The 407476-nt window shown below is 44.5% G+C and overlaps 13 protein-coding genes, 2 long non-coding RNA genes, 2 other non-coding genes and 1 pseudogene across 65 annotated transcripts; 11 read left to right on the plus strand and 7 right to left on the minus strand.

Moving 5' to 3' along the window:
- Positions 1-6036: 6036 nt before the first annotated feature.
- Positions 6037-110107, plus strand: NUP98 (nucleoporin 98 and 96 precursor). 11 transcript variants are annotated; one of them, XM_004279736.4, is made up of 33 exons: positions 6041-6274; positions 19688-19782; positions 22688-22789; positions 22897-23073; positions 24624-24763; positions 26425-26532; positions 27582-27762; positions 29395-29558; positions 32469-32606; positions 34786-34924; positions 40842-40934; positions 45522-45662; positions 51961-52094; positions 55240-55427; positions 68718-68834; positions 70055-70353; positions 72403-72516; positions 73234-73372; positions 78864-79041; positions 79823-79987; positions 85641-85823; positions 86553-86709; positions 88445-88874; positions 90408-90637; positions 91977-92243; positions 93285-93442; positions 94235-94378; positions 95148-95290; positions 100824-101045; positions 103338-103579; positions 104043-104197; positions 105250-105361; positions 105474-110107. In XM_004279736.4, the coding sequence occupies exons 2-33, from the start codon at positions 19707-19709 to the stop codon at positions 105689-105691; spliced, it is 5454 nt and encodes a 1817-aa protein (XP_004279784.2). In that variant the 5' UTR covers positions 6041-6274; positions 19688-19706; the 3' UTR covers positions 105692-110107. The 11 variants fall into 11 exon arrangements, with proteins under 11 accessions (XP_049569832.1, XP_049569830.1, XP_049569831.1 ...); XM_033405569.2 differs by having other exon boundaries at positions 6042-6274; positions 34786-34873; XM_049713873.1 differs by lacking the exon at positions 45522-45662 and having other exon boundaries at positions 6039-6274.
- TRNAE-CUC (transfer RNA glutamic acid (anticodon CUC)) lies at positions 47564-47635 on the minus strand. The gene has a single exon. It is a non-coding gene; the product is annotated as a tRNA-Glu (tRNA).
- A 154-nt stretch (positions 110108-110261) lies between the features above and the next one.
- CHRNA10 (cholinergic receptor nicotinic alpha 10 subunit) lies at positions 110262-121533 on the plus strand. The gene is made up of 5 exons (XM_004279845.3): positions 110262-116566; positions 118309-118454; positions 118872-119026; positions 119840-120372; positions 121060-121533. Exons 1-5 carry the CDS (start codon positions 116485-116487, stop codon positions 121515-121517), a joined length of 1374 nt encoding a protein of 457 aa, XP_004279893.1. The 5' UTR covers positions 110262-116484; the 3' UTR covers positions 121518-121533.
- TRNAW-CCA (transfer RNA tryptophan (anticodon CCA)) lies at positions 113008-113080 on the plus strand. Its single transcript has one exon. It is a non-coding gene; the product is annotated as a tRNA-Trp (tRNA).
- A 20-nt stretch (positions 121534-121553) lies between the features above and the next one.
- ART1 (ADP-ribosyltransferase 1) lies at positions 121554-132921 on the minus strand. Its single transcript, XM_004279737.2, has 5 exons — positions 132844-132921; positions 126540-126666; positions 125491-126268; positions 124377-124418; positions 121554-122902 (listed from the first exon to the last, which is right to left on the minus strand). Exons 2-5 carry the CDS (start codon positions 126600-126602, stop codon positions 122805-122807), a joined length of 981 nt encoding a protein of 326 aa, XP_004279785.1. The 5' UTR covers positions 126603-126666; positions 132844-132921; the 3' UTR covers positions 121554-122804.
- Positions 132922-133818: 897 nt separating this feature from the next.
- On the plus strand, positions 133819-137418 carry ART5 (ADP-ribosyltransferase 5). Of its 3 annotated transcripts, none has more exons than XM_049713890.1 (5): positions 133820-134184; positions 134491-134648; positions 135624-136353; positions 136940-136972; positions 137061-137418. In XM_049713890.1, exons 2-5 carry the CDS (start codon positions 134565-134567, stop codon positions 137132-137134), a joined length of 921 nt encoding a protein of 306 aa, XP_049569847.1. In that variant the 5' UTR covers positions 133820-134184; positions 134491-134564; the 3' UTR covers positions 137135-137418. The 3 variants fall into 3 exon arrangements, with proteins under 3 accessions (XP_049569848.1, XP_049569847.1, XP_049569846.1); XM_049713889.1 differs by having other exon boundaries at positions 133821-134184; positions 137058-137418; XM_049713891.1 differs by lacking the exon at positions 136940-136972 and having other exon boundaries at positions 133819-134184; positions 137058-137418.
- Positions 137419-137539: 121 nt separating this feature from the next.
- On the minus strand, positions 137540-156186 carry LOC101271875 (short transient receptor potential channel 2-like). The gene is given in 16 exon segments (XM_033405556.2): positions 137540-138423; positions 139340-139469; positions 142048-142126; positions 142249-142376; positions 142936-143128; positions 146274-146366; positions 147389-147479; positions 147482-147532; positions 147625-147816; positions 150767-150941; positions 152098-152166; positions 152168-152263; positions 153223-153435; positions 155104-155740; positions 155742-155885; positions 156179-156186. Coding segments are annotated over 16 exon segments (2691 nt in total). The 3' UTR covers positions 137540-138031.
- Positions 156187-156724: 538 nt separating this feature from the next.
- LOC125965242 (uncharacterized) lies at positions 156725-158677 on the minus strand. Its single transcript, XR_007478899.1, has 2 exons — positions 158197-158677; positions 156725-157623 (listed from the first exon to the last, which is right to left on the minus strand). It is a non-coding gene; the product is annotated as an uncharacterized LOC125965242 (long non-coding RNA).
- Positions 158678-158839: 162 nt separating this feature from the next.
- RNF121 (ring finger protein 121) lies at positions 158840-239980 on the plus strand. Of its 5 annotated transcripts, XM_033405592.2 has the most exons (10): positions 159884-160002; positions 190310-190386; positions 191680-191717; positions 194586-194727; positions 217961-218115; positions 221197-221304; positions 224094-224214; positions 236157-236290; positions 236957-237058; positions 238631-239980. In XM_033405592.2, exons 2-10 carry the CDS (start codon positions 190384-190386, stop codon positions 238749-238751), a joined length of 924 nt encoding a protein of 307 aa, XP_033261483.1. In that variant the 5' UTR covers positions 159884-160002; positions 190310-190383; the 3' UTR covers positions 238752-239980. The 5 variants fall into 5 exon arrangements, with proteins under 5 accessions (XP_004279787.1, XP_049569844.1, XP_033261483.1 ...); XM_004279739.4 differs by lacking the exons at positions 159884-160002; positions 190310-190386 and adding an exon at positions 158840-158950; XM_049713887.1 differs by lacking the exons at positions 159884-160002; positions 190310-190386 and adding an exon at positions 159840-159862.
- Positions 239981-240123: 143 nt separating this feature from the next.
- Positions 240124-273196, plus strand: IL18BP (interleukin 18 binding protein). Of its 7 annotated transcripts, XM_049713896.1 has the most exons (8): positions 240124-241485; positions 241830-241875; positions 242232-242319; positions 242695-242901; positions 243556-243679; positions 243763-243910; positions 244493-244694; positions 252714-255873. In XM_049713896.1, the coding sequence occupies exons 3-8, from the start codon at positions 242298-242300 to the stop codon at positions 252839-252841; spliced, it is 831 nt and encodes a 276-aa protein (XP_049569853.1). In that variant the 5' UTR covers positions 240124-241485; positions 241830-241875; positions 242232-242297; the 3' UTR covers positions 252842-255873. The 7 variants fall into 7 exon arrangements, 5 of the variants coding, with proteins under 5 accessions (XP_049569853.1, XP_049569852.1, XP_049569854.1 ...); XR_004476791.2 differs by adding an exon at positions 270143-273196 and having other exon boundaries at positions 240124-242319; positions 252714-252955; XM_049713895.1 differs by having other exon boundaries at positions 240124-241875.
- NUMA1 (nuclear mitotic apparatus protein 1) lies at positions 244791-335750 on the minus strand. Of its 10 annotated transcripts, none has more exons than XM_049713866.1 (26): positions 335627-335750; positions 275882-275955; positions 270483-270568; positions 265847-265926; positions 264465-264547; positions 263791-263871; positions 262386-262473; positions 260959-261079; positions 260262-260419; positions 259854-259971; positions 259657-259774; positions 259214-259354; positions 258129-258251; positions 254578-257976; positions 254062-254103; positions 252502-252570; positions 251008-251118; positions 250706-250924; positions 250463-250620; positions 248925-249171; positions 247808-248036; positions 246999-247135; positions 246479-246655; positions 246243-246359; positions 245860-246129; positions 244791-245525 (listed from the first exon to the last, which is right to left on the minus strand). In XM_049713866.1, exons 2-26 carry the CDS (start codon positions 275921-275923, stop codon positions 245514-245516), a joined length of 6426 nt encoding a protein of 2141 aa, XP_049569823.1. In that variant the 5' UTR covers positions 275924-275955; positions 335627-335750; the 3' UTR covers positions 244791-245513. The 10 variants fall into 10 exon arrangements, with proteins under 10 accessions (XP_049569823.1, XP_049569822.1, XP_049569825.1 ...); XM_049713865.1 differs by lacking the exon at positions 335627-335750 and adding an exon at positions 320430-321492; XM_049713868.1 differs by lacking the exon at positions 335627-335750 and adding an exon at positions 318185-318206.
- Positions 289489-291683, plus strand: LOC117196557 (myelin protein zero-like protein 2; annotated as a pseudogene).
- LRRC51 (leucine rich repeat containing 51) lies at positions 318345-333921 on the plus strand. Of its 6 annotated transcripts, none has more exons than XM_033405547.2 (6): positions 318345-318504; positions 326847-326929; positions 327545-327682; positions 332102-332307; positions 333228-333376; positions 333657-333878. In XM_033405547.2, exons 3-6 carry the CDS (start codon positions 327601-327603, stop codon positions 333796-333798), a joined length of 579 nt encoding a protein of 192 aa, XP_033261438.1. In that variant the 5' UTR covers positions 318345-318504; positions 326847-326929; positions 327545-327600; the 3' UTR covers positions 333799-333878. The 6 variants fall into 6 exon arrangements, with proteins under 6 accessions (XP_033261438.1, XP_012392139.1, NP_001268937.1 ...); XM_012536685.3 differs by having other exon boundaries at positions 326867-326929; NM_001282008.1 differs by having other exon boundaries at positions 318389-318628; positions 333657-333921.
- LAMTOR1 (late endosomal/lysosomal adaptor, MAPK and MTOR activator 1) lies at positions 334650-341424 on the minus strand. Its single transcript, XM_004279741.3, has 5 exons — positions 341269-341424; positions 336426-336571; positions 336097-336174; positions 335627-335753; positions 334650-335281 (listed from the first exon to the last, which is right to left on the minus strand). The coding sequence occupies exons 1-5, from the start codon at positions 341308-341310 to the stop codon at positions 335189-335191; spliced, it is 486 nt and encodes a 161-aa protein (XP_004279789.1). The 5' UTR covers positions 341311-341424; the 3' UTR covers positions 334650-335188.
- A 56-nt stretch (positions 341425-341480) lies between these two features.
- Positions 341481-346619, plus strand: TOMT (transmembrane O-methyltransferase). Of its 2 annotated transcripts, XM_033405546.2 has the most exons (4): positions 341481-342767; positions 343648-343921; positions 345035-345231; positions 345726-346619. In XM_033405546.2, the coding sequence occupies exons 2-4, from the start codon at positions 343663-343665 to the stop codon at positions 346044-346046; spliced, it is 777 nt and encodes a 258-aa protein (XP_033261437.1). In that variant the 5' UTR covers positions 341481-342767; positions 343648-343662; the 3' UTR covers positions 346047-346619. The 2 variants fall into 2 exon arrangements, with proteins under 2 accessions (XP_033261437.1, NP_001268938.1); NM_001282009.1 differs by lacking the exon at positions 341481-342767 and having other exon boundaries at positions 343663-343921; positions 345726-346046.
- Positions 346620-346717: 98 nt separating this feature from the next.
- ANAPC15 (anaphase promoting complex subunit 15) lies at positions 346718-349924 on the minus strand. 9 transcript variants are annotated; one of them, XM_012536704.3, is made up of 6 exons: positions 349775-349911; positions 348528-348612; positions 348261-348385; positions 347683-347742; positions 347222-347359; positions 346718-347080 (listed from the first exon to the last, which is right to left on the minus strand). In XM_012536704.3, exons 3-6 carry the CDS (start codon positions 348378-348380, stop codon positions 347021-347023), a joined length of 378 nt encoding a protein of 125 aa, XP_012392158.1. In that variant the 5' UTR covers positions 348381-348385; positions 348528-348612; positions 349775-349911; the 3' UTR covers positions 346718-347020. The 9 variants fall into 9 exon arrangements, with proteins under 9 accessions (XP_012392158.1, XP_033261489.1, XP_049569858.1 ...); XM_033405598.2 differs by having other exon boundaries at positions 348261-348390; XM_049713901.1 differs by lacking the exon at positions 349775-349911 and adding an exon at positions 349112-349351.
- A 16881-nt stretch (positions 349925-366805) lies between these two features.
- Positions 366806-377472, plus strand: LOC125965243 (uncharacterized). Its single transcript, XR_007478900.1, has 4 exons — positions 366806-367252; positions 372810-372832; positions 374712-374766; positions 377325-377472. It is a non-coding gene; the product is annotated as an uncharacterized LOC125965243 (long non-coding RNA).
- Positions 377473-381521: 4049 nt separating this feature from the next.
- On the plus strand, positions 381522-397555 carry LOC101290234 (folate receptor alpha). Of its 4 annotated transcripts, XM_049713898.1 has the most exons (5): positions 381522-382749; positions 383572-383745; positions 386789-386977; positions 387177-387312; positions 387470-387934. In XM_049713898.1, exons 2-5 carry the CDS (start codon positions 383584-383586, stop codon positions 387754-387756), a joined length of 774 nt encoding a protein of 257 aa, XP_049569855.1. In that variant the 5' UTR covers positions 381522-382749; positions 383572-383583; the 3' UTR covers positions 387757-387934. The 4 variants fall into 4 exon arrangements, with proteins under 4 accessions (XP_049569855.1, XP_033261502.2, XP_049569856.1 ...); XM_033405611.2 differs by lacking the exon at positions 381522-382749 and having other exon boundaries at positions 383366-383745; XM_049713899.1 differs by lacking the exons at positions 381522-382749; positions 386789-386977; positions 387177-387312; positions 387470-387934 and adding exons at positions 396037-396225; positions 396979-397114; positions 397271-397555 and having other exon boundaries at positions 383469-383745.
- The last annotated feature ends 9921 nt before the right edge of the window (positions 397556-407476 follow it).

Here is a 407476-nt window from a genome sequence, read left to right on the forward strand (position 1 = left end):
TCCTGATTGAGCCTTTTCCGAACTGTCTGACCTCAGCTGTCACTGACCCTCTCTGAATCTGTTTCCTCCACTGTCAGTTTGAAAGACTATCACCTACTTGATTTATATGAGGAAAAGTGGAAGAAAAAGATGAGTTCTTACTATGTGCCAGGGACTATATATGCATTCTCTTATTTGATCCTCTTAATAATCTGATGAGGTAGGTTTGATGAAAGCCATTTTACAGATTAAAAAATTGAACAAGCATCTAAGCATCTAGGCTCGACCTTACTCAGGATGCTCTCAGTGTTTGCTGAACTGGCATTTGTCCATTGTCCAAGTAGCTGCTGCTGCTGTTGAAGCCTTTCAGCGTCTCCTCCCTCCTGGTTGGTTTGCCTGGTGCCTGGACATATCCCAGAGAGGCCTGTGCCTGAAACAGCACCACTATCTTCAAGCTTTAGCCATGATCACTGCTCCACTCCCCTTTCCACATACACGTACCAGATATGCCAAGCTCACTGAGCATTTGTTTTCAGGGATGTTCCAGCTCCCAGGAGCATAGGGCGGTGTAGAGGTGGGGGGCAGAAGAGGGGAAGTGAAGGTGGGATATAGTTGTCAAGGAAAGCTTCCTGTAGGAGATCTCCTTCACTCCTTCACTGCCCTCCTATCTCTCCATCATTCTCCCCATTAGCCACATTGGCTCTTCTTACAACACAGATCTGATCATGTCCCGCCCTTGTGCCTTGTGGCAAAGTAGTAAATTTTCATGGCTTTTAGCATCAAGGGCAAATTCCTTAGTGTGATGCTCAGTATCCTTCATAACGTGGCCATCCTCTACTCCAGCAACCATTTGTTTTACATTCTAACTACACTCACCTCTTCCATGGAGCTTTGTTTAACTTCCTCCTTATCTCTCCCTACCCCCCATGATCTGCCCACCTTCCCACTCCTCAGGCAGCCTTGGATGGCCTTCCATCACACCCTTATGAGGGCTCTAACCACAATGAAGCAAAATAATCTGTTGCCTGTTTCCCCGACCCTCCTGGGAGCTCATTTAAGGACAGAACCTCCACCTGTTCCGTTTATTTCTGAATCTCTCAGCTTAGCCCAGGCATGGGCATACAGTAAGAGTCCAGAAAATATTTGCTAGATTGATTTAATTGAACTGGATTTTGAAGGATGGGTAGGATTTAGATATATCAAGAAGAGATTTAGGAACTGCAAGAAAGGCCTTTGAAGAATGACTGCTGGGAATAGAGGGTGGAGGCAGAGGGTGCATGGCTCGGGGTGGGGGTGGGAGGTAGGTAAAGTGACAGAGACAGAAACAGTGCTAAAAGCATCCAATTTCAGGCCAAACGCTGCCCTGCCTCCTGGGCAGCCTTAGGAAAGTCTTCCTGGGTTGAGGAGGAGTGTTCTTTTTTTCTTCCCAGAGATCTTTCTCATGGCAGAGACATCCTTCTTGGATGGCTTTAAACTATTTACCCTAGGCTCACCCATCTTGCTCTAGCTCCATTCTGCCTCAAATAGTAATTACATCTTCATTGTTCTATAGAACATTCTTTAGCTTCCCTATCACTTCTTTTTTATAAAAAATTATTTATTTATTTTTGGCCGTGTTGGGTCTTCGTTGCTGAGAGTGGGCTTTCTCTAGTTGCGGCGAGCGTTGTGATGCGCGGGCTTCACATTGCAGTGGTTTCTCTTATTGCGGAGCACGGGCTCTAGGCGCGCGGGCTTCAGTTCAGTAGTTGTGGCTCACGGGCTCTAGAGCGCAGGCTCGGTAGTGGTGGCACACAGGCTTAGTTGCTCCGTGGCACGTGGGATCTTCCCGGACCAGGGCTCGAACCCGTGTCCCCTGCATTGGCAGGTGGATTCTTAACTACTGTGCCACCAGTAAAGCCCCTCCCCTATCACTTCTAGGATGAAGTCCCAGTTTGCACCCATGGATACACGGAGCTCTTTCCTGGTCCCACATCTCTGTTCTCCCTGTTCATCTGGCATGGAATGCATCTTTTCCTTGTCTCAGCAAACTCTACCCTTCTTATAAAGGTATAGATTAGCATGACACTTTAGTGAGTTAGGCATGCATGCAGTAACTTCTAGGGCTATCACTAAAATAATAGAAAAAGAATTTAATTTCCAAACTGATGCAGGAATAAAAATGAAGTAATCCAAAAGAATGCAAGAAAGGAGATTTAAATGGCCAATAAGCACGTGAAAAGATGGTCAACATCATTAGTCACCGGGGAAATGTATAAAAAAAACCACAGTGAGATGCCACTTCACACCACCTAGCATGGCTATAATTTAAAAAGAAAGAAAAAAGAAAATAACAAGTGTTGGCAAAGATGTGGCTGGCAGGAATGTAAAATGGTACAGCCAGTTTGGAAAACAGTTTGGCAGCTCCTTAAGAAGCTAAATATAGAGTTACTATATGACCCTGCAAATCCACTCCTAGGTATAAACACAAGAGAATTGAAAACACATGTCCACAAAAAACTTTTACATGAATGTCCATAGCAGTACTATTCATAGTGGAATAATGGAATAATCATTATTCATGATGAAACAACTCAAATGCCATCCAACTCATGACTGTATAAACAAAATATGGTATATTCATAAAATGGAATATTATTCTCCTATAAAAATGGGTGAAACTTTGAAACATCATGATAAGTGAAAGAAGTCAGACACAAAGGCCACGTATTTTATGATTCCATTTATATGAAGTGTCCAGAGTAGGCAAATCCATTGAGACAGAAAGTGTACTAGTCAATTGCCAGGAGCTGGGGGGAAGGGGGAGATGGGGAATGATTGCTAATGGGCCTGGAGTTTCTTCTGGGATTATGAAAATGTTCTGGAATTATATAGTGGTGGTAGTTGCACAACCTTGTGAATATACTAAAAATCTCTGAATTGTACACTTCAAATGGGTGAATGTTATATTATGCAAATTATATCTCAATTTTTAAAAAAAAATCTGGCAAAGAGCTTGGCCTCAGTAAATGGCAGTTATTTTTACCAAAAAAAAAAAATTTTTTTTTAAAAAGCACAGAAACAGAACATCTGGGGCAAACAGAAAGTCTAAAATGTTAGATAAAATCCTAAATATACCAGTAAATTCGTTAAATGCAATTGACTAAATGCTCTAGTTAAAAGTCAGATATTCACACAAGATTTATATAAATCTAATTATATGTCATTTATAAACATCACCCTTCCTTATCAAGTTATAGGAAAAGAAGGAAATCAACATTTACTGCATGCTTACCATGTACCAAACAGGGGCCCAGTCCTTTGCAAATTTCATGATCTTATTTGACCTTCACAAGCACCTTATGAAACAGAAATTATTGTGCCCACTTTATAGACAATGAAACTGGTGCACAGAACAATTAAATAATTTGTGCAAGGTCTAAAAAGTAGTAGATCTAGGACTTGAACTTAGATCTGTTTGAATCTAACTCTGCTGCTCTTTCCAATGTACCATATAAGAAATTTAGAATCATCTCTCTGGAAGGAAGTCTCGTGTTCTTTTATAATTCTGCAGTCCTTACAGGTCTCTATCCTCCCTGGGCATCAATCCTTCAGAGCTGCATAGAGTGAGTTCTCAGGGCATGTGTGAGAGAGACTGGAAGCTTCCAGGACAGAAATGGACTTTACTTAGCTCTGTCTCTCTTGGCCACGGCAGAGTGTTGAGCGGTGGACATCTCTGGGCTCCTAATGCCCAGGACAGAGCTTGGCTCAGCAAGCTTTTGAGAACATGCACCAAATTCCTTGGCTTTAGAGGAGAAGAAGGCAGATGATGACAATCAAAAGGGGTATTATGAGAATTAGGCAGAGTAAGACTATGTGGGCCTAGGAAGCCCTGGTCCACAAAGAAGTCCTTCCTGGGGCAGAAGTCCCTGGGAATGATGAGCTTGTAGGCCACATGCCTGCCAGAGTACCTAACAAGAGGTCCTTCTACTTAGAAATCACCATGATCACAGGAAATTCCTCCCTGGAGCACTCCTTGTCCAGTGTCTCTCCCTCCAGTCTTCCAATAAGTATACACTACTTAAGGGACCCAACTCCTGCATACCTGCTAGTACTCTGGACTAAATACACTCACTCACACAAGACATATTTCTGAGCTCCTTTTCTGTGTCAGAATCCATGTCTTAGAATATTTAGAATGGGAATTCCTTAACATTTTTAAAGAATACAAATAATATCTATCATTTATTGAGGGTACCTGTGTACCAGTTACCATATGCCTCAGCTCATTTAATTCTCACAACTCTGTGAGGCAAGTACAATTATTACCCCCATTTTACAGACAAGGAAACTGAGTTTCAGAGGGGTTAAGAAATTTGCCCAAAGTTCATACAGTTAATACATGGTCTGGCTCAGATTTAAACCCAGGGTTCTCTGACTCAAAAGTCCCATACTTCTTTTCTATTTAAGAAAATAATTCTCTCATTCATGCATCAAACGTTTAATGCACACCTATGCTGTGTGGCTGGCCTTAGGGACATCAGAATAAATAAGCAGAGGAGAGCCTTAAACAGAGCTGGGTTTGAGGATTGGAAGGTGAGAAATCAAAGGTTCAGGAGGGCAGTGAGGAAGCTACTGTAACTCTCCAGGGAGACCTAATGACTTTCTGATGCTGAATATAGGCAAGGGAGGGTGGAGGGAAAGGAGTGATGTTTGGATGGAGTAGTTGGGGAAAGGTGTCTGGAGTCAGATGTTTAGCTTTCCTATTTGACCATCCACATATTTATTTTTTTCTTTCTTCAAGCACCTACTGAACATCTACAATGCACTAGGTTTCTTCCATCCATTATCTTATTTTACCTTTACTACCGGATCACTCCACTTTTTTTTTTTTTAACATCTTTATTGGAGTATAACTGCTTTACAATGGTGTGTTCACTTTTTGACTAAGTAACTCTAATCCCTTGCCACCACTGAAAACCCAGAGTGATTTAAGTTTATCCATGTTTTGGGCAGGGCCCATTTCAATTTTGTAGATATGTCCCAGGAGGAGGGGGTGGTGGAGCGGTAATCATAATAGGTTTTGCTTTCTGAACACAGTCCCTGCTATTTTGTGTGGGACCCACGGTCACTAGATCTAGTTTCTAGAACATGCTCAACCCACCCCCTTGAGATATCAGGCTTCTGCTCTGGGCTAGGCCTTGAGGGAAAGGAACACCAACTTGAAAATGAAGCTCTGGCCTTCAAGAGCCCAGCACCAGAAGATAGGAAAGTAAATAACAGAATACAAAGTAACAAGGCTGTAACAGAGGCCTGCCCAAGCATTACTCCAACTAGCTGTGAGAGATCCCAGAGAAGCGGGAACATTTCAACTAGACTTTAAGAATAAGTAGGGGTTCCTAAAGTGCAGGTGGGAAAGAAGTTCCGAGAATTGTCATTTGTACCAAACTCTAAGCTGAACCATTCCCTTAAGGCACCTCTAATGTTCCTAACGTCCATTCTAGGGATTCAGAGAGGGAAAGGTTGTGTTGGGTTGGCATGGGTCAGGAGACAAGGAGGCCAGGTTTGCTGGCCTCGGAGCAGCTGCAGGTGAGCTACGCAGATAGACCTCCTAGGAGGTCCCTCCAGCTCCGCACGTGGTCTGGCCAGGAAGTAAGGGCAAGACAACGGGGGAGCTTTCCCGTCACAGCCCGAGGACTGGGGAAAAGTAAGGGTAGAATAGTTACCATGCCATCCTGGAGCCTTCACTCTGATTGGCCCGAGCATCAGCAACCCGAGTCTCTCCGCTCCAAAGAAGGGGGCGGAGCCTCAGCATAGCGTCATCACTCTTCTCCCCTCCCCCCGCCCGATGTAGCCACTCACCAGCCTACCTCTAGGGGCCCTTGTGACGTCACGACTCCCTCCCAGCCAACCGCGGCGGCGAGGGGCCGTACTTCATGTCCCTCCCACTGCCCCTCCCGCTTCCTCCCCCTAATTCCTTCCGTCCCTCCTCTTCCCCCTCTCCAGTCTCCCAAAGACAGCCCTCACGTTCGGTTTCAAAAGACTCTAGGTCCAATGCATAACAGGGTGGGCCTAGACTGGCGGCGGTATCTGCCAATGAGCAGACAGCGAGGGCGGAGCGCCCGCAGCGAGCCTCTGACGGCAGGCGGCGTGTGACGCAGGCGGGCCCTCTGCGCGCTGCGCCCGAAGCGGCGGTCGGTAGCGGAGGTGGTAGCGGCGGCGACGGTTTTGTGGCGGCCGCGCGCTGCTCTCTGAGCGGCGGGTGGCAGACGGGCCTAGGCCCTCACTCCTGACACTTCCCGTCCCCCACCGCATCGCGGTAAGTCGGGAGCCGGGGTGGTGGCGGCCGGGGACCGGCAGGCTCCACCTCCTCTCAGGGCGGGCGGGTTCGCGGGGAGTCCCAGGCCCTCTCCGCGCCCGAGTCTCGAGCCGGGGCGCGCACCTTCTGCCCTGAGGGAGGGGACGGGGCCCGCGACCCTGCGGCCCCGAGGCCCAGCTTTTCGGGCTCCGGGAAGGAGTCGCTATCGGTGGGATCTGGGCCCTGGGGTCTCGCGTTGCAGCCTACGTTGAGGGGCGTCCCTTTAGCTGGTTGTACTCATTCATTTGCCGGGCGGTGGTTAGGTGGGCCGGCCCTTTGCGGGGGCAGCGCCTTGAGACCCTGAGTACGGTTTTCCCAGCACTTCTCTGACCATCGTGCGGGATGGGCTTTATGTGCCTTGGCTTCTCCAAGGGGAAATTTGCAGCCCCAGGGGAGTGTGAGTGCGTCGGGAGTTTGTTACCTTTTTAAAACAGTATCTGAGAATTAAGGTCGGTTTAATGGAGTGAAAGCTTATTTTCTGTTCTCCCACGTGTTCCACGTAAAGCTAGACGAGGTGAGGTTTTTGAATTACTATCGCCATAAGGACCTTAGAAATTAAGCCAATCCCCCTACTCTACGTTAAATGCAAGTTCTATAGGTGGAGAAACCGAGGCCCAGAGAAGAAACAGGATTAGCCAATGCTACATCTGACTCAGTGTAGAAATTTTTCTACTACACTGCCCGCCCTGGGTGTTCCAGCCTCCCATTACTGAGGATTCCCTTTGGAAGAGTGGAGGGGTTAAGGTAGGGACATGGATAGTTAGGAGCAGACCTAGTCTTCAATAGCGTTTCCGATTTAGTTACTACCAGCTCTGTTCGTGGTAAGGCAGACGCTTCATTAGTTCACCTAGACTATGAGAACTAAACTTACAAGTTGGTTAAAGAATGTTAGTTATGTTATGTATTGGAAATGAATCGATAAAACTACATGTCATTGGCTAGTTTCCTGTCCCAGGTCTGAAATTTTTATTTGTGACAGCTGCTGGGGACTCAGAAGAAAGAGTCCAGTTAATGAACTACAGCAATATTGCAATAGAAAACCAGAAATATGGACAAGATTTAGAAAGGTACACAGCAGTCATTTTGTATTTCTTGTACCTCGGAAGTCATAGCGCCTCTCTTACTGAATTTGAAAATTGTAGTAGAATGAAATGAGAAGATTAAACTATTTTGGGAGAAGAAGCTAACTGGAAGAAAGAAAGAAAAGAGCAGTGATCATCCCCTGTGACAGTCTTATAAATTCAGAAGGAAACACTTGTTGACTGAGTGAGTGACAGATGGTGTGTTTGGAACTTGATCGAAGAAGTTAGGATATTTAAAAAACAAACCAGAAGTTGGACAGGAAGGAGGTACTGGGAAATAATTTGATAAGGTTATTTTTTGACTCTTCATTGAGATTTGATGAAGGCCACTTTGGTCTGTTCACATAAGTCAGATTGTCACTTTCCTCTTGTTTAGATGACGAAGCAAAAACTGAAAAATGTATGTAAGAGCAGAAGAGAACTGTAGTCTTAATACTAAGAGGTGAACAGGGTATGTTTTCTGTGACATGTTCTCTTCTGGGAAGCCTTTCCTGGCGTTCTTTCCCCTGCAAGCTTCCATAACACTTATTTGATACTTCTATTTATAGCACAAATCATTTTGTATTTTAGCTGTGTCTGTTTATTAGACTGGTAAAAAAATTTTTGACTTTGTATTCAGTTTGCTTAGCACAGAGTAGGCCCGCAGTAAGTGTGCTTGCCTGAATGGATAAACAGATATGGAGGAGTTAAGCCTAAAAATAGTCTATGAAGAGGCTGGGTATTTGTGTACTCCTGAAATACGGGGCCCAGATGAGAGGACCCATACCATTCGTGTGATACACGGTACTTTGGTACCTGACTTTATTCATGTCCACTTGCTCCTGGATAACTAAGAACAAGCACAACTTTTAGGGAACCAAGTTCATAGCTTGGAAAAAATCAGTAATATTACTTTATTGTGATTTTTTATAGTAGCAATTAACCTTAGGAAGAAAGGGGTAGTAGTACTGATATTTAATTTCCAGTAAATAAAGAGCACATCTGCAATTATGCAATTTGTCCAAAGTTTAGGAGATTAAGAAATTTAGAGATTTACCAGTAGGTATTAGAGACAAAGTATGTAAACAGCGTTTCTTAAGAACTTGGTGCATTCTGTGTGTTTGGAATTGAACCTAAGTATTTGGCATTTGTGTATTGTAGTATTTTACCCATTAGGTACTCATAACACCCCCTCCCTAAGTTGTAACAACCAAGAATGTCTCCAAACATTGTCACATGTTACCTGGGAGGCAAAACTGCCCCTGAGTGAGACCACTGCTCTAGAGAAAACGTTCCCAGTATTTCAGTAAAAAAATCTTACCTTTATCATGTCTGGTCTATGCTTGTGGAGTCCGCTAATAAGTTGCATCTGGTTGAAACTGTTCTCGAAAACCCTTAAATTGTCAGAATCTGGTATGGGAAGCTGAAAAGCTAAGAGTCTTAGAGTCACTTTCTTTAGTTTCTCCTTTCATTTCTGTGGTAACCTCCCTTCCTCTGAGATAGGAGAAATCAAAGTCCTGTTTGAAAGGAGATAGGTTGTTGGGTAAATAGAGCAATATTTATTTGTTTTTGTGGAAGAGGGCAAAAAAGAGCTTGTAGTTGAATTGATACAATTAAATGTGATGCTCTGTGATTCCATTCTCTTTCCATTTCACTGATACACGACCTGCCACATGAATCGGAGGTCTTGTCCCATTGTACTGACTCTGAGAATTTAATAAACACTGAGAATTATTTGCCACATTTTAAGAGTTTGTACTTAATTCAGTGTACTGCGAAACAATTGTAATTTTTTAGTAGAGAAATAAAAATGATTTCTTAAAGTATAGGTCTAATTAGCTAAGTCTGGTACTAAGAGTTTGTTTAAGCTGGGAGGTAGTAGGGTAAATTGGAAGGTGTGAAACTGGAGTCAGACGATTAGAAGGAGGCTCTAGCAATGGTCTAGCAGTTCTCAAAGTTTGAGGTCTTGGGACTCCTTTATGCTTTTAAGAATTATTGTGGACTCTGAACAGCTAGAAACTGAAACTAATATTTAAAAGATTTATTGATTTAAAAAATACTCTTACGAAAAGTTACTAAAAAATTTAGTGACAACAGTGGCATTGTTTTACATTTTTGCAAATCTTTTTAATGTCTGGCTTAATAGAAGATCACTGAATTTGCAGATCTTTTGCATTCAGATGGTTGGTATGTTGTTTTAGTTGAAGTATGTGAAGAAATCCAGCCTTATACAGATATATAGTATTTGGAAAAAGGAGTGTTCTAATGACCTCTTCAAATAATTGTAGATTTCTCCTTTGACAGTACACTCAAACCTTCTTAAAGGTTTGTTGCAACATGGAATCTGAAACCATATCATTGAACTTTTGTACAATGTTACATTAAAATTCATTGGTCTGTCTTGCACTTTGAATGGGTGTTTGTTTACCTGTGCATGATTTTATGACATTATATATTGGTCATTAGGAATCATTGGTGCACTGAGTTACGCAGCTCTTCCAAATGTTGACAAATTTACAGTTGCTAATATTTCCACCCATTTCATCAGATAAATCTTTTAAGAATTGGGAAGTTGACAAGCTCATAGTGGTGTACACAAGTTTTCAATATTCCAATTTTCTCTTCAAATCTAAGTAACCATAGTTTGTCATTTATTCTTTGAAATAAAAATGGTGTTCCATTAAAAAAAAGTTGGTTCAGCTTTCTACTCAAAAGTAATCACCCAAGTGTTTTTCCTTGGGACAGCCATTGTATTTCAATATGTAGAAGTGCTTTTGAGTACTTCCCACTTCGTCCCCCCAAATAATCACACAGTATTGAAAAGATGTGTACTGAAATGTCAAGCGGTAATACAATCCATAATTTTTACTGCTCCATCAAGGACATTTAAGTGAAAGTGGATTTTTTTTTTTTTTTTTTTTTGCGGTATGCGGGCCTCTCACTGTTGTGGCCTCTCCCGTTGCGGAGCGCAGGCTCAGCGGCCATGACTCATGGGCCCAGCCGCTCCGCGGCATGTGGGATCTTCCCGAACCGGGGCACGAACCCGTGTCCCCTGCATCGGCAGGTGGACTCTCAACCACTGCGCCACCAGGGAAGCCTGAAAGTGGAGTTTTGTGTGTGCTATAAGTGGGTGGCAGTGAAGAATCCAGTGAGTATACAGTTTGGGGCCGTTGTCTTGTTTCATGCTCAGGTTCTAGGTGTAGAGGTCAGCACAGTTTTTTTTAAAAAGGCAAATAATATCTTAGGATTGTTATGAAAATGGTTTTGACTTCTTGGGCCCCCGAACAAGGTCTTGGGGACTTCTAGGAGCCTTTGGACCACAGTTTGAGAACCACTAATCTAGGGCAATGATTTTTCACACTGGTTCATACAGCTGTAAGCTTCTTTGAAAGAGTCAGCTGATGGGGTTCTACTGTGCCCCCACCCCTCTTTACTTCAGCCAGGGCAGCTTTTGTGCTTATGTCTGTTTTATGGAGTGGGTTCCATAGCTAACTATTTGAAAACCACTGATCAAGGGAAGAATAATCGAATGCCTGAATTAATCTGTTCAGGAAGGGAACAGTTCATCCTCCTTGAATACGTGTTGGAGTCACTCATCATCACACCTTTGTTTAGACCTCCATGTGCTTCTTTTACACAAAGATTACTAGTATCTGCCCCCCCGAACCCTTCTTGCTGGAATAAGCTTCTTAAGAAATAGGCAAATGGTTTTGTAAATTAAAAAGGTGAGTAGTTGGGAATGAGGCTAGAGATGTGAAAGGAGCAGAAGTGAATGAATGATCCAGAGTGACTCGGTATATTGTGTGGGGAGGTAATTGTTTTCATTGTTTGCAGTGGTGCTTTACAGTTGTGTTAAGTGGTCAGTAGATGACACTGAAGTATTGGGAAATAAGTCATATTATGTATGGAGTTCTAGCTAGGCATTGATCAATCAAGGTTTAGAGTGGGGGGAAATTATTACATTTTTCTAATTAAAAATATTGTAAAACTGAACACAAACCTGCTTTTGAGGAACTCTAGTTTGAGACAACTTTGTCCTCCTAACAGTTCTTTGGTGTAGGCTGTATAATCCCTATTGTTCAGATGTATCAACAGAAATTGAGATCTGAGGTTGAATATCATGACTTAACTACAATTACACAGTAGCAAGTAGCAGCGGTTTTTTATTCCTCTTTTACCTTTTTATTTTGAATTAATTTTAGATTTACAGAGAACTGCAAACATACTAAGTGGCAGAGAGTTTTTAATATAGATTTGTCTCTAAAGCTAATGTATTCTTCACTACTTCAGTTTGTAAAATGAGTGTTATGTTAAGGGGATGAAAAAATGCTACTCAGCACTATGAGGAAGGAGCTGTATTAGACACTGGATTATTTCAAGTTAATTTTACACACGAATGGGAGAAATGAAGCAAAATCAAGATGCTTTTTACCAGGGCAGCAAACAACTCATATACTCAAGTGGCAGGTATAACAGCAAATATATTGCATAACTAAAAACAGCTGGGAGGCATTAGTTTATGTAATAGGGGTTGGAAAGGGGGAGGGGGAGGGGAAGTATTTTTATACTGATAAGAGTCTGAAGGGTCTAATCTGGGACAGTCATGTGAAGCAGGTGAGGCTTGAGCAGCAATTTTTAGAAAGAAAAGGGAACATAGTATTTAGAGAGAAGAATGAATGTTCTAACAAGGGGAATGGCTTGATCTGGGGATTAATCATAGGAAGGATACTGTAAAACAAGTGGATAGTTTTGCTGGGCTATATTATTAGGTGATTAAGATTAGGCCAATCTCTTTTACCTGGAATTCTCCCCAACTCCCATCCCTCCTCTCTCATCCAAGGCAAAAATTAGTATTTTTCTATTCAGTTTATCTGTGATGATAATTCCTGTCTTTTTAAGTACTTTTGTGAAGATTAGATGAGAGACTATATGAAAAAGTACTTCGTAAGCTGGAAAGTACTATACTAGTCCATTTGTCTAACAGATATTTAGTGTTTTTGCTCTTTACTGAGTTTGATACAAAGGAACTCAGTGAAGTGGAAAGAAAAAATTACTTCCCATTTATGTGACTTTCTGTTGTCAGAGAGCAGCAAGCTTGCTTAGTCATTCAGATAGCACTTAAAGTTGGCAGTTGACTGGGTGTTACCATGTTTCAGGGTCTGTCCACCACTTTTCTGGAAGAAAACAGTTTTGTCATTGTGCCCAGAGTTCACAAAGCTCACGAAAATTGGACATCAGTTTATTGAGCTTTAGTTGGGACGGTGGGAGAATACTGGACTACTGTTAACCTGTCATTAAGGCTACCTCTTTCTTATATCTCACAGTCTGAATTATTAATTAGAAGATTGAGCATAGAGAACAGTAAATTTAAGGACATTGTCTCTTTCCGTATAACACTATTTCATTTTTATTTTTTCTTTCTAAATATGTCTTTTTTTAATTTTAAGGGGAAATTGAATAAATTGAAATAGTTGAAAGACACTTTTATTGGGCTGCATTGGGTCTTTGGTGCTGTGCCTGGGCTTTCTCTAGTTGCGGCGAGCAGGGGCTACTCTTCGTTAAGGTGCACAGGCTTCTCATTGAGGTGGCTTCTCTTGTTGCAAAGCACGGGCTCTAGGCGTGTGGGCTTCAGTAGTTGTGGTGTGCAGGCTCAGTAGTTGTGGTACATGGGCTTAGTTGCTCCGCGGCATGTGGGATCTTCCCGGACCAGGGCTCGAACCCGTGTCCCCTGCGTTGGCAGGTGGATTCTTAACTACTGCGCCACCAGGGACGTCCCTCTAAATATGTCTTACACCAAAAAAAATTGCAACGAGTGTAAGTCAGTCCGTCCATAGAGGAAGTGGTTAATCTTTGTAGGAAAGTTCATAGAAGCCACGGTGATAACCTTATGAATTGTCAGTCCCTAAGAGAGATTACCTTCCTGGTGACTAGAACTCCCATGTTTGCCAGAGAAGTGTCTCTTTCTCCTGATAGTGCTGGATCAATACTGCCAAATTTTGGTCTTATAGGTTCCCTATTTGTAATGAATGTAAAGTCATTTCCCTTTAGTTGTCAGTGTTCTTTCTTAAGGAGGACTCTAGGAGCATAGCTTCTGGAGTAAATAATAACTTTGTGATCTTCGGCAAGTTATTTCTGTCTCAATTTCCCCATTTGTAAAATAAGGATAAGAATAACTACCTTATTGGATTTTTGGGAGGTTTATAAGAGAATTCATTAAAAAGCACTTAGGGGCTTCCCTGGTGGCGCAGTGGTTGAGAGTCCGCCTGCCGATGCAGGGGACACGGGTTCGTGCCCCGGTCCGGGAGGATCCCACATGCCGCGGAGCAGCTGGGCCCGAGCCATGGCCGCTGAACCTGCGCGTCCGGAGCCTGTGCTCCGCAACGGGAGAGGCCGCAACGGTGAGAGGCCCGCGTACCGAAAAAAAATTAAAAAAAAAAAAGAATCCGCCTGCCAGAATAAAGATGCAGACATAGAGAATGAACTTGAGGACACTGGGAGGGGGAAGGGTAAGCTGGGACGAAGTGAGAGAGTAGCATGGACATATATACACTACCAAATGTAAAATAGATAGCTAGTGGGAAGCAGCCGCATAGCACAGGGAGATCAGCTTGGTGCTTTGTGTCCACCTAGAGGGGTGGGATAGGGAGGGTGGGAGGGAGACGCAAGAGGGAGGAAATATGGGGATATATGTATAGCTGATTCACTTTGTTATATAGCAGAAACTAACACACCATTGTAAAGCAGTTATACTCCAATAAAGATGTTAATTTAAAAAAGAAAAAAAAAGAATCTGCCTGCCAATGCAGGGAGCAGGGGTTCAACCCTGGTCCGGGAAGATCCCACATGCCTTGGAGCAACTAAGCCCGTGTGCACAACTGCTGAGCCTGCACTCTAGAGCCTGCGACGTAAGTACTGAGTCCGCGTGCCTAGAACCTGTGCTCTGCAACAAGAGAAGCCACTGCAATGAGAAGCCTGCGCACCGCAACGAAGACTAAAGAAAGCCCGCGCGCAGCAACGAAGACCCAACGCAGCCATAAATAAGTGAATAGAATTTTTTTAAAAAAGCACTTAGAACAGCCCTTGGGACACAGTAGGAACTTAAGTATTAGCTAGTATTATTTCCTCTAGGAGGGTTTTAGTTTGGGCCAGGTTAATGTATTTGAAAGGATAAAGACTTGAATATGTGCTATTCCTTTAAACTTGAATGAATTTAGAAGTTCCACACATTTCAGTCTCTAGGATTACTTCTTTCTCTTTTTTGAATAGATTTTTTAATGGAAATAGAGAGTTAGTGCAAATATCTGCATCCTCTAGATCTTTTGTTATTGTTAATAGAGGAAGTAAACATTACAGAAAAGTTTGGGTCCTCTGAATCTCTGCCCCATGCCTCATTTCCCTTCCTCTCCCCAGAGGCAACCACCTTCATCTATTTTAGTAACCAGTCTCCCTCTTTTACTTTTACTATGTATATATGTATCCATAAATAACAGTGTATTACCTTTTCTATTTTACAGAAAGAATCTGCCAAATGTATCTTTTTCAACTTCCTTTTTTCATTAAACATCTTTTACTTGGAATAATTCTCATAGGGTAACTTTGTTCAAATGTTCTGGTGGTGCCTTACTCTTGATACACCATATTCTGGGTACATACTTAGCAGAATGCTCTGATTCACTCCTTTAATTGGGTAATTTAATGTTAATGACATCACTACATAATAAACTGTTAAGTACATTTATTATATGTTTATCATATGAGGGAAACTGAGCTTGGTGTTGAGATACAAGGCCAGATAGGAGAGGTACACAAATAACCCATTCTTACCTGTGTACCTTTCTTATGCTTTCCCTCTCTTCTCTTTCTAATCCCTTAAGACCTAGTTCGCATTCTAAGTCATCAGGAATTTTTCCTCACAGTTCTCGCCCATTTTCCTGCCTAATTTTGACTTCTTTCTTCTTGGCAATTACATGCTCTTTGAGTTCTTAATGTGTGGGTTCTTTCTCTGATTATATCAGAAGTTACAAACTCAAAACCTGTTGGGGCCAGGCAGCTGATGGAGATGAATGATACTGGGTGGGTATTGTGGCACATTAGAGTATGGCTATGACCAAAAGAGACAGTTCCTACTAAGCTCCAGACTCTTACTGCCATGAAGTGATTATAATCCTAGTCTGCTTAATCATTTTTCTGACATATCCCTATTTTAAATGTTATCAGCTAGATTGACTATATATATATATACATAAACATTTCAAAATACATACATACATATGTATGTGTATAATATACCGTGTGTGTGTGTGTGTGTGTATGTGTGTGTGTGTATGTATATATAACAGGCCAAAGAAGTGTCTGGTGGTTGTATCCAGCCATTGTGTGATCTCTTCCCTTTAGCAACCTCTGAATTAAATGATAAATTCTACCAAGAATCTTTCCTTTCATGGCTTCCTTTTGTTGTGAGAATTAATCTAGCATAATTTTAAGTTAGAAGGTACTTCTAAAGTAACTTGATCATGGGACTTCCCTGGTGGTCCAGCAGTTAAGACTCTATACTCCCAGTGCAGGGGGCCCCCGGTTCGATCCCTGGTCAAAGAACTAGATCCCGCATGCTGCAACTAAGACCCGGTGCAGCCAAATAAATAAATTAAAAAAAAAAAAAAAGTAACTTGATCATTTAGACTGTGTTTTAAAGGCACATTCGTGATGATTATCATTAATTTGGAAAATGAGTACATCTATGTTTCAGACCCATTGTTACATTTTGGGATAGTAAACAAATGGTACTATTCCTACCTTAGAGGAGTTGATTACGTATTGAGGGGATCGTTGGGGGAGGTTGAGAGGTTGACTTCCTTGGGAAGCAGCCACTGACTTGGAGATAATCCTGCATGAGTTTTATTAGAGAGTGAGCTTGGGATCACCATCTGTGGGAGAGAAGGAAGCAGAAATGAGCTGAGGAAGAAATTGAATTGTGATCTTAATGAAGGCCTCAGCCAATCCATGGAGAGTATGAAGCTAGAATCACCCTTCAGAGTTACCCTAAGGTGGAGCAAAGGTGCCTGGCTTTTGGATATGGTCTATCCTCCGGAGATGATCTGACCTTGGGTGAGGCAGCTCTCAGCTGTTCTGAAGAGGGCCGACAGCTGAGGGCAATCTTTTGGTAGTACTTCTCAGCAGCTGGGACAACAAATCCTTGAGTTCCAAAGGGAGATCTGTGTAGTTGGTGTTATCACAGGTCCACTATAGAGTCAAGATAGATATGTGTAAACAAATCATAATGTGCCATGGAAGCCCAAAGGAATGACTAATTGCTAAAGGGAGTTTGAGAAGGCTTATAGAAGAGATGTCATTTGAACTAGGTTTTGAAGAATGAATTAGTACGTTGTTTGGTAGGGGCGGTGGGGGGGGGGCATTTCTCATGAGTCACTGACGTTTCATAGCATATTCAGGAAATTGATTTGTTTGAAGAGCAAAGGGTTTAATGTATTAGCCATTCTTTAATTTCTAACGATCATGATAAAAATAATGAGGCTGTTTCCAAAATCTTGGTTGGCTTCCATGGTGATAGTTTTTAAAAAAACACTTAGAATCCCAGTGTGATCAGGCTTGAGGCTAAACCAGGCTCATCCTTGCCAGAACCAAAAAGATAGGCTGAGCTTGAGTGAGAAGCTTTTTTTCCAGGAGTCTAAATTGGATTTGGTCCCTGTATTGTCCTTGTTCTTGGGTCTGGAACAGATGAATTTCCTTAATATACAGCACATGTTCTTTTTTTTTTTTTTTTTTTTTTTTTTTTTTGCGTTATGTGGGCCTCTCACTGTCGTGGCCTCTCTCGTTGCAGAGCACAGGCTCCGGACGTGCTGGCTCAGCGGCCATGGCTTATGGGCCTAGCCGCTCCGCGGCATGTGGGATCTTCCCGGACCGGGGCACGAACCCGTGTCCCCTGCATCGGCAGGTGGACTCTCAACCACTGCGCCACCAGGGAAGCCCACAGCACATGTTCTTGCTTGTTTCTTAGTATCTTCCATCCTAGGATTGAAGGTGTCCATGGGAAGTCAGAGGTTAAACTGGGGATCTACCACTTATCACTTCTTTGACCTTGGGGAAACTTGCTGAACACCTGATCCTGTTTCCATACGATCCTTTTAGGGTTGTTGAGATAATATATAAGGGCTTGTAAACTGTGAGGTGTTTCTCAGGATATTTTATTACTACTTAAAATCCTTTGTGGAATATATGTGTGATACTAGGTTTTTATGTTAGGATAAGACTGTTTAAAATCAAATTTTGATTGCTAGAAGTTGTGGATTTGGTCTGTAGAACCTAGTGCCACTGAAACCCTAATTAACACTAAAATCTTCTATATGAGGACAGATTTCATAGAGAAAAACTATTAACTAGGCTTTTGCATCCTGACATGTCAGCTGTATGGAAGATGTCAGATTTACACGAATAGATTGCTATTTGTGGGGTCAAATAAGAAAACAAATGGCAGATTTAGCATGATAACAATATTACAACTCAGTTTTTACCTTACTGGTGACAGGTCAAAAAATTTAGTCAGCAGATAAAGTGGATTTAGTTGGGGCTGTGACCCAGGACTGCAGTGTGAGAGAGAGTACAATCAAAATGAGTTGGTCCAGACATCTGACCCCTAGCATAACTGTCAATTCTGAATTAACTGTTGAAAAGCAAAACAATAGTACTTCCAAGAATATTTCCCCTGGAAGGGAGAGTCACCAGTTAATATGGTAAAGGTCCAGTCTGTCACTTTGTGACATCTGATAAATTGGGAAGGCAGGAAACTTCAAGCAGATCTCATTACTGAAAGAGAAATGATGATTACCTGAAATATAGCCTCCAGTTCCAAGGGAATGCATTAGAGTCACTTGAGGAGCCTTTCAAAATGCAAATGTCTACATCCCAATCCTGGACATTTTGGTTTCTGACTTCTGGAATGGGGCCTAGAGGCTTGTACTTTGAAAAGCTTGCCATCTAATTCTGATGTGGCCTTCTTGAACCACTGGTTTCAGTGAGCTTTGTTTAATTGAAGGAGTTATTAAATTCCTGGATGTTAGGATAAAGAACTAAGTGCTGGAATTTTTTTTCTAGGGGAACACAGGGGGCAGAATGTTGCTTTCTATAAAAAGCATTTCTTATTTCACCTTTTTTCCAGTGTTGCACAAAATGTTTTGGATGTTAGAATACCAAAGTGCTAATGGGACACTGGAATATTGTGGGTGGGGCACACCTCCACATGTTATTGATACGTTTAATTCTATTATATGAATGAGGCATATGATTTTACTAGAAGAAAAAAACTACTTCATTATGTGTAAATAATAAAAAAGCCATCATGCCTGTTATAAAATCCAAACAAACATGATTGACTATTTTCTGAGTTTTCATATTTAAAGTAGTTTACTCATTATTTTCTTGTCTGCTGGCAGGTAAGTGGTAGCAGATGTCCTAAGTTTAAGGAAAATTTATAGAGGGGGAAAGTGTTTACTTCTTTAGTAAACTATACCTTTACCTTGTTTTCATTCAGATCTAGGTGGGGGAAGTCAAACTTCATTTTTGTACTTGTTGGAACTTTGGTCCAATTCATTAAGTGTGCCTGGGTGTATAGTTTGGATACTGGAGGGGACTCATTCATATGCAGTGGGGGTTTTGACCAAAGGTTTTCTGTAATATTCCCAGAAGAAGTAGAAGATAGATAAGCAGGGGACCATAGAGAGTAGTGTTAAGAAGTAATCTCAAAAAGAATGTCAGGGCACCAGAATCTCTGGGATTTAGAGATGGGAGGAGGAGGTGTGTGTATAGTTTGAAGAACAATATTACATCATTTTATATACAAGCAAATGGGGGGGAAACTTTACAATGCAAACTGTTGAAACTAAAGCCTGACAAAAATTTTAGCTTCTCAGGTGGTTGGGATAAGAGAATATCCTTGTAATTTTTAATGGGTATTCTGCATAACTTACTACGTGGGACATACCAAAATCTGGTATAGTAGACCTGAAATCTTTATTAAAGGGGGGCTTAGGTTTTTCAAAAAGGTCGAAAAACATTGTTTTAAAGGGATGGTTGTTGGTGGGATATGAAGTTTAACTTCACATTATGGTACTAATTCATTTCAGCTCAACTTTACAAAGTCTGTTTTATCATATAGAGTTTTAGGATATTGAATGAGAGTGAACGTTATGCTGTAGTTTGAATAGACCTAACTAAATTTGTAGAATGATATATTTTTCTGAAAAAAATTCCATTGCATTCTGTGGTCTTTAAAAAGTGATAATTTTTTTCTTCTTTCCAGCTTTCTGAAGATTTCGAAGATGTTTAATAAGTCATTTGGAACACCCTTTGGGGGTGGCACCGGTGGCTTTGGCACAGCTTCAACATTTGGGCAGAGTAAGTTTTAAAAAATAACAAATGAGGGAGAAAAATCTTCAGCTATTATTAAGAATAAATCCACTCCAGTAGTTTTAGATAGGAATTAATTTATGCTTTGGTCTTTATAATAACTTTGAAAAATGACCAGGATATGATCTTGTTAAAATTTTCTAAGAAAAAGAGAAATAAGTTCTGAGTTTTCATGGTTTTCTGATCATCAGTAGAAGGTATTTAAAGTATTGTTATTAATTGGCTCTTTTGGCAGAAATTTATAATTTGTTACTAATTTTCAGACCAGGAAATCCTTTTTTAAATATTGAAGTCTAAAATGCAATTATTGGGACTTCCCTGGTGGCCCAGTGGTAAAGAATCCGCCTTACAATGCAGGGGACGCGGGTTCGATCCCTGGTCAGGGAACAAAGATCCCCACATGCCGCAGGGCAGCTAAGCCCGCGTGCCAGAGCTTGCACGCCTCAACTAGAGAGGCTGTGTGCCACAAGCTGCAGAGCCCACATGCTCTGGAACCTGCACGCCACAACTAGAGAGAAGCCCGTTTGCTGCAATGAAGAGCCCACGAGCTGCAGCAATGATCCCGTGTGCCGCAACTAAGACCCAACACAGCCAAAAATAAATAAATAAATCTTTAAAAAAATGAAATGCAATTATTGAGGGACATCCTGGCAGTCCAGTGGTTAAGATGCCCTGCTTCCACTGCAAGGGGCCTGGGTTGGATCCCTGGTCGGGGAACTAAGATCCCTCATGCTGCGTGGCCAAAAAAATAAAATAAAATAAAATGCAGTTACTGAATAACAGCTCTGAGATTTGCTCTGTGAATAAGAAACAACGGTTAAAATGTAAGAGTCCCTAATTCCCACCAGCCCTCTTGAGATCCATTTCCCCTTCCATTCCACATGGCACTAGTTGCCTATAGCAACCCTTACTCACTTTTAAACTTTTTGTTAAAAATTTATACTTAAACACAAAAACAGAAGGAATGGTATAACGAACTCTCATGTACTTATTTCCCAGTTTCAGCTATCAGCATTTTCCCGATCTTGTTTTTATCCCTCTCTCTTTTTTTTTTTTAACGGTACACGCGGGCCTCTCACTGTTGTGGCCTCTCCCGTTGTGGAGCACAGGCTCTGGACGTGCAGGCTCAGCGGCCATAGCTCACAGGCCTAGCCGCTCTGCGGCACGTGGGATCTTCCCGGACTGGGGCACAAACCCGTGTCCCCTGCATCGGCAGGCAGAGTCTCAACCACTGCGCCACCAAGGAAGCCCTATCCCTCTCTTTTTAAGTGGAGCATCTGAACAGTTTTTTAATGGAAATCCCAGGAACTTTAATTCATGAAGATTTTTAAAAAGCATAACTACCAAACCTCAATCATTCCTAACAAAAATATTAGAGAAAATTTTTACAAGTGACCCCTGACCTTTTCTTAAACTATTTTATATATCTAGGTCCTTGATTTTTAACCAAGAGTGCCCACCAGGTGGATTCTTAACCACTGGACCACCAGGGAAGTCCAGAGTCACTTTTTTTTTTTTTAATTTATTTATTTTTGGCTGAGGTGGGTCTTTGTAGCTGCATGTGGGCTTTCTCTAGTAGCGGTGAGCAGGGGCTACTCTTCATTGCCGTGTATGGGCTTCTCAGTGCGGTGGCTTCTCTTGTTACGGAGCACGGGCTCTAGGCACGTGGGCTTCAGTAGTTGCGGCACACAGGCTCAGTGGTTGTGGCTCATGGGCTCTAGAGCGCAGCCTCCGTAGTTGTGGCGCACGGGCTTAGTTGCCCTGCGACATGTGGGATCTTCCCAGACCGGGGATCGAACCCGTGTCTCCTGAATTGGCAGGTGGATTCTCAACCATTGCGCCACCAGGGAAGCCCCCAGAGTCACTTAAAAAAAAATTTTTTTTTTTATTGAAATATACTTGATTTACAATGTTGTGTTAGTTTCTGGTGTATAGCAGCATGATTCAGTTATACACACATATTTTTTCAGATTCTTTCCCATTATAGTTCATTTTATAAGATATTGACTACATTAATAGTTCCCTGTGCTATACAGTAGGACCTTGTTGTTTATCTCAGAGTCACTCTTGGAGGTTTGTTCCCGAAATATATATATCCCATCATAGAACTATGGAATTAGAATCTCTGGGATTGGAAGTTGAACATGTGTATTTTGATAACTTCCCAGGTCATTCTGATGTGCTCCTCTAATTAAGGACCATTCATCCCAGAGACTGTAGAGTGTACGGTGTCTGGAGAAAATTTTAACAGTTTTGTTTCTTTTGTTTTGTTTTTGTTTTGTTTTTTGGCTGCGTTGGGTCTTCGTTGCTGTGCGTGGGCTTTCTCTAGTTGCGGTGAGCAGGGGCTACTCTTTGTTGCGGTGCGCAGGCTTCTCATTGCGGTGGCTTCTCTTGTTGCGGATCACGGGCTCTAGGCACATGGGCTTCTGTAGTTGTGACTCGCGGGCCCTAGAGTGCAGGCTCAGTAGTTGTGGCGCACGAGTTTAGTTGCTCGGCGGCATGTGGGATCTTCCTGGACTGGGCTCGAACCCGTGTCCCCTGCATTGGCAGGTGGATTCTTAACCACTGTGCCACCAGGAAACCCAAATTTTGATTATTTTTGTCTGTAGTTCATAGTAGCTTGACACTTTTTTTTTTAAACCTATCAACATCTTTAACTTATTGAAAAGTTATAAGCTTTTTAACTTTGTTTCCTTACTTTACCCAGGACAATGAATAAAGTGTGGCTTAATATCAGCTCTGTTATAAGTAGTCTGATGGAATTTTGAAAAAATAGTTTTTGGATTAGACCAGTGGTCCTGTTCAAATGCAGAATGTTAAGAAATATTAAAATCCTCTTTCATTGGGCCACCTGGTTTAGATTTTATTCTGACCCTGGATTTTGCTTTATCAGATACTGGTTTTGGCACTACTAGTGGAGGGGCATTTGGAACATCTGCATTTGGTTCTAGCAACAATACCGGAGGCCTGTTTGGAAATTCACAGACCAAACCAGGTAGGGGCTTTATTTGGAATACAGTTGGTTTATTCATAGCTGGTATAGGGCTTCACTTAGTGACTCCAGTCTGTTTAACCCTTTTTTTCCCCTCTCTATCTCTTCAGGAGGCTTATTTGGTACCAATTCATTTAGCCAGCCAGCTACCTCCACAAGCAGTGGCTTTGGGTTTGGCACATCAACAGGAACATCAAACAGCTTGTTTGGAACTGCAAGCACAGGGACCAGTCTCTTCTCATCCCAAAACAATGCCTTTGCACAAAATAAACCAACAGGCTTTGGGAGTAAGTAGTAAATCATTGGATTTCTGCATCTAACAATTTGATTTGCTTATTGAATGTGTTCTCTCTTCTCCTTTTCCCTGTGTTCACCCACCTCCTTTTCTCACCACATAGCAAAAACATGGGGAGAGGAAAACTCAAAATGGTATTGAAAAGTTTAATAGGCTGGAAGGGAAGGGGTACATCTCTTCAAGAATGGAAGTCTGAGGGGCACTGGTATTTAAGGAATATGCAGAGGAAGAGGTACCTGATATAGAATGACCAGAGAATAAGATGAAAAGCCAGGTCAGAGTACTGTCATAGGTGTCAAGAAGGGAGAATTTCAAGGAGAAATATGTGTAGTTAACTGTAGTATACTGCAGGGGCACCTTCCTGCCTTTGTTCCGCTTTTGGTTTGAAGAGACTAAAGCAGGAATGGTAAGTACTGGATGTGACATGGTTACTCCTCCATTCCTTAGCCATGGCAGGTGTTTTTAATTGATGGCTTCTTTCTCTTTAAGTCTAAATGTGGCCCAGGGATACTTCACCACACAGTTCTTTGAGGCAGAAACACTGCTAGTTGCACAGGTGTGCCCTGTGAGTTGATGCCATTCCCAGCACTGGTATGGTAGAATAAGTAAGTTAGCCAGCTATCAGTATTTTACAAAGGGAAAGTTGTTTGAGGGGATGTTGAAATATTTAACCATGACAATATAAAATGCAATCTAAAATACTAATTCAAAAGACATATGCCTATTTACTTTATATATTAGGACATGTTTTTAGAAAAGAAATAGTATGACTGCCAGTGAGAAATCACATTCCTCTTAACTTGGTATTAGGATGTCACTTAATATTAAATATTGGCAAATAACTTTGTATTGCTTACTGCTATTTCTGGTACCATATGTGTAATTTCTTTAGAAGTAGTATCTTATATTTTGAAGAATACATTCCTTAGATTACAGTTAAATTCTCTGTTATGTATTTTTTTTTAAACTCAGCTATTTGGGAAAGTAGATTTATTTTTATAAATGACCAACATGCCTACTAATTTTTCTAAATTATTTTTCTGGGTGAAATTTTATATTAACCTATGTGTGGTTACCCTAATGGGACCATTTGTTTGTTTTAAACGTTTTGGTTATATGTGGGTGTTTGTAATAATATATGTAAATAAAATATACTGTGACTCTTGTTCAGGTCTGTTGTGGTAAGGCATTGTCAGAAAGACAAGTTCATTGAGCATCTGGTCTTACCAAGAGAAATAAGATAAAATATTTAATGAAACAATACTATTTCTTCTAACTTGTTGTTTAAGTATGCCCAAGGACTTTACAGACACTTAGCTGACTAAAGATTCAGATTTTGTTTCACGTCAAAGTTGTGAGCCTAGAACTGTGTGTGTCTGTATGAAATATCTGTTTGAAGGTACTTGCTAGGGAGATTGGAAAGATAGAAAACCTGAGGATTTGGAAGTAATGCTGCTCTAATGCCACAGGCCAATTCCAAGATAGCTTACAGATTCTTAAATTCTTTACTGTTACCATCCCATTTTTCTTTCTAATTTATAGATTTTGGAACAAGTACCAGCAGCGGGGGACTTTTTGGAACTACAAATACCACCTCTAATCCTTTTGGTAGCACATCTGGCTCCCTCTTTGGGCCAAGTAGTTTTACAGCTGCTCCTACTGGGACTACTATTAAGTTTAACGTAAGTATTGTCTTTCGATCTTTGTGTAATATTTTTGTCTCCTGTATGTTTTTTTGTAGGAGGAATCATAACATTTCTTCTCTTTCCAGTTATGCATAGCTTAGTCTCACTCTTCCTGAAATATGTGTTAAGAACAATATCTGGGAATAGTTGTATAGTAGACAGGAAGAGTCATGAAACATAAATCTAGATTATAATTTATATTTGAATTATGCTCAAACCAATTAAATTTGTATTCACAAGGTTGATTACAGTAGTAGTTGATTACAGTTCCCTGATGGCTTAGTGGTTAGGATTCCAGGCTTTCACTGTCGTGGCCCGGGTTCAATCCCTGGTTAGGGAACTGAGATTCCACAAGCCTTGTGGTGCAGCCAGAAAAAAGGAAATATCAGGTTGAGCTTGTATTTACTGTGTTCATTAATTGGCCTCTGAATCGTCAACCATTCTTTACAGAAGTAAAGAAGGAACGATGGGGCAAACTGTAAAAATCATTGAAAATAGGGCCTCCTTAAGGAGCTGTATGGAATAACTCATCAGTTTCTGTGTGCCAATTAGAAATAAAACTTTTGTGGTGAAATGACAAAATGAAGCAAATGAGTTTTGTGTTTTCTTCAGCTTTTTTGAGAGAAGTTGGATAGAGGGTTAGAATGAAAGATTGTTTATGAAAATACATGGAATACCACTTGATGTATGATACTACTTGATGTGATTGTTTTGGAGATACTTAGGATAGGCTGGCAGTGCAGTTAGTCTAATGGAAATCTCTGGCAAATATAGGGATTGGCAAAACTTGTTAAAATTCTTCCAGAAAATGAAGAATTTCTTAGGCAGGGTGTTGAATTCATAATACTGAATTTAGAATCCTGAATTTAAAATAAAGTTAAATGTAAATGATAGAGAAAAATACTGTGTGTTGTCTCTTAGAAAGTACAGTAATTGAGAAAACTAACAATACAAGTAGGAATCTTTTTTTTTTTTTTTGCGATATGCGGGCTTCTCACTGTTGTGGCCTCTCCCGTTGCGGAGCACAGGCTCCGGACGCGCAGGCTCAGCAGCCATGGCTCACGGGCCCAGCTGCTCCGCGGCATGTGGGATCTTCCCGGACCGGGGCACGAACCTGTGTCCCCTGCATCGGCAGGTGGACTCTCAACCACTGTGCCACCAGGGAAGACCCTAAGTAGGAATCTTTAGTTACCTAGTGCCTTTTGCCTCATAAGCTTATGGGGGAAAAACCAGGCTTCCATATTTCATAAATGCAACAATAGTCACAAAGCAGACACTTCAGAGCAGAGTAGGAATTAGAACTCAGAAATAGAGGTTTAAATGTATATATTAGGTAAATTGGATAAAGCTTCCCTTATGCATATATTATTAAGTGTATTTTAGTAGATAATTGAATGGCTTCGTTATGGGATTAATCCCTGGGTTTTTGATAACTGTTTCTGAGATTGACTTATGCAGATAACCTTGATACAGGGAGAGATCAAGAATGCAGTATATTTAATCAAGCACTCTTAAAACTGTCCCATTAAGTAAAGAACCTAGGGGACTGGTTATAGAGTTCAGTCGTTGAAGAATTGTGTCTGGGAGAGTAGGGTTATAAAGCTTGAACTTAAACGTTTTCTTTAGACTTTCAGATTTGCCTTTATCTTCCTTTGCAGCCTCCAACTGGTACAGATACTATGGTTAAAGCTGGAGTTAGCACTAACATCAGTACCAAGCACCAGTGTATTACTGCTATGAAAGAATATGAAAGCAAGTCCCTAGAGGTCAGTAAAATGCATTACAGAGTATCACCCTAACCTTTTGATTCTATTGGGAAGCAGCTTTTTAAAATGTTTTTGATTATTTTTTAGGATTTATGTAAAAAATTAAGATTAACCAATTTTTTTTCATTAATACATTATTTATAGATATTTGTTGTTTTAGGCAAGGGTGATATTCAGCTTGTATGTACGGGTACAGTTTTACTAATAGTCTCTTCTGATTGGCTGTTGCTCATACTACACTGGGCAATGTGTGCACATGCATGTGTTTTTAGTAAACTCATGCAAAGTCATAAGTGTGCAACACAATAAGTAAATCATTATCAGCATCCCTGATGTCCCCTTTGGGCCCTGCCCCCAGAGTCACAATCCTCCCCTTCCAAAGGTAACCACTATCCTGACTGCCCATGTTTTGCCCATTTTTGAATTTTACGTAGATGGGATCTTATATTACGTACTCTTAAATCTGTCTTTCAGCATTGTGATGTTTATCCATGTTGTGCGAAGTTATAGGTTGTTCATTATCATTGTTGTGTGATAGTTCGTTGTACATTTTGACTGTCATCTCTGGTTGTTGCTGTTGCTTCTTTTACATCCCAGACTGTGCTTGCTTCTTTGGAGTATACAGAAACACCCTTACTTGTGAGACAAAACTGTTAAACTTTATCTCTTCTTTTCCTGAGTTTTCTGAATTCCTCAGAATCATCCATCTTTTAATCAGCTAATCTTTACATTTGGGGTGGGAGTAGATATTATTGTCTAAATGAAAGTATTATTGTCTATAGAAGAAAATTGAAATTTAAGATGTGGTTGGCTGGTCCTTTGGCCTGTAGTTTTATGGTAATTATGGTATGGATTTTAATGTCCATTATACACTGTTGAAAGTGTTTTTCTGTAATGATAGTAAGTTAACCATTCCATAGTTTTCTGTTTTTTTAATCATGGTTCCTATGTGAACATAGAAATTGAATACTAAATGCAAGTATTATTTAGCCTCCTAAATAATTTTTTTGGCTGCATATTAATTTGGAATATGTTTTCACTTACTCTAGGAACTTCGTTTAGAGGATTATCAGGCCAACCGGAAAGGCCCGCAGAACCAGGTGGGAGCAGGTACCACGACTGGCTTGTTTGGGTCTTCTCCAGCCACCTCCAGTGCAACAGGACTCTTCAGTTCTTCCACTACAAATTCAGGCTTTGCCTATGGTCAGAACAAAACAGGCTTTGGAACTAGTAAGCACTTGACATCATGTTGGGCCATATTGAGGAGGGACAGATAGCTGAAAGTAAAACATAATTGTCATTTTTGTGCCTAAGCGCTATGGATAAAAATGATTCAGGGGTGCTAGAGGAATAGGAAATGCCTGGTATGTTTGTGGGGGGTGGGGAGAAATATAGTATTAAGTGCAGATGATTAAGAAGGGCTTCACTGATAGGTGGTGTTTGATCAGTGACCTATCTGAAGAAGGTGAAGCATAAAGCTATACAGATTTCTGGGGGAAGAATATTCCAGCTGGAGGAAACTAGAAGTCTAGAAATCCTGAGTTTTTGCCAAAGGGGAGAGGACAAGGGGAAGTACTGGAGGATATAGGGGAATATATGTATGTATATGTATATATATATATTTTTTTTTTTTTTTTTTTTTTTTTTTTTGCGGTACGCGGGCCTCTCACTGTTGTGGCCTCTCCCGTTGCGGAGCACAGGCTCTGGACGCGCAGGCTCAGCAGCCACGGCTCACGGGCCCAGCCGCTCCGCAGCATGTGGGATCCTCTCGGACCAGGGCACGAACCCATGTCTCCTGCATCAGCAGGCAGACTCTCAACAACTGCGCCACCAGGGAAGCCCTAGGGGAATATATTTTATAGGCCTTTGTGGGCCAGTGTCAAGATCTGAATTTTTATTTGAGTCAGGAAGCCATTAGAAGGTTTAGATAAGTCATGTGATTATGAATAAAGGATCATTCTGAAGGCTGCTGTATTAAGAGTAGATTGTATGGGGGCAAGGGTGGAAACAAATCAGTTAGAAAAGCTGTTGCCCTATCCACATGAGAGATGATGTGGCTTGCAGAGAATGGTGCTATGGTATGGTAAAAGTGTCAGATTCTGGAGCCAGTTTGAATGTAGAACCGATGGGATTTATTGATGGATTGATTTATGTGGGATGTGAAAGAGGGGAGTTTAGGATGATTACTAAATTACTTTATAAAAGTGTTACTTTTGCAAAAGTAATATACACATATGATTTAAAGTTCATGATATACAAAAACGTACATATCCAAAGGTCTTTTCTTTTTTTCCCCCTTAGCCACCAGTTTGCTTCTGTAGAAACAAGCAAAAGTTACATTTTTGAGGGTAGCTTTCTATAGAGTTACATACACAAATACACAAATGAATACACGTTTAAATGGCATTTACATTCTTTTCAGTTTTGGTATTCTGTGATTTAGTTTAGCCATTATTAAGTATTGTTATTGTGTCACACCCTATGCTGGATATATTGCTATAAAGAGAAAGCCCCTGTTCTGAAGAAAAACTTAGTCTAACAAGGTTAAAAATACACACATAGACTTTAAGTGTAGTGTGTTACCTTGTAAAATAGACGAAAAGCTGTGGGGTCACAAAGGAAGATTACTTAGCCCAGCCTGGGTTCTTGGGGTCAGAGTATTTTTATAGAAAGTCGAGTCTGAACCAAATCTGGAGTTACGTGAAGAAAGGTGGAAAATGAAGTGGTTATCCAGTTTGAGTAATGAATGAATGTAGGGTAATTTAGATATATAATCAATAACATAGACTATTGAAGTAACTAGATAATGTGAGGTTTGGCATTTCCCCCCACCGTTTATCTTTCCTTTTCTTTTCCTGAAAGGTACGACTGGATTTGGAACAAATCCAGGTGGTCTTTTTGGCCAACAGAATCAGCAGGCTACCAGCCTCTTCAGCAAACCATTTGCCCAGGCCATAACCACCCAGACCACTGGCTTTTCCTTTGGTAATACCAACACACTAGGACAGCCAAGCACCAACACCATGGTAAGGAAACAGGTCTTATTTGTAGAGCTAAGTAATGAGGCTTCTAATCATGTCAAATTAACAAGTTCTATCTCTACTGCAGTTCTTAAGGGTTGACGATACGTATGTGTAGTAAAGGGAAGAGAGCAAAAATCTTTGAATAATTAAGACATAGATTCTAGTCCAGGCTCTACTCCGTATTTAATGAGGGGCTATTGAACAAGTCACTTATCCTTTCTGGGCATATTTTCTCATCACTAATCGCTGCTTAGTGTGCTAGAATTGGCCGTCCTGAAGCTATACCTTAGGACATTGACTCCAGGCATTCTGTAGAGTATAGGAGAAAATATTTATAAACTACTGGCTCTATTTCAGAAGGTTCTTTCAGCTCATTCCCTTAAGTGGAATCAGGCAAAGAAGTTTAGTTCATTAAAATAAATAAGAGAGAACTAAAACTTAGAGCCATGTTGGATAATTGCTACTTCTGTCCAGATAGTAGAAGAGAAAGTCCTTATAGTCATGAGCAGTTTATTTCTAGGGACTCTTTTAGGGAAGTATAAAATTAAAGGTAAATTTGAGGTATGATTTATTGATTGGAATCCTTGGGATATACCTGGTTTTAAAATTAGAGATACTTTGCCTGATTAAAAAATAAAAAGTACAGGTAGACCCAAAAATCTTCAAAATACTGGCAAATTGAATTCAACAACATATAAAAAGGATTATACACTGTGACCAAGTGGGATTTATCCTAGGAAGGTTGGTTCAACATATTTTCATATTAATGTAATAAACCATAAAGTAGAATAAAGTACAAAAGCCATATTGTCACCTCAGTAGGTAGAGAAAAGACATTTGACAACCTTTCATAATAAAAACACTCAAAAAGGAATAGAAGGGAGCTCAGAATAGCCAGAACAGTCTTGAAAGAAAAGAAAGCTGGAGTGATGAAGTGATGAAGACAGTGTAATACTGGCATAAGGCTAGACATATAAAATCAGGGGACTAGAATTGAGAGTCCAGAAACAAGTCCTCATGGTTAATTGATTTTCAACAAGAGTACTAAAACAGTTCACTACGGAGAGAATCTTTCAACAAAGAGTGCTGGGATAATGGTTTTCCACGTGCAAAAGCACGAGGTTGGACCTTTTCTTTATACAATTGTGGTAACTATAAAAGCTTAAAATGGATCAAATGTAAGAGCTAAAACTATAAAACTCATAGAAGAAAAGGAGTTAGGCAATGATCTGTTAGACAGTACACCAAAAGCAAAAGCAGCAAAAGGGAAAAATAGATTGGGCTTCTTCAAAGTTAAAAACTTTGGTGGGTCAAAGGGGATACCATCAAGAAAGCGAAAAGAATACCTGCAAATTGGAGAAAATATTTTCAAGTCATATATCTCACAAAGGACTTGTGTCCAAACAATTAAGAACTCTTATAATTGAATAATAAGACAGACCATTAAGAAATGGGCCGAATACTTGAATAGACATTTTTCCAAAGAAGATAAATGACTAATAAGCACATGAAAAGGTACTCAATGTCAGTAGGCATCAGGGAAACTGCACTTCAAAACCACAGTGAGATATCACTTCATATCCACACTAGGAAGGCTATAAACAAAAAGAGAGACAATGATAATGAATGTTTTCAAGAATTTGGAGAAATTGGAACCCTCATGCATTGCTGTTTGGAATATAAAATAGTGCAGCCACTTTGGAAAAATTTGGCAATGCCTCAAAATGCTAAATGTAGAGTTAACATATGACCCAGCAGTTGCACACCTTGGTATTTCCCCCAAGAGAAATGAAAACACAAGAACTTGTATACAACTGATCATAATAACTAAAAGGTGGAAACAACCCAAATGTCCATCAGTGATGAAGGGATAAATGAATGCGGTATATCCATACAGTGGACTATTATTCAGCCATTAAAATGGAATGAAGTACTGATACATGCTACAACATGGAGAGACCTTTTAAACATGCTAAGTGAAAGAAGCCATTCACAAAAGACCACGTTTTGTATGATTCCACTCATATGAAATGTTCAGAATGGACAAATCTATGGGAACAGAAAGTAGATTAGTGGTTGGTTGCCTAGGAATGGGGAGTGACTGCTAATGGGTCCAGGGTTTCTTTTTAGAGTGATCAAAATTTTCTGAATTTAGAGTGGGGATGGTTGCATAGCACTGAACATAGAAAAAACCCACTGAATAGTCCACTTTAAATAGGTAAACTTTATGGTATGTGAATTATATCTCAATAAAGCTGTTTAAAACACTACGTTGAATTCTCAATTCAGCTATAGCCCACTAATTAAATATTTTTCTTTTGTTGACTAATGCATAAAAAAATCTTTAAACATTGGATGATACAAACTTTGCTTATTTGAAATTGTGTAGTTTATCATAACAAATGAAGACTTAACATTACACTACTGCCTTTGTTCAGATTAATTTTATTATTTTCAGCTGATTATTTTCAGTTATTTGATTCAAAGTCCATTCCCCAGCTCAGTATTAATACGTTCTTTTGGCATAACTCTGAAAATGAAGCACCCTGTCATGGCATTTTGTTTTCAGTGTGGCAACCCTGTTATCTCTTAGAGCACAAGAGTTAGTATAAAGTTTTTATAGCTGTCCAGGACTGTGTTGCTCATCAGGCTTAGATACAGATACGAATTTCTGGTCCTTCCACTTAGGGGCTGTGACATCTTGGGCAAGTTTTTAACTGCTCTGAGCCTTATTTTCTTTCGGAAAACGGCCCTGCGTTTCAGGGTTGTTGTGAAGAAAAGAAATGTTCTATGTATTTAGCATAATGTCTGTCACATAAACTTAAAAAAATGGCAACTATTATTAATAATCTAAGACTTTTAAAGACAACTGACTATTGTAGGTTTTCTTGTAATCTAGACTACCTTTTACAGGGTTTATTTGGAGTAACCCAAGCCTCACAGCCGGGAGGTCTTTTTGGGACAGCTACAAACACCAGCACTGGGACAGCATTTGGAACGGGAACAGGTCTCTTTGGGCAGACCAGTACTGGATTTGGTGCTGTTGGTTCGGTAGGTTTTTGCAGTTGACTGTAACTTGAAGATGTGTATAAATCTGTTAAAGGAATTTCTAAGAAAAATCTGTCTTTTGGGAATTCCCTGGTGGTCCAGTGGTTAATACTCAGTGCTTTTACTGCCATGGGCCTGGGTTCAAGCCCTGATCAAGGAACTAAGATCCTACAAGCCACGCAACACAGCCAAAAAAATAAATAAATAAATTTTAAAAAAAGAAAAATAGGGATTCCCTGGTGGCGCAGTGGTTGAGAGTCCGCCTGCAGATGCAGGGGACGCGGGTTCGTGCCCCAGTCCGGGAGGATCCCACATGCTGCGGAGCGGCTGGGCCCGTGAGCCATGGCCGCTGAGCCTGCGCGTCCGGAGCCTGTGCTCCGCAACGGGAGAGGCCACAACAGTGAGAGGCCCGCATACTGCAAAAAAAAAAAAAAAAACAGAATAAGAAAAAAGAATGCTGAATTTAAAAAAGAAGAAAGAAAAGTCTGTCTTCAAGTATTCTTTTGGGTTATAGTGTATGATTTGATACTGATAGTAACTGAAAGCTATTCGGTAACTTAAAAATAGGCAACTTATAATAGGTTTATTTTCAAAAAGTAAGTTCTTTTTAAAACTTGTTTGTTTCAATACTTATGTGGAGTTTACTTCTTTTAGTAAAATTTCACTCCCGTTGGTTAAATTGTTGAGTTTAAGTTGAGGTGCTTTTGCTCTTAAAATCAGGTTTTTTTTTCTTTTTTAAATAAATAAATATTTATTTATTTATTTATTTTATTTATGGCTGTGTTGGGCTTTCGCCGCTGCACGCGGGCTTTCTCTATTTGCGAGGAGAGGGGGCTACTCTTCGTTGTGGTGCACAGGCTTCTCATTGTGGTGGCTTCTCGTTGCGGAGCACGGGCTCTAGGCATGCGGGCGTCAGTAGTTGTGGCACGCAGACTTCAGTAGTTGTGGCTCGTGGGCTCTAGAGCGCAGCCTCAGTAGTTGTGGCGCACGGGCTTCGTTGCTTCGCAGCATGTAGGATCTTCCTGACCCAGGGCTCAAACCCAGGTTCCCTGCACTGGCAGTCAGATTCTTAACCACTGTGCCACCAGGGAAGCCCCAAATCAGGTAATTTTAAATTCCTATTTCTAACTTCTATTTTGGGTGATAAGTTAGTATCGTATTTGTTAATTAAGTATTTTTGGTGGTGATCAAGTTGTTAAAATTGTTGGTGTTCTGAAGGTCTTCATGCCACTGGAGGCTTAACTAAATTTTTTTCCTTGTTAAGTCATTTAAGTAAAAAATTACTATATAGGAATACACTTGACCTAAAAAACAATAGTAAATACCACTTAGAGAAACTATATGTCTGTATTATGTACGCATTATAACAAGCTTTGAACTTCAGTTTAAAAAAAAAAAGGAAAAGTTCCCAAATCATGTGGTTGTTTTCATGGAGATTGAAATCTATTATTTCTTATTTGAGGTGAGAAATTGAGAAAATTACCTAATGCTTCAGAAAGTTATTTTTTAACAACTTTATTGGGATATAATCCATTTGCCATGCAATTCACCCTTTTAAAGTTTAAAATTCAGCTGTTTTTAGCATATTCACAGATTGTGCAGCTATCACCATAGTCAATTTTAGAACATATTTGTCACCCTAAAAAGAAACGTCATCCCCATTAGTAGTCACTTCTCATTTCCCCCAAGTCACTTCAGGCCTGCTGTCTATGGATTTACCTATTCTGGACATTTCATATAAATGGAGTCACATCTTTTGTGACTTGTTTTACTTAGCATAATGTTTTGAAGTTTCATCCATGTTGTAGCATGTTTAAACTTTTTACTGTAACTCTTTCTACTGGCACGTTAAATACATGATAACGTTTCTGTTACCAGGTAAAAAATATTTGATTGACTTGTTGTTGTTGTTGTTGTTTTCTTTGTCTCACTGAAATATTATGGTTGATGAAGTGTTACCATTAACTTCTCAAGCCAGGAGCATTCTGTCTTGTTAATCTTGCTCAGATTAGTATGTTTTTCTGATAGTTATTCATCCTTCTTTATACCTTTTTAATAAAAATTATGATATCTTCTCTCCCTTACCACACACCCAATCCAGTGTACCTAAGGTAACCTCTGTTTCCTGTTTGGAGTGTATCTTTATACTACTTAATATTTTCCTGTGTTGTGTTCTTTTTAGACCCTGTTTGGCAATAACAAGCTTACTACATTTGGAACCAGCACAACCAGTGCTCCTTCGTTTGGTACAACCAGTGGCGGGCTCTTTGGTAACAAACCAACCCTGACTTTAGGAACCAATACAAACACTTCCAATTTTGGTACATATAAAAAGCAGGTTTGACTCTCTTAAAGTTATACTGACTATACCACACATTCTCCTGATTCATATTATTGGGAATATTTTAAAATTCTCAGGTAAGCTGTGGCTTGATATGAGGTTCCAGAGGGAAAGGTTTAAAATCAAGGACTTGGGTTGAGATGCCTGGAAGAGATGTATGTAAATTGCCTTAACTAATTTATATTCTCTTGACTCCCTGCTTTGGATAAAATGGGGCATTCAGCACATGCAGTAGCAGTGCTGTGCAGAATGTTAGTTCTCTAATGGAGGTAGATTTTTTTCAAAATAAGGAATCATTTTCTTTGGATTACCTCACCAATAATTGAGAAACAATAAGTGAAACACATTTGCTTGAGATAACACATTCTGTTAGGCCAGGTTTCAAGCAGGGAAGTAGTAAACAGATGAGATTAGATGATTCTTTTTTTTAACTTTCTGTTGTTGTTTTGTGTTTTGTTGTTTTTTTGAGATTTAATGATTCTCATTGGAAGTTGAAGCCTCTCTGATTTGGGGGACTGTTCATTAGTTTTCCTATAGCTGTGTGTATTTTTGAATACATGTTCATTGGAAGAAATTTGGAAAATATATGTAAGATTGAATAACAGAAAAACAAACCTTATACTACTTTCCAGAGATATGCTGGAAAATTTTAAATTCGTTTAATAGAAACATTATTTCTATTATTTTAACTGTCTTTTATAACTACCTAATTAAGTTTTCAAACAAATTCAATGTATTTTGAGATAAATCATATATGAAAAGTTCATTTCATTACCAAGGGGAATAGTGGTTGAAATATTTGTTTTAAGGATTTCATGTGCCAGATGCAACATTAGGTTCTGGATATCTAGTGGGTGATGAGTACAAACATATGGCCATTTGCCGTAAGTCAGCAGTTACAGTTTTTCAGTGAGTTTTTTTTTTTAATAAATTTATTTAATTAATTTTTGGCTGAGTTGGGTCTTTGTTGCTGCGCACGGGCTTTCTCTAGTTGTGGAAGCGGGGGCTACTCTTCCTTGCGGTGCGTGGGCTTCTCGTTGTGGTGGCTTCTCATGTTGTGGAGCGTGGTCTCTAGGCGTGCGGGCTTCAGTAGTTGAGGCTCACGGGCTCTAGAGCACAGGCTCAGTAGTTGTGGCGCACGGGCTTAGTTGCTCCGTGGCATGTGGGATCTTCCTGGACCAGGGCTCGAACCCGTGTCCCCTGCATTGGCAGGCGGATTCTTAACTGCTGTGCCACCAGTGAAGCCCTTCAGTGAGTTTTTTTAATGATCGTGTACTGGAGAAAGAGGCTACATTAAGCATCCATTGGAAAGTTATATGTGTTCATGGAAATATGAACTATGTGAAGGAGATAGATAGGTCCTTGTCAGGTGCCAATTCCTAAATTAATGTTTTGATTTGAGTTTTATAACCCCTTTTGTTGGGTTCATTCATTCCTAGTAATGATTATCATTCTACCTGTAATTCTTTTTGGCTGTGCTCGATGAAAGAATGGTTTTGAGGCAGTAGACTTGGTTAGCATGGATATCAAATTTTGTGTATTTGTTTCTTATCTATGAAGTAAGATGGGAAAGATACTTAAGGGTTAAATCAGTGTTTTTCAGCCTTTTTTTTTTTTTTTTTTTTTTTTTTAAATCACTGTCACTCCCTCTTCCCCAGAGAGACTTTGTAGACCTTTTTCCTCTTAAAAATTATCTTCTGGGCTTCCCTGGTGGCGCAGTGGTTGAGAGCCGCCTGCCGATGCAGGGGACACAGGTTTGTGCCCCGGTCCAGGAAGATCCCACATGCTGCGGAGCGGCTGGGCCCGTGAGCCGTGGCCGCTGAGCCTGTGCATCCAGAGCCTGTGCTCCACGATGGGAGGGGCCACAACAGTGGGAGGCCTGCATACCGCAAAAAAAAAAAAAAAAAGGAAAAAAAAGAAAATGCATGTTTTTTGATAGCATACTTCACGTTCAGAATTAAATATATTTTCTATCTGACAAGGTGCTTATGTAGGCTATTGATTTGAAAATGAAAACTCTCATCTTTATTTGATATGCCTCACTACTTATGTGCTGAATTTGAATTGTCCTTTTTTTTTTTAAATCCTTAATGTTGACCTAGTACCTGGCATAGACTAGGTGCTCACTAAAAGTTTATTAATGAATAAGTGGGGCCCTGAGAGGAAAGATTCCCTATACAAGTAGGGGTTGCAGGGTGGCAAGTTTTGTTTTACTCTTGGGTGAACTTGTCATTCCATTACCACCCCAGAGGGATCCAGATCTAACTAAGACTTTCTTTGATGTTCCTGTTGTCTTGGGAAGCTATCAACTTTGGTGTTGTGGGCAGAGATGATCTTCTGATTTGGTAATAAGTCATATAACAAATCTGGAAATGGAATAAGGTTACACAAAGATTTGTAGTATCATATCATTGTTGGTTGCACGTTACCCAGTATGGGATTGTGTTTCATTATGATGGTGATTAATCCACAGAGTGAAAAGGTTCATCTACAATTGATGTTGCCACATCCTTAAGTCATTCTTTAGAGTCATCAGTTCATTTTCTTAGTAATTAACCTAACAGGGACTAGTTTAAGGTTAAGTGAATGAATAGAATTGTTTCAGGAGAGAAATTACAAGCAGGATGTCAGCACTTGTGAGCAACAGTTTAAAGAGGTTGAAGATCTTTTGGGTATTGATAAGATGGTACTTGGTAATAAATTATTGGTTCCTCATGCTACATGGTTAAGGGGACAGTTTAGCTCTTTGTGTACATAGACATCTGATATTTTAAGCGTTTTTTTTTAATTGAGATATAATTGACATGTAACATTATATTTCAGATGTATTGGGTGGGCCAAAAAGTTCGTTTTTCGTAAGATGGCTCTAACAGCACTTAGTTGTCTAACTTCATTTGAAACAATTTTGTTAGATTGTATGTGACAGCATGCATTTGAAAAAAGACTTATCAAAATTGGTGAATTTTTGTGTAGCCATTTTAATATTGAAGATGGAAGAGAACAACATTTTCGGCATATTATGCTTTATTATTTCAAGAAAGGTAAAAACGCAACTGAAACGCACAAAAAGATTTGTGCAGCATATGGAGAAGGTGCTGTGACTGAAAAATGTGTCAAAAGTGGTTCGCAAAGTTTCATGCTTTCATTCACTGGACAATGTTCCACGGTTGGGTAGACCAGTTGAAGTTGATAGCAATCAAATTGGAACAATAATTGAGAACAATAAACGTTAAACCACGCGGGAGACAGCCGACATACTCAAAATACCAAAATCGAGCTTTGAAAATCACTTGCACCAGCTTGGTTATGTTCATTGCTTTGATGTGTGAGTTCCACATAAGTTAAACGAAAGAAACCTTCTTGACCGTATTTCCACATGCGATTCTCTACTGAAACGTAATGAAAACATTGCGTTTTTAAAACAAATTGTGATGGGCGATGAAAAGTGGATACTGTACAACAATGTGGAACGGAAGAGATCGTGGGGCAAGCGAAATGAACCACCACCAACCACACCAAAGGCCGGTCTTCATCCAGAGAAGGTGATGTTGTATATATGGTGGGATTGGAAGGGAATCCTCCATTATGAGCTCCTTCCGGAAAACCAAACAATTAATTCCAATAAGCACTGCTCCCAGTTAGACCAACTGAAAGCGGCACTTGATGAAAAGCGTCCAGAATTAGTCTACAGAAAATGCATCATCTTCCATCAGGATAACGCAAGACCACGTGTTTCTTTGATGACCAAGCAAAAACTGTTAAAGCTTGGCTGGGAAGTTCTGATTCATCCGCCATATTCACCAGACATTGTACCTTCAGATTTCCATTTATTTCGGTCTTTACAAAATTCTATTAATGGAAAAAAATTTCAATTCCCTGGAAGACTGTAAAAGGCACCTGGAACAGTTATTTGCTCAAAAAGATAAAAAGTTTTGGGAAGATAGAATTATGAAGTGGGCTGAAAAATGTCAGAAGGTAGTGGAACAAAAGGGTGAATATGTTGTTCAGTAAAGTTCTTGGTGAAAATGAAAAATGTATCTTTTATTTTTACTTTAAAAACTGAAGGCACTTTTTGGCCCACCCAATACAATGTAATGGTCCAATATTTGTATAATTGTGAGATGATTACCACAGTAAGTCTAAGTAACGTCTGTCATCATATATAGATAGAAAGTTTTTTTTCTCGCTTACCCCTATGTTTCCTTCTAGGAGTTTTATGATTTTAGATCTTATATTCAAGTCTGTAATCCATTTTGTTTATGTTGTACGATAATGGTCCAGTTTTATTCTTTTACACATGTGGTTGTCCAGTTTTCCCAACACCATTTATTGAAGACTGTCCTTTCTCCATTGTATATTCTTGGCTCCTTTGTCATAAATTATTGACTGTTAATTAATTAATTGTTCTTAATTTTACTTTAAAGTTGTTTTGAAATAACAGAGTTGATAAACTTTTGTCAGTAAGAATCTGTGGAAATGTGTGGTATAAACAGTATAAGTTGGGACTTACTTCCCTCCTGTGGGTTTGAGGTAGTTCACTAGTATCTTGTTTTCTGCTGTTTATGGGGTTGGAAGATCCTTTTTAGTTAAATTTTAACTCAGAAAGACAACATCTCCAAGTACATTTTCTGGGTTTTTTGTTTTTTTTTCTTTAAAGAAAATTGATTGTGCTTGAGTGGGCAGTACTCCATTTTTGTGGCCATAGCTGTTAGAAAAATTGAAGAAAAGACTTAATGCATGAATTAAATGTATTGAAAGTAAGTCAGGTTACTTGCTTAGATTTTTAAATGACATTAGAAATACGTTTTCAAACTGTATAATTCTTTAACTTTTGTTCTTTACATTTTTCATTCATATATAAATTCAAATATTGGCCTGACAAAGTATAATCTTAGTTGGTGACACTGACATATATTCCAAGACACTTTCTTTATTCTGTTATGTTGAACTTGTTCACCTCCATGATACCTTTTTAAAAGACTTCAGGTGTACCACAAACAGGATTTGCTGGCCAGTGATTGGGGTTTTTTTCCTCTTATCAAAAGAGATTAATGATATGTTCATTATCATTTGTTGATATTTAGCTCCAAAAGGAGTACAGAAACTGTGCACACATCTGAACAAAAGAGAAATAATAGCAGTAATGTAATGTGTAGGTGTCTTTGTGGGGAGACTTGTGGATTTTAGAGGGGAATCACAGGATTTTCTCTAAATGTTGGGTCATAGTGAAAGAGGATGGTTTGTTCAACTCTCCATCATCTCCGATAATGAAACAATTCAATTCAAGAAAGGTTATTCATAGATTATCTTCCCTTTTTAACGTCAGCTAGCTGAGTCCTCGAATGCTCCTATGAGCTGTTTGAGTCTGACTCCATTAACGCTCCTCATGTGTGATCAGCCACACATTACTATTCATACAAGGTCCATCTGTTCAAAACAAAAGCTGTTGTAGAGATTTTTATAGGTAATCTTCTCTTAGCAAGAACCTTTAGGTTCAGTGAAGTGATTTGTTGACTGTCTTATTTTTTAGTGAAAGTTTGGGGGGATTAATTTTTCTTCTACTAATTAAACATGAAACATAGAATGGAGGCTTTGAGTATTACGAAGGGAATGTTCCCCAAGCTCAAGCACAATCACTTTGCTTTAATATTGGGTATTATCCTATATTGAATTGATATTTCAAGTCTAAAATACAATTAAGTAAATAGGAAGACTGTGGGATCTGTTTATACTTACTTAAACTTAAACATTAAATTAGCCTACCATTTAGGATTTCTAAATATCAAAAAATGAAGGGATGCAAAACTTAGGGTCAGACTGCTTTGTTTGAAATTCCCTTGTACAGGACATTGAGAGTTGTGTTAATGTACAGTCCACTCATTCTTTTGTCCTTCTAGGGTTTGGCACAAATACCAGTGGGAATAGTATTTTTGGAAGTAAACCAGGACCTGGAACTCTGGGAGCCGGGCTTGGTGCAGGATTTGGAACAGGTAAGGAACTGTACCATAAGATTTAGGAAGTGATACAACTAAATCTAATTGCTGCAACTTAAGACCTTTGTTTGATCATATACATGGAAATAAGAGGCCTAGATTTTCATTTTCACAAATGGATTTAGAAAACATTCCCATATGCTTTACCAGATTTTAAAATGCTGGCACATTTATCTTAGAGGCTGTCTGTTCCTTTTGTACAAAATGTTTGTCCTCTGATAGTCCTGGTGTGCCTGGGATTTTCAGTACTTAATGTGTTATGTCAGAAGATACACATATTTTGAATTTTGGTCAGTCTTGCCAATTTTTAATTTGCCTTCCAAAAAGAATGCCAGTTTGCATTTTTGCTCATATTTTATAAAAATGCCCATTTTTTCATACCCTTTCCATATTGTTGGGCTTCTTCATCTTTGTGTGCCTGATAGTGGAAGTTGGTATGTTCTGATTTACACTTCACTGATTACCGGTGAAGGATACCCTTGTGTATGTTTACTGGACATTTGAATCTTTCAGTTCTCTATTCATAATCATTGTTGATCATTGTTTCTTTATTTTTGAGAACGTTTTATATATTGTGGATATTAACTCTTTTGGGTCATATGGTAAACTTCTTGAGCCTTTGAGCTTACTCAAATTCTACTACATATATTTTGCAAGAAATAAAAACTAAAAAGCTGTAGTTTTTTGTACAATGTGATCCTTAAACTTAAGCAGAATATAACATCTGACATCATGTTCTCTTCTAATCCCAGAAGGAAAATTAACTTTGGTGTGGTCTTTTTCAAGGTAGTTTGATGCTAGACAGCTTATGAACCATAAACCTAAGCTGGGATAAGATGCTGCTCTAATGTCTGTTACCAGATATTTCCACTCAGTCTTTGTTTATCATTTAATTTTGTTTGTGATATCTTAATGTACAAGTTTTATTTTTATGTGGTCAAAGTTGTCATTCTCTCCTCTTTGGCTTCTGGGTCTTGCAGATTATGATTAGCAGTGCTTTATTTCTGTAGTCTAAGATTATAAAGTCGCCTATAACTTTTTTTCCTGATGCTGTTGTCTTCTGTTCTACAATAATGTAATACCTCAACCTCTTTATTTGAATATATTCGGTTTTCCTTGAACAGTTGTACCTCACAGACAATGAATCTCATTTTCACTGCTGTTATATAATCCTAATTCATGCTTTGCCCATATAAACTAAAAGCCAAATAAAATTAATAAAGAATTTTACACCCCCACCTTAGCAGCAATAGATCATGTAGGGAAACGAGAATTGTGAATCACTGAGTACACACTATTGAAATTCTTTGGTGGTCACGTCTGCTAAAGCAGACTTTTGGCTCTGAGAGGAATGTGTCTGGAGACTATCAGATATAAATACCCACATTAATGAATTCTGCATTTCATGGTATCACAATTAGGATAACATTGTAGCTTTGGACTGTGTTTTAGGGGGTCATTAGCTAAGTGGGTATTCCTATGTAGATAGCTTCTTGTTTTGAATGATAAGAGATTCAAACTCATAGCTCAACAGAAGTACATTTTCATGTAACATAGGCCTTTGGGTACTTCATGAGTAGTCGACTGTAGAAACCTTAAGTGTACAAATACATAAATTTTTTGTACACCTAGATTTAAGTGACCAATCTTAGTGTAAAATGTTTTATATTATCCTTTGGTGTATGATTAAATCATGGGTGCATCAGTTTCTTGTTTCACACAGGTATTAACTGTCATTAGCACTATCAATAGTATGCCATTTTCTTGGTAGTTACTTAGTAACAATACTGAGAAGTTTTAGTTCTTAAAATTTTCTATGAAGCCATAAGTTTAAGGGTACATCTAGTAAAGTTTGTTACACTAAGATATACACAGAAAAATCTACCCAAAGCTAATAGGTACCATAGATAAAATTAAATTCTAACATTTATTAGAAAATCTCAATAAAGTATAACCATTTTTATTTATTCTTTGAGCATCCTTAGAGTTTTTAGGACCACTGTTACCATGGTGCCACCAGTATATCTTCCTTATGACTCCTACAGCTACCTGTAAATATAACACAATTCATAAATTGACATTATTATACATCAGAATGTCCCTCAACTTGTGTAAGTCCTTTCACTAAGTATAAAAAGCCATTTGTACATAATATAAGACTGATCTGGATAAAATACATGTTTTTATTATTTTGTAGGTTATTGAAATATAGTGATTTTTAGACTGTTTCATGATTCTTCCTTCAGGGCTAATGCAAATACACACCCATCCAGAACAGAAATTTTTATCCATTTTATATATTCAGGTTTCATCTAAGCCTTTTGTTTAGGGGTGGTAAGGAGGTTTTGTTCTCTGGGAGAAAAAAGAAGAATCCTGAAATTTTTACTGTAAACCATGTTCTTTAAGGGAGTAATATAGGGACTTCCCTGGGGGTGCAGTGCTTAAGAATCCGCCTGCCAACGCAGGGGACATGGGTTCGAGCCCTGGTCTGGGAAGATCCCACATGCCGCGGAGCAGCTAAGCCTGTGCGCCACAACTATGGAGCCTGCGCTATAGAGCCCTCGTGCCACAACTACGGAAGCCCGCGTGCCTAGAGCCTGTGCTCCACGACAAGAGGAGCCACTGTAATGAGAAGCCCGCGCACCGCAACGAAGAGTAGCCCCCACTTGCCACAACTAGAGAAAGCCCACGCGCAGCAATGAAGACCCATGCAGCCAAAAATAAATAAATTTTTTCAAAAAGGAAGTAATATGGGCTTCCCTGGTGGCGCAGTGGTTGAGAGTCCGCCTGCCGATGCAGGGGACGCGGGTTCGTGCCCCGGTCCGGGAGGATCCCCCATGCCGCGGAGCGGCTGGGCCCGTGAGCCATGGCCACTGAGCCTGTGCGTCCGGAGCCTGTGCTCCGCAACAGGAGAGGCCACAACAGTGAGAGGCCCACGTACCGCAAAAAAAAAAAAAAAAAAGGGAGTAATATAATTTTAGTTTTTCTTGGAATTTTCACCAGTTTCTAATGGGTTGGAACTTTAAAAGAAGTCTTATTCCCTGTTTCAAAGCTGGGTATTTTAAGGTGAAATAATCCCATTGCTATATTGTTATCTTATTATTATTAGTGAGAGTTGGACAGTTAAGGAATGCTTTGTTCATTTAGGAGTCATCCTCATTAATTTATATTGTAATGCATTCTCTGAGTGTAAACTTCCTATCCTTTTTTTGGGGTTGCAATCTCAAGACAGTTTCCATTCGATATTTTTGACCTCCAAGTATTATATTATATGTTTGAAGTGATTTTCCTGGTAAACCATATCTCTGTCAAGAAACATTGTATGTTAAAAAGAACTTCAGGGCTTCCCTGGTGGTGCAGTGGTTGAGAGTCTGCCTGCCGATGCAAGGGACACACGGGTTCGTGCCCCGGTCCGGGAAGATCCCACATGCCACGGAGCGGCTGGGTCTGTGAGCCATGGCCGCTGAGCCTGCACATCCGGAGCCTGTGCTCCGCAACGGGAGAGGCCACAGCAGTGAGAGGCCCGCATACCACAAAAAAAAAAAAAAAAAAAGAACTTCAGATCTTCCAAATTGCTATTAACTTTTTCTTTGGGGTGGGGGAGGGATGGAAAAATGTTTTTAATTTATGCCAATAACTTATCCTAAAAAAACTAAATTCTTCCCACTTTACACTTTAAAATCATTGCCAACAGCACGGTCCATAAGCAAGATTCATTAAGCTTTAAAACATTACAGGTTTCTGCAGCGGCCTTCTCCCTGGTGAAGATAAGTTCTTATTTCATCCACAGATTTAGGCTGAAACTTGAATCTGTTTAGTAACCTCATCACAAGGCATTCAGCTTTTTATAAAACAAAAAAAAAATTGTCGGAAATAGTTTTCATGAGACGGTATACTTGAAAGTGTTACTTTTTGCTCTTCAAAGAAGATATATTGGATTTGGTTTTCTATAACCTGCATGTTAGTCAAAAAGGTGACGTTTTAATTGGTTCAGTTGAGTATTTGATTTGCAGATACTGAAATTTAAGGAGAATTGACAATTTTGAAATTCTTTAGAAATCTGTTTTACTATAGAGTAGCAATTAAGAGCCCTGGTTGTATTGTCAGATGCATCGAGGTGTGAACTCTGGTTTCACCACTTACTACGTTTGTGACATTGAGCTAATTATTAAAGCCTCCATTTTCTCTTCTGTAAAATAGGGACAATAGTTCCTGCTTCAGGCTTGTGAAGGTTAAATGAGATGATAGTAGTTAATATCTAATGAATGTTAGTATCTACCAGACCTCTACAATGCTTAATATGTGTTTATTTTAATCGTAGGATAAATATCTAAGCTATGTATTATTATCTCATGTTATAGTTGAGGAAACTGAAGCACAAAGAGGTTAAGTATTTTGCCTATGATATATACGATGTACTCAACAGTTCTTGGCATATAGTTAGCATTTACTGTATTAGATTTTTTTTTGAAATGAGTGGTTATTATGAAGTTTCCAAATGTATTACATTTTTAAGTAACTGACCTCTGGCGTAACATTCAAAGGATCTTCTGTGGTGCTTTTTCTTTCCTCTTGTCTCCATAGCTCTTGGTGCTGGACAAGCATCTTTATTTGGGAACAACCAACCTAAGATCGGAGGGCCTCTTGGTACAGGAGCCTTTGGGGCCCCTGGATTTAATACTACGACAGCCACTTTGGGCTTTGGAGCCCCCCAGGCCCCAGTAGGTAAGTGTCAGTCACTTTAGAAGCCTTTACTCAGTTTATTTCTTGCTAATACTTAACTTGCTGACTTGATTTTCCGCCCCACCCTATCCCGTCCCTACCAAAGCGGTATATTACACATAGGTCATTAAACAATCATGTAGTGCAGAAGCACTTATAATAGGTCCTGACCTTCCCCGCTTCCCCACTCCTAGGTTTACTCCCCCAAAGAAACCACTTTTGTTACAGCTTTTAATTCATCTGGCATGTAAGTAAGTTTATATCTCTGAATGATGTGCTTATATTGCTGTGTTTTGCTTAAGTCTACATATATCAATATTTAACTTGTTAATGGTAGATGAGAATTTAGCTCAGTTATCAGCTCTGTTTTTTATTCACTTCTCCCAATATATCTGTTTACTAAATTCCCTAAGGTTAGGGGGTTTTTTTGTTGTTGTTGTAGCTGGATTTGAGACATTTTTAAAATATTACTTATTTGGTTGTGCCAGGTCTTAGTTGCGTCTCATGGGCTCCTTAATTGCGGCTTGCTGGCTCCTTAGTTGTGGCATGCAAACTCTTAGTTGCAGCATGCATGTGAGATCTAGTTCCCTGACCAGGGATCGAACCCAGGCCCCCTGCATTGGGAGCGCAGAGTCTTATCCACTGTGCCACCAGGGAAGTCCCCCACAAGTTTAGTTTTATCTATTAAAGTGTTTTTCATACTTCATTTGTTTGAATACCCGTTCCTAGTTTTTGCTATATCTGCCTGCCACCTTTGTTATTATTTCTTATTTAAAATTAACTTACTTTGTAACTTAAATATCTTTTTTTAAAGAAAATTATGTTTTACCAAAAATAAAAAACTGATGTCACCTGGCAGATATAGAGTAACTGAGATGGATGGATGGATGGATGGATGGAAGGAAGGAGAGAAGGAAGGAGTGAGTCTCTGTACCATTAAATTCATCTCCTGTATTATCATGATCCATGTTTCACATTTTGAGAAGCCATGCAAATTTCCATGTCCTTACATACTTTGCAAATTTAAGCCATGTCCTTGCATACTTTTTCTTACTCTGTCAACTAGGAGATAGTATTTCTTGAGTCCCCTTGGTCAAGTAAGGCTAATAGTGCTCTTCCTTACCCTTCTTTTTCTGTCATTTCTTTGCCCTTTTTATATTTTTGTATTGATAAAGTTGATAAAGTACTCTCTCCTAATAATTACTGTCTTTTTTTCTTTGGGGAAAGAATAAAAGTTTCAAATGAGCATAGCATTTTATTATAACTGTGAAAATATTGCTGCTTAACCAAGTAATCTTTTCTCATACAGCTTTTTCTTTGTCCTGGAACTTCTAATTTTTTTCCCTTGCATTACATTACCTGCCCTTATCACCTTCTTAACACTAGTCCAAATTCTTAAGGGTAGTATTAGAATTCTTTTACCCTGGGTACCTCATTCTTTGATCTCTCTGTCCTCCTGTAGCAGTATGAACTCTGATTACTCCCTAGGCCTTCAGCATTGCTCTAGTATATTCCCTTCAAGTCTACTCAGTGGGGACTGCTATGTCCTGGATATAGGGTTTTCCTCTATTTCCTAAATTTTCTGGAATGTGTCTTCAAGTAACATGGATATGAAAGGTAAACTTTGACTACTTACAGTTCTGAAAACATCTTCATTTGTTCCACACACTTTAATGTTATGGAATTCTGGTGTAAAAATAATTCACCCTCAGAACTTTGACGATACTTCTTGGATTAACCATCTCTGATAAGAAGTCTAATGCCTTTCTGATTCTTGAGACTTGTTACCCCCAGGCTCACAACCATTTAGGATTGTCCCTTTGTTCTGAAATTTCAGTGATTTGCTTAGACCTTTTCTGTCTTTTTTCTTTTTTGGCCACGCCATGAGGCATGCAGCATCTTAGTTCCCTGACCAGGGATTGAACCTGGGCCCCAGCAGTGAGAGCGCTGAGTCCTAACCACTGGACCACCAGGGAATTCCTAGACCTTTTCTGTCTTAACATTTGATTTTTTTCACCCATGTTTCTACTTTCTAGAAGTTTTTTTTTAATTGTCTTCTGAATCATCCTTTTGGATTTTTTTTTACTGTCTTTCTCATTCTCTGGAAGTTCCTTTTTTTAAGCATCCAGTTCTTAGATGCAGTTTTTTTCTTGAAACTCTGAATTTAATTGGCATTAAAATTTTTTTAGAATTCTTCTGTTCCTTAAATTTTCAGGATTATTTTTGTGGTTTTTTTGTTTGTTTTATTTTTGTTTTGATCCTATTCTTTAATACTCAGTGATGCTTTCCAGTCATATTTAAGAATAAAATAATAAAAATCTCACTGGCAACTTGTGTACCTGGGTAGAGCATTTTCATCAGTAGATTTCATTTGATAAGTAGCCCAGGGACCAGCTATTAGCCAAGGGTCCTCTAAATGTTAGAATATCACATTCTTAGCTCTGGGATGATGCAGGTCCCCTTGTTGCCCTTGTTAACTTGATTTCATCAGAGGAACTCTCTCTGATATTTTGACTTATCTGTTGAGCATCAGGGATTAGGAGGATGACAGGGTATAGTAGTTGTTGTGTATATATGCTTTGCATTGGTTCTTCTCTCCTTCCACAGTCTCAGTTTATCAAATTTAGTCTTCTTGAATCTCTCAGCTTTCTGTGCTTCAGGCAGATAGTCCCTCCTTTTGGCTGTAATCCCCTTTGAGTGTACTCCAAGGTATGGTTTACTCTCTCCTGCTTGTCCACTTCTTTCTTCTAGGCATTTGTTATATTTTCTCATCTGTTCATTTACTACCTTCCTATTCTTTGTCATTGTGGGCTGTGTAGTTATTTTAATTTGTTTTATCCATAGCTTTAAATTAGGTCTTTGGAGCTAGCAGAGGTGAATTAGAACTCTAATTTCTCTGTGAAAATTAGAATCAGTTTTATCATAAAATTATATTCAAATTTTATTTGTTTTCCTTAGTTTTGATTTTAGTAGGAGGTAGCATAAATACCATAACCTGCTATTTACATAGATAGCTTTTGAATGGTTTTTAATAATCCATCTTTTCCCAAAGCCAATAAAAAGTTCCTGACATGAATTTGATATTACAGTTATATACAGTAGTGTTTCTGCTCATTTAAATGTAGTTGTATTGATTTAGAATGTACATCTTTGCATCACAGGATCTTAGTTATAAGGTGCTTTAGAGCTTGTGGGAGTCCGTTACTTAAAAGCCTTGGCTATGGTGGCTTTCTTACAGGTTAGTCCAGTCCATTGTTTTGTTCAGGTTGATTAGAAACCAAAACCTGCCTTTATAGAATTTCCACCCGGTGGTTCTACTTCTATCTCCTAAAGCCAAGCAAAATCAGTCTCCTACAATTTCTTTGTGGTAACCTATTGCCTTTCTTTCAGATAAAGTATCAGTTTCGTCTGGTCTCAGAAGACTTGATTTTTATACCTTTTTTCTATCTCTTTAATCATTTGGTTATGATATGGTTTTTCAGTATGTTTTCAAATTATTATGACCAGAACTGAATATAACACCAGTAAATGATAGCTTAACTAGCGCTTATGCTTGCTTATTCTCTTATTTTTGCTAACTTATCAGCTCTCTTTTCTGTATTTTATTTGAAATAATTCAGTTAACAGAGAAAATTTCATATTTAAACATACAGAAATAAAGACATCCTCACACACTTTCCTAATTACGTATGTTTGAATTTGTTGAGGAAGTTTTTTTTTTTTGTTTTTTGGTTTTTTTTGTGGTAAGCGGGCCTCTCACTGTTGCGGCCTCTCCCGTTGCGGAGCACAGGCTCCGGACGCGCAGGCTCAGCGGCCATGGCTCACGGGCCCAGCCGCTCCGCGGCACGTGGGATCCTCCCGGACCGGGTCACGAACCCGTGTCCCCTGCATCGGCAGGTGGACTCTTCAACCACTGCGCCACCAGGGAAGCCCTGGAAGTTTTTATTTGAGCATACCCAGGAGGGGTGACCTATACTTGTTATATGGTGGGATCAGCTAGTGCTGGTCAGTGTTTTTCTTTTAATTAATTTATTTATTTGGCTGTGTTGGGTCTTAGTTGCGGCTCACGGGATCTTTCGTTGCTGCGCAGGGGCTTCTCTCTAGTTGTGGCGTGCGGGTTTTTCTCTCTCTAGTTGTGGTGTGTGGGCTCCAGGGCGTGTGGGCTCAGTGGTTTGCGGCACGCAGGCTCTCTGGTTGAGGCACGCGAGCTCAGTAGTTGTGGCGCGCAGGCTTAGTTGCCCTGCGGCATGTGGGATCTTGGTTCCCCGCCCAGGGAGCGAACCTGCATCCCCTGCATTAGAAGGCAGATTCTTTACCACTGGACCACCAGGGAAGTCCCTGATCAGTGTTTTTTTAATGTGTAATTGGCTGTCAGGTAACAAACTGACTAGTGAATATCAGAGTTCATTAAAAATATCCAGGGTTTTTTTAATCTTATTGAATAGTCCACAGAACAACATTATGTTATTGGGTGGCTACTTTTCTGTATTTTTTTCTCACCAGTAGTCTTAAATTGGATTTAGGAGCTTTCTGAATACAGATGCTTTACTATATGATCATTAAATTGACATCTCCTCTGGGTTTCACAATCCTGAGCAAATTTGTACCCTCTCCTAGAATATCAACATACAGTGTTTTAGTATTTAGTGAATACATCCAGTTTTAAGAATGCTTAATTTGACTACAGTGGATCTACCCCTTTTCATTAATTTTATTTTAACTGTTTTGAGTTTGTTGTTGATGCTGCTATTGTCTCTCCACTCCCCCACCCCCCACTCTGCTCCATTGTATTAAATTTTTCAAAATTTTTTGTTTGTGGCACTTCTTTTCTGTGGATTATCCCAGCCGCTCTGCAGCATGCGGGATCTTCCCGGACCGGGGCATGAACCCATGTCCCTGCATCGGCAGGCGAACTCTCAACCACTGTGCCACCAGGGAAGCCCTGATTTGATTTTTTTACCAGTATTTTTTTTTGAAATATTTATCTTGTGAAGAGGTTTCTTCATCAATCAGGGTACAGTGCAGATTTTTTTGTTGCTGTTTTCTTTTTACCGTGTACAATTGTAGATCATTGTTCCTGTCTGATGACGTTTCTTGTTACACTTTTTTTTTTCTCTATTTCTTTATTTTATTTCTTTCTTTATTTTTTTGGCTGTGTTGGGTCTTCGTTGCTGTGCACAGTCTTTCTCTGGTTGCAGCGAGCGGGGGCTACTCTTCTTTGCTGTGCACGGGTTCTCATTGTGGTGGCTTCTCTTGTTGCAGAGCATGGGCTCTAGGCACGCAGGCTTCAGTAGTCACAGCACACAGACTCAGTAGTTGTGGCTTGCGGGCTCTAGAGCGCAGGCTCAGTAGTTGTGGCTCATGGGCTTAGTTGCTCCGTGGCATGTGGGATCTTCCTGGACCAGGGCTCAAACCCGTGTCCCTTGCATTGGCAGGCGGATTCTTAACCACTACGCCACCAGGGAAGCCCTGTTCTTACACTTTGAAAGAAAATGGGGTGATCTTTTTTTCCTTTCAATTTTTACTTAAATGGAATATGAATATCAAATGCAAATAGTAAATATAAGGATACCTTAACAGCCATTTTCATTTGCTACCCTCTTCCTCTATATTCTCAGTATACTTAATATTTTTTATTCTGGAATTTTTTACTTATTAAATCAAAGATACTTTATTTCCACATTGTCATTTTTAACAACTACTTAATCCACCATGTTAATGAATCATGATTTTTACAACTGTTAATGTTGGACGTAGGTTGTTTCCAAGTCTTGACCATTACAGATAACGGTCAGTGAACACTTACAAATATGTCTTTATTTTCCTTCTAGTTTGATTAAGTCCTTGGGTTAGATTTTTATGATTAAAATTATTAGGTTAAAAAATATAAAAACGTTACTTGCTCTGTGTACTGTCATATTGTTTCTTTTAGACATTAAACCAATTTGCAGTGTTTCTGGAAGTCAGACTGATCCCTTTTTATATAGCTATGCCATTGATAGATAATGAGGTAGATATAAAATTTCTTCACCATTGTTTAGGTTTACATTTCTTTGATTGTTGGCAATAATGAACACCTAAGTAAAATTTTATGTGTGTTGTCTCTTATGAAGTGCTCCACATATCTTTGACCTTTTAGATTATTTGATTGTTGATTTTCTTCACAGTTTGCTCCTTTGCTCTCAACCAGTAATGCCACTGAGTGAGTCTGAACATTTTGAAGAGAATCTCAAGTTCTCTTGATTTAAGGCACTGGATCCTTGGACTGACATCTTGCTTTTTCTTTTCTTTTTTTAAAAAGCTTTGACAGATCCAAATGCTTCTGCTGCCCAGCAGGCTGTTCTCCAACAGCACATCAATAGTCTGACATACTCACCTTTTGGAGACTCTCCTCTCTTCCGGAATCCCATGTCAGACCCTAAGAAGAAAGAAGAGGTAAGTTTAAGGATGTTTCTATAAAATCTGTTCTCAGAGTAGGAGAAACTTAGGTGTAATTAAGCTTTTAAGACGCATTATTTATGCTTTTCACTAGGCCAGGGGGTAAATTATTTTTGTACCTGGAAGGCAGCATGACAGTGAAATAAGTGTTGAACTGGAAGTGAAGGCTGAGACTTTTCAACAGCCCTGATATGAGGCAGATATTATACTCATTTTATAGTTGAGCAAACTAAGGCTCACAGAGGCTGATTTCTCTAACATCATAATGTCTTAAGCGGCAAATCAAAATTCTTTTCTCCTGATTTCTGCATAGCTTTGTCTTAATCTCTTAGGCTCTAGAAATGATCTTGTGCTCACTGTGTTGTGGCATTGAAAGTAGTCTTTGGTCGGTTTAATCCTTTTTTACCACTTACAGTCTGTGAGATATTGGGCATCTCCTTTTGCCTCTCTGAAATGTGTTTCATCTGTAGAATGGGAATAGCAATTCTGTTCAGTGTTGAGAATTAGAGTAAGTTGCTCAGTATACAGAAATTATTATTTAGCCATTTATGTCTCACTAGTTACTGTGTTCAGCACTGAGGATACCTAATAAAAGTAAACAAGAATTTATTCTCTAAGAGCTTGCTATCTAGTGAGGAAGATCAGACCTGTACATGCTTAAATTTACTCAGCTTTAGTATAGTATATGCAGTAATAGATGAGCCCATCAACTGATGAATGGATAAACACAATGTTGTATGTCTATATAATGGAATATCATTCAGCCATAAAAAGGAATGAAGTGATGATCCATGCTACAACATGGATGAATCTTGAAAACATGCTAAGTCAAAGAAGCCAAACGCAAAGGCCACATGATTCTATTTATATAAAATGTGTAGAATAGGCAAATCCATAGAGACAGAAAGTACATGCTTGCCAAGAGATAGAGGGGACTTCCCTGGTGGTCCAGTGGCTAAGACTCCACACTCCCAGTGCTGGGGGCCCGGGTTTGATCCCTAGTCAGGGAACTAGATCCCACATGCTGCAACTAAAGATTCTACATGCTGTAACTAAAAGGTCCCACATGCCACAACTAGGATCTGACACAGCCAAATAAATAATAAAATAAATGAATGTTAAAAAAAAAAGAGAGAGATAAAGAGAGGAATTGGGAGGCACGGGATTTCTTTTTGGAATGAGGGAAATGTTCTGGAATTTAGTGGTTGGTGGTTGTACAGCCTTGTAAATATACTAAAACTCAACTGAATTAAATGCATTAAAATGGTGAATTTTATGTTAGTGAATTTCATGTTAATAAATATTTTAAAATATCACAGAGGGAAGAGCATAGATTCTTGGGTAAGTTTGATAAAGGTTTTCAGAAGAGGTAAGGTTTAATTTTTTTTGAGAACATATGTAGAAGTTGGTAGATCTAGGTCAAGACATTCCAAGCAAAGGCACAGAATTGTGAAAGATCTCAAAAGAGATTTGGGAAGGTTTGTTGTTACTGAAGTGTAAACAGTCTGCATTGTGAAGAGAAGAATAAACTGTGACAGTTTTTATATTTTAGATATTGTTGTTTCAAGTGTTATATAATCCCATGTATACTGTTTAGAAAAACAAATGTATAACATCCTAAAGATACTATGGAGACATAGTAAAGGTGCCATCAAAACCAACCTGAAGGGCTTCCCTGGTGGCGCAGTGGTTGAGAGTCCGCCTGCCGATGCAGGGGACACGGGTTCGTGCCCCGGTCCGGGAAGATCCCACGTGCCGTGGAGCAGCTGGGTCCGTGAGCCATGGCTGCTGGGCCTGCACGTCCGGAGCCTGTTGCTCCGCAACGGGAGAGGCCACAACAGTGAGAGAGGCCCGCGTACCACACACACAAAAAAAACTAACCTGAAGACTAATTAATTTAGTTGTATGTCTCCTCCACTAACTTTTAATACCCTCAAAAATCAGGGAGAGTATTTGTATTATTTTAAATTTCTTTTTCTTTTCTTTCTTTCTTTTTCGTTTCTTTCTTTCTTTTCTTTCCTTCCTTTCCCTTCCTTCCTTCCTTCCTTCCTTCCTTCCTTCCTTCCTTCCTTTCCTTCCTTCCTTCCTTCCTTTCCTTCCTTTCTTTCCTTTCTTTCTTCGTTGCTGCACACCGGCTTTCTCTAGTTGCAGTGAGTGGGGGCTACTCTTCGTTGTGGTGCGCAGTCTTCTCATTGCAGTGGCTTCTCTTGTTGCAGAGCATGGTCTCTAGGCACATGGGCTTCAGTAGTTGTGGCATTTGGGCTCAGTCATCGTGGCTCGCAGGCTCTAGAGCATAGGCTCAGTAGTTGTGGCACACGGGCTTAGTTGCTCCGCAGCATGTGGGATCTTCCTGGGCCAGGGCTCGAACCCGTGTCCCCTGCATTGGCAGACGGATTCTTAACCATTACACCACCAGGGAAGTCCCAACTGTATTATTTTTATTCTTAGTGTTTGACTCATGGTAATTATCAGCATTTATTAAATGGTGGATAAATAAAGGCTAATATCTATCCATTTTTTCAGAGTGATGTAGATTGCATAAAAGTTGAATATTTATGGCTGTGTCTCAGTTTTTCTTGAAGGATAAGATTTTTGGTTTAATTGAAAAATAATTAGGCTTAGAATTATTTTGGTATTTTCTTAAAATTGAATGTAAATACTGTCGTCTTTGTTTTAGAAAGCAAAACAACTGCAGGCTATTCTCTTTTGTAAGATGAAGAGAAATCCACAAGGTATATTAATATGTTAGTACATTTCGATTTACAAAGCACTTCAGATGCAGTGTCTCAATTACATTTTGAAACAAGTCAGACAAACCCAGTGAAATGGGGGCTGGGGAGATGAATGAAAATCAATTATAGAGAAATAAAGACAGTTACATTAGCATTCAGTTACAAAGCATTACTTTGTACATTAGCATTCAGTTACAAAGCATTACTTTGTATGTAAGAATGCTAATTAGCATTAGCATTCTTACATACAAAGTTGGGTGGGAAATCCTTGTGTTCTGAGAGCCAAGACTCCAAGAGGGATCTAACAGGTGAATGGCAGAGACGAGGTATGAACTCTGGTCTTCTGATTTTTAAGGCCAGTATCATATTTGAGTTAAACTAGAACTGTCCTTGATTTTTTTGTTTTTCAGAGATTGAAACCGACAAATCCAGCAGCCCAGAAGGCTCTCACAACACCTACGCATTATAAACTGACACCCCGCCCTGCCACCAGAGTCCGACCGAAGGCTTTACAAACAACAGGCACAGCCAAGTCACACCTCTTCGATGGGCTAGATGACGATGAACCATCCTTAGCCAATGGAGCATTCATGCCCAAGTGAGTTTCTGTTAAATTAGATGTAAAATATTAATATAAACTAAGTATAAAACTGTTTACTTAAATGTGCTACAAATGTTATATATACATTTTTTTCTTAATGTGATAAATATAGAATATCATGAAGAAGAATAAAAATAACTCAGTCACTCCCAGAGATAATCATAGTTAACATGTTTTGGTTAACATCCTTCAAGTTTTGCCTATATCATGTTATTTGGTTTTGTTTTTGATAAGCTAGTGCTAGTGCTTACATTATTTTAAGCAGAAGACACTGTTTTCTTACAACTCAAATTGGCCAAACTAGTTAAGAAAAAATATATATACGTATACACACATTTGTTTTCATTCCTACACATATAGATTTTTTTTTTTTTTTTTTTTTTTGCGGTATGTGGGCCTCTCACTGTTGTGGCCTCTCCCGTTGCGGAGCACAGGCTCTGGATGCACAGGCTCAGCAGCCATGGCCCACGGGCCCAGCCGCTCCGCGGCATGTGGGATCTTCCCGGACCGGGACACGAACCCGCGTCCCCTGCATCGGCAGGCGGACTCTCAACCACTGCGCCACCAGGGAAGCCCACATATAGATATTAAATAATAAAATAACTAATTACATTGAAAATAAATTCAGGAAAGTATGTAGAAGAGTTGTTGGTAAACATTGAAAATTATACTTACAGTATGCAAACATGCCTTATTAGAGTGTTACTATATATGCATGGGGGAAAAAAACAAGAAAAATACATACCAAAGTGTCAACAGTAGTTAACTTCTGGAGATATAATTTCAGGGCATTTCATTTCTAAGTTGTTTATTTTTCTAGATACATTGCTAAACACACACAGAGGCTTTTTTAAAATACCGAATACTTTTCTAATCAGAAAGGAAAGCTTTTTTTTTTTTTTTTTTAAAGCTTTGGGGGGAAAAGTAGAAATTCATCTCTTATAGTTCTTAGTCTGTGAATGTTATAAAGTGTAAAAAATTATCACTCCTTTTTTTCTCTTAAAAGTATGTTGGACAGCTGCTTCAGAAAAGATGGAAAGTCCGATTTTATGCATTTCTTTAGAACATCACTAGATTATTTTGAAGGCAGGGACTGTGTATTATTCACGTTTATGTCCCCAGCATTTAGCAAATTGTTCGGCACAGAGTAAATAGAAAGGGCTTAGAGTCACCCTTTTTAGTCCAGTCATTAGATCAACAGCTTTCAGGGCAATTTCACCAGGTCTTAGGATCTACAAATATGATATACAAATAGAGAGGATTGGAGTGGGAAAGCACACGTTTTGCTGTTAATATGGTATCCCCTTCCTGGCTTCTACTTCTGTGGTGTTGCTCTCAACAGTCTTTACTTGATGTATTGGAAGTACATGGTTTACCTGTCACTTTTCCTTGATTTACTTTCCTGGAAATGTGGCTTCCAGGAACCCCCCACTTTTCTAGTTTTGTTCCTACCTTACTGGTTGCTCCTTCTGTCTCCCTTGCTGGTTACTCTTCTTCCTGGCCTCTTAAAATTGGAGTGCCCCTAGGCTCAGTTCTTGATCACATTATCTTTACTCACTCCCAAAGTGATTTAATTTAATTCAAGACTTTTTGATCATCTGTAGTCTAATTCTCAAACTTTTATCTCCAGCCTGGACCTCTCTCGCAAACTCCACACTCATATCCAATGTCCAGCCCTCCTCAACATCTCCACTTGCATGTCTAATAGACATTTATTTCAAAATTAACATGTCCAGAACTGAACTGATCTTCCACCTTAAAGCTGTTCCACCCAAAGCCTTTCCTGTTGCAGATAATTGCATTTCTATCACTCTAGTTGCTCAGGCCAAAAATTTTGGAATCATCATTGACGTTTTTCATACATCCCATATCTAAGCCATCAGCAAATCTTTGTTCTACCTTTAAAAGTTATCCAGAATCTGACCAATTCTTACCACCTTCACTGCTACTAATTACCTTGACCCAAGGCACCATCATCTCTTGACTGAATTATTGCAATATTCTCCTAACTGATCTTTTTGCTTTTACCCTTGTTCCTTTGCATTCTGTTCAGAATAAAGCTAACAGTGATTCCTTTGAAGTTTAAGTCAGACCACGTCACTTTCTGTCCAAAACTCAATTGTGGTTCATACTTCACCCAGTAAAAGCTGAATTCCTTACAGTGGCATATGAGGCCCTGTAAGATCTGATGTTCCATTACCTCTGTAAACACATCTACTACTGTCTTCACTGTTTACTCCACCATAATCTCCTTGCTGCTGTTAGGACAAGAAAGGCATGCTATTGCCTTTGGATCTTTCCTCCAATTGTTCTCTTTGCCTAAAACACTTCTCCCCATAAATCCTAATAGCTAACTCTCTTGCTCTTTACTCAAATGTCACATTGGTGAATACTACTCTGGCCACCCTATTTTAAATTTTACCCATCTTTTCTCTTGTCAGAACTCCCCATGTTCTTTTATTTATTTATTTTTTCTGCCAGTTATGCCAGCATCATTTGTTAAACAAACTGCACCATTCCCAAGGGAATTTAAATGCTACTTTGATGTATTAGGTGATTCTCTATTCAAGTTATATGCTTGTTCGTTTGCATGTGTGTTTATTCTTTTTTTTTTAAGTTTTAAATAACTTATTGAAATATAGTTGATTACAATGTTGTGGGGGGTTTTGTTTTTTTGGCTGCGTTGGGTCTTTGTTGCTGCGCAAGGGCTTTCTCTAGTTGCGGCGAGCAGGGGCTACTCTTCGTTGCGGTGCGCGGGCTTCTCATTGCAGTGGCTTCTCTTGTTGTGGAGCACGGGCTCTAGGCATGTGGGCCTCAGTAGTTGTGACTTGCAGGCTGTAGAGCACAGACTCAGTAGTTGTGGCACACGGGCTTAGTTGCTGTGAACAAGACACATTCCTCTGTCACAAACTATGGGGGAAGAAAGATGTTGACAAAATAATCACAAGTGAGACAAGTGACAAGTAGAGATTGCCACTGTAGGAGAGACTAACAGAATGATGAAGGAAAGCTTCTCTGAGGATGTGTTGTTTAAACTGAAGAGGGATAGGGAGGACTGTCAGGCAGAGGGAGTATTTTGTTATGTTTCTGGTTTTAAATACACATATATTTTTTCAAGCGGATATAATTTTATTTTCCAGTTTTTTTTTTCAATGTTTGTTTCAAACATGACTTGACCGAATGGTATTCTGTCTTGTATTTATCAAGATAGTCTCTCCCCCCACCGCCCCATTAATAGAAAATACTGGAAAGTGCAAGTTGTTGCCTGGGCATGAGGGAGAGGTCTTGGAGGGATAGAAAGGAGAGATTACAAGGTGTATGAGGAGACTTCTGGGTATTTATGGCTGTGTTGTTTTTCTTGATTGTGATGATGGTTTCACTGGCGTATACACATTTCAAAACTTATACACATGTCAAAACTTAATATGTGCTGTTTACTGTATGTCAGTTCTGAACTAATAAGTAAATGTAGCAAGGTTGTGGGAAACAAGTTCAATACAAGTTCAAACAAGTAACTCTTATTCCTATATCGCTATATTCCTATAAGCCAAGTGAGGGCAGTGACGTAAATATGGCGAAATATACATGAATCTGTCACTTGTTTTTACTTATGAAATATTTCATTGTTGAAATAAATCTGGTGTTCAAAGTCACATAGTTTTGCTTCACAAATTGTGCAACACTTTTCTGTTCTTTGGCTTCTTGTGTCTGTTCTTTGTACCTGTCTCACCTTGATATTTCTGATTCCAGTCCTCTTCACATTTGCCTGACACTGTTTTTATGTTTCATATTTAGTTCCTTGTTTTTTACTTGTACGTTCTTCATGTGAAACATTTAATTAAGCCATCTTCTCTCCTGCCCCCCACCCCACCCCTGTTGCTGTGTTTCCATCCATTACAGCTAATATTTTCTGTGATCACTAGGTTATTCGCTCTTTGGCCAGAAGGGACCCTTTTATGTTGGCTCCTAAGTCCTTTCCATAGACCCTGATAGTGTTTGGTAACTTACTTTCTTTTTTTTTTAAACTTTTTTTCCTAATTAATTAATTAATTTATTTATTTTTGGCTGTGTTGGGTCTTCGTTTCTGTGCGAGGGCTTTTTCTCTAGTTGCAGCAAGCGGGGGCCACTCTTCATCGCAGTGCGCGGGCCTCTTACTACCACGGCCTCTCTTGTTGTGGAGCACAGGCTCCAGACGCGCAGGCTCAGTAGTTGTGGCGCACGGGCCTGGTTGCTCCGCGGCATGTGGGATCCTCCCGGACCAGGGCTCGAACCTGCGTCCCCTGCACTGGCAGGCAGATTCTCAACCACTGTGCCACCAGGGAAGCCCAACTTACTTTCTTGTAGAGTTCACCATGTAAAATTTTGTCCAGGACTTTTTTTGCCTTCTGTGTTCCTGATTTAGATTGGCTTGGATGTTCCTGTCTTATAATTTCCTTACCCAGTTTTGGTATAAAAATTAGGCTGACCTCACAAATTGTATCATTTCCTCTATTCTCTGGAAGACTTTGGGTAAGATAGGCCTTTCCCCACCCCCCTTCCATTAGATGTTGGATACTAGTGAAGATACGAGTCTGAAGTATTATTTGTAGTAAGGTGTTTTGTTTTAATTATTGACTTTAAAGTTATAGGACATCAGCTTTTTCATTTTTTTGAGTCACTTTTGACAAGTTATGTTCTTATAATATTCATTTCAGCTCATTAAAATTCCATACTTACTGGCATAAAGTTGTTTAAAAATATCCTTACTGTCTTTTTCATTTTAGTAGAATCTGTGGGGATGTCTGTGTTTTCATTCCTGACATGTAGGTATTTTGTGCCTTCTCATTTTAGCAATGTGGTCAGGGATCTACCAGTTTTATTGACCACTTCAAAGAACTAACTTCTGGCATTATTGATGCTCTTGAGTCTAATTCCTCTTTCATTAATTTTTAATTTTATTTATCATATTTTCACTAATATTTATTTTTAGTCCATTCCCCCCTCTTTTTAAAAAAAAAAATTATTTTATTTTTGACTGCATTGGTTCTTTGTTGCCTGCACGCGGGCTTTTCTCTAGTTGTGGCAAGCGGGGGCTACTCTTCGTTGCACTGCACAGGCTTCTCATTGCGGTGGCTTCTCTTGTTGTGGAGCATGGGCTCTGGGTGTGCGGGCTCAGTAGTTGTGGCTCGCAGGCTCTAGAGCTCAGGCTCAGTAGTTGTGGTGCACAGGCTTAGTTGCTCCGCAGCATGTAGGATCTTCACGGACCGGGGCTCGAACCCATGTCCCCTGCATTGGCAGGCGGATTCTTAACCACTGTGCCACCAGGGAGGTCCATTCCCCCCCCTCCTTTTATGGTATTTAATTTTCTGTCCTTTGTCTAAATGGATGCTTAGCTTTTATTTTCAGCTTTCCTTCTTTTCAAATATTAATTATGCATCTAGAGATGTAAATTTCCCTTTTAGTTCAGCTCTATTTGTACTCTACAAGTTTTGATATGGAGTACTCTTAATGTTCAAAAAATAATTATATGATAAATGCTTTCTGATTTTCATAGGGTTTTTTAAGCCTTGGGTTATTCAAGAATATAAATTCCTAACATGGAGATTTTTAAGTTATCTCTTTGTTACTGATTTCTAGCTTATGTGCAAAAGAAAAGAGTACTTCAGGTGATTTCAGTTCTTTGAAACTTGTGGCTTGCTTTAATAGTCCAACATGTGGTTAGTTTTCATAAACATTCCATGTGTATTTGAAAAGAATATATATTCCGTAATTGTTGGGTATGGGGATATTAAATTAAACTAAGCTTGCTAATCATTTAGGTCTTCTACATACATAGTGATTTATTTGGTTTGGATATTTCAGTTACTTTATTTCCTTAACCTCCAAATCACAAAAACGTATATAAACACATCTTCAGTTTTCCTAAATTTATCTATTCTAATATTTAACAGCTTTTACAAATGTGTGCGTGAATGACTTGTGTTTTTTTTACTTACTAATTTTTATTGTGGTAAAATATACATGAAAATGGTAAAAATGGTAAAATTTATGTTACGTACAATTACAGTTCAGTGGTGTTAAGTATATTTACAATATTGTGTAACTATCACCACCAGTATCTCCAGAACTTCATCATCCCAAACAGAAACTCTGTACCTGCCATGCGATAATTCCCTATTTTCTTCTTCCCACAGAAGAAGAAACCTGTTAACCTCTTAACCTTTATATTACCTTCTGTCTGTAAGAATTTGCCTATTTTAGATACCTAATATACAGAGAATCATACAGAATTTATTCTTTCTTTCATGTCTGGATTATTTTACTTGGCATAATGTTTTATTTTATTTGTTTAAATTTTATTGGAGTATAGTTGCTTTACAATGTTGTGTAATTTCTGCTGTACAGCAAAATGAATCAGCCATACATATACACATATCCCCTCCCTTTTGGACTTCCTTCCCATTCATGTCAGCACAGTGCATTAAGTAGAGTTCCCTGTGCTATACAGTATGTTCTCATTAGTTGGCATAATGTTTTAGAGGTTCATTAAGTTGTAGCATGTATCAGAACTTCATTTTTTTTTTTTTTTTTTTTGGCTGTACGTGGGCCTCTCACTGTTGTGGCCTCTCCCGTTGTAGAGCACAGGCTCCGGACACGCAGGCTCAGCGGCCATGGCTCACGGGCCCAGCCGCTCCGCGGCATGTGGAATCTTCCCAGACTGGGGCACGAACCCGTGTCCCCTGCATCGGCAGGCGGACTCTCAACCACTGCGCCACCAGGGAAGCCCAGAACTTCATTTCTTTTTAAGGCTGAATAATATTCCACTGTATGGTTAACCCACATTTTGTTTATCCATTCCATCTATTGATGGACTTTTGGGTTGTTTCCACCTTTCAGCTGTGTGAATACTGCTGCTATAAATGTTGGTGTACAAGTATCAGAGTCCCAGTTTCAATTCCTTTGAGTATATATCCAGGACTTGAATGGTTTGGTCATACATTGATTCTATACTTAACCTTTTAAAGAACTGCCAAACTGTTCGGGCTACCTGAAAAACAATTCAGAGTAATGATAGTAAAGATGATCCAAAACCTTGGAAATAGAATGGAGAAAATACAAGAAACGTTTAACAAGGACCTAGATGACCTGAAGAGCAAACAAACAATGATGAACAACACAATAAAAGAAATTAAAAATTCTCTAGAAGGAATCAATAGCAGAATAAATGAGGCAGAAGAACGGATAAATGACCTGGAAGATAAAGTAGTGAAAATAACTACCTCAGAGCAAAATAAAGAAAAACAAATGAGAAGAATTGAGGACAGTCTCAGAGACCTCCGGGACAACATTAAACACACCAACGTTCAAATTATAGGGGTCCCAGAAGAGGAAGAGAAAAAGAAAGGGACTGAGAAAATATTTGAAGAGATTATATTTGAAAACTTCCCTAATATGGGAAAGGAAATAGTTAATCAAGTCCAGGAAGCACAGAGTCCCATACAGGATAAATCCAAGGAGAAAGACGCCAAGACACATATTCATCAAACTATCAAAAATTAAATACAAAGAAAACATACTAAAAGCAGCAAGGGAAAAACAACAAATAACATATAAGGGAATCCCCGTCAGGTTAACATAGTAATCAAATTGGCAAAAATTAAAGACAAAGAAAACTTCTTGAAAGCAGCAAGGGAAAAACGACAAATAACATACAAGGGAACTCCCATAAGGTTAACAGCTGATTTGTCAGCAGAAACTCTACAAGCCAGAAGGGAGTGGCATGATATACTTAAAGTGATGAAAGGGAAAAACCTACAACCAAGAATACCCAGCAAGGATCTCATTCAGACTTGACGGAGAAATTAAAACCTTTACAGACAAGCAAAAGCTAAGAGAATTCAGCACCACCAAATCAACTTTACAACAAATGCTAAAGGAACTTCTCTAGGCAGGAAACAGAAGAGAAGGAAAAGACCTACAATAACAAACCCAAAACAATTAAGAAAATGGTAATAGGAACATACATGTCGATAACTACCTTAAATGTAAATAGATTAAATACTCCAACCAAAAGGCATAGATTGGCTGAATGGATACAAAGACAAGCCGTGTATATATGCTGTCTACAAGAGACCCACTTCAGACCTAGGGACACATACAGACTGAAAGTGAGGGGATGGAAAAAGATATTCCATACAAATGGAAATCAAAAGAAAGCTGGAGTAGCAATTCTCATGTCAGACAACATAGTCTTTAAAATAAACACTATTACAAGAGACAAAGAAGGACACTACATAATGATCAAGGGATCGATCCAAGAAGAAGATATAACATTTGTAAATATTTATGCACCCAACATAGAAGCACCTCAATACATAAGGCAAATGCTTACAGCCATAAAAGGGGAAATCAACGGTAACACAATCATAGTAGGGGACTTTAACACCCCACTTTCACCAATGGACAGATCATACAAAATGAAAATAAATAAGGAAGCACAAGCTTTAAATGATACATTAAACAAGATGGACTTAATTGATATAGGACATTCCATCCAAAAATAACAGAATATACTTTCTTCTCAAGTGCTCATGGAACATTCTCCAGGATAGATCATATCTTGGGTCACAAATCAAGCCTTGGTAAATTTAAGAAAATTGAAATTGTATCAAGTATCTTTTCCAATCACAACACTATGAGACTACGTATCAATTACAGAAAAAAATCTGTAAAAAGAAATACAAACACATGGAGGCTAAACAGTACACTACTATTTAACCAAGAGATCACTGAAGAAATCAAAGAGGAAATCAAAAAATACCTAGAAACAAATGACAATGAAGAAAACACAACGACCCAAAACCTATGGGATGCAGCAAAAGCAGTTCTTAAGACGGAAGTTTATAGCAATACATTCCTGCCTCAAGAAACAAGAAACATCTCAAATAAACAATCCTGCCTCAAGAAACATCTCAAATAAACAACAGAACGTTATACCTAAAGCAATTAGAGAAAGAAGGACCAAAAAAACCCCAAAGTTAGCTGAAGGAAAGAAATCATAAATATCAGGTCAGAAATAAATGAAAAAGAAATGAAGGAAATGATAGCAAAGATTAGTAAAACTAAAAGCTGGTTCTTTGAGAAGATAAACAAAATTGATAAACCATTAGCCAGACTCATCAAGAAAAAAAGGGAGAAGACTCAAATCAGTAGAATTAGAAATGAAAAAGGAGAAATAACAACTAACTGCAGAAATACAAAGGATCATGAGAGATTACTACAAGCAATTATATGCCAATAAAATGGACAACCTGGAAGAAATGGACAAATTCTTAGAAAAGCACAACCTTCCGAGCCTGAACCAGGAAGAGAGAGAAAATTTAAACAGACCAATGACAAGCACTGAAATTGAGACTGTGATTAAAAATCTTCCAACAAACAAAAGCCCAGGACCAGATGGCTTCACAGACGAATTCCAGCAAACATTTAGAGAAGAGCTAACACCTGTCCTTCTCAAACTCTTCAGATGGTGAAAGATGATGTAAAATCTGAAAGAGAAATTAAGGAAACATTCCCATTTACCACTGCCACAAAAAGAATAAAATACCTAGGAATAAACCTACCTAAGGAGACAAAAGACTTGTATGTATGCAGAAAACTAGAAGACACTGATGAAAGAAATTAAAGATGTTACAAACATGTGGAGAGATATACCATGTTCTTGGATTGGAAGAATCAACATTGTGAAAATGACTATGCTACCCAAAGCATCTACAGATTCAATGCAATCCCTATCAAACTACCAATGGCATTTTTCACAGAACTAGAACAAAAAATTTCACAATTTGTATGGAAACACAAAAGACCCCGAAGAGCCAAAGCAGTCTTGAGAAAGAAAAATGGAGCTGGAGGAATCAGGCTCCTGGACTTCAGACTATACTACAAAGCTACAGTCATCAAGACAGTATGATACTGGCACAAAAACAGACATATAGATCAATGGAACAGGATAGAAAGCCCAGAGATAAACCCACCCACATATAGTCACCTTGTTTTTGATAAAGGAGGCACGAATATACAGTGGAGAAGAGACAGCCTCTTCAATAAGTGGTGCTGGGAAAACTGGACAGCTACATGTAAAAGAATGAAATTAGAACACTCCCTAACACCATACACAAAAATAAACTCAAAATGGATTAAAGACATAAATGTAAGGCCAGGCACTATAAAACTCTTAGAGGAAAACATAGGAAGAACACTCTTTGACATAAATCACAGCAAGATCCTTTTTGGCCCACCTTCTAGAGAAATGGAAATAAAAACAAAAACAGATGGGATCTAATGAAACTTAAAAGCTCTTGCACAGCAAAGGAAGCCATAAACAAGACGAAAAGACAACCCTCAGAATGGGAGAAAATATTTGCAAACAAAGCAACTGACAAAGGATTAATATCTAAAATTTACAAGCAGCTCATGCAGTTCAATATCCAAAAAACAAACAACCCAATCCAGAAATAGGCAGAAGACCTAAATAGACATTTTTCCAAAGAAGATATACAGATTGGCAACAAACACATGAAAGGATGGTCAGCATCACGAATCATTAGAGAAATGCAAATCAAAACTACAATGAGGTATCACCTCACACCAGTCAGAATGGCCATCATCAAAAAAATCTACAAAAAACACTGGAGAGGGTGTGGAGAAAAGGGAACCTTCTTACACTGTTGGTAGGAATGTAAATTGATACAGCCACTATGGAGAACAGTATGGAGGTTCCTTAAAAAACTAAAAATAGAACTACCATATGACCCAGCAATCCTACTACTGGGCATATACCCTGAGAAAACCATAATTCAAAAAGAGTCATGTACCACAGTGTTCATTGCAGCTCTGTTTACAATAGCCAGGACATGGAAGCAACCTAAGTGTCCATTGACAGATGAATGGATAAAGAAGATGTGTCACATATATACAATGGACTATTACTCAGCCATAAAAAGAACGAAATTGAGTTATTTGTAGTGAGGTGGATGCACCTAGAGTCTGTCATACAGAGTGAAGTAAGTCAGAAAGAGAAAAGTACCATATACTAACACATAAATATGGAATCTAAAAAAAAGAAAAAATTGCTTCTGAAGAACCTAGGGGCAGGACAGGAATAAAGACGCAGACGTAGAGAATGGACTTGAGGACACGGGGAGGGGGAAGGGTAAGCTGGGATGAAGTGAGAGAGTGGCATGGACATATATACACTACCATATGTAATATCGGTAGCTAGTGGGAAACAGCCGCATAGCACAGGGAGATCAGCTCCATGCTTTGTGACCACCTAGAGTGGTGGGTTAGGGAGGGTGGGAGGGAGTCGCAAGAGGGAGGAGGTGTGGGGATATATGTATATGTATGGCTGATTCACTTTGTTATAAAGCAGAAACTAACACCATTGTAGAGCAATTATACTCCACTAAAGATGTTAAAAAATAAAGGAAAAAAGAAAGAACGAACTGCCAAACTGTTTTCCATAGCCGCTGCACCATTTTACATTCCCACCAGCAGTGCACAATGTTTTAATTTTCTCCATATCCTTGTCAGCTCTTGTTATTTTCTGGTATGTCTGTCTGTTTATAACAGCCATTGTAGTGGGGGTGAAGTGGTACCTCATGCTTGTAATTTGCATTCCCTTTATGATGTTGTGTGTCTTATGTGCTTATTAGCCATTTATCTTCTTTGAAGAAAACTGGCAGTAACTGGAATTCAAGGATGATGAGATTGACCTTCAGAGTTTTTTTTTCTTTTTTTATGACAGTGCTTATGAGATGAGTCATAGCTGAACTTAGGACCATGTGCTTTTTACTTTTAGTTCTTTCTTAACTCCAGGGGTAGAGACTTTTCAGGTCCCAATACAAAACAAGTGGCATTTACTAGTGACCCACCCCCTTGGTGGCTCTAGACTCATCTCTGCCTCCCTGGTCCCACAAGACTTGTCAAGTTCACCATCAGCCTCTCAGCCTTCCCTTTGGATCCGAAAAGTCTCCAGGAGAAAAGCAACCCAAAATATCGGACAGCTCCCCATACCACTGTCCCCCCAGGTTGCTGGTACAGTCATTTTTTACTATCTTGTTGGCTCTTAATGCCTAGAAAGAGCTCTGAGTTTTCTGGTAATCCTTCCTAGGAGAATTAGTCTGCATTACCTAGTCTACCATTAATAGGAGAGCAACTTTTATTTTTCATGGAAATAATAATTTTTTATTGTCAAGTGCCTATTTCATTGGCTTACTTAATACTTAATAACATCATGACTATAGGGAGTATAAATAGCATACATAGGTAAGGAACAAACACTAGATGTTTGTTACTATATAACCCAGTTGTTGAGACTAGAATAAATTAGAGAGTGGCCTAACTACTTAATGGTTGGTTTTGGGCGGCGGTCGGGGCGGGGGGTGGGGAGGCGGGTTGGTTGGTGGGGTTTTTTTTGTTTTGCTTTGTTTTTGTTTTTTTGGCTGTACCGCACACCATATAGGATCTTAGTTCCCCAACCAGGGATCAAACCACGAAGTGGAAACGTGCAGTCCTAACCACTGGACCTCCAGGGAATTCCCAGTGGTTGGTTTTTCTAAAAGAGGGAATGGAGTGCATTAGGTAATCCAGTGACTTTTTAAGTGGAGGTTGATTAAGATCTCTTGTATTGTTTTTCTACTTAAAGCTGGTATGCTGTAGAGGTTGTTGCCTTAAATAAACCTATTGTACACAAACGAACTTTTTAGGTATTCATGGTCATTTCCATCATTGGATATCAGGGGATTTTACTCCTCTTTCTTGTCTTTTTTTTTAAAGAAACCTTTCTCATTTAATCAACAAACATCTATCCTATTTTCCTTCAAGGCAGCGTGCCAGGTTCTATGCAGGAGCAGTCATAAATCCTGACTGCCAAAAAAGAAAAAGTATTTAACGAGAGAAAAGACATGTCGAGAAGTAATTGAAATATATGACAGTGTGATGAGTAAACTAGTGTCTGAACAAAATGCTCAGGGAGTTCAGAAAGGGAAGAGTATTTTCTGGGGGATTTCCTACTTGATTTTGATGTGCTTAGCTTATTCTTCGAAACACCAGAGTGTAATATATTTGAGACCTTGTGTTCTGGTTATGTATTTATGGGATAAGTTGGTGAATTGAACTTGTTAGGTCAATTTTAGATATATATGAATTGAATAAGAGTGTCCCTTTCCACTTAAGGTTTTAAGATGGTCTTTGATGTAATTATGTGTGCCTGAGTTCTTTCTTTTTTTTCTTTTGGTCTCTTTATAGGAAGAGCATTAAGAAGTTGGTTTTGAAAAACCTTAACAATAGCAATCTCTTCTCTCCTGTTAATCATGATTCAGAAGATCTAGCTTCACCATCTGATTATCCAGAAAATGGAGAGAGGTAAACTGAATTCTCATTTGGGTTACTTCTGGTAGAGGGCCTTGTGCTCATTTAGAAAAGATTCTGAGCTTAGAATTTATTCATTCTATGAAATTGTATGAAGTTAGAAGTATTGGGTTGGCCAAAAAGTTCGTTCGGATTTTTCCATAACATCTTACGGAAAAGTCCAAACGAACTTTTTGGCCAACCCAATATTACAGCATATCAGCATCTAGAAGTTATGTTGTGTTGTTGCTTCTTGAGTACTTTAGACCATAAAATTATTTTTCTGATTCATTTCTGCAAAACTATTTTGGTATCCATGTATGTCATTTTGGATGGGGTTGTTAAAGTGATACACAGTCACTGTAACCAAACCAAAAAAATAAAAAAGTATAGAAATATATAAAGGAGGAAGTACAAGTATATACACTAATTCTTAAGAGTTCAGTATATATTCTTACATTTTAAAAATTTATTTATAAATATATTCTTATATATTGTAGAGTTTATGCATGAAATAATATTCTGTAACCTGCTTATTTCCATTTACTGTAAACACCTTTCCGTATCAATATGAATAACCTGCCTCCTCTTTTTAAATGAGTCTGTAACCATTATTGTAAATGTAAGGTAATTCAATCAGTTCTCTATAAGACGACATTTAGATTATTTTGGTATTCCTATATTCAAAATAATGCTTCAGTGAAAAATCCTTGTATATATGTCTTTGCACTTCTGTTTTTTTCTCTTTGGATAAAATTTTAGTTTGAGTTTTCATAAATGAATCACTAATACCTTATTGATTATAATATTAAAAATTTTAAATTTTCAGTTTTTTATATTGAAATTCACCACTGATTATTTGACCCCACATAGTAGACACCCCCTTCCCCCTTTAAACTAAATGTTGTGACGCTCAGGTTCATTCATTCATGAAAATAGGTCAGCTAAAGCTGTGGAATCTACAGCCAGATTTCCTGGGTTACAATCCCAACTCTAGCACTTAACAGCTTTGTGACCTTGGCAAGTTATTTTTCTGTGTCCGAGTTTTCTGTAAAATACAGAGAATGATAGCCTATTTTACAGGTTTACCATAAGTATTAAGTGAATTTTTAATACATGGAATTACCTAGAACGGTGCCAGAAGCTAGTAAAAGCCTAGTAATGTTTGATTGTTACCATTTTACTACTGTTCCTACTCAAGGGACTAAGATAGTATTTATTTTCTCCCTTTTCAGATTCAGTTTTCTGAGCAAACCAGTCGATGAAAACCATCAGCAGGATGGAGATGATGATTCTCTTGTGTCACGTTTTTATACTAACCCTATTGCCAAACCCATTCCTCAAACCCCAGAGAGTGCTGGAAATAAACATAACAGCAGCAACAGTGTGGATGATACCATTGTTGCGTTAAACATGCATGCTGCCTTGCGAAATGGGCTGGAAGGAAGCAGTGAAGAGACCTCTTTTCATGAGGAGTCACTTCAGGATGACCGAGAAGAAATAGAAAATAATACTTACCATATGCATCCAGCAGGTCAGATTCAGACTGGCACTTAAGTAATCTCCTACCAGTCATATGAGACCTCCTGTTTGTCACTGATTTTCAACATAATAGAAGTCAGCTATCTGAACTTCTAAATGTTTTTTATTGCATTTTATGGAAGTTAACACTTAAACACTTCTCACTGATGCTTTGGTTGATTTGGAATTCACTTTTTTTTTGTACCTTTGGAGTAGTTAAAATTCATTTTATTAATTATCCTGGTATAGTTTAAATATCCCAAATTTTGTAGCCAGAGAGACTATCCTCATAATTTTTCCTAGCTTTATAAACTCACATATTGTTTATTGGTTTTTTAATTAAAATTATAGCAGTATTATCATATGAGATTTTTGAGATTTGAGTAGACCATAATGCCTGACTAGAATAGGCATTCAAATGTTAGTGGTTGCTATGGTTATTATCACCTCAGTTCTGTGCTTTTCTTTTTTGTCCCCAACAATGAACTGATTAGTTTTTCCACACTAATCCATGAAACAGTATAAACTACAAGATTGAAGTATCTTGATGGGATGCTTAAAGTTTGCTTTTTCTCTCTGTTGACTTAACATCTCATTTGGGTTTTGACAAATGTCATTACATTCCCCCTTCCCCCCTTTTAATTGAGGTACAATTTACATATAGTGAAGTACACAGATCTTAAGTGTTCATTTCAATGAATTTTGACATATATATACTCAATCAAGAGATAGAACATTTCTTTCACTCTGGAAAGTTCTTTTCTGTCCCCATCTCAAGAAGTCAACCACAGTCTCGTTTCTGTCACATAGATTAGTTTTGCCTAGTCTTTTTTTTTTTTTAATTTATTTTACAGTTTGTCTTGATGTGTCTGTAAACTTGTTCTATATCTAATTATCTTATTGCCTTCATATATATTTTTGGCCACTTGGCGCCCTAAGGAAACAACTTTATACTTCCACATTAAGAATCCTATGTTATCTACATTTGTGTTTAGACATCTACATGAGTTCATTATAATACTACATCTTAAATATCCAGTCTAGATCTTTTTTTATTGTTTCGAGTTTTTTCACTGACATTTTTTGCCGCCTCCCAATTTAAAATTCCATTCTCAAGGACACTTTAACAACCCTCTAAAACTCGCCCATAGAGAAGCAAGTTAAACATGTGAGTGGGCATTGCTGGAGGCTGGAATTTGATCTTACATTGGCCTTAAACTCTTTCCTCTCAGAGAGCAAGTTAGCCTGATCTCTTCCTGTAAATGGAATAAGGAGTGACTAGAACAAGCATACCCATGCTATATTTTCTTTGATTTCTTCAGAAATCTGCCTAGTTAGCACTTTTTAAAATAACATCAGTGTAGTCCTTTAAGTTTCCATTTGTCTATGGGACTTTCTCATGTAGGATTTTTCATCTTGATTTTAGCTCTCAATTTGAGGATGTAAATTTGAAAGATACAAGAGGTTTATAGAAGGCAATAACATGTAAAACTAAAAGCATTGGTTTTGGAGTTTTAGCTCCACCTCTAATCCACTGAATTACCACATAAGCCAAAAACCTGGGTTTGGGCGTCTTCCATGTGTAAAATAAAAGAAAACAATAAGTCTTTCCCAGAATGTATTCTATGGAATGCCTTTCATAGTGCACGTATGTTAATAGGTGTCATATGAAAAGGAAGGTCTGTGGTTAAATAAGTCTTGGAAACACTGGATTAAGTAAATAGATTTCATTGTTTTGTGAGTTTTCAGAACCTGTAATATACTATCTTGTGCATGTTCTCCAGACTTACTTAACCATGAGGTTTTTTTAAAAAAACACTTGGTTTCTCTTAGGAATAGTGTCTCTTAGAAAAGCAGATTGAAAAAAAAAAAGAAAACTAGCTTGGAAAAATGCTTTATTCCTATATATTTTCTCTTTTTATAATAATTTACTGATCAGGTAATTTTTAAATTATCCATTCTGTAGAAAATTTTTAAAAAGGAAAAAGTGAAATAAATACTACCGAAAATTCTTCTACCTGAGGTCAGTCACAACTATTATTTTCTGTTTCTTTTGTCATAGGCATCGTTCTCACTAAGGTTGGCTACTATACTATTCCATCCATGGATGACCTAGCTAAAATTACCAATGAAAAAGGAGAGTGCATTGTCTCTGACTTCACTATTGGTCGTAAAGGTGAGTGTGAATTTAAGAGTTAGTAGTGTATAAGCCAGAGATCTTCACTTTATTTTTATAATTAAGTAAAGGAAGCTCTTGATAGCTAAATTTGTTTTTTACCTACATTTGGACCCACCTTGGCCTGAATAGACACTTGATTGACAAGTAACAAAAAAAGACTAGAACTTTGTAATAGTCTTCACAAAGACTGTTTGTAAGTATTTGGCTCATTGCAATTTTCTACAATTAAAATACTGTAAACAGCAAGAAATAGTGAGAAAATTAATAGTTGACAAGAGATGGGTAATACTTAGGTTCAACTTCATATTATTAAGTTATTACAGATAAATTTTCTTGGGGAAAAATCTCATCTTGCTGTATTGTATTAAAAGAAGGGCTCAAGTATTTTAATTCATACTGCAGGCTAGGTGTTAAGTGTTGTTTATGTAGCAGCCGGAGAGATTTAAATTTGGGGAGAGATTTAAAAAGGCTATTTTGAGGATAACGTTAAGTGCTGTAAAAACACACATGTTAAATCAGATAAATGTATTTGATGTCACCTTCTAATACATATTATAGATGAAATAACCCATTCAAGGAATTGCTGGGTGATTTAGAATATTGATTAATGTTTAAAGCTGCTTGCTCCTTCTCATTATATAATCACTAGAAGTATGAAATGGGTATTTGCCCTCTATACAGGATGAGTTTTTAACTGTTTGTTCTGATTTATAGGTTATGGTTCAATCTATTTTGAAGGAGATGTGAATTTGACAAATCTAAATTTAGATGACATTGTGCATATCCGAAGGAAAGAAGTGATTGTTTACTTAGATGATAACCAAAAACCACCTGTGGGTGAAGGGCTAAATAGGTATGAATTTATTTACATATTTAAAAAATAATCAGTTAAATCACAGTTTTTTTCTGTTAACACAAATGTATTCATATTATATACATTTTTTTGCAACTTGTTCCTTTGACTTACTATAGTGTATGATTATTGTTTCTCTACTTTCATTTAAAAGTGTAAGTGATAAAGAAATGATATAGTATGACTTCTTTGGCTTCTTTTCCCTAATATCATCAGGTCCAATTGGTTAGTTTCCAAAAACTTTTGGGAAACGCCTTTTTTTTTTCTTTTGGCCACACTGCGTACCATGTGGCATCTTAGTTCCCCAACCAGGGGGTGAACCCTTGCCCTCTGCAGTGGAAGCACAGATTCTTAACCACTGGACTGCCAGGGAAGTCCCGGAAAATGCTTTTTAATAGTATTTTTTTCTTGTTTCTGCTGTGACTGTGCTTAACTCTTTCTCTATATGTTAGTGTGAGATACTAGCTTCTAATAGGGTCCAGGTGAAAGGGCCATAATTAAAGTCATTTATGTTCACAACCCACTGAGATTGAATCATGAAGAAATAGAAGCTCTAGGGCTTCCCTGGTGGCGCAGTGGTTAAGAATCTGCCTGCCAGTGCAGGGGACACGGGTTCGAACCCTGGTCTGGGAAGATCCCACGTGCTAAGCAACTAAGCCTGTGCACCCCAACTACTGAACCTGCGCTCTAGAGCCCATGAGCCACAACTACCGAGCCTGAGTGCCACAACTACCAAAGCCCACATGCCTGGAGCGCGTGCTCCACAACAGGAGAAGCCACCTTAATGAGAGGCCCACGCACCACAACGAGGAGTGGCCCCCGCTCGCCACAACTAGAGAAAGCCTGCACGCAGCAACGAAGACCCAACACAGCCAAAAAAATAAATAAATAAATAAATTTATAAATGATAATAAAAACAAAGAAATAGAAGTTCTGAACAGCCCTGTAACTAATAAGGAAATTGAATTAGTAATCAATACCCCCTTCCCTGGTGCCCGCTTCACCCAAGTGCTGGACCAGATGGCTTCACTGGTGAATTATACTAAACATTTAAAGAAGAATTTACACCATTCTCCTCAAACTCCTCCCAAAAATTGAGGAGGGAACACTTTTCTAATTCTTTGAGGCAAGCGTTACCCTGATTCCAAAGCTAAACAAAGATGCTACAAGAAAAGACTACAGACCAGTATCTTTAATAAATATTGATGTAAATATCCTCAACAAAATACTAGCAGACAGAATTCAGTACTGCATCGATTGGATTACACACCATGACCAAATGGGATTTATTTCTGGAATGCACAGATGGCTTAACATACAAAAATTGATGAATGTAATGCATCACATTTACGAAGGAAGAAAACCACATGATCATCTTGGTGCAGAAAAAGCAGTAGACTGAATTCAGTACCTTTTCATTTTAAAGACACTCAGCAAAATAAAGATAGAAGGAAACTACCTCAGCATAAAAAGGCCATATTTGAAAAACCCACAGGGAACATCATACTCAGTAGTGAAAGACTGAGAGCTTTTCTTCTAAGATCAGGAACAAGACAAGGATGCTTGCTTTTGCCACTGCTGGAAGTCCGAGCCAAACCAATTAAACAAGATAAAGAAATAAAAGACATTCAAATTGAAAAGAAAGAAGTAACTTTATCTCTGTTCACAGATGATGTGATCTTTTTCTTTTTTAATTTTTACTTATTTATTTTTTTGGCCGTGCCGTGTGGCACGTGGGATCTTAGTTTCTTAACCAGGGATCAAACCCATGCCCCCTCCAGTGGAAGTGCAGAGTCTTAACCTCTGGGATGCCAGGGAAGTCCCAGATGATGTGATCTTATATGTAGAAAGCCTAAAGATTCCACAAAAAACTTTACAGCTAATAAACACATTTAGCAAGGTACAAAATCAACACGCAAAAAACAGTTGAGTTTCTGTACACTAACAATAATTTGAAAAGGAAGTTAAGACAGTTTCATTTACAGTAGCATCAAGAAGAATAAAATACTTAGGAATAAACTTAACCAAGGAGGCAAAAGACTTATATGCTGAAAACTACAAAACACTGCTGAGAGAAATTAAAGAAGACATATAAATGAATAGATATCCCATGTTCATGGATAGGAAGACTTAAATTGTTAAGATGTCCATACTGCCCAAAGCAGTCAACTGAGTTAATGCAGTCCCTATCAAAATCCCAACTGCATCTTTTGCAGAAATAGAAAAAATGATCCTAAAACATACGGAATTTCAAGGGTACCATGAATAGCCAGACTAATCTTGAAAAATAACAGAGCTGGAGGACTCACACTTCCTGACTTGAAAAACAAAGCTACAGTAACCAAAACAGTGTGTTACTGGCATAAAGACAGACATATAGAGTAATGGAACAGAATAGAGAGCCCACACATATAGGGTTAAATGTTGACAGGGTTGCCAAGACCATGCAATGGAGAAAGAAATCTCTTCAGCAAATGGTTTTGGGAACACTGGATATCCACAACAGAAGAATGAAGTTGTATCCTTACCTTATGCCATAAATAAAAATGAACTCAAAATTGATCAAAGACCTAAAACATAAGACTTAAAACTATAAAACTCTTAGAATATGTTTCACAACATATATGGCAAAGACTTCCTGGGTACGACACTGAATGCATAGGCAACAAATAGTAAAAATAAACAAACTGGGGCTTCCCTGGTGGCGCAGTGGTTGAGAGTCCACCTGCCAGTGCGGGGGACACGGGTTCGAGCCCTGGTCCAGGAGGATCCCACATGCCGCAGAGCAGCTGAGCCTGTGCGCCACGGCTGCTGAGCCTGGGCTCTAGAGCCCGCGAGCCACAACTACTGAGCCCACATGCCACAACTACTGAAGCCCGTGTGCCTAGAGCCCACCACAGGGAGGGAGGAAGTCCACCGCAATGAGAAGCCCGCACACCGCAATGAGAAGCCCGCACACCGCAACAAGGGGTGGCCCCTGCTTGCCACAATTGGGGAAAGCCTGCGCGCAGCAACGAAAACCCAACACAGCCAAAAATAAATAAATAAAATAAATAAATTTATAAATAAATAGACAAAGTGGACTACATCAAAATTTAAAACTTCTGTACATCAAAGGGCATAATCAACAGAATGAAAAGCCAGCAAATCATGTATCTAATAAGGGGTTAATACCCAGAATATGAAGAACTTCTATAGCTCAACCATTTAAAAAAAAATAATTAAAAATGGGCAAAGGACTTGAATACATGATTCTCCAAATATGATAAAAAAGTGGCCAACAAGCATATGAAAAGATGCTCAACATTGATAATAATTAGGGAAATGCAAATCAAAACCACAGTGAGTTATCACACCCCTTAGGAGGTTACTTTAAAAGAAAAATAACGTTTTTGCAAGAGTGTGGAGAAATGAGAACCTTTGTGTATTGTTGGTGGGAATGTAAAATGTGGTGCAGCTGCTATGGGAAAGAGTATGTATGGTGGTTCCTCAAAAACTTAAAAATGAACCAGCAATTCTAATTCTGAGTATATATCCAAAAGAATTGAAAAATAGAGTCTTGAAAAGATATGTGCACACCGATATTCATAGCAGCACTGTTCATAATAGCCAAGAGGTAGAAGAAACCCAAGTGTCCGTGAATAAACAAAATGTATGTACACACAGTGGAATATTATTTAGCCTTAAAAAGGAAGGAAACTTTGACACATGCTACGGAACGGATGAACCTTCAGGACATTATACTAAGTGAAATAAGCCAGTTGCTTGCAGAAAGACAAATAATGTATGAGTCAACTTATTTGAGGCACGTAGAGAGTCAGATTCATAGAAACAAGACAGTAGAATGGTGATGATAACTTTTGTTATACCTTTTTAACCACAATAAAAATTAATGTTAAAGTCATCAAAAAAAAGTAATCTATTATTATCTGGTAATCACTGTACTAAATGCAAGGCATACTGGATGAATAGGACACAGTCCTTGATCTCAGATATTGCTATTAGAAGGATTATATTACCATTATTATCATCAATTCACACTCATTTAATGGTTAATACTGTGATGTTCCTGATACCTCATTCTGCAGGCATTCGTTGTTAATGGTAGTTGCTGCTATTATTACTGTTGTTGTTATGTACAATAACACTTTAAGACCTTCACTAACACTTAGGTCTTTGCACTGAACTATTAACACTGGACTTGGTCAAGGATGCATAGCTTAAGTGTTACTAAAATCAGATTGGGGACCCTGGTGGCACAGTGGTTAAGAATCTGCCTGCCGCAGTGGTTAAGAATCCACCTGCCAATGTAGGGGACATGGGTTCGAGCCCTGGCCCAGGAAGATCCCACATGCTGCGGAGCAACTAAGCCCATGCGCCACAACTACTGATCCTGCGCTCTAGAGCCCGTGTGCCACAACTGCTGAAGCCCGTGCTCCACAACAAGAGAAGTCACCGCAACAAAAAGCCTGCGCACCACAACGAGAAGCCCGCGCACCACAGCAAAGAGTAGCCCCCACTCACCGCAACTAGAGAAAGCCCATGCACAGCAACGAAGACCCAACACAGACAATAAATAAATAAATAAATAAATAAAATTAAAAGAGAATCCGCCTGCCAATGCGGGTGACACGGGTTCAATCCCTGGTCCAGGAACATCCCACACGCCACGGAGCAACTAAGCACGTGCGCAACAACTACTGAGCCCACGTGCTGCAACTACTGAAGCCCGCATGCCCAGAGCCCGTGCTCCGCAGCAAGAGAAGCCACCTCAGCGAAGAGTAGCCCCCTGCAACTAGAGAAAACCCCAGCACAGCAATGAAGACCCAATGCAGGCTCCCCCCGCACCCCCGTCCCCGTCCATTAAAAAAAAAAAATCGGATTGGAGGGGCTTCCCTGGTGGCGCAATGGTTGAGAATCCGCCTGCCAGTGCAGGGGACACAGGTTTGAGCTCTGGTCCAGGAAGATCTCACATGCTGTGGAGCAGCTAAGCCCATGCGCTGCAACTACTGAGCCTGCACTCCAGAGCCTGTGAGCCACAACTACTGAAGCCCACGTGTCTAGAGCCCATGCTCCGCAACAAGAGAAGCCACCACAATGAGAAGCCTGCGCACCGCAATGAAGAGTAGCCCCCGCTCGCCACAACTAGAGAAAAGCCCGCACGCAGCAATGAAGACCCAACGCAGCCCAAGATAAATAAATAAATAAATTTACTACAAAAAAAATCGGATTGGAGATAATTGATGTACCATGGTAGTTTGAAGTAAGTGGGGTTTGACACTCTTGAACCAGATATTTAGCTAGTTGATGTGGGGGTAATTCCTTACTCTTAAGCCTATCTACCTTAGGAGCCAAGACTCAAGTTTATGAAACACCTGCAGAATAATTCCACAGTAACACAGGTACCTTTATTTGCTGTGTATATATGTGTTACTTGGCTTTCTGGTCATAGATATGAAACATTTACACTTTACTTGATTGTACATTACAGGAAGGCTGAAGTTACATTGGATGGAGTTTGGCCAACAGATAAAACATCTCGTTGTTTAATAAAGAGCCCAGATCGACTTGCTGATATCAACTATGAGGGAAGATTGGAAGCAGTTTCAAGGAAACAGGGAGCTCAGTTCAAAGAGTACCGTCCTGAAACTGGTTCTTGGGTATTTAAGGTATAGTCTTTTTTTTTTTTTTTTTTAAGGTATAGTCATTTAACCTAGTTCTTATAAACTGTAGTTATAAACTGTGTTAGAAGAGATCCTTTTTTAAATTCTGTTTCTACAAATTAGGAAATAGATATAGAGATACATCATAATTTGCTTCAAATTACACATCTCATTAAACCCCAGAGCAGTAAGGAGCTATTATAAACTTTTTGAGCACATGATTCAAGTTCTACGCCCCATCTTATGACCATTTAGATATACTTCTATGGTGTGTTTTTCTAATTTGTGACATCATTGGGGACATCAGGCAGAATTTTTGTCTCTTGATCACCTCTTCATAAATAATTTTTATTCTTTTAAAGATTTCTGGGTATGTAGAGGTTGACTTCCTCCCTTCCTTAATAGTTTAGTCCAGTGGATTCTTTCTCTTCTAGACCAGTTGGATTATTTAGCTTGTCGAAGGCCCTTGTGTAGGTAGGGAACAACTAGGCAGTACATACACACACACGCACGCATGCGCGCGCACGCACATAATATATACCGAAAATAGTAATGACTCTTCTGGATTTGGTTTCCTGTATTAATAGTACACGCACCAAACATTATCTAAATCGTAGAAAAAAACAGTAAAGTATGATACGTGACATTTCATTTTGCTTTAAATATTTTGATCTCTTTTTTTTTTTTTTGAAGCTAATTCTGTAAGATTGCAAGGGCAAGTATAATGGAAGCCCTTCTGAATATAACAGTGTTAAAAGTGATTTTGTTGGATTCTTCTCTTCCTTAGGTCTCTCATTTTTCTAAGTATGGCCTTCAGGATTCTGATGAAGAGGAGGAGGAACGGCCATCCAAAACTAGTACAAAGAAGTTGAAGACTGCCCCTTTACCTCCTGCAGGCCAGGCCACCCCATTCCAGATGGCTCTTAATGGCAAACCAGCACCTCCGCCCCAGGTAGAGACAGGACAATGAATTTGAATGGAGTCCATGATACAGACGTTGAAAGCAAGTCATTCAGCTAGTACAAAGCTGTTTTATGACCCCGGAACTTTGAAGAGTACAAATGTATTGGCAATCATGTTAAGACAATTACAAGGGAGGGCATGAGGTGGTACTGGTATCTGTTGTTTACTTGAGAGATTCAAAGAGTTCTCTTGCTGTTTGGATCATTCCTTCTACAGATTGTCATTCTTAAACACCTCCCTCTCTCTTCATTTGGACTTGCTGAATTCTCTGCTCAGTGATCAACTTAAGATAGTATTTTGCTTGTGTGGGTTGATGCAGAGTAAACCCGACTTCTGTTGACTACCTAATGTGCAGTTTAATCTTATTCTTTACCTCCATGGTTTTTTTAAAAGTTCAGGTTAGCTTTCTGCAAGGGTTTTTAACTCCATTTTTCTCAAGTTGTTTGCTTATACTTCAGGTAATCTCTTGATATTTGTATTTTGACAATACATAATCTTTATGAAAATACATAAAGCTTTAGAACACAAATGAATTGTTGGCTTGGGGAGAGTAGGGGCTACATCATTTATTGCAATTACCTGTACCACACTCTTTTTCAGTATTGTTAAGCCAGTATAAACCTTTTGTCGTTGTAAGGAAAGGTTTGTAATTTAAATATCAGGTAGTTTCTTTGCCAAATCATAAGGGAGTTTTACTTTCATTTGGATGTTGTTTATATTCAATCAGGTTATAACAGTTTTTTTCTGTGCTGCCATACTCATCTCAAAGAAGAGAACTTGATATAAAATGTCTTTGTAAAGCATCCTCTACCTCTCAGCTGCTAAAAGCAGGACCTTTGGAATTTTCCATGCTACAATTCTTAATGCTGAAGGCTGCTGAAATGTGCGATTTTTATGATTGATTAAATAATTTCTTGGGAGGCACTTTGGAGACTTTTGTGTATATATGTTCACGTTTGCGCGTACAGGGGGAGGGGGAGGGTATGATACAAGTGGGAAATGGGAAATATGTTGACTTTTATGTTTATAATTTTAGCCTTTAGAATACCCCTCTATTTAGAATACATCTCTTCTGAACTAAAGAAATGCTGTAAATGGACTTGGTTTTCCAGTTACCCACATTCATTTTGTCTGAATCATATGCTTTGTATAATCTCTCTTTCCAATTTTGCAGTATACTGTATATGTATTTCTTTGGATAAGAGTCAGATAGCCTTCTTTTCTGCCAATAAAAGTAATATGTAGGCTCCTTAAAGATACAGCTGAAAAAGAAAAGCTTCATCTTTTGGACAGGTAGAGCAAATTTATGTAATGTTGACCATCAGTGATTTCTAGGCTCTTTAATTTCCAGAATACAAATAGTAAGAGAAAACAATAAATTCCTGTGATGGTACTACAGTAGGTGAGAGAGTTCTTTTGAAAAACTGAGCACCAAAAAATTTCAGGAGAAGGTTCTAGGAAAAGGAGAGGTGGTAAGGATCAAGATGGGCAAAGAGAATATAGTGAATAGGTATCTTATCCAGATATCTCCTTTTATTGAGGAAGTGGGCCGTCTTTTGACCTTTTGGATGCAGAAGGGAGAAATGGGTAGACTTGTTTAGATATTTAGGCTAATGTGTTAGAACAATAACAGGGGACTTTGGAGAACTCTTTGTAATGCCCAGTGACCTAAGTGAGGTTAGGGGAAATGCCAGTGGTTGCACAGTTTTTTGAGTTATTAGCAGCAGGACCTACATTTTACTTGGCATGAGGAAAATACTTGAGCCATCTGAATAAACTGGAAACAACACAGTCTTCTCATCCCAGTGTCAAGATGACTGTCTTCACATTGTCACCTGGCTCCCTGGAGGGGTTGATTTCCGTGATACGGTGTTCCTTCCGTCTGCTGTAGCTTTCTTTCCCCCACTGTACACAATCTCAGGTTCTCTGACTTTAGCGGGGGGGGGGGGGGGGTGTCCTTAAGGCATTAGGAAGATATATAGTTTTGTTTAATGGTTACATTTATTCAACTATCTTTTGTATAATATCCTCAGTCCTGTCTTTGCAGTTCGTTCTTAAACCTTGCTTTGCTCCTTAAACAGCAAGTGAATCTAAGCAATCAGAAAACAGAAAGGTAACTATATTTTTATGTAATCTTCTCCTCTGTGCCTTTTTTTTGGCTGCGCTGAATGGCTTGTGGGATCACAGTTCCCCAACCAGGGATTGAACCCCGGCCACAGCAGTGCAAGCACCAAATCCTAACCACTAGGCCACCAGGGAACTCCCTCTCTATGCCTTTTAAGTTAGAGAAAATGTTGGCAGAAAACCCTTCATCACAGGTGAATTAGGGCAGTTACAGAAACATTTGTTTGGTAGTTAGAACATTTATTCTAAAATGCTGATCTAAGACCCAATTTTCAGCCAACTGCATCAATATCTTGGAGAGCCCATGTATCTGGCATTGAGGCTCAGGCATATTTATATTTTAAATGCTTTCCCCCAAGTGATTGAGATATGTAGCCTCGTTTCGAAACTGTCAAAAGGCTTCAGATCTTTAGCAGTGACGTAGAGAGACATGTAGCTTTTTCCTAAGCCTTATACTGAAATGTAACTTGTGTTCAGTACCATCAAGACACACTAGTTGACTTGCTCAGAAACTTAGCATTGTTTACTCGGTGAGTACATTCAAATAACTTTAAAAGTTTTTTAAAGGAAAAAGTGATCAGAATTTAGAAGAAAGTTCCATTTTATCTTGTGTTTACTTGTTTGAAAAAGTGGCAGGTATCTAAATTTAGCCAGTGAATCAATATATATTTTAATTTATATTTTATGTAATTTATACATGTTATATATAAAATAATTCTATAGTCACAAGCCTTTTTCAGATATTCATGTTATTGAATCCTATGCCTCCTGCAGTAATATCCGTGAATGTATGTGTAGAAACATGCACACTTTCATGGGCCCTTGTAACCCTGACATGGGATTGCTCTTGAATACAGTATTGTTGACAGGGCTGATTTTCCAGCAAAATGAATATGAAACATTCTTTGCTGTTAGAAAACGAGTTGGAGGCAGGCAATAGTAGTACTTATATACTGGATTAGGCTATTTGGCTGGGAGAACAATATGAATTATTTAAACATGGATTTGACCTTGGATTGGATATTTACCCTTTGTTGAATAAGGGTACCTTGATTTAACTTCATTGCATTACTTTATCTGTTGGATTAAGAGATGCTGTATCTTTAGGGTATTGTTTACATGAGGAAGATTCTTTTGAGCTGGAGAGTGGAGGTTTCTAAAAACATTAAAGGTTTCAGTTGTGAAACATCACCCTCCATATATCTAAAGAGAGTCATTTTGTAGATCTTGTCTGTTTACTTAGTATTTGATGGGCTTCTTTTTTTTTAACCCCCTTCTTTCCTTACTCAGGTCCTTCTGTGTCACCAATTTTTTTTATTGTCTACTTTTCTTTCTAGTACTGGCTTTGAGGAAGCACCTGATCTCCCAAGATTTCTCTGAAAATAACATCTGTTGGGGTAGTTTGTTGAAATTACTTAGATATACTTAAATGAAATCCACACATGGGGTTTCTAGGAGTTTACCAGGTCCTCATAGTTTCAAATTCACTTCGCCCTGTCCACTTATTAGATGACAGTAGCTTTGAAGTCTATGCATGAGGATGAAACAAATAAAACCTTGATCCTTAGCTTTCTTAAAGATAGGCTGAGTCCCTTAGGTCTCTAATCTAGTTACTTGATGAAATCCTGCCACTGCCTAAAAGTGTTCTAAGTGAGCATCTGTTGCTGTTACTGTTATTCCTTTGTTGAATAGTATAGTAAATTGAAACCCTCTTCCTCCTTCCTTTCCTCGCACCTATACTCGCTCCTTATCTTTCATAGGTATTAGCTTTTCCTACTGCGTGGCAGACACTGCATTAGCCAGTAGAAATAACAAAGTGTTTTGGTGAATTTAACAATGTGCTTGGTGTTAGATACAGAAAATAGTAGGCTATAATCTCTACTTTCAAGCCTTCACAATCTGGTGGGTCAAATATATATATATGTGTGTGTGTGTGTATGTGTGTATACACACACACACAAGGAATTATACCATGATATAGTGTATAAAATAGGTATAGACAAGGTGTTACGGGAGCCCAGCAGAAGAGGGTATCCTGACAGGTTGACAGAGGATGGGGAATTTCAGAACTATTCCTAAAGTGAATTGGTTAAAAGTTAACAGACCAGAGGGCATTGGAGTGTTCCCATGATTCTTGTAATTATAATGAGAGGATCACCACCAGGGCTGCTTTTCATTTTTTTTCCAGAATTTTAAAACGTAAAAGTAGTTAGACCTGCCTGTAGCCTCCCCAATAGGTAAAAAATAGTATCATTTTGTCTTTTAACCATTATTTAGCCTCCAGTTTGTTAGAGCAGTCCTTGGGGATTGTTCACAACTTAAGTGGCAATTCACCACGTTTCCAACACCTCAACTTTTCTACAGTTATAGATGGAAATAGTCATTCTTTTAGTAAGGATATTTGTTAAAGGAATTCAGGGGAGTAATAGATAATACACCATTGAAAAGTTTAAAGTTTAAAAAGTTATGCTAATGGTTGTTTCTTGGTTCAAAGAAATCATGAAACTTTTTTTTTTAACCACCTATTGTACAATAGCATCCATTTGAAGTTTAGCATGAAATAGGCCACTCATGAAAGATAAGCCAAAAATTGTGGAAGGTTAGTAATCTACAGATGAGATTATGGAAGAAAACTAATTGGAAGAACTTTTAGATTTGAGAATGTTTCGTAAATTGGCTTAGCCGCTTGTTAACATTTTAACCAGGTCATATGCAAGTTTAGGACATATTTAATGAATTTGCACTGAGCCAATTTTACAGTGTGTTTCCACTTTATGAATGTTTACCTTTTCAAACCATAGACTTAATCATGGCTGTATCTTTAAAACTGCTTAATAAATGTAAATCTAACTCTTGACACATTTAAACATAAAGGAATTATTCCCAGATAAAAATTGTTCCTAATAGAACTTTGCTTTTTCTTTTGGGAAATTAGAGTACACGTTCGTCATCTGATATGATACTGCACGGGTAGAGCCCAGCTAACCTTAGGATTCAGTCTCCTGAAAGATAAATTCCAGGCCCAAAATTGTGTTTGTGATAACTAGAAATTTATGTCTAAATGTTTTCTTTAAGAAAATGCAGAGTTACTGGAGACTTTGATATTTGTATCTTTTATTCTCTTTTCCCAATGGCTTCTGACTGCAAGGAATGTGAGGGAAGGGTAACCCTGTATAAATCAGAAAATTATAGTTGCTAACTAAATCAAGTAAGGCATAATCTTTGTCTCAAGAAGACCATATGTTCGGTATGGGTGCTGGCTTAGGTTCCAGGCTCCAGACCATAATATTACAGAAGGGTGATTCCATGAATCCTCATTTGGATCCCAAGTACTAATAGAGGAATTTGGGGGTAATTTTTAAATCCTCTTTAGCAAATATGCTACCTCACATTATGATGGAATGGGCAGAATCTAATATTGTTGTATCATATTTTGAATAAAGTAAATATGGTCTAGAAGCTTTGTGTCTATTTGGTGTCGTTTAATGCTGCTTCCCTGATCTTTCTGCTGTCTACAGAGCCAGAGCCCAGAGGTGGAGCAGTTAGGGAGGGTTGTGGAACTGGACAGTGACATGATAGATATCACCCAGGAGCCAGTTTTGGATTCCATGTTAGAAGAGAGCGTGCCTGAGGATCAGGAACCTGTGTCTGCCTCAACACACATTGCGTCTTCACTGGGAATTAATCCACATGTCTTACAGGTGAAGTCCTAACCCACCCTTACTACAACAGGAATCCAAACTAATATTTATCTTCCCTTCATAACATCAGGCTTTTCCTTTCATTAATCACTTAAGAGTGTTGAATGGTCACTGGAATGAGAAAAACCAGGAATATGGCCCATGTTTAGGCATCATTTTCCCATTCGTGGGAGGAAGGCTATAGTGAGATTCAGAAGACCTGGATTCTAACCCCAGTTTTGTAACTGTTACTGTGTGACTTTAGGCAAGTCATTTAATGTGAGCACTATAAAATATTAATTTCATTTACTTTACAGAGAGGTTTTGAAGCTCTGGAAAGTGCTCCACAGGAGTTTTGTTTGTTCATTTGTTTATTTTTTCTCTTTTTTAAATTGTAGTTACAAGTTTCTTTAAGCTCTGTCTCAACTTCTCCCTGCCTGTGCCTTTTGTCATATTATGAATTTAGCCTTTGACTTACATTTGACTTTGAAATTAATTCATTCAGCAGACATGTGAGCAACTGCTGTGTGCCAGCCTCTGGTGAGACTGTATATACAAAGCAGAGGAGTTTTATATAACTTCTGTCCTTCAGGCACATACAGTGGAACAGAGTCACACAAATATTATACTAGCTCTGGACACAGCCTGAGACAGAGCTTTTTAAAAAATTGGTCGTTGTAAACTGCATTTTTCTTTTATGGCCTTTGGATTTGGGGGAGCACATTCATTCTATAGATATTGCCTTTTTAGATCATGAAAGCATCATTGCTTGCTGATGAAGAAGATGTAGATATGGTCCTGGATCAACGCTTCAGTCGCCTTCCTTCTAAAGCAGATACGTCTCAAGAAATCTGTTCTCCCAGGCTCCCCATTTCAGCAACTCACTCATCAAAATCCCGTTCATTAGGTACTGTAAAAGATGCTCTTTTGCAAGAAAGCTGTAAAGTCTGGCTTTTCACATATCTTCTTCTAAGCTGAGTTGACTTCTTTAGCAAACAACTCCCTAAAGGTGTATGACATAATGATGCCAAGCAGAAATATACTCTTATAAATGCACCTGTTAGGTGGGGCCAGTTTTTAAAAAACATGGTCACTGGTGCAGATGCAGAAGTTGTATGGAGAAAAAAAGCATTTGTTTTGTTGGGGGGCATGTTTTTATTTGCTTATGAGTGTGGGTTAGATAGTAAGCTCAGATTTCCTAATTTTTATCATACCTTAGAGGAATCAGCAAGTTGTCTTGCTCTGTACTCTTTTTGTGCAGTTCTAACACTATCATTATTGCTTTCTAGGGGCAAATGTTGCTTCTTATAATGTGCAAAACTTTTCAGATTTCTACCTTTCCCTAAACCTTCCCAAATTCCCAGGACAGCAGTTGCCTGTACATTTTAAAGCTTTTCTTATCTCTTCTAGTGGGCTTGTAACTATGTGGGATTGGAGGTAGAGTATTGATATCAACAGAGGAGTTCAGCAGGTGTAATTTCAAAACGGTTTGAAAGCCAGAGGAACTACCAGGAAGATATTTGTTATATTGCCTTAAAAACTAAATGTTTGGGCTTCCCTGGTGGCACAGTGGTTGAGAGTCCGCCTGCCGATGCAGGGGACACGGGTTCGTGCCCCAGTCCGTGAAGATCCCACATGCCGCGGAGCAGCTGGACCCGTGAGCCGTGGCCGCTGAGCCTGCGCGTCCGGAGCCTGTGCTCCGCAACGGGAGAGGCCCGCGTACCAAAACAAAAACAAAAACAAAAACAAAAACTAAATGTTTATTTTTCAGTTCTTTTGAGTACCCTAGTTAACTTTCCTTTTTAAAAATACTTTAATAAAGCATCAGTTAAACATTTATAGCAAGCTTTTCCGTAATGAACACTACATGAAAATCTCATACTTCAGTAACTAAGTCCTTGCTTTAGACAGGAAATACATAAAATTGGAAAACAGGCAAAAATAACAAGAACTATCCTTCTGAAGGGCATATATGCAATCACAAGATGCCTCTGAAAGGCATATATGCAATCACAGATAGGTTTCTGTTTTCTTAAGTCTGACATCGAGCACTGGAGTGCTATGAATTTGACTTTTGATCTTACCAACTTTTTATATTGACTAAGAAAGGTTACATTTGGCATTCTGATAAGGGCATGAGTATTGGTGTCAGACTTAGCTGGGTTTATCTCTTAGTTCTGCCACTTAGTAGCTTTGTGGATTTGGACAAGTCACTTAACTGAGCCCAGTTTTCCCATCTATAAAGTGAGGACTGTAATGTTCTTCATTTAAAGTTATTGAAGGATGAAATGAAACAGTGTATATAAATGGCTTATATAGAGTCTGCTGCAGATAACTGCTAGATAGTTTTTTTAAATAGTAGTAGTAGTAGTAGTAGTAGTAGTAGTAGTAGTAGTAGTAGTAGTAGTAGTAGTAGTTGTGTTATTAATGTTGTTATTGTTGGTGACATCATCATCATTAGAATTCCTGCCTTGATTTCCTGTGTGAAAGAGGAATTTCTGTAGAGTCTGATATAAGCTACTCCTGGTCATCTGTATGTGATTTAAGTAGCTTAATAAAACTATAATTTCAGCCTTGATGGTTGTTGTTCAAGAATCAATAGACTGTATTTTCTAATAGTCTTTTTTTTTTCCTTATTTTAGTAGGTGGGTTACTACAATCAAAATTTGCAAGTGGAACTTTTCTTTCACCAAGTGCCTCTTTACAAGAGTGTCGCACTCCCAGAACATCGTCATTGATGAATATTCCATCCACATCCCCTTGGTCTGTCCCTCCACCCCTGACCTCTGTGTTTACGGTGCCCAGCCCAGCACCTGAGGTTCAGTTGAAAACAGTGGGTACACGCAGACAACCAGGCCTAGTCCCTCTTGAAAAGTCTGTCACCTATGGAAAGGGGAAACTCCTGATGGACCTGGCCCTGTTTATGGGACGCTCATTTCGGGTTGGTTGGGGCCCTAACTGGACTCTTGCTAATAGTGGAGAACAGCTGAGTGGCCCTCAGGAACTGGAAAATCATCAGATTGCTGATTCTATGGAATATGGATTCCTGCCTAATCCAGTAGCTGTTAAATCGTGAGTCACGTATTCTTATGCTTTTTGAGAAGGGCAACGTGGTAGGTGAGAAAAAGCTTTTCATCACCAGGAGACCCATGTTCAGGGCCCTGCTTTGTGATCTTTCTAGATATATTCTTAGCACAATTTTATTTGTATAATTAAAAGCTAAAATGATTAATAGCTCCATTTGTACCATCAAGGTATGAAGAGTATAGAATAGTTATCTAACAGTTAAACTTTAGGTGGAAAAGTAACAGACTCAAAGCTAATGCTGCAGCATTCCTTGAGTTTTCATCCTTTTTACTGCATTAGTCATTTTTCTATTTTCTCACTTAGATATTGGTAATATCTTCATAAGTAAGGTATATTCTCATTAAAGCACATTCCCTGTGTCTTAGACTTAATAAGGTAAATGTATGAACTGTGGATAATCCATACACAAGTATTTGGAAATAAGATGACATCTGATAATTATACATGTTATATATCTCTACACAGTTCCCACCATTAATATTTACATATGTATGATTATAGTTCTGTATATACTTTATATACTATATATTACGTACTGATTTTATATATATATATAAAAATATATATAGTGTTCTGGTAGTCATTACGTAGTATGCATACAGTTTTTTGTAAAATTTGTAACATTTTTCTATTTACTTTTCATAATTGTAACAAACTGCTTTCTTTACTACAGATTGTGATTATGATCACCTATTATTATTAGTTTTTAAAGTTGATTTTGAAGAAATAAAAAATCAACAGCATCTCTTATACCTCACAATTAGGAATATTGATCCTAAACCCAGGTTATCCATGATGTCATGATATTTTAGAGATTGTTAATGTCAGTCCTAAAAATTGGATCAAGGCTGCTCAACTGTATGCTCATCTTAATTGAGAGTCAGTTCTTTAGTATCTGTAAGCTTAGCCTCATGACTTTTTTTTTTTTTTTTTTTTTTTTGCTGTACGCGGGCCTCTCACTATTGTGGCCTCTCCCGTTGCGGAGAACAGGCTCCGGACGCGCAGGCTCAGCGGCCATGGCTCATAGGCCCAGCCGCTCCGCGGCATGTGGGATCCTCCCAAACCGGGGCACGAACCCGCGTCCCCTGCATCGGCAGGCGGACTCTCAACCACTGCGCCACCAGGGAAGCCCTGCCTCATGACTTTTGATACTGATAACTCATAACTTAATGAGTTAAGTGTGGTTTGAGAAATGGGTGTCCCACACTAGCTTTTGACCGTTGGATTTCATAGTATCTATATACATGCAGAGCCATTTCCAGGTCTAATTGTACTCACTCCTATGCCTATTATAATCTGGCCTAAGAAGGCTTAGGATTCTTTTCTGAATGCATCGGTCAGGTAATTTGCTCAATATATATCAAATAAGTTCATTATAGTTTGATATTAAGAAACAAATTTTCTTTAAAATCAAAGTGGAATGTTTCGTGTCCTATTTTGTAATTATAAAAAGAAACAGGTTTCATTGTAGGAAAATTCTACCATCTGTCTTTTCTTATTTGTTATTTTCTCTTGTAGCCTAACTGAGTCTCCATTCAAAGTTCATTTGGAAAAACTCAGTTTGAGGCAAAAGAAGCTGGATGAAGACCTGCAATTATACCAGACATCTCTGGAGCTTAAATTAAAACATAGCACTGTCCATGTGGATGAGCTGTGTCCTCTCATTGTCCCCAATCCGGGAGTTGCTATCATTCATGACTATGCAGATTGGGTTAAGGAAGCATCAGGAGACTTACTGGAACCACAAAGTGAGTATGGACTATACTTCTAACCCTTGATGCCCCAGGAACAGGAGTAGGAGCATATGTTCATAGGAGGACACAGTTTCCTTGTGCCAATGTAGTGGTGGATGCCTGAGCTTACACTTTATCTGTAGTTGAGTTGGGATGAGCAAAATCTCAAGCAGGAAGAAATCACATCATTGTTTATCATTACTCTTAGGCCACTGTTCAAAGGAACTGTAGCCAGTCACATCCCGTGGGCTTATAAAATTAGATCCCTTACCCTACCCGGAGAACATAGCGGGAGAGAGATCCTACCTAAGTCCTACCCATTCTTCCATGTCCAACTCAAGTCCCACTTGTTCTTCCCAACAACTTTGGTGGTTATAACTTCCCTTCCTGACTTCTCTCACTATTACCTCTCTATAATGATTCTGATCATGTTTTTCTGAACCAGTACTTCCATAAAGGGCTTTTCTAATTTGGGCACTTACTATTTCAAGTAGAAAAATTACATGTTTCACACAACATTTCACGTCACTTTTACTGAAAAATGGGGACTATTAGAATGTTCCATACCACATGTTTTGGGAATTGTTTATGTTCATTTTTTTGTGTTTGCTGTAGTTGTCTTATCTCTTCAAATATGTGAGCCATCTTCCCAATGCATACTTGTAAGTAGCTTAAGGTGGTAAACAGTGCTTCCTTTTTGTTTTCCTTTGTGAGGGGCAATATAGCATTAGTGGTTAAGAGTATAGAGTTGGACTCTGAGTACTTGAGTTTGAATCCTGGCTCTGTTACATCTTGCCTGTAACCTTGAGCAAGTCACTTAATGATCTGTACCTCAGTTTCTTCATCTGTAAAATGAAGGTGGTAACTATTGTATAGTTACATTGTGTAGATGAGAGTTGGTTTACTCCTGAGTGCTTTGAACAGTATCATTTAGGCTCACTAAAATGTTAGGCTGTGCCTATAGCAGATAATAATCCCTCACAAGTTTTCAGAGCACTTTATATTTCTTAAAGCATTTTTTGAACAGAATTTGATCAAATTAGAGGATTTTTCTCTATCATTTGAGACTATATGTAGCCATAATTAGGCTAGAGGAACCTGTTTAAAGGAGCCTGGAGTTACATTTGTTATGTAAGTACCATGGATACATGGAGTGAGCAGGCAATACCACACACCTCTGGAGCTTGTAAGACACAGGTGAGTGAGGTGGAGACAGATTCAGGGAAATCAACTTGAGTTGTTGTTTGGGGTATTTATTAATTTATGTATTTTTAAAGCCACATTGAAGTGATCCCCTCTCTGTAGTTATTGTATGGCTTCATGTCATTGCATTATTTTCCTGTCCCTTCCTTAGTTGTGAAGCACTGGAGCCTAACGTGGACATTATGTGAAGCTCTATGGGGCCACCTGAAGGAGCTTGACAGCCAGCTGGATGAGCCCACTGAATACATTCAGATTCTGGAGCGAAGAAGAGCTTTCTCTCGCTGGCTGTCCCATACAGCTGCACCTCGAATTGAGGAGGAAGTCTCCCTAACCCGAAAAGACAACCATGTGGAGGCTGTCTTCAGCTACCTCACGGGCAAGAGGATCAGTGAGGCCTGCTCCCTGGCCCAGCAGTCAGGTGGGGCATACCGTCCTTCTCTGCACCCCTGCCTACTTCTTACTCACTGTCCCTACCCCTTAATCGTGCGTTTGCCCTTGTCTTCTAACCCGAATGTTAAGTATAAACTTCCCAGGAAGATCGCCAGTTCCTCCAGAATAGGTAGGGACTCTGTCTTCCAGTTTTCCTTTTATAACCTTAGATAAATTTTATTTATCTATCTATCTATTTATTTATTTTTTGGCTGTGTTGGGTCTTCGTTGCTGCGCGTGGGCTTTCTCTAGTTGCTGTGAGCGGGGGCTACTCTTCGTTGTGGTGCACGGGCTTCTTATTACAGTGGCTTCTGGTCGTGGAGCATGGGCTCTAAGCACGCGTGCGGGCCTCAGTAGTTGAGGCTCGCGGGCTCTAGAGTGCAGGCTGAGTAGTTGAGGTGCGCAGGCTTAGTTGCTCCGCGGCATGTGGGATCTTCCCGGACCAGGGCTTGAACCCATGTCCCCTGAATTGACAGTCCAATTCTTAATCACTGCGCCACCAGGGAAGTCCCTAGAATTTTTTTATTGCCTCAAGCCTTTGTACTTAAAATTTTTTATTAAAAGAGATACTGGACTCTAGAGAGTGAAAGACTCAACCATTTTCTTTATATCATACATTTGTTTTTCCTCTAGGTTTGAGTTTGCCATTTCTCAGTGTCATTATATAGTACCTGCTAGTTGGGCATGTTTACAGTTATGTCATCTCAGTTTTCACTATAGACCTTTGAATCAAATGATACTTCCCTCCATTTTACAGATGAGGTACCTTGTGTAGGGTCACAGAAATAATAGTAGATCTGACACTGAACTCTGTGTACTATATAATCTATATGTAATTAGTTTAAGCTACAATACTTTGAAGGTTTCCTACCCAAGCCAAAAACGTTAAGTTCTTGATCAGTATTTTAGCACTACTGCAGAGAGCAGTCAGAGGTGTTTCTTGAGGGCCAGAAGAAATAAAATAATGCCCCCAAGTGTTTTCCCAAGTCTGTAAATGCTCAGTATCACCAGAGAACTGTTTCTCTTGTAGGTGATCATCGTCTTGCCCTTCTTTTATCCCAGTTGGTTGGCAGCCAGTCGGTCCGGGAGCTGCTTACTATGCAGCTGGTAGATTGGCATCAGCTCCAGGCTGACTGTTTCATCCAGGAGGAGAGACTGCGTATCTTTGCCCTCTTGGCTGGAAAACCGGTATTTTTCTCTTTTCTCATAAACTTACATAAATTTTCTCATAGGTTCAGGATTGCTTGAGGTTAAGGCAAAGAGCTATCTTTGTAAATTGTACACTATTACATATAACTAAGCAACTTGTATTTAACTTTCAGCAGAAATATTTTCAAATTTTAAATGTACAACATGTACATTGTGGTGAAGAAATACTGGTTATATAGAAATTAAAATGTTAAAATTCACCATATCCCATATCATAGTGATAAACAACATAATTCATTGTCTGTCTTTCTAGACACATTTTAAGTCTATTTTGACATATATGTGTGCATATTTACACTTGTTACATATTCAAATAAAATGAATTATATGTAGCAGTTCTGCAACCTTTTTTTTAACTTACTGAATATGATCATTTTTCATGTTGTGTGGCCTCTCTTCTTTCAATAGCCACTTCTCTTCCATTTTATGAATGATGTATCATAATTACTTTAAGCCAGTTTTCTTGCTGCCTACCCATTTTGCTTGCCATCTTAAAGTCAATTTCCAAAAATGAAATCACTAATCAGAATTTATTCACATCTTAAAGTTGGCAGCTGTGGTCAATGAGTGGTTCTCACCTCTTCTCAGCACTTACTGTCTAAGTCCACCCTATCACCTGCCACGAAGGGACTGTGTATTTTATATCCGGATCATTAACACTGCTATTTAAATCATTTAGAATCAACTTGAGTAAGTGAGCAACGTGCAGGCCTGGCCAATAACAAGGTAATGTATAATTTAGAGCTGTGATGGTGATTTTGTCTCCTGTAGGTATGGCAGCTCTCAGAGCAGAAGCAAATCAACGTGTGCTCACAGTTGGATTGGAAAAGGTCCCTGGCTATCCATCTTTGGTATTTGCTCCCACCAACAGCCTCCATTTCCAAGGCACTCAGCATGTATGAAGAAGCATTTCAGGTATATGTATCCAGTATAGCCAAACAAAAGAGTCCTGGTAGGATTTCTGTTTTTGCCAGAAAAGTACTACAGAGAAAAAACCATCAAATCACATTTCATAATACTTTTTCCTAACTGCTTTTTGAAAAGTACCATAGAATTGAAATGGACACAGGAAATCTGATGGGAAACTTCTTCAAGTTTCTGCTTCTATTTTGTTTAATACGATGAGTTTCCACAATTTATTTTCTTACTGCTGTTTTCCTGCCTCAACATTGGAGGGTTTTTCTTCATTCCTAATGCTGTCTTATTCCTTCAGGAATTCCCTGAGATACAGCCTGACCTCGTGTTTATTATAGCCCCAAATTAGCAGGTCTGAAATTTGCCTCTAAATATCACTATATTTCATATTCCTTGTCCATTTGGAGGTTAAAGGATTATTAATGTTTTTAATGCCATTATTTGGTTCTTCTCTTACTGTTCATTTTTATTGTCTTTGATATCATTTGCCAGAATTATAAGTATTTGTCAGGAAAAAGAGAACACTAAAAAAAATTGAGTGTAATAAGAATTGTGGCAAGAAAGGTGGTGGGGTTAGAGCTGTCTGAGGTCTTTGCCAGTCCATTGAAGGCAGGTGGAATATGTCACTGATCAAAATAAGTTTAAAATCCTTGAAACACTCCTTTAGAGGATGTCGCACCATTCTTAATACACATCTGAGTAACTGAGACACAGTAGAATCTAGTGAAACATACTAGCAGCTGATGTATTGTTTTATCAAATTCTTCAGAATACCTCTGAGGGTGACAGATATGCCTGCTGCCCACTTCCCTCATACCTGGAGGACTCTGGCTTTGTGGTAGAGGAGGAGCAAGACTCACAGAGACCTCTTCAAGATGTCTGCTTTCACCTTCTAAAACTCTATAGTGACAGGTAAATCAGAGCCATATGTTATAGTCACTCGAGGGTTCCATGAACCCTAGGGAGTCCTTTCCCTTTTATATGTGGTCAAATTGCACTAAGTCTATATAAATTACCAAAATATAACTTACAGTAATTGAGTGCAAAGAGCATGGGAACTGGAATTAGAAATCTAAAAATTCACATTTTAAATCAACTATACTTAAATGAAATTGTTTTTTAAAAATCTAAAAATTATTTTAATCAACTTTAATGAGATACAGTTTTACACATAATGAATTTGTGGTTTGATATGTTTTAATGTAATCTAACTACCATCACTATCAAGGTAACATGTACATTACCCTCAAAAAGTTACCTCATGTCCCTTTGCAATCAGTCTACACCACAGACAGCTACTGACTGACTTTTCATTACTGTAGATTAGTTTTGCTGTTATAGAATTTTATGTAATTGGGATCATTCTGTATGTTATCTTTTGTGCCTGGCTTCTTTTACCCAGCATAGTGATTCTGAGATTTATCCATGTTAATATGTGTATCAGAAATTTATTTATTTATTCATTTGTTAATGGACAGTTTTCTTGTTTTGGGCTGTTAAGAATAAAGCTGCTATGAACATTTGTATCTAAAAATGTTTGTATCATTTTGCATTCCCACCAAGATCTGTAATTGCTCCATATCCTCTTCAAAACTTGGTATTGTCAGCTTTTAAAATTTTACCATTTTAGTGGGCACATAGTGGTGTGTCATTTTTTGTGTGCTTAATAAGAAATTAATATAATAACATGCTATGATATCTAATCAGATAATCAAAACTATCTCAGAGCTGTCTTTTTACCTTATCAGAAACACTGAGTGGTTTTCTCCAGTCAAAAGTATTAGCTCACATCTCATTTCATTTCTTTATTTAAATACTTTTTTAAATTAACTATATAAATTATAGAATAATACAGCCTTTTATTGTGGTAAAATACACATAATTAAAATTGTGTTTTAATTTGCATTTCCCTAATGCCTAATGGTGGCAGGCATTTTTTCATGTGCTTATTTACCATCTGTCTATATATCTTCCTTGTTGAAATCTATTAGAAACCTTTTGCCCCCCTTTTTTTAATAGGGTCGCCTAATAGTTATTGTGTTGTAATAGTTCTTTATATATTTAGGATGCAAGTCCTTTATTATAAATGTGTTTTTGCAATTATTTTCTCCCAATACACAGGCACAGAAGTTTTACATTTTTATAAAGTCCAATTTATTGAAGTTTTTAAACTATAAAATCAGTTTCTTTAATAGATACAGAGCTGTCGAGGTTTTCTATTTATTCTTGAGTCAGTTTTGCTCATTTGTTTTTCCTAAGGAATTTGTCTGTTTCACCAAAGTCACCAAATTTATTAGCATAAAGTTCTTTATAACATTTCTATATTCTTTTATTTATTTATTCATTCATTCACTCATTTTTGACCGCGTTGGGTCTTCGTTGCTGCATGCGGGCTTTCTCTAGTTGGTGGCGAGCAGGGGCTACTCTTCGTTGTGGTGCGCGGGCTTCTCATTTTGGTGGCTTCTCTTATTGCGGAGCCACGGGTTCTAGGCGCACGGGCTTCAGTAGTTGTTGCACACGGACTTAGTTGCTTCGTGGCATGTGGGACCTTCCTGGACCAGGGGTCGAACCCGTGTCCGCTGCATTAGCAGGCAGATTCTAACCACTGAGCCACCAGGGAAGTCCCTCCTTATTCATTTTTTTAAATTATTTATTCATTTTTGGCTGCATTGGGTCTTTGTTGCTGCATGCGGGCTTTCTCTAGTTGCAGCGAGCGGGGGCTGCTCTTCATTGCGGTGCACGGGCTTCTCATTGCGGTGGCCTCTCTCGTTGCAGAGCACGGGCTCTAGGCGCACAGGCTTCAGTAGTTGCAGCACGTGGGCTCAGTAGTTGTGGCTCACGGGCGCCAGAGCGCAGGCTCAGTAGTCGTGGCACACGGGCTTAGCTGCTCCGCGGCATGTGGGATCCTCCCGAACCAGGGCTCAAACCCATGTCCCCTGCATTAGCAGGCGAACTCTTAACCACTGCGCCACCAGGGAAGCCCCCTTATTCTTTTTTAATGTCTGTAGGATGTGTGGCTGTGTCTCTTTCTTCCATGATATTGGTATTTGTGTCTTCTCTCTTTTTCTCTTGATTAGTCTGTCTCCAGCTTTTGGTTTCATTGGTTATCTCAATTAGTCAACTAGCTCAAAATGAATCATAAACCTAAATGTCAAACTTAAAACAATAACCTCTTAGAAGAAAATCTTTGCAACTGTGGGTTAGGCAAAGATTTCTTAGATACCAAACACATCCATAAAAGAAAAAATTGATAAATTGGACTTTAACAAAATTAAAAACTACTACTCATTAGACAGACTGTTAAGAGAATGAAAAGATGAGCCACAAATTGGGAGAAGATACTTGCAATTCATATATCTGATAAAGGACTTTTATCCAGAGCATGTAAAGAACTCTCTGAACTCAATAATAAGAAAACAATCCAATTTAAAAATTGGGAAAAATATTTAAAGGGATGCTTCCCCAAAGAGGACGTACATATAAAGCCCATGAAAAGTTTTTATCAGTAGACATCAGGGACATGCAAATTAAAGCCGTCATGGGATGCCACTACCCATCTATTAGAATGGCTAAAAATTAAGACACCTGCACCAAATGTCATCATGGAAGCGGAACATTTGGAATTCTCAACCCTGCTGGGGGAAAATGTAAAATAATACTGGCACTTGGAAAAACAGTTTGGCGGCTTAAAAAGTTAAACATACGGCTACATACATATGATCCAGCCATTCCACTCGTAGGTATTTACCCAAGATGAATGAAAACATATGTCTATTTATATGTTGATAGCAGCTTTATTTGTAAAGGTCCAAAACGGGAAACAACCCAAATTTCCATCAACAGGTGATTAGATAAGCAAATTGTGGTACATCTATACAATGGAATACTATCTCAGCAGTAAGAAAGAATGAACTGTTGATAAAATGCAACAGCATGGTGAATCACAGAATACTTTTACTTATTTTTGAAGCGGTGAGAAAAAAAAATACCCCCAAAAATGTACCTACTGCTTGATTCTAATTTATGTAAAACTCTGGAAAATGCAAACTAATCTATAATGATAGAAAGATCAGTGGTTGCCTGGGAAGGGTAGGTGTAGGGAGGGGCAGGAGAGAGGGATCACAGAGGGACTTAAGGAAACTTTTGGAGGTGATGGGTATGCTTGTTATCTTGACCTTGGTGGTAGTTTCACAGGTGTATATATATGTTTAAACTTATGAAAATTGTACATTCTAAATATGTACAGTTTATTGTATGTCAATTTTTCTTATTTATTTATTTATTTTTGCGGTATGCGGGCCTCTCACCGCCGCGGCCCCTCCCGTTGCGGAGCACAGGCCCCGAACGCACAGGCCCAGTGGCCATGGCTCACGGGCCCAGCCGCTCCATGGCATGTGGGATCCTCCCGGACCGGGGCACGAACCCGTGTCCCCCGCATTGGCAGGCGGACACTGCGCCACCAGGGGAAGCCCTGTATGTCAATTTTTTTAATGTCAAAAAAAAAGAAAAAAGGAAGAGGAAGAAAAGTATATATCTCAAAGTGTCAGAAATAGAGAAACCAAAGCCTGAATGAGATAATAAAGTGTTCTTCTCATGTAAGGTAGAATTGCTATGACTAAAACCCTTACATAAACTGTAAGGAACTGCACTGTATAATGGCCGCTATTCTCATAATACTACTTTAAATTAGTTTTTAAATATAATTACTTATTCACACTAGCCATATTTCAAGTGTTTAATGTGGCTAGTGGCTATCTTATTGGTCAAGGCAGATTATAGAACATTTCCATCATCACACAGAGTTCAGTTTGACAGCACCGGTCAAGAAAAACTACTTATTACTTGGGGAGGTGTTAGGAACTTGTAAAATGTCTGGGATCTTAGGTGAAAGGGAAAAGTTTTGGTTGGTAATCAAGGCCCAGATCTTTAAAACTTTTAGGTGTGGGATCTTAGTTCTTACTCTTCTTATGGTCTGGGACTTGGAAGCTAAGAACATAACACATAAACTGGTCCAGAGTCTTTGAAGTCCCTGGGCGCTCAGCAGAAAAAAAAGTGAAAGTCTGTAGGGAGACTTTCAAACCTGGATTTCTATATAAAGAATAATACATACTGTAGACAAAATCAAAAGTAAGATTTATAAGCCATAGAAGGAAATAACCATCAAGACTGGTTAGCTATTGGGACTTCCCTAATGGTACAGTGGTTAAGACTCCACACTCCCGACGCAGGGGGCCCAGGTTCAGTCCCTGGTCAGAGAACTAAGATCCCACCTGCCACTGGGCACCTAAGCCCGTGTGCCACAACTAGAGAAGCCCATGCATTGCAACGAAGATCCAGGGCAGCCAAAATAAATGAATAAATAAATCTGAATTTAAAAAAATAAAACAACAACAAAAAAGACTAGTTAGCTGGTCAAACAAACAGGTGAAGTAGCATTCCAGCAACTTCAGATAGTAAAACAACCTGAAAGATACTAAATAACTTATATATATATTTTTTGATAGATCTTTATTGGAGTCTAATGGCTTCACAATACTGTGTTAATTTCTGTTGTACAACAAAGTGAATCAGCCGTATGCATACATATGTCCCCATATCCCCTCCCTCTTGCGTCTCCCTCCCTCCCATCCTCCCTATCCCACACCTCTAGGTCATTGCAGGGCACCGAGCTGATCTCCCTGTGCTACGCGACTGCTTCCCACTAGCTAACTATTTTACATTCAGTAGTATATATATATCGATGCTACTCTCACTTTGCCCCAGCTTCCCCTTCCCACCCCATGTCCTCAAGTCCATTCTCTATGCATCTTTATTCTTGCCCTGCAACTAGGTTCATCAGTACCTTTTTTTTTTTTTTAGATTCTGTATATATGTGTTAGCATATGGTATTTGTTTTTCTCTTTCTGACTTCACTCTGTATGACAGACTCTAGGTCCATCCACCTCACTACAGATAACTCAGTTTCGTTTCTTTTTATGGCTGAGTAATATTCCATTGTATGTATGTGCCACATCTTTATCCATTCATCTGTTGATGGACATTCCATGTCCTGGCAATTGTAAATAGTGCTGCAGTGAACATTGTGGTACATGTCTCTTTTTGAATTAACGTGTATTTTTTAAATCGTTAAGAAAAGTAATTGATACTACAGTGAAAGAATGGAAGGGAGAGAGTTGTGAAGACTCCCTGTACCAGGATGGTAAAAATAGACCAAACAACTACCAGCAAACCTGGTAGAAGAGCCACCGAAGACGAAGTGCCTTGGTTTTTGGTAGATCGGTAATGTGGCTGAACCTAGAGGAGGAAGACTATAAGGCTTATGATGCTTCTGCTCCTGGCTGCCTGCCTTTATTGTTTTGTAAGCTGTAGCTGAGACAGTTGACTCGTCCAGTACAGGTGGTCTGCTAGCTGGGTTTGGTAACTCTCAGCACATTCTCCTTTGCAGACATTATGATCTCAACCAGCTGCTGGAGCCTCGAAGCATAACAGCAGATCCTTTGGACTACCGTCTAAGCTGGCACTTGTGGGAGGTGCTACGGGCTCTTAACTACACCCATCTCTCAGAGCAGTGTGAGGGTGTGCTGCAGGCCAGTTATGCTGGCCAGCTGGAAAGTGAGGGGCTCTGGGAGTGGGCCATCTTTGTCCTCCTGCACATTGACAACTCAAGGTGAGTGAGAAGCCATCAAACACACTGGTTGCATCCAGTGCTACAGGGCAATGCCAAAGGAATCAGTCTCTTAGGGTTCAGTTCAGCAAGTAAGTGTTTAGAATGTATTTTTGGGTCCAGCCTTGTGATAAACCTTAAGACAGTTCAACCTGCAGCCCAGACTGTCTCTGTATTCATGTGAACACGTTAGAAAGATTGCCTTTGATTAAGTGCCAAATCGTGCTATTTATCATAAGGCCTCCCAATAGTCTGAGAAGGGAGAAGAGATCTCTGTGAACTGCAGAATCTCTGAGTCTCTCTAGAGATAAGATTCAAAGTACGTGTAAAATTGGTATAGGAAATAATTAAGTGGGAAGGAAAGATATGCCCGGGTGGAGAAACCCCATTAACTAGGCACAGATTCCTTGAATGTGGCATGTTTAGAATTATGCAGAAATAGTGCTGTCCGAGTTGGATCTGTGGAGTAATGGTTGGCAGGGAGGGCCCCTGCTTTTTCTTTACTGGCCCTTCCCTTTCCATCCACCCACCCCTATCCCTCAAGTTTGATAGTGTTGTATTTACCTATTTACCAATACAATCTTGCTTAGATGTGTAATGTTTTGGTTCTTTGTGCTGAACAAAAACCAGAGAAACATCTCTGTTCCATGCTTTGAATGAGATGAAGTTGGAGGTTTTTTGTTAATGGTAGCAGCATGGCATAACACTAAGAACAAAAACATTTATATAATACTTTGTTATATAATGCTTTTATATATCTTTATACACTGTTGCAAGTACTTTAAATATATTAACTCATTGAATGCTCATAATGAACCTATGAGACACTCTTACTATCTATTTTATAGATGAGCAACCCAAGGGATAGAGAGATTAGGTAACTTTTGTTCAAGGTCACATAGGTACTAAATGGCAGAGTGAGCCTTTCAACTCAAGACACCCAGAGTCTGTGCTCTTGATCATTGTACTGTACTATCTGTCATGTCTTAGGGTGTGGAAAGAAGTTGTTTTGTAGTCAGAGCTTTCTAAATTCTGGCTCCACCATGTACTCACTTTGACCTAAGGTAGAGCTTACTTCACTTTTGACTTTGAGTAAAGACACTCTCTAGACCTCAGTTTTTTTAAATATTAATCTCTATTCAAAGGTGACTGTGGAATTAAAAGTGTAAAGCATCCAGCACAACCTTACTTTTAAGGAATTTCTCTTTCCTCTTGCTCCTTACCAGGAAACAAAATGATCCCAGAATTTTCCTCTGAGTTTATTTAAACACACTCATGGAGAATTTCACGTGGTAAAAGGCTGGCTGATGGGATGATTGATGATTGGCTGTGGGAAAGCAGATCCTATTTCCTAAAGGGGAGGAAAAAAGGAGGCAGTTGTCATGAGATTGGGAGTCCTTTGAAAAAGCTAGGAGTTGAGAAAAGAATCTAAGATGAGGAGAATAGCTTTGATCTGAAATTAAAATGACTGATCCTTTGGCCCAGACATAGAAGGACTCTATTTAAGTGGCCTTGAGAGCAGAAAGATTGAGTTTAGCCTAAGTCTAGCAGTAAAGAGAAAAGGAATTAGGAAGGCCGATGACTTTTAAGGGAAAAAACGACCTGGAAGAGACCTTATGTTTAAAAACTACTTTGTTTTCTTGCATTGACCACGTGAGACAGAGGGCAGGGAGGAGGTTAGAAATAAACTGCAGAGTGCTCGGTGGATCTAGAATTCCCCTATCCCAGTCCTTCATCTCCTGTTAGAGAAAGGAAACAAAGAAATGAGCCTACTGGGATGAACACACACACACTACTATATATAAGATCGATAAACAACAAGGACCTACTGTAGAGCACAGGGAACTCTACTCAATATTCTGTGATAACCTGTATGAGAAAAAAATCTAAAAAAGAATGAATATATGTACATGTATAACTGAATCACTTTGCTGTACACCTGAAACTAACACAACATTGTAAATCAGCTGTACTCCAATAAAATTTTTAAAAAGGAAAGAAATGAGCCGAGTCAGGAGAAAACCTTTTCAGGGTAGTGGGCAACCTTCCCAAGAGTATTCGTTTTCAGACTTTTTTGACCATGAAAATATAATGTTTTTACAGAATGCTTCTATTCTGTTTCATTTTAAAAATTAATGCTGGTGTGATAGCTTTTTAAGTGAAGTTTGAGGTGATCCGCTAAGGGTCAGGACCTGCAGTTTAAGAGACTGCCTCACGGGCCACTGTGAGCTGTCTGAGGCAGCCTTCTCCATCAGTGAGAATGAGATTTATCCCAGCTGACCTTTCCTCCTATAGCATGCGTGAGAAGGCTGTTCGAGAGCTGCTTACGCGGCACTGCCAACTGTTGGAGACCCCTGAATCGTGGGCTAAGGAGATTTTCCTGACGGAGAAGCTCTGTGTGCCTGCTGAGTGGATTCATGAGGCCAAAGCAGTGCGAGCACACATGGAATCCGACAGGCACTTGGAGGCCCTCTATTTATTTAAAGCGGGGCACTGGAACCGCTGCCACAAACTCGTCATCCAGCACTTAGCTTCTGGTGAGTGCTTCAGACTAGGGCCTGTGTCTCCTGGAATTACCCCCAATTCTTCCAGTCTCTGAGCCCATGATGAGTCAGGCCAGAAATGATGATCAGAACAGGGTATGGCAGACTTGAATCAGATCACACTTTGTAAAAGCTCTCTGTGCAGAAGATGCTTGGTAAGGGTGAGGGGCGGGGTCAATAGCAATATTGTTACATTCCCATTTGCCAGGAATATTCTTGATATTCACTAATTATGTTAAACTCTTTGTTTATTTAGGGAGTTTTATTCAGCAACACCAGAAATATCTGTTTGGGAAACTGAAGCCAGAAATTCTTCACAGTTTTCTTAAGAGAATTTCAAAATATTCTACTGTAATTCTCAAGTCTGACCCAACATAATTTTCCCTTTCTTCCTGTCTTAGATCTTTCTGCCATGTCCTTCCTTTGTGCACTTTTGGTCAATATTTTGTTTCTTCAGATGCCATTATTAACGAGAACTATGACTACCTGAAGGGGTTCTTGGAAGACCTGGCACCCCCGGAGCGCAGCAGCCTAATCCAGGACTGGGAGACATCTGGGCTTGTTTACCTGGACTACATTCGGGTCATCGAAATGCTCCATCATATACAGCAGGTGCCTGAGTTCCTTAAACCACGGCCTAGTTTCCCCTTTCCCTGGCCCACAGAGCCATAGCGACCTCCAAAGGCTTGAGCAACGACTTGAAAAACTCATTGGCAGAGATGGCACTGTCAGTGTAGGAGGGATTTTTTTTTTTTTTGCGGTACGTGGGCCTCTCGCTGTTGTGGCCGCTCTCGTTGCGGAGCACAGGCTCCGGACGTGCAGGCTCAGCGGCCATGGCTCACGGGCCCAGCCGCTCCGCGGCATGTGGGATCCTCCCAGACCGGGGCACGAACCCGTGTCCCCTGCATCGGCAGGCGGACTCTCAACCACTGCGCCACCAGGGAAGCCCAGGAGGGATATTTTGATGAAGCTAATTTGATGTAGTTACTATGACAGCTCTATCAAAACTTTAAAACGTTTTTTGGTGCTTATTGCCAAGTAGTGTGTACAATGGACATTCCTAAGCCTTGTCCATAGTCAGTCTCCTCCCCTTGTTCTCATCTTTTCCCCTAGTTTTAAATGAGAAGCTTAGGGTTGAGAGATAAAGTAAGGTCAGAGATTTGGTGAGGATGTTTCACATAACATTTGGCATGAAAGTAATTGATTTCTGTTGTTAACAAAGCCACAATTCCTGTTAATATCTGCATAATTAAATGCTGATTCTTAGTTGGAGTCAGGAGACTTAAAGTAAGTGCTGGCTTGGGCTCCACCTCTCACTGTGTGCTCTTAAGAAATCAATACCATGTTTGTGAACCCAGATTTATGTAGATTTTTGGTGCAGTGTTAAAGCCTGATAGTTACATGGTTCACGAATGGTGATTTCAAGACTTGCCCAATCCTAGGCCCTGTACACTATATTGTTTTCCTGTTGTGTATAATTGCTAAGGTCTCGTCTTATCCTCAGCGACTAGGCTGGATGGTGGTGACATGGCACTGCCGGCCAGCTTCTTGGATTTTCCCCTCCCTCACCTCACTCTTGTTTCAGAGTGCATAGTCAATCTGTGGGTAGGATTGGAGTGATGGGAGCTCCTCTTGGCCTAATTGGTTCCTCTGCTTCTTTGTAGGTGGATTGCTCAGGTTATGAGCTAGAGCAGTTACATACCAAAGTGACCTCACTGTGCAACCGGATAGAGCAGATCCAGTGTTACAATGCCAAGGATCGCCTGGCTCAGTCAGGTCAGCCTCTCGCCTCCTCCCCCTTCCTGCCTGCTCATTGCCTGTCTTTATGATTATTATAACCACACCTCACCCCCAGTCCTTTAGTGCTTACTCTGCTCTCTTTCTCCAGACATGGCCAAACGTGTAGCCAACCTGCTGCGGGTGGTACTGAGCCTTCAGCATGCCCCTGATGCAACCTCCGACTCAACGCCAGACCCTCAGCGAGTCCCTTTGCGCCTGTTGGCTCCCCACATTGGCCGGCTCCCCATGCCTGAGGACTATGCCTTGGAGGAACTGCGCAGTCTCACACAGTCCTACCTGCGGGAACTGACTGTGGGGAGCCAGTGAGCCCCAGGCTCCGCGCACCACACTCACATGCCGATTCACACTCACTACGCAGAGGTCCCCTACGTTGAGTTGATTGGCACCATTTGCCATTCTCTGGGTTGGCCATGGAATCCACCCTCCCTTCCTGCTGCCCAAGCAGCAACCTCCAGTTGTTCACGGCTTTCTTAATACTAAACACAGCATAAGGGCTTTTGGAACCCCCAAAAAAGGATCCAAGTCTCTTTTTTACCATCCTGAAGACTATTCTTTTTTTTTTTTTCCCCTTTCTTTTTGTAAATGGTCAGTAAAGCGTCGGTAAAGCACCTTTGGCAGAATTCCCGCACCCCCTAAAAACCAGGGAATGCTTTTCCTCCGTCAGCCATTCTGGATCTTGTGACTCGATGCCAAACTGCTACCCTACTCCTACTCCTGCCCTTTTATACTAGGACTCTTTAGAAGGAGTGGGACAGGTGATGGGACAAATGTGTTGACCTAGGACTGTCCTCTCTTAACAAGTAAACTATCCACAGAAGGAAGGAGAATCTGTCTCTGAAGTAGGTTGTTGATTAACACTGACTTTTGGCGTCAGAAGAGAGTTGGACTGAATTAGGAGGCAGAACAGGGTCTTTCTGACCCATTTAGGGTAGAAGTGAGTGCCTGCCATCGAGGGGTGGGGCTTCAAGGCTTGATTGTTCTTCCTGCCTTGAATGTTCTGTGAACACCAAACCTTCCCCGTGCAGGAGCTCTTGGTACCAGATCACACATCTCTGGGAAACTCCCAGAATTCAGTTTGGTGCCGGGTTTTCAGTCATCTTGCTAGGCCTCCTGTCTGGATTTGCCTGAAGAGTTTGGATGAAACATGGCAGGTTGGGTAGCCCTCCCTGTCCCTCCCACTCTAGCCCAGAGCATTTCCCATCCTCCATTTACAGTCCCAGATGGTGAAACCATCACTGAGGCAGGCAAGGATCTGGGCTTCAGGGGGAGGCAGGGGGCTTTTGCTACACTGCTGCCCACAGCTGTGGGGAGCCCCAGGTAACGGTCTGAGACTGCGGTGTGAGGGCTGTCACAGACAACATGGCATGCCTCCCTGGGTCTTCATGCATGAAGATTACAGAAAGGATTTTATTAAAAAGTATATATATATATATATATATATATATATATATATATATATATATATATGACCTAGATTATTTTCCTCTTTTTCTGAAGCTACTTTCTTAAAAAAAATAAATAAAATGAAATGTTTATAGCATTCCTGGTATTGGCTTTCCTTTTGTGGTTTTGAGCCTTGTCCCAAGGAGCTTTATGGTGGCCTTGTTTGATTTGCACTCTAAAGAGAGACTGGCCGTGGGTTAATGAGAGAATAGTTGCAGACTAGATCAAGGCTAGGTTTATAAGGGTCAATTTTGGGGTGAGGGGGTTGAGATTATTGATGGATCCTGACTGCTATACATTTATTTTTATGCGCTTGGATTCCTAGTGGGGAATGGGGCAGGGTTTCAAATTGCCCAGTGGTATATACTTAGTATTCAAAGCCTCTCTGCTCTGGGGTTTTTGTTTTTAAACCTTGGCACTTCATCTTTCAGCTTCCATTGTGTAAAAGAGAGAATGATCCCTGATGTTGCTGCTTCACAGAGCTGTGCTTGAGAGGGATCAAATGAGGCTGATGAGTAGGTTGGTAGGTTGGTTGTGTTAAATTGAAGATATGAGCAATTTCCAATGAGGATTAGGCCAAAGATTTCTGGGACATCGATGAGATGAGCAAGCAGTGGCTGGGGCTTCCCTTTAATTTGGGCCCCTGAGGATAAGGGTTACTCAGCTGGGAATCTCCCACCATTACTGACTGACTGTGAACCTGAGCGAGTCACGGAGCATTTGCTGGACTTAGAGCAAAGAATTTGTTCTGCGTTCCTCACCAGAGGTGTTTTGTGAAAAGTGAGTGCTTTAGAAGTGGTTTACCTTTAGAAATGTTAAGCACTGTGAATATGGGCAGTATTTCCTCTTAGGTATTTCCTTTAAAAAAAAAAAAAAACAAAACCTGTAAGTCAAATATTTATCACAGCAGCTATTTGCGTCACAGAGAATAGACTTACAGTTAAAGTGAACAATAAAGATGATAAGCGGTCTCTTCTATATTTCAAAATCCCAGTGAAACGTATTTTTAAAAATTTAAGTTTCTCAAAAATATAAAAATAAGAACCAGTTGTCTCAAAACTCAACAGATCTGTGGAATCCACAACCTCATACAATGTTCAAAGTATTTCCTCAGCAGAATGCTGGAATAATGCCAAAATCAAAGTTAATAGAGGTCTGGAGATTAAATGTTGGATTAGCAGAGCCAAGACCTGCAGGCTAGCTGGTCTTTTTTAGCTGTTTGACTTGTTTTGTTACTTTGTATTCCCAGGGAATTATTTCAGATTTTTTAAATTTGTTGTCTTTCAGAGAACCAGCTCTCAGATGTAACAGTTTTATTGGAGTTCTGTATTGTAATATATTCATTTCTGCTTTAAACATTCATTTCTTATGCTTTCCTAAGGGTTTTTAAAAATCTTTTATTGTAGAAATTTTCACCCATGCAAAAATAAAATGATGTCTCAGTTTTTCAATCTTATTTAATATCTTTACCCCCATTCTTATTCCTACCCACGCACCCACCATGGTATTTCTTTCTTTTTTTTTTTTTTTTAATTTATTTTTGACTGCATTGGGTCTTCGTTGCTGTGCGTGGGCTTTCTCTAGTTGCAGCGAGCGGGGGCTACTCTTCATTGTGGTGTGTGGGCTTCTCATTGCGGTGGCTTTTCTTGCTGCAGAGCGCGGGCTCTAGGCACGTGGGCTTCAGTAGTTGTGGCTTGCGGGCTCTAGAGCGCAGGCTCAGTAGTTGTGGCGACCGGGCTTAGTTGCTCTGCAGCATGTGGGATCTTCCCGGACCAGGGCTTGAACCCGTGTCCCCTGCATTGGCAGGCGGATTCTTAACCACTGTGCCACCAGGGAAGTCCCTCACCATGGTATTTCTAAGGGAGATCATCATTTCATCAATACCTAAGCATTTCTAAGATAAATTTTTATAAATATAATCACAATACCATTGTCGTACCTAACAAAATTAACAATAATTCCAAAATATTAACTAATACTCTCTGCATTTTCGAATTCCCCAGTTGTCTCAAAAGTAAAATCTTACTACAGTTGATTTGTTTAAATTAAATCAGGATCTAAACAGAGTCCACACTTGCATTTGGCTGATAAGTCTCTTTTAATCTATTAACAGTTCTCCTCTCTCCTTTTTTAAATGCCCTTTATTTGATGAAGTACCTGGGACATTCATCCTTTAGCATAGAGGGCCAGGGGCTTGTAGATTTGGCTGATTGTGCCTCTACCTCCCTTACTTGCTGTATACCACTGGTTAGATCTAGAGACTTGATTAGATTCAGGGTCCTTCTCATACGTGGTGCTGTGTTTCATCACTACGGAAGACACTGTCTCGCTGTTCTACTTCTAGTGATGTTAAGATTGTTGATTCAGGTGTTGTCAGCCTGATTCACCCTTTCTAAAGCTTCCCTCAACCTTCCACCTAATAATCATGACCAAGATTCACTGTTTCATCATCGCATATTCCTTATCTTTTTATATGTGATGATTCAGTATTTTCAAAATAGAGACTAAAATCAGTTGTTGTTCAGGTACTTTTTTTTTCCAAAATGGCTTTTTAAAAATAACCCACCAACTTTTTTTTTTAAATAAATTTATTTATTTTTGGCTACTTTGCTTCTTTGTTGCTGTGCGCGGCTTTCTTTAGTTGCGGCGAGCGGGGGCCCCTCCTCGTTGCCATGCGCGGGCTTCTCACTGCAGTGGCCTCTCTCGTTGCGGAGCACGGGCTCTAGGCGCGTGGGCTCAGTAGTTGTGGCTCGCGGGCTCTAGAGCACAGGCTCAGTAGTTGTGGCGCACGGGCCTAGTTACCCTGCAGCATGTAGGGTCTTCCCAGACCAGAGCTCAAACCTGTGTCCCCTGCATTGGCAGGCGGATTCTTAACCACTGCACCACCAGGGAAGCCCCCCACCAACTTTTAGAATTATTTTTTTCAAATTAACATTTTTACCCTAAAACACACTAAATATGTTATAAGAAATATTTCACCATTTTTTCAGGTAAACATACCAATTTTTCTGTAACTCTCCAGTCTATTCTATGTATGTGGTATTTCCATGTGTTTTGAAGCACTCTTGAATTTAGCCTTTATTTTGGCCTAAAGGTATTCTGCAAAATGTTGCTTTTAAATGTAATTTGAGGGTAAGACAACCTTGTGCCCCCAAAAGATTGAATAACTGCTGAAGAAAATGGTACGGAAAGAAAAATGCATCTTTTACCCCGACACCCATCCCTACAACATTTGCCACTCTTTTTTTTTTTTTTTAATAAATTTATTTTATTTTTGGCTGTGTTGGGTCTTTGTTGCTGCGCGTGGGCTTTCTGTAGTTACGGTGGGGGGGGTACTCTTGGTTGCGGTGTGTGGGCTTCTTATTGCAGTGGCTTCTCTTGTGGAGCACGGGCTCTAGGCGCGCGGGCTTCAGTAGTGGTTGTACACGGGCTTAGTTTCTCTGCGGCATGTGGGATCTTCCTGGACCAGGGCTCGAACCCGTGTCCCCTACATTGGCAGGTGGATTCCCAACCACGGCACCACCAGAGAAGCCCTGCCACTCACTCTTAAGTCTTGTCTTCCTCCTTTGTTTTTGTTTTGTTTTTTTGGTTTTGGTTTGGTTTTTTGGCCGCGCCGCATGGCATGCGGCTTCCCACATGGCGGGATCTTTAGTTGCGGCATGTGAAATCTTAGTTGCAGCACGTGGCATCTAGTTCACTGACCAGGGATCAAACCTGGGCCCCCTGCATTGGGAGCACAGAGACTTAGCCACTGGACCACCAGGGAAAAGTCCCTACCTACTCATTCTTGATAGTCCTCTTGTTTTCACTTTTCAGTCCTCATTTATTTCTTAAATCATATTACATACACTTATATGTTGTTTTTAAAAGAGGCAGTATAATTGTAGTATAGTGTAGTATAGGGATGGACTGTTTACCCCAATTATGTTCAAATCCTGGGTCCACTGGAATATCCTATGGAATCTTGGCTAAGTTATTTCCTGTGCCTCAGTTACCTCATTTGTAAAATGGAATCAATAATAGTATTTACTTCATAGGGTGTTGTGAGAATTATGGATTAATATATGTTAAAGTGCTTAGAGCACTACCCAAAGTATATTAGCTACTCAAATTATCATTAATATGTCCAATATGTGATCTCTTGCTTGTTTCTATGAGTGTTTTTGTTTCAGCTAACTCATTCATGGTGGATTATGATTTTTTTAATATTTATTAATTTATTTGGCTGCGCAGGGTCTTAGCTGAGGCACGAGGGATCCTTAGTTGCAGCATGTGGGATCCAGTTCCCTGACCAGGGATCAAACCCGGGCCCCCCGCACTGGGATCTCAGAGTCCTAACCACTGGACCATCAGGGAAGTCCCAATATTTTTTTTTTTTTTTTTGCGGTACACGGGCCTCTCACTGTTCTGGCCTCTCCCGTTGTGGAGCACAGGCTCCGGATGCTCAGGCTCAGCAGCCATGGCTCACGGGCCCAGCCGCTCTGTGGCATGTGGGATCTTCCCGGACCAGGGCACGAACCCGTTTTCCCTGCATCGGCAGGCGGACCCTCAACCACTGTGCCACCAGGGAAGCCCCCCCAATATTTTTGATAACAGCTTTACTGAAATAGAATTCACATACCATACAATTACCCATTTAATGCGTACAATTAGTTTAGCTATATTCACAGAGTTGTGCAGCCATCACCACACAATCAATTTTAGAACATTTTCATCCTCCTAAAAAGAAACGCCATAGCTTTCAGCCATCATTCCCCAACTTTCCCAGACGTACACAACCACTAATCTACCTCCTATCTCTATAGATTTGCCTGTCCTGGACATTTCATATAAATGGAATCACACAATATGTGACCTTTTGTAACTGGATTCTTTCCCTTAGCATAATACTTTCAAGGTTCATCCATGTTGTAGCATACATTGGTACTTCATGCCATCTTATGGCCATATGATACTTGATTGTATGGACATACCACCTTCTATTTATATATTTCATCAGAATCTAACACCACATAGAAAAACTAAGTCAAATTAGATCAAAGACTTAGATGTAAGACCTAAAATTATAAAACTCTTAGGGACTCCCCTGGTGGTCCAGTGGTTAAGACTCCACACTCCCAATGCAGGGAGCCTGGTTTCAATCCCTGGTCAGGGAACTAGATTCCACATGCTGCAACTACAGGAGGCCACAAATCGCAACTAAAAGATCCTGCATGCAGCAGCGAAGATCCCACATGCCACAACTAAGACCTGGCACAGCCAAATAAATAAGTAAATATTTAAATAAATAAAATTATAAAACTCTTAGAAGAAAATAGAGGGTAAAATCTTAACATTGGATTTGGTAATTATTTCTTGGATATGACACCAAAGGCACAAGCAACAAAAGAAAAAAATAGACAAAATGAACTACATGAAGAATTTTTAATTTTGTTCATTCTAAAGACACTGAGTAAAAAGGCAACCTAGAGAATGGGAGAAACATTTGCAAATAATTTATCTGATAAGGGATTAATATCCAGAATATATAGAGGACTCCTAGAACTCAACAACATAAAGAGAAAAAAAAATCAATTTAAAAATGAACAAAGGACTTGAACGGACATTTCTCCAACGAGGATATACAAATGGCCAATAAGCACGTAAAAAGATGCTCAACATCGCTAATCATTAGGGAGATACAAATCAAAACTATGAACCAGATACCACCTCGTATGCATTAGGATGGCCATTATCAAAGAAAACAAAGTAAAAGATGTTGGTGAGGATGTGGAGAGATTGGAAGCTTTGTGCATTGTTGGTGGGAATGTATTCAATAAAAAGGTATGTCCGCTGTGGAAAACAGTATGGCAATTCTTCAAAAAATTAAAAACAATTACCATATGATCCAGCAATTCCACTTCTGGGTATATATCCAAAAGAACTGAAAGCAGAATCTTGAAAGGATATTTGTACATCCATGTTCATAGCAGCATTATTCACAATAACTGAAATGTGAAAGCAACCCAAGTGCCCATCAAGAGATGAATGGATAAGCAAAATGTGGTATATACATACAATAGAATGTTATTCAGCCTTAAAAAGGAAGGAAATTCTGACATATACTACAACATGCATGAAACTTTAGGACATTATATGAAGTGAAATAAGCCAGGCACAAAAAGACAAATACTGGGATTTCCCTGGTGGTCCAGTGGTTAGGACTCTGTGCTTCCACTGCACTGGGCACAGGTTCGATCCCTGGTCAGGGAACTAAGATCCTGTGGGCTGCACAGCGCAGCCAAAAAAAAAGACAAATACTGACATGATTTCATAGAGACAGAAGGAAGAATGGTATTTGCCGGGGGCTGGGGCTTATGAATCTAAATGTGTGTTTCTGAAGATATCTTGACTAACTCACTAGGACCATAGTGCAAATACTGTTGATTGCTGTGCATTTGTCAATGTACTAGGCAGTTGCCTTGCATTATCAGGTACTTGCATTGTCTCATTTAATTCTTACGACAACTATTTAGGTGAGGACTGTTAATCCCACTAACCTGTTTGATAAAACTGAAACACAGAGAGTTTCAGTATCTTACCCAGGTCAGACAGCTCATAGGACAGAGCTGAAAGTAACTCTAAAGGCTTTGTCTTCAGGGAGATCAGCTTGTGCTTTGTGACCACCTAGAGGGGTGGGATAGGGAGGGTGGGATAGGGAGGGTGGGAGGGAGATGCAAGAGGGAGGAGATATGGGGATATATGTATATGTATGGCTGATTCACTTTGTTTTACAGCAGAAACTAACACACCATTGTAAAGCAATTATACTCCAATAAAGATGTTAAAAAAAAAAAAGGCTGTTTTCCCAGAAATATAGATCAATGGAACAGGATAGAAAGCCCAGAGAAAAGCCCATGCATATATGGTCACCTTATTTTTGATAAAGAAGGCAAGAATATACAATGGAGAAAAGACAGCCTCTTCAATAAGTGGCGCTGGAAAAACTGGACAGCTACATGTAAAAGAATGAAATCAGAACACTCCCTAACACCATACACAAAAATAAACTTAAAATGGATTAAAGACCTAAATGTAAGGCCAGACACTATAAAACTCTTAGAGGAAAACATAGAACACTCTACGACATAAACCTCAGCAAGATCCTTTTTGACCCACCTCTTAGAGAAATGGAAATAAAAACAAAAATAAACAAATGGGACCTAATGAAACTTAAAAGCTTTTGAACAGCAAAGGAAACCATAAATAAGACAAAAAAAACAACCCTCAGAATGGGAGAAATATTTGCAAATGAAGCAACTGACAAAGGATTAATCTCCAAAATTTACAAGCAGCTCATGTAGCTCAATATCAAAAAAACAACCCAATCCAAAAATGGGCAGAAGACCTAAATAGACATTTCTCCAAAGAAGAAATACAGATTGCCAACAAACACATGAAAGAATGCTCAACATCACTAATCATTAGAGAAATGCAAATCAAAACTACAATGAGGGGCTTCCCTGGTGGCGCAGTGGTTGAGAGTCCGCCTGCCGATGCAGGGGACACGGGTTCGTACCCCGGTCTGGGAAGATCCCACATGCCCCGGAGCGGCTGGGCCCGTGAGCCATGGCCGCTGAGACTGCGCGTCCGGAGCCTGTGCTCCGCAACGGGAGAGGCCACAACAGTGAGAGGCCCGCATACCACAAAAAAAAAAACTACAATGAGGTATCCCCTCACACCAGTCAGAATGGCCATCATCAAAAAATCTAAAAACAATAAATGCTGGAGAGGGTGTGGAGAAAAGGGAACTCTCTTGCACTGTTGGTGGGAATGTAAATTGATACAGCCACTATGGAGAACAGTATGGAGGTTCCTTAAAAAACTAAAATAGAACTACCATACGACCCAGCAATCCCACTACTGGGCATATACCCTGAGAAAACCATAATTCAAGAATAGTCATGTACCACAATGTTCATTGCAGCTCTACTTACAATAGCCAGGTCATGGAAGCAACCTAAGTGTCCATCATCGGATGAATGGATAAAGAAGATGTAGCACATATATACAATGGACTATTACTCAGCCATGAAAAGAAACGGAATTGAGTTATTTGTAGTGAGGTGGATGGACCTAGAGTCTGTCATACAGAGTGAAGTAAGTCAGAAAGAGAAAAACAAATACCGTATGCTAACACATATATATGGAATCTAAAAAAAAAAAAAAAAAAATGGTTCTGAAGAACCTAGGGGCAGGACAGGAATAAAGACACAGACGTGGAGAATGGACATGAGGACACGGGGAGGGGGAAGGGTAAGCTGGGATGAAGTGAGAGAGTAGCATGGACATATATACACTACCAAACGTAAAATAGATAGCTAGTGGGAAGCAGCCACATAGCACAGGGAGATCAGCTCCTTGCTTTGTGACCACCTAGAGGGGTGGGATAGGGAGGGTGGGAGGGAGATGCAAGAGGGAGGAGATATGGGGATATATGTATATGTATAGCTGATTCACTTTGTTATACAGCAGAAAATAATACACCATTGTAAAGCAATTATACTCCAATAAAGATATTAAAAAATAAATAAATATAAATAAATAAAGGCTGTGTTTTCCCTGTGGCCCAATACCGCCCGTGATGTTTAAGCATAGGGAGAATACTGAGGCTCAGACTGGGATGGCTGTGGGATGGCGAGGATGCAGGCTGCATCTCCTGCTTTGTGGGGCCACCTGGAGCAGCCTCAGTCTTGGCACCCCTCTCACCAGGAGGGGAGAGCTTGCTTGGCACAAAGCACCCGGCCTAGACAGATGTGTTCCGTCCCTAACTGAGGGCACAGCTGACAGATGAAAGGGAGCCTGAAGAATTCAGTAATGATGACAGAGCTGGGAGGACAGTTACCATCCACTGGCCCTGTCCCCTCACACCTTTAAGCCCCAGTCTCTTGCAGATCCTGACCTGGCATCTCTGTACCCTCCAATCCCCCAAGTTGGGCCTGAGCATGGGTGCTACCTTACAGAATTTGAATAATTCAGGTCCCAGTGACCTGAGGTGTCAGTTTCAGTTGCTCTGTTCCCATGGACACAGGTGTCCCAACTCTGTAATTAAGCTAATGAAAGGGAAAGGGGGCACGGCCTTCTGTCCTGTGCCTCAGAAGGCTCAGGGCTGATGGAGTCCCTGTCCCTGTCTTGCTGAGAATGCGCCAGGCTCCCCCAGAGTCAGGTGTGGGGAAGGGCTTGAGGAAGTCAAGGGGGCTGAAATAGAGGCAGGAGAAAGGAAGAGAGAGAGGAAGACCAGAGTCAGGGAGGCAGAGACCAAGAAAGAGTTACAGAGGGACGGCTAGAAGGAAATCGAGACAGAGAGGCTGAGTGAGAGGTAAAGGGGGTGGGGGGCGAAGAACAGGGCAGAGGCAGAGGCCAGAAGAGAAGGAGAAACAGTAGATGCCAAGGCCCAAGGACTAAAATCCCAGGGCAGGTACAAATAGCAGGGTCAAGGAACTGGAAGGGCTGCAGGACTCCCTGCAGGGTAGTTGGACTCAACAGAGATCCCAGTCTTCCTTCTGCCTTGCAGGGACTGTCTACACCATCCTTGCCAGCAGGGCCTGATGCTGCCGTAGGTCAGGCCAGGAGGCTCCTGTCCAGAGACCTGCCCTTCCTCTGGCTGCGGCAAGGCCATGGGGCCCGGCAGCCACCGCCTCAGCCTCAGCATCTCTGTCTCCAGTCTGGGCCTTCTGCTTCTGCTCCCACTCCTGCCAGGTATGCTCAGTAAACCAGCCCTGGCCTCTCTGGGCGTTGCTGCTGTTCCCATGCTCCCCAAACCTCTCTCCACGTGCTCTCTCTTCATTTCTGTGCTGGGAGCAAGCACTGTCTGGGGAGTGTGGAGGAGGGGGAGCTGAAGAGGGCAAGAGGGGGCTTGCCTGACTGGGGCGGGAGCAGTTGATGGGGCAGCTCCCAGGGATAGGGCTGGGAAAGCCAGGGGGACCAGAGCGCGAAGGGTGAGTTTGGGCTTTATCTAGCAGGCCTGGGGAGCCATTGAACAGGTTTAAGCAGCTACTGGTCTAGTCAGATTCATTTGTTTAAAAGCTTGATCTCTCAGAAGTGTGGCAGGTGGTTAGAGAGGTGAGCCCGAGGTGGGAGAGCAGGGAGGAGGCGGCTGCTGCCGTGGTCCATATGCAGGGAGGATGGGCCCGAGCTGGAGAGGTGATGAAGCATTCAAGAGCATTCAGCAGTATGACTGACAGGATGCGGGCACAGAGTGGTCTGCAGAGAGGAGGGGCAGAAGGGAGAGACAAATTACCAGATTTCCAGCTGAGGTCACCGGGGAGTGCTGTTTGCTGAGATGGGGAACACAGGACAAGGAACAGGTTTCAGAACATGGAGGGAGGAGAGTCTTCCCTGGTGGTCTAGCAGTTAAGACTCCGCGCTCCCAATGCAGGGGGCCCGGGTTCGATCCCTGATCAGGGAACTAGATCCCACAGGCCGCAACTAAGAGCCCACGTGCCGCAACTAAGAGCCTGCATGCCGCAACTAAAGAGTCCACACGCCACAAGTGAAATGATCCCGCACGCCACAACGAAGATCCCGTGTGCTGCAACTAAGACCCAGCACAGCCAAATAAATAATAAATTTTTAAAAAAAGAAAAAAAGAAAACAAGAACGTGGTAGGAGGAAAGAAGTTCATATTTTGGCCCTACACAGTTTAAAGTGCCTACAGGACATTTAGGACATTCAGGTCTGGAGCTCAGGAGAAAAATCTGGGCTGAAGAAAAAAGGAGACAAGGGCAAAGGACAAGATTCTGGGGAACAATACCTAAATCAAGGACTGAGAAAAAAAAAAAGGGACTGAGGACAATGGGATGTGTCACAAAACCCGGGGAAGAGTGTGTTTTCAGGAAGGAGGGGCCCATAGTGTCAGAAGCTTTGAAGACATCAACTGAAGTGCAGCTAGAGAAGCAGAGACAGGCTGGAGGGACTGGAAGAGGCAGGGCAACAGGGTTCTGGATGCCTGGTTGAGAACTGGGACTCTTGCCATCTGTTTGGGCCCCTCCAGCATTTGTTCTTTTGTTTGTTTTGTTTTGGCCACATCACACGCCATGCAGGATCTTAGTTCTCCAACCAGGAATCGAACCCGTGCCCGCTGCAGTGGAAGCGTGGAATCTTAACCACTGGACTGTCAGGGAATTCCCAGCCCCTCCAGCATTTGTGGTGGGGCAAGCAGAATCCAGGTCCTTGGGAAGGGAATGGTGGGGAAGAAACCCAACAGCCTTGCTTCAGAAGATAGTACCTACTCACACTATGGCCTTCACCTCATCTATCCTTGGAGGCAGGCCAGGGAGGAACTAGAGCCACAGGTAGACAGACAGAGAACAGGGACAGTTAGACAGCTGTGAGACAGTGGAGCAGCTGACAGGGCCTCAGTCTTGTGGAGGGTACAGGTTGTGAGCAGAGGCCCCTGGACTAGGGTCTCGGATGGACACCCTTTCTTACTGGTCCCCCAGAGTGCTTCGGAGCTGAGGGCAGGCTGGCACACAAGCTGTTCCGAGACCTCTTTGCCAACTACACAAGTGCCCTGAGACCTGTGGCAGACACAGACCAGGCTCTGAACGTGACCCTGGAAGTGACGTTGTCCCAGATCATCGACATGGTGCGTTGGTTGTTGTACAGTCGTGGAGTGTGCTGGTGACAGTGTCAAGGAATGGGGGAATGGGAGACTGGGATTAATCTCCAATCAATTCTTTCCTGTAAACATTAAGATTAGCAACAATAACAGCTACCAACTGTTGGAGCCTAACTGTTGGGCGCCCACAGTGTGCCCAATACTTTGCACACTTGAATCCATGCCTAGCAGAGATTACCACCCATGTAACTTCTGAGGAAACTCAGGCCCAGAGAAGAGAAGGACCTGCCAAGGTCACCTAGCAAGGCTGGCTGGGAACTGAACTGTATGGGCAAGTCAGGTTTGCGGGTGCTGACCAGAGCTCTATAGGTGAGTGTGCACACACAGGGCAGGCTATGTGCAGACGTCTGTCCACATCTATGCCCACTCTCTGCCCCCAACTAGGATGAGCGGAACCAGGTGCTGACCCTGTACCTGTGGATCCGACAGGAGTGGACAGATGCCTACCTACGATGGGACCCTGACGCCTATGGTGGCCTGGATGCCATCCGCATCCCCAGCAGTCTCGTGTGGCGACCGGACATCATACTCTATAACAAGTACTTCCTACCTGGGCCCCTTCCCTCTCCTACCCCTCCCTAGAGTTGCCCTTGGCTCTGGTGATGCACTTGTCCCCCATCCTCCACATCGAACCCGGCTCCTATGGTGCCCTAGACGCTTTCCCCTAGGACCCTTCTATGCTGCCAGGAAGGTGTTGGCAATTGTGGCTGCATGGTGCAGTAGGGCTTCCTGACCACACACACACACACACACACACACACACACACACACACACACAGCGGCTCATGGCAAGGGCCTGCAGGAGGGACCTCACAGCCCCTTGATGGCACCTCCACTTTAGGCTGTCTCAAGCCAACCCAGGCTGAGTGTCTCCTAGGAATCCTCCGTGTGGTCCAGGGCCAATTCTGTATCTCTCGCAGAAGGGGTTCTGGGACACAAGTGCCTCTTTATGGCACTCTCCACCCTTTTCTCAGGGCACCCCAGGGCCTGCCTAGGGATTTACCTTCAGGGCTTAGCCCTCTGTAGTCCCTTATGCCGCCTAAGCCAGTTCTGTGCTTCCCAGACAACACATAGCTCCGCATATTTTCCTCAGGGCCCCTCTAGGAGCTTTGCAGATGACACTCAAGGAAAGCCACCGTGCGCCCCGCGCCAACTTTTGAGCTAGGTCTGTGTCTCGTTCTGGGCCCTACAGGCGCCGGCCCCGCTAGGCCTCCAAAGGCACAGAGGGCCCTCTCTACCGCTCCCTTTGCCCTCTGTGCCGCCCCCAGCGGGCCGGAAGCGCACCCCTTTCAAGGGGCAGCCCTTACCTCCCAGGCCACGGCGCCTCAGGCAGCCCCACCCCCTGCCCGCAGGGCGGATGCGCAGGCGCCAGCCTCAGCCAGCACCAACGTGGTCCTGCGGCACGACGGCGCCGTGCGCTGGGACGCGCCGGCCATCACGCGCAGCTCGTGCCGCGTCGACGTGTCGGCCTTCCCATTCGACGCGCAGCGCTGCGGCCTGACGTTCGGCTCGTGGACGCACGGCGGGCACCAGCTGGACGTACAGACGCGCGGCGCCGCCGCCAGCCTGGCCGACTTCGTGGAGAACGTGGAGTGGCGTGTGCTGGGCATGCCGGCCCGGCGGCGCGTGCTCACCTACGGCTGCTGCTCCGAGCCCTACCCGGACGTGACCTTCACGCTGCTGCTGCGCCGCCGCGCCGCCGCCTACGTGTGCAACCTGCTGCTGCCCTGCGTGCTCATCTCGCTGCTGGCGCCTCTCGCCTTCCACCTGCCCGCCGACTCGGGCGAGAAGGTGTCGCTCGGCGTCACCGTGCTGCTGGCGCTCACGGTCTTCCAGCTGCTCCTGGCCGAGAGCATGCCGCCGGCCGAGAGCGTGCCGCTCATCGGTGAGCTCTGAGGGCCCGGGGTGGCGGGGGAGGCGGCCGGAAGAGGACGCCCTCAACCCGGGTTTGAAGTGCGCGGGTGTCCGCAGGTGCAGGAGTGGGAGCCGGACCGGCCTGGGTCAGCGGAGGGGCCCCGCCGACCGTCTTGGGGTCCGGCCTCGTTCTGAGATTGAGGGGGAAGAGGTCGGCCCCTTCCAGGGAGAAGGGGCAGAGGAAAGAGTTGCTCTTTCCTCAAGGACTTGATGGAGGAAGGTCGACATCCCCAGTGTTATAATCACAGGCAAACCATACTAAGTACTCACTGCGTGTCAGGCGGTCTCCTAAACACTTGACGTTTATTAACTCAAGGAAGCAGCACCACACACCTGTGAGGAAGGTTCTGTTATAACTTGCTTCAGATCATGCTGGTTCTATTTAAGAGCATGACTTTCACGGGACTGTGGGTGAGTCCAGCCTCCAGCAGTCGGGGGGAACAATTAGGGAGCAGGTCGCTTCTGAGAACCTGACGGGGGAGTGCGGGAGAGGGAGCCCTTGGCCCTTACCTCCTTCCCGCTTCCATCCATTGGGCTTGGAGGGTCCTGCGAGCCTTACGGGGGAATGAGCTCATTCCTCCTTGTGCTCAGGCAGTTGGGGAGCTCAGGCCCCCTGAGTTCTTGTTTGGGGCCTCAGTTCCCTTTCCCTCTCTTGCAGGAAAGTACTACATGGCCACCATGACCATGGTTACCTTCTCCACAGCGCTCACCATCCTTATCATGAACTTGCATTACTGTGGTCCCAGTGCCCGCCCAGTGCCAGCCTGGGCTCGGACCCTCCTGCTGGGACGCCTGGCGCGGGGCCTGTGTGTGCGGGAACGAGGGGAGCCCTGTGGGCAGTCTAGACCTCCTGAGTCATCCCCCAGCCCCCAGCCTCCTGACAGAGAAGCTGGCCCACCAGCAGGCCCTTGCCATGAGCCTCGGTGTCTGTGCCATCAGGAAGCCCTGCTGCGCCATGTAGCCACCATCACCAACACCTTCCACAGACACAGGGCTGCCCAGCGCTGCCATGAGGAGTGGAAGCGCCTGGCCCGTGTCATGGACCGTTTCTTCCTGGGCATCTTCTTCTCCATGGCTCTGGTGATGAGCCTTCTCGTGCTGGTGCAGGCCCTGTGAGTCCCAGGGGTCTGCTGCAGCCACAGCACCTCCAGACGGGGATGGAATGGCCAGGCCAGGTGGTGGTTGGCCCTCAGGCCACTCAGTCTCTCTCCACTGGCCCTCAGAGCCTGGGACATCCTCTCTTCAGCGCTACTTACTTCACACACCAGAGGGAGTACTCATTGTCTCTGTACCCTAACCTCCAAGGGAAATCCAGAGCTTTCCGCTCCCCTGATTCCTGCAGAGGAGGGACTCTAAGAAGGGTCAAGATCAAAGGGCAGTCCTGCAGGGACAGAACTGAACTCCGATGCTGAGTGTTAGTGCTTTCAGTGAGGAGAGTGCAGGTAGTACAAACAGAACTGCCACACTTCCTGTCTTCTCTTCTTTCCTCTGTGGCTGCTGTTACAGGGACTTGGTCTTGCCTGTCCCTACCTGGGGGCTCAGGGATGGCAACTGGGAATTCAGGATTCCTGGTCCAGTTTCCAGAGCAGGAGGCCACACAAGGATTTGGCCCCAAAGCCCCGACTGATAATAAAGTGTGTGCCTATCACTTCCTCCACGTCCTCTCTTATCTTTAGGGCCCATGGTGGTGGAACTTGGGGACCAGCCTCTTAGGGACCTTAGGACTCATGCATCAGAGCAGAAATTACATCTTTGCTGACAAGAAAATGAGATCCAGTCTACCCTGTTCCCACACAGTGACATCCGGAGAGCTTGAAGGTGCCCAAGGTAGGGGCAGTACAGGAACCAGCATTCACAAGGTATTTATTTGTTCCTTTCTGACTTCCACACATCTTCTGGCACCACCTCTGTGCCTCGGACGCCGTCCCTGCCCTCATAAGCTCACAGTTGGACTTGGGAGACCATGGCCCTTTGGGAGCACAGAGGCGGGGCCCCTAACCCAGCAGGGTGGAGAGGCCAGAGAAGGCTTCCTGGAGGAGCGAATAGGAGCAGTCCAGGTGTACATGGGAAGCATTTGAGTAGTATCAGCAAATACCGTGGCCAAGTATTGTTCTCCCCAATCGCCCCACCTCCAAACGACTTTAATCTTCTATCTCCAAGTGAGTGGTTACCTGTCCTGCAGTCCCCCCACCTCTATTCACCGTCTTACTCCTAGACCCCTGGATGAGGCCCAGTCCCTACATTTTCCTCTTCCCGCTAGCAAGCCTGGCAGCTGCCAGAGAAAATCCCAGAGTTCCCTCCAGATGGAATTACCGCAGATCTTGGGCACGCTTAAAGCATACATGCGGCTGACAGCCTCATGTTGGGCAGAGGTGACGGCAGAGCTGTTCAGTGGCTGATGGATTAGAGGAGTCCTGGACTCTCTGGAAAGGCTTCTCCAACAAGGAACCAGAGCAGCAGTAGAAGGGACCAGACTGCAGACAGGGGGCCCTGACCCATGGCTGCAGGGAAAACAGAGGCACAGAGATTTAGGGGCAACATGAGATACACAAAGAAACAAGATGAACAGAGCAGAGTGAGCTGACTGATACACAAAATTAGGGAGGAAGGTGGAGATGAGACCAAGGAGAGCCCCAGTTCCCCTTCCAGAGGTCCTTAGGTCTGTCCCCCAGTCTCCTACTGACACAGCTGAGGCACTGCAGGGTGGGATGAAAAGGGTTAGAGATCTGAGTGGGATCTGGTGATGCAGGTCTTTGCTCCTCTGCTCAAACTCTGGTGGGAGAGTTGCTGGTGCACTGGGATGGGGGATGGGGAGGGGGGCGGGAATCCTAAACTCTCGCAGTGCTTGAAATTATGTTATCAGACCTCAAAGAGGCCGAGTTGGCGTCTGGAGACCTGGCTGGTCTTGACTCTGCCACTAACTCACTCTCACCTGGAGCAAGTCACTTCTGTCTCCGAGTCTCACTTTACTATATAATGAGGATAATACTCCCTGTCCCACCTCCTTCCAGTCGATAGTTGTCCAGTAAGGATAAAATGAGATGGTATCTGAGGAGGTGGGGGCCAGCCTGGTACGGTGGTTCCAGGTTCAGCTCCAGGGCCAGGCTGTTTGGACTGAACACTTTTCTAGTTCTGTGTGTGGGGCTGGTTGCATCATCTCTTTGTGCCTGCCTTCTCTCATCTGTGGAACAGGGGCGATGACATTACCTGCATCATTGGATCATGGTGAGGATTCATGGAACCCTGAGTGGTACTGTGTCATGGAGAAGGGTGGCTGGGGCTCCTTCCTATCCGCTGTTCTCAGAGCCCTGAGGGTGGAGGCGGGACCCGAGGGGGAGGGGCGGCTGTGATTTCTTCCCTGAGAATGGCCTGTTCCCGCCTAGAGAAGTGGTGGCTGAGGCAGGACCTGGCACAGCAGGTGTTCAAGGGAAGGGAAGAGTCATAGCCAAAGGGAACCTGGGGACCGTGTAGTCCGATATGCCTACTATGCAGATAAGGAAACTGAGGCCCAGAGAGGGATGTTTGGTCACAGAGAGAGTTAGGGCAGAGCCTGGGCTAGAGCCCAGGTCTCCAGAAGCCAAGACCTGACCTTGATCTTGGGAGGTGGTCTGAGAGAGCTCTGAAGGCAGTAACAGACCGAGGGCTCTGCGGCAGGAGGAGGAGAAGGCCCAGGAGGACTTTGTGGAGCGGCCCTTCCCTCCGTCGCCTCAGTGCAGCCTGGAGCTCTCTGGGCTCTGGTCAGTGGGCTCCTGGGAAGGCGGGGACGGCCCCAGGCTGGGTGGCCATCTCCCACATACACATTCAGTGGGGAGGGTTAGCAACCTCCCACAGGTGTCTGCTTAAGGGAGTCTACTTTTTTTGATTGAAAGGGGGTTGTTTTTATTTTACGGGGGATGTCCATCCAGGAGAGGGGCCCAGACCCAGGATAGCCAGCTCAGCCCCCAGCAGAGCCCCACAGATGCCCGCAGCCCTCACCTGAGTTATCCAGACAGCAGGGCCCTGACTTGCACTGCTTGTCTGTAGGGAAGAAACAGCAAAGAATCAAAGGCTCGGCAGCTCTCGGGATGGTAAGGGACTCCAGAGCCCCATGGTCCTGACTTGCTCTAGGAGAAGCTGGTGTGTTTTCTCCTGATTCTGCTTCCTTACAGTGGGACCTCCCTTGCCTGGGTTTGACTTGACCCATGACTAGCAGGGCCAGAAAGGCGCCAGCCCTTGAAGCCAGGGTCATCTGGGCACTCCTCCTGCCCCCCCGGCCTGTAACTTTGCCTCCATGCCACACCCGCCTCTCCCTCTCCCATGTCTTGTCCCAGCCAAGGAGGGGCTAGTTTGTGTGTCTCCTTCACCTTCCATCAACTCGTGCACGCTCGTGATGCTGTCCAAGGTGGTAACTGAAGCCACGCTGGACCTTATCCCTTGAGATGTGGTCCATGGGTCCAGCCAACAGCCTGCCTCTAACTATTGATATGAAAAGTGGGCCTCACAGGCCCCTGGGCATCCCTCAATGAGGACCAGCAGCCCACAGCCCCTTCAGAGGTTAAGGACCTGGGCCCATCTTCATGATTACTCCTCTGGATGGTCCAGGGAGGATGGACAGGAAAGCATCCGAGACCTGCCAGAGCCCAAGCTGGAATTTAGGGGTAATACACCTGACTGCTGGCTCACCACCCCACCCCACCCCCGCCAGCACACATGACGGCACAGGGGTTCTATGCAGTCAAATAAACACACTCCTCTCAGAAAACTGGGGTGGGCCGCTTACTCATTTCTGGCAGCAGCTTCCAGCTGGGAGGAAAGCCTGACACCAAGTCTCTTTGCCCTCAGATGGCCAAAGACACCTGCGTTGGTCAGGAAACCCTCTTCAGTCTCCCCGCAGGCAAGTGGCCAGCTCTGGCTTAGACACCTCCAGGGTCGAGAAGCAAGCGTGCTACTTAAGAAGGTTATGTCTCTCCTTGGACGGAAGGGGTGGAGGGGCTGGGGGACAGGACTCGGTCCTTCTCACTGTTTCTAATATCTCTGTATGTATCTTCTGAAAACGGGACGGGCAAGGCCACCTTCCGCCCAGCTGCTGGCTGGCACGTGCCCTGCTCACCTTTGATGTACTCACAGTTGTATGTGCTGCGCTGGCCCAGGGCCCGGAGGTAGATGCGGGTGGGGCCCTGGGCCGGTCTGCTGGCATTGATCACCTGGAAGGTCTCGAAGGGAGGGATCAGCACCTCCTCCTCCCCAGGGAAAAAGGAGTAGCCCTTGATAGGGGCCCCGAGGCAGGTCCAGATGCCAAAGAAGGTGTCTTCCCCAAACTGCTGGGCTGCAACATTCTGCAAGGATGCAGAGGCAAAGCCCCCCAGCCTGACGGTGGCCCCGGGCCCTGCTGGCCGGAAGCGTAGGCCCTGCACCCCTCGGAACACCTGGCGGCACTGGGGTGGACGCTGGCCCCTGCCCAGCAGCTGCAGGGCCTCAGTCAGCAGGAAGTGGAGTGTCTTGAAGGAGAAGTGGTGGAGGTAGTGGAGCCGGGAGCGGCCAGCCTCGCGCACGGCCGCGTTGAATTCTTTGTGCAGGGGGCTGTTAGCTGTGTAGGCCAGGAGGGCCACCCCGTGCTCTTCTCGGAAGCCTGCGGGCGGGGACAGACGGGTAGGGCTGAGGCCCCACTTGGACCCCCAGGCCTGGCGCTCCTGCCACTGACTGCTTGCCTGAGCCCAGACATCGGCGTACACTTTGTTGGCCTGGAACTCCGTGCGGTTGAGATCCGGGAGAGCCGCCGCCATGGCTGCGGCACAGCCAGCATACTGGTCGTCAAAGGAGGCCAGGGCCATGTCCAGGGGCATTTCTCGAGAGAAGAGGTCTCGTCGTGTGATGGGGTGGCTCTGGGCCTGAGGCAGGGGGAGCAGCAAGGACTGAGAGATTAGGCCCTGGGAGAACGGGAGCCCTGTTATCCAGCTTCCCCCTCCACTGAGCTGAGAAAGAGTAAGGGCCCCAGACACACCTGGAGGGGAAGGGGCTTGGGAACTACTAGCTACAGATCCCCGAGACCAGGCTCTGGGGCTGTCCGATCTCCAAGCTCTGAGCGATCTCCAAGCGAAGCATCCGGCAGACTTCAGAAGCCAGCAGCTAGGGGATGGGGTCAGCGGAGGATGACTGTACCTGAAGTGCTTCCATGAGGCCCATGGACACGAGCAGCAGAGACATCATGGCAGGGGTCTGCATGTTGGAGGTGACCTTGGGCAAGTTACTCTTTGGGTCTCAGTTTCCTCGTCTGGAAAATGGGAATCTGCACAGTTTAATAAATTGTGATGAATTGACACCTAGCCTGGGCCCCTTTGGGTGCTTGACACAGAGTCACAACATAGAAACGGAGGCTCAGAAGAGAGAGGGGACCCTTCTTGCCGGAAGGAACATGGGAGACTTCCTGGAGGAGGTGACATGTGAACAGGGTCTTGTGGGACAAATAGGAGAATAAGGCTTCAGTCAAGGGAGGTAGGAGAGAAAAGATTGGGGTTGAGGGTGGGAAAGGAGTTTGGGACAGCAGGAATGGGAAGAGCAATGGTATTAGAGGTAGGGACTCGGGATGTAAAGAGTGAAAGACGTTCTGGCTGGTGTGGCAGTTGCAGTGTTGGAAAGCCTGGGGCCAGTCCTGAAGGAGCTTGACTGCCACAGTGAGAGGTCCAGGCTTCTTCTCAGGGGGACATGAGGCTGGAACAGGGCAGATCCAGGAGTGGTCAGCTGGTGGGGCCACAGCAGGACTCCAGGGTCAGGCTTAGAGCAGGGCTTGGGGATCCAGAGGGTCCTCCTCTGTCCCTGCAATCCTGCTGCCAACTGAACCCTCACCCTAAGCCCTCAGCTGATGCCAGGCAGGGACCCCCAGGTGGTGCGGGAAGAGGGGCTGGGTGGGGGAGAGTACAGAGGGTACTGCTTCCCCCAGGGAAGCCTCCTGCATCCTCTGGGTGGGCACGCTGAGGGCCCAAAGTGGCTCCAAGAAGGTGTCTCAGCTTTGGGTCAAGATTGGAACAGACAGTTTCTAAGTTGGTGCTGCTGCTTTTTTTATTTTATTACCGAGTAATGCATGCTTATTGTGTATGAATGAATCACAAAGCCCTAGTCCCCCTTTTCTTGCTTTCCCTCCATGTCCCCCTTCTCACTGTTACCCATGCCTGCTGTTTCCGTGGTAATGTACCTTCAAGACCTTTTCTGATGCACACACAAGTAATATATTTAAATATACATACACACATAGTTTTCTGTATACAGCCTGTTTTGGGTTTTTTTATTGTCACTATTTTCAAAAAGAAAAAGGAAGTGTGCTTACACATACATGTTCTACAACCTTTTCCCAGGTAACAATGTACCATGGACTTCCTGCCATGTCACACATGCATATCTACCTTGTTCATTATGATGGCAGCATGGAATTTCATATATAGTTAATCCATAATTTATTTAACCATTTCCTTATTGAGGGACACTTAGGGTTTTTTTCCTAATTTTTTGTTATTACACATGATATTGCAGTGAACATCCATGTATATAAATCTTTGTCCTCTTGTCTGCATATTTTTATAGGAAAGATATCAGGAAGATGATATTTAAAGGATCTGAATAGTATTCATTTAGATAGCCACTGCGCCACTGCCAGGTTGCCATCCAAAAGGTCCCACTTCACCCTCCCACCAACAATGGACAAAAGTGCCCTTTTCTCCATGTCTTTGCCAACACTGGGCATTATTAATCTCTCTTAATTTTCATTTAACTGGTGGTACAAATGGTATCTAGTTCTTAATTTACGTCTCTGGTCACTTAACAGGATCAATCATAACTGTAATTTTTTTTTTTTTTTTTTTTTTTGGCTGCGATGCGTGGCAGGTGGCATCTCAGTGCCCCAGCCTGGGATCGAACCTGGGCCCTCGGCAGTGAAAGCTGGAGTCCTAACCACTGGATTGCCAGGAAATCCCCATAATTTTAATTTTTTAAAGTTTTAACTTAATAAAAGGTAGTACATTTTCATTATTCAAAATTTATAGTCCACGAAGCATGCAGTGAAACGTCTTTCTCTCACTGATCCCCCAGCCCCAACCTGCTCTCCCCAGAGCTAACCAATGTTCCCATTTCCTGTATATCCTTCCAGAGATACTCTAGACGCATACCAGCAACTTCTCGGGTATTTCTCTTTTCCTTCTTTTATACAGACTGTAATACAGTTAGTGGTTTTTTATCTTTAGAAGTCTGATGAAACCTGAAACTGCTCCTCAGAAAATGGATATATGCACCTTCACACAGACGTTACACAAATTTCAGGGTGGTTATGCATCTGCCCCAGTCTCACTCAGGTTAAGCATCCTTGCTCCCGAATCTCCTCTGGCTTCTGGTGGGGCCTAAGTTTTGATAGTTCAGTGACCCTAAGATGCTGGGATGTTATGTGGCTATAATTTTGTGAGTCTCCAAATCTAAGATCCTCTAATTGCCAGTATACAGTTTAAATTGAGGTGTGAGTTTCTCTGGGCAATGGAGTTAGCATCCAGCAGAGTTTATCAAATTCAACATGTCCCAAACTGAACTTATCTTCCCTCCCTCAAAACCTGCTTACTCATTTATTCAGAAAATTCTTGAGCATCTGTAATGTGTCAGGCACTGAGGATAAAATTATGAACAGAAACAACAAAACCCACATCCCTGCTTCTTTAAGCTCTTTTAAGGTGGAGATGGAGTTGGAGTGAGGAATTTCAAGTAGCATGTTACAAGAACCCAGAGAGCCTGATGGAAACACATTTGTACAAGGAGTGGGTTTAAGTGAGGGGCTGACCAGAGGAGATTCGGAGCAGGTAGAATTAAAAATGGCATCACAGGGCTTCCCTGGTGGTGCAGTGGTTGAGAGTCAGCCTGCCAATGCAGGGGACACGGGTTTGTGCCCCGGTCCGGGAAGATCCCACATGCCGCGGAGTGGCTAGGCCCGTGAGCCATGGCTGCTGAGCCTGCGCACCCGGAGCCTGTGCTCCGCAACGGGAGAGGCCACAACAGTGAGAAGCCCGCGTACTGCAAAAAAATGGCATCACAGTGGGGTGTAAACCTGAGATACCGCTCCCTAATTCCAGGATAGAATGCTAATGGGCAGAGAATTCAGCAGCAAAAAACTAGTTGAACTCTTGTGGTCTCTTGGAATCCACCAGAAAAGCCTGAGCTTCTATAATCTTCTCTTTGTGGAGAAATTAGTCCATGGGTTCAAGTGGGGCTTTCCTCACTCTGTACCCCCATGAGGGGAATACATGACCCCAAACTGGTGCTCTAATGCCCTGGCCATTGTGATTGGCTCAGAGTCTTTCCTGAGATTTGATAGATGGGTGTTGTGTAAAAGAGAGTGTGCCAGACACTGTTGATTCCCCAGCCCGTATCCCCTCAGCTCATCTTGAAGTTCAACACAGGTGCAATGGATAGTCCTCAAGCATCTGACAGCTTCCCACCCTTAGTGTTCTATATATTTCTGTGTCCAAGGCTTTCTCCATCACCCTGGGAGCTTGCTCAGGGCAACCCCAAAGTGCAGGAGATTTAATGTTCCCAAGGACAGCTGTCACCCAGTGAGGGTAGTCAGATTCTCTATTCCACAGAGGGTCCCCGATGGGACATAGTTGACCACAGTGGTCGCACAATTTTTGTGGGGGAGCTTTTCTCTCTTCTTCAACTCACTTTGCCACTCCTTCAGTGGTACTTCCTGGGATCACCTTTCAGATAAGCTGACTACACCCAATCCTTGTCTCGGGGTCGGCTTTTGGGGGAACCAAGAGAGAAGGTCTTCTCTTTGGGTCAGAAACCATCAGAACATGGCCCAGAACTGTTCCTTCAGCCTGGACCCAGTGGAGCAGACCTGGGCCCAGCCCACAACAGGGAGGTGCCCAGCTGAGGCAGACTGGCAGCCTGAAGCAGAGCTGCCCATCCAAGCTCACTTTAGCCAATCTACAGTCAACGTGAAGACCCAGGAGTATGAGAATAAATGTTTGCATGCCACTGAGATTTTGTGGCACACAGCAAAATGGTCATGCAGTGAAAACATGAGGCAAACTATGTCTGTCACTGCCTCTCCACTATCCTGTTTCTGTCCCCGTCTCTGCCCTGCAGAAACACAGCAATAAAAGGTACCAGAGGCTTGTGATAGGGCAGGAGAACTGTGAAGTCAGACATTGAATCATGTGGCCAGACTAAGGTATTGGCAGTGAAGGTGGACACAGCATTACTAGGTAGAATTTACTAGACTTGGTGTCTGATGGGATTTAGGGGATGAGATGGGAAATCAAGGCTCACAACTCTGGTTCCCATGCTCAGGGTTGGAAATACAGAGGAGAAGCAGAGGAAACTTTAAAAGCTCATCCCAGCACATAGTAGGTGCTCAATTAAAAAAATGTATTGAATAAATGATCAGGTTAGGAGGGGAACTGGTGAGTTCAGTTTGGCACATGTGGACACTCTAGGGGCAGACATCCAAGATGGAGCAGAATGGACAATAAAAGACATTTGAGAGTCATAGGTGTATTGAGGTCAGGGAAGAGATAAGGTCCCCAGGGAAAGAGGCAGGGAGGGTTGAGGAAAAAAGAGAGCAGCTTGAAGCCAAGGCACAGGCAGAGCAAGACACTTCCTTGGGTTTCTAGGGACTCTTCACTTCTGGCCTTTGGGTCCTGTTAGATACCCTGGGATCCTTGTGATTAATTCCTCTTTGGGCTTCATCCAGCTCAGGGTGGTTCCCGTGAACTTGCCAACAGAAGAGTCTCGCGTAATCTACCATCCTTATTATTCATCCAGTCACCCAAGATGGTTACTTGGGTTTCCATTCATTCAGCCATTCATCAAACACTAGATTAGTTGTCAACTAGTGCTGGGCACAGTATGGGTCCAACCTCGATGCTCCTTCCCTTTCCCCATCCCCACATGCCCTGCCATGGCTCAGGTCAGCCCCTGCCTTCTCCCTGATCTCCCTACCTCCGCTGTCACCCCTGCTAATCCACACTGCTGCTGCTCCGCGGAGTAGGGAGAACAATGTTTCTAAAGCACAGTTGGTCATGTTCCTTACCTGCTTGAAAACCCTCTGTGGCAAACCTGACTGGAAGAAATATCTCAAAATGCAGAGATGACAATTATGAGGCAAGAGATGAGAAGACATCCAGAAAGAGAAAAAAAAAAAAAAAAAGCAAGAGATCAAAACAAAACGTACCTCCTTACCCTCAGGACAGAATCCAACCTCCAGGCACTGGCATTTGAAGTGCTCTGTGACCTTGCCTGCCATAACCTCTTCAGCCTCGTGCCCCACCACCCCTGCTTGACTTCTACAGTACAGAGCAAAGTTCCAGGTGAGGCGCTGCTGCTTCCCTCCATGTGCTGGGGATGCCCTTTTCCAACCCACTCTTCAAGGCTTCGCTCAGGAGCCACCTCCTCCAGGAAGCCCTCTGACTCCTCTGGCTTCCTAAATCACCCTGTGCTTTCCCCTGTCACTGTCCTAATCGTACTGTGCTGCCCTTCAATGTCTGCCTCCCCCCTGGCCTGTGAATTCCCTAAGGGCAGGGACCAGGTATGACCCATTCTGTGTCCCCAGAGCTCAGCCCAAGGCCAGGCACAAGTGAGCCCTCCTGGAATGTTTGCTGCAAGTCTGAGAGGCTTTCTGGGTGCAGCCAACAATGTAGAGCACTGCAGAACAGGTGCATTGGTGACTTTGTGACCAGTTTTGCAGGGAATGGTGTGGAGGCCAAAGTGGTGGGGAGGGCCTGGGAGGCCAGGAAGTGGAGGCACTGGGCAACTCCTTTTCCTATCCCAGCTACCCTTCTGTCCTTCCTCTCCTCCTGCTCAGGGCACTTCTTGTCAGTTTCCCCTCATCCAGACCCTTGATGAACATTCCCTACTGGGGATGTGACTCCAAATCCCTCCCTAGAAATCCCAAAATTTCCCAATGGCCTCAAACCTCCCTAGGTATCCCAAACCTCTCCATCAGAGGTGCAATGGTCTGAATATTTGTGTCTCCCCAAAATTCATATGTTGAAACCCTAATGCCTGATGTGATGGTATTAGAAGAGGGGGGGGGCTTTGGGAGATAATTAGTTCATTAGTTCATGAACCCTCATGACTGGGATTGCTGTTCTTATAAAAGACACCCCACGGACTTCCCTAGCACCTTCTACCATGTGAGAACACAGTGGGAAGGTACTGGCTATGAATCAGGAAAAGGGCCCTCATCTGACCAGGCTGGCACGCTGATCTCAGACTTTCAGCCTCCAGAACTATGAGAAATGTTTGTTTGTTGTTGATAAGTTACCCAGTCTGTGGTATTTTGTTATAGCGGTCTAAACAGACTAAGGTATAAAGTTCCCTGAAACTCTTCCAATGATTCCTGTGACTCTCCCATTAATACCTCTAATTTCCCCTTTAAAAAAACCGCTTTTCATGCCCAGTGCCCAGGAACAAGTGGTGTGCCCCTTACCTAGACTTTCTCCGGGATGGGGAAGCTGGTACTGGTCTCCAGCGATGGCCACCAGGGGAGGGGAAGGGCAGATTTCTCTTTTATACCGTCAGTCCCCCACCCCTTGTACCTCTCCCACACAGCTGCTCAGAAATGTGACACTCCCCCATCTATTTCTGGACTAGCATCTGCCCAGTCTGCTCTGGGCCAGAGCACGTCCCATGAAAAGGGAACCCCTGAAGCCAGAGGGAAATCAAGGATCCAGGCTAGAACAGCTGCCTCCCCACTGGGTTTGGTCCAGCATTGAGCACCCCTGGCCTCAAGGAGTATCTCCTTATTTTTCCTTTCATGTGAGCATGGAGACTCACCTAAGGTGCAAGGCGAGATTCCCAAAAAGCCTGGGTCCCAACTCTAGCACTCCTTGGCCATGTGATCTTGGAGGACTTTCTGCTTCACTCAAGACCCCTGTTCAGTGACTAGGTTTGACTCCATCTCTTGGGGTCTTTCTTGGGGTTCCAGGTCTCGGGATGGGAGAAGCAATTCCCCAAAGCCAGAGGGTAGAGAGAAGACAAAGCCATGATACCAGAGGTTCAGGCTGCCAGAAAGCTCTTCCCAGAGCTGCTGATCCCTCAGCTGGCCCCTTCTCCCATTACCTCCCAGTGGGCATCTAAGACTCAGAGCCAGGTTATTTATAGGCAAGCCCAGGGAGGTGAGGGGGAAAGGCTAGTGTTGATAAACATGGGGTCACCTGAGTCTGCGAGGTCAAGGGAGAGAGGGTGTAGGGAGGGGCGGGGCTGGACCCTGAGGTTGTGAGGGAGAGAGCTCTGCATCTGGGCCAAGCTTGCTGAAGGGAAGGGGCATAAAGAGAAGGGAGTGGGGTGGGGGCCGCTAAGATGCTGGACCACACGTGACCCACGTGTTCGCCATATGCAAATTGTATGCAAATGAACGAGCGCGCAAGTGGTGACCTCTCGGCTGGCTGGACCCTCTTGGTCTCTTCGGCCTAGTTGTCTGGAGCCCGGGCCGTGGCGGTCAGTGGCCGCCCGAGGGAGAGACCACGTCTCGTAATTCCCCTCCTCTAGCACTGGTTTTGCTCGGAGAAAAGGGTCCTGGAGAAAGACCGTGCAGTCCTTGGGAAGGAGAGTTAAGTACGACCCTCAGCCCCGCCCCCCGAGCCCCAGTGTTTGTCGTTGGGGAAGAGAGGTGTCGGGTTACCGCCAGTGGCGCTATAATTAGCCGCGGGACTTCGTTGATCCGCGGGACTCCGGAGACAGGAGGCAGCGCGGCGCCTCCGCAGACTTCAGTCCCCGCCGCCAGGAACCTTCAGTGCCCCTTCCCGCTCTCCGCCTCCGCCACCTCCAGGTGAGTCCCCGGCTCCCCGTCCCCTCCCTTCTCCAAGCGGAGCCAAATTACCGCTCTCCCTTTAGCATTCCCGAGCAGAAGGTGCTGAGCACCCGGGCAGCTGGGAGGTGGGGGAGCTGAGACTGGGGTTGTGCTGGGGTGGAGGCGGGGGGTGGGGGGGTGGGGTGGGGTGGGTGGAGGATAAAATCCAAGACCCGCCCACACACTTAGGGCTGCTCTGGGCACCGCCCGCGCCCCGCCGGGCCAAGTCTTAGACCAGGGACCCCTCACACTGTAGAAGAAACTCTCCAACTTTCTGTCCCCCAGCCCATCGAAGCCAAGACTCCACCGTCGCTGGTCCCACCCTCAGCGGGATCTCACTCTCCAAGTCTCCCAGAGGAATGATGTTGGTGGCTCTGTTGATCGCCCTTAGCTGCCTTGGCATCCACACTCTCAGCGGCATCCGCATTTATGCCCCCTGGCAGGTAACTGGGGGGAACCATTTGCTGCCACAAAGGGAACAGTTGGGGTGGACCCGGGGCCTGACTCCTCAAAGAGCCTTCCCAGGGACGCTTCTCTATGATGCCATTCCTCTTAATCCTCTTCCTCTCAGGAACCTCCATCACTATAGGGAGCCCCAACTTCCCATTCCATCTCCCAGAACCCGACCTCCACCCATTGGTCCTGCTGTGATCCTCCTTCCTTCTATGGTCCTCCCTTGGGATTGCCTGCATCTTTCTCCTGTCACTTCCCATCTCCCACCACAGGCCCAGCCTAACAAACTCCTTTGGGCTACCTGTGTACTGCCCTCCCGCAGCCCCTCCCACACCAGGGCTTGACCTCCTCCCAGTCCCCACCCCCAGGTTTGAGGATGAGGGCTTCTCGAGCAGGAGAGGACTCAGAGCCTCAGAGCTGCCAGTGACTTGCTGTGGTGTCTAGCACCTGTGTGAGGGGGAAAGAACCTGAGGATGGGGATGGGGTCAGGTAATTGGAGACTGGCCATACGTTTGTATGTCACCTGCATACTGAGCCTTAGAGCCAGAACGGTGCTTGGAAGTCTTGCAGCCCCACGTCCCACTGAGTGCAGGAACCTCTCTAATGATAAATGACCCCTCTTAGTTAGTACACAAGTGAGGATCTATATGCTATCCTTACAATAACCCTGTGGGGTTGGAAGTATCCTCAATTTATAGGTGGAGAACCTGAGGTCCAGAAAAGTTAAGAGACTCGCCCAAGATCTCACAGCCCATAGGTGGTGAAGCCAGGATTTGAACCCATGTCTGTCTGGCTCCAGTGCCTGTTATTTAAGCCCTTGAGCTCTTGCCAAATTTCACACCCCAGATATTTGGGCATAGAAATGAGATTCTGTGTTTCTGAACTGATCTGCCGCCAGAACCTCTGCCCAGTACCCTGAACTTACACCCTTTCCTGTGTGGCCCCTCTCTTCCTTACCTCTATAGGCCCAGAATGTTTCCATCCAGAACCTGAGCCTGGCTCCAAACACCTTCGATGATGCCTATGTGGGCTGCTCGGAGGAGATGGAGGAGAAGGCAGTCCATCTGCTAGCGGAGGAGATGGCTAACCATACCAGGCTGCGGGAGTCCTGGGAGACAGCCCAGAAGGCCTGGGAGCAAAGGTGTCCAGGGCTCAGCCTGCCTCCTGGCTTCAAAACCCAGCACGGAATCGCCGTCATGGTCTACACCAACTCATCCAACCCTTTATACCGGGAGCTGAACCAGGCTGTGCGGACAGGCGGTGACTCCAGGGAGTTCTACATGCAGCACTTCCCCTTCAAGGCCCTGCACTTCTACCTGACCCAGGCCCTGCAGCTGCTGCGGGGCAGTAGGGACTGCAGCAGGGAACCTGGGCAGGTGGTGTTCCGAGGCGTGGGCGCCATTCGATTTGAACCCAAGGAGCTGGGGGTCTCTGTCCGCTTAGGCCAGTTTACCTCCAGCTCCCTGGATGAGGCAGTGGCCCGCAGATTTGGTAATGCCACCTTCTTCTCTCTAAGGACTTGCTTTGGGGCCCCGATCCAGGCCCTGTCTGTCTTTCCCAAGGAGCGTGAGGTGCTGATCCCCCCGCATGAAGTCTTCTTGGTTACCAGTTTCTCCCAGGATGGAGCCCGGAACCTGGTGACTCTCTCCAGCAATAATCAGATGTGCAGCCACTTTAACTGCGCCTATCTGGGTGGTGAGCCATGCATGAGGGAAGCAGGACTGGCAGGATGTCCCTGATTTATTTCAGTCCCCAGGGCCTTCAGGAGACCCACGTGATTAATGGGGAAGTTGAGGGCTGGAAGTTAGCTGGAGTTATTTTTCTCTGTGACTCAGGTTTTGCCAGCTCAGAGAAGGCCCTATAAGTGTTTTCTGGATCTGTGAATATTCTCAGATGATTCTATAAAGGTCCTTGAACGTTTCCTTCTGCTATACAGTCTAAAAGACCAAAAGAACCTGGTTGAGAGGGGCAATAAGCAGAGGAAAGTGACAGGAGTGCTGCTTCAGATCTCAGGAGGCCCTGGGCGTAATAGCGTAACACATGCGCTATTCCCAAGTGCTGAGTCAGGGACAGAATGCGTCCAGGATGGTAGCAGGGATGGAAAGGCAATCTGGGAAGATTTCCTCGAAGAAGAAGGAGGAAGGGAAGTCAGAAGTTTGTATTTAGGACAAGGGAAAGCTAGATTGAGATTGGGAATGGCCGTGCCAGGGACTGGTGAGAAGGGAAGTTTGGGGTGTGAGGGTCTGTCTGCATGGAGGCCTCACTGTGCTGTCTGTTGCAGCGAAGAAGAGGCCAAGATGTGAGTCTGTGCCAAGTGAGTCACCCTCCTGCCCCTCCCTCAGCTGCTTTGACTCTCCCTGGCCCTGCTGACCCTTCACCACCTTTTCCTCTCTCTCCAGCAGGAGGACAGGCCGACTCACTCTCCAAGGGGGCCTTCTCTCTGCTCTCCTGGAAGGCCCTGCCCTTGGCCTCTTAGGGGTTCCAGCTCTTAGGAGCTGGGCTCTGAAAGTTCAGTGCCTGCCACGTAGGAGTCCTGGGAAATGATGACATCCATATGAAGATGGGAGGCTTTGAAGAGCCTGGAGAAGCCAGAACATGGTTTCGGACCCAGACCTAGCACCCCGGCCAGGATGTTGGCAGATCTGAGGCCATGGTAGGGTGGAGGGATCCCCGCTACGTGCTAGGGACTCCAGGGGGCAAGCAAGGGTAGTACTGTGACAGCCACTGGATTAAACAGTGTTGCAGTGTGGTGACCTCAAATTTCATGATTGGTTTGTTCCATGAGACTAGACCATCTGCCCTGCTCTGGCCATATGGGACTCAGGGACTGAGGGACTAAAAAGAATGACTTTTTGATCACTTTTAGACATGGTCTCAGTGCAGACCCTTGTCACACACTGTAACCTGCAAACCCAGACGCTTTAATAGACAGAGGTTCCTCACAACAGCCCTGAAGGGAGGAAGGGGGACAGATGGCTTCCTAGGCCACTTGTCAGATGAGGAATGCAGAGCCAAGGAAGGAAGCAACTTGCTGAAGGTCAGAGAGGTAGTGCTGAAACCAGGACCCTTACTTCCTAGTCCAGAACCCTTTCCACCAAACATCTGAAGGAACTCAAAGTAGGATCCTAAGCCCCAGATATCTGGGACCCCAGAGCAAGCCATTTCTCTCTGCCCTGCTCCCACAGGGTTCATTTTGGGCTTGGGGATCTCAAAACATCAAGAGACAGAGATTCTCACACACTCTGGAGGCATCTGACATCCAGAACAGAGGCTTTATTGAGGCAAGGAAAGCAGCACGGGCTCCTACTGAGCCCCACCCTCACCCATCTGGGGTGTTCTACTCAGCACCAGAAGGCGGGACCCTCCCACTGCATCAGGACCCCTCCTTGGTTCCCAGGTCTTCCTCCTGGGGCACGTCCCCAGCCCCCTCTGATTCTTGCTCCCTGTGCCCTAGCACGTGAGCTGGGGGGGAGGGGCCAGACTCTCCAGATGCTGGAGTCCTGGCCTTGCCTGCGTCCTGAAGCCCAGTTTCTGAAGACACCTGGGTGCCTACAATCCCTGGCACTGTCAGCTCTGGGTTCTCAGGGATGGGAGGGCCCAGGTTCTGGAAGCTGTTGCACACTCGGCTTATGGAGCGACAGAGGATGCTGGCACCGTCTGGTGGCCGGTGCAGCCTTCCCTCCACCAGAGTCCGCTGCACACCGGCTACCTCGCTTTGCAGTCGAGATACTGTCTTGGTCAGCTCTGTCAGTCTGTTGCCCAGGTCTTGGGGAGGGGTGGGGCGTGGCAGTAGTGACGGGGAGGCCACTCAGAAGATGAGCCTGCCCTGGACCACTTCTACCCTCAGCACAACCCCGGGGGACATTTATGCCGGGGGTCCTAGGCAGGAGAACTGGAGGAAGTGAGGGACTGGCTTATGGCATGTGGGTCAGGTGGGCAGGCCGAGTCAGGCGCAGGTGAATCAGCAGGGCTGGGATGGTGGTGAGTTTAGAAGATACCAAGAAGGAAAGTCTTATGGACCAGAGAAGGGGTCAGGAGTCATAGGATGGGAAATTTTCTAATGAGTAGAGATTTGTACATCCGCCCCCTCTGCCTTCTTCCCCATCTACACCTGTCCAGCTCATACCCACCCTCAGAGCCCAGTTCTGATTCCACCTCCTCTTTCTCCAGCTTCTGGTACTCTATCCTTCTACCTTCCCATGAGCCTCTCAAAATGATAGACTCTTTCTCTTCTTTGGGCTCCCACTGCAATTTGTGTCTCTGTTTCTAAGCACTTTCTGCCTAGCGAGATGGTTTCTCTTCCTCAGCAGACTGAAAGCTTTCTATGTGTCCCTGCTGGGAACAAAGGGGACCTAGCAATGAACCCTGGTTGAATGAGTGAATGAATGAATGATGAATAAGGTGAATGAGTGAATGGGAAAGGGAGTGAATGAGAGAATAAATGAACACAAGAATGAAGGTGGGAATGAAGGATTAAATCAAGTGAGTGTAATAAATGTCTAAACAGGTACAAGGGTAATTGAGTGCAAGGGCCCACACGATCTGGGCAGGTTTTGGCTTCCAAGGGTGGGTCGGAGGGGGGCCACATAGAGAATTGCAGGCTGGTTGGAGGGGTGTGAGGCTGGGTGTTCCAGCTGAGCAAGGGACAGGAATGGGAAAGGCCTGGAGGGGAGCAACTAACTTTTCCGACGGGTCTCCTCAAACTCCCGCCGCGGAGTCTCTATGTAGCGCTGTACCAGAGCCTTGATGACATGAAGCCAGTAGGATCCACGCTCTTCCTCCCCAGGCCCTGCCCCTGCCCCAGGATTGGCCTGGGATGGGAAGACAGGAGGGCGAGAGAGAGTTTTCACCCCCAGCTTTTCTCTAGTCACTGCATCCTCCCCCAGGCAATAAAGATGGAGGCAAAGTCTGTGCAGACTTTTCTATCCCTGAAGGCCACACATCTAGACCCTCATTCAGACCTGGAAGGTAGTCTGGATGGAGGCCAGAAGGGGTGGAATGGCTGAGTGCAAGAGAACCAGGGTGGGAGGTGGGTGAGGGTTAGGAGGAGAAGCAGAGTGTGGGTAGAGAGAAATGCTGAGCAAGGCAGAGCTGAGCTCTCTCCTGCCACCAACCCAACCTTGGTTTTCTTGAGTTGAGTTAGTGCAGGTTAACCCTGTCCTTCAAATTCCACAGAGGGGAGACTAGGGAATGTGGGGAGGCATGTCCTTGGACCAGCTCATGCACATGAGATGGAAATCATCATGCAAATTAGAATGATTAGTTCTGGGTCCAGTTTTAGGCCTCAGGACAGTACCAGGAGGGCAAGTCGGGCATCTGGGGCAGATAAAGGAGAGAGAGAGCAGAGGTGAAGTAGGCAAAGTGCTGGACTCAGAAGACAGGCTCAAATCCCAGCTCGGTCACTTCGCCACTGTGTGCCTCGAGCAAGCTACTCAACTTCTTCAGGCTGAAGGTCTCCAGATTTAAAGTGGAGATGGTGATAACGCCTACTTCCCAGGCTGGTACTTCCCTGGCATGGAGTAGAGGATCTCTAAATGCTTAGGAAATAATGATTTTTATTTATCTGTATTTATTTAGCTCTCTAGATATTTTATGGTTAGCCTATTTACTTTTTTTTTTTTCTCTCTATTTTTTGGCCTCACCGTGTGGCCTGTGGGATCTTACTTCCCTGGCCAAGGATCAAACCCATGTCCTCTGCAGTGGAAGTGCAGAGTCTTAACCACTGGACCACCAGGAAAGTCCCTAGCCTATTTACTTTTATAATGTAAAAAAGCAAAGCCTTTTCTTAAATATTTTGAAAGGAGAGACAGGATTGGCAGAGATGGTACAGCAGAAGCATGAGAGAGAACGATGGGTCTTTTCAGCTGCAGAGTATATAAAGCGTATTTCTTGTATAAAATAAGGAATAAGAGCTTTGGAAAAGCCATTTCCTAAGGTGCAGGGTAGGTGGGAGGAGACATCTGATGGGGTCACCAAAGAGCAGGCTAGTGAGGTGGGGGGCAGCTGGAGGAGGGGTGGAACCTCACTGGGGGTTCAGTGGAGGGTGGGGGAGACCCCCAGCTGGCTGGTATAGTGGGATCCATCAGGACTCAGTGACTCCCAGCACAGGCCCAGAGAACTGAATACAACTTCAGGTGAAGATGCTGAGTTGCACCCTAGAGGGGAAGCAGCCCTGACATGGGGTCTGCAAATATGCATCACCTGGCAACCTGGACAGGGCCAGGAAGTGGTCAGGGTGAAAGGGTGATAGTTCCAGAATGTGGAGTTTGAGATGCATTAGGGTGTAAGAGGTACCATGCAGGATAGCCTGGAGCTAGGATGGTGGGAACTGGGAACCCCTGGCATTTAGTTTCTTGTAAATGTCATGTTTTCTCCATGCTTTTGCACATGCTGTTTCCTGCGCCTAGAACTCCCTTCTCCACCGTACCTGCCCATCAACCTCCTGTTTATCCTTCAGGATTCTACTCTGCCCTCAAGGTCTCCGGGAAGCTCCCTGACCCCTGAGGCTGGGTCTGGGGCCTCTCGTCCCTGCTCCAATAGCCCCCTGTGCTTCTTTCTATCATAGGTTTGTCATCAGGCACAATTACAGTCCATTTCCTTCTGATGCTCTAGACTGTCAGCACCTCAAAGGACCACCGTCCTGCATATCTTTATTTCCAGAATTGGTGTGCTTTGACAAGTGTTTGTTAAACAAACTGTTGACCAATCAGATAAGGGAAGGCCTTCCTCACCTGGGGATCCAGGGGCCTCAGAGCTTCAGAGTTGGCCTGTGGCCTCGCAGAGCTGACCTGAAGGCCCTGTCTTAGAGAGACCCTCAGGTAACATGTTTTTTTTTTTTTTTTTTAGGTAACATGTTTTAAGGGGAACAGATAGGACCCCCTACAGACCTGGCAGTAATGCTATCTGAATTAGCAAGGGGTCCCATGCCAAGCCAGACTGAGTTAGGGAGCAGATAATGAGAGGTAAGTTAGTGCCTTGGAGGCCTGCCCTCCTCTCTCAGGCCTCAGCCACCTTCTAATTTCCAGTTTGTGGGGCATTCTCCCCTTGGCTTCTTAACACGTTACTTTGAAAAACGTTCAACGATACCTTGACCCAGTTTAGGGCAAAAAGTTTTGCCTAGAGCTTATGGGGTATTGGCAGCTTGGGAGGAGGGTGGCATGAACTTCTGTTCGAGCTGGGTGACACAGGATTGGAAATTTAGGAAATGGCCAAAGCCAGGAGGAGGGAAAGGCAAGCCATATGAGAGAGCAGGAATTGGGAGCAGGCTTTCTGGGAAACATACAAGGAAAGACAGACAAGCCAGGGGTGTTCAGACAAATGGACGGTATAGGCAATACAGCTGAAGACCCGGTGTGAGGAAGACCCACAGCAGGCAGAGGAGGTGCTCACAAAGGTGGGGACTGGGGGAGAGGCTGGCTTCTTGGCTTTGCAGCAGGAGCAGCAACAGCAAATGAAGAGGAAAATTCTCCTGAGAAATTGAGGTGAAGGGAGGGGGGTAGTTAGAGGACAGGGTCTAGGCTAATGGGGCAGGAGCTGGGATAGGGGTGCTGAGTGCTGGGGGGTTGGGAGTGAGAGCTCGGAGGTCATCACCTGAGAAGGTAGAAGGTAGCCTTGGGGGAGGGCAGGATGCTGAAGGGCACGGGCAGCGTCAGGCCCTCTCGGAAGTAGGACAGGTAGAGCTTGGAGCAAGCAAACTTCCACTCCACGTCAGCAGCGTCCTGGGGGCCAGGAGGCAGGGGCTCTGCAAGGACCACTTTGGTGCCTAGCCCTCCTGCCCACTCAGTCTGCCCCATTTCCCCCCAGCCCTCATGTCTCTTCTCCAACCTCTTTCTTCTCCCCATTCTTATCTGCACCTCCACCTATCACCCACATTTCCCCTGCCTGTACCCCCCTTCCCCTCTTCCTCCCCACCACCTTTCATGCTTCTGACATCCAGTTCCATCCGGACTATTCTCCAGCCACAAACCGTAACCCATCCATCTCCTTCCCTCTCCCTTCTCACGTTCCCACCTACTTTTCCACAACACATCCTTCCTCCCCATTATAAGGTGGAAAGAGCACTAGACTTGTATCTGGAGAAAATAATAACATCATTAAGACCCTCAATCTACAGATGAGGAAAGTGAGGCCTAGAGAGGAAAACTTGTCTCCAGTCACAAAACAAGGCAGTAGTGGAGGCAGAGCCGGAACCCAAATGTCTCCACTCCTTGCATGCTATTCCTCTCCATTCCTTTCTCTCTTCTTCCCTCTGGCCTGAGCCACCCTCAGTTCATGCACCTCAGTCTCCTGGAAGGAGCTGGTGATCATGGCAATGAGCATGTTGAGCAGCGCAATGACCAGGACGATGGTAAAGATACCGTAGAGGGCCTGGCCCACCAGTTCCGGCACCAGAAACTGGGGCATGTCAACCATACTGTGTTCCTCCGTGCCGAACATCGTCCAGAACAGAAACTGGAAGGTCTCGTTGAAACTGGCATGGGGGGCTGAAGAGTAGGATGTGAGGGGTGGGAGATGAGCCAGAGCGCCACCCAGACCCACTCCTCCTCGCCCTCAGGACCCAGGCAAAGGCGCTGTGCTTCCACGAAGCCCGTTGGACCGCTTGTCATTTCTGATCTCCCTCCAGAATTTACTGAGCGTATAGCAGTGCCAGGAACAGGTGCTAAGGATACAGCCTTGAACAAGACAAGCACAGTCCGTGTCTTCAAGGACGTTATGTTCTGGGTGGGGAGAGGGGGTGAGATGGACACCAACTCTACAAACATCCCTAAATTGTGGCAAGTGCTATGAAGCAGCAGCACAGGATGTTATGGCCTAGTCTGGGAGCTGGGGAAAACTTCCTCAAAAAACATTCAAGCTGAGCTCTGAAGGTTGAGGGAATCAACCAGGGGGAAGGGAAGGAGATGTGAAGCGTGCCCAAGGTAGGGGAGTCTGGGGGGCATTTGAGGAACTGAGAGACGGCCAGCATAGCTCATCTCAGACGGCAAAGGAGAGAGAAGCTCGTGAGAGGGAAGCAGAGACCAACCAGGTCATGCAGGGCCCTGTAGGATAAAAACAAAGGTCCTCACTATGGCCTAGGAGCCTTAGGAAGCTATGAAGAATTCTAAGCAGAGGGGTGACCCCTGAATTACTTTTGATAAGATCACACTGGCTGCTGTGAGGAGAGTGGAAGAGAAGCAGATGAGAGAGTGGGGGCACGGAGACCAGTCAAGAAGCTGTTGCCATGGTCTGGGTGAGAGAGGATGGTGATTGGACCATGGAAGCAGCCACCCATGCTGCTTCAGTTCAAGCCTAGATGACTGCAACAGTCTCCACAGCGGGTCTCTGGCCCCAGTCCCTCTCTCGTCCTTCCATCCTCCACACTGCACTGAAGGTGTTCTTTCTAAATGCTGATCTGATGTGCTGTACTTCTGCTTGTCAAACTTTAAATGCTCCTGACTACTCTCAGTCCAAATGCCCACCATGCAACGTACCTGAGGTTTTTAGCAAAAATACTTTTGACTTAATTAGCTGTCCCCCATAAATGAGCAGGGGAGCTCAGCCTGCCTGTGCTGCCGTGGAATGACACCAGGACCCATGAAGCAGGCTGGAAGGACTAGGTCCTGTCCCTGGCACTAAGATTCATGATTTCAACTGTGTCAGCAGACTTCCTCAACATCTTGAAGCCAGGATGGGAACAAGGATTCTTGGTAAGAGGATTGGTCTGAATAAAGCCTCCATTTACTTTGGAACCATGAGAAAGACTTGACCAACATCCACAGGCCCAACCATGGGTCCTTCAGGTTCATCATGTAGTTGCACTCAGGAAGAATTCATGATTGAACAATTGCTTGGGAGGCCATCCGGAGCTCCCTGGTCTGCTGGGCAAGCCAGGCTTCTCAGCAGGACCTTCATGGGCTCCGTGACCCGGCCCCTCTACCCTCTCCAGCCTCCCCTCTCAAAATCCCCTCTATGCACCAACCATGGAGGAAGTCTTGCTCTTCTCCAAACATACCTCCTTGCCTTAGTATGTGCCCCCTTCTGCCCATAATGCTCTGTACCTTCTCTGAAGTTTACAACCTTTGTAGGTGGAGTCCAGAGTTCCCTTCTCTATGAAGTCTTCCCTGATCATCAAGACAGAGGAAGGGGCTTTCCCTTCTGGTTACCCTCAGCATAAGCCCTCCTTCCTCACATCACTCATCATCTCAAACTGAGCTTATTTGTGCACGTGGCTATCTTCTCCAGGAGACTGAGTCTGGTTCACTTCTGTCTGTGCTTCCAGTGCCAGGGACAGGACCTACTACAAAGAAGGTGTCATAAATGGGTGTGAACTCAAACAGCAATGAATGAATGACTAAGAAAGTGAATGAATTTAAAAAGTGAGTGAATGAATGAGTGAACAATGAATGAGTGAGTGAATGAACAAGGAATTAGTTATTGACCATATTTAGGGAGAACTGAGTATCAAAAAGAATAATGGGGCTTCCCTGGCGGCACAGTGGTTAAGAATCCGCCTGCCCACGTAGGGGACACGGGTTCGAACCCTGGCCTGGGAAGATCCCACATGCCGAGGAGCAACTAAGCCCATGTGCCACAACTACTGAGCCTGAGCTCTAGAGCCCGTGAGCCACAACTACTGAGCCCGCGAGCCACAACTACTGAGCCTGCATGCCACAACTACTGAAGCCCGCACGCCTAGAGCCCGTGCTCTGCAACAAGAGAAGCCACGACAATGAAAGGTCCGCACACTGCAACGAAGAGTAGCCCCCAGTCACCGCAACTGGGGAAAGTCCACGCACAGCAACGAAGACCCAACACAGCCAAATATAAAAACAAATTAATTAATTAATTAACAAAAAAAGAATAATGACTGTAATGGATTATTATATTTTTTAAAAATCTTTGAATCCATAGTGATATTCAAAAAGAGTGGAGAAGGAAGCACTTCTTTATGGCAGAATGCCAGCAAAGAAATGTACAGGGAATTACAGCAATAGAAAATCAGCATCTTGAAACCACTGTTATAATAACTGATGCAGGTAAAAATCATCTGTAAAGGGACTTCCCTGGTGGCGCAGTGGTTAAGAGTCTGTTTGCCAGTGCAGGGCACGTGGGTTCGATTCCTGGTCCAGGAAGATCCCACATGCCGCAGAGCAACTAAGCCTGTGCGCCACAACTACAGAGCCTGCGAGCCACAGCTACTGAAGCCCACGCGCCTAGAGCCTGAGCCCTGCAACAAGAGAAGCCACCGCAATGAGAAGCCTGCGCGCCACAATGAAGACCCAATGCAGGCAAAAATTAATTAATTAAACAAAAATCATTTGTGGATGATAAATCCACTCAGAGCAAAGTTGCAAGAAAGTGGTCTAGGCACACAGTCTCAGCAACTCTCTTCATTACCACAAGGGTATCTCCTTTTCAATGGAGAGGTTTGCTAGACCAATGGGCCTCACCAATGGGCTAAACTGACATTGTGAGCCTCCTGATGTGATATGATGGAAAGTACACATCATCAATTAGGTTGCGTTCTTGCCAAAATTGCTTAAGTTGAATCTGATCATGAGGAAGAGGTGATTACTAAGCTCCAAGTTCACGGTCCCAGAATCCCACCTGCCCATCCTACCTCTGCCCCTGAGTACTTGCCCAGCCGCTCTGTCTCCTGGTAAGGCACGTAGATGTTGTTGAGGCCGCAGAGGAAGGCGGTCAGGATAATCGTGAGAATGAACATGAACCTGGCAGGGGGTGGGATGGGGGAGGGTCAGAGCAGGTCTCTTCCCTGGGAGAAGTCAGGCTCTGGGAAGAGAGATGGGGGTGATGGCTCCCAGTCTCAGCCTCTACTTGACAAGGATTCAGTGTGGTTATTATTAAGAAGAGAGAAATTAAGGGGTGGGAAATGAGAAGGAATTTAAAGGGTGCTGAAGCAGAAGCTCTCCCTCCAGAATAAAGGATTCTGGGTTGAAACAGTCAAAGCTGGGCATGGGTCAGGCTCCCAGGGAGGGACCGAGATGCTGAGATGTGGTACAAGGATGAGGGAGAGTCACAGAGTCCTACTGGACAGGATTTATCACCAGTGGAGTTAAAGCCACATGTGAGTTGAGTTGGCTGGCAACACGGAAGGCTAGGAGAGTCTCAGGGGTGGGATGGCAAGTTCTCCAAGCTGAGCTGAGCTGAAGATGTTCACAGATGTAACCAGGGCTTTTCCCATCAAGGGCACCCACACCTGTCCCACCTCAGGCAGGGTTTTCCCAGGGAAGCAGGCACGAAAAATGGGCTCTGATTAGGGTGAAAGGCCAGGTAGGCTGTAAATGATTTGATGATAATTACCAGGAAGACCAGATAATTCCATGAATTCCAAAAGCAGTTGTACAGTGGAAACCATCCAAAGGGACCCCTGAGTCCAGTGCCTCACCACAAAGATGGGAAAACTGAGCCCCAGAGAGGGCCATGGAGACAACAAAGGAACTGGGACTGGAATGCCAGCCAAGGGCTCTTACTGCTATTGGTGGTTCCTGATCTTTGGAGTCATGGGCCTCTTTGAGAATTAGATGAAAGTTATAGACCCTCTCTGCAGAGAAATGTACCTTTACATTTACATCCGAAAATTTGCCTTTATTTTCAGGGTTTCCGAGGTCTCTGGAGCCTGTACAAGCAACCCAGGATAAGAATCCCTGTGCTAACTAGAGCTGGGAGCTTCAGAAGGAGATCAAGTGGGGTCCATCGGAGGGGAAGATGCTCGAGCAGGAGCAGTACGCACCTGATCATGTCGTCGATCATCCTGCCAACGGAAATCTGCAGGGCGCCCAGCGACTCATGGGCCGACAGGACGTAGGCCAGGCGGGTGAAGCAAAGAGCACCTCAGCCAGGAACTCGTGGTCTTCCGTGCGCCACTCACTCCGCTTTGTGCAGGTGGAACGGGGTTGGGGGGCTGAGGCCGAGAACCAAGGAAGGGAGGGGACTGGGGGACTCAGGGCAGAGCTGGGAGGCACTCACCAGCCAAGGTAAAGTAGCGGCAGGCAGCCCCGTCCGGGGCATCCCAGCAGCGCCTATAGGCCAGCCCTGCCAGGAGCACGAAGGCCGCCAGGTACAGGGACAAGACGACCGTGTCCAGGATGTTCCACCAGTCCAGGAGGTAACTGCACAGGCCCTCGATCCACACTTCCTTACACTCAAACCACAGGAAGCCTGAAGGAGGTGGTAGGGAGCCAGGGCAGGGTGAGGCGCCTCCTCCGTCCAGGTCAGAGCTGGGTTGCAGGTATGGTTGTAGGGGGAAACTATCCATGGGGTGGGAGAACTAAGATATGAAAGGCATGAAATGGATAAAATGTAGACGTTTAGTCTGCTTAAGTACAGAGATCTTACGTGAAAATAAAAAGAACTTCTGGCTGATGCAGACTCAGCTGCCACGGAGCCTGTGCCTCTGATCCCAGTTGGCTGATAAACTCAAAGTGAGTAACACCTTGAGAAGCTGGTTATTGGGAGGGGATGATCAAAATCTGCTTCCCCCTTCCCTCCACCAAGTATATATTGGACAACTATTTCAAGAATATTGATTTGAAGGGGCTCCAAATTATCAACCTGCTCCTTATCAGCCCGGGGCCCAGGGCCTGACCTGGGGATGGAGGGTCTCGGGAGCTGGACCCCATTAGCCAGGTGACCCTGCCATGTCATACCCTTCTCCGTTCCCTGGATACAAGCATGTGCTTTTTTACTCATGGTTCTGTCCACCTAGAAAGCCCTTCCACACCCTTTTGAAGGCAGGCTCGCCTTTGTGGCCCAGGACAAATCTTACCTCCTCTGTGAAGCCTTCCCTAACCGGGGGAGTGAGTTCTCGCAGCTCTCTTCAGACCTCTGTGATACCATCGCTGTGGGGCACTGCAGGAGATCTCTTCCTGGGTCCACCCCCACCGTCCCCTCCCCTGAACTTTGAACCCCTCAAGGGCAGGGACCATGGCCTATTCACCTCCTTGTCCCCGGTGCCCAGAACAAGGCCCAGTAGTTACTATTGACTAAAAACTGATTAAGCTCCTACCATGTGCCAGTGGGATCCTGTGGTGAATAAGACAAATACAGTCCCTGGCCTCCCCGGGTTCATAATCTAGTGAGGGAGGCGGGCAAGTAGCCAAGTCGTTACAAGCCAGTGTGGTAACTGTTAAGGTGGAAAGGAGGGGAACAGAGGCTGTTGTGAGAATGTTTAGGAACAGATCCTCACCCTGATTTGGGGACCAGGGAAAGCTTCACTTCTCCCAGAAAGTGACGTCTGAACTGAGACCTGATGGAGGAGTAGGAGCAGGCCAGGTGAAGGGGCAGCACGGGCAGGGAGAGGGCTGTGGGGAAAGAGAACGTGCGCGGGCCTGGAGACAAGCAGTGCAGGCGAGGTGAGAACTGCATCCATTCCCACGGCAGCAGGGGGTGGATGCTTATTTAAATACGTTGGATGTGTAGAAGGAACCCTATTTAGTTTATCTGTGTGTTCTCAGGGCTTCACTCACAGTAGGGCAGCAGCAAGTGTTTATTGCATGAAGAAACAAGGAGTGTTCTTTTATTTATTTATTATTTTATTTTATTTTATTTTATTTAGCTTTGGCTGTGTTGGGTCTTCACGGCTGTGCGTGGGCTTTCTCTAGTTGCGGCGAGCAGGGGCTACTCTTCATTGCGGTGCGCGGGCTTCTCATTGCAGTGGCTTCTCTTGTTGAGGAGCACGGGCTCTAGGCGTGCGGGCTTCAGTAGTTGTGGCTCGCGGGCTCTAGAGTGCAGGCTCAGTAGTGGTGGCGCACGGGCTTAGTTGCTCCGCAGCATGTGGGATCTTCCCAGACCAGGGGTTGAACCCGTGTCCCCTGCATTGGCAGGCAGATTCTTAACCACTGTGCCACCAGGGAAGCCCGGAGTGTTGTTTCTTAAGACTTCTTCCCCCGTGGGCAGGAACTGTATTGGTTTCATCTGCACCCAATACAGGTCAATAATGTTTAGTAAATAACTGCATGAGAAACTTTTCCTCTTGCATGGCTCTTGTTTTCTTCCCCAGAGTTTCTTGGCCAAATAGTCTTTCAGGCCTTACTGACTGGCTTGGTACAGGGTAGAGTAGCAGACTTAGTCTACTGGTGTCTTGGGAGTTTGCTAACTAAGCTAGAGACAAGTAAAGGGAAGACAGATGAGGAAGGGACCCCCAGTCCAGCTGCTGAGCTGACCAGCCAAATGCTCGGTAGAGCCCTGGAGGTTACTGTCAACTGCATTTGCTGAATTGTTTGAGAATACTCAATTCTGCTATAGAAGCAAAGAACACCAATGGAATGGCTGGAACTTATGCATTAAGCATATATAAGTTAGTTATCTGGGTGACATGTTGGACAAATAAAGCAAGTAGAGCATATGTGTGTGAACATATGTAGAATATTTAGGGTAGACACTAAATATTAATAATACGCTGAATATACACAAGGCAGATGAGGCCCTTAGGATTCATCAGATCTTAAATCAGCTCCCCACTGGTGATACCCATTCTGGCCTCACATGTCCTCTGCCCAAAAATTGCGAAGAAAAGTCACAGCTGTTCACCAGGATGATTAGTAAGCTACAGCTGTGGTCAGACATACTTGCCCCTGTGTTTCTCCTCCAATCAAGTGTTGGGGCCAGTCTGCTTCCGGCTGTTGTATCCTCTGCTCAAACCTCACTCTGGTCCTCGAAACACCACCATCATAAGTACACCATTTATGGGTTTAATAAACTGTATGATTCAAGCAACTTAATTTGGTCTGTGAGCCTTTCTGTTCCATGACCTTCGGGATAGATTGCCTGGTGGTGTACTTGCTGGCTACCATTACACCAAGGTAATCTCCCACCGGACACAGTGGACCAGTGTCTTATTTGTGGGAGGATATGAACATCCAGAATGGGTAGCGACTGGTGCCAGGGTAGGGGAAGAATGGGGTCCTTGCTCAGGGGGTCTATCACAGGGCTAGGTCCCCTGATTAGAGGTGAAGAGGAAACCCTTGGTGGACCAGAGCCCGGAGGGGTCTGGTTATGTGTTCAGGGAGAATCTACAGGGGCAGCCCCCCTCCACGGGGGTGCTTACTGTGAAGAAAAGTGAGGGGGCCCCCAAGGGGGTCTGCCACAAATAAAAGGCCCACACATGTACCTGCAACCCAAACCATGCGTAGTGAAGTCTCCCAGACACTGTGGCTGCGGCCTCGGAAGGTACTCAGCTGTGTTTCCATGACCAGGGACTCTCCCAGCAGGAAGATGCGGAACCACAGATAGGAGGCCGAGTGCAGCAGGAACTTCAGCACCGGGATCTTCATCAGGCAGCCCAGCTTGGGGGAAGGAAGGAGAGCAGGGCTCTCAGAGTCCTGTTCAAATCTCTCCCCACCCTGGATAACTTCCGGGATGCTCAGCCCCATATGTCTCCTCCTCTCATTCACTCACTTATTCAGACATTTATGAAGAATGTACTGTATATTAGGCCTTCCCCTTTCGTATCTATTTTTTCCTTCACAACCGTATGAGGTGGGTATCGTTATTCCCATTTTTTAGCTAAGGAACTGAGGATCACAGAGATAAAGTAACTTTCCCTGGGGGGTCCCACAGGCTCTTCAATCACAACCATGTTAAAAAGAAATTCATCACTTTTGATCCCAAACTTGTTCCTTCTCCTCTTCCTCCTGTTTCCCCATCTTAGAAAACGTCCTGGCCACCCAGACCAGGAAGCTTAAAGCCATCTCTGCATCCTCTCTCTCATACACTCTGACAGTCTCCCTAACTCCCGCCCCTCCCCCAATCCATCCTTTACACCACTAGGAGAGAGAGCTTTCTAAAACACAAAACTAATAGGATCTCTCACCTCATTACAGTCTTCCAGTGGCTCCCATCATTGCATAAGGCTCTGTGGGACCCGGGCCCCTGCTTACCTCCTACCACTCGCCATTTGCACTTATGCTTTAGCTACACAGAGTTCCTCTCAGTCTCTAATAGTTTGCATTCTCCCTCCCTGGGCCGTTGATGGACATGCTGTTCTTCTTCCTGGAGCACTGCTCACCCTATTCCTCACTTGATTTACAGGTACCTGGCTTGCTCTTTATTATATCCCCAGCACCAGGCACGATGCCTGGTTCATAGTAGGGTCTCAAGGAAATATTTGTTGGGTGAAGGAATAGAAATATCTGGGTCCACAAGGGCTCCCAAAGAATCTGTAGGTTGGGGCAGAGTCTCTTTAGGAGATTGTAGGGCTGTATATACGACTCAGGCTTCGGAGGCAGAGAGACCTCAGTTTCAATCCTGACTCTGCTATTTACTGTGGACAAAAGAGCATTCTGTTCCTTGTGTCTCCACTGTAAAATCCAGGTGCAATGCCTACCTTCCAGGACCACCTCAAATTACCTGATGGGAACATTCCCAAAGTGCCTGGCCCAGGGCCTGGCATAAAGCAAGTGCTCAATAAATGACAGTTATCATTACTTCTATTCTTAGTACCCGGGACTTGGGCGCCAGCCAGTGGCCAAGGCAGAGGAAGGGCGTGGAGAGGACGATGAGGAAGGCGACCAAAGAGCTTCCAGATACTGGTGCTCCCACGCCAGCCAGCCAGGCTCCCATGCCAGATGGAGGACAGGACCTGCTGGCAGATGGGGGGTGCTACAAACTAAGCAGAGATGGGAGTGAGGAGAGGGGGTGGCCACCAGCCAGGGAGGAGGAAGGGGAGCTAGTTGGGTGCACTGACTTCCCTGCCATAGAGGTTGAACCATGTTTTTTTTCTTCCCAGGCCAGCCAGCTCAGAAGAGAGGCAACCCACTTGCCATGTGACCTTGGGCAGACCCCACCCCTCTTTGGGACTTGGTTTCCTAGTCTATGAAGAAGTTGAATTCAAAGATTTTCCTGGACTTTCCAGATCCTGCATTCCTGAATCTAAGTCAGGCAGTGGTGGGTGCAACTGGGTACCCAGTCCCAGAACCCGCAGGATTCCTTGTCTTCTTAGAGACGTGAGGCACCAGCCTTCATGGTCTTGAGGAGGGAGGAGCAGGGAAAGTGGGCTCTGGTGTCTTAGGGAGCCATTGTGAAGGAAGGTTTTTGGCTAAGCTCCTGGTGGGCTAGGATATCTAGGGTAGGTGAGAGGGAGCAGTAAGGGGGGGGTAGGCTAGAAGGAGAGCATGTCTTAGGCTTAGGGGACAGGCGTCTAGTGCAATGGGGAACCATGGAATCACTTGACCCTTAAGCCCTGAGAGATGTAGTCTAATCTTGCTGAATAGAGTGAGATACTGAAGTCTAACAACAGAAAAAGACCACACCAAACCTACTCAGCAGGCCAGAGGCTGAGCTGAGGGTAAGACCCAGAAGTCTGTTCTGAAGGTGGGGTCTGGGTGGGTAATGGGACTTCCAAGGGCTGGGGAGAGGTTAGGGACTTAGACTGAAGGTAAGAAGGGCAGGTGGGAGACCCACAGAATCAAGGGTCTAGATAGAAGCGTGCTCAGAATGAAGATCTAAGAGGGGTCCTGAGGGCAGTGAAAGGACTTGCTTAGGGTTGGAGCAGGGACTACGTAGAGGTGGCAGGGCAAGGGGTCAGGGCAGGGCGGGGGAGGAGGGGGTGGGTAGGGCCCAGCTGACCCACTTCTGGTTGTAGGTGATGGCCAGTCGCAGCCTCGCCAGGTTGGGGATGCTTTCCTCAAAGGCCTGGTCCAGACCCTCGGCCTTGGGCTCAGTCTTGCTGTCCTCGCCCAAGTCATCGAGCACCGCAGTGACCTTGCTCTGGTTCTGGCACATGCCCAGCAGTTCAAAGCCGTAGTCCTGGCTCAGCGACTCCAGGGCAATGTACTCAGGCTGTAGGGAGGAAGTCCGTGTGCGCCTGCCACCCTGGGGGCCCAGCCCCATTAGGTCAGCCCCCACCCTCCCAAAAGTGGGTCTGGGCCACTCTGTTCTGCCCTCGGCCGTCACTTCCCCACAGCTGGTGTCACCCTGAGTCCTCTATTCCTTTCTTCCCTTCCACCCCACCTATCCTCTTGGCTATAACGAGGCACTTCTTGGGTCAACTTTGCTTCTCTGTCGCTGCATCTACCTCATTGCTGAGTCATTTCAACTCTGACCCCTCCGTCACCTTTGTCCACCCCTTGTACTTCCTCCTCCCTATTCCTGTCCCACTTCCGCTCCTATTCTTCATGCCTTCTTGGGTTAATTGAATTACTTTGTTGAGCACCTACCTTATATGAGAGCCCGTGCTGGCAGTTTTAGGAGTGCAGACACGAGTGGGCAGTTCTTGTTTCCACTTTACCCGTCCTAGCCTCAGTTTTACTTGGGGCCCTAACACCAGAGAGAATCCAGGCTAGGATTTTAGGAGGCTAGGTCTGAGGCCCAGCATGGTCCCTCAGGTGGTGTCACGCTGGGTAAGGTATTTCCCCTATCCAAGCCTCAGCCCCCTTGCCTGGAAAGTGGGGATGATCATTCCTGCTGCCTCCTTCCGTGGGCTGCTACGAGGATGAGGGATGGTCCTTTGGAAAGGGCTGCTCTTCCCTGCTACCTGTGAAGTGGAGGCTCTTCATTCCCTGATCCTTCTACAACTCTGGAGAAGCAGCATGCTCTTCCCTGAGCTCGTCTGGCACAGGTCATCCTGCCCTAGGACTCTGTTAATATCCTTGGTTTCCCCACCTAATGGTAATCTTGACCATGGGAACCAAGTCTGCCTGGCACAGAGGGGATGTCAGTGGATGAGTGATGGATGGAACTGGACTGGTGAATTCAAAGCCCCTGACCAGCCCCTGCCTCCAGGCCTCCCTGGCTCCCCTTCACGCATTCTGTCTGCACAGGGTTCCTGCACTCATCCCATGTCTACTGTTACTAGCCGAGAGTCTTTGCTTGGACGGAATCCCTACCTCAAATATCCTCCCTACTCCTCTTCACTTGTGTTAAACCACCTCGTTGTGTAGCCAAGATTAATCCCACTTCTTCCAAGGAGTCTGCCCTGCACACAACATCTGTAGCTTCCTGACCTCTTTTCTGCTCCTTAGAAGCCCTCTGGTACCATCCACAGAGACCCTGAATGAAGCTGAGCATCCTGGGAGTCTTGTCCGCCTCTCTCTGACCTCTCTCTCCCTGCTGCGATCACAAGCATGAGGCCCCAACGCACAATGCTCTAGGTGGGACCACACAGTAGGTATTCAGAAAGGACAGGTTCTACTGAATGTCATCTCTAAGTCCGTCCAGCTGCCTTCCTATCTATGTTCTCTCTCCTCCCTCAGACTGACCCAGGAGACACCTAGGATAGGGTCTGTCCCACCCCCATAAGACTAGGTACCCCTAGAGTGACAGCTGTCTGCAATTAGAATGAGATCCCCCTCAGGGTGGAATTCTGCAGCTCCCCATCAGAATGGAGGTTTCCTGAGAACATCTTTCTGTTGTTTCCCTCTTCCCAGAACACCCACCACAGGCCCGACCACGCCCCGGTGGAGGACAGATACGGGACACCAAGGGCAGGGGAAGGGAGCAGAAACCAACCTTAAACTCAGGCTCCTTGTGGGCAAGGCGCCTGAGCTCGCAGCTGAGCTGGAAGGCAGCCAGCATGGCGTCCTCACTGGCCAGTGAGAGGTGGGCGCAGCTGGCAATGCCATGACAGGTGTTGATGCGGGACAGGGAGAACTGGAGCAGATCACAGCAGCATGTGTTGCTGCACTCGAGGCAGGCACAGGAGACAGGGTGGGGCCGGGCGATGCTGTGGCCCTGGTCCATGAGCAGCTGGGCGATCTCATACAGGTCCTTCTGGCAGGCCAGGGTGAGGGAGGTGACACCAGGGGCAAAGCGGGGGCCATCGACTGATGAGTCAAAGAAGGCCAGTGAGAAAGACCTGGTGTCCACCTTGCGGCCCTTCTCCCATTCCAGCCAGGCCAGCAGGCGACGCACCACTGCCGGCTGGTTTGTGTCCACAGCCACCAGCAGGGCCTCGTGGATCTGCCGGAAGTCGAACTTGACACTGGCCAACAGCACACCACTGATGGCCTTGTGGCCCAGGTGGATGGCCAGATTGAGCGCCTCCCTCCAGCAGTGGTCCTCAGCCTCCTCCACATTCTGCAGGGGCCCGCCTGACCTGCCGTCTGTGGTCTCAACCCGCAACTCCAGCAGCTGCTACACCAGGTCCAATGGCACCCAGCAGCGGAGGTGGGAACTTAAGCTTTCTGTTCACGATCTCGGTCCACTTAGGCTGAGGCTGGATGAAGGAGTAGAGAGGGTGGGACCCCGAGTCTCCAACCTCCTTTGCTTTGGGGCCTCCCTCACCCTTCCACCTTCAAGCCCTTAACCCTCTATACCCAGGCAACATTATAGTCTTCCTATCCCAAACACACAATAACACAAATTTCCATTTTTGTTTTAGGTAACACTTATGTAGTGCTTAAGTACAGGTAGTTTTCAAAACGCTTCATAAGTAAGTAATTCATTCAATTCTTAAATATCCCTGTAAGGTAGGAGCTATCATTCCCTCTTTAACAGGAGAAGAAGCTGACATACAGACATGCCAAACCACTTAACGAGGTGGGCAGCCAGGCATTCTGGCTGAGGAGGTGGTATTGCTAGTTACTTTTCCATGCTACTTCTCAACTCAGATAGAAATTATTACTAGTAGCTTTGGGATTTCTGGAATCTCTACTTCTTCAAAAGCCCCCAAATGTGGGATATGAGAATGTAGGTAAGTAAATACTTTCCCTCTTTTAAGGAAAATAACAATGCTACCACTTTTATCTGTTTTACTCTGAAATTAAATTCTACATTAGGGGCTTCCCTGGTGGCGCAGTGGTTGAGAGTCCGCCTGCCGACGCAGGGGACACGGGTTCGTGCCCCGGTCCAGGAGGATCCCACATGCCGCGGAGCAGCTGGGCCCGTGTGCCACAACTACTGAGCCTGCGCTCTAGAGCCTGCGAGCCACAACTACCAAGCCCACGTGCCACAATTGCTGAAGCCCACGCGCCTAGAGCCCGTGCTCCGCAACAAGAGAAGCCACCGCAGTGAGAAGCCTGTGCACAGCAACGAAGAGTAGCCCCCGCTCACTGCAACTAGAGAAACCCCACGCAGCAACGAAGACCCAATGCAGCCAAAAATAAGTAAAATAAATTTTAAAAAAAAAAGAAAAGAAGAAAGTAGTTTATTAAGTCAACATAATTCTAATCAGAATTCCAGCAGAAGTTGCTGGCAATCACCACAAAGTCATCAACCAATAAAGGGCCACAAATTGCTAAGACAATTCTAAAAAGATGGATCAAAGAGGTGGAGAACAACTCTGAAAAGAATTACAAAATTACAGTATTTCAACATATGGTCTATAGAAACAAGCAAATAGATTCCAGAAACAGACTCATATAAATGGGAATTTACAACCTGTTAAGTTGACTGTAAGATAGAGCATGATTTTGTCAGAAAAAGATGAAGTAATAAATGGTGTTCAGAAAACTGGTTCACACCTAGAGGGATGGGATAGGGAGGGTGGGAGGGAGGCTGAAGAGGGAGGGGATATGGGGATATATGTATACATATAGCTGATTCACTTTGTTATACAGCAGAAACTAATACAGCATTGTAAAGCAATTATACACCAATAAAGATGTAAAAAAAAAAAAAGAAATAAAGAAAACCGGTTCACAATGTGAAGAAAAATAAAAGCAGATCCCTACCTCATAACATATTTTTAAAATTTTACTCAAATGGATCAAAGATGTAAATATGAAAAATAAGGTAACACAAGGTTAAAATACAAACGACTGACTGAAAGATATCTGTAACACATATAAACTTGGATAGTATGCAGAAGTACTTTTATTTTATTTTATTTTTGTAAAGAGGATTCGGGGACTTCCCTGGTGGCACAGTGGTTAAGAATCTGCCTTCCAATGCAGGGGACACGGGTTCCATCCCTGGTCAGGGAACTAGATCCCACACGCATGCTGCAACTAAGAGTTCGCATGCCACAACTAAGGAGCCCGTGAGCTGCAAACAAGGAGCCTGCCTGCTGCAACTAAGACCCAGAGCAACCTAAGAAAATAAAAAAAAATTTAAATTAAAATAAAGAGGATTCAATAAAATAATTTATGTAAATACAAAGGACAGTGCCTGACACTTAGTAAGCTCTAATAAATATCTGTGACTAACCTTACCTTATAGATAATATTATTAGGAATGCTTTGATAATATGGAATTAGCTGAGTTGAACTGGGGAAAGGAGTTGTGAGAATGTTCCCTGAAGCTCAAAAGTTGACAGTCCTGGTTAGGAGGCAGGGGGTTGGAAATGAGTTAGGAAGCTATAAGTCGGGGTGCAGCACAGTGAATAAGGTGTACAGGACGAGGGTAAAGGTAGGAGCTGGGGACGCAAAGTGTGGGCATAGGAAAGAGTACGGAGCTGTGTGAAGTGGATCCTGAGGCATGAGAGCCTAAGAAGCAGTTGGGGGCCGTGCAAGTCCCGCAAGGCTCTTCAGCTCTCAGCTTCGGAAGCCTAAGCCGCTACTTCCACGGCTCCTCGGAATGCGCTGTTCTGTCCACTTCCTTGATGGTCACCCTTCCTCCCTTTCGTCCATTCCCCTCCCCATCGACAACCCCAACGACCCTCACCCGGGATAATGGGCCTCGAAGAGCCACCTCTGCCTCAGATCCTGGGCCACAAACCCATTATCCTGCCAATTCTGCTCTCTGACCTCCGCCTTCCGACCCAAAGCGCCACTCTTCCGCCTCCCGAAGTCCGTGAATTCGTTCTGGGGCCTCAAGAAGCCGCTGTTTCCGGAAATGACTCCCACCTAGGTAAGAAGGCATGTACTATTGCCAGGAAAATACATTCGGTGGTTTATGTATATTTCACTCGTTACAAATCTCCTCTAGAGAGAGCGGAATTTAAACTTCCGGGTCAGCTTCCATGCATTCTAGGAAATGTAGTCCTTAGTCTCCACGCTTCACTCCTGTTGCCCAGAGTGAGGGAGCGTCGCGAAAGTAGACGGTTTAGGGACCCTTCTCTTTGGCTCTCCAAAGGGGGAAATTGGTGAAATATTTGCACTGAAAATAATACAAGGCCGATTTCTCATTTTCCAAGAACTCTCCTCCGCGGAAGGTTAGAAGTATACGGGATCCGTCCCTCCTTGACCTTTAAGTGGGTAGCAGGTAGATGGTCTCTTAGTTCGCCTCAGGTCTCCGCCTGTCTTGGTGTCCCGCCCCCTCTGCCGGAGCCCGCACCGCCGATTGGCTAGGAGCACTTGAGCGGCGGAAGCAGCTGGCTCGCGCGGGGCCTGCGGGGAGGGGGAGAGTTGTGAAAATGGCGGCGGTGGTGGAGGTGGAGGTTGGAGCAGGTGCTGCCGGGGAACGGGAGTTGGATGAGGTAAGAAGAGTTGAGAGTCGAGGAGAGGAGAGACCCAACCTGAAACTGAAGGGAGGGGAGGGGAGGTATCGGAAGTGGGGGTCCTAGGAGAGATGGAATCCTGAGAGGGAAGGAGCCAACAGGAGACGGGTGCGGGGAGGGGGAAATCTGAGGTACCCTGGACTCCAGGACTCAGGGACTCGGAGGCGGTCGTGGGGCAGAAGACTTGCAGTAACCTCAAGGGTGGAGTTGGAGGACAGGAAGAGAAGCCAGAGGGGTTGGGGTGTTAAGATTTGGGATTATTAGGTGGGGGTCCTGGGAGGATTAGAGGGCCGCCAGGTAGCTTGAGTTGGAGGGGCGTGGGCTCCTGCAAGGGAAAGCCGGGTTTTACTGAGGGAAGAGACTCTGTCTAGGTTTTCAGTGGGGCTGGGGACGCGGACCGCGGAAGAGTGCTTATCTACTAGTATTAGGGCTTCGGGTTATGTTTACGTAAGAGCTCTTTACATTCTAGAACTTTGTACATAATGTGGGCTCAGTGAAGTTTTGGTCATCGAATGATAGAACGAATGGATGCATGGACAACTGTATATCGGAATTCACTCATTCACTCACTTAACAAACAACAAGTATCCCCTTTGTGCCGAGTCCTGGGCTAAGTGCTAGGGACCTTCCCATTGAAGAGCTCACAGTATGGTGGTGGGAGACGCATAAGAAGACTAGTCATTGCATCGGAGGTATAATGGTGGGACTGAGAAGAGGGGACCAATTCAGTTTGGGCTAGGGAAGGCTTCCCAGAGGAGATGAGTCTTAACAGATAAGTGATTCTCTCTCCCTCTTTCTTTTTCTTTCTCTCTCTCTCTCTCCCCCCCCCCACCCGCCTCCCTTCTTCCCTCCTTCTAGACTTAGAAGTTCTTTGAGAGTGAGCTCTTGAGGGTATATGTCCCCTTTACCTACATAACAGGCATTTAACAACTGGTGTATTCAATTACCAGTGGTCCTTGAAGGAAATCACTAGGAGGAAGGAGACATTGAGTTTGAAGGAATGAAGGGACAGCACTGAGAAGCAGAGAGAGGTGAGAAAGGAAAGGGAAAAGATTCTGAGGCCAGAGGTACATTCATGGCTAGGGGTGCTTGTGGTTTTGCCCATGACAGCATATGGACGGCAGGGAGAAATAGGAGAAAGGGGATTGATTGTTGGGGATGGAACCAGTGGGATCTCTGAGGGATCAGAATCTTAGAGGCCCTGGCTGTGTGTTGGGGGTGAGGATTGGGGATGAGGCCCAGAGAAAGAGAGTAGAAGTCGACTTGAGAAGCAAAAACTGTTGTTTGGTGGTGGGATGACTTGGAGGTTTTGGTTTACCTGTTTGGGAACATTAAGGTGGAGGGGAGGAGACTGAGAAACTGGCAGGTGGTCAGAGCAGGGAGAGATTTTTAAAGAAGCATTTTAGACCCATATCTTTCAGTCACTAAAGACCAGGGATGTTTGGATGCCACTTGGTTGGTGAGGTGTGGTAGTCGTGGAAATGACTTCCAAGACCCCTTTCAGCTTTCAGTTTCTGTGATTATGGTTGGTTGTAGTTCAATGAGATATATTTGAAAGTGCCTTGAAAAAGTAAGTACTGTATTTAAGTTATTATACATGGTTTGTTAGTCATGGGCTCTCCTTTGGGGGGGCAGATTTCAGTTACATATATCAGGGTTCATTGAGATAAAGAGCAAAAGTTTTGGCAAAGGAGAAAAGAACTTAAAGTTTTGATGTTAAACATTTTTGATTTTTGCTTCTTAGCTTTTTTTCCCTTATGGTTTTAAGAACTTAAGAGCTTCTAGTATAATAATTATACTTCCAGAGAGTCATGTCTAGAGGTCAACTTTATATGTAACCACTAGCATTTATCCCAGAAACTTCTGTTCCTTGTTTCATTTACTGAGAAATAATATAATCTGTTGTCTGAAAATTCTGTGTGGATGGTTCTATCCTTTTCCTTGTGTGTTTAAAAAAGTAACTTTGAGAAGCAGGAACAGACATCCCTTCAAGCTCAAAAAAAAGGAGGGGTGGGCAGGGGTATGGTCTGGCAGACCTTAGTTTGTGAGTTTCTTTCGATACTTCTGTCTCCCCAGCTGTTTCTTAGTAGCCTTAACTAGTGAAAGAGAAGGTGAAATCCATCCTTTAATTTGTAATTATGGGGGTCTACTGTGTTTTATGCACTGGGAATCCAAAGATGCGTAAGACAGGATCTTTACCAATTTATAGTGTAGAGAAGAGACATGCAAATGGCCCACTGCAATACTAGATAATTGCTGTAATGGAAGTGTGTAACAGATTCAGTGGGGCACAAGAGACAAGCACTCAAGTCTGCTGGGGGATTCAGTGAGATCTTTATGATGGAGATGGATTTGAGTTGAAAAATTAAAGGTTAGGTTTATAAAGAAGCATATGGCATCAGAGTTGCTCTCCTGTAGTACCTTCTGCTTGGTAGAGAGACTGTTGTGGAGCTCAAATTATAAAAGAGTAATGGATAGCCTAGCTAAGATGCAGTAGGGTACTCCTTGCCACTTCTTTGGAAAGATTGCATGCTCTGATTTGTTCTCTAGGATATCGGGCCTGTGTTTTCCAATATCAGATGCCGTTAGCATGATAACTAGTCTGGAATAGCAGCCATCAGTTTATTTATGTTCCTTTTGTCGGTTTCATTATTACTTTCTATAGTATTTAGTTAAGGTAATTAAGACTTTGCTCACTGCTTCTGTTTTTGAGAGGAAAAGAGCTACCAATAGAAAAGCCTGCTGTTTATTGAGCCCTTACCATAAACCAGCCCCTGTTTAAAGCCTACATTATCTCATTACTGACAGCAGCCCTGTGAATTAGTTGGTGTTTACCGCATTTTATAAATGACATTGAGGCAAGAGAGGTTAAGTAGCATTCCTAGGATTCCACAGTTTGTGAGGGGAAGTGCAGATTCCATCCCTGGTCTGCCTGTGCTATACTGAACTAAGTTTTACACCGCCATACTATACTGAACGCCTCGGTTCCATTTCTCATGCCAGACTCATCTTACCAAAGTAAACTACCTTTTTCTTAATATACAAAAGTCCCATCTCCGGGCTTCCCTGATGGCGCAGTGGTTGAGAGTCCGCCTGCCGACGCAGGGGACACGGGTTCATGCCCGGTCCGGGAGGATCCCACATGCCGCGGAGCGGCTGGGCCTGTGAGCCATGGCCTCTGAGCCTGCGCGTCCGGAGCCTCTGCTCTGCAACGGGAGAGGCCACAACAGTGAGAGGCCCGCGTACCGCAAGAAAAAAAAAAAAAGTCCCATCTCCAAAATGTGAAGCAGCATTTCATTCCTGAGAGATTCAAAGTGGGGGTTAACTAAAGGAATATTGGTTTTTCTACACAGGTCGTTTAATTTACCTGTAATTTGATTCTGCTGAACCCCTGGTCACGGGGAGTGATGAGCCCAGTGGCAATTAGGGAGATGAGAGATGGGTCTAGCCAGCTCAGGCTAGGGCTAGGTATTAAACGCTTTGATGACTGGCTAAGTTCTTCAACTTGCTAAATCACAGGGTGCTTGAGAATGTTAGGGAGGATAAAGCATGGGTACCAGCTTGGAGGCCCAGAAGCAGACCTATTCTGGAGCCAGTGAGTTCCTTCTTGAAGGGGGACCTGGCTAACCATGAGAAGAATTGGAGGCATCATCTTGGCACAGAGAGCTGGTTTGGGACCTAAGGTGAAAAAGCACTTCTACATCCAATCAGGGCCAGCCTGCCTGCCTGGCTAGTGCCTGTGAATTCCGGATGTGTCTACTCCCAGTAATTGTTCATCTGCCAAAATGATGTGATATTATGCAGAGTAGTGAGTAGTTTCCAGCTCAAGTTCAAAGCAGGTATCTCACCCTACAGCTAACTTGAGTTATTATTGCCTTTAGTGTGTAATTTCCCTCTTCTGGGCCTTGTTTTATTCTTGTTAAAAGAGGAGATTGGACTAGATTGGTTGTTTTTAAACCTTTAGTCATGAAACCCTTTATTCAAAAAAAAATCTCACTTTGAAGCCTTGTGGTCCTTGAAGGGACTCAGAACCCCTTGAGTATCTCAAGCCACACTTTGAAAATCAGGGAGCTTTCTCTTACTGCCAACTGATTGGGTGACCCTACTTTATGTTCCTTCAGCCCCCCTGTACTTCCTCTAACCCAGCTCTACCAAGCATTATTTTAACTGTCTGTCTTCCCCACTAGACTCTTAGCTACATGAGAGCGGAGTACAAGTCTATCTTGCTCATTGTTGCAGTCCCTTCACTCAGTATGGTGCCTGGCATAAAGGTGATTATTATTTTTGAGTAGTGGTAATAAGCTCCTCTCCTTAGTAGTATGTGCTTTTTTATTGAATGTTTACAGCATCCCTATGAGATTTGAACTGTTGGACTAAGTCATGACTAAAGCTCTAACATACTGTGTACCATGTTTCTGATTACCGCCAGGTCTTTGTTTGTGCTGTCTTGTCTGCCTAGAGTACCTTTCCTTTCCCCCGTGTCTTTCCAAATCCCACCTGTACTTTAAGCTTCTAGCCCAAGGCTCTCTTGCTTTGTAGAACTATTCTGATTTACAATGATATCTTCTTTCCTTGTGTTTCATAGTTTTCTCTGTGTTCATTTATCAATTCATCAAACTTTTTGGAAGCACCTTCTGTATGCCAGGTACTGTGCTATGCTTGATCATACCAAGATGGGTAATGCGTGATAACTGCCTTCAAGGAGTTCACAGACTAGCCTGGGTGGAGAGAGAGTGATAAATAAGTACAAAAATGTGTCACAGGTGCTGTGTCAGTGGAATATGTGTAGTGGGTACATCAAGGAGGAAGTAGGAGTCTGTTATATCTTCTCAGGGAGGCTGTAGAAGTTCCCATCCCATGCTTCTTCAAAGTAGTAATCTTGGACTGTTTTGTTTTTCCTCCTGTGGGTCTCTCCCTGTAGACATTTGATAAATGTTCCTTGTTTCCAGGGATTTTTTTTCTCTAGGAATTCTTGGTTAAAGCCAAGATCTTATTGAGGGATTGACGCATGTGTGACTGAAGTTTAATCTTGGACATCTGACCATATATCTTTGGATTTTTTTTTTAAAGACGTGTAAAATGAGTAGTAGCATAATGTAGTGGGGGAAAAAACTAGAGTAGTAAACAATAGACCTAGATTCTAGACTAGAAATAGCAGATTTTGTTTTATCGCAGAGACAGCCAAATGATAACAGCTGCTTAGAAGGTTGTGTTGAGAAGGATTCTGAGACCAGGGTTCAGCAGGAGAGTGCTAAAGGTGAAATGATATAGAGTACTTACTCTGTGCCAGGTCCTGGTGCCAAGTATTTTATATGCATTATCTAATTTCATACCACAACCTTACAAGGTAGGTATTATGATGGTTATGTCCATTCTTCAGATATGGAAACTGAGGCATAGAGAGTTTAAGTAATTTGCCCACTGTCACACAGCTAGGTAAGTGACAGAGGTAGGGTTCAAATCCAGGATGACTCCTACATCTGTGCTTTTAACCACTCTGGGCAGTGTGAGTACTGTATGCTTCCCATACTGTCTTATGTTAGACATTTCTACTATATAAGTGTAGGACTTCATTTATAGAGGTGATTTGACTGGGGTAACGCTATTTGTCAGTCTCTCCCATGAGACTGAGTTCTCCTTGAAAGCCCTATCCATCCTTATATCCCTGGTGCCTGACATAGAGTATGATTCAATAAACGTTTGAAGATGCCAACTCATGAAAGATTCCATACCTTAATTCTTTTTTTTTTTTTTTTTTTTTTTGCGGTTCTTGGGCCTCTCACTGTTGTGGCCTCTCCCATTGTGGAGCACAGGCTCTGGATGCGCAGGCTCAGCGGCCATGGCTCACGGGCCCAGCTGCTCCGCGGCATGTGGGATCTTCCCGGACCGGGGCACGAACCCGTGTCCCCTGCATCGGCAGGCAGACTCTCAACCACTGCACCACCAGGGAAGCCCCATACCTTAAATCTTCATATGTGAAATGATAGGTTTGGACTAGATGACCTTCTAGAGGTTTCCCGCAGCTTTGAAAGTCTTGGATCCCAGGATTTTACTGTGCCTTGTGTTTCCTACAGTTTCTTTTGGGTACTCGGTGGATACTAGGGAATAACCAAATGAAGGTATAATTATTATTAATAATCTGTGCAAATAATCTTGGGATGAGAGAAGAAAAAAATGGTGATAGGGAAGTTATACACAAAAAGGCCTACATGTAACCTCCAATTCTGTAACCTTTGTCTTTTTGTGCAGAGTCTCATACTCTGGCAGACACCCTATTTGCAGACAGTCTTTCCTTCCCATTTGGTTTCCCATTATAAACCTCCCATCCCCAGCTCTTTTTTTAGCTGTGCCACACAGCATATGGAATCTTAGTTCCCCGGACCAGGGATTGAACCCACGTCCCCTGCATTGGAAGCGTGGAGTCTTAACTACCGGACCGCCAGAGGAGTCCCTCACTCTTACTTTTTGCAGTCATTTGTTTGGTTAACCCATTACTTAATAACTCATCTACTTCCAGAAGGAATTTAAGGTGTCCTCTGGTCAATAAAGGAGGGTAGGAGAGAGGAAGAAAAAATGAAGAGGAATGTTCTAACTTCTTGAGTGCAGGGACTATCGTTTTCATCTCTCTACATTCCTCAGTTCTTGGCGCATAGCAGACATTTGTTGAATAAATGAGAATGTTTGTAGATATGGATTCTACTCAGGTTTAAGGAAGTGTTGACTAAATTGCAAAGGTTAACTGATGTACTCTGTTCTGGCAATAACACAGTAGTGCCTGACAGTACTATTTGCTTATAAACTGCTTATGAAGCATTTTCGTTTTTAATTAGTGCCATATTCCTCCTTACCAGTGAGTCATAGGCACAGTATCTGAGGACCTGCTTTCCGCCCCAACAGCACTCTGTATAGACATCTATCAACACTTAACATGTTGTTTTGTTTGTCTCCCCCATCGCTCAGTGAACTCCTTGAGGGGACAGAACCATACCATTTTTCATCTCTGTGTTCCCAGCACCTAATCTCTCTCAGCGGCTAGCACAGAATAGATATTCAGATGCTTATTGAACTTGAATCCTTTTTTTAAAAATAAATTAATTTTATTTATTTTTTGGCTGCGTTGGGTCTTCGTCGCTGCATGTGGGCTTTCTCTAGTTGCGACGAGTGGGGGCTGCTCTTCGTTGCCGTGTGTGGGCTTCTCATTGCAGTGGCTTCTCTTGTTGCAGAGCACGAGCTCTAGGCGCACGGGCTTCAGTAGTTGCGGCACTCAGGCTCAGTAGTTGTGGCTTGTGGGCTCTAGAGCGCAGGCTCAGTACTTGTGGCACACGGGCTTAGTTGCTCCATGGCATGTGGGATCTTCCCGGACCAGGGATCGAACCCGTGTCCCCTGCCTTGGCAGGCGGATTCTTAACCACTGCGCCACCAGGGAAGCCCTGAACTTGAATCTTAAATCTAGTCCATCCACCCATGTTGAACACTCCCAGCAAGTGATCACCTCGTCTGTGTTTAAATCCCTCTAATGATAGGGAGCTTATCATTCTGTGGTCAGCCTGTTCCCTCTTCGAATTCCCCTGTTGCAATATTCTTCATACTGGGCTAGAATTCTTATTTCTGTAGCGTCACCTTTTTAGTCCTCCTTTTCCAGATCCTGCTTCTTTGCATCTTTGACCCATGGAGGCACATGCACTGACAGAGAATGCCTCTGAGGAGTTTAGTCTCAGTCCACCTGGAGCTATTTGTCCTGAAAGCTTACTCCATGAAAGCCAACCCAGGATAAGCCATCCAGCATCATTCCTCTTCTCTATTTTATTTTTGTGTTTTCCCTTCTTGAAGTCATTTGTTATCTCTCTGCTCCTCAGAGGAAAATCTGTAGGTAAACATAAACTCATTAGTTCCCTCTAAAGTGCAGCTTTCCCAGGAGGATGCTGAGTTATGACCATGGGGCTTTTGGTCCTGAGCAACTAGGGAGAACCAGTGGGGAAAGGGGAAGCTGGAAGCAGAGAGCGTAGCCCTGCCAAGGTTTGTGTTCCCTCTGCCCTCCTTCCCCCTTCCCAGTAGGATATTCTCAATAACTGAATGTGTCTGTTATTAAGGAGGTCTCCAGTGGCATTTTATTTTCCATTGCCCATAGGATTGAACCTAACCTCTTCCTGAGCCTGTCATTTAGCGCCTTGCAGAAGCAGACTTTTCTCCTTCTATTTTAATGATAACAAATAATAGCTAACTTTTTTATTGCATACTGGTATAATGCCAGGCGTTATACCAAGCATTTTACATACATTAACTCTTTTAATTATATTTTAATACTATTATTGTCTTCACCTTCTGGATCAGTGAAAACTGAGGCACTGCCAAGTAATTTATTCAAGGTTGGATAGCTTGTAAGTAGACTTGGGATTTGAACCTGGTGATGTGACTCCATGATCTCTATTGCTGGTGTCCTCTATAACATGGATTTACTGTTTTCAAAATTCACCATATATTTATTGAGCATTTAATTTTGCCAGATACTTTATTTGGTCTTGGGGATTCATAAATGGTTAAAGAGACTATCTGTGCTCCAAAAGAGTTTATGGTCTAGTGGGGAGAGGGACCCATCAAGTGATAATGACGATGTAGTGTGATGAGTAGAGCTATATACAGGTATCACAGGTGCATGGGAGGAGTGTGAAAGTGTATTTCGGAGAGTTAGGGGAGACTTCAGAGATGATATGTCATTGGGCTGATTCTTAAAGGAGGGATAAAGTTTATCATATGGCTAGGAGGCCGGTTTACACCAAGCTAAAAGCACATATATGAAGGAGTGGAAGCATGATATCTTTAAGCATACTATTAAACATACTATTCTCCACTAATAAAAGATTTAGTGATACCTGCTTGCTTTGTGCAAGCTACCGTGTTAGGTACTTAGGTTGAGAGGAAAGACGCTAATTCATGTTTCATACCTTCAAGGAGCTTATACAGTTCAGTTAGAAAAATAGTACATGTAGTCCAGTTGGAAAGGCTATAATTATAAAATAAGTTCTAAATACCTTATCAATTGAAAAAAAAAGTGCTATTTGGGAAGTAAATCTCATTGGAGGGGTTAGGGAAGACTTCGTGGAGAAGGAGCCACCCGATGATTTAAATTTCACTATAGAGAGCATCAGGAATAAAGGCCCCAAGTAAATGTGAGAAAGAAGGATGCGTTTGGGGAATCAGCAAGTAAGAGAGGACTAAGTACTAAATCTAGAAACATGGGTTGGAGCCAATATGAGGTTGACTTTATTTTATTTTAAATATTTATTTATTTATTTATTTATTTGGCTGCATTGGGTCTTAGTTGTGGCACGTGAGATCTTTCGTTGTGGCGCGTGGGATCTTTTGTTGGCGGTGCGTGGGCTCTTCACTTAATTGTGGTGCATGCACGGGATTCTCTCTAGTTGTGGTGCGTGGGCTCCAGAGCATGTGGGCTCTGTAGTTGCGGCACGTGGGCTCTCGAGTTATGCTGCACCCTGCAGCACGTGGGATCTTAGTTCCCTGACCAGGGATGGAACTGGCGTCCCCTGCATTACAAGACGGATTCTTAACCACTGGAGCACCAGGGAAGTCCCGAGGTTGACTTTAAACACCAGGTTGAGGAGTTAAGATATATCCATTCATTCCTTCAGTCAGCAATTATTGAGTGCTTGAATATGCCAAATATGGTGCTGGGGACACAAACATGGAGACATGGCTCCAGCTTTCAGGGGGCTAATAGTCACATAGCGAAAGACGGACATGGAAACAAATGATGGTAGTGTATTATAAGTATGTGTTATGTACTGTGGTGACAAAGGAGGGAGTGATTAACTCTGCTTGGGGGAATCATTAAAGACTTAACAGAGAAGATGCTTGAGATGGTTCTTGAGGAGTAAGTTTGAGTTCAGTAGGTAGTCAAAAGTCTGTGAGGTATGGAAGAGTGGTCCAGCAAAATGAAAAGATACGCAAAGGCTTGGAGGCATTAAACAGCCTGGAATATTCTGGGAACTGTAAGAATGCCTGCATTACTGGAGTATAGGTTAAATGTAGGGGGATAGCAGTGAGTGATAAGGTTGGCGAGGCTTTTCTAACAACATAAGAAGAAGCTTGGGCTTATAACATGTTCAGATCTATGTCTCAGAGTGATCAAGTCTGGTGGAAGTGTGGAAGTTATTTTTGGAGGGCTCAGCTTGGGGAAAGGAGAAGAAATTAGTTGGGAAGTACTGCAGTCGTCTAAGAGATGGTGGGGGGCTTCCCTGGTGGCGCAGTGGTTGAGAGTCTGCCTGCCGACGCAGGGGACACGGGTTCGTGCCCTGGTCCGGGAAGATCCCACATGCCGCGGAGCGGCTGGGCCCGTGAGCCATGGCCGCTGAGCCTGCGCGTCCGGAGCCCGTGCTCCGCAACGGGAGAGACCACAACAGTGAGAGGCCCGTGTACCGCAAAAAAAAAAAAAAAAAAAAAAAAGAGATGGTGGGGATCTGAGCAAGAGCAAAGGCAGTGAGGGTGGAGAAAAGTGAGTGGCTATAAAAATATTAAATAGCAGTGCTTCCACTGTTTTTTTTCCCTTTCCATTCCACTCCCTAATTCATTCACTCACACATTCATCAAGCATTTATTAAGTATGTAATCTGTATTGTTTATTCATTCTTCCCCTCTTCAAATACTTGTGACTTCAGGATGTCAGGAATATTCCTAGGTCCAGTAATTCAGCAGTGAACAGGACAACCAAGGTCCTTGCTCTTGTGAAGTTTACTTTCTAAATGGGGGAAATGCAAGTAATGAATAAGTAATAAGCAGGATAACTCCAAATGGTGATAGGATAGAGAACGACTAGAGGAGAGGTGCTACTTTTAATACGGTGGTTTATGGAATGCCTCTGAGGAGGTGATATTTGAACTAAGACCTGAATGAAGAAGACTTAGCAATTTGAAGATTTGGAAGCATAAGTGTGTCAAGTGGAGGGAGAAGCAAGTATAAATCGGTGGGAACGAGTTAGGCATGTCTTGGGACCAAAAAAGAAGGCCAATGGGACTGAATTATAGTGAGCAAGAGAAAAATAGTACCATATGAAGTCAAGGAGTTTATAGCAGAGTCAGATCTGTAAGGCCTTGTAGATACTGCTAAATTTGTTGAATTTTATTGAGAGTACAATGAAAATTTTGGATGGTGTTAAAAATAGGAGTGAGGTGAGCTGATTTGCATTTTTCAAAAAGATCTTTCTGGCTGCTTTGAGGAGAACGGATTGTAGGAAGGCTTTCGAGGAGGGTAGTTAAGAGACTATTGCAGTAGTCTGGGTGAGAAATGATAGTTTTGGAGTTTGGGGGCGGGGCGGGTAGGGTGGCAGAGATGGAGCAAAGTGGATGAAATTAGAATATGTTTTGAAGTAGAGCCTACAAGACTTGCTGGTGGATTGGATATGGGACGTAAGGGAAAGAAATAATCAAGCTTGACTTTCAGGTTTTATGAATTTGTTTTGCTTTGACTTGTAGTTGGCAACACCATGGCTGATGTTATTGTGTACTGAAACAGGATGGACTGGGAGAAATTTTTGTTGGGCGGTGGGGAGGAAATGCAGAAAAATTTTGGCCATGTTAAGTTTGAGATGGCTACATAAACATCTAAGTGGTGTTGTTAATTAGGCAGTTGGAAATATGAGCTTAGAGTCAGGGGAGAGGTCCGGACATTGGTCTGGGTCTCTGAAGATCTGGCTTTTTATACTAGCTCTATCTACCACACGGTTGTTACGTGATACAAGTCAGTACGACACTCTGAGTTGCAATGTTGTTGGCTTAAAGTAATAATGAAGTTATTTGTTATGCCAGCCTTATGTATATGGTGGGAAAATCCTTTTCATTCATTTATCCATTCATCAAGTATACCCTGAGCATTTACAAAGGCACTGCCTTAGCTGTGAAGGATAACGAAGACATAGGCCCTACTCTCAGGCTGCTCATAGTCCAGTGGAAGAGTTAGTGAAATAAGCAGATGTAATAACTGCTGTAATACAGAGAAGCACAGAGCTCTCTGGGAGCACAGAAAATGGTGGGAAAGGGATCAGGAGAGGCTCCCCAGAGAAGCAGCACTTTAGCTGATGTGGAAAATGACTAGAAATTAACCAGCCAAAGAGAGAGGCGGAGGGCCCTCTAAGCAGGAGGAGCAACATGTGCAAGGTGGGAGGTGAGAGGGAGAGAACAGCACTGACAGGTCACTGTATAAGGTATAGTATTATTGGAGCATCCAAGTAGGAGGTGGGGCGTAATGAGGAAGTAGGAAGACTGGAAAGGGAGGCAGGTATAAGATCATGTAAGGCCTTATATGCTATGCTAAGGAGTTTGGATTGGAGAAGGGATTAAAGAGGCAGGGAATGGTGGCTCAGTGGTTAAGAATCCGCCTGCTAATGCAGGGGACACGGGTTCGAGCCCTGGTCTGGGAAGATCCCACATGCTGCGGAGCAACTAAGCCCATGTGCCACAACTACTGAGCCTGCACTCTAGAGCCCACGAGCCGCAACTGCTGAGCCCGTGTGCTGCAACTACTGAAGCCCACGCTCCTAGAGCCCGTGCTCTGCAAGAAGAGAAGCCACCGCAATGAGAAGCCTGTGCACTGCAACAAAGAGTAGCCCCTGCTCGCTGCAACTAGAGAAAGCCTGTGTGCAGCAACAAAGATCCAACGCAGCCAATAAATAAATAAGTAAGTAAGTAAGTAAGTAAGATGTAAAGATGATAGCCAGAAAAAAAAAAAAATAATAAAGAGGCAGGGAAGACATACCTTAATCCAGGCAAGTAGGGCTTCCAGACTTTCTAATTCCAAAGTGCATGTGCTTTCCGGTGTATTATACATAGTGCAGGGGAGCATATGTTAAGTGCCAGGCAGACTGGAGTCAGATCATGGCCTTGTGTGGTCACAGGAGAGGTTACTCTCAATGCTGTCGTGGAGGGCACTGTGTGGCCTACTGAGGAGTTCTTCCTTTCTCTTATAGGCAGCATTGGCAAACCAGAAGATTTTGAATTTGAGTGACACAGTGACTAGCAGGAAGGGCATGAAGTTGAAGGGCCTAGATTATGTTTGTAGCTTGAATAGTATTATAGAAAGGAAGAGATGTTAGAGACATTTCCTGCCTCACTGACCTAGGCCTTCTGGTGCAACGAGCCATGTTCTTCAGTTTTTCCTTCTCCCCAAAGCTTCCTTCAGTCCTATTTGTATTCTGTGTTAAGTTTGGAAAGTATTTACTGTTGGCTATTAATGATCACGAAGGATTTCATGTTAGTGCTTAAGAAGAAGAGTCACTTTCTAACTTAGAAACCACAAAGGATGGAGCACCTTTGCCAGCTGTACATCACTGATGTGGTCCAGATACCAGCCTGTCTCTCTAGATCAAGTTTGAGCTCCTTAAGGAGAAGAAAGGGCACTTCAGGCAAAGCCAGCATGTCATTTAGTGCTGTCATGTGCTTGATATCTCCCACTGGCTAAGGGAATGGAGGGAGGGGGCCAGTTTTCTAAGTAATAGAGCATTTTGATGACTACTTCTGAGCGTGGGCCGCTGCAAGAATGGCTTATATAGAAGTTGCTTCTTATTCTCTGTCTCAGGGGTAACTGGTAGTAGCCAGTATAAACAGGTAAGTTCTGTTGGTTTCAGATGGCTTTCCAAGTTCCTCTGGATTCTTTTGCAACATCATCCCCACTGTCTGTTCAAGTGAGAGTTACTCAGTCTCTGTGTATTTCCAAGGTGTGTGCTTTGTGTCTAGCGCTAGGTGTAAAGTGTGAGGGAGATGCTGAATGAGTAAGGCATTATTCTTTTTTAAAAAAATAAATTTATTTATTTTTGGCTGTGTTGGGTCTTCGTTGCTGTGCATGGGCTTTCTTTCTCTAGTTGCGGAGAGCCAGGGCTACTCTTCATTGCGGTGCACGTGCTTCTCGGTGCAGTGGCTTCTCTTGTTGCGGTGGCTTCTCTTGTTGCAGCGGCCTTTCATTGTGGAGCATGGGCTCTAGGCGTGCGGGCTTCAATAGTTGTGGCTCGTGGGCTCAGTAGTTGTGGCTCGCAGGCTCTAGAATGCAGGCTCAGTAGTTGTTGCACATGGGCTTAGTTGCATGTGGGATCTTCCTGGACCAGGGCTTGAACCCATGTTCCCTGCACTGGCAGGTGGATTCTTAACCACTGCACCACCAGGGAAGTACCTAAGGCATTATTCTTGTCTTCAAAGCAGTTAATGTTATGTAACATCCATTTAACATTTATTGAACACATACAATGTGCCAGATTACGTGCTAGTTCTTTGAAATGCAAAAATTAGTAAGAATCAGATGATCCTCAGACCACTTAGGATTGCTAAATGGGAAAAAATATTTGCAAACCATATATCTGATGAGGGACTTGTGTTTGGGATATGTAATGAACTCTTACAACTCAACAAGAAAAAGATAAATAATCCAATAAAAAATGAACAAAAGATCTGAATACACCAAACGATCTGAATAGACCTATCTCCAAAGAAAATATATAAATGGCCAATAAGCACATGAAAAGATGTTGAACATCATTAGCCATCTGAGAAATGCAAATCAAAACTACAGTGAGATACCACTTCATACTCACTATGATGCTATAATCAAAAAGACATAATAACGAGTGTTGTGGATGTGGAAAAGTTGGAATCCTCATACACTGCTAGTGGAAATGTAAAATGGTGCAGCTGCTGTGGAAAACAGTTTGGCAATTCCTCAAAAGGTTAAGCGTAGAGTTACCACATGACCCAGTAATTCCACTCCAGATATATACTTGAGAAATAAAAACATATGTCCCTATAAAAGCTTATACACGAATGTTCATAGCAATATTATAATAGCCCAAAAGTAGAAACAACTCAAATGTGTATCAGCTGGTAAATGGATAAATAAAATGTATGTCCATACAGTGCAAGATTACTTGTCAAGAAAAAGGAGTGAACTACTGATACATGTTGTAACATGGATGATCTTTGAAGAACATTATGGTACATGAAAGAAGCCAGTCAAGGGACTTCCCTGGTGGTGCAATGGTTAAGAAGCCGCCTGCCAGTGCAGGGGACACAGGTTCGATCCCTGGTCCAGGAAGATCACACATACCACAGAGCAACTAAGTCCATGTGCCACAACTACTGAGCCTGCACTCTAGAGCCTGTGAACCACAACTGCTGAGCCCACGTGCCACAACTACTGAAGCCCATGCGCCTAGAGCCCGTGCTCCACAACAAGAGAAGCCACAGCAATGAGAAGCCCGCACATCGCAACTAAGAGTAGCCACTGCTCACCACAACTAGAGAAAGCCTGCGTGGAGCAACGTAGACCCAACACAGCCAATCAATCAATCAATCAATCAACAAACAAAAGTAATTTTATTTTTTTAAAAAAAGAGGCCAGTCAAAAAAGACAGCATATTGTATGATTTCGTTTACATGAAAGGTCCAGAATAGACAGATCTATAGAGATATAAAGTAGATTGATTAGTGGTTGCTTAAGTCTAGGGATAGGAATAGGGAGTTGGCCAGTGGGCTTGAGCTTTCTTTTTAGTGTGATGGAAATGATTTAAAATAAGATGGCTGTACAACTCTCTAAATATATGAACAGTCATTGAACTGTCCACCTGATATGGAGGTCTGAAAAGTGAGGTAGTTCCACTTTAATTTATTGGCCTGGAATTCTTGCCAGGGCTAAGGAGTTGGAGAAAAATGTGAGTGAGAGGGGAATACAGAGCCACAAATAGGGGTAGCCTGTGAAACTTTGGACTTCATTTGTAATCCTAATCACTCAGCACACCATAGTATCTGTCCCCCCCGAGATAGAGGCAGCCAGCCTGGTGGTTTTGCTGTACCAGGTTCAGGAACTAACTAATCTCTCCTTTCTCTGGGCTTACACAGCATTTTGTTTATACATCAGTGGTTATCCTTATCATATTATGTTTAATCTGTCTCACCCCTACCCCCTGGACTGTGACTACCTCAAGGGCAAAGGTTGGGCTTATTCATCTCTAATGTTTTGTGAAAGAGTGAAGTCTCTAGCTGCATGATTGATCATTCTGTAACTTGACAGGATCAGCTGAGACCTTTGAAGTTCCCGGTTGCCCTGGTAGATGGGGTTCCAGAGTTTAGGGCCCTTTGCAGTTAGAAGGTACTTGAAGCCAGGGCAAGAGGTCATCCCCCAAGTGATGGATATTCCTGATGCATGCTTATGGTAGTCACTTGGTAAATTTTCATTGATTTAATTTGGTAGCATCCTGTTAAATCACACCTCACTACACTAAAGGCATTTTGCTTTCACTTCTGTGGTAACTAAGGTAACTGTGGCAGTTTGGAAAGCCAAAGTATTATAGCTGACTCCAAAGCTTTGGAGTTAGACAGATTTGACAGATTTGGTATGAATTATTATAGCATTTTAGCTTTAAGGGACCTTGAAAGTAACTTAAGCCAATTTCCTCATTTTATATATGGGGAAACAGGCATAGAGAGAAGTGCCCTGTTCATTGACATATAGCAAGTAAATAGCTATGCCAGATCAGGACCTACAACTCTTTTTCTTGTCACTGAGAAAGGTGGTTGTTGCCCTGAAGCCATTTCTTGGGGTGAAAAGTGGGAATGAGGTAAAACCCAAGGAAATAAGACATACTACATGGGCTAGTTTCAGCAAGTTCTCCTGTTATTGGAAGGCTTTCTGGGGAAACCAAACCAGAGTGTCTACATGTAGCCACATAATGGCCTCCTTTTTCATTCTTTCTTCTCTTACCCTGCTTTCTTTTTCTTCATAACACTGCTACCAGAAATTATTTCATATATATAAATATATGCTTATTTGTATATTTATTGTCTGTCTTCTTCATTATATGGTAAGTTTTATAAGGGAAGAGACTTTGTTTTATGCCTGTCTTGTAATTGAATGAACAGATATTTATGGGCTGTCAAGGTGCCAGGCACATGCTTCCTATGACTTTGGTGTTTGTAGGTCATGACATGTCTGTTTCTTTGTTTGCATTTGATCATGAATGTATCTAAACCTTCCTTGAACACAGAATACACATTATTGGCAAATGATTGCCCAATAACTGTATAGTGCTCATAGGAGTAGAGTGAGGTTACCTTTTCTGTGTGGATTTAGGCAGTGTGAGATTTAATGTGAACCTAAACCTCATGCCGCTTGATCAGGCCGGGTAGAGAACAGAATCTCAGAAGCAGCAGAGCTATGTGATTTGGCAGCTGGGGAGAGAATTCTTGGTGCATAGCTGTGGGGAGACAGCAGGACTCAGGGCTGACTTATCCAATAGGCACAGTACCCAGGGGCCCATAAAGATGTCTTAACTTCTTTCAATCAGAAGAAAAAATGAATATAATTCATCTTGGATTATATTATATCAATACAGTCATAAAATATATTTTAAAATATTTTTCTAATAGAGAAAGGGTTCCACAAAGGCAAAAGTACCTAGGGCCCATGAAAGTCATAATGTGGCACTAGCAGGACCTTGTGACTAGTCATTGGCTTGGCCATTTGTGGCCCTAAGCCCTGACTCTGATTTCTCCCTTAAGGTCTGTGATCCTCTCCCCATCACTCCTATCCCTATGCCCCATAACGGTGATCTTCATTCAGTGAGTCATTTTTCTCCTTTATATCTCATTTGTGCCTTCTGTAAAATGGAAACAATTGTGTTCCTTCTGCTGAGTAAATTCATGCTTTTAAAACAACCTAATTATTTTATTTTTAAATCTGTCTTCTCAAGGGCAGGAAAAAAAGTCTGGTTCATCTTTGTATCTCCATGCCTAGCCCAGAACCTACACATTTAGAACAGAAGTACCTTAAATGAGAGTAAATGAATAAATGTATCAAACCTCACAGATAGCTTCAGAGGCTTTCTTTAGGCTTTATCTTTCTCTATGGTATGATTTACGTATGTTCTTTATGGTATTGGATATATGGTATTATATATCTCCAGCTACCTTTTTAGTCTTTCTGAGGTTCTGTCAGCAAAATTTATAGAGCTATGTGGACACTTAAGAAAATGATGTGGAAAACAAGAGTGTTGCACCATCTTAGAGAGTTAAGAGCCGATGTGATCAATCAGGTACACATGGGGAATGAATAGTCTTTTCAACAAATGATGCTGAAACAACTAGATAGCCACAGCTAGTAGGACTCCTGCCTCACACCATATACAAACATTGACTCAAAACAGACCAATGACCTAAATGTAATAACTAAAACTATAAAACTCTTAGAAGAAAACAGTTATAAATCACTACCAAATTAGGTAACGATTTCTTAGATATGACACCAAAAACACAAGCAATAAAAGAAAAAGTAAATTGGGTGTCATCACAATGAAAAACTTTTGTATTGCAAAGGATACCACCAAGAAAGTAAAAAGGCAACCCACAGAATGGGAGAAAATTCTTGCAAGTCATATATCAGATAAAGGATTTTGTATCCAGAATATATAAAAAACTTTTACAACTCAACAATAAAAATATAAATAATTTTTAAAATGGGCAAAAGAGGGCTTCCCTGGTGGCGCAGTGGTTGAGAGTCTGCCTGCCGATGCAGGGGACACGGGTTCGTGCCCGGGTTCGGGAAGATCCCACATGCCGCGGAGTGGCTGGGCCCGTGAGCCATGGCCGCTGAGCCTGCGCGTCCGGAGCCTGTGCTCCGCAACGGGAGAGGCCACAACAGTGAGAGGCCCGTGTACCGCAAAAAAAAAAAAAAAAAAAAATGGGCAAAAGAGTTCCAATAGGCATGTAAGAAGCTTGGAAATCACCATTCTGTCCTAAGAACAAGTAAAAAGCTGAACAAACTGAAAAATCAACAATTCTTAGATTTTTAAGAGAAGTAAGGTCATAGGGCAAAGGCAAATTGCTGCCCCCCAAATTGGAGAGACGAACAGGTGAATACAGAGAATCACAACTTACAGAAGCAGAAACCTCTTTGGGAACCAGTGCTGGAGAAGGGAAACCTGGATTGTAATTGATGAATTGCTGGAGGCTCAGTATGGACAACTCAGAGTTAAAAAACTCCAGGGGGACTCAGTCATTGAGGGCCCCCCACAATGACTTCTTGGATATCTATCAGGTTCTTACACTGAGTATTGAGAAAAACCCATTTGTGCTTTGGGGAGGGGTGGGGGAAAGGAGCCATTTAAAAATACTACAGAGCATTCTGTTCTTCTTAAGGTCTGCCATCAGGGGAAACTTTAACCAAAGCCTAACCTGTTGGGGTTTTTTTGTTGTTGTTGTTGTTGTTGTTTGCGGTACGCGGGCCTCTCACTGTTATGGCCTCTCCAGTTGCGGAGCACAGGCTCCGGACGCGCAGGCTCAGCGGCCATGGCTCATGGGCCCAGCTGCTCTGCGGCATGTGGGATCTTCCCGGACCGGGGCACGAACCCGTGTCCCCTGCATCGGCAGGCGGACTCTCAACCACTGTGCCACCAGGGAAGCCCCTGTTGGGGTTTTATCAGAGCCTAACTGACCCAGGGAAAAGGAAATACCCATCTCTAGTCAGCCCTAGCCTTTCATCTTGGAGAAGGGAAATACCCAATTCCAGTCTACTCACACCATCATGTCCCACCTAAGAGGGGTGGGTGAGGCACTGAGAAGCACTTGTGAAGTTCACATTCCAGAGGCACAGACTCCCTAAAAGACTGAAACCCAATCATAGGACTATAGAATGCTTCCCCTCCCTCAACATGCCACCACATTACTAAAGGTCTATTTATAGCAGTTCCTTTTACCTGGTATATCATGCCCAGCTATCAAGAAAAAATTACAAGATATACTAAAAAGCAAAATACACACTTTGAAGAGACATACCAGGTATCAGAATTAGACCCATCTATGGCAGGGATCTTGGAATTATTAGACAGGGAATTTAAAATAAGTATGATTTACCGTGCTAAGGCTCGAATGGATAAAGTAGATGACATGCAAGAACAACTGGGCATTGTAAGCAGAGAGATGGAAATTCTAAGAAAGAACCAAAAAGAAATGTTTAGAGATCAAAAACACTGTAACAGAAATGAAGAATGCCTTTAATGGGCTTATCAGTAGACTAGACATGGCTGAGGAAAGAATCTCTGAGCTTGAGGATATTTGAGTAGAAACCTATAAAAGTAAAAAGAAAAACGACTAGAAAAAGCAAAATAACCAAGAACTGTGGGACAACTACAAAAGTAATGTATGCTGCTGTGATCTGAATATTTGTGTTCCCCCCAAATTCATATGTTAAACTCCTAATCCTCAAGGTGATGGTATTAGGAGGTGGGGCCTTTGGGAGGTGATTAGGTCATGAGGGCAGAGCCCTCATAATTGGGATTTGTGCACTTATAAAAGAGGCCCCACAGAGTTTCCTAGCCCCTTGCACCATGTGAGGACATAACAAAAAGTCAGCTGTCTGTGAACCAGGAAGCCCTCACCAGACACAGAATCTGCTTGTGCTGTGATCCTGGACTTTCCACACTCCAGAAATGTGAGAAGTAAATGTTTGTTGTTTATAAGCCACCCGGTCAATGGTATTTTATTATAGCAGCCTGAACAGACTAAGACAGATGCATCATGAGAATACCAGAAGGAGAAGAAGGAGAGAAACAGAATATTTGAAACAATAATGACTGAGAATTTTCCCAAATTAATGTCAGACACCAAACCACTGATCCAGGAAGTTCAGAGAACACTAAGGATAAATGCCAGAACCCCCCAATAGATCTAGGCATATCATTTTTCAAATGATAGAAAATCAAAGACAAAAAATCCTGAAAGAAGCCAGAGGAGACAACACCTTAACCTACAGAGGAGCAAAGATAAGAATTAACCCCCAGTTTATCCTCAGAAACCATGCAAGCAGGAAGAGAGTAGAATGAAATGTTTACAGTGTTGAAAAAAACAAAAACCCCACCAGCCTAGAATTCAGTATCCCATGAAATTAGCCTTCAAAAGAGGAGAAATAAAGACAGACAAAAATAGAGCAAATTTATTGCCAGTAGGCCTGCCTTGCAAGAAATGTTAAAAGAAGTTCTTTAGAGAGAGGAAAATAATGGAAGTCAGAGCCTCAGATCTACATAAAGAAAGGAAGAGCATTGGAGAGGGAATAAGTGAAGGTAGAATAAAAACATTTATTTTACTAATTCTTTTTTTAATGAGCGATTTTAAGTTTTATTCTATCTTAAATGTCATTTTCCATATGTTCATAGCTACTATATAGAAATACAATTTTTGTGTGTATGTTTATATTGTATTCTGCCACCTCGTTGAACTCTCTTATAAATTCTAGCCCTTTTTTTTTTTTTGGTAGATTCTTTGGGATATTCTATGTAGGCCATGATGTCATCTGCAAATAAGGGGCAGTTTTATTTCTTTCCAATCTGTACCTTTTATTGCCTTATTTTGCTGGCTAGAAACTTCAGTATTATGTTGAATAGTAGTGGTGAGGGTGGACATCCTGACATTTCGGATCTTAGGGGGAAAGCATTCAATCTTTCACCATTAAATATAATGTAAGCTATAGGATATTTGTAGATGCTCTTTTATTTTATATATTGTTTTTTTTTTTTTTTTTTGCTGCACCACACAGCTTATAGGATTTTAATTTCTCGACCAGGGATCGAACCTGGGCCCTTGGCAGTGAGAGCATGGAGTTTTAACCACTGGACCACCAGGGAATTCCCTGTTTTATATATTGTTGATTGATCTAACGGAATAGTTTTTTCAAAGTAATAATACCAACACTACATTTGACTATGTATGTGTGTGTGTATTTATGGATAAGTGAAATGAATGACAGCAATGATACAACAAGCGTTGAGAGGGAAGAATTAGGATTATTTTGTTGTTATAAGGTACTCAAACTATCTGTAAGGTGGTATAGTATTATTTGAAAGTGGGTTTTACTCTAGAGCAACCACTAAAAGAAGTAAAAATAAAAGTATAGGGAATTCCCTGGTAGTCCAGTGCGCTTTCACTGCCGAGGGCCTGGGTTTGATCCCTGGTCAGGGAACCAAGATCCCACAAGCTGCACAGTGAGGCCAAAAAATATTAATAATAATAAATTTTTAAAAAAAGTATAACTGATAAGCTAAGAAAGGAAAGAGAATGTAATCATATAATATTCTCAGTTAAAACTATAAAAGGCAGAAAAAGATTGGAAGACAAAAATAGAAACAAAGAATAAGGGCAACAAATAGAAAACAGTAACAAATATAGTAGATGCTAATCCAACTATATTAATAATCACTTTGAACGTTAATGGTCTAAATACATCAGTTAAAAAACAGAGATTGTCAGAGTGGATAAAAAATACAAGACCCAACTCTATATCTAAAAGAACCCCATTTTAAATAAAAGGACACATATAGATTAAAAGTAAAGGAATGGGGAAAGATATATCAGGCTGACAATCAAAAGAAAGCAGGAGTAGCTATATTAATTTCAGGTAGAGCAGACTTCAGAACACAGAAAGTTATCAGGGATCAAGAGGAGCATTACAGGGCTTCCCTGGTGGCGCAGTGGTTAAGAATCCCCCTGCCAGTGCAGGGGACACGGGTTCAGAGTAACCAAGCCCATGTGCCACAACTACTGAAGTCCGCATGCCTAGAGCCTGTGCTCCACAACAAGAGAAGCCACTGCAATGAGAAGCCTGTGCATAGCACTGAAGAGTAGCCCCCACTCGCCACAACTAGAGAAAGCCTGCACGCAGCAACGAAGACCCAACGCAGCCAAAAATAAATAAGTTAATTAATTAATTAATTTAAAAAAAGAGGGGCATTACATAATGATAAAGAAGTCAGTTCTCCAAGAAGACATAACGATGTCTTAATGTGTGTGTACCTAACAATAGGGTGTGAAAATACAGAAGGCAAAAAATGATAGTATTGCAAGGAGAAATAGATGAATCCACTGTTACAGTTGGAGAATTCAACACTCCTGTGTCAGAAAGGGGCAGATCTAGCAAGCAGAAAATTCATGAAGGCAGGGCTGAACTCAATGACACCATTAATTAACTGAATATAATGGGTATTTATAGACTACTTCATCCAGCAACAGCAGAATAGACAATCGTCTCAAGTTCTCATGGAGCATTCACCAGGATAGACCACATTGTGGACCATAAAATATACCTTAGGGCTTCCCTGGTGACGCAGTGGTTTAGAGTCAACCTGCCGATGCAGGGGACATGGGTTCGTGCCCCAGTCTGGGAAGATCCCAGATTCCGCGGAGCGGCTGGGCCCGTGAGCCATGGCCGCTGAGCCTGCGCGTCGGAGCCTGTGCTCCGCAATGGGAGAGGCCACGATGGTGAGAGGCCGGTGTACCCCCCGCCAAAAAAATATATATATATACCTTAACAAATTTAAAAGAATAAAAATCATATATTTTCTGCTCTCAGTGCACAATGGAATTAAATCAGAAATCAGTAACAGGAAGATAGCTGGAAAATCCACAAATACTTGGGAGATTAAACACCATACTGCTTAAATAACACATGGATCAAAAAAGAAATCTCGAGAAATTTAAATATGTTTGAACTAAATGAATATGAAAACAAAACATATCAAAATTTGTGGATACAGCAAAAGTAGAGCTTAGAGGGAAATGTGTAGCACTGAATGCACATATTAGAAAAAAAGGAAAGATATAAAATCAGTCATCCAAACTTCCACCTTTGGAAACTAGAAAAAGAGCAAATTAAATCCAAGATAAGCAGAAGAAAAGAAATAATAAAAATTAGAGCAGAAATCAATGAAATTGAAAACAGGAAATCTAGAAAAAATCAACAAAATCAAAAGTTGGTTCTTTGAAAAGATTAATAAAGTTGTTAAACCTGTAGCCAGGCTAACTAAGGAAAAAAAGAGAGAGGATACAAATTCCTAACATCAGAAATGAAAGAGGGGATATCACTACAGAGCCAATGGACACTAAAGGGATAATAAAGGAATACTATGAGCAACTCTGTGACCACAAATTTGATAACCTAGATGAAATGGACCAATTCCTTCAAAGACGCAATCGGTCAAAACTCACACAAGAAGACAGACAATCAGAATTGGCCTATATCTATTAAAGAAATTCATTGAATAATTAATAACCTTCCAAAGCAGAAAGTACCAGGCCCAGATGGGTTCACTGGTGAATTCTACCAAACATTTAAGGAAGAAATTATACCAATTCTCTACAATCTCTTTCAGAAGATAGAAGCAGAGTGAATACTTCCTAACTCATTCTATGAAGTCAGCATTACCCTAATACCAAAACCAGACAAAGATATTATAAGACAACTATAGACCAATGTCTCTCATGAACATAGATGTAAAAATCATTAATAAAACATTAACAGATTGAAACCAGCAGTGTATAAAAAGGATCATACACCATGACCAGGTGGAATTTATCCTAGGTATGCAAACCTGGTTCAATATTTGAAAAATTAATGTAATCTATCACATCAACAGGTTAAAGAAGAAAAATTACATGAACATATCTATATATGCAGAAAAATTATTTGACAAAATCCAGCACCCATTCAAGATAAAAATTTCTCATTAAACTAGGAATATAGGGGAACTTCCTCAACTTGATAAAGAATATCTACCCAAAACTTACAGCTAACATACTTACCTGGTGAGAAGCATGAAGTTTTCCACTAAGATCAGGAACAAGGGAAGGTTGTTCCCTCTGACCACTGCTTTTCAACATCATACTGGAAGTCCTAGCTAACACAATAAGGCAAGAAAAGGAAATAAAATGAATATAGATTTGAAAGGAAGAAATAAAACCATCTTTGTTCACAGATGAAATGGTCATCTATAGAAAGGATCAACCAAAAACCTCCTAGTACTAATAAACTATTATAGTAGGGTTGCAGGATACGCAGTTAATATACAAAAGTTAACTGCTTTCCTGTATACCAAGAATGAACAAATGGAATTTACAATTAAAAGCACAATACCAGGGACTTCCCTGGTGGTCCAGTCATTCGAGTTCACCTTCTAATGCAGCGGGTGTGGGTTCGATCCCTGGTCGGGGAGCTGAGATCCTACGTGACTCAGCCAAAAAAACCAAAACATAAAACAGAAGCAGTATTGCAACAAATTCAGTAAAGACTTTAAAAATGGTCCATATCAAAAAAAAATTTTTTAAGAAACCCCACAATACCATGTACTTTAGCACCAATAAAAATAACATATGTAGATATAAATATAGAAAAATATGTACAAGATCTATGAGGAAAACTGTAAAACCGATGAAAGATATCAAAGAAGAACTAAATGGAGAGATATTCCATGTCCGTGTAAAGGAAGACTCAATGTTGTCAAGATGTCAGTTCTTCCCAACTTGATCTATAGATTCATTGCAATCCCAGTCAAAATCCCAGCAAGGTATTTTATAGATATCAATAGACTGATTCTGAAGTTTATATGGAGAAGCAAAATACCTAGAATAGCCAATACAGTACTGAAGAAGAACAAAATTGGAGGACTACTTACCCAACTTCAAAACTTACTATAAAGTTACAGTAATCAAGACACTGTGGTACTGGTCAAAGAACAGACAAATAGATCAGTGGAACAGAATGGAGAGCTCAGAGATAGACCTATGTAAATTTATCAATTGATCTTTGACAAAGGGGTAAAGGCAATACAATGGAGCAAAGAGAGTCTGTCAACAAATGGTGCTAGAGCAATCAGACATCCACAAGTAAAAAAAAAAAAAAAAAAGGTTCTAGACACAGGCTTTATACCCCTCACAAAAGGTAACTTAAAATGGACCACAAACCTCAATGAGATCACAAAGCAAAACTGTAAAACTCTTAGAAGATAACATAGGAGAAAATCTAGGTGACCTTGGGTTTGGCAATGACTTTTTAGATACAACATCAAAGGCATGATCCCTGAAAGAAAGAATTGATAAGCTAGACTTAATTAAAATTAAAAATTTATGCTCTGCAAAAGAAACTGTCAGGAGAATGAAAGCACAAGCCACAAACCGGAAGAATGTATTTGCAAAAGACCTATCAGATAAAGGATTGTTATCCAAAATATACAAAGAACTCTTTAAACGCAGTAATAAGAAAACAACGTGGGGCTTCCCTGTTGGCGCAGTGGTTTAGAGTCTGCCTGTCGATGCCGGGGACGCGGGTTGTGCCCCGGTCCGGAAGGATCCCGCATGCCGCGGAGCGGCTTGGCCCGTGAGCCATGGCCGCTGGGCCTGCGCGTCTGGAGCCTGTGCTCCGCAGTGGGAGAGGCCACAACAGTGAGAGGCCAAGGTACTAAAAAAAAAAAAAGAAAGAAAACCTGATTAAAAGTGGGCTAGAGGGACTTGCCTGGTGGCGCAATGGTTAAGAATCCATGTGCCAGTGCAGGGGACATGGGTTCGATCCCTGGTCTGGGAAGATCTCACATGCCGTGGAGGAACTAAGGCGGTGCACCACAGCTACTGAGCCTGTCCTCTAGAGCCCAAGAGCCACAACTACTGAAGCTTGCACACCTAGAGCCCGTGGTCCACAACAAGAGAAGCCACTGCAGTGAGAAGCCCACACACTGCAATGAAGAGTAGCCCCTGCTCACCGCAACTAGAGAAAGCCCGCACGCAGCAACGAAGACCCAACCCAGCCATAAATAAATAAATAAATAAATGGGGAAAAAAAGTGGGCTAGAGACCTTAACATATAGCCCACCAAAGAAGATATATAGATGGCATATAAGTATATGGAAAGATGCCCCACAGGCATCTTCAGGGAAATTCAAATTAAAATGAGATACCACTACACACCTATTAGAATGATTGAAATCTGAGACACTGACAATACCAAATGCTAGCAAGGATGTGGAGCAACAAGAACTCTCATTCATTGCTGGTGGGAATGCAAAATAATACAGCCACTTTGGAAGATAGTTTGGTGGCTTCTTGCAAAACTAAACATACTGTTACCGAATCCAGCAATTGTGCTCCTTAATATTTCCCCAGAGGAGCTCTTATGTCCACACAGAAACCTGCACACAGATGTTTATAGCAGCTTTATTCATAATTGTCAAAATTTGGAAGCCACCAAGATGCCTTTCAGTAGGTGAATGGATACATAAACTGTGGTACATCCAGAGAATGGAATATTATTCAGTACTAAAAAGAAGTGAGCTATCAAGCCATAAAAAGAGATGGAGGAATGTTAAATGCATATTACTAAGTGAAAGAAGCCAATGTGAAAAGGCTACATACTATATGATTTCAACTATATGACATTCTGGAAGAGGCAATACTGTGGAGACAGTAAAAAGATCAGTGGTTGCTAGAGATTGGGGGGATGGAGAGATGAATAAGCAGGGCACAGAGAATTCTTAAGTCAGTGAAACTACGCTGTATGATACTCTAATGATGGATATGTGTCCATGAGGACATTATATGTTTGTCCAAATCCACAGAATGTACATCAATAGTGAACTCTCAGGTAAACTATGGACTTTGGGTGATGGTATGTCAATGTAGGTTCTTCAGTTAGAACAAAGGTACCGCTCTGATGGGGATGTAGGTAATGAGGGAGGCTATGCATATTTGGGAGCAGGGTGCGTATGGGAAATCTCTGTGCTTTCCACTCAATTTTGTTGTGAATCTAAAACTGCTGTAAAAAAAAAAAAGTTATTTTTTAAAAGTGGACAAGGGACAAAGGATCTGAATAAACTTTTCTCCAAAGAAGATATGTGCATGGCTAATAAGCATATGAAAAGGTGTTCAACATCATTATACATCAGGGAAATTCAAAATCATATTGATCTGCCATTTCACACCCATTGGGATGCTTTTTACCAAAAAGACAATAAGTGTTGTTGAAGATGTGGAGAAATTGGAACTCTCATACACTGCTGGTGGGAATGTAAAATGGTGCAGCTGCTGTGGAAAACAGTTTGGCAGTTCCTCAAAAGGTTAAGCATAGAGTTACATGTGACCAGACAGTTCCACTACTAGATACATGCTCAAGAAAAATGAAAGCATGTCTACATGAAAACTTGTAAATGAATGTTCGTAACAGCATTATTTGTAATAGCTCAAAACTATAAACAACCCAAATGTCCATCAACTGATGGATGGACAAAGAAAATGTCGTATATCCATACAATACAATATTATTTGGTAATAGAAAGGAATGAATTACAGTACCTGCTGCAACACTGAAAACATGCTAAGTGAAAGAAGCCATTCACAAAAAACCACATATTGTATGATCTCGTTTATATGAAATGTCAAGAATAGGCAAATCTATAGATAGAGATCAAAAGTAAATTGGTGGTTCCTTGGGCTGGGGGGAGATTGGAGAGTGATGGCTGACTGGTATGTGGTTTCTTTTTGGGGTGGTAAAAATGTTCTAAATTTAAATAGTGGTGATGGTGGCACAACTCAATATACTAAAAGCACTGAATAGTACATTTTAAATGGATGAATTTTACGGTATGTGAATTAGATCTCAGTAATGCTGTTGTTAAAAACAACTCAGGTGTATAGAGGTATATGACTGTAGGACAAAGTGTGGATGTGAGTGCTGGGATGCAATAGCAATTTTTTTTATGATAATCCTTTTATTTTTTTAACTTTTAATTTTATATTGGAGTATAGTTGATTACCAGTGTTGTATTTCAGGTGTACAGCAAAGTGATTGTAATAGCAATGCTTTTATATGCATATGAATTACCTAGGTATCTTATTAAATGCAGATTCTGATTCAGGAGGTCTGGGATGGATTCTCTTCCGCAGAGCACAGGCTCCGGACGCGCAGGCTCAGCGGCCATGGCCCACGGGCCCAGCCGCTCCGCGGCATGCGGGATCCTCCCGGACCGGGGCACGAACCCGTGTCCCCTGCATCGGCAGGCGGACTCTCAACCACTGCGCCACCAGGGAAGCCCTGGGATGGATTCTGAAGCATCTATTTCTTAAGCTCTCAGGGTGCTAATGCTTCTGGGCTGTGGATCATGCTCATCAAGGCAGTAAAGGATTTTTTTTTTTTTTTTTCCAGTGAATGGGGTCAGTCTAAAGAGCCTTTCAGGATCCAGGAGGATTTGTCTAGCATTTTGCATGAAGGCAGAATGTGGTTTGGTGGAAGAGAGGGGCTGAAGGGACAAAGTAACCAGCCTGTGTAAAGACTCAGAGACCACCGAGTATCAGTATTTGTGGGGGATAGGAGGTCTGTTTGTGGTATTATACTGGTGGACCTTGAGTCTTTCGCACCTGAGAAAATATCAGTCAACCGCAGATCATTTTCCATTTTTGTAAAGTTTTCTCTTGCCCTCTGCCTGACATTTTTGGTCTAACTTCTTTCAAATCTGGACCTAGGTAGATTGACATGACTAGAGACCTTGCGACATCCTAGGAGGGGAGTGATTTGTTGGCAAAAAGACATTCTGTGTATGGGTCTTAGGAGTGGGAAATGGGCCCATCAATCAGTAATCTTGCCCTGAGAACCTACCTAATTAGCTACCTGAGCTCTGGACAGGTCAAGTTTAGACTGACTTACTTCTTGGCCCCAGGTGAATAAACTCATTAATGAGGGAGCAAATAAAGATGTATTTCCAGATGGTACAGGTTAATTATAGGTATAGCTTATAGCTTTCCTTGTTTTTCCACCTGAGCTAGAAGACTGATTTGGATGTAATTTTTAAAATCTTTTCATTCAGCATGCAAATATTAAAGCCAAATCATGTCTTTACTCAGCATTACTCCACTCTGGTGCTCGTACTACTCCACGAAGTGCTAAATGGTCCTCTAAGCACCAAGTCTAGTCTCAGCCTTAGTGCTTGCCCTTCTCAGCTGTTCCCTGAGCTCTGAAAGCATTACTGCCCTGTGCTTCACCAACATTCAGTTCCCTGGCCTCTCTGAGTACTTTTTAAAGTACACTCACTCTCCTAGGAAGAAAGGCAATGAAATCACTTGGTCACTTGGAATATAATTACCCTCACAGCCCCACAGTGAAGTCAGAAGACTTATTCTCTATTTTCCAGCGGGAGAAACAAAGGCACAGACAGTAGCATGCTTGACCACTATCTCATGGAGAGGTGTCCCCATGCCTGGTCCGGTTCTCTGAATCTTCCTTGTTTTCTCTTCAATGGACTTACCTTGCTTCTTTGAACATGTAGTTGTTGTTGTTTTGTTTTGTTTTGACGTGTAGTTTTTTAAACATGATTTTCTGGGTGCCTCCAGAAAATGAATACTTCTTTCTCAGATGCTTATTAGGTATTTTTCAAGTGTTGTTTACACTCCCATTTAAGCATCTCCAGGTGGGGTGCTGGTGTGTCAGCATACTTACTTATTACCCTGTTGGAGGGAATTCTGTTCAATTTCACAAGTACTCAGTGAGTGCTTAATATACACTCAGCTCTGCTATTCTACTTGAAAGACGAAAAAGCAGTGTATTCTCCTCGGCTCTGTGGGATCTTCTAGGATGGGAGCAAGATAGACATAAGCAGGACTTGGACTAGGGTGAAGCAAACAAGGCGCTGGGCGCAAACTTGAAGGAGGCACTCACTCTCAAGGTCATGCAAGTGCAGTGTCAGTACCTGAAAATGTGTGCCTTCTTAAATTTTGAGCTCTAGGTCCCTTGCTTGCACCACCCTGGTCCTGGCCCTGGCCCTGGATTTAAGAAGCAGTTAGGTCACTTGGAAAGCATGTCTAAGATAACATAAGATCGTGGTCCTTGGGCTTCCCTGGTGGCGCAGTGGTTGGGAGTCTGCCTGCCGATGCAGGGGACATGGGTTCGTGCTCCGGTCTGGGAGAATCCCGCATGCCGCGGAGCGGCTGGGCCCGTGGGCCATGGCCGCTGAGCCTGCGTGTCTGGAGCCTGTTGCTCCGCAAGGGAGAGGCCGCGACAGTGAGAGGCCCGCATACTGGAAAAAAAAAAAAAAAAAAAAAGATTGTGGTCTTTAATTGTCTGCTCAGGTACCACCCAGCTGGGCCTTTCCATTTCCTGCATCTACTTGTCTCCTCTTGGAGGGGACCTCTGTCCTTCTGGGGGGATGAAGGACTGAGTCAGGTCACATGAATAAATTCTGTGAGGCAGTGTGAAGTAGGACGAGGAGGGTGGTTGACTTCATTACCCTGATTGGCTGGGGGAAGCCTTAGGATATTGTTTCTTCCCTCCCCTCCCCTGCCCTCTGTCTTCCCCTCTCCTTCCCTCTCCTCTCTTTTCCCTCTTCACCCCTCCCCTCTTTTCCTCCTCTACCCTCCTCTTTTCCTTCCCTCCCTCCCTCCTTCTCTCTCTTTCTTTCCCTCCCTCCCTCCCTCCCTCTCTCCCTCCCTCTCTCCCTCCCTTCCTTCCTTCCTTCCCTCCCCTTCCCTTCCTTTCCTTTCCTTCCTTCCTCAGCTGGGACACGTAGAAACCAGAAAGCCCTCTCTAAGCAATGGTGGACATTCCCAGTACCCACACATAAAGGATGCATGGTAAATATGTACTGATTTTACTCAGTAGTAGTATGGAGTTCTGCCCATTTTACTTCAAACATCCCACTTAAGGTACTTTTCTGAAGTTATCAGAGGAACAGTGGGAAACTGGGCCTTGAACTTCGTAAGAATTAAAGGAATATTTGTTGATTGATACCTTTGGTGATTATGAGGGCCTTTCTTCTGTATATCAAGGAGCATTTTCAGCTCAGTTCAGTATAAGAATGTATCGAGTGACTTATGTACTGAGGCTTTGGGTATGCTTCTGTATGGCTACAAGGAAGTAGAAGACTTGAGCTGTGATCTCAAAGAACTTAGTAGTATTCTAGAGCAGTGGTTTTTCAGCTGGGACAATTTTTGTCCCCCAAGGGTCATTTGATAATGCCTGTAGACTTTTTTGGTTTTATCTGTGGAGATGCTGCTGGCATCTAGTGGGTAGAGGCTAGGGATGCTGCTAAACATCCTACAGTGTACAGATCCCCACCCCCCACCCCCACCCCCACCCCCACAAAAAAACAACCCAGAGAATCAACCAGCCCAGAATATCACTAGTGCCAAGGTTTAAGAAATCCTGCTCTAAAAGGATAAGACTAACAAATAGAACTGGAACTTTGAGGTTGGAAGGCCACACTGCTACTTTTTTTTTAACATCTTTATTGGAGTATAATTGCTTTACAATGGTGTGTTAGTTTCTGCTGTATAACAAAGTGAATCAGCTATACATATACATATATCTCCATATCTCCGCCCTCTCGCGTCTCCCTCCCATCCTCCCTATCCCACCCCTCTAGGTGGTCACAAAGCACTGAGCTGTTCTCCCTGTGCTAGGTGGCTGCTTCCCACTAGCTATCTGTTTTACATTTGGTAGTGTGTATATGTCCATGCCACTCTCTCACTTCTTCCCAGCTTACCCTTCCCCCTCCCCGTGTTCCCAAGTCCATTCTCTACGTCTGCGTCTTTATTCCTGTCCTGCCCCTAGGTTCTTCAGAACCATTTTTGTTTGTTTGTTTGTTTTTAGATTCCGTATATATTACACTGCTACTTAATAGCAGAGCAAGGACTTGGACTAGGGTGAAGCAAACAAGGTGCTGGGCGCAAACTTAAGCTTAGTTCACCCTAGTCTAATGGGGCCATTTAGAGTCAAATGGTATTATATGACAGAATATTTTATCTAGCTTCATGTCCCACAAATCATAATTCAAACTTTTAGCTCTAGCAGTGTGTGATCATTGTATGTTGGGCAGGGACAGTTCTAAGACAGTAATGGATTTTTATGGTGGTGTCTTTCTACAGGTTGATATGTCAGACCTCTCTCCAGAGGAGCAATGGAGGTAAGTGTGACAGTGTGGGCCCCTCTTGGTGGGAACTATAGATTAATCCTACTAAAAGAGTTGTATATCTACCCTTTTTGCTTCCTTTTCTGTGGCAGGCAGTGACCTATGACCAGTAGGACAGGTCATTTGAGATCTTTCCCAGTATTTGGGTCACTCTTGGGTAGCTCCCTCGGTCCTTGGGAGTAAATAGATAATTGCACCAAACCACCCATCTGGGTTTTGAATACTAGTTCTGCCATTTCCTAGCAATGTGATCTTGGGCAAGTTACTTAACTTCACACTACCTTAGTTTTCCCAATTTGTAAAATGAGGATCATAACAGTTGTTGTGAAGATCAACATGTATGAAATTCTTAGAACAGTGCCTGGCATGTGGTAAACTTCCAGTAAGTGTTACCTGCTTTAAGGATGATTATCATCATTAACATCATCATGATCCATGAAACAGGGCAGAGAGCGCTGTTTGAGAAAATGCGAGATGTGTCTTCTGATCTCAACTCTGCTACTAACTTGCTTTGTAACCAGAGTGAGTCAACAAATATTTTATTGTCATTATTTCTCATTGGTAGAGGAGTTTCAAAAGTGCTTGCCCCACAAACTTTATAAGGTAACTGACCAGTGAGCTGAAATCAACCAAGTAAAAGTTTAATAGTGAGCAAAAAACACCTCGTTTAGATTAAAACTATTGATTATAAAAAATGTAGAATGGCAAAGATATCAACTCATATGACAGGCCCAGCAAGATTTTAGGTGACTTTAAGCTTAATATGCACCAGTTGTGTACCTAAGCTACCAAAATACTGTACAGTTTGCGAAGATGTTCATTGAAAATATACTATCTGCCTTAAGGGAAGTGACAGTGCTACTGTGTTCTGCTTTGCTGAGTCCACATTGATTTTGTTGTAAACACTGCATATGAAGATCTTTAGCTAGATATGTCTAGAAGAAGGCAATCAGGATTAATGGTCTTCACATTATGTTATATGCATCGTGTATAAAGATCCAGAACTGTTAACCTAAAAGGGCCCAGGAAAATGATGGTAGAAACAGGATTGGTTTTTTTTTTAAAATAATAGTATGATAAATATTTGAAGGGGCAGCATTGGGAAAGAGAGAGTGGATATGTTCCAGAGTGTAGGATTAGGTCCAAAGGACTGAAGCTGTAGTAAGATAATTTAGTCTCATTATCAGAAACATTGTTAATAATCGTGGTATATTGTGAGGCACAGAGCTTCCTGCTTCTTAAAGCTTTGGAATTTTATTCCTTCATAAGCACGTATGAGTTCCTACAATGTGTCAGACACTGCTGGTTCTAGAATAGATTATTTTAAGAGGCATGTATTCTCAGCCAGTGGAGGTATTCAAACAAATGATTGCAAAAATAATTTTTACATTGAGTGGTAACTTGAGCTAGGTGCCTTCTGGTGTTTTCTCAGTCCTTTTTTTGATTTCTTGTTGTACACATCCATTCAGTTATATACTGTCTGAGAACAAGAAACTTATCTCTTATTATCTTTATAACTCCCCATAATCCTTGGGATTTTAAAATATCCTTTGCCCTTTTAGTTTAGCTTATCCTCACAACAACCCTATGAGGGTGGCAGAAAAGATAAGGACTCCTTTTGATGGATGAAGAAATCGTGATGTAGAGATGTAAATTTTCTTCGCTAAGGCCACATAGGTTGTGTCTGAACCTAAGTTTCTGACTCCTACCCCTATTATATTTTGTCAGATTCTGTCACCTAGGATAAAGTTTTATGTAAGGTGAACCCTTAGGTGCTGTGACTGCCAGGCTGACTGACATTTGGCTGCCCACCAAGTTTCCCCCCTCCTAACATTTTATTATGAAAAATCTCAAATATACAGAAAAGTTGAAAGAATTGTACAGTGAACACCCTTGTACCCACCACCTAGATTGTACAACTAACTTTTTGCTATATTTTATGATTTGTCTATCCATAATGCATCCCACTGGGTTCTTCTTGCTTAGTCTCTCATTGCCCTTGGGAATTCCATGAAGATACCATTTATGTTGTCCTTTCCCTTTCTCCCTAATACCCCTGGGTATGGAGAACTTGCACAAAAGCTCCTGACTACGGGTTACATTTGTACTTAGTTTCCTAATTCCTTCTTTATTCCTCTCCCTTGGCTGTAGGAGTGACTTTTCTTTCCTGTTCTCAGAGGAAGCTTTTTGCCTATACTGGCCAAGGGAATCACTTGTTGCCAATCCTCGGGACCAGAGAATGCCGGCCTTTAAACTCTTAGATTAAATAAGAGTTTCCAGTTGTACTCTCCTTGAGCCCTTGAAGAGTCTATTTACCTGTGGATACTGATAATGAAGTCACTGTTGGAATAGTGTAAAATCGAAGCACTATTGAAGTTCAGATTTTTCAGGCTTTAATCTTTAGGATCTCTGGTCCTGGCAGAGAGGGTAGGACAAATAAAGCAAGACTTTAACCCTGGAATTTGCACATATTTGCAATATTACTCCTTTACTGGTATCATAAATATCATTGAGTAAGAGTATGAGCCTTTATGGCTGTGACCTCTCTGGGTTACTTTCTTCTTCCAGTGACAGGTTGAAATAGAACTGAAATGGAAAGGTATCAGCTGTTTTTAACATTGGGGCTGGGCAGCAGACCACCCACCTTTAACCCCAATACCTAACCTTGGTGACTAGGGCCCATAGAACCCCTGTTCTATTCCAAAATGCCTGTCCTCTAGGGCATGTGTGTTTCTAGCCCATATTTCATACAGTACAAGAGTGTGTTCTACACTATGGACCAGTGAGATATCCCTGGAAAACACTGCTCCTTTACCGCCACACCATCCCTGACCTAGCTCACCCCATCTGTTTGGCTTTCAGGGTCGAGCACGCACGCATGCATGCCAAGCACCGCGGCCACGAAGCCATGCACGCTGAAATGGTCCTCATCCTCATCGCTACCTTGGTGGTGGCCCAGCTGCTCCTGGTACAGTGGAAACAGAGGCACCCCCGCTCCTACAATGTAAGCCACTTTGTTCATTTTTTTGTTTGCCAGTCATCAAGAGACCCTTCTTAAGTATTCTAGGGTCCAGCCTAACCCAGGCCACATGTAGGCAAGGAATAGATAATAATACTAAACTGTATGTGTGAATGGTGAATAGTGTATGTTGGGTGTGTGTTTAAGGGACAGGCGATTCAGATTGTGAAAACTGGGAAAGAACCTGAATGTACTTTCATAGCCAGAAAAGGTAGATCCTTCCTTTTAACATTTTGGGATAGATTCATGAAGGAGCTGTTCATTAGGAACTATTCAAATAGAGGGAGAGATGATCACTTGATTGGGAAGACCAAGCCTCCAATGAATCTTTAGATTAATATTTTGAAAATGCAGTAATAAAGAGGAGGCAATGTAACAAGTGGTAAGAAGGCAGGGTCAGAGTTAGAGAGACCTAAAAAGGCAGTTCTAGAGGAAATAAGGAACAAAAACATAAAATGTACAGAAAACATACAGCTAAATGGCAAAGTAAATCCTTCCTTATTAGTAATTACTTTAAATGTAAATGGATTAAATTCTCCTATTAAAAAGCAGAGATTGTTACGTTGATTTAAAAAACCACATTATCCATGTTTATACTGTCTATAAGATACTCACTTTAGATATAAAGAAACAAGAGATAAAAGTAAAAGGATGGGGCTTCGCTGGTGGTGCAGTGGTTAAGAATCTGCCTGCCAATGCAGGGGACATGGGTTTGATCCCTGGTCTGGGAAGATCCCACTAAGCCCATGCGCCCCAACTACTGAGCCTGTGCTCTAGAGCCTGCGAGCCAACTACTGAGCCCGCGAGCCAGAACTACTGAAGCCCGCACACCTAGAGCCCATGCTCCGCAACAAGAGAAGCCACCACAACAAAGAGTAGCCCCCACTCGCTGCAAATAGAGAAAGCCCGCAAACAGCAACAAAGACCCAATGCAGCCAAAGATAAATACATAAATAAATATTAAAAAAAAGTAAAAGGATGGAAAAAGATATTTCATGCAAATGATAACCAAGAAAGAGCTGGTGGCTCTTAAATGTCAGACAAAATAGCCTTTAAATCAAAAAAGGTTACATGAAATAAAGAAGGACATTACATATTGATAAAAGGTTCATTACAGCCAGAAGATGTAACAGTTATAAACATATATGTACCTAACAAAGGAACCCCCAAATATGTGAAGCAAAAATTGACAAAATTGAAGGAAGAAACAGATGGTTCTACAATAATAGTTGGAGAGTTCAGTACCCCACTTTCAGTAATGGATAGAATAGCCAGGTAGATCAACAGGTAAAAGAGGACTTGAACAACATTATAAACCAATTAGACCTAACAGACATATACAGCATACTCCACCCAACAACAGCAGAATACATGTTCTTCTCAAGTACACATGGGCCATTCTCCAGGATAGACTATATGTTGGACCACAAAATAAGCTTCAGTAAATTAAAAAACATTAAAATCATAGATGCAACTACTCTGGATTAGGACACGGCAGGTGGTATACTGGATTCTTTTACAACTATTATCTTAGAAGTATTTAACCTTTTCAAGTATAACCCTTTTTTAACATAAAAAACTTGGCAAACATCCATGTGATAATAGTTTGAAAGAATACATAAACACATATAGTAGTAACAATAGCTAACATTTATTGAATTTTTACTATGCCAGTCACTGTTCTAAGCACTTTACATATATAACTCATTTAATCCTCACAGTAACCCAATAAATACTGTTTTCTCCAATTACAGATGAGGAACTGAGGCAGAAAGGCTAAGTAACTTGCTCCACTGGTAAAACCATTATTTGAACCAAGACAATTTTACTCCAGGGCTTTTAGTCTTAATCCCTAAATGCTTCTTTTTCTCTAGTATGCTTTTTCAGACCTCTTGTAATAGGGCCAAAGATGCCCAGAGGTCTGTAGCCCACAGGATGTGAACTGCTACACTATCTCATTTAACCCTCCTAATAGCCCATGATGTAAGTACTATGAACAAACTGAGGCCCAGAGAGTTCAGGCATGAAGGGGGGATACTAATAGAGCCAGGATTTAAACCCAAGTCTTCTGTTTCATATTTCATAATTTCTACTATACCATATGGTGCTTCTGGAAAGGATTTTCCATCAAGGGAACCAAGGGATAATATGGAGCGTAGGCAGAAGAGAGACTAATCTTTGCCCTTGAGCTGGCACTTGTTCCAGACATTACTGGCCTATAGCCACCTCATGTGTTGTCATGCACTGCAAGTAGAGACATCTGTACCTTCAGGTCATAGTGCATGGAATGACCTCATGGCACCAAGGCTTTTTGAACTAGGCACCATCCAGCAGGCTGAGCCATCTGGGGTGGGGCTTCATATCTGGACCCTGCTCGTGCTTCACCCTGCCATCTGAGATAAGTCACTTGTTTTTCAGTGTGTGCTTATAGTACCTGCTCTATAAAATGGGGATTTATCAGGATGGTTTAATTGAGCCTGGAAAATACAAAAAATCATAAACCAAATGTAGAGAGACCCCTTGGAATTTCTGTGCTTGAATTTAGAAATAATTATATATTGTTGGCTAATATGCAGAGATTTCTGAAAACCTCTGAAGAAGTGAGGATGCATAATGTACTGCAGTGGTTTTCAGTATGTAGTTTTTTAAAAGGCTGTGGAGTCCTTTCTTCAAACAGTATCTTAAGGAAAAACCCAGTGTAGAAAATAAGAGGATGCTCTTCTTGGGCTGGTAACCCTGACCCCTCCGCTTTCTCAGGAACATCTATAGGACACATCAGAGTGTTAGAAAACCACTGATGTGTCATTCATTCATTAATCTTTTTTTTTTTTTCTTTTGCGGTACGCGGGCCTCTCACTGTTGTGGCCTCTCCCGTCGCGGAGCACAGGCTCTGGACGCGCAGGCTCAGCGGCCATGGCTCACGGGCCCAGCCGCTCCGCGGCATGTGAGATCTTCCCGGACCGGGGCACGAACCCGTGTGCCCTGCATCGGCAGGCGGACTCTCAACCACTGCACCACCAGGGAAGCCCCATTCATTAATCTTTAATAGGAATGTGATTGTGACTTAATGAGGCCAGTTGTTGTAAGGAATACGCACAGTTGTCTCATTACTTTATTGCCACATCCTGTAAACATGCTGAACTACATTGGTGAGAGGACATGCTAACATTATAGCATATCTTACACTGAGAAACTTAAACTCATCTTTAGAAAATTGGAAGAAGAAATCTGTAGTGTCCTGCTTTATGCTGCTCTTATACAATAATGATCTATATTGCTTTTGTTAAAACTTTTATTAACTTGGGTACAATGAATGTTTTTACTGCTTTGATTAAAGTACTAACTTTGGAGGAAGAAAAATTGCCCAAGATGCCTGTACATAATGGCATCTCCTGTCCTTTTTCAAGCTTATCAGAAGTTGGAGCTGTTTGCCTTGTAGCAGTAAATACAGTGGAGTTAGACCATCTGGCTTGATTAGCCAGCTCCATGCTTCCTGGCTATATGACTTTATACCTCCCTGAGCCTCAGTTCTTATCTCTAAATTGGGGTGATAATATCTATCTCCTGGGTTGTGAAGATTATATAAAATTGCATGGCAAAGTGTTTTGTAAACTCTAAAGCTAATGTTAGTGACTTTGTTCCTCCTACTCCTAAGAGAAAAGTCTCAAGACATAAAAATACCTTCAGGTACTATTTTATGTGGAAGTGGAATAGATTTTATTGAGGACAATTTCACATAACAAAATTCACAGTTTTAACTGTTTTAAAGTGTATAATTCACTGGCTTTTAGCACATCCACGTTGTTGTGCAACCATGGCCACTATTTAGTTCTAGAATGTTTTTGTTACGCCAAAGGAAACCCCATACCCATTAAGCAATCACTTCCCATTTCCCCCTCCCAGCACACCCTGGCAACCACTAATGTGCTTTCTATGTATTTGCCTATTCTGTATATTCATATAAATAGAATCATATAATATGTGGCCTTTTGTGCTTGGCTTCTTTCACTTAGCATAATGTTTCCAAAGTTCTTTCATATTGTAGTATCTACCAGTATTTCATTCCTTTTATGGTTGTGTAATATTCCATTGTGTGGATATGCTACATTTTGTTTATCCATTCTTTAGTTGATGGACACTTGAGTTGTTTCCACCTTTGGGCTATTTTGTTTCGTTTTGTTTTTTATTTATTAATTAATTTTATTTATTTTTGGCTGCATTGGGTCTTCGTTGCTGCATGCGGCTTTCTCTGGTTGCGGTGAGCAGGGGCTACTCTTCGTTGCGGTGTACAGCCTTCTCATTGCAGTGGCTTCTCTCGTTGCAGAGCACGGGCTCCAGGGCACGTGGGCTTCAGTAGTTGTGACACATGGGCTCAGTAGTTGTGGCTCGCGGGCCCTAGAGCACAGGCTCAGTAGTTGTGGCGCACGGGCTTAGTTGCTCCGCCGCATGTGGGATCTTCCCGGACCAGGAATAGTACCCATGTCCCCTGCATTGGCAGGTGGATTCTTAAACACTGTGCCACCAGGGAAGCCTTGGGCTATTTTGAATAGTGTTGCTAGGAACATTCATTGTAAGTTTTTATTTGAACACCTATTTTCAGTTCTTGGGTATATCCTGGAGTGGATTTGCTGAGTCATATGTAACTCTATGTTTAACTTTTTGAGGAACTGCCAAATGGTTTTCTATAGCAGCTGCAGGATTTTACATTCTAACTCACAATATATTGGGTTCCAATTTCTCCACATTCTCGCCAACACTTGTTATTTTTCTTTTTCTTTTCCTTCCTTGCTTCCTTGCTTCCTTTTTTCTTTTTTTGTATTATAGCCACCCTAGTGGGCATAAAGTGGGATTTCATTGTGGTTTAATTTGTATTTCCCTAATGGTGTTGAGCATCTTTTGATGTTTTGGGGTTTTTTTTGTTGGTGGTGGTTTGTTGTTGTTGTTTTTGGCCACACTGCAGCATGTGGGATCTTAGCTCCCTGACCAGGGATTGAACCCATACCCCCTGTAATGGAAGCACGGAGTCTTACCACTGGACCGTCAGGAAGTCCTCTTTTGATGTTTTTATTGGCTATTTGTATATCTTTTTTGGAGAAATGTCTATTCACGTTCTTTACCCATTTTTTAATTGGATGTCTTTTTTTTTTTCTTTTTGGATGTTCTGTGCAGCTTTTGGGATCTTAGTTCCCTGACTAGGGGTTGAACCTGGGCCACGACAGTGAAAGTGCCAAATCCTAACCACTGGATCGTCAGGGAACTCCCAGATTTTTGACTTTTTGTTGTTGAATTGTAGAAGTTCTTTATATAGTCTGGATACTACACCATTGTTAGATAATGATTTACGAATATTTTCTCCCGTTCTGTGTGTTGCCTTTTCACTTTCTTGATAGTAGTATCCTTTTATGCATAAACATTTTTAAGTTTGGTGAATCCAATTTTTTTTGAATATATTTAACATATAACATTGTATAAATTTAAGGTGTGTAACGTTAATTTGCTACATTTATATATTATAGCATGATTGCCATTGTAGTGATATTTAGCACCTCTATCACATTACATAATTATTCTTTCTTTTTAGTGTGGTTGGAATAACTAAGTTCTAGTCTGTTAGCAAGTTTGATCATTAAAGTTCAACATCATTGTCCATATTCATTATTCTGTGCATTAGATCTCTATGGCTTATTTACTACTATGGCTTATTTACTACTAGTTGCAAGTTTGTACTGTTAAACCTATTTTTTTCTTTTGTTGCTTATGCTTTTAATGTCATGTCTAAGAATCCATTGACAAATCCAAGATTATTAAGATTTTCCCCTGTGTTTTCTTTGAAGAGTTTTATACTTTTAGCTCTTAGGATTTAGGTCTTTGATCCATTTTGAGTTAATTTTTTGTAAGTGGTGTGAGATAAGGATCTAACTTTATTTTTTTGCGTGTGGATATCCAGTTGTCCTAGCACCATTTATTGAAGAGACTTCTTCCTCCATTTAATGGTCTTATTAGCACTATTGTCAAAAATCAATTGACCATAGATGTATGCACTTATTTTTGTACTTTCAGTTATATTCCATTGAACTATAGATCTATACTAATGCCACTATCACACTTTTGATTACCATAGCAATGTAGTAAGTTCTGAAATTAGGAATCATGAGTCCTCCATACTGGTTCCTTTTCAAGATTGCTTTGACTATTCTAGATCCCTTGCAATTCCATGCTAATTTTAAGATCAGTTTTTCCATTTCTGCAAAAAAAGGCAGTTGTGATTTTGATAAGGATTGCTCTGAATCTGTAGATCATTTGAGGGAGTATTACCATGTTAGCAATATCAATCTTCCCATTCCATGAACTTTCATGAGCATTAATTGTCTTTTCATTTATTTCAGTCTTCTTTAATTTCTTTCATTAATGTTTTGTAATTTCCAATGTACAAGTCCCATATCTCCTTGGTCAAATTTATTCCTCAGTATTTTGTTCTTTTTGATGTTATTGTGAATGGAATTATTTTCTTAATTTCCTTTTTGGATTGTTCATTGTTAATATATAGAAATAAAACTGATTTTTGTGTGTAGATTTTGTGTTTTGCAACTTTGCTGAATTTGTTTATTAACCAATAGTTTTTTTAGTGTAGATTCTTTAGGGTTTTCTTTATATAAATCATGTCCTCTGTTTTGCTTCTTTTTTTCCGATTAGATGCCTTTTATTTCCTTTTCTTGCATAATTGCTCTGGCTAAAACTTCCAGTACAATGTTAAATAATAGTAGTGAGATGGGCATCCTTGTCTTTTTCCTGATCTTAGGGGAGAAGCTTTCAGTCTTTAATCTTTAAGTATGTTAGCTGTGGATATTTCATAAATGCCCTTTATCATGTTGAGGAAATTCCCTTCTATTCCTAGTTTGTGTGTTTATCATTGAATGGGTGTTGAATTCCTCAAATGCTTTTTCTACATCAATTGAGGTGATCATGTGGTGCATCCCTGGGATAAATCTTACGTGGTCATGGTGTGTAATCCTTTTAATATGCTGCTAGATTTGGTTTGCTAGTATTTTGTTGAGGATTTTTGCCTCTGCATTCATAACAGAGATTGGTTTGTACTTTTCTTGTCATATTTTTGTCTTGCTTTGGTATCAGGAAAATGGGGCCTCATAGATAAGTTAGGAAGTGTTACCTTCTTTTCTGTTTTTTGAGGAATGGAATTTTGGTGTAGTATAAAAAGCCTTGAAGTGGGAGTCACTTGATCTAAGATCTATTTCTAGCATCACTGCTAATTAGCAATGGACCTTGGGCAAATTACTTATTCCCTCTTAGCCTCGCCTCATTCTCATGTTTCATCTTTAAAGTGAGGGTTGAAGACTAGATGATTGCTAATGTCTCTTCAAACTTTAAAATAGTTTTTCATTACTGTTATTTTGTTTAACTCCAAAGGCCCAAATTAAAGCTAAGGAATGAGAGTTTTAAGAATGCAGATTTTGGCTAAGTATTATAAAGAAATTTTCAACAGTGAGGGCTGTTCCACAGTGGAATGAACTGTCTTAGAAGGGAATGCTCTTCCCATTACAACTATGTTTTATTAGGGGCTAGACAACCCCGTCAGGGATGTTGTGGAGCAGATTTTTGTGAGTTTTACGGAATGGTTGGCTGGACTTCTTCTAAGTACTCCCTCTAAGCTCTAAAATCTGTATCATCGAATTACCAAGAGAGGCGAAGGCCTGTCTCATTCTTAAGAGGACAAAGCTGACCTGTCGAGAGACAGGATGAGGTTTCGTTCTGGTTTTTTTTTGGCGGTACGTGGACCTTTCACTGTTGTGGCCTCTCCTGTTGCGGAGCACAGGCACCGGATGCGCAAGTTCAGCGGCCATAGCTCACGGGCCCAGCCGCTCCGCGGCATGCGGGATCCTTCCGGACCGGGGCACAAACCCGTGTCCCCTGCATCGGCAGGCGGACTCTCAACCACTGCGCCACCAGGGAGACCCATCGTTCTGTTTTTGTTTTGTTTTTGTTCTCATTACAAATGTTATACATGTTATAAAAAATTCAGAAGTGCCCAGAGAGAATCACTGTTAAACATTTGTTACACTTGCAGATTTTTTTCTATGCATATGTTAATATTTATAAATTTTTAGATATTTATGACATCCATTGGGCTCTGCAACATTTTCCACCTAATATAGGCATACCTCAGAGATATCATGGGTTTGGTTCCAGACCATTGCAATAAAGTGAATATGCAATAAAGTAAGTCACACAAAATTTTTGGTTTCTCAGGGCATATAAAAGTTATATTTACACTGTATGTAGTCTGTTAAGTATGCAATAGTGTTATGTCTAAAAAAACAATGTACATACCTTAATTTTAAAATACTTTATTGCTGAAAAATGCTATCATCTGAGCCTTCATTGAGTCAGTCTTTTTGTTGGTGGAGGGTCTTGCCTAGATGCTGTTGGCTGCTGACTGATCAGGCTGGTGGTTGCTGAATTTTGGAATAGCTGTGGCAATTTCTTAAAATAAGACAACAATGAAGTTTGCTGTATCAATTGTCCTTTTACAAATGATTTCTCTGCAGCACCCAGTGCTGTTTGATAGCATTTTGCCTACAGTAGAACTTCTTTCAAAATTGGAGTCAATCCTCTCAAACCCTGCCTTAGCAACTTAAGTTTATGTATTATTCTAAATCCTTTGTTGTCATTTCAACAGTCTTCACAGCATCTTTACCAGGAGTGGATTCCATCTCAGGAAACTACTTTCTTTGCTCATGTGTAAGAAGCAGCTCTTAAGCTGTTAAAGGTTTATCATGAGATTGCAGCAATTCAGTCACATATTCAGACTCTACTTCTAATTCTAGTTCTCTTGCTATTTCTACCACTTCTGCAGTTACTTCCTCCACTAAAGTCTTTAACCCCTCAAATTCATCCACAAGGGTTGGACTACATTTCTTCCAAATTCCTGTTCATGTTGCTATTCTGACTTCTTTCCAGTGAATTGTAAATGTTCTTAATAGCATCTAGTATGGTGAATCCTTTCCAGAACGTTTTCAGTTTTCTTTGCCCAGATCCAAACAAGGAATCAATATCTATGGCAGCTGTAGTTTTACAAAATGTATTTCTTAAATAACAGGACTTGAAAGTTGAAGTTACTCCTTGATGCATGGGCTGCAGAATGGATGTTGTGTTAGCTGGCATGAAAACAACATTAATCTCATTGTACATTTCCATCAGAGCTCTTGGTTGATCAGGTGCATTGTCAGTGAGCAGTAATATTTTGAAAGGACTCTTTTTTTTTTCTGAGCAGTAGGACTCAATAGTGGGCTTAAAATATTCAGTAAACCATGTTGTAAACTGATGGGCTGTCATCCAGGCTTTGTTGTTCCACTTATAGAGCACAGGCAGAGTAGATTTAACATAATTTTTAAGGGCCCTAGGATTTTGGGAATGGTAAATGAGCATTGGCTTCAACTTAAAGTCACCAGGTGCATTATCCCCTAAAGAGAGAGTCATTTTGTCCTTTGAAGCTTTGAAGCCAGGCACTGACTTCTCCTGTCTGTGAAAGTCATAGATGTCATCTGCTTGAAAATCTGTTGTTTAGTGTGGCTACTTTGATTCATCATCTTAGCTAGATCTTCTGGGTAACTTGCTGCAGCTTCTTCATCCGCATTTGTTGCTTCACCTTGCAATTTTATGTTGTGAAGATGGTTTCTTTCCTTAAACCTTATGAACCAACTTCTGCTAGCTTTAAACTTTTCTTCTGCAGCTTCCTCACCTCTCTCAGCCTTCAGAGAATTGCTCTGGATTAGGTTTTGGCTTAAGGGAAAGTTGTGGCTGGTTTGATCTTTTATCTAACCACTGCAACTTTCTTCATATCAGCAGTCAGGCTGTTTTGCTTTCTTATCATTCATGTGTTCACTGGAGTAGCACTTTTAATTTCCTTCAAGAACTTTTCCTTTGCATTCACAACATGGGTTAACTGACACAAGAGGCCTAACTTTCAGCCTGTCTCAGCTTTCAGCATGCCTACTCACTGAGCTTAATCATTTCTAGCTTTTGATTTAAAATGAGAGATGTGTGACTCTTCCTTTCACTTGAACACTTAGAGGTCATTGTAGGGTTATTAATTGGTCTAATTTCAATATTGTGTGTCACAGGGAATAGGGAAGCCCAGGGAAAGGGAGAGAGATGGGGAATAGCTGGTCAGTGGAGCAGTCAGAACATACACAGCGTTTGTTAAGTTTGTTGTCTTATATGGCCTAGTTTGTGGTGCCCCAAAACAATTACAATAGTGACATCAAAGATCACTGATCACCGATCACCATAACAAATATAAAAATAATGAAAAAGTTTGAAATATTGTGAGAATTACCAAGATGTGACACAGAGACATGAACTGTTGGAAAAATGGCGCTGATAGACGTGTTCAACTCAGGGTTGCCACAAGCCTTCAGTTTGTAAAAAACTGCAGTATCTGCAAAGCGCAGTAAAGCAAAATATAATAAAACAAGGTATGCCTGTACTGGCTCTCAGATATACAAGCCATATTAGTTTGTATGTCTATCCGTATTAGTATGTGTGCCATCCTTTTAAACTACTAAAGCATAGTATTCTTTTAAATTGGTTTTTTTAAATTTAACTTATGTCTATTAATAGACGTGTTAATTAACAGTTTATCTCAGTTGCAACAATGGTTCAGTAAACTTTTTACATATATAATTTGCACAGCTGGGCCAGCGTTTCTGGAGAATGAATTCCTAGAAATGGAATTGCCTGGTCAAGTGGAATTGCCATTTAATCATTAATGGATCTTGTCAAACTGCCCTTCAAAAAAGTTATAGCAGTTTATAATCCCACCAAGAGGTGTTAAACAGTGCTATTACCCAGTGTTAAAGAGAGTATAGAGAATCCTCAGTATTTTTAATCTTTGTCAATCTAATAGGGTGAAAATACCTAATTTAAAAGTCAAGTAGGGCTTCCCTGGTGGCGCAGTAGTTGGGAGTCTGCCTACCAATGCAGGGGACACGGGTTCCAGCCCTGGTCCAGGAGGATCCCACATGCAGCAGAGCAGCTGGGCCTGTGCTTCATAACTGCTGAGCCTACGCTCTAGAGCCCATGAGCCGCAACTGCTGAGGCCTGTGTGCCTGGAGCCCGTGCTCCGCATCGGGAGAAGCCATCGCAGTGAGAGGCCCGGGCACCGCAACAAAGAGTAGCCCCCCTCGCTACAACTAGAGAAAGCCCGCGCTCAGTGGCAAAGACTCAATGCAGCCAAACCAAAAATAATAAATAAATTAAATAAATAAATTATAAAAAATATAATAAAAAAATAAAAGTCAAGTAGTTCTGGCACTTCCCTGGCAGTCCAGTAGTTAGGACCCACACTTCCACTGCAGGGGGCACGGGTTTGATCTCTGGTTGGGGAACTAAGGTCCCACAAGCTGCAGCGTGGCCAAAACAAACAAACAAAACAAAACAAAAAAGTCAAGAAGTTCTGTAAGGTTTAAAAAGCAAAACACATCAACCCTCTGCCTATCTCTATCCATCCCTGATTATTATTTCAGTGGCAACCACTTTAAACTTTTTTTAGTTGTTTTCTGATCCTGACCTCTATATTTTTAAGTAACATGATTACACATACACTCACACACACACACATACACATATATATATATACACACACACACACACACATATATATAATTTTCCTTTTGTCTTTCTACCATGGAAGGTGGTAATTATCTTATACTGCTACATTATACCCATCACATACACACTTTTCCTCCCAGTTTTTAGTTAAATAAATATTCCCTATTTACATTATTGTGACATATAAATGTTATTCACAGTTGAACCACTTGGTGTATTTGGTCATATTTTCTTTCCTTGCTTAGGATTCTTTTGGAATGTTTCTTATTGATTTATAACAGCTCTTTGTATATTATGAATAAACCTTTTGTCATACGTGTTGCAGGTATCTTTCCTCAGATTGCTATCTGATTTTATTTGTAGAATTGGTACAGAAATTTTTGTAGACTAGATTTATGAACCACCCTGAGGGCTGAGGATTCTGTTATTTGCTGTTCTGTTTGGATGGCCCATTTGGTATTCCTTGTTTTCCATCCTGGTGCAGTTTAGGCAGTTCTTCTCCCTGCCTAAACAAATTTTAGGTACTTGCTGTAACTGCAAGTTTTTAGTTCTTAAGGGACCCCCTCACCTTGAAATTCAAATCTGCTCTAGGCTGAAGATGGGCTTCAGGGAGGAGAAGCAGAGCAGAAATATAGTTGGGCCATCACTAAAGTATGAACTTCACTATTGCATAAACATAATTAATAATACCAGCTACCGTTTATTGAGTACTTCATAATGTGCCAAGTATTTTGCTCTGTGGTGGGTAATTTAATCTTTGTCATTGTATGGATCAAGAAACTAAAGCTCAAAGAGATTACTGAGCCCCACTCAACCAATGATTAGCAGAGTCAGGATTCACGTCCAGTCCCTCTGACTCCTGTGCTCTCCTTCACTCTTCCCTGATGTCTGTTTGTTTGTTTGTTCAATTAGCAAATATTCTTTGATCCTTTTTAGCCCCGTGCTAGTCAGTAGTCAGTTAATATTGTTAATATTGTTAGTAGTCAGTTAATATTGTTTCATCGAGAAATCACTTTGAAAAAGAGTTTATAAAGTTGGATATTCACATTCCCTATGACCCAGGAGTTTAATTCCTAGATATATGCCAAGAGAAATGTTTGCACATGCATCCCAGGAGGGAGGATGTACCAGAATTTTCCTATCAGCACTATTTGTAATAGCAAAAACTTGAAAATGACCCCAATACCCATATATAGGTGAGTGGATAGGTTAGTTGTGATATATTTTCACAATGGATATAACTTATAAAATAATGCATATATAAATATATAGAATAACACAAAAATAATTAACTATAGTTACAAATCATGGTAAGGATGAATCTTAGCAATATAATATTGAGTGAAAAAAGTCCCAGAAGAGTACTTATAACTTTATACCTTTTATAGAAAGCTAAAAACAATGAAAACTAAACAATGTTTTAGAAATATATATGTGAGTGATAAGATCATATTTTAAAAAGCAAGGGAATGATAAAATCAAGATTCAGGATAAGGCTGATGTTGGATGGAGAACTGGAGGATAGGATAGAGAAGAAGAGGACGTAGCTAAATATAAGTACGTTTAGGTGTTTCAGTTCTTATGTTGGATGGTGGGTTCAGTATTTGTTATATAATTAAATAATAATTAACTTGAAAAGGAAATAAATCCTGTCACTGCTTCACATAAATGAACCTTTGGGACATTATGCTAAGTGAAATAAGCTGGTCATAAAAAGACAAATACTTCCACTTATATGAGGTACCTAGAGTAGTCAGATTCATACAGAGAGAACGTAGAATGGTGGTTGCCATGGGCTGGGGGTGGGTGGGATTGGGAAGTTGTTGTTTAATGGGTACAGAGTTTCAGGTTTGGCAAGATGAAAAAGTTCTGGAGATCTGTTGCGCAGCAGTGTGAATGTACTTACCACTACTTAACTCTACACTTTTGAAAATGGTTAAGATGGTAAATTTTATGTGGGTTTTTTTTTAACCACAATTAAATTTTTTTTTGCCATGTTGCACAGCTTGTGGGATCTTAGTTTCCCAACCAGGGAATTGAACCCAGGCCACAGCAGTGAAAGCGCTGAGTCCTAACCACTGGACCACCAGGGAACTCCCAAAAATAGTTTTTAAAAATTAAAACAAAAGTGGTCTATGCATAGACTAACGATGAGAATATTCATTAACCAGAGATTCTGATTAATTTTTTTCTCTACTAGAAGTTCAAAAATAAAGGCAAGAAAGAAAGCAGTTCCCAAGACAGGGACCTTACCAGATATTAAGACATACTATAAGGAATAGACAAATAGACCAATGGAAGAGAGTGAAGATCTCAGAGATAAATCCTTGTATAATGGGAACTTAATATACACTAAAGATGTAATCATCAATCAGTGAAGAAAATAATCATTGTTAAGTAGATTGTGTTGAGAAAACTGGCTCGCCATATAGAGAAAAATTAAAACTAAATTCCTATATAACACTGCATACAAAAAGGAACTAAAGATAGATTAAAGATCTAATTATGAAAGGCAAAATTATAAAGTTAATGAAAAATGTATAGGCTAATAAGATAAAGATTTGATAAATTTGATTATATTAAGATTAAGGATTTTTGTTGGATAAAGGATACTACAGGCAAAGTTAGCTGATAACAGAATGAGAGATTAATAATGATTAAAACTGACAGTAGATTAGTATCTAGACTATATGAAGTAACTCCTACAAATCAACAAAGGAAAGACAGCAGCTCCAGTAGAAAAATAGGCAAAGAATATGAACGGGCAGTTTACAGGAGAGGAAATCCAAAAGTCCATCAAGAAGAGATGCTCAAAGTCATTAGTAGTTAGAGAAATGAACATTAAAACAGCAATGAATTATCAATTTATTCGATTGGCTAGAAACTAGAAAGCCAGATATTTACAAGTATTGGCATGGATCAGAGGCTGTAGGAACTCCCATGCATTCTTCGTGGCTGTGAAGCCTGTTGCAGGCATTGTGGAGAGCAGCATGGCACTGTTCAATCAGATGGAATATATACATGTCTTGTGACATATCCTAACAGGATATATGAGAGGGTGTTCATTTAAATGTTAAGTCTGGCAGTTAATTGAAGAGTTGTGGGCAATCTAGATACCTGTCTCTGAGTTAATAGGCAAAATGTGGTGGATGCATATCATGACACTGTGTACCCATAACAACTTGTGGCCCTTAAAAGCATAGTACGGAGTGGAAAAAGTAACAAACTGAAAGATACACAACACAATGCCAATTAATTAATCAAAAATATACATATTAAACACATTAGAATGTCTGTGGAGTGAGGAATGGGAATAAAAAAGAACCAAAACAAAACAACTCCCACAAGAATGTTGTGTAAAGGAGAGAAATATGAGCTGTTTGAGATTAGCTGTCAGAGCTTTTCAAAAAATGCTTCTTATGGCATGCCAAGAAATGATGGAATTAATTGATAAGGCTCTGTTTCTCTCAAACTGAACGAAATTTTCTGTTCTTCACTAGTGCTGGTTGGTGGCCCAGCCTTCCATTGGGCACCCATGACCGCTAAGTAGAAAAACACTAGCTCTATTCTCCTAGACCAGGTTTCTCAGTAGGGAGACTATTAACATATTGGCCAAATGATTATTTTTTCGAGGGGCTATCCTGTACATTGTAGGATGTTTAGCAGTAGCAGCAGCCCTGGCCTCTACCCACCAGATAGATGGCTGGTAACACCCCTCCCCCAATTGTGACAACCAAAAATGTCCCCAGACATTGCCAGATGTCCCCTGGGGAGAAAATTCACTCCCAGTGAGAAACACTGTCCTAGACTCTAGGACCTAGAGCAGCATGGATGTTGCCAGCCATGAGATTGATTATGAGCAAGTATGCCAACCTACTGGTTTCACTGTGAAAAGTATCAAACTTCTCTCTGTAATTTAGGAGTTCAAAGAAAAGAAACTTCACTTTAAAAGAAGAGAAACTTAGCCTAAATTAACTGCTGTTGGGAACAAGTGATCTTACGGTTTTCTGTATTTAAATTTCAGGTACTGTTCTTTTCAGCAACAATAGTAATAATACCTTAAACTGCTTAGAGTTTTGAATTTGTTGATTTAAAAAAAATACTTTTCTCATCTGTTCTCTCTTTGGAACCTCACAACAAATAGCTTTATAAGATAGGATAGGGATTTGTCTCCATTTTTCAGATTAGTAAACCAAAGTGCAGAATCCTGAAGTGATTTATCAGGAGCACGTGACCTTTAAATTTACGTCTGGAGAGCCAGATGTAAAATCTGGTTCTTGGTTAAGTGCGCTTTTCCACAGAGTACTCAACCATTTTTTGAGGTTTCCAAAAGCTTCAGGAAATTGTTGTCAGTTCTGCCATGGTCATTTCTGTTTTTAACTCCCCTGATTTTTCCTTTAATAATTTTTGCCCAAGTCCTTTTCTTGGATTTCAGGTAGTTTCACAACTACCTCCCTTGGCTCTACATTGTCTTGCTTCCTCAGGGTTTCCACCCCAGCTTAGTGACTGATGCTGGGAGGCAGAACTTGGGAGACAGAAGATCTGGATTGGCAGCCTAGCCCAGGCCACACTTGCTGTTTGGCTTCTCTGTAGCTCAGTTTTCATCATCTATTCAGAGAATCTAATCTTACTTGCTCCTTAGCTCCCTCAGGGATGTTAGGGGAAGGAGTAAGTTTATGCCTGGAAAAGTATCCTATTTTTAAAGATCTCCAAGGAGAAGCTTTCATCATGTCTGTCTGTTACCAAATATAGTATCTTTTCAGACTCCTATCCCCTAAACTGCTGTTTCCTCCTGGAATGGATGAGTGGCAAAATCTCCTACCTGGAAATCTTTAAAGTTCTATAGATTTTTCTCAGACCAAGACGTTAAGAGGGTTACTAGAATGTGGCTAGAGAATGCTAAGATGGTAAAGGGCTGTAATCCACTTCTTAAGAGAAAGGAAAACTTTTCTCCTCAGAATATAATAAAAACTCCTAAGTGTGATCAGCCTCCTCTGAGCCTTGCCTGCCTCTTTAGGCTCATTTCTCACACCTCCCTCGGGTACTAGTTGTACTCTCTCAGGTATACCATGTTCCTGCATCATGATACCTTTCTCCACCTGCACCTATTGGACCATCAGGACGGAGATGGTAGGTTCCTTTCTTCAGGAAGCCTTGCTTGATTCCTCCACATTGAGTGAAGCACCTCTACTCTACTTCCTTGGCTACCAGGGCCTACTCCATTATAGCACTTATCATTTTGGATTATAGTTATTTGTTTCTCCTCAGTAGACTTCTTCTTGAGGCGGTTTTGTATTTTATCTTTGAATTCCCCAGTCCTTAGCCTGGTGTCCAGTAAATGTTTATTAAATGACTGCTTGAGTGACTCTTCTGCCTGGAGAGGAGAAGACCTGGGAAAAAAAAGACATAAAATTAGGAGAGTAAGCATAAGAAATAGGGAGTAAATTTACTCTGTGCTTCTCTGAAGGACAAGAGTTTGACCCAGAGGCAGAAGGAGGAGGCAAAGGCAGATTTTTTTTCAGGTCAGCACCAGGAAAGAACTATCTAGTGCATTTGTTATCATTGGAATGCCTGCTTCATGTGGTAAGGTTGACCATTTGCCAGGGGTGTGGTAGGAGGTAATTGCCAACCAAGTTTCTGCCCTGTAGAATATTCCAGCAATATGTGGGGTCTTACCAGGTCACAGAAACTGTGCTATTATATCTGCTTGCTGGGCCTCTGGATGATCTTCAGATAATAGCCATGCCTTCCTGTAGTTTTGTCCAGGCCTAATATGCCAGTGCCTTCAGCTCTTCCTTATGTGATTTGGTTTCCAAACCCTTTGTAATCCTGGCTGCTCTGTTGTGGTCATGCTTATTCATCACTGTTCTTTCTACATTGTGGTCCTAATACCTGATCTCAGGGCCCAAGTTTGCTTTGACAGAGCAGAGAATGGTAGAGCTGCTGCCTCCTTCATTCTGGGTTTATTCTTAGTTAAACAGCGTAGTGTTGCCTTGGCTTTTTTGGTAATGGCCCTGTTGGCGTATATTCCCTGGCAAGTTGTAGTCAGGTGAAACCCCTAGATCTGTTTCACATGAGCTGCTGTTAAGCCACTCCTTCCCCAACCTATACTTGGGTAGTTGGTGAGGTTTCATTGTAAGGTTTTGGTTCTTCATTTCAGCTTCTCAGGTCACAGCATGTTAGAGCTAGAAGAACTCTAGGAATGAGCTTTATTCATTTTGGATCTTGTTTCTGTTTCCCATGTTCACTGCCTTGCTCCTCTCTCCTTCCCAAGCTTTGTACTATTCACAGTGTGGTAAGCAGATCCTTTGTATTTTCATCCAAATCATTCATGAAAATATTGACCAGAGCTGTAGAGCATATCCTAGACACCTTCTTCCAATTGATTTCTGTCCATTTATCAGCATTTTTTTCACGCTGATTCAAGCTGTGAGTCTCTGACTTTGTTCAGCTACCTGGGCTTGTCGTTTTCGTTTCACCCTCAGTATTCCTCTTCAGCCAAGCACGGTGGGTGGCCCTGCCCCCATAACGTAGGAAGATATAGAAGTGATGAGAATGCCAGAAGTCAGAAGTGCCAAACATCAGCACACTAACAGGGGAGCTGGTGCCCAGAGAAGGATGTGATCTGAGAGCTCTTTTTTGACTTTTCGTGAATTACGGTTTCTGAGATGAAAGAAATCTAAAACAAAGACAGTCCATTTAAATTGGGCTAGCTCTTACTGTTAGCATCTAACATCATCATCTCAACTGTGTAGCCTTGTGGAGAGAGAAGTGGGATGTTGTTATTCTTATCTTCCAGATCAGAGAAGCTGGGATTGTTCCTCAGCAAATGTTTGCTGAATGAATCAGTGAGTGAGTTTCAGGCTAGTCTTCACTTCAGCTTCATATTTTCAGATTCAGGGAGAGAAGGATGAGTGGCTTACACACACACACACACACACACACACACACACACACACACACGCACGCACGCACGCACGCGCACATGCACATGCACGCGCACACGCCATAATGAAGCCTCCTTCAGAACCAGAGCTCTGCCATTTCCAGTCAGTCTCCCCTTGACAGCTCCTGACCACACTGCTACATCTCTCCTCTGAACTCCCATAGCAGTGCTTGATGCTTTGCATGGCTGCCCAATTCATGCATTTATGTCTCATCACCCCAAATTCTGGAAGAGAAGTTAGGGCCACGGCTTCCCATTATTTTGTGCCTTTCACAGCATCAAGTACAGGCACTTGGTTGAGCAAACTGTTGAACCAAATGTGTCGCCACCAGGTGGCACCAGAGTTCCTGCTGTTGCTCTGAGAATCTTGAGTAACTTTCAGCCATTTATTGCCAAGCTAGCCATTAAAAATGCCTTCCTTAATGAGGAAGCTTCAATTTATTTATTAAGTAGAATGCCAATAAATACTACAGTAGACACAAGTAAATTAACCAGGCAAAATTGTAACTTACCATTTTCCCCCATAGTAGACTATTGTGTTCACACAGCCCCTCTGCCTGCTGCTTGTCAGGCACTGAGCTCTCACCCCAGCAGCTGCTTTCCAGGCCTTGAAGAGAATCTGACTTTCAAGCCTCCCTGGCACAGAGCGTCTCGATACCTGAAAATGGCTTCAAATCCTTGGTTTGGGTTTTTGGATCATTTATTTTTCCTGGAAAGGACAAATTAAACATTATAAAGAAATTGCTATAACCCCACCACCTTTAATATGTTGATTATTTTGGTTATCTCATTGCAATCTTTGCTCCCTTATATATGTGGCTTTATTCATTTTTGATCATGTGAAGCCATAATAAGAGCTCTCATTTACTTAATGCTTACTATGCAACTATGCTTGTTGTTTTATATACATTGCTGCTATTGAAATATAAGAGCTATTATATTGAATCCTTAAATTATATTTATTATATTACTTATATTGAATGCTTGCCTTGTTGGGTACTGTTCTAAAAGTTTTCCATGCATTAACTCCCATGACCTATATAGCCTGATGAGAGTAGGTACTGTTTACCTCATTTACAGTTCAGAAAACAGGCTGTCAGAGTTAAGTGACTTGCCTAAGGTAACACAGTAAATAGCCGTATTGGGATTCATATCTAGAACTCTTTAATTCTAAAATTACTGTTCTTTTCACTATATTATCGCATTCTGCTTTGTTCATTTGCTCTTTAATGATGTCTGTTTGTACTTCTTCTTTAGAAAGGGTGTAAGGATTCATAGAATCATTAAAATATGGGTTTGATCTATGTTATTCTCCTGCTGCTAGACTGTTAGCTCCTTGAAGACAGGGACGAACTAGAGGTCATGTTTATTTATTTCTGCATTCCTCTTCTCATGAAGTGCAAAGTAAGTACTTGGATGAATGAGTGAAGGCTGCCTTCACTCTCCCAGGAAGTCTGAGATACAGGGCTGCTTAACAGAACCTTAGCGTGCTAGAGCTTGAAGGAGTTTGAAAATCAAGTCAAACCCTTCCTTTAAGGAGGAAGGCCCTCCTTAGGGTTACCTACTGAGTTGGAGGCAGAACAGAACTAGAATCCAGGTTTGCTGGGCTTCTACTGGGCCATCTGGTTTCAAAGAGCCTAATCCTGTCCCTAAATCTCCTTCCTTTCTTCCCTTTCCTACCCACCCCCCTCCTCTCTTATCTTTCATGATGTGTAAGTTGAGTAGCTTTACACCCTTAAAGTTTCAAGCCTGAACGTTACAAAATGAGGCAAGATTTTCCATTCATTTTACACCGATGCCCAGACTTACTCCTAATTATGTCTTTGTTCAACTCAGAATAGAATCCAGGTCCTCTGCCTCTCACCACACCCAAAATATGCAGAGCTGCAGCTCACATAGGGAAAATTATCTTGACTGGATTTCCCCCCCAGAACATGCTATTGGTGATTGATGGGGAGTGGGAAAGAGGCTATTAGGGCAGGCTGGTGGTTTTTATGTAACAGCCAACTTTTTGGAAAACCTCAAAGGAGATAGGAATTCCTGTTCTTTCTCAGAGCGGACACATGTGACCAGGCCATGTGATTTAATTCTTCTCTAGTTTCTGGGCCTACTGTTTTGTAAACACCCCCATGAGCCTGTTAAAGCAAACAATGTGAAGGCTAAAGACCCTGCCTGTAGCCCTTCTTTCCATACCCACCTTCATCTATCCCCCTTTTAGTGTCACGATTCTGGTTGCCTTATCCCCTAGTTTAAATAATCTGTGATGTCTTTTCCTGGTCTCCAAGTATCTCCTAGAATGTCACCTGGAACATTATTTGGGTAGTTAGTACATCCTGGTGCTTTTCACACTTTTTTTTGTAAGGCCAGAATATTTTAGAACACTTCATTCAGAGTCAACTGCAGGTTGCTGTACAGTGGAATTGGTACTGAGACTACATTGTTCGCTGACCAGTGGGCACACAGCACTGGAAGCTCTAAAGCAAAGTGGCTGCTCACCATTTTCTTCCACTGTCTCTCTCTTTTTTTTTAATATGTAAAATAACACTAAAAAACTAACGCTTTTTCTTGCCACAGAGCAGTCTATGAGAGAGTAGTAGCTACAGACAGCTTAACACTAAAAAGATGCTTTAAGCTGCACTATCCAGTGTTGTAACCACCAGTCCCATGTGACAGCTGAACACTGGAAATGTGACTGGTCTCTTTTGAGATATACTGTAAATATAAAATAAACATCGGATTTTAAAGCCATAGTACAAAAAAAAAAGTAAAATATTTCATAGATAGTTTTATATTGACTACATCTTGAAACAGTAATATTTTAGATATATTGGGTTAAATAAAATATATTATTAAAATTAAGATCATCTGTTTCTTTTTACTTTTTTTTAACATAGCTACTAGAAAACTTATTTATTTTTTTATAGTGGCTTTACCAGTTTATATTCCCACCAACAGTGTAGTAGGGTTCCCTTTTCTCCACACCCTCTCCATCAATTTATTTCTTTTTTAACTTTATTTATTTATTTTTATACAGCAGGTTCTTACTAGTTATCTATTTTATACATATTAGTGTATGTATGTCAATCTCCCAATTCATCCCACCACGACTCCCTGCCTCCTCCCTGCTTTCCCCCCTAGAAAACTTAAACTTACATATGAGACTCACATTATATTTGGACTGGGCAGACTAGTCTAGAAATCCCCAAGAGTAAATAGTTTCTCAAAAGTTTTCTCTTCTGGGGGCTTCCCTGGTGGCGCAGTGGTTGAGAGTCCGCCTGCCGATGCAGGGGACATGGGTTCGTGCCCCGGTCCGGGAAGATCCCACATGCCGTGGAGCGGCTGGGCCCCATGAGCCATGGCCGCTGAGCCTGCGCGTCCGGAGCCTGTGCTCCGCGACGGGAGAGGCCACAACAGTGAGAGGCCCACGTACCAAAAAAAAAAAAAAAGTTTTCTCTTCTGTGGAACTTTAGGAAACTAGCTAATATTTTCCTCTCTATAGCCACCCCCCCCTTTTTTTAAAAAAAAATTTTCATTTCATTTAATGCTACCAAGAAGAAAGCCTCTATTAAGTGCTAATTATCTGTTTTTACACTTGCTATTCACCTGAGAAGAGTGACATCTAGTAAAAATTGGGTGGTTGCGGGAGGGAGTTAGGAGACATTGGAGAGCAGAAGACTCGTGATTGGTCCAAACTTCTGACTTAGAATTGTTTTATACATTTGGAACTCTGTAGCTAACAAGTCTGAGGTAAAGATATGAAGGGGGGAAAGTAAAATAGATGCTCTTTAAAACAAATGTGCTTCCCTCTTAGGGTTCTAGTCTTGCTTTCCCCTCATTTATCTAAATTCACTGAGGATCTGTCATGGGCCAGACAGTTTCCTAGCACAGAGGAATCAGATGAGTGTGGCCTTGTCACTGCTCTCAAGGAGGTTACAGTAAGCTAGAGAACGAATTTGAATCCAGTCTCATACTCTAGGTAAGCACTGTAATGATGGTAGAAAAGAAAATGCGTTTGGAGCAATAGGAAGTCATGATTTATTCTGCCTAGAAGGGAGACTGAAGCCTTTGTTTGTCTTGGATGTGATACCCTCAGGCCAAAAGACAGATGGGAAGGATATTTTGCCCTGAGGGGAACAACCTGACTACAGGCATGGGGAATGGTAGGAGGTGGTCCTTGAAATAGTAGTTTGGGGCTCCATTGTGGGGGATTTGACTGCCTGTCTAAGGATGTTGAGTCTAAGGATGTTGAATCTTATCCTGTAGACTGGGGACCCTTAGAGGGTTCTAAGCAGGGGGATGACATACTTCAAGACTGTGTGCTCCTGGGAAGGATAGATTGGAGGGGGAGACACTGAATGCAAGGAGACTTAACAAAGAGGTCATAGTCAGCCAGGTAAGGGGTAGCAAGGGCTCACATGTAAAGGAAAGAATATGTACAATAAACAGTCGGGTGGGGGGGTAAAAGGTTGGTGTCAAGCACGGTCCCAGATTTCTAACTTGGGTCACTAGGATGTGCCTTTATCCAAAATTGGAAATGTAGGAGAGGATCAGGCTAAAATGGAACACACAAGATGCGCTCTGGATTTGCAGATAGAGCTGCAGAGGGAGCTGGCTAGAGCTGAAGTGCTTGTGTTTGTGTTTCAGATGGTGACCCTCTTTCAGATGTGGGTTGTTCCCCTCTATTTCACAGTGAAGCTGCACTGGTGGAGGTTCCTAGTGATCTGGATCTTGTTCTCTGCCGTCACAGCCTTTGTCACCTTCCGAGCCACCCGAAAACCACTAGTACAGACAACCCCAAGGTGAGAATTTAGGAGTGGGTAGTGGGAAGGAGCTAGGCTTCCTGAACTAACGGGTTGGGATGCACGGGAGACAAGTGGGTTAGACTGAAAAAATTGCAGTTTTTGTCTGCCAAGATTACTTGGCACAAAGCCCCACCAAAACGAGCTGATTGGGAGACCTCCTGCCCCATTCACAGAATAAAAACCTCCAAGTCTTTCCCTATAGCTTACCTTACAGTTTACATCAAGGTCTGTTTATATTAAAAGCTAACAAAATAAGTAAGCAAATCCTGGTCATTGTGGTTTCATTATAACTGTCATTTTCTTCTGTAACCTCTTCTCTGATCTCTAAATTAGATTTTCTGTCACATTCTCTCCTAGTGCCCTGTAGTTTTCCTTCATAAAACTTATTGTAGTTTATAACTAAATATTATTTTGAGTGTCTGTCTCCCCCACTAAACTAACTATGAGATCAGGAACCACATCCATTTTGTTTGTCACTGTATATCCAGGCCCTACCACGGGGTCTGGCACATAGTAGCCTATTGTCTGAATTTTTGTTGAATGAATGAATCTCAGCAAATTTACAATTTTCCAGCAAACAATACTTCCTTCTTTGGTCACAAAGCAGCCCCTGCCTGTATACATCTTTTTTCTTTTTTAATTAATTAATTAATTTATTAATTTATTTATTTTTGGCTACATTGTGTCTTAGCTGCCACGCGCGGGCTTTCTCTAGTTGCGGCGAGTGGGGGCTACTCTTTGTTGCGGTGCACGGGCTTCTCATTGAGGTGGCTTCTCTTGTTGCGGAGCATGGGCTCTAGGCATGCAGGCTTCAGTAGTTGTGGTGCATGGGCTCTAGAGCGCACACTCAGTAGTTGTGGCGGGCGGGCTTAGTTGCTCAGCGGCATGTGGGATCTTCCCGGACCAGGGCTGAAACGCATGTCCCCTGCATTGGCAGGCAGATGCTTAACCACTGCGCCACCAGGGAAGTCCCCTGTATAATTCTTTGTATTTCCAAATGCATTTCTCATTTGATCCTCCCAACCAGCTTGTGAGGTCATTTAATATCTATACTTGACAGAAAAAAAAAGAGATTTTCTCATTTATTCATTCATTCATTCAACAAGCACCTGCTATGTGTCAGGCCCTGTGCTGAGCACTGGGGATACAGAGCTGGAAAAGACATGGTCCCTGTCCTCAAGCAGTACTTGGTTTAATGGAGGAAATGGACAAGAAAGCAGCTGTTTTAGTGCAGTTGGTAAGTACTGTGAGACACGTGTGTACAGGTTCAGGAGAGCCTAAGAGAAGAACCAGCTAGCCTCAAGAGTTGTGACTATCTGATCCAAAGTTTTCCAAGTTGCAACTTGCTCTTTTTCCCATGCCTCTTATGTTCCACTTTACTACAAGCCTTTCTTTGGCTTTCTGAGTTTCATTCTACAAAGTAAAATTTATCTGCAAGGTGAGGTCAGTGATCTAGAAGCCCCTCTCTGGCTGTGGTAGTTTACATTAAAAGCCAGTATAGAATATTACAGACTCTGGAGCCAGATGGATATGGATTGGAAACCCTAGCCCTGCCAGTTGTTAATTATATGACCCCTATGACTGCATGTTTCTCAGCCTTGAATTCTTTATCCCTAAAAATGTGATAATAATTGCTACCTCTGATAATAATTGCTACCTCATATAGGGTAATATGAAGAAAAAGTGTAATAAAGCATGTTAAGAGTCATCGAGTAACATTTTCAACATCTAGCTAAAATGACTGAAAATGTGTCTATAACATGGGAGGTTTTTGATAACAGTAACAACTAGCATTCGACAGTGCTTTACAATTTCAAAGTACTTTCATAAACACCCACATTTATTCATGCAGCATTTATTGGGTATGTATTATTTACACCAGGAAATTATATACACTATGTACAATCCAGTGAGAAAGGTGGCAGGGGGTTCCTGTTTTAGAAATAAGTAAACTTGTCTCAGGTTGATATGACTTATCTGGGGTTACCCAGCTACTAAACCTCACTTAATCCAGGTTCCACCTAAAATGCCACATCCTTTCCACTGTGTCTCAGTCCCATCTGATCAGTACAAACCCTGGATAATGGAGCTCTCTGTGGTCTTTGAGGGCAGACACTGCAAGGTGTTCGGGTCCCTCCGCCAGCCTGAGAAGCCATCGCCCCTTGTTTAGCCACAGCAGGGAGGCCCAGGCAGGGACCTTGAGCATTCTCCCTGAGGCCCAGCAGGGTTGGCAGTAACCTACTCAGCTCTCAGGAGCCAGGCAGATTGCTAAATTACTCCTTAGCTCTCCTCACAGGTAGAACAGTGGCTCCTGATATCAGGGACCTACCTCCATAACATTTAAAAGGCTCTGGTACATTCTGGGAACCATCTTTCCTCTCTGATCCTAGTTGCAGTCAATCAACCAGATTCCACACTGCTTTTCATTGGATCCTAGGGAGCATGGCTCCTCCTTCAGGAGAATCGCACAGTCCCATTCTACTGCACCCCGCCCCCATCACGCACACACATCCAATTCAAGGGTATTCGTTGAGTGCCTCCTTCCTTATCCCCTCTCCTTCAGGAAAAAAAATAAATTCAGAAGCAAACTCATTAGATATATTTCATTTTGTTATTAGCCTGTGGGTAGGAGTGAAGCAGTATTTACATTAACCATGCCCAGTTACAAAAGCCTGTAGCTAATTCTACCTTTTATTCATCTTCCCTTGAATCCTCTTTCCTGATAAGAATGCCTGTTTCCTTCTGAGCACAGCTGTAGTTACTAATTTTCACTTCCTCATCCAACTAACCTGAATTTGAGATGACATACTTATCTGAGGTCAGCTGTGTACTTTCTTTGTTTGAGGTTAAACTTCTCTTTTCTTCCCTTGGTCTGAGACCAGGAAAATACAAAGCACTAGCTCCCTGGTATGTGGAGGTGTTTCTGCAATTGAGGGAGTGACCAGCCTTGCTCAATAAAAGTCCTAAGCAAAGAGCCTGATGTCCCCATTGATGTGAGAGTAAGGGATTCTGGTGGTCCAGAGGCTCTTAGGCCAGTCTTTCTGTGTCAGCTTTACTAATTTTTTCTCCTTTCTCCAGGTTGGTTTATAAGTGGTTCCTGCTGATCTATAAAATCAGCTATGCCACTGGCATCATTGGCTACATGGCTGTCATGTTTACCCTCTTTGGTCTTAACTTGTTATTCAAGTGAGTACCCTTTGCTTTTGTTTTTGCTAGTGTCTGGGGAGGAGGGACTGGTGAGATGTACCTTTGTTCCTGGGACAGGTCCTGAGTATGAACAAGGGGAACATGGCACCTAGGATAGGAGACTTGGCTTTAGAGGATGGGAGGATGGGTGGGCCTTCCATGATTTGTGCTGGCAAAGAGAAAGGAATGTCTGAATAATACAGAGTTAGAGTCTCAAATCATTGGTTGTACTTTCCAAGAATTTATATTTTAGTGGGAAAGTATAATAACAAAAGTAAGCATAATAATGATTATAGCCAGTTACTCATAACTCCATCACCCCAACAGAACCATTTTCCTTTTCCATGTGTGTATTGTTTACTGTAACATCCACTCTACCTGAGTGGTCTTATGTTCAAGGAGAGTAGGAGTTGGCAAACTACATCCTGTGGGCCAAGTTGGCCTACCTTCTGTTTTTATAAAATAAAAATATTTTACTGGAACACTCATATTCATTTGTTTACACATTGTCTATGGCTGTTTTTGCAGTAAAACAGCAGAGTTGGATAATCGTGGCAGAGACTATATGGGCCACAAAACCTAAAATACTTACAATCTGGACCTTTACAGAAAAAGTTTGCCGACCCTGGACTAGACAGTTGAACTCATGGGACACAGCTGGCCACACCTGGCAACAGATCCACCTAGAAAGATACAAGACAGGAAATAGCAGGGCAGCGTCTGCAGGAGTCCTCACAATAGTCCCAGGGCTGAGATATGAGAGAGTGAGACCACACAGATGAGTGTGGCAGCCAGCCAGGCCCAGAAGACCTTCTTCTCCAAGGAACACATCAGGTTTAAAACTCTCCCGGTCCAGATGCAGTGTTCTAATCGCAGGTCAGGTTTAATATATAAGCATTGCTACTTTGTGACACAGCTGACATTCCACCTTTAAGAGATTTCTCAGGAAACAGAGTTAACCTGTGGACTTTTAAGTCCTGCTCCATTGTTGGTCACGTAGGTTGTTTTTTCAGTGCAGCGCTGTCACAGATAACATTGCAGAGTTGCTTCCTAAGGGTACATGACCAGGAGTGGAATTCTGGCTGTTGCTTCATATTGTCATAAGCTTTCCAAAAGGTCTGTATCAGCATACAGGTTTCCTCTACCCCCAGTTAAGGCAGAAGCCAAGTAATCCTGGACTCTGGGACTGGAGGGTACAGTGAGTAAGCAGGGCAGAAAAGGGTAAGAATGTGGTTTCTACAGCTGTAGGCTGTGGATTGGGACAATGCATTGAAGCTAGAGATTTAGGATTCAAATTTCAATTCATGACCACTGGCCTCTTCCCCAAACCAGGTATACTGTAGGCAGGAATCTCTGAAACTGAAAGGAATAAGTCCTACTTTATATAATGAGAGGACACCCATGGAATTCTTTCTTCCAGGGGTAGTACAGGCTGAAAGAATAAACAGGCTCCACAAATATTTACAGGAATTTATCAGTGTAGAGTCAACACATCTCATCAAAGAAAACCAAGGTACTTCCAGATATCTTCCTAACCTGGATGGTTAAAAAAAGTAAAAACCAAGATTCTCTATTATGTTTTAAAGGTATTTATTCTAGAATTACAGTTTCTTTTTTACTTTGATAAACTGTATAAGGAGGAAAACATAATTGAGAATCTTGACCATTTTTATGCTACTAATCAGGTTAATTGGTGTAAGATCATGACGTCTAGTTAGTACGTTAAATGTTGTAAGATTGGTGGGCAAATTCAACTTTCTAAGCTAAATGTAATTTACAACTTTAAGTGAACACGTACAGTTCTTGGTACAAATGTTTTAACAAAGGTAGTTTTCTATAATAAACATTTAAAGACTCAAGTTTGCAAACTGTTGGTCCCTGGAATTACTAAAACAAACTTCCTAATATTATAGGCCTATTGTCCTTAGTAAGGAGACTTGGACCAAAATTTAACTTTGATGACATGATACAGAATATGTATAGATGCAAGTTAAAATTTTATGGTAACTGGTATGTGTATATTTACTAACTTTATCTTTGTTTTCTAAAGATGTGGTTGGCAAACTTCTTTATAAAGGGCCAAATAATAAATATTTTAGGCTTTGTGGGACAAAAGGCAAACTCTAGGATGGTATATAGGTACTTATATAACGAGAGAAAACTCCTCCCTTGCTCCACCCTATTTGCCTGGGTGGCCTGTCTCAGATGGTGGACATACTTTGTGCCCACTTGCTATCATATGAAACATTCTTAGAAGGAGGGGCCTGATGGAGGTGGGTGACCCCTGGGATCATTTTCACTCTCTGCTCCAGTGACACCCAGATCCTGCTGTGCCCTTCCCTCCTTTTGGAGGGCTCAGCTATTTCAACTTGGGCAACTGGCTGGAGGTGAGGCAATTCAATAGTGAGTTGCTAACTTCCGGACTGAAAATTCCACTGCTTAGTGTGTAGCAGTTGCCAGTAGTGGAGTCCCCAACATATAGGTGCCAACTAGGGAGCTGCAAGCATGGTCATCAGTCAGAGGAGGCAGGCACTGGAAACAGAGTGGGGAAGTGAGCAGAAAGGGATACCCTGGCTTGGTCTTCACAGCTCCCAGTCCTAGGCTGTTCAGGTGGTGCCCACAGGTCATATACAGACAGGCAACAGGCTGGATTTGGTTTTAGTTTGCCAACACTTGCTCCAGCTATTAAAGCTTCCAGCTTTAGACGCTGCCATTTGTGTCCCAGAGTAGTAATCCAAAGCAGTTGCATCTCAGGGCAGGCCTTACAGGCCATGCTGCTTCCCTTACAGGATCAAACCAGAAGATGCCATGGACTTTGGCATTTCTCTCCTCTTCTATGGCCTCTACTATGGTGTTCTTGAGCGGGACTTTGCAGAAATGTGTGCAGACTACATGGCATCTACCATAGGGGTGAGTTCACTTGGACTCTTTAATACTGCCTCCTGCCACCTCCAAAGAGTTCAGGATAGCATCACTTGTTTGATGGAAGAGATAAGCCATACAAAATCCTTCAGGATGTGAGTGGTATGTATGGAGGTTCCTTCCTTAAAATTTGGAAAACCGATCTCAGATGTACCCTGGAATTTTTAACTCTAAGCTATTATAAGAATCACTTTACCCCACAGGAAGTTAACAGTCACTCAACAGATACTTATTTAATGCCTCTGTCTAGTGACAGAGATGGGTATTAAAGTAATAAAAACACAAATTATATATGATACTTTATGATATATTATTAAAATTATAACTTTAATAAATATTATGAAGGGGAGGTTCATGATACTATGAACAAATATAGTCATGTCATTTGACCTAGTCTTGGGGCTCAAAGATGGCTTCCCTGAAGATGTAACTATTGAGCTGACCTGAACAATGAGTAGAGTTAACCAGATGAAGTGAAAAGTGAAATGTATACCAGGTAGAGGAAATAGCATGTGTAAGAGGCCTGTAGTGGGAGAAAGGGTGAGCATTTTAAGGCACTAGGCTCATGTGGTTGTAGGGCTGAATTATAGTGGAAGTGTATGGAGGAATAATCAAAGGCTAGGCTAGAAAAAGCCGTAGAGGCCAAATGAAAGATTGTGATTTTTATACTAAAAATACTAGGGGGCTAAGATAGAAAATGACATCATCAGATTTGCACTTTGAAAAGATCATTCTGGCTGCTTGGGTAGAGAACAGATTGGAGAGGGGTCCACAGACCAGAGTGACCCACTTAGTCTTTAAGAGACAATTGCAGTAGTCTGGGCAAGATGAAGGTAGCTTGGATTAGGGTAGAGATGGTGAAAAGTGAGAGAAACGGACTATTGGAGAGATATTCTGGAGGTAAGGTTGACAGGACTTGGATATAGATTGGTTCTGGAGACTGAAGGAAAAAACATGAAAGAAAGAAAGGTAGGTATCAAAGCTGACATTTCTAACTCAAGCAACTCCTTGGATCCTTCACTGAGATAGGAAATGCTGCAAGAGGACCAAGTGGAGACCATGCAGAGATTCTTCAAGCTTAAAATATAGGTAAAGTAACAGCCAGTGTAAGAAACCCAACTCAATATCCTTATATCTTTTTTTTCAAAATGTCTGTTGTTTTGCTGTTTGTAAAAGTAATACATTCTTTTTTGTAATTGTGTGAACAACACAGAAGTGCTTCCCATCTGAGTATCATCCTATTAGACCCAGCCATAAGAAGGAATATTTCCAAGTTTAATAGACATTTCTCCAGTTCTGTGCTGAAATAAGTGTGGTTCTGTCTGATGAGTGGGGACTGAAAGGCATTCAGAAGTTCTTGCTACTTCTGAGGTAGCAAGAGGTTTGGCAGGTTGGAGAGAAACCCTAGGAGAATGTCAGGGAAGCAGGTTCTCTTGGAGCATCCAGATACCAGTCCTAGCTTTTAGGCAGCAGATATCAGTGGAGACCAGTTGAGAAGTACATGAAAGCTTGGCACTGACTTCATATGAGGCACCTCAGGAACTCTTGCTGAGTCTGAGGCAGTTTTGCAGGTGGGGGCCTATTGGCTGTGCAAATTTGTATGTCACTGCTACTGTGATCTCATTCATGCCACGGGCTGGTAGGCTTAGGGCAATTCACGTTAAGCAGGAGACTCAGCTATTATTCTTGGGTAACATTAATCAAGTACAGTTTTAGGTCTAGGACTTTGTTTCTCAGTATCCTGGGACTATTTTTATTTTTCCTGTAATGGATCAGATTGAAAACAGTGTATTGGGTCACTTTATAGACAGCCTGTTAGATTCTTTTCTGAACAGCTGTCTTATGTTTTAGCAACATTTCACTGTCTCATCTATTTGTGTAGACTTCAGCTCTTCCTTTAACCAGTTCACTCCCCGAAGAGATTTCCAGACCCTAGATTGTCTAATTAGTAACTTTGCTTTCAACAGCAGAGATTGTCTAATTACTAACTTCACTTTCAACAACAGCTGTTCACTGAGACTGCTTCTGTGGCACAGCCAGCTTTTCAGAGAATCCCTCTAGTGATTTCTTTTTCTTCTCATTCTGTTTTTACAGGACCAATTCTCTGATTTTCCCAGGTTGTTACCAACTTTATCTCAAGGTTATTATCAGCTGCCAGTTTAAGCATAGCCTTTATTCCCTCAGGTGGGGGTCCCTAATAACCAATCTACAGAATCCCTTTTCTGAGCTCAGAATTGATCCACAAGTTAGCTTCTGCTCTGGGAGATAGAATTATTAAATTGGCCTCCGTAAGATGCAGTTTGAGCTGGGCCACTTTCCGTGCTCTTGGGAAGAATTATTGGGTGCTGCAGTGATTATAAGTGATAATCCCTCATAAGATACTTCCCTAATAATGATAAATTCCAGCTTCACCAAGAGACCTGGTGGGAGAATTTCTCGTTAGGGTGGAGAGTGCCTCAAACACTAGCTCCTGACCCCTCATACTCTCCTTCCTTTTATGGGATCTCACTAGATACCCCCACCACTCCACAATAACAGTCTGTCCCAAGGATAAACCCACATACCTCCCTGTACCTCTTAGCACAGAATCAAACAGTCACGTCGGACTTTATTAAAGGTTGAGGATGAATAACAGGAAAATAAACTGTGAGTATTTGAATGAGGTTGATCTGAGTTATCAGGCTGCCTGCTTTCCAGGGTTTTCAGACCCTGCCTCATCTAACTCTCAGCCTACCTCTGTATACTGTATACTGGGTGTCATCTTAACACCCACCACTTAGAATCCACATCTGGACAATACAGTCCTCCAGATGCCTAGACCTAAAGCCTGTGTTCCTGACAAAAATGATGCTGCCCCTCCCCTATACCACAGGGTATCTTACATGAGGATCTACCTCTTCCCTAGGTAATTGACATTGAGAATGGCTTTCCTTTTCAGAGGAGCCACTCTATCCAAATGTCTCTTTCAGAGGAGTCATTCTGAAAACTATCCAACAGAATGTGACCTTGCTGATCCTGACTATAGACAAGCAGTTTGCTGTTTCCCCAGGTTCCTTTCTTGGGGGTTCATAGGAAGACTAGGATAGCTTGTGATAGTACTGGGTGAGTCACCAGGAGTTAACGCATTTGTTGTTTTCCAATACTCTTAGCAAATATTGCTGAGACTTAGTGACAGGCCTTCTGCTAGGGCTCAGGATGCCAAGAGATTAGACCAGGCAGGAATATGGGAGAAGAGACTCCAACATGGGATAAAGGGATAGATTGCACCACCTTGGAGTGCTTTCCAACCCTGAGAAATCCAAGACTCTGTTATTTCTGCCCATGTCTTTGGTCAAGTGGGCGTTGGTCTGCTCAGGAACACCTGGGCCCCTGAGCCACAACAACCTGAATTTAAAGAATATTGCTGGCCTTGAAGCCAAAATCTGATCAGTGCTTTGGGGAGGGCAGTTTGAGGAAGCCAGGAGACTCCAGCTTTCCACGCATTCATTGGCCAACTCATTATTTATTCAAGCAACAGTTATTTATCAACCATCTACAATGTACAGAGTGTGACTGAGTGTAGCCCTTACTAGCACCACTGCCCACTTTCAGTAGCAGCCCTAGTTGTTTTTTTTTTTTAATTGTGGTAAAATACACATAACATACCATCTTAACCATTTTAAAGTGTACAGTTCAGTAGCATTAATACATTTACATTGTTCTTCAACTGTCACCATGATCCATCCATAAAACTCTTCATTTTGCAAAACTGAAGCTTCATACCCATTAAACAATAATTCCCCAATCCCCACTCTCCCTAGCCCCTGGCAACAATCATTCTACTTTCTGTCTTTATGAATTTGACCACTCTAGGTGCCTCATATAAGTGGACTCATATACAGTATTTGTCTTTTGTGACTGGCTTATTTCGCTTAGCATAATGTCTTCAGGGTTTATCTATGTGTCATGTGTCAGAATTTCCTTCCTTTTTAAGGCTAAGTAATATTCCATTGTGTGTATATACCACATTTTCCGTCCTGGTTATTTTTCGTAGTCTTTTGTATGTTCTGTGATCACAGCTTCTATCCCAGAGAGTCAAAGTTGATTTTGGAGCTGTTACCAGGTCAGGAACTAGGTCTGATTCATCTCTTGGTCTACCTCTGGGAGTAGTTTGACCTAAAAAGATCTGTAATTAATTAATTTCACAATTCCTAGAAATAAGACCATGATGTTTTATAATTGTATTAACAAGCATTCTCAATTCCTTTTACACCATTCTGCACTACTCTTTTTAGAGTAGAATAGCTCTTTGTTTTGCCTCACTTGGAGAAATTTGTAACTGTTTTGAGTCAGGTCGATTCAAGGGAATCATGGATGGTGTCTGTGTTCTCCAGCTGGTTACTGTGAGGTCATAAGCTTGTGACAGCCAGACAGTCTAGTTTCCATTCACACCCAAAAATCATGTTGGGGTGGGGTGGAGGTGGGGGAGTGGGGGAGTGGGGGATTGTGAAATAAGCTTATTTCTGGGGCTTCCTCCTCTGCGAGAGTGATTGGGCAGGCAGGGTAGTAACACATTGTTTGTGCTGCATTGGGCCAGGTGTCCTGCCTCACATTTTCTATCTCCTGAGCAAATTGCTGTGCCCCAGATTTACTGCTTCCTGGATCCTCAGCAGCCCCAGATAATGTGAGGACAGGACTATCTGCTCATTCATCTGACTTGAAGTAGTAGAAAGAGCCAGGAGGTTAGAATCAGACAGATCTGATTTCAAATTCTCCTCCACTTTTAATTATCTGTATACGCTTGAGCAAGTTGCTTTACCTCTCTGATCTTGTTTTCTTAGCTGTAATAATATTGTCAGCCTTATAGAATTGTGGTAAGGAACAAATGGGTTAATGTCAAGCACTTTGCAGAGTAGCCTGGCCCATGGCAAACACTCACATCATGATGATGATGATGATGATGATGATGATGACAGCGATGATGATAGCTACCATTTATTAAGTACCTACTATACAGTCCTGCTGTGCTGTACGACCATGTATTTTATGTCTGTAATCACCTGGAGCACAGGGTCCTTATAGAATTTGTCTTTGTATCTTCATCATACTCAACACACAAAGCAAGACATAAGACAGATCATCAACCATGAGTAATTGCCAGTTCTCTCTTAACGCCATCTATTGTCTGAAGCCATCTTAGACACTCTGTGATATGGAATCTCCTCCACTATAATTCTGGAAATGGGTATTTTATTCAGTTTTTCAACAGGTATTTCTGAAATCATCTACTTGAACTGACTGGGAGCCAGGTCAGCCCTGCCACCAGCCCTCTCTGGCCTCGAGTGAGGCTTTCCTCCTTGGGCAGTAGTCTCCTTACTAGTCGAGGGGGTGGCCCAGAAGAGCCCACTAGGCTTTCATGGCACACATTTCCTGTGATGGTCAATGGTGTGGATTATAACTTATACATCCTGAGCACCTACTACATGCGAGCTCCTGTGCTGGGGTCTTGTGTGTTTTCTCAGTGTGTCTTCCTAGTACCATGTGAGGCCGGGGGTAGTGTTCCTGTCCTACAAAGGAGAAATCTGACTCTTCATCTGAAGAGCTTACTCTCCCACTTTGAGTAACCTGTTTCAAACCTTCTCTACTCTCAAACCTCTCACATCCCTTCCTTCTGTCCCTTCATTCTCTGCAGATGACCTCGCCTCCTGTTTACCTGAGCAACTAGAAACCAAACAGGAATCCCCACAATTCCTGACACCGTATCTACAGATCTGCTCCTGTTTGCATCCATCTTCTCCTTCCCTCCTGTAACAGTGGAATAAGTGTCCTTTCTCCCATCAGAGGCCAGCCCTACCTGTGCTCTGGATTCCACACCTCCTGCCTGCTCAGGGACCCGATATGCTGTTGACTTCCTTTCTCTCCCATGACTTCACCTTTTCCCTCTACTGGGCTCTTTCCATTAACGTTCTAAGTGTTCTTTTTCAAAAATGTCCTCTTTTTGACCCACTGTCACTTCTAGCTACTGAGCCATTTCCTGTCACTCACAGTTAAACTTGCAGGAAGTTCCTGTTTCCTTTTTTATCACCTTTCACTTATCCTTGGCCCATTCTAACTGGCCTCTGCTCATGCCCTTCTTCTGAAGTGACTCTTACTCAGGTCACCGGTGACTCTGTGTCACTCATTCTGGTGGATTGATTCTGATCTCAGCAGTCATCAGCACAGTTGACTCAGCACTGCTTCCTTCTTAAAAAGGTTTTCCCCCCCTTGGATTTTGTGACATTACACTGTCCTGGTTTTCTTTCTGTCTCTCTGGTATTTTCTGTCTCCTCTGCTAACTTTCCATCCCCTTAAATGTTATTGTTCCTCCGAGCTCAAGGCTAAACCATCTTCTTTGCTCTTCGCCTAGGTATTTCCCTTTTCTTCTTCCACGGCTTCCAGATCTCTAATCCAAAACTCTCTTCTGAACTCCAGGCCTTTACTATTCAGCTGCCTCTGGTATCAACAGTCCACTTCTCTCAATTTTTACTGCCATCAAATTAGCCCAAGACATCACCTTAGCACAGGCCCCCATACAGCATTTAAAGAATTGTAACTGTCTCTTAGCTGGTCTCTCTGAATCCATTTTGGCCTCATCTCCAATCCATTTTTCACACAGAAGACAGAGTGCTCTTTTTTTTTTTTTTTTTTCTGGTACGCGGGCTTCTCACTGTTGTGGCCTCTCCCATTGCGGAGCACAGGCTCCGGACGCAGAGGCTCCGGACGCACAGGCTCAGCAGCCATGGCTCACGGGCCCAGCCGCTCTGCGGCATGTGGGATCTTCCCAGACCGGGGCACGAACCCGTGTCCCCTGCATCAGCAGGCGGACCCCCAACCACTGTGCCACCAGGGAAGCCCCAGAGTGCTCTTTTAAAATATGAGTCTGATCATATTACTCCGTACTTAAATAAAGCCTTTAGATGATTTCTCATTTCAAGTCCAAGATCCTCCATGCAGCCATAAGGGCGTTAGGTTCCTTTCAGTTTCTCAAGCGCACCAGGTCCTTCCTGCTCCAGGGCCTCCTCTTGTCACTTCTGCCTCTCTTCATCTTACTAACTCCCACCTATCCTTTACCTCAGCCTAAAATGCCACTCCCTTGATGACCTAGGTTTAGTTAAACCCCTTCATTGCAGTGTTCTTTGATAGCCCTTTTAATGCCTTTTAAATAATTCTTATTTTAGCCTTTTAAATAATTAGTCCTCATTTTATATAAATTAAAAAAAATTTTTTTGACGTATAGTTGACTTACAATGTTGTGTTAATTTCTTCTGTACAGCAAAATGACTCAGTTTTTTCATATTCTTTTCCACTATGGTTTGTCACAGGAAATTGAATATAGTTCCCCGTGCTATACGTAGGACCTTGTTGTTTATCCTTGTTGTTTATCCATCCTTTATATAATATTTTGCCTCTGCTAATCCCAAACTCCCATTCCTTCCTTCCCCTATCCCCCCTACCCCTTGGCAACCACAAGTTTGCTCTCTATACCTGTGAGTCTGTTTTTGTTTCATAGATACATTGATTTGTATTGTATTTTAGATTCCACATATAAGTGATACCACATGGTGTTTGTCTTTCTCTTTCTGACTTACTTCGCTTAGTATGATAATCTCTGGATCCATCCATGTTGCTGCAAGTGGCATTATTTCATTCTTTTCGATGGCCGAGTAATATTCAACTGTATATATATGTACCACATCTTCTTTGTCCATTCATTGGTTGATGGACATTTAGGTTGTTTCCATGTCTTGGCTGTTGTAAATAGTGCTGCTGTGGACATAAAGGGTGCATGTATCTTTTCGAATTATAGTTTTGTCTGGATATATGCCCAGGAGTGGGATTGCTGGATCATGTGGCAACTCTATTTTTAGGTTTTTTTTTTTTTAGTTTTTTTTTTTTTGCGGTACGCGGGCCTCTCACTGCTGTGGCCTCTCCCGTTGCGGAGCACAGGCCCCGGGTGCGCAGGCTCAGTGGCCATGGCTCACGGGCCCAGCCGCTCCGCGGCATGTGGGATCCTCCCGGATCGGGGCATGAACCCGCGTCCCATGCATCGGCAGGCGGACTCTCAACTACTGCGCCACCAGGGAAGCCCAATACTTATTTATTTAATGTCAGTCTCCCCTAGCTGTAGGTTTCATGAGGACAGAGGCCAGGTCTGTGTTTTTCCAGCATTCTAGCCCAAGGACCCAGTCCAGTGGCTGGTACTTAGTAGGTGCCCAATATATTCTGATGGAAGGAAAGAAGAATTTGGGTGGCTTGCTCAAGGTCATCAAGATAGTAAGTGACAGAGGATGGAAATGTGGTGTGTCTAATCCTGACAAATTATGTGGCCCCTTGAGCCCTTTCCACACTGAGGCATCAGGCTCTTGAGGTTAAACTGAAATCTGCCTCCCTGTACTTTACCCTACTCGGCCTCAGTGCCTCCTGATACAGTCTCTGTGGGTTCTGCAAACCGCAGGGTTGCTGGGCCGTTCCTGACTTGACAGGCTTACCTGATAACTTTGTTGAAAATTTGTGGGATTTGACCCTGCCGGCCTGTTGCCACATTAGCTTGCGGGGAGAACTCCAGAAGCTAGGGGCCTAATAGACATTTTCCTGGGCATCCCTCCTACTCTCATTATCTCATCCAAGTTCTCTTGCATCCTGTATCCCTTGCCTCAGTGTCTTGGGGCAGAACTCAGGGATGATTTGAGGTAAAGCTCTTCCTCAGAGCTCTCACCCATCTCCTGAGTTGAGGCGTTCCCACTTATTTCACTGCCAACGCTGTGGGCCAGAGTGAGTGGCCATGTTCCTGTGCTGCATGATTGTGCAGGGACTCAGTGCCAGAGCTGGACCCAGACTTCTTGGCCTATTTTCTCTCTGTTCAGTTGATGTGCCTAGAAATTCTAAGCCAGACATATTTCAGAGCCATAAGCCTCTTGAGCGCTGGAGAAGTGTTTTCCCCTCAACACTAACATTCAGATTCCAGCTTTGGAGAGTTGCAGTTAGTGGGCTTCCACAGGTTTGGCCCTGCCCTAACTCTTGCTTATCCTTTTGCACTCTCGATAAACATATCAGAACCTTTTGAATTACTGGCCCTCAGTGAGCTAAGTAGCTGATCTTTCTGCAGCATTCAGCAGATGTTAATGGACGTCTTGGGTAGAACTTGGGTTAGGAGTCAGAGGGGCTGCGTTCTCATCACAGCTAGTTTCTTTCCTTTCTGGGCTTTGGTTTCCCCAGGGACGGGGCTGCTCTGGTGTTCTGTGATAGTAACGAGTTCACCTTGAGCCACTTCAGACAGTTTTGTAAGACGGTGAGGTAGGGGTGAAGGCAGGAAGCTCTCTATTCATGGATTCTTGGGGTGGTGTGGCTCTACCTTCTACGCTTGAGGACTCTTGGGAGTCAAGAGAGCCCATTTCTTATAAGGGCAGCTTGGAGTCAGAGATGCCTCCATGTTGAGCAGAGGTTCTGGCAGGTGTAGCTGTGTCTGATCTGGCTGTCACCATCCTCCTTACTCCCTATCCCAGCACCTGTATGCCCACCCCTCCTTCACTGCTATCCCTCACCCAGCTTCAGGGCTGTGGCTTTTTCAGAAGACAGTTGCTTGGAAATAAAAAACAGAGCAAACTGAAGAAAATACAAAAAGGCTAAGTATAATCTATTTCCCTTATAGGTAAAGATAAAATTGTAATAATAAATGCAGAATCCTGTCTAAAAATTCATTTTACAGTTTTGCAAGATGTGAAGTTCTGGAGATTAGCTGCACAGCAATGTGAATATACTTATTAACATTACCGAACTGTATATTTTAAAATAGTTAAGATGGTAAATTCTGTGTTACGTGTGTTTTACCATAATTTTTAGGACAGTGCAAAGAAAAAAAAACAGTAGGTCTTAGACTATATCAACAAATAAAATTCAAGTCTTTTCTCCTTGGGGTGAAGGGGAAATGCTCTGTAGCTATTTAACAATAAACCACAAGGAAAGTACGCAAAATTTGGAATTTCTTTTTGGAGCATGGAATTGGTTATCCATTGTGATTAACCATGGTAATACATAATCTTTTAAAGTATGAGCATACCTCGTTTTATTGTGCTTTCCTTTATTGCGCTTTGCAGATAATTGTGTTTGTTTTGTTTTGTTTACAAATTGAGGGTTTGTGACAGCCCTGCATCAAGCAAGTCTATCAGCACCATTTTCCAACAGCAGTTGCTCACTTTGTGTCTTTGTGTCACATTTTGGTGACTACAATATTTCGAACTTTTTCTTTATTATTAGATTTGTTATGGTGACCTGTGATCTTTGATGTTATTATTGTAATTGGTTTTTTAGACATAATGCTGTTGCACACTTAATAGGCTACAGTAAGTATAAACATAACGTTTAAATACACCGGGAAACCAAAAAATCTACGTGACTTGCTTTATTGTGGTGTTCTGGAACCGAGCCCTCAATATCTCTGAGGTTTGCTTGTAATATATGTTCATTAAGGAAAATTTGAGTACAGAAAAATAGGCAAAAGAAAGAAAATCACCTATAATCCTACTACCAAGACATCACTGGTGTGAATATTCTCATACATTTCCTTCTGATCTTTTGATAGATTTGGATTGTCTTTACATATATATGTACCAATAATACTGTGCCTCCAATTTTGTACCCTGCTTTTGACACTCAGTGTTATATCTCAAGCTTCAGTTAACCCACCACCTCTCTAGGCCCTTGAGTATAACTTATTGAGGCATTCTTCTATTGTTGGTCATTTATGGTTATTTCCAATTCTTCTCGTTTTTTTTTTTTTTTACTATTTTTTAAATAAAATATATGTAATGTAAAATTCACCATTTTAGCCATCCTTAAGTGTACTGTCTACTTCCAGAATTTTTCATCACTCCAAACAGCGACTGTGCCCATTAAGCAGTAACTCCCCATTTCCTCCTCCCACCGCTGGTTACCTCTAATCTGTTTTCTGTCTATGAATTTGCCTATTGTAGATATTTTATATAAATGGAATAATATACAATGTTTATCCTTTTGTGTCTGACTTATTTTACTTAGTGTAATATTTTCAAGGTGCCTGCATGTTGTAACATGTATCAGAACTTCATTATTCTTATGACTGAATAACATTTCATTGGAGGGATAGACCCCATTTTGTTTATCCATGCTTCTGTTTCCGGACACTTGGGTTGTTTACACCTTTTGGCTATTTGTGAATAATGCTGCTATGAGCATTGGTATACAAGTGTGTGGTTAGTCTCTGTTTTTATTCTTTAGGAGTGTGTACCTAAGAATGGAATTGCTGTGTCATATGGTAATTCCACATTTAACTTTATGAGGGATTGCCAAACTCTTTGCTTCTTTAATTATAAATAACACTTAAATGAGTATCTGTATGCTTGAAGCTTTTTTGATATTTTTACTCCTTTAAACTCCTTAAGGTGAAATTAATAGGTTAAATGGTGTGACAGTTTGAGACATCATGCCAAATGCTGTCCAAAAGGGTTGAACCTCTTTTGCTTCTGCCACAAGTGTCTGAGAATGCCCTTGTCACCAAACCAGCATTGCACCAGATGTTTCACTGTTTTGAATCTTGGAGAAGAGATGTTGTCCATCTCTGATGGAACCATAATCTGGCTGCACAGTGGCTTCACTGACGTAGTTCCCAATCACCAGCCCTGAGCCCTTCTTTTTCCCATTCTCCTTGTCCCTGATGCCGACCCTCCCAGTCTTCAGGTCCTATCAGATCTGACTTCCTTTCACCCATCTGCCCAGCAGAGATGAGGGCGATCTGGTGTATGAGATATTCTCTAGCTCTGGGGACTCCCCCTATCATGTCGCCTCCTCTACAGAAGACCTAAGGCCTCTGTGGTACCTTCCCACTTTGGCTGATTCTCACGTCTTTTCTGTCTTTTCCTCCTGCTCTTCTCTCTCAGTTCTACAGTGAGTCGGGCATGCCCACCAAACACCTCTCGGACAGTGTGTGTGCCGTGTGTGGGCAGCAGATCTTTGTGGATGTCAGTGAAGAGGGCATCATCGAGAACACGTATAGGCTGTCTTGCAATCATGTGTATCCTGCCTAGAGCTCCTGGGCCACGTCTCTCTTGCCACGTGCACACTCCAGTCAGGGAGGGAAGGGTGTGATCATGACCCTGGGCGTGCTGTCCAGACCTTTGAGGCTCTGGGCGTGCTGTCCAGACCTTTGAGGGTAGGGGAGTCACAAGAAGCAGACATTTGGGTGATGTCCTCTGCTAGGGAAACCAACCCCCAGGAGTAGAAATGGCTGCCTCCTTTGCTCCTTCTCACAGACGGGAGCCACTCTTACATGTAGCCTGGCTGGATCAGAAAGGAGCCGGCAGCTGCACTAGCTGCCCCGAGACTGGGTCAGTCACAGGGGAGGAACACCCTCTAACTGGCACCCTCAGTTTCAGAATCAAATCCGCCTGAATAGCACTTGTGACATTTACCACGTCCTTACTCAGCTCCCATTCTGTACCATGTGTTATCTCCGTTTTGCCCCATAACAGCCCTGTAAGGCAGAGTTCATTATCCTCACTTCACATATGACGAAGCAGGGTCAGAGAGAAGGGACTTGCCCAAGATTATACAACTGGTAAGAGGTGAAGCCAGGATTTGAACCTTCCTCCAGAGCTAGGGCCTGGGCACCTTGAAGACCGGCATGGGGTTGGAGTGCCATCCTGGCCGCCCACCATTTCCCTTGACCAGTGGTGCTCAGATTCCACGAGTTCTGTATCCGCGGCTGGTGCATTGTGGGAAAGAAGCAGACGTGTCCCTACTGCAAAGAGAAGGTAGACCTCAAGAGGATGTTCAGCAACCCGTATCCTTTGTTTGGGTTCTTTTTGGGAGTGGGCAGTGGTAAGAAAGTACTGGCCTGCATCCGGGTGGGTGTTGGGGCCCTCCCTCCTGCCCCCAGCCTGGCTGCTGCCCACCAGTCCATGCAGCTTGTGGTCTTGGGAAGTGGGTGGGATGTGGGGCAGGACCAGCAGCTCAGCTTCTCCTCTTGGTTCAGGATTCCTCAAGGGTAAATCGGTGGTGATAGCAGCTACCATTTACTGCTTGCTTACTATGTGCCTGGCACTGTGCTAAGTGCTTTACTCGTATTAGCTCACTTGATTCTCTAGAGCTTTATGACCTGGGTAATATTATCCTCGTTTTACCAGTGAAACAGTTTAAAGATTGAATAATTTGTTCAAGGTGATATAACTAATGGGTTGTGCCTTACCTGTGACAGGCAGGGCTGGAGACCAGCTCTGTGCCTGTGCAGGACCTGCAAGGTACAGGGAAGGCGGGGACCCCTGTCCCCATCCACCTGAACACAGGACCTGTGCTCCTCTGAGCTGCCCCTCCCTACCTGACCAGCCCTCCCTACTTTGCCTTCAGCCTCCGCTTCCTCCGGGCAGCCTGTCTGTCGGAAAGTACCCAGCCACTTCTTTGGCCACCCCCCCCCACCCCGCCTTTCCCCTGGGATCCAGGGACTTCTCCCAGCTGCCCTTCCTCTCTCTGCCAGGGTTCCCTGTCCCCTGGACACTAGCTGGGCCGTGCGGGGCCACTGTGTTCCCCTTTAAGGTTCCTTGCTTGGTTCTTCCAGGGTCTAGTTCAGGAACAGTTTAGTAACTCCATGGTCAAGCTGAAGGTTGGGGCTTCCCTTAGTTCTCAGGAATGGGCCCGGCTGTGCTTTCTGATGCCTTCAGAGGGATTCCCCGTAGTCTCATGAGGTTCAACCTGTGCTTTCCCCGGAGCTGGTTTCCCAGGCTCCCTCTCCATGTCTTGCCCGGCAGTTAGCTGTAAAGTGAAAGGAAGGGACTTATCTCCAGGGGCCGCTTGGCCTCAGTAGGGCCTGGTGCTCAGTGCCCTTGGGTGGGGATTCCTTAGAGCCTTTGCCTGGGGTTATCCCCTATGACCAGCCTCTTGCTCTGCCCCCTCATGCCTCTGTCCCGAGACTCAATCCCTTCCTTGACCTAGAAAACCTCTCATTTTGGACATTGCAAGAACCTTTGGGTTACCTTATCCCACTCCCCGCCTCCCTGATGCCATCATCACCCATAATCTACAGCAGTCTCGGGCACACTGGCGGTCCAATCTTAGAAGGTTATGCGGAGCCCTGTCTGTATGTTGGTCATGGAGAGCTTAGTTTCACCCCTCCACCCTCTCCCGCATCTGTCCGATCTTCTGCACTTCTTCCTCTCTGCCCTCCTGCCCCCATTCTCTGGGTTTAGCCCTGCATTCCAACATATAGGGGCTGGGTGGGGCTTTCTAGAAAGCAGCTTCCTTTCTCTGTAGGCCCATTTCTGTGGAGCATCTGGAAAGTGTAGGTAGACCCTCTCACCCATCCCCTAGACCAGCCTTAGCAACTCAAACACGTAACCTCTTTTCTTTGACGCAGTGACAGCTGGGAGAGGCCTCATGTCATGTACGGGCAACTGCTGGACTGGCTTCGATACTTGGTAGCCTGGCAGCCTGTCATCATTGGCCTGGTGCAAGGCATCAACTATATCCTGGGCCTGGAATAGTCAGGAAGAAGAGCATCCACCCACCATGGACCTCAGGGCACTCTCCTCCCTGCCCTCCAAGACCTCCTGGGTGGGAAAGACTCAAAGGGGCACTCGGGCCACTCAGGACCCCTCCGGCTGTGTCCGGGCTGGGGAGGGATATGATGGAGAGCCAGCAGGTGGGGCTGTCAGCAGTGGGGGGCTTTTTAAAAGAAAACTATTTTGATGAATATATTTAAAAACCTTTTTTATTGTGGAGCATAGGAATTGCCCCAATTCCTCCAGGCCTCAGCCTCCCTGCTTGAGCAGGGCAGGAGCAGAGCCACATTTTTGGTGTAAAGGAGCCATCTCTTCTCTGGCTGAGAGCCCCAGCCCACCTCCCCTTCCTTCTGTATGTGGGGCTTGAGCCTGGTACACTCAGTGTGGAAGAGCCAGGGAGCTCTGGCCAGTGCCACTGATGAGCACTGAGGGGTGAGGTGTCCTCCGTCCTCCCTGGCTAAGGCCACAGTTGGGCGTTGTCTGGCTCCGTCTTCCCTGTTGGGGGCCGTAGGCTGGTGGAGACAAGTGGGACCTTGTCGTGACTTATGCAGCAAGGGAAGCTCTAGGACCTCGGAATTCACCGGGGATTTGTGTGGGGGTGACCAGAGCTGTAGCAGCTTGGGGAACCTCCCACTAAGTGGGGCTGTACTCAGCCAAGAACAAAGACCATCTATATATAGTTGGGCCACAGGGGTTACTGCTGGCAGCGGTGATTGAGGGCCGCTTGTGCAAGCTGATCCTCTGCCCAGAAGTGGTGACACGTGCTGAAGGCCACTGCCACATCACTTCCTTCCCCGAAAGCCGGAGAGCGTGTGTGTGTGTGTGTGTGCGCGTGCGTGGTAGAAGAACTATGACAGATGTGAGGCTTCTTCCTGTGGTCAGACATTGTTCCCTTGAAGCTGCCAGGGGATTCCCAGCCCAAGGAATATCCTCATGTCAGCCTTGTCATCCATGAGTCCTGCCTGGGCCTGGCAACACAAATGGTGAGGTGGGTGGGAAGAGGGTCAGGCCCAGGTAAGTATGGGTTCTGAAAAGGGGTTCCAGGTAGGCCCCAGCTCTGGTCCTAGGAATTTTGAAGGAAATGGGAGGGCAAACGTGGTCCTTCCGTGCTGGGTTCCTAGGGAATATGGCCCTTCAAGTGCAGTAAGAACCAAGCAGGATCTTGTCATCCATTCTGAATAAAGCTCCGTGAGCTGGGTTGGAAAGCTGAACATCCATCTTGCTTTTCTTCTTCCCACCTCTTTCCCTGCAGTCCCCGTGGGTGCCTGGCCCTTGCTGCCTCTTGCTCTTCCCATTTGAGAGCCGGGGCCTGGGGGTGGTTGGCCCTGCCCAACATCCCTGAGCAAGGTGGAATGCCGGGCTTTCGTCCTGTAGCAGAAGGTGCCCTGCGCCATCGCTGGGTGACTGTCCTCACCACCTGAGGTCAGTGCCCTGCCACCACCACCCCTCTCGCGGATCACTCTCAGCTTTGGCTTCTCTTACCCAGCCGTGGCTTCCGAGGTCTGCATGCCAGTGGGCTCATCCTCAGAGAGTGGAATGGCGGCAGGGAGCATCACTTTTGTCCCCGTACCCCTGCATCAGGCTCATGTGAGAACCGAGGCCAGGCTGTCCAAGGCTGTCTCTTCATACTTCAACAGTCCTGAGTCCCATGACCTCCCAGCAGCCCGACTCTGGCCTTGGTTACACTCACAGGTAGAGTCCTGCCTCCTCTCCCTCGCATCCCCACCCCCTTCCCCAAAGGACTGTGTCTCTGAAGTCCTGGGCAGCTTTGCCTCCTGACCTAACTGCTGGAGACACTGGTGTTCCTAGGGAGGAGTTACTCTGCATCTAACAGCACAGAAGCTCCTGGGGCAGGCGGTGGGGGAGGAACTGAGAAGATGAAAATGTCAGCTAGAGCCCTGGAGAAGAGGAGTTGACTTTTAGTCTCCACGTCTAATTGGGAATGAGTCGGGTTTTTATACATACACACGCACATGCATATGACACGCACACAAAACCCTTGGGATTGCAGCAGTGTTCGGACACGTCTTCCAAACCTAATTCCACCTCCTGGCCTCCCTGGTTCTGTCCCCAGCATCCCATCCTCCTGATCCCAGACACTTGGGTCTGGTCCTTCACAGTTGCTCGAGCCAGTGCTGGGTACGTGCCCTCTTACCCTGGGAAGCACCCTCTCCTCCTCTTAGGTCCAGTGCTCCAGCTTGTGTTCCAAGTGCTCGGCTTGTCTGAGAGGTTCCTGCCCACAAGGCCTGGAGGTGCTCTCAGTGTAGCTCCCATGGTGTGGCTCACGTGGGGCCAGACGCAGCTGAGCTGAGCTGTGGAGCTCCAAAAACGGGGGGTTCCGGAAAGGAGGGTTTTTCAGGGCTTCCTGTGAACCAGGTAGGGGGAATCTAGACTTCCTGGTGAACTTAGATCTGTAGCTCTGGCCAAGGGGCTGGGAGGACAGAAGTGAGAAGGATTCATGGGAGTGATGGGTGGTCGTTGGGTTGCTGGTTGGAGGGAGGTGGGGAGCCTGAGAAAGGCCAGAATGTGGATGGGCTGGTGTGACATGGAGTCTGAAATGGTCAGAGTGATCCAGCTTGGGGTCTCCAGTGATTAGGAGAGTTGTCCCTTTGAATATGGTGTGGCTGTGAAGGAAGAAGCAGGAGGCCTGTTCACATAGAAGAGCAAAGGTGGACACCGAAGTCCTGACCGTTGGCTGGGATGGAAGAATTCATGTGTGAGAGACTCTTTCATTGGTTCATGCCCTGTGTGCCCCTGGGAGGGTGGGCCTGAGGAAGGTTAAAGACCCCAGACTGATACCATCTGGAAAGCGGGGGGCCTGGGAGTTAGCAAGAAGGTTCCTGGCCAGTTCCTGGCCACTGTGAACTCCGGCTCAGGAAGAGAGGCGCAGTGTGCAGGAACCTTAAGGACTGGGCTCAGACTGCTGTCATGTATGTGTGCCTTCTCTTGGTAGCCAGAGTCCGCTCTAGATTCCCTGGTTAAATAAAAGTGAAAGTGAAATAGAAGGGAGAGTTCAGTGCTTTCGCAGAAGGATTTCACTGTATATCCTGCCCTTCCCAGAACCAGCTCTGGCAGTGGAGAGAACTTTACCTCCCTTTGTGACTAGGTAAGTCCCTGGTCCTCTTTGGGCCTCAGTTTCCATGCCTGTAATGAAGGGGTTAGATTGGACTAGTAACCAGTATAATGTTGATGGTAATAAGAGCTAGGGTGGGGATCCCCTGGCTTTGTTTTTAGGGGCTGGAAGAGCTCTAGCCTATGCCCGATGCCAGTCCTCCAGGAGTTGTCACAGGTGGACAGGACAGAGTAAATAGCAGTGCCTGACAGCCCACTGAAAAACTAGAGGTAGGGAGGGGCTGTGGAGTCCACAGGAAGAAGGCCACATGTATGCCTGGGATCTAAGCAAGCCACTCAGAAGACGTGGGAGAAGCAGTTTTTCACCATCTCCTCCCCCGCCTCCCCCAGAGAGGAGGAAGTTGTCACAGATATATAGATCCAGGCGTGCCAGCTCCTGACACACGCATCACGACCATGAGACAGAACTGGATTCCAGGTGGGACCTGGGGCTGTGCACATGCGGGTGGAGGGGTGGGGGGCATCCTGAGACCAGAGTGGAGCCATGTGGCTGGCCCTGAGCCTCACCCCCAGGTGGGCTCCCCTCAGCTGCTGTGCTGTTGCTTTCGGCCTCTGCCCGGATGCTGTGGCTCTGGCTCCATTCCAAGGTCTCCCTGTGCTCCATTCAAAAAGGGCCAAGAGGTGGGGCTTGAGGGGTTCTTCTGCCTCTCCCGTTCCCTGGGCAGAGCCCAAGAATCTCTGCCAGACTTACATCCCGGCAGCAACTCCCTCTCTAGCCAACATCCGAGCTAGGATGCCGGGCAATCCCCGGAGGTCAGACAGCTGCTGACCTCTGTGACTGTCCTTTTTTCAGACCCCAGCCCTCTTTGGGCCCTGCTCCTCTGTGCCCACATCGTCTCCCACCTGGCCAGAGCCACATCTGTGCCTCAGGCCACTACAGCTGCCACTGCCTCAGCTGGGATCGCAAAGGACACCTGCCCCTCCCGGCCCCCAGCGCTCCCGACAGCTAAGCAGTGCCCAGCATTGGAGGTGACCTGGCCGGAAGTGGAAGTCTCACTGAGTAAGGAGCCATTCTGATGGGAGCCCAGGAGAACACGGTGGTCAGAGGGCGGGCTGAGGGCACGGAGGTACCAAGGGTGGGGTTGGTTTCTGAGCACCTGTCCCCCAACCTTCTGTCATGTAGCCCACCACCAACCAGGTCAGCTTGGCTGAGCACTGACTTCCTCTCCCCGCCAGCATCGCCAGTGTGGCACAGGGCTCAGCTCGCAGCTCCCAAGATGCTCCCTGTCAAAGGGGACGGAGAGGATTCAGACAGAAGGAACAGTCAGCGGACTCCCAGAGCCTTGACTGCAGTGGCTGCAAGCCCAGCCCCTCCTCCCAGAGCCCACTTGCCCTCTGGCCTCCTCAGAGGAGCAGTGGCCTACTGGTGCTGCCTCCTCAGCCAGGGCTCCTAGAGTCACTGGAGCTGGGTGCTAGAAAGGGTCATTCTGAAGAAGAAAGCTCAGGAGTCAAGGACCTAGACCAAGGACCCGTCCCCAAATTCCTCCTACTCAGCCAGGGTCCCCTGGTAGATGACCGCACTTCTCTTAACAGACTCTCCACTCCAGGTTCCTGGATCATGGCAGCTGGGAAGCTGGGCAGGGTGGGCAGGCCACAGCGTGGCAGAGGGGAGGGTCTGCTGTACAGTCGGGTTAACAGCCACACGTGTCCCTAGATGGAACGCTGACCTTGTCCTGTACTGCCTGCAGCCGCTTCCCCCACTTCAGCATCCTTTACTGGCTGGGCAACAGCTCCTTCATCGAGCACCTCCCGGGCCGGCTGCGGGAGGGCAGCACCAGGTGAGGGGCGCGGCGATGAGGCCGGTGGGAGGGAGGCCTCCTCCTACGGTCCTCTCATGGCCTTTCCTTCTCTTCTGCTCCAGGCGGGAGCACAGGGGCACGAGGACCCAGCTGTGGAGGGCCTTGGTGCTGGAGGAGCTGAGCCCCGCCCTGCGAGACACCAACTTCTCCTGTGTTTTCTCGGATCCTGGGCAGACTGCCCAGCGTCACCTCGTCCTGGCCCAGCTCTGGGTGAGGAACCCAAGGGATGGACTTCCAGGGACAGGAGGAGCTCTGCTTTGGCGTGGGGAGGAAAGGGTGGGCTCTGTCCACAGTAGCCTCCAGCTAATGCCCACCAATTCCCCGAGCCTGAGGCGGAAACTAAAAGGAACAGGATTCAGGCAGGGGAGGCATGGCCTGGAGAAAAGTGACAAGGGATGTCCCTCCCACCTTGGCCCTGATCCTTGTTTGCTTCACTCCCCCAGGCTGGGCTGAAGACGAGCGTACCCCCGACACAAGAAGCCCTGTCCTCCAGCAAGTCCCCTCAGCCTCACCATCCTGATAATGAACCCCAAGCTCCAAAGCCTGGTTGAAATGCCACCTCTTCATTGAGCTCTACACGCTCTCAGCCCAGGCCACATTCTGCATCGACTTAATGTTGTATTTGTTTCGACTGTCCCAGGGAAGGTATGCGGGGAGAGGCTGCTTCTGACCCATAGCTGTATCTCTGTCACCCCAGCAAGACCTACGACGGGTGCTCATAAATGATCTTCAGTGGTGGCGTACTGATGTCTGCCCATTCATTTATCCTTTTGGCCATCATTCTACTCACAGAACGTGGCCTGTCTGAGGAGGGAGTGTGGGAAGAGGAGAGAGAATGCCACTCAGAAGCTACAGACAAAACCAGATTCAGGGGACACAGGCCCTCAGAAGAGAAGAGGCCGGCCCATAATGCTCCTCAGGAGCAGAGGCCAGAAATGGAGTGTGGGAAGATCCTGTGGCCTGAGAAAGGCCAGGAGAAGGGATCTGAGAGAAGGTATGTGGGTCTGGAGTCTCCACAGGGACAAAGGTACGCTGCTCTACAAAGCCCAGGTTTCCCTACTTTTCCCACACAGATCAAGGTGTCTCGGCATTCAAGGGAGAAAAATAGACTTTATTTACAAGTAATAACATTTAGAAAAGATCCATCCCTGGCCCTTAAAAACCTTCCCATCACTCCAAATCCCACCCCAGTGAAATCTGGGGAAGGAAGGGGATGAGCTGCCACTGAAGGCTGCCCCCCCCCGCCCCCATCCCCCACTGAGGCACAGGGCCCGTTTCTCCTGGAAAAGAGCATCCTTCGGGCAACTGTGCCCTTGGGTGGATGGGAGCACCTGGGGGTGGGGTGCTCCCACTAGGTCAATGCCCAGTCCTGGACTTCAAAAGCAAGGGCCCTTGCTCGGCCCAGCCACCGGGAGCAGCAGGGACCAGGGCCTGCTCCTCCAATGGTCGGTCCCTTCTAGATCCAGAGGCTGAGAGGAGGACTGACTGGGCCCAAGGACCCAGCCACTCAAAGCCAGCCCCAAATCTTCTTGTGATGGCGCTGGAGAAGTGACTGCTCTAAGAAAACATCAGGAGGCGAGGCAGGGAGAGGACCCAGACTATCCAGGCTCCGGGCCAACTCTTGAGGACACACCTGTTCACCTGGCGAAGGTCCGGGTACCAGGCCGGGGTGTGGGCAGGCGTCACTGTCTATAGGGGTTTGGCCACTGCTGGCCTGGGAGCTGAGAGAAGGCACTGAAAGGGACAGAACAAAAAGGACCAGGCGAGGGCAGCATCAAGGACACAGGTGGGGCCACTCACTGGTACCGGCTCTTTATTGCTTTGCCTGGAAGAGAGAGAGACAGTCACTCAAGTGGAAGAGACTCGGTGCCAGGCTGCACCAGTGCCCCCCCACACCCAGACTAGGGTCCCCTCCTTGGTGTGGCCCTGGACCCAATCTACCTTCAGGTTACCAGTGGCTGGCTGTGCCTAAGCAGCTCTGGGTGCTCTCGGGAGAAATGGAGGCGTGTCCTCTCCTCCGTAAGGAGCAGCTAACCAGGCCGGGAGCACCTGCTCTCAGCCCCCGCCCTCCCCGCCCTCCAGCAGCCTAGCTCAGCCCTGCCTGGAAGCAGCCCCTGGGGTGGCTGGCGGGGGGGGGGGGGGGGTGCCCATGCTCCTACCAGATTCCTAAGAGCCGAACCCTCTCCCTCCCCTGACAGTGCCTCCACCTTGCCCTTGGCCCGAGGGGTGGCAGTGGCAGCGGCAATGGCGGCGGCAGTGGCGGCACTGGCTGTGGTGGTGGCGATGCGAGGAGAGCGGCGGGTCCCACTGCGGGGGTTGGGGGAGGCCTTGGATGGGGCTTTCTTAGAGGCTGCCCTCCGCAGAAGGCTATTCCCGAGCTTCTTGGGTGTGTTGAGGATGCTGAAGGCCATTGACTGGCGGCGGTCAGCCTGTAGGGAGAGGCTGTCAAACTGGGGGTGCCACTGGCCTCCCAGGCCAACCTGCTGCTCCAGGGCTCGGCCAGCAAGGCCCCTCCAGGGTCTCCCTTCAGCCCCTGACTAACCTGTTTAACAACAGCTGGAGCTGCTTTCTTCTGGGCCTCGGTAGTGCTCTGTCTGCGCCCTTCATGTCGGTCCCGGGGAGTCATGGGGCGTGGGAAACAGGTGGTGGCCTTCTTAGACTATGGGGAAGAGAACAGTTAAGCCAGAGGACAAGTGGACCGTGTCCAACCAGCACCCGTCCCCCTTCTGAGCCGGGAGCCTCCCCGCTAATCAACTTATGGGAGCCGACGTCACCCACCTCGGGGGTGCCAGGGCCCTGGTGGGGCTCTGCAGAGACCCGTTTGCGCTGCTGCCGGGTGGTGATGCCAGCGCCCTCAGCTATCTGGGCTGGCTGCATGCTCGCTCGGCGCAGGGTCTCCCGGGGGTCACCGGTTTTTATCTCCTCATCTGTGATGGTAGGCAGGCTCAGGGAAGGCTGCGTGGGGTAGAAAAAGTGGTCGGTGGAGCCAAGCTGTTTGGAGGTGGAGCAGGACCGCCCCAGAACTCTCTTCACTGGCCTATCTTGTGGAGCAGCTAGAGCCTTCCTATCGCAAAAAGCTCCCCACCTACGCCCTCCACTATGGCTGCAAAGAGCAGTCCCAAGAGACCTCTCCAAGCTCCTGCCCACCCACAGGACCTTCACCCCTGAGCTCCCTCCCTGCCAGCTATTTGACTGGAAACAGGTCACCCTCCTTGGCAGGCCAGGGCACTGGGGTGGGATGACGAGGAAGAGGTGAGCCAACAGGGGCAGGTCCATGGCAGGGGGCCCCAGAGCTCACCCTGGACTCCAGAGGGTAGCAGGTCTTTAAGTGCGGGGGGCACACTCGATTGCGCTGCTGCAACTCTGCAATGCGGTTCCAGTCATCCAGCTGCTCAGGCTCATCCTGGCAAGTGCCCATGTAGAAGCTGTTCCTGCCTGTGGAGGGCGAGGAAATTGGAGCAAGTGGGGCTGGAAGGCCAGGAGGAGAGGGGGGAGGTAGCATCCCACCAGCCTTTGCTGCCACCACTCCCATGCACCTAGCCCTTGAACTTCAAGCCTAGCACCCCAGAGCCCTGCTCTGCTCAGTGCTGCAGATACAGGCTCGGGGCTCACAGACCATCCCTACCCTGGGGACTGGCTCATTGCTTCCTCCCTGGGGTCATATGCAGAGGCTGTGACACCGAGAGAAACTAATGGAGGGCCAGGAATCGATACCCAGAGTGGTCCCTGAAGGCAAGAGCCTCAGAAAAGAATCTGAGCATAGCTCCCAGGCCAGTGTGGCCTCTCTGGCAGCCCCTTCCCACCCGAGAAGGGGCCTGGAGGACGACTGACAGCAGCCGGGCAGCACTCTTGTGCTGGGAATCCCAGGCCCGTCATGTGTTTTCTGGTTTATAGCCTGGCTGAGAATGACATCAGTGTTATTGCCCAGCACAGCCCCTTGATGTGACAACAGGCAAGGCCCTCAGACTGCAGGGAGGAAAGGCAGGTGAGGTGCTGGGTGGCGGCCAGGAAGCCAGCCTTGGGTTTTTAAAAGCTTGTCCCTTCCCTGTGCCAGGATCTGCTTCCAGTCTAATCTTTGGGTGTGTTAAGTCCCCACAATCCCCTCACCTGGAGGGGCCCCGCTGGACACCCCAGCCTGGGAGCGGCGAGCGGAGCTGCGAGTGGTGGGCCGGTAGCCAGGCAGGCTTAGCAGAGCCGAGTTGCCTTCGTCGGGAGAGCCCAGGCGGGCTAGAGACTGGGTGGAGGAGGCAGCTCTTGGGCCAGCCTGGGAAGCAGGGGCAGACTGCGTGCTATAGAAGGAGGAGTTGGCGCTGTCTGGCTCCTCCACATCTAGCTTCTGGAAGAGAGGATGCACCTGTTGTAGTAGGGATAGGGGCCCTGACACCCCATCAAGAAGCCTCCCGTTCCCCTTCCCGAAGCGCCTCAGACCCCATGGCTGCACGTATCCACACTGCCTTGCATGGGGTCCTTAGCTGCACTTCTGCAAGAAATGGGCCTTGTTGCCAGAATCCCACACAAGGTACTGAGGCTGTCAAGACTCTTTTCTGTCCATTTTTCCATTGAGTCTATTAACAATGCTTTGAGGGAGGGAAGGCAGAGTGCATCAGACCATTTTAGAAGTGAGGTGCAAAGGAATGAAGTGACTGGCCCACAGGGCACAAAGCAAGGAAGCGGCAGAGCTGGGGCTAGAACTCACGTCTCCTGAGCTTGTTGGGTTCATCCCACAGTGTCCTTCCACCCAAGTGTGCCAGGCCCCTGACCATCTTTTAGAACTTCTCCAGCTTCTCCCCACCAGAGATGCCCCCCTCCTCTCCTCCCCAACCTCCTAGTGCTATGGAAACAAGGACCAGAGCCCCCAGCCAGGCAGGCAGCCCACTGGGCAACCACAACGCATCTCAGCTACCCAAGGGTGTACCCAGGGGTGTGTGGGGAGGCACGGGCCGGACTGCAACTTCTCCACATTGTCTCCCTTAAGCCTGCACAGGGTCACTGCTGTACACGGAGAGGACAGCAGCCTTAGAGTCAGTGGACAGGCAGCCACGTCCAGCCCTGCCCCTTTCTACCAGAGGCCTAAGCAAGTCACCACCCTTAAGCTTTCCCATCTGTGGGTATGGACTGGTCAGCCCTGCCTGCTTCTTGAGGCTGTTTTGAGGACCCGATGGAAAGATGCCCTTGAGAGGAAGCAAGCATTGCTACCCTGCAGCCCCACTTGCAGCAGCCTGACCTTGGTCATGGTGATGTTGATGATTTGCGTGGTGCGCCGACGAGAGGAGCGGGTCTTCCGGCCTGAGTCCAGGAAGACATCCCCCAGGGAGTCCAGGCTGCTCTCCAGGGGGGGCTGACCCCGAGCGGGGATGGGGGTGAAGTAGAGACTCTCCAGGGATTCTACCTTGGGGGGCAGACGCTGGGAGATGGGCGAGGCTGGCTCTCCAGGGATGCTGGTGCCATCTGGCTGGGTACGAGGCAACTTGCTGTGGGGAAAACATCTGCTGAGGTGCCATTCCTGGGGCTACAAGGCATTTTGTCCATCCCTTTGCTCCAAAGCGACCAAGTCCTACATTTATTATTACAAGAAGACTAAGTCAAGCACCCCACCCTCTCTGATTTCTCAGAGGTATCAAGGAGAGTTCTTGACCTTGGCCTTCCATCCGTTCTCCATCCCTGGTGAGCCTATCCACTCCATGGCTCTCTGAACTCAATACTGGCAATTCCCAAACCCTGCTCCCAGACCCATATATCCACAGCCCCAGACCTCCCCCATGGATTCCACAACTAACGAACATGTCCCAAACCAAGTCCATTGTCTGTTCCTCCTCCTGTATCTCCTATTTCAGCAAGTAGGAGCTGGGAGGGGCGGCCTCCACCCAAGCCCCCAGCCACGAACACAGGCACAGTCCTACCTCTTCCCTCTCCTGCCAAACCCAATCGGCGAGTGAGTCTCCTGAGAGCTCTCCTAACCACACCATACTCCACTCTCACGCCCCTCCCTGCCTGCCTTGCCCCCTTCTCACCTAGACTTACAACAGCCTCTGAGAGACACAGAGTGGAGACAAACAAGGACTCGAGCCAGGCTGCCCAGGTTCAAGCCTAGCCCTGCCACTGTGGCACCTTGGGCAAGTGACTGCCCCTCTGCCCCAATTTCATCTGTGAAAGGAGATAATCATAGACGCTTCCTCAGAGTTGTTAAGGGATAAATGAATGAATACTTTTCAGGTGTTTATAACAGTGTCTGACACACATAAGTGTTGAACATTTCTAAAAACACATTTATTGTTTTTATTAAACTCTCAGTTTTCCCCTATCAGGACAGGCTTTCTAAGATGCAAACCGGACCATGTGCTCCTCAACACATGTGCTCACCCCCCACTCAGTGGGGAGTCCAGCCGGTCCTCAGGGACTTGGGCCCAAGCCCTTGCAACTTCATGTTCCAGCCCATCCAGGCTCTTTCTCGGCCTCTGCTCTCAACCACTCTCCTCCGTCCATCAGACACACCCCTACGGCTTCTTTCAAGACTCAGAGCAGGAGTGACAGCCTCCATGATGCCTTTTCTGACCACTCATTTTTATTTACTCCCACTGTGCTATATACAAACATCTGGTCTAATACCTCTAATACTTTCTTTATTCTTCTCTAAGAATAAGCTTCCAGAGGGCAAAGGGTTCACGTCTTATTTATCTCACAGCCCCAGTGCCCAGGATACAGCCTGATAAACAGGGGGCGCTCAAAGGACAACAGACGGAGGGAGGAAGGGTGCCTCCTGACCTGGTGATAGTGAGTGGGGTCCCCTCCTCGCAGCTCAGATCCAGGCTGTCAATGCTCAAGTCCAGCTGAGGCTTAGCCTGCGGCTCCCGGCTCTTTAAGGCGTCAGTCGCCACCTGGAACTTGCCCAGGTCCCGAAGCTGCTGGTCAGCGTGGGCAACCTGGGAAGGAGAGCCGAGAGAGTGAAGGGAGGCCTAAGCAGGGATGGCTGAGGAGAGGAGGGCGTCAGTGCAGCCAGGGCCCTACCTGTGCCTCCAGGCTGCGCACCTGGGCGGTGAGGTGACGGCAGGTCTGCTCGGCCTCCCTGGTCTTCAGCCCGGCCTGCTGCAGTTCCCGGCCCAGCCGATCCGCTTCAGCCCGCAGCTCCTTGTTCTCTGTCTGCAGCTGCTCCAGGCCCCGCAGCTGCTCCTGCAGCTCTTGGTTCTGCTGCTTCTTGGCATCATAATGAGTCTTGGCCTTCTCCATCTGGGTGGGCAGAGGGCAGGTGTGTTGGTGGGGCTGGGGTAGGGTGGGGCAAGAGGGCAGGTGGGCAGGACCAGGCTCCTTACCTGCAGCTTGTAGTGCTCAGCCGCCTGCTCCTTCTGGCTCAGCTGGGCCTGCAGCTCATTCAGCTGGGCCTGGAGGCGCTGCGCCTCTTGCTGGCTCTCACCTCCCTGGGCCTGGAAAGCACAAGGGCTGATCAGGGCTGCTGGTCTGTTTGCTCCACCCGAATCCATAGCCTCCTGGGCTCCATGGATGTTTTCAGACTCCTGCCTAACCTCTCAGGACACACAAAAAGACCTTTTACCCGCTCCCAACTCCAGCCTACCAAAACACCACACACCCCTCGAAGTGCACCTTCTATAGGAGCTTTTCCTGTCCAGCTAATGCCATTTCTGGAAGAGTTCTGGCAGCCTGCCTTTGCTTCTTTGAGACCAGGCACAAACCATCTCACTCTCTCTCCATGAGTACAGTCTCCCCGAGGAGGAAGGGCACTGATCCCCAGGGAACACCAGGGTGCAGAGCATGGAGCTAGGCACACAGCATGTGTGCTCTCTGAGGACACGTGAATTCATTTCTGCTCAAAACCACTCTAGGAACTAACTATCTCCACTTCAGAGATGAAGAAACTGAGCTCAGACCTTGAAAGCAAATTGACCAGGGTCACAGTAACTAAACAGCAGAGTAAGACTTGAACCTTGGTCCACCTGACTCCAAAGCCTGTGTGGGCTCATTTATGATGCCGGCACTGCCTCCTATCCAGACCATAGACTCCTGGGGAGCAGGGCCTGTGGCGGATTCTCTGTCCACCTACAACACCAGCAAATACTACGTCTGTAGCAGGCACTGGACAGGGCCATCCAGATCCAGCCTTACCTCTCCACATCTCCCAGCACCAGGAAGGCCCCTAAGAAGAGTGTAATAAGCATCTGTTTATCACGTAATTGTGACATGGTGTGGAGTACATGGCAGTGAGCTGGGGAAACAAAGCTGAGCTCCCACCAACTCTGTGACCCTCCGAGGGCCACTGGTGCCAAATTCCTTTGCCCCTAACTAAAAGCTGTGACGCCTAGAGCTGCAAAAAAGCAAATATTAAACCAAAGAAGGTGACATCGCTGAAAGCATTAAGAATATTAAATTGCATTGTAATATTAAACGTTACTGACGCTCCTCCCTGAGATTTAGCAGCGCAACCCAACTGAACTTTCTGCAGTGATGGAAATGTTCTGATTTGCCCTGTCCAGTACAGCAGCCACTAGCCACACATGGCTACTGAGCAGTGGAACTGTGGCTAGTGGAACTGTGGCTAGCGCAACTGAGAAACTGAATTTTAAATTTCATTTCAATTTAAATAACCACACATGGCTAGTGGCTACTGTAGCAGACAGTGAAGGTATGGGGGTTGGGGGCCACTCCAGTCTTCCCTTGAGAGCTCCCAGAGGCACAGGCGGGGCTCCTGAGGCTGCCAGGCCCCAGGGTGCCCCAACCCAGGGGCTTAGCACCTTCCCTCCCCGCTTGACCTGAGGCTAGCAGAGGGCAGGCCCATCCCCCAGCTGTCCCACCTTCAGCTTCTGCTGCTGCACCTTGCTGGCTTGGTCATGGTCAGCTAGCTTCTTACTCAGTTCTTCCACCTGGGGCAGGAAGGGAAAAGGAGAAGACAAGACTCAGGGAGGCCTTCCCCTGGATGTCCAGACAAATTACGCGGTTTTCCCCAGACCAGTCCCCAGTGTTCCTGGAAGAAGAAACTCAGGTCCTTTCTCTGGCCTCTAATTAGGGAACGGCCTGCTGCCCAGGCTGGTCAGCAGGACATTGAGTGATGTGACCCAACTCAAGTGCTGCCAGAGCCACCTGCCTGTGCTCGCCTCCAACCCCCACCTGCAGAGACAGAGACAGCACAGCTGACTCAGGAGCCGACACCCCACCACGTCCTACTGCCGCTGCTGCCGCTCCAGCCCCAACCTTCCCGGGCCAGACAGGACCAGGGGACCCAGTCTACCACTCCAGCAGACGTACTCAGTGAGTGCCCATCCCCCCTCCTCCCAGATACGGCCAGAGGAAAAGCCAGATGCTCGGACCTCTTCCCAATATCCACAAGCCGTTAGGGTTGGTGCTAGCGGTGTGGCTGCTGTGATTAGCACTGGGGGTCAGGCTGCTGGAAGAGGAGGGCAGGGGCAGCACATGTACTCCAAGCCCACCCCACTCCCACAGAGAGGAAGAGCGAAGGGAGGGAGGGGACGAGAGGGAGCATAACAGCCACAAACACTCCTGGCTCCCCCAGGCATTCCAGGAGCTCAAGCATGATCAGCAAAGGTGAGAGGCAAGGGCTCCATTGCTAACTGTTTGCTATTCAGTTTGAGCTTCCCCATCATCTCAGGCTCCTCGGAGGAGATGATGGGAGGAGAGAAGGGCCGACTCCTCAGCAGGCCCAAGGTGACAGGGTAGGAGGAGTGGTGGAAAGCGTGCTCCCACTAAATACCAGTTCGATAGCTTTGACATCTAGGGCAGCAGAGATCCTTGTGAGGGCACGGCAGCCAGACCTCCCCTCCTCTGACTTGTGGGAGCCCCTCCTGCTCCTCTCAACCTTGGCCTTCTTGCTCCCAGACATCACTACTCCATGCTCGGGGTTAAAACCCCAGAGAGTGATGGGCAGGCGTCCTGAGCTCACAACCCCCCTAATCTATGGGGACCTCCTGCACATCATCTTTCTGGTTTCTGTGGGAAAGAAGGGGCCTGTGTTAAACAAGGCCCATGGGCATCCTGCGAGTCCCCACAGTTGAGTACCCAAACTTGGAGTAGGTCTTGGAGGTTCAGGAATCCCAAGAGCAGTCTGTCGCTGGATCTGGTATGGGAAAGATGAAGCCTACCCTACCCCTCATCCCTGACAAGCGATGAAAGCACAGAAAAGTGGAGAGGCCGACCTGGGATGGGTGGGATGAGGCCTGAGAGAGGGCCTAGCACACTGCACTCTGGGGCGGCCTGGGCCTGGGTTCCACGGCTTGACCCTGCCCCCTTCACAAACAGTTCACAACAGGAGCCAGCGGAGGCAAGCTGCAGCCGGGGTCATGCACCGAGACCAGTCACCGCTTAAGCAGCCAGCATTTAGCGAGGACCTCAGGCATTACCTGCTTAGTTTGCTCTCTCTGAAATAACTCTAGCTGCTCCACCTGTGCGTGGGGAGGAGCAACGGAGACAGCATGAGATGGGGGCCAAAGAGGCACTGGCCCTGGTGCCAGGCTGACCTCACCGAGGCTCTAATCTTCCCATGGAACTAGACGTCTAAAAATTTTTGTAAATGCTAGCTCGGGTCATTCTAGTCGCCGGTGGCTCTCAGGGCCTCCACTGCAAGTGCGCCTCCTCACGACACTGTGCCTCAACGGGCTGATGGCCTTTGCAGCCTGACTCTCCAGGGACAGAGGCTTCGGAGAAGAGGAGGCTATTGGTATTTTCTGTAGGCCAACGGGGTGGGGGCAACAGACTTGAACTCTACCAGTCACCTCTCTTCCTCTGCCACCCAGTGAGTGTGGGAAGACAAGACACTCTAATCATGTGGGAGCCGGAGGCCCAGGAATGCAGAGAGACAACGTCCCCCCCTCCCACAGGGCTGCTCTCTGGGGGCGTACTTGAGCTGGATGCCTCACCTGGGCTGTGAGTTTCTGCCTCTCCTCCTGGAAACGCTGCCTCTCCTCCAGGACCTTGGCCTTGGCACCCTCGTACTTGGCAGTCATCACCTCCAGCTCCCGGGCAGAACTCTGTGCCTCCCGCTGCATCTCGGCCAGACGGGTCTCAGCCTCAGCACGCACAGCTGCCAGCTCTTGGCCGTACTTCTCCCGGGCCTGGTCCAGCTCCACTTCCAGGAACTGCCGGCCGAGGTTGGCCCGCTCGCCCAGCCCCCGGTTCTCCTCCGCCAGCAGGCCATGAGCCTTCTTCAGCATGCTCAGCTGCTCTGCATAGCTGGCCTTCTCTGCCCGCAGCTGCTGGGCTGCTCGCTCCTGCTCTGCCACCTTCTGCCGCAGGGGCACCAGCTCCCCGAGCTCGCGCTGGGCCCGCAGCAGCTCTGCGCGCAGCCCACCGGCTGCCTGCTTGCTCTGCTCCAGCTCCTCTCGATGGCGTTTCTCAGTGGCTGCCTGCTCAGCCTGCAGCTGCTGGCACAGGTGCTTAGCGGGCAGCAGCTCGCTCACCAGGGCCTGCGTGCTGGTGTGCTCAAGCTGCAGGGCAGAGAGGGCCTGCTCCTTCTGGAAGAACTTCTCCTGCCAAGCCTTCAACTCTTGGCCCAGCTCTTCTGCTCGCTCTGCCTGCGAGGCCAGCTCCTGCCTCAGGCTCTCGGAAGCCACCCGCTGCTTCTCTGCCTCCTCCCGGAGGGTCTGGACCTCCTCCCGCAGAGCGGAACTGCGTTCCGCGGCCCTGGCGCTGCTGCTGGCCGTCTCTGCCTGGAGCAGACGCAGCCTCTCTTCCAGCTTCTGACTCTTCTCTGACTCGGCAATAACCAGCCGCTTCAACTCCTTGCTCTCGCCTTCCTTCTCCAGCACCTGGCGGTTCAGGATGGACACCTCCTCCTCCAAGCTGCTGATGAGGCTGTTTTTCCTCTCAGCCTCCTGCTGACTCCGGGCCACCTGTGCCTTCCACCCATCCTCAGCCTTGCCATGCTCTTGGGCCTTGGCGCGGAGGGTGGCCAGCTCCCTCTGGGCTGAGGCTAAGGTGTCCTGACCGCTCCCCAGTTCCTGGGCCTTCTGCTCTAACTGGCCCCGCAAAGTCTCCAGAGCACTGGCCTGCTCCGCGTGGGAGGCGCGCTCAGCCTCGAGGCTGCGCTCCAGGCTGGAGGACTTCTCCTGATACTCGCAGACCTGTTGCTCCAGCCTGCTCACCTCTGCCCGCAGAGCCTCCAGCTCCGGGCCTGTTTGCTCCGTCTTTCCGGTAGCCTCAGACTGGGCTCCCGACCCGGAAGCGTCTTCTCGGCTGGCCGTCCCTAGAGACTGTGGGCACTCCTCCTCTTTCCCGGCCAGCTGTTCCTTCAGCCGCTCCACAGTCTGCTGAAGCTCCTTCAGCTCTGCCCCCTGGGCTGCCTCCTGCCCACGAAGCTTGGCCAGCTCCTGATCCTTCCCCTCCTTTTCCATCAGGGCGCGGGCCAGTGCCTCCTGCAAGGCAGCAAACTCCACACGCTGCTCGTTGAGGGCATTCTGCAGCCGCATCTCAAGCTCGGCCTTGGCGGCCTTCTCCAGGGCAAGGTCGGCTTGGGCCCGGCCCCGCTCCTGGGTCAGCCGCGCCACCTCCCTCTCCTGCTGTCCACGCTCCTCCTGCTGCTGCCCCTGGCTCTCCATCAGCGCGGCGCGCAGCCTCTCCAGCTCACTGCCCATTTGCTCTGCCTCACGCTCCATGGCCTGCAGTGCAGCCTGCGTGCTGCAGAACGGGCGTCCCTGATGCTCTTTCAGCCACTCCGACTCTCTGTCTCCTGCCCTGGGCGGCTCCTTGAGTAGCTCCTGGGAGGCCGTTTCATGCTGCTCACCCGCCTTGCGCACCAAGGCCTCCAGGCGGACCACCTCCTTGCTGGTGGCAGCCATCTTCTCCTGCAGAGCGGACAGGTCGTCTGCGAGCTTCTGGGCCCTGACCTCCTTCTCCTGGACCTGCTGCAGGGCCCTGGCCAGGCTGGCGTGGAGCTGAGCAAGCTCACTCTGCTGCCGGCCGATCTGGAGCTCGCTGTGGGCCTCTATCCCTGCCACCTTCTCCTTTGCCTCCTGCAGCTCCTGGCGGGCCTTTTCGCATTCCTCCTTCAGGGTCATCAGCTGTTCCTGGAATATGGCTCCGTACTGTGCCTCCTCCTGCTGGCTGTCCTCGTACCGCTCACGCCAGGTGGCCACCTCCTTGGCAAGCTGCTCACACTCAGTCTCAGCCTCGCGCTGGGAGGCGATGGCCTCAGCCAGCTCCTGCCGCAGGGCTTCTGTCTTGGCCTGATGGGCCTCCCCGAGCTGCTGCAGTCGGGCCTCCAGCCCCCTGCGCCCAGCCTTCTCTTCTTCCAGCTCCTGCTGTTCCTGCTCGTGCTGCTCCACCAGGCTCCGGGCCTCCGCCTCCAGCCTGGAGATGCATCGCTGCTGCTCTTCCAGGATGTCTGCAGCCCTGTGCTTCTCCTCTTCCAGGCTGCCCTTGGTGACCTTCAAGGACTCCTCAAGGGCCCGGACCTGCTCCTGGAGCTGGGCCTTCTCCTGGGCCACCGTTTCTCTCTCGGTTGCTTTTTGCTGCTCAGACCTCAGCTGGGCCTTCAGCTCTGCCACCTGGGCCTGCGCCTCACACCGCTCCTGGTGGGCTGCCTCAGCACGGGCATGGAGCTCCTCCACCTTCTGGCTCAGCTCTGCCTTCTCCCGCCGGGCCTGTGTCACCGAGGTCTGGGCACTGTCCCGGGCTTCACTAGCAGCCTGAAGCTGCTGTTGCAGGACTTCCAGCTCGGCGGCCTTCTCCTTCCCCAGTGCCTCCAGCTGCTGGAGGGCCGCATCCCTCTCCCGTAAAGAGGCCTCCCGCTCCTCAGCCGCAGCGGCCAGCTGCTGGGCGTGGTCTCGCCGGGTGGCCTTCTGCTCCTTGGTGGCCTCTTCCAACTGCTGTTCCTTCTGCTCCAGGCTGCTGCTCAGCTGCTCCACCTGCTGGCGGAGGCTCTGGGAGGCCTGTTCCTGCCGCTGGAGGGTCTGCGCGAGCTGCGCCTGCTCTGTTTGGGCCTGCTGCTTCAGGCCAGCCAGTTCTTGATCCCGCTGCTGGACGGTGGCATTGAGGGTGGCGAGCTCGGAGGTCATCGTGGCCACCTGGGCAGACAGCCGGGCCCCTTGAGCCTGAGAGGCCTGCTCCAGCTCTTCCTTGGCCTGGCCAAGGTTGGACAGGGAGCCCTGCAGCTCGGCAATCAGGCTGGCCAACTGCTGCTTTTCTTCTTCAAAGTGGCTCCGCTCGGCAAGCAACTTGGCTTCCCGCTGGCCCAGCTCAGTCTCCAGCACCTCCACTCTGGCTTGGAGCTGGGTGTTGTCTGCAGCGAGAGTGGCTGCCTCTTGTTTGAGAGTCTCCAGCTGGTGAGATAAAGAGACAAATGGGGCTCAGCACGACTCCTCGGTCCCCCGGCCCCTCTGGGGATTGAGGACCGCCAGGAACCTGAACACGGCGAACGTGGGTCTGCAGCAATCCCAGCACACAGGTCTCACCCCTGCCCCTGAGATCCTACCTGCAAGACATCACCCAGCACCTCGCCCTTCTCCCGGGGTGGGTTCTCCCGCAGCTGGGCCAAATGTTCTTCCAGCTGTGAAAGTTTTCCCTGAAGGATTTCATTCTTCTCTTCAAGGCATTTCTGGGAGTATACAAGAGCCCCATGTTAACAGAAGTGGAACAGGCACCGGATTACCACACAAACCCTTTTGAACATCAACAAAACATAAGACCCTATTACCTTATTACCAAGATCTCCTTTTGCCCTGACCTAGGTAGGGGAAAACTTGCAGAAATCAAGGACCTGGGACCATGAGAGACCTGACTCTCTAGCCCTGGTACCAGGGCTCAGTTAAGTCAAGTGACCTGCTCATTTCTTCTCCAAGGCTGCTGAGTTTACTCCAGATTTCCTCACTGTATGCCCTTCCTCACTCATGTCTTGACTCTCAGATAATCCAAAAACCCATCAGCTTAAAAATATCCCAACAGTCTGAGCATCAACAGCAGCAGCATCCCCTGGTCCCCTGCCCCACTTTACACCACTGTTCACTAAGTACCTACAATAGGCCAGGCACTGTGCTGGGTACCTCTCTGAATTTCTAACCTACCCAACAGATCTGGGAGGTAGCTACTACCATCCCTTTTTTTTTTTCTACAGGGTAAGAATCTGAAGCTCAGAAGTAAAGTGCTTTGCCCCCGGGCTACATGGTTATTAATAAGTGGCAGAGCTGGATTCTTATTAGCAATAATAAATAACAGTAACTAATTCACTGAGAGCTCACTTTGCACCAGACAATGTGTGTTCAGTGCTCCATATGCATTATCTTACGACGGATAATGAGGCAGCTACCCATTCTTTTTCCCATTTTAGGAAAAGGATGCCTAGAAAGAAAGTCAAGTAACTTGTCCAAGAGCCACACCTTGTAAACAGCAGAGACAGGATTCATAGGTGTACTGGCCTGAAGCCCATTACAGCACACTATTAAGCCTTGAAAAGTAGGCAGCATAATTCCCAAAGGCCCCAAAGAATAGAGCGGTAAACGGAATTCAGCTTTGAGTGTGTGGTCAAGACTGTGGCCCTGACTTCCCCAAGCAGAGGGTTACCTTGTCCTGCAGGGCTGTGCCGAGCTCCTTCTCCAGATGGGTCTGCTTCTCCACCCACTCCCGAGTGGCCTTGCTGTGCTCTTCTGTCAGTTCATTGAGGGCCCCCTGTAGTTGCTGCAGGTGACTGGCAAACTCCCGCAGCTGAGACAGACAAGAGGGAACGCCCATCACCCAGGGTCAAAACTGCCAACACCACTGCTATCTGACCCCTGAGCTCCAGGGCCTGGACAGCTCCCATTAGCCTTCCAACCTTCCTCAAACCAATCGCAACTATTCACGTCTCTGACTCAGGACTACAAATCAAAACTTAGGGCCACCAGCCGGTCCCTGGCAGCAGCCAATTACGGAATGAGGACATTCTCCTCAACACTCTTTGGGGGAATTTTCCAGACCAATTCAAGCAAAGGGGCTTCCAGGTGGGGGCCAGAAACCTCAACACTCACCTTAAAGGAAAGGTCCCCATTCTCTTCAGAAAGCTGGTTAATTTTGCGATCCATCTGGCTCTTCTCTGTCTTCAGGTCCTGGCACTGCCTCAGAGTTTCGTGGAGCCGTATGGTGAGGCTGCAAGGGAGGGGAGCAGTGAGGAAAGAGCATATCTCCCCTGCCCCGGGAGTGGGAAGGACGGTAGGGAGCACTGTACCTCTCATTCTTGCCACGGAGCTCCTCAAGCTCCCTGGGCTCCAGCGGACTGGCTGCCTGCTTCTCGTGCAGCAGAGCCAGGCGGTCGATGCGCTGCTGCATCACGGCTATCTGCGCATCTGCCCCAGAGGAGGGGAGGACAGAGGAGAGTTAGCACAGGACTAAGGGGAGGAGGGGGAGGAAGGAAGAGGCGTCCAATCCCGGGGAAAGGAAGGAGGGTGGCAAGGACAGAACCAGCTTCCAGGAGGTCAGCCTGACAGGCCCAGGGCTGAGCTCTAAGCATCCGGGCCAGCAGAGGCGACAACACAGAAGACAGAGGGGCCACGCCTCAGACAAGCCCAGCACTTCCCCGGATGAAAATCCCAAATGCTGCCCGTTAACACACATCTGCCAGCGGCAGGCCACCTACCCTTCTCTGTGAGGAGCTTGCGGTTCTCGGCCAACTCCAGCTCCAGCTCGTCTCGATTATTTCTCTCATCTGCAAGCTGCTTCTTCAGCCGCCTCATCTGGAATTGTGGGGTCTGCAGAATGTCACCCATGGGGGAGGCTGGAGAACCTGGGAGGAAGCTGAGGAAGGAGATGGTCCAGATGCCATGGTCAGAAACCGACGTGAGGGCTGAAGCTACCGACCACAGGCGGGGCTGGGGGAGCCCGGCCCTATGGTTGTGAGCACCGGCTGCGGGGCCCAAACACCTGGGGTCTGTCTGCAGTGCTACCTCGTGCCTTATGACATGACCCTGAGAAAGCTTTTCTTCTTCCTCCAAGCCTTAATTTCTCTATGCCCTCCCCCGCCCCCATCGCTGCAAAAGGAGTGCATTCCCTTTGCCTCTACAGAGCTGCACTAGGAGAACGGACTTTAGCACAGTCTCCAGGGAAGCAAGAAATTCCATAAACAAAGAACAGCCTTTGAAAGGCCTTCTGCCGAGGACAGATCCCAACCAATTCCCCCATTAGTACTGGGGCAGGGGAGGGCATCCCAGATCTACAAGATACTCCAAGCACTCTTGATGACATAAGGGGCTGGTCAACAGCTTAGCCTCTAGGATGCAGGGATCTGAGGACTGGATGTTGAGGCCCCATCCCAGGAGAAGAGGCCCAGCACATACTTGTTCCCACTGGAAGAGGCGACTTTCTGTAGCTCTAGGAAGCGAACCTCCCTCTTGGCCTGGTGGCTGGGTGGGGAGAGCTCTTCAGAGATGGTGCTGGAACAGGGGGAAGGGACAGGAGCTAGAGGGGAAGGAGTAAACAAGCCAAAGAGAGGTTAGTAAGAGGGTGGACAGATTTGCATCTTTATGCAATTTGAGAACTCGCCTTAGTGGGAATGAATCCAGACACTTATAGGTAAGCTGCAGAGGGAGGCGCTTGGGCAGAACGTGAAGCCTGGTGTCTGGGTTACCCAGAGGTCAGTGCCCTAAGCCAAATCAAGCAAGGGGCTTCTGCTTCCACAGATCCCCAGCACTCAAAGAGCGCAGTGAAGTGACTGTGTCCCCCGTGCTCAGAGACTGGACCAAGTGCTCACGCTTTTCCCTCAAGCCAACCCTGAGCAGATCTCCTCTCAGCCCCAATGACCTCTCGAGTCAGAACCACCAGCCTCCTTGCTGAAGCCCTCCATTCTGAAATCGTGCACTGCCAGCATGACTTCTTTCTCAAAACCTCCTCTTCCCCTGGTTCCCACGGTGACCTTCGCATGGCCCTCCTACTTCTAACACCGGGTCTCGGTCTCCCTCACCTGCTCCTCCCGCCTCCCTCTCCCACCTGCCCTCCAAGCCCCAGAGCTCTGATGGGGCCCGTGTGCTCTGCCCACGGTGCCCAAGGCTTCAATGGCCATCCATACACAGACTTGCAAGCCCACAGCCTGGCCCAGAGCCCTCTCCTGCATTCTAGACTCACATCTGCAACATCTCCACCTGAAGGGCTGACGAGGAACCTGAACACAAGGAACATCCAATTCAGTGGCTGGATGAACGTGCCTAGACCCACACCTTACACCCTGTTGCTGTCAGACGGCTCTTCCAAACAGGCAGCACTCTCACTCTCTCTGATGTACTTCCAGCAAGACACTTGGTAGATTCGATATCTCCCTGTTCTAGCACTTATTCCTTATCATACATTCTGGTTTATGTATCTGCCTTCCCACCTAGAACACGGGCATTATGTAGGAAAAACAATTTTCTAAGACTGTGTACTCCCAGCTTATAAACCTAGAGTAATGACTATTTAAACTACAAAAAACAAAAAAAGAAGTGTGTGTGTGTGAGGGGAGCGGGGGCGGGTAATCAAGGAGAACCCACAGCAGACATGATCACTTATAAATGTTCTGCTTAGCTGCTGCCAGGCGCAAGAAGGAGCTCTGTGGGAACTGGGATGATGGCAAGATGGCCCAGAAATCAACTTACCCCCTTACACACGTTTCCTAAGCACCAACTCTGTGACTTGTGTTGGGGCAAATCCCCACTGCACTTCCTGACAACTCAGCATCCTAGCACTCCCCAGCTCAGAAAAGAGAGGATCCTTGGGAATGATCCCAACTTACCTTTCTGTAAGAAGTTCTCTGAGTCCTCATTCAGGTTTAGCCCATCCTCATGGTCCAGCACAAATTTGAGAATGACAGCTAACTCAGCCTGGACCACAGACAGAGAAAGAGCATCATTTAGGTGTTCGGGAGGCCCGAAGGGATGGAGGGCACCATCCTGGCCGTGCCAGCCCTAGGAGCCTGCTGGAGCCCATTCTTCCTCTCAGACCTGAAGACCCACGGTCCAGCCAAGAACACTCCACCAGAGACATGGTCACCCTACTTGTCCCCAGCCCCTCTTCTCCCCTAAAGACGTACCCAGGGTGAGACAGAGGTCCAAACTGACTTTGCTCCTGACCATGAGATGAGAATGGGCAAGCAAAGTAATGCAGTCAGAAAGCTTTCATACATAACCCTGTTGGCCTCTTCCAGCTGACCTCACTGTTGTTCTTTGTCTGAGTGAGAACTCCTCCAGGGCTCATCCAAAGCTTAGCCACCAGCAGGTATAATCTTGCCTTCTCTGTTTGAATTCCAAAGCTACAGAGTTTATCTGATTTTCCTGGCCATCTCTGTAGTTCCTTATTCCTTTAGAATCTGTTTCTACCAGGTCTATGATCAGCTTGGAGCAAAGAAAAGGTTAAAGAAAGGAAGGAGCCACCCATGCCTCCCACGCCACTACAACCCCCAACCCCAGAGACGAGCCATGAGCTAAGTGAGTACGAGATGGGATGACTCAACATTTCTACCACCACGTGAAAGGCCACAGCTCTCTGGACACTGCCCCACCAGTCACCTACATTACCCACTGTGGCATCCCAGCTGCTTCTGCTCTGGAAAATAAAGGACAGCTGCTCATATAGGAAGCAAGGAAAACATCAGGACCCATATGGCAGGTAGTTCCTGGAAACCAGGTCAATTCCCTCTCTAATGAAACAGACGCACCAACTCTTCACTTAGGGACCATGCAGAGCAGGGGACAGGACGTAACCGCTCTCAGCTAGACTGTCATGGCGGACAAAGACATTCTCACTAATCCTTCCTACCAGAGGAAAGGAGGAAGAAATGGAGTGACAGTTTGTGTAAAACACACACACGTACATACGGGAACACATACACGGAGAAAGAATAATTTCTATGTATTATCCAAACAGTTCAGGTAAGGGTACAGTTAAATTTACGTACATGAAAAGGACTTGGAAGTATATCCTTTAAAAGTTACCAGTTATTGCTGAGAATGAGATTACTGGCAACTGGTACTTCCTTCTTTGTGCTTTTCAATATCTTCCAGACTTTCTATAATGAATGGCTATAACTACTATAACATAATTTTTAAAAAGAACAACATACGCTGTTTAAAGAAAAACAACTGGAATGAGATAAAACACAGGCAAGACCTGCTGGGTGGGGTGGAGGCACAAGGCCTTACCTGAATCTTGTATTCAAATTGTTCCCAGTCCCTGGGACTTCTGGAGCTCATGGAGGAGTGGTATAAGAGCAGCATGGTCATCTAGAAGCCAAACAGGAGGCAATCACTGAGCAGGGTTCTCTTCTCGGTCCCCACCCCTGCCCCACTCTGGGGACTCTGAGCTATTCTGAGACCCTTCCAAAGCTCCTAGAATTCAGCAGCCCCAGGCCGCTGCCCTTAACTGCATCAGGAATCACTTGATTGAGGACTCAGTGCTCACTCTGCAAAAAGCCAGGTGCCAGAATTCCTGCATAACTAAATTCCTGGACTCATGGAACCCTGGGTATGAAGCTTAAGGCATCATCTATAGGCCAGCACCCAGAAACAGAAGAGGGAATGAAGTGGACTGAGCTAAAAAGAAAAGTGTGACGACAGCTGGGTGAGGCCTGATTCCTGCCAGGTCTCCATTGAGGCCACAGTAATGATCTAGTCAACCTCCCTGTCATAAAGGTGGGCTCCTAAAATCCTTGGCTGAATCAGCCTCTGCCTCACTAGGTAGCTGCCTGGACCTACCGCCTACCTCCACGAGGCCCAGAAATAAAGCCCCACCACTTCTTCTGGGTTAAGAAAAGGCCCCTCTGCAGGCCCCTCTGGTGCCACCCTCCCCCCAGACCAGTCTGGTATTCCACGGGTACCTTGGCAAGTTCCAGCTCTGATCCCTCCATCACCTTCTGCACTGACACCAGGCGTTCTGGAGAAGAGGGATGTTTTCGGTTTTCTGTAATGACAACAATGTAGAAAACACGGTGAATTTCCTGGGGACCATCTCTGAGATCATCAGAACACCTCACAGTCAGAGGAGCAGAATGGCTGGTGGGACCAGGAGATGCAGGGCTCCTTATTCCTAGGTCCCCTCTCGCCCAACATACACGTTTCCACCTGAAGTTAGTTCTATCCTGGATTGGTCCAAGGACTACAGGGATAGTTAAAGAAGAAAGGAGCCTGGAATTCACAGCAGCTCTGGGGCCTGACATTGCACTCACCTACCCACGCACCAACTCCCACTCAGCACCACAGAGGAGGAGCCCAGAGATTCCAGGTCACTCAAGAGTCTCATTCCAACTGCGGCTGCAGAGGAAGCCCACCTGCAGCTGAGTCAGACCAGGGCTGGGACACCTGGTTCTTATGCTGCCAGAGGGGCAGGGCTCAATTACTAACACCCTGCTTTATCTAAATCCATTATCACCTTTCTTATAATTCTCTTGAGGTGGGGATGGTAGATAGCTCCCGTGTCAAAGATGAGGACTCTGTCCACAGCTATATGAGGGAGGAGAATTGACAAGTGCTGTGCTAGAAGCTTTGCATGTGTTATTTTTTTTAATATTCATTCACTCATTCATTTATTTATTTGGCTGCACCGGGTCTTAGCTGCGGCATGCGGGATCTTCGTTGCGGCATGCGGGATCTAGTTCCCTGACCAGGGATCGAACCCAGGTCCCCTGCATTGGGAGCGCGGAGTCCTAACCACTGGACCACCGGGGAAATCCCGCATGTGTTATTTACTCTATCCATCAACCTTAAGAGCAATTACTATGATCTTCATTTTAAAGACAGGGAACCCATGTCCAGAAAGGTCACACAAACAGTAGAGTAGAAGGGCCAAGATTTCAACCTTAACCTGCCTGTGCCCCTATACCTATCACCTAAGCAACTAATTCAATGTTATCAGGGGAAAATGTTTTTCTTGCAAGGGGAAGAGGGTAACATGGATCCTTCTGTCTCCTTGCAGTGGGAGGAATGGGAGCCCAAGATGATGAGTCCCCAAAACCGACCCTCTGGCTCTACCTGGATCCCGAAATGGGCTCTGGGACTGCAGAGACACTCCTCCCCAACTGGTGCAGGCATCACCAGGCCCAGGGAAGCCGCCCCAGTTGTACTCATCTTGGTGGTACAGAGTGGGCAGCCTCAAGCCTTTGCTCCCCCAGATACCTGGGACCTGGTTCTTCCAGGTCCAGATACCCAAGTCCCAGGAGCTGAGGAAGCAGCTCCTTCCCAGCTAGATAAGAAAAGTGCTTACTCTGCAGAAAACTGCACACAAATTCCAGTCTCTCTGGCACCGGCTGCTGCAGAATCTGCTGCCCTTCGTCAGTGCCATGGCTAGAAAAAGAGCAAGTATTAGAACCAGAGTACTTAGCAATCCTTCCCTCCTTGCTACCGCATTACATACCACCTTCCCATCCCTTCAGGTTGGATCTGTGCTGGATCCGGGGGAGAACCAGACCAGACATTGGAGGCAGGGGAGAAGATACCAAGACACCATTTAGCCAGAAGGAACTGTGTCGTGGTTGAGAAGTGGGGACTTGAGGCATGAGGTCCTCCTGGAAAAGATGGCATTTGTGAATATCAAAAAGCTCTGTGGGAAGGGGGTCGAGAGGCGATGGAGGCAGCACAGATGACTGGCAAGCCAGGACTGATAGCCTTCAACGGCTCAAGTGTAAAACGTCAGGATGCCTGTGAATGTGGCTAGAGTACGAGTCAGAGAGGACTATGGAAAGGGAAAAACAGATCTAAAAACTGAAAGAACAGGAGGGAACGAGGCTCTGAAGTGACAGGGCGAAGTTCACCACACACTGAAGGCTGAGGTGGCCTCCAAGAGGCCAGGCCAAGGGACAATCACTCTCCATCTGTGGCCTTTGCGGTGCTTGTGTTTGTTTAAGTGGAAAGGCAAGCCAAGTGTGGAGAGCAATGAGGGCAGGGAGGCAGCAGGGGGCGCTCTCACACTGCCCTGGCCCCTTGACCCCGGCCCCTCAGGCTAAGTGCAGTTTCATTTTCGGAAGGGACTACCCTTACTTCAAGTTAGAAAGCTGACTTTTCTATCTAGGCTACGGCTGAAGACACTGATTGAAAAGCCTCCTGTTCTTCAGAACCCGAATCTCTAAGTTTCAATCAACTTTCTGGAGGGCAGGGCAGACTCTAGAATCCTCCAGTGCCAGACATCCTGCAAAGCACAAGAAGCATCCTAGGCAAGACCATGAGAGTAGCTCCCTCCAGCTCCCACGGGATTACAAAGGCTTCTTCCAAGTGAACCCCCCACAGGAAGCACTTTGGGTAGCTGGTCTGTGACTAGGGACACCTACAAAGTCTTTTATAGATGCTAATCTCCTCACAGACTCCTGAAAGAGCCATCTTCCCTACCCACCCACAATCTGGACTGTTGTGACTCTCTTTGCCCTCAGCACAGAGTAGTAATTTACCTAAGTGTATTCCATTGGATAAAAATAAACAGGGTACTTGGGCTAAATGTTTGAGAAATACTGGGTTAAACCAAACTGAACATTTTCTAAAGAAGGTATAAATACGCATTATTTCCTAAACCTATCTGACCACAAACCTCTTCTTTCCCCCACTGAGCCCCTGGGATAAGTACAGGTGCACGGAACATGCTTTGGAAAACACTAGTCCTGGGGAAATCCAGCCCATCCTTTAAGACGGCACTCAAGTCTCATCTCTGGCAGGAAGCCAAGCAGAACCACTGCAAGTCACGTCTCCCCTCTCCTTCTCAGGAATTCCTACAGTACTCACGGATACAGGTGCATCATTTATAACTGACCGCTCTTTGTGAGCTGAAAGCTAGGAATACAGCAGGTGCTGAGTACATATGGGCTGACTGACAGATGAGGAATACTTTTTACTGGGAAGAGCAGAGGTCAATGTCAGTAAGACAAATGTCAGAGCTTTAAGTTTTCTGGAAAAATGCCTCCACTAAACTTTGCTATGCAAGCCTCATAGATATCAAAGAAATGGGACAGGCTTTTTGCTTTAGGCTATTCACCATGCACAGGAAAACAGAAAGGGAAACTTATCAGAGGGGTGGAGCCCAAAGAATTCTCCCAGAGAGAAGGCCAAGTGGCCAAGGAACAAGCTTTTGTTCGATTCCCACAGCTTCTATCTGCCACCAACCCTGCCATCCTCCACTGCCTTCCCCTGAGAACTAGGTGTCTGATTTCAGTTAGCAACAGTAGGAGCATCACAAATGAATCAGCCAGAACACGTTCACCAAGAACGTCTGTTTTCCCAAAGGAAGTTGGTCTGAATCATCCTGGATTTGAGATGGAAATCAGGGTTAACCTGGGATTTCAACAGCCCCTCCATCCAACACACACACACATTCTCTCTCTCTCCGCCCCCCCCGTCCCCCCACAAGTCTCTTCTAGTCTAAAGCTCAGGCAGCACCTTAGAAAACAACTTGGAAAATGGGCATCTTGAATTTTTGACCCTCCTTATGAAAATTTCCCACAGGGTCATAAACCTACAATGGCTACACCAAGGACATACATCCTCACCCCTGGACACATCTACTGCTCTTGTCATCAGGCCAAGGAAATTTATCTCCTCAAAAGCAAAAGCTCCTTGATCCATTCTTAAGTCCAAAAAAAGCATGCTGCACCCTACTGTGTGTTACAACAAGGCATATCATACCTGGCTGCCTCTCCTTTAGTGATGTTAAATTGTAGGTTAGGTATTGCCAGCCTAACAGTTTTACTGGCCATTGATGTTAGTTGTTGCCTAGACCTACTACTTTCATTAGGGTTTGCAAAATGATAATTTTCATTAGGAGTGGCAAAATGATGATTTATAGGTAGTGCACAACTCCATCTATATAGTATCCTTGAAAAAAATCTTAAGCCAATTAAGTTTAAGATCTAATTACCAGTTTATAGGCAACAAGGGGAAGAACAAGTTAAGTAGTACCATAAAGACACAATTAACAAAAGTCAGAATTTAGGAGATTCTACAGGATCAAAAAAAAAAAGGAGTGGGGTATGGAGGTAGAAATGAGTAGGAAACAAGACTGGGAGGGCCCCTGATGAAAGCTCTGAATACCAAGCTGCAGATTTTATATTTCAACCTCCTGGCAAGGAAGCGCCGCTGAGGTCCATCAGCTGTGGAGCATCACAATGAGAGCCCTGAGATCACAGGTACAGGAACACCCTGGAATAAGGACAGTTTAGAGAAGAACGAAGTCTCCAGGCCCTGGTATCCAGAATGAGGCAGAGGAAGGGACGTGAGAAATCTTCTAAAGGACACACTGAGAGGATGGTGACCAATTAGAAATCCGTGCCCAGGTGAAGGAGGAATTCAAGATGATGTTGAAATGGCCTGTCTGGGTAACCGGGAAAGAAACCGGGAGTGTCCAGGCATTCCCTGGCGGTCCAGTGGTTAGCACTCGGCACTTTCACTGCCAGGGCCCGGATTCTATCCTTGGTCAGGGAACTAAGAACCCGCAAGCTACGCTGTGCGGCAGGGAAAAAAAAAAGAAAGAAAATGGTAGTGTCTGTATCAAAATAAGAATACAGTGACTTCTTCACTAAGGTAGGTGGGATGGTTAGAGCCACAGGGACTTTTTTTTTTTTTTCCCCCACAGGGACTTTTAAGAAATCATATTGGACACTCCATTATCAATGTAAATCTCAAAAGATTAAAAAAAAAAAAACACTCTAGCAAACCCATCTGTCATGGGGGCACTCAGCCCCACTAGACTTTGCTGATAAGAGAATATCAACTACATTTTCATTCACTCATTTTCACCAACAAACATTAATTAAAACCTAATCACTGCACTGTGCTAAGCTAGGTATGGAGGACCCGAAGATGAATCAGACCCAGATCCTGCCTTTGACAAGCTCAGTTCTACCTTCTTTCCCTGTCAATGAGCTGCTGCCTATGAACCTGCTTCACAGAGATGCTGAATCCCCAACACCAGTTCCTACCTGCTGTGTGTGAAACACAAACACCTCAACACTTCAGATCTTGGTCTGAGAGACCTCACGTCTATTGTGCTTCCCTTTAGACAGGGAGGGTCGGTCCTCTCCACTGTCCCCCCAATTCCTTATATCATGGCTGGCCCCTACTTTTGCCCATAGCACAAAGAAGTAAGAAGTTTGTCAGTTTTGCCCTTCATAATTGCTAAAAGTTGAGGATACAGGAAAAAGGGTGAACCACATGAGCTTTAAAAAGATAAATGTAGGTTACAGCTTGACCCATCTTTGCTGGGTTCCAGAAAGGTAAGGTATGAGGAGGAGGCCCCACTCCACTCATTTCCCAGATAATGGTGAAGTTCAAAGGAAATGTGCTAAAGACACAGATATAAAATTTAAAGGCCTAAACTAAAATCCTGGCTACATGACAAGCAGCTTATCTAATGCTAATCGACCTCACAAAGCAAGTTAATGAGGCAGGTGAAAACCCCGGGAATGCTATAATGGGTTAGAGAGGGGCATGTCTGTGCTGTGCTAACAAATTAGAGATTTTTAGGCGCTGCTTACTTCCCTCAAGTTTAAAAGCTTCCCGTTTCTTCTTCCTGGGCCTACAGGTTGCAAAGAGGGCTTGTGAGATAAGGATGAGTCACGAAAAGAGGGCTGTAGAAGACTCCCATTGAGACAGAGGACGGAGCCCCGGAGCAGGTTCCCGGAACATTGTGAGAACACGGAGACTTGGAGGCTCTTCTGCGAAAGAGTGAAACCTCTCTCATAAAGACACACAATGACTGGAGAACGAGGTCATCTGTTTTGCCTCTGGGGCCCACACTGGCCTAGACATCCCAGTCCTGCGGTGCTTTCTGGTCACAGCTGTCAACAAGGAAACAAATGCAGTCCCCACCCCAGCATGCAGCTTCACTTGAGAGGCTGGAGAGGGATGTGGCACAAACTCACATGCTGTCAATGATCCTGAGGAAGACGCTGCAGTCCTGGAGTTGCAGCACGGCCTCCACGGGGTCAGCCACGTGCAGACTGTTCACCTGCGAGGCAAAGGGAAGAGCCTGGTGAAACCGTCATAAGTGCCAGAAGCCCCGGGAGGGAGGGGGGCGGAGTTCCACTCCCTTCCCCAGGTGTTGACAATTCTGTTTGTTCCAACTGCCTATAGTTGTAACTAAAGGAATGAGAGAACAGGTGATTCTAGGACTTTTAACTTCCAGCTCATCCACTAACAGCCACCTGAATGCCGCCATCACAGTCCTTCCTTTGGCTTCAACTAAATAAGAGCTTAAATTCTCCCAGAATGTTCCAGCACTTGGGGTGTGCTTTAAATATAATTAGGCATAAAATGGTTCTACAAGAATACTGATAGTTTCTAGAAGAAAATCGAACCACCACTGCCTCGAAAGAGAGGAACTTGATGGTTGGGAGCTGAGGTAGGAAAAAGGCTTTTTATACTCTAGCGCTTTGTATCTCTTGAATGGTTACATTATAAACCTTCGTAGCTCAAATTTTTACAGCTAAAATTTACAGAATGTTATAGCTCTTCAAATTTGAATTTTGCGTCTACTCAAAATTTACATTATATACTACATATATTTTATATACTCCCACACAGATATAAAATCTTGTGATTGATGCATTTTAAAATTCTTTCCAGACATGAAACTTCAGCTGAGGCAGGGAGAAATGATGAGCCAACAAGATAAGAAGAAGAAGGGAGGAAGGGAAAGAAAAGCTAGGAACCCCAAAGAAAAACTTGTCAATATCCAATGGCCTCTCCCTTTCCTTGCCTTCAGGCAGACATTCATCTAAATCAGTCTTTCCCACTAGAAAGTTCACCAGCAGTCACATGCAAATGAAGCAGGTACACAGGTTATTCAACAAGCATATATGGCGGACTTCTACAGGAAAACCTCATAAATTCCACAGGTACCAAGTTCAGAAGCCCGAGCTGAAGTTCACCTTTGTAGTACCTTATTAAGAAGGAAGGGTCTGCTAAGTCAATCAATCACATATGCAAGACTGAGGGAGAAGGGAGACTTATCCTGCTTTACAAGTTATTTTTTAAAACTTCAGCATAGTGGTTATGCACAAACGAGTAGATTCTATTTATAAATGTGCTCTTTATTTTTTTAATTGAAGTATAGCTGATTTACAATAACCTCTTAGTTTCATAGTGATTCAGTATTTTTGCAGATTATCCTCCATTATAGGTTATTACAAGATAATGGGTATAATTCCCTGTGCTATACCGTATACCCTTGTTGCTTATCTATTTATGTGTAGTAGTTCTGTATCTGTTAATCCCTTACCCCTAATGTGTCCCTCCCACTTAAATGTGCTCTTCAACAGGCACTGGGCTGGGGGCTCCCAGACAAGGATTTTTGAGTCCAGCTCCTCCACTAACTTGCCAGGAACCTTTGTTTATCAACTTTGTTTCTTTCTGTGACTGTTTTCTCACTTGTCAAACTTATCTACCTTAAAAGACCAGTGTGTGTTCAAATGGGATTGTGAATGCAAGAACACATTACGAAATAAAAGTACTAAATGCAAAGCACTATTACGGTTATGAAGTAGATCCAGCAACACTTCTACTTCTTAACAGTTAAATTAGCTGACTGCACTGGAGGATCAAGAGGATTAAAAAAAAAAATCAGTGATTCAGCTACAGAAATGATAGTACTTATTTCCATTAAATAATTTTATATTAGAAAAACTTCTAGATAAATCTAAATTAAAATAGGTTGAGGGACTTGCCTGGTGGCGCAGTGGTTAAGACTCTGCCTGCCAAAGCAGGGGACATGGGTTCGAGCCCTGGTCCAGGAAGATCCCACATGCCGCGGAGCAACTAAGCCTGGGAGCCAGAACTACTGAGCCTGCACTCTAGACCTCGCAAGCCACAACTACTAAGCCCACGTGCCACAACTACTGAAGCCCGTGCACCACAACAAGAGAAGCCACCGCAATGAGGAGCCCGTGCACCGCAAAGAAGAGTAGCCCCTGCTCGCTGCAACTAGAGAAAGCCTGCACGCAGCAACGAAGACCCAACGCAGCCAAAAATAAATAAATTTACTAAAAATTTTTTTTAAAAAATAGGTTGAAAGTAAAAAAAAAAATTTAAGTGCAGAATATAAAATACGACCTTCTCACTGGACTCTTAAAGATAATAATTTATACCACCTTTGGGGGGGGTGCTTAATCTAATTAGAAAAGGCCAGTGTAAATTTTCTAGGAAGACTGAATATTCCAGGCCAAGGTCCCTTTCCACCTGCTGAAAATGAAGAGACTGCATGACTTAAGCATACAAAAACCATCTTCTTTTAATATCTGCAATCTAGGTAAAACATTCAAGGGCTGTGAATGCTCGTTCGCTAACAAGATTGAAAAAAATCGTACCAGTTAGCTGATTTAAAGTCACTTAAGGAATCTGGATTCATCTCATACCAATTAAGTAATAATCCAGCAATAGTTTCTTTCATGGATATAAAAATGTATTTTCTTCCTGTGCATTATTTTGCTCTCAAATGATAAATCATTTAAAAGCTGAAGAAGTGAAGAAGCTCCTTTATCTCTAGTCAGGGTATAAAACGTGAGAGAGGACCAAGCTCACTGAATAAGTGCCTGTAAGGCTTTCCGGGTCATTTAAGGTGCCTGAATCTTTTTTTTTTTTTTAGTAAATTTATTTATTTGTTTTTGGCTGTGTTGGGTCTTCGTTGCTGCACGTGGGCTTTCTCTAGCTGTGGCGAGTGGGGGATACTCTTCATTGCGGTGCGTGGACCATTCATTGCAGTGGCTTCTCTTGTTGTGGGGCATGGGCTCTAGGGCAGGAACGCTCAATAGCTGCAGCTCGTGGGCTCTAGAGAGCAGGCTCTGGAGTTGTGGCGCACGGGCTTAGTTGCTCTGCAGCACGTGGGATCTTCCCGGACCAGGGCTCAAACCCGTGTCCCCTGCATTGGCAGGCAGATTCTTAACAACTTCGCCACCAGGGAAGTCCCAAAGGTTGTTGAATCTTAAAGTTCCCTATATTCCCTATAACAATATACTCATCAAGGGGCTTCCCTGGTGGCACAGTGGTTGAGAGTCCGCCTGCTGATGCAGGGGTCACGGGCTCATGCCCCGGTCAGGGAGGATCCCACATGCCGCGGAGCGGCTGGGCCCGTGAGCCATGGCCGCTGAGCCTGCGCGTCCGGAGCCCATGCTCCACAATGGGAGAGGCCGCAACAGTGAGAGGCCCCCGTACCGAAAGAAAAAACAAAAAAACACAAAAAAACAATATACTCATCAAATTGCTGGGTACAGAATAATTTCAAGCCATACTTTAAGTTAAATAAAATATAAATTTATTTTTACATTAGAAAGTAAATTACTGAAAATTTGGAAAACAGAAAAACTCCACTCACTAGTATTTTAATACATGCACTTTCAGCCTTTTTTTTTTGCGGTACGCGGGCCTCTCACTATTGTGGCCTCTCCTGTTGCAGAGCACAGGCTCTGGACACACAGGCTCAGCGGCCATGGCTCACGGGCCCAGCCGCTCCGCGCCATGTGGGATCTTCCCGGACCGGGGCACGAACCTGTGTCCCCTGCATCGGCAGGTGGACTCCCAACCACTGCGCCACCAGGGAAGCCCACTTTCAGCATTTTGATATATTTCTTTCTAGTCTTTTTTCCTAAGTCATTTTCTTAAAAAATCACAGTTGTGATTGTCACACGCGTGTGTTCTATGCCACTCTTCTGGCTACCAAGCATTATTCCATGTTGCTACAGTGTCATAAAACCCACTGCAGCTGCCTAACTTTTGTTTAAACTGAAAGATTATATCTAACTATATTTTAATATATTAATGCATGTTCATTGTGATTTTTGAGAAAAGTATACAAGTATCTGCTGTTAAATAAAACTAGTCTTGTGTCTGTTTTTCTCTGTAAAGGTAGTAGTCACTATAAAAACAAGCCTAGGACCAAAATAAATAAACTGATAAACTTAAAACAACGTGGCTAAACGATCCCCTAATATTCAGTTAATCTACTGAACTAGACACAGAGACACAACCCAACCAGCCTTCTCCTGGGGAAAAAGAGATAATGTTTCTAATACAGACATAAAACACTGAAATGTAAATATAAAACATAAATATAAAACAACCATTTTAAACTGTACAACTAAAGTTTGCATCTATTTCAGAAACTGAAGACTAAGGATGCACATTTTGTATGCTAAATACATACTTCCTGACTACAGATTTGACAGTGATTAAAGACCCTGTTTTATTAAACCCCTACCCTCCTTGGAAATTAAAAATTCATTTCCTTTAAGGATTCTGTAATTCTTTCTTGAAGTTGGCTCTTTAATTGGCCCTGATTGGTCAATAGTCAGGGTGACTACTAAAATACCCTTTACCAAATAGCATGCCCAGGCAATATTTTATTTATTTATTTATTTATTTTTTGGCTGCTCTGTGCAGCATGTGGAATCTTAGTTCCCCAACCAGGGATCAAACCCGTGCTGCCGGCAGTGGAAGTGCAGAGTCTTAACCACTGCACTGCCAGGGAAGTCGCCCAGGCAATATTTTAATATTTAAGTGCTTTTTACAGACATTACCTTATTATCCTCACAATAATGATTATTATTTTATTTTTAGAATATATTAAAAAACTTTTTTTTCTTTCCATTTTAAAAATGAGGTGCTGAGAGACTAAGTAACTTGTCTTGGGTCACACAGGCTAGAGCAATGATTCTCAGCTGGGCTGTCTGACTCTAAGGCCCATGCGTGTCATCGTTACACCCCGTGGCCTCTTCTGTTTCTCTGTAGTTCCCAACGCTCAGCATTATTTTTTCATTTGCCGTTGTCTTGGGCAGAAGTATATGAAAAGACCTAGCAGAAGAATTTTGGTGAAGTAATCAAGAAGGCACCAAGAGGACAATGGAAGCTCACAGAAACGTGGTAAGGAGAGCCAGGAGAACCTTGCCCTGAGATTAAAGGCCTTTCGAGACCAAAGTCCCTACATGCCACTGAAATTCAGTGTCAACGCTTTTTCAGAAACAGGCACAAGGAAATGCACAAAAAATGGGTTTCCATGCTGCTCTGCAGCCACCCTTCCCATGACCAAAAAGGAATAATATACCTCAGAGAAGCCTTTTCTAAGCTACACAAGTTGTGGATCACATGTCAGCAGCAACATCACTGAGAATAATAAAAGTTAAAAACTAAGGGGAAAGGCAAAAGGAAACTTATTTCCTTTGTCTGGAGAGGAGAAGACTCTACATAGCCCTGACTCCTAGAAAACTCCTCTCTCACCTCTCCCAAGCCTCCTGGAAAAGTCTGGCATACAAAGGAGAGGAAGACCACTCACCCAAGAGAGGAGTGCAGCTGCCCGGGTGGCATGCAGCGTCATCTTGCTGAAACCAGACAGTCACCCTGATGCACCTGGAACCCAAGAGAAGAGGCAGTACAGTTAATTATATCAGATATCCACGATGAAGGAAGAGGGGGGAAATGGTTTCACTTACCAGCTCTGAACACTTAAATAAGTCACTCTTCACTTGGCACTTAATCTACCAAGGGACCATGGGAGTTTTTAGAAAGCTCAGAGTACACATCAAAATTACTATAAAACTTACTGGGTCACAGCTGACAATAAAGAACCCTGCATTTAATTCAATGTCCACAAGCTCTACACACAATCTCTCTGTCCCTTAGAAAATACAACATTCAAAGCTAGACTTCAACCCTACTCTTTGGGATGGTGGTGCCCTTAAAACATGGAACAAACATGGTTTTTCAGACACACCTAGGTGTGAATGTTGATTCCATGTGACCATGGTCTTGTGACCTTGGACAAGTAGCATAACTTCTTTTAGTCTCAGTTTCCTCATCTGCAAAATGGGACCTGCAAAAACCTCTCTGGGTTATGTGATGCTTCAAGATAAAGCAGATAAAGCAAACAGCACAGTGCCTGGCACACAGTACGTATTCAATAAATGATCACTGTTCTTAAGCTAAAAGGTTGATTTCTGGCTCTTTCTGCAGGTACCCAAAGTCTACCTAATAAACAATAACCAAGTCCTTGGGGGAAACCACTTCAAATTCTGGATTTTTATATCCCCCACAAAAATGTCAAAGACATATTTCAAATGGGAGACTGGATGAAGCCAAATCCAATTCTGGGGGAGATCCCATGGGACATTTAATGAAAGATTAGGTACTGGGTCCTGGTATTCTTACCCCAGTTTCCCTTCCCAGTGGGAATCAGCCATCTGCCTGCTAACTGGCTCAAGAGACCACGGACATGGTGACTAAATACTCCTCAACACCGCTTAGCAGGCCCCCATAATTCCCACAAATCTTCCTGGGAGTAATCAGCCCCACCACCTGCCTACTACTGCCACAGGTGTGCTAAGTTTGTCACTACTCCAGTAGAAGGAGGAACAAGAGTGGTAAGAGCCACATCACCTATAACTCTCCCCACATATCAGCATCTCCAAGGTGTGGGTTCTGTGGAAACAACATTTGCTAAGTACTTTCTGAATACAAAGTGCTGGGGATAAGAAAGACACCATTCTTGTCCATAAGGTGCTCACTGTCTAATAGTGAGGAAATAATAGGGGAAAGAGAAACGTAAATCTGATAAGCCACTACCCATCATCTCTTGAGGCCTTCCTATGCAAGTGTACTCTGCTTTATCAACCAACCAAAAGGTTATTTTCTTAGTCCTTACATATGTTCATCCTGTGCTGGAAGCTTCGTGGGAAATGGGAGACAATGACATGGTCCCTGCTTTGAGGGGCTTACAGCATGGTGAGGAGTAAAGGTAAACATACGAGAAGCGGACTTCCCGGGGCTTCCCTGGTGGCGCAGTGCTTAAGAATCCGCCTGCCAATGCAGGAGGCACGGATTCAAGCTCTGGTCTGGGAAGATCCCACATGCCACAGAACAACTAAGACCATGCGCCACAACTACTGAGCCTGCGCTCTAGAGCCCATGAGCCACAACTACTGAGCCCATGTGCCACAACTACTGAAGCCTGCGTGCCTAGAGCCCATGCTCCCAACAAGAGAAGCCACCACAATGAGAAGCCTGCACACCACAACGAAGAGTAGCCCCCGCTCGCCACAACCACAGAAAAGCCTGCGTGCAGCAACAAAGACCCAACACAGCCAAAATAAAATAAAATACATTTATTAAAAAAAAAAGAAGTGGACTTCCCTGGTGGCGCAGTGGTTAAGAATCTGCCTGCCAATGCAGGCGACACAGGTTCGAGCCCTGGTCTAGGAAGATCCCACATGCCACTGAGCAACTAAGCCTGTGCACAACTACTGAGCCTGCACTCTACAGCCCACGAGCCACAACTACTGAAGCCCACGCATGCGCCTCGAGCCCGTGCTCTGCAACAAGGGAAGCCACTGCAATGAGAAGCCCACGCACCGCAACGAAGAGTAGCGCCCCTGCTCACCGCAGCTACAGAAAGCCCGCAGGCAGCAACGAAGACCCAACGCAGCCAAAAATAAATTAATTTTAGAAAACATACGAGAAGCATGAAATAATAGAAGAAAATAAGTAAATGCTAAATATAACTAAATGCTAATTATAATTAATTGCTTCCTGACCCTGCAAAACCCAACGTGATTCCACCTGTCATACAAACATCACAATCTTGGAAATGAGCCAATTCACCTAGGCTTTGGCAAAAGCAAGTGAAGTGATTAAGGGAGTTCTCAGGACGGCAGAGAAGCTAAGGGGCCTATGTTTTCCTCAGTTTTGGATGATTTTCATCCAGCATGGCCCATCTGTGGGCACTGACTGCCTTGCTCCCTAGGTAGGATTAAGGCAGATAAGGCTCAACTACTGCACTGCAAAAAGGCTTTTCTGGTGGTTGGCCGACCTAAAGTTAGAAGGACCATGCTTGGCCCTTGGAGTGAAGGTAGAAATGTCCAAATGCTCTAGTGGGGCTTCTTTGCGGGACGGGGGCGGGGGGGCGGTAAGGTCTGAGCAACTCAGGAACAAGGGAAATGAGGCCCAGATTACCTCCCTGTCATCCCCACTGCTGCCTCTAGACTTGCTATCCTTTTGGTGAGGCCCAAAACTGCAGTCAAATTTTATTTGCAACCGAAGGTAGATCTTGCCCCCTCTGAGAGATTCCACAGCTGTGTTGCTAAAAATGACCCGACGAACCTCTCCCCTTTATCTCAGAGGCAAAACATACAACCCTTACATCCTCCCAGGGGAGCCTGTCTAAAACTGGTGTCAAGGCCAAATGCCTTCTTCTGTGCTCCCCAGGCACAGGAACAGGCAGAATCCAATACTCAACATGAGGCAAGACCTTATCAGCTCAAATCCCATAGAGGGGCCCTTTCTCAGAGACAGGACACTTTCAGGGCTTTTAGGGCAGCCCAGCCCTTCACTCTTCTCCAGGTAATGAATGACTGAAGCCAGTGGCACAGCTAGTCCTCGGCACGGGGACTACAACTTTAAGCAGGCCTTGGCTTGGAACCTAGGGATCCCAGCCAGAGCACCATCCTCCACACCCTCCCCCTGAAATCTGAGGCAGGCCCCACCCAGAAGACTGGGTGATGGTGACTGAAAAACAGATCCCCGCAATTGTAGCCTGGAACCATTTCACAGAAGGGTCTGCTAAGATTCACCCCTAACTCAAACAGGCAACTCCTCACCCCCACCACCCCCGATCAACAAACAAAATCTCAAAATGCAGGCCCTCTGTGGACACCTTCAGAGTTCCTACCTACCTCTTTCTTTGAAAAGAAGTGCCCCAGAAGAGAAGGCACCCTCTCTTTTCTCTGGGCTCAAGAAGGAACCAAGACACAGAAGCAGCTGCCTTATAAACTAAAGCCCTTGCAACCTCTTTACATTTTCAAAACTGACATAATATAACTCCCTCACATCAGGATCAATTCCCACATTTACAGTAACCCCTCTATGTTTCCAGAGAAGATATATCAGGACGAGGAACTTGACACTCAAGAGATACGCTGGCACCTGGCCTGTACCCTCTCTGGGTCTTAAAGAGTTAAAACCTAGTCCTGGTTTCGTACCAGGGCTGAAGCTAATGCAAACCACCTGCTCAGATGCAAGGACCAGGACTGGAGGGTCAGGTTGCTGAGCTCTGGGGTCTGTTCTGGAAAAGCTTCAGTTTTAAGGGTTCACCAAGTGATAGGCCAAAGGCCAGAGGTCTGAGTTGTGGCAGCACTGCTCTCCTTACCGCCCCCCCCTCAACTTGGGTGCCAGCACCTCTTAGCCACTTAACTGACCTCCTAAACACCAGCCCTATCCCAAGATAACACCAAAGTCATCTTTGGTCTCAGAGAGCTGTAGAACTATACTGCACTCAGCCCATGGGCCCTCACCTCCGCTGGACCCTCATTCTTTCAGGTGCTAGCTCCCATTCCCAGAATTTCAGGACCCAAAGCCCACACAAACTCTCACCTCCAAGGTTCCTGCCCTAAGACCCACCCCCTCTCTACCGTGGGTTCCAAAGGCCCACAGGCTGACAACTCATAAGGGAAATGGCTTTCCCAACTCTGTGCCCACGTTGAATAGCAAGATTTACCACTACTTACCCAAACAGCCAGCCTGCCTGCCTGTAGCCATAAGCATTCCAAGCTCTGTACGCCTTTCTAAAAGGGATACCACCACCATCCGAGAGACCGCCCCATCCAAAGAGTGAACATCCTAACCCTGAGGGCGTTCTCCTCTGACAGGTGTGGAGGCACACTCCAGCAAGCACTCAGACCTCATCTGGTGGGTTACCCCGGAGCAGCCCAACGAAGGTCAAGCTATGTGATCAAGGGCTAACTTGTCATAAAGAACAGGACAGGAAATACCTTGCTGGTGCATCCCCTGGCTCCCAGGAGGTAAAAGGCCCAAGGACCAGCAGCTTCAAGAGAAGCCAAGGAAGGAAAAACACAATCCTTTTCAACCCCTGGGGAGTTCTAAGCAGGATGTCTTGTGCAAGTCCAAAGAAGTTTTCTGCACCCCTGAGGTCAGGGCAAACCAGCTTGCTGGATGTATTTCCTGAGCCCTCTGAGGGGCTCACTGTGGACTCAGGCCTCCCCCTCTTCACACAGACCATCCCCTCTGTGTAGCCTAGAATTCGGCCCAGAGTCCTGGTGAGGAACACGAGACGAACTGCAAGGGAAACCAAGGTTTCCCTCGTTTCTTCCAAGTGGCTTACTGCTATCGCCCTTCCCCCCATGCTCTGGAGGGTCTAGATCAGAAGGCCGTGGGCACAAGGGCTGCAATCATGAACCAGATCTGGGGCCTAGAGCCACAGACTACACACGCACACCCGAGTTCACTCCAGCAGTTCATCAGCACCTGCCCCACTGCTATATTCACACCCCCTGGTCCCTACCAGCTGACGAAATGAACCTTTTCCACTCCCCACCACCGCGTACACACCCAGGCCTCACTCGGGAATGGAGACGCTCCCCCGAGCTGTCTACAGCTCAACATGCAGGCGCACACGCTTTCCCCCTCTGAACAAAAACACGCTGACATCTACGCGAGGGGGGAAGAAAGCAACCCTTTGCTCTGAAAGGCGCCAACTCCCGGATGTTGGCAAGCTCTGCTCCCAGCGCCAGTTTCAGAGTGTTTACTTGCTCTCCCTCTCCTCTCCCTCCCCTTCAAGGATGGTGCAGGAAAGGGAGGTGAAGAGGGGAGTCTACCGCACCCCCTCCTCCATGTTTGAACAAAAACCCAGAGAAACAGTGAGGGAGAGAAAGTCTCAGCGCGGGGGTGGGGGTGGGGGTGGGGGTGGGGGGGTGGCCTTACCAGACTCCCAAAGCCACACGTATCTACAGGTTCTAATCCGCCATTAGCACTTAAATCTTGAAAGGAGAGGAGGAAGGGGGGGTCTAGTGGAAAGTAACCCCACACACAAAAGAAAAGTTGTTGGTTTTCTTCTCAGCCTGGCAGGAGCGATCTTCCTGGCTGACAGCCAGAAGTGCGTCACAATCAGGAGTCTGCTTTCTTTAAAGGCGCAGCAAGCTTCCGCGATCTGGGAGCGCAGGCGAAGCAGGGAACGTTCAGCAAGGGGGGGAGGGGTGGCAGTCGGGGGCAAGGAGGAGGGGGCCCTGGAGCACTAGAGAGGTGGGGCGGCTAAGGCTTCGCCCGCAAACAAGAGACTAGGGCGCACGGGGGGTGGGGTGCGGGTGGGGGAGGAGCCGGCAGACAAAAGTACTGAACTGAAACGGTGGCGAGAGCCAAAGCAAATTGTGGCGTAAACACAAAACACACCTCACAGCGGCCTGCCTGACAAACCTGATATCCCCCGGACACTCCCCCTTTGCGCTCTTAAGACAGCAGTGACAGCCTGTCCATCTCTGGCCAGCAGCGGAAGGGTAGGCCACAGACTGCCCTGATGATTAGATCAGCCCTGCCTGGCGGCGAGCAGGGCAGGGAGGAAGACCCGGGAACAGAGGCTTTGGAGAGCGAGCAAGACGCAAGCCCATTTAAACGCGGGCAGCTTCCTGCCGGCTCCAGGGAGCGCTGCGTCTCCAAGCACACAGGCCGCTCGCACACAAAGCGCCGGCCTCCTTACGCGGGCGCCGCCTGCCCTGGGACATGGCCGCCCCCGAGCCCGTTCCCCGAGGGAATCTCTCCAGCCCGTACCTTCTGCGTGGCTTGGCCAGACTGCTGCGCTGCGCCCGCTCCTCCCCCTCGGCCACCCAAACAAGGAGCCCCGGCAGACTGCGGCCCTGGAGCGCAGGCCTGCGCTGTCGTGACTGCGTGCTATTGTCGACTGCGGAATGGCCGCCAAAATCCCAGCTGTGCTGCCAGAACCTAATCCCCTGTTCCGCTGAGCATTTGTGGGGAGGGGCTGAGGGGCCAAGGCACGGGACCTAGTACGGCAGGCACTGGCTGGAGCCCCTTAACACACACAGGCACTGGGACCCAGCGCCGGCATGGCCGAAAAGGAAAGATGTCTGACTCTTAGAAAACAAAACCACCGCGTTTACACCCATTAAACAGTGACCCTCACCAAGACCGCGAGAGAAACCCACCAGTCATCAGGAAGCCCCTCATCTTCCACTTACACCACAAACATTTATTAAGCACCTACTGGGCAAAAGGTACTGCTGGAAGACATTTTAGATGCTAAGGTCGATTATAATTCTAAGAAATGTGACTTGAAATTGTATTTCAAGACAGCATGTGCTCTCACAAAAAGATACAAAAATTCTAACCAGTTGAGAATAGGGAAGGACTAAAAACTAAGTGATATTTTAATCTGGATCTTAAAACACATAGGTAGGGCTTCCCTGGTGGCGCAGTGGTTGAGAGTCCGCCTGCCGGTGCAGGGGACACGGGTTCGTGCCCCGGTCCGGGAAGATCCCACATGCCGCGAAGCGGCTGGGCCCGTGGGCCATGGTCGCTAAGCCTGCGCGTCCGGAGCCTGTGCTCCGCAACGGGAGAGGCCAACGGGAGAGGCCACAACAGTGAGAGGCCCGCGTACCGCAAAAAAACAAACAAACAAACAAAAAAACACATAGGTAGAACTTGCCCAGATGGAAATGGAGAAGTAAGGAAGAAGGGAAAGCAGAGAGAAGGTGTGGAAGTAGTGGAGGAACAGACTTGAAGAGGGAACTGGGGTAAGAGCTGGAGAATCTTAAACTTCAAGAAATCGAATTGAAATCTGGACGTTCATTTTGTTGTTTGTTTTTAGCATAGAGATGTGGTGTGATGAGAAGTGTGCTATGAGAAATTATTCTGGTATATAAATGAATGAGACTAGCAGCAGGGAGGTGGGTCAGAAGGCTGCCACAACAGGCAGGAGACAGGTGATGAGGACTTGGGGGGTAAGGTAAGAGAAAGTGCAAAGAAGGGGAATGAGACACACGGTGGAGACAGGATGAAGAGAAGGGAATGACTGGAAGCAGAGGAAGGAATTATAACAAAGAAAGTGTGAGGGATGGCAGGGAGGACAGAGAGGCCATATATAGAATTAAAATAAGTGTAAAAATGCTAGGGATCATGTTAGAACAAGAGAGAAAACAAGGTGCAATAGATAGCAGCTAATGCTGACTGAATACATACTGTGCACCAAGCACTGTTCTGCTGGCCTAATGTGTGTTAACTCATAAATCTGAAAAACTCCCTTTGTAAAGTAGATACTATTATCACTCATCTTTACAGTGAAGAAACTGAGCCACCGAGATAAAATAATTTGCCCAAGATCACACAGCTCATGAATGGCAGGACTGATACCACTTGCTGCTCTGTCACCCTGGCAAGTAACCTCTGAGTCTCAGTATTCCTATTTGTAAAACAAGGATAAAGATATTTTATAAGATTGTGATGAGGATTAAATCACATCTATAAGATGCCCAACATTTTGGCTAGCACATAAGGCACAGGGTGGTACTTACCAAAGGTTAATTCCTACTTAGGCATTTTGGCCCCTTGTCACCAAGGTGTCCAAGCATAAGTTGGCTCACCATTTGTCAGGGAAGCTAGTGGGGTGCTCCTTCCTGAAAAAGATTAGATCCTCAGGATGCTTGCTTTCCTTCCATCAGTCTGTCTCTATGGATTTTACTTTAAGGTCAGCTTAAATGTCAGCACCTCAAATATTAACGGATAACGGTGGTTCTTGGGGAGGAGTTAGATTGTAGGGGACTTTCTACAATATATGTTTCTTTTTATGTTTGAATTTAATTTTAATAACCATGTATTACACTGGTGATCAGAAAAATGTGTCTATATTCTGCATTTGTCACTGGTACTGACTTAACTGTATATGCAGGGAAGTCTTGTTTTCACATCTAGAATGTAAATTTCTCAAGGGCATAACCAGTTCCATCTCTCTATGATCCCCCATAGTACCTAGCACACTAGGGCTCCTTGAATCTGTTCCATTGAACTACATCTGGATGGAAGGCTTCCAAATTCAACCTTCTGGCCACCAGAGAACGACCGTGGTGAGTGGTGGAGATACTGTGGAGGGGGTCAGACCAAGGTCCATTGCTGCAGAGACCTCCCATGCCCCGGCTTCTTCTCCCAGGCAGGCCCTGTATCCTATTCCTATGGTATCACTTGCAGTCTGTGGTTAGCAATCGCTATTGGTATTCAAAGATGCACCAGGAAAGTAAAGGCAAAGCAAAAACCAAAGCTTTTATAGAAAAGCAAGGTGGCAAACATAATTTAATGACAGGCACGATCAACACTCCAAAAAAGGTATGGGGTGAAAAGAGGAGGCAGGCCTGCTCAAATCACCCTGGCCACATCTGGCACTGTGTCAGCCCTGCTGCTCCCTAACACATGAAAGAATTGATACTGTGTCTCAAAAGAATACAAGAGGTTCTCCCCCCACCCTCCCTTGGCTCTAAACTCAAGGCAACAGCTTCCAGCTGTGCAGCCTCAGAGGCTCTGAACTCTCCTCTGGAACCTGTCCACCAGAGTTGCCAAGCTTCTGAGCGGGGGGAGGGGGCAGTTTCCCCAGCCTCTCCCTCCCCCACCACAGAGCCACCCCTCCCCTCCCCTCCCATGGCAGCCAGCCAGCAGAACTTCCCCACCCCTCCTCCAAGCCTAGCCAGGCAGTAGGCAGGCCACATGGCTCCTGCTGGATTCCACAGCCCTAGCTCACTGTCCAAAAGACTAAAAGGGATAAGAGTGGTAAAACCATTTTTAAAAGAGAGAGTGAAAGAAAAAGAAAGAAGGGAAAGAAAATGACACATAACACAAAATTTGGAATAGGCTTCAGATAGAGGTTGGAGGGGGTTGGTGATGGGTGCAGAATGCACAGGGTGTTTCAAAGGGCCTGGTAATATTACATCTTCTGAGCTGGGTGGTATATGGTGTATGGGTGTTTTATTATTCTTGTTTAAAATGTAAATGTTATAATTTTAAGTGTATTACAAATTTTATAAGTTTAAACAGAAGATGGGAAGTGAGAGATTCCCCTGAGACAGTTCTGGAATGGGTGGTTCTTAATACAAATAATTTGTCTGGCCTTCAAGGCCATCTATGACCTGACCCCGGTCTTACCTTCCAGAGTCATCTACTGCCCTTACCCAAACCCTCCACCCTGCCTGACTGGTCTTCTCACTATCTTCTGAAGTCCCTCTGAACCTCCTACCTCAGCCCACCAGCCTGGAAGGGAAGCTTTCACCATAGGAAGCTGTAGGCTAAGGGCCAATGAGAGCCTCTCTCTCAGTCCCTACAGGCCCTCCCACGAGGAAAGCTGGCAGGAAAAAAATTCTTAGGGTTCCATTACCCTATGCAATGCCTTCTAGTCCCTCCTCCCTCTGCCACCTGAGGTCCTAGCATAATAAATACATAAAGACTAACATTATTGTTGCTGTTACTGTTGTAATTAATAGCTAATATTTAAATGAGCACTTGGTATGTGCCAGACACTACGCTAAACACTTCCGAGCTTTATTTCGTTTAATCCTCATAATAACCCAGTGACACAATAACCCAAAATACTATGATTATCACTATTTTACCGAAAAGGAAACTGAGAATTAGAAAGATTACATAACTTGCCTAAGGTCACAAAGAGTAAGTGTTAGAGGCAAAATTTGAGCCCACCTTGAGCCCAGGTCCCATCCTCTTACACTTACATGGTCATTTCATCTAACTCTCAGGACAATCTATAAGGTGGGTTTTATTTCTAAAGATGAGGAAATCTGAGGCTCAGGAATTAAGTGACTTAGTCACATAAGTAGTGAGTTATCTACCCGGTCTCTGTACTATTGTCTACTGCTCTTGAATAAGCAATCATTGAATGAGTGAAAAAAAGGTAGCACATTCTCAGTGGCTCAAAGAAGCCTTGTACCTCTACCTCCTAATAAAAATCAACTGTTTAATCAAAAACATTCAACAGTTCCAATTTCAAAAGTAACCACTAGAGACTTTTTTTCTGAAGATGCAATAGCTTTACAAACATTCAAGGACAAAAACTCCTCTGAGGCAGCAAGCACAGAAGGAGAGTCTTCTACTAGAAGAGATGTTGACATACCTCAAAGGTGAGAAGCCATGGAGAAAGAAGGCTGCAGGAAATGCCACTGGCTGGAGGGAAGGACTAATATTTCAGAACCCTGACCTGGAGCTTATTTACCAGGCCTCATTCTCCCTCTCCAGAGGGTAATGGCAAAGTAATGAGGCAGTGTTGGTAAGCCTGATCTTTCTGGGGAGAAAAGCAGAGGGTAAATGAAAACCCAGAGACGATTCATTATGACATCCAAGAGGCTCTACTCAGTTCTCCCTCAAGAACGTCTTTCTACAAAACACCTAAGAACCTGTCACCCTTTTTCATCGTCACAGAGGAGCAAATGGCTCTGTCCCTAAAGGCAACATATCTAGCACAGTGTTTGCTCACAAACACAGAACTGATGATAAGGTAAAAGAAACTAAAAGAACAGGTTTTTGTTTTGTTTTGTTTTGTTTTGTGCGGTACGCGGGCCTCCCACTGCCGTGGCCTCTCCCGCTGCGGAGCACCGGCTCCGGACGCGCAGTCTCAGCGGCCATGGCTCACGGGCCAAGCCGCTCCCTAGGAACAGTTTTAATGTAAAGATATGCAACTCCTGGAGACAGCCTTGCTAATGATGGAAAACACACTAGGTTTGCTGTTGGAAGCCCCAGAGGTAAATTCTGTATCAGCCACAGACTGTATTTGTGGCTTTAAGCAAGGCACTTGCCCTACCTTGGGTCTCAGTAAAAGGTGAGGGTCAGATCATATCTAAAGTATCTCCAAAAATTTCCCATGATTTCTTTCTCCAGGACACCATTCTCAACAACAAAAATCTTGCAATAGGGCTTCCCTGGTGGCGCAGTGGTTAAGAATCCGCCTGCCAATGCAGGGGACACGGGTTCGAGCCCTGGTCCAGGAAGATCCCACATGCCATGGAGCAACTAAGCCCGTGAGCCACAACTACTGAGCCTGTGCTCTAGAGCCCACGAGCCACAACTACTGAGGCTGTGTGCTACAACTACTGAAGCCCGTACGCCTAGAGCCCGTGCTCCGCAACAAGAGAAGCCACCGCAATGAGAAGCCCGCGCGCGCACCACAATAAAGAGTAGCCCCCGCTCGCGGCAACTAGAGAAAGCCTACGCGCAGCAACAAAGACCCAACGCAGCCAAAAATAAATTTAAAAATAAAATAAAAAATAATTTTAAAAAATAAAATAAAAGCCACAGAGAAAGTGCAATTTATAATTACATTTATCTAAACAGCCTAAAGAAAAGCAGCTTTCTATACCTGGTCAACAAATCACAGAATCTCAAGGATGAAAGAGACCTTAATGGTCTTCTAGTCCCCCCTTACATCCATGAGGGAATACACGTGACAACTTTGCTGAAGATTTCCTATCTTCTGACTGAGACAGAAATATTTTTTTTAATTAATTTATTTTTTTGGCTGCGTTGGGTCTTCATTGATGTGCGTGGGCTTCTCATTGCAGTGGCTTCTCTTGTTGTGGAGCACGGGCTCTAGGCACGCGGGCTTCAGTAGTTGTGGCATGCGGGCTCAGTAGTTTTCTGGCTCGTGGGCTCTAGAGTGCAGGCTCAGTAGTTGTGGCGCACAGGCTTAGTTGCTCCACAGCATGTGTTATCTTCCTGGACCAGGGCTCGAACCTGTGTGTCCCCTGCACTGGCAGGAGGATTCTTAACCACTGCGCCACCACGGAAGCCCAAGACAGAAATTTTACAACTTATTTGTATGCCTGAGCAAGGCCTGCCAATTTGAGACATCTTGTGATTTCAGAACATAAGCTTGGAGAACAGGGACCCTGCCCAGGATCTGGTTTGTTTCAAACAGGCTTTAAGTAGCCACAAAACTCAGAGGACATCTCTCTCTTTTCCCTTCTCTCCCTCTCTCCCACTCTCTCTTTCTCTGTCTTCCTCTTCCTCGCTCTATCTTCCATATCTCCACCTCCTACATAGCACTGAAACCTCTGTTTTTCTGGTTCAAATCCATTTCTCCTTCTACCACACCAGGATGACTTTAACCACTGATAGAAATGAACAAATACAAATATTAATAGGGGCTGGATTTCTGAAAAGGATGCCAGATTGACTCAAGAACCAAACTTGGCAATATGTTACCAATAAGTAAAATAAATGGGACTAATGTCTAACATGGTCATGATAAAAAATTTTTAAAAAACCCTAACTATTTAACAGACTTCAAGGATTTAAAGAAGGCTATGTCTCACATCTCAATTAATCCCCCCTAAATTTAGAACCCTAAAAGGCAAGCATGTTTATTACAATTTTATAACTAGGAACCTAAGCCTCAAAAAGAAGACAATACCTGCCTCAAGGTCAACCACCAAGGTTGCAGAACCAGAACTCAAGTCTAAATCCATGGCTCTCTCCAGCCCAACTCAGCTACATCCTATACCTTTCTCATCAGCATAGCCTTTTTTTTTTTTTTTTGATCAAGTCATTCTATTAAGGGGCTTTGGGGGAGGGTCGAAAGGCTGGGAGGACGATCAGATCCAACGTCCTTCTCCCAGCCAGGACCTTCCCTGCTTCACAGTCCCCGAAAGAGCATAGCCTTTTATTCATACAAAGCACTTAGGAAATCCTTGTTCAAATTGTTTTTCCTACAGCTCCTGAAATGGGCAAGGCAGGAATAATTTTCTCCATCCTTAAAGATACTAAGTAACTTGAACTGCAGTCGATAAAATAACATCCCATGTCTCTGGCATCACTGAAAAGTACAAAATTCCTCACAAGCAATTTTCCTAAAAACTTCCTCCCTTTAGGACCAAACCTTTTTTTAAAAAAAACTATTTGTAATACAAAGTCTCGAAAATGCATAAGATATGTTACTCTTTACTTGTAGTTAATGAAATTTAATCAGGGACATTCAACTATAAACATGAAAGAAACACCTATAAATACTGTGCTGGGGACTCAAAGATGAATTAGACAGGCTCAAGATCCTGTGTAGAAACAAACATACCTATAACTCACCTAAACATGAGCCCAAAGAACATGGCCTCGGGTAGTGTTGAAAGGAAGGTGAGAGAACACTGGAAAGTCTAGTGGAGACCAGGAGTGACTTACTAAAGAGCACTGAGAGGTGCTGAAGGGTTCTGAGCAGGAGAATGGCATACTTGTATGTGCTTTGGGAAAAGATGAATCTGGCATGACATTGAGTCCAGAGGCAGAACATCGAGTTAGGCGGCAATCGTAGTGGCAGAGACAAAACTGCTCCTGTCAGGCAAAGGCAGTAGGAACTAAAAAGAAAGGTATATTTAAAAGGCATTGCGGAGGTAGACTCCAAGCTCTTAGGATACGGGAGTGTGGGACAGGTGGGGAGCAGAAAAAACCTCTAGGATTCTTGCTTTGGTGAAAGACTTCAGAAGAGGAACACAGGAGTTACTGTTTTACGGGAGCTGTGAGGGACTGATTCACTCAGGAGGGATGATGAGGAAAGCTTTACCAAGGAAGTAACATTTAAGCGGAGTACTTAAAGTATGAGTAGGATGAGTAGGGCTTCCCAAAAGTTAAAAAAAAAAAAAAAAAAAGCATTCTAGCAGGGAGAACAGCATGTGCAAAGACAGAGCTTATTACATTTGAGCAATGGCATGCAGATTTAGTAAGGTGTAGCAGATGATGAGGCCAACTAGTACTAAATTGTGAGGTACTTACATCACACTAAGGAATTCAGCTTTTATCCTGTAGGCGATGGGAAACAACCAAGGTTTCTAAAGGGAAGAAGTAAGGGGGAGTAATATACATCAGATCTGTGTTCCAGTCGGTATGAAGCACAGGCTAGAATGGTGAGAAATAGGAGGAACGCAATACAGCATAATGGCTAAGAGCATGGGGTCTGGAGTTGGACAGCCTCCCTAAAATCCTGGCTCTAGACCTTACTAGCTGTGCAAGCTTGGACTAGTTATTTAGCTTCCCTGTGCTCCCAGGTTCCCCATCTGTAAAATGGGACTAAGAATAATACTTTCAGTTTTTTGGCCTGAGGCGACCCAGCACTGGAGCCTACCCGGCTTTTTGGTGGAGCTGGTGGCAGACTCTGGGAGGGCTCATGCTGGGGAGTGCTTCCCAGAACTTCTGCTGCCAGTGTCCTTGTCCTCACGGTGACACACGGCCATTCCCCGCCTCTGCAGGGGACCCTCCAATACTAGCAGGTCCTGTTGGAAGTCCTGCAGTCAAATCCCGCTAGCCTCCGAGGTCTGATTCTCTCGGAATTCCTCCTCCTGTTGCCGGACCCCCAGGTTGGGAGGCCTGGCGTGGGGCTCGGAGCCTTCGCTCCAGTGGGTGGACTTCTGTGGTATAAGTGTTCTCCAGTTTCTCTTTGGCCAATAGCAGCTGTGGAAATTTACACCCCCCATGTGCTGGAGGCTCTCAATGGGACAGATGTTCAGTTAAAATGCACTTTCTCCAGCTTTGCCCCTGTGGGTGATGCTCTAACAGCGACCTGGAATTTCTGTCCTCAAGATGGGGGTCTAAGCAGTTTGTTTTCTACTACCACGTGGATCCCTTCAGACCCATGAGTGGGCATTTCAAGGACTGGGTGGTCTGGGATGGGAACCCTGAGCGGTATGATGTCTCCATCCTCCTCTGGAAGCTACAGTTTGATGACAATGGGACATACACCTGCCAGGTGAAGAACCCACCTGATGTTGATGGGCTGATAGGGGAGATCCAGCTCAGAGTCGTGCACACTGAAAAGAAGAAGAAAAGCTCAACCAAGAAAAAAAGGCTTCTGCTTACTTAGAAGACACAGACTAACATTATTAGATGGAAGCTGAAGATTTCCAAGAACAAAAACCCGGAGACAAGTTGGAGTTAATGGAAGCTTTTCTTTGGCTTTTCCAGTTGTGACCTGTCTTCCAACCAGCTCTGCAGTATATAACCACCTAGACAAGCAACGTTCCTCTGGAGCCAGCAAAGGGCCCTTCTTGAGCAGATACCACCAGGCTCACACACACACAGCCCTGTTACTAAGGTTTTATTTAATTTCAGAGTACTAATACTGTATTTTTTTCAAATGCCCATTAGCTTTTATATACTAGGAAGCTACATTTTTGCCCTTAAATGCTCCTTGTGGATTATGACTTGTATACACATATATTGGCATCAAATGGGATAAAAGTCAACTTTGTCTGTCATAACATTTCCTTTAATATATTAGTTTCCTTAGAGCAGCATTCTTGCTACTAAAGTTAACATGTTTACTCTTTCCTTCTCACACTCTCAAAAGGTGAGCTAATTCTCCCAACTGTTTTTGAGTGATTAACAGAAAATTCTAAATTCAAACTGTTAAAGAACAGTTTGATTTTCATGGCTCTCCTGAAGTATGGGACACGTATTATTTTATTGAATTTCTTGCAATACCCTAGATGGTAGGTTTTTGTTTTTGGTCAATTGATCCAAGGTTTACAGTAGTACAAGTCTAAACCACAGAGTAACTAGGGAAGGTTACATAAATGCTAATAGATTGACAAATACCACCTCAAGATGAATTGCTTGTCACCTTTTTTCTGTGCTGTGACAAGCAATCAACAGTTCAGATCTTTCACGAGCAGTGAAGTTTAGCTTACTATAGTTTTTCCCCCAATTCAATTATTTATAACAATAGAGCAAAATCTATGCTCATTTGTAGACTGGAATCATTAAGCAGTTAAATGAAGGTTTCTGAAGGAGTATATTACAATTTAAAAATTTAGGGCTAGTGAAAAACATCAACCCTAAATGATAATAATTTTGTATAGTGTTATACAAAGCTCTGAGAACTGGAAGAGATTATTTAATTTTTTTTCTTTTATTTATTTTTTAATTCAGTTGCTTATTTGGGGGGAGGATTTGGTGTGGGGGCAAAGAAATACCAAAACTAACAGAATGAAACCAACAACCAACTTTATTATTTTTTTTCTCTTATACTAGTAGATAAAACAAACTTTATAAGTGGGTCATGGAAAGAAGAGTGCTTTTAAAGAAGTGTCTAGTCTCCCAGTGTCTTTCCAAACTTAAGCTACTGCAGCACTTATCTGAAGAATAGAAAACATCTAAACGTTTAGGAACCTCTCCCCCTACCCCCTGCCCCCCCATGTTTACAGCTTGATATTTTCAGTTTTCACCAACTAGGCTGAAGATGTTATTTCTTTTAACGAACTGGAATTTCCAAATAGTTTATCTGTATTTAAAGATGATGAACTTTGATATTTTTTCCAATACTAAAAGAAAACCTGGTATAATTTACATATGGACCTTGATTCTGAAATGCATTCCATACCTGTCATTTTGCCTTTTATACTGTCTAAAAACGTACAGTTTCAGTACCCAGTTTTGAAACTAAAAATTACATTTAAAGTCTATATTATCTTTCACATTTTCTATTTTTCCCTATAATTCAACCTTTGAAAATATAGTAACTGGGTATTTCTTCAAACAGATGGCCTGGGTGATGTTCCATAAGTGTAAAGAGGTAGTTAAAAACTCATGGAAGGTGTTCCCAGCAAAACTTGTAGCTTTTGTGTCTTGGCTAAATATTCAAGGGTTAATATAGCCCTGCTGTTCAGTGTCTTTTACTTGAAGAGAACTTTTGTATTGTAATTTATTTTTTATTGTGCCTTAAACACTATGTAAATAACCTTCAGTAATAAAGTATTACAATTATTAAAAAAAAAAGAATAATACTTTCTCAGAGGGTTGATATAAGGAATTCACAAGATAGTATGTGTAAAGAAAGTGCTTAGCACAGTACCTGGTACAGAGATAAATGTAGCTACTATTAGAGGCTGAAAATTCATTAGTAAAAAGTTACTTCCTCGTGTGGTCTAGTGTTGTCCAGGCTCTTCTTCCTACCTGAAGCTTTCTCTTCCTACCTATTCACCTGATTAATTCTAACTTATCCTTCATATCTTAGCTCAAATGTTACTTCCCCATGTAAACTCTCCCTAACCATCTAGATTAGGTCAGGTTCCTACTATGCACAGCACCATACCCTTTCCTTCATAGCACTCATAGTCTCTAATTACATCTTTTTATATTTCATTAATTTCTCTTTTTCCTATTACCATAAGTTCCATGAACTCACATACTGTGTGCTCACCACTGAATTCTTAGAACTGAAAAAACTCCTGGCACACAGAAGGTACCTGATAAGCATTTATTGAATGAATGAAAGGTTTCAAATTATGTCATTAAAGTGAACCTCTTCAGATGCAATCTTTATACAGAAGGCTAGAGATAGAGATTTGGGTCACATTTGTAACAGTGTGACTATAATCAGAAGTGGGTCTATGGTGGGATCACACTTGCCTCTTAGGCCTGTAAAGGGATGGTGTATTCATTTGCTATTGAAATTGGTTAATCTTAGGCCAAAGCCTCTGCCTTACACAGCTCCAGGAAGCACCAGCATTAAGACAGGAAATGAGAGACTTTGGGAGAAATTCCAAATCCTTAGGGATTCCTTTTAGGTCTTATATGTTATTTCCATTTTGGAGAATTTAACAGAAACTAGTGACTACAACAATGTCAACAAAAAAAGGAGATAACACAGGTGGTTAAGAGAATGGATTTGAGGATCAGACAAACTTCTTCATTTTCTCTTCTTACTTGAGGTTCACATCATCTCCTGCTTGGGACTCTACGTCCCTCACCAAAAATGACTAGCAGCTCTGTACAGCTTTTCACCACTGACAGTGTTTTCCATCTACAAAATATTTCACGTGAGATCACAACAGCTCTGTGAGATAGACACTATTGTTTTCATTTTATCAAAAAGAAATGAAGTTCATAAAAGTACCTTACCTAAGGTCACACAACTAAAAAGCAACAGGACCACGATGCAACTCTGATCCTCTGGCTCCAAACCTGGAGCTCTTTCCAGCAGACTCACCCAAGATAATTATGAGCCATCCTGATGTATACTTTCACTGCATTTAAAAAGAAAACAGCACGGGGATAATGACTGGAAGGGCATAATGGGATGCTGCTAATGTTCTATTTCTTGATATAGCACTAGTTATCCACAGGTGTGTTCACCTTCTGTAAAGTCAGGAGCTATATACTTTATAAACTTTTCTGTGTGTATGTTATACTTTAAAAAGCAAATACCAGGCAAAATTATGATAGAGACTAATCAAAATTCAGAAGCTTTAAGTTGGATGCCTCAGGGCTACATACATATTTATCTAACTTCTCACGGAGCAGCTACATAAAGGACACCTACCAGTTAAATAAGCACAAAATCCTTGCATACTCAAACACCATATCCACCCACTGGGATTAGGAGAAAGGGAACCCCAGGAAGGGGCCAAGAGTATAGTTAATGAAATAGAAATTGGCACTGAAAAGTAGAACTATCCTATATCATCAATGATAAGATATTTCAATTTCAGAGATAATAAAAATGTGAAAAAATGGCCAATGCCAATTATAAAAGGCATTCTAATTTTAGACTGTTAAAATGTAAAAACAACAATAACAAAAGATGGGCTTCCCTGGTGGCGCAGTGCTTAAGAATCTGCCTGCCAATGCAAGGGACACAGGTTCGAGCCCTGGCCGAGGAAGATCCCACATGCCGCGGAGCAACTAAGCTCGTGCTCCACAGCTACTGAGCCTGAGCTCTAGAGCCCGCAAGCCACAACTACTGAGTCCACATGCCACAGCTACTGAAGCCCACACGCCTAGAGCCTGTGCTCCGCAACAAGAGAAGCCACGACAATGAGAAGCCCGTGCACTGCAACGAGGAGTAGCCCCCACTCACCGCAACTAGAGAAAGTCCGCACCGCAGCAACAAAGACCCAACATGGCCAAAAATAAATAAATAAATATTTTAAAAAAGAAAAACAATAAAAGCCATTTAAAAATAAATGAAATGTAATGTTCTAAAATCTCAAGAGGTGGTTCAACTGTAGAACTGTAGAACCATAAACCTGTGGAACGTTAGGGCTAGGAAGGACCTTGGAGATCAACATCTCCTGGTACAAGCTCTTCATTTTAGAGGCCCTTGTTTAACAGTTGTTAAATGATCTTATTAAATTAAAGCTCACACATCAAAAAATTTAGAACTACAACTACAAAATTGGTTCCCTTACTCCCGGGTTCTCTTTCCACTACCCAGATACCTCCCCTAAACCCAAGAGAAGATTTACATGATAACTCTGTTTTTACTTTCATAATTCTTTATTTCATTAACTCACTAAAAATAATTAAAGCACCTCTTAAAAATTAAGATGAAAAACTGTTTAGGAAACTTCAATTTTTACTTAGACAAGTTTATATTCCTTGTTCTCTAAAACCAATGAAGCAATACAAAGTTAGATAAAAAACAAAATTAGTACTCTCTCAGCCTCCAAGTCCCCCCAAAAACATAAGCACAAATATATTTTTATATTTAAGAGGATTCTTTTTATTGTTCTCTATTTTTCAAAAGCTAGGCTTACATATTAACGTTGCTCAGTAACTTATTTTTCTCACTTAATAATTGATCATGAACATCCCCCCCAAGGATCAGTAAATAAAATTCTAACTCATACTTTTAAAAAACTGTATAATAACAGTACATATAAAGGATATACCATAATGTGTTCACATATTTTCCTATTGATGGACATGGCTATTTCCAATGTTAGCATTTCAAACAGTGCTGTAATGAATATCCCTGTACATATTTCTTTCTAAATGAAACAAAAAAACTATTTCTACACACACGCTTTCCTTGTTGTCCCACGTTTTGACTGCTTCTTTTCCTATCATCATCCATGCCTTGCTTGCTCACAGAATTCTTCTCAGGGCCCCGTGTGATAACCAAGAACAAAGCAATCTGGAGAATGTCAAGACGCGACATGTGATGGTTACTGTTGGTAAATTAGAATTGGCCTGTCTGGCCGCCTCTCCCAGCCACCTGCGCACAGTGCCCGCCCACCCCCTCATCCATGCACTCCTTGTTCTGGTCTCGGCAGCTGCTTCCAACTCAACTGACGTGGGCAGAGCTGGATTGGGGAATTAATCCTACTGTGTCACACTCCTGACCCTGACAAGTGCAGACAAGCCCACCAGCAATCCAAACTAGTGGGAAGGAGAGAGAATACATGACCACTATGAAATAATATAATACAGAAGTACACAGAGTAAAATGCAAAACTCCCCATTCACCAAACTTTAACCCACATTTGCCAATGGCCCTCCCCTCCTCAGAGGTACCACTGTTATAAGTTTGCTGTATAACCTTTCAGAATTTTCCTAAGCATGCACACACACACACACACACATGTATATATACATGTATGTATAGAGATACACATAGATATGTATACATACATATACATATGCATACACGTATGTGTGTAGACAAAGAGTGTGTTGTGTGTTTGGTCCACCTACCTGTTGTCATACTGTATACTTTGTCCTGCAACTTGACTTTTTTTTTTTTTTTTTTGCGGTACGCGGGGCTCTCACTGTTGTGGCCTCTCCTGTTGCGGAGCACAGGCTCTGGACACGCAGGCTCAGCGGCCATGGCTCACGGGCCCAGCTGCTCCGCGACATGTGGGATCTTCCCGGACTGGGGCACGAACCCGTGTCCCCTGCATCGGCAGGCGGACTCTCAACCGCTGCGCCACCAGGGAAGCCCCTGCAACTTGACTTTTTCACTTAAAAATTTTCGACCTGTTTCTTATTAGTATATAATGGATTCCTCATACTTTTAAGAGCTCATGAAAAGTGCCACGGTAAGGTTGTGCCACTTTATTTTCTCATTTTGCTATGTTTGAATATTTAGGTTGTTCATAGTGTTTTGTCATGACAAAGAATGCTACATCGATAATGCTGGTGAACCTCTTTTTACATACAAGCTAATATTTCTCTAGGATATGTACCAATAATTGGAATTGATGAAGTCTGTGCATGTTAAATGTTGACAGGTACCCAAATTAGCAACCAAAAAGGTATACCAATTTATAGTTCCACCAACAGGACATAAAACTTCCCTTTTCGACACCCTTCCAACAATAGATGTTATTTTCTATTTTACCAATATAAAGGATAGAAAACAATATACTATTGTTTTAATTTACATTTTCCTGATTTCCAGAAAAGTTAAATATCCATATGTGTAATTAGTCATTCTTATTTTTAATGGAAAGTATTACCATTTTGAATTTAAACAAGAGAACTCAGAGAGGCTAAGGTGACATAGCTAGTAAGTAGCAGACATCAAAGCTAAATTTTTGAACAACTTCCCATCAAAGCTAGGCCTTCTGACTATCTAAAGTATTTTCCACTACCCAGAGGTCAATAAACTATGGCCTGAGGGCAAGCTGCCCCAATTCTGTAAATCAAGTTTTACTGGAATACAGCCATGCCCATTCATTTATGTATTGTCTATGGCTACTTCAGTTCACCAATGGCAAAGGTGAGTAGTTGCAACTACGTGGCCTGCAAAATGAAAAAGATTTATACCTGGGCCTAAACAAAACAATAACTCACATTTAACACCTAAAGAAAAGTTTCATAATGAGATTAACTGTTGTCCAATTGACTAGAGTGTGGCTATCTTAGACAGTGTGGCTCATTTTAAAATAAAGTATATGCAGTACAGGTCTGGTATATAATATTGAAGAAAAGAATCCAAAACACTCAAAAGAAGTCAAAAGACACTCCTCTACTTCTTGGTTAGGACACTACTCTAAAGAGTTTCCTATGTGCTATTCATCATCTTCCTTGTCTCTTTAATTTCAACTAATGGGAAACAGATCCGGTTCCTACTGTCCTTCAGTGACTTGGACGAGCAATGTAGCTCCCACTCACACGCTACAATGAAAATATGAAAGCAAAGGAAGCCCCATCACCACATTATAGGGGTCTCTCCTTCCCTTTTGCTTATAGAGAGAAGATTCACCAGGAAGCAGCTAACATTTCCAGTATGTCTAGCCAACTGCTAAGAGCTAGGACCCTGATTTTTGTGGCAAAGGAAAGCCAATTCTCCCTCTCTATATCCTACCCTTCTGAAGATCCTGGCCACAAAAGTAATTAATTTCAACTGGGAACTTTAGGCCATTCAGCTCCTGTAGGGCAGATGGGGAAAGTGCCATCATCCCCATTTTATACACGGGGAATTGAGGGGAATTGATCTTTCATTTTAGCAAATGCGACCTTCATACACTGACACTCCCACCCACCCCACTTTCTCCTTCCATCCTCTCCCAAATATTGATTTTATATAATAATGGCAAAGAAGCTATCATACTTTCCTGGAGAGATAACTTAATCTAGGGTTTTGATTGAGAAGTTAATGATTAAAGAAGGAACAGTGCATTTTCTCATGTAAGTAAGCAGGCATTCTTTAAGTGGTTCTCTGGAAAGAAATTTGGCAATACATACCAAGAACCTAAAAAATGCCCGTATTATGCTAAGTGAAATAAACTAGACACAAAGGGACAAAAATTGTATGATCCCATTTATGAGGTACCTAGAATGGGCAAATTCATAGAGACCGAAAGTAAAATAGAGGTTACCAGGGACTGGGGGAGGAAGGAATGGGGCTATTGTTCAACGGGTACAGAGATTCTGCTTGGGATGACAAAATGTCCTGAAAATGAACAGCAGTGATGACTGCACAACACTGTAAATATACCTAATGTCACTGAATTGCACACTTAATTGTGAATTTAAATTGTGAATTTAAGGGCTTCCCTGGTGGCGCAGTGGTTGAGAGTCCACCTGCCGATGCAGGAGACGTGGGTTCGTACCCCGGTCCGGGAAGATCCCACATGCCGCAGAGCGGCTGGGCCTGTGAGCCATGGCCGCTAAGCCTGCGCGTCCGGAGCCTGTGCTCCACAACGGGAGAGGCCACAGCAGTGAGAGGCCCACGTATCACAAAAAAAAAAAAAAAAAATTGTGAATTTAACACTTTAAAATTTTAAAAATTTTAAAGTGAGACTGCTAAAAAAAACAAAGTTTGTGTTCTTTGATCAAATAATTCCATTCACAGCAATAAAAGTTTAGAAAATTATCTGAAATATAAACAAAGATATATATGTATTAATATAATTATTTATCATTATGAAAAACTGGAGAAAAACTAAGTATCTAACAATAACTCAAGTAAATTATGATATATCCATATGATGAAGCCTTATGCAGTCATTAAAAATATTCTAAATAATTTTAATGACATGGGGAAATGTTGTATTTTAAAAGCACTATACATAGTGTTAGTGTGGTATGACTTTATTTTTTAAACTACATATACAAGTGTGTATGTGATACATACACACACATGCACAGTTGTGAGTGTGAATATGCATGTTATATTTATAAGGAAATATACCAAATAATGTTTATTTGTGAGTTGTGGAATTATGGGTATTCTTACTTCCTCCCTTAAAAACCTTACTTTTCATGTTTTCTAAACTGTACCATGAAGTACAATCAGGAAAAAAAATTTAATTTCACATCATTTGACCCAGTAATTCACTTGCAGAGATGTATCATAAGAAAATAATGAAAAATACTGATCAAAACTTATGCATAATAATGTTCATGCAAAGATACACCAGAAATTACTAATTATAAATTAATAAAAACTATTAATAAGTAATTGTTACCTCTGCAGAGTAGGATTAGGATAAAGGGTAATGTGCAAGGGACTGACTTATTATATATATTACTTTTATAATTTGTATCTAAGTATTAGAGTATTGTTTAAAATAGAAAAAACTGAAAGCACTATAAAAATCCTATATGATAGACTATTATGCAGCCATTAGAAATATCGCGAATTCCCTGGTGGTCCAGTGATTAGGACTCTGAGCTTCCACTGCAGGGGGCCCAGGTTCGATCCCTAGTCAGGGAACTAAGATGCCACAAGCCGAGAGGCACAACCAAAAAGAAAAAAGAAAAAAGGAATATTTGTAAAGAGCTTCAGTAACATTATAAACATATATGAATTTATATAATGAAAACAATGGGAAATGGAAAAAAAGCAGAAGACAAAATTGTAGGTAACATATGATCTGGACTATGCCACACAGAAATGTGCATAGGTACAAAATATTGAAAGGAAACACTAAAATGGAAATAACTGATTTTCTCCAGATGGTAGGGCTATGGATGATTTTAGTTTTCTTTATACTTTTCTGTATTTTTCATATTTCCTACAGTGAATATATACTATTTTCAATCAGTTCAAAAAAATGTTTTTGGTTTCCACTGTATATTCAAAAGGATTAGCAGTAGTAAGGAACTCACTAAACAAGACTGTAGGATGTATATGCCTAAGAAAATCTTCATCTTTGGGGAGTGGCGAAAGCGCAGTCTAAAGGGACACTGCTGACTATTTCCTGCCTTCTTGTGGTTGGAGGTGCTTTAGAAAATATAACTAAGGAATCAAGTACATAAACATTAGATGGCTGACAAACTTTATACTTTAAGAACCAAGACCACCACCTTCTCAACCCTGAAATCTAAGACCTTACACTTGAAAAACACTCCAAAACACTCAAGAGCTAACTCCATGAAGAATAAAATCCAAATCCCTTAGCATGACACTTAAATGTTCTTTAAGATCCAACCATCAAACATCTTTTCCAGCCTCATCTCCAGCTCATTCCTCTAAAATATCTTCTATCTCAGGAACACTTTTCCCAGACATGCCAGGCATTTTCCAGGCTCTGTGCCTTTGCCCATGCTGTGACCTCCTCCATAATGCCCTTTCTAAAAAACGAAAAAGGTAAAAAACATTTTTTAAAAAAGGGAATTCCCTGGTGGTCCAGTGGTTGGGACTCTGTGCTCTCAGTGCCAAGGGCCCGGGTTTGAGCGAACTAGGATCCCACAAGCCACGTGGCACGGTAAAAAAAAAAAAAAAAAAAAAAAAAAAAAATCAAAAAAACCCAAAATGTCCTTTCTTCTGAACTTAAGGAATTCTAATTCACCCTTTACAACCTAGCTCAAATGCTTTCTCCCTTCAGAAGCTCTCCTTGTTCCCCCCAATTCAGGAATAATTTTTGTTTCCTCTATATGCTCCATACTGCTTGTTCCTCTACACACTTTACTTCATTCCTCCTTGGGTCAACGTTAGCTGCATATGTATTTCACTTGACTAATAAGCTCCTGAAGAGCAGAAACCATCTTATTCACCTATCAGCTCCGTTCCAGCACAATGCTTGCACACCGCAGGTGCTAAATAATGCTGCCCAACTGAATGACAGCCAACTGGCCCTAATCTAGAGAATTCTTTCAGTGAGGCAGCCAGCGAAGCCAAACTGTCAAAGAGGACAATCCCTCTACTTTAAAGCCACATACCTAGCAAGAGTGACCAGCAGAAAATGTCATGGGCCTGCCACTTTAAGGGGACTGGCAAGCTGACTGTGTTTACACAATCCTAATTAAAACTAAAGGGCACTGAGGGAAAGAAGAGAAATAGGGAGATTAAGAGGTGTGGACTCTACAGATCACCTCCTCCTCTGTTTAGAGCCCAAATCTCCCAGCCTAGTACATAGCGAGCTCACCAAGCAGCCTATTCTCTCCTTGCTGTCACTGTAGGATCTAAGTATTGAAAAGCAACTGATTAGGTCTCTCCAGCAACTGGCTCTGCTCTTAGGCATTTAATTTCTATTGTGGTTACATGGGGCTTTTTCTCTAAATGATTCCCACACTGCTCCAATCATTAAGAAAATCCCTTTAAAGAGAGGCTTGAAATTAACAACAGCAGGGAACAAAGTCTCTAACCCTTCTAAACCACAATATCCACACTGTCCATTTTGATGATATTCACCCCCACCTCCTTCAAACAATAGGTCCTACCAGGGAACGACTACCTCTCTCAAGATCAGCATGTCCTGTGATTGTTTTTCAGGAGAAAGCTCCCAGTGCCTGCTTCTCATTAAATAGCTGCTTCACGTTTGATCACTCAGCTGTGACTGCGAGTAGAGAGTATAGTCACTACAATTTAAGGACTAAAAAGGAATTCCACTCCTACCTCCCTAGTCTAATAGTCAAGCAGCTTAGAACAAACAGATAGCTCCCTACCTCAAACCTCCTTTGGCCTACCTGTTTTCAGATCTAGAACTCTTAGTATCTAACTCTTTCAATGAAGAAAAATGAAGAAAACATGGCCGTGAGAAAGAGAATCACAAAGTGACTTAGTGACAGAACCTTTTGATTAGGATGCTTAACGCCTTATTTTCTTGACTAGTTATCAACAAGACACCATTTCCAGGAACAAAGTCCAGGATACTACAGACAGCCTAACTGAAATGCGTTCAAGAGAGCCCCTCTGGGGCTTCCTTGGTGGCGCAGTGGTTGAGAATCTGTCTGCCAATGCAGGGGACACGGGTTCGAGCCCCTCTGGGGCTTCCCTGGTGGCGCAGTGGTTGAGAATCTGTCTGCCAATGCAGGGGACACAGGTTCGAGCCCTGGTCTGGGGAAGATCCCACATGCCGCGGAGCAACTGGGCCCGTGAGCCACAATTACTGAGCCTGTGCGTCTGGAGCCTGTGCTCTGCAACAAAAGGCCGCGATACTGAGAGACCCGCACACCGCGATGAAGAGTGGCCCCTGCTTGCCACAACTAGAGAAAGCCCACGCACAGAAAGGAAGACCCGACACAGCCATAAATTAATTAATTAATTTAAAAAAAAAGAGCCCCTCTGCTTTGACCCCCACCCGACCCCCACCCATCCCCACCCCTCCTCAAACTCAAACTGCTGAGGAAAACAAATAAACAACAACAGACAACAAAGCAAGTAAGCTGATACATCATTTCCCCTACAAAAGACTGGAGCTACCAAATCATCTGCTTCAGCCACGCCACCTGGGAATCACCCTGATGGACTATGGTGTGCTGGTGAGCAGTGGTTGCTGCAGCCTGAGCAACTTGTGGCTGCTGAGTCTTCTGGAGCCAGGACTGCAGTGGCTCCTCAGCTACAATGTCCCATAGCAGCATGTTCCAACCCTTTTTGACCCTCAGCACATTTGTGATTTGGGAGGACTACCACAAGAAAGGCTAATTTTCCCCGCCCACTATCTTGTCACTTTGACCTAGAAGCAGGCATACGCACAGGGAGTAAAAAGGAAGTGACGCCCTTTTAAACAAACATTTCCAATCTTGTTGAATCAAGTGAAAACTGTAATCAAAATAGTCTCCTAAGATTTACAAGACACTACTTTGGGAACTGCCTTTAAAGGCTACTCCATGCGAGACACACACAAAAATTAAATATTATTTTACAGTCACACCTCATTCTTCACCAGAAAAGATACTGCCTTGCTTGTCTTTGGCTCACAACATCTTCTAGCTGTTTCCAAAAACTGAATCTACCAAGCAAGAGTGAAGATTTGCTACCTCTGAGAATATTCAAAAGATTGGCTGAGAGGCCAAAGATGTTTTGAGCACTGGCAGCATCACCTGAGTAAACGTAAAGGCTGAGAACACGATTACTTCGAGGGGGACAAACTTACAAATACTCTAATTGTCCCAAAATTACAATGAAGGGGACAAGGTATGGGCAGTATATGTCACGTGTGTTAAAGATAAACTATTATACTAATTTACAGCCACACATTACATAATCATAAATTTTGGCTCTGGAAGAAATCTTCTAGATCATATAATCTAAACTGCTCATGTTTACGTATAAAAAATTATAGTCCACTGGGGTTAGGCAGTTTGTCCCTGGTCACACAGCTGGTTAGCAGTAATCAGGACTAGAAACCTAGTCACCCTGACTCCCAGCAAAAGCCACAAACACCCTAATCCATGCACCTCCCCCTTCCTGTTCCTCGCTGCTGTCTTTCAAAGGGGAGATAACTCAGGACACTAAAGCACAGCAAGAATGGTTTTGAAACCCAGTTTCTGAGAAATGATAGCTTAAGATCAGGACTTCTCTGCAGCGGCTCCTATGAGTATGAGCCATCCTTTAGTGCCTGGTTCACAAGAGTTCTGGGTAATCTACCTCACAACAGGGGTCAGTGAAACCCCCTAGACTCTCCTCCCACAGCTAGAAGAATATGTTTATTAAACATCTCTGCCCACCTCCTGCAGTAACCTGTTTACTTCAAGTAATTGAAAGAAGGTTACTTAGAAGAACCTGGATCAAGGAAAAAGAAAGCAGTAGAGATCCTGTTCGGGAAAAAGCTGACCTATGAAAAAGCAGAGAGGGGGCAGGAACCATCTTGACTTACCTCCTGGTGAACAGCTTTCTCAGGTTCGGACAAAGTGATCCCTGGCAATCTGGCTTATAATTAGCCTCCACCCAAGGAAGGGGCAAAGGGACAGGAATGCTGTTCATTCCCCCATCCCGCCGACTGTTGGTCAGCTGAGCCTCACATCATCCTGGGCAGCCCCAGCATTCTGTAGATCAGACAGCCACCGGAAGGGAAGCCACACAGCCTAGTTCAATGGGGTGGGTCAGTGGCAGAGCAGGAAGAGTCACCGGGGCAGAAAGTCTGGCCTCCTGTGGCAAGACAGCCAAACCACACCCCAACGTGGTCAGCACTGGGGAGGCTCTGCCATACTAGGGCTCCAGTCTCTAAAGCAGGAAAGGTCCTTCCTCAGGAGGCTCCATACCACTCACATTTCTAAGTGTGTCCCTCCTGCTCAAAAGCCTTCCATGGTTTTCTTCCTAAAGCACCATATCTAAATCCCTTGGCTTAACTGTCCAAGACCTCCATTATACAGCCTCAAGTCATTTATTCAACCTTATTTCCCACTGTTCCACAGTGTACACTCTGAGCTAATCAAGCCAGTCTTCCCATTTCTCTCTGCATGAGCCAAGCCCTTTCTCATTTCCATGCCTTCAGTTATCCAGCAGTGGTAAATTCAAGCCCCTTCAGGGGTTCGGCAGGTAATAGAAATGAATGTTCCAGTGTGGCACATGGAAAAACTAGGAAGTGTTGCCCCCACCTAAAGGCATTCAAATGTTTTAATTCAAGTATTTATGCAATATTTCACTCTGAGCATCACAATAACATTTTAAAGAGTTACCAATACTCTTTCTAGCTTGCACGTAAGGAAACTTCCCTGAGGTTAGGCAGCTGTCAAAATGCTGAGCACAGTCTCTAGGCCTGTCTGAAACCAAAGCAAGAGCTCTAAACTATTAGGCTTCCCAGCAGTACAAACACCATGAAAGATACAGAGCTCTAAACTCTGGAGAGGAAATTCACTTTTCATGATATATAACCTTACTAGTGGGATGAGAAGTCCAAATAGCAGCTTGTCTAACCATACTCCAACTGCCTCAAATTCTATCCATCTTCCAAACCCCATCTTCCTACTAAAGTCTCTCCTAGTACCTCCAGGTCCTACTGAATTCCCTCTTCTCTGATGGGGCTTACAGATTAGACAACATAACTGAGTGCTAAATTATGTACTGTCATGCAAAACTGAATACTGTTTCCATGTGTTTTCTAGCTTCACTAATCAAACTACTGTATTAACCTATCTAGTTTTACCAAAAATGTTTAACCTGTATCTAGTCAAGAGGAAATAGTCATACAAATCCAAATTAAGAGACATTCTGCAAAAAACTAACTTGAACTCTAAAGAATGTCAATGCTATGACAGATGAAAAGGCATTCAAGATTAAGGGATTTAAAAACTGTTCAAAGTTAAAGCAGAATAAAGGCTTGACAAAGTCGTGACAACTAACGCATGCATGATCCTTCAATGGATCCTGAACTGACAAAAAGTCTATGAAAGACATCATTGGAAAAATTAGAGCAATCTGAACAAGTACTGTATACCGGATGAATTGAATTTCTGAGTGTAATTTTATTGTGGTTATGATAGGAAGATACTCTTATTTTTTTAGGAAATATTTGTGGAAATATTTAGGGATGAAGTAACATGATGTTTACATCTAACAGTCAAAAGGTTCAGAAAATGAAGGATAGAGACCAAAAATAGCAAACTGTTAACAATTAGTGAATCTTGGTGAAGAATATACAAGCATTTGTTACATTATTCTTGTTAAGTATCTGTAGGTTTGAACAGTTGGGGAGTAGGGAAATCCTGTATTATAAATACACTTGTTAAATATTCAGCTCTTTGAGAGGTATAATAGGCACTCATTATGATTTGCTCACTGCCTAAGGAAACTGGGCTTTGGGGGTCAGCAACCAGACAGAGTCCACTTTGCAGTAGTTCATGAGGGGTACTGTGGCAAACTCTAAGGGAACAAGAGGTTTCCCTCAAACTCACATCGTCACGCCATAGGAAAGACAGAAAAGTAGGCAATCAACGCTATTGTTACCTCATCCCTCACTGAGACCATCCAGAAGTCAGGCACTTGACAAATGCCCCCTTACAGGGCAGAATGCAGTTGCTACCCACACACAGGACCAAGACCTTGGGTCACACTGTATTCACGTTGCCACAGGGCACCAAAAACTTGACAGCCTGCAAAGCAAGTGTCTCTAGCCAGTCACAGGAAGGCACCCAGGTGGTCAAATAAATAAGCCTGAAATACATGCACAGTCTTCACTCCTCACCAGACAAACCAGTCCTGAGCTGCAATAAGGCAGAAGAAATATGCAAGGCTGAATCACTGGCATTTCCTGCACTGGCTTCAAAGAAACTGGCCCTTAAAGAGGACAGAAAGGACAGCTGACACAGCTGCCAAGAGAGGCCTCAACCCAGAAGCATGCTGTGCAATATGCCCTCTCTCCCTTCTACAGCCACCAGATCATTTTACTTCTGCCAAGTGGCCCCTTATTAGGGTGACTGACTGCCCAAAGGCCAATCCTTAGCCTTGACTCTCTCCTCCCCTCATTGACAGCCAAGATTCTGCCCTTTCCAGACAGCTCCTCCCCCAATTTAGCAGAAAGAATAGTCAAAACTATTCCCCCCAAACCTCCATCAACTGAAGTAAGATCTCCAGAGGTGTAACATTCAGCTTTCTTCTCAAACCTACCATGTTTAGCATTTTTACCAAAGACAGAATGAAAACATGTAAGGTCTGCTTGTTAAACTTTGGAATTGTAAACTGTGAAGAAAAGAAAACACAATGTTTTTAGATTTGATCCGGCAAAAAGATCTTAACAGCTTCAATGATACCAAAAATAGCCAATAAATAATTTAACAGGACTACACATAAAGCCCTGCATTTAGAATAAAAGAAATCAACCAAACTAACATGGGATGGTAAGGACCTGGTACAACAGTTCATATTAAAAATGTTGCCTTTGGGGGGAAAAAAAGGCTGCCTATGGTGGGAAGTGGAGGACAGGCTGTTACTCCAGACACTCCCCTGCGAACCATCAATCTGACAGACCTACCCAAAACATCAATGTGGCTCAGGTCATGTTAGTAGAAGACGACTCTGTGCCCCACCTCTGAAAAGCAAAGTCAGAGCACGTGCGAGAAAGAATGACAACCACTGTGGTGAAGGGTCTGAAAGTCATGTCATGGCAAATGTGAGGGGAGAACTACAGATGTTATGCCAGGGAAAACATGAAAACTTTTTTCAAACATATGCATGCTTGTCATGTAGACAAGGAGAAAGACTTACGTGTCCCCGTGCAAGAAGCCAAAACCAGAACTAGTTAGTACAAGTTAAAGGAGGATAGATTTTGGTTTGATGTAGGAAAGAACTTTCAGCACAATAAATAAGAATGTGCATTATGGAACCCAGAATGCTTGGATTAGAACACCAACCCTACCACTTACAAACTGTATGGCTTTGGGTAGATTAATTTATAGTAGAAATAATAGTACTTACCTCATAGAACTTTGGGAAGCAGTTCATGTAAAGTGCTTAGAACAGTATACGCTGAAAAAAAAAGAAAGTCATCTATTGCTATTACTAACTGTTGATATAATGGACCAGATAACCCGAAAATATTCCTACTCAATATGCCTGGAAATGCTTAGAAAAATATAATAAAAATTCTTTTAGACTTGCTAGTTAAGTTATTTTCTCTCAGCTCCACACCTACCCTGTTATGCTCTGCTCTGTGATGCTGGGGCTCGGACTCCACCAATACTATCTCACCTTTGCCAGCGGGCTCCCAGTTAGGTTCTGTCTACAGGGGGTGCTAAAGGGAAAATGGAAGGCAGGAAGAGGCTGCAAGGGACTTCCTTCTTCCTGTGGCTCGCTGTTTCTTGACAACAGCAGTTGATTCTTCCCTGCTTCTTTCTAAACTCCCTCTCAGAGGCACCAGCACCAGCAGGGCAGGGCTCAACCAAACCTGGCTCCTCCAGGCCCCTCCTGTGAGCTCCTGAGGAACCAGCAACACCCTCTCCTCAGAGAATCAGGGTGCATGCAGTTCCATCAGATCCCTCCAGAATTCTAGGTTCTGACAACCCCTACCTTCTTCCCTTTGTTTTTCAGTCCTGGATGAGGCAGGTGCTTTATGCAGTTATTATATCAAAGTTACTTTAAGACTCCCTTTTTGCTCTTTCAGCCCTCCAACAAGGGTTTAAACTAAACACCTTTACTGATTCACTCTATTAAAATATCTGTGTGTGGTTTCTATTTTCCTGATAGGATCCTAACTTACACTAGATAAACTGAACTCACAAGAAAGTAGGAGAAATCCCAGGAAACGAAAGAAAGAAGCTGAAAATTGGATTAGTGAGGCATAGCTGTCCCAGCAATGTAAGGAATTCGTGACCTCCTCATAGTCCAGGAGATCTTGAGCCCATAAAAAAAACCTGAGATCTCTGTATAAAGGCTGGGATCCTCAGTAAAAAAGACAGACTAGGAAAAAAAAAAAATCTGTCCACAGGGAAATAAGAGAGGTTGCCTTGCTCATCTAGTAAAGTGGGAGGAAAAAACTTTCTAGGAGGGCTTCCCTGGTGGCACAGTGGTTGAGAGTCCACCTGCCAATGCAGGGGAGGCGGGTTCGTGCCCCGGTCCGGGAAGATCCCACATGTGGAGCAGCTGGGCCCGTGAGCCATGGCCGCTGAGCCTGCGCGTCCGGAGCCTGTGCTCTGCAACCAGAGAGGCCACAACAGTGAGAGGCCCACATACCGCAAAACAACAACAACAACAACAAAAACACAAAACTTTCTAGGAATTAATAACCATAGGTGCACACAAGAGGTGGATTTGGAGTTAAAAATTTATACTAAAAAAGTGCACACAAGAGGTGGATTTGGAGTTAAAAATTTATACTAAGTCTGTGGCCTGGAAATCTACAAGTACAGAAAAATTCCAGACATTTTACTCCCAGGTTGGGAACAGCCTTTAGTTCCCAGCAGGAGCAAATACAAAGTTGCTGCAGGAGATACACAAACGGCCAAAAGATGTTCAACATCATCAGGAAAATGCAAATTAAAACCACAATAACACTACACCTCCATGAGAACGGCTAAAATTAAAAAGACTGACAATACCAAGTGTTGGTAAGAATATAAAGAAACTAGAGCTCTCAGATACTGCAATGGGAACATGAAACAGTACAGCCACTTTGGAAAACTGGTAATTTCTTAAAAATTTAAAGATAACATGCCATATGACCCAGCCATTTCACTCCGAAGAGTCAAGAAAATACATGTCCACTCAAAGATTTGTACATGAATGCTCACAACAATTTTATCACAACAGCCAAAAACTGGAAACAACCCCAATGTCCATCAACAGTAAATGATAAACAAAACTGTATGATATAGTCATATAACAGAATACTACTTAGGAACAGAAAGTAACAAATTACTGTTATATGTACTAAATAGATAAATTTGAAATGCATCACACTGCCTGAAAGAAAGCAGACATAAAGGTACACTGTATAATTTGACTTAGATAAAATTCTAGAAAATACAGATTAATCTATAGTGGTTCCTGGGGCCAAGGTAAAGGGAAAGATGAACTGTAAAGAGGCATAAGGAAACTTTTGGGAGTGATGGGAATGCTCTGTATCTTGATTGGGGCAGCTTTTTATAAGTGTATAAATCTGTAAAAACTTCTTTTACTTTAAATAAAGCGTTATAAATGCATAAATTATAATTAAGCAAAGCTGATTAAAATAAAAAAGCTGTTCTTGAGAGAACTGACCTCAACTCAAGCTACATAAGGCTATCATAGATAATACTCCTTTGAATATGAGCTCACAATCCAAAATTATAAAATACTTGAGGAAACAATCCATCATGACAAAGAGTCATTAAAACAAATGGCAGGATTATACTCGAAAAGCTTCAGAAAACTGAACAAACACAGTAAGTTAAATTTATTTAAAATTAATATAGATGAATTGAAAACACAGGACAAAAACAAGATACCATGAAAAACAAAGAGGCAGATTTGAAAATGAACCAAAGAGTACTTGAGGAAATGAAAAACTTAGGTAATGAAAATAAGAATTCAAAAAGTAAATTTGGGGCTTCCCTGGTGGCACAGTGGTTAAGAATCTGCCTGCCAATGCAGGGGACACGGGTTTGATCCCTGGTCCGGGAAGATCCCACATGCCACAGAGCAACTAAGCCCACGCGCCACAACTACCGAAGCCCATGTGCCTAGAGCCCATGCTCCAAAACAAGAGAAGCCACCGCAACAAGAAGCCCGTGCAACTCAACGAAGAGTAGCCCCCACTTGCCGCAACTAGAGAAAGCCCACGTGCAGCAACGCAGCCAAAAATAAATAAGTAAATATTTAAATTTATATATTAAAAAAATAAATTAGTTCTAGCTTAAGAGTAATTAGTATGCTAGGAGATAGATTTAAGGAAATTATCTAGAGGTAACACAGAAAGAGAGAGACAGAAATCATGAAGAAAAGAATAAGAGATGTGGAGGACAGAATTAACAATAGAAGGTTCAAGGTAAGTTAAATATGAGATCAGGGAGAGGCACTATTTAAAGAGGTATATGCCAATAAAATGGACAACCTAAGAGAAATGGACAAATTCCTAGAAATGTACAATCTCCCAAGACTGAATCAGGAAGAAATAGAAAATATAAATAGACCAATTCCCAGTAATAAAATTGAATCAGCAATTTAAAAAAACTGCCAATAGGGGCTTCCCTGGTGGCGCAGTGGTTGAGAGTCTGCCTGCCGATGCAGGGGACACGGGTTTGTGCCCCGGTCCGGGAGGATCCCACATGCCGCGGAGCGGCTGGGCCCGTGAGCCATGGCCGCTGAGCCTGCGCATCCGGAGCCTGTGCTCTGCAACAGGAGAGGCCACAGCAGTGAGAGGCCCGCGTACCTCAAAACAAAAACAAAACAAAACAAAAAAACTGCCAATAAACAAAGGTGAAGGACCAGACGACTTCACAGGTGAATTCTACCAAACATTTAAAGAAGAGTTAACACCTATTCTTCTCAAACTATTCCAAAATAATTACAGAGAAAGGAAGGCTTCCAAACATTTTCAAGGCCAGCATCACCACAACACCAAAACCAGACAAAGATATCACAAAGAAAGAAAATTACAGGCCAATATCACTTTATAGTTGTGAAAATCCTCAACAAAATATTAGCAAACCAAATTCAACAACACAATAAAAGGATCATGCACCATGATCAAGTGGTATTTATCCCAGGGATGCAAAGATGGTTCAATATCCACAAATCAATCAGTGTGATACACCACATTAACAAACTGAAGAATAAAAATCATCTAAATGAATGCAGAAAACACTTCTGACAAAATTCAACATCCATTTATGATTTAAAAAAAAATAGCATCAAAGTGGGTCTAGATGGGACTTCCCTGGTGGTGCAGTGGTTAAGAATCCGCTTGCCAATGCAGGGGACATAGGTTCGATCCCTGGTCCAGGAATATCCCACGTGCCGCGGAGCAACTAAGCCCGTGTGCCACAACTACTGAGCCTGCACTCTAGAGCCCACGAGCCACAACTACTGAAGCTCACGTGCCTAGAGCCCGTGCTCCGCAACAAGAGAAGCCACCAAAATGAGAAGACTGTGCAACACAACAAAGAGTAGCCCCTGCTCACCGCAACTACAAAGTGCACACGTAGCAACAAAGACCCAATGCAGCGAAAAATAAATATTTTTTTTAAATGACAAAAAAAAAAAGGTGGGTCTAGAGGGAACATCTCAACAAAATAAAGACCACGTATGACAAGCCCACAGCTAACGTCATATTCAACAGTAAAAAGCTGAAGGCATTTCCTCTAAGATCAGGAACAAGACAGAATGCCCACTCTCACCACTTTTAGTCAACCTAGTATTGGAAGTCCTAGCCACAGCAATCAGGCAAGAAAAAGAAATAAAAAGAATCCAAATTGGGAAGGAAGAAGTAAAACTGTCACTGTTTGCAGATGACATGATACTACAGAAAATCCTAAAGGGGCCACCAAAAAAAATTAGAACTCATCAATGAATTCAGTAAAGTTGCAGAATACAAAATTAATATACAGAAATCTGTTGTGTTTCTATACACTAACAAAGAATTATCAAAAAGAGAAATTAAGAAAGCAATTTTATTTACAATTGCATCAAAAGGAATAAAATATCTAGTAATAAATCTAACTGAGGTAAAAGACCTGTACTAAAAAAAAGACAAGATGCTGATGAAAGAAATTAAAGATGATACTAACAAATGGAAAGATACACCATGCTAATGGATTGGAAGAATTAATACAGTTAAGTCCCCTATGTACGAACAAGTTCCCTTCCAAGAGTGTAAGTCCAATTTGTTCCCAAGTCCAACAAAGTTAGCCTAGATGGCCAACTAACATAATTGGCTATATAGTACTGTACTATAATAGGTTTATAATACTGTTCACACAAATAATACATAAAAAACAAACACAAAAATAAAATTTTAATTTTACAGTAGAGTACCTTGAAATGTACAGTAGTACCAGCTACATCACTGCTGTTTTTATGCTTGCTTCTGGACATCCTGGGCTTGAAATAAAGATACTGTACTACTGTACTGTACAGAGTACTGTACAGAAAAGTACACAAAAGCAGAACCACTTGTAGAAGATGCATGCACGTGACAATGTATGCCAGACACGTGAACTACCTTATGTGATTGGACATTTGAATACATGTTCGCATCTTTGAAAGTTTGCAACTTGAAGGTTCGTATGTAGAGGACTTACTGTATTGTTAAAATGACCATTCTAGCCTAAGGCATTCTACAAATTCGGTGCAATCCCTATCAAAATACCAAGGGAATTTTTCACAGAACTAGGACAAATAATTCTAAAATTTGTAATGGAAACACAAAAGACCCTGAATAGCCAAAACAATCCTGAAGAACAAAACTGAAGGTATCATGCTCCCTGATTTCAAACTATACTACAAAACTATACTAACCAAAACAGTACACCAAAACAGACACACAGGGGCTTCCCTGGTGGCACAGTGGGTAAGAATCCATCTGCTAATGCAGTGAACATGGGTTCAAGCCCTGGTCCAGGAAGATCCCACATGCCGCGGAGCAACTAAGCTTGTGTGCCACAACTACTGAGCCTGTGCTCTAGAGCCCGTGTGCCACAACTACTGAGCCCACACACCACAACTACTGAAGCCCGCATGCCTAGAGCCCGTGCTCCGAAACAAAGAGAAGCCTCCGCAATGAGAAGCCCACGTACCGCAACAGAGACCCAATGCAGACAAAAATAAATAAATTAAATAAATTAATTAAAAAAAAAAGACACACAGATCAATGGAACAGAATAGAGAATGCAGAAATGAACATACACTTACATGATCAATCAATCTACAACAAAGGAGATGAGACTATACAATGAGTAAAAGTCTCTTCAATAAATAGTATTAGGAAAACTGTACAGCTACATGCAAGATTCAAACTGGACTACTTTCTCCTTTCTCATACCATATACAAAAATAAATTCCAAATGAATGAAGACTTAAATGTAAGACCTGAAACCATAAACCTCTTAGAAGAAAACTCAAGCAGTGTGCTCTTTGACATCAGTCTTAGCAATATTTTTTTGGATATGTCTCTTCAGGCAAGGGAAACAAAAGCAAAAATAAACAAATGGGACTACATCAAACTAAAGAGCTTTTGTATAGCAATGGAAACTAGCAACAAAAAAGTGAAAAGAAGACCAAAACATGGTATGGGAGAAGATATTCACAAACAATATATCTGACAAAGGGTTAATATCCAAAATATACAAAGAACTCATATAACTCAACATTTAAAAAAAAAACCAAATTAAAAAATGGGCAGAGGACCTGAACATTTTTTTCAAAGAAGACAAACAGATGGCCAATGGCCACATGAAAAGATGCTCAACATCACTAATCATCAGGGAAATGCAAATTAAAACCACTATAAGATATCACCTCATACCTGTTAGAATGGCTATTATCAAAAAGACAACAAACCACAAGTCCTGGGGAGGATGTGGAGAAAAGGGAACCCTCTGGCACTGTTGGCAGAATGTAAACTGGTGCAGCCACTATGGAAAATAGTATGGAAGTTCCTCAAAAAATTAAAACAGAACTACTATATGATCCAGCAATTCCACTCCTGGGTGTTTATCCAAAGAAAACAAAAACGAGGTGAAAAGATATATACACCCCTATGTTCATTGCAGCATTATTTATAATAGCCAAGATATGAAAGCAACCTAAATGCCCATGGATAGATGAATGGATAAAGAAGATGTGGTACATATATCCAATGGAATATTACTCAGCTGTAAAAAAGAATGAAATCTTACCATTTGCGACAACACAGATGGACCTAGAGGGTACTAGGTAAGTGAAATAAGTCAGAGAGAGAGAGACAAATACTGTACCATTTCAATTATATGTGAAATCTAAAAAACAGAACAGAACAGAAAGAGTCACAGAGAACAAACAGGTAGTTGCTAGGGAAGCTGACTGGGGGGATGAAAAATAGGTGAGGGAGATTAAGAGATACAAACTTCCAGTTACAAAATAAGTGAGTCACGGGTATTAACTGTACAGTGTGAGGAATATAATCGGTAATGTAATATTTTTGTATAGTGACAGATGGAATAACTTTTTTGGTTTTTTTAAAAATTTATTTTATTTATTTTTGGCTGCATTGGGTCTTTGTTGCTGTGCCCGGGCTTTCTCTAGTTGCAGCAAGTGGGGGCTTCTCATTGCGGTGGCTTCTCTTGTTGCGGAGCACGAGGCTCTAGGCACGCAGGCTTCAGTAGTTGTGGCTCGCGGGCCCTAGAGTGCAGGCTCAGTAGCTGTGGTGCATGGGCTTAGTTGCTCTGGGGCACGTAGGATCTTCCTGGACCAGGGCTTGAACCCGCGTCCCCTGCACTAGCAGGCGGATTCTTAACCACTGCACCACCAGGGAAGCCCGGAAAAACATTTTTTTTAAATAAAGAGGGGAATTTTTACAAAATTGAAAGGTATGAAATCTCAGATTGAGGCATCACTATACGCCCCCAGTAGGATAAAATTAAATCCACACCATGTAATGAAACTGCAGAACACAAATGACAAAAAAAAAAAAAGGATCTTAAAAAAAACCAGAGAAAAAGGCAGGTTACATACAATGAAATAATAGTTCAATTGTGAGCACAGTTCTCAAGAGTAACAACAAAAAGCCAGAATTTCTGTAAAATGACATTTTCAAAGCACTGGGGAAAAAAATAATTGGAAGCCTAGTACGCAGCTGAACTATCAATCAGGAAATAATGATATTTTCCAACAGAGTATTTACCACTAACAGACCCTCACAAAGAAAACATTTGAAGGGGGAATTCCCCAGTGGTCCAGTGGTTAGGACTCCGCACTGCCACTGCAGGGAGCACAGGTTCGATCCCTGGTCAGGGAACTAAGATCCCGCATGCCGCTGGCATGGCCAAAAAAACCCCCAAAAAACAAAAAACTGAAGGATGTATTCATCTATTTGACACAAAAAGAAGGGATAAAACGCAAGAAAGAATAATGAAAAAGCAAACAGTAAATGTATATGGTAAAATGAAATAATCAGTGACAGCACAAAACAATTATTATTTATTAGAATTGTTCTAACATTAAGATGACTACCTTTGGAAGTGGTCTCATTCTTGGAAATGCTCATTTTGAGTCTGGACAATATGTTTCGATATGTTTAATGTAAACTGGGTAAGAGGCTGAAATAAATGACCCCTGACATACCTACTGACCATAGGGTTTTATCAATTAGACACAGCTGTCAAAACATTCCCTGATCAGCTCTGTTTATCCATCTGTGGCAGGGCTTTCCCCTATCCTAACAGTTCTAGAACTCAAGTTTTAGTTCAAGGCATTCTTCCCACTCCCATATTCCATAAATTAAAAAATGAACATTCTAAATAGAAATGTTCCTTATATGAGCTTTTGGTTAAGATCTTCTAGTTTGGGGGAGTACAGTTTGGGGCTTTAGACTGTAATTCAGGCTTTACAATTAGTCATCACTTGCTTGAACTTGGGCCAAGAAGAGAATACTTTGGCAGCTTTTACTAAGAAGTATGTTCCTCTTCCTCTGAAGGAGAAAATACCACACAGGAACAGAGAGGGAGGGAACACATACATTCATCCCTGCTGGCTGAAAGATGCCTTACTTGATGTGAACATTCCCTCAAGGTTCCCATATATTCACAGCAGTAAAGATCTCCACAATGTAGAGCTCCAATTCCCTTCTCATCAAAGGTTTCTGCTCACCACACTTGATTATCCAGAACTTTAGAAACACATGACCAGACAACATGACCAGGCAACAGACCCCAGAGAAAGGTAAGCATGCGTTAAAGTAAGTAAGTATTATCACATTTTTCGAAGGCAGTGCCCTTCCAGGCAAGAGGACATAGTAAGAGGTTCAAAAGCCACTAAATACAGATGGAAAAGCCAGGCTCCTATCCCTTTTCAGCGCAAGTAAGCTCATTCATTTCAAAGCATACGTTAATGACCATGATACATTTCACACCCTGCATAGGCATGAGGATGGAGGTACAAAAGACACCGTCTCTATCTAGTAGGGGAGACAAACAAATACCAGATGAAAAGCGCTATCTCAGGTGTAAGCAAAAGAGGGCGCCCAGAAGAGGCAGCATCAACCCAGCTGGGCTCTCTTCCAACAAAAACCTTCACACAGTCACATCACTTATAGTCAAAAATGTTTACTCTCCAAGATGCTTCCAAGAAACAGCTTACCTGATTCCACCCTCAGAACCACCCCAGGAAAGTAGGTAAGGCAGGTAAATTCGTTGTTTACATCATAAGTGAAAAGTGAGGCTCAAAATAAACTGACTCGTTAGTCCAAGACAACCCGCACCGCCAACACAGCCCCTCCCCCCCCACTTAAGCCCAACTCCACAAAAACCCCGGTATAGCCAACCACGCACTACCTATGCAACCCTGGCCAAGCTGAACATAAACCTCAGATGGCCCACCTGTAATAAAGTATAATAATGCTGTTAGGAATATTAAAAAGATCCATATAAAGGGTGTGGCACAATGTCTCAAACGTCGTTGGGGTTGAGAAAATGTTTATTACTACTACCACTATTGTTAACAATAATAGGCGAAGCCTTCCCACTACAGGAACCCTCGGCGACGAGCCTCTCAGGAACCCGCATTACCGGCACTCGCGTCGCCCTCTGACACGATTCCATGGACACGCCCCCAAACAGACCCTCCCCCCTAAGCACGCCCGGCACCTCCCCCTCGGACAAGGCCCTCTCCTTACAAACCTTACCCTAGATAGACTCTCCCCAGTCAGCCTCGGTTACGAAGGAGCCCTTCCGCTCACACCCGCCTCTCCAGCATCCCCCTTGGGCCCGGGCATCCCTGCGGGCGCCCAAACCACACGCCAGCAGCGGTTACCCGGCCCCGCTCTCCCGCTGCTACTCTGGCTTTCCCCGGATTGCGTTGGTCGCGGGCTCGCGCCAGCGCCGTAAGCACACAATTAGTTTAAACTATGGCCCCGCCCCCTCGCGCCGCCCTTCAATTGGCCCCTGTCGGCTGGCGTCGCACGCAAGAGCACGCTGGAGGACCCGGGAAAAGGAAGTGTGAGGGCCACTGGAAAGGGAGAAAGGGTGTCACAACTTCCGGACCCCGGCCCTCGGCTTGAGGGCGAAGGCAAGTACAAATCGCTGCACTGCCCGCGGCCTTGGAACCCAGCCCCTGACGGACTACAGCTCCCGGTAGGCATCGCGGCAGCGCCTACGGCGCTCAGCTGGGACGTGGTGACATAGGTAGTTACCATAGAGTTGCTCTGAGTAACCCTGAGATAGTGGGACGCAGAGGCTGGAGGGGAAGCAACTGCGGGTGAGTTGGGCGGGAAAACAGGAAACCTGCTCTAGGGGACAAGAACTCTATGGAGAGGGGAGGGGCACCCAGAAAGACTAAGATCTTCCTTTCTCGGGGGCCTGAGACCTCCCCGCCTTACCCCTTATCCCTTTTCGCAGTGAACAAGACACAAACCCATATGGGATAGACGGGCGCGGGGAGGGAAGGGAAGGCTGAGACACATACCCAGACAGATTTGGGGGTGCTTAAGAACCTCCCCCATCACAAAGATGGGACCCCCTAATACTACTGTCTCAAATCCCTGACACATCTTGGGAGATCTGAAACGCCTTCAGACATGGGGTTGGTTTTCCTCTGGTCGACTGAGACCCTCTTCAAGACATGGGAGTAAGATTAGAATAAATCACAGTCCCTAATTCTGGATTTGTAGGAAACTTTCTGGGGCTTGAACTGCCCCTTTCCTTCCAAGCAGGAAGACCCCAGGGTAGAGCCTCCTTTTCAGAGAGTCAGCAGGATCTTCCCACACATACTTATTAGGGGTCCTGTCCTTAAATTACCTCTTCTCCCTACACCTCCTCTGTGGTCTGCTTCTCCAAGTTCTGCAGTCAGAGCTTCACTCCTTTTACAGTCTTCATGACAGATCTGTTACAACTTACCCAGTGTCTTCACATCCAGTCTTTCTTTTGAGCTTGGTGAGTCCAAGGATATTTATCCCCATTTCACAGATTGGAAAACTGAAACCTAGAGAGGAGCAGTGACTTGCTGGAGGCCACACACCAAGTCAGTGACAGCTAGGACTAGACCCCTGTTTGCCAACTTCCAGCCAAGTCTCTAGCTTGAGCCTACAGCCTCTCTAGCTTAAGGACTTGTTCAAAGTAGTAAGATAAACTGCCCCAGGGAAAAGAAATTTGTATCGCCTACATTGAGTTATTTACATTTCAGCCTGAATGGGTTTCAGATCCTTTCTTGAAAGTTTAAATGGGGAAAGAGAACTAGAGAGACTAAAGACAATGGGAATCATACAGATTTAACTAAACAAGAAGTAAACAGTCTTGCTAACACAGCACCCATGTCTGATGCTGCCATGATTAGTTAGCTTCTGGCTGGCTCCTAGCTGGCCCTGATTGGTCCACTTACTGTCTTAAAGCTCCGCCATGCTTGGTCCTAGGCCCACTTCCCACCTCACTCTAAGATTCTCTTCTTGGATATTCTCATCCACAACTTCATTTACCACCTATATGCAGATGTACGGGAGTGTGTATCTCCAACTCCACCCAACCCTCATCTCCAAGCTCCAGATCTATATAACCAATTGCATCTTCAACATCTCCTTCAGGATATCTCAAAAACATCCAAACTCAACATGTTTGCAGCTGAACTCATAATCCCTATGTACTCCAAGCCTGAATTTCTTCCAGTGTTCTCACCTCTGTCCACCATTACAGAAGTCAAAACAACAAGCATTATCTTTAATACCTCTTTCATTTCCCATCCATCATAAAATCCTGTCAGCTTTACTCCTAGTATCTTTTCTCTGGTCGTAGCTACCATCACATCCTTCCTGCCTTCCCTCCGAGCCATTTTGCATACTGCAACCAGAGTAATCCTTCAAAATGCAAATCTGATATTGTTCACTTTCCCCACAATACCCCCAATTAAAAATATACCTTGGGATTCCTATTGCTTAGCATCAAGGAACATCTCAGCTTGGCTCCTACCCACCTCTCCAGCCTCCAGTCTAACCATACATTTCCCTCCCACTCTCCCTCCAGTTATATGGCCTTCTTTAAGGTCTTCAAAATTTCAAGTAACCACTTACCATAGAGCCTTCGCACATGCTGTTATTTCTTCCTGGAATGTTCATCTTTTCCCTCTGCCATAGTTAATTTGTACGTATCCTTCATATTTCTCTCGATCACTATTTTTTTTTTTTTTGGCCGAGCCGCGTGTCATGTGGGATCTTAGTTCCCCCACCAAGGATGAACCCGCACGCCCCTGCATTGGAAGCACAGAGTCTTAACCACTGGACCGCCAGGGAGGTCCCTCTCAATCACTTCTTTAGGACTATCTCCCCTGACTGCCTAGAGCAGCTCAGATCCCTCAATTATAGCAACGTCATGTCCCTCTCCTTTATAGTGTTATTCACTGTTGCAATGTTTAACATATTGTTAAGTACCTACTACTTGCCTCCACTGTCAGGATGCAACCATGAGAAAAACATGGCTTCTGCCCTGGTGGAGTTTATGTACACACAGATAGTAAGGAGATAATACTAGTGTTACGAGTGCTACCAAGGGTAAATATAGGGTGTTATGGGAGTCCAGAAGAGAAGTCGCACATCCAGACTTGGGCATGAGGGTAGGCTCCTCAGAAAAAAGGGAAACCGGAGCTGAGTCATTAAAAATTAGCAAGGCAAAAAGAAGAAACTGTACTCCAAGCAGAGAAAGCTGGATGTGCAGAAGCCCAGAGGCAGGTGCAGGGAACTTACTCCGAGTAGTTGCATTTGGCTGGCCTGCAGAATTGGAGGTGAGGATAAGAGATGGGAGTAGAGAGATGGGCAGGAACCAGTTTGAATTTGGGGCCTACCTTTGGCACCTAGAAATATAACTTCCCAGAATACATTAGATTATGTGGAAGACTTTTCATGACGGTCTTTGGTTTTTCTTCCACCTGTAGCCCATAAATAGAAACCCTCACTAGGCCAGGCTGTTGAATCTCCTATCAGATCTCTTCATCTCAATATTCCTCACAGCTTCCTGGGCCATAATGTTGCTACTTACCTGAGAGAGAGAAGAGACAGGCTATCAACAAATCAAATTCCAATTGTTAGCAATTTCCAAAAACTAAAAACAAATTTCCATCATCAACTTGGGATTGGTTAAATGAAGTTAAATGAAGTAAAGTTTTTTTTTTTTTGGTACGCGGGCCTCTCACTGTTGTGGCCTCTCCCATTACGGAGCCTGTTCCGGACGCGCAGGCTCAGCGGCCATGGCTCACGGGCCCAGCCTCTCTGCGGCATGTGGGATCTTCCCGGACCGGGGCACGAACCCGTGTCCCCTGCATCGGCAGGCGGACTCTCAACCACTGTGCCACCAGGGAAGCCCAGTAAAGTTTTTTTTTTATATATAATTTTATTTATTTAATTTTATTTTTGGCTGCGTTGGTTCTTCATTGCTACACGCGGGCTTTTTCTAGTTGCAGCGAGTGGGGGCTACTCTTTGTTGTGGTGCGCGGGCTTCTCTTTGCAGTGGCTTCTCTGGTAGCGGAGCATGGGCTCCAGGCGCACGGGCTCAGTAGTTGTGGCACATGGGCTTATTTGCTGCACGGCATGTGGGATCTTCCCGGACCAGGGCTCGAACCCTTGTCCCCTGCATTGGCAGGCAGACTCTCAACCACTGAGCCACCAGGGAAGCCCTGCGTTGGGTCTTCGTTGCTGCGCGCAGGCTTTCTCTAGTTGCGGCGAGCGGGGGCTACTCTTCATTGGGGTGGGCAGGCTTCTCATTGTGGTGGCTTCTCTTGTTGCGGAGCACGGGCTCTAGGTGCGTGGGCTTCAGTAGTTGTGGTTCACGGGCTCTAGAGCGCAGGCTCAGTAGTTGTGGCTCGTGGGCTCTAGAGCACAGGCTCAGTAGTTGTGGCGCACAGGCATATTTGCTCCACGGCATGTGGGACCTTCCCAGACCAGGGCTCGAACCTGTGTCTCCTGCATTGGCAGGCGGATTCTTTTTTCTTCTGACTCCCAGGCCTTATTTTTTTTAAAATAGATCTTTATTGGAGTATAATTGCTTCACAATACTGTGTTAGATTCTGTTGCACAACAAAGCGAATCAGCCATATGCATACACGTCCCCATATCCCCTCCCTCTTGAGCCTCCCTCCCATCCTCCCTATCCCACCCCTCTAGGTTATCACAAAGCACTAAAGCTATTTCCCTGTGCTATGCTGCTGCTTCCCACCAGCCAACTATTTTACATCCGGTAGTGTATATATGTCAATGCTACTCTCACTTCGCCCCAGCTTCCCCCTCCCACTACAAGTCCTCTAGTCCATTCTCTCTGTTCCTGCCCTGCAACTAGGTTCATCAGTACCACTTATTTTTTTTTAGATTCCATATATATGTGTTAGCATACGGTATTGGTTTTTCTCTTTCTTACTTCACTCTGTATGATAGACTCTAGGTCCATCCACCTCACTACAAATAACTCAATTTCGTTTCTTTTTATGGCTGAGTAATACTCCATTGTATATATGTGCCACAGGCAGGCGGATTCTTAACCACTGCATCACCGGGGGAGCCCAAGTAAAGTTAAAGTAGGGTACACACAAATTCTATGGAACACTCTGCAGCTATTAAAAAGGGTAAGAGAGTCTACAACAATTTGAAAAGAAAAAAGTGGCTTTACAAAGGAACAGAAAGTATGTGTTTATTTTAAAATATACATAAGTTTGTTATATATGTCTTCTAGGAGGTTATATTCCCAAACTGTAAATCATGAGCGTTCTTGGAGAGTGAGATGGAGAGCCACGCTTTTCGTTTTCACTTGATGTATCTCTCTATGTTGTTTGACTTTATTCAGCTATCACGTTAACTTTTAAAATTAAAAAAGAAAAACAGTAGGGCTTCCCTGGCGGTGCAGTGGTTGAGAGTCCGCCTGCCGATGCAGGTGACACGGGTTCGTGCCCCCGTCCGGGAAGAACCCACATGCCGTGGAGCGGCTGGGCCCGTGAGCCATGGCCGCTGAGCCTGCGCGTCCCGAGCCTGTGCTCCGCAACGGGAGAGGCCACAACAGTGAGAGGCCCACGTACCGCAAAAAAAAAAAAGAAAGAAAAACAGTAAATGATATTTCCAGTCGGGAGAAGAAAAACTCCAAAACAGAGCAGGTATGCCCCTAACCCTGTCATTCATCAATTCAGTCAACGTAGACAAATGAGGAAGGCGCTAGGGTCTGACTAGCTCCTGGTGATGAGGCTGAACAGCAGCTGGGAAAGACTGACTCCAAAAACATAGCCACTGGAGCGAGTAAGGCAACCTCAAGGCTCGTCAGTTCTCCCCAGCAGTCAGGTTCACTATGTGACACCTTGAAGATATCATTCATTTATTCCTTCATTTCTTTCATTTCTCCATTTATCCATCAAGGCTTTAGTGAATACCCAGGCTTGGTGCAGGGTAATGGTGGGAAGAGAGAAAGAAGTCTGACTTCTTTCCCTGTCCTCAAGCTTACAGGGAGGGAACAGGAAGTAGGTTATAAAGAAATGAGTACAGAGAGTACAACTGGTTCAATTTATTGAACACCTGCTACAGGACATTACAACAGCTCTCAAGACAGGGTTTGTCTCCATTTTACAGATAAGGAAACAGGCTGTGATGAAATTTTATTCAAAGTACAGTGGGGGCATATATCAATTAGTTATTGTTGTATAACAAACCATCCAAAAACATGGTGGCTTAAAACAATGAACACTTATTATTGCTTCCAAGCCTCCGAGTCAGCCATGTGTTTCTTCTGGTCTTGGCAGGGCTCATTCATGTGTTTGCAGTCACATGTGGGTTGGGTGACTCTCGTGATCTTGCCTTCGGGTAGGCTGGCTATAGGCTAGTCTAGGATGGCCTCACCTGGGATCACTGGCTTTCTTTTTCACGTATCTCACCTACACGTTTCTCATATCCCTCCAGCAGGCTAACCATGTTCTCTTGGCACTGGCAAAGAGCACAGGGCAAGTCCTCTCTTTAAGCTTCTATTTGCTTCATGTTTACCAACATCCTGTTGGCCAAAGCAAGTCGCATGGCTGAACCCAGCATCAGAGTGGATGGAACTACAAAGAGGGCAAAAGAGATGGATACAGGGGAGACCATGATAGAGTTCATCAAGGGAATCAATCTGATACAGGGCACAATGATCAATTTTATCTGGAAAGAAAGTCTTCATCAAAGAGGGTATGCTAGAGCTGAGTACTGAAACATGAGAGTATTCACTAAGTAGGCAGCTGTTTCTTAGAACTGGATGCAGGCTGGTTTGCCACAATCAATAGCAACCCAGCAGGATTTCCTGTGCTCTTTACAGACAGGGTTCTATTATTTGTATCTTGGCTTCATTCCTTCTGGTCAAGCATAGGGCAGCAGGCGCTGAACAAATGTTTGAAGAATTGAATTAAATATCTTACTGTGAATGAGGTGTGGACTGAAATAGCTGAACCTCGGAGCCAATTGTTAGAAAGTGCAGCTTAGCATCAACACCCCCAAAACAGAAATCCTTGTATTTGGCAGTTTCTCATTCATTCCTCCCACAAACATTTCCTGAGTGCCTGCTGTAAGCCAGGTTCTGTGTTAGATGATGAATAAGACACAACACTAGCTCACAGCCTGGGCTGGTGTTTAAATGGAGAAGACTAATAACCCTTTCCAACGGGCAAATTTGTCGAACTACTTGGGGTCCATTTTATCTTTAATAAATAAATAAATTTATTTATGTATTTATTTATGGCTGCATTGGGTCTTCGTTGCTGCACTCGGGCTTTCTTTAGTTGCATCAAGCAGGGGCTACTCTTTGTTGCAGTGCACGGGCTTCTCATTGTGGAGGCTTCTCTTGTCGCGGAGCACAGGCTCTAGGCGCGCAGGCTTCAGTAGTTGTGGCACATAGGCTCAGTAGTTGTGGCTTGTGGGCTCTAGAGTGCAGGCTCAGTAGTTGTGGCACATGGGCTTAGTTGCTCCGCGGCATGGGGGATCTTCCCGGACTAGGGCTCAAACCCGTGTCCCCTGCATCAGCAGGCAGATTCTTAACCACTGCGCCACCAGGGAAGCCCCAGGGCTCTATTTTTAATACTAACTCATCCAGAAAAATGCTTCAGGAGCTGGTGCTACACAAAATCAGAAGTCCTTTGGAACTGCACTGAGGTTCTCTGATGGTCAAGATTAATGGTAAAAATCCGCCCTTAAATGTTTTAAGCTAAAATCCATGTCCTGTAGTGCTGAACTCTGGGGTCCCAACTTGAGAAAAGTATCCAGTCTTGCTCAGAGGCATCAAACTTCTTGTGGGTTCTCAAGTGGGACGCGTCTAGGTGAGAAGCAAGCCAGCTTCCTCTATTTCTACAAAAGAATAATGTGTTCTTTGTTGTGTCTGTAGATTTGATATCCAAAGATTCAGGTCTCCCCAATCAACAACCCATGCCCATCAGGCCAGTCTCACACTTGACAGAGAATTCATCTGTGAAGTGACTCAAGCCATCACTTACCCAAAGCTCAGTTGAGACTGCTGCTTTTTGAGAGGAAGACATTCACTTTCCATTCCTCTAAACCTGTTAAACTCTATCCTTCATATGTTAAGTCACCAAAAAAGGAATTTACCTAGACTGTGTTAAGCTTAAGCTGAATTATAAGCTCTCAGGTCCATGGTTTTTTAAGAGGAATTCCATTTTAAGAACATTTGTGAATTTCATAGTCTCTGGATACAAATTGTTTCTTTGAATTGAATGATGAGAACCACATATACTAAGGTTTCCACTTTTGCTTTAGTTGCCAGGAATTTCAGGGATAAATAGAGGCATAGTTTCCTAATTCCCTGGTTCATCTCTCTCTCTTCCTTTATTCTGGCTTCTAATCTTTCTCTTCCATGTTTTCATTTTCTATATCTGTACTGTCCAGTATGGTAGCCTCTAGTCACAAGTGGCTATTAAGCACTTGACAGGTAGCTTGTCCCAGTTGGGATGTGCTGTAAGTGTAAAGTATCTCAAATTTTAATATCAATTATATGTTGAATGATATTTTAGATATATTAGGTTAAATAAAATATATTATTAAACATAACCTCACCTGTTTCTTTTGACTTTTCTACTAGAAAATTTTAAATTACATATGTGGAAAAAATATATACACATGGCTTGCATTTGTGATGTTCATTATATTTGTTGGACAGCTCTGTTCTACAAATCATCCTGTTTTATGAGTGTGTTATTACCATAAAATACCTCAAATCCTTTTGGAAAGCAAGTAAAGTAGTAAATGCAAAGGAGGTGACAGTAGTGGATGAAGTGAGAAGGGGAGGTTGACTGGGACATGTATTTGTCAGTCTATTTGTCTTTTGTTTGTGTCAGCTCTCCTCTTCACAGGTGAGTGGTGTTCTCATGGCTCTGCCCAGTCGAAAAATTCTCAGCTTTATTTGAGCTAATAAATTGGAAAGGATCTGATAAGACAATTCACACCACATTGTAAATGACTGATAACACTGTGTTCACCCCTCTCAAGGGGTATTTCCATTTTAACAGGGAACAATCCCTGAACCCAAAGGAATGAATCCCTAATGGTGGAGTTTCAGGCATCAGTGACAGGTGAGTGAGAGTGAGGCAGACTCTGGTCTTATATGTATGTATGTTTATATATGTATGACTACATTCAGGACGTAGCTGAAAGTAGGGTCTTCCGATGAAAAGATAATGGGGCCGACAGACAAGGTGAGCAGAGAAGGTAGCAAATCCCCATATGGGTCAGACTGCAAAGGGCTGTCAGACACCAGATCCAGTGCAGGCCCTCAGGGGTTTGTTAAGCAATAGAATAGCCCAGTTGATGTCACCAGAGGGTAGCTATAAAGACAGCCTTCATGGCAACTACTATGGAGTAGCAGAAAAGGACTCAGAGTAGGATTCAGAAGACTAGGATTGTAGTCCACAGCTGACTCACTGGCTTAACTTTGGGTAAGTGCTTTCACCCTGGGGCCTCAGTTTCTTTGGAAAGTAGAAATGGGTATTATAACTATCAATGAACTCTAAGGGATGTGAAGGTGCTCAGAGAAGTAGGAAGTGCCCTACAAATGCAAGGAATCATGATTGTTATCTTAAAGTAGAAATGCAGCCATGCAAACCTGGAGTAGTGGAGGGTATATAGCAGGCGTGGAGAGCTATGAGGAAACCTGAGGGCCAAACACCAGTCCTTCTCTGTCCTCCCAGGCTGAACCCGGATTCCCAGGGCCCATGCTTCCACCTGACAAATGATGGCTTGAGTTATGAACAAACAGGACTATACGAACACTTCGGTGCAAGAGCCCCCTGTGGACTACTCCTTCCGAAACATCCACGTGACCCAAGGTCAGCCCCCAGAGCACAGCATTCCACTCACCATGGCAGCAGGATGGGTGTGGTCCCTAGGGAGAAGCCAGTCTTCTACTTAAAAGCCTGAAGAGATTCTTTGCATAAGCATATGGGATATTTGTTGCTGCTATTTTGGGGAGAGTAGTGGGTAGGAAGGTGGGAGTGGAAGAGTTTGGCCTTTTAAAAAATTACCAGCAAATCTGAAAGGACCCAGGGGGCTTTCAGGGTAACTGATGATCTTCAAAAGAAGCCAGGCTACAGCAAGACAGTCAGGTGGAAGAAAACAGGAGAGCCAGTCTATCAGCCAATAGTATATTCTCCACTTTTTACCTGGAGAGAAGAGACTAATGAAAGGAAAACACAGGCTGCTACAGAGTCCAGCCAACAGGCAGAACCCACTCTGAGGACACAAGCCTGTTCTGATCACTGGTAAAACATGTAAGGTCTTGTTATTAACAAACTGGCATGTTTCCAGCCTAAATATTTATTGACAAATTTTATATTCATTTCAGTCATATCCAAATTTATTCCATTATCACCCACACTTATTACAGGTCCCAGCACTGCGCACGCTCATTCCTGTTTTATCATTCAGTGTGTGTGTAAATGGGCAGCTAGTACCTTTCAGGAGGGGACAGAGGGAGGCTCTCATCAAGATCATATTCTCAAGAGAATGTGCTTCTTCCCAGGGAAGTTCTGCTGTCTTTGTTATCTGCTCTCATAAACACATCAGTACGTCTGCCTTCACAGAACACAGGTTGGCATCAACATAACCTAGAGCCATTATCTGGCTTTGGTTGACTCTCTTAGGCAAGCAGCGGCCACCTTTAAGTTCAGGAAGCACATGAATAGTTATCAAGGGTACTGGATACTACTTGGGTTTGGGTTTAGGGTACTTACTACTTGGGTTGCCGTCAGCTACAACAGTAACTCCCATTTGTTCTCTCATAGCACACACCCACTTGCCGTGATCCTCCTTTATTATGCACAGCGTCACTTCTGATTGATGTAGTCCATGTTTCACAGGGTTTTAGCTGCAATAATGGCTATGTACAAGATAGCTGAGGTGACAGAGGAAGGAGAGAAGTATGGCTCCTACCTACCCTGAGAATTCCTAGATCTGAGTGGGGAGTGTGGCTTAGCCCTCTATGGTGTCCTCAGAAGGAGGGGAGAGACAAGTTACTATGACCAAGGATAACTGCACAGCACAAAACATAATCTGCACAGATGCCCTGTCTTTCATTTAACAGTTAAATCTTGAGCACCCACTATTATTAAGCCTTCTATATATGTGTGTTTAGGTCTGTACACGTATGCCAGGCATATGCTCCTTGCTGAGTGGGGAAGGGAGAAGGAGAGGCACATCTAAGCCCCAAAAGGCCAGTCCCCTCAGGTTCCCCAGGGCATTTGGCACACTTACTTAAAATTGGGGTTAGAGGACAGGGTAGAGTTTTGGGGTACCTGGTACACTATTTCCTGAATTAATCAATATATGGATCATAGAATCTGAAATGGCAGTGACTTTAGAAGGCATCCAGTCTACTACCTCCAACCCATAGTGCTCTAACTGCTCACAAACCCAGTTAAGGGAGTCCCATACCACACACCTACCAGCCCTTCCATTACAGGGTGAGGAATGACACAAGAAAGTTCTTCACATCAAACACGTGTTCTCTGTGGACACGTGGGAAAAGCTGCATGGCAACCCTTCATAGATATGAAGACAGAATTATGTCTTCCCCAGATCTTCCTGGGGCTAGACAACCCCTAGTTCTCTGAGTGTTGATATCTGTGGTCCAATTTCCAGACCCGCCTTGGCCTACTCTGAACAGGGCAGCTTTGACAGATCCTCAGGCAATGCAGTGCTCTGATGGAGTCTGCGGAGAGCAGCCTGGACACCCCCCTCCACCCATGATAACAGCAATCCCAGGCAGCCTCAAGTTCTAGGCAATGCCATCCCCAGTGGCTCCCCCTGAGCTGGGGATCAGCCCATGCTTGCTGGCATTCCCCAAGCTGCTGCCTCACCAGACTGGAGGCTAGTCCGTAGGTGGGCTTATTTTGATCTTAACTTTTACTCATCTCTCTTTTCATTTCAGGGTTTGCAGTCAGGCGATGTGAGGCTGGGGGTCAGGATTAGGGTTTATTCACGAGCTGGGGTACTCCGCTTCATGACCCTCCTGCCACCTCCCCCCCACCCTCAGGCCCCAACTGTGGGTCCACTCACTCCCGGACCAAGACAGAGAGCCACCTGGTGGATGCTGCCTGACCTGCAGCTGAGGAGAAAAAGTTCAAGCTGGGTGGGGGGGGAAGAGAAGTGTGTCTAGTAAGAGCTGAGGAGAGGGTGAAGACAAGTGGACCAGTTCAGAAAGTACTACTTCCTTTCTGAGAGGCAGCTTTAGACAAGTAACTAAAGGCATAGAGGCAACAGGAAGCATCTAGTCACCTCAGCCAGAGCTGGTGTATGGTTCTGACTCTGCCACTGAGACTGTGAGCCTCCTGGTTCTCCCTGCCCTGGTTCTTAACTTCTTTAATGGATGCCCCTCCCCCCACCCTCGTTCTGCTTGAAGAATCTTATCTATTTCTCTAACTTGTATACACTCTATGCTAATGATTCTCAAGTCTATGTCTCCTTCATATCCAACTGCTTACTCGGCTTCTCCTCTTTCTAGTACTATAGGAACCTCAGATATGCCAAGGCCAAGCCTGAACTCATCACCTTCCCAACTTTTCTTTTTTCTTTTTTTTTTGATTGATTTATTTATTTTTCTGGCTGCGTGGGGTCTTAGTTGTGGCACGCGGGATCTTCATTGCAGCATGTGGGATCTTTTCGTTGCGGCACACGCGGCTCTTTGCTGCAGCGTGTGGGCTCCTCTCTAGTTGTGGCGTGTGGGTTTTTCCTCTCTTTAGTTGTGGTGTGCGGGCTCTGTAGTTTGCGGCACGCGGGTTCTCTAGTTGAGACACGCAGGCTCAGTAGTTGTGGTGCGCAGGCTTAGTTGCCCTGCGGCATGTGGGATCTTAGTTCCCCGACCAGGGATCAAATGCACGTCCCCTGCACTGGAAGGCAGATTCTTTACCACTGGACCACCAGGGAAGTCCCTCTTCTCCTTTTCTTAATCCTGTATCAGTTCATAGGACTGGCATCTCACCAGTCATCAAGAACATTGGGCAATACCCTTGAATTTTTTTTTTTTTTTAACCGCGCCACACAGCATGTGGGATCTTAGTTCCCAGACCAGGAATTGAACCTGCATCCCCTGTGTTGGAAGTGCAGAGTCTTAACCACTGGACCGCCAGGGAAGTCCCAACACCCTTGAATATTATTCTACCCTTGCATCTAGTCAACCATCAAGTCATGCTGTTTGTATGTCCCTCATCCTTGCTTAAATGACTGAAAGAGCCAAATTGGTCTTCCAGTCCCACCCACTCCCTACAATCCATGCTCCACACTAAACCTTCAGTGATCTTTCTGAATTGAGAGAGCTGTATCATCTCCTTTGCTTTCAACCCTACAGTGGCTTCCCATCTTCTACAGGATAAAGTCTAAGATGCTCAGTCTGGTTTTCAAGGCTCCGTGTCTCCTTTTCCCTCCTTGCCCCCTTGTGTAGTACGTGTGTGTGTGCCCATGCTATTCCATACCTCTGTAACTTTGCTCATGCTCTTCTCACCCTTTCCACCCTTCTTTGCCTGGTTAACGTCTCCTAACCCACTGAGATATCCAGCTCAGGCTTCACCTTCCCTGGGAAACTTCCCTAAGCTCCCAAACTGGGTTAGGAGACCCTTTTCCGTGCTTCCACAATTTAAATAGCATTTATTATAGTATATTCACCATTTGTTTTCATCTTTCCCATCTGAGCTCCTCCAAGGCATAAACATCTGCTTCACCCCTGCTCTATTATTCATACAGAGCTTATCTCTCATTTTGTTCACCATTGTATATCCAGTATCTGGCACACAGCATACTCAATACTAATGGAAGAGGGAGAGGACATCAAGAGTGTGTGACACTGAAGTGAATTCCATAGGCTCTACCAGTGGATGATTCTGGATTTTGTGCTTCAGCATCTTGGCTCAAGTCCAACACCTCTGCTTCTTGGTTTCCTCATCTATAAAATCCGCCTCCCTCCAACTCCCACACAGGGGTGGTATACAGAGGACCCAATGATACAATAGACCTGAGAGGAGCACGTGACCCAAACCAAGAGTTTGGGATGTGAAGTCTTTGACCCTTAATCCAAGCTCACTCTGACTGCTGGGGCCTGGGGAGCAGTGCATACAGTCGCACTGGACACAAGCATGGGATTCTGGCCCTGCCAGCTCCTCTAGCTACAAATTCTCCCAGTTCTGTTCCTTTGCCACCCCCCACCCCGAGCCAGAAAAGCAAAGATGACATACCCAAAGTTCACTCTGTCCCCACAGATCTGTTAAACGAGAAGCCACGGACAGGGCTACGACCACTAAGGCACGCAAAGTCAGGGAAGTCTATATCTCAGTCCCTGTGGCTGAACAACAACGTCCTCAATGACCTCAGAGACTTCAACCATGTGGTTTCACAGCTTCTGGAGCATCCAGAGAACCTGGCCTGGATTGACCTGTCCTTCAACGACCTGACTTCCATTGACCCTGTGAGTCCAGAGGGTGGACCTGAAGCCACCTTGTCCAGTCCCCAGCCTCTCCACCTCCCGCATATTATCAAGGAAGTAGTGAGGCAGCATGGTGCCCTGCAAAGCACATGGCTATGGGCTCAAATAGATATAGGTTCAAATACTAGATCTGCCTCAGACTGTGACCTTGGGCAAGCTCCTAACCTTTCAAAACCTCAGCCTTGCTGTCTGAAAAATGGGGATAATATGCCAGCATTATAAACATTTTGTGAGGATTAAATGAGAACAAATGAAAAGCAACCGGCACATAGCAAGCCTTCACATAGGAGGCTGAAGTAAAATCGTAGCTTATTATTGGGCACCCACTGTGCTTTGTGCCAAGTTCTTTTGCAGAGGTAGGTACTAAAAGTACAGCAGTTACTTTCCATGAACTCAGGCTAAATTTTAAGAAACAAACAAAACTGGCCCCTTTTCATCCAGGATCTGTGCTAGAGGGGAAAGGAGTTAGAGTATGACTTGTAAACTGTTCCCCAGGTGCACTGATCTCAATTTAACTACTATTTTAAAAGCTCTTATGTACCTAGCATGATGCTGTCCCCTGTCCCCTGTTGTGATAGAATCTTAGAACACCAAAGCTGGAATGGTCTTCAGTGAAGGGACAGCTAAGGCTCAAGGAGAAGCAGGAGAGCCCAGGCACCTGGCAAGTCAGTGGCAGTGATAGGACCCAGGCCCATACCTTCTGCCCCTCGGATCACAGTGCTCTGTCAGTGTGGTGCCCCTGTACCCCTTCAAAGGCAAATAAAAGTAGGTTGGAATCAATCTAGTATGGCTCTGGGGGTGACAAATCATTCCCCAAACTCTTCCTTCTCTGCCCACAAGTCAGTCCTGAGCACAGATACACGGCTCTGTCCAGTCTAGCTTCCGGTTTCCTTCCCCAACAGGTCCTGACAACTTTCTTCAACTTGAGTGTGCTCTATCTCCATGGCAACAGCATCCAGCGCCTTGGAGAGGTGAACAAGCTGGCTGTCCTCCCTCGGCTCCGCAGCCTGACACTCCATGGGAACCCCATAGAGGAAGAGAAGGGGTATAGGTAAGTGCCCTGCCTGGAGGTGGGCTCCGCTGGGCTCCCATGAGGGAAAGGAGGAGCGTTAGGGTTAGAAACCTAACACCATCCTTCTGCTATGCTTGGACCAGGGAAGGGAGTAGAGGGCTTTAGGCATTTCTTGATGTCAGTCAGGATAAATTCAGTCTCCCCCACACTCTACTCAAGTCCCTCCATTCCTTGCAGTCAGAGGAGATAGGAGCGACTGGTGGAGGGGGAAAGGGGTTCTAGAAGGGGGCCTGACCCCCAGCCCAAGTCTTCCCCACAGGCAATACGTGCTGTGCACTCTGCCCCGTATCACCACGTTCGACTTCAGTGGGGTCACCAAGGCAGACCGTTCAACAGCTGAAGTGTGGAAACGCATGAACATCAAACCCCAGAAGGTCTGGATCAAGCACAATGCACTGTGAGGTTCCAGGGACCCCAGCAGTCCTGAAGGCCTGGGGATGCTCAGCTTGGTTTGACAATAAATGATTTGAGCTGTTCAGCAGAAGTCTCTTATACCATGTAAAGATGCCCCCCAACTCAGGCAAGCGCCTGTAGCTCTGGTCTTACTTCACTGGAACAAGGAGGAAGTGGAAGGAGAGGCCTGCTGGCTTGGGACGCAGGAGACCTGGGCTGATTGCATGGCCTTGGGAAACTTATCTAACCTGTCTGGGCCCCTTTTCACTCTTTAGGTCAGATATCCTGAGGTTAGAGTTGCTTCGCAGAGCACCAAGGTTCTGTGGAGATGCCTCAGAGGCTTCCATGACAGGAGGCCAATAAGATGGGCTGTGACCTCTGAACCCCTCACTTCAATCAATCAGATGAGAGTAGTTCCACTGTCGTGTTTACGTATCACGATTCTACTTAAGATTTCACTTGATAAAAAGAATCTTCTGCTTGAAACTATGTGTCTGCTGACTCTGTACCAGGTGCTGTTGGTCTCCCTGCATACATCCACTCCCTCACCAGGCTTCTTGGTAATTCCACTGAGCCTGAGGCAATACCCACAACAGTGAGAGCTGCCTCAGATTCAAGTTCAGCTTTGACAGTGTTCCCATCACTGGAGGAGGGACAAGCTGAGTCTTATCATATCTGAGGTTAGTGCAGGCCAAGTCTCAGCTAAGACCTGGGAACCCTGAAGCCTTATCTCCTTGATTCCTTTTAGTGCCCCTAGAAGATGCCCCCTCCCCATCCTCCACCTCGCTGCTCACAGACTTGAGTAGCCAGAAGTAAGTAGTAGTGGGGTGGGCAGGACAGAGGGGCTGGAACCAGCACACAGATGGATACACTTCCTTTATCGAGGGTGACAAACCAAACCAAAACAAAAAAAACCAAACATGTAAAAACCCAGGGTGCTAGAAATACAAACTCAATTCATTCAAATTCAAGCTCATCCAGACCCTGGTCACAAGCCCTCGTGAGGTGCATGTGAGCACCAAGTCAGGGAGAGGGGGACAGAAGTGAGGCCAAGAAAGGGTAGGCAGGGGGTCCTAAGAGGCCCCCTAGTGATCACCCTCACACCGGCACCTGCACCTTCCCAGTGACAGTGAAGACCTACCAGGCCCTGTCCCTGTGACCCCCACCCCACCCGTGGCCAGGGCTTTGAAGACCAGTCCCAAATGGTTCTACCCTCCCCTGTTCCATCCTCACTTGCTCAGGCTTCTCGCCTCACTCTTCTCCTCCTCCTCCACTTTCTTCTGTGATTAGTAGCAGGTTAGGATACTGTATAAGCCACAGTGAGGCTGGGGGCCAGGGGAGGCAGGGTGGAGACGGAGTGAAGAGAGGAGAAGAAGAGCTGTCCAGGGACCCCTCTCTTCATGGAATCCCAAACTGTACAACCAGCTCCTCTTTTGCGTCCACACGGATCTGAGAAAGTGCACTGTAGGCATAAGCAGCTATCCTGGAGACCTGGGACAGAGGGACCGGGAGAGAGGAACAGAGAGACAGGTGAGAAGGGAGATCCGGAAGCAGGCGGAGGGGATGGGTGGCCAGAGAGGGAATGATGGGGGACAGGGAGCCAAAGAGAAAGGCAGGGATGGGAAAGACAGAAGGGAAGAACAAAGGGTAGCAAAAGAATGAAGGTTTAAGAGAGGGGATGGGGAGAAGAAGAAAAGTAAGAGTGAGGTGGGAGTGAGCAGGGCCCACAGGCTACCAGGCTCCCTAACTCCACTTCCCTACCTCCTCTGAGGTGGAGGGGCGAACCCTGTGCCTCGCTGCCACCCAGCGGCAGGGGCGGGGCGAGGGGTGGCTCACCTGCTGCAAGTCGGCGAACGGGACAGGCTCGCTGGCCAGCACTTGGTGAGGCTGGCTGGTGAGGGACGGCAGCGGCGGCAGCTTCTTCCAATGGGTCAGGCTGCTGCTCAGCACAGCCAGGCGGGTGCTGGCCGAGGGGGAGGAGGGGGGACAGGCAGTCAGGCCACAGTCGGCCCAGCCAGCCCAGGCAAGCTTCACTTCCTCAGACCAGAGAAGTAGGTGACAGGAGCCTCAGCTCACCACAAACCCACTCCAGGCCGACCTCCTTTAGTCTCCATACCCTTGAGTGTCATGGGGCAAACTGGCTCAACAGGACCATCTACTGAGGCACCCAAGTGACTTGGGGCCACCCCCCAGGCCACACCCAAAGGAGAAGCCCGGACTGGGGCCCAGGCTCCAAAGCTGGATCAGAGGGAGGGGAAGGGAGGGGCCCAAGCAGCCTGAGGGATCCCAGCCGGCCAGAGGCTCACCTGTACTGCCTCGCCCGGTCCATGTACTCGTGCTGCTCCATGCCCTGGGAGTCTGCAGCAGACACGTCGATGATGTTGCTTTGGGGAGAAGAGGCAGAGAGGACATAACAGGTGCTTCCGAGATGGACAAACAAGACTCACTGCCAGGTGCCAACTCCAGGGCTATCTGACACCAGTGTCCCTGCCTGCCTACGGGAGCAGGGCTGGGCCCAGAGGCACCTCTTCCCACTGATCTTATCCCATCCCCCACGTCCTGGGCCTGGCTCTCCATCCCAGTCTTTAATATGGATGAAGGAGGTCTGCCCCAGGCCCGGTCCTGTGATGCCCACCTGGCTGTCTTGGCGAGGATGGAGGAGAGCAGTGCCTGCTCATCGGTGCGAGCGGAAGGCAGGCTGTGATAGTTGGGCTCGGCTCCATTGAGGGCTTTGGTGGGTGGGCTGCTAGGGTCCAGCAGCAGCTTCCGCTCCTCTCGGTCCTAGGAGAGGCCATGGGGGTAGACATCAGCCCTGAGGCCCTTAGTCCAACCCACCTTTATTAGGCTCTCTTCTCAGCCCAGCTCTGACCTTTAAGCACCAAAAATATTTTTATTAGGAATATCCCAAGTGCCCAACTGTACGGAATGTCGGCTCTAAGACTCAGATCCTGCCTGCCCTTGGAAGCTAAGCTAAGCTAAGCTGGTGGTCTAGGATGAATTAAAGTGGAACCAAGCAGTCTTAGAGGCCCTGAAAAGACGGGCAGAGGCACAAAGCAGGTATTTAGTAACAGTCCTGCAGCTTCAGAAAATGATCCAGGGCTTCCCTGGTGGTGCAGTGGTTAAGAATCTACCTGCTAATGCAGAGGACACGGGTTCGAGCCCTGGTCCGGGAAGATCCCACATGCCGCGGAGCAACTAAGCTGGTGCACCACAACTACTGAGCCTGCGCTCTAGAGCCTGTGAGCCACAACTACTGAGCCCCCGTGCCACAACTACTGAATCCCGCATGCCTAGAGCCTGTGCTCTGCAACAAGAGAAGCCACTGCAATGAGAAGCCCGCACACAGCAACGAAGACCCAACACAGCCAAAAATAAATAAATAAATAAATAAATTTTAAAAAAAAGAAAAAAGAAAAAAGAAAATGGTCCAGCCCCCAGCAGAGAAAGGATATTGGAGACTGGAAGACAGAGGAGGTGGAAAATACCAAAACGGAAAATACCAAAACAGTGGGGTGTAGAGGAGAAACTAATACAAGTCAGGGGCCCAAGAATGGCCCTCCTAATCCCCCAGACCAGATCCTCCCCAGCAAGGCTGTCTGCTCCCAGGATGGAGAGGCCCTGTGAGGCCAGACAAGGCCCTAGGCCCCAAGGAAAAGCAAGTCCAACCTCTCAATGGCCATTCCTCATATTATCTCAGGACAGGAGTTCCAGCTGCAAACTCTGGGCCCCACAGTCCGAGTGTCCCTTCTTTTTCTTTTCTCTTTTTTTAAATAAATTTATTTATTTTATCTTTGGCTGCGTTGGAGCTTCATTGCTGCGCATGGGCTTTCTCTAGTTGTGGCGAGTGGGGGCTACTCTTCGTTGTATTGCATGGGCTTCTCATTACCATGGCTTCTCCTGTTACCGAGAATGGGCTCTAGGCGCGTGGGCTCTAGAGTGCAGGCTCAGTAGTTGTAGCACACGGGCTTAGTTGCTCTGCGGCATGTGGGATCTTCCCAGACCAGGGCTCAAGCCCGTGTCCCCTGCATTGCCAGGCGGATTCTTAACCACTGCGCCACCAGGGAAGCCCTTTTTTTAAAAAATTATTTATTTATTTGGCTGCACTGGGTCTTAGTTGCAGCGTGCAGGATCTTTAGCTGCGGCATGTGGGAATCTAGTTCCCTAACCAGGGATCGAACTTGGGCCCCATGCATTTGGAGCATGGAGCCTTAGCCAATGGACCACCAGGGAAATTCCCAAGTGTCCCTTCTTTTATTTTTTTAATTTTTTAAACATTTATTTATTTATTTTGGCTGCACCAAGTCTCACTTGCGGCATGCGGACTCCTTAGTTGTGGCATGCAAACTCTTAGTTGCGGCGTGCATGCGGGATCTAGCTCCCTGACCAGGGGTCGAACCCAGACCCCCTGCATTGGAAGTGCAGAGTCGTACCCACTGGACCACTAGGGAAGTCCCCAAGTGTCCCTTCTTGAGGGCAGGTCCCTTCTACTCTCAGGTGATCACTCTCCTCTCTTCCGATGCTCTTTGTGTGGGACTCCCAGAACCAAACTTGGTGCTCCCGGTGTATCCTTACCTGAAAAGTTGGAGTCGTTCCCTCCCTTGCCAAGCCACCACACCTCTGTGAATGTGGTTTCATTAGTTTCAGCAGCCCTGTTTCTGCTAGCCTATGCTAATCACCACAAGCCCCAGAACTGACCTGGGACCAAACCAAGTCTCCCTGGTCCTGTATAATTCTATGTGTTATTCCTCCTCGTTTTAGCCCCTTGTTCTTATCTACTGCAATCTTTCTGAATACAACCCTGCCTTAAGCCCATCAGCTGCAAATCCCTGCTGGCTTTGTGTCAGCTGCAAACTGGATAAGTGGATATGCTGGGTATCTATCCAAAGCATAAAGAACAAGGGTACCCAGGACAAAACCAGAGACAAGGGTGCATCCTGGCTAAAGCGGACTCACCAGCCCTCAGTGCCAGACCACTGGACTCCTTAGTGTTCCGTTTCAGGCCTATCTCAGTTCCTACCAGACTTTCACACTTGCAGGCTCCCAGCTCCCCTGCCCACAACTCCACAACTCTCCTTACAGAGGACACTTCCTCCTACCCTGCTTGCCCTGCCCTAGGCAGGGCCAGCCTTTTGACATTACTCTTCTGTCTCAAGCCTAGGTTGCCCATGTCCCCAGTTCCCAAGAGCATGAGACAGAAGCTATGGGCTTCTGCCTCATCAGCTCCCAACTCCTAGACACCCCGACCCCCTAAAACACAAGCTAAGTACTAAAAACAAGATGTTTGCCAAAGATTAAACTATCTCTAAGGAAAGCCAGCTCCATAATGAAGCCGGAGTTTGCTGCTTCTTATATGTCCATCTTTTCCCCAGCCCCAATTCAGACAGATCCTCCTGCAGGACAAGGGGTTCTCCAAGAACAAGGTTGTTTTCCTGAGACCTAGACTCCTGGAAGAGGCCATGCTACCACAATTAGAGTGGACAAATAACATCACCCCATCCCCAAAAGGGTGACTGGAGCATGGGGGAGGTTTTCACACCAACGTTTGTCCTGGAGTCAACGTCAACCTGGGAGTCAGAGCTTCACTGCCTACTGTAGCACAGACATGTATGTGGCCTATCACTAGCCACCTGGTCTGTGGGCACAGCTAGAAGACACAAGTCTGCCCAACGGATAAAGACATGACTTGTCATCAAAATACCTTGCCTGTGGCACTTCTCAGCTCTGTAACCTTGGCTAAATCACTTAGCCTCTCTGAAGTTTTTCTTCACATTTAAATAGACATAACTGGTACCTATATGACAGATGTTTTGGCAAGAATCAAGTGGGATAACTGTAAAAGGTCTTTGAAAACTGTAACGTTATACATTTCTCTTTATTATTATAACAAAGGGTCCAATATGAGAGTGTGAGAGGGGCCTGCCCAAGACCCGAAAGAGGGGACAGTGAATGGTTTTGGCTTGTAGACCAGGTAGTAAGCAGACCTTCTCCACGTGAGGCCTCAGATCACCCAGGACTGATCAAGCACCATCTCTGGGGGTTAAAAACAGAAATGAAAGCCCATCAAGGGGAAGGTGGAGATTCAAGAAAACCGCAATTCCAGCTAGAAGCTGGTATCCTTTCTCATAAAGAGTTAACCCTTGACTCATTCCCTGCAAGAGTCCATATTATGGTTTAAGGGACAATTTCCCATTAAACCATAGCTTTCCCAGTAGGCAGGGATATTGCCTCCTATTTCTAACAGGCTGGAGTGAAGTGTGAAGTACTGGCTGTATGGCATGCCTAACATAAGTCACAGACATATGTATATGTTCACTGGGCATTTGGAGGCTTAATGAGGCCCAGGGGCCACCCATCCCTCTCATACAAGTGACATTTTCCCCAGCTTAAGTCCTTGACCCAAAATAGATTAACATGAGTCACTGGGGAAAGACCTACTTCCCATTTACCAGTGATATAATCCGTTTCTGTGACCATCTACTCCACTGGACTGTGAGCTACTTGCTGAAACCTTTCTACAGTTTTTGTCTCTATATGTGTTGAAATATACAATCCAGGCTTAGAGGTAACCAAAAAGGCAAGTGGCCAACAACTTGAGACTTCATCCTTGAAAAGGTCTTCCCCTCCTCAAAGGAGGTCAGGCAGGCAGGGCAAGGATTTAAGTGTGGCAGGAAGTTAGAATACACCAAGGGGAAGAGACAGAATTTAAAACTGTACAGGCCTTCCCAGCCTAATCCTTTCTGCAAAAGGATCAGATCTACAGCCAAATTCCCAGGACAAACACCCTTCTAGCTAGAGGAACCCTGAGGCCCCAGGTAGGGACTGCACTGAGGCAGGCCAAACTGAGCTCCCCAGCCCACCTCTCTTTTCCCCCCAATCTAGCCAAAGCTAAACCCGATTTGTTGCTTTCCAACTTCCCACAGGTCCTGATGTCCTCACTGTGTCTATTAAAACCTTCACTGATCAACTCAAATGACACCAACTTCCATAGGCCTTCTCCGACCCCAGATCAGCAGTGACCTTCCTTCTTCAACCCCAGGGATTCAGAGTATACACAGATTCCTGATTCATATCGGGACACTCTAACTCAGAGCCTCAGCTTACCCACCTTTACAATGGATTCACAAAGCCCGCTAATACAAAACACAGAGAAGGAAGCTGGGAAGAAAGTGCTTCCCCGAGACCTAGGCTGAGGATCCTTGAAATTGTAAAGGTCTGAAGGTAGGGAAAGATGGAAGGCGCGCGAGCGAGCGGGACACGCGGCTGCCTGCACATCCCAACACAGGGGCTGTGCAGAAAGAAATGAGGCTTTAAAAGGGGTAGCAGCCCGGCCCGGCGTCTCCTCTGTAATCTGTCCTCTCCGGGCCCCCGTACTCAGTGAGCCCTGAAGTCCTGCTGACCCTCTTCTGCAGCCTTTTCTCTGGGCCCCATGCCCCAGGATCTCTGCCCTCACTCCCGAGCCCCGCCCGCGGCGGCCGCACCTGGTCCGAGTCCTCGTTCTCGCTGCTGTAGCAGCACCCCATGGCGGGGGTCGGGCCGGGCGCTCAGGCCGCGCCGAGGAGGGACGGCGTCCGTCAGGAGCCCTTCCGGTCACATGACCCGCGCCTGCATCCAGCAAGTAACCACCTCCCCCGCGCCTACCCCTTCCCAGAGGAGCTTAGCCGCCGCGGCTGCCGCCGGAACCCCGGCTTCCGGCCCCGCCCCTACCACGTGATCTTAGCCAACCAATGGGAAGGCACACGCTGCGTGACAGGCCGTGAGACACGTGATGCAAGGAAAGGGAGGGGCGGATCATATGACTTCAGCCTCTTCCGGGTCTCAGCCGGAGACTTCCAGTGACGGTTATAGAAGCCCTCGTGTTAAGTGTATTATGTGTTTCCGTGGGCGCCAGGCTACCTTTGTGGGCCAGTGAGCGAATTTATACCAACTGCCGTCATGAAATACTCTCCTAAATGCCTTTAGAGGGGCGAGTAGGATCCAGGCTCTATGCTCCAAGAGTACACACCGATAGGCCCAGTTGCCTGGTGCCAAGGCTGGCGACATACAGAGGGTGTGTCACCCAACCTGGACTGGGGATCTGAGACTTACTGGAAGAAGGGACCTTATACCTTCACAAACCGAAGCAGAGTGGAGCTCAATCCTGGTGGAGGAGATAGAGGCCACCTCAGTGATCTCCTTGCCCTCAGGCATTTCTCTTCAATCTTGCCTTTTTACAGCAGTCATAGTAATCTAACACACAAAGCTCACAATCAGTGCGCTTCTTAGAAGCATCCCACATCTTCCCTTGGACTCAACACAAGTCCAAGTCTGTCGTGCAAGATCTTGCAGAGCCTGACACCCACTCCAAGCCCAGGGCAGTGGAGCAGGGGTTGGGGGAATGCCTCACCAACCACAGGGAAATACTTGGAGTTTCCTGATTGACTTTCTGGACTTTACACACATGGCCTGGCACACTGTCTCCCCACCCGGTCTGCCTGCCCAAAGCGCCTGTGTTCATGGAGCATGCCTTCTAGTGCTCACATTATATTCTCTGTTCCTGTGTCAGTCTCTTCTAACAAAGGTGGAGTTCCAGGGGGACAGGGACAGGATCCGACTCTTCTCTGTGACTCAAGCCTTGGCACTTGCTTAGGATTTGGAATTATTGAGTAACTCACAACCTCCCTATCACCTTGGCTCACACCATACCCTATGTCCTGAACCAAGGGATTTGAGGAGAGGTCACCAAACCCAGTAGCTTTATTACCCCTCAAATCAAGACCCCGGAGTTCTGTAAGTTCTTTGAGGACTCCTGAAGGGTAGGAGGCAGCTCAAGCTTGTACCTGGGGTTGGTAACTTGAACTGCAGGTCTCAGGTGACAGCAGCAGCCGCAGCATCAATAATTGACAGCAAGTCCAGCCTGCCTCAGGGTTCTTCCCCACCCCAAGGACTCCCCCTCCTGTCCTATGCTCTGATCTTCCCCAAGCAGGAGCCTCCAGCCCAGGTAAGCGGGGCCCTTGAGTGTGGGTTCCCAAGCGCATCAATTCAGATTCACCGTCACTCACCTACCTATTCACTCCATTCATACACTCCTACTTTAATTTTTAGTCACCACCACCAGTGGCCTCAAAAGGGTCAGATGGTCCAGTGTGTGGGAGAAGACAGGGCACTTATCCCAGACAGGGGGTGGGGGGAGTGGGGAGAAGAGGCTGAGTTGGGGGAACGTGTGTGCTGTGTGTATATGTGAATGTAAATGTGAATGGAATGCTGAGAGAGAGGATAGGAGGGGAGTGCAGGGGAGGGGAAATAGGACTAGAGAATAAATATACAATCACGGACTGTTCCCACCCCCAGGGAAATGCTGACAGAGGGAGGGTCCTGGGGTGGTTAAGGATATCTCATCCTAACACGCCATGGAGTGTTTTGATTGCCTTTTACTGAGGCAGAAGAGTGACAGTGAAGGGGTTCCTGACTACAAAGTTGTGCTCTTTTGCTACACAGTAATGGGTCAGAGACCAAGCAGGCAGTGGGTAAGGTGGGAGGAGAACTCAGGAAGGAACTGGTGAAAGGGGTTCTGAAGAAGAGTGACTACAGAGATAAGGGAAAATGGGTGGAGGGAGCAAGGTGAAGATGAACCAGGAGTAGGAAGAGGTAGTTTGGGGTTGGGTGCTGAACATAAGACAGTATGTTGTCCTTGAAAGTACGTGGGCTTGGAATCAGACCAGCTTGGATTCAAATCCTAGTTCTTCCGTGTGACTCTGGACAAAGGACTTAACCTTTCTGAGCCATGGTGTGTAAAATATAGGGATAATTGCTACTGGTAAGGGCTGCACAAATGACAGGCAAATGACATGTGTGGGTTTCCCTCCCTTCCTCCACCCCAGGCCCAGGTAGGGACCATGTCCCCCGCCATCGCGCTGGCCTTCCTGCCACTGGTGGTGACATTGCTGGTGAGGTACCGGCACTACTTCCGACTACTGGTACGCATGGTCTTACTCCGGAGCCTCCGAGACTGCCTGTCAGGGATGCGGATTGAGGAGCGGGCCTTCAGCTATGTGCTCACCCACGCCCTGCCTGGGGACCCTGGTCATATCCTCACCACCCTGGACCACTGGAGCAGCCACTGCGAGTACCTGAGCCACATGGGGCCTGTCAAAGGTCAGTGTTCCTTAGCCTTCTGCTCCAGGAAGCACCTCCAAGATGGTGAAGGAAGATCTGGGATTTGCCACTGCCTTACTGGGTGAATTAGGCAGGTTCTTGATCTTCTGTGGGTCTCTTTTTTCTTCTCTGGAAATGAGGGGGCTGGGCAAAGTTATACATTCATCCAGTAAAATTTATCACCACCTCTTTTGTACCAGGCATGTGCTAGGTGCTGGGGGAGGAGGTAGAGGCCAGGGATGAATCAGCCACAAAGGCTGGCCTCAAAGGGGGCATGATACAGGAGAATAACCACCTCAGCACACAACCCAAAACCTTGTAATTATCTGTGTCTGAGTCTTTCTCCCCCACCATGGAGTTTTCGCCAGCCCATTCAGGGTAGCTGTCTGGCTGGATTTGTCTGAGTCCCAGCTGTCAGCACATGTGTTTTTAGAGTCTTATTTAAGAAATTCATCCAATTCAATGGTTAGAAAGATATTCAATGAACAAATCAAGGGAGAATGAAACTAGAAGGTCTAGCAAAGATCTCTCGGGAGCCTGGACAGTGGTCTCTCAGAAGCCTGGTCTCTCTCTGGTGGTTGTTTCTGCCTGGGCCCTCCTGGAGGAAGCAACATTTGAACTGGGCCTAGAGGGATTGCTTTCGAGTTGGCCAGGTAGTTGAGGACAGAGGTGGGGGAGGACAAAGCCAGCCACATATCTAAATGTGGCATGAAGAAATGAACCAGCATGGTTGGCTCTGGGCACAGTTGTTTGGGATGGCTGTGGTGGGAAGAATTGAGAGCTGAAACTGGAAAGGTAGGATAGGATCAGGTCCAAGAAAGTTCTGAATGTCAGGCTGAGGATCCCACGTTCAATCCCAAAGGCCTTTAGGTTCATAGGAACCAGGGAGCATTAGGGTCAGATTTGTCAGAAAGATTCCTAGTGGTTGGTGTGAAGGAGGCAAGCTGAGAGGGGCAGGGAGGCCACTGGGGCTGCTAGGACTGTAATCCAAGAAAGAAATGAGACTCCCACTGGTTGGGGGTTGCAGTGGCAAGTGGGCATTTGAGACCCCTTTCCATGAGGGCCCCTGCATCCATCTCCCATGTCTGCTGCAATAACCATCTCCCACCATAGGTCAGATCGTGATGCGGCTGGTGGAGGAGAAGGCCCCTGCTTGTGCACTGGAGCTGGGCACCTACTGCGGGTACTCCACACTGCTTATTGCCCGTGCCCTGCCCCCTGGGGGTCGCCTTCTCACTGTGGAGCGGGATCCACGCACAGCAGCAGTGGCTGAAAAACTCATCCGCCTGGCTGGCTTCGACGAGCGCACGGTCAGCCCCCACCTCCCCAACCCTGGTCTCTTTCCTGCCACCCCCAGCTCTGCCCTAGCCAGCTTCCCCCATGGGGGAATCCCACCTAGGAGAAGGAAACAGCTCCACGTAGGGAACTGTGAACCTGGAGAGTGTATGAGCTCTTGTTCTTCTGTTCCAAGTTACTGGCATGTATCTGCTGCTGGATGACAAAGAAGCAGTTAGGAGGAAAGTCTCTGGAGCCCAGCAAATCTGGGTCCAAACCTTAGTCTGCCTCTTGTTGGCTGTGTGATCTTGGGCAAAGCACCTGTCCTCTGAATCTCAGCTTCTTTACTAGCAGAATGAAAATCACAATGCTGATCCTGACTCCTTGGGTTCTGAGGCCAGGGGAAATATGAGAACACACACGGAGACCTAGGCCAGGGCCTGGCACAAAATAAGCCAGATCCCGGTAGGGTCTGGTGTGAGAGAACAACCGCTCCCACCCTCATCTCCAACTCTTCCCACCCCCACAGGTGGAGCTCATCGTGGGTAGATCAGAGGAGGTGATCCCGCGCCTAAGAACCCAGTACCATATGAATCGGATTGACCTGGTGCTCCTGGCACACAGGCCCCGACGTTATTTGCGGGACCTGCAACTGCTGGAGGCCCATGCCCTGCTGCCAGCTGGTGCCACAGTGTTAGCTGACCACGTGCTCTTCCCTGGTGCACCTCGCTTCCTGCAGTACGCCAAGAGCTGTGGCCGCTACCGCTGCCGCCTCCACCACACTGGCCTCCCTGACTTCCCTGCCATCAAGGATGGCATAGCCCAGCTCACCTACTCAGGGCCTGGCTGAGGTCCAGGCCCAGGGGTACTTACTGCTGCCTCCCCCCACCCCCCAACCAAGCAAGGACCTCAGAATATCCCCTCCCCTCCCTGCTTGTGGACTGACACATACTGGGCTCAGGGCTAGGGAGTCTCTCCTCCCACCTCTGTCTCACTCTGGCTCCACACTAACCTGAGGCCTCAAGTTCTGTCAGGCTGTTTGATCCCACTGGTCCCCCTCCTTCCAGTCCAGAGTCATGGACTGACAGGCAAGAGACTTCAGCTCACAACACAGCCCTGTCACTGATTTGCTGGGTTACTCCATGGGAGTCCCTGCCCTGCTCTGAGATCTAATCTGTTCTAACACCAAGGAAGTTGACTAGGAGAGCTCCAGGGGCCTCCCAGTTCTGGCGCTCAGAAAGCCTGCCTCCCACCCCCCACCCCACCCCATCCCATTCCAGGTGGGATCAAAGGAAACAGTAAACACTGAGTTAGAGGCCCTGCAGGAATGGCTGGGTGCAAGCTGGGCCAGAGGAAATGGCAGTGGAGCCTGGGCCCACAGCCAGGGCTACCCTGGCCTTCCCTAGCCCCAGCCCGCGTGGCCAGGTAGATTTGCCTGAAGTCCCTTGAGAACCCTCTCCCCAAAGCTCAAGAGAAGATGCTGCACTCCTCTAGGCCCCACCAAGAAATAGGGAATAGATGTGGGGAAAAAAATCAGTCCTGTGTCTTTATTAAAGAGAGTTAGAAAGAGACTAGATCTGGCAACCAAGGGATGAGGTGCTGGCCAGAAAGGTGGGGTGGGCTCAGGCTCTGCGGATTCAAGGGCAGACTGATGGCCTGGGAGGGGCCAAGGATACCAGGTGCTGGCAGCAGCTAAGGAGGTGCCCGAGGGTGAGCTTTCAGGCACCGGGGCAGGGGGGGTTGGGTGATCAGCTGGGTCTGCAGGGGCTCCAGGATAGGTTGGGCGGGCCTGGAGTCTTTCTGAGACCACCCTGCCTTGTCTACCTAGATCATCCACTGGTCCTGATCCTGCTCGTTGCCTTCCATGTCCACCTGGAGAGGAGGCTGGGTGTGGGTGGGGAGGGGCCTCAGCCACCCAGCCAGCCCCAGTCCCAGATCCTGCCCCTGGCTGGATCCAGGGTTTCTGTACCCGCTGGCTGCCAGTGAGGTCAGGGGTAGGGGCCCAGGAGCAGAGGCCCTGCCTACCTCATTGACCTCTCCATCGTCAGGTGACTCATTGTAGTCATTCATCTCATCCATGTCCTGCATGTCCTCATCATCCTCCGAGTCCTCTTCACTGTCCTCGTCGTCGTCTTCATCTTCCTCTTCCTCGTCATCATAGTGCTGGTGAGGCAGGGAAGAGCCTGTAGCCTCTACAGGTCTGCCTGGGCCAGTTCAAGGACTGGCCCACTTGGAGCCTCTCTCTGGGGACAACGAATGAGCTCCATTCCCCAGTCCTGTCCCACTTTAATCTAGCAGGCTGGTGCACGTTCTGCAGGACCTTAGTGCTGAGCCCAGTGCCCTCCCCCTCTACCTCCTCTTTTCTGTCCTCCACCCAGAGCTGAGGACCACGACTGCTCTGGAGTCAGAGGCCAGACCTTCCGAATTAGAGCAGAGCCTTGGTCCACCTGGGCCCCACAGAGGCCCCACCTGCTGGAGCCACTCACCTCTGAGGCCGGCTTGCCAATAGGTACGAGGTTGTTGTCTTTCTCTGCAATGCTCTGGAGCTGTGGCCACAGGGGGAGAAGAGCAAGGCCAGGGCCCAAGCAGGGCAGTCAGGGGCATGGCACTCACCTGCCCTGCCCCCAGGAAGACCCCCAAGTGTGAAGGAGAAGCTTCCTTCCAGCTCTCTGGAAGATTCAATCCCTTTCTCTCCTGTCATCTGCCACTTACTTATGAACTTGATCCAACTACGTAAACTCTCTGGTCCTTGGTTTCCTCATAAGCTTATGGTGAGGATGAAGTGAGACTATCAGCCTAGAACATGACATCTGCTAGGTCCTCAATAAACAGTCAAAATTATTATTTTCTATGCTTTAGGGAAAAGAGCCTGGGCTCCAACCTGGCCTAGAGCTCCCACAGTCCCCTGGCAAATTAGGGTAACACAAAAGTGAGAACCTAGGCCCCCAGCTCAGGACAAAAAGCTCCCCCAGAGCAGGTCTCCAGAGTAGGTCTGGGTCAACGCCAGTGAAGGGGGGCGGGGCACCTGACTGAAGCTCCACCGCTGTGCTATGTCCTCACTCACCCAGGCCTGATGCTGCTGTTCTTGCTGCTGCAGCTCTGTCTCCTCCACACAGGGTCGATCCAGATTAAACCACAGTGTCTCAGTCACACGGGGGAAGAGTGAGGGAAACAACGTGGACATGGCTCCTAGACTGAGGAAAAGCGTCAGGTGAATCCAGCTCTCAGATGTGTTTGGTTTTAGTTTGTATTTGGTTACATTTTGATTTGGGGATCGGGTAGTGTGGAAGGTAGCAGGAAAGTACCCCTTCCCTGTGGGAATCAGACAGACCTGGGTTTGAGTCCTGGCTCCACCGCTTACTAGCTGTTTGACCTTGGCCAAGTCACTTAACCTCTCTGAGCCTCAGTTTCCTCATCTGTAAAACGGGGACAGTAACAATTATGCCACCCTCATAGTTATTCTGATAATTAAGTAATTTACTTTATGGGTAAGTAAAGCTGTTTGTAAGCTGTTCAAGGAGGGAAGAGAATGGAAGCCAAATGTAGAGAGAGGAAACCAGAATGCAGACTGGCCTTACAAAATTAAAGACAGCAGGACTCTACTGAAACTCTCTCCACCTCCTCCAAACACTGAGACCTACTTTCTGCTCCTCCATGCCGCCCACACCATACCCACCCAGTGTCAGAAATTTTGGACCCTGACCACCTCTATAATGAACCACAGCCAAACTGGGGGGCAGGGAGGGGAGGTGTTATCACGTGCACGTATGGCTCAGTAACATTCTAAAGGTATGAGCAGATGAAAGACTGGATGAACTAACATGTAAGAGAACAAGTATATTCAGCTCAGATTCAGCAGCTGAGGGAGCTGAACGGGAGGTCCCAGAGAATCTGAATTAAAACCTTTCAGCTCACAGGAAAACTGAGGCCCAGCGACAGGCAACGACTGGCTCTAGGTGCCACGGTGAGTTGGGCATAGAACTCTCGCGGGGAAGAGATCCAGGCCGGGCACTAGAGGTGAGCAGGAGAAAAGGATCTACGTCTAATTCTGCTCTCGCCCTAACGCACTTGACCAATCCGGGGCCAGCCGCTGCCCTTCCGTGGAGCTCAGCTGCCCGGCGCGTTTAAGAGGCACAACAGAACCCTCTCTCAAGTCCCATAAGCACTGAAGGGCCAGAGACCGCGGCTCCGAAAGCCCAACCCCTCACCGCAAAGCCACCGCCCATTCTCGGCTTATTATGATAATGACCGTGGAGTTGACCAACAGGAAGAAGGCATGGGCGGGATTCAGGCAGGTATTTGGGGTTGCTACAGAGAAAGGAGCGGGGCCTGGATAAGGCCAATTAACTGCAAGAACTGCTGGGTGACAGGAAGTGACACCAATGAGTGACGGACCTTATGCGACGGGGTGGGGCTTAGTTTCGAGGAAGCGGCCAATGAGCTGGAACTCTTTTAATGTTAAAGGGAGTGTGAACAGGCAGCTGCTGAGGAGGCGGGTCAAGGGAATGAGGTTTCTCTGGGGAAGGGAGGAAAGAAGGGGCAAAGAGACAGCAACAGCAGCCTGTCTTATGTACTTACCGCGCCGGGAGTCGGCAGGCGGCGGCGACCCGGAAGCACTTTATTCTCCCTGAGCGGAAGAATCCATCGGAACCTGGGACACACCAAACGCATGCGTCCTTGGTCTTCTTTTGTTTCCCGCTCCCGCCCACCGGACTGGAAGTGACGTTACACACGTTAGTCACGTGTTGGGTGGAAATTTGGCGCGCCTGCTCTATTGGCCCCGCCTTGAGTCTCAGCCAATCGGCCTCTCCAGCCTGGACCCGCCCCAACGGCCCCATTTAGCCCCGCCTTTCTGTCCCCAGGCGGTATTTGCTTGCCAATCCCTGTTGAAAAACACCTGGTGGCAACCAGCGTTAGTGCTAGGACTGTTTGTCTTGCTGCGTCCCAGGAAAATTAGTCTGCTTCTACCCCAGAATCGCTGGGTGATTTTACGCCTCGCCCCTCCTGTTTGTCTCGTCTCCCCCTCAGTTTCCCGTTTGGGTGCATACATTCATTTATGTATTCCTTCGACAGAAGTATTTGAGTCCCTACTATATTCCATATTCCAGGCCCTGCTAGAAGCTGGGGCTAAATCTAGGAACACGGTCCCTGCCCTCAAAGACCTCACAGACCAGTGGGGAAGCCAGACTCTGTAGACCTGCAGTGGACTCACTGGTCTCTGAAGACTGCCTTTCCAGTTCTGCATTCCAGATTTTGTAAGGGCTTGATTACCCAATCTCAGGCGCAGCATTCTGCTGCTGGGAAATTCAGCTGCCCTCTCCAGGACTGGGCTAAATAAGCTTAGCTGTCAGCCTTGTCACATCTCTCTCCCACTCCTTTGCTGATGCCTCCGTTTTACTAACCTCTGACTCAGCTTCCCTTTCAGAGATCCTTATGCCTTCTGGCAACGTAAGTCCTTCAAACCCAACCCCCATTAAGCTCCATCACTCACCAGCCCCTTTCAAGGCCAGCAGTCATCCATAGTTCCCCTCCTGCCCTGACCAAATGTGTGACCTTTAACAAATCCCTTTTCCATGTCTGGGCTCAGTTTCCTTTTCAACCAGCATCATAATCTCTGCCCAGCCTTCTTCGCATCTTGGACTGATGTGAGGATTTCATGAGATAACATATTTAAGAGGTAGTGTACTGTGCATATCGACTGTCGTTGTTGACAAGCAGCTCTGGGTGTTATAAAGTTTTTCATTAGAGTAAAATTTGCCCCTTGGAAATGTCCACCTTTTTCTTTCATTCATTCAAGCAATATCTACTGAGTACCCTACATATGCCTGCCACTATTCTAAGTAATGGATACACAACAGTGAACAAAACAGACCAAAAAAAAACCAAATCATGAGGAGACTCATGGTGCTTCCATTTTAATGAGAGATAAAGAAGATAGGTAAATAAAATATAGAGTTTTAAGACTGCAGTAAATATTGAGGAGAAAAAATAAGTCAGAGAAGTGGAAATAAAATGTTGGTAGGGGAGACGTTTCCTTTCAGTTAGGGGGCCAAGGAAGACCTTACTGGGAAGGTGACCTTTGAGTAAAAGATCTGAAGAAAAAAGAAAGGGGGCACTATTCTGATATTTAGGGAAGAACATCAGGAAGGAACAAGTGCAAAGGGCCTGGAATGGCTGGAGCATAGTGTTCTGTGGGGAGAATGGGAGAAGATGAGGATAGAGATAGGAGCCAGAGAGTACAGCTTCACAGATTACGATAAGGACTTTGGTTTTACCCCATTTACCCCATGTTGAGGATCCCGTGAAGGGTTATGAGCAGAGGATCCACACAATCTGATTTAGATTTTAACAGAGTTACTCTGGCTGTTTTATGAAGAAAAATTCAGTGGGGTCAGTGGCAGAAGCAGGGAGACCAGTTGGAAAGACAAGGGAGGTGCTGGTTTTGGGGGGAAATATCTGGAGCTCATTTTTGAGTGTGTTGGCTTTGAGATGTCCATTAGAGTAGGGTTGTTGAGGGAGCAGGAGGGCATATAGGTCTGAAGGTCAAGGGAGAGATCAAGACTGGAAATATCAGTTTGAGAGTCATCAGCACATGGATGGTGTTTAAAGCCATGAGAGTGGATGAGCCCACCAAAGGAGTGAGTGTAGATGGAAAATCATTTCCTTCAAAATTCAGAATTTGAGAAAACTAGGAGAAGCAGCAAACTAATGAGAAGGAGGGCCAAGAAGATAAGCAGAAAGCCAGGTAAGTTGGGTGGTATCCTGGAAGCCAAATAAAAAAGGGGTATCAGGAAGGAGGTAGTGCTGCACTACAGTGGAGTTCTGTATAAAACTGTTTCTATTTGTTTCCTCAGCAGACCATGAGCTCCTTGAGGGCAGAGACTGAGTGGTTTCTAAGTCCCCAGAACACACCCTTGACTTCTCCCTTCTCCATCCCTTATCTGCTCCTTCAGTGTCCCCAGCAGTCACTCCCTCTGGTTCTTTTAGTTACAGGATCCCTACGTCCGGCATCCTTTGCCTCCGTCCTTCCTGACAGCTCTGGCCTGATGGAAATCCCCCAGTAACCTAGAGTTTCTTACCTAGCTCCTCAGCCAGGTTCAACAAGCCATGGTGAGCTTCCCTGGTGGTGCAGTGGTTAAGAATCTGCCTGCCGATGCAGCGGACACGGGTTCGAGCCCTGGTCCGGGAAGATCCCACATGCTGCAGAGCAACTAAGTCCGTGCGCCACAACTACTGAGGCTGCGCTCTAGAGCCCGCAAGCCACAACTACTGAGCCCTCATGCCACAACTACTGAAGCCCGCGCACCTAGAGCCCGTTCTCCATGACAAGAGAAGCCACTGCAATGAGAAGCCCGCGCACCACAACGAAGTGTAGCCCCTGCTCACCGCAACTAGAGAAAAGCCTGAGCACAGCAACGAAGACCCAACGCAGCCAAAAATAAAATAAATTAATTAAAAAAAAAAAAGCCATGGTGACAGGAGAAGGGGAAAAGGAAGAGGGATAAGTGGAAATTTGGGGTGATACCCTATTTTTGGCTCAGGCAACTGAGTCAGTGATGGTGCCACATTCATTATCCACCATTTATCCTTACCAAGTGCTTGAGTTTTTTTTTCCTTTCATTTCAAGGATAATAAACTAAGACTCTGAGGGAATTTCCTGGTGGTCCAGTGGTAGGACTCCATGCTTTCACTGCCGAGGGCACGGGTTCAATCCCTGGTTGGGGAACTAAGATCCTGCAAGCTGCGTGGAATGGCCAAATAAATAAATAAATAAAGACTCATATTCCTTAAAAATATAAAATTTAAAAAGGTTAAAAATTTGCTTCATATTCCTTCATCTGTTCCACTATTTGGTCGACATTTATTGAGTGCCAATTGAGTGCCAGACACCTTGATAGGCCCTGGGGACAGAGAGATGAAGCAGAAATAATCCCTATCCTAGAGGAGAATACAGTCTAGTGAGGACTAAGACAGTTATAGACAATTATAGAAGAGGGTAGTAAATATTAAAATCAGTGTATACAGAGAGTGTTATAAGAACACAGAGGAAAGAGAGATGAATGGATTCTGGATAAACTGAGTCTAGACTTTGTTTGAAGGAAGGAAACATTTATTTGAACGGGCCTTGAGGGATGAGTAGGGGTTTACCTAGTAGACAAGTGGGAGAAGGGGATGCACAAAAAGGCGTATTGCATGCAAAGGCACGGAGTTAAAAGCAGATGATGTATTTGGAGAACACTGAGAATCTTTTTGGGCAGAACTAAGTGTCTCGGGGTAGAAAGAGAGATGAGAAGGAACGTTAGGGGGACTCTGATGGGGTAGGGCTTTGGTGGCCCTGAGATAGAGTGGATGTGATGAGAGCCAGGCATCCTGGGACTTACCTTGGCTCTATTACTGACTTTCTGGAGACCCGAGGCAGGTCCCTCCCGCTCTCCCAGCTTTCATTTTCTCTAACATAATATCCCAACCATGTCTCCAGCTCTGGTGTGAATCCCTGGAAGACACTTCCCTGACCTGGCCCCTTCTGTCCTGAGATGTCACCTGCTTCCTCATGTTTTACCCAAGCCAGGGCCTGGGCTGAAAGCAGAAGGCAGGATGGGGATTTCCCAAGTCAGAAATAAATCCAAAGCCCGTAGGCTGGAGAGAGAAATCCATGGCTCTGTGCAGAGAATTCTCCAGGATCCAGGAAGGCTTAGACCTGAGTGATGTGAATTCAATGCCAGTGAGGGCTGCTTCCATGGTCCTTGAGGAGTATGGCTGGCCCTGGTAGGGGACAGAGGGAAACGTCAGTCACCATCTCTTACGTATACCGAAGGATATTTGGTCTCCAAAGAGCTTTCACACTTGTCATTTCCTCTTATCCTCACCCCAGTCCTGGAAACCCTGCTCCCGGTTAGCCTACGAGGAACGTGAGGCTCTGGAAAGTGAAGTGGCTTGTCCGAGCTGAAGCTACAACTTAAGAAGGTCAATCTTGCATTCGCTCCACAAAGCTTTCTTATGAGCCAGTCTGTGCTTGGTGATGGGGGACCCACAGGGGAATCAGATCTGAGTCCTCATCCCCTGGAAGCCCCCAGTCTAGTTTGGGAGGCCTCAAGCAAATCATTAGGCCCTTGAGGGCAGGTCTCTGATTCATCTCTATTTCCTTAGCACACAGCACAGTGCCTGGCACAGAGTAGCCACTCAAGAAATGTAAAAGATGGGCTTTTCTTCCCTTCAATCTAATGGAACTGAATTCATTAGACGTGTGTTCGTGTGACAATTGCTACACTAGAGACAGATTCTGAGAAGAGTGGGGGCAGTGAGCAGAGAAGGGTAACATGTGGGTGTGGAGGTGGGGAGGGATCCTCAGGGAGATGAGACTTTGAAGGAGGAGAAGTCAGGAGAGGACAGTCTAGACAAGAGGGGGCTGCAAGTGCAAAAGAGGCCTGAAAGAGTGTGGTGTGCCTGGGGCATGGCCATGCTTGCGGGCCTCCTTGTGGCCATCCTGGTGATGGGCACAATGAGAGGAGACAGGATGAAAAAATGGTGCCCTTGTTACCAAGTCCAAGCTTGTACCGCTCACTGCATGACAGGCCAATAAATCGAGATATGAGTTGTTGGGATAAGGAATAGTGACTTTATTTGGAAAGCCAGCAGACCGAGAAGATGGTGGACTAGTGTCCCAAAGAATCATCTTACCTGAGTTAGAATTCAGGCTTCTTTTATACTAAAAGGGGAGCAGGTGTGGCTTGGTGTAGGAATCCTTTGTTCTTGCAGCTGTCCATGTAGGTGTGGTCACAGTATTCCCATATAACTTCAACAAGACAAATGTTATCCTCTGTTCTGCACCTTTTAGTCTCTACATGAATGGAATGACACCTTAAAGGGTCCGAGCCTTGAGAACGGGCTATCCTGTATATTTCAGGTTATAGGCAACATTCTTTTACAAAAGGGGCAAAGCCAGCATAACTCAGCACAGGCAACAGCACAAAGGTCAGTGCTAAAGGAATAGATTCAATATGGAGTCAAGTTTGTTATTCTCTGTTATACCCCGTCCTCAAAGGATGACACATACCCTTGGAGAAGGACGAGGAGACATCGAGAAGGGCTTCCTTGAGCAGGAGAGACTTCAGCTGTACCTTGAACCATGCTTCAGAGTTAGAGAGTGAGAAAGGAGGAAAAAAGAAACCTTCCTGGTGGGAGGGGACTCCCTGAGCAGGCACTGGGGTGTGTGGTGAATGAGGAGACTGCTTGGCAGGAGAGCATGGCAGGCCTGTGGAGATGCTGTGAGGAGCTGGAGAGCCCCACTGGGTGGGCTGGCTGAGGGAGTATACTTTTGCTTGGGGTACAAGATTCCTCTACCTCAGGGTCATTGTAATGGAGCAAATGGGCTCGTTGCCTGCTGCCCAACGGAAAGACCAAATAGCAGGCAACGGTTGTGTGCAGAGAGAAAAGACTTTATTGCAGCCAAACTAGGAGACAGGAGGCACTGTGCAGATGTGTCTGCTCATGGGTTTTTGAGTGGGATATTTATCTTGGAAACAGGAAGTCGGGGGGGGGGGGCCTTGGAAATGATTGGTGGAAAGTGCATGTAAGTTTAAGGAGTTTTCTGCTCAGGCAGGACTGACTGCTTTTCCTGTCTCTTCCTGGGTGGCATGTGCAAATTGTGTGTATGTGTGTGTGTGGGGGGGGTGTCCATATGTAACATGTAGTGGATTTTTTTTTTTTGGTCCTGCCACTGCACTGCTTGTGGCATTCTAGTTCCCCAGTCAGGGATAGAACCTGGGGCCCCCTGCAGTGGACGCATGGAGTCCTAACCACTGCACCACCAGGAAATTCCCCATGCGGTGGATTTAAAGTTCACTATCAGTCATCATTGTAGTCCTTCAATGCACCTCCCATCCTGATGCTCAGTTGGAGAGACTTCAGCAAGTTGTATCCATATCTGTAGTTTCCCTGATACTCCGAAAAAAAACCAAAAGGAAAAACAAAAAAACAAAAAAAAACTTCTGTTCTTGATGTATTATTTTGTTTCTACTTTACGGGCCTTGTAAATTACATGGCACATTTCAACTCAACACGTCATTTATTTTCTGGTTAGCAAACAGTCACTGAGGTCTCTCCTGGGCCTGACTCTGAGTTTAGGATGGATGAATGAGTTATAAGTGATTGCTGTGGATTCTCTTCCAAGTCCCTAGAAAGCCGGCCCCAGGAGGGGTGCTGTAACAGGGAAAAATAAACCTGACTCCATACTCCATATTAGATCTGTTTCTTTTACTTTAACCTTTTTTTTTTTTTTAATTTATTTTTTTGTGTGGTACACGGGCCTCTCACTGCTGTGGCCTCTCCCGCTGCGCTCAGCGGCCATGGCTCATGGGCCCAGCCGCTCCGCGGCACGTGGGATCCTCCCGGACCCGTGTCCCCTGCATCGGCAGGTGGACTCTCAACCACTGTGCCACCAGGGAAGCCCTACTTTAACCTTTTATTCTATTGCTTTTGCTTTGTGTTAAGAATGTTGCCTTAAATATACAATGGAGAAAAGACAGTCTTTTCAACAAGTGGTGCTGGGAAAACTGGACAGCTACATGTAAAAGAATGAAATTAGAACATTCTCTAACACCATACACAAAATAAACTCAAAATGGATCAAAGACCTAAATGGGCGCTACGTCACCACGTCCGGCGTAATCGTCACCGCGTCTTGCGCCCGGAGCGTCCCTGCTTCCTGTGCCTGTCTCCACGCCTGCAGACGCCCCTTGCCTACTCACGCACTTCCCCAGCCCGCACACACACGCTGTCCTGCCCAACACACGCGCTTTCTCTGTCGCCCCCGCGTTACCTGGGTCTTCAGCCGCCAATACAGATCCACTGCGACCCTCAGGTCACCTGAAGCCCATCAAGCCTGTCAGATTCACCCTTGATTTAAACATAATACTAATAACTGTAATTTAAGTTTACAGAGCACTTTCAAAGTAGCCTTTCACTTAAGACAGTGACTCCTGCTCCCGAAACAGCATATATGCAGTAAATATTTGTGGTATAAATGGATAAAAAAAAAAGAAAAAAAAAAAAAAGACCTAAATGTAAGGCCGTACACTATAAAACTCTTAGAGGAAAACAGAGAGAGAACACTCTTTGACATAAATAGCAGCAATATCTTTTTTGATCCACCTCCTAGAGTAATGGAAATAAAAACAAAAATAAACAAACAGATCTAATTAAACTTCAAAGCTTCTGCACAGCAACAGAAACCATAAAAAAAAAAAAACGAAAAGACAACCCACAGAATGGGAGAAAATATCTGCAAATGAAGCGACCCACAAGGGCTTAATCTCTAAAATATACAAACAGCTCAAGCAGCTCTATGTCAAAAAGACAAACAACACACTCAAAAAATGGGCAGAAGATCTAAATAGACATTTCTCCAAAGACTACAGATGGCCAAAAATCACATGAAAAGATGCTCAACATCACTAATTATCAGAGAAATGCAAATCAAAACTATAATGAGGTATCACTGCATACCAGCCAGAATGGCCATTATCAAAAAGTCTACAAACAATAAATACTGGAGAGGGTGTGGAGAAAAGGGAACCCTCCTACACTGTTGGTGGGAATGTAAATTGGTAAACCACGATGGAGAACAGTATGGAGGTTCCTTAAAAAACTAAAGATAGAACAACCATATGATCCAGCAATCCCACTCCTGGGCATATATCCAGAGAAAACCATAATCTGAAAAGATACATGCACCCCAATGTTCACAGCAGCACTATTTACAATAGCCAAGACATGGAAGCAACCTAAATGTCCATCAACAGAGGAATGGATAAAGAAGATGTGGTACATATATACAATGGAATATTACTCAGCCATCAAAAAGAATGAAATAATGCCATCTGCAGCAACAATGGATGGACCTAAAGATGACCATACTAAGTGAAGTAAGTCAGGCAGAGAAAGACAAATATCATATGATATTACTCATATGTGGAATCTAATTTTTAAAATAATACAAATGAACTTATTTACAAAACAGAAACAGACTTACAAATATTGAAAACAAATTTATGGTTACCAAAGGAGAAATGTGGCATGGAGGACCTTGGGATGAACATACACACACTACTATGTATAAGACAGATAACCAACAAGTACCTACTATGCAGCACAGGGAACTCTATTCAACATTCTGTGATAACCTATATGAGAAAAGAATCTAAAAAAGAATGAATATATGTATATGTATAACTGAATCACTTTACTGTACAGCAGAAACTAACAGAACACTGTAAATCAAGTATACGCCAATAAAATTAAAATAAAAAATAAAAATAAATAAAAGGTGAGAGTATATGTAAAATCTAAAAAGAAATTTAAAAAAAAAAGACTAAGATCCCACAAGCCACGCAGTGCAGCCAAAAAAAAAAAAAAAAAAAGAAGAAGAAGAAAAAACCTGAACTCATCGATAGAAAGAACAGACTGGTGGTAGTCAGAGGCAGGGGGTAAGGGGTGAGTAAAATGGGTGAAGATAGGGACTTCCCTGGTGGCACAGTGGTTAAGACTCCATGCTCCCAATGCAGGGGGCCTGGGTTCGATCCCTGGCCGGGGAACTAGATCCCACATGCATGCTGCAACCAAGACCCGGTGCAACCAAATAAATTAAAAAAAAAAAAAAAAAATGGGTGAAGATGGTCAAAAGGTACAGACTTCCACTTATAAGATAAACAAATCATGAGGATTTAATGTATTCACAGCATTACATAGTGACTACAGTTAATAATACTGTATTGGGGACTTCCTGGTGGCGCAGTGGTTAAGAATCCGCCTGCCAATGCAGGGGACACGGGTTTGAGCCCTGGTCCAGGAAGATCCCACGTGCCACGGAGCAACTAAGCCCGTGTGCCACAACTACTGAGCCTGCGCTCTAGAGACTGCGAGCCACAACTACTGAGCCTGTGAGCCACAACTACTGAAGCCTGCGTGCCTAGAGCCCGTGCTCCGCAACAAGAGAAGCCACCCAATGAGAAGCCTGCGCATCGCAACGAAGAGTAGCCCCCGCTCGCCACAACTAGAGAAAGCCCGCACGCAGCAACGAAGACCCAACGCAGCCAAAACTAAAATAACTTAAAAAAAAGTGGCATGGTGGTTGCAGGCATAATAGAGAAGAACAAATCTGACTCCACATTAGATCTGTTTCTTTTACTTTAACCTTTGTATTCTATTGCTTTTGCTTTGAGTTAAGAATGTTGCCTATTGTGTGGGCGGGGAGGGATAAATTGGGAGATTAGTGTTGATATATACACAGCTCTATATATAAAACAGATAAGTAATAAGAACCTACTGTATAGCACAGGGAACTCTACTCAATACTCTGTAATGACCTATATGGGAAAAGAATAAAAAAAAGAGCAGATATATGTATATGTATAACTGATTCACTTTGCTGTACAGCAGAAGCTAACACAACATTGTAAATCAACTATATTCCAATAAAAATTAATTTAAAAAAATAGGGCTTCCCTGGTGGCGCAGTGGTTGAGAGTCCGCCTGCCGATGCAGGGGACATGGGTTCGTGCCCCGGTCCGGGAGGATCCCACATGCCGCAGAGTGGTTGGGCCCGTGAGCCATGGCCCCTGAGCCTGCATGTCCGGAGCGTGTGCTCCGCAACGGGAGAGGCCGCAACAGTGAGAGGCCCACGTACCGGCGGGGTGGGGGGTGGGGGGGGTGGAGAATGCTGCCTATAGTCTGAAATATACATGATAGTCCATTCTCAAGGCTCTGACCTTTAAAGGTATAACACTTTTCCCTTCATATAGAGATAAAAAGTTGCAGAACAGAGAATAATATTTGTCTTGTTGGAGGTTTACAGGAACATCATGACCTGACTGACCTATGTAGACAGATGCAAGAACAAAGGATTCCTAGTCTCTGGACGTCATGACTGTTCACTAGTGGCTCCGCAGCACTGAGCACAGTGGCCAGGCATCAGCTGATATTCAATAAATATTTGTTGAATGAACGAATGAGAGACCAAAATACTGGACACGTGTGGTATCTGTACTGTTCAGGGAAGGGCAGAGGACTTGGATCTGGGATCTAGCTCATTGATTCCTCATTGTGTGCTCTGACCTTGGCCAAGACACTTCACCTCTGAACCTCAGTTTCTCTATGTGTAAAGTAGGGGCTGTCTGCCCCACAGGGTTCTTGTCAAGGTCAAATGAAATACATGTGATAAGGGTCCAGTTACTGTCCCAGGGAGCTGCACAGTGACCCAGAAGCTTTGGCCGAAGCATACAGGAAGCAAGGAGGCTTCGACTGAGACATCTGGACTAACAAGGTTCTAATCCAGTTCCAAGTCCACCATCAGTCCCCAGGTGACCTTGGATCTGTATTAGTTTCTTATGGCTGCTATAACAAACTACCGAAAACTTTGTGGCTGAAAACAACACGGATTTATTCTCTTACAGTTCTGGAGGTCAGAAGTCTAAAATCAAGGTTTCAACAGGACTGCATTCCTTCTGAAGGCTTCAGGAAAGATCCATTTCCATGTCTTTTCCAGCCTCCAGAGACCACCTGTATGCCTGTGCTGTGGGCCCCTTCCTCGTATCACTCCAACCTCTTACTTCCACCCTTATAACTTCTACTGGACTCTCTGATCTCCTGCCTTCCTCTTATAAGGATCCTTGTGATGATATCGGCCCATTCAGATAATCCAGAATAATCTCCCTATCTCAAGATCTGTACCTTAATCACATCTGCAAAGTCCCTTTTGCCATACAAAGTAACATTCACAGGTTCTGGGGATTAGGACATGGGCACTAGTACCATCCTTCTCCCACTTGGGCATCAATCTCTTCTTCCAGAAGATAATAGCCTCAGTCTGCCCTGCCCTCCCTCCCTCCAGCCTCCCCCTGGAGGAGGGCTCTCATGGAGCCAGGAATGTTGGATGGAGACCAGGGAGTGAGTTCCAGACTGCTTCACCACCCCAGCTCACAAATTGCCCCAATCTTGTCACGGGTAGTTACAGCCCCAGGACCTAACTGCCCCCTAACCTGTGCTCTGCCCTTCCCTTCCATTTCCTGGGCTTTTCCAGGCAGGCCAGCCTCCTCCCACCCCAATGACAACCAACCTTTCACAAAAAAACACCCTTTATTACTAAATTGCAAACATTTACTGTCTCACACTATCCCTGCCTGCACCCCCTACCCTGCACTCCAGGAACCTTAATCCAAATATTTCTCCCACATCCAATCCTCACTCACAGCCCCTTATGGAAGTCACACTTCATTTTACATTTCTATTTTACAGGTAGAGATATTGAGGCTCTACCCCTTCCTCCTCACTCCAGCTCCCGGATCTCCTCTGCCACTGTCCTTTCTGCTCTCAGCCTCCAGGGCCAGGGCAGTTTCACCAAGATGCACTGAATCCAAACTGGTGACAGTCTCAAATTAATCAGAGGGGGCCCAGCGATCATCCCAGCCCCTACTCGGCATTCACCATTCATTTAGACTACAAATATTTCCTGAGCACTGACTAGATACTTGGTACTGTTTTAAGTTGGGAACAAAACTGACACAATTCCTTGCTCTCATATGGTTCACTTTGTAGTGGTGGGAGACCATCCCATAAACAGGCAGTAATATCAGATGGTGATAAATGTGCTGAAAAAGAATAAAGCCAGGGAAGGCAACGGAGCACACAGGGGTGAGGATGGCAACCATATTCGAGAGAAGGTGGTCAGGAAAAGGTTCGCTAATAAGCAGACATTTAAACAGATTTCCAAAGGAAGGAGGCAGAGAGCAATATGGAAGTGGTGGAATATTCCAGGCTGGAAATAGCATCACTTCCAGCAGCTGCTACCCAGATTTCCTGCTGCAGTACCAGCCAGCACCTTTCCCATCTTCTGTCTCAGAAAATGGTGCCAACATCTCCCAGTCCATAAGCCAGAAACCTGAGACTCATTTTTGTCCCTGACCTCTCCCTCTCTCCCTACACCCCAAAAGTCCCCAGGCCCTAGAGATTTTATTCACTAAGTATCTCATGAATCCACTACTTCCCTCAATTCCAAAATTCTTTTTTCCCCATCCCCCTCCAGCCCTACTCCACTCATAGCCTTCCTCATCTCAGCAAATGGCCACACACTCTTCCGATTTCTCAGCCCAAGAACCCTTGGAGTCATCCTAATTCCTCCCTTTCTCCCACCCAGTATCCAATCCATCAGCAAATCTCACTAGCACTCCCTTCAAACTACATCCAGATTCCCACCCTTTCACCGCCCCCTCTGCCACCGCTTACCCCCTGCTTCAAGTCATGGTTGCCTTGAGCTTGTGCTGTTCAAAATAGACCTTCATGTTCTTTGCTTGCTTTCCCTTGTCCCTAGAATCTGTTCCTAGATCAGATGCTGAACTGGAAAAAAAAAAAAAAAAAAAGTTTCCATTGCATTCAGAGTAAAATCCCAAATCCGTACCCAGTCTGACTAATGCGGCCTTCTAGATTCTGGTCCAGACCACACACTCCTATACCGTGTGCCCTGCTCCCTGCTCACCAGTCCCACTGGCTTCCTCGCTGTTTGTTCTTAGAAGGCACTGAGTATATTCCTGCCTCAGGGCCTTTGGACTTACTGTTCCCTCTGACTGGAATACTTCTCCCTTGTAGTATAAACTGACTGTTAGGTTCTTTTTCTTTTGTAATGAAAGTGCCTGTCTTAAGCTTTGATTACTGAGGCAGCCACATCAAAGGATATCTTGAATGAACAAATCACTAGATAAAGAGTCAGCCTGCCTCCTGGAACTGAGGCTCCTTTGTTTTAGAGGTATTGGTTGATCTCAGTAACTGACCATTTGGGCCACTTGGTGTTTTTTTTTTTTTTTTAACATCATTATTGGAGTATAATTGCTTTACAATGGTGTGTTAGTTTCTGCTTTATAACAAAGTGAATCAGTTATACATATACATATGTCCCCATATCTCTTCCCTCTTGCCTCTCCCTCCCTCCCACCCTCCCTATACCATCCCTCTAGGTGGTCACAAAGCACCGTGCTGATTTCCCTGTGCTATGTGGCTGCTTCCCAGTAGCTATCTAGTTTATGTTTGGTAGTGTATATATGTTCATGCCACTCTCTCACTTTGTCACAGCTTACCCTTCCCCCTCCCCATATCCTCAAGTCCATTCTCTAGTAGGTCTATGTCTTTACTCCCGTCTTACCCCTAGGTTCTTCATGACATTTTTTTTTTTTTTTAGATTCCATATATATGTGTTAGCATACAGTATTTGTCTTTCTCTTTCTGACTTCACTCTGTATGACAGACTCTAGGTCCATCCACCTCACTACAAATAATTCAATTTCGTTTCTTTTTATGGCTGGGCCACTTGTTTTTTCCCTTCCCACACTTTAAATTCCTGCTCATATGGTTTTTTTTTGTTTTTTTAATACATTTATTTATTTATTTATGGCTGTGTTGGGTCTTCGTTGCTGCGCGCGGGCTTTCTCTAGTTGCAGCAAACGGGGCCTACTTTTCGTCGTGGTGCACCGGCTTCTCATTGTGGTGGCTTCTCTTGTTGCGGAGCATGGGCTGTAGGTGCACGGGCTTCAGTAATTGTGGCACGCAGGCTCAGTAGTTGTGGCGCATGGGCCTAGTCGCTCCGTGACATGTGGAATTTTCCTGGACCAGGGCTCGAACCCTTGTCCCCTGCGTTGGGAGGCGGATTCTTAACCACTGTGCCTCCAGGGAAGCCCATCAAATATTTTAAATTCATCAATGAAGAGAGACTGAAACCCTAGGTCCCCATCCTCAACGCCAATAAAAGCAGAACCCCAAGCCCACACATTCTTTCTTCCTCTCTCTATGGCAACCTTGCTCTATGGCCACAGGTACGCTGTGTAATTTCCGGGTCCTGTAAATGAACCTTTATTCTTTCAAAGTTTCCTGATGCTTATTGCTGCAAGATATCTTGCAATCATAATAAGAACTTTAAGGGCCAGTCCAGCCATAACATTGCTTTTTGACAGGCAGAGACAGGCACAAAACAATTGGCATAGTGGGCAGGATTGCATGATTGCCCTTGCAATTAAACAAGGGGAATGCCCTTTTTACCTGTAACTTGCTTACTAACCACCTAACTCGGGTGGGTAACACCATCTGAGGAAGCAGCACCCCTTGCTGGGGGCCTGTTGCGCTACCATGTGCTTTCACATGATTCTCAGTGGTGTGTTGCCTGTGGTATCCAACCCAAAAGGTCACAGCTGCTATAATAATCCAAGGATCTCCCCAGAGTGGTGTGATAAAGACTAAATGGTCTAATGAGAAGAGTAGGCCACTAATTATAAAGGGCTTAATTGACTATTGCCTAAGGGTCCTCCATGCCTCAAGGCCAAGGAGAGCTAAGGAGCCTTGAATTGCAAGGCTATTGTCACTACTCAAGGAGAGGCTAAAGGTATGAGAAAAACATTCCCTTAGGGGAAGAGGATAGGAGATCTCTTACTGCTACCACTGTCAGTAGGTTGTGCTAGGTAGGACTATGTGTCCTAACCAAGAAGAATGAAATAGCCTTGCAGCCAGAAACCAGTGGCAACACCAGAGGGGAAATATGACAGAGGCTTACAGTCTCTGTGTCACCACTTCACTCACTACTTGGTCCCCTGAACTGATGGAATATTATGGATCCAATCCCTGGTGTGATGTTGCAACTGAGCAGGACCCTGTGGGGCTCCTGGGCATGGAAGCCTTTCTGTCCCCCGTTTCTTATTTGTAGGGAACAGACTCCAGCATCCATGACCTTCCCTGAGTTCCAAAAGGGAGATTCAAACAGTGGCTAATCAAGGGAGAAGCAGCCAAGAAGCCACCTGAGGCGAGATTAAAGGGACCAGAGAAACTCATCAAGATTAGGAGACAGTGGTTAAGCGCAGTGGTTAAGGATCCGCCTGCCAATGCAGGGGACACAGGTTGGAGCCCTGGTCCAGGAAGATCCCACACGCCGCAGAGCAACTAAGCCCATGCGCCACAACTACTGAGCCTGCACTCTAGATCCCGCGAGCCACAAGTACTGAGCCTGCGCTCTAGAGCCCGCAAGCCACAACTACTGAAGCCCGTGCACCTAGAGCCCGTGCTCCGCAACAAGAGAAGCCACTGCAATGAGAAGCCAGCGCACCGCAACAAAGAGTAGCCCCCTCTCGCTGCAACTAGAGAAAGCCATGTGCAGCAACAAAGATCCAACTCAGCCAAAAATAAAACAAACAAAACAAAATAAATAAAACAAAAATAAAACAAACAAAAAAAGATTGAGACCACCTGAGATGAGATTAAAGGAGTGCAGGCTCTGCACCCACCCTAATCTTATCAGCAACTCCACGCTTGAACTGTTGCTATAAAACTCCTCATCAAATCCTCCCGGGTTAGGGACGTACAGTTTTTCAGGGCAGGAGCCCACTGTGTACTCTTTGCCTGGCAAAGCAATAAAGCTATTCTTTTCTACTTCCTTTAAAACTGTTGTCTCCGAGAGATTTGATTTGGCACAGGTGCACAGAGGCTGACCTTTTGGCATCAGTGTTACTAAAAAAATTAATAGACAAATATAAATGTCCTAAACATCTGGTGCCAATGTCTCCTAAGAACCCTGACGGGGTACACCATCTCCTTGACAAATGCAAAACCCCACAGATGCTTCCTGGGTGTTATTTATTTATTTGAATATTTATTTATTTATTTGGCTGTGCTGGGTCTTGGTTGTGGCATGCGGGATCTTTTAGTTGCAGCATGCAGGATCTTTAGTTGCAGGCATGTGGGATCTAGTTCCCTGACCAGGGATCGAACCCGGGCCCCCTGAATTGGGAGCGTGGCGTCTTAACCGCTGGACCACCAGGGAAGTGCCTCCTGGGTGTTATTTAAAGCCATGCATACCAACATGCCAAAACTCTGGAATTACACTCCAGGGGAAAAATTACACTTTTCCCAAAGACTATATGCATATCTCCCGTTAGTGGAGGCAGACCCAATCCTGGCGAGGTCTCTTGGGATACCCCGTGGAAAGGAAAGCAGCCACCCACAAAGAGGGCTCACAGTGACATCATCCAAAAATTTCTGGTAACAGCACACAAGATAAAGGTAACAGGATAAAAACAGGAAGTGGAAACTGAGATCAAAAACTGTACCTTAACTGAAACTAAAATATTATTTAGATTTTATGCATGGGGAAAGAGAGAGGGAAACTAATTGGCTATTGTGGATTTCTTGGATTTTCTTGTTTGGTTGGAACAAGACAGTCTCTGAAGTGATATTTACAGCTGCCAAAATGTGTCAACTGGCTGGTATCTCTAAAGACACTAAAATCCATAACTTTCTTAAAGATTCATTTGAGCTCATTTCCTCTGAGATATTACAGATCCCGAGGCCCCTGGACTTTCCCCTGTATGGGGCAGAATTAGAAGTATGAGTCATGGGTGTCCCTGCCCCCAAGGGAAAAGGTGACAAGGTTACCAATCTCTTGTGAGGAGGAAGAGGGAAATGGGAAGGCAAAGGCCCTTAGAGCCACTGATATTCGTACCAGGGGACTTCCTCTCCTCACTTGGATGTTTAGTGCCTGGCACCATGACCATTCTTCCATCACAGTGACTACTGGTAAGGCTCACAATGAATGGAAAACATTAAGATGAAGCCCGTATCCTGCTGCGCAAAATTGGCATGGTTCAATAGGTTTATCATTTCTGTGACCACAGTGATCCAATATCACTGTGCCAGTGACCCAATACACTATGCCAATCACCACAGTGATCCACCCCTTTTCATTTTCAACCCTGAAAAAGCCCACTCTGACCTGGAGTCCAGAGGATTATTTTTAGAAGGTACTCCCCTAATTACAGGGCAGCACTACTACATTTTATTGGGACCGCCAAAACCATCCAAAAGGCACTAAAACTCCAAGAAGAAAACTTAGATTCTTTCTCTGTCCCTTGAAGATGTAAATCTTAAAATGTCTTTGAACTATAAACACCCCAGGAGATTACTTGTCAAGGACAAATACAAATCTTAAAAGTCTTCTCCACAAATATTAGTAAGAAGCTTTAGCCATTGGAGCAGGTAACCTTAAATTGTTCCATCTGCCAACTTGGATTCAACTGTTATTATAAACTAATGAGTTTTATATTGTTGTATGTGATTCATAGCTAACATTTTGGAACAGAAGCTATAGAGTGTCTGTGTCTGTCTGCCCATTTATGTATATCTATGCATGCACATTATATATATGTGATTTTTTTCTTTCTCTACCTCTGGATGGAAATGCTAAAATTAATTTCTAAAAGAGATCTTATTTAATTGGTTTAAAAATAAATAGTTATCAATTAAGTATTCCTAAAACTCAGAAATACAGTAACTAACTCAAATGTTTTTTGAGTTCACATGATCCGGGGTAATCGCTGGTAAATAAAAACTGGTTAAATTAAAATAGGTATGTCTTTAGAGTTACCAGCATTAAATAAAATGCAGACTGGGACCTCCCTGGTGGTCCAGTGGTTAAGACTCCACACTTCCACTGCAGGGCGTGCGGGTTCGATCCCTGGTTGGGGAACTAAGATCCCACATGACACATGGCCAATAAATAAATAAATAAATAAATAAAATGCAGATAAACAACTTTTATTTCTCCCTGGGCTTACTAGTCAAATAAATTCATGATATCTCCATTACAAAATTTGTCAGCAAGAAAGGTAGTTTTGGATGATGGCTGACTTGTTTCTAATGAACTTTTTGTGGGTAGTCTAAACATAATTGTTGGGAGATAGATAAATGTAAGTGGGAGAAGAGTTTTTAGGTGAACTTTACTGCAATAATTATGTGTTATGGTATGTCTACTTAAGAATAGTTTCCCAAATCTTTGGTAACTCCCACCCTGAAAATTTTGCTAAGTTAAATTAAATGATGGGAATTCATTTAATGTCCAGATCATTTCCAAATATGATAAAATACTGAAATAGGAATTGCTCAACAAGTCTAAGTTTACCTAATTTTGACCTCCTATTACAGAGGAAACGGTATTTTCTTCTATTAGGAAGCATGTCCTGTGCCACGTTGAAAAACTATACTATGAAGAAATGTATGTTTCTAGAAATTATGAAATGTATTCATAAATTTGCCAATGTAAAGAATGCTGATTTAACAGTTCAGTTCACAAGTGCTTACTTTTTTTTTTTTTTTTTTGGCCGCACCGCACAGCTTGAGGGATCACAGTTCCCAAACCAAGGACTCGACCCGGGCCACAGCAGTCAAAGTGCCAAATCCTAACCACTAGACCACCAGGGAACTCCCCACACATGTGCTTACTTCTTAGTGTTCATTCGAAATTAAGGTTCCTAAAGGTTAAGAATTCTAATTAATATACATAATTAAAGCTACTAGAAATAATAAGGTAAACAACTCTGTATGCAAGGAAAGTAGGATTTTTATTTTTGGCTTAGAGAAGGTATGAGGTATGGAGATGCACTTTTGTTAAGGGAAAAGAAAGTAAATTTTTCCTAAAGTAAAACTGGTTATTTCAGAATGGGAAAGAGGAAAATAAAGGATGAAGTGGTATAGAAAGTTGGGAAGAAAGAGAAAGGAACAGAGAAATTTACCTTGTGGGGTCAAGTTGGCTAAAATGGAATTGTTACTATAAGGGTTTTTTTTTAAACATAGGCTTTAGCATCAGTAGTATGCTTATGTATTTTCTTTCATCTGCTAAAAGGACAAAGTTATCTTGGAGCATTGATGTACTCCTCGTAAGAGATTACAAAAGGTTTTTCTTTACCTTTTAAGTAATCTGGCTAGGAATCAAAGATGTTGTGTTTTACCAAAATAATTTCCTCTGCTTCATGTTATCTTAATCAGGTGTTTGATTACTAAGAAAACTGAGTCTTCTGAATATTATGAGAACTCACAACTCTGGGGCCTTCTGTATTTGCCTTTTAAATCTTTTGTCACTTTGGTTAAGTAGATAATTAAGTATTTTTTCATAATGATCTGTGATGTTATTTAGTTAAGTGTCCAAAACCTTTTGATATTTTGGACAAACTTCCCCAAATCAAATTCTAAGTGAAGTCTTTTTGACCTGGGAGTAACTTTGGGATCTTCTAGGGGTCTAAGGAAAACTGGATTCATAAAACTGCTAACAAAAGACCAAGGTCAAGAATTAATTACAGGGCTTCCCTGGTGGTGCAGTGGTTGAGAGTCCACCTGCCGATGCAGGGGACACGGGTTCGTGCCCCGGTCCAAGAAGATCCCGCATGCCGCGGAGTGGCTGGGCCCGTAAGCCATGGCCGCTGAGCCTGCGCGTCCGGAGCCTGTGCTCCGCAACAGGAGAGGCCACAACAGTGAGAGACCCGCGTACCGCAAAAAAAAAAAAAAAAAAAAAAGAATTAATTACATAGGGACTTCCCTGGTGGCACAGTGGTTAAGAATCCGCCTGCCAATGCAGGGAACACGGGTTCGAGCCCTGCTCTGGGAAGATCCTGCGGAGCAACTAAGCCTGTGCGCCACAACTACTGAGCCTGTGCTCTAGAGCCCGTGCTCCGCAACAAGAGAAGCCAACCCAATGAGAAGCCCGTGCACTGCAACGAAGAGTGGCCCCCACTCGCCACAACTAGAGAAAGCCTGCATACAGCAATGAAGACCCAATGCAGCCAAATAAATAAATTAATTAATTAAAAAAAGAATTAATTACATAGGATTGAATGAACTGCTGAGGATAATTATAATTTTTTAATGCCTTTTGCTTGAAGCACTGTTGGTTCTTTAATCTTTAGTTTTCCAGATTTAAGGAAACTTTTCCTCTTAAGCTATGACTTACAGTAATTTGGTAAAGTATATCTTTGTGAACAAAGATGAAACAATTACTTTTCCCTCCTACCTGATCCCTCCAGAATTTGGAAACTCCCATTGAGTATTCTTATTTTCATGGCCATATAGTTATTTGCATAAGGGCAACAAGAATCTGCTCTCCTTGTGACAGGACAAAATTGGAAATGTTGATTATATCACCAAGGTTTTTGACAGGAATATCATATTTGAGAGAGACATACACAGACTCAGGTATGGCCAGATGGCTTTAAGGAAATAAGTTGACTTTATAGAGTCAATAAACCCCTTGGAAAAATCACCCTGGTTCCTTGCTTACAGGGTTTCAGCAGCATTATGAGATCACTTACTGGAAGGCCCAAGAACCTCAGGATATTTAGGGAACCTCAAGAAGAGAGAGGAATTCACCCAATTCTACAGGTATTGCAGGCAAAGTCTGATGGTAAATTCTAGGCTTGGTTTCCTAGCCTCAAGAGGCATTTAAAAATTCAATCTGGAGATTCCTTATGAAAAGTTCCAGCAAGGCAGACTTAAAAGAGCCTATATGATCAATCACTATTCTTGCTGCACCTATGTAAATAATCAGGCCACGTTTAATGAGACTAGACTTATTTTGCAAACAAATTAGTCTTACTTTGATTATCTCTGATAGAAATGGGAGTGAGTATATAGAGAAAAAAATTATGTTTCAATGGAAAACTATTGTATACCTTGGAGACATCAGATTCTAGTCCTGTTAATCGTCTTTGGCATTTTGTTTTGTACCTGTCAACTGGACTGGATGCTGAATTCTTCTTGTTTCCTCCAATATCTGGCTACAACTCTCCAGACTAATGTTTCCAATTTTTCTCCTACCCTCTGACTTGGAATCATTAAGAACAAAAACCACCCTTTCCCCAAAGCTATGCAGGCTGAAGTGGGACAACTTGATGTAAACTTCAGAGAGATCTCCACGACAGCTCATGTATGGACAATCTTCATGACTGTTGCTATGTGGGCCACTAAGAAAAATCACCAGAGACATTCAAACTGCAAACCAGGAAAATCTATCAGATTGCCATTGTCTGCCCTCATTCCACCTGAAAATGCCTCAAGCCTGACGTCTAGAAATCTTCTTGACTGTTGCCTTCAGAACTCAGAAACTTGGATTATAATATGCTCCAGTCATGAACCTTTTTTGTTTGCTTGTTTCTTCTGTTTCCCTAGAAATGCCTCTTATTGAATACCTGATCCAAGGGAATTCCCTGACAGTCCAGTGGTTAGGACTTGGAGCTTCTACCACAGAGGGACTGGGTTCAACCCCTGGTCAGGGAACTAAGATCCCACAAGCGTCGAAGGCAAAAAAAGTTTAAACAATTAAATAAATAAATAAATACCTGATCCAAATACCTGCATCATGTAGGCCTAACTTGGGGAACCCACCTGCATCACTGCTTCCAAAAATGGGATATAACCCTTTAACTCACCTATTCTCAGGACTAAAAGACTGGTTCGATGAGATATAGAGCAATCTCCCAACTCAGGACAGGTTCAACACTACTTACACCAGATGGCCCAAGATGTTAAAGTATTCCACAATCTTACCAAATCTTTGAACAGATTGCCAGCGCCCCCCCTCCCCCGGAGATAACTGATCTACTTTCAAGACTGGACTTTTCAAGTTTGATACAATGGCTATGGACTGAATTTCAGACTATTGCCTGTATAATTATTATCAGATTTGCTACTATAACCCTATTTAGATGTGCAATTTCTGGTTACAATGTACCCTACCCCAACTTTTAGCCAATCAGGTACCCAGCCAGTTAATGTCCTCACCATTGATTCTGATGCTTCTGCATCACAGGGAAGATTGCATTGTAAACCCTGACAGGTTGTTGGATTTTTATGTTTTTTTATAATGCAAGTGCCTGACTTAAGTTTTGATTGCCTATGTATCCACTTCAAAGATGACTATCTTTTGGGCAGGGGAAGCAAATAATTTTAAATTTCCTTCCTTCCTTCCTTTCTTTCTTTCCAAATACACCACAGAATCACGCAATGCTGCTAGCATTGGATGCAATCCTGGGCCACAAGTCTGCACACTCTTTTGCAACTGGTTCTGTGATGGCTGAACCTTTCATCTCACCTCTACTGTTTACTATGATCCCAGTGTTATCTTCAAATTAAAGAAACATGCCATCTTTTCTCTGGTAAGACTTTTGTTGTCAAATTACCGCTGCTGGATGTACTTTCTTTCTGAGCTCTGGTTTGCCTTTCTTCTTTAAGTACTTTTTTTTTTTTTGGCCATGCCACGAGGCACGTGGGATCTTAGTTCCCCTACCAGGGATGGAACCCATGCCCCCTGCACTGTAAGTGCAGAGTCTTAACCACTGGACCACCAGGGAAGTCCGCTAGTTTGCCTTTCTTGACAGTGGCCCTCACCATATCACCCATACCAGCAGGAGGAAGTCTATTCAGTTGTCCCTTGATCCCCTTCACAGAGATGATAAAAAGATTTTGGCTCCTGTGTTCAAAGACGGCTATCTAGAATAAACACATTGCTAGCCACTAGATAAAAAGCCAGGCCGCCTCCCTGCATTGAGGTTCCTTTGTTTTAGCGATGTTGGTTGAATTTGATAACTGTTTGGGCCGCTTGTGTTTTCTCTTTCCATGCTTTAAATTTCTGTCCTTATGTTTTAAATTCACCAATAAAGAGTGAGCGCGCAAAAACCTTGGTCCCCACCCTTGACCCCAATAAAAGCAGAACCCCAGGCTCACACATGCTTTCTCTCTCTCTCCCCATGACCTCGCTGTGTGGCCCCAGGTGCTGTGTGACTTCCAGGTGCTGTAAGTAAAAAACCTTTGTTTTTTCAAAGTTTCCCAATGGTTGTTGCTGAAGGGTGTCTTGCAATCACGACGGCCAATCCAACCACATCATTGCTTGATAGGCTGAGACCGGCACAAAACACCCCACCATATCCACAGGGCTCTCCTTTCCTCATTTCACTGTGGTCTCTGCCCAAATATCACCTCCCCTTTCCCTGCTTTAATTTTTTTCATAGCACCATCACCAACTATCTGTTTTCTCTCCCCTCCTCTCCTCCTATTAGAATGTCAGCTTCATGAGAGCAGGGATTTTGTCTGGTTCACTGTTGTAGCCCCAACACCTAGAACAGCCCAGCACATAGCAGTCACTTGATTAATCTAGAATGATTTGTTGAATAAATCCCCACTGCCACCCTGCTGGTCCGAGGCACCATCACCCCAGCCCTGGACTCCTGAAGCAGCTCCCTAACTAGTCCACCTGGCTCACCCCCATGCCCACACTCAACCCCTTCTGCAAACACCAGCCAAGGGGATATTTCAGAACTGCCAACTGAATTCACTCCCCAGCTTAAACTCTGCAATGATCAAATAATTTGATAATTCCTCCAATTGATGAGATTTTGTGGAAATAGTCACTCTTACTGGTATGAGTGCACACCGGAGGGCAATGTGATAATATTTCTCAAAGTAAATAATGTATGTACCTTTTGTCCCAACAATTCCATATCTAGGAATTTATCCTCTAAGTAGGTTCTTTTTTTTCTTCATTGTTTTATAGAATTTAAAGAAATCTGTAAATTGTGGTAAAATATACGTAACAAAAAATTTACCATTTCAGCCATATTCATGTGTACAGTTCAGCTTCATTAAGTACATTCATATTTCTGTGAAACAACCACTACCATCCACCTACAGAACCTTTTCATCTTCTCAAACTGGAACTCCATGCCCATTCCCCTCTCCCCAGCCTTCTGCCAACTACCATTCTACTTCCTGTCTCTATGAATTTGACTACTCCAGGTACCTCATATGAGTGGAGCCATACAGTATGTGTCCTTTTACAACTGCCTTATCTCACTTAGTATAATGTCTTCAAGTTTCTTCCATGTTGTAGCATGTGTCAGAATTTTCTTCCTTTCTAAGGGTGAATTCCATTTTTTAATTCCATTGTGTGTATAGACCACATTTTGTTTATTCATCTGCTGATGGACCCTTGGGTTGCTTCCACCTCTTGGCTATTGTGGAATAGTGCTGCCATGAAAATGAGTAAACAAATATCTATTTGAGTTCCTGCCTTCAATTCTTGAAGAAATAGAATTGCTGGATCATATGGTACTATATTTAATTTTTTAAGGAACCACCATACTGTTTTCACAGTAGCTGCACCATTTTGAATTCCCACTCCTCTACATAGATTCTTACGTACAAGGATGGATAGATATGCAAGGACACTCACTACAGCACTGACTGAAGTAGTAGAAGCCACTTAAAGTCAATAAAGTTATTTACGTTAATAGAATCACATAGCTCTATATACACTGATAAGGAACCATCTGTAGCACATCCTGTTAAATGAACAAAGCAAAGTGCAAGGGAATTGGGGGTAACCTTACTTCTAGGGATTGTCGCCATGGTATCCTGTTGCAAGATTGGCCCATCCACTCTCCACAGTAGCCTGGTCTCCCTAGGGGCTGAGTACACCTAGATGCCGGACTCAGGGCTGACCATCTGTTCTTGGATGTGATGAAAAGGCATTCTGTTCCTGTCATAATCTTTGATCATCTGCGATAGAAAGCCTTTGAGAGCAGTCATGCATAATGTGGGCTCCAGGTCAAAGCAAAAGGTAAAAAAACAATAGCTATAGTTTTAGGTGTCACAAATCACTGTACCTTTCATCTAGGGGCTGCTGAGAACCAAGGACGTTGATTAAAGACATTCAGGAGAATTGGATGAAGGTTGGTCTTGGCACTCACCAGGGACTATAGTAGAGTATTTAGCACCACTGGCAAATCAGGCAGACCTGGCCTTGGCCATGATCATAGAAGCTGGGATTGGAGGGTGTGAATTTCAAAGAAGGTATGATTCTACAGGCCCACTGGTTGAGGACACACCACCCTCTCTTTGGACCCTGTGGGTGGGGTGGGGTAGGTCTTAACACTGTTTGTAAAAGTACAGAGATGGGAATAATATGACTTTGGTTACTGGAATAATTATGGTGGTGGTGGGGGGGAAAGACCCCAGATCTGTGATCAGCCTCCATAGAAATATTTGCTCAGAAACATTGTCAGGATTGAGGAAGCCCTGAGGAGCCAGTATTATCTATGAAATCTTCTGTTCACTACTTCACAAGGACAAATCATAAAGTAATTGAGGCAGTGCTGATTTCTTGAATAATTCTTCAGTCCACTGTCTTAAAAGCATTGTGCAGAATATTCAAAGAGGATAAACAGAAATGTGAATTTCATAACTACTAAGATTTGTAACTGGCTGGATTTAAAGATTAGTGTGATAATCTGGTTTTCCTCAGAATCTTATTTTAGTAAGAATAACTGGGGAATTCCCTGGTGGTCCAGTGGTTAGGACTCTGCAATTCCACTGCAGGGGGCATGGGTTCAATCCCTGGGCAGGGAGCTAAGACCCCACAAGCCCCACAGTGTGGCCAAAAAAAAATAAAATAAAATAACTGCTATGTGACTGTATTAGGGTTATAAGCCAAATTATTTGAGACCCTAAAAAAGGCAGTACTATCACAGTGTTACCAGTTAGCTATTGCTGCATAACAAACCATCTCATAACTACGTGGCTTATTGTTGCAGGCCAAACTGGATGTTAAAATAAGTGGATTAAAGTATGATGAAGATATTTACATTGTGTCAAAGTCTCTTCCCACCAAATACTGATTACTCACAAAGGGAAACTAATAACTATATGCTAGAAAAACCACCTTAACCAAATGATTACTAGCATCCTGTACAACATCATGTATCCCTTGATGTGATGCAGTGAGAAAAGGACATTACTCCTCTGATTTTCTTGCCAAAAATACATAATCTCTACCTAACTATGAGAAAATATCAGACAAACCTAAAGTGAGGGACATTCTATAAAATAACTGACCAGTACTCTTCAAAAGTGTCAGTCATAAAAGACAAAGACAGTTTGAGGAACTGTCATAGATTGGAGGAGAATAAAGAGACAGGACAATTAAATGCAATCTGGATTCACAGATTGACTGGATCCTGGACCAGAGAAGGGACATTGGTGCAAAAACTGGAAAAGATGAAATGAAGTTTATAAATGAATTAAGAGAATTGAATCAAAGCCAACTTCCTGATTTCTTATGATTGTACGCTGGTTATATTTCAACATTTGAGGAAACTGGATGAAAAGTATACGGGAACTGTACTACTTCTGCTATTTTTCTGTAAGTCAAAAATTACTACAAAATATAAAGATTAAAAAATAAAATACGCTTAGTGGTTTAAAATAATAGCTATTTTATAATATTTCAAGATTCTGTGAGTCAGGAATTTGGGCAAGACTCAGCAGGATAATCCTTCTGTTCCACGCTGCAGTGACTGGGGTCACTTGGTGATATTCAGCTTGTGTCTGAGTTGGTCCTGAGCATCCAAGATGATTTTATTCATGTGCTTGGCATGTGGGCAAGAATTGCTGGAAGGCAGGCCTCAACTGCGGCCCCCTCCTCTCTATGTAGTCCCTGGACTTCTCAATGTGGCCTCCCCTGCAGGGTAGTCAGTCTTCTTACATGGTGTCTCTGGGATCTAAGAGCTAGTATTCCAAAATACAGGAAGTAGAAGCTGCCAGTCCCTGTCTTGGTCAATTTGGGTTGCTGTAACAGAATACCATAGATTGGGGGGCTTAAACAACCAAAATTTATTTCTCACAGTTCTTATAACAGACAAGAACAAACCTGACTACCTGTCAGATCTCTTCCTTTAGCTCAAACCCTTGTGCTCTATTGCCCATGCTTACTCAAGCTGGCTCTGCACCTTTTGTAAAGAACGTTGCCTATAGCCTGAAATATACATGATAGCCCATTCTGGAGGCTCTGACCTTTAAAGGTATAACACTTTTCCCTTCGTATAGAGATAAAAAGTTGCAGAACAGGGACTTCCCTGGTGATCCAGCGGTTAAGACTCTGGCACTCCCAATGCAGGGGGGCCAGGTTTGATCCCGGGTCAGACCCCGGCTCAAGGAACTAGATCCCACAGGCCGCAACTCTAGATCCTGGGTGCCACAACAAAGATCTCACACATGGTGACGAAGATCCCACGTGCCGCAACTAAGACCCGGTGCAGCCAAATAAATATTAAAAAAAAAAAGTTGCAGAACAAAAAATAGCAATTGCCAGTTAGAACTTCACGCTTTCACTGCCAAGGGTGTGGGTTCAATCCCTGGTAGGGGAACTAACATCCTGCAAGCCACATGGTGTGGCAAAAAAATAAATAAATGAATTAACTTAGAAAAGAAAATAACCATTGCCTTGTTGCAGGTTTATAGGAACATTGTGACCAGGATTTGGACAGCTGCAAGAACTAGGGATCCCTGAACCAAGGAGTGTGCAACAACCAGCCACACCTCCTCCCCCTTTTAGTACAAAAGAAGCCTGAATTCAAATTCAGGTAAGATGGTTCTTTGGGACACTAGTCCACCATCTTAGCCTGCTGGTTTTCCATATAAAGTTGCTACTCCTTGCCCCCAAAACTCATCTCTCAATTTATTGTCCTGTCATGTGGCAAGCAGTACAAGCTTGGACTTGGTAACATTCTGAAGCCTGGGAGTCTGAGATCAGGGTGCCAGCACAGCCAGTTCTGGTGAGGACCATCTTCTGGGTTGCAGACTGCTGACTTCTTAATGTATCCAGACATGGTAGAGAGCAGAATGAGGCAAGTTCTCTCATGATTCTTATAAGGGCACTAATCCCATCTAATACTAATCACCTCCTCTAACCCTAATCACCTCCCAAAGGTCCCACCACCCAATACCATCACATGGAAGATAGACGGTTTCAACATACGAATTTTGGAGAGACACAAATATTCAGTCCATAACAGTCCCTTACAGCCTGGAGCTAGAAACTGGCAGAGTGTTACTTTCACCATATAATATTAGTCAGAGCAGTCACAGAGCCTGTCTACATTCAAGGGAAGGGGACACAGACCTCACTTCTCAATAGTCAAAGAATTTGTTCCTTTTTTTTAACCCATCACACATGGGAAAGAGATTAGATTAATCATAACCCTTGGTTCTTGGCATACGTTTTTTGGTTTTTTGGATGTGCCACGTGGCTTGTAAGATCTTAGTTCCCCAACCAGGGATCGAACCTGCACCGTTGGCAGTGAGAGTGCCAAGTCCTAACCACCGGACCACCAGGGAGTTTCTCCAGCATACTCTCATCATTGATGCAGGCATGGACTGCCTTTATATATTTATTTGTTTGTGTATTTGCTTAGCTTTTTTCAAAAAGGCAAAGGAAAGCTTATGTTTTTCCTTTTTGTGTCATTTATGATTTGTATACCTGCTTGATAATGTGACTAGAAAGAACTTCTAAGCTTATCTATGGTTGGAATGGGGTGACACGATACTCTTATTTCTAAAATATCATATTTCCCTTATTTGCATTATTTGGCAAAACTTAGCAGAACTAAAAAAATAACTGTACAGTCTAAGAGCTTTCTGGAGAGAGAGGCTCGAACTTCCCTGGCGGCCCAGTGGTTAAGACTCTGTGCTTTCACTGCAGGGCCCTGGGTTCGATCCCCGGTCAGGAAACAAAGATCCCACATGCCGCTCATGGTGCGGCCAAAAAAAAAAAAAAAAAAAGAGAGAGACAGGCTCTAAAGATTGTTCTAAAAAGTAAACACAGGCTGTGGTTTCTCAGCTAAATTTCCTGTAGGTAAGGTAGGAAAATAAAACGTTTGATCTGGAGATGGTATTACAGTGAAAACGCATGGGCTTTGCAACTAAACCCACTTGGGTTGAATCCTGACTCCTCTACTTTCTAGCTGTTTGGGAATTCAGCTAGTTACCAGAGCCTCAACTTCCTCATCCTTATGTTGGGAATAATGTCAACTTTGCAGGGTGTTGTGAGGATTACAAGACACAACAGTGTAAGTAAAGCATCTATTATTCTAATTGGTATAAAGTAGTTCTCAGTATATGACTACTAGTGTGATTATGTACAGTAATGTTTAGTAGGCTACAAATAATACTTTCAAACTACTCCTAAGAGAAGGAAGACAGATAGATATATACACGTCCCTATTTATAAACTGAAGATACAAAGACCAGGAACACACTGAAGATCACAGGCTGGTACAATGGAAGGAGGGCAGGGGACTGCTGACTGTGGTCCAGCACTCAGCACTGATGGAGCCCTGGGCAGGCAGATGGGGCAAGGTGAGCACCTCATAACCGGACACTGACCTTGTCACCTCAGACTTACCTGCAGCAGGACCATGTACTGAGAACAGACTGAAACCACAGACCCTGCCCCCCTGGAGAGGCATTCTACTAGCTGAGTAGGTGATGACAGGATTTGGAGGTTTTCCCCAAATCATAATGGGAAAAAATCAATATACATGACTAAAAAAAAAAAAACAAGGGGCTTCCCTGGTGGCGCAGTGGTTAAGAATCCGCCTGGCAATGCAGGGGACATGGGTTCAGGCCCTGGTCCGGGAAGATCCCACATGCTGTGGAGCACCTAAGCCCGTGCGCCGCAACTACTGAGCCTGCGTGCGCTCTAGAGCCCGCGAGCCACAACTACCGAAGCCCGCGTGCCTAGAGCCCGTGCTCCACAACAAGAGAAGCCACCGCAATGAGAAGCCCTCGCACCGCAACAAAGAGTAGCCCCCGCTCGTCACAACTAGAGAAAGCCTGCGTGCAGCAATGAAGACCCAACGCAGCCAAAAATAATAAATAAAATAAATAAACAAACAAGAGCAGTACCATTTGTCTTCCTAAGTGAGGTAGCAGTTTTACTGTCTGCAATAATGTTTGAGAAATGAAGACTGAGAATCAAGCACTTTTAGCTAGCAAAAGTGAACTTTTCCTTCTTAACTTTTTGTTATAATGGTTAATGAAACGATTTTTTGTCACAGGGAGCATTTGAATGAATTTCAGACCGTAAAAAGCACAAAGAAGTAACTTGAAGGTTATGCTATCAGATGTGACAATAATACTCTAGTGTATAAGTGTGGATAACTTGATTTCATGAGGTTTTTGTTTCTTTTGTGAAAAGCATAAATGTACAGTAAAAGTATCCAAAAATGCAAAGCACAGAACAGTATGCCATCATCTGTGCATAAAAATGGGATATGTGTGGCATAAATGCATAGAATTTCTCCGGCAGTATACCCAAGGAACTAGGACTATTGGTAGCCTCATGTTTATACTTTTGTAAACATATGTATAGCATCCATAACTGACATGTAGCATTGTTTACATTGTTAATCATGTTATTCAAATTTACATAAATGGTATCAAATCAGATGCATCATTCTGTATCTTATTTTTCCATTCAACCTTTTGTATATTTATATAACTATACATAAATACATGTATATTTCAATAAGGTATATGTATATTCATACGGTTCAAAAATCAAAACAGCATAGAAAGGTTTACAGAGGAAAGTCTCATCCCTAAGCCGTGCCCTCTCCCCAAGCAACCACTTAAAAAAATTTTTTTTTGTACCTTTCCATAATTCTCTTTCTTTCTTTCTTCCTTTCTTTACTTTTTCTTTTGGCTGTGCTGTGCATCTTGCATGATCTCAGTTCCCCAACCAGGGAATGAACCTGGGCCATGGCAGTGAAAGCCCGGTATCCAAACCACTAGGCCACGAGGGAACTCCCTCCAAAGTTTTCTTATGCAAACACATATATTCTCCCTCCTCCTTTTTTACACAAAAGATTGCATTCTATTGTCACCTTTCTGCACCTTTCTTTTTTTTTTAAATTGAAGTATAGTTGATATATAATATTATCTGTTACAGGTGTACAATATAGTGATTCACAATTTTTAAAGGTTATACTCCATTTATAGCTATTATAAAATATTGGCGATATTTCCTATGCCATACGGTATATCCTTGTAGTTTATTTCACACATAAAACTTTGTACCTCTTAAGCCCCTACCCCAGTGTTGCCCCTCCCCCCTTCTCTCTCCTCACTGGTAACCACTAGCTTGTTTTCTATATCTGTTTCTTTTTTGTTATGTTCACTAGTTTGTTGTATTTTTTATTCTATTTAAAAAAAATTTTTTTTTTGGCTGTGCCCTGAGGTATGTGGGATGTTGGATCTTAGTTCCCCAACCGGGGACCGAACCCTTGCCCCCTGCAGTGTAAGCATGGAGTTTTAACCACTGGACTGCCAGGGAATTCCCTGTTGTAGTTTTTAGATTCCACAGTAAGTGACATCATCCAGTATTTGTCCTTCTCTGTCTGACTTATTTCACTCAGCATAATACCCTTCAAGTCCATCCATGTTGTTACAAATGGCAAAATTTCATTCTTTTTTATGGCTGAGTTGTATTCCAGTGTGTGTGTGTGCGTGTGTGCATACACATCTTTTTTACCCACTCATTTGTTGATGAACACTAAGGCTGCTTCCATATCTTGGCAATTGTAAACAATGCTGCTATGAACATTGGGGTGCATGTATCTTTTTAAATTAATGTTCCTGTTTTTTTGGATATACATCCAGGAGTGGAATTGATGGGTCATATGGTAGTTCTATTTTTAGTTTTTTAAGAAATGTCCATACAGTTTTCTATAGCGGCCACACCAATTTACAGTCCACCAACAGTGTATGAGGGTTCCCTTTTCACCACATCCTCACCAACGTTTGTTATTTGTGTTCTTTTTGATGATAACCATCCTGACAAGTGTGAGGTGATATCTCATTGTGGTTCTGATTTGCATTTTCCTGATGATTAATGATGTTGAGCATCTTTTCATGTGACTGTTGGCCATCTGCATGTTTTCTTCGAAAAAATATCTGTTGAGGTCTTTGCCCATTTTTAAATCAGGTTGTTTGCTGTTTTGGTGTCCAGTTGTAGGAGACGTTTATATATTTTGGGTATTAACTCCTTATCGGCCATATCATTTACAAATCTCTTCTCCCATTCAGTAGGTTGTCTCTTTTTTTTTTTTTTTTCTGGTGGCACCACACAGCTTTCGGGATCTTAGTTCCCCAACCAGGGATGGAATCCATGCCCCCTTGCAATGGAAGCGCAAAGTCATAAACCACTGGACCGCCAGGGAATTCCCTTAGTAGGTTGTCTTGTCGTTTTGCTGATGGTTTCCTTTGCTGTGCAAAAGCTTTTAAGTATAATTAGGTCCCATTTGTTTACTTTTGCTTTTATTTCCTTTGCTTTAGGAGACAGATCCAAAAAAATACTGCTGCGATTTATGTCAGAGTGTTACGCCTATGTTTTCTTCTAGGAATTTTATGGTTTCCAGTCTTACATTTAGGTCTTTAATCCATTTTGCGTTTATTTTTGTATATAGTGTTAGAGAATGTTCTAACTTCATTCTTTTACACGTAACTGTCCAGTTTTCCCAGCACCACTTATTGAAGAGGCTCTTTTCTCCATTGTGTGCTCTTGGCTCCTTTGTTGTAGTTTAATTGACCGTAAGTGTACACACCTTTCTTCTTTCACTTAACAATATACTTGGAAATTTTTCCATATTTGTACATCAAGAGCTTCCTTATTCTTTTTCACCAGGTTAAATCTCATTGCGTGTACGTACCATAATTTGTTTAACTGGCCCCTAACTGAAAGACCATTAAGCTGTTTCCTAGACAAAGCCTCCAGCCTTCCTTGACAGAGCGGCTGATCAAGCAGTCAGGACGGGCTTATAAAAAAGTGTGCGGAGGTGGGGAGACACTCTACCATCCCAGGTGGACTGAAGGCAGAGGTAAGGGCAGGACAGGGAGGAAAGGCAGGAGGGGAGAGGCAAGGTGGGAGCTCCCCGGTGCCCTGGGAGGCTGGTTTCTCTCAGACTTTTCCTCTGGTGCCCCACCACCCACTACTCGGACTCAGCTTCTCCTCCACATTCCCCTTACCTCTTGGCCTTCCCCCAGGTCTAGGCCTGACTCTGCCCCGGGGAACTTCCCAAGACCCGTCTGCGGGGGTTGGAGAGGGTTGCCTCAGTGTAAGGACCTGGGGTTTATTTATTTCTCTGGGCCTGCAGTCTCACTGGCTTCCCACATAGCTCTGCCCCTACTCCCGGCTCCCCTGGCACATCGTCCAGGACCTGAAGCAAGAACTGAATGGCTCAGTGGCCTTCATCTGGCCCCGGGTCAGCTTTCCTGTCTGCCCCACTGGCAATCTCTGGGCGCCTAAACCTAGACTGCTTTGGGCTAGTGGGAATGGGCTGAGGAAGCAGCAGCAGAGCCTGTCTGGCGCCCCTCCTCTCACTCCCCAACCCCATCAGCAGATCATGCCTTGTGGTTCCTCTTATGCAGGACCCTCTGATTGTGGGTGAAATACTGGCTGGCAAAATCCGGAAGGGGATGTCTAGAGAGGGGTGGTGGCTCCCTCCACGTCACAGAGCAAGCTAGTGTTAAAATGTCCTCAGGTGGCGGTGGATTCCTACCATCTGGCCCAGACCTCGCCAGGCCGTTCGTCGCTCGGCTCAGCTGTGCTGTGGGGTAAGCTGGGTGGGGAGGCCAGAAGATCTGCACTTGCGGGGGAGACAGGAAATCTGACCAAGAGTCTTACGGTGGCTTTCTGGCAGAAGTGTGTGGACATGGCCTGGCGGATGACACAGTTGCTGCTTCTGGCTTTGGTGGCTGCTGCACGGGGTGCCCAGCCCAGGATTTCACAGGCCAGGACAGACCGGCTCAACGTCTGCATGGATGCCAAGCACCACAAGACAAAGCCAGGCCCTGAGGACAAGCTACATGACCAGGTGAGGATGGAGTGATGTCTGGGGTAGGGGAGACAGCTGACCCCACAAAGGGGAGAAGTTAGGGAGATGGGAAGATCAGCTTTGGCAGGTGATGGAGGCGGGAGGGTGGCTGAGGTGATCCTGGTGGACCCTCTCTCAGGAGGCCACTACAATACCGGGGTGACTATTTATCTAGCACCCTCTATGGGCCAAGTGTTTTCCTCACACCTTGTCGTGAATGTGTCCAAAAGGCCTCCTTGGTAGGTGGATGGTGGTCTCTACTTATACAAATGAGGAAATAGGCCCAGAGAGGGCACAGGTACATGTGGGAACTGAGAAGCCAGTCATTAGCAGGTGCAGGAGAGGGACTGGTGGAACCTTTCCCAACCTTCATTATGTGCCAGCCCACGGAACTCAAAGTCAAGGTAGAACAGACAGGTCCCCTCATGGTCATGATGTGACAAATAACTACAAACAGGCCAGGTCCCCACCCACATTAGGTCCTGAAGAGACAGTGACAAATCAGGTACGCTGGGAAGACTTCCAAGCAAAGGGACCATTGGCCTTGGCCTTGGAGGATGAACCAGAGTTTTCCAGGAAGACAAAGAAGGAAAAGGCAGCCTAGCAGAGGACAGCATGTACACGGGTTGGAGGGTGACAGCACAAGCGGTGGCAAGTCTAGTGTGGCCAGAGCCAAGGATATTGCTGCACACAGAGAAGGGGAGGTGAGGCCTGAGTCCCCATGTCATAGGGAAGGCTCCTGAAGCAGCTCAGACAATCTGAGCTTGAAGTTGAACTCCAGGCTCCTGAGAGATGCCGATATCTCATTCCTTCCGGTCACCCCCTCTCCCCCCTACAAGGCTTCACGCTGCTGGAGGGCTGGGGTGTTCCCAGGGAAAGGCTGGCATGGACTGCTTCCAGGGGCTCCAAGTGAAAAGAGGGAAGCCCAGCAGCCCATTACCTCCGAGTCATTTCCAGCTGTTCATTTGCTCGGTGTGTGTGTGCATGTGTGTGTAGTAAAATATCCATAACATAAAACTTGCTGTTTAAGCATTTCTAAGTGCACAGTTCTGTAGCATTAGGTAGATTCACATTGTTGTGCAAACATCACCACCATCCATCTCCAGAACTTTTTCATCCTCCCAAACTGAAAGTCCACACCCATCACTGCATTTCTAGAACTTTTAAAGTTCTTTATAGGAATTGTTTTTTTTGCCGCACCCCGCGGCTTGTAGGATCTTAGTTCCCTGACCAGGGATCAAACCTGGGCCCTCGGCAGTGAAAGCGCACTGGACCGCCAGGGAATCCCCAGAACTTTTTAAGTTCTAAAGGTTGCTTTAAAGAACGCTAAGCAGCACTTCCTCTTTGCCAAGAAATGATGCAGACACAGACCTTGGAGGGAGTCAGGTGATTCTAATTCTGAGGGATGCAGGCTATATGGGAGTGGCTGGTTTTGCTGAGTCTCTAGCATAGGCCAGGAAGTGCTTTTCATTCTATTTAATTTAGTCAATTAATTTATTTATTGGCCGTGGAGCACAGCTTACAGGATCTTAGTTCCCCGACCAGGGATTGAACCCACGTCCTTGGCAGTGAAAGCGTGGAGTCCTAACCACCGGACCGCCAGGGAATTCCCCGCTTTTTTTTAAAATTTTTTTTTGTGGTACGCGGGCCTCTCACTGTTGTGGCCTCTCCCGTTGTGGGGCACAGGCTCCGGACGCGCAGGCTCAGCGGCCACGGCTCACGGGCCTAGCCGCTCCGCATGTGGCATCTTCCCGGACCGGGACACGAACCCACGTCTCCTGCATCGGCAGGTGGACTCTCAACCACTGCACCACCAGGGAAGCCCACCCCGCTTTTCATTATATTAACTAGCTCTTTTGGAGGCAGAAACCACTGACCCTGGCTGACAGGTCGGGGATGAGGTGCATGGGGTCTTGCAGGGCGACCAAGAGTTGAGCACCTAAGGAACTGCATGCACGAAGCTGGGGAGGCCTGGAAGCAGGTTCTGCGGCAGCAGCCCCGGGCGTGGGCTGGCTTATTGGAATGGGGTTGGTTTGGATCCACCCTCAGGGATTTTCCTTAGTTTCTCCTGAGTGCCCAGACCTGTCACATCTCCCTTCTCACTTGAGCCTGGATGCTAGAGTTCATCTCAGACATTTTTAGCAACTGGCTCATGATTGCTCAGCTCTTGACTCCCAGCCTACGGCAATTTCTAAAGAGAAATCTCCACCACTTCTACCATCTTACCTGCCTTGAATTCACCTTTCTAGGATTGCGTCCCATGTTTAGCCAGGCCCATGTTCAGGCCTATGTGTGGTCATTGCCCCTCTGTGCCCCGCTGCTTTTAAGACCTACCAGGAGTCCCCTCGCCTGGGGTTCCAGACCCTGAGAGAGCCAGACTGGCCCCCTTCCCCTCCACCCCTCACCGCAACCTGGACCAGGCTCCTCCCTCTCCTCTCTGTCCTGACGTAAAACCTTAACCTTACCATCCACAAGGGGTGCAGCTTACTTAAGCTCTGTAAAAATCGGAGTAACGATCTTTTACTCGATAACCGGTTATTGAGAAGATAAAGTGCAAAAGCCTCAGGGACTTTGCGTCTGCTATTTTCACTGCCCCCCGTGTTCTCTGTCTCCCCCCTCCCCACCCCTAACTAAAACCAGAAGCGCAAGGAGGGCAGAGATGTGATCTATTTTGTTCATTACAGTATTCGCAGCACCCAGCACAGTGCCTGCACTCAGTTCATACTGTCTCAGCGCAAAATGAGTAATCTAAATAACCCAGAAAACATGAAATAACTTTGTAAACTGCTCAGACATGTACAAATAATAATTGCCCCCCCAGACGATGGTTCCCCAGGTCTCCCACATCCCCTGTGTTACTTTCTGTTAAAAGTCAATACTATTATTGCCTTTACCCCACAATGAGGGCTCCTCAAGGCCAGGCTTAGAGGCAGCCTCCCCAGCGACGGTTCCTCTGGGTGACCTACGCGAGGCAGAGGAACCACATTCTGGAGGAGATGGCCATGGTGGGTCAAGGACTTAGCCCCGTGTCTTCCCCTCCCAGTGCAGTCCCTGGAAGAAGAACGCCTGCTGCTCCGTCAACACCAGCCAAGAAGCCCATAAGGATATTTCCTACCTGTACAGATTCAACTGGGACCACTGTGGCAAGATGAAGCCCGCCTGCAAGCGCCACTTCATTCAGGACACCTGCCTCTACGAGTGCTCGCCTAACCTGGGGCCCTGGATCCAGGAGGTATGGGCACCATCCCCACAGACATGAACCTCAGCAGAGGGCAGGGCCCACCGGCCACTTGCAGGGAGGGCGTGGCCCAGGAACTCTGGACTGAGGGCGGAAGAGGCACCGCCCCCTCCCCCAGCCCTGGACTCCATCAAGGCTGTAGCAGCTGAGATCCCTGGCTGACTGGAGCCCTCCCTCCCCCCGCTCCCCCCAGGTGAACCAGAGCTGGCGCAAAGAACGGTTCCTGAACGTGCCCCTCTGCAAAGAGGACTGTCAGATCTGGTGGGAAGACTGCCGCACCTCCTACACCTGCAAGACCAACTGGCACAAGGGCTGGAACTGGACCTCAGGTGAGGGACTGGGTGGGGGCGGGGGCTGGGGGGAGGGAGGGGTTTGGAGGTGGAGTGGGTGTGTGGAACGAGTATATGGAGATTTGAGGCTGTGGGGCTGGTGGAACAAGAGACGGCTCTGGACCCAGTGGCTACAGGTCTTCCATCCTCCCCACAGGGTATAACCAGTGCCCAGTGAGAGCTGCCTGCCACCGCTTTGACTTCTACTTCCCCACGCCTGCTGCTCTGTGCAATGAAATCTGGAGTCACTCCTACAAAGTCAGCAACTATGGCCGGGGCAGCGGCCGCTGCATCCAGATGTGGTTCGACCCGGCCCAGGGCAACCCCAACGAGGAGGTGGCGAGGTTCTACGCTGAGACCACAAATTCTGGGGCCATGCCCCAGGGGATTGGACCTCTCCTGCTCAACCTGACCCAGATACTGCAACGCTGGTTCCTTGGCTAAGCTGTTTCCACTGCTGACACCTGGATAACTTCCTTGCCTGCACCCAACCTCAGCTCAGCCCAGCTCCACTCTCTCAGATGAGAAGGACCCACAATACCCTGGTCATTGGTTCCTGATCCAAGGTCCTACAGGGATCCTCTGCCAGCCTATTCTAATAGATATATCTATTGTGTCCTGTGCCTTATAAATAATTTGGGGATGTGTGGGTTGGGGGTGGGGGCATGCCTCATTGCTTCATCATTCCTCTCGAGAGGCCGGAAGAAGAACTGGGACTAACATGAAGTTCAGCAGCAAGTAGGGGGTGGAAGTGGATCCCTTAGCCTGGGGCTCTTACTTCTGCACCAGCCTTCCCCCTCATGCACCCTCCTATGCCACAAGGGAACAAGGGAATTGGTGGAGGGAAGCTGGGGAGAGATTGGCAGATGAGTTACCAGGCTCCTGAAAGTTTCTTTCCCTTTCCTTCCCTTATGGAGATATTAGTGGGCAGATCCCCGTGATGAACACTTGCATTGTCTCCATTTTTTAAAAATGACAATTCTACAGTGAAAAATCATGCACATAGTAGAATGCTATAGCATTGAATTCCAGAAGGGGGATTGCTGGGTCAAGGAGTATTTGGATTTATAATTTTGATAGTTACAATTTTACAGGGGTTATATCATTGTGGCCCCCACTAGCCTTGTTTCCCCACAATCTGGTCAACACAGTATAGCGTTAAACTATGAATTTTCTGCTAAGCTGATTTTCTGCTAAACTGATAGGTGGGATAAAGGGCATCTCAGTGGAGTTTTCACTTGCCATGTTTCTTACCATGAGAACACAGTTTCTGAGATCTTTCCATATTGATCTACAAGATCTAATTCATTCTCTTCCATTGCTGGGCAATATTCCGTTCTATGTATAGATCACATTTAATTCAGTCACCTACTGATGGATATTTGAGGGAGGGAGGTTCTTTTACTCCAAATATTCCCTCTCTGGGTTCCTGGAATGCTCTTTTATACTCTGCAGGCTGGCTCCTTGTAGCCACTTAGATTTCAACCTATAATTAATTCCCCACTAAAATGACTTCTGACCACTCAACCAAAAGAAGTCCTCTTGTACAGATATCCATCCACTGTGTTTACTGTCTGACTTTTCCCTAACAAAACATACACACCTGAAAGCAGGGGCCATGTCTATGACATTTTGTGCCAGATCCCCTGGGCCTGGGTCAGTGCCTAGCACAGAGGAGGTGCTTAGAAAGTGAAGGAATACATGCACTCATTCTGTCAGTCAGCAGATGCCTTCTGAACACCCAATCTGCCGGTGTCGGCCGACAGGAAGGGAATTGAGTACCTTGCGCTGTCTGGTGGGGGCAGACAGATGTGAGAACCAGTAACTCTTAGAACAGTGAGCTGAGGGTTTGCTCCAGGGGAGCACAGAGTGTGGCGTAGTTCCGTGGAAGCCCATAAAGGTTAGGGAAAGCTTCCAAAGCATAATGTTTGCCAAGCAGACTAGGTGGAGGAATGGCATTCCATGGAGAGGGTTCAGGAAGTGCAAAGGCTTGGAAGTGATAGAAGCACAGCAGAATTTCTAGGTGGCTAAGACAGAAGATAAGAGGGCAAGGGCAGGAAATGAGGCCAGAGAAGAAACACTGGATCTGCAACCCTCGAGACTCTGATGCCCTCACAGTGCTCTCTCCTTTCTTTGTGGAAGAAGCCAGGCTTGGAATCAGACTCAGCTCTAGCCCCTCTCTGCTGCCTGGGAACCGCAGTTTTCGCAGCTGTGAGGATGGGTGATAAGCGACTGCATATGCCATGGGCTGGCACTCAGGAAAAGCCCCAGTTTCTCTCATCCCTACTCCCTGCAGCCCAGAGCCCCACCCACGCAGGGCCAAAGACCTCCCTTTCATCTTTGTCAAGTCACAGGGCAGCCTTCAGATCGGGGTCCACAAGGATGCCAATGGCTAACTTGGCTGGTATTAAGCTTCCAGTCTGGGCAGATACTCTCGGGATTGGCTCCACAGTGGATGTTTGACTGTATCCCTCCCTGTTGGCCAGGTGGCCTGAGCACTGAGGATTCAGATTCAGAGCCTGGCATAAGGCTCAAGAAGGGCAGGGACTCCTCACGGATTAGAACTCCACCTCCAACTCACTTCCCACTTGCTGGTCACTTCTTCTGAACCCCTGAGGTCTCGGAGGCCAAACATCACTCCTGCAGTGGAGGAACTATAAAGCCCAGTTTATGATCAGTTCCTGGCGCAGGGGTGGAGGATGGGGGACAGGGGTAAGTCCCATCTAGAAGAGCATCTAGAGGAATGCTTTTGGGCATTCCTAGACACCTGGTCATGATCCAATTAGGAGAAGGCTGCGCTGGGCTTGTAAAGCCAGGAGGGAGGTCTGGGGGTTCTAGCAGCCCTCTACCTGCTCAGGTCTTCAGAGGGCTTAACCCTCCCGAGTTATCACAGAAGTCAAGTATGGCTCACTCTGAGGGAGAGGGAAAGCAGGGCACAGGCTGGGGGTCTCCTGGGAGTTGATTTCTCCACCCTCCCCCCCACTGGAGTCAATTTCTTTGCAGGCTCTTTAGGGCTTTCCTTCCTGGCTGATTCTCCTGCAGTGATCCAGCTGCCTCCTCTGGCTCCCAGCCCTGCCCCCTGCTCCATGGGCTCAGACCTGTGGCCTTTCCAAGGATAGTGAGGCCCCATGTTCCTTAAACTTCTGCTGCCATCATAGGCTGATGGCTCCCACATCCAACCTGGACCCTTCCCCGGGCTTTCACCTCTACCACCACCTCCCCGCCGGGTTGCACACAGGCACCTCGACAAAACAGAGCTCAACGTTCACTCTGGCCCAAATTTGCTCCTCCCCTCTTCCCTTTCCCCACCAGTGGTACCAGCCTGGCCTCAGAGGGTGAAAAAAGAAAGGCTTCTGTCCCTGGCTAGGGTAGGAGTGGTGGGAGGAGTCTACATTAGAGCAGACTCTTAGCTGCTGGAGAAAAGGGGCTTGTGTGTGAGTGGGTAGGGGAGTGGGGGGAAGGGAGGGGAGCTGGAGCCTTGGAATAGCTGAGGCTCTGGTAGTCTGAACATCTGTGATTTTATAGCTGCAGGTGGGCGATGCCTGAGGCTGCTGAGGTTGAAGAGTTGGTGGCTCTGTAAGTTGGGGATATGGGAGCTCCATACTCTCTACAACTGCCTGGGAGCTGGGAGGCCCGAGCTCCAGCCCTTGCCCCGCAACGAGCTCTGTCCTGATTCTCTGGGTCTCATTCTCTTCATCGGTATAACAGGATGAGGGTGTTAGAAGTGGAGGAGATTTCTTTAAAGGATCCCAGCAACTCAGGCTGCAAGGTTTTCTCAGACCTGAGTGTAGGGGAGAAAATGGAATAAGTGGGGCCTGGGGACTGGCCTTAGGCCTGCACTATTAATCCAGTCCCTCCCACCCATCACCCTTCCTTGGAGGCCTTGCTGGAGCCCACGTGCAATAATTAACTCCTGGGTGGCCTTCGCCCTATCCTAAGCGCCTCTCCTGGGCCACATTCCCACTGCCCGTCTCCTAGGCCACTAAGCTCCTTCTGTCCCCTAGAGTGAGGCAAGGGGACAGCAGAGCAGAGCAGAAGCCTGAGCCAGACCGAGGGCCACCTCTTCTCCCAGGTATGCCACTCTGCACCCCCTCTCAGAGCAACACACCCTAGGGCACTCCCAGCAAGTATTAAAGGATTTGAACTGGGAGGATCCACTGCCGAAAGGCAGAGAATCCAGAAGCAGAGACGGGGCCTGCCCAAGGTTAAACTACAAGTTAGCAGAACCCAGGACTCGCCTTTCAGCACAGCACTGAGTTCTCAGAGCTTCAAGTCTGGGACCCTGGGGGGAGGGGTGGCGGTGTAGAGGATGGTGATTGGTGGTGGCGGTGGGGTCTGAGCTGGACCCAGAACTGAAGCTGAGACTAGGAGGGGGGAGGGGCTTGCAGGGTGATGTAGGTGGCATGGAGGGGAAGAGAGCTCTGGCTCTAGAAAGCAGCCACAGCAAGAAAAACCACCGACTGACTGAGTGGGATCCAGCAGGACCTGGAGAAAGGGTTTTCTCAGCCCTCCCAGTACTCCCCCAGTACTCTGTGTCAGTTACCCCTATGGGAGCCTCAGCACAGGGAAAGAGCAGGGGACAAAAGCTGAAGGAGCTCTGGACTTGAGGGTCCTGAGTTGGACTTGGGTGGTCCCTACTGTGTGACTTGGGACACGTTCCTCAACCCATGCCCAACTGATTCCTCAATCCGTGCCCAGCTGGCTAGTATTTCTTAGGGTTTTCCCCCCTACATTTAATCCTCAGGTGAGGAAACTAAGCCTCAAGATAATGTGAGTTATTTTCTCCCAAGGTCAAGCAGGAGGGGGAGTGTGAGAGCTGGGATCATGGACAGGCGGATCTGGAATCCTGTGCTCTAAACTGCTAGACTCTGTTTCCCCAAAGGAGCCTGATCCTGAATCACCTGGCATTTCCAAGAGTACAGATTTGTCCTGTGCTCTTGGAGATCAGGGAGTGACGGGATCAATGGAGAGATGATTGGGTCCTGGAATGAATGAATTAGCAAATGAATGAACACTGGAATAAACAGTGTAGCAGGATAATGGATTGTGGAAGGGTGTGAAGTGAGGAGAGCTAGGTGGGAATGTAATCCCAGGTTTCCCCGAGCCCTGCTGGGCAGAGTCAGCCTGGAGTCCACCCAGTTCAGGCCCCATCCAGGAGGCCCAGGCAAGATGCTGGAGTTTTGCAGAAGATGGGGGCAATGTGGTGGCGAGGCAACTTTGTGAGCAGGGAGGATGCATAAGCTTTAGGAGCTGTACGAAATGAATTCTGAGTGTTTTAGGAGAACCAGGCACCTGGTGACCAGCGGCATGAGGGAACAGGCACCTCCCAAAGCTCAGCGTCAGAGGTCAGGGGATTGAGATGCTATGAAGGCCAAGGAGAGGCCAGCTCTGTAGCAGGGGTTCAGGAGCCTCCCTAGGCCCCAGGGGTGGTGGGCTGTTTGGCTGCCCATGTCCACCCCCAAGCCTCTGCCCTGTGACATCCTCCAGGTCACAGGGTCTCTGGGAGAGGCCAAATAATGAGGCTGGAAAGGGCTGGAAGCAGGGCTTTTTTTTTAAACATTGATCTGCATCTGGAGTTCCAAAACTAAGATAAACTTTTACACAAAGTCATTTGGTATCAAAATCTGACCTGAGGGCTTCCCTGGTGGCGCAGTGGTTGAGAATCTGCCTGCCGGTGCAGGGGACACGAGTTCGAGCCCTGGTCCGGGAAGATCCCACATGCCACAGGGCAGCTAGGCCTGTGCGCCACAGCTGCTGAGCCTGTGCTCTGGAGCCCGCGAGCCACAACTGCTGAGCCCGCGCGCCTGGAGCCCGTGCTCTGCAACAGGGGAGGCCACTGCAATGAGAAGCCCACGTACTGCAGCGAGGAGCAGCCCCCGCTCTCCGCAACTAGAGAAAGCCGCGTACAGCAACAAAGAACCAAAGTAGCCAAAAATAAAAAAAAATTTTTTAAAAAAATCTGACCTGAAAATTAATGTGAGGTTATTATAGTTTTTACTTATTCCACCAGTATACCTATTTTCTTCCCCACAGAATGTGTGCTTGATCATTGACTGCCTGTAAATTGTATATCTTATTTTGTATTACCTTTGATAAAATTGCCAACTAAAGAATGTCACTGCCACCCAGGTTCTATAAGGATTAAGTTATTAGTGACTGCAGTTGCTGACCTTTAACACACACTAAAAGAAATTCAGGGTGGAGATCAGGAACAAGGCACTCTGTGCTCTGGGAAAATTGGCAGAACAGGCCTTTCGGATGGTTAGATATTTTTAGGAAAAAATTTTATGAACACCAATTCTTGCATCTTCTCATATCTAGAAAAGCACTAAAACCATTACCTAAGATATCTGTTCCTCGCGACTAGCAGCAACCTTCTCCCGAGATGTGTGCTTGACTGCACGTACCCCTTGGCCGAAATCACATATGTACTGATCTCCCCCTTCACCTCTTCAGAACAGTTTTGCAGAGCAGTCTCCTGGGCTATAGACACTGAGTAACCTCAACTCAGAGCTCTTACATTGTACATTTTTTTCAGTCAACAAAATCTGAAAAGTTTTAAGCTCTGAAACATTTGCCTCCAAGGATTTCGAGCAAGGGATTGGGAACCTATGGCAATCTCCTGGCTATTTCTGCATTTTGCCCAAACTCCATCCCTTAGTTGCGCTTGATCCTCATGATCTTGTAAAGAAGCCAGGGAGATCCCAGCCAGGTACTGTCCCAGTGGACCCAACCCTCCCTGAGGCTGGCAAGACTAGGGTGTCAGTCTGATCCGCCCTAGGCTCCACCCACCTAAGACTGTTATTAACACCTTGAGGACCCACCTCTGCATTCCCGCATTCTCACATTCCTTGCTGCCTTTGACCACAGTTATTTCTTCAGGGACAAGCATGGCCTGGAAGACAACGTGGCTACTGTTCCTTTTGGTAGGGGTGGTTGCCGTATGGACAGCCCGGCCCAGGACTGAGCTTCTCAATGTCTGCATGAATGCCAAGCACCATAAGGAAAAGCCAGGTCCTGAAGACAAGCTACATGAGCAGGTGGGCCGAGAAGTGGTCTGAGTTGGGGAAGAGCTGCCTCAGGGAACGTCTGCCTGCCTCCTTCGTGGAGGCAGGAGGCCGCCTGAGCAGGTCTTCAGTTTGCACTGGTTTATGGGCGACACTTTAACACATACTGTGTGCCCAGTGTTGTCAGGCAATTCCAAGAGCTCAGCTTCTTGGTTGTTGGGTTTCCGTGTTACTAAAATCAGGAAGCAGGCCTGGAGAAGAGCCTGGAGAGACCTGTCTGGGGGGTTGATTTTGATTTCTGAGTTTAGACTGGGGCTAACCCCTCCAAGGATCTGAGAGGAGAAAGAGCACACTGCATGTGGCGGCTTCTTTTCTGCCAGCCCCAAACAGCTCAGGAAAAGAGGGTCTCTCACAGTGAGGCTGGGTGCGAGACAAACATGTCCTCTGGGGCTGTCAACCCTATTGGACCTGAGGTCTCCTTCCTATGACAATGACTTTGCCACAATCCCTTCAATCTCCTGAACCTATCTAAAAGTTAAAAAAAAAAAAAGTCAATGTGATGTCATAGCTGTAAAGAAAAAAACAAAAGGCAAGTCACTTGAACTATGCATTTCAATATGTAAATGTTCATATTTATCTCATCAGCAGATAATGGTCACAGTCCGCTATTTGTGCTTGTTTTGCATCATTGAGCCCCTAGCTGCCAGTGCAGCCTGACAAGTGGTGGTACTACTTGGATACTTCCAGCAGCCTTGACTTTACCCTCTTCAGCCTATATATTTTTTATTTTATTTTATTTTTTTTTTTTTAATTTTTTTTTTGCTGTATGCGGGCCTCTCACCGTTGTGGCCTCTCCCGTTGCGGAGCACAGGCTCCAGACGCGCAGGCTCAGCGGCCATGGCTCACGGGCCTAGCCACTCCGCGGCATGTGGGATCTTCCCGGACCGGGGCACGAACCCGTGTCCCCTGCATCGGCAGGCGGACTCTCAACCACTGTGCCACCAGGGAAGCCCCTTCAGCCTATATATTTTTTAAAGTGCACATCTTAATATTGTGCTTTTATACTAAATTCTAGGCCATGGGTTTTCATTCATTCAATAAGAATGTACTGAGTATTTCTGTAATTAGAACTATTCTGGGGTTGCAGTTTATTTAACTTGCTTCCTTACCTCCAGGTCTTTCTCACCTTCTGAAAGAGGCTTAATCTTACCCTTGTAGAAAACAATTTCCCATTCCTCTCCCGCTTTGTTTTTTCCCAAAGCAATTATCCAGTGATAAGTTTTCCTTGTGTTCCCAGTTTCTAGAAAAATGCCTGGGTTAGAATAAGTAGGAGCTCAATAAAGACTTGAATTAATGAATGTTGTGATGACTGCATCTCTGGGTGAGGCTCCCTCCTGGGATTCCACAGTCTTGGAAAGCCTTCTCCCCCAAAGAAGGCCCCCCAGTAGCAAGTGTTTCCCTGAAGACTGTGTTGGGGAATCAAGGACTAAAAGGGGAGAGGCTACGCATGTGAATATTCTGGTTATGCTGGGTGTGAGAGTTAAAAGTCAGTATTATTATTGCCTCTACCCCACAATGAGGGCTCCTCAAGGCCAGGCTTAGAGGCAGCCTCCCCAGCGACGATTCCTCTGGGTGACCTACCCGAGGCAGAGGAACCAGATTCTGGAGGAGATGGCCATGGTGAGCAAGGACTTAGTCCCGTGTCTTCCCCTCCCAGTGCAGTCCCTGGAAAAAGAACGCCTGCTGCTCCGTCAATACCAGCCAAGAAGCCCATAAGGATATTTCCTACCTGTACAGATTCAACTGGGACCACTGTGGCAAGATGAAGCCCGCCTGCAAACACCACTTCATTCAGGACACCTGCCTCTACGAGTGCTCGCCTAACCTGGGGCCCTGGATCCAGGAGGTATGGGCACCATCCCCACAGACATGAACCTCAGCAGAGGGCAGGGCCCACCAGCCACTTGCAGGGAGGGCGTGGTCCAGGAACTCTGGACTGAGGGTGGTAGTGAACGCAGCTCTCTTGCCCCTTTCCTGTTTGCCCATTTCTGTTCCCCTCTAACCTTAAAGGAGCCTAATTATAGGAATGAGATCACCAGGCAATTTAACCTAACTCCTGACTTATGCTCTCCTGAATAGACACTATGCCTTGCCTAACCTGTTGGTTCTTTTCCTAGATTAAAAGTAAGAATGAAGAATTAAGTAGTTAAAAAATGACTAGCTCTCTACCTCCAACAGCTCCCTTAGCAATCCTGCAGGCAGATCACTTGGGCAAGATAATATCTGAAGAGAGAGTCAGCCAGTCTGCACACAATGGAGAATGATGCAGAATCCAACCTCCTGCCTTGATGATTCACTGAGATTCTTTCCCCTTTTTCCCTTTAAAAACTGTCATGGCTGAGCAGAATCTTCGGAGTTGGTCTCGGGACATGAGTTCACCTTTTCCCCAGATTGCCGGCTTTTCTGATTAAAGCAACTTTCCTTTCTACTGACACTGGCCTCTCGCCTCTCGATTATGGGCTTTTGAGCAGAGAACAGCGGAACCGGAGTTTGGTAACAGTAGAGGCACCGCCCCCTCCCCCAGCCCTGGACCCCATCAAGGCTGTAGCAGCTGAGATCCCTGGCTGACTGGAGCCCTCCCTCCCCCCGCTCCCCCCAGGTGAACCAGAGCTGGCGCAAAGAACGGTTCCTGAACGTGCCCCTCTGCAAAGAGGACTGTCAGATCTGGTGGGAAGACTGCCGCACCTCCTACACCTGCAAGACCAACTGGCACAAGGGCTGGAACTGGACCTCAGGTGAGGGACTGGGCGGGGGTGGGGGCGGGGAGAGGGAGGGGTTTGGAGGTGGAGGGGGTGTGTGGACCGAGTATATGGAGATTTGAGGCTGTGGGGCTGGTGGAACAAGAGACGGTTCTGGACCCAGTGGCTACAGGTCTTCCATCCTCCCCACAGGGTATAACCAGTGCCCAGTGAGAGCTGCCTGCCACCGCTTTGACTTCTACTTCCCCACGCCTGCTGCTCTGTGCAATGAAATCTGGAGTCACTCCTACAAAGTCAGCAACTATGGCCGGGGCAGCGGCCGCTGCATCCAGATGTGGTTCGACCCGGCCCAGGGCAACCCCAACGAGGAGGTGGCAAGGTTCTACGCTGAGACCATGAGTGGGGCTGGGCTCCATGAGGCCTGGCCTCTGCGTTTCGGCCTGGTCCTAATGTTGCTCTGGCTGCTCAACTGAGCTCCTTTTATTTTCTGATACCTGGACATCCCTGCCCTGTTAAGAGCCACAGCTCCCAATTCGTCAGTTTCTGTTTCTTGGTGGGAACTCTTGACTGTTTGAATAAAACCAGACACCCCACATGTGTCGGTCGTGTCAGTCATTTGAGTGTGAATGGAAATGTGACTTGTGCTTCCCAGTTCCCACTGATTGAAGCTAGTTAGACTTGGTCAGTTCTCAGCTCTGATACTTGCTATGAACTTGCCAGATAACTTAACTATTCTTCCAAGCTGGGACACAGTCATACCTTTCAATTTCATTTTTCACTACAGCTCTGGTCTAGAGCCAGGCCCAGGATTTTATCATTTGAATTGGACCCAAGCCTCCCAGGGTTAACTGTTCTGCCCCGTGCTCAGCTCTCCAATAGAAGAGAGGGGAATAGGAGTGTCCAGCATGTTCTGGATGGCTGGCTGGGAAGAAGTGAAGGGTAGCCACAGGAGCTCTAACCCCCTAACAGATAACACCCCAAAGCGCTATCTGCCGGGCACCGTCCCAAATGCATCTTAAAGGGATAACAGACCCCAGGCCTGACTAGAGGAGCTAAGCCTGAGCTAGTCTGGCAGAGCTAGGGTTGGAACCCACACCTAGATGCCTAGAGCAGGTCCCAAACCAATGATCTGACAGATTTTTAGGCAGTGTTCCTACATTAAGCATAATTTGTAGAAGTTGTAATAAGCTAGGTTATGTTACAGCAACATCCCTAATACCTCAGTGCCTTCACACAACTAACACTGATTTCTTGCTCAAGCTATGGTGCTTAATATGGGTTGTCAGGGGGATTCTGCTTGTCACTTAGGGGCCCAGGCTGATGGAGACTCCATCTCATCACACACTTCCATGAGACAGGAATAGGGAACTTGGTGAATTCCATATAGGCTCTTAAAACTTCCACCCATCACTTATTTCATTGGCTAAATCTAGTCATGACCATGACTAACTTCCAGGAGGCCAGGAAAAATACGGTCCTAACACATGCCTGGAAGCAGAGGGGAATCAGGATATTTGTCAACAGACTTACAGGCTGCTGCAAAGACCTTATTATGTTATGGTCAGTTATATTTCTGGCATGGTCACGGTTACAAATTTAATTTTTCAGTTAGATCCTGGCAAGAAGAACCAACTCTTTGAACTTATACATAGAACTATATCAACACAAAAAGTGGAGCAATGCACTGGCCACCACCCTAGTCACTCTTGTGAACACAGCCATTCAATGTTTCATTCTCTATAGAGCCAGTGACACTATTTATACATATGACTTGTTTACAGATATATTAGAATTAGTGAAATTTAAGATAAGTACCATCTCAATCCAATATACCTTATCAAAGGCCTATATTGCTGTTTCTGAACTGTTTCTAAAAATACTGGTTAGAATCCCACTTTCTGTAGTTGTCATCCTCAACTTCTGAGGAGTCATTAGCTTGAGGATGTATTAATAATTTTCCAAATTAAGATTTCCTAGAGCAGCAGTACTGGCATAAAAATAGACATAGAGATCAATGAAACAGAATTGAGAGTCCAGAAATAAACCCTTATATTTATAGTTGATCGATTTCTGACAAAGGTGCTAAGGCAATTCATTGGGATAAAGGATAATCGGTTCAATAAATGTGCTGGTACAATTGATTATCCACATACAAAAAGATGAATTTAGACCTTCAACTCATAACATAAACAAAAATAACTCAAAAGGGATCATAAACTTAAATGTAACAGATAAAACAATAAAAACTTTAGAAGAAAACAGGAGAACACCTTCCAGACCCTGTGTTAGGCAAAGATTTCTTATATTAATGCTTCCACCCATCATTTGTTTCTTTTTTGGACCAAAAACACAGTCTATCACTGAAAAAACTGATAAACTGGACATCATCAAAATTCAAAACTTCTGCACTTCAAAAGACATCATTAAGAAAATAAAAGACAAGAAATAGCCAAGAGGAAATATCTGCAAAACACATATCTGATAAAGGACTTGTATCCATAATATACAAAGAATACCGACAACTTAATAAGACAAACAACAAATTAACTAATGGGCTAAAGAAATGAATAGATATCTTATCAAAGAAAGTACACAAAAAGATGCTCAACATCATCAGTCATTAGGAAAATGCAAATTAAAACCAAAATGAGATACTATTTCATACCCACTAGAATAGCTACAATAATAAGACAAGCAATAACAAATGTTCATAAAGATATAGAGAAACTGGAACCCTCCTATATTGCTGATGGGAATATAAAATGGCACTGTCCTTTGGAAAACAGTGTGGCAGTTTCTCAAAAGGTTAACACAAAACTGTCATACGACCCATCAATTCTACTTCTAAGCATCTACTCAAGAGACATGAAAATACATATCCACATGAAGACGTGCATGTGAATGTTCATAGCAGCATTAGTCGTAATAGCCCCAAACTGAAAATAAGCTCAATGTCCATCAACTGGTGAGTAGACAGACAAAATGTGTCGTATCCATACAACAGAATACTATTCAGCAATAAAAAGTAATGAACTACTGACATATGCTATGTCATGGGTGAATCTTAAAAACATTATGCTAAGTGAAAGTCCATTTGTATGAAAGTTCCAGAAAAAGCAAATTTATAGAGACAGAAAGTACACTAGTGGTTGCCTGAGGCTGGATTTCGGAATAGGGATTAACTGTAAATGGGCACAAGGGGGATGAAAATGTTCTAAAACTCATTTATGATCAGGTTGCACCACTCCACAAAGTCACTGTAAACGTTAAATGGGTGAATTTTATGACATGGAAAATGAATGAATGAATGAGTGATTGCCTATAGAATACTCTCCCTTGCAAAGGTAGCATATAAGGAATTTTATAGATTTCTGAAATTTCTGTGGAGTGTACCCATGAGGGGATGCATTCTAAGGAATTTAGCATCTGGCTCCATAAAAATCTATCATCTGAGCCAAACTCTATTCCATCATGAACTTTGAGAAACTGGTTGGACCAACGTGGCAGTCAAGGAGGGAGTCAGTACTTGGTGTAGATGTAAACAATACCAATAGGGATGCTTAGGAGGGTGGCCCACTGCCAAGAATTTTTTTTAGAGAGAGTGCTTATTGCGGTTGGCACAAGTATGGTCTACTGAATTGAGGGTTAGAGACCACAGCCAGGGGAAACAAAAAGGGCTGCATCATATGACTAATCAAAAAAAGAACATGAAGCACATTACCAAAAATACCAACATAATAACCACAATCATATCGCCTTCATCAACTTCCCTAATTCTTTAAAAATTGTTTCTTGTTACCTGTTTGTGGCTTAGCATCTTTCTCCATAGAAGTCTTCTGCTTTGGGGCTGGAATTTTTCTGGAAGTCTCAAGTCCCAGGGCTCTGACAGCTTGAATCATCCAAGCATTAGTTTACGGTGGTGATGTCAGATCCATGAGTCTATTTTCCAGTCAGTCAATTATGGTACGATCTTCAGGAAAACAAAAGGAGAGAAGAGAAACTCCTTGTTAGCACAAACGGAAGATCGGTCAATCTATTAATTTCTAATACCAGAATAAAAGAGGGAAGAATTTTCACTGGGGTGTAATACAACAGAGCATGAACTTACTGTCAACTGCTATATTTCATGAGGTCTCAGTTGATAGCTGTTTTGAGGAGAACATATTATTAGAACCTGGAGAGGGAGAGGTGGACAAGGAGAGTTTGTCTTCTCAATCAATTTAACAAACTTATTTTTTATAATTCCATTTGTCCTCTCTATTGCCTCAGCTCCAAGGGAGATATGGACAGTGGATGTATTTAGAAATCTTGAGGGCCTCACAGTCTGTTTTGTAAGATGTGCATGAAAATTACTATCAATAATAAAAGGTTATTTTAAAATAAAGGATAAAATCATCTTGGAAATAGACTTGTTGACAGTCGTCATGCAGACCCTTGCTCATTAAAATGCGTGTGCTTTTACTCATGTAGGAAAGTCTGCAATCACTAAACATTCACAGACACAATCCTTTACCTTGTATAAAAATCCTCTAGAAAGGACGAATTCTTCTCTTTGCTCTAACATCTTTCTCCACAATGTGAACATGATGTACAGGGCAGCTCTTATGATACTGATAAGCTGAATTTTAAAACACGGAGCATACCAATTATACCTAACTATTTTTAGCATCCCTCCTTGCCTCCTTCTTTACTTATGAGTACCATGCTGTGAGGGAACAAATTTTTTATGTATTCTAGCAGCTGTCTGGGAAGTGCCAAGATGATTTTGGTATAAAATATGCCTTGATAGTTTTATTATTCTGAATTTAGGACCTGATCTTGGAGAAGGGAAACAGAAAAAAAAAAAAAGTGTTGTCAGGAAATAACCTCAGTCTTGGCTGTGTTATTAATACGAAAACTATATGTTATAACAACCTTGTCACCAAGAATTTTAACTTCTCTAGAAATGAGGGATCCTATTGTTTCATGTTATATCATGACCCAAGAGCATGATGCAAGTCAGCACAAAGCCCAAATAATTAACATGCTTTTTTGAGAAGTGAAAGTTCAAATTCAGGTTGATAACGACCTAAACTTTGCTATGAGGGCAAAACACACAGGAAACAAAAAATAACTTTTATTTATTCGTGTTAACAATAGACTGTATACTCGAAAACCATTTTACTTACAAGTGACCAATATTATTTAAAGCTTTATGCTTCTTAAAATAGAAGTAATCTGAAGAAGCACTTCTGGAATGACAGAGTAAGGACATCTGAAAATCCACTCCCCCATAAAAGCAATAACACTGGCAAAACTTGTCAAAATCAACTTTTCCAGAACTCTGGAAATTAATCAAAGCTTTCAAAAACCTACGGAGAATTTATTCAAGAAAAATGGCTGAATATCAGTAGGAACAGTGAGCTTTGTGGTACTTTTATTTGCTTTTTCCCATCCTCCTCTCCCCAACTCCACAGTAGTCTCCAAAATCAGCAGCCTCACAACTACAGTAGCTATGAAAACCAGTGGCCTAGCAGCCACTAGAGGGGGCAGAGTGGGTGTGGATCTCCCCAAAAAGCCCTATCCCTAGAGAACCGTCACTACTTGATCTATCTGGAAGCTCTGTTAAGAGCCCCATTCACAAGGCTTGTCTGACTCAGAGCCCACCCAGTGAGAAACCCAACGCCTAGGTGTTTGTCTAAATAATCAGCAGCAAATTATTTGACATCCCAGCTTCCTATCAGTTGTGGCAAACAAGAGGCAGGACAAAAAACTTAAAAGGAACATCAGGGAATGAGATGCCAAAAGGGAGCTTTGAAAAGCTCTGACATCTCTACCTGGGGATCTTGAATTCACGTGCATTTGCAGAACTGTGAATATGTCCAGGAAATACCTGAGAAGGCTCCAATCCCTCAGCTCTGGGTTAGGTGATGATCCAAAGGCAAGATCCATGAAAGAAAGAACTGATAAGCTAGATTTAATCAAAATTAAAATTTTTTGCGCGATTAAAGACATTGTTGGAAATTCCCTGGAGGTCCAGTGGTTAGGACTCAATGCTTTCACTGCCGGGGCCTGAGTTCGATCCCTAGTTGAGGAACTAAGATACTGCAAGCCGTGCAGCATGTCAAAAAAAAAAAAAAAAAAGAAGACATTATCAAGAGAGTGAAAGGTGAAAGGACAAGCCACAGACTGTGAGAACATATTTGCAAAAGATATATCTGATAAATGCCTGTTATCCAAAATATACAAAGAACTTTTAAAACTAAACAATAAGAAAACAACCTGATTAAAAAAAATGGGCAAAAGATATTAATTAACGGATATTTCATCAAAGAAGATATACAGATGGCAAATAAGCATATGAAAACATGCTGCACATTATATGTCATTAGGAAGTGCAAATTAAAACAACAACATGGGGCTTCCCTGGTGGCACAGTGGTTAAGAATCCGCCTGCCAATACAGGGAACACGGGTTTGAGCCCTGGTCCGGGAAGATTCCACATGCCGCGGAGCAGCTAAGCCCATGCGCCAAAACCACTGAGGCTGCACCCTAGAGCCTGTGCTCCACAACAAGAGAAGCCACTGCAATGAGAAGCCTGCACACAGCAACGAAGACCCAACGCAGCCATAAATAAATAAATAAATAAATAAATAAATAAATAAATAAATTTATTTTAAAAAAACAACAAGGGCTTCCCTGGTGGTGCAGTGGTTGAGCGTCTGCCTGCCAATGCAGGGGACGCGGGTTCGTGCCCCGGTCCAGGAGGATTCCACATGCCACGGAGCGGCTGGGCCCGTGAGCCATGGTCGCTGAGCCTGCGCGTCCGGAGCCTGTGCTCCGCAATGGGAGAGGCCACAACAGTGAGAGGCCCGCGTACAGCCAAAAAAAACACACAACAACATGATACCATTACACACCTATTAGAATGTCCAGAATCTGGAACACTGACAACACCAAATACTGGCGAGGATGTGGAGCAAAAGGAACCTTCACTCATTGCTGGTGGGAATGCACAGTAATACAGCCACTTTGGAAGATAGTTTGATGGTTTCTTAAAAAACTAAACATACTCTTACCACATGATCCAGCACTCATGCTCCTTAGTATTTACCCAAAGGAGCTGAAAAGTTATTTCTACACTAAGACCTGCACATTAAGGTCTAGAGCAGCTTTATTCATAACTGCTAAACCTTGGAAGCAACCAAGATGTCCTTCAGTAGGTGAGTGAGTAAATAAACTGTGGTACACCCAGATAATGGAATATTATTCAACACTAAAAAGAAATGAACTATCAAGCCATGAAAACAGATGGGGGAACTGGGGACTTCCCTGGTGGTCCAGTGGTTAAGGATCCACCTTCCAATGCAGGGGATGCGGGTTCAATCCCTGGTCGGGGAACTAAGATCCCACATGCTGCGGGGCAACTCAGCTGGCACACGACAACTACTGAGCTCGAGTGCCTTGACAAGAGAGTCCGTGTGCCACAAACTACAGAGCGCACGTGTCCTGGAGCCTGTGCACCACAACTAGAGAAAAAAACCCTGCATGCCACAACTAGAAAGAAGCCCGTGCGCTATGACGAAGAGCCTGCATGCCGCAACTAAGACCAGACGCAGCCAAAAAAAATAAAGAAAATAAATAAATTAAATAAATATTTTATAAAAAAGACATGGAGGAACCGTAAATATATATTACTAAGTGGAAGAAGCCAATATGAAAAAGCTACATACTGTATGTTTCTAACTATATGACATCTGGAAAAGGCAAAAGTATAGAGATAGCAAAAGGATCAGTGGTTGCTGGGATTGTGGGGAGGGGGGTGTAGGCAGAGCACAGAGGATTTTTAGTGCAGTGAAAATACTCTGTATATTATAATGATGGATACCATTATGCATTTGTCCAAATTCATTGCATGTGCAACACCAAGAGTGAACCCTAATGTAAATTATGGACTTTGGCTGATTAAGATGTGTCAATGTAGGTTCATCAATGTAACAATGTTACCACTCTGGTTGAGGATGTTATAATGGAGGAAGCTATGTACGTGTGGGGGCAGGGGATATATAGGAAATTTCTGTACCTTCCCCTCAATTTCATTGTGAACCTTAAGCTGCTCTAAAAAACGAAAGCCTGAATAAAAGTTTTTTTTATTAGAGGTGCTCAAAAGCAGGTTTGAAGTGGCTTCAGGTTTGAAGAATCTATATATGTGAAGATGGAAAACAGAAATTGTCCACTCTTAAGAACAAAAAAAAAAAAGGGAAAAATGAACACAGCCTCAGGGACTTGTGGTAACCATCATGCATACCAAAATATGTACAATGGGAGTTCTATAAGGGGGGGGAAGATATAAATATTATAGTATTGGAGGAATCATGGCCTAATCTCAGATTTTATTAAAAAAATTAATCTACACATCTGAGAAGCTCAATGACGTCAAGATAATATAAACTCAAAGAAATACACACTTAAACACATCAGAGTCAAACTACTGGAAGACAAAGAGAGAATCCTACAAGCAGCAATAGAAAAACAACTTATCATGTACAAAGTACCCTCAATAAGAGTAACTGCTAATGTTTCATCAGCAACGATGAAGGCCAGGAGGCAGTGGGATAATATATTCAAAGTGCTGAAGTGAAAAAGCTCAATCAAGAATTCTATAATCAAGGGGAATTGCCTGGTGGTCCAGTGGTTAGGACTCCCTGCTTTCACTGCCAAGGGTATGGGTTTAATCCCTGGTCAGGGAACTAAAACCCCGCAAGCTGCACAGTTCATCCAAAAAAAAAAAAAGAAAAAGAAAAAAAAAAAGAATTCTATAACCAGAAAAACTATCCTTCAAAAATGAAGGAGAGGGACTTTCCCTGGTGGCACAGTGGTTAAGACTCTGCGCTCCCAATGCAGGGGGCCTGGGTTCAATCCCTGGTCAGGGAACTAGATCCCACATGCGTGCCACGACTAAGAGTTCACATGCCACAACTAAGGAGCCCGTGTGCTGCAATTAAGGAGCCCACATGCTGCAACTAAGACCCAGTGCAACCAAATAAATGAATATTTAAAAAAAAAAGGAAGGCAAAATTAAGACATACCCAAATAAACCAAAAGTGAGAGAATTTGTTGCTAGCAGACTTTCTTTACAAGAAATACTAAAGGTTGTTCTTCAAGCTGAAATGAAAGGCCACCAGACAGTATGTGAATCCCCATGAAGAAATCAAGAGCATAAGTAAAAGTTAATATACAAAGAAATATAAAATATGGTATAAATGTATTTATGTTGTAACACTTATCCTATCTAATGGAAAAAGACAGCTGTGTAAAATAATACTTATTAAAAGTCTGTTGATATGTTCATAATGTGTAAAATTATACTTTGTATGACAATAATAGTACAAAGGAGTGGGGGAGGGAATGAAGCTATATTGGAGCAAAGTTTTGAATACTATTGAAACTCGGTATTAACATCAACTAGATTGTTATAAATTATGATGTTAGTTGTAATCTCGGAGCAACTAGTAAGAAAAAACTCAAAAATTATAGTAAAAGAAACAACAAAGGCATTAAAATGGTACACTACAAAATATGAATTAAACACAAAGACGGCAGTAATAGAGAAACGGAGGGACAAAAAAGACAAACAACATATATAAAGCAAATAAAATTAAAGATGTAAAACATATCATTAGTAATTATATTTTATATAAATGGATTAAATACTCCCAATAAAAGTGCAGAGATCAGCAGATAAAAAAATCATTATCCTGGGCTTCCCTGGTGGCGCAGTTGTTGAGAGTCCGCCTGCCGATGCAGGGGACACGGGTTCGTGCCCCGGTCCGGGAAGATCCCACATGCCGCGGAGCGGCTGGGCCCATGAGCCATGGCCGCTGAGCCTGCGCGTCTGGAGCCTGTGCTCCGCAACGGGAGAGGCCACAACAGTGAGAGGCCCGCGTACCGCAAAAAAAATAAAAATAAAAAAAATAAAGCACTGAACAAACAAGGAATAGAAGGGATTTTCCCCAATGTGATAAAGGACATCTATGAAAAACCCACAGCTAACATCCTGTTCTATGCCAAAAGGCTTTACCCCTAAGATCAGCAATAAGACAGGTATATCCACTCTCATCATGTCTACTCAACACTGTATAAAAGTTGTAGCTAGGGCTATTAGTGAAGAAAAAGAAATAAGATCCATACAAATTGGAATGTTAGAAGTAAAACAATTTCTATTCACAAATGATGTGATATTCTATATAGAAAATCCTAAGGAATCCTCAAACACATGATTACTAACAAATGAGTTCAGCAACTTTGTAGGATACCAGATCAATATGCAAAAATCATTTGTATTTCTATACACTAGCAATGAACAATACAAAAATAAATTTAAGAATACAGTTCCAGGCTTCCCTGGTGGCGCAGTGG

Source organism: Orcinus orca, chromosome 8 (assembly GCF_937001465.1).
Source record: "Orcinus orca chromosome 8, mOrcOrc1.1, whole genome shotgun sequence".
In the NCBI taxonomy this organism is placed as follows: domain Eukaryota; kingdom Metazoa; phylum Chordata; class Mammalia; order Artiodactyla; family Delphinidae; genus Orcinus; species Orcinus orca.

What these genes read in the sequence shown, in the direction of transcription:
- ART5 (XM_049713889.1), top strand. Translation starts at nt 134,565, where the DNA reads ATGATGTTGGTGGCTCTGTTGATCGCCCTTAGCTGCCTTGGCATCCAC. An exon ending in GCATTTATGCCCCCTGGCAG is followed by an intron (nt 134,649 to 135,623) that starts GTAACTGGGGGG and finishes TTACCTCTATAG; the next exon opens with GCCCAGAATGTTTCCATCCA. An exon ending in AAGATGTGAGTCTGTGCCAA is followed by an intron (nt 136,973 to 137,057) that starts GTGAGTCACCCT and finishes CTCTCTCTCCAG; the next exon opens with CAGGAGGACAGGCCGACTCA.
- NUP98 (XM_004279736.4), top strand. Translation starts at nt 19,707, where the DNA reads ATGTTTAATAAGTCATTTGGAACACCCTTTGGGGGTGGCACCGGTGGC. An exon ending in CTGGTTCTTGGGTATTTAAG is followed by an intron (nt 79,042 to 79,822) that starts GTATAGTCTTTT and finishes TCTCTTCCTTAG; the next exon opens with GTCTCTCATTTTTCTAAGTA. An exon ending in TGCTCCATCATATACAGCAG is followed by an intron (nt 104,198 to 105,249) that starts GTGCCTGAGTTC and finishes GCTTCTTTGTAG; the next exon opens with GTGGATTGCTCAGGTTATGA.
- LOC101290234 (XM_049713898.1), top strand. Translation starts at nt 383,584, where the DNA reads ATGGCCTGGCGGATGACACAGTTGCTGCTTCTGGCTTTGGTGGCTGCT. An exon ending in AGGACAAGCTACATGACCAG is followed by an intron (nt 383,746 to 386,788) that starts GTGAGGATGGAG and finishes TTCCCCTCCCAG; the next exon opens with TGCAGTCCCTGGAAGAAGAA. An exon ending in TGGGGCCCTGGATCCAGGAG is followed by an intron (nt 386,978 to 387,176) that starts GTATGGGCACCA and finishes CGCTCCCCCCAG; the next exon opens with GTGAACCAGAGCTGGCGCAA.
- LRRC51 (XM_033405547.2), top strand. Translation starts at nt 327,601, where the DNA reads ATGAACAAACAGGACTATACGAACACTTCGGTGCAAGAGCCCCCTGTG. An exon ending in AAACATCCACGTGACCCAAG is followed by an intron (nt 327,683 to 332,101) that starts GTCAGCCCCCAG and finishes CTGTCCCCACAG; the next exon opens with ATCTGTTAAACGAGAAGCCA. An exon ending in ACCTGACTTCCATTGACCCT is followed by an intron (nt 332,308 to 333,227) that starts GTGAGTCCAGAG and finishes CTTCCCCAACAG; the next exon opens with GTCCTGACAACTTTCTTCAA.
- IL18BP (XM_049713895.1), top strand. Translation starts at nt 242,298, where the DNA reads ATGAGACAGAACTGGATTCCAG. An exon ending in GAGACAGAACTGGATTCCAG is followed by an intron (nt 242,320 to 242,694) that starts GTGGGACCTGGG and finishes TCCTTTTTTCAG; the next exon opens with ACCCCAGCCCTCTTTGGGCC. An exon ending in TCGTCCTGGCCCAGCTCTGG is followed by an intron (nt 243,911 to 244,492) that starts GTGAGGAACCCA and finishes TTCTACTCACAG; the next exon opens with AACGTGGCCTGTCTGAGGAG.
- RNF121 (XM_033405591.2), top strand. Translation starts at nt 163,171, where the DNA reads ATGAGAGCGGAGTACAAGTCTATCTTGCTCATTGTTGCAGTCCCTTCA. An exon ending in ACATGGCATCTACCATAGGG is followed by an intron (nt 224,215 to 236,156) that starts GTGAGTTCACTT and finishes CTTCTCTCTCAG; the next exon opens with TTCTACAGTGAGTCGGGCAT. An exon ending in AGGCTGTCTTGCAATCATGT is followed by an intron (nt 236,291 to 236,956) that starts GTATCCTGCCTA and finishes AGTGGTGCTCAG; the next exon opens with ATTCCACGAGTTCTGTATCC.
- NUMA1 (XM_049713866.1), bottom strand. Translation starts at nt 275,923, where the DNA reads ATGACGCTGCATGCCACCCGGGCAGCTGCACTCCTCTCTTGG. An exon ending in TGCTGGGTGATGTCTTGCAG is followed by an intron (nt 257,977 to 258,128) that starts GTAGGATCTCAG and finishes TTATCTCACCAG; the next exon opens with CTGGAGACTCTCAAACAAGA. An exon ending in AGAGAGAGCAAACTAAGCAG is followed by an intron (nt 252,571 to 254,061) that starts GTAATGCCTGAG and finishes TTCCTGCCCCAG; the next exon opens with GTGGAAGAACTGAGTAAGAA.
- ANAPC15 (XM_033405597.2), bottom strand. Translation starts at nt 349,173, where the DNA reads ATGCCCAACTCACCGTGGCACCTAGAGCCAGTCGTTGCCTGTCGCTGG. An exon ending in CGCTGGGCCTCAGTTTTCCT is followed by an intron (nt 348,391 to 349,111) that starts GTGAGCTGAAAG and finishes GCTTTTCCTCAG; the next exon opens with TCTAGGAGCCATGTCCACGT. An exon ending in AACAGCAGCATCAGGCCTGG is followed by an intron (nt 347,743 to 348,260) that starts GTGAGTGAGGAC and finishes CTGTGGCCACAG; the next exon opens with CTCCAGAGCATTGCAGAGAA.
- ART1 (XM_004279737.2), bottom strand. Translation starts at nt 126,602, where the DNA reads ATGCAGACCCCTGCCATGATGTCTCTGCTGCTCGTGTCCATGGGCCTC. An exon ending in GCCTCATGGAAGCACTTCAG is followed by an intron (nt 126,269 to 126,539) that starts GTACAGTCATCC and finishes CCCCTGCCTCAG; the next exon opens with GCCCAGAGCCACCCCATCAC. An exon ending in CAACTGTGAGTACATCAAAG is followed by an intron (nt 124,419 to 125,490) that starts GTGAGCAGGGCA and finishes TCTTCCCTACAG; the next exon opens with ACAAGCAGTGCAAGTCAGGG.
- LAMTOR1 (XM_004279741.3), bottom strand. Translation starts at nt 341,310, where the DNA reads ATGGGGTGCTGCTACAGCAGCGAGAACGAGGACTCGGACCAG. An exon ending in GACCGGGCGAGGCAGTACAG is followed by an intron (nt 335,754 to 336,096) that starts GTGAGCCTCTGG and finishes CCCCTCGGCCAG; the next exon opens with CACCCGCCTGGCTGTGCTGA. An exon ending in CGTTCGCCGACTTGCAGCAG is followed by an intron (nt 335,282 to 335,626) that starts GTGAGCCACCCC and finishes CCTCTGTCCCAG; the next exon opens with GTCTCCAGGATAGCTGCTTA.
- CHRNA10 (XM_004279845.3), top strand. Translation starts at nt 116,485, where the DNA reads ATGGGGCCCGGCAGCCACCGCCTCAGCCTCAGCATCTCTGTCTCCAGT. An exon ending in GACATCATACTCTATAACAA is followed by an intron (nt 119,027 to 119,839) that starts GTACTTCCTACC and finishes CCCTGCCCGCAG; the next exon opens with GGCGGATGCGCAGGCGCCAG. An exon ending in CGAGAGCGTGCCGCTCATCG is followed by an intron (nt 120,373 to 121,059) that starts GTGAGCTCTGAG and finishes CCTCTCTTGCAG; the next exon opens with GAAAGTACTACATGGCCACC.
- TOMT (XM_033405546.2), top strand. Translation starts at nt 343,663, where the DNA reads ATGTCCCCCGCCATCGCGCTGGCCTTCCTGCCACTGGTGGTGACATTG. An exon ending in CCACATGGGGCCTGTCAAAG is followed by an intron (nt 343,922 to 345,034) that starts GTCAGTGTTCCT and finishes CTCCCACCATAG; the next exon opens with GTCAGATCGTGATGCGGCTG. An exon ending in CTGGCTTCGACGAGCGCACG is followed by an intron (nt 345,232 to 345,725) that starts GTCAGCCCCCAC and finishes CCACCCCCACAG; the next exon opens with GTGGAGCTCATCGTGGGTAG.